Genomic DNA, 469,335 nt, shown 5'->3' with positions numbered 1-469,335 from the left:
TCCATCCAGTTATATAACACTCAGGGGATCTAGGGAAGTTACAAATTTTCAAGTTTACAAACCTAAAAACTTCAAAGCTCCATTGAATTGACGTTGAAGAGATGTAAGGTCTTTCCTATAAAGTCAAACATACTAAGAATCGCATTCCTGCATTCTTACCCAAGAGAAATGAAAGGTAGCAGAATACAACAGTTACTAATAGGGCATTATGTAAAATTGTGGATGTGTAACCGACGTGATTCTGCAACCTGCATTTGGGGTAAAACTGGGGGTTCATAACCCACTTCAATCTAATGTATGAAATATGATATGTCAAGAGCTTTGCAATGTTGTGAACAACCAATAAAAAACAGACTGTCTTGTATATTAATAAAAAAAATAAAACTGCTGCAAACACTGGGCTCAGGGCCTCTCAGCATCACCATTTACTGTGTGTGCATGGAGGACCGAGCTAGCTTGAAATAAACACCTCTTTGCTGCTTACATTGAAAAAAAAAAAAAAAGAAAAGAAAACACAGGTTCCCACAAAGAGCTACCAATATGGGAATGTGTATAGATGTTTTGTTTATAATTGACCAAAACAACTGGTGAATAGAGAAATAAATTGTGTCACCTTTATACAACTTCGGAATAAAAAGGAATTACTGACACACATAGCACTGTGAATAAATCACAAAGACATGTTGCTAAGATGAGGAAACTAGGATCAAATAATACATATGGTGTGATTTCATTTATATGACATTCTGGAATTTGCACAACGATACACACAAAAATTAGATAAAATCAATGAGTGTCAGAGGTTGAGAGGGGGTGAGAGGTGAGGGATTAGGGCTTTTCTGCAAAGGGGCTCAAGAAACTTTCTGAAGTGATAGAAACAATCTAATTAATCTCAGCCACCAAAAGGAATCAAATGGCACATTAAAACTCAGTGAATTTGACTGAATGTAATTAGACCTTAATAAGTATGGGTTATAAAGGGGCTGGGGTTCCTCGAAAACTTAAATATAGACTTAGCATATGATCTGGCAACCCAGTTCTGAGTATATGCTCTAAAGAATGGAGGGTAGGGTCTCAGATAGACCCTTGTACCCAATCTTCATAACAGCATTAAACACAATAGCCAGAAGGTATAAGCAGCCCATATGTCCATCAGGAGGTAAAGGGATAAATAGTGTGGTATATGCCTACAATGAAACATTAAGTTAAAAAGGAAGGAAATTCTGACACATGCTACAACATGAATGGGCCCTGAGGACACTATGCTATGTGGAAAATAAGCCATCACAGAGCTTCAAAATTTATATAACACTACTTACCTGAGGTTCTTAGAGAAGTCAGTTTCCTAGAGATAGAAAAAAAAAAAAAAAGAATGAGTGGTGGTGAATGTGGCCCCTCTAGAATTCAGGTGTCGCTAATGTGATAATATTAAAAGTGAGGCCATGGAGAAGTGATTAGACCACGAGGACTTTACCACGTGAAATTACCTCACGCCACGTGAAAGCCCTTATAAAAGCCCTCATGCAGCAGTCAGGTGGCTTATTCTTTCACTGCCTGCTACTTGCAGACACAGCATTTGGCCCCTCCTGGAGAAGGCAGCAACAGGCACCACCTTGGAAACAGAGAAGCTGGCCCTCCTTGCCAGACACCTGAGCCTGCTGGCCCTGCCCACCATCTTGGACTTCCCAGCCTCCAGATCTGTGAGAAAGCCAGTCTGTTTTTTACAAGTTACCTAGTCTCGGGTATTCTGTTAGAGCGGTACAAACACACTGATATAGGTAGTTATCAGGAGCTGGTGGGGGACATGAAAGATGGGGAGTTATTGTTTAATGGGCATAGGATATGAGTGTAGGAAGATGAGAAAGTTCTGGAGATGGATGTGGTGATGGTGGCATAACAATGTGAATGCATTGAATGCCACAGAAACATATGCTTAAAAATGATTGATGGTAAGTTTTATGTGTATTTTACCACAATCTTTAAAAAGCTAGACTGGAGAGAACTTTATAGCAGAATTTCCTAAAAGGCTCTTCATGTGCTAGCTAGCCAATTTCTGTGAGTGAGGTGGGACATTGACCACATGCTGGGATTTGAAGGCTGTGGGGACAGCCACACCGTTCAGGATCTTGCTGGGCCAACAAGGCAGCTATTCACAGGGTCCTGGAGCCTTGGAATATGGCAGCTGAAATTGAGACATGCTCTAAGTACAGACTACATACTGGATTTTGAAGACTTGGTCCAAAAGAATATGAAATACCTCATTTATAATTTGAATATAGGTGCATGCTAGATTAGCAATATCTTAGAATATTAGGGTAAGAAAATATTAAACTAACTTTACCTCTTAACATTTTTAATATGTCCTTGAAAACATAAACTTCCATCCTTGGTTCACACTGTGCTTCTCCAGGACAGTGAGGCTGCAGGTGCCTAAAATCCCGCTGTTCAGAGGCTTCTTTGTAGGCCTTCTTGTTTTCTAAAGGGTCTTGATTAATATGCAGATATTCTGACCCATACCTGGCCAGGAGGTTAACAGGTTGGCGGGCGGCTGGTAAGGGGATAGATGTCAGGATGGTGCCAAAGGGACTCCTTTGGCATGTCCACCCCTCTCTCCCTGCATATTTCAGCAGGGTTCTTGGACTGGGATTCAGTGCTCAGCCCCTCCCTGCCCACATCCTCCCATGGTAGGAACAGGGAGCAGCAGGACTGGTGGGCAGGTGGGGAGTCTCTAAAGTCAGCTAGAGATAGGGCAGTACAGGTGGAAGCTGCATGCGGTGGTATTTCAGAGGACAGAGTGTGAATGGATCACCCAGTTTGAGAAGCCGAAGCAGTAGTTGGAAGCTGTGTGTGAAGCCAGGCAGGGTCTGGTCTGGACAGTTAGGGAGTTGAGAGGCCACAGCCATGCAGGGAGTGAAAACAGAGCCCAGGCTCCTCACCTGAGCATCTTGCAGGGAAGATCTTTCAGGGGACCCTATGGGGCTGTCTGGAGGGACTCCTTGGTGGAAGTTCTGGGTTTGGAAGTTGAGAGGCCAGGATACAAGCCTATAAAATTACAAGTGAGATGCTTTCACTGGGCATCCTCCCCACATGGATATGGAGGCTTTGATTGCACACGTGATCAGGTCTAAGGTTCTCAGCTAGACTGTTTTTGCCCTAAAACAGATATCAAACGGATATGTCTGGCATCCACATGGTACAATCTCAATACCAGATGGAAAACAGCTGGTTATCCCGTGTCTAGAACTCAGATGGGGCTCAACACAAGGTTGACTTAATTGTTTTGAATACGTATTTGGCCAATGAATGACGTAAGAGCAAATGGTCACTCCTCACGAAATAGTGGAGACTGACATTGACTTCGGGTCTGCTACATCTCTAAGCCTTTCCACATTGCCTCCAGCTCAGATCCTTTAGAGCAGTGAATCTTCATAGCAGTCAGGGTTCATCCAAGAAATCACTGGGAGTGTTCACAATGGAGGGACCTGAAAGCAGGGATTAGAAGAGTCCCACGTGATAGAGAAGTCAAACAGGGGGCACTGGGACAATCCAGAGATTAGCAACTGCTAGGGGGGGACTAAGGACAGGGAGTGTCATGGGGAGCCCAGCCATCTGTTCAGTGGGAGTTGGAAACTTGGAGGAGACCCAAATGCTATGGAAGCTACTCTGTGACACCGGAAGGGAGGGGACGCACTCAGACACAGCCCCTCCCGTGCTCTGCAAACTGGAATGCCAGCACCTCCCATTGGCAGAGCCCAGCAGGAAGCCAGCAGACCCAGACAGAGCCTGGGAAGCACAGCCCAGGGTCAGCCCCACTGCAGTACAAAGCCAAGTGAGGGAGTGGCCCAGATGACTCAGGGCACACAGGCTTGGGGCCAGGACTACCTCCAGCTGACCCAATACCCTTGGAAGTTACCAGTTTTAGAGACTCGAACAGCCTGCCTATTCTGAGCTGAATTGTGCCCTCCACCCAGGTTCTTATGTAGAAGTCCCACCCTCAGAATGTGACTGTATTTGGAGATTTATAGGCATATATTTTAAGATCTTTAAGAGGTGATTAAGTAAAAATGAAACCTTTTGGGTGGGTACTAACCTAATCTTACTGGTATCCTTATAAAAAGAAAAATGAGGAGAAAGAGATACAGAGGAAAGTCCATGTGAAGATTGAGAGAAAATGGCCTTCAACAAACAGGAGAACCAGGTGCAGTGGTCCATGCCTGTAATTCCCAGGAGCTTGGGAGCCACAGGCAGAGGGATCATGAATTCAAAGCCAGCCTCAGCAACTTAGCAAGGCCCTAAGCAACTTAGCAAGACTCTGTCTGTAAATAAAAATACAAAAAATGGCTGGGGATGTGGCTGAGTGGTTAACTGCCCCTGGGTTCAAAAACCCGCTAAGGAGAGAGGTCTCAGGAGAAACCAAACCCACTGACACCTGATCTTAGATTTTCAGCCCTCAGAACTGTGAGACAGTAAATTTCTGTGTTTATGGCAACTCCAAAAAGCTAATACACTGTTCAAGACTCTGTGTTGCTGGCAGGATCAGAATTCAGCACATATCCATCCCCATGAATGCAGGGAATCCCCTGAAAGCAGCATGGAAAGGCCCCCAAACAACCAAAGGTACCTCTTCTACCTCCCCTAGATTCACCTCTGCCAGCCAGGATGGCAGATGTGACAGAGGGCACATTCCTGTGTTCTTTCTCTCCCTCCCTCTCTCTCTCTCTCTCTCTCTCTCTCTCTCTCTCTCTCTCTCTCTCTCTCACTCACACACACACACACACACACACACACACACACACACACACACACGTTACTTTCCCTAGAGATCCCTAAGGTGGTCTATCTCCTTCAGATTTTATGATCCTTGCACTGTCATGTGGCAACTAATTTTAGCACTATCTGGCTGGTTTCGCCAGCATGTCTTAGGTGAGGTGACAAATACTGAAGTCACCAGTCAATGTAAAGCTCAGACCCTCCATATGTGCTGGTGACAAGGTATGTTACCCAGATATTCCTGAAGGATAGCCCCCAGGAACTGGAACAGGGACTTTTTGGATTGCCTGGACATGGCTTGAGGATCCTGGGTTATATTTTAGAGGCTATGGCTTTCTCTGAAATGAGGAATTATCTCTTCAATCTGTGTGAATATAATGTGATTTGTAAATCATTTCATTCATTTACTTTTATATACAGCTTTATTGAGATGAGTTCATAGGCCATATAATTCACCTTTAATGATAATTTTTCCCCCAGATGCACTTTTGAGTAGAACTTCATGTTGTATTTAATAATGAAGGAGGAGAAAGACAATTCCCATCCTGGTCCTTGGAGCAGGTGAATTAGTGATAAATGGGACCTAAGGAAGCGAGTGGTGGAGACTCCAGAGCCACCACCCCATGGGAGTCCAGTCTCGTCCTATGGGGAGAATGTGGAAGGACACTGAGTGATATTTGTCTGAAGTCCTTTTAAGGAAACATTATTCATGGTTCTGAACGTCTTCTGGGCTTCATTTAGATATGCCAAGTATCCACAGCTTTTATTTGCTTTGTGTATGAATGGCCCACAATGTGGGTATACAATTATAGGGTTGGAAAGCTGGGGTACCCTTTGGAATTCAGGGGAAGAAAAAACCAACCCTCTTCATTTTTTTTTCTTTCCTGTGCTTACAGATGAGAAATTCCCAATATATTCAATTTATAAACATTTTAAATGAGAAATAGGGGAATAAATTCCTAATTTCTTGAACAAACTTGAGTACAAATGCCCCTGCTCAGGTAGTATGCTTGTGTTCTGGCTGCTGTCATCCAGGATGTTGAAGGACTTTGTCTCTAGCTTTCTTCTTTGCTGCTATCATCACTCTAGGACCAAAACACAAGGCAGAACAGATTCTACCCTAATGCATGTCCTGGGAACCATCCAGATTCTGTCAGGGGGAGGCCTGACACCTCAGATTACTGACACTATGAAACCAGAGAGCAGGATCTAATCACCACTGGTTTAAAAAGAGAATCTATTCTGAAAAGGGGATAGGGACACATTCCAAAGGAAATACGTAAAGTAGTGATATTTGGATTTCTGAATATCCAGCCACATCACTCTACAGCAGTAGTTATTCCTAATTATTAGCTCAGTCACATCACACTAGAGCAGTATTTTCCGGTTCCTCCCTGTTCCTCTCCATTCCTCTGCGGTGCTGGGAACCCAGGGCCTCACACAGGCTAGACAAGCGTTCTATTGGGTGCTTCCCCAGCCCCAGCAGTGGTTCTTAGCTGGGGTGGCTTATGTACCCCAGATGATATTTGGGCATGTCTGGAGGCACAGATTTGGCTGTGTGCACTCCTATATCTATGGATGTTGCTAAACATCTTACATTGCTCAAGATATCTGTCCCTGATTATTATCCAGCTCAAGATGGCATGGTTCCAAGACTGAGAAACCTTCCCCAAAGTGAAACAGTGTGTACTTGAGTCATCCAAGTAGGCTTTTTGTCTTTTATCCTTAAACATGAACAGGTACCCATCAATTAGCACACACTTGAAGAAATCCTCTAAAATGAATGATAGTGATCAAAACAAATGGAGAAAAAGCAAATTGAGAGAAACAGATTATACAAAGTATGAGGTGGGGAGAGAACACAATTCCATGAAACAAGAGCAGGATGCTATTCAAAAGGGAAAGATAGAAAAAAAAAACTCTTGGAAAATTAAAAATATAATAGAAATTAAAAGCACCGAACAGCTTTAGAATACAAACTATAAGGTTGAGAAAGTCTTACAGAAAGTGTAGCAAAAATCAGATGAAAATAGAGATTATAAAAGAAATTAGGAGGGGGAGGCAATACAGGATGCCTAACATAAAATCATGGGAGTTTCATGAAGAGAAAGTAAGACGGGTAAAATGGGGAAGATAACATAGAAAAAATTTGTTTAAAGAAACTACAACTATGGAACAAGAGTACTAATTTTGGAAGGGCAAAATGGATCTGCATGCATGCACACTGTGAAGAAATTTTCAAATACTGGGGATATTTGAAAGACTATCTTACAAGCTTCAAGGGAGCAATAAAAAAGCCCAGTTTTACTCAAAGAATTAGAAATAAGAATGGCTTCAGCTTTCTCCTGGTCTCGCAGAAGCAAGACGGCAATTTTGGACCAATGTCTTCCAAGTTCAAGAGAGAAATGTTGCAGTCTAGAAATTTTAGATCCAGAAAAATACTTTCGATAAAGTGAGACCATGAATGAACTAAAGGCATTTTTGGATATGCAGAATCCCCCAGAATTTGCCTTCCATATTCCTTTTTTTTTTTTTTTAAAGATTTGTGTTAGCTTTCTGCCACGGTGACAAAATACCTGAGAAAATCAATTTATAAGGAGAAAATTATTATGGCTCATGGTTTCAGTACATGCTTGTGTGCCCCTGTCGCTTTGGGCCTATGGCATCATGGTGGGGAATCAAGGTGGAGCAAAGCTGCTCACCTCCTGGTGGCCAGGAAACAGGAGGAAAGAAAGGCAGGGTCTGAGGTCTCTCAATTTCCTCTGAGTAAAAATCTACAGTGACCTAACTTTCTTCCATTCAACCTTACCTCCTAAAAATTCCAACATCTCCCAAAGCACCCAGGCTGGGGACCAAGCCTTTAACATATGGGCTTTTGGGAAACATAAGAACCAAACCATAACAGATGGTACTGAAGGATGTGCTCCTCCCAAACAAGGGAAAACAAAATCAAATGAAAAGCATCCAGGAGACAGACAGCATTGCCAGAAAAAAGATGGCATTGAAGGGCATGCACAAGGTAGAGTGGAGGCACCCAGTCCATAGTGAATCGCGGCAGATGCGTCTGAATGCATTGAGAGCAAATGACAGAGTCTAAAATCAAGTTACTGATAAAAACATAGAAAACTAAACAAAAGTTTTGGCAGTCAGTTATGACTCCAGGACAAACGAAACTAGTGCTGAATCTAAAATTAGAGTGTTAGACTATATGAGCAGTTTGGGAAGGGGTGCTGAGCTGTCATAGTGCCAGTGGATGGATGGGGAGGGGTATTGAAGGGAATGTCAGGCATGCAGGTGACATCCCCAGGAACGAATGAAGCTGAGGGGGTGGGTTTCTGCCAGGGAAAGTCTGGCCCAGTGAGGGGGCTTGGTTTAGGTTTCTGATGCTGTCACCTAAAAACAGTGATTCTCCAAGGATAACTGATTTATTTACCAGCAGCACAGCAATGGCAAAACATGTGGTATAGTGAACTATCTGCGTATCCGAGGAGGTTGAAGCAGGGGAAAGCTTTTAAAGGCAAGATGAGGAAGATCACCTGAGTTATTTGGAAACAATGATTCTTGGCTGGAAGGATCAATGACATGGGTGGCAGCAGGCTGTCTGAACAGACAGTTGCTGGACAGGTATCCTTGAAGTATTGTTTGCATAAGGTTGCAATGGCTGTTGTGCAAGGTGGCAGCTGTGACAGTTTCTTGTGATAGTTCTTGCATTGGGAAAGCATGCATGAGATGTATGGAACTTCCCAGCTGTTTGTTTTTTTTTTTTGGTTAGGGCTTCACACAAGTGACTCCACCTTGATTCTGACAACATACACGATACTAAGATAGAACCCTTAAACTTCTCTTACCCAGTAGTGCACATGTTATCACATTCAAAGTTAATGAATCTAGACCCACCCAGAGATACTGGTATAGTGCATGACTGTGACTACCTGGGACAGGGGACAAAACTTTCATTTATGGGGTTCTTTAAAAGATTTTGTATTTGAGCTGGGCACAGTGGCACATGCCTATAATCCCAGTGGCTCAGGAAGCTGAGGCAGGCAGATCGTTAGTTCAAAGCCAGCCTTAGCAACTTAGTGTGACCATGTCACAAAATAACATATCAGAAAAAAAAAGGACTGGGCCTTCTATAAATATTGGACTCCCCAGCCCAAGGCTGTGAGTGCTGCTTCTCTTTCTTGAGATGGTCCACATTGTACCCTGAATGTGTATTTACCTTCCTAAACAAACCTATGTCTATGCCTTAAAAGTGTAAATAAAGGGGGGCTGGGGATGTGACTCAGTGGTTAAGTGCCCCTAAGTTAAATCCCCAGTACCAAAAAGAACAAAATTTTCATATTTGATCTTTCTGTAAACTGGAGGAGGCTACACAAGATTTCTTTTCATTTTTTTTTTTAATGAAGAAAGCAGGAGGGAAAGTGATGCATTAGGGTGAGATTTAGAATCAGACAGGCTGGGGATCCTGGCTGCTACCCACTTCCTGTGTAACCTCTGCAAAGTTCTCAGCCTCTTCAAGCCTCCGTTTTCTGTTTCTCTCCTATATCATATGTCACTTCATAGACTGGTTGCCAGAATTACACAAAGCAAAGTATATAAAGCCAGAAGCTCAGTAAGCCATAATGTGGATTTTCTCTTTCCTCTTCTAGTGTGAATCATCTTCTTCTTCCTCCTCCTCCTCCTCCTCTTCCTCCTCCTGCCCTTTCTATTTTTTATTTTGAAACAGGGCCTTGATAATTTGCTTAGGGTCTCGCTAACTTGCTGAGTCTGGCCTCAGACTTGTGATCTTCCTGCCTCATCCTCCTGAGCCACTGGATTACAAATGTGAGCCATCAAACCTGGCTCTAGTGTGAATCTTTGAAGAAAATTTGTGTTCACAAAATAATCCCTCCCTGCTTTATTTCTTATTTTTTAACATTTTTAGTGATATTGGGATTGAACCCAAGAGTCTTTACCCATTAGATACATCTCCAGTCCTTTTTATTTTTTTATTTTGAGACATGGTCTTGCTAAATTGCTGAGGCTGGACTTGAACTTTCAATTCTTCTGCCTCAGCCTCCCAAGTCACTAAGCGTATGCCACTGTACAGCTTCATTTCTCATTTAAAAAAAAATGTTTTAAAGTTTTTATTTTAAATGGCTTATTTAGGCTCTGGATGCAGCACCCTTCAAATAGACACAAAATCATGCTCTCAGGCAACTCATATTCTGCTGTTGGGGGGACAGGGCTAAAATCAAAAAAAGCAAAACATATTGCAGTTCAGATGTTAAGTGATTCAGAAAAACACAACTAGGGGAGAGAATGGCACATTTTGTGTGTGTGTGTGTGTGTGTGTGTGTGTGTGTGTGTGAGGGGTGATCATTATTTAGAACAGGGACATGAAGCATTTGTTCAGGTGACACCAGAATATAAGCTAGTAAGTATATTACGCTAAGGTCACAGATGCCAGGGAGGGAAAGGAAAGGTAAAGGGAGGAAGACCATGTTTCCACGGTGGTCCAGGAAGCCCTTCCTGAGCAGGTGGGATTTGGACAAAGCACTGCAGCTGGCAGAGTGAGGCACACAGATATCTGTGGAAGAGAGCCCCACAGAGGGAGAAAGGGCCTAGTCTGGAAGGTGGGCGGAAGGGACAGGACCTGCTGCAGTGAGTCAGACAGAAGCCACTGGAAGGTTGGAAGTGTAACTACCCTTGTGTATAAAGAGACACACACACTGGAAGGAATTTTTTTCCTGTTTTGCTTTTTTCACTCAACAATCCTACTCAACAGTTTCTCTGTCCCATTCATTTTATAGCTGCCAAATGGTGGCAAATGATGTTAAGATGCCACACGGGCCCCTCCTGTCAGAGCAGAGGCTTGTCACCCTATTCTTCCCCTGCTGCTTCCCCTCAGCCCTGGGAGCTGCCTTGCCTGTGGCTGCCCTTCCTGCCCAGGGGCACTGTGCTTTGAATGATTGCTCAGTGCAGGGGTACAAAGACATAAGTCCCCCTGGCCTCAGCTGGGGACATCTGTGAGGGCCTTTCTAGCTCTGATCCTCCCTGCAGGTTGAGGCCTTTGATGCCCAGTCCTGCCTCCCACACCCATGAGCAGTCTCCAGTAAATATCTAATAGAAGAGTCCGTACCCAAGTCCATCCCCTAGATCCTGACCATGACACCAGGGGTCTCCCAGGAAACTGACTCTAAAATGGGATTTTGGAGCTGGATCCCCTGCTGTCCAGCAATGAAAAGCCCATCCCCAGCAGAAGGTAGATGAAACACCAGTGTCCTTGGGTGTCGGTATGGTGCCCATAACTCCCATGGGTCTGAGCTCAGCCTGGGTGGCTTTCACAGCAGACACTTATTTCTCATAGTTCTGGAGGCTGGAAGTCCAAGATCAAGGTGCTAGATGATCCAGTGTTCAGTGGGGCCAGCTTCCTAGTGAGGGCTTCCAGATGGCCACCTTCTCACATGTTCCTTCTTATAAAGGCATTAATTCCATTTATGAGGGCCCACCCAGGTGACCCCATCACCTCCCAAGGCCCCACCTCCTGTTGCCATCACGTTGGTAATCGGGGCACAGCATAAGCATTTAGAGAGGATCCAGATTCAGTCTATACCAGGTGGAATGAAATTCAGTGGTGGGCATGTGACCCAGCTATACGGTTCCTTGGTATTTACCCTGAAGAATAAAAGCCATCTTACTACAGTGACACATGCATACCCGTGTTTATAGCAGCACAATAGCCAAACTATGGACATCCCTAGATGTCCATCAATGGATGAATGGATAAAGAAAATGTGATCTATATAAGTTTTATTCAGTCATAAAGAAAAATGAAATTTGGAACTAGAGACCATCATATTAAGTGAAATAGGTCAAGCTCAAAAGACTGAGTTGTATGTTTTCTCTCATATGTGGAAATGATAAAGGAAAAAGGTGGGGTAGATCTTCTGACCATCAGGAGATCAGTAGAAGAAAGGGGCCTAGAGGTGGGAGGCAGGCAGGGAGGGAGGGGAAGTGCTGGGGAGTGATATTGGCCAAATTATCATTGTTAAATCGTATGCATGCATGAATATTTAACAACCAATTCCATCAATATGTACGACTATAATGCACCAATAAAAATGTGGAAAACATGGAATAAAATAACATAAAGCATTAAAAAAATTCAGTGATGGCTTAAAATGTTTCAGGATTGGGGGAGCTTCAGAGAAAGTGGTAATTGTAAGGATTGTGGAATGGAATGGCTGTGGCTGAGAGCAAACAACACGTTGAGAGGAGAATCACAGGCAGAGGATGACCCAGCACCCACACTAGGCCATGCAAGGAAGCCAGAGTTTCCTTGGCAGCACAGAAAAATCTCACCTTGTGCAGTGAAGGGGGCAGCACTGAGTGCCAGGGTATGCACTCTGTTATAAGGGAGGCGGAGCTGAATGCTCAGCTCTGGTGAGCTGCCTACCCCAAGCTCAGGAACCCTGTGTTGGGATGGAGAGATCTGGGAGGATGCACTTGGAAGTCTTGAAACTTCAGATTCCACTGAGCCTCTGGGTCTGCAAAAGGCTAGCATTCCTCCCCAGCTTGCAGAGGATTGGAGAGGCTTCTGTCTTGAGATTCAGGATGCTCCTCCCTCACCTTCCTGAGAATCTGCCTCCTCCTCCTTGGGTCAGCCAACAAATAAACTAGAGTTGAGTTTCAGCATAACCCAGCTGGGGAAGTGTGGGTGACCTGAGTCATGAGGGGCTAGTGCTGCTATTTCATAAAAGGCAGGGGAAGCACATTTGGCCCCAGGTGGTACTTTCCTGCCCAGTTTGTTAGTACATGGACAGGTGCAGCCTGCTGGCCTGAGGAGGGCCTGGGGACCATGGCTAAGACCCTTTTGGGAGCTGCTCAGCAGAGGACTTGGTAGAGGCTGAGGAGGAATCAGGAATGGTTCCATAGGAGGGAAACGCTTTTTGTTTGTGCCTGGCTGTGGGATTATGGTTCATCCCACTGTCCTCTCTCCTGTGTGCCTTCCCAGGAAGAGAGGCCCACCAGAATCTTGAAGGAGCTGTTCCCAGGTGAAGTGAATACATGGATGAAGTGAAGTCAAGTGGCACAAGGGGTGGACAGTAGTGACTGCTTAGGTGTCCTGCTCAGGACTGTTGTCACTGCTGGCTGAGAACTGCGTCTCTGGGGATTGCTGTCACCTGCAGGGCTGCTTCACCCTGGTGGCATCCAAGCCAATGACTGGTGCATGTGGATGGGCCAAGGCCTGGCGAGTGTGCTCTGGCTGGAACCTCAGTTCTCCATTGGTTGGCAGAGGCCTCTATGACAAGGGGGACTTGTAGGAGCATTTCCCAGTAACCCTCCTATTCCCCATCTCAGAGTCCATTTCAGGGGAGTCGAATCAGAGACAATATTATTCAAGGTATCAATGAACCATAATTTACCAACCATTTCCCTGTCAGTAGCATTTACTGTTTTCCCTTATTTTACCAATATCAACATGGCTACAGTTAATATCCATGCAAACATAGCTTATATACATGAGAATTCTTTCCATATTGAATTAGATTTCCCACAAAGGGGATTGCTGGTCTAAATAGTACATATGTTTTTAATGTTAATCTCTGTTGCCAGGTTGCTTTCCAAAAATAAGATAACAATTCACATTTCAGCAACAATGTATTAGAGCACCCCTTTCCCTGGATCTTTGCCCATGATATATGTTAACACTTGTTATTTTTAGTCAATTTGATGGGTATAAACTGATGTTGTTTAATTTGCATTTTTCTAACTATTAACAAGTTGGAGGACTTTTTCATATTTGTCATTTGGACATGCTCCTCTGTGAATTACTGTGTTAATTAGACTGGTTACAGTGGCATATAGCAGGAAGACCAAAAATAACAAAAGCTTAAATTGGATAGAAGTTTATTTCTGTCTTCTGTAAAGGAATCCTGGAGGTACACAGTGCAAAATGGTTATGGAGGCTTTGCAAACTTGCCATTTCATCCTCCCTAGGGAATAGATTTGTTACTCAGCCCCATGTTCCAAGATGGCTGCTAGAGTACTATGCATCACATCCTTATTCTGAAAAGCAGGCACAAAGGAGGACATAGTCCCTTTCTTTAAGGACACTTCTTTGACATAACATACCATACTTCTACTTACATGTGCTAATCAGAAATTGGTTACATGGCTATACTTAGCTGTAAGGGAGTCTGGGAAACTTAAGTCTCTTAATTAAATGGCTACCTTGAATAGAAGAAAGATTCTGTTACTGAGAAGAATGAAGGTATGGGAGATGGAGTAATTAGAGTAAGCAGCTAGAAATCTCTGTTTAATTGCCTGCCTTTTGTGAAATATTTCCATTTGCCTATTTGCTCTATTTTGGCATCAATGCTATATAGGCTGAACCATGTGAAATTGTTATCTTGCTGTTGAGACCAACAAAAACAGCTACTTCATGTGGTTCAGTCTAGAAATATGTGCCCTTTAACTTTGTTTCTCGTTAGCGTGGTAATCTTTTCCCAAAGTTATATGTATATCAAATTTGTTTATGATCCATTTTGCTATTTAGAAATTTTAAATTTTCATATAATCAGTAGTGCTTGTTGTTTTTTACTAGCTTTGAATTGCCTATTTTGGCAGAGAAGTTTTCATATGGATATAATCTCCCATATTCTTAGACATGAATTGTATTTATTTTTTACATTTAAATCTCTAATTGTTCTTTTTAAATATACACAATAGTAGAGTGCATGTTGACACATATATACGTGGAGTATAATGTCCCATTCTGTGATGTGCAGTTACACTGGTCGTGTATTCATATATGAACATAGGAAAGTTATGTCCGATTCATTCTACTTTTTCCTATTCCCATCCCTGTGCCTTCCCTTTCATTCCCCTTTGTCTAATCCAATAAACTCCTATTCTTCCCTCCCCTCCTTATTGTGTGTCAGCAGGTGCATATCAGAAAGAATGTTTGGCCATTAGTTTTTTGGGATTGGCTCATTTTACTTAGCGTGATAGTGTCCATTTCCATCCGACTACCAGTCAAATGCAATCATTTCATTCTTCTTTATGGCTAATATTACATTGTATATATGTGCCACATTTTCTTTATCCATTCATCTGTTGAAGGGCACCTAGTTGATTCCATAGCTTAGCTATTGTGAATTGAGTTGCTATAAACATTGATCTGGCCACATCACTGTTGTATGCTGATTTTAAGTCCTTTGTGTATATGCTGAGGAGTGAGATGACTTGTTCAAATGGTGGTTCCATTCCACGTTTTCTGAGGAATCTCCATACTGCTTTCCAGAGTGGTTGGATCAACTTGCAGTTCCACCAACAATGTATGAGTGAACCTTTTTCCCCACATGTTCACCAATATTTATTGTTACTTGTATTCTTGATAATTGCCCTTCTGTCTGGAGTGAGATGGAGTCTCAGTGTAGTTTTAATTTGCATTTCTCTAATTGCTAGAGAAGTTGAACATTATATTTGTTGACTGTATTTCTTCTTCTGTGAAATGCCTTATCAGTTCCTTTGCCCATTTATTGATTGGGTTATTTGCTTTTTGCTGTTAAGTTTTTTTAATTCTTTGTAGATCCTGAAAATTAATGCTCTATCTAAGGTGTTGGGGCAAAGATTTCTCCCATTCTGTATATACTCTCTTCACATTCTTGATCGTTTCCTTTGTTGTGAAGATTTTTAGCTTGATACCATCCCATTTAATTGAGTCTTGATTTTTTTCTATTTCCTCTTATTGAGGAAGTCAGTTCCTAAGCTGACATGATAGAAAGTTGGGCCTACATTTTCTTGTGATAGATTCAGTTTCTCTGGTCAAATGCCTAGATTCTTGTCTAGTTGGAGTTGAATTTTGTGCAGGGTGAAAGATAGGGGTTCAATTTCATTCTGCTACATATAGATTTCCAGTTTTACCAGCACCATTTGTTAAAGAGGCTATCTTTTCTCCAATGTATGTTTATGGCACCTTTGTCTAGTATGAGATAACTGTATTTATGTGAGGTTGTCTCTGTGTCTTCTATTCTGTTCCATTAGTCTTCATATCTGGTTTTTTTTGTGTGTGTGTGTGTGTGTGCCAATACCATGTCATTTTTGTTACTATAGCTCTGTAGTATAAATTTAAGGTTTTGGTATTGTAATGCCTCCTGCTTCACTTTTCTCTCAAAGAATTGCTTTGGATATTTTGGGCTTCTTATTTTTCCAAATGAATTTCATGACTGCTTTTTCTATTTCTGTGAAGAATGTCATTAGAATTTTAATAGGAATTGCATTAAATCTGAATAGTGCTTTTGGTAGTATAGCTAAATATATATGAAAAAAAGAAAAAGGTTTATTGCTTTGTTAGCAAATGAGAAACACAGGGGACTCCTGTCCCAGATCCTATGATTCTGCCCATCAATAGGAACAGGAGGCTTTTAAAGGCTACTTTCCACGTGTTCTCTGTTGGAGTTGTAATTTACTTGTTAATTTGGGAGATAGTCCTTTCTGAGATCTTCTGGTACCATCCCCAAAGTCTGGATTACTTGGTTCCTATAGTGGGTGTGTACTCAGGGACAGATAACTCCACCTAGGATGCAGAAGGAAGGTAACCCTGTTTCCCCTGAGATTAGGGAGGGGGAGAGATAGGAAGAGAAAGAAATGTGTCCATTTTAAAAATAAGTTGTTGTGCCACAGCAGCAAGGACTATATCAAAGCATAAAATGGGCCACTGTTACAGTAGGCACAGGTACTGGGGCTGCAGGAAACACTACATTTTGCTTGTGAGGTAGGCAGTACTCTCCCCAGTTGGTAGATGAAGAAACAGGCTCAGTGGTTTGACCTAGCCCAGTCCTTCCATGGCAGGAGATGTCTTTGGCTTCACAGACCGGAGGCTTTGAGAAGAAACCAACTGTGTTGGTGGATCTGGGTGCTTGTTGTGCAATACATGGCAACCATGCTACAAAATGCTTTGTAAACATTCTAATGTGTTTCCAGAACTGAGAATTTCCCTGAGAAAAGGCACCTATTGTTGGTTTACCTTCTTTAACTCTGCTTAGGGTCACAGAATTTATGGGAGGAGGATCAGGGAAGGAAAGAATGAAAAATCCGTCTGTCCTGGATCTGGGCTTTCTTGGTAGAGGAGCTGGCTGTCCAGGCCCTTCATCCACTCTGATGGGGTGAGTTGTGTCCAATTTGTACCTTGAAGTCCTGTCTGATGGACCTCAGAATGCGGTCCTATTTGGAAATAAGGCTGTTGCAGATGTAATTAGTTGAGATGAGGTCATACTGGAATAGGGTGGGCCCTTACTTGTATCCATTATTATCATTAAGTAATATTAGTCACAATCATAATTCAATAAGTCATTAGTGTGTTCTATTACATGTATATCATGTTACCTTACATACTGTGGTAGCAAAGTGTGGATATTCTGGACAAAGGGTTGATTTGCATCCCAGGCAGGTTGGCACAAAATTTAATGGTACATACCTGAAAACTTACGGTTTATTTCTAGAATTTTCCATTTAATATTTTTGTACCACTGTTGGCTGTAAGTAATTGAACCTGCAGAAAAAGAAGCCACAGATAACAGGGGACTACTACACACTTCATATCACATTGTTCTTGGCCCCAGCAGGCCTACAGGCACCAAGAACTTGTTTCGTTGCTGAAGAGCCCAGGAAATACTCCAATGTCTGCCCAGGGAGACGTTGAAAAGGCCTCATGGCTGCAGTTACATTTCCCACTGATCTGGTTGACCTCCCTGCTGCTTTCTGTGTTCCCAAACAAACCTTGGCCTCTTGGGGGCTCATTCATTTCTTTGTGCAGGGAAGCTCAGCATGTACATGTATCTGCTCCAGTTGTTAAAATGTGCTGCCTCTTTACCTCAAGGTCCTCTGTGCCAAGTGAATTATCCTGAGAAAGTTTCTAGGCCCTACTTTTCCAAATGACAGGCACTTCTGGTATGTTGGAAACCTTCCCTAGGTTTCTCCTCCTTGATAAAGGATGAAATTTTGAAAAACGTCATACTTTTCAGCTACGAGGTTTAACAAACACCACAATTACTAACTAAGCATCCTTCAGAATTGAAACCACAAGATCCCTGTTTGTAAGATAAACTCAGAAGTTCATCCCACAGGTAAAAACAAGGCCATGGTGTCCCTTAATCCATGGCACACAGCATTTTAAAAAAAAGGAAGAAAACGAACAAGCAGGTAAGAAGAGGTCACATGTATATTGTTTTAAGTGAAAATACATGGTGCAGAACTATAGAGTGTGCTACAACTTGTATAAGAAAGAGGGAGAGGATCAAGTATGCATTTGTATTTTCATAAGGAAATAAAGAAGGGTCATGTCAAAAATCAATAAATTGTGATGTTTAATTTTATGTGCCAATTTGACTAGGCCACAGTCTCAAAGTATTTGGTCAAACCCAGTCTCAATGTGGCTGTGAAGGTGATTCTCAAATAAGTCCTGCATTTACATCAATGGACTTTGAGTAAAGCAAATCACCTTCCACAGCATAGTTGGCCTCATCCAATCAGCTGAAGGCCTTGGAGCAAAGATGAGGATCCCCTGAGGAAGAGAGAATCCTGACCCCAGACTGCCCTGAATCCAGCTACAGCATCCACTCTCCCCCTGGGATGTAGTCTGTCAGTCTGCCCTGCACAAGTTGGACTTGCCAGCCCTCCAGAACACAGGATCCAGACCTGTAAAACTGTCTCTCTGGAGATCACTGACTGAAGCAGGGGTGAGCAACTGGCGTTGAGCAAGTAGAAGTAGGAATGGAGAAGGAGGGACTGGAAGAAGGTTGCTCAATGTGTTGCTTTTTATAGCATCTTTGATGTACATTCATGCATTCCCTCCCTATTGAAAACTAAATTATAAAAGAACTTAAAAATGATGGGCACATGGCTTGTTGAGACAGGGTGGTACAGGAGCATGTCAGAAGATCAGACAGCTTTCCTCGCTTTATGGTGTTATAGTTTAGGATCTGAAATGTCCTTCAAAAGTTCACGTGTTAAAGGTTTGGTTCCCAGTGCAATAGCCTTCAGAGGTGGGCCTTTGGGGAGATGTTTGGATGGCCAGGGCTCTGAGCTCATGAATGGTGTAATCCACTGATGGATTCATAACTTAATGGATTTGGGGAGGGGCTTTATTGCAAAAGCCCTCTGGCCACTGTGAGCTGGAGTTGAGCAAGTAGAAGTAGGAATAGCTCTGCTCTGTCACATTTTCCCATTGTGATGTTTTGCCTTGCTATAGGTCCAAAGTAATGGGGCCAAGCAACCATGGATTGAAACTTCTAAAACTGTGAGCCAAAATAAACCCTTCCTCTTTTTAAATTGCTTTTCTTGGGTACTTTGTCACAGTATAAGAAAGCTGCCCAGCACACATGACAATCTGGGATTTTTCTCTCATGCCAACAGTGGTTAAGAATTGGGTAGCTTTTAATTCTGTTCACCAAAGCATCACCCAGGCTGGGTTTGGTGTGAGATGAAGAATCCCAATTGTGTGGCCTCAACTTATGTGGGGCATAGCCCCACTGCTGTAGTTTAGATCTTGAATGTCTCCCAAAGGCCGGTGTGTTGAAGGCCTGTTTTCTCAGGTGGTGTTATGGGGAGGTGGTGGGCACTTTAAGAGGGGGCCTAGTTGGAAGTCTTTGGGCCATTTGGGGCCTGAAAGGGCTAATGGGATCCTGGCCCCTTCCTCTTCCTTTTTATTTTTTTCTTCCCAGCTGTGAAGCAAGTATTTGACTCTGCCTTGAGATCCCCACATAATGTGGGCAAAGGGAAAGACAGTAACTTTATAGCAGCAATTTGCAAAGTAGAGCTAATCTACAATAAGGTGGTATAAAACACAATGACATTACCACTGCTGCTGTTACATTTTCAGTGGCTCACAAGGAAGCCATTATTGGGGTTGAGGGGATCACCTACTAGGAGAAGGCCAGACATATCACACAACACACGCCTGCCTGGAGCATCTGCAAAAGACCAGCTCTCCCCTTCAGTTTCAAAATTGCGTGACTTCACCCAGCAGGCTGCACACTGAGCCATGGCTCGTCCATCTCGGCAGAGGAGGGGTTCTCCTCTCATGACTTTTTTAGGCTTCTAGAAGACTTCTGAAGCCACAGTTGAGGGGCTGGGAGTGGGCTCTGCAGGCAGAGCTACCTGGGCTTGAGCTTCAGCTTTGCCATTTCCCAACTGCGTGTTCTCCAGCCAGTCACCAACTTCCCCAGGCTTCAGTTTCCCTACCTTTGAAACAGAGAGCCATTGAGGGGATTCAACAGGCTATCATGGTGCTCGATATGCAGTGAATCCTCTGTGTTGGATTCTGTAATTTGCTCATGTTTTTTCCATGGGGTGGGGGGGACAGCAGCAATCACATGGTAGCGAGGAGGTACAGGAGAGGCTTTGTGGGTGTAATAAACACGAGAGAGAGGTCAATGGTAAGCTGGAATATGGGGTTGGCTTTAACGGTTGTCTCTTGGACCAGCCTCAAAGCTCTTGGATGACTGCAGATACCAAGAGACCGGCAAGCACCCTAACTACAGCAGCAAGTCATTTCTCTGATGCTGGAGCCATTCATCATGTCCTGTGTCTTTGGCCAGCCTGGCCCTGGACACCCCACTCCACTAAGCCAGCATCCTCACTGCCGGATTTCCTTCCCAGAACTCTTAGCATGGCTTTGACTTTGCTCTAATTTATACCCCAATTTATTTTTTGTAGATACTACCCTCTTCAAGCAATGTGACTGGGACAAGAAAGAGGACCCTCAGTCTGTAGGAACCACAGTGAGCATAAAGGGAGTTCATTGGTGCCCTTAGATTAGGTAGAATATGACACCAAAAGCACAAGCAATCAAAAACAGAAAAATTGGACTTCAACAAAATTAAAAATTTTGGGCACTAAGTAACACTATCAAGAAAGTAAAAATATAAACACCACACACTAGATGAAAATGTTTATGAGCCACATCTGATAAGTGTCTAGTATCCATAACATACAGAAAATTCACACAGCCCAATAATAAAAGAATAAATGACTCAATTAAAAATGGAAAAAGGATTTAAATAGACATTCCTCTAAAGAGGACCTAGAAATTATAAAAGAAATGCTCAATATCACTAGTCACTAGGGAAATGCAAATCAAAACCACATTGAGATACCATTTCATATCCACTAGGATGGCTATAATAAAAAAATACCCAAAATAACAAGTGTTGACAAGGATGTGGAGAAATTGGAACTCTCAGACGTTGTTGGTAGGAATGTGAAATGGTACAGCAGATGTGAAAAACAGTTTGGCAGTTCCTCAAAAAGTTAGACATATAGTTTCCATATGCCATGGCAATTCCACTCCTAGGTATCTATCCAAGGGAATTGAAAACACATGTTCACACGAGAATGTGTACATGAATCGTCACAGCAGCATTACCCATAAGTCAAAACACAGCAACAACTCAGATGTCCATCAACTGATGAATGTATAAGCAAAATGTGATAAATCCACAGAATAGAGTATTATTTCGCCATAAAGGTCTGAAGTACTGATATGCTAAAATAGAAATGAATCTTGAAAACATTAATGAAATGTTATTGAAAAAGAAGTGGGGGAAAATGACTCAAAAGACAAAAGGTAGTGGGTGATTCCATTTATATGAAGTATTTAGAATGGATATACCCAGAGAGGCATCGAGGAGATTAGTGGTTGGGAGAGTCTGGAAGAAGTGTGGAAGGGGAAATGACTTCTTACAGTGAGAGGATTTTGTGGGGGAAGGTGATGAAACTGTTCTGGAACTAGATAGTGGTGATGGTTACACAATGCAGGGAATATATTCAAAACCCCTGGATTTTATCCTTTGAAACAGTTTTATGCTATTTGAGTGATATCTCAAATACTTGGAATCCCATCTAGGATCCACGCTGCATTCACTTGTCATGTCTCTTTAGTCTCCTTTAATTTAGAACCGACCTTCCCCTCCCTCTCACCCTCTCTCCCTATTTTTGTGACGTTGACATTTTTGAAGAGTCTAGGCAGATGTTTTGTGAACTGCTCCATAGTCTAGATTTGGCTTATAATTATGTTTAGATCCAGGCTGAGCAGTTTCGGGAGAAGAAAATATAATTTTTTTGTAGTGACCTTGTAGCCAGTGATCTTGATGAATTCTTCCAGTAACTTTAACATTTTTACCTGTTTTTATTATTACTGTTTTTTGTGCTACTGGGGATTAAACCCAGGACATTACTAGGTCCTAACATATAGAAATTCATCCATAACTCTATTCACTGAGCTACATCGCTGGCCCTTTTTTTATTTTGTTGCCCAGGCTGGCCTGGAACTTGTGATCCCCCTTCCTCAGCCTCTGTAGTAGCTAGAATTATATGAGACACAAGGTCTGTATTATATTTGTTCGTTTTCTTTTATGAATGCAATTAGGTTGTCATTGACAGTTTTACATCTTCCTTATTTGCTTTCTTATTCCATGAGCCATTGCCCAAACCTTCTAACAGTGACTCTAGGTAGCCATTAGTCTGTTTTCTGTCTCTGTTATTTCATCATTTCAAGAGTATTGGGCTGGGGGTGCGGCATGTAACTCTGTAGGTACAACACCTGCTTGGCATATACAAGATCCTGGTTCAATCTGCACCACTGCCAAAAAAAAAAAAAAGTTATGTATGGAATCATTATTATATGTGTATTATATGTGGAATCAAATTTATTTTTATATCCAGGATATTTCCTGTGAGATCCATCCAAGTTATTGTGTGTTAATATCTATCTGATTTTTAGAATCAAATTGCTTATATTCATTTAAGAATTAATATCTTCCAGTATTGAGTATTCTGGGCTTGGGGTATAGCTCAGTGGTAGAGTGTGTGCTTAGCACATACAAGGCCCTGGGTTCAATCTCCAGCATACATATAAAACAGGATTTTAATCTGTGAATATAACATTTAATTTATATCTTGAAGTTTTTTTTTAAATGTTAATAGACATGTAATTTTCTCCATTAATGAGCTACAGAACTGACTTTATTCCTTCTTTTCCTATAATTGCAAAGATTTTATGTAGGATTAGTGTTATTTCTTTCTTTTGTTCTTTCTTTTTACGTGGTGCTGAGGATCGAACCCAGTGTCTCACACATGTGAGGTAAGCGCTCAAGCACTGAGCTACAACCCCAGCCCTGGATTAGTATTATTTCTTAAGTGTTTGGAAGAATTCATTGGCGAAAACTGTCTGCATAAATTCTTTGTGGGTAGATCTCTAATTAGAATATCCTCTTCACTGGTAATACGTCTTCTCAGTACTCTTTAAGTATCTTTAGTTTTTAATTTTTGGAAGGATATTTTCTCTAGAAGGATGTTTTCTCTAAAATTCTAGGTTGGCAGCTCTTTCAAGATGCCATTTCTTCATTTTCTGGCTTCCATTATTTCTATTTTAAAGACCATTATCACTCTTTTTAAAAAAAATATATTTTTCAATGTAGGTGGACATTTATTTTATTTATTTTTATGTGTTTTCTATCACTGGTAGTAAATTTATTTATTTAACCTTTATTTTTATGTGGTGCTGAGGACTGAACCCAGGGCTTTGCACATGCTAGGCAAGTGCTCTATTGCTGAGCCGCAACCCCAGCCCCTATTTACTTATTTTTGTGTGGTCCAGAGGATCAAACCCAGTATCTCACACATGCTAGGGAAGCACTCTACCATCGAGCCACAACCCCAGCCCCCATTATCACTCTTAATGCTGCTCCTTGGAAGATTTTTTTTTATGAATTTTTTTTCATCAGCTCACTGTGATGTGCCTACATAAGATACTTATTTTTTTCAGTTTTAGTTTTTTAAATAGGAAAGTTATGTTTGTCATTAAGTACAATTTTTCTTTTAGTTATACATGACAGTATAATGTATTTTGACATATATACATAGAGTATAACTTCCCATTTTTGTGGTTGCACATGATATGGAGTTATACTGGTCATGTATTCATATATGAACATAGCAAAGTTATGTCTGATTCATTCTGTCTTTCCTATTCCCATTCTCCCTCCCTTTCCCCCACTCTACCCTGTCCAATCTAGTGAAACTCCACTCCTGCCTCCTCCCACCTAATGTGTGAGTCGGCATCCACATATCAGAGAGAACATTCGACCCTTGTTTTTTTGGGATTGGCTTATTTCATTTAGCAGGATAGTCTCCAATTCCATCCATATACTGGTAAATGCATAATTTCATTTTTCTTTAAGGTTGAGTAATACCCCCTTGTGTATATGTACCACATTTTCTTCATCCATTCATCTGTTGAAGGGCAACTAGGTTGGTTCTATAGCTTAGCTATTGGGAATTGAGTTGCTATTAACATTGATGTGTCTATATATATTGTGTCACTATAGTATGCTGATTTTAAGTCCTTTGGGTATATACCGAGGAGTGGGATAACTGGGTCAAATGGTGGTTCCAAGTTTTCTGAGGAATTTCCATACTGCTTTCCAGAGTGGTTGCATCAATTTTCAGTCCCATCAGCTAATGTATGAGTGTGAGGTGCTTATTTTTATTCTTCTTGTAGATTATAGTGCTGCTCAAATCTGTGGTTTGATATATCAATTTTTGAAAATTCTTTCTTTTTCTGTAGTACTTTGGCCCCCCTCTTTTCTCCTTTCTTTCTGTGACTCCTAATTACAAATATGCCAGCTATTTTCCCTAGATACCACTTAAATTCCTTTTTCTATTTTTAAACTTTTGTCTTCCTATGCCTTCGTGTATATATTTTCTTTGATCTTCCTCTCAGTTCACAAATTTTTTTCTTCAGTGACTTCAAATTCCTGTTAAACCCATCTGTTGAGTTCAAAATTTTAATTATTTTTCTAAGTAGCAGAATTTCTAGTTTGAACTTCTTTATACTTTATAATTCTGTTTTTGAAATCTTGTATTTCTTGAACCAATTAACCTTAGCCATGATGAGGTCTGTTTCTGTTAACTTCAGATCCTTGGATGTTCTCTATGTCTATTTCTACTATTTATCAGTCCTCCTGAGTTTTACCAACAAATTTTCCTTTGCGATGCTTGGCTATTTTTAATCTAATGCTGGACATTGTATATCAAAAAAGTTAAGCAATTGAAGTTCTGGATTATGATATCTACAATCTAAGAAGAGTGCGTTTCCTGTGGGCAGCTAGACTGGAGGCACTAGCTTTCTCCGGTCATTTTAATGTAATCAGGGGTTAACATGATTTTAATGTGGGCTTCAATTCCTTTGAGGGTCATTTTCCTCAGTATCATATGGTGAGAATGACTTCAAATTCTGGACTAACTTCTCTGGGATTCCCTTTCTCTCCTTTACTTTCTCACTGGCTTGTTCACTTTCCAGTGATGTCAACATTTCCTGCTCTCAGGAGGAGAGATCATCTGGTCCAGAGCCTATCTCGGGGCAGTTTATTTCTTCATATGTTTTGTGACTTATGATTATGAAGTCATGTTCCTTATAACTAGCTGAGAAATCTTTAAGGCCTTGGCTTAAACCTTTCAAAGAGAATCTATATTTGCTTTTGCTAGGTACCAGGAAGCACTACCGACTTCAAACCAATATTTCTACTCCCAGGGGGAATTTCTGCAATTTTACTGGGGGAAGGGGCAGGACTCTGGCCCCCTTCCCATTGAATATGGGTGGGAGGCTAAGGATTTCTTTATCCTTCCTGAATCAAATCCAGGGGCTCACACATGTGAAGTGAGTGCAATACCATGGAGTTAAAACCCCAGCTCTACAGATTCCTTAAGGGAAATGTTTTACTTTTCTTCTGTGTTTACCCACTGAAGGTGTTAGCCTTTGTTTTGGATCCCTAGATTTATGCAGAGGCCTCTGATCAGGACTCTTTCCCAAAACAGACCCCATTCTTTTTTTTTTTAATTTGTTGGTTATGTTTAGTTATACATGACAGCAGTATATTTTGATACAATTTTATATCAATCTATTTTGATATAATTATACAAGCATGAAATATATCTTATTCTAGTTAGGATCCCATTTTTATGGACATACATAATGGTGGGGTTCACTGTATTGTTTTCAGATATATACATGGAAAAATTATATCAGATTCATTCTATTGTTTTTCCTTTTTCTATCCCCCCTCTCTTTCGTCCATGCCTCATTGTCTAATCTACTGAAGTTCTATTCTTCTCCTCTCCACCTTACTGTGGGTTAGCTTCCACATATCAGAGAAAACATATGACCTTTGGCTTTTGGGGACTAGCTTATTTCACTTAACCTGACAGTCTCCAGATCCATTCATTTGTTGGCAGTTATCATAGTCATTCTTCTTTATGGCTGAGTTATACTCCATTGAGTATATATACCACATTTTCTTCATCCTTTCATCTGTTAAAGGGCACCTTGGTTTGTTCCATAGCTTAGCCATTGTGAACTGATCTGCTATAAACATTGATGTGGCTGCATCACTGTAGTGATTTTAAATTCTCCAAAGTAAATCCTCTTCTTACTTCTTTATCTTTTGTGCTCAGCAGAACTCAGTGAATCTGTGGCTCTGGGCTATTAGAAATTAGCAGATATCTTCAGGACAAAAGTCAGCACATTCCTTTAGAATTTTGATTTTAATGTGATTTCTGCCTTCTGATTATTTTCCTTATTGTATGGCTGTCTCAGTAGAATTTTAAATGTGTGTGCATACATATCTATTTACAGGTATATAAAATTCTTTAACATTTTTTATACATAATCTGGGAGGGATTTTTGAGCAGATAGTCTGCCTTTTCGCCACATGAATCACACTGTTAACTTAATCATTACTTACAATTAATAAAGTAAAATTTAAAACAAATTTAAAAGCTGATATAAATTTCTCTTCCTTCCCTCTGTTATATTCAGTAATTAGCATTTTGGGGGGAGCTCTGAGAGCAATCAGTAGATCTGGGTTTGCCTTCCAACTCGGCCATCAAGAGTTGAATCACTCCATGTAAGCTACCAATGTTTCCCATCCTTAGTTTTTTCTTTTGTGAAATGGGGAATATAAGCCACTAGTTTTAGGGAGCTTTGAGGAATAAATCAAATTACTGAAGTGTGAACTCCTCAAATCTATCGTGTTGAGTACTATGTGTGAGGCAGTTTTCTGAGTGCTAGAGATACAACAGTGAACAAAACAGACAAAAATTGTGTGGTGGAGTGCATGTGCACATGTTTGGTAACAGACAATAAAATAAAAAGTAAAATATGCAATATTTTGGATAGCAAGTGCTACAGCAAACAATAAGGCAGAGGAAGTAAAGGAGGTAAGAATGTGTGTGGGATTGCACACTCATCATCTCTGTATCCTTAACAACTAGCACATGACCTGGCACAGAACAGCAGTTCAATAAATGTTTGGATGAATTAATAGCTCATAAGACACCTATTAAAATGTGTGGCAAATAACAGAATGGATGGTTTTTTAGAATGGGTTGCTACTGGAAACGATGTTCATGTCCATGTCTATTTAATGGGGGCAGATTCAGGGCACCCTTAGAGACTCACAAAGTGGTGTTTGGCTCAGAAGTTATCCAGATGAAAACTGGCATAGAAATCCAACTCTCCTTCCTCTCCAATCGTGCAAGTATGTTGATGAGCCCCACTCAGCTTTGTGGTGGCATTGTCCTGCTTGGGCCACCAGCCGGTGGGACAGAGCTGACATCTTGGTTGGGCATTCTCTTTCCCTTGGGATACGCGGGAAACCTCAGGTCCAGTGTGAGTGCAGCAGATGATCTGTTTGTAGCTCCAGGATACTGAGTAGGCGGGAGCGAGGCTGTGCTGCGGGGCGGAGTGCGCAAGTGAGGGCGCCCGGCCAGCAGGGGGCACTGTGGCGTTGCCATTAGTCCAGCGGCCAAGCGCTACTAGCCCTAGATCACAGAATGGTGAGCACCGGAGATTGGTTTTAAATTCGGGTCTTTTTTACACCAAGGGTGATTTTCCCACTGTCCATGGTTCATATTCTTCGAATCCAGGATGCACCTTCTAACTCAGCCCAGGTTTTCTGGATTTTGCTCCTCTCTTCTTGGGGTCTCAGCTTTAACCTGAAGATGTTAAAGAATACACTTGGGGCCTCCGATTACATGGGTATCCCCAAGGCACAGGCTGGTCAGAGCCTTGCAGGGCAGCAAACCCAGGAGGCTGTGTTTGCAGGCTGCAGGTTGCAGCTGGAGCTGTAGAGGAAGTTAAGGGTGCCAGCTCCCAACATCTCCCTACGGGGTCTGAAGTCCCCCACTGTGGAAGACAGAGTAATGGGCCCCAAAGATGTATTCCCCAGAACCTGTGGAAATGCTATGGTACAGGGCAAAGGGGAATTAGAGTTGCAGATGGAATTAAGGTTACTAATCATGTTGGAATAAGATTATCCTGAATAATTCAGGTGGGCCAAATGGAATCACAAGTGTCCTTATAAGTGAGGGTGGGGAATGGGGGATAGAGATAGGGAGTTTAGCACAAGGAGGTCTCAGCTCAGTTTTGCTAACTTTAAGGATGGAAGAAGGGACCATGAGCCAAGGAATGAGAACATCCTCTAGAAGCTGGGAGAGGCCAGGGAAGGGATGCTGCCCAGAGCCTCCAGGGAGGAATGCAGTCTTGCCACACCTGGGTCTACAGTAGAGACCCATTTTTGTCTTCTGACTTTCAGAACTGTAAGCTCATATGTTGTGTTGTTTTAAACAACCAAGTTTTTGGTAAATTATTAGAGCCACCCTAGGAAAGTAATTCACCACCTTGGGCCTTATATCCAGAGGTCTCAGCTTTGGGGCCTGTTCATGATCTATCTGCCCCTCAGAATTTTGATGCTACTAATCAATTTGGGATAAGGAGATGATCCAGGTGGGCCCAATGTTCTTGAGCATCCTAAAAGTGGAAGAGAAAGGCAAGAGAGAGGGGGGTGGGAGGGAGAGAGAAGTGGTGCTGGGTGTAGGGTTCCTAAAGGGAATCAGAAACCGTTCTTCCCTTGTAGAAGTCCTTTTAGGGGTTACCTGGAAAAGGGGCCTTCTGATTCAGGGCCTGCTCATATTCACTATTGCCTGGGTGTCATAAGGTGGGTGAGAGGAGGTGACAAGGTTCCAGGGGTGGTGGCTAGAGCAGGAGCAGGCAGGCCCTGGGAAAGTGAACCAGCAGGTGCTTGAAAACCATGGTTCCCCAAGCTGCCTGGGAGCAGTGGGGTGTGTGTGAAGGGCAGTGGGATGAGGTTGGCAAGATCTGGCTGAACTGGACAGAACAGAGCAGAAACTCTGAGAGCCACAGCTTTGGTTGGGCTGCTCTGTAGGGGAACTGCCTCCTGGGTGAACCAGCCCAATAACACAGGATACAAAGTCACACCAAGCTATGTTCCTCTGAGCAAGAGACACTTCATCTGTATCTTCTCTCTCTCGTTCTTTGTCAGTCTACTTAAAGGTTTTCAATTTTGTTGATCTTTATATAGAATCAACACTAGCCACGTGCAGTGGCACACACCTGTAATCCCAGCAATTTGGGAGGATTAGTTAGGAGGTTTGTAAAATTGAGACCAGCCTCAGTGTAAGCCCCTGAGCAGTGTAGTGAGACCCTTTCTCAAAATAAAAAGGGCTGGGAATGTAGCTTGATGGCAAGGCACCCCGGTTTCAATCCCCAGTAGCCCGCCCCCCCCAAAAAAAATCAATTCTTGGTTTCATTGACTCTATTTTTTTCCTATTGTCTATTTTATCGTCACTCTAATCTTTACAGTCATCTTCCTTATGCTACTTTTGGGTTTAGTTTGCTGTCTTCTAGTTCCTTAAGGTGTAAGTTATGCTCTTGATTTGAGATTTTTCTTGTTATCTATTTATTTTTAATGGATAAATAAAAGCATAAAAATTGTACATATTTGTGAGGGTGCTAAATAATGCTTCAATATATGGAATAATGTTTAAATCTGAGCAAACCTGTCTCCTCTTTTTATTATTTTTTATGCTGAAAACATTCAAAATAATTTCTTGTAGCTTTTCAAAATTATTATTATTACATTATTGTTGTCTGTTGTCATCCTACTGTGCAATATCACTCCAGAACCTCTTACTCCTGTCTGTCACTTAGTATCCATTGGTCAACCTTCCTTCTCTCTCATTTTCTCTCACTCTTCCAGCCACTGGTAACCACTATTCTATCCCCTATTTCTATAAGATCAACTTTTTAAGATTGCAAATATAAGTGAGATTATTTGGTACTTGCTTTTCTGTGCCTGACTTACTTTACTAAACATAATGATTTCCAGTGCCATCCACGTCATCACAAATTACATTTCATTCTTTTTTTTTTTTTTTATAGCTGAGTGGTCTTCCATTATTTATATGCACAACATTTTCTCCGTCCACTCACCAGTTGACAGACACTTAGGTTGTCTCCATTTCTTGGCTATTGGAAATAGTGCTGCAATGGACATGGGCGTGCAGGTGTTTCTTTGACATGTTGATTTCATTTCCTTTGGATGTATACCCAGTAGTGGGATTGCTAGATTACCAGGAAGTTCTACTTTAAAAATTTTGAGGAATCTTCCTACTACTTTCCATAATGGTTCTACTAATTTACATACCTACTAATAGTGTGAAAGTGTGCATTCTCTCCACCTCCTCACCAGCACTTGTCTTTTTTTTTTTTTTTGGATATCATATTACTTCAGTAATAATGATTATATCTCATATAGAGTTTTAATATTCATCTGCCTGATGACTGATGTTGGACATTTTTTTCCACATACCTGCTAGCTATTTGTATGTCATCTTTTGAGAAATGTCTATTTAGGTATACTGCCCATTTTTAATTGATATATATGTTGCTATTGAAGTTTTTTAAAGTTCCTTAAATACTGTAGCTATTAACCCCCTATCAGATGTATAGTTTGCAAATATTTTCTCCCATTCTGCAGAGTCTTTTTACTTTGTTGGGTGTTACCTTTGCTGTGTATAAGAGTTTGACCTTGGCTGTGCATAAGGGTTTGAAGTAATCCCATTTGTCTATTTTTGCTTTTGTTTCCTATGCTTTTAGGGCATCAAATATAATCCTTGCCTAGTCCAAAGTCCTGCACTGTTTACCTTATGTTTCTTCTAGAAGTTTTGTAGTTTTGGGTCTTACACTTACATATTTAATCCATTTTGAATTGATTTTTTGTAACTGGTGAGAGACGGTGGTTCAGTTTCATTCTTCTAAATGTGGACATCTGGCACCATTTATTGAAAACACTGTCCTTTCTCCAGGTCCTTTCTCAGCACCTTGATTGAAAAAGCAGTTGGCTGTAGACATGTGGGTTCGCCTTTTAGGCTTTCTATTCTGTTCCCTTAGTCTGTGTGTCTGTCTTCATGCCCAACCAACCATGCTGGTTTGAGTTCTGCAGCTTGGTAGGAAATCTGGAAGCCAGGAACACAATACTTCCTGCTTTGTTCTTTTTGCTCATGATTGCTCTGGCGATTTGGGGTTTTTCATAGTTCCATCCAGATTTTAGGATTGTGTTTCTAGTTCTGAGAAGTATGTCATTGGTATTTTGATGGGAGTTGCATTAATTTGTTACCCAAATCTGATAGCTTTGGGTAATGTGGACATTTTAGCATTTCAGTCCATGAGCACAGCACAGGTGTTGAGGTATGTTTCCTCTACACTCATCTTGTTCAGAGATTTTAACATGAACGGATGTTGAATTTTATCAAAATCCTTTTCTTTTCTGATGAGGTGACTGTATGCTTTTGTTCTTCATTCTGTGGATGTAGTATATCACATTTATTGATTTGAGGATATTGAACCCATCCTTACATCCCTGGCATGAATTCCACTTGATCATGGTGAATAATTTTTTTAATGTGTTGTTAGATCAATTTGCTAGTATTTTGTTGAAGATTTTTTTATATCTATGTTCATCAAGGACATTGGCTTATCGCTTTATTTTTTTTCTTTGTATCATTATCTGGTTTTGGTATCCAGATACTGCTTGTCCCATAAATATTAACAGCTATAGATTTCTCTTTGAGCAATGCTTTTGCTGCATCCATAAGGCTTTGTTTTCATTTTCTTTTGTCTCTAAGCATTTTATAATTTTCTTTGTGATTTCTTCTTTAACTCATTTGTTTAGAATTATACTTAATTTGCACGTATTTGTGAATTTTCCAGTTTTCCTTTTGTTATTGATGTCTATGTTCATCTGGTTGTAGTTAAAGAAGACACTTTGTATGATATTGATCTTTTAAAATCTGAGACTTGTTTTGTGGCCTACTAAATATAGATTTTATACTGAAAAACGTTCTGTGAGCACTTGGGAAGAATTTGTCTTCTTTGGTTGGGACAGAATTTAGGTCTAGTTGGCTTGTGGTGTTGTCCCAGTATTCCATTTTCTTCCCTCTGTCTGTTCTATCTTGTCAAAAGTGGGGTACTGAAGTCTCCAACTATTATTGTAGAACTGGATATTTTTTTCCATCATGTGTTTTACACCTTCATTAATGATTGGGAGGTGGAGAAAGTAGCACATAAGTGAAGTTTTCCAATGCTGACATTGGAAAATTAGATAGTTAGTTACAAGGAGTTTAAAGCAAGGGAGAATAGATGGGTAGGAAATGGGAAGTCAACACCATTCTTAACAAATAATGAGAAAATGTGTCATGGGGAATTCATCTATGGGAATTTTATATGCCTTATATGAGAGTGGGTCCCTCCACAGTATTTGTTTCCAGACAGGTGCTGCCAGGTATCACCAGCTTGGGGCTGTTTTTTCCTACTCAAGTTCTGACTTGGAGTTTCCTGGGCCATGTATGTCATATACAACCAAATGTGATCTCATGATTATAGGCCTAAAATGACAGATTTCTAAGGAAAATAATTTTTTTCCCACTCTGAGCTCAGGCCAAGCCCCAAATCCCTGACATAACTACCAGTGGATGAATTTTTTTCTGTTTGACCATTTTACTAAGGGTAGATCCAGCCTTTCAAGGGCCCCAGATTTCTATAGCTTTTTTTTTATGGGGGCTTGCAAGGTCTAATGCCTTCTCTCCTGGTCCCCCACAGTATTAAAACCCTAGATTCTGAGAGAATACCAGTCCTTCCAAAACAGCCCAGGTGAAGAGAGGTTGAGGAGCTCATATAATTGTAGATCTTATTGTTGGTTCCCTTTTCATCTTCTGACCCTTTTACATCCTACGAGACCAACTATGCATCTAAAGCTCTGTGTGTTCCATTTTATCCAGTATCTCTGGACATATTGCAGGAGGTATGGTCTTAGGCTTCCCAGCTTGCCATATTTCTGTAAATAAAAGTCACTTCAGAGTTCATCTTAAAAGTCTCCCTCCTCTCCTCCACTGAGTGCAGGATAATCCTGGTATTTTGAGGTAGAGTGGAGATGAGGTGGTTTCACATCTTTCCCTCAGTGCCTCTTCCTGGCACTTGCTGTTTTGATCAGGGCTGGCCTGATCTCAGTCCATGGTGAGCTCATTTTCTCTTGTTGTCTTGATTGCAACTGCTGGTACAGCTCACTGTCCCAGGCTCTACATAGCTAATAGTGACCTGCAGTCCCAGGCTTTGAGATTCAGCTGCCTCCTCTGCTGACTCCCAAGATGGGGGCCTCAAGCTACATTCCAGTTCACAAGCCTCCTGCTCCTGACTTGTTCTCATAGGCCATGGTCTCCTCTGCCTTCCAGGGCTTTCAAACTGGACAAACAAAACCATCCATTTTCTCCTCTCTCCAGAGACAAAGACTCAAAGAAGAATGGTTCTATCGCCCTTCCTCCCTCCCCAAACCCTCTCTCGCCATTTCTCGTTTTTCCTGCTGTAGGAACACCTGATGACATCTATTTTATAGCAATCTGCCTGCTGCTTAGAATTCTTCCAAACTTGGGTATGCTGCCCCAGGGTATGAAAGGGAGAAAAATGCCTCATAGAGGAAGAGAGATTTGCTCGTGACCTTGACACATTCAAGTATCGGGGTATCCAACTGGAAAAAAAAAAGTTTTCCAGGGAGACTTGAAAAAAGGTTGGAGAAAGATGCTGGCCTCAAGCCAAGGGTCCTCTGTCTTTGCAGGGGTCTAACTGGGGTTTCCTGCTGTCACATCTTCCCTCTTAACCATGGTTTCATTTCTCCCTGAGGCAGATGCAGCAGAGAGAGGAGCCATAGGCCTCCAGGTGAGGGCAAGGTCCTCCATGTGAGGTTGTGGGAGGGGATAGAGAGACAGTGAGTGGTGATTGGCAGCATGGGGACTCCAGAGTTAGTGGCGGAAACATTGCCCTGAACATGATCTCCATCCCCCAGTAACAAATGTGTGCAAAGGCCTAGCTTCCCAGGACAGATATCTGCTCATCAAGTACCCCTTCTGCCTCTCATGACAGCTGTGAGAGTTTCATTTGCTGGAGGTCAGAAGCATTCACATGGCCCTGGTCCTGCTGGTGTGGTGCGGCAACATCTATGTACTTGTGTATACACATAGCCCAAGGACAAGAGCTGGAACTTAAAACACAAGGCCTGTGCTGTGGGTCCTGTGAGTCTGGAAGACAGCCCACGGGTGACACTGTGGCTTCTAACTCCCCTGGGGCCAGGACATAGGAATGTCTTTGTTGAACTGAGATAGCTGCCTGGGTCTTCCTCCTCCTTCCTCCTTCCTCTTTCTCTCTTCCTCCCTGCCTCCTCCTCCCTGTCTGACTAGTAAGACACCCACCTCCACCCCTATTCCACTGGGTCCTGAACATCAAAGAGGTGCAGGAGGTTCTGGCCTTAGACATTTTTTAAGGCAAATTGCCTGACTTTGGAATGGAGTTCTTCATTTCTAAACATCCCTGTCTGTTGTCCAGGGCTGCTGTGAGCATTAACTGGAAGACTTGGGGGTGGGTGAGGATTCGAAAGCTTCCTGGGATGGCTTGTGCAGGGCAAGAGTTCATCTCCCTTCTGGTTCCCATCTTTCCTTATCAAATTGCGCACTGTGACTCAGGTTAACTGACTCACTATCCCTTCCCCTCCATCCACCTCCAGATGCCAAGTCTGCAGTGAGGAAGCCTCTCCAGGTGCATGGAGAATTCTACTGACCAGAGATGGCACTTGCTGGGAAAAGATATGAGATAGGATGTCACTTGGGAAATGCTGCTGTTACGGTTTGAGTGTGTCTCCCAAAGGTCCATGTGCTAGGAGCATGATCCCCAATGTGGTGGTACTGAAAGCTGGTGGGACTTGTAAGAGGCATGTCTCCACATAGGCCTCTCCCCTTCAGTCTGCCTTCCTGTCTGGCCGTGTGACATCTCTCTCACATGTGTGCCTGTCATTGTGGTGACACCTAACATTTACCACAAGTTAGTGTAGTGAAGGCGGGCCTCACTAGGACTGGTGCTATGCTGTTTGGATATTCAGCCTTCCAAACTGTGAGGTAAACAAACCCCTTTTCTTTATAAACACCCAGCCTTGAGTATTTCATTGGCGTAATGAAAGATGAATTAATACAGCCACTTTCAGGAGACAGTCCTTGACATAATGGCATTTCCTTGTTAATTTTAGACTAAGTTGCACTGGCCTCTCTGAGCCTTGTGTTGGCCGTTGGGATGTGAAGGTCAAGATGCTCCCTGTGCTGCTGATTAACTTGTAGCTGGGCACAGCTATTTTGGAGGCCAACTGCACTCTGCTGACATCTGGTATTTGTGTATCTCAAGTCCTAGACATTTTGCTCCTGGGCATATTTTCCAAATATTTGCACACAAAGAGACAGGAAAGAGGCGATTTACCACAGTATTGTTTGGGCACAGTGGAGAGTTAGAGGTAACCCTAGCGGGCATCTAGCACAGGGAAATGGGTGAGTAAAGTGACAGATGGTTACATGAGTGGCCCATGCCCAGCAGCATGACCACGGCTTTTAAACTGCTGATAATCGAGAAAAGTAAGAAGCAGAATACAATCCATGACACCATTCCCGTTTATGTAAACTGAAATTATAAAGCAACCTTTTGGTTTCTCTAGTTCACAGAGAAACAGAAGGGTAAACAGGCCTCAGAAGGGTGGAATGTGCAGGGGTGCAACAGAAGCAGGACCTTGCATGAAGCAGTCCTGAGGTGTATCATGAACTGAGCAGCTGGCTAACTCTCTGCCCTTAAAGCAAAAGGAACAATTAAAAAATAAAACAAGTAAATGTCAGCAACAGAGAAGGGATAGAAAGTGTTCATAACTAGAGCAAGGGCAAAACCACGATTACAGGGCCAGTCGCTCCCTCTGTCCCATCCATGCAACAGTCCTAGTTATTGGCTAGGACTAGAGTAGAGTCCTCCTCAAGCATGAGACTTACTGCATCCTGCACCATTGAACTGTAGCCAAAACTCATGTTGATCATCCAGTGTCTGTAGGATGCATCTCAGACTCTGAGATGTGGTAGCTGTTCCCAGGGCTCCAATGTCCTCCTTCCTTACAAATGAGCTTTATAAGGTATAAAGATTCAGCATTTCTGTCAGTCTTCCGATTTAAAGATACTAAGCTAAAATCTCCAGCACCTAACATGGTGCTTAATGGATAGATAATTCTCAAATCATGAATGAATGAATGTGTAGGTGAATGGTCATATCTGCTTAGTTGTTGGTTGGTCCAGAAGAGAATCAATAAAATGATCTCTGTGATGTGCTGAACACTATGCAGAAGCCATATTAAGATTATCTGTTCTGGATATGCTTGTGGTTCTCTAGTCCCCAAACTTGGCTTGACCATCTAGCATCTCTTTACCTTTTGGGGATAAAGAAATGAATACAATGGGTCCTTCCTTATAGAGCTCATGGCCTGAGACTGAGATATGGATCTGAGACAGATAACCTGCAGTACAAGAGGGCATTAAAGTGATGGGGTATACCCAGAGTATAGGGAATGTCAACAGGCATGGGGTAGACCTAGTGTGTACTAAACACAGAATTATGGGCTAGGAAGGACAAGTTCCTTTTGGGCATTTCAATCAGATATGAAGGTATTTGCCAAAGACATCTAGAAATTTAAGAAGTAGCCAATTTCTTTTTTCTTGTTCTTGCTTTTCTTTTCCCCTTTCCTCCATGGATGATGGAGGCAGAGACAGGGCTGTATGGTCACTAAATTCATTTTACTTTGCTCTCTGGAGACTTTCTCAGTACTACTTGCGATTAAGCTGGAACAATGTGACTGACTGTATCCTGGCCAATGGGGTGTGGGAGGAAGGAAGGTGTATGACTGCCAATCCAGCCATGCCCCAGACACCAACGAACCATCTATTATCTGTTCTCCCTCTACCCTTTTGATGGTTGACTTCAATGGCCACATGTTTAAAGTGACACTGTCACAGATGGAGCTTAGATCCTTAAGTCACCACTTGGAGAAGAATGGCCCAGAAAAGCCAGCCAGCCAGCCAACCCTGGATGTGAGGTAAGTCATGAGACGGGGGGTTTAATTTGTTCCTGGAGCAAAGCCTATTCTGTCCTGACAAATGTACTAAATACACTGCTTTCTAAAGAGGCTATTTTAAGGAACTATAGTGTCAGATCAGGCGAGGTAGGCAGCGACCAAAGGAGGCAGATTTAAAAGGGCCGCTGAACAGGCTTTATTGAGATATCACTCCCAGGCGGAACTCCATCAGACCCACAGAGGGAACAGAGGAAGGGTCTGAGGAGAAACCGCATGGAAGCTCGACCAGACTGGACTTTATGGGGCTTACAGCAGGAAGGGAAGGGCTTGGGACAGGAAAAGGTGTTTCTAGGGTCCCTTGCCCCCTTGGAGTTGGTCAGGGGAGTTGGCTGAATTCCAGGATTGGCCAGGGAGTCCTGCTGATTGACAGGCGTTAGTCAGGAGGTCTGGCTGATTGACAGGCATTTCTGATTGATGTTCTTTTCCGGTGCGGGCTACTTTGTTCTAAGTCGCCACCAAGTTGCTGCCACCGACCTAACATATAGTTCTTTTTAAAAATGAGTATGTCAGTTTGCTTCTTAATAGCTTTATTGAGGTATAACTTGTAGACATCCTAATTACCTATTTTAAGTGTATAGTTCAGTGTTCTCTTAGCCTGTTCACAGAGTTGTACAACCATCACCATAATCAATTTTATAGCATTTTCATTTTCCCCCAGAGGAAATCTCATACTGATTAGTAGTCATTCCTGTATGTACCCAGTTCTCTGCCCCATTATTAGGCAACTTTTTATCTTTCTGTCTAGAGATTTTTCGATTCTAAATATTTCATATAAATGGAAACACAAATACATGGTCTTCTGTGACTGGCTTTTTTCACTCCTGGTCTAAAGCTCCAAGGTTTATTCATGTTATTTCCCTCTCTTTGCTTCCTTCCTTTTATTTTTATTATTATAAAAATCCTAGTGGGTGTAAGATGGTTACATTATTGTGATTTGAGTTGAATTTCCCTAGTGAGACTAATAATGTCTTGATTTTATTTCACTTTTTGTGTATGTACTCATGTTTATATCTTCTTTGGATAAATGTCTATTTTAAACATCTACCCACTTTATAAAACAGGGTTGTCTTTTTATTGTTTGATTGTAAGAGTTCTTTATATATTCTGAATACTGAGAAACTAATGTGACTTCATTTTTGAGAAACCAGGCTCTACCTCAGAGCAAAGCCTGTCCAAGGAAGGGGGCGTGACCCTTGTTCTTGGAAAGACCCACAGAGCACTCCTAGGCACATACCCACCCTGCTGAGTTGTTTATCTACAAATAACAGGAGAGATCTGCTGTGCCAGGTGTCCCTGACTCAGTCAGGCTAGGTGAGGACCCATAGCAACCCCCTAGCAGCCACCAATCAGCATGAGACAGGGAAATACCTGGGATGCCAGATGACCATCCCAGTAGTTTATGGTGGTTGATAACGTGTTGGTGAAGCCAGATTTAAAGTTAGGTAGTCAGTGTAGTTAGGTAAATCGGGTCTAATACCGAGTGAAATCTAAAATGGAGGCCATGCTGAGAATGACTCAGGGAAAACACAGGACAATTCATGGAATGTTAATGAAGTCCCGAAAAGGCCCTAGGCCAAAGTCCACCTCAAAGAAGTGTTAATGAACAGCCCCCAGCAAACTTAAAGATAGCCCATCACAAAGAAGTGTCCCACCCCTCGGGCCTTTCAACCTACATTCCATCCCCAAAACTATAAGAAGGGGAAACAACCGCACTTCCACGGATTCCACCTCTTGGGTCCCCTTATTCCTCCGGGAGAAGTCTTTTCTGCTATCCTTTAATAAACTTCTAATTTGTACTCTGACCTTGCCTCGGCATGCTTCTCTGGTGTTATTCTTCAACATCGGGGAAGCAAGGACTCGTCACCGGTCAACAGCGGTATCATTGGGAAACCATGTAGTTTAGCATGTACACCCCTCTTGACCTAAACCAATCAGTTCAAACAAATCCCCCTCTTGTACTAACCAATCACCCCTACCCAACTTTTCCCGCCATTGAATGTGCTAATCAATGTTAAGAGTTGTTGTTTGATTTTCCCGCGATATGGAATGATTTGCTGTGTGATGTTGTGACGCACAGAGTATCCCCCCCAAAACCTATAAAATCTCACTGAACAAAGGACTGGGACTCACTCCCTGGGACCGCTGCATCGGGAAGGTTGTGAGTCCAGGCTCCAGCTTGCAATAAAGACTCTTCTGTGATTGCATCGGATTCAGCTCCTGGAGGTCTATCGGGGTCCCACGAATCTGGCATAACAATTCTAGATTTTTAGCAATACTTTGCAAATATTTTCCCTCTAACTTTCTTGGTAGGGTCTTTTGAAGTGCAAAGGTTTTACATTTTGATGAAGTTCCATATCTTTAGTTTTTCTTTGGTTGCTTGTGCTTTTTGGTGTCATAAAGAAACCATTTCTTAATCCAAGTTCATGTAAAAAAAACTTTTTGAGGAGTTTTATTATTTTAGTTCTTACATTTAAGTCTTTGTTCAATTTCAAGCTAACTGTTGTATGTTCTGTGGAATATGGGTCTAATTCGTGTCCAGTTGTCTCAGCACAATTTGTTGAAAAGAATATTCTTTGCCCATTCAATTGTTTTGTCACTCTTGTAAAAAGTTAACTGACCATAAAGGTTTGAGTTCACTCCTGGAATCTCTGTTTTCTTCCACTCATCTCTCTGTGCACCCTAGGCCAGTTCCATACTGTCTTGCTTAGCATGAGGTAATCCTGTAGAAATGGGACATGAGTTCTCCAACCTTGTTTTTGTTTTAAATTCAGAATTGTTTTGGCTTTTGTGGGTCACTTACACTCCATATGAATTTTAAAATAAGCTTTTACATTTCTGCAAAAAGTAAAAAAGGCAGTCAGGATTTGGTGTGTGTGTGTGTGTGTGTGTGCGCACGCGCGCGCGCGCACGCACACATGTGCTCCTGAGTTGGAACCAAAACATGCATGCTGGGAAAGCACTCTACCACTGAGTTATACCCATACCCCGGTTAGGATTTTGTTTCGAATTATATTGAATCTGTAAATTGATTAGGGGAATATTTCCATTTTTAACAATATTAAATCTTCCACATCTATGAACAAGCATTATCTTTTTGTCTGTTTTGTATTCTTTAATTTCTTTAAACAGTATTTTATAGTTTTAGTATACAGGTTTTATGCTTCTTTGGTTGAATTTTTTAAAACTATTTTTTAGTTGTAGATGGACACAATACTTTTATTTATTTTTATGTGGTGCTGAGGATCGAACCCAGTGCCTCACACGAGCTAAGCAAATGTTTTACCACTCATCTACAATTCTAGCCCCAATCTTTGGTTAAATTTATTCCTAAGTATTTTGTTATTTTGATTCTGCTGTAAATGTAATGATTTTCCTAATTTCAGTTTCAGTTTGTTCATTGTTAATTAAAATCCAACTGCCTATTATAAATTGATCCTGTGTCTTACAACTGTGCAGAATTCATTTTATTAGCTCTAATAATTTTTGGTGCATTCCTTAGGATTTTCTAGACAAAAGATCAAGTCATCTGTAAATACAGATCGTGTTACTTTATTCCTTTCCAAACTGAATGCCTTTTATTTTATTTCCTTATATAACTACCCTGGCTAGAAACCTCTCATAAAATGTCAAAGTGGTGAGAATAGACATCATTGTCTGGCTCCTAATCTTAAAGCCCTGGGTCTTTTATCATTTAAGTATGATGTTAGCTGTGGGTTTTCCATAGATGTCCTTCATCAGCTTGAAAAAGTCTCTTCTACTTTTTTAAAATCTGAATTTTATTTTACATATTTAAAGACCCAATTCTTTAAATAGAGACATGTATAGTAAAACAGTTACTACAGTGGAATAAGTTAACATATCCATCATCTCCTATAGTGACCTATTTTCCTTCCCTATGGCAAGAACAGCTATATTCTACTTACATAGCAAAATTCCTGACTTATTAACTATAGTCCTCATGTTATATACCAAATCTTTTGTCTTGTTCAGCTTAATACTTGTTATTTTGTGTCCTTTGATATACATCTCCCCATTTCTCCCCATCCCTACCTTGACCCTAATAGCCACTATTTTATTCTTTGCATGTAAATGTGACCAGGTCCTACTTTTCTAGTTTATTTTGCTTGGCATAATGTCCTCCAGATCCTACATTGTGGCAAATGGCAAGATTGTCTTTTCTTTTTTATTTATTTATTTATTTATTTATTTATTTATTTTATTTTATTTTACTTTTATTAGTTGCTCAAAACATTAAAATGATATTGACATATCATATATCATACATTTGATTTAAATGGGGTATGAATTCTTACTTTTCCCACATGTACAAATTGCAGGATCACATTGGCTATACAGCCACGTTTATATATACTGCCATACTAGTGTCTGTTGTATTCTGCTGCCCTCCCTATCTCCTTCCTATCCCCCCTCCCCTCCCCTCCCCTCACCTCGCTTTACCCCATCTACTGTAACTCATTTCTCTCTCTCTCTTTTTTCCCTTCCCTGTCACATCCTCTTATGTGTAATTTTGTATAACAATGAGGGTCTCCTTCCATCTTCCATGCAATGGCTGGATAATTATATCTACCTCAGTTTCTGTGTTCATTGATGGATACCATTTATTTTCCAAATAAATGGAAAGGTATTTCATGCTCACATATTGGAAAGAATATTATTTAAAAGTTCACACTAACTAAAGTAATAGGTAGATTTGATGCAATCCCTCTTAAAATTCCAATGGCATTCTTCACAGAAGTAGAAAAACAATTCTTAAAATTCATGAATATCCATTTATCTGGGTCCGACTTAATTTATTTTATCATTGTTTTATAGTTTTCGGTGCACAGGTCTTTCACTTCCTTGGTTAAATTTTTTCTTAAGTATTTTATTTTTGATACTATTATAGAAGAGACTGTTATCTTGATTTCTGTTTTAGTTGGGTCATTATTTGCATATAGAAGTGTCACAGATTTTTATAAGCTGAATTTATATCCTGCAACCTCATTGAATTTACTTAATAGATCTGACAGTTTTTTCTTTTTGGTGGAGTCTTTGGAGTTCTCTCTGTATGTTATCATGTTGTCTGCAAATTGACATAATTTTTACTTTCTCCAATCTGATTTGGATAACTTTTATTTCTCTTTTTTTGTCTAATTGCTCTTAATAGCACTTCCAGTACTTCATTGAGTAGAAGTAGTGAGAGTAGGCATCCTTGCCTTGCACCAACTCTTTTTTTTTAAATTTTTTTTTTTTAGTTGTAGTTGGATACAATACCTTTATTTTATTTATTTTTATGTGGTGCTGAAGATCGAACCCAGGGCTTCGCACATGTTAAGTGAGTGCTCTACCACTGGGCCACAACCCCAGCCCCATGCACCAGCTCTTAGAGGAAGCTTTCCATTTCTCCCCATTAACTATAATATTAGCTGTGGATTTTTCAATAATGCCCTTTATCATGTTGAGGAACTTTCCTTCTATACACAAACTATTAAGAGTTTCCATCCAGAAAGGCAGTGGAATTTTCTCAAATGCCTTTTCTCATCTATTGATATGACCATGTGGTTTTTGTTTTTCAATCTAACATGATCACATTGATTGACTTGTTTATTTTAAGGAAGGCTTATATGTTTTAAGTCAGCTTTTTTGCTGCTGTAACCAAAAACTCCAACAAGAACAACCTAGAGAAGTGAAAGTTTATTTGGGGCTCATGGCTTCAGAAGTCTCAGTCCATAGATGGTTTGATTCCACAGCTCTGGGCCCAAGGTGAGGCAGCACATCATAGTGGAAGGATATGGAGGAGGAAAGAGCTGAGAACATGGCCATCAGGAAGCAGACAGCTCAGCTCACCCAGGACAAAATATAAACCCCAAAGGCACCTCCTCCAGCCACACCCTACCTGCTGATAGTTACCACCCAGGTAATCCGCATTGGTGGATTAATCCATTGATTAAGTTGAGGCTCTTGTATCCCAATCATTTGACCTCTGACCATTCTTCTATTGTTGAACACATGAGCTTTTGGGGGACACCACATATCTAAATCGTAGCACATGTCATGGATAAATGTCACTTGGTCATAACGTATAATGTTTTTGATGTGCTGTTGAATTTGATTTGCTAGTATTTAAAAAAATTTTTTTTTAGTTGTAGATGGACACAGTAACTTTATTTTATTTTATTCATTTTTATGTAGTGCTGAGGATTGAACCCCGTGCCTCACATGTGCTGGTCAAGCGCTCTACCACAACCCCTGCCCTGATTTGCTAATATTTTATTGAGAAATTTTCTTTTGTACTTGTCAGATATATCAACCTGTAGTTTTCTTTTCTCATGGTGTCTCTGTCTGGTTCAGGTGTCAGGGAGATGCTGACCTCATAAAATGAGTTAGGGAGTATTCCACCCATCTCTTTCTTTTGGAAGACTCCAAGAAGTATTGGTATTAATTGCTTTTTCAAAGTTTGGTGGAATTCAGTTGGAAAGCCATCTGGTCTTGGGCTTTTCTTTGTTGGGAGGTTTCAAATTACTGCTTCAAATTGTTGTCTGTCTTCCTGACTCGCCCTGGATACATTGTCTTTATTTAAGAAATTTATCCATTTCCTTGAGGCTATCAAATTTTCTGGCATATAATTGTTTAAAATAGTCTCTTATTATTCTTTTTATTGTGGAGGCACCTGTTATAATGTTTCCACCTTCATTTCTGTTCTAGACCAATTTATGCTTTCTGTATCACATTTTACTCTGATATCATTATGCACTTCAATCAGGAAGATACTAGAATTTCAATTTTGCTACAGATGAGAGCCTGGGAGATCTCCTCATTATTTCCATCTCTGCTTTGAGGTAATCAATTACCTTCTCTGGACCAAGGTTTTCTCAGCTGTAAAATGAAGGTGTTGGACCAAAAAAAAAAAAAAACAAAAAAAAATCTTTGAGTCTTATCCTTTTTGCCTTCCTCTAGCTAGGTGTTTGTTAATTTTGTTGACTTTTTGAAAAAGTAAATCTTATGTTGATGTGTTTTCCTCTATGATTTGTCCACTCTCTAATTTACATCCATCCAGATCCTTATTTTCCTCCTTCTGCTAACTTTGGGTTGAAATTGTTCTTCCCTAATTACCTGGGTGGAAATTTAAGTTTTTTTTTTTTTTTAATTGGGTTCTTTCTTTTTTTCCTCTCTCAAGATGGGGTCTTCATGTGTTGCCCAGGCTGGCCTCAAACTTCTGGGTTCAAGCACTCATTCTACCTCACCCTTCCAAGCAGCTGGATTGCAGGCATGCATCCCTATGCCTAAAACATTTTTTTTTTTTTTAATACAGGCGTTTATTGTTATACACTTCTCTCAGGACTGCTTTTGCTGCGTCCCATAGGTTTTGATTTGTCAAGTTTCTATTTATATTGTTGTTTGTCTCAAATTATTTTTAAATTCCCTTTTGATTTCTTTGTTGACTCCTTTGTTGTCTAGGAGCATTTGTTTAATTTCTATATATTTATGAAATTTTCCAAATTCTTCCTGTTATTTTGTACCATTAGGGTCAGAAACAATACTTGATGTTATTCTGATCTTCTTGTATTTGTTAAGACTTGTTTAGTGGTTACCGTATGGTCTGTCCTGAAGGAGGCTTTATGTGTACTAGAGAAGAATGTGTATTCTGCTGTTGCTTGGTGGAAAGTTCTGTATGGATCTATTATTAGGTCCATTTATCTAAAATGCACTTTAATTCTAATTTTTCCTACTGAGTTTTCTACCTGGTTGATCTGTCCATTGTTGGAAGTGGGGTATTGAAGTACCCTACTGTTACTATTTAGCTGTTTTTATGTCCATTAATATTTGCTTTCTTCATTTAGGCACTCCAATGTTGGATGCATATATAGGTGTGTATAAATATACACACATGCAATTATGTCTCCTTGATTAACTGAATACCTTATTATTAAACAATGACCATCTTTGTGTCTTGTGACAATTTTTGATTTGAAATATATTTATCAGATGAAACTGTAGATGTCCCTGCTCACTGCATGGAGTATCCTCTTCCATCCTTCATTCTGAGCCTATTTGTGTCCTAAGGTAAAACTAGGTGTCTTGTAGGAAGCAAACAGTTAGATCTTGTTTGTTTTTTAAAAAATCTGTTTGGCTACTCTATCTTTGCATTCAGAATTCAATCTGTTTACATTCAAAATAAAGATGGGTAGGTATAGACTTCTTATTGCTATTATGGTAATTGTTTTCCAGTTGTTTTATAGATCCTTTGTTCCTTTCTTCCTCCCTTGTTACTTATATTTGTGACTTGGTGATTTCTGTAGTGCTGTTTTGAAAGCTTTAATTTCATCATTTGTGTATTTGGAATAATGTTTTGCTTTGACTACCATCAGTCTTAGACTGGTTTACACTGGTACCAACTTAACTTTAGTTGTATTAAAAAAGTTTAGACTTTTACCCTACTCCCCACAATTTCTATTTTTGATATCACAATTTGCATCTTTTTATGTTAGATGTTTTTAAACAACTCATTGTAGTTTTCATTAGTTTTTACCCTTTTGACTTTTAACCTTTATTCTAGAGATACATATGACTTATAGAGCACCATAGTATTGCAGTATTCTTGATTTGACTATATTTTCCTAACAGTGAATTTTATACTTTCCTTTTAGGAACTACCATCCTTTTCTTTCTACTTTAACTCCCATAAGCCTTTCTTATAGGCAGACCTAGTGGTGATGAATTTTCTTAACTTTTGCTTGTCTGGAAAACACTTTATTTCTCTTTCATTTCTGAAGGACTGCTTTGCTAGATTAAAGTATCATTTGCTGACAGATTGTTCTTTTTGCACTTTGAGTATATAATCCCATTCTCTTATATTCTGCTGAGAAATATGCTGATAGTCATTAGATTCCTACTAGGGAATCCCCTTATATGAGAGTCAATGCTTTTCTCTTGTTGTTTTTAAAAGTATCTCTTTTTTTGCCTTGCTTTTGCAGTTTTCTTACAGTGTACCTTGAAGAGAAGTTTTTGGATTGAATATTTTGGGGAGATTTGAGCTTCATGTATATAGATGTCCATGTCCCTTCCTAGACTTGGGATGTCTTCTGTAGTTATTTTATTAGATAAGTTTTCTGTACCTGTTTTTCCCTCTTCTTCTGAAATTTTCATAATGTGCTTTTTTTTGTTTGTTTGTTTGTTGTTCACTTAATAGTGTCCCATAGGCCATCTTCATTATTTTTCATTTCTTTCCTTTTTTTCCCCACCTAATATCAAAAGTCACATCTTCAAGTTCAGAGATCTTCTTCTTCTGCTTGATTTAATCTTCTGTTGAAGCCTTCTAATGTACTTTTAATTTCATTCATTGAAGTTTTCAGCCCAAAGATCTTGGTATGATTCTTTTTTATTATACAAGTTGAATATCCATAATCTGAGATCTGAAATGCTCCAAACCTGAAACTTTTGTATGTTAACACAACATACAAAAGTTTTTTTTTTTTTGTAGTTCTCTTTTTTTTTTGTTGTTGAGGACATTTTTTTTATTGGTTGTTCACAACATTACAAAGCTCTTGACATATCATATTTCATACATTAGATTCAAGTGGGTTATGAACTCCCATTTTTACCCCAAATACAGATTGCAGAATCACATCAGTTACACATCCACATTTTTACATAATGCCATATTAGTAACTGTTGTATTCTGCTACCTTTCCTATCCTCTACTATCCCCGCTCCCCTCCCCTCCCATCTTCTCTCTCTACCCCATCTATTGTAATTCATTTCCCTCCTTGTTTATTATCCCATTCCCCTCACAACCTCTTATATGTAATTTTGTATAACAATGAGGGTCTCCCTCCATTTCCATGCAATTTCCCTTTTTTCTCCCTTTCCCTCCCATCTCATGTCTCTGTTTAATGTTAATCTTTTCTTCCTGCTCTTCCTCCCTGCTCTATTCTTAGTTGCTCTCATTATATCAAAGAAGACATTTGGTATTTGTTTTTTAGGGATTGGCTAGCTTCACTAAGCATAATCTGCACTAGTTCCATCCATTTCCCTGCACATTCCATGATTTTGTCATTTTTTAGTGCTGTGTAATACTCCATGGTATATAAATGCCACATTTTTTTAAATTGGTTATTCAAAACATTACAAAGATTGCAGAATCACATCGGTTACACATCCACATTTTTACATAATGCCATAATAGTAACTGTTGTATTCTGCTACCTTTCCTATCCTCTACTATCCCCCTCCCCTCCCTTCCCATCTTCTCTCTCTACCCCATCTACTGTAATTCATTTCTCTCCTTATTTTTTCCCATTCCCCTCACAACCTCTTATATGTAATTTTGTATAACAATGAGGGTCTCCCTCCATTCCCATGAAATTTCCCTTTTCTCTCCCTTTCCCTCCCACCTCATGACTCTGTTTAATGTTAATCTTTTCCTCCTGCTCTTCCTCCCTGCTCTGTTCTTAGTTGCTCTCATTATATCAAAGAAGACATTTGGCATTTGTTTTTTAGGGATTGGCAAGCTTCACTAAGCATAATCTGCTCTAATGCCATCCATTTCCCTACAAATTCCATGATTTTGTCATTTCTTAGTGCTGCTTAGTACTCCATTGTGTATAAATGCCACATTTTTTTTATCCATTCATCTATTGAGGGGCATCGGGGTTAGTTCCACAGTCTAGCTATTGTGAATTGTGCTGCTATGAACATCGATGTGGCAGTATCCCTGTAGTACGCTCTTTTAAGGTCTTCAGGGAATAGTCCAAGAAGGGCAATAGCAGGGTCAAATGGTGGTTCCATTCCCATCTTTCCCAGGAATCTCCAAACTGCTTTCCAAATTGGCCGCAACAATTTGCAGTCCCACCAGCAGTGTACAAGTGTACCCTTTTCTCCACATCCTCGCCAGCACTTGTTGTTTGACTTCATAGTGGCTGCCAATCTTACTGGAGTGAGATGGTATCTTAGGGTGGTTTTGATTTGCATTTCTCTGACTGCTAGAGATGGTGAGCATTTTTTCATGTACTTGTTGATTGATTGTATGTCCTCCTCTGAGAAGTGTCTGTTCAGGTCCTTGGCCCATTTGTTGACTGGGTTATTTGTTATCTTATTGTCTAATTTTTTGAGTTCTTTGTATACTCTGGATATTAGGGCTCTATCTGAAGTGTGAGGAGTAAAAATTTGTTCCCAGGATGTAGGCTCCCTGTTTACCTCTCTTATTTTTTCTCTTGCTGAGAAAAAAATTTTTAGTTTAAGTAAGTCCCATTTGTTGATTCTTGTTATTAACTCTTGGGCTATGGGTGTCCTATTAAGGAATTTGGAGCCCGACCCCACAATATCTAGATCGGAGCCAACCTTTTCTTCTATCAGATGCATAGTCTCTGATTTGATATCAAGCTCCTTGATCCATTTTGAGTTGACTTTTGTGCATGGAGAGAGGAGGGGATTCAGTTTCATTTTGTTGCATATGGATTTCCAGTTTTCCCAGCAACATTTGTTGAAGATGCTATCCTTCCTCCATTGCATGCTTTTAGCCCCTTTATCGAATATAAGATAGTTGTAATTTTGTGGATTGGTTTCTGTGTCCTCTATTCTATACCATTGGTCCACCCGCCTGTTTTGGTACCAGTACCATGCTGTTTTTGTTACTATTGCTTTGTAGTACAGTTTGAAATCTGGTATCGCTGCACCTCCTGATTCACACTTCCTGCTTAGAATTGCTTTTGCTATTCTGGGTCTTTTATTTCTCCATATGAATTTCATCATTGCTTTATCTATTTCTACAAGAAATGCTGTTGGGATTTTGATTGGCATTGCATTGAACCTATAGAGAACTTTTGGTAATATCGCCATTTTGATAATGTTAGTTCTGCCTATCCATGAACAGGGTATATTTTTCCATCTTCTAAGATCTTCTTCTATTTCTCTCTTTAGGGATCTGTAGTTTTCATTGTATAAATCTTTCACCTCTTTTGTTAGGTTGATTCCCAAGTATTTTATTTTTTTTGAGGATATTGTGAATGGGGTGGTTTTCCTCATTTCCAGTTCAGAAGATTTGTCGCTGATATACAGGAATGCCTTAGATTTATGCGTGTTGATTTTATATCCTGCCACTTTGCTGAATTCATTTATTAGTTCTAGTAGTTTCTTTGTAGACCCTTTTGTGTCTTCTAAGTATAGGATCATATCATCCGAAAATAGTGATAATTTAAGTTCTTCTTTTCCTATCTTAATGCCTTTAATTTCTTTTGTCTGTCTAATTGCTCTGGCCAGTATTTCCAGAACTATATTGAATAGAAGCGGTGACAGAGGGCATCTAAAATCTTGTTCCAGATTTTAGAGGGAATGCCTTCAGTTTTTTTCCATTTAGTGATGCTAGCCTGAGGCTTTGCATATATAGCTTTTACAATTTTGAGGTAAGTTCCTGTTATCCCTAGTTTTTCTAGTGTTTTGAACATAAAGGAATGCTGTACTTTGTCGAATGCGTTTTCTGCGTCTATCGAGATGATCATATGGTTCTTAAGTCTATTGATGTGGTGAATAACGTTTATTGATTTCTGTATATTGAACCAGCCTTGCATCCCAGGGATGAATCCTACTTGATCATGGTGCACAATATTTTTGATATGTTTTTGTATTCGATTCGCCAGAATTTTATTGAGGATTTTTGCAACTAAATTCATTAGGGATATTGGTCTGTAGTTTTCTTTCTTTGAGGTGTCCTTATCTGGTTTGGGAATCAGGGTGATATTGGCCTCATAGAATGAATTTGGACGTTCTCCTTCTTTTTCTATCTCCTGAAATAGATTATGGAGTATTGGTATTAGTTCTTCTTTAAAGTTCTTGTAAAACTCTGCTGTATATCCATCCGGTCCTGGGCTTTTCTTGGTTGGTAGTCTTTTGATGGCTTCTTCTATTTCCTCACTTGATATTGGTCTGTTTAGGTTGTTTATATCTTCCTGACTCAATCTGGGTAGTTAATATGTCTCAAGGAATTTATCGATGCCATCACTATCTTCTATTTTGTTAGAGTATAGGGTTTCAAAATAATTTCTAATTATCTTCTGTATTTCTGAATTGTCTGTTGTGATGTTGCCTTTTTCATCCTGTAAGCTAGTAAATTGGGTTCTCTCTCTTCTTCTCTTTGTTAGGGTGGCTAGTGGTCTATCAATCTTATTTATTTTTTCAAAGAACCAACTTTTAGTTTTGTCAATTTTTTTGATTGTTTCTTTTGTTTCGATTTCATCTCTAATTTTAATTATTTCTTGCCTTATACTGTATTTGCTGCTGATTTGTTCTTCTTTTTCTAAGGCTTCGAGGTGTAGTATGAGGTCATTTATTTGTTGTCTTTTCCTTCTTTTAAGGAATGAACTCCATGAAATGAATTTTCCTCTTAGTACTGCTTTCATAGTGTCCCAAAGATTTCGATATGTTGTGTCTGAGTTTTCGTTTACCTCTAAGAATTTTTTAATTTCCTCTTTGATGTCTTCTGTAACCCTTTGTTCGTTCAGTAGCATATTGTTTAATCTCCATGTGATGTAGGATTTTTCCTTTCTCGTTTTATTATTGATTTCCAATTTCATTCCATTATGATCAGATAAAATGCTTGGTAGTATCTCAACTCCTTTGTAATTGCTAAGATTTTCCCTGTGACATAATATATGGTCTATTTTTGAGAAGGATCCATGTGCTGCTGAGAAGAAAGTGTATCCGCTTGATGTTGCGTGGTATATTCTGTATATATCAATTAAGTCTAAATTATTAATTGTATTATTGAGCTCTGTGGTTTCTTTATTCAACTTTTGTTTGGAAGATCTGTCCAGTGGTGAGAGAGGTGTGTTGAAGTCTCCCATGATTATTGTATGGTGGTCTATTAGACTCTTGAACTTGAGAAGAGTTTGTTTGATGAACGTAGCTGCACCATTGTTTGGGGCATATATATTAATGATTGTCAAGTCTTGTTGGTGTATGGTTCCCTTGAGCCGTATGTACTGTCCTTGTTTATCCCTTTTGATTAACTTTGGCTTCAAGTCTATTTTATTTGATACAAGTATGGACACCCCTGCTTGCTTCCGGGGTCCGTATGAGTGATATGATTTTTCCCAACCTTTCACCTTCAGTCTGTGTATTTCTTTTCCTATCAGATGAGTCTCCTGTAGGCAGCATATTGTTGGATCTTTTTTTTTAATCCATTCTACTAGCCTATGTCTTTTGATTGGTGCATTTAAGCCATTATCATTTAGGGTTACTATAGAGATATGGTTTGTATTTCCAGCCATACTTGGTTATGTATGTTACTTAACATGATTTGTTTTCCCTCTATGCTTAGTTTTTCCTTTACCGTACTACCTCTCGCTGTTGGTTTTCATTGTTATTTTCCATTTCCACTTCCTGTAGTGTTTTGCCAAGGATGTTTTGAAGAGCTGGTTTTCTAGCTGCAAATTCTTTTAACTTTTGTTTATCATGGAAGATTTTTATTTCATCTTCAATCCTGAAGCTTAATTTTGCTTAATACATGATTCTTGGTTGGAACCCTTTTTCTTTCAGCGTTTGAAATATGTTGTTCCAGGATCTTCTAGCTTTCAGAGTCTGTGTTGAAAGATCAGCAGTTATCCTGATTGGTTTACCCCTAAATGTAATCTGCTTCCTCTCTCTTGTGGCTTTTAAGATTCTCTCCTTATTCTGTACGTTGGGCATCTTCATTATGTGTCTTGGTGTGGATCTCTTATGATTTTGTACATTCGGTGTCCTGTAGGCTTCTAGTATTTGGATTTCTTTTTCATTCTTCAAGTCTGGGAAGTTTTCTAGTATTATTTCATTGAATAGATTGCTCATTCCCTTAGTTTGGACCTTTGTACGTCTTGTATCCCAATAACTCTTAGATTTGGTTTCTTGATGTTATCCCATAATTCTTGGATGTTCTGCTCATGATTTCTTAACATTCTCGCTGAGCTGTCTATGTTCTTTTCAAGTTGAAAAACTTTGTCTTCATTGTCTGAAGTTCTATCTTCTAAGTGTTCTACTCTGCTGGTAATACTCTCATTTGAATTTTTAATTTGGTTTATTGTTTCCTGCATTTCCAGGATTTATGTTTGTTTGTTTGTTATATCCTCTATCTCCCTATAGAGTTTATCTTTTGCTTCTTGGATTTGTTTATGTAATTCATTGTCAAAGTGATTTTTTTCATTGTCTGAATTTGCTGTATAATGTCTTCCTTGAGACTCCAGATCATCTGAAGCATGTATATCCTGAACTCTTTGTCTGACATTCCATCAGCTGCAGATATTACCTCATCTAATGTTGAATTGACCTGTATTATTTGTGGTCCTTTCTTTCCTTGTCTTTTCATACTGCTCATGATTCTTTCTAGCTTTATGAAACTGTTGTGCTAATGTTTTTCCCTTTATATATTAGTATTATTCTTGTATAGCTCCAAAATCCCTCTTTTGCGGAGAAAGACAATGTTAACAGTTCCCAATATCAACAGTACATTATCTAAGTAAAAGTTTTTATTATTAATATATTTATAGTTGGATTCTAAGACTATAGATATTGGTTTTAATTATTACTTAAGAATATATTCATTAGTTTCATAAAAGGCGTACCATATCTGGTGGCATATAGAAAACTTAATTTCAGACGAAGGATGTTATACTTAGAGGGAAAGGAGTGAGGGTATGAGGTCAAATTAACTTAGCACCTTTGGAGAACTCTAACCACTAGACTGGTAATTTATGGAAAAATGTATAGACTCAACCTCCTATTTGTATTTAGATAGTTATCCTATGTATAGATAGCAAAAGTTAGGAGATTGAAAGTGGGATCGAGAGAATATGAATGAAAGAAAGAAAAGAAAAAAAATAACAAGGAAGAAAAGAGAAATAGGAGAATGAAAGGGAAGGTAAGATAGAAATCAAGAAAAAAAATGGGGGGAAGGTGGGGTATATGCAATTCCTCTATATTATATTACTTCGGTAATTCGGTTGTTCATGCACAGTTCTTGGTTTCACATACTCTGAAGTTGTGGAAGAGAGAGAAGAAAAGAGAAAGAGGAAAAAAAAGTCTCTCAGAACACTGTTTTCCTTGCTTCCAGTAGGTGGCGTAGTCTATTCCTAGCTTGAGCCTCTGTATTCAGGGTGGTGGGTATAGCCAGTGTGAAAGGAAATGAGCTTCGACCTGTATCTTCCCTACTCTAGTCTCTGAGGTAGAAACCAGGTGTCTGTACAGTTGTTGTTTTGCGTTGATAGCTACAACCCCCAAAAGCTTGTGGGAAATATTTTGAGTTATGGCAGCTAAGGGTGGGGGAGTTGGAAACTGGGTACCTGGACAGCCGCAGAACCGTGCTGGTAGCCACACCCCCTTTGATGGGTTTTAAGGGTTGATGGGTTTCCTCTGGACTAGCACTTGGGGTGGGGCCGGACTTCCTCCTCCGGTCTGGCTGGGCACCTGGCGTCTTTCCTCCTCCGGTCTGCCACATTTTTTTTATCCATTCATCTATTGAAGGGCATCTGGGTTGGTTCCACAGTCTAGCTATTGTGAATTGTGCTGCTATGAACATCGATGTGGCAGTATCCCTGTAGTATGCTCTTTTTTTTTTAAATTTTTATTTTTTTTTATTGATTGTTCACAACGTTACAAAGCTCTTGACATATCATATTTCATACATTAGATTGAAGTGGGTTATGAACCCCCAATTTTACCCCAAATGCAGATTACAGAATCACGTCGGTTACACATCCACAATTTTACATAATGCCCTATTAGTAATTGTTGTATTCTGCTACCTTTCCTATCCTCTACTATCCCCCCTCCCCTCCCCTCCCATCTTCTCTCTCTACCCCATCTACTGTAATTCATTTCTCTCCTTGTTTATTTTCCCATTCCCCTCACAACCTCTTATATGTAATTTTGTATAGCAATGAGGGTCTCCCTTCATTTCCATGAAATTTCCCTTTTCTCTCCCTTTCCCTCCCATCTCATGTCTCTGTTTAATGTTAATCTTTTCTTCCTGCTCTTCCTCCCTGCTCTGTTCATAGTTGCTCTCATTATATCAAAGAAGACATTTGGTATTTGTTTTTTAGGGATTGGCTAGCTTCACTAAGCATAATCTGCTCTAGTGCCATCCATTACCCTGCAAATTCCATGATTTTGTCCTTTTTTAGTGCTACGTAATATTCCATGGTGTATAAATGCCACTTTTTTTTTATCCATTCATCTATTGAAGGGCATCTGGGTTGGTTCCACAATCTAGCTATTGTGAATTGTGCTGCTATGAACATCGATGTGGCAGTATCCCTGTAGCATGCTCTTTTAAGGTCTTCAGGGAATAGTCCGAGAAGGGCAATAGCAGGGTCGAATGGTGGTTCCATTCCCAGCTTTCCCAGGAATCTCCATACTGCTTTCCAAATTGGCTGCACCAATTTGCAGTCCCACCAACAATGTACAAGTGTACCCTTTTCTCCACATCCTTGCCAGCACTTGTTGTTGTTTGACTTCATAGTGGCTGCCAATCTTACTGGAGTGAGATGGTATCTTAGGGTGGTTTTGATTTGCATTTCTCTGACTGCTAGAGATGGAGAGCATTTTTTCATGTACTTGTTGATTGATTGTATATCCTCCTCTGAGAAGTGTCTGTTCAGGTCCTTGGCCCATTTGTTGATTGGGTCATTTGTTTTCTTATTGTCTAATTTTTTGAGTTCTTTGTATACTCTGGATATTAGGGCTCTATCTGAAGTATGAGGAGTAAAAATTTGTTCCCAGGATGTAGGCTCCCTATTTACCTCTCTTATTGTTTCTCTTGCTGAGAAAAAACTTTTTAGTTTAAGTAATGTAGTATGCTCTTTTAAGGTCTTCAGGGAATAGTCCGAGAAGGGCAATAGCTGGGTCAAATGGTGGTTCCATTCCCAGCTTTCCCAGGAATCTCCATACTGCTTTCCAAATTGGCCGCACCAATTTGCAGTCCCACCAGCAATGTACAAGAGTGCCCTTTTCCCCACATCCTCGCCAGCACTTGTTGTTGTTTGACTTCATAATGGCTGTTGATTTCAGAGCATTTAGGTTCATACTCAACTGAGTGCTCAACTGATGATGTCTGAATCTGAAAAATTGAAATCTGAAACACTTTTGGCCCTTAACATTTCAGATTAGGGACACTCAAAACTGTTTGTTTGTTGAGTTTCTCATTCAAACATGAATTATTACCCTTATTTCATTAAATTGTCTACATTTTCTTGTATATCGTTGCATTTCCTTAAATTATTATTTTTCAGTTATTTTTTTCAGTGCTTTGTAAATGCCCTTTTCTTTGGGGTCAGTTTTGGAGAATACTGTGTATCTTTGATGGTAACATGTTTTCTTGCCTTTTCATGTTTTCTGTGGCCTGGTGCTGATGCCTGTGCCTCTGATGGTACAGTTTTCTCTTTCAAACTTTACAGAGTGGTTTTCATAGGAAAAGTCTTTTATCTACAGATGAGTCTCAGTGTAGCAGTAGGAAAGGATGTGGTGGCTCTGACTCCAGGTAGGTGCAGTGATAAAGCTTCTGCATTGCCTTTTCAGCAGCAATCAACATCAACAATGAATATAAGGGCCTCAGAATCCTATCCCGTAAGAGTTTATGGCAGCAGCAATGCCAACCTAGGTCGTTAGTGTTCTTGTTGGCAAGAAGTTTTGGATCCTTTTATGCTTGTTTTCCAAAAATGGGGAGACATAGCTTAGAGGAGATCCCTCTTGGTATTGGCTTGATGTGGTCCACAAGCAACTTCATTTGCACTAAGTTCCAAGGCATAGGCACTCAACGAAGCTGTGGTATTGGGGTCGTAGGATAAGGGTCTTGCAACCTATTGTGATGTCAGGATCTTGTGGTACAGATACACTTTTGGAAGCAGGGTCAGTTGCATATTGCTCACAGATCTAGAGTTTGTGATTCTGAAGCACCTCTGTCTGGCAACTTGAGCCCAGATGACTGGGTTGTAGTTGTAACTGTCACCTTGGATGACAGGGCATAGCACTGGCCTGGCTTGAGGAAGAAGGGGTGCTCTAGAGGTTTGGGCCTGGGGAAAGGTTGGAGCTGCAATTCAGGAACCAGAGCTATTAGGGCACACTGCCAATTCCAATGCTGGGAGATAAGGCACAGCATAGTGGTGATTCTAGACCCTGAAATGGTGGGACCCAGAAGTATTCCAAATTGTGAGGTCAGGTGCAATGGCAGTAAAGATCCCAGATTGGCAGTTTTTAACTGTCACTTGGGCCCTGGAGAGGGCCTCATGACTCCACTCTCTGAAGAAGGGATATCTCAGCAGCACAGACTTTAGGGGTCTAGTTCAGTTCCAGAGAATGAGGGTGCTCTTGGTGTTTGTGTTTGTGTCTGTGTGTGTGTGTTGGGGGCGGTCTCAGCTTGGCCAATGCTTTTTCTCTGGAACATGTCAACTCAGCTTGGGAATATGCAACTGCTTGGTTTGGCCAAGGCACTGATTCCCCAGGAATCACTTCAATTTAGGCCTACAGGGTGTGGTTGCTTTCGTGTCCAAAGTATGGATTCCTTGTGAGGTAGAGTACCAGTGCCGCTTGAACTTGGGCACAGTGGGGCATGACTATTCAGGGAATCCAAAGCATTGTTTCCCTAACAATCAGTGTACCACTTTAGCTCAGGCTCTGAGAGGGTTAGGTCAAGTGGCTTTGCAGAAGCCTGGTCCCATGGGATAGGATGTAGCAGCTGCTTGGCTTAAGGACCGTGGACTACTAGGTAGGGATGGCTCAGCCATAACAAAGCCTCAGGGATGAAAGGGTGTCTTGGCCACTCATCCCTGGAGCAGGGTGCATGCCAACAGGGTTCTGATTCCAAGATGGAGTAGTATAGTAGCTGCATGGGCCATGGGGTGTGGGACACAGTATTGGCTCCTCAGAAGGAAGGGAAGCTGTATGGACTCCAGGTAGCTTCTTAACAACTGTGAGAACTATTGGAATCTCCAGTGATGAGGACTGTAGGTATCCAAGGTGTTATGGGAGGCAGCTGGGTTCTCTTACCTTTTTGGGCAGAGAAGTCCCTTCTGGTCCTGAACTGATCCAGTCTTGGGGATGGGATGGTGAAGGGAGGTATTTCCTTTTGTTCTCTGTGTGCCATTGATGGGCCTTTGGGGGAACATTTAGGATCCAAATCCTATGTGTTGAAGGCTTTGTCCCCAGTGTGTAGTGTTATTGAGAGATGGTGAAACATTTAGGAGGTGGAGCCCAGTGGGATCAAGTCGGATCACTGGGAAGCATGACCTTGAAGGGGGTATTAGAATTCTGGTCTTTTTCTCCCTCCCTTCTCCCTCCCTCCTTTTGGTTCCTGGTTGTCATGAGGTAAGCCCCTTTTCTCCACCGCATGCTCTCTGCCATGATGTTCTGCTTCACCACAGGCCCAAAAACCATGTCTGAAATTATGAGTCAAAATAAAGATTTTTCTAGACTAGGAATGGAACCACCATAAGACTCAACTATATCTATCACTCCTTGGTATTCTAAAGAATTCATGTCCTCATAATAAGTATAGTGATACATGCATACCCACGTTTACAGCAACACAATTCACAATATCCAAACTATGGGACCAACCTAGGTGCCCATCAGTGGATGAATGAATAAATAAAATGTGCTCTGTGTACACAATGGAGTTTGATTGAGCCATAAAGAAAAATTTCCATTTGCATGAAAATGGATGAAACTTGAGACCATCTGTAAAGTGAAATAAGTCACATTCAGAAGGTTAAGGGTCATATGTTTTCTTTCATATGAAGCTAGGGAGGGAAAAGAGAAGAAAGGTAGGGGGGGATCTCATGAAAATAAGAGAAAGCAGTTTAATAAAGGAAAGTAACCAGAGGGAGGGATGAGGGAAGGGAAAGGGGAAACATGGGAGAATGATATTGGCCAATGCTAGGAGCCACAAGCAAAATATATGATGTATGGCACCTTTGGTTGTAAAGCCAGCTAGCCACTGAGGTATTATTATGCTAAGATTTACATTCATATGCAAATTGGGCTCCTGCTGTTCACCTTGGCCTACTACTGGACTCATGTTAAGGGGACTCATGGAGAGTTCCCATTGGTTGGGGAAGGATAGTAGGAGGAAATTCCGGGGGAGGTCCGGGGGACCCGGGGTTCCGGGAGACGCCGGTTCCGGTTAGACGCCCGCGTGGGAGGACCGGTTTTTTGCTTGCTGGTGCTGAGAGTGTTGGCGGCTTTTTCAAAATAAAGTTTTGTTCCTGCTTGAGTGGCTCGTGATTCTGTGCCCAGCCAAGACTGCGGCAGGCCAAATTATATTTTATGTGTATGCATGTAAAATGTGTAACAACATATTCTGCCATTATATACAACTGTAATTCACCAATAAAAAATTAGAAAAAATGGATCGGATGATATATGCAAAAAAAAAAATCTTGACAAAATAAACCTTTTCCTCCTTACAAGTTGAATTTTTTCCCCAAATATATTGTCAGTGATGGAAATCTGACTTAACACAGCCATCCTGGGTTTCTGTGCTTTACTCTTTTGATGTACTCCAATGCTCTTTTAGTTATTTTTCATCCAAGAATAGTTATTAGTTGTTTGAATATCTTTCTGGGATGGGGAGTTCTAAGGGCTCCTAGTCAGCCAGCTTGCTGACATCACTCTAAAAGTTGCCATTTATTCCTACTTTGTTGAGTGTTTTTATCATGTAGTATTTTATCAAGTACTTTTTCTGAATCTTTTAAGATGTTCATGTGTTTTTTCTTAATATTTTATACTGTCCTTTTTGTTAACATCTAATAATGTATTCATATGTGCTATTCTAAACAATAATACATCAAAGGGATCCAAATCCAAATATCCAGAACTTATGAAAATGTTATTTTATATCATAAAAAGAAATTTTAAGACATGATTAGATTAAGATTCTTGAGCTGGTGATATTTTCCTGGATTATCTGGGTGGAACCATTCTAAACACGGAGTTCTTTTGAAAGGGATGTATGTAGGAAGATCAGAATCAGAAAAGATGATTTGATAATAGAAATATATTTAAAGATTTTATATGCCACATTTTTTATCCATTCATCCACTGAAGGGCATCTAGGTTGGCTCCACAGTTTAGTTATTGTGAATTGTGCTGCTATAAACATTGATGTGGCTGTGTCTCTGTTAGTATGCTGATTTTTAAGTCCTTTGGTTATAGACAAAGGAGAGGGATAACTGGGTCAAATGGTGGTTCCATTCCCAGATTTACAAGGAATCTCCATATTGCTTTCCATATTGTCTGCACCAATTTGCAGTCCCACCAGCAATGTATGAGTGTAACTTTTTCCCCACATCCTCACCAACTCTTATTGTTTGTCTTCATAATAGCTGCCATTCTGACTGGAGTGAGATGATATCTTAGAGTAGTTTTGATTTGCATTTCTCTAATTTCTAGAGAACATTTTTTCATATATTTGTTGACTGATTGTATATCCTCTTCTAAGAAGTGTCTGTTCAGGTCCTTGGCCCATGTGGCATATATACACAATGGAATTTTACTCAACAATAAAAGAGAATAAAATCATGGCATTTAAAGGTAAATGGATGGCATTGGAGAAGATAATGCTAAAAGAAGTTAGCCAACCCCCCCCCAAAAAAAAAAAACAAATGCTGATGTTTTCTCTGATATAAGGAGACTGACTAATAGTGGGGTAGGGAGGGGGAGCATGGGAGGAATAGATGAATTCTAGATAGGGCAGAGGGGTGGAAGGGAAAGGGAGGGGGCATGGGGTTAACAAGGATGGTGGAATGTGATAGACATCATTATCCAAAGTACCTGTATGAAGACACGAATTGGTGTCAACATACTTTATATACAACCAGAGATATGAAAACTTGTACTGTATACGTGTAATAAGAATTATAATGCATTCCACTGTCATTTATTTTTTAAAAAAATAAATAAAAATACAGTAATGAGTAGAAGGTAGACTAGTAGAGTAGAAGGAGGTGGGGGGATAAATTGGGAAGAGGTCACCATGTACTAAAATGGAGTAAATTAAATCACACATATGTATGACTATGTTAAAATGAACCAAACTATTATGTACAACTATAATGCACCAATAAAAGCAAAGAAATTAAAAATATATGTATTTAGAGATTTTAATCAACTTGTATTGTTTTTAAGGCACTAAATTGTGTTAATTTGTTATAGAAGCAATAGAAAACTAATATAATTACATTTATTTTTATATATTGAACTAATCTTGCATTCCCAGGACAAGTCACACTTGGTCGTGATATAAAATTCTTTAATATACTGATAGATTCTCTTTTTTTTTGAGGACTTTTGCCTCCATGTTCCCTACCTTTCTATTCTTTCAGAAAGATTTTTTAGCATTAGTGTTAGTTATTAAATATGGGCTAGAATTTACCGATGAAGCCATCTGTTTCTGGTCTCGGTTGTGATTTTTTTTTTTTTTTTTTTTTTTTTTTTGCTTCTTTACTGACTCAGTCTCTTGGATCTTCCATTTCTTCTCGAATCAGTTTTGGTAGTTTTCATCTTTTCTGAAAATTTGTCCATTTCATATAGGTTATTTGACTTTTCAGGATTCAATTGTTCATAATATTCTCTTGTGATGCTTTTTATTTTGGGTAAGGTTGGCAATAATGTCATCTTTTTCCATTCTTAATTTTAAATATTTTGAGTCTTTTTTTCTCCTGATAAATAGAGCTAATAGTTTAATTGTTCCTTTCAAAGAATTTTTAACTTCATTGATTTTTCTCTTTTCTATTCTCTTTACTGCTTCTCTCATTTTAATTATTCCCCTTCCTTATGTTTCCTGTCCATTGTAGTTTGTACTTCATTTCTAGTCTCTTAATGTTGAAGATTAGGCTAGCATCATTTTTGAGGTAGACATTCAAAGCTGTGAGTTTCTTTCTGGGCACTGATTTCACTACATTAAGTTTGGAATGTTGTGTTTTCATTTCATTTATCTCAAAGTATTCTAGTTTCCTTTGCAATTTCTTTTGACTGTTGGTTATTTAAGAGTGTGTTGTTTTACTTTCATACATTTATGAATTCCACAAAGTTCTCCCTGTTGCTAATTTCTAATTTTATTCCATTATGATTGGAGAACATACTTTGTAAGATTGGAATCCTTTTACCTTTATTGAAGCTTGTTTTATGGCCTACCAAATGGTTTATCCTTGATCATGTTCCATATGAAATTGAGAAGAATGTGTATTCAGCTGTTGTTGGGTGGAGTGTTCCATAGCTATCTATGAGGTTCAGCTGGTTTTTAGTATTATTCAACTCTTCTATTTTATGGCTGATTTTCTGTCCAGTTGTTCTACCCATTATTGAAAGTGAGATATCGAAGTCTCCAATTGTTATTGTCAAAATCTCTATTTTTTTCTTCTCTTCTGCCTGCTCTTGCTTCATGTATGTTAGGGCTCTGCTTTTAGGGTTATATGTTTATATTTGTTAGGTATCTTTCTGTCGCCATAATAAATACCAGAGATAATCAACTTATAAAGAGAAAAGGTTTGCTTTTGGCTCAGTTTTAAAGACCCCAGCTCATGATCAGGTACAACCATTGCTTTTAGGCCTTCAGTGGGGGACACCATCAGCAATGAGAAGGAACACATCATGGAGCATATCTCATGGACAAATGAGAAGGGGTTCAGAGTCCTACTACCCCCTTCAAGGGCTTGTCTTCAGTGACCTAAATACCTCTCACTAATCCCAGACTCTTAAAGATTCTTCCTCTTAAAAGGTACTGCCTCTCAACAGCACCACTCTGGAGACTAAGCCTTTAACACAAGGGCCTCTGGGGGATATTTAAGATATAACTATAGCAATATTATATGTTTTGATAGATTGTCCCTTTTATCATAATAACATTTCTTCCTTGTCTCTACTAACAATTTCTATATCAAAGTCAATTTTGTCTGACAGTATGGCCACTCCAACTCTTTTGGTTACTATTTGCATGGCAGGTCTTTTTGCTATCCTTTTTCTTTGAACTCATTTGTGTCTTTGAATCTAAAGTGAATCTTTTTATAAACAGCTTCTAGTCAGAAAATACACACACATACACACACACACACACACACACACATATATATAGTTTTGTAGTAGGAGGACTGAACCCAGGGCCTCTTAGATGCAAGTGCTCTACCAATAAGCTACATCCCCTACCCATATCATATTTTAAAAAATTCATACAGACAACTTATGCCTTTTAATTGGACAGTTTAATACTAACACATTAATTTAATGTATTAGTTTAGTACTAATACACTAATTTAATGTGATTACCGGTAGGGTAGAAATTGCCCATTCTGCTATTTTCTGTAAGTCTTAAATCTTTTCAATACTACTACCTTTGTGTTAAGATATTTTCTAGTGTACTATTTTAGTTCCCTTATGATTTCTTTATATAATTCTGAGTTATCTTCTTAGACGTTACCATGGAAGTTTCCATTAATGTCTTAATTTTTGACAATCTAATTTATAACTTAATTTTAATGATATATCAAAACTTTACTCCTATGTCATTCCCTCTTCCTTCCTTTATATTCTCTTAAAAATAGCAACCATTCATTAAATATTCATCTTTTGTTTTTCTGGTACTGGGGATTGAACCTAGGGGTGCTTTGAGCTACATCCCCAGCCCTTTTTAAATCTTTCTAAATTGCTGAGAATGACCTTGAATTTAAAATCCTCCTGCTTTGATCTCCAGAGTAGCTGGGATTACAGGTGTACATCACCACATCTGGAGATAGTTAATTCTTAAAACAACCTGAAAATTGGGTATATTTATCTTCACCTTATAGTTGACAAACTTTGAAAATAGTGTAGCTAAGTAACTTTTCTAAGGTATTACTACCTTAAAAAGGCAGCTCTGAGGTTCAAACTCGGGTCTTTCTGACTCAACTTTTTTTTTTTTTAATTGATCACCAGTGTCTCCTCCTCTTCTGGCCTCTATCATAATGACTTGCCAAACCTTAGCTACTCAGCTCCTGCATACCTACGTAAGCTGGACAGTTTCCTCTTTCTCTAACAATATAGAAGTTTATTTCTCTCGTGTGAAAGTGAAATGCAAGATGATAAGAGTTTTGTACTCTTGTTGCTCTGGTAGTTTCTTTTAAATCTCTTGCTGCTACTTCCTCTTCACTAGAACTTTTTTAAAAATAGTTTTAATTGACAAATAATTGTATGTAGTTATGGCATACAGCATATTTTGGTATATGTACACATTCCAGAATGGCTAAAATGAGCTAATGCATATATGTAGTACCTCACATATTTATCATTTTTAGTAGTGAGAACACTTAAAATCTACTCTCATTGTTATTTATTATATGCACCATGGCATTTAATTTCTTCCTGTGTATCTGAATTTTGTATCTTTTGACTCCTACTCGAAAGCCCACCACCCTACCCCGGATAACCACCATTCTACTGTTTCTGTGAATTTGATGTTTTTAAATTCTATATGAGTGACACCATGTGGTATTGGTCTGCCTGATCCTGGTTGATCTCACGTCATATAATGTTCTCTAGGTTCATCAATGTTGTTGCAAACCACAGGATTTCCTCCTTTTTTCAAGAGAGAAAAGCATTCATTGTGCCTCTACACCACATTTTCCTCATCCATTTATTTGTTGATGGCACTTAGGTGGCTTCCATGTCTTAGTTGTTGTGAATAATGAATGTGGGAGTGCAGTATCTCCTTGACATACTCTTGTCAATTCCTTTGGCTATATACCCAGTAGTAGGGTTGCTGAGTAATATGGTAGTTGAATTTTTGATTTTGGGGGAAATTTTGATACTGTTTTCCATTAGTGTTTTACTAATTTACACTCACTATAATGTGTAGGAGTTCCTTTTTTCTCCACATTCTCACCAACATTTGTTGTCTTTTGTCTTTTTGATAATAGCCATTCTAACAGATGTGAGGTGGTACTTCACTGTGGCTTTGGTATGCATTCCCTTGATGATTAATGATGAAAATTTTTTCATATACCCATTGGACATTTGTATCGCTTCTTTTGAGAGACGTCTACCTAGGTCCTCTGCCTATTTAAAAGTTCATTTGTTTTCTTACTATCAAGTTTGAGTTCCTTTTTATATTTTGGTTATTAACACCTTATCAGGGCTATATTTTTCAAATATTTTTTCCTATTCCATAACTTGTCTCTTTACCCTGTTTATTGCTTCTTTTGCTGTGCAGGAGACTTTTGGTTTGAGGCAATCTCATTCATCTGTTTTTGTTTTTTTCCCCTGTACTTTTGAGGTCATATCTTTAAAAAAAAAAAGAAGAAAACAAATGGCCCAGATTAATATCATGGAAATTTTCCCCATGTTCCTTTCAAGTAGTTTCAGGTCTTACATTTAATTCTGTAACCATTTTGAATTGATTTTTGTGTACAGTACGAAATGGAGTTTAAGTTCCTTCTTTTGCATCTGGATATCCAGCTTTCCCAGCACCATTTCTTGAAGACTGTCTTTTCCCCATTGTGTGTCCTTGGTATCTTTTTAAAAAAATCAATCACAAATGTGTATTTTTATCTGTATATCCTGTTTCAGTTTTTCAGCTGTTTTAATACCAGTATCATCTTGTTTTGATTATTGTAGCTTTGTAGTATGTTTTGTAGATGTCTCTGGCTTTTCTCATTTTGTTCAAGATTGCTTTGGCTATTTAGAGCCTTGGGATTCTGTATGAGTTTTAGTGTTGTCTCTGTTTCAGTGAGAAATATCATTGCTATTTTGAGAGGGATTGCATTAATTCTGTAGATCACTTCAGGGAGTACAGACATTCTAGCAATATTAACAAGGGATATATTTCCACTTATGTCTTCTTTGATTTATTTCATCCACATTTTAGTTTTTGGTGTACAGATCTTCTTCTATTTGGTTAAATTTACTTCTAAGTATTTGATGTTCTTGTAGCTACTATAAATGGGATTTTCCCCCCTGCTTTCTTTTTCATACAGTTCATTGTTTCATATCTCCTTCATGCTCATATTGTTACAAATTATCTCTGCACATTAAGTGCTCATCAACATAGACTTATAATTACCATACTATGCAGATACTCATTCTTTCTCATATTTAATTTAAAATGTAACAAACAAAAATTAATTTACTCTTTTATGCTTCCTAGTGTTGATTATTTCTCAGTATGGATTTCATATTTCTTTGCTACCTGACCTCTTGGCTTTCCCATGCATTCCTCCTATCTAATTTATCTTCTTTCCCTACAGTTTTAGACATCCTTTCATTTTATCCTGTAGGCCTGTAAGAATTTCACTTGTGCAACCTCTGCTGTCTTCCTGGTTGCCTTTCCTCTCTCCCCTCCGTCTGAACACACTGTGAAGGCTTCTATTTCCCATACTATGGGAAAATGGTCCATTTGAAGGCAAAAAGACTTAAAAACGTCACATTTCTCATATCTCCAGGAGGCGGAAGCAGTAACCTCTAGAATGTCTGTTTGACTCTGGTCAATTGTGCATAGTTCACAACCACTAAATAAAGCTGTTGCCCCCATGAGCAGACATTGGGTTCCAGTAGGGAGGTCATAAAACATAAGGTAGACTTAGTAATGGGTTTCTGGTAGGAGCAGACCACCAGGGCTGGCCATTAACACAACATTATCCTCGGCCATTGTTAAAGGACTGATCAATGGTGAATTAGAGTTTTGAGCCATGTATAACATTTGTGGCATGGTGTCACCATTAATCATGTTCTGGAATGCTGAGAAAAGACTGAAGTGAGCTAAAGCTCGAAGGTTTAAAGTTTCTTGAAACCAAACTCATTTAATGATATTCATGAGTGGATGACGTATTGTGGTAACCAGTCTTTGGTATTATTCCAATTCCATTGGTGATCCCAGGGGCTAGATAGCTGCCCAGATGCTGAGCTTTTTGGAAAACAGTCATTAGTATTCAGCATGAGTCTGGGGAGCGATCATATACAGTACATCATGTATTTTCAAAGCTCCAAATGGTGACCAAACAAGGAGGAGAGGTTTAAGATTTCCACATAAAATTAAAAAGTTGTATTAGGCTGAGGAGAGACGCCAGATTTTCCTGCAGTCTAGGACTTTCATAGGGTCCCATAGAACTGGAATCTGACCTGAGCATGAGAGTCAACTTTGAAGTGACAAGATACAAAGCAAGTTGCAGAAATGTCTCACTTCTAGATGCTATACTATTGGTACAGTTACTATTATTATCATGAACAACAATAATATTAACTACAATCCCTTTGGACCTACTGTGTATCAGGTGCTGTTCTAGGTGTTTTATAGACATCAATATATGTAGTTTAGTTTTCCAGAGCAATCTTTCATGGTATATTGTATTATGTCTCTTTCAAGATGAAAAAAACTATACAGCACGTGTCCTGTAGCATTGGACACACAAAAATTCCCCAGTGGGGGTGCACATGAAGCATGCTCTTGCTGCCTCTTCACTACTCCCATAAATCTACTCAGTGGGACTAGTTCTTCCCTTGGTCTGGATGAAAACCTCACCCCCATGAACTTTCTGATTTCTCTTAAGTAATATAGTTCTCCAGTCACTTTCTCGAGTAAATTGAAGTTGCAAAATATGGTCCCAATTCAATAATAAAAATATACAGTTCCATGTCATATAATCCAGCTCTGAATTTGATTGAATGTTGAGTCTGCTCTTCCTCCTATGGGTTGGGCAGGGAACCTGTTCATGGGAAAGGGTGTATGATAGTCCTCTTAGAGCTGTCCCCACCTGGGCACTCTTTGTTTCAGGAACTTGGGGAAAGTAGAGAGGAAAGGGGACCAGGAAATTTACTACTTGACAAGTACAGTTGTTTCTCCATGTTCATGGGTCCCTCCTACATGGATTCAAAATATGTGGAAAGAAATTGCAGACTCCTCTTGTCATTGTTCCCCCAGCAATGCAGTCTTACAACTGTTTACATAGCATTTACATTTTGTTAGGTGTTGTAAGTAATCTAGAGATGATTTCAAGTATTTGGGAGGAGATATGTAGGTTCTGTATAAATATGATGCCATTGTATACAAGGGATTTGAGTCGTCTCAGATTTTGGTATTTGAGGGATTCCTGGTACCAGTCCCCATGCATACTGAGAGATGAGGACACTGCTGTGGCGTTATACAATGTAAGCATTCTTTAGCTCTTGCAGGTGCTTAAGGTTGACTTTTCTTCTAGGGCATTTTCATAGGTTGTTTGGAGGTACAGGCCCATCACCCCTTTGTCTGCTGGGATCTTTTACCTATAAGGCCAATATGGGAGAATTGTTTACCTCCCTGTTGTTCCTTCTTCAGTTCTTGGGATGCTGGCTTATCACAGCTGATAAGCCCCTATTGTGTCCCTTCAGCACACAATCCTCTTAGATGGATCCCCAGGCCACTCTCTCAGACATGGTTCACCACATTCTCTGTCTTGAGACACTTTGGAGGTGCAGGATGATTCTTGTGCTGTGAACTCTTTTTTGCTCTACGGTGAGAGTAGCTCAGCTGCCTGTTATGGAAAATGGAATGGTGTCTCCCCTAAATTCATATGTAAAAGTCCTAACACCTTGTGTGACTGAATTTGTAAATAGGGCCCATAAGGAGGTAATTAGGGTTAAACGAGAGGATCAGGGTGTGTCATAAGAATTATGTTTCATAAAAAGTCACAACAGAGAGCTCTTAACTCTTTTTCCATGTATACTCAGAGCAAAGGTTGTCTGAGGACAGAAAAGCCACATGCAAACCAGGACAAGAGTCTTCACCTGAAACCAAATCCTCCTGGACTTGATCTGGGCTGTCCAGCCTCCAGAACTGTGAGAAATACATTTCTATTGTTTAACCCACTCTTTCTGTGGCTTTTTGTTATGGCACCTTAAGCTGACCAAGATATGGCCTCTTACCCTTTAGATTTGTCAGGTGTGAGCCAGGTACCAGTCCACAGTGCTGTTCAAACTTCTAGGCACAGGTATTCAATCCTTTGAGAGGTTCCCACGCAGCCCTTCTTCCTAGGCCATTGGCAGGCCTGGTGTTAGTGTTGCCACATGAACAGCTCTCTGCAAAGAAACCCTTCTCTAATTATCGAGCACCAACTCTGTTAAATCCATAAAGTGGGTGAAGGGTTTTGGGCTTGCAACATTGGTTTGACAGTCCTGGTCATACACTCTCAGTCTTCTATTGTCTTGTTGTCAACTTGAACTTCTGTTTTCACATCATTTAATGCATAGCTAGTAGGAAGCTAGAACCATGTCTGGAGTCCAGGTCTCCCTAACTACAATTTGTGGTCTCTCCTCAACTCTAATCCCATGAATACTCTGAAATATAAGGATTCCAGACCATAAGTTCATGAGGGTAAGGCAGTGCCTGTTGAATTTACCACTGTGTACCTTGATGCCCAGAGTGCTCAGCACATGGACCAGGCTATGTGCCCATGTCAGAGAGGGGTGCTGCCCATGCTTTGGTAGGTCATCCTTGGCCTAAGCAAAAGGAAAAAAATATCAGAGTGGCATGGTTAGACCAAGGGACTGAAGGTCATTGCTGCTTTAGTTTCATCCCTAATGTGCTGTGTGACCTTGGCAAAAAACTTTCCTCTCTAAACAAGCTGGGTAAGGGAGTCTGATGGCTAATGCTTTGCATATGTATGTTGCAAGGAATAATGAGACGGTCTCTGTGAAGCATATTTTGTCATTGGGGGACAAACAGTATAAGCTATTTATTTTAAGAGACTGGCTTAACCGGCTCATCCAGCTTAGCTGAGAAACACCCCCCGGCTAAGAAACACCCCCAGCTATTGTCTCTGCAGAAGCAACAAAGTTTAATTAGCTATCCTTTTCCGCCTAGAGGCCAGTTGGCACCCTCCAAACAGAAGGCAAGAAGCTGTTTTGGCATTCAAGGTCCCAATCATGTCTATCCATGATTGTCTATCAAACTTATTCATCTAGCAACCCTAATGGAGCCCTCCATCTGCACTGGGCCTAGTGGTGGGGCCTGTGGGGGGCAATACTGGAAACGCACTGGTCTCTGCATCTCTATCATCCCCATAGTGCTGCACCCCTCATACCAGCAACTTCCACCTATCTCTGTTCCCTCATGCAGTCAGTCCTTTCTGCCTGGAATGGCCTTTTCCCTCCTCTGCCTGTCAATACTTCTCCTTCAAGTTCTCTCTGTGAGGTTTTCATGGACTCCATTTCATGGCTCTTTGCTCCCTGGCCCTCTAAGATGTGAGGACAGAGAATGTGGCCCAGATTCAACATTCTTGGTGTTGCAGGTGGCCGTTCCCATTCTGGAGTGATTGATGGTCCTGGGTTACTAAGTCAGACAGGATCTCAATTTTTAGGTGGTTTCACGCATGCATCATCTTCAGGACCCAAATCTAGCAAGCCAGCATTCCATCGGGCCTCTGAGGGGCAGCTGTCATCCTGACAAGCTAATGTTTTAAAAGAAAAAGTAAAATGTGTTTAGCTTGCAGAAAGATGGGGTCCAGGGTGTAGAGAAGGTAAAAAAGACCCTAGGAAGCTTGCACGATAATGAGATGAGAATAACACTTTGGTATTTTTTAGTGTTTCCTCTCTCAAAGGAGAACCAGAAAGTCTGGCTTATTTTCCAACTCAAGGAAGCATAGGCCATGAACCCACAGAGGGTAGGTGGCTGAGTCGGGGCCGGCTACTCACTGCCTGCTTGGACACAGTCTCATGATCCATCTGCCATGGAATACAGCTATCCCAGCAAAAAGATTACAGTATCAGCCTGTGCATCCTGTCTTGAATCTTCCTAAGAGTACTGGCCACTTTCCTTTCTATCTCCAGCTTTAAAGTAGAGAGTATTAATAGAACATTTGAAATACAACAGGACTAATAGGTCCGGAGATGATGGCCACTGAAAAGACAGTTTGTTACTCAGTTCCTGAGAGGAGGAGGCATGCATGAGGGCTCTCTGCAGAAGCACCAGGGTCAACCAGGAGGCAGAGGGAGCAGGAGGAAAATGTGGACAAGAACTTCTATTGTGGTTGCCAAGGGGAAGGATAAAGTGAGGTAGGGCACATCGATCCAGATTTGATTTAGTTGAATAATTTTATCAGGCTCTGGGGTAAAGAGGCCTTCCTTGTTGTCTAGTCCCCCACTGCTGGGTGACTTAGGGCAGGTACAGAATGGCCTGGAAGGATAAAGGGGATTACCTGGGGATATACACTCTGACTTGTTGGTTTGCATCAAAAAGAAATCAGAGTAAGCCCTCTCTGAATTGTCTGGGGGCAGCCCCTGCTGGTGCAGCAAAGCCCCAGATTCAAGACATAAGAATACAGAAAATTAAAAAAAAACTAACGTCCCTCCTTATATCTAGGTGTAGGAATCTGTACCTTAAGTCTGGCTTTTAGTTTCTGGTGGCCTGGAGTCCTGCATGAATAGGCAACTTTCTCCTGCTCTTTCCTAGCAGTTCCAGGGGGCCTTGAGTGGGGAGATCTGGGTGAAGCACAAATCCTGCCCGGCACCTGCCAGGGCATGGCACACAGGACTCTGCACTGTAGAAAGAGTAGTTGTGGTGCAGGTAGGAGCCACTGGGAGGTGCATATGAGGCAGGGATGTGTATGGTGGTACAGGAGACCAAGGACTCTGTGAAGGATACGCACAGCACTCAAGAGCTCAGGTGGGGAGTTTCCCTGTGCCTGGGATTATTACACCTTACTGAACATCAACTCAGAGAGAGGTGAAAATGGATTGTATGAGGTTCTTTTTGGCCATGGTGGCTTAAAGGGTTGCATTTGGAGTGTCCCGGAGGTTTTTGCTGGAAGCAGTGATGTCACATGGCTGGAATGAGCCCACAGCAGAAGTTGGTCATGGGAATGTCCAGACAGATGAGAAGAAAAGGAAATGAAGAGAAATTAATCCCCATCTGCAAAGGGACCAAGGCTTGCTTTCTTTAATCATCTTTAATGCTGTCACATCTCAAGCAAAGATCTCTATGAAGCCTCAGCCACGGGAGTCTGCAAGGATGAGCTGTAACTTTCATAGAAAGATGCATTCTGGGGAGCCAACTTTAGTGCCAATGGCCCTCAGAGTTCAAGCTCAGATACTTCCTGGACTGTCACTGGAAATCTGGTGCATTGTTGAAGGAACAGAGTAAAGGAGTCAGAGAAGATCTGAAGTGCTTCCTCCCTTTGACAGCCACAATCAGGAGTGATCAGTAACACACCTGGCAGCAACATGATTAAGGCTGTGTATCTCCCTGAGCAGGACAGTTCACAGTGCCATGGGTGAAAGATGCTGGGCCATCAGTCCCTGGAGAGTGGTTCTCTTGCTCAACCATCCAGCCCTCTACAAATGGGTTTATGCCTACAAGGAAGGCTGTTTGCTACCCAGAAGAAACTCGTGGCCTAAGGGGTGCATTAGAAAAGAGGCTCATTTAGGTTCTGGTTTTAGAGGTTTAAGGGCATCCTACCATGTTGACTTGGCTCTGGTGAGGTCCACCTGGCTGTGACATGTGGCTTTATGGCAGGAACATGTATGGAAGGAAGAAATCACATGATAAAACAAGAAGCCAGAGAGCAGGGAGGGGCCTCGCTTGCTCTCTTATAATAACCTTCTCTTTTGAGACCTAATTGGGGTCTTATGAGACCTACATTAATCCTTCTGAGATTGGTGTTCCCAATGACCTAATGATCCCTCACGAGGCTCCGCCTCTTAAAGATGCAACACCTCCCAATATCACCACACTGGAGACCAAGGTTCCAACTCATGAAACCTTGAGGAACACACTCAAACCATATTCAACCATAGCTTGGGGATATAGGCTAACTACCAAGAATTGAATGGGGTATGGCTGTGTCAGAGTGGTGGACATGCAGACAGCTGTGGGGCCATGAGAAGTGGGCAGAGAAAGGAAGGTCAGGTCAGAATAGCATGTGGAAAGGTCAGAGGTATCAGCTCAGAGTCTACAAAAGATCACATGGCAGATGTTTTGGGCTTTACAGACTACACAATCTATGTCCAGTTCCTTGACCACTTTTACGATACAAAAGCAACCACAGACATAAACTTATGGGAATGAATTCTGTGAATAAAACTTTATTGTAGCAGCAGGCAGTGGGAAGGATTTGCAGGTGAGCCATAATTTGAAAAGCCCTGGCTTAGAGTCAGTGATCCCCAGGCAGATATGAGCAGGATGCAGAAGAGGAACAGGGATGGAGGGAAAACATGCTACCTGGAGGGGGAGCTGGGCTCTGTCCTGATGGCTCCGGGAGCCAGGGATGGGCTTTGAGCAGGGAAGCAGTACAGGTAGTCCCTGTTAGATAGTGGTCCGAAAGAGTCACTCTGGTTGTGTGGTGGCAACCAGCAGCAAGACTAGCCAGGAGACTACTGCCATGAGCCTTAGCCAACACTGTCCACTTGTATTGGGAAAGAAGGGGCAGGCTGGAGAGAATTTAAAAGACAGAATGACAAGATGGGGGATGTCCTGTCCATGGGCTGATGCTTAGATTTCTCAGATAAAAGTGGGTGGATCGTTGATATGAATAGGCTTGAGGGGGAGTTTGGCTTGAGAAATGACCCCTGTCAATTGTGGGAGAAGGAGGAAGCTAAGCTTCCCATGGTAGATTCTACAGGGACAGGAATAGGCAAACTAACCAGAAGTGAGGGCGGCTGCTCTTAGACTTTAAAGACCTTCCCTCATTTGCCTCTAGTGTCTGCTGCCACACTACAATTCTCTGGGGGTATCTGTCTTTTCTCTGCTTCTAAGATTTCTTCTTCATCGATGATTTTATAAATTTTACTATGTTGTGTGATGTAAGGATTTATTTCTAATTGTTTACTACAGTAGCCCCTCCACCCTTAATGGTTTTGCTGTCCGTGTTTTGTTATCTGAGGTCATTTGTGATCTGAAGATATTAAATGGGAAATTCTATAAATAATTCATAAGTTTTAATTAACTGTCACTCTGAGTAATGTGATGATAACTTGTACCATCCTGTTCCATTCTGCTCAGGATGCAAATCATTCCTTTGTCCAGCATATCCATGCCATATATGCTACTCACCCACTTGTCACTTAGTAGCAATCTAGGTTTTTGAATGGTATTTTGGGGTTTGTGTTCAAGTAACTCTTATTTTACTTAATAATGGCCCCAAACTGAAAGAGTAGTGATGTTGGTGTTTTGGATATGTTAAGGAAGCACTTTAAAGCTCCTGTTTAGGGCTGGGGTTGTGGCTCAGTGGTAGAGCACTCACCTGGCATGTTCAAGGCATTGGGTTTGATTCTCAGAACCACATAAAAATAATAAATAAATAAAGTATACAATTTGATATTTAAGAAAAAATAGAGTGGAGGCTGCGTCTGGCTCCCGCTCTCACAGCCATTGCAGTACATTGAGGTCCACAGAGACAGCTCGGGGGCAAGTGAGAGCCAGATGGGCACTGGGCGACTCTGTGCCTTGCTGAGGAAAATAACAAGGGCAAAGGAGATCCTAAGAAGCCTAGAGGCAAAATGTCATCATATGCATTTTTTGTGCAAACTTGCTGGGAGGAGCACAAGAAGAAGCACCCAGATGCTTCAGTCAACTTCTTAGAGTTTTCTAAGTGCTCAGAGATGGAAGACCATGTCTGCTAAAGAGAAAGGAAAATTTGAAGACATGACAAAGGCGGACAAGGCCCGTTATGAAAGAGAAATGAAAACCTATATCCCTCCTAAAGGGGAAACAAACAGGAAGTTCAAGGATCCCAATGCACCCAAGAGGCCTCTGTCGGCCTTCTTCTTGTTCTGTTCTGAGTATCACCCCAAAATCAAGGGAGGACACCCTGGCCTATCCATTGGTGATGCTGCAAAGAAACGGGGCGAGATGTGGAATCACATGGCTGCAGATAACAAGCAGACTTACGAAAAGAAAGCTGCCGTGCTGAAGGAAAAATACGAAAAGGATATTGCTGCCTACCGAGCTAAAGGAAAACCTGATGCAGCAAAAAAGGGAGTTGTCAAGGCTGAAAAAAGCAAGATACAGAAGGAAGAGGAGGAAGATGAGGAGGAAGATGATGAAGAGGATGATGATGATGAATAAGTTGGTTCTAGTGCAGTGTTTTTTTTTTTCTTGTCTATAAAGCATTTAACCCCCCAACTCACTCCCTTTAAGGAAAAAAATTGAAATGTAAGGCTGTGTAAGATTTGTTTTTAAACTACACAGTGTCTTTTTTTGTATAGTTAACACACTACCAAATGTGTCTTTAGAGAGCCCTGTCCTGGTGGTATTTTCAATAGCCACTAACCTTGCCTGGTACAGTATGGGGGTTGTAAATTGGCATGGAAATTGAAAGCAGGTTCTTATTGATGCACAGCACAAATTAGTTATATATGGGGATGGGTTTTTCATATATATAAATATATTTTTATCATAAGCATATATATTCAGATAGGTGCTGCAGCTTCTTTGGGAGCATCTATTTTTAACTGGGTGCACTGGGATCCTTGAACTTCCTGTTTGTTTCCTCTTTAGGAGGGATATAGGTTTTCATTTCTCTTTCATAACTGATGTAGCTTATACGAAATAATTGTTGTTCTATTAACTGAATACCACTCTGTAATTGCAAAAAAAAAAAAAAAAAGTGGCAGCTGATTTGTTGACATTCTGAATGCTTCTAAGTAGATATAATTTTTTTTAATTAAAAAAACTAAAAAAAAAGAAAGTGCTTCTTTAAAGTGAAAAGCTGAAAGTTCTCAGTAAGGAAAAAATATGCTGAGGTTGGCATATATTATGCCATAGGGCAACCCTCAGTAAATATAAAGGGGTGGAGATGATAATACCATGCATTTTATCTGATCATAATGCAATGAAACTGGAAATCAATGATAAAAGAAGGAAGGAAAAATCCTACATCACATGGAAAATGAACAATATGTTACTGAATGATCAATGGGTTACAGAAGACATAAAGGAGGAAATCAAAAAATTCTTAGAGATAAATGAAAATACAGACACAACATATCGGAATCTATGGGACACAATGAAAGCAGTTTTAAGAGGAAAATTCATCGCCTGGTGGTCATTCCTCAAAAAAAGAAAAAAACAACAAATGAGCTCACACTTCATCTCAAAGCCCTAGAAAAGGAAGAGCAAAACAACAGCAAATGTAGCAGAAGGCAAGAAATAATTAAAATCAGAGCAGAAATCAATGAAATTGAAACAAAAAAAACTATTGAAAAAATTAACAAAACTAAAAGTTGGTTCTTCGAAAAAATAAATAAGATCGACAGACCTTTAGCCATGCTAACGAAGAGGAGAACTCAAATTACTAACATACGAGATGAAAAAGGCAATATCACAACAGATGCTACAGAAATACAGAAGACAATTAGAAATTATTTTGAAAACCTATATTCCAATAAAATAGAAGATAGTGAAGACATCGATAAATTTCTTAAATCATATGATTTGCCCAGACTGAGTCAGGAGAATACACACAATTTGAACAGACCAATATCAATGGATGAAATTGAAGAAGCCGTCAAAAGACTACCAACCAAGAAAAGCCCAGGACCGGATGGGTATACAGCGGAGTTTTACAAAACCTTTAAAGAAGAATTAATACCAATACTTTTCAAGTTATTTCAGGAAATAGAAAAAGAGGGAGCTCTTCCAAATTCATTCTATGAGGCCAACATCACCCTGATTCCGAAACCAGACAAAGACACCTCAAAGAAAGAAAACTACAGACCAATATCTCTAATGAACCTAGATGCAAAAATCCTCAATAAAATTCTGGCGAACCGAATACAAAAACACATCAAAAAAATTGTGCACCATGATCAAGTAGGATTCATCCCTGGGATGCAAGGATGGTTCAATATACGGAAATCAATAAATGTTATTCACCACATCAATAGACTTAAAGATAAGAACCATATGATCATCTCGATAGACGCAGAGAAAGCATTCGACAAAGTACAGCATCCCTTTATGTTCAAAACATTAGAAAAACTAGGGATAACAGGAACTTACCTTGACATTGTAAAAGCTATCTATGCTAAGCCTCAGGCTAGCATCATTCTGAATGGACAAAAGTTAAAGGCATTCCCTCTAAAATCCGGAACAAGACAGGGATGCCCTCTATCACCACTTCTATTCAATATAGTTCTCGAAACACTGGCCAGAGCAATTAGACAGACGAAATAAATTAAAGGCATAAAAATTGAAAAGAAGAACTTAAATTATCACTATTTGCAGATGACATGATTCTATACCTAGAAGACCCAAAAGGGTCTACAAAGAAACTACTAGAACTAATAAATGAATTCGGCAAAGTGGCAGGATATAAAATCAACACGCATAAATCAAAGGCATTTCTGTATATCAGCTACAAAACTTCTGAAACGGAAATGAGGAAAAACACTCCATTCACAATATCCTCAAAAAAAAAAAAAAATACTTGGGAATCAACCTAACAAAAGAGGTGAAAGATTTATACAATGAAAATTACAGAACCCTAAAGAGAGAAGTAGAAGAAGATCTTAGAAGATGGAAAAATATACCCTGTTCATGGATAGGCAGAACTAACATCATCAAAATAGCGATATTACCAAAAGTTCTCCATAGGTTTAACGCAATGCCAATCAAAATCCCAATGGCATTTCTTGTAGAAATAGATAAAGCAATCATGAAATTCATATGGAAAAATAAAAGACCCAGAATAGCAAAAGCAATTCTAGGGGCTGGGGATGTGGCTCAAGCGGTAGCGCGCTCGCCTCGCATGCGTGCGGCCCGGGTTCGATCCTCAGCACCACATACCAACAAAGATGTTGTGTCCGCCGAGAACTAAAAAATAAATATTAAAAATTCTCTCTCTCTCCCCTCTCTCTCCTCTCTCACTCTCTCTTTAAAAAAAAAAAAAAAGCAATTCTAAACAGGAAGTGTAATCAGGCGGTATAGCGATACCAGATTTCAAACTATATTACAGAGCAATAGTGACAAAAACAGCATGGTACTGGTACCAAAACAGGCGGGTGGACCAATGGTACAGAATAGAGGACACAGAGACTAATCCACAAAGTTACAACTATCTTATATTTGATAAAGGGGCTAAAAGCATGCAATGGAGGAAGGATAGCATCTTCAACAAATGGTGTTGGGAAAACTGGAAATCCATATGCAACAAAATGAAACTGAATCCCTTTCTCTCGCCATGCACAAAAGTTAACTCAAAATGGATCAAGGAGCTTGATATCAAATCAGAGACTCTGCGTCTGATAGAAGAAAAAGTTGGCTCCGATCTACATATTGTGGGGTCAGGCTCCAAATTCCTTAGTAGGACACCCATAGCACAAGAGTTAATAACAAGAATCAACAAATGGGACTTACTTAAACTAAAAAGTTTTTTTCTCAGCAAGAGAAACAATAAGAGAGGTAAATAGGGAGCCTACATCCTGGGAACAAATTTTTACTCCTCACACTTCAGATAGAGCCCTAATATCCAGAGTATACAAAGAACTCAAAAAATTAGACTATAAGATAACAAATAACCCAATCAACAAATGGGCCAAGGACCTGAACAGACACTTCTCAGAGAAGGATATACAATCAATCAACAAGTACATGAAAAAATGCTCACCATCTCTAGCAGTCAGAGAAATGCAAATCAAAACCACCCTAAGATACCATCTCACTCCAGTAAGATTGGCAACCACTATGAAGTCAAACAACAACAAGTGCTGGCGAGGATGTGGAGAAAAGGGTACACTTGTACATTGCTGGTGGGACTGCAAATTGGTGCGGCCAATTTGGAAAGCAGTTTGGAGATTCCTGGGAAAGATGGGAATGGAACCACCATTTGACCCTGCTGTTGCCCTTCTCGGATTATTCCCTGAAGACCTTAAAAGAGCATGCTACAGGGATACTGCCACATCGATGTTCATAGCAGCACAATTCACAATAGCTAGACTGTGGAACCAACCCAGATGCCCTTCAATAGATGAATGGATAAAAAAATGTGGCATCTATACACAATGGAGTACTATGTAGCAATAAAAAATGACAAAATCATAGAATTTGCAGGGAAATGGATGGCACTAGAGCAGATTATGCTTAGTGAAGCTAGCCAATCCCTAAAAAACAAATACCAAATGTCTTCTTTGATATAATGAGAGCAACTATGAACAGAGCAGGGAGGAAGAGCAGGAAGAAAAGATTAACATTAAACAGACATGAGATGGGAGGGAAAGGGAGAGAAAAGGGAAATTTCATGGAAATGAAGGGAGACCCTCATTGCTATACAAAATTACATATAAGAGGTTGTGAGGGGAATGGGAAAATAAACAAGGAGAGAAATGAATTATAGTAGATGGGGTAGAGAGAGAAGATGTGAGGGAAGGGGAGGGGGGATGATAGTAGGGGATAGGAAAAGTAGCAGAATACAACAATTACTAATAGGGCATTATGTAAAATTGTGGATGTGTAACCGACGTGATTCTGTAATCTGCATTTGGGGTAAAATTGGGGGTTCATAACCCACTTCAATCTAATGTATGAAATATGATATGTCAAGAGCTTTGTAATGTTGTGAACAACCAATAAAAAAAATATGCTGAGGTTGGTAAGATATATGATATTATTATAATAGTTATGTTTTATTATTATTGTTAATGTCTTCCTGTGCCTAATTTATCAACTAAACCTATCCTAGGTATGTATGTATAGGAAAAAACACAATATAGATAGAATATGATGCTATCATTGGCTTCAGGCATCCACTGAGGTTCTTAGAATGTACTCCTTAAAGGGTACGACTATATGGGTAGTCCCTTTTATTTAAAGACTCATGTCTTTAATTCCTGGACATCCTTAGCCATTGTCTCTTTAAATACGACTCTTGTCATCTCTTTAAGTATTGTCTCTGGAGTAGCTATTAGACAAAAGTGGATACCTTTCAAATTTCCTATGCTTTTTATTATCTCCACTTTCATTATTTGAAAAGTTACATTGTCTCTACTGTCATCTTAATAAAATGTTTCACCATTATCTTTTGATTCATGAATTCTCTGATTCCTTTATCACTAGAATTTATCCAGTGTTTTGCTTTTTGCTTTTGTAAAAAATTTTTTTGAGAGAGAGAATTTTTAATATTTTTTAGTTTTTAGTAGATACAACAACTTTGTCTGTGGTGCTGAGGATTGAACCCGGGCCGCACACATGCCAGGCGAGCGCGCTACCCCTTGAGCCACATCCCCAGCCCTAATTTTTGCTTTTTAATGACTTTGCCAATTTTGAGTTTTCTAGTTGGTATTTTTCCTACCTACTTTTAAAAAATGATTTTTCTGTTCTTTTAAAATACATGTTTCCCCTTTAAACATCCTATAATACAATGAAAGTTCAGTTCATAGATGCAACTGGCGGTGTGCAGACAGATAACGTCTGTCCACTATGACTAGTCAGTTTGGTCTGGAGAAAGAAAACTATTCAGGACTGTTCAATGTGGTTTGACTTGTCAATATATTGGAGAGCAATGGCAATGTCACTATGCAGTGTTAGAGGCACAAAGTTCATTTGAGGGTACTTAGGAGTGAGGCATTCAAACTTTGAGAGCTTGGCTTTGCTGAGTACAACAGATCAGAAAGACAGCAGATCTGATTTCTCCTTGGGCAGAGGTTTGTTTATCCTGAATTCAGAGCCAACAGCCCTATTAGTTTTGAACTGACTTAAATATTTTTCCACATTTGGGCAGAACCATTTATTTGCCAGGACAAGGGTACAATAACATATTGTTATGACTCTCCCAGGCTAGGGAGCTGTTCATTATTCATCCTTCATCTCTCCACCCTACATCTACTGTGCCACTCAATAAAGTTTATTGATTTATATTGTAAAGTGGATGGCTAATATATGAGTCATGATATAACGAATTCTTATTTATTATAAGCCTATATATTCAGATAGGTGCTGCAGCTTCTTTGGGAGCATCTATTCTAACTGAGCATGTGGCTATTGCTCCAAAGGTTGCAGGGACCCTGTGGAAATTGCTCCAGGGCCACTATATAAGCTATAGTCAATTGGCCCATGTTAACACTTGGTCATGCATCCTATGTATGCATTGTACACACATGAAAGTACATACAATATAAAAATGCAGTATTATAATGTAATATGTGTGGATGTATTATATGCTTATTTTGTAAAAGAAAACATTACAAAGACCATTAACACATTAAACCAACCCCACTGCAACATCCACCATACTCTCTTCCTTTCACTGAATCCCAATTGAATAAAATGATGTTTGGCTTCCACTGAGCTTTCAAAATCTGTCAGTATTTGATAGGTCAACAGTTATAATCGTATGTTGACTTTGCAATATACTATTTTAACGATGTGTTAATACATAGCGATCCTTGGACAGAACTTCCAGAATTGCTGCTTTATTACTATCAACTGGCATGTTAAAACTAACCTCAGTGGTGCAAAAGCCAATTGCTAGATATATATCATCAGCCAAAAGATTGTTGGACGTGTGACTGGCACACAAAAATAAGCTGGAAGTGAGCACTCAGAGACTTCTAAAACTTCTAAAGAACAGCTAGTTTTGCAAGGATCCTGGGTGAGCAGTTGGAGAGTGAATTTTTAAAGGGTACTTGTTAGTGTAAAGGCGTGGTAGAACACAGCCCCCAGAGCACTTCCCCACTCACTGGAGACCAATGAGTAGGCCCTCAGTGAAAGTTTCTGCATCTACAGAGAGGCCAGAGTCAGGAGTGGATAATCATCTTAAATAGCAGAAGGTAGGGAGAAAGTGGAACTCGGGAAAAGACAGAAGGAGAGGTAAATGTGGGGAGGGAGATAAAGAATAAATAAGGAACAAAAATGGGATGGAGAGTAAGATATCAAGAACTCAATCATAAAAGAGAATTTTGGAGAAAGGAGGGGGGATCTGTTGGAAGTTGATTCAGGGACACTTTCCCTTCCCTGATCCCTGTTTAAACCACATTCACGTCTGTATGCATAGCTTGAAGTGTTGGTGTATATAAGAACTGGGTGGATCATAAGGCAGTCCCAGTATGGGCTGACACCCTGATGGCTCAGCCAGAAAGGTGTTTTGCCTTGGCTAACTAGGCTCTATCTAGCAAGGTCCTTGATGGGTTCTTTACCTTTTTTCCTACTATGCGATGGATTCCCCCAGTCCTGAGTGTTTAGTCTATTCCAAGGGAAATCCATCCCAGTGTTCTACTGAGAAATTCCAGGAGGAAAATCTCATTTCTTGGTCATTTTTGAATTCTGTCCCTTGGAATGGTGAAGCTTCTTGGGCTCTGGATGGGGCTGTTTTCAGAGGAGGGCTTCAATGCCAGAAGGAAGAGTTCACAATGCACACGGGAGTGAGCATAGTCCCTGCTCAAGGGAATCTCACAGTGAGCAACTCTATCAGGCTGGCTCCCAGCCAGGCCTGTGGACTTGTTCTGACAGCATCATGAGCCATATAGGCTTAAAGCTGTTGGTCTAGAAGAATCTGACGGTGGCATTGCAGCAAGCTGTACAAAGATCCTCACCAAGCCATGGACTTGTTCTGTCTGCCAAGTCCCTCGTGAGTCTCCTGTCCAGTAGATAAAATAAAGAGGAGAGAAAACGGCATCTAGATTACTATGGCAACCTCCTGAAAACACCTATCTGTAATGTATGGAGAATTTGAAAAAAAAACCACTTTTTTTATTGACTTAAAGCTGATGGCCCAAATATTTGTATCAAAATTCAAGGTATAAGCTGGTCCCCCATCAACTTTAGAGTAAAGTTTTATTACGTAGTACAAACATCTTTCATTTACCTGAAAACAGCATAAAAGATAGAAATTGGAACTAACAGAGGGCAAGCATGTTTGTTTGTTGTGTGTATGTGGCACTCCAGGGGACCAGTGAGAGACAGAGGAAAAAGACATGATTGCTGCCCCCGTGGAACTTACTTTTCAAATGGGAAAACGGACAATGCACACATAAACTAGAATTATCTCAGCATTTTTGCTTTTTTATGACAAGCACTGCAGAAGGGATAGAGATGGCAGCCATGCATGAGAAGCCACACTGGATAGAGTACTCAGGAACATCTGTCCTAGGAGTAATAATCCAGGTAGGACATGAAGGATGCAGGGAAATGGGCCATGGTAAGAACTGCAGAGTGGATGGGAGCATTGCAAACAGTGGGAATGACAGCTGCAAAGGCCCAAATATTGGGAGAAAGTGGAAGTGTCACAGGGTAGAAGCATGTGACTGGTACTATGTGTAGGAAAAATAGGGAGGGAGATGAGGGTGGCAGGGGCAAGAGGGTCACAGGGCCCAGGAGGTCTTGGAAGGTTTGAAGCAAGAGAATGTCATTTATGTTTTTAATGGTGTTTTCTGTTTTTATTATGATTTATGTTTTCAAATATTATCCTCTCTAGGGTATGCAGAATGTATGGGAGGGAGTCAGGAAATACTATGGTCCTAATGCCCCCGTGTCCCCTCAAAATTCACATATTGACATTCAATCCTCTGTGTAGTAGTACTGGGAGGTGGAGCATCTGGGAGAAAATTAGGTTATGAAGGCGGGGCCCTCACAAGTGGAATTAGTGCCCTTTTTAATAAAGGAGGTCTAAAAATGTTTCTTTTGCCCTTCTACAGGATGAAGATGAAGTTAGGCAGCATCTATGAAGCGGAGGCATCCTCATCAGACATCTTGATCTCTGATTTTCCAGGCTCCAGAACTGTGAGCAATAAATTAATATTGCTTATAAATTATGAAGTATTTGGTTGGAGTGGCCCTCACTGGCTAAGACAGGAAGCTACATTGGGGTTGCAGTGAGAAGTCTGACTCAAGGCACAGTGGTGGTAGAAAGATAGGGAGAAGTGAACTGATGACAGAAATTAGTTGGAGGCAGAACCAAAAGTATCCATGACTGATTTGGTCTGGGGACAGAAAAAGAAACTGAGAAAACAAGGATGACTTAAAGCTTTGGATGTCATGTATTAGCTGCTATAGTGGTACATTTGTTGATTGGAGGAAACCTCTGGGAGGAAAAAAGGGAGGAACTTTGGAATGTAATTTTGTAAAAATCTGTATTTGAGGCATGTAGTGGATGCTGTGATGTGCTACGCTCAGCCCCTTTCAGGAGTGAGGCACTTATTCCCCATATGTCAGAAGTGGTGGCTTCCCAGTGGGTCTGTCTCCAGGCACTGCCCTCAGCATTGCCGTTAGGGAGTGGTCTCTCAAGATTACACCCGTTCCCATGATATACAGAGGCTCACCCCTGGCCTCCATTTGGGGCAGCTCTAAAGGGCCATTCTAGCCCCACAGTTCCCTGTAGTATGGGATGAGCCAATTTCAGACTTCTCCACTTCTCCATGCCAATCCTGTTCTCCAGCTCCACCAAAGCGTCCTCAAGGGCTCTGAGTGATCCTCCTGTGCACAAACCCTCCCTCTTGGAGAATGGTTGCTGAGAACCAAACTAAGGTAGTTGTCAGGAATGGTCTTAGTAAGCAGACCCTAAAATGGGATTTAGAATCTATTACCTGCCACTTGGATGCAAGGACTCCAGCAGAAGAGCGAGGCCCCTGGTACCTGTACAGGCAGTGGTGAAGCTTTCACTGATGGCACCATAGCTCATTTGAAAGATGCAGAGAAACAAATAATAAAGCAATGAAATACAACTGCCAATTTTAGGGATGCATTAGAGAACTTAATTGCTGCTAATTAACTAACAATTAAAGATGAAGTGGAAAAACCAGGGAGCTTTCTTGGCATCATAAAAGGCATCCTCTTAGAGTTGAAGGGCAGAAAAAGCTAAGTTGAGGCTAGGCTTTAATGTAATGGTGACAGAAGCTGAAGGAAGGTTGACTTCTCAGCCCCAGTAGGTGGACTACTGCTGGTCAGGCCCCTGATTTGGAAAGAATGTGACTCAGAGATTAGAATGGGAATATTGAGTTCAATGACCTAAAAAATGGGAAATCCCACATTTTCTGGAATCTTCCCATTCTGCAGAAGTGGTGCTCTCTCTTACATACTGATGCTATCACTGCTCCTTTGCTTAAAGGGCACACGGATGCCTCTGCCTTGCAAGATATATAAGCCCCTTGGAATTAGTCTCCTCCTACCCCCCATCCATACCACCAGATGGACAAACCAAGTCACAGTGTAACACAGCTGAAGAAGGAAAGGAACTTGTTTCCAAAGGATCAGCAGGACCTGGCAAAAAATGTACCTGAAGATATCAAGAGAGTTTTATGGGACCATATTTGAAGGCACCAGATCAACAACATGGAATATAAAGGTGGATGGGGCATGTCTGTGGTGATGGGAGCATTCTCCATGGATTGAACCCTGGAAGGATGCTGGGAGACACACGGTTCATTGAGGAAAGTGATAGATATGGGAAGGAAAGTAGAAGTTGTATGGTGAGTGGTGGGAAAAGGGATCAAAAGGCTCGGAGGATGGACCTGCTAGGATGGACTCCAGACTCTGTTCCCCAGATGGCCTTTGGAATAGATTTCCTGAAGGAATAAGAAAGTCCTAGAGAGAGGGCACCAGTATTGTGGAGAAGTCCAATCGTAGCTGTCTTCTGTAGGTCATGGCTGATTGTGGAAAAGGCTGTTACAGAACTGTGCTCCCTGATAGCAATAGGGTTAATAGGAATACCAAATAATAGAGACCAGAGAGTAGTTCTGAATAATCAGAAACAGGATGGTCTAATAATTAAAATGAGTGGCAAGGTCAGATTATCAGAAGGGAATGTCCTGATTTATAGATAGCCTTGGAGATAAAACCATCTATTAGGGCAACATAAATGGGCAACCAACAAGGGTATGACAACTTAAGATAAAAGAGGATACATGATCACAAGAGAAACCATATCCTAAAAACAAGTCATGATACATTGTTCAATTTCCATTCTAAGCCAGCTTTAATGTAAATCTGTGGATTGCAGGAGAGGCTGGGGATCAGGAAGAAGGTATGAAATGATACCCTCAGTCTACCTTTAAAGGGACTTTCTATCACTTACTTGGTGGTAATGTACACAGGATTGTTGCACACAGGATCCAATCTGACATTGATATACAGAACCCAGAATGACACAATGGTCCTCCTTTTGAAATGATTGGGGATGGGGTTCAAGTAATTGGGTCCTGGTCTATATTTGGTTCATAGTGGATCCATGAAGCTACCCAGCGATAATTTCCTCTGTCTCTGAATGTATAGTTAGAATGCATGAACTTGGTCCTTGGACTGTGGTGTAAAGCACTGTTGTAGTGGTGAAGGTCAAACAGAAGCCTGTGAAACTGACTCCATCCCCAGGTAAGAGAGTAACTTGATTGTGATATTGCAATCCAGTGAAAATGGCATATTTTAATGTCATACTTAAAAACCTAAAAATACACTCTATAATGTCCCTGTGACTTTCCCATGAAATTCATCAGTCTGGTCCTTAGAAAAGTCACTGATAACGGTGAACTAGATGTGGGATTGTTGCTAGAGTGTATGGGCTTGGTTCAGATGTAAGGACTAAGGCCATTGACTGTGGAATATGTTCTTTTGCATCCCTTCCAGAATGGGAGAGCAGAGCGGTTCATGTTCACAAGAGACACAACAGTATCCACTTACATCCTCCCCAGGGCTAATGTTAGCTCTCCCACTCTGTTATGAAGTAGCATGAAATGGCCTGGACTGTAACACCCTCCACAGACTCCACAGGGATCCTGCATCTGTGGCCTCATGCAAGACACACCAGATGGGCGAGAAGTGGCAAGTAAATTGCAGTCTGTAGTGAGACACACACACTGAAGAGAGTGGGAGATGAATCCTACAAAGAGCTTAAGACCCATTATTTGGGTGAAGTTTTTTAGGAGTCCAGTGGTCTGGGGCATGTTACCATATCCTCTCCAAGAGGAGGGACACTTACTTGTTTAATCTTCCCCTTCTGTTAAGAATGAAAGACAAGCCAAATTCTCTTTAGGTTTTGGGGGTGGTCCAAGGAGAATCATACCTGGCAGTAGAACTGAATTTAAATGGAGCTGGTAACAAGTGCCAGGCTGGACTTAAAACTGTTAGGGACAGTGAGTGCTATGTGTTTCCACTTTCCTTCCTCTTTAAATCGAGTGTGCCTAACGCAGCTATCAGATGCCCCTACTACCATTTTCTCTTGGGTGTCTAGGTGGGAGGAAAAAGAAGTTTCTCTTTAGCTCCTAGATCTGGAGAGAGAATGCAAAAGGACTGAACCTAGCAACTACACTGGCAGAGGCTCTTGCATATCTGATTTAGATGACACAATCCTGGACCTCAAGCCTCAACCAGACACAGAAATAAGGTTGCGACTTCAGAAGTGGAATGGGGGAGGGGTAGTGTATTCTGTATGTTCCTGGGGTGTAATGATTAATTTAATGTGTCACCTTGCCTGGACAATAAGATGCCCAGATAACTGGTACATTATTATGTCTGGGTGCGTCTATGAGAGTGTTTTCAGAAGAGATTAACATCTGAATCAGCAGACTGAACAAAGAAGAGTGCCCTCACCAGTGTGGGCAGTAGTACCCAATCCACTGAGGACCTAACTAGGACAAAAGGGTGGATGGAGGAGGGTGAATTCTCTTTCTTCTAGAGTTGGGATATCCATCTTCTCCTGTCCTCAGATGCTCCTGGTTCTTTCTTCAGCTTGCTTGGTTCCCAGGCTTTTAGAGTCGGAATGAATTATGCCAAGCAGTTTTCCAGGTTGCAGATGGCAGATTATGGGCCTGCATGATCATGCATGCCAATTCCAGTAATAAATCTCTTCAGTATCTCTGTATATGTATATTCAACTGTCTGTTCCCCTGGAGAACTCTAACTTATATAGGATGTCTGTGTGTGCGTGAATCTTTCAAAAATGGCCACAAGTCATTTCCCAACCTACCTGCTCTTCCAGAATCCCCCCGAGAGGTGGGCTCTGTCCCTTTACCTTAACTTGTGGGTCTCTGAGGCTGCCTCACTGTTCAAGCAGGCGGGATTATGCTGTGTGAACTGCGAGCTGTCCTATGAAGTGATGCTGCTCTCCTGAGCGTCCCTGTGCTTTCTCTAAGGTTGTTTGCCACTGAAGCCCCACCACCCTGCTGCAGGAGGCTCCTGGGAGAGTCCTAGATGAGAATCTTCCAGCTGATATCAGCTGCCACATCTATGCGTATGTGAGCTTTCTGTCGAGTCCAGTCTCTACTTGTCCTTGGAACCACCCCAGGGATGAGCTGTCCTCACTGAGCCCTTGCCCAAATTACAGATTTGGGACAACTCTGAAGGGCCATCCCAATCCTAGAGCTTCCTGTGGGATTGACCAACCTTGTGAAGAGTCGTGAATGAATTTCCAGGGTCAGGGTCAAAGATGCACATTTAGGAGAGACTTGAATGAACATGGTTTTAAAAGTCCTGGGTAAAATGGGTGAGGTGATCTAGGGAGAAAGTCTAGAGAGAAAATGTGTAGGGCTCTTCTCCAGGTACTCCATCACCTGGAAAGCTGGTGGGAAAAGGGAGCCAGGAAAGATGAAGATGAGAAAAGTCATGGGCCTGTGTCTTCTCCACAGAGGAGAAGACAAGCTGAAGGGGAGGGCTGCTGAGAGCCAGCGAGGAGGAGATTAATATGTCTGCAGTCTGATCCTGTGACGTCATTGGTGACCTGTCAAGAACAGTGTCACATCAGTTCATATTCTGGGCAAAAACCAGAGGCCAGAAAGCAAATGACAGCAAGAAATGGGAGGCAGAAAGCAGAGCTCTGTGTGGGTTACGTGAAGGTGCAAGGCTGCTCCCATGGTCAGTGAAGAAGGCAGATTTGTGTCCAGAAGCAGAAACACGAGGGCTCTCGCTGAGACCTTTTGCAGAGGGAGAGTGGCCCCTGGAAACAATTCCAGCCCAGGCCTGGTAGTCTGTGTCCAGAAGGTCAGTCAATAAACCCCCAAAGGAAGGCCAGACCTTTCCTTTCTTGGAGGTTCTACTGTCTTCACTCATTCCCTTTTATGTGGTTCTCTGGGCTTATCCGCAGCAGGGATTGGGGTCCCCAGTAGGTTTTTTGTATTCTTGGCAGTTCTAGGAGGTGCTGGGGCTCTAATTGAAACCCATTCAACATTTGCTGATGGGAGCATGCGGATCTCATCTAACAACATAAAATACAGGTTTTCTAGTGCTGTGGTTGGAAGGTGGTTTGTACCCTCGAACCCATGCATTAAATCCATTCCCCAAAGTCATATGTTAACATCATTACCAAGGTAGAACCTTAATCTAACTATGGTGTTTAGAGATGGGGCCTTTAGGAAGTGATTAGGATTTGATAGGGTCACTGGATGGAGCCCCCATGATTGATTCCCCCATGAAGAAGAGGGAGTGAGATAAGAGACACAGATTCACTCTGTTTCCCTCATCATGTGAGGCCCTGTACCACCTCAGGTCTCTGCCAGCAAAAGACCATTACCAAATGTGGCCCCTTGACCTTGGAACTTCAGAACCGTGAGCCAAAATGAACCTTTTTTCTTTATAGAGTTACCTGCATTAAGTACTTCATTACAGTCATGAAAATGGATTAATATACCTGGCAACCAGGGGCTGTGGGGAGTTTGCTTAACAAATTATTTGGTGAAATTTCTGGGTGCTGCTTCAACTTTAGTAATGGATTGTCTCTAAGTTCTTACTGGGAGAGCATTTTCTCCTGATCCCATTAGGAGATGAAATACCCCTCCTTCCACCCCAGCTGTGACATTAATGCTCCGTGTCTTGTCTAGATGGGTTCCAAATGGCTGCTGCTGTCCCAGTTGTGGGAGTGTGCCTTTTCTGTGTCCCCAGTCCTGGGAGGCAGGAAGGGTCAGGATCAGCCTCATACCTGCTGGAGGAGGGGAGCCAGTGGGGCTGGCAGCAGAGATAAGGGGTGGCAGGAGGTGGGCTAAGAATTGGGGAACCTAGCCCGAGGGAGAAGGCCTGGGTTGTATCATGACCAGGGCCCGCACTCTGTTGGAGGTTCCTGCAGCAAGGGTCACTTACTCCCATACTGAATGTCTTGCTTGGCCAGCAATGTGGCTGATCCACTTCAGAAGCACAGATTCAACACAGTTGCCAGACCTTCATATCCCCACCCAGGGTTTTGCAACCACACAGGGTGAGGCCCAGGACTGAATGATTTGTTAGCACTTGCTCAGAAAGACACAGCCACCTACCAGACTTGCATTTACCAGAAACCTCTGACTCCAACCACACTTGAGGCCAGCAGGCTGAGGCTCCCTGCAGCCAAGTCCCAGGTAGGCCAGCTGACCAGTATAGAAGTAAAGGACACAGCCCCACCCCCTATGCTCTCCCCACCCCCAAGCCCTCGAGGACTGGCTTTCGTCTTTTACTTCACAGTCAGTGTAAAACTTTTACAGAAAAACATTTTATTACACGTGTTCAACTTGCTTCCAATGAAATGATTAATTTTTCATGTATAACGGCAACCAATGTTTGTCTTTTTTTCCCCCCCAAAACCAGCACCAAAAAATTAAACAATACCGTGGGTACAGTACGTAATGTAAGTTAACTAATGGAAAATATATACATTTGACTTTGAAATGAAAAAAAAAGAGCAATGATATTATTGCCATTGAGGATCTTTTCCTCTGTTCTGATCACTTCAAGCCATGGTCAACTGAGAGGGTTTCATTTTGCACCAAGAAGAATAGCACCGTGAGACCGTGAGACTCTAGTTAGTAACACATCTGTGCCACCACAAAGGTACAGTACTTGAGTGACAGTGCAGGGTATTGTTAACACAGAAACATCACTATGGTACTCAGAGCTTGTCTCCTACAAAGTGGAACAAGAATGTCATGATGGTGACATGGCTGATGCCATTAAACCGAAGGTGGGCTGGTGGATTTCGGAGTGACAGCACCAGCCTAAGCTGCAAGGGCTCAGGAACACACTGACCCTGGGGAATTAGTGGGGTGTTCAATAATAACCGAATTGATCATTTCATTCTGAGGGTATGGGGCTTTTGCCAGGGGAGTCTTCAGCATGACCCGGAGGCAGTTCAGAGGCACCAGGCAAAGTGAGTACCAGCACATGCTCAGTCTGCTTGCCCCCATTCTGCTTCTTGATTCCAAAAGGCAAATGTCTTTTGGTGAATTAACAGTGCATTTTGGACTAGGGGAAGATAGTGCCACCTCAAGCTCTCCAGCATTTGAGGGTTTTGTGGAAATGGGCTCAGGGGAGTCTGCTGGTGGCCAGGCCTGAGCTGGGAAAGCACAGTGTTTTGCACAGGCCCTGGAGTGGTGATTGACGGGTCACTTAATCCATCCTGACATTCTCTCATTTAAGCACCTAGGGAGTTTTCTCCACACTTTTCATTGATTCAAGTGGAACTGAATATACTTCCGGCCATCCCTACCACTTCTCTGCTAGGGGACAGTAAAAATAAAAAAACAAAAACAAAACAGCACCAATAAATCAAGCACTTGAAGTTGATCTGTGGAAATTGGCCCAAGTGAGATCCTCTGTCTGAACTCAGGGAGGAGAAGGGACTTTCTCAAGGTTAAGTTTCAACATAAGCACCCATGAGACATAGCCACCAAGTTGGTGAGCACAACAGGCCGCCTGGGACAGCCAGGGTCCTACCATAAGGTGTGCTCTCAAAGAGGCCATTCTGGGTGACAAAACAGCTCTGTGGCAAAAGGTGAGGGGACTGTGAAGAAGGCCTTCTGCAAGGTGATGATGGTTCCATGAGGCCTAGTGTGCTTCCACTGGTCATGGCACACCAAGCTTGAGAAACCCGACCCAAGGAAGCAGTTAGGCCTTACTCTGCAGATCCCAGGCCTGAACTGCATCCTCAGAGGTCTTAAATGTAATCTTTACTTCAGATACAAGGCCAAGGTCCAATACAAGGCCACTGGGCTGTTGGGCAGTGCTGCAGCAGCTAAAGGTGCAAAGCTCTGCTAAGTGCCTGCTAGAGTGGACGCCCCGAGGAGCGGGAAGGCCACATGCCCTGACAAGCTGTGCTGAGCCCACCTGTATGCTAGGAAGTAGAACTCATTGCCCCGATTGGCATGTGTCCTGTTTCACGACACCTTGCAGAAAGGTACTTCTATTGCCCTACGTGGTGGGCAGCAGAGCTCGAAAAAGTAGATGCTTCCCCAGACCCAGCCCTTCAGAATGTCCTCCCCACGTGGGCATTGTGCAGAGCTACGTACGCTGGCCTCCTTGTTGGTCTATGCAGAGTTAAACTCTCAGGAATAAAACTTCCAAGGCAAGGCCCAGGGTTTTGAGACTATGTTCTCAGAGATGATGGGCAGAGAGGCCAAATTCCATCCTTGTGTTATCTGGAAGGTTGATTAAGAAATGTGGGCTCCAGATCAGCCAGTAGAGGTTTGTCTGCATCTGTCCTTCCATACAGCATGTTGCTGGCTTTCAGAATAAAACCTCTTCTAAGTATGGTGTATCATTTTCAGAATGTACCCCTCCCCAAACCCCACAGTACAACAGGCATTGGGTATTCAGTGTCAAAAGAAAGCCAGGACAGAAGCACTGAATGGTGTTTCTCTCTCGGCAACTGTCTGCCAGAGGTGTTCCCCTTTGAAGTACACGGAACCTTAGAAATAATAATTATGTGACTCATGCCCATTGTTTTTCCTTACTGTAGAAAGCCATCCAGTGGCTGTTAATAATATATTAAACAAAAGCACTAACGGCAATGTCAAGTCCACTCTTAAGTTCTATGCAACTGAATTTTGGGGGTGGCCTTGTTGGGGGAGCCGAGGTGTGCTTCGGGGAGTCCTGGCCATGGGGCTGGTTTGCTTTTGGGAAGGTGGGCATTTTGCTCATTCAAATGCCAGGTTTCGGAGCTCGAGTGTGAATGCTGAGCAACTGCTGAGCTGTGTGTCATGAGCTTGGCGGAGAAGGCGGCTGGCGCATCTTGTTCGCGTAGAAGTCTCTACATGTCTGGCAGCAGCGCTGGTACCACCGCATGTCCTGGCAGAGGTTCTTTTCCCGGATGACCCGGCAGTACACCGTCCACTGGTCCCGTGTGCATTTGTATGTCAGAGCGGCTAAGGTGACAATGGGAAGAGAGGGCACTTAGAGGAAATTGAGATGGTCCGTGCTCTGACAGTGTTGGGCTCCCTCACCCTTGTGCACCCACTAGCCTTGAGAGACTCGTGAAACTAAGCCCTTGCCAGGGGCACTGTAGATGCCACTTTCTGCTACAAAGGACACATCCGTATGTCCAACACAACTGCTTGGCTGAGTGTGGTAATCTGGCTGCCCGTTTAGGGAGAGACCAGAGGACACTCTGCTCCTGAGCATGGTAGCACTGTTATTTTGTGGCACAGCATACCATTACTGTTGACATTTAGAAGACAAGGGGAATGCAGCAGTGGACTTTGAAGGACCCACAAATACAAGAGGTCAGAGTACAAACAAATGACCCAAATATCCCTCAGGGTACTATGGAGAGAGAGCCCTGCTCAGAGGAGGTCCTTGGAGGATACCAACCAGGCTTAGGCTGGCAAAAGCCACGAGTCACTTTTGTGATCTCAAAGTCCCTCCCTGCCCAAACCCAAATGGAGCTGCTCAGAAAGCCCCTTCTTTTGGGTGGAATTTTCATGTTGGAAATATATTTGGCAGGAATATATTTCTCAGGATTTTTTTTTATCCAGAAACTGTTGAGTCATAAGATCAATATCAAATGTTCTTCCTCTTATCCCACCACGAGCTTGGTATATGGGACAGGTAGAGGACCAGGTTCTGGGCCCCAAACTTTTTACACAAAACCTGTTTGTTCTCCATAGTGTCTCTGCATCTTGGGCTTCACTCGGGAGCATCCCCCATGGACATCATGAGGGCCTCCTGAATCTTTCATTTCCAGGACAAAGCATCTCCTTCAGCCCTGTCACGCCTAGGAATCCTGATACCTTTAAGGACTATGTTTAAGACTCCAGTTAGCAAATGTCTCTTGACAGTGAAATTCTCTGAATCCTCCTACATTCTATAGAACAAACAACTGCTGGCCTCTCCAGGGCTCAAAGCCTGCCCAAGGAGGCAGCTTTCTGGCATACAGAACTCTACCACCAGCAGTGAGTCACTGTCCACAGGACCCAGTGCCTCCTGGAAATCTGGACCAGAAGTACTCACCAAGACGAGGGGAGGTGATGGTGTTCACGTTGATCTTGTCATTGCAGACCTCCTGGTGGCACTGTCTGTAGGCTGCCGGCTTCGAGAGAGTGGGGCACTCGCTGCCATGGCGCCCAGTGACTTTGTGCATGCACTGTACCACGCGGGACTGCAGCCCCTTCCCGCAGGTGGATGAGCACTGCCAGAGACGGGGACAGCCTGAGGTGAGGGTTGGGACAATGACCCCAGAATGTACTGCCCCTGGTCCTGCAAGTCATCCCCAGGTGCTTGCAACATTTTGCAAGGTACTAGTGGCCTGAAAGAAGACCATTTCAAGATATGGATAGCATGTTGGTGTCCCCCCTGCCCAAATGATATGTTGCATCCTTAACCCCCAGGGGGTGGTATTAGGAGGCAGGAACTTTGGGAGGGCTAGGGTTAGATGAGGTCATGAGGGTGAGACTCTCAGGATGGGATTAGTAGCCTTATGAGAAGAGAAAGAGGCAAGTCTGTTTTCTTAACATGAGAAGATGGCCATCTGCAAACCAGGAGGGGAACACACACCAAACACTGGATCTTCATCTGCTGGTACATTGATTTCTGGATTTCCAGACTCCAGAACCGTGTAAGACAAATGTCTTTGGTTTAAGCTGCCTTGTCTTTGGTATTTTGTGATAGCAGCCCCAGTTAAGATGATTGCCAAAATATTAATTCATACTGGTTGCATTTCACTTCTACCTGTTCTGAGCAGAGATCTGGGCTTCAAAATTCTTAAGACAGTGGGCAGGTGGCCTAGTAGCCCCCAGAAGGGACTGGACCTGATTACCACAGGTCTCCCCAGCACTTCTGCTGTCTGTGCCTCTGGGACCTTTGCTCAATCATGACTGCAGTTAGATTTCCCACAAGCCTGGGGGGCTGCAGCTTAGACAGTTTGCATTTCATTTAAACTTAATGCTATCAGTCTGGACTAATATTTGAGGCCGTTGATTTTGGCACCAAATCCCCAGTTACTGGCATTCACAGCATTAGAAACCCTGGCACAAAGAGGCAGAGGTTGCTACAGCCAGGACAGTATGGCTGAGCAGAGCATCCCAAATTCCTGAGGCGTGGACCAGGGCAACCTCTGCTGTGGTTCTATCCTCTGTCCATTCCTTGACAGACTATCTCAAGTTATGTGACACATGACTACTCTTCAGTCAAGCATGGACTGCATATTCGACAGTGATCCCATAAGAGTCTACTGGAGCTGAAAAATTCCCATTACCTAGAAATGTTGCAGACGTCCTAATGTCATAGCTCAACACATTAGTCACGTGTTTGTGGTGATGCCAACGTAAACGGCCTTCTGTGCTGTCACGCACATAAAAAGTATAGCACACACAATTATGTGCAGAACATAATACTTGATAATAAACGACCATGCTACTGGCTTATATATTTACTATGCTTTTTATGGTCAGTGTACTCCTCTACTTATAAAAATAATTTACTGTAAAAGTTTGCTGTGCTACGCCAGCAGCAGCCTTGTGTTTAATAGTGTGTCTCTTGATTACACGAGAGGCCACATGGAAATTGGCCCATGCCGTCTAGGTTTATGCAAGCGCACTCCTACATACCCCCAGAGATGAATTCACCTAATGACACACTTCTGAGTACCTGGCCCCGTTGTGAGTGGCGCATGACTGTGTTACCCAGGGAGGAAACTGCCAGGCAGTTCTGTCCTGTCTAGCCCTTGGCCCTTGCTAACTCTTGCAGGAGCCCTTAAAAATGTCTGCCACATTGGTCTCCTTCCCAAGCAGAGAGCCATATCCATGTGTGGCACCTTCTCCATCTGGAGTCCCTGGTGTCCACACAACCCCTGGGCTTCATGGGACTCGGAGTGTTCTGCAAAACTTTAATATACCCGAGGCTGCTGTGTACTGCCCAGCTGCAGTTAATAATGGCATCTCGGGGTACAGAGAAGGGAGCAGGCCTATCCCTGGAATGTTGCACATGGTGAGGAAGCCAGGTGCCTTCCAGATTCTGTGCTTTCCTATGTCCTCCCCAGGGCCTGACCATGGCCTTCCTGTGGGCTTTGAGGAGTCAGGCTCAGCAGAAGACCTTGGTGTTACCAAGGGGCCCAAGTGGGTACCATCTACTCCCTTTCCCAGGGGCTTCTGTGAGCCAGGTGAATCCTGCTGTTTCCTTGTCTGACAAGCAGGATCATGTTTACCATGAAGGGCACTGATCTTCAAATCAAAGGAGATGCAGGAAAACCACAAGCAGTTCCCATTCCTGTCTCCTTCACCACCCTCCTGCCCTAGTGTTCAAAATAGCACAGGCTCGCTCTCCACCACACAAGGCCAGCCTCAGGGCCTCTGCCTCATGCCTGGCTCCATTTCCTCATCAGAGGACACTGGGCTCAAGCCCCTGAAAAGTCATCCGACATTACAAATGCAGCTTTATGGTCTTGGGAGTCAGCAGGGGTTCCCACCATTAGGGACACCTTGAACTTGGGAAAGATGCTACAACAATGTCACTTCACCTGGGGAAGCTAGGGTCTGCAGCCTGGAGTTAGTGGGTGAGCTTTAAAAAAATCTTAATGTTGGGCTGGGGCTCAGTGGTAGAGCACTTGCCTCACAAGTGTGAGGCACTGGGTTCAATCCTCAGCACCACATAGAAATAAAGATATTAAAAATATTCTTGATGTACCAGACTAATAAAATCGAACTGTTTAGGGGTATCATTGTTTTTGACAGTTCTCCAGATGGTTGCAATGAGCAGCTGGAACTGTGAGGCCCTGATTTAACCTGAGCTTCTGCCCCATGAAGAATGCAAAGAGCTCTGTCGTCTTGTGTGAAGTAGTTGTATATTTATATACAGATACGTATAATTAAGCCAGAATGACATCCAGCTGCAGCTTGATTGCTGAGTTTATATGTAGGTGACAGCTGTGCTTGGATATAAGGGGTGAAAGCTTTCAGTCAAAATTATTCTTAGAAGAGTAAGTTGCTTACTGTTAGAACAAAATCTCTTACAGTTCAGAGGCGGGGGTGAGGAGTGCTTTCAATGATTTTGTAGTCAAAGTACTGTTTGGGAAAATGCCACCCACCTGAATGACCTCAGTCAGGGCTCATTATGGATCTAACGGAGATAACATAGGAGTTAAAAAATAATAAAGAGGAGGAGGCAAAAATTATTCTTGAAGACAGGACTTCATGATCACAAATGAGGATGGTGTAAAAATGTTTACAGATCACTTATAAAAAATAAGTGGTTATGTCTAGGGTCTGAGTTCTCTCAGTGACGGAAAAGTGCAAAGGTTCTAATGCACAGCAGAGTCGCACCAAAACCGAGCAAAGTCACATCAATGAAGCATAAACGAATGCCGCAACCCGTGCAGGAATGTCCAGTGATAGCAGGACAGATTCAAAAGGGCGGCATCTCTAACTGAAATCGGGCAGCGATGACACTCTGCTCTAGCCAAACGCACAGGTGACTCAGAAAAGGGAGCTAGATGATGACACAGACACTGCAAATACTAGGCTGGCACTGTATACAACTGCTCATTCAACTGATCCACCCAAAGCGGCAATTTTATAGGGTTCAGTTTCGTAATGTGCAAAAAAAAATATAGTATTTTTAAATGCAAATGTCATAGATTCCAATACAGAGTAAATCTAAAGTTTCTAATATAACTTTAATTATGAATGTATAACCACATTAATAGTTTACATATTTGAGGTAGGCATTTGACTAGTCCACCTACACCATGAAAGACGTTGACATCTAAATTGGTCATACAATTATGAAAAAAACTCTGCTTTCTGGGAAAACAGGATGATCATATAACTATGATTTTTCTTTCCAAAAACATGGACCAAGCCTGTTTTTGGAAAAAAAAAAGACGATGTGTACTGATCTACAGGTGACATGTGCTTTTTCAGATCTTGAACTACTGGCCATAGCACCACCTTCTGCAAGATACACCAGGAGGAAAAGCTAGGTATTCCCATTACTTTTTGGAGAGGGGAGCATTGAGGCAGGACAAGTAGATATTGGGTTCCTGGGGAGGAAATTCTGCACAGACTAAGGAGTTGTCCCCCTACCTCGTTATATCCATCTTGCTCCCTTGTATCTTCTGATCAGGAGGGGCCCAGGCCCTTCTGGCTGGGGAGCAGCATGCCTGAGTCACTTGTGTTACAGGACTCGGCACTGTATGAGTTCCCCAAAGAATTTCCTTTTCTTCTGCAGGTGTTATTAATATGCATGTGAAAATGAGGGCAAGGGCTCCACCCTGTGGGTCTATTAAAACCAAGTGCAAAATTAACAAGGTCTCTTTCTGGAAGTGATCAATGACCATGGTAAAACTCGAATGTCTGGGGTGAACTTGAAGAAGAATACTCCGAGTTAGTTTTGTTCACCTGCTCTGGGGCCGAGAGAAGGGGCTAGCACTCATGATATCCCAGCACGTACGGGCCTGTGTTCTGGCTTCCCACAGCCTTCTATGTGAGACCTGGATCAGTATAGAACATTCCACAACCACTCTCAGAGGCAGGCCACTGAGCATGGTAGGGGCCAGTGTTGTACCCAAGGTCAGAGTTAGTGGCTAGAGAAGAATAGGACCCAGCTGCCTCATTCACAGATTTCCATCTTCCTGCATGAATTGTGAGCTGGATGGGGCTTCAGTGAGAGGCCAAGAATCAAAACACCGGGTCATTGACTGCCCAGCTACTTATTCATTATCTGCCCTTGCATGGGTCACTAGCATTTAATTTTCTAGTCTATAGAAAGAACCTCCATGAGCTCATAGAAGGTCCTCTCCAACATCCTTCAACCTGGAGGAGTGTTTTTTCCTCTCTAGCGCCCCCATGAGGCAAGACTAGGCCAGGGTGTGAAGGCAGTGTCCCTGCTGCTGTTGGTCCTGCAGACCCCGCCCCTGGTAAGGATTTTACTTATCTGGATTAGCTTTTGCCAAATTCTAGCTGGAGTCCTAGGGGGTGCTGTTCCCATGGCTTTGGTTCATATGGAAAAACTTTGAGAACATGGGGGAATTTATCTACCTGAGAGCTGCACCTGAGCCAGCCTCAAAAAGGATACTCCATTTTTAGGTGAGAAGACAGATTACAAAGTGCCACATACAGAAACCATTCCATTGTTGTTCAATACAGATGTGTGTGTGCCCATTAAAAAGTCTGGAAAACAAACCATTAAAAAATTTCTAAAAATTTTAAAGTCCTATAAGGTTTTCTTTCCATGTAGTCTTTAGTAAGGATTACCTATGTAAATAAAAATGGAGAAATGTGCCAACAACCCTTTGGTTTAAGTGGCCAGTGGCCCATCTTCTGTGCCTGCTGCCTTTTCATTTGAGTTAAGGTGGTACCAAGCCTATCCCTGGCCTAAAATCTACATATGACACATCCTTCTTGACCAGCTTTGCTGAGGGGTGCAGAGTACTGGGCGGAGGCAGGAGACAGACTTGTTGGCGTGCTGCAGACTACTCACTAAGCCTTATGACCTCAGGCAAAGCATTTAACTTTTCTGAGCCTCTATCTTTGAAGCCGGGAGGATAATAAACTTTCAGAACTGTTTCCATACACAGAGGCAGGGTCTGGATAGCGTGGGCCTCAATCACCAGTGTACACTCAAGAGTAAAGAGAGCTGGCTAGGGAGGCCCCAGAGCCTGAGAAGCACATTGAGCCACCTGGCATCTTACATAGCTTTCCTGGACACCCTGAGGTCACTGGACCCTCTGCAGGCAGTTGTGGCCTGGCTCCCAGGGTGATCAGGCAGTTGGACCTGCAGGAGCACAATTAGAAGCTGCTCTCGCCCTGCAGACAAATGTGACTTCAGACGGGCATCTGAAGGGGTGCCCTCCAGGAACCTTAACTCATTCACATTAAGGATAAAACAGGCACACGCTGTGAATTCTCTGTTGGCCTCCCCTGTGGTCCCAGCTTTAATTAAACAGTGAGGAGACTGCAGTGTCTCCTGATAGCATCAAATTTTGCCCCAAGCCTCACCATGAAGCCATTTTTCAAGCTTTTACAATCTAAGCAAACAGATCTATAAAAAAACATATCTGATCTTGTTTGAAGCACTCTCTCACAGAGGGGTAACTTTTTTCAAGTGGCTCATTCCATCAACACTTAATGCAACTCCACAAGAGTCAGTTAACTGACAGAAATAGCAGCAGCCATAAATTCACAAAGACTTCCTGCCAGACAACCTGCAGTAAGCATTGCCCTCCTCCTGCCCCTTCCAAAGCACAAACCTGACTGGTGACCCAGCAGCCCCTGCACCCATCTGTTGGCCGGCCCTGGGCCAGGAGAAAGAGTCAAAGACATGTAAGATGGAGTGCAATAGCAAAAAGAAAATTTTGGATGCACAAAATAATAGGTTCATGGCAACAAAGGAGAGAGGGAGTTTCAATTGGGACTTATACATATGCTTTTCATGCAAATTATGAAGTGACTGTTGGAAAGGCGATATTCCCCAAGGTAGACGAGTTTCCTGTTAAAAGGAGGAAAATACCTTCTGTTTCACATGACAGGGAGACAACATGCAAGCATTACCAGCTTGGCTTTTTTAGAATAACAATAGTTATAACAACGACAATAGAAGTAGTCAAAGCAACAGAGCCTACCTTCTGCATGCCCACCATGTACCTACCAGTGTACACTCAAGAGTAAAGAGAGTGCTCAGAACAGAGTAGGTGCTCAATAAATGCATCTGCAGGGGTTGTGACACTACCTTTCATGGAGGCAGACTATGAGGCTCAGAGTGTCCACGTAACTCTTCCCTAGCTATACAGCAGTGGCCTCCCACCCTTGCCTGCCCACCTCCCCCTAGCAGGGATGAACCAGCTCTTGATCACCTCACAGAGGTTCTCCTACAACAGCAGGGCTCCCTTCTTCTCCCTTCTCCCAGGTAAATAAAATCTGTTATTTATAGCAGATCCCATTGGGATTTTCTGAGGATTAGCTAAAAGAGGCTATAAAGATCTTGGGAGGAAGAAAATGTTTCTGGAGGAGGGGCCCAGCCTGAGCTGCCTTGCGTGGAGGCAGGGTGAGCAGGGGCTGAGTCTGGGTAGAAGGAGACAGGAAGAAACCTTCAGTGCAGACAAAAACCACCCTGTGGCCGCCCTGATTCTCAGGGGCCAGGCTGCCTCCGGCAGGTTTTGGATAGCAAAGAATGACAGAGAATCCTGTCAGTCAGTCCATTTTCTGTTTGTACCTGAAAGGCGCTTGGCTGGTGAAATGTCAAGAGTTCTTCAAAGGCATTTTTTGGACAGTTTTCCCCGCAAGACTTGGCATGAGCAAAGAAAACCTGGGAAGCTGTTGAAACCTGAAATAGCAGGTCTCAACAATAATGAAAATCCCCATGCTCTTTTGTGCTAGCTCTGAGACGGAAAATGCTTTCTTACACACACACACACTCTTCCCCTTTAAAACTCTTGCTTCCTTTCATGCAGTCTTGACTTCAGGAGTCCCTGCTGCCCCCCTCTTCCTTTGAATTCACAGCCTGCTGCACTTCAGATTCTGGTTGGGGCTTCATAGCTAAGGAGCTAGAAGGCAGAGGTGACCTCTGATGAACTGCAGGAATGGGGGAGTCCCCAGGGCTCCTGGGGTTGGGGGAACAGAGGAGACTGCAGGGGCAGCTCTCATTCTCTCCTTAAGCTGGAGCTGTTCCCAGCTGGTCACTGAGCTTCCCCTTTACCAATCTCAGTGAAAGAGGCTTAAGGTCCTACGAAATGCCACAGAAACATGTCTGTCCCCGTCCACACTGTCATCCCAGGAGGGCACAGGCTGGGGCAAACACTGTCTTATGGGGCCTGAGTGACACTTAAGGAACTATTTGTCTAAGACAAATGTTTTACAGATCCATGTAAGAAATGACATTTTAATGAGTGACCACAGACCTGTGACTGTACCCAATGGTGATGAGATGAAGATAAAAATTAGCACTGGCTGGCATCTGTGAAAGTCGTTCATTTCTTATGAAGTATCCCTAAACGCACCTGACAGGAAGATCTTAGACAAGGTTAGGTGAAGCATGGCAAAGCCAGGACATGGACCTGCACTGTCCTTACCAAGTGGGCCCCAACCCCCAAAAGTCAATAACATAATGTGTGGCACAAGAGAAGTGTTCTTCAGGGACAACGGCCAGGTCCAGGCTCTAATGAGAATCTAGACTGTGGTGCAGAAGAGTCAGGATAAGCTGGCGCCCACTCTGATCTGGTCGGATGGACACTGGGGACATGGAGATGGGGGGCCGAGGAGACAAAGGCATCTGCCTTAAGCTCTGCAGGGAGCCCTGGCACCCACCTTGGGCCATGCCAGCACATCTCCTGGCAACTGTTGGAGACGTCACCACTCTGTAGCAAGCTCACTTCTCTTAACTGAGCAGTGACTGGGGCTTCAGCTTTTCCCTAACACTGCGGCAGGCTCTGTTTGCTCATGTGTATTCCACACCAAAGGTACCTGTCCTCTCGCCTCCTGCCCCGTCCGTAGAGCACTGAATTTTGATAATCCTTCTCCCACTAGCTGCTCATGCTCCCACGGGTACTATATCTCACCGAGGATTTCTTTATTTCTGTCCCAGTGCAGAGGGCTGGCTTCCTGACTCCATGGTATGGTTTGCCACATCCCAGAAGAGGGCCCCAGTGTCCTGACTTGCTCTTGGATGTACCAATTTCCTTTAATAGGGATTTGACTTTTAATTTCGTGATTAAGGGAAGACTTAATGTGCAGGATCTCCTCATATAGAAACAACAATTGTGCTAAAGGACAAATGACTGATACAAAGCCTTATGGGTAGGTTTGGATGGGTGGTGTGGAGACCGGGGAGATACTTGATTTTATGCCGAGTCTCTGCCTTTGATAGAGCTGAAGCCATCTTATTGTTCAGTTTCTTGCTTCAAATTAAGATAACCTTCTGACATTGTGCATTGAAAGAAAACTGAATTACAAACCAGAAGGCACGGCACTTTTTAGTTGTGTGACCCTGGAGGAAAAAAAGCCACATCACCACTCTGAGCCTCAGTTTCCTCATTTGCAAAATGATACGAGGCAGTTGTGAGGGTCAAGTGGATCATATGGGTGAAAGTGCTTAGTAAATTCTAAAGCAATGGCAAACATCACAGACTGTAACAACATTTCTGTGGGCTTGAAGAGGGATCAGCCCTCCCTAAATTCCTCTCAGGGCTCACAGGTACTTGCACACATATTGGGTCATTTGAACTTCTCAAGGCCTCTGGGAGTTACTGTCATCTCTGACTTACAGAGAGAAGGAAGCTGGAGTCAGATGAGGCCTCAGAGGGCTTGTCAGACCAGCCCCTTCCCCAGACCTCCACTGACACCAGGAGATCAATGGCCATTTTGATCTGTTCACACCAGGAAGCACAAATTCTTAACATAGAGAATCATCAATTTTCATTAAAAACATCATCCCATTATAATTCCTCTGGAATAGTTTATTTCTCATGGGGAAAAAAATCTCATCAATTCAATGGTGACAAATGTTTCTGGTCTTAGATCTGAGACATTTCGACTTTTGATTAGAAGTCACGCTCTTCTAGAAAGAAATGAATTTTCCTCCTCTTTCAATTTAACTCCCAACCACCCGGGTAGAATACATAGACCCATTCAGTGGCTGCAAACAATGATTTGCATTGTTTTCTGAAAAGTGCTAACATCCTTGGAGGGCAGGCAGCTGCAGGTCATTTTCCAAACACCCAGAACAATTGTAATGCCCTCAGCAGGCGTGGGAATATGAAGTGTGACCGACCCTCCTATGGGCCACTAGTTAGGGTTTGACTATTAGCTGTGCTCAGGACACCAGGGAGGGAGCCACATAGTCCCTGGGAGCCTAGCCTGCCTCACCATGGCTCTGAGCACTGAGGAGCTCTGCTGTTCCCAAAAGCTCTCACCCAGGTAGAATGGTTCCCGTGCATGGGCCTGGACTGGCCTGCACATCACCTCCCGGAAACAAGCTCATCTTTCTCAATAGCACTATGGGGCAAAGTGACAAGAGGGTGCTTGGATGGGAGGTGTCAAAGCTTCCCTGGCTGGAAAGCAGACCTTCTAAGCTCCCTCCATCATGGCACAGTCTGCTGGGTACCTGTCTGGCCCAACACTTTCTGCACTGGCTGCTTGACCTGGTTTCCTCCTGGCCATGAGGACGGGGTAAACATTCTCCACATTCAAGGACAACTGATGGCTCTGAGCCCTAGCCTTCTATCTACTTTCCTTTTAGGGAGTACGTTAGCTGTCTTCAGAGTCTGGTATGAATGGAGGTTTGGATGTTGGTCTGTGGCGATTGTTTACAAATACAGAGGAACCCATGAGCACAACAGTGACACCATCTGCAAAACCGGACAGCAGAGATGACCAGAAACCTGAGAGTAGATCCAAACAGTCCAAATGAGCAAAAACGCCAGGGCAAGATGCATCCCATGGAATCTGCTCCTACTGGCCTCCACAGCCAAGGGGAGTGAGGATCCGGGGCCCCTCAGGGAGCTAAAGTCTTTTCTTCAGAGAAGACACGGAGAGAAAGACAGAGGGCAAACTCCCCACCCCACCCCAGTGATGGCAGCAGAAGGGAGGGGGGTGGGGTGGACAGTTGGGGTGGGGGGTCTCTTGGTGGGCTTCTATGCCCCCACCCCTGCCAGCTGGCTCCCTGCATACCACACACACAGACTTCCAGCCGCGCATCCCCTGCAGTTCTCTTCTGCACAGCAGAACCAAGTTTCCCTCCCTGAGCGCTGGCGCTGGGTGGCTGCTCAACAACACCACTCTAAGCTGAGCTGCTGCTCTGGCCAGACCTGCAGCCGGCTGGGATGGAACAGCTGGCTTCCACGCACACACCGTGCTCAGCACACGGCCAGCCCATCGGATGACAGCCCCATCTAAGTGGCCAAGATGTGGGGGAGGTCTTGACATCCTATGGCTCCTCCTTGTTCTTAACGCAGAGCACAACTGGGGAGGGAGCCCTGCAGAGCATGAGCTCCCAGCAGACTGTGCTGTGCTTTGCATGTGCTATTTCCATTCACCCTCTGGTGTCTGGCTGCTGCTTACACCAGGATGTTCAAAGTACTTAAGAAGACAAGTGTCTCCCTAGTCCTCAAAACCAGAGGGGTTCAGCTGGAGAAGCTCAGACACTGGCTGGTCGACAACCATCTGCAGGGCTCCCCGAGGCTCAGAGGTACCAACCCTGGGACTCCCAGAGCCCTTCTTGTTCTGTTTCTAACATGTGTTTTGAGCACTGAGTAGGGATCCAGGAATAGGGGCTCTGCCAGAGGAGTGCGGGCAAGTGGCTTAGCCACTCTGAGCCTCTATTTCCTCTTCTGTACAACAGGAGTGACAACCCTGGCTGGAAAGGAATGGTAGCATGAGGCACAGAGGAAACAAATGCCAAATACCCCAACCCAGGATGGGCATTTGTGGCCCAGGCTAGGAATTGACCACTTTTCATTTGCCCCTTTGATTCAAGCTGGGTCCAGATGTGCTCGGATAGAGAACATTTCTCAGGATCATTCTATAAAAGGAATCAAGACAAACTGGAGTCAGATCAAAACAGGTTAGTTCTGGGAACTGTGCCCGCAGCAGTGTGAACACTGGGTGAGATTCGAGGTAGGGAAATGAGCTTAGTTATGAAAGGGCTTAGTCACTTATCCCAGCACCCTGGAACTTCTGAATACCTCTGAGAAACAGGCAGAACCAGGCTTCATGAATTCCATTTTGGAGATAAAGATACTGAGGGCCAGAGAGGTTATGAAGTTCAAGTGGAACAGAGTTACATGCCAGATCTCAATGTCTCTATCCCATGACTCTGGTTCTCATGGCCCAGAGCACATGTATCTTTTGTGAAAGCCTTGGAGTCAAGTTTTTCCTCCAGCGTAAGATTCATTCTGGAAGCTTCCTAATGAGCACTATCTACATCCATGTCACTGTGTGACATCTGTGTTTGTTTTGGGGAAGCTAGACTGTTGGCCTTGATTCTATTGCTGGGTCAGGTCTTTTGAACAGGGAATAAATAAGAAGCAGGTATTTTGGGTCTCCAAATTCAGTTATCTAGAGGTGACATTTTAGCACAGCAGGTAAACTGGGACCTAAGATATTTGACTTTATTTTTTTGCACTTGAAGTGTTTGGAGGGCTTTGTTTTCTGACTTGTGTTGGGCAGGGAGGTGGTGGCATTTCTACAAGGGATTGGATTCTGACAAGTTTTGCTTCACAATGAACAAACCATTCTCCCTTCTACAAAGCAGAACTGACCGGGGGCCCTGTTGCCAGATTTTCATACTGAAATTTTACATTTTGTACCAAAATGGTTACAATATTACACACGCCAAACAAACACCAACAGCTTCTTCAGTCACCAGTCAGCAACCTTTGAATGAAGAGGGACCCGGGGAAGCAAGTAGATATTTTTCAGTTGCTAAGACCACAAGGAAATATTTAAAAAGAATAAATAGATTCTGAGCTCGCCTTAGACATCGTATGGTTGCTGTGAAAAGGAAACCTACTGGAAGGTTCTTACGCTGACATCAGTCTCCAGTAAATGGGAGTCATTCAAAGATACCAGGGGAATGAATAAATGAAGGGTTAAACACCAAAGACTTTTTCACTCAGAAAAACATTCAATCTCTGTTGAACCCTCCTTGTCCCCTGGATGTGGACCAAAGGTCCTGGAAATGAATGGAAGTGACATTTGCCCAAGTATCCCCTATGTGTCTGCTTCGACCCAGCCTCCCACACATTTATAAGGCTCTTGTGACAGAAGGCTGTGAGGCCAGGCCCGTAGCAGGATGCTGGGGCACAGCCAGAATGCTGAAAAGGGCGGCCAGGCTGGTGACAGAGCACCCACATTTTGCTGTATTCATTTTCCTTCCAAAGGTTCACAAAGCAGTGGGTGCTCCCAGCCAGCATAGAGAGCTGATCCACCTGCAGGAGCAGCAGGCAGGATGCACGCAGGGCCACTGGCAGGTGCAGAGTTGGGAATCTGCATGGTTAGATTGGAACCCCTGTAGAACTGGGCCCAATGGGACACTGAGCTCCTGACTGGAGCCCCCTGGACTGTTGCAGCAGGAGGGGAATGTCAGAGCGCCGTCCTCACCTTAGACCAGTCCCCCGTCTTCCACTCATAGCAGCCTGAGTAGTCCTCACACGCCTCCTCGGCTTTCGGCCTTGTGGATGCATCGCATTTCCCTTGTGAGTTGGTGCACGTCACAGTTCGCTTCCGCATCCCTTTACCACAGTTGGCAGAGCACTGCAAGATACCATGTAAACATTTAATCCAGACCAATTCAGTTTAAGTCCATCAACATCTATGAAGTCCCTACTCTGTGCCAGACCTGGAGTGGGGACACAAAGATGAAGATGCTGTTTCTATCCTCAAAAAGTACAGGGTCTTCAGTCTTAGGCACCTAGTCCCGGTTGGGACCCCAGCTGGGTGGCTGGTGATGGGGGAGACGCACAGGAATCAGAAATTGCAAGAACTTGGGGTGCCCAGAAGGTCAAATGAGGGGAATGGAATTTAGTGGCCAGTCATCAGCTCCAAAAGACCAAGGCATTGTGTGAGTTCAGAGGGCAAATGTGCGCAGGCTCAGAGGACGAGCAGGAGACAAGCCAGCAGGAGCAAGGTGAGGCCCTGGCAGCATGAGGTCCAAGGCCACCAGCTCCTGCTACACATGGCAAAGACCCTGATGCAGGAAAGAGAAGTAGGAGACAGACAAGAAAAGCCATAGGTGACTTTTTTGTAAACAGGTGTCCCTTGCTGACAGTTCTAATGGATATTTAAGTGAGGACACCAAACGTGGTAACATAAGAGTGTTCCTGGAAGTAGCTCGCTTACTTCTTGGGAGACAGTGTGGGAGGGCCTGAGGGTGATGGGTGATATGCAAGCCTTCAGTTCAAGACTGCCCCCATTTCCTCCAGCAGAAAGGGGTGAGGACAAGATGTCAGGGTGTGGAGGGTGGGCAGCTCTGGGATGAGCCTGCAGCCTGCTCCTGGCATGCTCCTCTGTGGGGCAGGGTGGTGCACTGGCTGGCAATAGCACTTATGGCTCTCCACAAATAAAGTGGAAGAAGTCCCAGCAGAGTTGACCTGGCACCTTGGGGAGACATAACTGCCAAGTGCGATGAGTGGTCGGCAAGCAGAGGGGACGTAGTCTGTAGGCCAGGGAGCTATCCCTCCAATTTTCTGTATGTGGACCAGTGCGTAGTCTCCCTGAAAAGCCCTGTCCCCACCATGAATGCAGACACCTAACTGAGGGAGATGGTGGGCTACAGGCTGGATTCTGCTAAAGAAACTTCATACTTGTTCAGTTTGCCAAGGCTACTGCAGCAACTTTCTTAAGCGACAACTTTTAAAAAGTTCCATTGCGTCTGCTAAAATAAAAGTACATGAAGAGCAATCATTATTCTTGATATTTCTGTTATTAGTATTTATTCTACAATATTACCTACCTTTTTGTTATGAATTTAATATAGCACTCGCTCTCTCTCTCTCTTGCTCGCTCGCTCTCTCTCGCTCTCTCTCTCTCTCTCTCTCTGAAGCTGCCATGGGTTTTGAGAACCAGCTTCAGAACTGGCTGGGCTGTCACCTGGGGGAGCTGGCAGAACACACACACTTGGATTGGTGTTGGGGAGAAGCACTGGTTTAAAGGGACCTCTGGTGCAAGGAGCCAGTCCGGTTGCAGGTTTCGCACACAGGACCACCTGGGCCAGGAGGGCTGCCTCAGGGAGCCCTGGGCCACTGCAATGAAGGACTAGCCCCTGCTTCTCTGTGTGACAATGTTTTCTGATTATTTCAGCAACTCTGTCTGCACCATTTGACACATGGACTTCCCTGACCTCAGAGTCTACATGACTTGCTTCTTGGCAACTAATAGGCCACTCACCATTCCTGCAGCTTCTTACTCTGTTCTGTGTTTCTTGCCCCTTTACCTTGAATTTCAAGCACTGAGTGTCCAAATAATTTCTCTAGCAAACCTGGCTTTGGCCCCTTAGTCTGACTAATACCCCACTCCCTGGGGGCCTCTGGCCTGGTGGAAGGACAGTGCCGTGGGCAGATGTCACCTCTAAAGGGACCTAGGAGGGGAAGCTCAGCCTCTCTTTCTGCTTCCCATTGAGGATTGAGCCTAGAAACTGAGGATAGGAGGAATCCATTTATTACCTTTGGCATCCTTCTGCAAATCTGATTCTCCAAATGAAGATGGGAAGGAGCTGGGGGAGGGAGTATTTAGTAAGGGTGATCAATGAAGCTGGTTGAATAAGAGCCATCATGTCAATAAAAACTCTCCCACAAGAAATGAAAGCCAGCTTCTGGCCAGGGCTGGAGGGGCTTCAGCCCACAGTGAAGGGGCAGAAATACCAGCTTCATAAGGAACTTGTGGAGGAAGGATGTGATTCCACGTCACATGTTAAGAAAGCAGCATTTTGCTTGCATGGGGCTGGGCCAGAATGAGATGGATTGGTACAGATACTAGTGCAGGATTAGGATGGGGCATTAATGTAGAGATGATCATAAAGAAATTCCTTTAAGCCTTGCTCTAGTTGTCTCACCTTTCCCAGATATGGTGGTCTTCAGTGCTTTAATAACTGATAACTCCAGGCTTGGTTCTTTTGGTAAAGAGGCCTTTTTCCCCACATAAGAGTCTGAATGGAAGATTTATTTTAATCTTATCAATCAGATTAAAGCATAAATCTTGCTTGAATTAGGAGCTGGGTGGTCAAATCCCTAAGGCTCATCTGGGGTTGGGGAAAGGAATTGTGGCTGTGTGCCTGTCTCCATCCTGGCAGCAAATATGAAAAAAAAAATTCCAGCCAGGCATGGTGGCTCACACCTATAATCCTAGCTGCTTGAGAGGCTGAGGCAGGAGGATTGCAAGTTTGAGGCCAACCTGGGCAACTTAGCAAGATCCTATCTCAGAATTCTGAAAAGGGTTGGGAATGTAGCTCAGTGATAGAATATAATCCCCAATAGGGCCAACAAAGAAAATTTTTCTTGATGTTAACTTTACAAACCTAAGTATATATAAAGAAAAAAATTAAGCTCTTTGTCCTAAAATATTATAAAGTAGGGGTTAAGGGCAAAGGTCTTTAAATGAGTATATTTCAAGACTGGTCTGAAGATTAAACTCAGTTTTAGAGCAGCCAACGGTAGACTTCTCCTTCATTAAAAATGGGCTGAATACTTTTTTATTCAAAATAAATTCCGACTGTTTGGCAATCAAAGGAACTTTAAAAATATTTTCCACACTGAAGACTGTCTTGGATCTAGCCTCTTTGAATTTCATAGACCACTTTTGGTGGAAGACCTGAGGGAAGGTTGCCCTTTATTTAGCTATTTTTTGTTTGTTTTACAGCCAAACAATCAAAAGCATTAAGGCAAAGTCAATGCAAAGCTTTGGAAGATGACACCCTTAAAGATAAAATGGAATTTCCAGGACCAACTTTCAAAGTGAAAACTTAAGGCTTAATTGACCTCTTTCCAAAATGTTTTATGGCGTGAGATTTGTAACTCCAACTTGCATACTAAAAGCTGTCCCTCCCAGCATCTAACTCTCACAATCTACAAAACTGCTGTGGCATGAAAGGAAAGTCTTTAAAACAGCTTCCCAACTTGACCACACTAGAGCTCAAACACGCCCAAAGGAAAATTAAAAGGTCAACTGGGGTGTGTGTGTGTGTGTGTGTGTGTGTGTGTGTCTATTTATTTATCTTTAGGTGGGAATTGTCATAAGAAATGAAACGAATAGTACTTTCACTGTGATGCCATGTGCATCATCACAAACATGTTATCCATGTTTTCTTTAAGCCATGTTGTTATCTCAAATGGAATTTAAGAATATATGGGCCAGAACACAGCTTTGAGCTCCTCTGGAGCAGATAAAGACCATGACACATGGAGATGTATCACAAACACCACGAAGAGAAAAGTACCACACTACATCCTGTGGACAAGGGCTGGGGGCTCTTGTGGTGGTTTCAGTCCCAGCCACAAGTGCAGCCACTCACCTGTGACCACTCTGATGCCTCCCAGATGGACAGGCAGTCCTGGCCTTCGCAGCTCTGCACTGGTGTTGGTCGGGGGCTTGGGCAGTAGAGGGGCCGTGTGGTGACATGTGTGCCATTCTGTAGCTGGTACACACAGGTCACCTCCCGATGCTGGATGCCCTTCTCACAGGTGGCTGAGCAGGGGCTCCATGGGCCTGCCACCCACCTGAGCAGGGGAGAAAAGACAGGGAGTGTTATGGTTTGGATGTGAGGTGTCCCCCGAAAGCTCACGAGAGACAGTGCAAGAAGGTTCAGAGGAGAAATGCTTGGGTTGTGAGAGTCTTAACCCAATCAGTGAATTAATCCCCTGAGAGATGTTCTGCCTCACCTTGAGCTCCAAGAATGGAGCTGGCCTTCTCTGGCCTAAGACCTCTGAAACCGTGAGCCCTTGAATAAACCTTTCCTGCTTCTCAATTGTTCTGGTCAGGTCTTTCTGTCATAGCAGTGAGAAGCTGACTAAAACAGGGGGTGTGTAATAGGGGAGAGAGGCTATCTCCCCCCACACCATGGAGAGCCTTTCAGAAGGATCATGGAACATGTTTTATTCAATGGGGTGTAAGTGGGCAAGTACTGGCGACAAAGCTCCTGCTTTGAATGTAGTCATTAAGTTTGGCTCTGATTCTGTTTCTTGCCCTCTGCCATGACAACATGACACTATTCTAAGACACTGAGATATTGGGAATGTTTGTTACTGCAGTACTTGCTAACTGATACAATCTTTGACAAAGGTCTTTTCAGTCTCCCTGCATGAATCCACCAGAACAAGGTTCTCACTGCCTTAGGGACTGTGGAACCTCCAAAGTGGGTCTTTGAGGATGCCATCTTGAGGATGGCAGCTGGTAGGCCATAGGGAAGGGGACTACTGAGGTCAGCACTTTAAAGCATTCTTCTAAAACTTAATTTATCTGCTCAATGCTTCAATGATCTGGGGTCTATACCTCTGTCAGCTTCAGGGTGTTGAAAAACTGACCAGTTTGGGAATGTCTCTCCTTCTTGGTCCTCTGATGAGCTGTTAAGCTTTGCCCACTCTCTAGTCCTTCCTCAAATACTTCTAGCTCCTGGGAGCTCAGCACTTGGCAAGAGTGCCTGGAACCACAGATGGCGAGATGGACAGGTATTCATTCCATTCCTCTTCATCAGAAAAAGTAGCCCTGGTTCCACCAGAAACAAAACCTGATCATGCCATGCCATCACACTGTGCCACTGTACCCCTTAGAAACAGCTGAGCATCTCCCAGAGCCTTTGGGTGGGCACTGGGTGGTGCCAACTGGCCCTTCCTCTCCAGTTCCGGCTCTTGAAGTTCCTCGGACCCACCAGTAAGTGGGAGGGACAGAGACAACAGCCTACTGAGGGGTGTGGTGGTGAGCGCAAGTGACATACTGCCATAAACTGCATGTGGCACACATCAGCCCCAGACCTTTAGTGAGGATTGCTGCCATTATCTCCCAGGTAGGCGATGCTGAACTCCCAGGGCAGCAGGCAAGTCTCTCATGTCAACACAAAAAGAATTGAAGTGACTCCTACACCTTTCTCCTTGTTCTGGTTTTCAGATTAAGATGGATTCTTGATTTCTCCATCCTAATTGTAATTTTCTAATCAGTTGCTGCTGTTTTAAAATGAACAGAATGGCCCAGGTTTGGTCTGATAGCACCAGGAGAGGAGGTGACCTCTTTAAATGGAGATGCCATCTTTATCAATGCCACCCACCTTTGCCCTATTTCTGTTTCTAAGCAGCCAGGTTACCCCTGTTACCTCTATCCCCACCCTGCCTACTTACTTTTGCATCTCATAACCACCACCCCCCACCTCCCCAGTCAGATCACTTTTGTCTTACACGTTTGTGTTGAATTTTGAGAATATAAACATCAGGCTTCAAGGCGAGACTTGGGGATTATTGTGTTGACTCTAAGTGTAAAAGAAGCTTTGAATTTGCTCCTGTCATTTGCATGTACTGTGCTTTCTAGGATAAGCCTTAGAAGTATGACCTTTATGTCCTACCCATGGGAATGTCACCTGCCCTGGGAGTGCACACCACTGGTCACAGGATGCACTTCCATGGCTGGGCACATGGCCAGGGCCTGTGCTGTAGTGAATGTGGGCAGTGATTCCCTGTCACGGGCAGGTCCCATCTGGGACACACAGGGTGATGGAGGAATTGCTGGGCGAGGCTTAGCAGCCCTCCCTTGGATACCTCCTATACCTTCTGCCCCATCAGTGACTTGGATAATCACATCTGAGGGGAAAGAGAGTCCAAGGGGAAAGTGGAAGGAAGGAAGGGAATGTTGATGCCGGCTACAGCACGGGCAGACTTTGAAGATGGTATGCTAAGGGAAATAAGCCAAATGACACGATTCCACCCACACAAATATGATGTGACCAAAAGACAAATACCACATGATTCCACCCATTCAAGGAACCTGGAGAGAGAAAAAGTAGAAAGAATGGTGGGTGCCAGGGGCTGGGTGGGGTGAGGAGTGTTTTCTGTTTAATGGATGCAACATTTTAGTTTGGAGAGAGAAAAGAAAGACAAGTTTGAGTTAGCAAGTTTGATTTCAAGTTTGATTTCTTCTTAAGAGCCATGAAACTGTAATTCTTTAGGAAGGCATAGTTAACAGTTCTCTAATTTGGGCTGTCTTTCCCATCACTCTGAAGGGGTTAGAATGGAATCTCCTCCCTTTCTGTCCAAGTGACTCGGTTCCTGTGCCTAACAGGGTGAGTGTCCCTATCCAGACTGTTAGAACCAGAAGTAGTTCAGATTCCTGATTGTTTGGGATTTTGGAATATTTGCATATAAATCACGAGACATCTTAGATATTGGATCCAAGTCAAAACATAAAATTCATTTGTTTCCCATACTCCTCATTCACACAGCCTGAAGGTAATTTTATTCAATATTTTGAGTATACCTGGTTTTGACTTATACCCATCACATGAGATCAGGTATAAAAGTTTCCACTTGTGGCATCATATTGATTCACAAAAAGTTTTGGATTCTGCATAGCATTTTGGATTTCAGATTTTTGGAGCAGGGATTCTGAGCCTGTATTCTGAGTTATAATATGCTAATGAGATATATTGGATAGCTCAGTGACCTTTGAGACACTATCTTCTCTATTTTTCCCTGCATAAAAAAATTGCCACAAACTTAATGGCTCAAAACAAAATTGATTTATTATCTTACATGGAGATAAAAATTCTAGAGATCAGAAGTCTCAGATCTTGCTGGTTTAAAATCAAGGTATTCAGAAAGATTCTAGAGCTCAAAAATGAATTCAGCAAAGAAGCAGGATATAAAATTAATATCCACATATCAGTTGTGTTCCTATATACCAATGATGAATCAGCTGAAAGAGAAATTAGGAAAACTATCCCATTCACAATAGCCTCAAAAAAAAAAAAAAGGGAATAAATCTAACAAAAGAGGTGAAAGACCTCTACAATGAAAACTATAGAACACTAAAGAAAGAAATTGAAGAAGACCTTAGAAGATGGAAAGATCTCCCATGTTCTTGGATAGGCAGAATTAATATTGTCAAAATGGCCATACGACCAAAAGAGCTAAATAGATTTAATGCAATTTCTATTAAAATTCCAATAATATTCTTCATAGAAATAGAAAAAGCAATCATGAAATTCACCTGGACAAATAAGAGATCCAGAATAGCCAAAGCAATCCTTAAAAAAGTGAAGTAGGAAGCATCACAATACTAGACCTCAAATGATACTACAGAGCTATAGTAATATAACCAGCATGGTATTGGCACCAAAACAGACATAAGACCAACGGAAGAGAACAGAAGACACAGAGGCAAACCAATACACACACAAAAGTGACATAAGCATACATTGGAGAAAAGATAGCCTCTTCAACAAATGGTGCTGGGAAAACCAGAAATCCATATGTAATAGAATGAAAGTGAACCCCCATCTCTCACCCTGCACAACATTAAACTCCAAGTGGATCAAGGACATAGGCATTAGATTAGAGATCCTGAACTTACTGGAAGAAAATGTAGGAGCAACTATCCATCATGTTGACTTAGGAATTGACTTCCTCAGCAAGACTTGTAAAATCAAGAATCAATAAATGGGATGGTATCAAACCGAAAAGCTTCTTCACAACAAAGGAAATGATCAAGAACATAAAGAGAGAGCCTACAGAATGGGAGAAGATCTTTGCCATCTGCACCTCAGAGAATTAATCTCCAGGATATACAAAGAACTAAAAAAAACTAAAAAAAAAAAAAACACCAAAAAAACTAAAACCCAAACCCAAAAACCCCAAACAATAAATGGGCAAAGGAACTAAACAGGCATTTCTCAGAAGAAAAAAAAATACAAATGACCAACAAATATATATAAAAATGTTCAACATCTCTAGCAGTTAAAGAAATGCAAATTAAAACTACACTGAGATTTATCTCACTCTAGTCAGAATGGCAATTATCAAGATTACAAGTAACAATAAATATTGGTGAGGATCGGGGGGGAAAGATATATTCATACATTGCTAGTGGGATTGCAAATTGATACAACCATTTTGGAAAGCAGTAGGGAGATTCCTCAGAAAACTTGGAATGGAACCACCATTTGACCCAGTTATCTCATTCCTCAGCATATACCTAAAGGACTTAAAAGCAGCATACCATGGTGATGCAGCCACATTAATGTTTATAGGAGTTCAATTCATAATAGCAAAGCTATGTAACCAACACAGGTGCCCTTCAACAGATGAATGGATAATGAAAATGTTTTACACACACACACACACACACACACACACACAAAGAAATATTACTCAGCCATAAAGAAGAATGAAATTATGACATTTGCTGGTAAATGGATGGAACTGGAGACCATCATGCTAAGTGAAATAAGCAATCCCAAAAAAACAAAGGCCAAATGTTCTCTCTGATATGAAGATGCTAACACACAATAAGGGGGTGGAGGGAGGAACAGAAGCTCATTGGATTAGATAAAGGGAAATGACGGGAAGGGAGGAGGGATGTGAATAGAAAAGGCGGTAGAACAAATTGGACATAATTTTCCTATGTTCATACATGCATACACAACCACTGAAACTCCACATCATGTACAACCACAAGAATGGGATCCTAATTAGAATAATCTATACTCCATGTATGGATGATATGTCAAAATACTCTGTACTGTCATGTGTATCTAAAAAGAACAAATAAAAAATTTAAAAAATAAAATCAAGGTTTTGGGGCAAATGTTAGCTCCTTCTAGAGACTCCAGGAAGGAACCTCTTTCCTCCTGCCTTTTCTAACTTTTACACATGGCCTTCATTTCTTGGCTTGGGTCTCCTTCCTCGAACTTACTTTCAACAGTGACAGGTTGAGTCTTTCTTCATGACTCCAACCTTCTCTTCTACCTTCCTCTTCTGCTTTCAAGGACCCCTGTCATTACACTGAATCCACTTAGATAATCCAGAATAATCTCCTTGGAGGCCAGTTGATTGGCCACCTGTATTCATTTGCTAAGGCTACCAGAAAAGGTATCACAAACTGGGTGGCTTAAACCTAGAAAAATATATTCTTCATAGTTCTAGAGGCCAGAAGTCCAAATCTGTCTGTCACCAGGATTGGATCTTTCTGATGGAGAATCTATTCTGTATCTATTGCCTTAGGTCTTGTTAAGGGCCCATGATCCTTAGCATTTCTTGGTTTGCAGAAACATGGGTGTGTGTCTTCATGTTCACATGGTGTTGCTCCTGGGTGTCTGTGTCCTTCGTGGCCATCTTCTTACAAGGACACCAATCACATTGGATTAAGGGCCCGACTCTATCTAGCATGAGCTCTTCTTTATGAAGTCCATCTCTAATGACCTTATTTTCAACTAAGATGACATTATGAGATCCTGGGGGCTAGACTTTAACATCTCTCTTTTGGAAGTTACAATTCAACATTAATTCCATCTTCAAACATAATTCCCCTTTGCCATATAACCTAACATTTTAATAGGTCCTAGGGATTAGGATGTGGACATCTTTGGGACCATTAGGCTACCTACCACAGACCCATCACAATCAGGGTAATGAGAAATTGCAGCTTCTATTCAAAACTTACTTTTTATTCACTCTTGATTTGGCTGTGATTTAAACTACATAAAGGCCTTGAGAGGGCTCCTGAGATGTGACTTGGCTGTTACCAAGAAATATTGACAGGGGTTACCTTCTTTAAAAAAAAAAAATATATATATATATATGTTTAGTTATAGATGGACAAAATACCTTTATTTTATTTATTTATTTTATGTGGTGCTGAGGATTGAACCCAGTGCCTCATACTTTCGAGGCAAGTGCTGACCCACAATCCCAGCCCAGGGGTCACGTTCTCATGACACAGTTCTTTTATGTTGAATACATAGTGACTCTCAAATGTCTAGACAACTAAAAAGAGGATACTGTTAGTCACTTATTTTCAACATAACAGTATTAAACCTTAACAGAGTGTGAGATGTTATACTTCAACATAATCTGAGCTCACAAGTGGTCTGTCTGTGGGATCTGTGTGGACTTTATCCATCCCCAAAGTGGGTGAAAAGGAAGGATCTGGCTCCGGCTTCACACCTAACTGGTGCCAATATCTGTGCCAGGAATGTTCTTATGTTCACTCAATTAATCAAAGTAAGGAAGCAAGATGCCTATATGTGATTCTCTGGGTATCTGTTACAGAGACTGGTAAATTCTAGGCACAGCATCAAATGGGCCTCACATGAGATATCATAGCATAAAAAAAATAAAGTCAACAGCCCCAGAAGGTTGCAGGGCAGGTCACAGAATAGTCACTGGGAGAGTTAATTCACTCAATCTAAGCATGTTTGATCCCCTGGCACATAGTGTGTACCTCACAGTGAGTGCTGACCACGGGGCCTCTAAGTTAGTGTCCCCACCTTCACAAACCCCAGTTAAGTGCTGCCTTTAGAAGAGGGGGGACACACAAGGGGATGATTTTTTACCATCTGATAAGTGCTGCAGAGGAAACGGAGCTTAAGTTGGGTCCTGGAGGTCAAAGTGAAGTTGGCCAAACAAAGAGGTGGTGCTCAGTGCTCAGAGGGAGCTTGTCTACAGAACATCAGGATAGAGCGAGGAAGCAACCGCTGGGCTGGGGGATGTCGGGTCCCTTGAGGGTCCTATGGGTAGGGTAGGAAGAACAGAGTTCTTGGGTGCATCTACTAATTGTGTGCCTCCAGGCAAGATGGTGACTTTCTTTGAGGTAGTGGGGAAACAGGCACTGAAGGAAGGTTACCACAGGACGGAGGCGACAGGGCTTGGGGGATGTGGGCCAGGGAAGAGGATGAGGAATGAGTCAAGCTTAGGCTCCGTTGGGCCTGAGGGTAGTGGTGGTGCCTTGGCTGAGAGGGAGAACACAGGAAAGGAGCTGGCTGTGGGTGAGGGTGGGAGCTTCTTTGACAGATCAAGCTAGGTCGACACTGGGCAGCTGAGTGAAGGTGTTGGGAAGGGTCTGCAGGTATAGCCTGGAGCCTGGGGGTGCAGTGTGGAACCACAGGCAGTGGCTCAGAGGCTTGGGAGCCTCTGGTCATGTCTCTGGCATGCAGAAGGGAAGCGTGGAGGGACACCTGTGGGTGAGGAGAGTATGGAGATCAGAGGAAGGGGGGAGTAGTCCCTAGAGAACACACTGGCAGGTTCCTTTCAATGCAGACATCTATCTAAAAGGGCCACCCCTTCATTATAGGTGGTGTCATATGGAAAAGCTTTCAAGGGCTACACAGTAGAGACAGTGACTCCTGAGGGTCAATATCAGAGACATGGGGTGGCCATCAGGGGAGGGAGGCCTGGGACCACATAAAAGGGAGGATACTTGAGAGGGGGTTCAGCCTTGGTGAGTACCCTGCTGCTGTCCCTGCATGGGATTTGGTGACAGGCCTGGGCCTGTTAGACATGGCACCTTGAAAGGTGTCTGGCCTCAAGAGTGATCTTGTCCCTTCCTGTCTCAGGGAGATGCGGGCAGGCTGATTTGGAAAGCTAGGTGGAGCTAAGCTCTCCCTTCTCAATGATTCTCTGCCCAGAGCAGAGTCAGCTTACACTTGGGCCTGCTGGCTAGCCCTGGGACACCAAGGCACATGGTGTCACTCTTCCCACACGTGTCCCCAGGACCTTTCCTACCTGCTGGCTTGTTCTCATGCCACTGAAACTTCCAGAGGCCGCTGGCAGCATAAGGCCGGATGGCCTCCCTGCATAGTCAGAGGCCCCGACCTGGAGTGACAGCAGGATTGACTCAAGGTCTGTCTGTCATTAGGTGGCTAGGTCTTCTGCACCACAATCCTGGGGCTCTTTTTTTTATTCCTGTAATCACACTTCCACCCAGGGTACACCAGACCAAGCTTATCATGTGAAATATGCCTGATTTTGAAAGACGCCTGTGTATTAAAGTCAGATATTCTCAAATTCTCAGTTGGCCCCTGGGTCTGGCAGACTCAGGTCCTTGCTCTTCCAATTTGCCAGCTGGGAGTGACTTGGATGCGTCAGTACCTGAGCCTGTTTTCTCTTCTGTAAAATGTTGGTTCTAGCTCATACCTCACAGGCTTGTTGGTGGAATGACGGAGATGACCTCCACCGAGCAGCCAGCGCAGGCCCAGTGTGCCACCAGGCTGACCAATTCCCACTGCTCCAACTGGTTAACTGTTACTCTCCCTCTGAGCATCAGCTCTGTTAGGTGGAGCTGTAAGCCCCCAAAGCTCCACGGAATAGGTAGTCTGTATGGATATTCTGAACCCAAACAGAGATGGGCAATTCACTATAAGCCCTTCCTCCCCCAATTCTCAATACCTTTGCATGGCTCAGATGAGAAGAACAGGAACCAGAGCCGGAGGCCTCTGTGTGAGTACTGAGTCCTTTAACTTGGTGTGACTTCTCACCTTCTTTGAGTTTTGAGTTCCTTGTGCACTGAAGCAGCAGCCAGAGCAGTAGCATATTTGTGATGTCTGGATACAAACAGCAAGTGAAGAATCCAGGAGATGATGGGTACAGTGAAGATTCTGGGGACATGAGCTCCTTCCCTTTCTCCCTGGCCCAGGGCTTGTATGAACTAGGCTGTGACTGTCCAGCCAAGGGAAAGCAAACATTTTACTTTACTTTGGGTGACAAGGCCTTTCCCAGGGCACCTGTAACTTTGTTTATTGTGTGTGCTGCGCCAGAAGCTGACCCGCCAAGAGCCCATTCTCCCAGGGTCTCCCCCAAGCAATACCCTGGCAAATGCTGGGCAGCATCAGGCTCTTGCATCTGTGCAAGACTGAGTCCCTCTTCCCTCTCCTGGCAAACTGGAGCCAGCAATTCTGTGATGAGAACAACTTTAACATGTGCCATTTATAGTCTCTGAAGATACATGGCTGCTTTTATTGAACAGATGTCTGCAAAGAAGGAGCGGGGTGAGGAGGTGGGACCCCAACTTAACGAGCTGGGCTGTGATGTTCTCCCAGGGGAACCAGGGCCCCTTTACAGCCGCATGTGAAGGTTTAACTCTGCCTCTCTCCACTTAAAACTTGAGAATTATGAGTTCTCATATACATTTCCCCGAAAAGTAATATTATTCACATATTTGTTTTTTAAAAGAGGAAATGAAAATCTGAAGTGCATCAAGCGGGTCTGAATATGAGTTTTTCTGGGAGCAGGTATTTCTGCTTGCAGAGAGGCACAGCGGTGCATGAAGTTCTCTTTTGTATGGTTAACAATGAGGACTACTGAAAGAAACAACTTTCAGCCTTGAATTCCAATTAAAAATAAAAATAAAACAAAATGATTTCTAGGCTTGAGTGTATCCGTTACACTCTGAAAACAGAGATGAGTGATTTTCCAGGGTTAGAGTCTGGTCCACGTTTTCCTGTAAAGGCCCGTGGGCCATTACAGTTGCTTCCTGTATTCAGGGGCAAGAAAGAGGAAGGCAGGCTAGAGGGAAGGAGAGAGGATGGATGATGGAGAAACAAATTTCAATAATTTACTAAAATATGCGGAAAAATGTTTCTAAAACAGTTTCTCTATTTATTCTACCTGCAAACCTTTTTTTGAAAGCTTGCTGGGTACCCAGGAATGTTCTAAACCCTTGATAGAATTCAGCTTATTTGATCCTTACAATGATCCTAAGCAGACTCATTTACAGATGAGGAAACTGAGGCACAGTGAGAGTATGTGGCTTGCTCAAGGCCACAGTTAGTAAAAAGAGGATCTACTTTTCAGCAGTTTCATTAAGATATACCTCACATACGGTTCCCTCATTTAAGGAGTACAAGTTAATATATTCAGAATTACAAAAGCACTAGCACAATCTAATATTAATTTCTGTCACCCCCAAAAGAAACTCATACTCCTTAGCTGTCATTCCTCAAGACTCATCCATCCCTCCAAGTCCCTAGGCAATTGCTAATCTACTTTCTGATTCTATAGATTTGCCTAATCTGGATATTCCATATAATTGGAATCACATAATATATGGTAGTTTGTGTCTGGCTCCTTTCAATTAGCTTAATGGTTTTAAGGTTTATCCAAGTTGTAGCATATTTCTCTATTTCATTCCTTTGTATGACCAAAATAATATTCTATTATAGATTTACCACATTTTATCTATTCATTCATCACTTGATAGAAATTTGGGTGGTTTCTACATTTTGGATATTATGAATGATGCTACCATGAACATTTGTGTATAAGTTTGTTGTGGATAAATGTTTTCATTTTTCTTGGATATATACTTAGGAGTAGAATCACATGTAATTCTGCATTTAACAGTTTAAGAAATGCCTGACTATTTTCTAAGCTACACCATTTTACATTCCCACCAGCAGGGTCTGAGGTTCTAAATTAATTCATATTTTCTCTCTCTCCCCTCTCTCTCTCTCTCTCTCTTTCTCTCTCTATACACACACACACACACACACACACACACACACACACACACCCCACACACACACGATACTGGATATTGAATCCATGGGCATTTACCTCTGAGCTACTCACCCACCCTTTTAATTTTTTTAGTTTGAGACAGGGTCTCACTAAGTTTCTGAGAGACTTACCAAGTTGCTGAGACTGGCCTTGAACTCACAATTCTCCTGTCTTGGCCCCTCAAATTGCTGGTATTACAGGTGTGTACCACTGTACCTGACTAAATTTTCTATATTCTTATAAATGTTTGATATTATCTTCTTTATTATAGTCATTTTAGGGGGTATACAGTATTGTGGTAAAAGACATAACAAAATTTACTACTTGTTCATGTGCAGCTCAATGTCATTAAGTACATTCTAAATATTATATAACCATCTCCACCATCAATCTCCCAAACTTATCACTTTCTCAAGCCAAAACTATATACCCATTTCCAAACTCCATGTTGCTCCCTCCCCAGCCCCTGGAAGTCACAAGACTATTTTCTTTCTCTCTGAATTAACTACCCTAGGTACATCATGTAAGTGGAAACACACAGTATATGTTCCTGAGTGATTGGCTTATTTCACTTGGCATAATGTCCAGAAGGTGCCTTTGTGTTACAGCATGTGTCAGAACTTCCTTCCTTTGTAAGGCTAAATACACAAATCAATTAAGAAAAAGACAGCAAGGACACTGAAAAATCTCTAGGAATTTCTTATGATTCCTGAAATACTCAGATTAATATCATTTAACCTACACAAAGGAAACCTAAGAAAGGTTAAGCTCCTCTTCTCATTTGACAGTACCTTCTATGCAACTCAGCATATCAAACAAATGTAATTAGTTTAGCATACCATTTGTCAAAGTGAGAACAAATCCTTGGAGATTTTCTTTCTTTTCTTTTTCCCCACAGAAACCCAAAATACTTATTAAAGAAAAAAAAAAGCACCTATAAGGAACATGTGCAGATTTTGCTTTCTTGTCATTATTTCCTAAACAATATAGTGTAACAACTATTCACACAACATTTACTTTGATAGAATTTATTAGTAATCTAGAGATGATTTTCTTTGTCTAATATTACACAACAATGACAAAATGTTATCAGTTGTAATTTTAGTAATTACTACAGAAACAGCAATATTTCTTTATCAACCACATCAAAATAAACTCATTGGATCACTATAGCCATTTTAAGCCTTTTATACTCAGATCATTTGATTATGATGCTTTCCTGAAAGCTCCTGTGATCACCACTTAGCCAGGATGCTTCATTAAAAAAAAAAAAAGACAAATATCCCAATCAGATAATGGGCAAAAAAAGCAGGAGAATAAATCACAGTAGAAGAAATACAAATATTCCTAGACATGAGAACACTCAACCTCAAAAGAGAGCAGAATTTTAAAAAACAAATAATGAGGCACCTTTTCACACATACCAGACTGGCAACACAAAAAGTGTGACTACACCAGATTTGGCCATGAGTGGAGAAGTGGAAGTTTTTACAAGGTGAGCTGAACAGTAGGTAAGAGGAGACCTGTTATCTGAGGTTTTGTTTTCTGAGATTTCAGCTCTCCAAAGTCAACCATGGTCAAAAGCATTAAACAGAAAATTCCAGAAATAAACAATCCATATGTTTTAAACTGTATGTCATTCTGAATAGTGTAATGAAATAAATCTTGCATTATCCTGCTTCATCCATCCTGGGATATGAATCATTCTCTGTCCATGTATCTGCATAGTATATGCTACATGTCTGTTAGTCACCTGGCAGCCATCTTGGTTACCAGGTCACCTATTGAGGTATCATAGTGCTTATGTTCAAATAACCCTTAATGATGGCTCCTAAGTACAAGATTAGTGATGCTGTCAGTCTAGATATGTAAAAGAGAGGCCATAACATGCTTCCTTTAAGTGAAAATGTGAAAGTTCATGAGTTAGGAAAAATGTCACATGCTGAGGTTGCTAAGATGTATGGTAAGAATGAATCTTGTATCTGTGAAACCAAAGAAGGAAAATAGATACTTGTACTAGTTTTCTTATAACATATCAAACTATAAAAGTTGTGGCCACAGTGTGTGATACTTACTTAGTTAAGATGGAAAAGACATTGATTTAGCAATTCCATGTCCAGGGACACAATTTCTTGTATGTATGTGTGTGTGTGTATCTCCAAAGAAACTACATAATATTCACTGAATATCTGTATAAACCTCAAGTGGAAATTCACCTCAATATTCCTCAATGGCAAAAAAATTGAATACATAAAGTATATGAAATAACACAGAGTAAGAAAATGGACATTCCAACAGACGTTCCAGTGTATGGAGGCAATGGGGATGGGTCCCAGAGGCAGATGGATGTATACATGCTTGGACACTTCACAACACACCCACGGTATTCTCTTTTGTTAGGAGATACAAACAATACATACACACACACAGATATATATATATATATATATATATATATATATATATATATATATAGAGAGAGAGAGAGAGAGAGAGAGAGAGAGAAGAAGAGAGAGAGAGAGAGAGAGAGAGAGAGAGAGAGAGAGAGAGAGAGAGAAGAAATTGAGAATTTGTAGAGAGACAGAGAGAGATAAGAAATTGAGAAATCATGTACATCAACCAGGGAAATGAGGACAGGATTCAGGAGGGGTCAAAGAGGACTTTCCATGTGTCTGTGATATATTATTACTTATAAGATGTAAAGTGAATATAGCCGTCATGCAGCTCTGTTAAAACTGGGAGGATCGGATGTGAATGTTCATTAGTTAATCTCAGTACTTTCTTATATATATGAAAACTTTTATAAGAAAAATCCTTACAGAAGCCATGGTCAGCCCAGTGTGAACTAACAGACCTTGGCTGCAGGGAGTGGCAGGGACTGCAGGCGGTTGAGAACATGGTATGCCCTATTTGAGAGGTAAGGTTCCACCCCACTTTGGCCAAGTGTGGTCCATCTTTCAGTTTTAAAAGCAAAGCTGAAAATCCAGCTTCCTCTTGATTTTAAAATGTTGGAAATGACGCCTAAAACTTTAAGATGCCCATGTGGGCAAACCTTGGTCTGCTGTGGAGTTTGGCCCTGTGGCTTCCAGTCTAGGACTTTACACTTTAATATCCTGAAAAGGTATCTGTGGCACATTCTGACCTTGACCTTAGATGTCCTGAAAAATGCACCGGGCACTATTCACTTGTCACCTCCCCAAAACCTTGACTTTGTCCTTGGCTTTGATTGCCATGTTTCTATGTCACATACACAAGTTGGCTTGACAGGTTAGCACTGAGCATTCTGTTCTAAAAAGATTAGGAAAGAAACAATCCCCCAGATTAATGACGTGGCGTGGTTTTCCCAGAACACCCATGAGTGGCAAACAAACACCAAAGTCCTGAACTAAACAAGCTGCAGAAAACACCCCAAGACCTGATTAATACCAGCAGGCGCCCCTGCCCAGCTGTCCAGCCCCACAAAATCATTCAACATGCAAACAGCAGGCAGACCTCCTCTGCATTCCACCCCCGGCGCTGCCCGGCTTTGGCTCTGAGAATGCTCAGAACTTCACAGGACTCTTAGGAAACGTTCTTAGGGGGAGTTTTCAAGAGTTGGGTGAGTCAGCTCCATGTCTTATGGAAGGCGGGCAGCAGGGAAGGGCTGCCCTAGGCTGCCGAGTTAGGAGGGGACAAGGCAGGGCTCAAACATGAGGAGCCCAGGAGCTGGCTGCCTTGGGCAGGTGCTGAGCTTGCCCTGCAGGGGCCCTGGCCCACACTTGGAAGAACTGGGACTGTAAGCTGCATTCTGTTTTGGAAGGCCAAAGATGACTCCCTGTTGGTCTATTTTGAATTCCTGGTACCTCCCAATATGCTGCTGTATTAGAAGCAGTGACCCTGGGTGGTGGCTGTGGTGACCCTCATGGTTAAAAAAGGCCAAGCCAGGTTGGAGCCAGGTATGGTGGCTTAACACCTGTAATCCCAGTGGTTCAGGAGGCTGAGGCAGTACGATTGCAAGTTGGAGGTCAGCCTGTGACTTTTGACCTGTCTCAAGAAAAAAAAAAAAAAAAGGGACTGGGGGACTGGGGATGTTGCTCAGTGCCCCTGGGTTCAGTCCCTAGCACCAATAACAATAATAATAAAACAACAACAATAGTAGCCATGTTGATGCTGAACTTGAAAAGTGATTTCCCAGGGGTGAAAGACATTCAGGTGGGAGCTGTGTGAATAGTTTGCACCCAGGGATGCAAATTCTCAGTCCATGCCTGGCCTTTGGCAGCATCTACCTCTGTGCATAACCTACAGTGAGCAAGGGTGCTGAAGGAGCATAACATGTCACCACAAACCTTGGCACAGATGACTGTCTTGACACTGACAAGCACACTTCCTGATTTTGTCTGTTTCCCCCTTGACTTCCTTGGCACTGGGATTACCTGCCCCTCTGTCTTTTACTCCCCATCTCTTCTCCCTCCTTCACCATTATCTAAGCACAGTGCATCTCTCCCTGGGGTTCATTCTTTGACTCTTTTCTTAACATGGCTCATTTAAAAAACTGTCTTTTGCAATACTTTAATTTTCCATGGTTCCCACAGATACTGGGATGCAGGGGACCCTGACTCTCTATCCTGGGAGCTCCAGGCCTGTGTGATTGACAATGTAAAGGAGAGCAGAAAGTGGTAACCACATGCCTGTGGTTCTGGGTGAGCATACAACATACTTGAAACCTTTCCTCTTTTCCCTATCACCAAAGTCCAGGGGCCACTCCTTTCTCAAAGACCAAACATGCAGAGTTAGGATCTGAAGTCCAGCTTGGTCTGTTCTCTGTACCATGTCCAAGCTATTGCTAAGTCCCATATGTCAACCCCCATAAGGAATCTCAAATCTGGCTTTCCTTCTCCATGTCCATGACCACCTTACCTGGGCACTGGAAATCTTCCAGCCGACTTCCCTACAAGTGATCTCTTTTCCATTCCAAGTAAATGCACCTGTGCCACAGTTTTGGTCATGCTACTTCCTTACTCCAAAATCTTCAATGGCTTCTGAGTGCTTTCTATCTTTCATAACCTGGGCCTGGCACTTAAGACCTAATCTGATGATATAGTCATTCATTCAGCCTATGCCTCTTCATCATTCCATGAAGATTGCAGATATTTTCAGAAATAAAGGCAAGCAAACAAAAATAAGATTCTAGACCAAGGAAAATGAGAATTAAGAACAATGAAGGTAATGGGAAATAGCCTTGTCCCCGCCCCCCACTCCATTCTGGTTGGCCACGTGTGCTCCTTTCTCCCTAGACAGTTGGATATTCCTTGGTTTGGAGGTGTTGGCATGGTTCCCTCTATCTGGAAATACGCCCCCATTTCTCTCAGTTGGCCAGTCTCAGCACCTGCTCCTCCACAGGGTTTAGATGTGCCTCTTCTGCTCAGGCACTGCTAGGCTCTCTTAATGGTTGGGATGCTATTGGTCCTCTTCTGGTCCTCCCAGGAATATCCTAAACTTCCCATGGCTTATAGACTCCTAGGAGCCAAGAGGCTCGGTTCTAGTTCAAGTGTACTGGCTAGGTCTTTTTTGACTTCAGCTCCTAATTTTTCCTCAGGGTCCGTTTTTCCATCTGTGAATGGGGTCAACAGCTCCTATTCATTCATTTCTGACATGGATGTGCCAACAACTGGTCATATATGGTGAATCTTGTTGCTATCCAGTATCCCCTCTGGGTTGACTCCCTTTAGCAGGTGCGTCACAGAACAGCCCAAAATCTGCATCCCCTACTCCCCACATATATGGTTTTGGAAGAACTCCCACGTCCTCTTCAGTAGTGGACTTCACTATGGCAGTGTGCTTGCTCTGAGCACATCCTGAAGCTCAGCTCCCGCACATTGGAGAGACAGTGCCTATTAACACTGCTGGCTAATAAAACAGCCAGCAGTTTCCTATAAAAAGTTACAGTGGGATAAATCTACAATAAAATATTCATGCCCTTTATTTCACTTCACAGAAAGATTCAAACATCCCAACCAAATGCAGTCACAGCAGCTGGTGGGCAGATGTTCTTCAGGCAGGCGAATGAGAGACAATAATTAGTCTCAATTAAGTTCTCAGTAAATTATGTAAGGGAGACCTTTAGTCACTCAGCCCCGAGTGGCTTGCTGAGCCAAAAGCAGTGAACCCGGTCCAAAACTATTTAGAAACTTTAGACTGCTCTGGATAATTCATGTTCTGAGTAAACTGCAGGGTCTTGGCATGAGAGGAAATAATGAATCCCATAACCACTTTCAATTGAGAATAATAATTTGCTAATAATTTTAATAGCTAATGAGCTACAGAAACCATGTTCATGAGTCCTCCAAACAGAAACGAAAGAGTCTATGGCATTAAATCCCCCAGGATGCTTTGGAGATTTTGCTTTGTTAAGTGTCCTGTCAAAGGACATTTTCACTAGAGCACTGCTTCTTCTCCTTGATTTATAAAGCAGTCTCTTAAGTATCAGTGAAGGTGTTTCTGCCTAATTATGCACTTTGGATTTTCTGCTAAAATGCACCTTCAAGATGCTGAGAGAAGGGACCCCTACTTCAAGTCTCTTTGCATTGAGTTTTGTGATATCTCCCTTCTGCCAAATTTCACAGGTTGGCGATCTTAGTTGTCAGGCAAACAAAAGAATATTTGATTTGGAGAGTTGTGGAGAACATCCTATTCCCTGGGGCAATACTTGAAGCCACTCAGGGACCAGACCTCCTCCTTAGTCCACAAAGGCCTGGTCAAGTTTGGCTGTGAGGGTCCTTGTCTGCATCCTTGCCTTATCCTTATCTGTTGAAGATCAGTTTCTAGCACAGAATCTTGTGCTTGTTAAGGACCCTGCACATTTTTTTTTTAAATTGAATCATCACAGTTGCCAAGGAAATTGAAATATGAGCAGAGCTTCCTAAAATGATCTTTGCACTGGTCTCCAGATCATCTTGGACTAGGATTTTGTTTGTTCTAGGAATCCCTTCTATGGCCATACTATTTTTTTTTTATTTAGCAGAAATTCTAACTATAATTTATGCACATAGAAGAAAATCTGGATGGTCCATAAAAATATAAAGCAAGAGAACCAAAGAACACACACGATCCTAGTGCTTTTTCCATATTTTCTTTAATATTGATGTCATACTATAAACAAATCCTTTTATATTGTCTCACTATTGATAACAGAAGCAGTTCCTATGTGACTGAAACTCTTTTCTAAAGGTTGACTTTTTAAGGTTTGCACAAAACCCTCTTATGTGGACAGAGCCATATATTATTTAACTAGTGCATACTTGTTGGACATTTGGGGAGTTGCCAAATTTTTCCATATTTGGGGTGATTTCCAAAGGTGGAACTGGAAATCCTGGATCCAAGGTGATCAGCAAGAACATTCAGAAGACCAGCAGGAACTGCTTTGCATTTCCGCATGACAGGGAGCTCATTACGCTACAACCAGCTATGTCTGCCCCACCAGCCTAGTAAAGCATCAGAGGAGGCATGTGTTCTCCAAGTTGATGTTTTAAGTGTGCCAAGGCACCAGGACAACAAGATCTAGGACAGCCACTCTGTATCTCTGTAATTCACACAGCCCTTCAGCTGTTCTTCATGAAGTAGCAGTATCTCCACCCAATACCCAGCTGGTCCATGTTTCCTTAGCAATGTGGCCCAACAAATCCATGTCTGGGTGTAACCTGACCAGCTTTAAGTAAATAAATAATAGGAACCACATGAACTGGACCCCTCTATGTGCCAGATGTTACGTGTTCTGGTCTCTACTTGATTCCCAAGGAGATGAGGAAGTGGGAGTTCCAAGAAATAACCTGCTTAGGGTTGCATAGCCAGTGACAGGCATTCATCTGTGATTGGTCTATCCAGTGACTAGATAGCAAAGAACACTCCAACAGCCCTGGTGCAATACAGCACAACCACGCTCCCAGTACCTCCTCACACCTAGGCATAAATCCCCGTAGGACATCAATTCTTCCCATGTGGCTGCAGCTGATCTCTTTCCCTGTTGGTCTTTTCCATCAGAGGGAAGTGCTGAAAGGGATTTAGTCTAACCTAAGATGAAGAGGATCCCCTCTCAGACACAGGATTTGGCTCACAGTAGGTACTTAGTAAATATCTGCTAAATAAGTGAATAAAGGATCAGCTTAATTGCTCAGACTAAGGTCAGTGGAAACCACCAGGTCTCCTATGTTTTTTTGGTTACTGCCAAATGTGGATGCCATATTCCATATATTTTTATTTCCACATACAGGGGGTATTGTATTTTTTTAAAAAATGTATATTATTAACTTTCAGCTTTTTAATTGTTTTGTGATCATAGTGTTGCCTGGTAATATTCTACTTATGGAACCTACTGATGTTTTCCTTATGATCAAATACATAGCTTCTGTGAAAACGATGAAAGTGTCCTATTATCAAGGTGTAGTATTTGATTAACAGGACTTAGCGAAACAGAAGATGGCCGTGAATAGAGTGCATCACACCCTGTGTACCACGTCACTGCGTAGGTGAGTTAGAGCAACAAAAAGCTATCTTGTTAGGAATTTACAGAAAAATAGGGGTGCACCGAAACCTAGAGGAAGGATTTCCAGCACCAAGGACCGGTTATTGAATCTCTAACACCAGCCAACTGTGCGACCGGAGTTCCAGGCTGACTGACCCGCAGGCCGTCGGCGCGGCCTGCCCCGCGGCTACAGACGGCGGGGCGCCACCGAGAAGCGACCAGCAAGCAGAGAGAAACAGTGCTACGGATTCTGTGGAATCCTGCTGGCTGTGCACTCACTGAGCTTCAGGCTGAGTTCGGGATTTGAGACAGGGAAGGAAGAGGTCCAGTTCTATCTCCCACAACAGAAAGTCCACCAAGGAAGCCAGCGGCCACCATCTTGGAAAGCTGACGTCACCTCCACCACTCTCCGACAGATTGCAACAATAAAACAGGTGTGTGTTACTCCACCCATCTCCCATACAGCGGGGAATTCACATAAAATCTCTCCCAGGCTTTCCGGGGGAGGGATTATCAGAGCGAGCCTCCATAAAGACGCGGGGAAAGGTAGAGACACCTGACCTTCAACTCCCCCTCCCATCAGCGGCGAAAATGAAACCTGTCTAGCCAGCGCTGGGGGAGGGGCAAGCGGAAAAAATCAAAACAATAGGGTGCCTGGGTTCCCAATAGTCACCCTCCACACCCAGCACCCAGCAAACTGCAGGCCCAGAGGACAGTTTGAACTGCCAAGAGGCATCACACAGGGGAAGGCCGGGCTAGCAGGAGAAACCAGGGCTAGCAGGAGAAGCCAGGGGACGAGAGGCCAGGCCCTCGCGACTGGGCAGCTAGAGATCGCCCACCCGCCGGCGACTGCGCGGCTAGACCCTGAGGTACGGCACAGAGACTCTAGGAAGCGGTCTATAGCCAGGCCTTCATGAAGTAGCTAACTGGGAGCTGAAACCAACCAGAGACAGACCAGTCCCACCCCTCCCTTCGGACACCCCGGCAAGGAGCTTGGGGCCCGCCATAGCAGAGAGGTGATGTCACTGGAGTTTGGCCGTTGGAACTCCTTCACAGCGGAATCCACTTTAGCAGGCATAGTCTACCACCACAAAGGAGAGACAACAGAGATATACAAAACCAAAACAAATTTATAGGAGAGAGCAGAAACACAGCAATCAAACAGAGCTGGAAAGTAACATGAACAACATGAAAAAACAAGGGAAAAAAGGATTACAAACAATGCAGGACAACTTAAATCTACAGGAGGACCTAGAAGCATCAGAAACATGGACAGGGAAAGAACTCAAGGCATACCTAACTCAGATGGAACGGAATATTAGAGAAGACATGAGACAGCAAGTCTAAGCAATGAAAGTATATTTTGAAAACGAATTAAACAAACAAATTCAAATGGCAAAGAATGAGCTTTACCAGGAGATAGAGATCTTTAAAAAAATCAAACAGTAATCCTAGAAATGCAGGAAACTATAAACCAAATTAAAAACTCAAACGAGAATATTACAAATAGACTAGATCACGTAGAAATCAGAACATCAGATAATGAAGACAAAGTTTATCAACTTGAAAAGAATATAGTCAACACAGAAAAGATGCTTAAATCTCATGAGCAATCTATTCAAGAGATATGGGATGTCATAAAAAAAACCAAATTTGAGAGTCATCGGGATAGAAGAAGGCATAGAGGTTCAAACCAAAGGAATGGACAACCTATAAAATGAAATAATTCTAGAAAACTTCCCAGAGATGAAAGATGGAATGGATTGCCAAATCCTGGAAGCCTAAAGGACCCCAAACATTCAAAACCGTAATAGACCAACTCCAAGACATATAATTATGAAGATAGCCAACGTACAGAACAAGGAGAGAATATTAAAAGCTACGAGAGAAAGGAGGCAGATTACATTCAGGGATAAACCAATTAGGTTAACGACTGATTTTTTATCACAGACTTTCAAAGCGAGAAGATCCTGGAACAATGTATTTCAAACGCTGAAAAATAATGGATTCCCACCAAGAATACTGAATCCAGCAAAATGAAACTTCAGATTCGACAATGAAATTAAAATATTTCACGATAAAAAAAGCTAAAAGAATTCGCAGCCAGAAAACCAGCACTGCAAAGCATTTTGAGCAAAATACTGCAAGAAGAGGAATTGAAAAATAGTGCCCAAAACTAACAGCGGGAGGCATCTCAGTAAAGGGGGAGGAAAACAACCAAAGAGTAAAAACTAGCCAAACTAAAATAAATAAATAAATAAACATGACTGGAAGTACAAACCATATTTCAATTGTAACCTTAAATGTTAATGGCCTAAATTCACCAATCAAGAGACATAGGCTAGTAACCTGGATCAAAAAAATAAATTGAACAATATGCTGCCTTCCGGAGACTCAGATGATAGGAAAAAACATACACAGGCTGAAGGTGAAAGGTTGGGAAAAATTGTACCATCCACATGGCCCTCGGAAGCAAGCAGGAGTGGCCATATTCATATCGAATAAAATCAACTTCAAACCTAAGTTAATCAAAAGGGATAAGGAAGGACACTATATACTGTTAAAAGGAACCATCCACCAACAAGACATAACAATTATCAATTTGTATGCACCAAACAATGGTGCTGCAACCTTCATAAAACAAACTCTCCTCAAGTTCAAGAGTCAAATAGACCACAACACAATAATTATGGGTGACTTCAACACACCGCTCTCGCCATTAGACAGATCCTCTAGACAAAAGCTGAATAAAGAAACTATAGAACTCAATAGCACAATCAATAACTTAGACTTAACTGACATATATAGAATATATCAACCATCATCAAGTGGATACACGTTCTTCTCAGCAGCACATGGATCCTACTCAAAGATACACCACATATTATGCCATAGGGTAACTCTTAGTAAATATAAAGGTGTGGAGATAATACCATGCACCATATCTGATCATAATGGAATGAAACTGGAAATCAATGATAAAAGAAGGAAGGAAAAATCCTACATCACATGGAAAATGAACAATATGTTACTGAATGATCAATGGGTTACAGAAGACATAAAGGAGGAGATGAAAAATTCTTAGAGATAAATGACAATACAGACACAACATACCGGAATCTATGGGAAACAATGAAAGCTTTTTTAAGAGGGAAATTCATTTCCTGGAGTTCTTTCCTCAAAAAAAAAAAAAAAAAAAAAAAAAAAAAAAAAAAAAAAAAAACCAACAAATAAATGAACTCACACTACACCTCAAAACCCTAGAAAAGGAAGAGCAAAACAACAGCAAATGTAGTAGAAGACAAGAAATAATTAAAATCAGAGCAGAAATCAACGAAATTGAAACAAAAAAAAACATTGAAAAAATTGATGAAACTAAAAGTTGGTTCTTTGAAAAAATAAATAAGATCGACAGGCCCTTAGCCATGCTAACGAAGAGAAGAAGAGAGAAAACTCAAATTACTAACATACGGGATGAAAAAGGCAATATCACAACAGACAATACAGAAATACAGAAGATAATTAGAAAGTATTTTGAAACCCTATATTCTAATAAAATAGAAGACAGTGCAGATATAGATAAATTCCTTAAGTCATACGATCTGCCCAGATTGAGACAGGAAGACACACACAATTTAAACAGACCAATAAGAAAGGAAGAAATAGAAGAAGCCATCAAAAGACTACCAACCAAGAAAAGCCCTGGACCGGATGGGTATACAGTGGAGTTCTACAAAACCTTCAAAGAAGAATTAATACCAATACTTTTCAAGCTATTTCATGAAATAGAAAAAGAAGGAGCTCTCCCAAATTCATTCTATGAGGCCAACATCACCCTGATCCCGAAACCAGACAAAGACACTTCAAAGAAAGAAAACTACAGACCAATATCTCTAATGAACTTGGATGCAAAAATTCTCAATAAAATCCTGGCAAATCGAATACAAAAGCAAATCAAAAAACTTGTGTACCATGATCAAGTAGGATTCATCCCTGGGATGCAAGGCTGGTTCAATATACAGAAATCAATAAATGCTATTCACCACATCAATAGACTTAAAGATAAGAACCATATGATCATCTTGATAGATGCAGAAAAAGCATTCGACAAAGTACAGCATCCCTTTATGTTCAAAACACTAGAAAAACTAGGGATAAGAGGAACTTACCTTAACATTGTGAAAGCTATATATGCTAAACCTCAGGCTAGCATCATCCTAAATGGAGAAAAACTGAAGGCATTCCCTCTAAAATCTGGAACAAGACAGGGATGCCCTCTCTCACCACTTCTATTCAATTTAGTTCTCGAAGTACTAGCCAGAGCAATTAGACAGACAAAAGAAATTAAAGGCATAAAAATAGGAAAAGAAGAAATTAAATTATCGCTATTTGCGGATGACATGATAATATACTTAACAGACCCAAAAGGGTCTACAAAGAAGCTGCTAGAGTTAATAAATGAATTCAGCAAAGTGGCAGGATATAAAATCAACACGCATAAATCAAGGCATTCTTGTATATCAGCAACAAAACTTCTGAAATGGAATTGAGGAAAACCACTCCATTCACAATATCCTCAAAGAAAATAAGATACTTGGGAATCAACCTAACAAAAGAGGTGAAAGACCTATACAATGAAAACTACAGAACCCTAAAGAGAGAGATAGAAGAAGATCTTAGAAGATGGAAAAATGTACCCTGTTCATGGATAGGCAGAACTAACATCATCAAAATGGCGATGTTACCCAAAGTTCTCTACAGGTTTAATGCGATGCCAATCAAAATCCCAACAGCATTTCTTGTAGAAATAGATAAAGCAATCATGAAATTCATATGGAAAACAAAAGACCCAGAATAGCAAAAGCAATTCTAAGCAGGAAGTGTGAATCTGGAGGTATAGCGATACCAGATTTCAAACTGTACTACAAAGCAATAGTAACAAAAACAGCATGGTACTGGTACCAAAACAGGCAGGTGGACCAATGGTACAGAATAGAGGACACAGAGACCAATCCACAAAATTACAACTTTCTTATATTTGATAAAGGGGCTAAAAGCATGCAATGGAGGAAGGATAGCATCTTCAACAAATGGTGCTGGGAAAACTGGAAATCCATATGCAACAAAATGAAACTGAATCCCTTTCTCTCACCATGCACAAAAGTTAACTCAAAATGGATCAAGGAGCTTGATATCAAATCAGAGACTCTGCGTCTGATAGAAGAAAAAGTTGGCTCCGATCTACATATTGTGGGGTCGGGCTCCAAATTCCTTAATAGGACACCCATAGCACAAGAGTTAATAACAAGAATCAACAAATGGGACTTACTTAAACTAAAAAGTTTTTTCTCAGCAAGAGAAACAATAAGAGAGGTAAATAGGGAGCCTACATCCTGGGAACAAATTTTTACTCCTCACACTTCAGATAGAGCCCTAATATCCAGAGTATACAAAGAACTCAAAAAATTAGCAATAAGGTAACAAATAACCCAATCAACAAATGGGCCAAGGACCTGAACAGACACTTCTCAGAGGAGGACATACAATCAATCAACAAGTACATGAAAAAATGCTCTCCATCTCTAGCAGTCAGAGAAATGCAAATCAAAACCACCCTAAGATACCATCTCACTGCAGTAAGATTGGCAGCCACTATGAAGTCAAACAACAACAAGTGCTGGCGAGGATGTGGGGAAAAGGGTACTCTTGTACATTCCTGGTGGGACTGCAAATTGGTGCGGCCAATTTGGAAAGCAGTATGGAGATTCCTTGGAAAGCTGGGAATGGATCCACCATTTGACCCAGCTATCGCCCTTCTTGGACTATTCCCTGAGGATCTTAAAAGAGCGTACTATAGGGATACTGCCACATCAGTGATCACAGCAGCACAATTCACAATAGCTAGACTGTGGAACCAACCTAGATGCCCTTCAATAGATGAATGGATAAAAAAATGTGGCATTTATACACAATGGAGTATTACATAGCACTAAAAAATGACAAAATCATGGAATTTGCAGGGAAATGGATGGCATTAGATCAGATTATGCTAAGCGAAGCTTGCCAATCCTTAAACAACAAATGCCAAATATCTTCCTTGATATAAAGAGAGCAACTAAGAACAGAACAGGGAGGAAGAGCATGAGGAAAAGATTAACATTAAACAGAGATGAGTGGGGGGAGAGAAAGGGAGAGAGAAGGGAAATCATATGGGAATGGTAGGAGACCCTCAATGTTACACAAAATTACATATAAGAGGTTGTGAGGGGAAAGGGGGGGAAACAAGGGAGAGAATTGAACAACAGCAGATCAGGTAGAGAGGGAAGATGGGAGGGGAAGGGAGGGGGGATAGTAGGGGATAGGAAAAGTAGCAGAATACAACAGTCACTAATATGCCATTATGGAAAAATGCGAATGTGTAACCGATGTGATTCTGCAATTTGTATTTGGGGTAAAAATGGGAGTTCATAACCCACTTGAGTCAAATGTATGAAAGATGATATCTCATGAGCTTTGTAATGTTTTGAACAACCAATAAAAAAAATAGGACTTAGCTTATTGGCTCTGTTGTTTAGGCCTTTTATATTCTTTTTTATTTTTGGTCTACTCACTACTTCGCCTGTCTTATACTGAGAGTTGTGTGTTAATGGCTCTAGTAACCAAGACATTTCTATCTTGATTCCATGTATCTTCTGTGGTTTATGTTGCTGTTATTTGGAGCATACATATTCATAGCAATTATATCATAATTATGAACTGAGACTTCTAATATTCTACATTTTTTTCTTTTTTTCCTTTGTGACATTTAATATTTTTTGGCTTTAAGTGTATTTTATCTGAAATCAAGATTGCTACTCCTTCTTAATGTTTTCATTATTATTTATAACGAATAATATTGTTATTTTAATTTCTCATATTGTTTTCATTTATTGTTTTAAAATGTTTATTATTTTCATTTGTCTGCTATACCTTGATACATCTCTTCATTTTTAGTTTTTCTGAGCTAGTTTCTTTTAGGTGCATTTCTTGCATATAACACAGAATTGGATCTTGTTTTGGCAGCCAACTTGAAAATCTCTTTCTTTTAATTAGGGAGTTAAGTTCTATCTATCTATCTATTGCTGTATTTGCTATATTTCTATGATATTATTTCTTTGCTAGGTGTTTTTTGCAATGAAAGGTTTTTATTTTTGTTTTTCTTACCAAATTTTGATAAGTTCAAGTAAAATTTAGAAGTAAAATTTAAATGTGTAGTTCAACAAATTTTCACAAAGCAAGGCAAGGCATGTAACTACAACTCAGGTCAAGAACATCATCATCTCCTCAGAAGACCTCTTCAGACTCCCAGTTACAAACTTCCCCCAACAATTCTGACTTCTATCACCAGAGATTTGCTTTACATTTTTGAACTTCATACACACAAAATCATTCATCATGCACTCCTATCTTTTTTGTCTAGACTCTTTCACTCAACATTGTGTTTGTGAGACTGACTCATGTTTTGTAGGGTACTGGTTCATTCTTGCTGCTGCAATATTCTGCTGTATGCCTAGATTACATTGCTTTGTGTATGAGCACTTGAAAAACAGAATTTCTGGATCATGAGAATTTATACATTTAGTCAAACAAGTTTCCAAAGTGGTGATGCCAGTTTACATGAGCACTAGCAATGGATGAACATTCCAATTGCTCCGTGTCCTTGTCAACACTCAGTATCATTTCCCCCATTTTAACTGGTCTGGTGGGTGTGCAGTGGTATCATGTTGTGGCTCTAATATGTACAGGTAGAAAATATAGGTGAAGGCATTATGGATAAGGAAAATAGGGTGAATAAGAGTTGGGAAGTGGGAAATACTCAAACCTCTCTAAATTTCCCTTTGTCCCCTCTTTCCTAATCGTTTACTACCTTGTTTATATCAGTGTTTAATGATATCTCTTGATCCCACTGTCAACACAATAATTTTATTCTGCTCCTCTGCTATTTCCTCTTTTCTTTCTATTCTTTTATTCCACTCTCTGTACATTTTTAGTTGTATTATTTTCATTTTGTCATAATATATAATATCATCTCCAACTTTGCTTTTTAGCCTTAGGTCTACAATTAAACATCTTAAAATGTTCACGATTAGACCTTTTAACAATGTATCCCCAGTCATCTCTTGGATACATAATGACCTAAAATACAAGGCTTGTCAAACTATGGCCTCAGGATCAAATCCCACCTGATTATGTAAATAAAGTTTTATTGGAACATAATCTTGATGATTTGCTTGTAAACCTAACCTGTCTGTATCTGCATCAGACAGGTTCCAGGACCTCATTTTATAAGGGACCTGACTTGAAAAGTGTATGGATACTCAGGTCCCTTATATAAAATGGCATAGTATTTATATGCATGCCCTCCTACATATTCTATATAATCTCTAAATTACTTACAATACCTGATATAATGTAAATAGTTGTTATATTGTATAATTTAGGAAAAAAATGATAAGAATAAAAGTCTATACATGTTTAGGCCATTATGGGCCTAACTGCATAGTACAAGTCATGCTCAAACAAATCAGTGTGTGAGATAAACTGAGGATCTGCAGAGTGGTAATGGAGCTATACAGGGTTTCCTTGCATATCAATTCATTAGCATGGAATCAGTATAGTGTTTGGCACACAGCACATTCAAGTTTTTCTTTTAGGAACTTTCTAGATAAAAAAATACTTTTGATCTAAAGTTAGTTGAATCAATGAATGTGGAACTGATGGATATGGAGGACTCACTGTACATTATCTATAGTTGCTCTTGTGATACAATGAAAGCTTTGAGTAGTTACAATAGACCACATAGCTGTAGAGCTTAAAATATTTAACATCTACCATTTACTGAGGAACTTTGCTGATTCTTGCTGTAGTATTCCTTAAGAAGGGCTGAGCTCCTGCATGTTTAAAGCTTTTTATTTAAAGCCTTGATACTTGTAGGACAGTTTAGCTAGATATAAAATTCCATTTCTCTCTCTGCCCCTCCCCACCCTGCCTCTCCCCTAGTCTGTTATTCTGTAAGGACAGCTAATAGCTCCACAGTGATGGCTCATAACCCTGTTTCTCTTGTTTCATCTACTGTGATATTACAGAAGTCTTACTGAGTGTTCTGCTGACCTGACCCATCATACCACCCAATAACACTTGTTAGATCATAACAAGTGTTTTACTGGGTCCTCCCACATTTGGGGCATCAAAGCAACCTTATTTCCTAAAATGCATGTAAACTGTCTAACTTGCCAATTCATCTTGTAGTTGTGCCAGGGTTAATGGTCTGACGAGGCTGCTTTCCTGCAACCCACACATTGATTTCTTTGAGAAATTGAAGCCCACTGATCAGACTCCTGGCTCTTTGCTTCTTGTGTTGTTTGTTCTCAGAATAAACATGTAGAACTTTGGATGTAACATCTGTAACATCTTGGATTAGATCTCATCCTGGAATGGGGTTTTGGATACTTCTAAAAAATTTCAGTGATAACAGGGACGATAGATATGAACAATTTAGCACTTGCAGCATGCTACAAATTGTCCTAAGCAATTTACTTTTTAAATTAACTCTAGTATTCTCGTGCCAAGCCTATGAAGTAGGTGCTGTCACTGTCCCCTGCCTTACAGAGATGGAGCATGGTCTGCCCAAGTTCCCCATTGGCAGCTGTGGAGGTAGGATGAGAACCTGTCATGGTCCTTGCTTTTTAACATTGACACATGCTGCTTCTGCTTCTTGGGGGCTCATGCCCAGCCTTCTCCTCCTCTTTCTTGGGACTCCATGCCCTTTGTTTTCATCTACTTTCCATATTTTCCCCTCATTCTTCTTGTTGAATAGTAGCAGCAGGTTAGAGCAACAATTTGTTCATTGTCAGTTTTAGCCTTAATGGACTTATTCTTCCCAATTTTTCTTACTTCAAAGGTGAACAAAAACCTCCCTTTATTGAACCCTTTTAAGCAAGGGTTAGCTTGTAGGATTCTGCCTGTTTTGTTTGAACCACTTGCTAAGGATCCAAACTGTTTTCTACTTGTTGTGGCCACATGATGCTCTTAGCCTTTCACATCTGGCTCATTCAGAGCCACCAGCATAGCCCTGGGCCCCACATATTTCTCCTTTCTTATGTTGGTTGGGTCTGTACATGAGTATAGAGTCAGAACCGAATCTTCCAAGAGAGCCTACCTATTGGAAGAAAATGAACCTCCGATAAAGCATTAACTTCTAGGAACTATAAAGAACTCAAAAAACTTAACACCAATAATAATAACAACAACAATAACAACCACCCAATCAATAAATGGGCTAAAGAACTGAATAGACACTTCACAGAAGAAACACAATTGATCAATAAGCCTACAGAAATATGTTCATCATGTCTAGCAGTTAGAGAAATGCAAATCAAAACTACTCTAAGATTTCACCTCACTCCAATCAAAATGGCAGCTATTATGCATACAAACAACAATAAGTGTTGTCCAGGATGTGGGGAAAAAGGTACACACATACACTGCTGGTGGGACTGAAAATTGGTGTAGCCAATATGGAAAGCAGTGCGGAGATTCCTCAGAAAACTTAGAATGGAACCATCATTTGACCCAGCTATCCCACTCCTTGGTTTATACCCAAATGACTTAAAATCAGAATATCACAGTGACACAGCCACAACAATGTTTATAGCAGCTCAGTCCACAATCGCTAAACTGCGGAACCAAACTAGATGCCCTGCAACAGATGAATGAATAAAGAAAATGTGGTGCATTTACACAATGGACTATTACCCAGCATTAAAGAAAAATGAAATCATGGCATTTGCAGGTAAGTGGATGCAACTAGAGAACAACATGCTAAGTGAAATAAGCCAATCCCCCAAAACACAAAGGCCAAATGTTTTCTCTAATAGGCAGATGCTGATCCATAGTGTGGGGGAAGTGGGGGTTGCAGTAGAGAAGAATGAAGGAACTTTGGATTGTGCAGAGGGAAGTGATGGGAGGGGTAGGGCTGTGGGGATGGGAAGGATCGTAGAATGAGAGGCATTATTACCCTGTATATCTGTATGATTACACTACTGGTGTGACTCTGCACCATGTACAGCCAGAGGAATGAGAAATTGGGCTTCATTTGTATTCAATGTGTGAAAATGCATTCTACTATTATGTATAACTAATTATAACAACTTAAAAAAATAGAAGGGAGACCAGTAGAATAGAAGAAGGGGATCAAGGGGAGGGAAAGGAGAGATAATGGGGAATGAAACTGATCAAATTATACTTTATTATTATGTGCATATATGAATATATTATAACAAATCCCACTGTTATGTATAATTATAATGTATCAATAAAAAGGAAAAAAAAAGAATTGAATCTTCCAAATTTTCTCCTGTATGCTGAGCTATATTGACTGACCATCTTTAACTATGAGATCACATTGGACTCTACTCTGACCCTTATGATTTTGTTTTCTTAATACATAGGGATCTAAATATACCCTTGCCTTCCTGACTGTGGCAAACTGCAGAAAAATGTAGTAAGTCACTGCTTCTCAGGTTTTTGTCAGGAATCTTCCTGGTTTATAAGGATTAAACTCAGAGTAATGGCCCTTTCATGCATCTTCTACCTTTTGAGAGAAGATCAAGCAGGGAGCATGTTCTCTATAAACTGGGACATCCAGATGCCTATCTGTCCTTCCCCATCTCCAGTCACCAGAGCTTCTGCTACATAAGCTTCTGCTATACAAGTCTCCTTCAAGCCTGTATCCTCAACTTGGTTAGTCTCTGGCCCAGTGCTTTTAGCCTTTGGTGGCCTGGGCTCTGGGACTTCCAGCCTCAGAAGATAAGATAACTGCTTTCTCCTCTAGATTAGCCCCAAACTCTTTCTACTGGAGGATTTTGCTTCTGCCCTCTGGTTCAAGCCTCAGGACCCAATCTATCAAGTCTGATCATTCTTACCACACTTCTTAAGTTAAAGTTTCTAGTAACTTTTGTCATCACGAATGACATAACTATTTCTTGGTGTGGTTCCTGGACCAACATCATTAGCACCATGAAAGAATTGGTTAGAAATGCAAATCTTCAGGTTTTACTCAAGATAGTCTAATCAGAAAACTGATTTATTGCTTCCTTTCTTTTCCTCTGCATGGGGCCCAGCAATTTGTCAGGTAATAAGCCCCTCCAGGGAATACTGAGGAAGTAGAACCATGGTGCATACAATCACCAAGGCCCATGTCTTGTTTCTGATGAGGTCTCTGGGATCTGCCTCTCACGTCCCTCTTTTTTCCCCCTTGACTATTCACTGGGCAGGTGCAATTCAAATATTTTCCTTCCCTTTTCTCAAGAATTAGTGGATTAAAAAAACGTGGCCACATTTTTTTTTATCCATTCATCTACTGAGGGGCATCTGGGTTGGTTCCACAGTCTAATGTATGAAGTATGATATGTCAAGAGCTTTGTAACGTTGTGAACAACCAATAAAAAAAATGTGGCATTTATACACAATGGAGTATTACTCTGCATTAAGAAATGACAAAATCATAGAATTTGGAGGGAAATGGATGGCATTAGAGCAGATTATGCTAAGTGAAGCTAGCCAATCCTTAAAAAACAAATGCCAAATGTCTTCTTTGATATAAGGGGAGTAACCAAGGACAGGGTAGAGACTAAGAGCTGGAGAAGAAGATTAACATTAAACAGGGATGATAGGTGGGAGGGAAAGGGAGAGTTAAGGGAAATTGCATGGAATTGGAAGGTGAGCCTCAGGGTTATACACAATTACATATAAGAGGAAAGGAGGAGTAGGAGAGAAATTATATAAGTGTAAGAAATGATTTACAGTAGAGGGGGTGGAGAGAGAGAAGGGGAGGGGAGGGGAGCGGAGGGGAGGGGGGATAGTGGAGAATGGGATAGACAGCAGAATACATCAGTCACTAGAAAGGCAATTTGTAAATCAATGGAAATGTAACTGATGTGACACAGCAATCTGTATACGGGGTAAAAATGGGAGTTCATAACCCACTTGAATCAATCTGTGAAATATGGTATATTAAGAACTATGTAATGTTTTGAACAACTAACAATAAAATAATAATAATAATAAAAAAAAAGAATTAGTACAAGGCCTTCTCCCACTGTCTTCCCAGGAAATGAATTAAGAGTCATAGAGGAGAAAACACTACTGAGCTGTGCGCATATTCATTACCTCTACCATGCTGATTTCTACTCCCAATGCTGTGAGGAATTTCTCTTGGAAACGATCTATTTCTATGTGAGGAGACTCCTTCCTTCAGTGGTCTTTAAATCCAAATCCAAGTCAGCAGAGAAGTGCTGGCGGGGTGCAGCATTTTACACCCACCCACGTCAAGCACAGCCTCATTATTTTCACTTCCCACCATCACCTCAGCCGGGCTTGTAACAAGCCACCCGTGCATGGCACGTTTGTGAAGCCTCCTGTCACTCCCTGAGCCTGTAACCCAATCTTTGAGTGATGCTGAAACTGTTTCATAATCCCTTTTCCTTCCCTAGACTTATTCCGATCCTGCTGATAACATTATCTGAATTTCACAAGTATGGTGCTCAGAAAAATTCATGAGGTTGGAAATGAACCGCTCGAGATTTTTCTGCTGTTTCAATTTACCCTGAAATGCATATAAATTATATGAACTTGTTCTGACAAAAAGGAAATGTTAGCAAACGCTAGGACTTTCCTCAATATTTTATTACCTGGAAAATACCAGCATGGGCTATTTAAATTATGTAGTTATAACTGTATTAAAAAATGTGTGTGCGCACACACACACACACACACACACACATGTATGTATATGAAGTGTCTTGAGAAATGATGGATAACTCATAAAATGCTGGGGTCCAACAGCTGGCTGATGTTTATCATTAATATAGTTTTGCAGTGGGGCAGTGATGATGGTTTTGGCTAGCATTCACCAAGTGCTTACTTGGGATGAAGGAATTTATAGGCATTACTTCACCTAATCTTCTCAAGACTTCTATGAGAGAGGTTCTAATTTTGCAGTTTTACAGATGGAGAGATCTGGTAGTTTGCCCAGGGGTTTGTGTGTAGCTAGCAATGAGGGGCGACTTGAGGCCATGCTCTCAATAACCCACAGGTGAGGCTGCCCCTCTATGGTTAGCCACTGAGCTTAACAAATTGAATGTCTCTGCCTCTACATGATGGGGATTTACTGATCTTGTTTCCTGTTCCCAAGTTTAAAACATATCTACTTAAAACAAAGGCGGCAAGAAAGCATGACCAGGTAAAGGAAGGATTAAGGGATTTCTGCAGAAACTGATGCTGAGAGAGTGGAATGAGAATACCTGGTAGAAGGGGTCGGGGATGGTGATGGTCAAGGTCAAGGTGGACCATGGGTATAGTCCACCATAGGCTATACCAAGTGGGCATAAAAGATTTACACACCAGGATCCCAAACCAGCCTCTGGTTCCTACTCATCTGACAAGAGAGCATCATTCAGGCAATGGGTAAATTCTTGAGCTGCTGAAAGAAAACCTCATTTTCAATACGATGTTGCTAACCATAGAGATGAGAAATTCTGAGATAAGTGAAGTACTTTTTTCCACCAATATTAAATAACCCACTCATCTGTAAATTACTTGCTGAAATTTCCTAAGCACTGGAAAAAAAAATAGCACACCCAGGAGTTTCCATATTGGTAGAGCACTTACTACATGACCACTTGGCTCAACAAAAAGTGACTGATAAAAATCTGCTAAATGAATAGAGCATTACTAAGGTCCCTGCCCTTGTGGGAAAGATAAGCGAAAGGAGAATGTCAAGGAGAAGAATAAATCTGTCACACAGACTACACAGCACTGATGAAGACGGCCTGCTCATAGGTGGCACCTGACCCAGGTGAGTTCATCTGGCCACAGAGGATGCGGTGGAGGTGTCACAGGCTATGGGTTTGACCCCTGAATGGGCAGGCTAAGCTCCTTACCCAGAAAACTTCAGACTGGGGCCACAGATAACATCTCTTTCTTCTATTGTCCCTGGGAGTGATAAGGGATTATCTTGTTGCTTACTTGGGTTCTGAGTGAGAGTATGGGGATCCGTCCCAGTCCCTCTGAGCCCAGGGTCATCTAATCATGGGAAGAGAGTGCAGTTCTCATGGAGTTTAAAAGATAGCAATCCTGAAAGCCTCTATCCTGCCTCCATCCCAAGACTCCTGGTAAACCACCTTCTTATTTCAGACCCTTGTTGTGGATGGCTCAGGCTCTGAGTTTATTTTCCATCATGGGTCCAGATAACAGTAAGAAGAACCAGCCTGAAAATGAACCAACTCTACCGTACTGAGAACTTGCTCTAGAACTTTCCATTACTATGAGAAATTATGGGATGACTTATTTTGGCCCACAACTTCAGAGGTTGCAGTGTGTGGTTGGTTGGCCCCACGGCCTCCAGGCCTATGGTGAGGCAGCACATCATGGTGGGAGTCTGTGGTGGAGGAAGCTGCTCACCTCATAGCAACCAGGAAGCAAAGAGAAACGCGGGAATAAGTAGGGGTCCCCATATCCACTTCCAGGGCACACCCCCAGTAACCTGACTCCTTCCCACTAGGCCCAGCAGTGCCACAGGCTGGGGACCAAGGCTTCAGTACATGGGCTTCTGGGAGACAGTCAAGATGCAAACAGTTCATTTCACTGCTTGTAACCTCTGGCTGCATGTTTAACTTCCAGAGAAGAAAGCCACCACAGCTTTTCCTGATTTTCCCCTGACATATAGGCCACTACAGCACTATCTACTGTCTCATCTTGACCTACTTTTAAATCTCTTGGTAAAGGTGCCTTGATAAAAAAAATAAATAAAAATAAAAATAAAAAGCTCCTTTTCATGCCATAGAAGCAGGTTGTACTGTTTTTAAAGTGAGGCTGAGTAACAGAAAATATGTAAGATTTAAAGTAAGAAAACTTGGGTTTGAGTTTTCTTTGCTACCAGGGTAAGTTTACGGAAGTTACTTAATGACTAAGCATGTTGAAGTCTTCATTTTTAAAATGAAATGAATACACTGATTTTCCCGAGGGGTTGTGGGGTCACCTAACCCACAAGAAGGCTCACAGTCACTCCCTTCCTTCTCTCCTTACTGGCATGAGCAGGGATGGCCTGGCTCACTCCAATGGACTTTGGATTTCTGCCACCTCCATAATTGACATCTTATCAAGAACACAACTTAAGAGTTTTAAGATTCTCTACTTTCACAACAAATCATTTGCAAATGGGAAAAAAATCTCTCTCTCTCTCTTTTTTTTATAGGAACAACTTAAATTCTCACTAGGGGAGCAGAAGGACGAGTAAATGGGGTTTGCTCATGCATCCAGGGGACCCCTTTTTTCAGCTATCATACCTGATCAAGTTACAGTGTAGGAACCGGACTTTGCAATCTGGGGGTTAAAATAACCCTGGAGAAGACTGGGTTTGCTAGCAGGTTGTACCACACCCAGTTATGAAGAGTTTGGAAAAAAAACACTCATGCTTTGAGAATCATACAGCTGCTGAGGTTGAAAATTCCCATCCAAGAGTAACATTCCGGGCGGGCTGCCTTTCTTACCATACACAGGAATTTTCCAGTTCAGTAGCCCTCCTGCTAACAGACTTGCTGCTCTCATTCTAGCTGGACAGGTCAGCTGGGCAGTCTTCATTTCTTACTAGTGGGGTGATCACAACTATGTCTCTGTGTGGGGCCTTTCTGATGTTTTTGCCTATCTAGTATTCTCCCTTCTTTTGACAAGAAGATCTGATTTTTCCTTTGGGTGATATACCACACCCCTGGATGCTGGTCTACGGGAGGGCACGTGACCCAAGCCAGATTTATCAGACCTCGTAGGAACCAAGACGCCCCAGGAGCACAGGCAGCATGCCTGTGGAGCCCTGCAGGGCCTGTGTGTTGCAGCTGCCCCTGAAACACTGCATTCAGTGTTTCCTCAATTTCAGGAGCTACTCCATATTCTTTCTGTATGCCCTTTTCCTTTTTGGTATATTTTGACATAAATTTCCATCGCCTGGGATCAAAGGCCCTTGAGGCACAGGGTCCCCCCCACCCCCGCCCAGCCACTTTCTTTTTTTTTTTTCATTTGTGGTACTGGGGGTTGAACCCAGGGGCACTCTACTACTAAGCTATACCCCCAGCCCTTTTTATTTTGAGACAGGGTCTTGCTAAGTTGCTCATGCTGGCCTCACACTTGAGATCCTCCTGCCTTAGCCTCTCAAGTCACTAGCATGACAGGTCTGTGGAGGCACAGGTTTCTGAGCATATCATCTTGCTTCACCAAAAGAAAGGTTCAATGTGCTTTAGAGACTGGTGCCTGGGTTACCTCCTTGCATTTCTATGCTACAGCCATGGTTTCAGAGCAGGTGGGGACAGGAGTTTCATTGGCAGCCATGCCATTAGCTTAATGGATGGTCACCCTACCTCCCATTATATACCACTGACTATTCAATAGAAGGAAGAAGCTGATTGAATTTACTTTTTTAAAAAATATTTATTTCTTTTTAGTTATTGGCGGACACAACATCTTTGTTTGTACGTGGTGCTGAGGATCGGACCCGGGCTGCACGCATGCCAGGCGAGCGCACTACCACTTGAGCCACATCCTCAGCCCCTTGAATTTACTTTTTTAGTGGTGGTGTGGGGTCACCCCTAGCAATGTCCTTTGCAGGATGATGGTCCCTCAAGCCTATTTCCAGGAGCACCCTTTTTCTGCAGAAGGTTAGTTTCCTAGATCAGAATTCTCGTAGGAAATAGCACAATTTTGTGTTCTCCTAGTGAGTTACGGCACCCAGTGGCACATCCAAAGTACATGCAGAGTCCGGTTCCTACACTGTAACTTGATCAAGTATGATAGCTGAAAAAGGGGGTCTCCTGGATGCATGAGTGAACCCCATTCACTCGTCCTTCTGCTCCCCTAGTGAGAATTTAGATCACAGGGTGTTGAGTTCCATGGAACTCTAGACAGAACTTCCTTACCTGATAGGACCATAACATCCTTTCTTCCTTTAAATTTGATGTAGGCCACACTGTGGGAGGTGCTGCTGTGCCCAGAAAAATCAGTGCGTAGATAAGGCACCCTAGCTAGCTGGCTGGCTGGTGGTAGTCTTGCAAGACTCATAGTCTGTGGTTGAGGAAGTACCTGCCACTGGGAGACGGGATGTACAGCCTTACTTCAAGAGTACCGTGAACCCTCTGGAGGAAAGGGACACCATGGATGGACTTGGAATGAACACAGTGCCTTACATACCATTGTTTCATATATAACTCACATATATCACCTGAGAGTAATCATCTAAATGGAATTTTATGTGTGACCTTTTGTGACTGATTTCTTTCACTTAGCATGATTTTTTAGATTCACCTGTGTTGTAGCATTTTATGACCAAATAATATTTTACTGTACTGATATATCACAATTTGCCTTTTCTTCAGTGGTTGAACGTTCACATTTCTACCCCTTGGCTATTATTAAAAAATGATGCTATTAATAAATGGGTACAAATTCTCATGTGGACTTACATTCATTGCTTTGTTAGATTGAATAGTAAACTCCAAGTATAACTTTAAAAGGAACTGCTGGGGGGCTGGGATGTGGCTCAGCGGTAGTGTGCTTGCCTAGCATGTGTGAGGCACTGGGCTAAAAAAAAAAAAAAAAAAAAAAAAAAAAAAAAAAACCACCATATAAAAATAAATAAATAAGTAAAATTAAGGTTAAAAAAAAACTGCCAGGCTACTTACAAAGTGATTGTACCATTTAATATTCTCACCTCAGTGTATGAAGGTTCTCATTTCTCCACATTCTCAATAATACTTATTATCTGCCTTTTTGATTATGGCCATTCTAGTGGTTGTGAAGTTGTACCTCCTTATGGTTTTAACTTGCATTTCCCTGGTGACTGATGATGCTGAGCATCTGTTCATGTGCTTGCTAGACATTTGCATATCTTCTTTGGAGAAATGCCTATTTGGATTCTTTGCCCAATTTTTAATTGGGCATGTGTCATTTTTTATTGATTTGCAGTAGTTCTTTACATATTATAAATTTAAGTCTCTCATCAGATTTATGATTTGAAAACTTTCTCCCTCTCTTCAGTTATCTTTTCATTTTCTTGATGGTGTCCTCTGAAGTACAAGTTTTAGATTTTGATGAATTCTAATATATCTATCTTGTCTTTGGTTGCTTGTACTTTTGCTATCATATCTAAGAAACCATTACTTAATCCAAGTCACGAAGATTTTGCCTGTTCTAAGTTTTATACATTTAGATCTTTAGAGCTTTGATGTATTTTTGAGTAAATTTTTGTATATGGTGTCAAGACAGGCATCCAACTTTGCATGTGGATATTTAGTTGTCCCAGTACCATTTGCTGAAAAGAAAGACAATATTTGATAAAAATGCAAAGGCATTATTGAATGCTCTTGACAGCCTTGTTGAAAATCAACTGAAAGTAAATGTGAGGACTTTATATCTGGACTCTCAATGACATTTTACTTTATTTTAGGCAAAAGGTATTTTAGTACTGCTATCTCTTAAAAATTTTTTAATTTGTTCTAATTAGTTATATAGGACAGAATGCATTTTGACACCTCATACATAGGTATGAGTATAACTTCTCATTCTTCTAGTTATTCATGATATAGAGTTACACCGGTTGGGTAATCATATATGCACATAAGGTAATTTAGTTCTGCTATCTTAACAAGTCTTCCAATTCATGAAAATGATGTCTTTCCAATTGCTGAAATCTTCTAGTAGTTCTTAGAGTAGAAGTTTTGAAATTCTTTAATTAAGTTTATTCCTAAGTATTATTCATTTTAATACTCTTGTAAATAAAATGTTGTCATTTTCACTTTGTTCATTGCCATTACATAGAAACGGATTAACTTTGCTGTCATCTGTTTTTGGTATTGGGGATGGAACCCAGGGTTTTGTGTTTGCTAGGCAAGCATTCTTCCATAGAGACCCCAAGCCCTCGTTTTTGTTTACTGATCTTTATATCCTATAACCTCACAAAACTTGTTTATTAGTTCTAATAATTTCATTAGTAGATTCCTCAGGATTTTCCAAATACAAAACCATGTCATTTGCACACATATGGTTTTCTTTCTTCCCCTCCAGTCTGGATGCCTTTTATTTCACTTTCTTGGGGAAATGTCCTGGCACTTCCCACACGATGTTGAATGTTAGTAGTAAGAGCAGATGTTGTGTCTTGTTCTTAACTGTTGAAGGAAAACATTCAGCGTCTCACAGTTAAGCATGAAGCTGTAGGTTATTCAGTTGTGGTTATTTGTATCTTTCTAGGAGTGTATCAATTTCTTGTAGCTTACACTTTTTCATAGTGTTTATTCCCCATCCTTTTTATTTCTGTATATAATAATGCCCCCTCTTTTCTTTCTTATTTTAGTAACTTGAGTCTTTTTATTTTCTTGGCCAATCTAGCTGAATTTTTAAAATCACGTTAATTTCTTCATATGGTCAACTTATAATTTTCTTTTGAAGTTGGTAATTTTTAAAAGTTTTTTTGTTTTAATTAGTTATACATGACAGTAGAATGCCTACTGTTTTTCTGTTCCCTATATCATTAATTTCTGCTCTAATGTTTATTACTTCTTTCTTCTGCTTGCTTTACACTCTGGGTTTTCTTTTTCAGAGTCTTAAATCTATTGATTTTAAATATTTGTTTTTTAATATAAGTGTTTGAAGCTATGAATTGTGCCTTAAAGGCTGCTTTAGCAGCACACCCTAAGTTTTGGAATAGTGTGCCTTTCATTTTCATTCATCTCAAATTCTTTTAGTTTGCCTTGTGATTTCTCTTTTACCCATGAATTGTTGAGAAAGTACGTTGTTTAATTTCCACATATTTGTGAATTCTCCAACTATCTTTCTTTTATTGATTTCTAATTTCATTCCCTTGCGGTCAGAGAATATATTTTGTATTATTTCAATGCTTTTAGATTTTTTAGGTTTGTCTAAATGCCCAGCATATGTTCTATCCTGAAGAAAGTTTCATATAAATTTGGGAAGAATGTATATTCTGTGGGTAGGCAGGCTGTTGTACAGCTGTCTATTAAACCTAGTTTATAGCATTGTTCAAGTCTTCTGTTTTCTGATTAATCTTTTACCTAGGTTTTCCAATCTATTGTTGAAAGTGGGATGTTGAAGTCTCTACTATTAAAATTTTGTCTTCTCCCTTCATTTATTTCAGTTTTTGCTTTCTTTATTTTAGGGCTTGTGTCGAGGTGTACATGTTTTATAACTGTCATGTCTCCTTTATTCTAGTCTCTTTATAAATGTATCTCTAGTAGCATGTTTTTAAAAAACTATTTTGTTTGTTGTGAGCATAACACTCATGTTTTCCTATTGTGGCTTCTTTTTGCATGCTACCTCTTTCCCCACACTTTAATATATCTGTATATAAATATGTACTTTTAGGGAGGAAAGAATGATCTTTAACTAACTGTGGATTCTTCATTCCTGTAAGAGTTTGCCAGCACAAAACTCGGTCAAAAACCCCAAACCAAAACAACAACAACAACAGAAAAACTCCCCAAACAAAAACCTTCATTAGGTCCTATGGGGAAGAGTGTTCTGGGGTGCAGTAACCTAGTGCATCTAAGCTCATTTTTGAAACTTCTCCAGCAATTTTTCAGGTTAGGAATCCTTCTGCTGTCACTCTCCTAATAGAGCCATTTCTTCTATTATCTCTTACATTTTTTTCCAGAGCCCAGGGAATAGGTTTTCCTTTCATTTCTGATGGATCACTTTGTAACAAAAGAATAAGAAGAAATTCAATATAGTAACATGCTCTTTTTTTTTTGGTATAATAACAAAACAAAACAAAAACACATCCTTGAGTTAGTACCTTCTAAACTGGGGCTCACGCTGAGGTGGTGGTCCAACATCTCGGGGGGCAAAGCCAGGGTTAGTAGTAATCAAAGGCAGGGTTTACAAATTATTGTTCTTATTGCTTTTGTTCTTTAAGTATATCTCAGATTGAATTCCAACTTTTCCCTTTATTTTTCTTTTCCTATAGTATTACATAAAAAGTGAAATGGAAATATCAAGTGCTTGATGGTCTTTACATTTTATTACTCAGGAAAGTCAGGAAGAGAGAAGGACCTTTTTTGATGAGTTGCAGAGTCCAAGGGAAGCATTTCCTCACAGAAATAACACAGGTTCCTGTGAACTTGGTTTCTGGGAGTTTGCTTGTCTTCTGGAATAGCCAAAGGGAGGGACATTGGGATAGTCGGAAGAACTCAGAAAATGCTTTCTCTTCTTCCATCTTGCTTTGCTTCTGAATGTAGATAAATAAGGAAGGGCTTAAAAACTTTACTATTTACATACAAGAGGAAGTGAGGGGAAAGGGAAAAATAATACAAGGGGGAGGAATGAATTACAGTAGAGGGGGTAGAGAGAGAAGAGGGGAGGGGAGGGGAGGGGGGATAGTAGAGGATAGGAAGGGCAGCAGAATACAACAGACATGAGTATGTCAATATGTAAATCAATGGAAGTGTAACTGATGTGATTCTGCAATCTGTATATGGGGTAAAAATGGGAGTTCATAACCCACTTGAATCAAAGTGTGAAATATGATGTCAAGAACTATGTAATGTTTTGAACAACCAACAATAAAAAAAAAAAAAAACTTTACTATTTAAGCCCAAGTAAGATCCTTGGATTTGGATAATGTTAGAAAAGAGTTCCAGATCCAACGACTAAGTTTCTCCTCACCACTCACACACCACCACCAAGGCATGGAGTGGACCAATAGAACAAGTGGTGATTCACAATTAGATTTACTCATTTTATTTTAGAGGAAAACAGGAAGTAAAAAATTCAAGTTTCTAATAGCAAGAAAAGGACTAAACAATGACATCTTTTCAATCATATCTGTAGCTAAAGATCCAGGATTTATTCTTAAGTCACAGCCTCCAAATCCCCTCTCTGCATACGTATGCATGCGTGTGCACACATGGAACATGCTTTAATAAGAAAATGAGGTATTCCATTCAATTTTAACCCAAAACAAGGCCAGCTGGGTTAAGATAATTGAGCAAGGAGGACAGATTTAAAAACCAAATGCACTTCCTCGCAGATGACTATTCAATTCAATTGCCAGCAAGTTGTTGAATGTTCTTTTCTGAATCACCCTAATTCGATGTACAGTACAGCATGTACTGCCTGGGAAGAAGTTCAAATCATAAATACTGTAGGGAAATATCTAATAACTTGGAATGGCTTCTCAAGTGGCTAATAAGCTCGCAAAGACTGCAAAAATGTTAAATCTGGTAAAGCATGAGCTCGGTGCTCCAAGGAGAGCACACTTCACTGTAGCCCTTGCTTCCTTGCTCCAGGACTAGCTGGGGCTGGGTGTCTCCAGGGTCTGGCACACAGCATGGCTCTTTAGATGCGTATGACAGGGGGCCTCTTCCCTGCAGACTGTGGTCAGCAAGGTGAAGGCTGCCGGCCACAGTCATAACATCTGAGCTGATCTGTGATTTCTGCCTCTTTTGCCAATGTAGGGGCTGGGTTTGCCGACGTGTTTGTGTTGGTGTGCAAGATGCTGGAGAGAGGCCATCTGCCCTGCGTGTCAGATTCCAGATTCCATATGGTTACAGCAGGGTTCAGGAGAAGTATCCACAGAGCTAGGCACAGGATTAGAATAAAGAGGTGCTAATGGTGTGCAGTTGGGAAGGCAAAGGAAACTGTGGGGAACTCAATGGAAAAAGAGGGTGGAAGAAAATTAAAGAGTGATCAGGAGAAATAAAGGAAAATACAGGGAAAAAAGACAAACATCACTGTTGTTTTAAAGGTCAAAGAGTAACAATAATATAGAAAGACTCTCTCACTCTGCCAGGTTCAACAGAATTTTGCCTTCATCAGAAAAGTTCATGCACTGGGTTCTTCGGCTCTTCCAGGCTATAGGGGTGTCCTCCAATCACACCCACACTGAAACGGACACTTTTTCTGCAGACTCTACACACCTCCAAGTCCTACCCACTTTACACAGGGGTTTTACTTATGTGTTAGATTGCCTTCCCTTTTTTCTAGCACTCATTTCCAAAGTGGAACCTCTCCACTTGTCTTTGTGTACAAGCACAAGTTCATTAACTATAGGTTCTTGTGAAAGACTCATGACAACTACTAGATCCTGCTCTGCAATAATTCAAATGTTATTGTCCAAATACATTTACAGAGTACATATTCAGAGGCTGAATAGCTGTATCTAGTATGTGTGTGTGTATACACAAATAAGTATGTGTATGCATAGGGTTTTTTTTTTTTTTTTTTTTTTTTTTGGTGGTGGTACTGGGGATTAGACACATCTCCAGCCCTTTTTATTTTATTTTGTGACATGGTTTCACTAAGTTGCCCAGGGTGATTTCAAACTTTTCTTCTTCTTTTCTTTTTTTTTGTGGTGCTGGGGAATTGAACCCAGGGCCATGTGCATGCGAGGCAAGCACTGTGCCAACTAAACTATATCCTCAGCTGGTTTCAAACTTTCAATCCTCCTGCCTCAGTCTCCTGAGTCCCTGGGATTATGGGTGTGCAACACTGTGTCTGATGTACGTATATAACCTTTAGGATTTGCAAAAAAATGTTTCTTTTTCTTTTTTAATTTGTTCTTTTGAGTTATACATGACAGTGGAATCTATTTTGATATATTTATACACGCATGGAATATAACTTATTCTAATTAGGATCCCAGTCTTGTGGACGTACATGATGGTAAGACTCATTGTGGTATATTCATATATGAACATAGGAATGTTATGCCTGATTAATTTCGCTATCTTTCCTAGTCATATCCAACCCCCTTCCCTTTACTCCCCTTTGTATAATCCACTGAGCATCCCTCCACCACCCCCCATTGTGGGTTAGCATCCACATATCAGAGAAAACATTCAACCTTTGGTTTTTAGGGTTTAGATTATTTCACTTAGCATGATAGTCTCCAGATCCTTCCATTTACTAACAAATGTCATAAAGTCATTCTTCTTTGTGGCTAACACTCCATTGTGTATATCTGCCACAATTTCTTTATCCATTTATCTCTTGGTGGGTATCTAGGTTGGTTGCATAGTTTAGCTATTGTGAATTGTGCTGCTATAAAATTGATGTGGCCATGTCACTATAGTTTGCTGATTTTAACTCCTTTGGATATATACTGAGGAGTGGGATAGCTGGGTCAGATGGTGATCCATTCTTAGTTTTCTGAGGAACGTTCATACTGTTTTCCAGAGTGGTTGTGCTAGTTTGCAGCAGTCTCATCAGCAGTATACAAGTGTTCCTTTCTTCCCACAACCTCACCAGCATTTATTGTTCATAATCTTGATTCTTGCCATTCTAACCAGAGATGAAATATCTGTAGTTTTAATTTGCATTTCTCTAATTGCTAGGGATGTTGAACATTTTTTCACAGATTTGTTGACCATATTTTTTCTTTTAAGAAATGTCTGTCTAGTTCCTTTGCTTATTTATTGATTGGATTTTTCTTTGTGTGTGTGTGTGTGTGTGTGTTATATTTTTTGAGTTCTTTGTATAGGATTTGCAAGAATTCTGAAATCTATTGTCAAACATATTTCTTTAGCCAAACAATAAAAACTCATGATGATTCACTTTTGTGTGTCCTCTGGTCCTCTTTAAGTAACAATAAAGGGTCAGATGGTTCAGAATAAATGAAAACAAACAATCTGACAAACAAAACCAGCCTAGAGGAGACACCTAGGCATTTCCTTTCTAGGCTCTAAGGCAAATTCCAGGTGCTGTCATGTCTTTTATCAATTTCATTTTCTCGTCTGGTTATAGAAATTCCACTCATTCTTTGAGTCCACTTCCCATGACTTCATAGTCAGGATGAGACTAGAAGTGGGTGGGATAGAAGAGAGAGCGGTGGCCAGGGAGAAAACCTCGTCCTTGCCACCTTGGTGCCAAGGAGAGTGCCTGGTGATTGGGAAGGTGCTAGATAAATCCACGTTGAATGGACAAATAGTACACAGGAGGTGTAATGTGTGCTAAGAGCTAGGCTGGATGCTGAGTAGCTGAACAATTAGGCAATGAAAAAAGTCCAATATGAGTTGTTCCCATAGAATCTTCTCCATTTTTAAAGGATGCAGAATCCTTGAGTTTTTGGCTTTTAACCCTTTTTCTTTGGAGTTCTTTGGAGGTGCTGTGGGTCCACTTTGAGTGAAGGGGAGGCTCCAAGTATGGGACCCACATCATGTATCTCTCATGACACATGAGAAAGCCTATACAATGGCAAGTCCTTTCTTCTTTGGTGCCACATGTTTGTGACTGTGTGATTGACTGATTGATAGGTTTGAGGAAAGGCTGCCAATACCCAAGACACCCAATAAGATTCCTTTTTGCAGTGAGAACTTCCTTAAGGCCTTCAGCATTGGGATGGATTTTCATTCTTAATTTTCCAAGGAGCATATTAAATCAATGTAACAAGCCTGAATTTGTTCTCCCTCCCATATTCTGTCTTTCACTCAAATACATTTAAGAGTTTGACAAAGCAAAGGGGGCTTGGTGCAAAAGCCAAATGCTTTGTGAAATTCTTGCATAAGGCAAGAAACACAAGTTGAGCTTAAGAAACCTGGAAAACTGCCATAACAAGAGCCCAGTCTAGTTAGAAAAGGTAGGCATACCTTAACATGATCCGCAGAACCACAAACCAAAAAACATTCACCTCACCTCAGAGAAGATTGAGAGGCCAAGAGGTAACAATGGTCTATGTAACACGGTACCACACATGCTCCAGTAAAATGACTGCAAGGGCAGAGGCAGAACTGATTTCATACAGTTCATCTTCTAACAACCCAGGAGCTCACTCCAGAGCATGCGAGTCACAAGGCCATGAAAGCTGGGCTGGGATGGAAACAACACACACCAAGATCTGCACTCACTGGCAGAAATTTTACTGGAACAGGCCAAACGCACACATTTACCAGTGTGTGCGCTCCCTCCTGGCCACTCAGACTCTAACATTTATTTCCTTGTCCTCCAAGACAAAGTAATTTAGGGGGAGTCAATGGTTACCACTTGAAAAATGTGTAGCAAAGGCTATTTTTTTCCTCTGAGATATTATCAGTAGTTTCTTATAAGCTTCTTCCAGCTAGGGTTGCACATTTCCATGAAAGTTCTGATTTGGTAGGCAGAAATTTAGTACAGTCATGTACTATATATCATTTTGGTCAATGGTAGACCACACGTACAACGTCTTAGTCATGTAAGATTATAACGGCACCGAAAAATTCCTATCACCCAGTGACATTGTAGCCGTTGAGATGCTGTAGCAAAATGGATAACAACTCAGATGTTTGCGGTGATGCTGGTGGAAGCAACCTACTGTGCTGCCAATCACGTAAAAGCACAAACATACAATTGTGTACAGTATATAGTGCTCGTTAATGAGAATAATGCCTATGTTACTCGTTTATGTATTTCACTTTTCAGAATGTGTTCCTGTTGTAAAGTAACACATGATAATTTTGAACAAGCAGAAACCACTCAGTAACGGTAACAGAACATGGCAGAGTCTAGCATTAGGAGTGACACAACCCCCCGCCCCATGTGCACTGCTGCTGCCCCCGATCCTGTGGGGCTAAGCTAAGGACAGAGCTCCTTACCGTGACTGGCATGGGTGTGTGTTGCACCTTCGGACCTGGGGCTCAGGGCGGCTGGCTTGAGGGCAATCGCTGTCATTCACCAGAGTCGTGGTCTTATTAACTATCCGTGTGCATGACACAATGGTTCTGCGTTCCCCTGGAAACCAAAACATAGGGGTGAGAGAGGTTATGGCTGCACACACCTGGAGAGGCCATTCATTCACATGTACAGAGGAGTGTTTGGGGGCAATTATTGATCAGTGTGTCCTTTAAAATGGTGTCATACTGGTAGTGCGTGAGAGAGAGAGAGAGAGAGAGAGAGAGAGAGAGAGAGAGAGAAAGAGAGAGAGAGAGAGAGAACTGTCATCTAAGGGTTGAGGTGTATAAGACATGTGGCAGGGGCAGTGTGGGACAGGAGAGGCCAGAACAAGATCAGAAAGCAGCAACACCTCAGATCAGCTGTGTCCTTGGAAACATCTTGATACACTGAAGCCAAAGTTTTGATTTGGGTCTTTCATTTCCATCAAAGACTGCCAATCATTTGATGTGCTGATCAGGGTGGCTGGTGTGAAGGACACGCAGACTTGCATCCCCCTGGCAGGCATTCCAGGGCTGATCTGAACTTGTCCACTTGGACAACTGGTAGACTTGTGCATCACGTGTTCCTTGGTAGTTTTGTAAACCCATTAGCCTTCCTTGGGTATTCCCAAAGCACCCTAAACACTGTGTGGCACAACTTTGCTGAATGATTGGCAGTTAGGAGGGTGGCTCTGAAGCCAGGCTATGCAGGTTCAAGTCCTGGCTCTGTCACGAATAATGTCATAGTGAATAATGGTATCAGAAGTTGGCTGTCGTGCTTCTGTGTCTTGGGTTCCTCCAGTGGGCTGCTTCGCCTAACCTCCTGATGCCTTGGGGTGCCTCAGAGCTGTTAGAGTGAATTAATATAAATAAAGTAGTAGAATGGAACATGGCAGGAGGTTAACACTTCATCTGCTATATTGATGTCATCCTTATTATTTGGGAAGAGTGACAATAAAAGATTAATAGGGAGCCAAGTACAACTCTTTGGATCACAGATTCCTTGCAGGATGTCTTTTGGGGAAATCTGTCATGAAGGGATGAAATAAATATTATGGAGTCCTGAGTTTCTCTGTGGGTTCCCACTGCCCACAACTGCAGCTTTGTGTGACTATGAAAGCTCAGAGCTCCTCCGGCCAGCTTTCAGGTTTGGCACCAGGTCTGACAACTGTAGGCAACTGGAAGTCATCAGTGTCATAAAGGAATTGCCATCAAGCCAGGAGTGATGGTGACAGAACAGGTCTCCTGGCCCAGCAGAGCTCGATCACTGTTCCATCTGGGTGTTTAGTGTGCAGTGAGCCACCCAGCAGGAAAGGTCTGGTGGCAGTCAAAGGTATAGGTGTTGGCTGCTGGATTTGGAGGTTGGAAGAGCAGCAGCTGAAGTCCTGAGGGAAAAGGGGGTTTTGGGGAGAGATGCAAAGTAGGAGGACCACAGAGCTCATGGTGGACCCCCCAAGGATATACCAACTGTCATGGGCTGTTTGAGGAGGAGGCTGAGAACAAAATGGGAAGTTACCCAAGATGCACAGAAAGGAATTCACAGTTGATGCTGGCAGTGTCTTATGGGCTTAATCTAAATGCTGTGGCTCAATTTCCTACCTATGAAAAATGGATGAAGTACTTAGATGGTAAACAATCCTCTACACAATGGGTTTCTGATCAAGGGTATCTTAGCAGTCAGTAGCCATTCAGCATGGAGATAGGTGAGGCCATACCTGGGTTCTACCCTGCCATGACTGCCACCCAGAGTCCTGGTCAACTTTCTATCCTAAATCTGTGCCCATCAGAACCCACCAATCCTGTGTCCCATCTCTCATGACCCTGTGGTAAACTACAGTGTACAAAGGGGCTGCTGGCTGAGAGTTCAGAAGAGCTCCTACTGTTCCTTCTAGAGGACCCAGTAATAAACAAAATGCCTTTTGCTCAAATCAATTCTTGGAGCAGGACAGTCACTGGCTCATCCTGCAGTATCCATAATGGATGAGAGGGGCAATCATCTCTAGAGGTGAAGAAATTTAGGTGTTGAGAGGCAAGTCATTTGCTGAGGTAGGATGAGAAGCTGTGCAGTCAGCTCAGAATATTTTACCCAACCTGTAGGGGTTCGTTCTGTAGTGGGGTTACTGAGGCAAAGAACAAAGGGTATCTGGGAGCAGGCAGAGACGTTGTCTGGTGCTCTTCCACAAGGTGATAATAGTTGAAGGTCTATCCTGTTCATTCACAGGGTCAACCTGTCATACCTGTAATGCAGCCATGCACTGGCCTAATCTCTACTCCTAGGTCCATGCCACAGGGAAAGGAGCAGTCTCCATACACTAATTTATGGGCACTGAGAAGGCCCTACTCAAGTGTTCTGCAGACAGTTCTTGGTGGGACTTGGGTAAGTTCCCATGGAAATGCAGGGACCTCCCCATGCTCTGAGTGCTGGCTGCAGAGGCCCCTGGATCCACTACTTCTTCATTCAGCACAACTGCACACCCCACCAGCCCACTGCCCAGCCCTCACCTCCTCCACACTGCACGCTGCACCCTTCCCAGCCGCTGTGGGTCCAGATGAACAAAGCGTCCTGTGGCTTTGCTGGTTCACTTTGATTTTCAGCGGTGTAGTTTACAGGAATGGTGTATTCGTAATGAATTCCATAATTCTGGTCATGAAATAACAGCACCTGGGTCAGTGGCAAAATAAAAGGGCCATGTTGAAATGGACCAGGAGCCCACAAAGTTGCCAAGTGTGCAAACCAGGCCACCTTGTAGCTGTTTCTCTTCAAGGGGTAGAAAACAGATTCAGTCTAGGGGGTGCTCCTTTATCTCAACCTTGGATTCCTCAAGGCGTGGGGTAAATGCACATCATCATAGGGGACCTGTGTACATGAGGAGTTTGGCGCTGAACAATTCTATAGATTCTTTGTGGCACTATTCCCAGAGAGCTGGTCCATTCAGAGCAAAGCCCATGTTTGCCCATGTTTCTACAATGCTGTCCTTGTACACATGAAAGATACACATACACTGCGTTTGCCCAAAAGACATCTAAACACAGAGGATTACTCTATTTCTTTAAAAATGAGCACTGTGTCAGGCATGGTGGTGCCTGCCTGTAATCCCACTGCTGGCTGAGAAAGGAGGATCCCAAGTTCAAAGCCAGCTTCAGCCATTTAGCAAGGCCCTATGCAACTTTGTGAGACCCTGTCTCAAAATAAAAAGGGCTGGGGATGTGGCTCAGTGGTTAAGTACCCCTGGGTTCAATCCCTGGTATTAAAAAAAAAAAAAGTATTGCTCTTTGTTTCTTTGTTCCCAAATCACTGGTTAGTGGTGTGTTTCAGCTGGAGCATTTGGGCAGAAGACAGGTTCAAGAAGTGCAGCCCCCCATACCTGCCCCAGAACAGTTTTGGGGACATCTAGGTCCAAGGAAGTGTTAGCCTTCCTATTGCCATGGGAATGGTATGATGACTGTGCCCATGGGGTGGCAGAGACTTAGCTCCAGGGTTAAAGTTGACAGTGGGTGGAGGTGCAGGAAGGGATCTATAATATTTTGTGGGGACCATCAAGCAGCTCCGGGACCCTTATGCCCGAAGTCCTAGTGAGTGTGCAAAATGGAGGTATTTGTGCTTTGGGAATGCAGGTGGCAAGTCCTTAAGGCCAGCAGGTGCATTATTGGCTTTATTTCTCTAGACATAATGTTGCAAAACATGTCCTGGAGTAGCAGATTAAAGTGGCCTGACTGCAGATGATGTATCTTTAATCTAAGCTTGGAACCAGCGAATGCTCCTGGGGCTGAGCAGCTAGCAAATTCACTTCCAGCCAGCAGCCAGAGAGGCTCAGGAGAAAAGCCAGCAGGAGCCCAAGACAAGGAGTGCCTGGCCCACCTGCCTAAACTTGGGGTAAGCCAGGTCGAAAGTTCACCCAAGGAAAGAAGCCATCATTCCCAAGCCTCTACTGGCTTCCAAGGCTGAGTGGGGGATGGGGTGGGAGGGCTAAGAGCAAACCCAACTGCATAAACATCCCCTCTCCAACAAACAGTCTTCAGTAATGTATTTGGAAAAATGCCTCCAGTTCAAAAAAATTCAAAAAATTGTTTAAAACTAGTCTTTAAAAGAGATCTTTATTATCTCAGTGTGGGAATAAGACTGGCAAATCGAAAATCCATATGAAACCAATTTCATGCAATTTTGTAGCCACGTATAATTGGTGTGTGCATGTGTATAATTGGTTTCAAATGCAGATCCTTGAGATTCTGTGGGTGCTCCTAATTCTACAAGAAACATGCACATCCCAGTTTGGGGACCAGGGCTTTCTACACAGAAGCAAAGGGGTACCCTTCATTTCTAAATTTCAGAACTGGAAGTGGCAATCATTATTTCAAGAAAGAAAAGAAATGAATATTAAACAAGGGCTGGAACTTCAGCCACGCAGGATTTGCTGTTTCTGAGTTTTGTTTCTTGGGTTCTGAACGATGCCAGGCTGTATTCTTGCTTTAATGGGTGACAACCTGCTCAGTTTGCAAAGCTTCTGGTAAAGAAGGAAATGCACTCATCTTGGTGCTTGCTAGAGGGAATAAACTCAGGGGCTAATGGGTGATGTTTGTGTTTGGATTTCATCCTGTCTTTTGCTTCCTCTCAACTCCTCTGAATACACGTTTTAAACGTGGAATACAAGGACTTGTTCTAATGACTTTAACTAGGAAACAATCTCAAAACAGAACAATGGCTACAGTGTGGGTTCTTGGGTTCCAGATACCTACTTGCAGGAATACATTTGAAATAGATTTTGTGAGCTAAGAGTTGCACAGGCACACGTGGAAACCCACTGGCTTGTGTCTCATTAGAAACTGTAACAGGGTTAGTGCCACCATCATGGAGCAACACCTGCACTGGGTGCTAGTGTTCACAGCGGACTCCAGGAGGTCTCTGGGGTGGTTTCACCTAACCTCAAACAACTGTAGATTGCTGGGGATCACAAATCAATGGGAAAAGAACTTCCAGTCAGAGACTCTGCTAGGCACTGAGGACAAATATACTTTGAAGACAGGTGCATAGGCTGCCACAAGTCCTGTTCTTTGGAAAGAGACACATATTCAGTAATTATGAGCTAGCAGAAGCTAGGCATGAGACTCCTAAACCCGGAGATGAAAACAGTGGCATGAATTTCCCTGGAGATACCTACCCCATTTAAGAAGGTACAGAGCCAATGATTAAATGGCTTACATGGTGTCCCCTAGAAACAATAGGTAAGACAAGGACACCTTGGTCCAGTACACAATTGAGACCCCCTGGGAAGTAAATATATCGACAGAACCTGATTCTCCTTCTCAGTTCCAAATATTCATTACAAGCAGAGAGAGGCCAGATTGGACATTGAATTGACCGTTCATTTCCAAAAGGCAGTTTTCAACTGCAAGGCATCCTGCCATCTGTTCTGTTTTGGCAGTACTGGGGATCAAACCCAGGGCCTTGATGGTGCTAGACAAGCATTCTACCACCAAGTTACTCCCCCAGCCCCTGCATCCCACCATCTGACATAACAATTTGCATGGGCTAGCTGCTTCATGATGCCGAGTTTCCCATGTGGAGGAGTATTTCCTGGTTGGAGACAGCTCCTTTAGGAAAAGGTTAGTGCTCTGCTGGTGAAGGCAAGGAGGAAGCTTCAAGAAGGAAATTCTGAAGCATGTGGTGGAAGGGATTAGTTAAGAAAAGACCCCAAAAAGAGAAAGGCCTGAATAGTCCATGGCCTCATAAAACCTGGGAGCTGGATGTATCCGCTTCCTTCAGGTTCTAGGAAGAAGTGGCCTGGTAGAATTTTTGGAGCCAGAATCTTAGGACAAAGGTGCAAGCCTGGCAAGTTACCATCAAATGCAGCGGTAGTTTGGTTGGTCCCTTGGCAGAAATCTTCTCCCACAGGCCCCTTCTCACATAGCGGACAGTTGTGCCAGCAATCTGGAACTCTCCAGGGAGCTCTATCTTCCAGTCACTGTTGATGGATCTCTTACTGGAGTCTTTGAGAGCTAGAAAGGAAAAGGAACACTGAGGAATCAGCAGGGTGGAGGGATCCAACCAGGCTTTAAAGGAACCTGAGTGCAGAGTGGGTCACAGGTCTCTCCCTCCTCAGGGGAAGAAGGGAGACCCACAATGAGAGTCCCTGAGCTTCCTGTACAATAAGAACAAGGGCCCTGATCACAGAGCAAGCACTCTAGGCCCAAGGAAGGGAGAGCCCTGGGGCTGATAATATTCAGATACAAAAAGGAAGGAAATCATCCATTCATCTTACTGTTACCTACCTGGAACTTTCACGTCAAAGCCAACTCAAATATTCAGGGTTGGGGGGGCAGTGGAGGATGGGGACATCCATAACCCATTCTATTGTGCTAAACTGATGTGTTAACAGTTTTCTGAGAAATTAATTTATTTTAATGTGTTCAAGGCTACAACATGTGTTTTACAGCTTCAGCCAAATTCATTCATTCGTTAAAAAACTAAAAAAAATTAACATGTATTAATTATATGTGTTAATGGGGGTCTGTATGATATTTCAATATATGCATACAGCATGCATTGATCAAATCCAGCCACCCTTTATACATCTGTCCCCTTTCCCAATCTCTTGTAATTGCTTATCTACATTCAGGTCATTTTATTTTTTAAGCTTCCACTTATGAAAGAGAACATGAGTATTTATCTTCTGTGCCTGACTTATTTCACTTGACATAATGTCTTCCAGTTCTGCCACTTTGCTGCTAATGACAAGCAAGAAATGGGAAAATGACATGAATAGACACTTCTTCAAGAAATATAAATGGCAAAAAATATGTGAAAATGCTCAAAATCATTAGTCTTGAGGGAAATTTAGCTAAAAAACTACAACGAGAGACCATCCTGCACCAGTCAGGATGGCAACTAGCAAAAAACAAATACCCCAAACCAAATAACCACTGTTGGTGAAGATGTGGAGAAAAAGGAGCTCTTACACACTGTTGGTGGGAATGTAAATTATTCAGCAGTGATGTTTTGAAAACTAAAGTGTTTCCTCAAAAAACTAAAAGCAGACCCATCATACTGCTATTCCATTTCCCTGGATCTATATCCAAAGGAAATGAGGTCAGCATACCAAAGATACCCGCAAACCCATGTTTACTGCAGCACCCTTTCAAAGACAGAATCCACCTAGGTGCCAATCAATGGATGAATGCATAATGAAAATGTGGTCCATATTTACAATGGAATAATATTCAGCTACAGAAAAGGAAGGAAACCATCCATTAATTCTACTGTTGCCTACCTGGGACCTTGGAAGGAGAGCAGCTTAACAACTCCAACACCTCTTAAGGATTTGATACCCCCACCCTGGTGAAGCGGACATTCTTTCAGGAAACAATTGTTATTCTAGTAAATATTTACACTTGGCAACTCCAGCTGCTCACAGCTGTGGGAGTGGGCTGGGGTTGAGCATGGTGGAGGGTCCTGGCTCCCTGGGCTTCTGGTTCCCATATTTGCTAATTTACACCTCTGCTCAGTACAAGATGTGTGGGAAGAGACAGGGAATCCACATGCTGCCAAGTGGTCACAGGAGCAAATCTGGTTTTCCTTTATCTTCTCATGTAGGTTTGAAATCCATATCATCATGGGGAGAGCACTCTGTGATGAAATTCTATTTGTTTGTTGTTGTTATTTAGGAAAAATACCCTGCAAATGACTAGAACCTACTCTGACATTTAGAAGGCGGTACCAGGAGGTACCAGCAAGTCTTGGCCTCATTTCCTACAACGAAACTCCTAGGGCACTCTGTCCCGAGCCCACTCTCTCCGTATGTGAAGCTGAAACCCCTGAAGCTCAAAGCATCTCCAGGTCACTTTGGAACCCTACTCGGTCTACAGACAATGGATTCACATTCCACCCCATTCACTGTTGTCTGCTCAACAAGGACAGAAATCAAATGTCCATGTGTAATGCCAATTTTGGATAATGAGAGTTGAAACCAAAAAGGGGTCAGTTGATGCTAAATTCATCAGTCCCAGGCTGGGTTAGGACCCTGAGGTTAGGTCCTGCTTGGACTAGAGGCAGCTGAGGGATGCTGGGCGGGCACTGGCTTTGCTTCCCTTGGTTCCAGGATGTCATGGTCCTGGTGCTAGCCCTGGCACACAGAGAAGATGCAGGTGGAGGGCTCTTTGGTTTTAGGAGGTGCCAAGAAGCAGGGCTATGTTCCAGCAAAGAGACTTCCCCTGCTTCTGTATCCAGGGTGGCTGTGATGGTGAGTGGCTGAGGATTATGGGACTCCAGGGAAATTCTCTTAGGAAAGAGAATTCTATAACACTTGGAATAGAATCTGTTTCCCTTCAAGAAATTCTACCCTCACTTGAAAATTTCTGGATACTCAAAGGAGGTGAAAATATTGGGGACATGAAAAACTTTTATCTTCCAATATGACCTCCAGCTAAACACTATTTAAGGAATACATCTTCTGGTTTACCTCTTTAATATACTATTACCTATTTAATCTTCCCAATAAATCTGGATTACTTTCGTCACTTCCTAGATGAAGAAATGCACAGAGAGGTTAAACAATTGACAAAGACACACAGGCTATAAAGTTATGGAGATCAGAACCTAACAGGCCATGCCTGACACACTTATTGCACTGGCAACTTTTAATTCTCATCTGATTTAGGTCATGGCATCAGACTAGATGTGATGATAAGTGCCTAAATGTGAGAATGTTAAGACCTATTCTCAAGTAGAACAAATACCAGGCCCTAATTGCTACTGGCGATTGTATTCTATTTACCCTTAAAAAAATAACTAACCTCAGGGATCTCCAAAGCTTCCAGTGAGCTAATCACCTAAAACATATTTGGTTATGTGAACTCATGGTGAATCCAGGTGAAGTCTGTGGGGGTGTTCACTGTCTTTTCAACCTCTCTGTAGGTTTGGAAAGTGGTTTCTTGCATATGCATGTACATATTTCATTTGAAGGGGTGGTGCAGGCTGGCGGGAAACAGACAAAAAACAAGGGGGCAGAGCCCACTAAGAAACATTCAGAAAGAACAAGCTGGGGACACATGTGGCACAGCAGTGGCAGGCGCCTGCCAGTCCCTCACCCTATTCTGAGGGTTTCCTGGTGGGGGCTAAAGACAGACAGCTCCTGCTTTCAGGGAGCTGACAGTACAGAAGGAGGCAGAAAACAGGTCAATGGAATGTGTCCGTCCTAACACAGAAGCATGTCCAAGGTCAGCAATGCATGGGGCCAGAAGCGTTGGAAGAATCACCTGCTGCAGTCTGGCTGGGCGCCATCCCGACTCAGCTGTGGCTCTCAACAATCACCCTTTGCCCGAGCCTGTCAGACCAGAAGGGGGAAGAGGTACCAGAGAGTGTGGCAGGCCTGAGGAGGAGGCCTTGCTCCTGACACCCAGAGGCCACCAAGGGTTTCCCCAAGATCAGCTCCTACAGCAGGGGAGCTGAGGGGTGAAGCAAACGCAGGGGAAAGGGATGTCTCTCCAGAAGTCTGGCCAGGAAAAGGAGGCAAGCAATGGAGGGCAGCTATACAAGGAGGGAGGGGTCACTGCTGTGAGAGGAGCAGAGGACGCTGAACACAGGAGTCAGGCAGAGGAGCAAAATACCTCTTTGAAGCTGTGTGCTGCTCAAGACCATGCCTGGCCCACCCTGGGAATCCCAGTGCCAGAAGCTGGGGCAGCAGCTCTGCTGCTTGCCTGGACCAACTTCTTAACCCAGCTGATCCTGCATTCATCGATGGTCACCCACATTCACTGGCCAGTGCTGGACTTCCTGCCCTGGCCCAGGCCTTGAGTGTAGAATCCTGGCCCTGACCTGTTCCTGTTTTATGGCCATTTTGAACACCTAGTATACTTATTACCCAGCATCTGTTTCTCTCCCTTCAAGGGAAACTCAAAGTTTCCCTTGGGAATATGTTTTCTCTCTAGTCACGTGAGGCTGATTCTTAACTGCACCCCAGCTCCAAGTATGGGCCATCACCCAGCCCTGGTCAGCAGGACTTCTGTGCAAGTTGGAGAGAAGCAGCTTTCTTTCCATAGGTTGCCTATGGACTCAACGTAAGCCTGGATCTGCCACTACATGGGAAGAGGCCCCCAGAGAGGATGGGGTACCAGGATGGAGACTATTTCCTATGACATGACTACACGTCCCTGGATCCACCAGTACCTGAAGCAAATGCTCAGCAACTGAGAAATGGTTTGGCTTTCACATGCGTGTTTTGGAGGTTGGTTCTAAAATAATACTAATCGTAATGAGAGCAGAACAGGTGGAGAAAGAAAAATCACTGTAGTGAATTCCTAGCAATCACTTAGTACTCCTTGAGACATAGAAGGCCTGGCACACTCTCATTATTCCATACTCTCTCCTCTGGGCCTCGGCTCCCGCCCCAACAGTATCCTCCTGACAAGGCAGCTCTTTTCTGTTAGCTTTGTGTGCATATGTTCCTCAGCCCTTTTGGTAAAATGCTTTAAAGTGACTTATTGACTTGGAGAATTAAAATTACCCCACTTCATGCCAAAAGTCAAACATCTGCGAGGTCAAGAGTGGGAAGGGCTGGAAAAGGGCAGAGAGGGGCACACCTGGAGACAATTAGAAAACCATTTCTGGGACACCGCACAGAGGCATGAGGCTGGTAGGGGGAAGCCCACTCCTTCCATGAAAGGCGTGGCTGTGGGGGAGACAGGGCAGCAGCAGCAGCCACAAGGGGAAAAGATGGAGGTGGAACCTGCGTGGACCTGTGCCTTAGCCCTTTGAGCACAGACCAGGTCTTGCCTGCCCAAAGGGGGTGGGCAGAAGAGACATTTCAGGAGGTGGTCTACAGGGATGGGAGAAGCCACAAGTGTCTGGGTGGAGTCTGCAAATCGAGGAGTGAGACATGAAGGAGCCAGCCTATGGCTAATGGGATATCCTGGGGTATACCTTGGCCACTGATGGAGAAGGACAGAGTGAAATCTGGCTCTCTGGAGAAAATAGTCCCATGAAAACGCATGCTGCTACCAGATACGTAAATATCTTCACTCAGGAGTTCTGGTTATTCAATTGCCATTGGTGAACAGGAAGAGACCTTCACTGTTAACTCTCACAAGCCACCTGAAGCTCTGAAGATGACACTCTGCTTTGGAGGTGCTGATTGGCAGCTGCGGAGCTGGGGAAATCGCAACTCTTACATTTTCTGAAAGAAGGAAATCTGTACACTCAAGGACTGATAATGTAGTCCACTTGGCCCCACCACCCCAACAAAGAGCTGACAACTCTTCCCTCAAGACTGTTGCTATTGATGACACTTGCTCATTCATTTCTCACTGGAAGGAAAGCAGGCAGAGTCAAAAGTAGGAAGTCGGCAGCTCCAAGAGATATAGAGATCACTTCCAACCCTTTCAGTGGGAGTAACTTAGTCAGCAAGATGTAAAATTTGCAAGTTCCTGTGGTCCGTACTGAAAAATCAGAACTTTCCACTAAAATCAAGAATTCGGTGCCTGACATTATTTCAGAAGGGTGAGACTTCAGTCTCAGAATCTGTTGGGATGTCAAGATTACTCATAACAGTGAACAAACAGGTCCAATGTGGAGTTCAATGGTGCAATGACTTGGTGAACTCTCACCTCCTGTACCCTTGTGCAATAGCGAGGGCTGCTCTCCTTCCTTCTGTGAGCTGTGCAGAGCAGGCTTGGTTATGCTTTCAAGGCACCTCTATTTGTGAGTCCCTTCCAAGGCCTTGTGCATAATGTGTCCTTTTTCTTTTCTTTTTGTACTAGGGATCGAATCCTCCAGCACTTAATCACTAAGCCACATCTCTAGCCAGTTTTTTTTTTTTAATTTTTAATTTTGAAATAGGGTCTCACTAAGTTGCTGAGCCTGGCTTTGAACTTGCTATCCTCCTGCCTCAGCCTACAGGCATGAACCACAGAATCCAGCAAGCATCCTTTTTCTTAAAGAAGACCCCCCACTTTAAATAAACTCGAGGTTCTACAATTTCCTGCCCCTCTCAATCCTTAGAGCCAAGTCTCCTTTGTCTGAAAGCACTTGAAATGCAATTAGTTTGCATTTGCAATCAGAATTTGGGGATCCAGAATAGACTCAACAGGGGTAATCAAGATGATTACAGATGCTTTTTTTTTTTGAGAGAGAGAGAGAGAGAGAGAGAGAGAGAGAATTTTTTAATATTTATTTTTAGTTTTCGGTGGATCCAACATCTTTATTTTATTTTTATGTGGTGCTGAGGATCAAACCCAATGCCCTGTGCATGCCAGGCAAGCGCGCTACCACTTGAACCATGTCCCCAGCCTAAGAGATGCTTTTATATTGCAGGCAAGCAACAGAGTTCAGAACAAAGGCAATTCCTCTGGCCACTTGATTATATTTGCTAAGTCTGAAGTTCTGATTTGCTGGGGAGATTTCTCCTTGCTGCTTCTACCTAGGCCAGAGGTTAGATGTTTTAAACCACTGTCCAAAAAAAAAAAAAAAAAAATAAGAGTGCATGCTTTTGTGGATATTGCTCAGAAGCGTCTCAATGATTGGAAAGACTTTTATGGGGTACCATAAGGGTGGGATTCACACTTTCCCTTGAGACTATGGCTGAACAAAACCCTCTAAATGGCTGAGAATGCAAGGTCAAATGCTGAATGACAGGTCGTTTGGGGGCTCTTCTTCTTGGTAGACATTTATGCATCATTCCTGGATTTCCAGGCTCTACAGGGGAAGACAGTGAGTCATACTAGGGAGTAAGGAGGGAGCATTCCTCACGGGATGCCCCAATAGAGCTGGCTGCTGGCAGATGTGAACACCCAACCTACCCACATGACCTCCCTTGGCACCACACTGTGAAGAAGCTGGGGTGGTTCTCTCTTTGCTTCTCTCCCTCCGGAATTCAACTGGAAGACCTGACCCACGGCCAACCTACTTCTAATCCTGGCATCCAGTCAGCTCCAGCTCCTTTTATTTCTACTCAGAGTTCTGCCAGCTCTGTTCCTAGCTATGGATACAAACTGCAGAGGCATTTCCTGTTCCAGGTGGTTTTGAGCAGAAAGCCAGCAAGTGTGGGTTGAAGGTAGGTGGGGTAAAATTCTTCAGGAACTGCTCCCAGCAAATATGAGAGTAATTCAAAGTTATACTGGGTAACTTCCAAAGCACCCGGCCCCAAGTGGAAACAAGGCTTGTTGGAACGAACTAAGTTTAGAAACATAACCAGCATGGACCACCTTCGGGCTTGCTCTTGTCCACGTGCCAGGCCCCAGAATATTGGGATTATGATTTTTTTTTTGGATAAGATAAGGGGACCAAGGCTGACTCCAAGCTCCCAAGGAGGTATAGGGCTTCTGGGGAGCTAAATTGTTCAGAGACATTTAAACCAATGTCCTTGGGATCGAGACTGGCTTCTCTGAAGTGCACACAACGAAGTAGTAACTATGTACAGGCTTATCATGTATTTTTCAAGGAAAATGCTTTTCCATGGGTCAATTTCTGGTCCTGATTGGACACCACTGAGAAATTCTGAGAGGCTTCATGGGTTGCAGTGAACTCAGAGGAAAGGAGGAATTTGGACACACTATTAAGCCTCTTGGAACTTCAGTTTGCAACTCTATAGCACATTTATTGGGATTAGGAATCAGGCCTCTAAGGCACATCTTGGCTCAGTGATTGGGAGCCACTATTATGGGTGTCACTGTTCCTATTTGCATGTGTGGTCCATAGGCTTCTGAAGTTAACAGGGGCAGTTATGAGAGCTAGCCATTCTGGGCAGCATCCACCTGTTGTTACTTGGTGAGTTTCAGTAAAGAGTTTATTTTTACTCTAGAACTTAAAAGGATTCTGATCCCCTTCTGTTATTCTTATACTGCCACAGAAAACCTTTTTTGTTTTCTCCAGGCATTTGGGACTGGGGTCAGGCAGAGGAATGGTGTTGGAAAATCTCAGAAGCCAGAATCTGAGGCCACAGCACTTATATGCAGGGACTCCTGCTGGTGCTTTACAGAAGAACCAACAGGTTGACCTCAGAATTGGGTTAGATCTTAGAATAACCAGATTATGATTTTGTGAATAAGGATAAAAGATGACCTCAGCCTCCTGTGGAGGTCCAGTGTCCCTTGAGAGCAGAAATGTCATTCCAGATAAGAATAGTACATCCCCAATGCACCAAATGGGTTACTGTAATTTAACCCAAAGAGTTTGAAACCACAGAAATCAAGCCTTTTTTTTTCTTTTGTTTTCTGTTTGAATCTCAAACAGTAACTTGCAACACAGGTTGAGAGATTATGATATAAAGGGAGCTTTGAAGAGAGGACCCTGGGTTAGAAGATCAGCTACCTCTAGTTTGAAATTGAACCCAATCCAGGAACATGGGATTGGAACTGGCAAATGAACATGGTGGTAGTATTTCTATCCCAGTGAACCAAGTGCAGGGGCAGTCTCTGGGTGCACTCCTGCCTGTGGCCCACCTCCAAAGAGCCCAGCCCTTCTCCTTCTGCCCACCTAACGAAACTGGATCAACTTCACCAATGTTGGCATCAGAAGCCCCATCACCTAGGTGCAGTAAAGAACACTCACGGTTCAACTCAATGCTCCAACCATCCTGGTTCTTGAGGACCAGGCTGACCTTTGCTGGGGTCAATGGTGAGGCTGGAGATTAAACCTAGGACACATTCTCCGTATGAGTAAAGGCTTCGCTCAGTGATTCTTCTTAAGTTTTTAGGCTTTAACCATGGTCCTACAGAATGTAACAAAGGCCAGCCGGGAATGGAATCCCATTCTGTGCAGAGATATAGGTACTTGTGCGGGAAGTCAATGGAGTTGGTGTTGGGGAATTTGGGGCACACAGAACTAAGTAAAAAAAAAAACATATTATTCTATATTTCTATTCAATTTATGGTTGTTGCTCTTTTCCCAGCACATAGGCCATCCCCAGAACCATGGACAGTCTGCAAGCACTTCCTATAAGTTGGGCGCTGGATGCAAGCTGCTTAGGTTCATGTTGGATAGGGCTCTCCTGGGGTGACTTTGGGAACTGATGCTACCCCAGGGAGTTACAGGTTCCTTTACTCTTCTGTCATCATTTTCCTTCTTGTTCAAAGCTTAGTGCTTCTGATTCCATCCCCCATGATCCATATTTGGCTGCACGTTAGCCAAAATGATCGAACTATTTTGTCCCTTTTGAGTACTTTTGAGTACTCGGGTCATTACAACTAAAGGTCAGGTGTCAAGTTAGGGTTGACGGGGAATCAAATTTAGTAGACTAACCATCAAAAACAATTCTCAGAACATAAATTGTGAATTAAATCATTTTTGCTTTACCCAGAAAACTGTGAGCCGGTTTATCTTCCACCACCCGGATCCTCCGAGCTCCAGCAGGAATGACGGCAGCTTCGATATAACCTGTGGCAATCAATGAATGACAGACAAGTGAACCACACCTCCATCCTGGACCAAGTGCCTACACAGCATCCCCCACCCAAATCCACTCTATCACATCCCATGTGGTGGATTCAGAGACTGCAGGTTGGAACCTCAGAAATCAACGCAGACAACTAATGTGCCATGTTCTCTCTTCTACAGCCAGACCTCTTGTCCATCCAGTTTGCAGAAAGTGCCAGCTGTATGTGACATAGGTTGAACTGAAACTCCTCTCCCTTGAATTTATATGTTGAAGTCCTCACTTCCAGTACCTGAAAGTGTGACATCATTTGCAAACAGGACAATTGCAGATGTACTCAGTTAAAATGAGGTTAGGGTGAGTCTTTAATCCAATATTACAAAAGATTTTTTTTTTAAAGGAGAAATCTGAACACAGCCATGCATACAGAAGACACCATGAGAACATGAAGGCAAGATCAGGTGGTGCTTCTTTAAGCCAGGAATGCAAGGTGCCAGCAAACCACCAGGAGCTAGGAGAAAGGCCTGGAACAGATTCTTCCCTGCAGGCTCAGAAGGACTCAACCTTGCCAACACTGTGATCTCACATTCCCCAGCCTCTGGAATGATGAGTCAACAGTTGGTTGTTTATGCCACCTGGTTTGTAGCCCTTTGTTACAACAGCCCCAGCAAACGAGTACAGCCTGGAATTTCTCATGAATTACACCTCTCTGGTGAGTAGGTGAGGAGGACCCTAGAGTGGGAGCTGCCCATGCTCTGACTGTGCTGGGTGCCCAGAGGGGAGGTATCATGAGGATTCAGGGAGGAAATGACTGAGGCTGCCAGGGCAGAAGTCAGCAACTGGTTAATGCCTCGTTAACTCAGCAACTGAATCAATAAATGAGCTCAACATGACACTGAGATTCTTAAATGCGGCTACTAATCATTAAAATTTTTTTTTTTCATTTGCTTCAGCAAATGAGATGAGGAGCTCAGTTTAGATCATGAATCCTATCCCTGTGGTTCCCAAATGCAATCATCAGAATCAGCAGAGGAGTTTAACCTCCACAAAAAATTAGAGATGTCTCAGCCCAGCTCCATAGATTGTGGAAATATCTAACCCAAGGGGTTTATTCATTTATTAATTTTCCCATACTGAAGTGGCTTTATTTTTATTGTAAAAATAGTACATGACAATTCAAACAACATAAGGCATAAATCAAAATCTACCTATACCACATTACACTAAGAAAATCACCTCTAAGTAAGTAATATTTTGGAGTTTGATCATTTTTCAGCATCTCTTGGTGCATATAAACACATTATTTTATGTAAATTGGGTATTATGTGTGCTTTTAAGACACCAGGAAAACTTTAAAATACAGTCATGTGCTATATGAACTTTTATGTAAAACTAAGCCAGTGCCATGTTTATAAAATAATAATAGTAACTTTTTTTTTGTTGTACTGGGGCTTGAACTCAGGCGTGCTTTATCACTGAGCTACATCCTCAGTCCATTTTTTACTTATTTTTTGAGACAGGGTCTCACTAAGTTGCCGAGACTGGCCTCAAACTTATGATCCTTCTGCCTCAGCCTCCCCAGTTACTAGAAATAAAGGCATGTGCCACCGCTCCCAGCTAATAGTATCTTTATGAAAGACACCAACCCACACATAGTCTATGCTGTGGGAAATGTGATTACAATATACCTGCTCTGAAGTCTTTGTAATATCTGGGAGAAACACAATATGATGACCTTGGTAATACACAAAAACACTGGGCTGGCTTCCATATCTCAGCACTCTAGATCAAGAGAGAACTTTCTTTAATCTCACAAGTGACGGGGGTCACATTCTTACGGTGAACCATCTTTTCAATAGGAAGTGCTCCCACATGTGTTAAATGTTACTGGTGGGAATGTACATCCTCATTCTGTTTCTGATTACAGTAGGAATACTTATATTATTTTTTCATTTGACTATAAAGTGGGTTTAGTGTTATCTATAAGGGAACATAGAATGTAAAACATAATGTTTCACATCTAACATGCATTGTGTATAATAAAATTGTATGATGGAAGTATACATGTATTACCATAATAAGAGTTTTATTAGGAATGTAGGTTGAATTTTGTCATATGCTTTTTCTATATCCAAGTGAAATATTATTTTATTTTCCTCTTACTGTTAATAGTACAATTCTATGTTCATATTTTCTATTTAGCATATTTCCTAATAACAAAATAACTTCATACTCCTAGAATAAACCTTACTAGATCCTAATGTTTTTAATATGCTGCTGAATTTTGTTATTTTAAAAACTAATATTCATATTATTCTATTTATTTTGCAACATCATTTGTAAGAATGGTTGGCAATTGTGTGTATGCTTTCTTTATTGAATTGAATTTTAGTATTGGTATTCATCATCCTGTTTGATTTAAGAACAATTATCATTTTGGTACTTGTGCTTGAACACAGGAACACTTCTCCACCGAGCCATATTCCCAGCCATTTTTAGTTTTTATTTTGAGACAGGATCTCACTAAGTTGCTTTGGGCCTTGCCAAGTTGCCCAGGCCAGTCTTAACTTGTGATCCTCCTGCCTTGGTTTCCTGAGTTGCTAAGAATACAGGCGTGCACCACTGTGCCTTGCTTATTCTTGATTTAATAAAAAGTGTTTTCTGTGCTTCTTCTGAGATAGTTTATCTGCATTTGATTTTCAATTTTATGTACACATAAATCACAGTTGGTTATTAAGATTTTTCAATTGCTTATTTCAAATCAGTTTTAAACTTTTTTTAAGAGAGAGAGAATTTTTTAAATATCTTTTTTTTTTTTTTTTTTTTTTTTTTTTTTTTTTTTAGTTTTCGGTGGACACAACATCTTTTATTTTTTTATGTGGTGCTGAGGATGGAACCCAGTGCCCCGCGCATGCCAGGCGAGCGCGCTACCGCTTGAGCCACATCCCCAGCCCCCAGTTTTAAACTTATTTGCAGAATTGAACAAAGTAATCTCTTATGATACACTAATTTCCTATTGTTTATGTCCCTATTTTTTATAATTTTACATATTTGTATTCTCCTACTTTCTCTTTTGTTCACCAGAGGATCAAACAGCAGATAAATATACTATTTAGTTCACTCCTTCATCCTCTCCCCCACTGATACGTTTTAGTTATTTTTTATTTCAATGTTTCTCTGTAAACCTTCATATTTATATTTCTATTTTGTGACTTATGAGCTGTAAGTGAAATTTGTTAGTCGTTAAATATTTAAAAATGAGAAAATCAGCATAATACACTGCACTCCACTTTCACCCCATTTCAAATTTCATTACATCATTTCTATGTTGTATTAGTGGATGAAATCTATCTTTGGCTTTCTAAGGCAACTTCCATAGTTGCTCTAGTCTTAGTTCTAAGGATGAATTTATGTTCATTATGTGTCCTTTTGCCAATTTCTCTGACAAATTCTTGCTTGTCCAAGTTTGTTCCCTTTGAGATAGGCTTGTGGAAATTATATTTTCTTAAATGTAATATATTAAAAGATTATGGTTCATTGACTTTCTACTTGAGTGTCAGTTTGGCTGGTATAAATTTTGGGGTCATACTTTCTCTGAGGCTTTTACAGAAATTGCTTCCCTGAATGTGATGTGGTGAAGTCTAAGGACAATCGGATACTTCTGCATTATTATTCACTTAAAATTTAGATGGGATGCTCCAGGGATTCTTACTTTGCAAGTCTAATAAGCTTTAGGCTATTCACAGTTTGAGATCAACTTTTCCTGGGATACAAAGCTGTATTATTAGAACAGTCACCTTTCAGTGTCTGTGAGGAATCGGTTACAGGATCCCCTTAGGGATACCAAAACCTGTGAACGTTCCACCTGTCATAGAAAATGGCATAGTGTTTGCATATAACCTATCATTATCCTCCCACATACTTTAAATAATCTCTGGATGACTTATAATATTTAAATATGATATAAATCCTCTATGGATAGTTGTTATATTGTTTAAGGAATATTGACAAAAAATGTCTGCTCATGTTTAATAGAGATTTAATTTTTAAAAAATATTTTCAATCCATACCTGGTTGAATGTGCAGATACAGAAATGGTGGATAGGAAGGACCAAGTGCATACTTAATTTGTTTTCTGATTTCTTCTTTTTCGGGGGTGGGCATCAAATTTATACATCTTTTCTGCCCTGTTTCTTCCACAGTGTTCATTATATCCCTGATTCTCTGGACTCTCCCTTCTTTTCCATTTTGCTGTGCTTGCTCTTCCCAGTCAGATCCTCTGTGCTTTCCATGGTGTTCTGCAGGGTCGATTTTCTCTGCACTCACATGGACTTGGTTTCTGCGACAGATTCATGAGCTTCTTCCATTTCTTTCCTCAACTCTGTCAGGTCGTATTTCATCTCCCACCGCTGCTGGATGGTATCCCTTTGTCTTCCTTGAGGTCTTGTATCTTACTTACAAGTTCTTATTTTATTGAGGTTATGGTTTAATCAATTTTAAAAATTTATGTCATACATTTGGTTATAATTTTCATCTTTTCCTTGGTCACCTTTTGCTGGTCTATTTTAAATGTCATTTTTTCTTGTACTTTTTATCTTCTACTGATTACAGTGTATTATATCGATTACAGTGTATTATATAGATCCTGTGCTGGTTCTCTTTAAAATTTTATTAACAATTCTTTTTTTTTCTTTTTTGTGGTGCTGGGTATTGAACTCAAGGCTTTATGCATGCGAGGCAAGCACTCTACCAACTGAGCTACATCCCCAACTGTTTACTACCAATTTTTAAGTGAGAAAAGTTCTGATTGTACCTCTACTTGCACTAAATAGTTTTGTGTGATCAGGAGGGACAGGACAGTGCTGGGGGATAATAGGACTTTTTCCTGCTTTATAGTTAAGTTTATTTGAAAATAGTTTTGTGTATATTAGTGAGTTCATTTCATTTTTAAACAACTCATTTTAAATTTACACAAAATATACAAGAGCTTATTTCTCATTATAAGGATTTAAAGAGTATAGCAAGTCTCAAGTCTGCTTAATCCCACTCTTCTTCCTGCTGGAAACACCATTAGTTTGATGCATATTCATCTGCACTTACTATTTACACATTTACCTACACAAATACAAATATTTTGTGTAATATTTATATGTCTATAATTTACATAAATGTTAGGAGTAATATTCTAACTTAACATTGTATTATGTGGCATTGCTATTTCTAAAATGTGATAAATCTTAGAGAACATATAATTCTACTTCATCTTTTTCTTTTGGTTTAAATTGGTAGGCAGTTTATGTATCTAATCACTTGATATATATTCTGGTTATCAAATTTTTGCTGTTAGGAACAATGCTGTATCATGTATAAATATGTATATAAAACCATCAACTATATGCTACCTTAATTGAGCAACATATAAAAAGTATTATGAAATATCTGAAAGGTTTGTGCATCGAAGACACTACACATTGTTGAGAGGTATTAAGTTCATGAATTAAAAGATTTAATAATAGGAATACTTCACAAACCGAATTCTGACCAAATATGATTTATCCCAGGAATGCAAGGTTGTTTTAACATATAGCAGTCAGTGTCCTCCACCAAATATATATGGGACATGAACCATATGATTTATCTTAATAGATGCAAAGAAAGTATATGACAAAATTTGGCACCCTTTTATGATTTAAAAAAAATTCACAAGTGAGGAATAAGCCAGCACAGTGGTGCAACCCACAATATAAGGGAGGTTCAGCCTAGGCAACATAGCAAGACCCTGTTGCAAAGAAACAAAACAAAAAGTTAGAAATAGGAGGAAACACCCTTAACCTGATAAAGGGCATCTATGAAAAACCCAGAGCTAATATCACACTTCCTGCTGAAATTATGAATGCTTTTCCCCTAAGATTAGGAGCAAGAAAAGGATGCTTTTACATCTACTCAACATTGTATTGGAAATTATATCTAGAGCAACTAAGAAAGAAAAATAAACAAAGGGCATACAGGTGGGAATAAGAGAAGTAAAATTATCTCTATTTTCAGATGCTAACATTATTATTGTTGTTGTTATTTTTTTGCAGTACTGAGATTAAACCCAGGTCATGCTCTACCATGGAGCTATGTTACCATCTGTTTTTTTTTTTGTTTGATTATTTGTTTTTTATTGATAAAGGTTCTTGAGAAGTGGCTGAGGCTGAACTTGAACTTGCAGTCCTCCTGCTTCAGTCTCCTTGTTGGGATTACAGGCATGCACCACTCTATCCAGTTTAGATGCCAACATATTATATTCATATTATATGCAAAAGTCCTAAAGAATACACTAAAATTCACTATTAGAACTGGTATAAAAGGTTGCAAGATATGGACCAATATATAAAATTAACTGTATTTAAATATATCAGCAATGAGCAATTGGAAAATGAAAATAAGAAAATAGCTTGATTTAAGTAGCACAAAAATCAAATATTAAGGAATAAATTGAAGAAATATCTAAAAGGTTTGTACATTGAAGACTACACCACCAAGAGTATGGTTATGAGAGTTATTTTGGAAAAACCTAAATAAATGCAAGGGCATCCTATGTTCATGAATTAAAAGATTTAATAATAGGAATACTTATCAAACTCATCTACAGATTTAATATAATCTCTATCAAAATCCTGACTGGTTTGTTTGCTTGTTTGCCAAAAATGACAAGCTGATCGCCAAAATTCATATGGAAATGCAAGAGTCCCAAAAGAGTTAAAATAATGTTTTAAAAGAAGTGGAAGCATGCACACTTCCTGACTTCAAAACTTTCTAGTACACTTTTGATAGTAATCAAGATAGTGTGGTACTGGCATAAGAAGAGAGATTTCTATCAGTGGAATATAATCTAGAGCCCTCACATCATTTGTTGATTTATTGAAACAAAGTTTCTAAGAATGGGGAAAAGAATAGCTTTTTCAACATTGTTGGCACAAGGAGATATTCATATATGTAAGAAAAAATTACACTGACTCCCATCTCAGACCATAACCACCACCTACAAATTGACTCAAAATGCATCAATGATCTAAATGAAAGAAGCTAAAACTATAAAACTCTTAGAGAAGAAAACATAGGAATAAATCTTTGTAACCTTGAATTAGACAATGATTTCTTAGATATTAGCAAAAGCACAAGCAACAAAAGAAAAGTAGATCTTGAATTATATCAAAAATTTAAAACTTTGTGCTTCAAAAGTCACCATCAGGAAAGTATGATGCTAACTTATATACTGGGAGAAAATATTTAAAAATTGCTTATCTCATAAAAGATCTGTGTCCAGAATATATAAATACAGCTTACAACTCAATAAGAGAATGATAAATAAACCAATTTTAAAATAGGCCAAAGACTTTAACAGATATTTCCCCAAAGAAAAACATACATGGCCAATAAGCATGTGAAAATATATTCAGCATCATTAGTTATGAGGGAAATAAATCAAAACAACAATGAAATATCATTTCATACCCACTACTATGGCTTCAGGGGGAAAAAAGAAGATGTGCTGGAAAGAAGGTAGAAAAACTGGAATCCTCATTCATTGCTACTAGGAATGTAAAATGGTGCAGCATTTTGGAAGAATTTGACATTTTCTCAAACAAACAAAAAACCAACACAGAATTACTATATGACCCACTTATTCCACTCCTAGGCCTATATACACAAGGGAAATAAAAACATAGCTCACATAATATCTTATACACAAAAGTTTAAACAGCATTATTCATAAAAGCCCAAAATGTGGAAACTCAAATGTCCAGCAACTGATAAATGTATCATAAAATGTGGTTATCCAAATAATGGAATAGTATTTGGTAATATAAAGAATGAATGCTGATATATGCTACAACATGGATGAATCTTGAAAATATTATGCAGAATTAAAGAAGCTAATCCTAGAGGTTTGACACATATTTTATGGTTCTATTTATATGAAATGTTCAGAATAGGAAAAATATTGACACAGAAATTAGTTGCTTAGTACTAAAGTAAGAGGGAAATAAGGAATGGCCACTAATGAGCATGATTATGATGATGGTTGCAGATTTTGTGCCTGTACTAAAACACACTGAATTGTACACTTCAAAGGGGTAAATTTTATGGTATATGATTTATACTCTCCTAAAATGCCCCAAATTTAAAAAGAATATTGCAATAAACAACTTTGAACGTGTCTTCTTGTGCATGCATGCATGTATACATATATATGCACATATATGTGTGTATGTATGTATATGTTTGTACATATGTGTGTATAGGTGTGTATATGAGTATGTGTTAGATATACATTATATATGTTTTTCCAGGTTAGCTATTGTGAGAATCACTGATTTTAACATACATGAAGTTTAAATATTAAATGTACTGTTAAGTTGACCTTCAATGGCTTTGTGAATATATAAGCCAACCAATATTATATGAGAGTACATGTTTATTCATGACTTTTAAATACTTGAAATCATTGATCCTTTTAATATCTGCTATCCAATAGGCAAATTCTGTGACACCTATTTAATTTGCATTTCCCCAGTCACCAATAAGGCTCAGCATCTGATATACTTCTTGACCATTTGCATTTTCTCTTTAGTTAATGGCCCTGTTTATTACATTTGCCCACTTTTTTTTTTTAAAGAGAGAGTGAGAGATGGGGGGGGAGAGAGAGAGAGAGAGAGAGAGAGAGAGAGAGAGAGAGAGAGAGAGAGAGAGAGAATTTTTAATATTTATTTTTTAGTTCTCGGCGGACACAACATCTTTGTTGGTATGTGGTGCTGAGGATTGAACCCGGGCTGCACGCATGCCAGGTGAGCGCGCTACCGCTTGAGCCACGTCCCCAGCCCAACATTTGCCCACTTTTACCATCGTTTTGTTACTTAATTGACAAGCAGGAAGTTTAAAATTTTATTTCAATATGTAGTTGATATATTTCGGACTCAACTTCTTATTAGACATGTTGCAAACATTTCTCCCCAGTCTATCATTTATTGTTTGTTGTTTACGGTACCTTTTATTGCATCGTTTTAATCTGATGGTCACATTTAGAATTTTTGAAATCTTTTTGTTCAGATTGCTTCTTCTCATGGCATCTGGTTCTTATTTTATGGTTACACTAGCATCTTAAATCTTTCCAATAAAATGATTAATTTTACAAAGTTATGAGAGATTTTTGAACTTCTATTATTTAACATATCCTGTATTTTGTCAGGGGTCATTTTTTGTTTATCTTGGTGTTTCCCATCTGTGTTGCAGACTGTCTTTCCAGAAAAAGCCCAGCAAAGGGTTGTCCATGTAGATGGGTGAAGTTTGCTGAATGTCAGGATTGGCTTTCAGCTGGAGGACGGGAAGCTGTATTACATGCTGGTGACCAAAATATCATAAGGCAAAGAAGTCTGCTTCAGGTACTGTGTCACAATGCTAGTCACTAAATACTTACAGGTTTCTCTCTGGAAACATGATAGGAATACACTTCCCATCCCCTTAGACCCGTGTGGCCCTGTGACTTTGAACATATATGAGTGAAAGTGGCATGTCACTTCCATATAATAGCTTTAATGGCTTCTGGGCCTGGTTTTCCACATTTCGTGTCTTCTGCCATGATGATCATGGCCATCAGGTGAATAGATCCGGTCTCTGCCAGCCAAGGTGATCACAATATGTGAAGCCTCGTGCCAACTCACAGTGGGCAGACAGATGAGCAAGAAACAAACTGCCATCTTAAGCACTGAGATGTGCAAGGCTTCTGGACAGTGCTGTTGGTTTGCTTGTCTATTCCAACAACAACAACAAAAAAAAAACACACTGATTCTGATTCCTCATATGTGAGCTTCCATCTGAGATGTCTTTGTTCTCCTTAGAATTTTAAAATATTTCTTTTGCATTCATTTTCAGGTGATCTTGGAAAGGGAAATACACTTGTGTTTGATCAGACATCTGGAACGGAAAGTCCGCCGGTATGCTTCAGTCTTGACAGCAAATGCCTTGGTGTTGCTATAGTTCCATCTCCAGATGTCCACAAATAAATGTTCTACTTGATACTAGAGAGACTTCACAAATGTAAACACAGTCCTGTTGGAGGGCAGCACTTGCTCAATTTTTGTTCCCTGATCTATCCTGATCCCCAAGCAGGAAGACTTTACCCAACAATGTTGTCCCCCAAGCATGACCCCTCCCAATGCATCAACATTGGGAATGACAACACTGATCTGACCAAGTGGCCTGCACACTATCCCTGTGCCACTGAGTCACTGTAATAGGGTAAAGACAGGGGTTTTTGATTAAAAGTTGATTTTGCTCTAGGAATGCTTTCCTTGAAAAAATTGGCCACAAACCCCCACCCCAAACAAAAACAAAACCCAAAACCCTAAAGGCAGCTTTTCAGATGATAGCACTGTATTTTATACCACAAACATCTCTTAGAGAAATCAGTTGCTTTGTGGAATTGGAAGAATGACTGGATTCCAGGCATGTAAGTGTCAAGAACAGAGGATCAAAATGGTTAAAACCTTTTTCAGAGAATTTTCCAACAAAACCACAAAACACACTTGTGACACTATCTGTGGAGCTGAATTATTCTCTGAAGGAAGCTGCTGTTGTGTGGAATCTCCTTCCTATTTTGTGACTAACAAGGCTTGGTGTTAGCATCATCAGTGTGCAGACTGCACTTGAAATGATCAATCTTCTTAATATCTGCTATCCAACAGGTGAAGGTCTAAGGAGATATTGATTAATTAATTTCCCACATTCCAGAGCAAGGTACATTTGCACCTGGTCATATTTACCTTTGGCACGAGTTGTAACATTGAAATGGCATCTGATTTCTGTCTTCACAAGTGCCTCGGATGGAGATGCTGATGCCCAGTAGAAATTTCAGGGCAGAATCACAACCCAAGTGAGGCTCATCCTTGGGTGACCTCTCAGGGTCGGGCAGTCATGGCTGAACATGGGCTCTACTAACCTTGCTTTCTATGATGAATTCTCAACATAGTGGGAACCCATTAAAGAGAAAGTCCCTGAAATAAGGCAGATTTTCTGTCCTTAAGCAAAAAGCTGCCTCTACCTCATGGACCTCTAGCCCTTACTCTCTCAGATTTCAAAATCCACATGGGGTTTGGTATAAAGGTATAAAGAGAAACAGGAAAAAAGAGAGTCCCATCACCAAATCCTCAGGTTTGAAGTCCCATGATGTAGATGCCAGATACCACCACGCTGACCATGCATGAAGCAAGACTGAAAGGGAGGATTTATTCCAAGAATTTAGAAGGCAGATTTACATCTTAGGTGGTGGAGCAAGACTTCATCTTGGAGTCATTTTCCATTCTGGTCTCAGCCACCAAGCAGGAGAACTCTAGGTAAAGGCTATTATTTGGTTTCATGAAGAAGCCATGGGTAAAACTCTGTGCCTTTGCCATTCTCCTAGGAGAATATAGCAGAATATGCCACTTCTGTGGTTAGGGCCTATTGTTCAAAGGCCTGTGAAGTCGTGTTGACCTTTAACTTGTCTCAAATCTACTGAACAATTAATATTACCAGGTGAGGAGCACATCTCCCCATAAAATCATTTTTACCTGAATTTTCCAAGTAGATATGCTTTCAGATGATTTGGGATCATATTTTTCCTTGCTTTTTTTCAGCAGTGTGAACCATATTTGGAAGACAATCATTGAGCTGATAAGGTACTATGACAGCGTAGAGGGGAAACCCTGGCTATGAGTATTGGGATTCTTTCCCCTGCTTCTATCAAATATATGGAAAAAAAAGTTTTTCTTTTACTGTGTATAGGTCAGAAGAAGTTCAGAAAGGCTTTTGTGTAAGTTTATATTTTTCTCTTTTTACAAAAGTTGTTAATGAGAATATAAGTGCGCCTGGACTTAGGAGGAGGTCAAGTCCTGATTAACTCATCATAAAATAAATTGAAAATATATTAGGTAAAAAAATGCATCAAATATACCTAACCTACCGAACCATGCAGCTCAGCCCATAGCACACTGTATGGTGCTGGTTGTTTCTGGGTAGGACCTCGTGGCTGCTTGGAAGCTGTGGCCCACTGCCACTGCCCAGCTTCATTGAAGGGAATCAGACCACACACTGCCAGCCCAGGAAAACATCAAAATTCAAAAAAGTATGGTTTCTACTGAATGCATGCTTCTTTCCCATCACTATGAAGTTGAAAAATCAGGGGCTGAACCACCATAAGTTGGGGACTATCTGTATTCCTATAACTAAAGGTACATGTTGGATATAATTAAAAAGATGCCTTTATTCAAGAATCACGGGAGGCTAGATTGTGCTTTATTTAGTTCGCCACTCAGAATTCAAGGTCAATGTAGATAGGTCAAATCAAGGCCACCGCCTCCACTTCTAGCATGAAAGTCAGGAAGGTATTACCCAGTGTCCCTCTCCAACAGGAAAATACTGTGATAATGGAAACTTCCCTGGGCAGAAAGGTGCCAACTGAGGCTAAATTCTCTAGGCTATTTTAGCGTCTTCTGCCAAAGTTCGAGGTGTGGTCGAGGAGAACAAAAACCTATTCTTGGCATAGTAGGGCCTATTTCTGTCCAGCATCTTGATTCTGTGACTCTATTTTTTAAATTAATCTTTAAATTGATTTTACTTTATAGTTTTTCTTTTTGGCAATCGGTCTTGAACATCAGTTATACGTAAGCGGTTAATGGCCTTTGTGTTTATCCATGGCTTCATGCATGACTCATTGTCATTGGTTCCATCCAGAAAACATTCAGGTATGTAAGCGAAGTGAGAGCCCCACACCAAGCATTTAACCAACAGGACCACACGTAACAACCAAGCATCTTACATGAGAAACACTTGGGAACCGCCTTTGCCATCACACACGTGGACATCTTCTTACAAAGATGGTTCTTGACTGAGAAGAAGAAATAGGTTGCAATTGGCTTATGTGTACATTTTTGAAACTGATCTTGTCATTCTCAACCACAGTGGAAAGAGACCTCTTTATGTGTCCTCGTCATATAACCATGAGATTTCCCCATGGAACTTTCACACCCCACACCTGTGGATGGAGCACAGAAGCTAGCACATGGCAGGGCTCTAAAGCCAATTACTGAATAAACAGGCAACATACCATCTAGCCACACCCAAAAGGGGTGGATCACACCACCCTCTCTCTTAGGAATCTATTATTTGAGAAGATCTTTTTCCTAACAGAGCACAAAGAGGTTCAGAGTCCACAGGGCATCCTGGTTGGTTCTCAGTGGGGCTAGGGTCCAGGTACATCCTGGCTGTCCACACCAGCACCAGTCACCTTTTTAATGCCAAGAAGCACAACAGAATAAAGACAATCACGTCAAAATGACAAGGAACAAAGGGAAAACATCTCACTCCTTCAACTTACTAAGTTTAAATAGCCAAGCTATTTCAGTACCACTAAAGGCCTGAGCATTTTGAAGCTCATCTATCAGAAAGCCAATTTGAGTTGATTCTTTCTGCAGATGATTAGCCAAGGACCTCTTCTGCTCAGGGTTGGGAGAAATGGGCTGGAGGGCAGCAATCACCTGGAAATCCCAACACTGTTTCTCAGACAGGGCACTGAGAGCCTGGATGACACAAAGCTGGAAACCCAGGGCTTTCTGCTTATATGGGGGTGTGACACTCTCCCTGGGTGGGTCCTCCCTGGATTCTCAGCTTGAGAACTTGGGTATGAGGACCACAGGGGAGTTCAGGCAGGGGTCAGGACTTCATATAACTGGGCAAAAATCCTGCCTTTGATTCTTGTTTTATCTCTCTGGTATGGTATTTCTCTTTGATATTCACCCTGAAAAATGATAAGATGTTCCTCCTTTCCTCATTCCTTGGAGCTGGGCAGAGATGAAAGTTTCCTTCCTATCTACACTGACACGATTAATGAATCCACTCAGCTGGAGTCACTAAGATGTTAAATGACCTGGGGACTTTATAGGATCTCTGTGTTCAGTCTCCTAAGAATATGTAATTTTCCTTCAACCTGAAATGTCTTTTCCCCACTCTCTACGTGTCCTTTAGGGCTTGAGATCACTCTCAACTGTCTGAAGGCCTGGAAAAGGTGCCCTGCCAGAATTTGGGGGCCCCACAGCACCCCTGATGAGTTTTCCCTACCTCATGCTTACACAGACTCAAGCTGTTCCTTACCTTGTTTGTGACTGACATGGCGATGGTTAACTTTCATTTCTGTGTACCTAGTGCTTAAGATGTTAGCTAGGGGAACAGACTTGTGGGTGACCCTTTGCCAGTATCTCTGTATATGGGCATTAGGAGCTTCAGACCCTGATATTGGGTTTGTTTTTAGTTAAAACTACATTAGACAGTGATTCATTCATGTGCAAAAGGGTATTGCACACAGATCTTTCAATAAACAGAATCAATACTGATATGAGCTTAGGCTCCCAGACTCTAATAGTGAGGATTTAGAAAAACCAGTTTGGGGGCTTTTAATGAATGTACGACATTTAGCAACCACTCAGAATGTCAGAACATGTACAGGTGGGTGAGCTAACCTGTGCTTATCTTTCTCAGAAGAGTTGCTAAGACTTTTTGCCTCAGCAGCTAGAAAGAAGCACAATAAGCTATAAAGGTGGGGACAATGAACCCAGGGGAGCTTCCCAGGTGATCTGTCCTTCCATGGGAGACCTGATGCCATGGTCATAGAGACCTGACCTCATCAGGTGGGAGGCTGCACGTTCCACACAGGGATAGGGTCCAGCACAGGGTGGACAGAGAAAGAGGAGAGCAAATGAAGAGGACATTTTTGTGGATGAATGAATGATCTGACCAGGTCAAAACCAAAGGACAGAAAACAGATTAGAATTTAGGAATAGAGAGAACACTTTTGCCCCTTGTTATGGTTTAGACATGAGGTGTCCCTCAAAAGCCCATGTGTAAGACAATGCAAGAATTTTCAGAGATGAAATGGTTAGGTTATGAGAGCTGTAACCTAATCAGCGGGATTAATCCACTGGGGTGGTAACTGCAGGCAGGTTGGGTATGGCTGGAGGAAGTAGGTCACTAGGGGAATGCCTTTGTGATTTATATTTTGGCCCAAGTGAGCAGAGGCCTCTCTCTGCTTTGTGGCTATTATGACCTCAGTGGCTTCCCTTTGCTGTGCCCTTCTACCATGATGTTCTACTTCATCTTGGGCAGAGCTATGGAGTTGGCTGGCCATAGACTGAACCTCTAGAACCATGAGTCCAAATAAACTTTTCCTCTTCTAACTTGCTCTTGCAGGTCTTTTGGTCACAGTAACGAAAAACTGACTGAGACACTCCTAATCTGGGTTGTCTGATAAGTGAACTGCTATGTTGCATATATATATATACTTTGGAATCTTCCTTAGTGTTCTATTGAATTGCCTGGCGGGAGGGAGGGGTGGGCATGGCTTGTGCTGGATCTGCCTGCCATGGAATGGCACGATTTCAGTCAGTTCTGTTTTTTAGAGCTCAGCACAATGTCTAATTCAAATAAAGGGTTCTAGTGCTTCTGTTCTGTTAAAAAATAAATAAACCCAAAGTAAACTAGTAATCCCTCACCAACTGCAGAGGTTTGGTTCCTCTATTACAGTTGTAATAGGAAAGGTCAAAAGCCACGGGGGAAGCTGGTAACCAAGTTATGAAGAGAGAAAATGACGTCAAATATATCCAAATAAATAGCAGAAATCATCAAATTTCTAGAGCTGAGCTGTTCCAGAGAATCTACTGCAATTATGGGAATGTTCACTATCTGCATAAGAGACACTACAACATGAGGAATGAAGCACTTGAAATGTGGCCAGTGGGACTGGAAGAGAATTTTTAAGTTAGTTTAATTCTATTATAATTTAAATTTTAATAGACCCAAGTGATCAGTGCCTCCTGCACTGAATGGCACAGCTCCAAAGGTCACTTCCCCCAAACCAATTTGTTCCAGCCATCACCTTCTTCCTTTTCCTCTAGGAACCACGGGACAGGCATAGATTCTCACATAAGCTTTGATGACTCGGTGCCTGTCCTTAAAAATCCTGAAATCAGTCTTTTGGGTCTGAAATTTCATTTTTAAATTTGTTTCCATTTGCTTTTACCTCTGTATCCTGCTTTCACAAGATCCTGCAAAATGTTCGAACAATGGGTTGTCGTTTCCATGAGTATCTAGAAAGAGCATTTCTGTAGACGTGGTTTTCTATCCACATAAGGGATACATACATAAGGTCTCTCTTTTCTGCCTTGTCCCATGGGCTGTTCTGTGGGACATGGAGCTAAAACTGTGGTTTTGGTCTCTTGTTGGGTAGAACTGAACCAAAAGGCTTCTATGCAAAGACAGTTGTAGAAATTAAAATACAAGTGTTTTAACTCAGTTCTACAGTTCTCTTGGTGATGTTAGTGAGTGGACATTCAACTAAGGCTTTGAGAAGTGGTCTTCTAGATGGTTTTCCTGCCCTGTGCTCTCTTCCTCAGATGCTCCCTGGACATCATAAGCAAGTGACCTCTAGGGCAGATCAGAAAAACCACCTCCCGATTCTGGAAAAAGCAGCCTATAGTTGCAAAGATGATAGTGTACATAAAAAGATTAAGAAATCTCATCAGCCAGGCATGGTAATGCACGCCTATGATCCCAGCAGCTCAGGAGGCTGAGGCAGAAGGATCGCAAGTTCAAAGCCAGCCTCAGCAAAAGAAAGGCACTTAACAACTCAGTGAGACCCTGTCTCTAAATAAAATACAAAATAGGGCTGGGATGTGGTTCGGTGGTCAAGTGCCCCTGAGTTCAATCCCTGGTACCCTAAAAATGTCTCATCAACTGAGTGCTGCTGTGCCTCCCTGTGGATGCTGCTGGGGGAACATCCAGGTTTGGGAACCAAGAGGTTTGGTTGCTTTGGGGTCACACTTGGGCAGAGGCATCTGAGACTCTCTGTATCATATGGCTCATGTACATTTTAAACACTCATTTAAATGCTATCATATTTTTACCCACAGAAAATTCAGGAACAGAGAAAAGTTCTTCCATCAATAGGTAAAAATGATATGGGGCCAGTGTTGTGGCTCAGTGGTAGAGCTCTTGCCTAGCATGCTTGAGGCACTGGGTTCGATCCCCTGCACCAAATAAAAATAAACAAATAAGATAAAGGTATTGTGTAAAAATAATAATATTGTGACAAAGTGTCTTTGCCCCTTCTCTATGTGCACACCTGAAGATTGACTCATGGACCTTGGGGCAGTACCACTGAGTGCTAGAAGCTGTGCCCTTCCATGGGCAAATGACTCACTCTTAAAAGCTTAAAAAGACAGCATTCTTGCAAAAATATTGAATTTCATAAACCAAACAGAAATGCCCATTCCTCTATCAGTTATCAATTCAAATAGATATGAAATGTAGGTCATTTTGAAACCTTTAGTTTTGAGCAAATAAGACAAAATACACAGCATGTGTTGGTTGTCCTGTACCCATTGCAGCCCTCAGCCTGGCACTTACCTGTCCCCCGAGAGTGGCTGAAGTCACCCTTTACCACGCGACAGGTCTTGCCATCCCCATTGCAGACACCACACCTGTCCTCTTTGGCTGCAGACCCGATGATGCCATCACAACCGATTTTCTAGAGAACCAGAGCGCCAGGTTATTTTGCAGTTAAGACTTAGAGGGGTTTTAAAATAGACGCTCTGTGAAGCTGAGTTCTAAATGAGGCCCAGCAAGCATACTGCCTGGGGTCCCCAATACTTTCAGAGACCTCAAAAAATATTTTAACTCCTTTTAAATTCAGAAGAGAAAATAAAGAATAGAATCCAGCCTAGATTATATTTATCTCTATACCCAAAGTGCTAGTTATGGTTATCAAATACATTTTTTTTGGGATGTGTTGTGGAGGAGACGGGATGGGAAGGCAAAATGCCCATGGAGTCACATTAAGTTCTAAAGCATCAGTCCCAAGACTGTGCTGCATGAGGCAGAGACTCTGGGAGACAGTAGGGCTGGAGCCCACATATCACTAGGTGTGGCCACAATTTTACAAGGTATTTTTCCTTTGGGGTGGCAGAGGTCACCTGTATCTTGACTGGAGTAGCCAACATACTGCAGGAATCATGCAGATGTTTCTGCAGAGTTAGGGAGGCCCAGAGCTCACTCAGGTATGAGTCCCCCTTTATCAGAAGCAGTTAGGGAGATCTAGTTTGCAAAATGCCCCCATGTCCCAACCCTTCTCAAATTATTTCTGAGAACAGAGGCAGAGTGACCTCTACCTTTGGTGGGTCTGGGAAGCACAGCCCAAGTTTCATCACAAATAGAAAATGGTTTTTAACTGTTATATTTTCTTTAAACACATAAGCACACATGGGAATTTTGCATTATGCAAAATGACCTACATTTATTTTGATTAACATGGGTGTTTATTCACTAGTTAAATTGCTTAAATACTCCACTTTTTTTTTCTGTTAAAGTGAATACTTTCAGAACAAAAACATCTGCACTCAGCTTAGGGTTTGGTGTTTTAGACCATAAAGGAAACCAGGGTTGGAGATAATGCAGGTGGAGGCAATTTAGCTCTTTCCAGAGCTAAACAAGGCAGGGAACAAGGCATTTGCTCCCCTCCTCACACGCCACTCCCATCTGCAGGACAGGGCTTGGAGCAGAGCTGGCTGTACAGCATCTTCCTGGGGGCCAAGGAACCTGACCCACTGCTTCCAGAGGAACCAGAATCTTCTGCTTCTTCATGGTAGCGGTTCTCCAATTTAAGTGTGCATCAAAATCATCTGAAGGGCAGTTAAAACTCAGACTGCTACATGCCATCCCTAGAGCTTCCGGGAGGGCCTGAGACTTTACAATTGGAACAAGTTCTCAGGTGCCACTGACAATACTGGTCTTGGGCCACCCTACAATCCTACTAGGGTTTGCTATTCAAAGGGTCAGATAAATGGTCTTCGTACTTAATAGTTCTTGGGTACGTGAATTTCTTTGGGAAAGAATTGTGACTGTTGTATGTCTAAAAATAATAGGATAACTGGATGTGTTTCAGTAAAGAATTTAAGATATGCTGATAGCTGAGCAAATTTAATCCAAAATGACTATTAAAAAACCCTGAATTTTGAAAAAAAACCAAACAGATCAAAATCATTCATGGTACAAAAACAGATAAAGGACAAACTTGGAGGCGTTAGTGGCCTGAGGCCAGGTAGGGAGCAAACAGCAAACGCAGAAGACTAGATTTCATGGCAACTGGGGAGAGTTAGGGGACACACGAAGACACAGATGCGAGCTGGCTATCAACGGCAACACCCAGGGGCAGTGACCTGGAGGAAGCTGGCTGTGATAGGACACCAGGACTGGAGCGCATTGCAGGGGCTGCCTGGATTCTTATTTGCCTGCCAGCTGGTTGCTGAGAAGTTGTTCAGTATAAAACTACAGAGGTTAAGAACACAGATCAGCCAAGATAAAATAATTTTTTTTTGCTCAGAGCAGAACGTTTAGCCAATGCCCCGGGGACCACGTTGTGTGCTGCTTTGTGTGGTACTTCAGAGCCCCACTGTCAGTCTCCAGTCTGCCTGTGGTACAGCCACAGGGCCAACACCACAAGAACTGGCCCGTCACCCTGGCTTCTTTGTGTCCCCTAGACGTGCTCCCTCTTAGCTTCCCCATCTCTCTCAGGTGCTCACAGCTCTAGATCTTTCCTATTCTGCCTTCCTGTTATGTCTAACCACATCCCTGCTGTCACAGCGAGTCTCTGACCTCACACCAGACTTCTTGATTAAACAGTTTCAAGATGGTCAAAGTAAATAATCCCACATGTCCAGACAGCTTCTCCCAGCACCAGCGAAGGGGGCTTTTCAGATCAGGTTCAAACAAAAATGCGTACCAGGTTGCCCCTTAAGTTAATTCTGCAGGTTACTTGGAGGCTGGTACAGATCTATGTGTGCGCTTCTTGGTGTTCCCTGAGCACCTTTTGCACCTAAAGAAAGGGTATATGGGGATGTCCCTGTCTGGACAGTAGCAAATTTGAGGCCTGAAAGGCAACAAACAAACTATTCTGCTCATGGGGCACTTTATCCACTTGCTATAGTCTGTGAAAGGGACATATGATATTTTGGGCAGGCATTGAGTTGTTTTTTTTTAAATTGAAGCTACATAAAACACAAAATAAGTCATTGGGGGGGCTTTAATGATTGCATTTATGAGCTTTGGTGTTCCAAGAGAAAAAGGTGATCAAACCCAAGGAAACTCCAAGCGATAAACTCTCTAAAATCTTCCCATGTTACCCTGGGGATCCTTAGTTACTTTTCTACATTTGCAAGAGAGGAATTTCCATTACCCACTTCTGAGATTTCAAGTTCCTGGTCAGCATTTGCTAGCGCTCTGTTCTGCTGACTAAATCAGGGTGCGTGTGATACCAAGGGGTCTGAGGGGAAAACAGTGTCCCATGGCATAATTAATAAAGGAGAGAGGATGGAACAGAGCTGGTGAGGAAGGCACAGGTCTTTTTGATCAAGACAGTTCCAGTGAAGCATGCATAGTTTTCCTAACTAGAGTTAGAAAAGCTCTAGTTCTTAGCCCTGTGTGCTGGAGAAGGCCACAGTATGTGGGCAGTGTGGCCATTTTTCCCAGAATTGAGAAGTATCAGTCATCAGGGATATGAGTCCTGGACCCACACCCAGAATTGTTCCCTTACTGAAGATCACCAGTGAAAAACAACTTTCTATCATCATATCTAGCAGCTGAATGTGTAAAACACATACTGCCCTCAGTTTTACTCACTTGTCCCCCCACCTCTACCAAGGATTGGCTCCAAGTTCCCTCGAAACATATCCAAATCGGGAGAAGCTCAAGTCTCATATACAAAGTCAAATTTTTTGCATAGAACCTACACACATCCTCCCCTATGCTTTAAATCATATCTAGAATACAACTAATATGAATGCTACACAAAAAGTTGTTATATTCTACTTTTAAGGGGATAATGACAAAAAATCTGTACATGTTCATTACAGATACTATTATTTTTCTGAATATTTTCCATCTAAGGTTGATTGAATCTGCAGGTACAGAACTACCAATATGAAGGGCTGACTGTATATAAATTCATCCAAAACGTCACTACACATCTACTATGTGCTTAACCTGGGGGATAAAGATTGTAAGACAGGACGACAGCAACATGGAAACTAGTAGATGTATCAAAGCTTGTCCCTAAATATGTCCAGAGACCAAGGAGGGATGGCCATCTGAGGTGGCTCTTGTCTGATGTTCTTCCAATTCCTTAAACTAGTCCTCCTCCCTCTTCTCACTTCTTGATTGCTTGAGCCCGGACAGCTCCCCGAGTATGCTCCTATCCTCCTGCTCCTCTTTGGCTTTCTTGCTAATTTCCCTATCTTGGACATAGCAATCACTCTCATGTGCAGACAACTCTTAAACCCAAGTCTCCCTCCATGACCCAGGCTCACGTTCATAACTATCTGATGAGCAATCTCCTGGAATTTCCAGCCCAGATACTGGAAAAAATGGACCAACTTTGGAAGCTGCTCCAGTCTGATTTCTTATTTCTTAATTCAAGTTGGATACCCCCACCACCATCTTGAAATGGATAGACACGATCTCGAGCCTGAAACTTCCAAGCCACATTTGGCTTTCTTTTTTTTTTTTTTTAGGCTAAAACTAAAATTTATTTTTTTATTGATTGTTCAAAACATTACAGAGATCATGATATATCATCTTTCATACATTAGACTCAATTGGGTTTTGAACTCCCATTTTTACCCCAAATACAGATTGCAGAATCACATCTGTTACATATTCACATTATGACATAATGGCATATTAGTGACTGTTGTATTCTGCTACTTTTCCTATCCCCTACTATCCCCCTTCCCCTCCCCTCCCCTCCCATCTTCCCTCTCTACCTCCTCTGCTGTTGTTCAATTCTCTCCCCTTTTTTCCCCCTCCCCCTTGCCCCTCATAACCTCTTGTAATTTTGTGTATCATTGAAGGTCTCCTACCATTTCCATATGCTTTCCCTTCTCTCTCCATTTCTCTCCCCCCATTCGTCTTTGTTTACTGTTAGTCTTTTCCTCATGCTCTTCCTTCCTGTTCTGTTCTTAGTTGCTCTCTTTATATCAAAGAAGACATTTGGCATTTGTTTTTTAGGGCTTGGCTAGCTTCACTTAGCATAATCTGCTCTAATGCCATCCATTTCCCTCCAAATTCTATGATTTTGTCATTTCTTAGTGCTGCACAATACTCCATTGTGTATAGATGCCACATTTTTTTTATCCATTCATCTATTGAAGGGCATCTGGGTTGGTTCCACAGTCTAGCTATTCTGAATTGTGCCGCTATAATCATTGATGTGGCCGTATCCCTATAGTGCACTCTTTTAAGGTCCTCAGGGAATAGTCCGAGAAGGGCGATAGCTGGGTCAAATGGTGGATCCATTCCCAGCTTTCCCAGGAATCTCCATACTGCTTTCCAAATTGGCCGCACCATTTTGCAGTCCCACCACCAGTGTACAAGTGTACCCTTTTCCCCACATCCCCGCCAACACTTATTGTTGTTTGACTTCATAATGGCTGCCAATCTTACTGGAGTGAGATGGTATCTTAGGGTGGTTTTGATTTGCATTTCTCTGACTGCTAGCGATGGTGAGCATTTTTTCATGTACTTATTGATTGTATGTCCTCCTCTGAGAAGTGTCTGTTCAGGTCCTTGGCCCATTTGTTGATTGGGTTATTTGTTATCTTATTGTTTAATTTTTTGAGTTCTTTGTACATTCTGGATATTAGGGCTCTATCTGAGGTGTGAGGGGTAAAAATTTGTTCCCAGGATGTAGGCTCTCTATTTACCTCTTTTATTGTTTCTCTTGCTGAGAAAAAACTTTTTAGTTTAAGTAAGTCCCATTTGTTTATTCTTGTTATTAACTCTTGGGCTATGGGCGTCCTATTAAGGAATTTGGAGCCCGACCCCACTATATGTAGATCGGAGCCAACTTTTTCTTCTATCAGACGCAGTGTCTCTGATTTGATATCTAGCTCCCTGATCCATTTTGAGTTAACTTTTGTGGATGGCGAGAGAAAGGGATTCAATTTCATTTTGTTGCATATGGATTTCCAATTTTCCCAGCAACATTTGTTGAAGATGCTATCTTTCCTCCATTGCATGTTTTTAGCCCCTTTATCAAATATAAGATAGTTGTAACTTTCTGGATTAGTCTCTGTGTCCTCTATTCTGTACCATTGGTCCACCTGCCTGTTTTGGTACCAGTACCATGCTGTTTTTGTTACTATTGCTTTGTAGTACAGTTTGAACTCTGGTATCACTATACCTCCAGATTCACACTTCCTGCTTAGAATTGCTTTTGCTATTCTGGGTCTTTTGTTTTTCCATATGAATTTCATGATTGCTTTATCTATTTCTACAAGAAATGCCGTTGGGATTTTGATTGGCATTGCATTAAACCTATAGAGAACTTTTGGTAATATCGCCATTTTGATGATGTTAGTTCTGCCTATCCATGAACAGGGTACATTTTTCCATCTTCTGAGATCTTCTTCTCTCTCTCTCTTTAGGGTTCTGTAGTTTTCATTGTATAAATCTTTCACCTCTTTTGTTAGGTTGATTCCCAAGTATCTTATTTTCTTTGAGGATATTGTGAATGGAGTGGTTTTCCTTATTTCCATTTCAGAGGTTTTGTTGTTGATATATAGGAATGCCTTTGATTTATGCATGTTGATTTTATAACCTGCCACTTTGCTGAATTCATTTATTAACTCTAGCAGCTTCTTTGTAGACCCTTTTGGGTCTGTTAAGTATATTATCATGTCATCCGCAAATAGCGATAATTTAATTTCTTCTTTTCCTATTTTTATGCCTTTAATTTCTTTTGTCTAATTGCTCTGGCTAGTACTTCCAGAACTAAATTGAATAGAAGTGGTGATAGAGGGCATCCCTGTCTTGTTCCAGATTTTAGAGGGAATGCCTTCAGTTTTTCTCCGTTTAGGATGATGCTAGCCTGAGGTTTAGCATATATAGCTTTTACAATGTTGAGGTAAGTTCCTGTTATCCCTAGTTTTTCTAGTGTTTCGAACATATAGGGATGCTGTGCTTTGTCAAATGCTTTTTCTGCATCTATCGAGATGATCATATGGTTCTTGTCTTTAAGTCTATTGATGTGGTGAATAGCATTTATTGATTCCTGTATATTGAACCAGCCTTGCATCCCAGGGATGAATCCTACTTGATCATGGTGCACAAGTTTTTTGATATGTTTTTGTATTCGATTCGCCAGAATTTTATTGAGAATTTTTGCATCCAAGTTCATTAGAGATATTGGTCTGTAGTTTTCTATCTTTGAAATGTCTTTGTCTGGTTTTGGGATCAGAGTGATGTTGGTCTCATAGAATGAATTTGGAAGAGATCCTTCTTTTTCTATTTCTTGAAATAGCTTGAAAAGTATTGGTATTAATTCTTCTTTGAAGGTTTTGTAGAACTCTGCTGTATACCCATCCGGTCCAGAGCTTTTCTTGGTTGGTAGTCTTTTGATGGCTTCTTCTATTTCTTCCTTTCTTATTGGTCTGTTTAAATTGTGTGTGTCTTCCTGTCTCAATCTGGGCAGATCATATGCCTTAAGAAATTTATCGATATTTTCATTATCTTCTATTTTATTGGAATATAGGGTTTCAAAATACTTTCTAATTATCTTCTGTATTTCTGTAGTGTCTGTTGTGATATTGACTTTTTCATCCCATATGTTGGTAATTTGAGTTCTCTCTCTTCTTCTCTTCATTAGCATGGCTAAGGGCCTGTCTGTCTTATTTAGTTTTTCAAAGAACCAACTTTTAGTTTTATCAATTTTTTCAATGGTTTTTTTTGTTTCAATTTTGTTGATTTCTGCTCTAATTTTAATTATTTCTTGTCTTCTACTACATTTGCTGTTGTTTTGCTCTTCCTTTCCTAGGTTTTTGAGGTGTAGTGTGAGTTCATTTATTTGTTGTTTTTTTCTTTTTTTGAGGAAAGAACTCCAAGAAATGAATTTCCCTCTTAAAACTGCTTTCATTGTGTCCCATAGATTCTGGTATGTTGTGTCTGTATTATCATTTGTCTCTAAGAATTTTTTCATCTCCTCCTTTATGTCTTCTGTAACCCATTGATCATTCAGTAACATATTGTTCATTTTCCATGTGATGTAGGATTTTTCCTTCCTTCTTTTATCATTGATTTCCAATTTCATTCCATTGTGATCAGATATGGTGCATGGTATTATCTCCACGCCTTTATACGTACTAAGAGTTGCCTTATGGCATAATATATGGTCTATCTTTGAGTAGGATCCATGTGCTGCTGAGAAGAACGTGTATCCCCTTGATGATGGTTGATATATTCTGTATATGTCAGTTAAGTCTAAGTTATTGATTGTGCTATTGAGTTCTATAGTTTCTTTATTCAGTTTTTGTCTAGAGGATCTGTCTAATGGAGAGAGTGGTGTGTTGAAGTCACCCATAATTATTGTGTTGTGGTCTATTTGACTCTTGAACTTGAGGAGAGTTTGTTTTATGAACGTTGCAGCTCCATTGTTTGGTGCATACAAATTGATAATTGTTATGTCTTGTTGGTGGATGGTTCCTTTTAACAGTATATAGTGTCCTTCTTTATCATTCTTGATTAACTTAGGTTTAAAGTTGATTTTATTCGATATGAGTATGGCCACTCCTGCTTGCTTCCGAGGGCCATGTGAGTGGTATGATTTTTCCCAACCTTTTACCTTTAGCCTGTGTATGTCTTTTCCTATCATATGAGTCTCCTGAAGGCAGCATATTGTTGGATTTGTTTTTTTGATCCAGGTTACTAGCCTATGTCTCTTGATTGGTGAGTTTAGGCCATTAACATTTAAGGTTACAATTGAGATATGATTTGTACTTCCAGTCATGCTTCTTTATTTATTTATTTTAGTTTGGCTGGTTTTACTTTTTGGTTATTTTCCTCCCCCTTTACTGAGATACCTCCTGCTGTTAGTTTTGGGCACTATTTTTCAATTCCTCTTCTTGTAGTATTTTGCTCAATATGCTTTGCAGTGCTGGTTTTCTTGCTGCGAATTCTTTTAGCTTTTGTTTATCATGAAAGATTTTAATTTCATTGTCAAATCTGAAGCTTAATTTTGCTGGATACAGTATTCTTGGTTGGAATCCATTATTTTTCAGCGTTTGAAATACATTGTTCCAGGATCTTCTCGCTTTCAAAGTCTGTGATAAGAAATCAGTTGTTATCCTAATTGGTTTACCCCTGAATGTAATCTGCCTCCTTTCTCTCATAGCTTTTAATATTCTCTCCTCGTTCTGTATGTTGGCTATCTTCATAATTATATGTCTTGGAGTTGGTCTATTATGGTTTTGAATGTTTGGGGTTCTGTAGGCTTCCAGGATTTGGCAATCCATTTCATCTTTCATCTCTGGGAAGTTTTCTAGAATTCTTTCATTTAATATGCTGTCCAATCCTTTGGTTTGAGTCTCTGTGCCTTCTTCTATCCCGATGACCCTCAAATTTGGTTTTTTTATGACATCCCATATCTCTTGAATAGATTACTCGTGGGATTTAAGCATCTTTTCTGTGTTGACTATATTCTTTTCAAGTTGATAAACCTTGTCTTCATTATCTGATGTTCTGACTTCTACTTGATCAAGTCTATTTGTAATATTCTCGTTTGAGTTTTTAATTTGGTTTATATTTTCCTGCAATTCTAGGATTATTGTTTGATTTTTCTTTAAGATCTCTATCTCCTGGTAGAGCTCGTTCTTTGCCATTTGAATTTGTTTAATTCATTTTCAAAATATACTTTTATTGCTTGGACTTGCTGTCTCATGCCTTCTCTAATATTCCTTTCCATTCGAGTTAGGTATGCCTTGAGTTCTTTCCCTATCCCTGCTTCTGATGTTTCTATTTCCTCCTGTAGAATTAAGTTGTCCTGCATTGTTTGTACTCCTTTTTTCTCTTGTTTTCTCATGTTGTCCACGTTACTTTCCAGCTCTATTTGATTGCCATGTTTCTGCTCTCTTCTATAGATTTGTTTTGGTTCTGTATTACTCTGTTGTTTCTTCTTTGTGTTGTTAAACTGTGCCTGCTAACGTGGATTCTGCTGGGAAGAAATTCCGACGGCCGAGCTCCAGTGACGTCACTACTCTGCTATGACGGGCCCCAGGCTCCTTGCTGGGGTGTCCTAATGGGGCTGTCTGACTGGACTGTCTCTGTTTGGTTTCAGCTCCTGGTCAAGGCAAGCGGGCAGTCTCCAGCCGTCCAGTATCTCAGGCAGCAGGCCGGCTGTCGCCGGTGGGCGGGCGATCTCTAGGCACCCAGTCCTGCGGTCGGTAGCCGGCGCGTGGGCGTTCTCCTACTGCCTAGTTACGCGGGCAGTGGGTGAACTGTCGCCGGCGGGCCTGCGGTTTCCACCCGCCCAGTCGCGAGGGCCTGGCCTCTAGTCCCCTGGTTTCTCCTGCTAGTCTTGGTTTCTCCTGCTAGACCAGATTTCCCCTGAGTGATGGCTCTCGGCAGTTCAAACTGTACTCTGGGCCTGCTGTTTGTTGGGTGTGGAGGGTGTCTATTGGGGACCCCGGCACTCTATTGTTTTGTTTCCGTTGTGGGGGATAGAACTGTACCACTTCCTTCCCCCTCTGAAATCCCGTACTCAGCCCGCGGGTCAGTGCGGGCTCATCCGGCAGGATTCCACAGAATCGCAGCCACTTTTCTCCCTGCTTGCTAATTAATCGCTTCTCTGTGGCGTCCCGCCTTCTGTAGCCGTGGGGAAGGCCGGGTGAATCAGTCAGCCCGGATCTCCGGGATCGCACAATTGGCTATTGGGATCCCTGGCACTCTATTGTTTTGATTTTTTCTGCTTGCCCCTCCCCCAGCGCTGGCTAGACAGGTTTCGTTTTGGCTGCTGATGGGAGGGGGAGTTGAAGGTCAGGTGTCTCTAGTTTTCCCCTAGTCTTTATGTGGGCTCACTCTGATACTCCCTCCCCCGGAAAGCCTAGGAGAGATTTTATGCGAATTCCCTGATGTATGGGGGATGGGCTGAGTGACACAGACCTGTTTTATTGTTGCAGTCTCTCGGAGAGAGGCAGTGGATACTTCAGCTCTCCAAGATGGTGGCCGCTGATTGCCTTGGTGGAGTTTCCGTTGTGGGGGATAGGACTGTATCGCTTCTTTCCCCGTCTGAAATCCCGTACTCAGCCCGGGGGTCAGTGCGGGTTTGGCCGGCGGGGTTCCACCGAATCACAGCCACTTTTCTCCCTGCTTGCTAATTAATCGCTTCTCTGCCGCGCCCCGCCTTCTGTAGCCGTGGGGCAGGCCGAGGGAATCAGTCAGCCCGGGTCTCCGGGGTCGCACAATTGCCTCCACTTTTGGCTTTCTTGATAAATTGTTAGTTGATGAGCCTGGGTTTTGTCACCTAAAAATCTCTAGTGTCCATTTCTTCTCCATGCTCAGGCCCACTTCTTGGTTCAGACACTTCTTATTCAGGACGTGAACTACTGCTTTTCTGCTGCACTGATAGACTAATCATCACATGAAAAGAGCGTGGCCATGGAGCACCACTGTCTATTGGATATGCCCACACTTAGCAATTCAATACCTTCCATGATCTCACCCTAGTGCTCACCACCTCATGTTGCTTTCCTCCTCCTCTAAAAGTATACTGAATCCAAGCATCAGCCAGCCCCACTCCTGCAAGACCCCATCACCTCCAGCAAGGTGTTTACTATTTTCCCTGGTTCTACTCTGCCCCCACCACAGTCAATCCCCCATGTACAAGATTGCTTCACTCCTCTGCTTCAATCCCTCTGTTATGCTCCTAAAATCCAGGCCCTGTCAGGGTCCGGATTCCCCTGGATCAGGTCTGCTTTCTCAGAGTCTGCCTCCCTGCCTCCTTACCCCTGGATCACAGGGTCTCACTCTTTTTCCCTTATGCCTGCAGCTCTTTGACCCTCACATTCCTTTAAGCTGGTTTTTCTCAAATGCCATATCTTCCAAGAGACCTGTCACACTCCTGTTTGTGCTTTTCCTCAGCCACACCCCCAACTGAGTCTCTCAATGACATGATTTTATTCTCTCCTGCACACATTCTGGTCCCTCTCTGGAATAATCACATCTGTGACTTCACATAGTCTTTATGTTGGATGGGGAGAGAGTTCCAGGTCACTGTAGAGAAGTCTGTTCCAACAAAGTGTTGCAGATGATTGCCAGTTACCATCTGTGTCTTGATGTGTCATCTAAGTCTCCCCAGCTACCATGCTGTCCTACAGAACACTCAGTGCGTGTCACGGTTACCTAGCTTGTACAATGTCTTCAACAAAGACATGATGCATGAAAAAATAAAATTCCACCCTATAAGCTTTCTGATACATTAAAACTCAAAAATCTTTCCTTGGCTCTAATTCACTCCTTTGCCCCAAGTGTTAAGGTCTCACAGGCTTCAGGCTGTCAGGGCATGGAGGATGGTGTTTTAGAATTCTTTGCATCCTTACTCTCACCTACCCACCCACACACAGTGGCTAGCAACATGAATTTTTATGTTCAGCAAATTCATAGAAATGAGGAACTTTTATCAAGCCGAGCCTCAGATAAAACAGGAGGTTTCTTCCCCTGCCCCCCAAAAGGTCTCTGTGTCTGTCTTCTTGATCCCCAGCCTGATGTCACTTCCTCGCCCAACCAGAAGCAGTTTACTTCTCTTGTACTGGAAGTAGGACATTCTTGTATAGGTTTCTTAAAAATTGAAACAGACTTCATTTTATTAGCAGTGTCGATTTATGATTAAGACAGGTATCTCTTTCATGATGTGAGATCATTTTCAATCGGCCATAATATCTGCCCCCATACATATCTTCACCTTGAAAATGCAGCATTTCAAGCTTTAGTCTCTATGGATTATTTCTCTTTTATGTCCATAATCTTTATGCTGTTGCCAAAGTCTTCTTGGCATTTGCTTTGAATTCTGTCTGCGGTGCATCTTTCAGGGCTTTTGCACAGATCTGGGACAATGGGGTGCAGTTGAGACCAGCTGTGGCTAGACTGCCACTGTGACATGATGGGGCACTGGGTGAATGGTGAGAATGCATTTGGTGCTGCCTCATCCAGGTGATCCTTCTTATATAGATTTTTATTATCTTTGGATGTTTTCCTTTTTTCTTTCCTGGTTGGAAGAAATAGTACTTGCTTTCTTCAACTCAGTTAGCTATCTTCCAAATACGGCCTCATCCCATCTCTTTGGTTGGAGGGAGACCCCTGATTTCTTGTTTGAATTTTAACTGAATGCAGATTTCAGGCCTGCTGTGCAGCCGTCATGTCAGGATTATGGGCTCCTGGGTGATTTCTACCAGGGCCTGTCGTGCTCATCATCTTCTTTCTTGACTTCATTCTTGTTTTGCTAAACTATACATAATTTCTCTAGAATGGAAAATAAAATTTCAGAGTTCTTCCATGTCTCAAAATTACTTTATTATTTTGCTCACATGCTTGTTTGATTCCATAATTATCTCAAGTTTCTGCCAGGGTCAGTTTTTCTGTTTATTTTTCTTGGTCTTTCTCATCCATGCTGCTGGTTTTCTTCAAATAGCTGATAATCGCTAGTTGGACACTCATTTTGGGGAAAGAGGAACAGAAGGATGGATGGAGGGAGATCTGTAATTGAGGGTGGGCAGGGTTGCATGGTAGACTTCCTTTTAGGACTGGTGGGAGGGAGGCTGGAGTGTATTCCTCAGCTAAGAAGGGTAAGAGGCTTATTTGAGCAACAGAGGCCACATCTCCTGCTCTGACTTTCTCTGAACAGTTTAACCCATACTTCAGAAGGCAGCCTCTTGATATTTTACCAAGCAACTGCCATGATCTACCTGCAGGGCCGGGCATGGGTAGCCATATAGTATGCAGCCCTTGGCTCAGCTCATTATTTTTAGCCAACTCTCACTTCTACCCACCACTCCTAAGTCCAAGGCTCTTAACTTCTGCTTTCTTTCTGGTTACAACTCTCCATTGCATCCATTCTGGCCTCTGTTGCTCTGCTCCAGCAATGACACTTCCATTCACTTTGACCTCCAGAAAGAGGTGGAGAATTTCTTTTGTCCACAGGCCTCTTTTTCTTCATTGATACAGTTTGTATTTGGTATATATTCCTTGATGTGGGGTTCTGGATGGAAATGTTTATCCATGAAGGTTTGGCAACCACAGGCTGGAGATACCAGCCACAGGGTCATAAAGTATCAAAAGCAGCAAGTAGGAGGGCATTATTGAAATACAAGCCTAAGTATGCATGCCTAGTCCACTGTCCTGCATGTCTGTTACTCCTTCTTCACATAGAGTACTCCGAGGCCGGAGTCTCTTACAATTCTCTCCTATTCCCACCAGATAGACCCATATTCCACCAGTAATTTGACTTACTGGGTAGACCTTTGAAAACAAAATGGAGGCCAATAAATCTTGAGAATGAAAATGGTCCATTGACATGCACTCCAGATTCTAGGATCACTAACGTCCTAAGAGCAGTTGATTCCTTCCCTTATCTACCTAATCATTTTGTTCTTTTTTCAATATATATCAAATATATATTATTTTCAAATATATATTTTTTCAAAACTTTACTTGGAAGCTAGCTCACAGGGGAACACATATTGATCAGACATACTTCCTCCACTGAAGAAGCTTACAAGTATTTTGGTTTGGTTCATTGGTATGATGTACAAATCATGGTCCCAAGGAAGTATGCCCCTCATCAGAGTAGGCTGACTACAGTGTGTATCAGCTAAAACAGTGTTCAAGAAAATCAAGAATATTTGGGTCTCAGGCTTATCTGGATCTATCCACTCTCCAAAGTCATGTGTCTGTTTGACCTACCCAGTTTATGTTAGTAGTTCCAGAAGCAAGTTATATATCAGAGACTTGTTGCCTTGGGTTTTTTGCTTCTGGAGTCCAACACTAGAATCATGGATGATAGGACTCCTGATTTATAAGGCATGTTGAAAATATGTTTGTTTCTTCCCCCAATTCCCTCCCACTTTTATGAGTGCTGTTAAGTTGAATTTCAGCATGTTAAGCAATTTGTGACTCACTGAAGTGAAACAACTTATTCATAAAAATGGAATAAAATGGTATTTCCATGTTTCATATTATGGTTTGAATCAGCCTGCTATTTGGAGCTTAGTGGAATCTACTCACAATGCCATTTTGAAGCCTTGCATCCGACCAACTAGTTACTGTGTTCCCTAAAATTTCCCAGGATTCCTTAGCTACCCTAAAATAGTAAAATTTATAGTTTCAGGGAACATAGGGAAAAGTGAGTAAGCAAACAATGGCAGTATTTTTGTAACTTCTCTCTAAAAGAAAATGTAAATGGTTTCTACCTTTTCTCCATTGCAATCAAATAATACATCTGTGAATAAATACAGCTCCTCTGCTCACTAGATTTGTTAGTTTTTTTCCCCCTTAAATTACGATTACTATTATTTTCTTTAACCAATTTTCCTTGCATTACTCATTCTTTGGTACCACAGGAATGCAGATCATTCCATGCTGGCAGTTACTGGAATGAGGCATAAATACTGTATTTGTATTAAACTTATAATCTTAAGTATGCTCAAAATTTTAGGATAAACTTCATTCACTACACCTTTAATAATTTGGAGTTCTGTGAGATTTGACTGAAGAGTAAACTAAGGTTAATCTTCACCTGTCTAAAAAAGAATAGTGTTAGAAAAATGGCAGATGGAGTATAAATTCTTTCAGAAAGCAAACTGTTTCTCAGAGTTTTAATCTTGTGAGGTGTTGGCAGGCAGGTGTTGCTGCCACCTATGAGGAGGTGGCCCTTTTGCTAGAACAAATGGGATGCTTTGAGGCAGCTGGCCAACAGGGCATATTCATCCAGAAGAAAGGGCACAGGTGCAGCCTCCTTGCTGGCATGGTGAGGCTACGGAGAAGCATCACATGCCAGGGAGCATTGGGAAAGATGCCATCGTCTACATTTCTGTGCCCACTCACTGGTTAGCATAGGCTCAGTGCAGCTGATAACAAGTGCAATGATGGTGACAGTGGCTGAGGCACTGTAGATTTACTAGAAAAGGGTTCCATGGGGATGGAGTAGCATCCAGGAATGGGAAGACATGTACCCTAATGTCATTCCTATCACATCAGCAATGTACTGATTGTTTGTGCCCCTGTCCCCAATGAATATGTCAAGTCCCAACATGACAGTATCTAGAGATGGGGCCTTTGGGGGTGATTAGTTCATGAGGGTGGAGCCCTTGTGAATGTGATTAGTGCCTTTAAGAGAATAGGCCACCACATGAGGATACAACAATTGAGCAGTCTACAACCTGGAAGAAGGGCCTCAACCAGAACCGAACATGCAAACACGTAGATCTTGAACTTCTAGCTTCCAGAACACTAAGAAGTAATGCCTGATTTTTGAAAGCCATTCAGGCTGTGGTATTCTGCTACTGCAGCCCAAATTGGCTAAGACACCACAAAATAGCAGAATAGGCTTGGGTTTCATGGTACCAGACCTCCACAGATTTAAGGCTACTCAAATGGCATGAGTGACATTTTGCCCTTGTTCCACTTACTAGAGGACTGACAGTTCCACTGTCAAGCTACAGGGACAATTCCCCAGATAAAAAGGTTGGGATTAAAAATAAGGTCATGGAAGAGGCCCATTGGCATAGACCACTAGGACCTGAAATTGTCTCTCATAATTGGCTAGAGAATTTCAGGTTTCTGAGAAATGTCTCCCCATTGGCGTGAATACTATAGAAGATGCTGTCAAGGGATCTGGGATTGCTGAGCTGGTGCAGCTCTAAAGGTATAAGATCTGTGATTTGGGAGGTTGTTAGCAAATGAATTAGGGCATTAGTCTATAACACAACAGTAAGCAGGGTGGCCCAGGCAAGCGTGCAGTTTAGGAAGAAAACAAACCCTGCACTTCGCTTGCCAGCAGGCTTACCAATAACTGTCAGCCTTGCTTCTTTTCAGTAATAACCATAAGAATCCTGTTCACATTGTCCAAAAGGAAGGTTCTAGATCACTTTTTGCAGCAAGGAAGCAGCCCTGAGCACCCCATCCAGGAACTCATTGCTGTCTTCTTTCCTGGTGGGTTGCCTTGCCAAGACTCTCAGCACCAAGTGTTTATTGGCGACACTTATCTGTATCTGATAACAAAGTGAGGTAGTGCCAAAGGGGCCTGGACATTGGTTAGCTCACAAAACACTGATGTCTACACACTGTGTTAGGCAATGGGGAAGCAAAGAGACTAAAGAAGGTCTGCTGCCTTCCTGCATGGGCCAGTGGACCCAAAGCTTATTCACCAACTTGTGTATACCCACAATCAAGTGAGGACAACAGTGTCTCCCCACCATGATCCCAGGGATTCCCATTTTTTCAAATACTATGAAGATATCCTTGAAACTAAGCATTAAGGATAGGTGTCAGCATTGGAAGGTATAGAAACTGAAGCAGGAAGAGCCATGTGGTGTCTGGGAATCAGTTTTTCTTTTTCTAATAGAACTGATGCATAGAATTTTCCAATTCCTTGATGGCCCTCGGCGAGTGAACTCCTTGATTAGACTCACAGGGGTTGGTGAATGGAGGCCAAAGGAAGTGTGAAAATTGGAAGCCCTCGTCTTCCATCCTATACCAAAGGCATGGTGATTCTGAGCCACCATCTCCAACAGCTCATGGTGGGCTCACCTGCTGAGGCACAGTTGAGGGAATGTGGCTGTAGCCATGACAAGACCAAGCGACTGCAGCTGAGGAAGGAGGGTTCCTGGATGCTACGCTCTGAATGTTGGTGTCCTCCAAATGCCTGTGCTGAAAGTCTCACTCCCAGGAGGTGGGAGTCTTCGGGTGGTGATTGGTTTATGAAGGCAGAGCCCTCATAATGGGATCATTGCCCTTATAAAAGAGGTTCCAGAGAGCTTCCTTACCCCTCTAAGGACGGACCAAGAGTCACCATCTATAGACACAAGCCCTCTTCAGACACCAAGTCAGCCAAAGCCTTGACTTGGACTTCCCTACCTCCAGAGCTGTAATAAACTTCTATTATTGATATGCCAGCCCGTCTATGGGACTTTGTTACAGCAGCCACGGTGACTCAGACACCAGGGTTCCTTGGCTCCTCTATATGCTCATATTGATCTGAGTGGTCAGGGAGTGTTTCCTTCCTTCCTCTCCTCTTTCCCAACGCCCTTCAAATTTTGGTTTTTCTCTTAATTTCTCAATGTTCTAACAACCCATTTTGATAGGTTTGGGGTCTATATACCAATGAGTGGAGTGCTCCCCAAAGCCAGGCATATATCCACCTCCCTGGGTAGTTAAACTTGTCAATGGTGGTTGCTTAGTTTCACTAAACCTTTTGCAGCTAAACAGAACACAGCTTCTCCATTCATCCTCCATTCTCATTTTAACACCTACCGGCTCTTTTTTATGGTCATGATATCTAAAGCAATTGAAAAAGCTTTGAGATGGTTATGCTGCTGCCGTTTCAGTCATCTGATTCCATCTGGGCTTTAGGCTCAGTCACTGCCCAGGGCAGGGGAGTGGGCCAGGTGCAGCTGGCTGCTGAAAGGAGGACCATCAGGTGCCTCCTTGAGAAATCCACTCCCCCAACCTCCCACCATGGCTTGACTCCACCATGATCCCCCTTTGGGGAGAGGGATCCTCTCTCCAAGGCCCCACTAAGGACATAAGGAAAAGCACATCACCTGGCACCTGCCGTGCACGCAGAGGTCAGTTTCGTAGGGTCCACAGGGAGTGCCATCCAGGACCCTGTCAGCCACCAGCAGCGGGGACTCCTTCCCAAGGGGTGAGCAGTAGAGCTCACACGGCTTATCTGAGGAGGGAAAGATTGGCAGATGTTGACATGGGGAAAAACATGTGGGCCTTGCAAGAAGAGGCACACATGGGCGATGGGCAAGCCCAAGGAAACGATTGGCAAGGTAGACACAAGTCCCTGAAGCTCTGTGTGCATCTTCAGATACAGGTACCAGCTCCTTTGAACACCTGACACAGCACATGGGTCAACACCCTCAGACTCAGGTAACTGACAGTGTGGGTTTTCTTCCAGATTTTCTTTATCCTTTACAAATAAACACATCAGGTGAACAAAGGTACCTCTATGCAAGGTGACTGTGTGTTAAGGGTGAGCCCAGGAGCCACTGCTAGAGTGGGGGCAGGGAAGGAGGGGAAGGTGAATGAGAATGTCCCTGGGTGAGTGCAATGAGATCCATGGGGTCTTGATGACAGTGGCTTTCACTAAAAGCTTTAGGGTTGCCCCAGCGGCTGGGTAACAGCTGCAGAGCTATGGTATGAGGCATAAGGGTCCTAGAAGAAACTGAGCAGGAATAAGGTACAGAAAGGTGACACAGGGACCACTGGCTGTGTCACCAGGCAGAATGGAAACTCTGGTTCCCGCTGCTCCTGGAATCATGTGAGTGTCTGGCTCTCATAAGTTTGCCTAGGTTGTTTCCTCTGCCTGCAAATCCATCCTTATACTTGGTTTTCTATAAATCTCCCACGACCCTGGAAACTTCTAGCTCAGAGCTCTCACTTCTCCTACCTGCTCTGACATGGAGGACAGGCCCCTCTATGTGCACTTTCCATACATTTCCTTTAAAGCCCCTTGTTGTCCTATAATTATGTGAACAAATTCCATACATAAACCTATTCTTACAAGGCAGGCCCCATTGCACATGGAAACAGGATGAATTTTAATTATAGGTTGAGCACCCTAATCTGAAAATCCAAAATCCAAGGTGCTCCAAATGGAAAATTTCACACTTGACCTCATGAAGTAGCAAGAGTCAAAACTCAGGCACACTAAAATCACTGTGTAAAATTACCTTCAGGCTATGTGAATAGGAAACACTAATTTTATATTTAGATTAGGTTCCCATCCTCAAGATATCTCACTATGTATATGTAAATATCCTCACATCAAAGAAAAAAAATTCTCTTCTGGTCCAAAGCATTTGGCATAAGGAATTCTTAACCTATGCTTTCAGTCTGAAGCACGGATGAGATGGGAATCCTTGGACGGGAGAGGGACCAGACTAGGTCTAAAACCTAAACTCACAGGAGGAATTGGTAAATATTTTTTTAACAGATGATTAGATTTTATTTTCTGTACCTGAGCAAGAGGAACAGACCTTTTCTCTCACAGTGACCTAATCTTAATGCCATTCATGGTATTATATCACAAAGGAAACCTCCTGAGAGAGAAAGACCTTTCTGCTGCCTTGCTGGGCCCTTTTCTACACTATCAGCCTTTCTCAGTGGGTCCCTCTGGGGGTCTGGGTTGAGCAAAGGCATGGACATAGAAGAGCTTATGTAGCTTATGTAGACTTGGAGGACCTTGGCATTCTAGCTGGAGGGTCCTTGTCACACAGATGCTGTCTTGATCTTTCATGATTGGATGACAGTCACTGGTCAACCCATTCAGAGGGAGATCATCTTAAAGAACTAGAAAGAAGCTCCAGGGATTTGAAGGAAGTGCTCAATTCAATTCTTTCAGCTCACTGTGGGGAAAAAACTCCGTAGACTGGCAACATAATGATGCTTCAACACTTACTCATCCAACAAGCTTGGCCTGAGCCCCTCCCTCACACGAGGTACTCTGTAGGCTCTGCTGGGGAAAGAAGAATAAATAAAGCATCCTTTTTGAGGCCCTACTGGTCTCAAGGACAAAGTATGGAGCTGGGGATGTGGCAGTAGCACACTCGCCTGGCATGCGTGGGGTGCTGGGTTCGATCCTCAGCACCACATAAAAATAAAATAAAGATGTTGTGTCCACCAAAAACTAAAAAATAAATATTGAAAAATCTCTCTCTGAAAAAAAAATTTAAAAATTAAAAAAAAAGGATAAGAATGGAACAAATCCTGGATAAGGTAAAATGTGGCAAGTCCCATGAAATGAATGAGCTCTGGGAGGGCTGGACTTAACCCTAGAAGGAATGACTCATTTCCTATGCTGGCAGGTTGTGGGTGGCTGGCTCTCCATTTGGAGAGAATGGCCCAAGGAAGCGGCCAGTAGAACTATGGAAGATAGAGACATAAATTGAAATTGACTTCTAGGAAGCTCATCTGACAATATTACTGAGGTGTTTTGGTGGGGGAGCATTTGAGGTTCCCTGTGAGCATCTGTAGGAACCACAGGGGGAGATCAAGCAACACAGCCCTTTAGTCTGAATGGGCTGGGGTGTCTACTGCTCATATTGTGCTAACCCTAAAGTTTCACTGTAAAGAACTGTCCCTTAATCAAAGGGCTTTGAAACTGTGGATGTTAATTACCATTAGGCTGAAGTCCAAACTCAATACTGGGAGTAAATGATATTCCATAGCAATGGTATTGATTATGGCAAAATCATATATAATATTTATGATCAACTATATGCCAGACAGCATGCTAAGTTGTCTACACATTTCAGGTGCATGCTGTTCATTTGTCTATAATACAGACAAGCATACAGAACATGTGGAGCACACGGAACGTGCATTCATGGGGCCTCAGCCATCAGGCCACACCCGACCTCTTCACTCCAGCCCAGCTCTCTTTCTATCATCACCACCCACTCTCTGAATGCACAACTCTTGGGACCAAAACACCAGGGGCAAAATGACATTGCTGAAAATAAGTCACTAGGTTCACAGATATTTCTAGTTTCTGAGTGTATACTCTCATTCAAGTAGAAATGGAAAAGGGATATGGGTAGAAAAGTAGAGGCTAGTTTGAGGAAAGTTGGTAAAACCAGTCTGGGAAGGAAGGAAGGTGGCTTGTCTGAATCTTTTGGTATGAGAATCAGACAAGTAGACACTACAAGCAGGAGGAGTAACCTCAGTTAATGGATACTGGCCATGACCCCAGGCAAGAAGGTACACTCTACTCCAGCTGTACTTGACTCTCTCACCCAATAGACACTTCCCTCCATGTCCCTGGCAGTCTAGGTTACCTGGGCTATAGATCAGAGTCCAGAGGTGTGGCTTCCTTCCTTGGCTTGGGTGGAACTCCCTCCATTTGTTTATCTCTTTTTCTAAGGATGCCACTCACAATTCAGAGTGATCCCCACCTCCAGCACTATCTCCCAGAGGGACTGAGGATATAACCTTTTTGAAATGTGAGGAGGTGGTCAGAGCTCTTCAGAACTCTCTATTATATTCCTCTTTAGGCTTTCATAGTTAAGAAAATTAATCTCAGAGATTAAATACCCTAATAAGTAACATGGGATGGTGAGTCTCAGTTTTGAGCAGTGTTAATACTCTTATATCTCTAGTAATACAGAAAGTGGTCAAATCTTCTCAAACGTTATACAGTCACACGCTTAAAAGAAAGACACTTGGAGCATTCCTCCAGTCTCCTGCATGGCTGGTGTGTGCGGAGATGAAATCCTGACCAAGAATGGTCTGTCTGTGGGCAAACTGGCTTCTCAAGGGCCTGATGGTTAGCTCTGTTGACTGGACCAAGAGTGATTACCTAACTGTGGCCAGATCAATCAGAGCCTCTCTCCTGAGATCTCAGTACTGGAATTTAGATATAAAGAGCTTATTTATCCTCATGGTTGATGGACCCCAAGGAAGGCTTGTGGAAAAATAAAAAGCTCTTAAATAAAGAAATATAAAAAGCTTTGAAAATTTCAAGTGTTTCTTTATATTTGGAAACACTTGCAAACATATTTGGAAGCAAAATCATCCTTGACTAACACGAGTTAGTATCTTCCTCAGTGAGGCTTTCCTTAGGTTTCCTGGTAGAGATATCTGTATGTCTTACCACAGGGTGGCTCCCAGGATCTCACCAGGTATATTCATATTTGGTTGATGTACTGTTATTACCTTTATAACCTTAAAATCCTCTAATTCAGAACCATACCTGGCCCCAGAGGATTTGGATAAGGGATGTGGATTGACCTAAGAGGTGCTGTGGGCTGCTCTATCAGCCTGCACACAGACAAGCTATGAGAGACGGTCTGCAGTGGGGACAGCTGGTCAGGACAGTGGAGGCCATGGAGGAAGGTCCTGACATTTTCAGAGGCCCTGGGCCCAGACCCTCGTTTGGCCCTTAGGTCCTTTGAGATACTCTGCATGTTTGCCACAGCTTCCTTCTTTTTCATTAAGCAGCTCTGGGAAGCCTGGCTGAGTTGGAGCCAGAAAGTCCACTATCACGTCCCTCATCCCCCAGATGCTCAGATCCCGAGGGGGTTCTGCAATTTCAGGGAGAAGGAGCTGGGACTACACCACCATGTTTAGATTCGGCCTTCACTAAGCCTTCTGACACTGAGATGGGCATGCAGCCTGCTGCTGGCCTGGGTAGAGAGGACTGAACCTTTAAAGGTTTCCACATCCATGAGATTCCATGGGGAAGGCAGGAACAGGATGGGTTTGGCAACTGGCCACCTCAATGGGTTTCTGTCTGAAGACTTTTCTACATAGAAATCTTTTCTAAGGAGAGCCTTTGTCTTCTTTTGGAGGTGGTATGGACTTGTGGTCCTGAGTTCCCCCTTGGAAAGTCTACCTCTGCAAGAATTCTTTAAAAAAAAAATAGAGGGAGAGAGAAAAGAAAAAATATTGCTTCTCCTTTCTTGAACCATGCGTCACTCGCCAAAGAATTCCGCAGCGATAGCAATGTTATGAATAGGGTAGTCATAATGGGCTTCAGAAGAGCCCAGAGCCCAACCACAGGAATCGTTCCTATCACGGCTGAGCTAGAATTGTGCCTTTTATAAAGTGAGTTTTGAGAAGAACACTTATGATCTGCCTTCTGAATTGGCCATTTATTATTTTGTGTTCACCCTTGTGAAATGCTCCTTTAAAAAAGCTGGCTTCTGTTTATATTTGAGAGAGAAATGAAGCCAAATATGCAAGAAGTCACGATGATTCCACCCCAGAGGAGAACGCGTCCAGTCACCCGAGCAAAGCCCTGAACTTGGGGTCTCTCCTTCAAGGGCAAAACACTTATGGCCCGTTAGTTGTCCTTATCAAATTGGGTTGCACTTTTCAGATCAAAGGCAGTGGCACTATAGCTATAGTTAGTTATTACTTGGACAGAAAGAAATCAAAAGCAAGTGAGTGAAAAGATGTATTCTAAACCCAGCAAGGTTTCCATAGAGCCTCTGTGAGGCTTCCTGGATAGGGGATCCGGGCAGACAGAAGTCTCAGCCACTGTGATGATAAGGCAACCAGAGAGTTCAGCCATCCAAAAGTGGTTAGAAGTAAAGTAGAAGTTTAAGCTGGACTTGGAGAAATCTCTGGAAAAACAGACATTGAAGTGGGATTTCTGCATTGAAAAAATAAGGCAGGAGAACTTAAAAGTGAAGCAAGCAACCAAAGAAAGAATAACAACCTCATGCACAGAGGTGAGTGGTGGTGAAAAAGGGGTGAGTCTGTCTTAGACTTGATCTCTTCTGGCTTCAGTAACGAGGGAGACGACAAAAAGGAGGTCAAAAAGTGTCTTTATCTGGCCTTTTGGGCACAGCTGCAGGTTCAGAAAGAGGCTGCTTTTCATCAGGAAAGGCCACTGAGTTGGAAGAATGGCAGGCTCTCTCTGCAACTATCTTGCTCCAGATTAGGAGTCAGAAAGTGCCTGAGATGGTGGGAAGCCCCTGGTCTCCTCTTGTAGCACAGCTACAATTACCCAGTCCCCAGAGGTGGTGCTCTTTTTAAATAAGGAAAATGTCGGGGGAGCTCTCCAATACTTCTGAGTGAGTCCCCACATGAGCTGGTTGGTATTACCTGCTATCACTTAGAACATCACGTGTCATTTCACAGTTCAGCTCAAAGTTGATGGGTCAGGCTTTTGGGCTAAAAGCTAAGAAGCTGAAGCTGCTGTTGCTGGTGATGCCTGCTACCCTCAAACAGCTGTGTACATATGAACTTGTAATCTCAGAGAGCAAAATGGAGATTTCAAAGGTTCTTCCCATCACAGGGAAAAAACCCAAGACCTGGTGCCAAAACATCATTCTTCTGTAAAATACTTTAGAAGTTGTCTGAAAATCAGGCCCAGTTGCTTTAGTTCTTCTTAAGTCTCCCCCACTCTGCACCCATGAAGTCATGGTTTCTGTCTTCTTCAAGCACTGGGAGCCAGATGATAACTGGTTATTTTTAGAATCAACTTTACTTCTTTGGAATTGGGGTTGGCTTCCTCCCTGCCTCTTGTCAGCTGTAGGAGCTTAGACATGTCACGTAACCTGTCACCTCTCATCTTCTGCACAGCTTGTTTTGCATATTCAATGAGATGATGTATGTAGAGCTAACGTGTGCCTGGCATGCGGTAAGATTGGTAAATGGGACCATATTGTCAGCATTACAACACAAAGTCTTGTTTCCTGAAGAGGAAGAGTTTTACATAGTGGGGGAAGAAAACAACCCGAACTAGACCCTGAGGTCTCCTCACTTACAATAAACAAACATGACCCACCACCTCGAATTTTATCAGTCATCAGAAATTCTGGCAACAGCCTCGGGGTGTAGTCTCTTGATTTGGAAGAAAATCCTTGGAAAGAAAATGTGACCTGTGCTTATTATCATCTTTCCCATTTCTACACTGTCTTTAAAATTTCCCCCAACAGCCCAAAGAGTAAAAGTCAATCCAAAATAAACCATGACAAGCAATGCAGGAAAGCACGAATGTTGGAAAGCAAAGTAGCACATACGCAAACACACTCCCACTCCTATAAAGCCTTGTTCTCCAACTTTGTCCTTGTCCCTCAGTACATGATGCAGGGGGCAGGCTTCCTGAATTCCCAAGTTGCTACAAATGGGGGGACAGGATGAATATGACCCACTGCCTTGAAAGCTGCCTTGGGAGCTCTTAGAGAGCTGGGTCACTCAAGATCAAGCCCCTGCTCCAGAAGTGAGGCCAGGGCTGGTGTGGGCATAGCACCGGAGCATTCTGCTGGTGGGTCTGGAGGGGTTGAGGTGGGTCCTAAGAGTCTCCTCAGGTGGTTTTTATTGTGCTTGGGGGAGTGGGGAAGGAAGCCACTGTGAATTGCCACGCATGTGCCTTTACCATCAACCACCACTGCTGCCAACAGGCCCTTCTTCTTGCTGCTCAGTCGGTCGTGTGCTTGGCACTGCTGGTCTCGGAAGCTGGGCAGACCCTTGGGACAGGGCAGACTCTCGCAGACGGCATGCTCCACGCTGGCACCCAGGCAGTGTGTGCCTCCAGGTCCAGGGCTAGAAGGGAGGAGGAGGTCTGCATTAGCCAGCTGTTCTGTGCAAACAGCAGGGGCACTTCTCAGCTGTCCCTCTTGCCAGAGCAGACATGCGTGGGAAGAGATCCCTCAAGCAACCCCTTCTGCTCTTCCAGACCATCCTGGGCAACCCCAGCCCCACACTGAAGGCATGTTTCAATGGGCCATGAGAAAAATGCATCCAAGGACTGTACATCAAGGACATCTGGAAACAGAACACAGCAACATCAGTTCAGCAAAGATGTGTATGTAACACAGACAACTCCAAGGGAAATTTGGTGTTTTTTCTTTTCTTACTTCTCTAAAATGAAGATCTTTAAATGACTCCTAGGATACTCTAGAGGTTACCAAGTTTCAAGATGAGTAAATAAATGCTCTCATTTACTTTATGATGAATAGAATCAGAATGATTAATTCACTAGCTCATGGGCTTTTGGTGGAGACCATTTAGATCCTGGCTGTGCCATCTTAATCAGGGCTAGTGTGACTTCACACATGGTCAGTGCCACAGTCTTGAGTCCCCAGTGTTCTGTGCCTAGATGGGATTTTAAGCAATTCTGGAGACCTGGCTGGGTTCATTGGCCAAGTCCACATGTGTAGGGGGGAATCAAAGTAGAGCAGCAAGACACTGATCTCTCTGGACAAAGCATGGCTCTGCCCAGCTCCCCAATAAGGCCCTGGGGTGTTGTCCTCAGAGGACTCTACCCAAGGCAACCTCAATGGTTCCATTGATCTTCAAGATGCCAAGAACATTAGGAAAGAATAAGATTTCTTTCTTTCTTTCTTTTTTTTTTTTTTTTTTTTGTACTCTATACTTTCGGTTGAAATTCAGCATAAAGGTGAAAAGGGCTCAAATCACAACTGTTCTGTTCCATGAGTTTTCACAAACTGCACATACCTGTTGGCAGCAAGACATTTTGAACACATTAAATGATTCTTTTGGGATATGCTTTTCCCTGTGCCATTTCCCATGTTCAAATGGCAGGGCCACCCTGTGATTATGGCTTTAGGAGAGAGATCTAAAAGCAGAAAGTGGTAGAAGTCTTTATGCTTTTGTGTCATAAAAGTTCACAGAAAAGACAGAAAAGGTCAGTGAGATTTTTTTTTTTTTTTTTTTTTTTTTTTTTTTTTTTTTACAAATCAAGAGCAGGGAGTAAACATTTTTGGTCTTGTGGGTCATAAAGCCTCTGTTGCAACTATTCCGCTCTGCCACTGTAGCACAAAAATATCCAGAGGTGATATGTAAATAAGTAAGTGCAACTGTGTACCAATAAAACTTTATTTACAAAACCAGATGGTAAGCCAGATTTGCTATAGGGACAACAGTTTGCCAGCTCCTGGTCTACACAGATGTCTTACACAAAATATCTCAGGTAGAGGAAAGGCTCCTTTCATACCTCTGTGTCTGCATATGTACAGGAAGGCAATCCCCTTTCCTGGGAGTGGAAAGAGCCTGGGTGATTACATACCCTGGTAGCTCTGTTGGGAGGCTCTGAGTTCTAGTCTCCAAGTTAGGCTCAAGTTAGGAAATGGCCAAACCTCTAAAAGGTTTATAGGATTTGAGAACAGAGGGTTCTTGTGTTCTGTATCCTTCTTAGAACACCAGGCAGGCAGCCATACCTCAGAAAAATGATTGCATAGTATATTTACGCAGACTGAATGTCAGACCACCTCCCCAACAACTCTGGGCCCAAGCATGGACAGAATGGATGTACTCTTGTGCCATAAAGCACTTTGTGGAAGAGGAGAGGGGCTGGACCCAAAGAGCCACATGGGCCAGCAGCAGAGACATCTCCATAGCAACAGGTAAGTTTCCATGACTGGGGACCAGGAAGAGCTGTAGCAAAGGATGTTACAGGTTACATTGTGTCCTTCTTGCCCAAATTCATGCTGAAGTCCTCACTCCCAGTACCTCAGAATGTAACCTTATTGGGAAATAAGGCCATTCCTGATGCAATTAGTTAAGATGAAGTTATAGTGGGGTGCAATGAATCCCTAATCCAATATGACTGTTGTCCTTATAAAAAGGGAAATCTGGAGACAGGGAGAATGCCATGAGATGAAAGAAGAGATCAAGATGATTCTTCTACACTCCAAGGAACACCAGAAAATGCCAGCAAACTACAAGAAGCTAGGAGGAAGGCATGGAAAAGGGACTCATTAGGATCCTTTGAGGGACCAGCCCTGACGACATCCTGATCTTGGACTTCAAGCCTCTAAAACCATGAGAAAATAAATCTCTATTGTTTAAGCCTCTTAGTATGTGAAACTTTGTGACAGCCATTCTAACAAATGAATGTACAAGATGTAACAAGGACCAGACACATTCTCACAGATTACAGATTCAGACTCCGAGAAAGTGGTGCAAAGACTAAATGGTTTAGGACCCCAAATGGACTGGAATGGAGTTAAAAATATAAATTCGGCTGGTTTCTAAAAGAATCAGAAAAGATCCAATTCCTATACACCTTGGAGTGTAGACTGTTATTTGTGCCTGTCATGTAATTAATTCCCTGAGTTGTCGCTGAGCTTCATTCATTTCACCTTCAGTTCCATCCATTTCCACCAAGTGCTTTCTCTAGATTTACATCGGTCTGACCCACTTACATCCTACCATCTTTACACCTGTCAGTGGGTAGGTGGAGAGGAAAAGGGTCACGACTTAATGGAGGTCCTGGATCCAGGAGAACATGGACCTCAAGAGCAGAAGACCGCCCGATGCCTTGTGTGCTTCAGCATGCCACCCTCCACATCGGTTTGTGCTGCTGCTTCTCTGTGTCCAACCTTCCAGCCCCTCTTTCTAGCTTACTGCACCCATGCCCCACCCTTAACTCTCTTCCATCCCTGAGGCTATCTCTACCATACATTTTTTTCCTATCCACAGCTTTTCCTCATCTTCTTTGGGTCTGTCCGAAGCTTCTTACCATCCATCAGCCATGTGAAATGGTGAACTGGGTGCCTGTCTCCCTCCTCTTCTCCTTCAGTCTCCAGTGGAGAACCCCAAACAGGATGATCTTGATAAACAATAGACTGCATTGAACTATAATATTAGAATTTATCTTACAATGAATGAGGGGGGAAGGAAAGGGAGAGTCAGGGATGACGGCAGAGTAGGAAGTGCCAGGAATCCGTCTGTCAACCTAGACAACAATTGAATGGGCAAAAACTGTCTGAAGTAACTATTTTCAAATTCTGAAGTTTATTCGAAAGTGTTTGGGTTCCAGGAGAGAGACTGACTAGTGAGTTACAGTTAATTTTGGTCAATATTAACTTTTAATGTGACAGCAGTTACTATTCATCCTCTACTCCCCAGTCCCATGGTAAGCAGCCAAGATGTAGCTTGATGGAGCCGGGGCAGAGGATGAAGACCTGATTCTCCAAATATCCAGTTTCTGTGTTCTGAATGCTGCTTTTGATTGCTGAGGTATAGACACAGAGGATGGCTGACATTGTTACAACCCTCACCAGGTAAGACAGCTTCCAGAAGATTTCAAGGAGCAACACTTTTTTTTTTTCTATTTAAGACATTGAAGGATTAAACACAACTGAATACCTAGGAGAAGTTAGAAGGCTATGAGGCATGCTCAGGAAAAGATTCGTGCCCAGAAAAGACCTGACGAAGCCTTGAGCTTTCACTTCATTCCTGACATGGCTGATACCATCCAACCATAACAAAACAAACTAAACAAACACATCAAACCCCAAATTACTATAAAATTCAAATGTCCAGTTCTCAGTTAAAAAAAAAAAAAATCACAAGGCATACAAAGACACACAAAAGCATAGCTTATTCAAAGGAATTAAATACCTGAGCAGAATTTTCCTGAGGAAACCCAGATGTTGGACTTAGTAGACAGAACAACTTCAGAACAACTGTCTTAAAGATAGTGAAGAGCTGAGGAAAACACAAAGACAGGAAGAAAATTATGAACAAAATGAGAATACCAATAAATCGAAATTTAAAAAGGAAAGAAAAATAAAATTTGGAGGATTGGGAAGTTTGATAACCAAACTAAGCATATTTTAGCAGGCCAAAGAAAGAATCTGCAAACTTGAATACAGGAAAATAGAAATGATCAATCCTGAGAAGAAAGAAAGAAAAAAGAAAGAAAAGCGAATAGAAAAGATCTGTGGAACACCATCAAGTGGACTCATGTATACATTATGGAAGTCTCAAAAGGAGGAGAAAAGGGGGTAAAGAGATGATATGAAGAAATAATGACTGAAACCTTTGTGAATTTGAAAAAAGAAATGAAGCTACAAATTCAAGATCAGCAAACTTCAAGTAGGATAAAGATGCAGGGGCCCACACTGCGACACATTAAAATGAAACCGTCAACATACATGTGGAAGAACCAAGGGAGCAGAGAAATACCGCACAGAAGACATCTTCAATAAGATCGTCAGATTTTTTTAATCAAAACACACTGGACTGGTATATTCAAAGTGCTCAATAAAATAGATAAAATAAAATAAAACTGCCAACCAGAATTCCGTATCAGCAAAACTGTCCTTCAATAATGACAGGAAAATAAGACTTTCACATATAAACAAAAACTGAGAAAGTTTGTTAGCAAAGAGCTACATCATGAAAAATGCTAGAGGGAGTCTAAGTTCAAATGAAAGGATTCAAGATGTAAACCGGAAGGTATAGGAAGCATTAACATCTCCAGTCAAGCAGGCATGAAGCTAAGCTTTGTTGGTACAATGCACTAGAGTGACATGGAGGAGGGACAGGCTTTTCTCCCTGGTTCTGGTATGGGATCTCTCTCTCTGTGCAGCCATGGTAGCCTGGGATGCCTGCCACCTGCCTGTGGGCAGCAGCCTCCCCCACGCAGGAGGATGGCTTCCAAGCACACTGACCCACTGGGCAGATATTCCCTTCCTTATCTGAGAGGCAGTTTCATCCCTTGGACACTTTTCACTGACACCCCTGACTTCCCAGAGAGGTCCACAGCATAGCACTTCTGCAAGCCCCCTTCCCCCTCACGCAGCGGGCCCTAACTGTACCCTCTCCAACACGGTCCATGAAATGTCAGCCCTGGGTGTTTGTGAGGGGGGACACCCTCATCCAGATTTGTTCCTTCCTCGAGTGCTCTGCCTCAGACCTGAAGCTGGCTGCTCCCTGTGTCTGCCCTTCCTGTACTCATTAGCATTCTCTTTGACTCTTAGCAGCTAACTCCCCATTACCCCAGTCACCTGTTAGAGCTAACGCCTCTTTAAACATTCTCTGTTCAAAATATCCATGACCCAAGGAATTTACTTTTTCCAAGTTTCCCTTTGAGTCAACAGGAGAACAGGAAGAGCAACCTGCTAGCTGCATGAGTTGCTACCCAAGTGATTCCAGTACCATACTTGGCAGGGCCCTGTACATGTCCCCCTTGCTCTTCATGACTGGGGTTCAGTAGTTCCCCCCACAATTTTGCTTTTCAGGGTTTCAGTTATCTATAGTCAATGATGGTCTTAAAAATGCTGGAAATAAACAATTCATACATTTTAAATAACTTTCATTGATGCATATTGCTATAGCTGTCCTATTCATTGTTAATTATTATTGTTAATCTCTTACTGCATCTAGTTTCCAAATCAAATTTTATCAGAAGCATGAAAATAGGAAAAAATTCTGCAAATGTCTTGGGACCTATAGGATAAAGGGAGCTGCTGTAGAGATAACCTAGAGGAACCGTGACATTCGTGGGGCCTCTTATATGTATCCTGGTCCTGAAACCAATAGAAGGAGGTACCCGCCGTCTGTGGCCTTACAAACACTGAAGGAAAATCATTGTGGGGGAGGGGAGGTCCATAAAGGGCTTTCTGAAGACTTCAGTGGGAAGAGCCTCAGGAGGGGAACAACTTTACTAAGGATACCATGCTGGGCTCTGTGGAAGGCTAAATAATAGAAACATAGCTTGATATGGCTAAAATAAAAACAATTAGAATAACCATTCGTGTGGAACTGTCACTCTTTTTGAAAGCTAAAGGTGGGTCCATGTCTTTCACCCTGCCTTTCCCAGGAGGGCTAGAAGTCCAGGCCTGTGGGCTCCACGGCACAGGCTCAGAGGCTGGCGAGGCCTTGTGGGAAGGGCCTATAAGTGGAAATCTCACCCTGAAATGAGGATTTGCCACCTGAGAACATGGAGGAGACACTACAAAGAAAGAGGCACTTTTATGTATACAGTGATGGTAAAATAGCTAAGGTGCCTGAGTGCTGGTGCTCAGTCAGCCCTTCATAACCATGAACTCATTAAGATGGCACAGAGAGTCAGAACCGTTCCTGATTGTGGCCTTCAGATGAGGGACCTAAACCTTCCCAAGACGTGGAAGTAAAAAACATAAGGCACAAGAGCTCCTGTTCTGGGATGGGCAGCAGCCTCCCCCACGCAGGAGGATGGCTTCCAAGCACACTGACTCAGCTGTCATGAGGCTGGAAGGGCCAGTCTGGCTCACTGTCAGCTGGGGCACAAGGGTTTCTTAAGGAACATCTTTGATATCATCCCCGATGTCCAGTCTTCCTTTTTTAGTACTTTCTAAATACCAATAGAGTAGAAGCTTAGATATAAAACAAAATGGTCTGAATAGGCCCTTATCAAGAAAAGGATATCCAAATGACAAAGAGACACACACCTGCTCAGCCTCATTACTGATGAGGCAAATGCAAATTAAAATTTCCATTAGATGCTACAACACTCCCACCAGAATGGCCACAGTGGAAAAGAGTGATAGCACTGTGTGTCAGTAAGGGCAGGAGAAAGTGGAAACCCACCACAGCTTCTTGGCAGTGGAGAGGGGATGGGCACTTTGCAGGGTTTGCAGGTCGTCATATGATCATGTGTGCCTGCACGCTAGCAGCTGGTGACTCCTCTTCCACTTTGCTGACACACACCCACACATGTGCCCCAAAGCACATGCCTGAAGGTGACGAGCAAATCTCTGCAAGGAGTTTTACTTTTCTTCAGGTTTAACCTTCATAAATATGTTTAAAGATAAAAAAAGAAGAAGCTAGAGAGGCTTTGGTGGGTAACTGCAGAGATGGTGACAAAGGAGAGCTCCATCCCTAGTTCTCACCAGCAGGGCAAGGATGGTCTCCTAGTGGGGTGGGCACCACAGCGCCTCAGACTGACCTAAGTTCTGAGCAGAAGAGCAGCAGAGGTTTGCCACGATGATCAGGATTGTGAGGCATCAGATCTGCCTCTCTCCTTGCAAGGGGCTGGACATGCAGAATCAAGGTAGGATGGAAGAGAAAGATGCCAGCTGGTGGCACCTCACTTACTTTCTGCCTTGCCCTATTAAGTGAAGATAGATCAGAAGACAAGGTCACAACAGCAATTAAGACCCTCTTACCATCTAGCAACACAGGGAGCTCACCAGAGAGCAGAAGTTCTACTCCTGATGGGCTCTGTGAGCTCTCATGAGCAAGTTGGGCAAAACTGTAGCATTTGGGAAGTGGTTGTGGGCTGCTAACATGACTCCCCAACAGCTGACATCCTAGCGTTAAGACCTCCTCTGTAAGGTATCCAAGCAACACGTGAAACTTCTTCTCAAGTGAAGAAGACTTAGAGTTTTAAGAACTACCCATATGGGCTCTAGGTCACTTGGCAGGCTGAAAGCACATATGTGGGGTCTTATGTGAAAGCAAAAATCAATGAAAGCCACAGAATGTCAAATGCCCATCTCTGTGCTGAGTCTTGGATGACTTACTGCACCCCTTTCCCTTTGTAGTGCTCAAGGGACGAGGCTGTAGGACGATCCTGATGCATCCCACTTCTGTCCTCCACTTGCCTTCCTGTCTTGTACTTGCTGGGACGGAGCTGACTGTCCAAAAGCACATCTGAGCCTTTCTCCCCCCATGCCCCTGATCAGCCTGTGTTGGAGTAGTAGCAGATTAGAATTAGAGATGACTTCTCCACCTTGCAGCCTTTGGTTATAACTTCCACTGACAGCGACACAAAAGGCAGGATAGGATGATCCAGGAAGCTGGTGTAAAAACACAGTTGGTCCCCAGGGCCTTTGTATCAGCTGACAAGAATAAAAGTTCTACTAGCTGTAGAGATCAAGACTAGGGGAATAAAAAAGGTAGAGTGAGGGAGACATCTCTGGCTAATATTTTTGGACAGTGAATAAGCCAGCTGCAGAAGATGAGGAAAGGAGCCAGGGACATGAATCGAAGTGGGTGGAGAGAGGGTCATGGGAGCGCTCCAAGCCTCAGACACACACAGCAGTGAGATCTGGACATCCCTGTGGAATCTTGAGCAGCCAGCCCGGTGATTTAAGGAGTGAGATGGAGAGGACGTTGTTTTGGTCAGAACTTGGCTCCAGAGCCTCGATCAGCTGTGCTTTGTAACAATCACCACATCAGGTCATTGTGCAAAAGCTGGCTGTACACTGCAAACCTGGACTTCATAAAGTGCACATCTCATATCTCTGCAGGAAGCCCCCAAGATTGCTGCTAACCTACCCAACAGAGGCCTGCCCATCTCTTCCCCTTCATGGGGCTGGTGCCATGAAGGTGAGAACCTCCTGGAAAGACTACCCAGAGGAAAAGGGCACACTGTTTCCATTCTGAACAGGACATGGAGCTACACCGCCACTGCAAGAGCTCACACCGACTAACGTAGTGTAATCATCACAGGAGCAAAGCCCCCATTCCTCTCACTTGAGTAAGGCCCTGTATGTGGTGAAGCTTATTCTTGAGATGCTACTGAGTCTTCTGGCTCTGAGCAAGAGCCTCCCTGGCGCAGGGCAAGGATGGTGGACCTCAGGTGTAGGGGGACCTGAACTGCACTGCCTGGCTGATCAGAGGATCCAGGCTTCAGGGAAGTGAGATGATAAAAGGGAAGGGGGCCTACCCGGTGCTCTAGCTTTTTGGTCTAATAATTTCTCATAAGTTTTGGGTTTCTCAGGGGGGAAGGTATTAGGAATGCGTTTTGAGGCCCTGAAGAGATTGCTCTTCTTGCCAAGCATGCAGCCAGGGTGTGAGGTGATAAGAACATTGACAGAGGAGCTGCTCTGTGCAGACCCAGAAGGCAGGATGGAGCCCACACAGGTGTGACCTGTTGCAGATTTTCAGGATGTTCAAAGGCCAGCAGGGAGGACAAAGGGAAAACGAGTGAGCCAAGAAGTAACAGTGATCACCTAATGCTATAATACCTGAATGTTCAGGGCTGAGGGAGACAGATGGTCAGGAAGGGGTTTCTTTGAGGAAACGTTATTTACACTGAGACTCAAAGACACAAAGGTACATTAGGGAAAGGAAAAGAGGGGCAATCAAGGGCCTAAGTGAGAACATTGTGTCTGAGGAACAGAAAAGAGGCTTTGAGGCTGGAATGGGTTGAATGCTGGCCCCTTGGGCCCCCTGAAGACATGTCCACTTAGATATGATTTCATTGAGAAAAAAATATCTTAGGAGATGCAATTAAGGACCCTGATATGGGATCATCCTGGATTAGATAAGGCTTAAGTGCAGAGATAGGTGTCCTTCTAAGAGAAGAAAATGTGGGCAGACACACAGAGGAAAAACCACATGAAGATGGAGATGGAGACTACACTATGCCTCTATAAGTCAATGACAGCCAAAGACTCTCAGAGCCACTGGAAGCCTGGGAGGCACGAAACAGATTTTCCTTCAGTGTCAAGAAGGAACCAATGCAGCACACACCTTGATTTTGGACTTCTGGTTTCCAGGACTGAGCTCCAAACCCAACCCCCTACCACCTAGCTGTGCTACTTTGGGCAAGTTACTTAACTTGTTTCTGACTCAGTTTTGTATTTACACAACAGGAATTTAAAAAGATCCCTCTCCCATACAGCTGCCTGAAATTACTTACTAAATCAATGCTTAAGCAATGATCAAAAACACAAATATTAAAAAATTATGGCAAGGATGTGGGGACAAAGGTACATTCAGATACTGTTGATGGGACTTCAAATTAGTACAACCACTCTGGAAAGCATGGAAAAAATAGTTTTCTGATTCCTCAGAAAATTAGAAATGGAACCACCATATGATCCAGCTATCCCACTCCTTGATGTTTACCCAGAAGAACTAAAATCAGCCTACCATAGTGATACAGCCATATCAATGTTTATAGCAGTGCAATTCACAATAGCCAAGTCATGGAACTGGCCCAGGTGCCCGTCAACAGATGCACGGATAAAGAAAATGTGGTTTATATACACAATTGAGTTTTACTCAGCCATTTAGAAGAATGAAATTATGGTATTTGCCAGTAAGTGGATGGAAATGGAGAACATCATGCTTAATGAAATAAGTCAGACTCAAAAAATCAAGGGTTGAAGGTTTTCTCTTGTGTGTGGAAGCTAGAGCAAAGTAAAGGGGATAAAGGGTAGGGGTCAGATACCGTAAACATAGAGGGAAGATCAGTGGAGCAGAAGAAGGTGACTGAGGGGGATGAAGGAGGGACAGGAAAGGGGGGAAATTCAGAATGAATTTGACAAAATTACACTCTGAGCATGTCTAAATATACAACAGTGAATTCCACCTCTATGTATATCTATAAAGCACCAATTAAAAATAGATAGAAGACCAGTAGAGAAAGGGGTATGGGGAGGGAGGAGGAGAGGGAAAGAGGTGTAACAAACAACCAGGGACTCAAATGGAGAAAATTAAACTTCGTGCGTATGATTGGGTCCAAATGAACCTAACTATTATGTATAATTATAATAATGCACTAATAGAAGCATAAAAATAAATGCCTAGGGGAACCTGGCATATAGTGAGCGCCTGATGCATTTGCTGTTCTTAACGTGGTCATATGTGAAGGAGGTAGAAAAGAGACAAAGGGATGGCACCTGCACACGGGGGCTTTGCGTTTGAGCAGTGCACTGGTCGGAGGTGCTATGTACCAAGAGGGCAGAAGCAGGCAGAGAAGAGAGAGCAGTGCTTAGAAAGGGTCTGGTTTAAAGAGTTGGAGAAAAAAAAAAAAAAAACAAGGGAAGTCTATGGGAGTGGGGGCAGGGCTTTCATCTGTCATTGCTTGTCACTGTAGGCCCCCACCTCACAGGGTCTAGACTTAGGATCCTGTCAAGGCTTACAAAGGCATGGTGGTGAAACGGCATCACAGGGAAGGAGCATGGACCTGGGAACACTGAGAACATCCACTTTCTCTTTTGGTACTTGTCCACTGCCCTGCTGCACAGGGCCTTGCTGGACAGCAGAGATGAGCAGTGACGGTGTCTCTGTGTTCATAATAGTCAGAGGTGCTGTAACCCACAGACCCTCAGTGGCCAGGTGTGGCAGTCCTACCCATTCCCCTATTCCTCAGTGGTGACATGCACAAAGGTGGGCAAAAAGAGGTAAAATTCATGGCCACCACGAGGTGGGAGCCTGATAAAGAAGAATAAGGAAAGGAGTTTTTTACAACAATTTTGTGATTTCCAGATCAGCCTCTCTTTTGGGGAGATTGGGCTTGGAGGAATGAGAAGAGAATCCTAACACAGGAGGCCTTCTGGCAGGCCAAACCAGAGAGGTATGCTTATGCACCTCTGAACTAGGGGATCTTCAGGAGCTTTTCATCACAAGAAGCCCCTGTGGTAGCCCAGAGCCACGATAGGTGGGCAGGGCAGGACGCAGCTGGAACAGTGATAAGGACCAGTCAAAGCTGGAAGCCACAAAGTTCTGGAAAGCCTCCTCTGATGCTGCCGACTAGAGAGATACCCTAGCCCATGTCATTCCAAGGCAAAAGGACAATGTGGGTCTCACATAGGCTGTGACTAGTATGTTTGGCCAGCACTTATAACATCTTCTTGCAGTTTGTTAAACACAATCTAAACTGTCCACCCTCTGGGACAAAAGGGCCTTCAAGCATTCAGAGGCCCTACTATTGCCTTCTGTGATGTTTACTGGGAGTTACCTTGTGTGTAATGATGCAGAAGGCCAGACCTGAGCCAGAGCCCACAAGCTCCAGTCACAAACAGGGGACAACCATGAAAACCATGACCCGAGCAAATTTTTTTTTCTGTACTTAAAGGTTTTCCACCCAAGTCACCCACCCCAGAGCCACCAGGCAGAATTGTGAGGTGGACAGTGTGGGACTAGGTCTCACCCCCATCTTCTAAAGTGCTAACAATAAGAGGGGCTGTTCATTAACTATAGATCAAGGACTTTACATGCATTTCCACCAGTTATTCCAACTTGTAGATGGTAAGACAAGATGTAGCCATCAGTTGCTATAAAGAGCCATACTGGGGGGCGGTGGCTAGAGTTATAGCTCAATGGTAGAACGACTGCCTAGCAAGTGTGAGGCCCTGGGTTCAATTCTCTGTACCACATAAAAATAAATAAATAAAATAAAGGTATTATGTCCACCTACAGCTAAAAAAAATAATTAAAAATAAAGAGTTTTTCTGGGGTTGAAGACTTATCCACCCTGAGATGCTTCGCTCTACCCTCTTGCTCCCCATAATGGGGAAATAGGGACCCACACATGGGACTTCCTTGAGATCATATGACTAATAACCAACAGAGCCAGGCTCAAACCACAGCACCATGAATCCAAACCTATAACTCTCTTTTAGGGGCCAGAGGTCAAGCTATTAACTTCAACATAAAAAAAAAAACTGTAAAAATTGAACCCCCCCCCCTTTATTAATTTCTCAGCATTTAGCCAAATAGAGTTTCTAACCATCTATTCATTTGTGCTTTTAGTTAAGAAATTATTCCTAATAGATAAAACACCTACTATGTGCCAACTATTCTGTATTATGTTGTGAAATGGCATACTATGCACTGCCATATATGTTCTAGTCACTGACTGAACTATGGGCACATGCCTTCCTTTATCCAGGAGGTCCCTGGTCTTGGCTGGCCACTGGAATCATCTGAGAGACTGAAGGCATTCACTCTCTGTGGCCCACCAACAGCGCCTGTGTGATTTAATTAACAAAGCTTGAGCATCAGAATTTCTAAACACAAGAGGTACTTGCTAATTCTTCATTGACATGACATATATGTGCATATAAAGCATTTCTTTCTTAGTCATGATTTACAACTTGCTCATTTTCCAAATTGACATGACACCCAAGACAGAAAACAGACCATTAAAAGAAACACTTTAAATTGCGAAACAAAGATTAAAGGGGAAAACTTGTGTTGATGAACTTATAAAAATTGAGCACAAATCTATCTCTGGATCCAAGGGTGATCAGGAAGATCTTGGTGTCATTGTAATCAGTAAAAGAAACCGAGAAGAGAAAAACACACCCCTTCAATTTTTTTTTCCTGTCAAATACTTCTAGGAAGACTTGTGAAAAATATTCCAATGAACAAGATTGCTAAACACACAGATTCTTTGGACTAATGAACAAGAAGCCTGCTCCAGAGTCAGCCAACAGCTAATTTGAAGGCTGGACTCCATTTCCGGAAGGTCTACAGGCTTCCAGAGAATGACCCTGACTATAAGTAAACCACGAAGCAGGCGAGACAGACTGCAATCCAGCTGTCTCAGGAAATCTTTCTCCCAGAGCCTAGGCAGGGAGTCAAGAAGCCAGCTCACCACAGGACTCCTCCACCTCCGTGTTCAGGGAGAGCTCTAGAGAAGCCGAGATGCCATCTGACACTTGAGGCCTTTGCACCGGACCTTGGTTCTATCTCATTTTTCACATGCTTGGTTCTTGGTATAAGGCAGTATAACTGCAGGTTGGCAAGACCCAGGGAGGCATCTTGGAGAAGGCCTGGTCAAGGGGCACTTACGGCGGGTTGTCGCATTTCCTCTGCCGGAACCGCGCTCCTGTCCCACATGTCCTGCTGCACATGCTCCAGGAACCCCACAGGCTCCAGTCTCCATCTACATGCTCTGGGATGGGCGTCTTACTCACACACTCCCCAGCACGGCACCACTGAAACACAGGAGGGAGGGCCAGGCCTGAGCACTCAGCAGAGCTTCTCCTTTCCCAAAGGACTGCAGGTCCCTCCATAAGGCCCCAAATTGATTTTTGAAATTTACATAAAAGTAGACTATTACAGGATGTGCATATTTGTTGTCTATTGATTCTACATGCTCAATCTGATACCTATCTATATTTCTCTGGGGTTTGGGTTTTGCCCCAAACTTCCCCATACAAAGTGGCCCATTGGGATTTTATAAATTCTTGGAAAAAGGATAATTCTGCATAGCTTGTGAAGGAACTGAACATTGGCAAACTTTGCTTAACATGACTGTCTATCTCTCTGTTATGGGTTCTAGGGTGGGGGTTGGTGCACAGGGATGAAAGCCAGCTCCATGTAGATCACTGTGGTTCTTTCTAAGGATAAGAAGCCAATCCTCTAAAACATATCTTCCCAGACTGTGTGATTTAGTGGCTCCCAATCACGGTATCAGGATGAACCATGACTTCCTTTTCAACCATTGCAATGAAACTGAGGACAAAACTGTATGGCTGCTGGTTCTGGCCAGCTCTCCTCCTAACATTTAAAATCGTTCCTGTCCAAGAAGATCAAGTTTGCCCTCTTAATGTCTAGTTAGAATTGGACAACAGTGTTCTTATCAACTTCATTGCATGTTAACGTTTTGTGTTCGGCAAGTGTAATTGTTTTCCATTTTAAGTAAACTAATGGAAAGATTCCCTTTTAAGTAAATTAACTCGTGGCACAAAAGGAGTTATTCTAGCAAATATACTAAAGTAAATGATTCTTGCATCTTTAAATGAGAAAAGGAGGTAATGAGGGCACCCCTGTGTCTGCAGTGGGCTCCATGGGCATTTCTGCAGTGACTGTGGGATATTCCACAGGCTCCTGAGCAGAGGACACTCTGCCTCTCAGAAGGAAATGTGTCCAGTACCCAGGAGAGTGGGGCTGCCATTGGCAGTGGTAGGAGGCAGGGGGTTACCTTGTCTGCCCCACACTCGGTGCCATCCAGGGGAGGATCCAGCTTGGTCTTGCAGGACGTATCTCCTTCTACCAGGCACCACAGTCCAGCGCACATCAGATGCTACAGAACATGGAAAGGAACCGTGACTGACAAGAACACCCACATGCATGTAGGCCATAACTGGGGTCAGAAGTGTAGTCCAATTAACCTTGAATTTGGAATATGAAATGTAGGGAAGAGGGAGGGTCATGAATTGAGATGTTCAGAAAACAGGAGCATCGTTTCATCTGGTTTATTGAGCTCAATGAAATTCTGCAAATTTATTCCTAGGAGGGCTTGTCTCATAGGATTGAGTTTAACAATCCACCATCTGGTAATGAGGGTCTAAGAGGCATCAGGGAGACAGCCTCTGCCTCCTGGGAGTAATAAGCAAACAATTGCTTCCACTTAATCTATTGAGGGATAAGGCAGGCACCCAGGGGCTGCACTGAGCTCACAGGAAATGAATGTAACCTAACTTCGTTAGAGAGGGTTTGTTGGAAGAAGCTGAGGCCAGAGGGGTGAGCAGCTGTCATGAGGCTCAGAAATGAGAGTCCAGATGAAGGGCCTGGACCTCTTGGGGTTACAGAGGCAGCCTTCCACGTTCCCTGCCTGGTTTCTAACTCAGCTGAGCTGTGCATAATTTCTCACAGCATTTCTTCTAGAAAATTTCACAACTGCACAACTATACAATTGCAATAATTAATTCTACTGAAACAGGAATGGGCATTTAAAAGCACAGACTCTCAACTGTATTAATAAGAAATGTGGACATTGGCAAAGTGCTCAGAATGAAACAATTTATCAAAATCATTGAGGTTGGCATGGCCAGTGTCCTTCCCCAAACGACTTACATGCAGACAGCATCATTAGCTATGAGGTGATTGTGGGGGGGTGTCAGGCAGCACCCACATTCCACTTGTGGGGGTGGGGAATGATTCTGAGGCATCATTTTGCTCAGAGGTTACAGGCGGGATGGCACCATTGCACATGGCAGTCAGCTACTCATCAATGCACCTTTCTTGACTTCTCCCTGCCATAGACAGCCCCCTCATGGTATTTCCTGGGATCACTTCCCAGATAAACTACTTGCACCCAAATCCTCGCCTCATGGCCTGCAAATTGAAAACAGATGTGCTTAAGGATCTTTTAAAGACACAGTGCTTCCTGGATGCCAAACCCAATCATGGTTAAGAGGCCTGAGCTGGAATGGGGAGGCATGATCCTCCAGAGTATGGCTAGGGGATCTGCTAGTGTGCCTCAGGGGGCCCCTGTGATGTGGACAGCACAGTTATGGTATGGTTTGCAAAGGGTGTGCTGTGCTTAGTTTAGAGGTCTGTCGATCCAAGTAATCTCAAACATCTGCATGGACTGGTTGCACAACTGTGCTGTCTACTGTCAAAAAAAATGTTTAGAGGTCTAGGGGACAAAAATAAATAAGAGAAAGGGAAGGAAAACAGAGCTGAAGGATGCTTTTAAAAAGAGCTAAGAAAAGCCCACAGCAGCCCTTTTCCTTTTTGCAAGTATGTAGAAGCTTATCTGTGCCCTTGAAGAAGTCAGTGATTCCAGTGGAATACTGTTCAGAAAAGCTTACACGTTCCTATTACTGTTCACCTCTCAACGGAGCGGTAAAAAGATGAGAGCGCTGAGTGCAGCACAGCTGGTCCCATAAAGACTGATTGCACCTCATTAAATGCTTGATTCCTTGCACTTTGACCTCAGAGTTCTTCGAGAGTGTTGCATCCATGTGCAGACACGTGTTCATGAGGCAAGGCTGACCCAGGAGGGAATTTATGGGGTAGGAGTGCTTGGGATGAAGAGGAATAACAGCCACATCAGGAGAGGGGGAGAAGGTGGTGTGAACCATTTATTATGCACTTTATAGACAGTACTTTCCCATAAACCTTTTCTAATCATCAAAGAGATGGAGAACAAGGTTAGGCAGAGACTTCTCAAATAGAATCCTCCCCATACTAACCAGAAATGAAAAAATTAATAAGTTACACTAAAGTTAAGAATTTCTGTTTAACAAAAGACAACTATAAGAAAATGAAAAAAGGTATTTGTAACACATGGGGGAAACAATCTTAATACATCTAACCAACAAAGTGTGTACACTAGAATGTAGTTAAAGAAGAAAACAACCCCAGCCTTCTCTAGATCAAATAAGGAGAAGACCCAGAAAAATGGATAGAAGACTTAAACAGATACATCCCAAAGGAGAATATTTAAATGGCCAGGAAACATATAAGAAAATTTGCTCAATCTCTTTAGTTATCAGAGAAAAATACATTAAGACCCACCATCAGATGCCTTTGTATACTCACTAGAATGGTTAGAATGAAAAGGATGGGAATTCCAAGCGTTGACAAGACTCTTGTGCATTGGTGATACGATTATAACTTGAAACAACAACTTTAGAAATTCTTTGGCAGTCTTTACTAAAACTGAAGACATACATTCCAATACCCAGCAATTCTACTCCTAAGTATGTTTGGACCTATGCGTGTGTTCCTCAGGGGTCAAAGTACTGACCTCAAGTGATGGGTCACAAGGAAAACAGAGGTAGTGCACTAAAAATAATGTAACAAATTATGTTTGAACTATGTGCTTAAGGTTTATGTGAAACATTAATGTACTTTGTATTTAGACTTGGACCCATTCTCAAGATATCTCATTATTTCTATGCGAATATTCCTCAAAGACATTCCAACACTATTTGGGTTAGTCTCAAGGTAGAAGCCACCCAAACATCCATGAACAATAGACAAAATATGATGCTTAGAATGATGGAATCACGTATGATTTTATTTATGTAAAGTTCAAAGACAAGTAAAACCATGGTGTTGAGAGTCAGAATGGTGGTCACTTTTGTGTTCAACTTAAAAAGAAGGAAAAAGGGGAGTGAGCAGAAAAGAGATTTTGGAATTGCAGTCCCTGACCCAATCTGGACCACCAGCATCGCCCTGTGGGCCCAAGCCAAGCAGTCATTCTGCTTCAAATTCATTTTCACTAACAGACAAATGGGTGGACTACATGACTGCCTGTCACTGCAATGTCTTCTAGATTAAAAGCTGGAATTCACATCATGCTATACAAATGATAAAGTGCTCCAAAGTCTGTCATCCTTTGCCCCATGACAGAACCAGGAGGCAATCTGTGGAGGTCAAGAGGCTCAGGCTGGGTCAGAAGCACAGTCTAAAGAAAGAAATTAAAATAAGGTAGCAGAAAGGGTATTTTAATATGAAGTCAAGACCCTGACCTGAAATGAAAGATCATCTCAGTCTCAGATTGGAAAGGAAAGCTTTGTTCCAAGAAAAATGGCAAAGAATGATGAGCCCAGAGGCATGTCCTGGTAAGTTATTAGATGTCAAAGATAAAGCAAATATTCTTCAGACAGCCTGGAAAATGCATCAAATCACAGATATCAGGAAAAGACATCTTCCATGTGCAGATGCCTCTGCAATAGCATTACATCAGAGGCAGAAGAGAAATACTGATAAGACACAAGGAAAGGACACGTGACCAGGAAGTTTGTACAGGTTGACATCCCTAATTTAAAAATTCACAATCTGAAATGTTCCAAAATCTGAAACTTTTTAAGCTCCAACAAGACATATAGTACCAGTGGGAAATTTCCACCCCTGACCTCCTGTGATGGGTCACAGTCAAAATACAGGCACACTAAAAATGTCATGTATATGCAAGCTAACAGCAAGATATTATGGAGCATGACTGGGAAAATCTGAAGAAGAATTCAGAAGCAAACATTTAAAAATTAAATATATAATTTTAGAAGAAAAAAATCAATAAATGGTAACATCACTGAATGAGAGAATTGATGGCTAGAATGGAATTGAACATACATGCTATGTGCCTGTATGAGCATACCACGATGGACTCACTTTTAAGTATATCCATAAAGTACCAATTTAAAATAAACAAATAAATGAATAAATAGAAGGAAGACCAATATAGTAGAGGAAGGGGGATGGAGGAGGGGATGTACAAATATGTGAAAATGAATCCCATTATTATGTATAATACACTAATAAAAGCATTAAAAATATGAAGACAAAAGGAGGAGAGAAATACAAATGATGGGTAAAGAGACAGGGAGGACTAAGAGGGAAATAGTAGCATGCATATGTTAATATGCCTGAGAGAATAGATTTGGAGCAGAATCAAGACTGGAGAAGACACAAGCTGACAGCACAGATCAGTCAGAATAGAGATCCCTACTTAATAGCGGGAGGCTGTCCTCCAATATGGAATGGACATCTGTCTCTCACTATTCACGCCTTTGAGGGACACCACCCTTTTGACTATGGGATAAAAACTACTGACTTGCTTTAAAATGTTTTTAACTTAAAGACATTTCATTTTAAAAGAAATTTTAAATCACATGAAGAATAGAAAACATGAGTGTTTGCCTGGGAATAAAGAAAGAGACCAACTGTGAGGGGCAGGATGATGGAAATGCTCTGTGTATTGATTGGTTACAAAACTGTACAATCGTCAAAATTCAGAGTGGACATTAGAAAAGGACAATTTTACTGGATGTCAATTACAATTTTTTTCCTCTTTATTTTTAGAGAAAGTGATCCTGGAAAGACAGGAGCTAAAAATTTACCTGAGTTGAGAAACTATAGGGCTTATGGTATTCTCTTGTATACAGTAAAAATAATTACCATGGTATAAAGAAGAGTAAGATGAGAGATATCTCCAACATGCAAAAGTGTTTAAAAATATTTTTAGGAACAATATGCTTATACAAAGGTAATATACCTTTGTTTGATTTGATAGTTTGACTTGAAAATTGGATCTAGTTGTTTATAAGAACTAATTTCAAATATGTATATCAATATATACAACTGATATTGAGAAGCTCTTTAAAATCTATCTGTGAATTTAAAGTTTAGCAAACTCATCTTTGCCTATACAGCACAGAGCTGCAGCAGATCAGCTGGTAGCACTCGACTGTACAGGCAACTATTTCTTAGCGGCCTTGAAATATAGTGTGACTGCTAACTGTCAAAGACAGCTGCTGTCCAGCTTAGTTTCCCTTTGGCTATTTAATGTGTAGATAACCAAGATGAAGTCTCAACCAGAAAATAGCATAAATAGAAATCTCTGAAAAATAGAAAAGACTGAAGTCCCATGATGTCACGCTTACTTCTAAGCAAAGCAAAGGTACTAAGCCAGGAGAGTCTTAACTAGGATGCTTTTAAAAGCACTGTTTTTGGTTTAAGGTTTGGCATCAACATAATCACATTCATCATTTTCCTCATCTTCCTCCCTCTTCTTGAAGCATTTTCATATATCTACTAGCTTAAACCTTCTTCAGGAATATATCTCGAGAAACTAAAACATCTCTGGTTCCACTGTTGTATTTGATAAACCACTGTCAGTACTTTCTCTTTTCTTTTCCACTGGCACATGTCAAGGTACTGGGAACAGCCTCTGACCAACCAGCTAGCAGAAAACAGAAGTGCTTTGCCCAACAACCTGCCAGGAAAGGAATGCTGCCAATAACTACTCAGGAAGCTTGGAGGTGAATACTTCCTCGGTTGAACTTTTGCATGAGACTGCAGACTGGGAGCCAACACCCTTTGCAGTCTTGCAAAAATGCTGTGAAGGCCTGGCTAAGCCATGCCTGTGTCCTCAAACCACAGAACCTGACAGGTAAGACATGTGTAATGTTTTAAGCCAAAATGTTCTGTGGTAACTTGGCGATTTGGTAATACGCAATAAAGACTTAACCCAGGTATATATATTTTTTTCTTTTTTAAAAATATGGAATGCTTCATGAATTTGCATGTCATCCTTGCCCAGGGGCCATGCTATTCTTCTCTGTATAATTCCAATTTTAGTATATGTGCTACTGAAGTGAACACCAGATACATTTTTTTGATACACTTCCAAACACCAAAGACAAGAGATGATCTTTAAAGTACCCAGGAAGGGGGCTGGGGATGTGGCTCAAGCGGTAGCGCGCTCGCCTGGCATGCGTGCGGCCCGGGTTCGATCCTCAGCACCACATACCAACAAAGATGTTGTGTCCGCCGAGAACTAAAAAATAAATATTAAAAAAATTCTCTCTCTCTCTCTCCTCTCTCACTCTATCTTTAAAAAAAAAAAATAAAGTACCCAGGAAGGGCGGGGGGAACATGGAAGATTAAATATTAAATATATTCAATCAATTACAGAGAAATCACTGGAACAAGAATATCAATCATAATATCAAACATAAGATACAAATGCAAAGAAAATCCAGAAAGCACAATGGGAGGCAGCAAAAAGAAGCAATCAAAAGAGAAATTATAATACAAAACAAGGTGCAAGACCTAGGATTAGATATCTGACCTAACAGTAAATGAGCTAAACTTACCTATCAAAGAATCCCTCAGATCACAAACCAAAACTATTTGCTAGGTAATAATAATTAGGGTTTGGCAACAACATTATCACATTCGTCATTTTCCTCCTCATCTTCCTCCCCTACTTATACTCCTTATACTGTTAACGGTACAGTTCTCAGTGGGGATTTTTAGCTGTAAATGTCTATACACAAAATAGCTTAGCATTAAACCTCATGAAACAAAATTTGCTTGAAACAGGAGGGAAAACAACAACAAAAAAAGAAATTAGCAGAAGAGTTTACCTCGTCTTAATTTATCACAAATAAATGGACAAAAATATAAGGATATAAAAGATTTAAATAACATAACAAATTAGATATTTTTGACAGAACTCTAGACCCTGAAAACAAACACACCTTCAATGTCATGGAATGGTCATTAAAACTAGCCTCAAAAAATATGAAAATTAAAACCACAGTACAATGTAATAAAATAGGAACTAAATTTTAGAAGTACTAGGGAATAAATATCCTTGCCACCTGAAAATCTTAAAACTCTTTCTTAAAACAACTTTGTGGTCAAAGGGAAAAATCACAATCCAAATTGCAAATAATGAAGAAAATAATGAAAATGAAAACATTACATATCAAGATGCACACAGTACTTGGAATAATATTCAGAATCTCCAACATACGTGTTAACCCACAAGGGAGAAAAATTAATGTTCATTTCAAGAAGTTTCAAGAAATTTGAAAAGGAAGGCTGAGGCAGGAGGATTACAAGTTCAAGAACTGCCTCAGAAACTTAGAACTATCTCAAACTAAAAAAATAAAAACACCTGGGGATGTGATTCAGTGGTAATGCACCCCTGAGTTCAATCCCTAGTACCACAACAAAACAAAACAAATAGTGCAAGAAGTCATGATGAGACTTAGATATATTTCACTTCATACACACAGGTTACACAAAAGAACATTTAAAACATATGTTTTAGCTAAAGGTATAATTTCTTTAATATAAAAAATTCTAACAAATCATTTAAAAAAGATCAATGATCCAATACAGATAACCTAAAATAAAAAATGATTTAAGACGACGGTTTACAGGCAGGACATGGTGGTGCATGCCTGTAATCACAACTATTCAGGAGGTTGAAGCACAAGGACCTCAAGTTTGAGGACAGCTTCTACAACTTAATGAGGCCTTGTCTCCAAGAAAGAAGAAAAAAAAAAAGCTGGGGATATAATTCAGTGGCACAATGCCCCTAAGGTTGAACCTCCAGTATGGTGGTTGGGGGTGAGGAAGATAGTTTACAGAAAAGAATACACTAGCTCATCAATACTTGAAAAAATGTTCAAACTCATTAATGAAAGAAAAGCAGTTCCACCTCCACTACACTCATTCCTTAAATGCTTTGATTGTCAAATATCAGAAACACTGGGTGAAGCGCAGGGAAGCAGGTACTTTCCTATGTTGCTAATGAAAATGTGAATGGAGACCAACTGGGCAAAATCTCTCAATGACTGATAAATACATGTGATTTCATGTAAAGTTCAGATACAGGTAATACTAACCTGTGGGTCCAGAAAGTAAAATGGTGGTTATTGCTATGGTGAGGGAATAGAAGCAGGTAATAGGGACGCTTCTAGGATGCCAGGATGCTTACTTCCTCATGTACAGGTCATAATCGTGGGCTCAGTTTGTGAAAAATGAATGTAACCGTATACTTAGGATTTTGCACACCTTTCTACGTGTTTCATCTTGTGTTATGGGGGACTACAATTACAAAATTTACATATGAGCAAACATGATCTTTTATCCACATCTAAGCATTTATCCTATAAAAGGTTCCCAGTCTGTGGAGAGGTTTGTCTCCAAAAGACATCTGACAATGTCTGAAGACTTTTTTTTTTTTTTTTTTTTTTTTGGCTAGGTCAGGGTAGTCACAGCTCCTTATTTAGAGCAGGCAGAGGCTAAGAACACAGATAAACATCCTAAGTACATAAGACAGTCCCCAATAACAAAGAATTATCCAGCTCAATGTGTCACTCGTTCCGAGCCTGGGAAAACATGCTATAGATAAATGTAATTATTAATGACAATAGGGAAAAATAGTGAAAAGGAAGAGTGATAAAATTAACAAAGTGGTTGAAGTTGATGTCACTAGTCATAAGACATATTAACCTTATCACCTCAGTTGTATTCTTCCCAGTAGTGCATAACTTCAACCTAGTTATAAAAAACATCAGACAAACCCAAATGACAAAACTCTCCAACGGTATCAAGGTCATGAAAGACGAGGATAGAATGAGGAATTGTCATTGCCTGAAGAGGCAATAATGACCAAATGCAAAAGGGGCTCCTGGTTTGGAATGTGGTACAGAAAAAGGACACGAATGGGAAAACTGGTGAAATCCAAATGCTTAGTTCATTGTAAGGATTTTAAAAATCTTTACATTTTTAAACTGATATATAAATTGTACACATTTCTGGGGCACCGTGTGCTGTTTCAATCATGTATACCTTCTGTGATGTGAAATCGGGTTAAGCGTATCTATGTCCTCAAACATTTATAATTTCTTTGTAAATTTCTTGGTCTTAATGGTTCTATGATGTCATGGTTTGGATGTGAGGTGTCCCCCAAAAGCTCATGTGTGAGACAATGCAAGAAGATTCAGAGGAGAAATGATTAGAGTCTTAACCCAATCAGTGATTTAATCCCCTGACAGGGATTAACTGAGTGGTAACTGAAGTAGTGGGGTGTGGCTGGAGGAGGTGGGAATGAGGACATGGCTTTGGAGTCTGTATTTGTACCTGGAGAATGCAGTCTCTCTGCTTCCTGATCACCATGATGTGAGCCACTTCCCTCCGCCACACTCTCCGCCATGATGTTCAGCCTCATCTCCGGGCCCTGAGAAATGGAGCCAGCCTTCTATGCACTAAGACCTCTAAAACTGTGAGCCCTCAAATAAATCTTTCCTCCTCTACAGTTGTGCTGGTTGGGTCTTTAAGTCATAGCAGTGAGAAAGCTGACTAAAATGTACGATTAAAGAAGATGTTAATGAAAGGAGAAGTTTGGTGTGTGGTATGTACTATTTTTGTGCCTCTTCTTTGAAAGCTAAAATTATCTCATAATAAAGTTAAAACCTATCACAATCTATAGTTAGAAAAAAAGTTAAAAGGTGGGGCAACTATATTTTTACTAGTATTGACCAATTCCAAGATGCACTGTTAAGAGAAATGAAGGCAAGATTTCACAAAAATATGGTGAGGCATGCTAGTGTTTGTAGGGAAAAGGAAATGTATAAATGGTTGTATTTTGAATTTTTGCCTTATGTATATATTGCTTACTCATAAAAGAAATAACATAATTCCAAAACATTCACAATGATAACTGAACATCTGTAGTAGAGGTGGTCTCTGCTATAGTGTGGATCATAAATATCCCTCAAAGATCCATGTGTTAAAGTCTTGGTCCCGGCTCGGTGCTATTGGGTCCTGGTGAAAACTGTGAGAAGTGGGGACTAGTGGGAGGTCTTCCAGTCATTAGAGGGGGCCGGAGGATTCTAGCTTGTTCCTCTTTCTCATTCTGCTTCATAGCTGCCATGAGATAACCAGATCTGCCTTATCATTGCTCCCCACCATGATGAGCTGTCTTGTCACAGGCCCAAAAGCAATAGAGCCCAATGAAACCTCTGAAACCATGAGCCAAATTAAAACTTCTCTTATTATAAGTTGATTATCTCAGGTATTTTGTTACAGTAACATACAGCTGACTAACACAGACTTTGTGTAATTATTTAGTGCCCACAAGCTGTTTACTAAGTTCTTATTAGATGAATTAGAAAATGTCACTGACTTTTCCAGAACAAATTCTTTCATTGTATTCTCAATACCACTACTTCTTTAAGTTCTCTTCCTCTTTCATCTGGATGACTGCAATTACTTTTCACAGGCCTTCTTGATTATAATCTCTCTCATACTCAACACACAGCTTGCGAATCTCAAACACAGACATACTGTAAACGATCCTTCACTCTCTTCAGGACCCAGGGAAAACTCCTACTTCTGTCACAGGCCAGCCCAAGTTCTCATTTGAACTCCTGTCCCTCTTCTTTCCTTGATACCTCCATGCATGCTTGTACTAAATGCACCAGAGAGCAATCTGCAACCTTGCAGAGGCAGCTGTTTTAATCCCAAGGGCTTTATCCTGTCCCTTCTGCAGGCTGTACAATGCTATAGTGGAGATACAGGGCAGACAGTGAGCACGGCCTTCTGTCTGGGAGCTCAGTCCAGGACTAAATAAGTGGTCTCCACAGAGTCATATTCCTCTGCATTCTTCAAGGTCAAATCCAGGTGTTCATCTCCTGTGAAGGAAGTCTTTCCTCCATCCCTACCAGGAAGAGTCCCTCAGGGCTCCAACAGCACACTGACTTCACTGGTCCTGCCAAGGGACACTTCCATATGTCTTACTGGCTGCACCCCTGGACACTGTCTCATCTCATTAGCTGGCACACAGCTGCAGCAGCAGCACATTTACATGTTGAATAAATGAACTCGAAAACAATGAGTGAATGCATTTACAAGTAACATAATACTGGGTTTCAGCAAGGTCAGACAAAAGTGGACACAGGCTTAGCATGTACCAAGTCCAGGCATTCATTATATAAGTACCTTCTCGGGATTATCTCATGACCACTCAAACCACTCCTGTGAGCTAGACACTCACTGTTCCCATTTTACAGATGAGAAAATGGAGATACACGACTGATCTAAGATGTGGATCTGGGACTGTCCTGACCCAAAAGTTATTCTGCCTTTCCCTCAGTCCCCAATTTCCTTTTCCTGCTTTCTCCACCTGTGATCTTACATTCTCTGTATCAGCCAGAGGGGGTGCTCAACAACTTGTCTTATTTGCAGTAGAACAGAATGCTTCCTGACCAGCTCTAGGCTGTTCCCTCTCTCTGCCTTCAAGGTTCTACAGTTTGAAGATCTCTGATCTAAAAACTCTTGGAGTCAAGAGTTTAGATTTTGGAGTTTTTCAGATTTTGGAATATTTGCATAGACTTTACTAGAGAGCATCCTTAATTCAAATGTCCAAATCCAAAATCTGAAACTTCTTGAGCATTAAGAGGGATCAAGGATTTGTGATGCTTTATGTGGAAACTCCACTGGAAAGTGTAAGCCTTGGCTTTGATGAAGTGTGACACCTGAGAGCAGGCTGGAAAGATTAAGAGGAAGCTACTTAAGTCAAATAACCATTGTATGGGGGGGGGGGCGGGGTGTGTGTGTGTGTCCCAGACTCCTCCCAATTCCCACTGCCCAAGACACTCTTTGAACTGCAATAGAAAACCCTTAGTCCCTGCAAACCACAAGAAAAATGAAACAGCTCTCACCTCACAAGCTATGGTCTGGTGAAAGGCACACAATTCTTCAAAGTGCTGTGTGATAACAAAGCCAAGAAGGTCTGAGTTCCTCACAATGACCTCTTGGATCATGCATGCAAGTCCTTACCATTTTTATTCAACTGGGGGTAGCGCTCTCAAGGACTGTGAAGAGGACTGATGTCTTTCTCTCTCCTTCTCACTGGGTACCCACGGACTTGAGAGAGCAGCTCTAATTCAAAGTGAGCCCCAAGGGGATGGTTATGTAAACTGCCTCAAAAATGTGTTGCTGATAACACAAGCCAAAGGGAGATAAAATAAAACTCCACTGGCTGGCTGCATGAAAAAGTGACTAATCCAAATTTTCCACAAATACTACTACAGTTTGAAGTCTTCCCCAGGCCGGCAAGCCAGGACTGCTTCTGGAAGGTTTCCTGCATCCCATGGCTACTCTTTCCATGTTCCTGAGGGTAGCAAAGACCCTTACCTGGCTGAGGCTGGGTGTTGCTCCAAGGGTAGGCCCCAGGCACCTGGACACTCAGCTGGCCTGGGGTCAAGAACTGAAAGATAACACACAACCTGCACTGTCTGGAGAGCTCTCGGAGAAGGCAGTCTACTGTAAACTTTCAAACACTTCTGGAAAATTAGGGCTATCTGCTGCCAAAGTCCAACAGCTTCAAGAGGCTGCAGATGCTGGGCAGGAAGCTGAGACCCACACAGGCAAAAAAGCTTTCAGCTGGGCGTCCAGCGCCACATATGACCATGCAAGCCCCGTCTGAGTAGGGCAGGGCCAGGCCAGGCAGGCTCCCAGACCTTGCCAGCCTCCCTCTCTGGCCAGGTCCACTGGCAATGAAGGGATAGATTTTATTTAAATCAGCAGTTTCCAAACCAGGCTGACAGTAAGAATCCTAGGGGGAGGCTATATAAAAATACAAATTTCTAAAACCCATGTCCCCTAGAAATACAGTAACTTCTAATAGGATTTGGAGTGGGACACAGTAACATCCAACAGTCTCTGGAGGAGGCTCTAATGACCCATTAAGTTTAGAACTGACTGATATCAGAAAAGAGTCCTGCTTCCAGGTAGCGTTATGACAACTTGAGCTTCTTGGATGCCACAAGAAGCTCTGGATCCATCAAGATGTCCAAGCAGCTCTCTGCAGGACAGAAAGAGGCTTTCCAGCCCTGGGACTGGGGATTTTCCAAGAGATACTGAGTGCTGGAGAGCAATCCCTGGGGGTTACAGACTTCCAGGGCACCAGGAGGAATGGAGAGGACAGCATAGGAAGACACAGAAAAGGAGAATCAGCCAATATAATGGTCAGCTAAACCAGGTCCCCTCCTTTCCCACTGACTCCAGGAAACAAGGTTGCAAAAAAATGACAGAAGCAACACTGAGTGTGTTCTCCGTGCCAATTGCTCTAGTTTATCTGTTACGCATCTATCATTACAACCCTATAATGTGTCCAAAGGATCTATTTTCCCATTTTGCAGATTAGAAGATTGAGGCATAAAGACTGTACAGTGTGTTCAAAGAAGTGGAGGTAGGAAGGCAGCCTGGGCAGCCTAACTAGAGAGCCCATCTTCTTTCCCACTGTGCTACACAGATTGCACCTCCATGCTGTACCAATGGGAAAGAACAACATTCCATGGGAACGTTAGGTAGAAAAGAACACTGCACCCCTCTAATGCCTGTGTCCACTCCAGACACTCACTTCCCTCCAATTAGTTCACAACTTCTTCGATTAACAATGTTCTGAGAAAAACAGTGTAACGTGCACATTGCGGTCCCTTGTGAATGGAATGCCCTGGAACAAAATCTCGTCTGCACTCATGGCAACCACGGCTACTGGAATCCTCTCTAAGCACTACCTTTCTTTGTATGGTGGCAGCCATGCCTAGGCTTCAGAGCAATGATAGAATATGTTGCACAGAACACAGATGAGGGGTGGGTGGTCATTCCATAGTACATTTCAACCTCGGATCCCCAGGTTTTGGAGTGCTGGTAGTAGCAGCAGGAGAAATCCCCCTGCTGTGTGGGAAACGGGTGAGGGTTGTGTGGGGCAGCGATAGTGGTCATGGTCAGGATACTGCCCTAACTGCCGCCTCCTTTGCTTTGTCTCCAGTTGTATACTCACTCTTCCTTTCAGTCGATAATGCCTAAATTTGGTCTTCCCACCCTTTTTCACCTGGCAGAATATCTAAGCTTTAAAGTCTTGTTAAAGAGTAACTTTGTTTTCCAGTGATGGAGGACAGGAGGAACTTGTAATCATAAAAGAGATTGATTGAACTAATTGCATAAAGTTCATTTCCCCTTTCTAATAAATATTTACCATCCAGTGTTTATATCTTTTATGTTTGGACTTTCTTGAAATACTTTCTCGAATTAAAAACATCACATTACCATTGGCTAAAAGAGGAGACGGCTGCATTTGCCAATAACTTCTACAACAAATGCCAGCTATTGAGGCCAATTTTTTTGTAGTTCATATTTCCATAGACAGCTTTGAGCCTTGTAATACCAGCATTCCGCCGACAGACATGAAAGATTCAATGGTAATGATGATGCTGCAGGAGCCTCCAGAGGTCTAAAAATTAAAATGGACTGCATTTTAACTATTTTTTTGGTTCTATTATATGCAGATGCTTAAGAATGCAGAAAACCTGGCTACTATTTGAAACCTGGGTGGCTCCCAAAGCAATGTTTTCTCACATCATTTACCCTATTCCTTTGAGTGAGGAAATGGTTCTTAATTCATGGGTCTTAAGACAGCTAGGAACCATGAGCACCCAGAGAAGGGTATACACAGAAGTCACAAGGAAGTGCTGCATTGGAAATTCTACCCAAAGAAGAGCAAAAGCTCAGTCAGGGCATCCCATGTTTCCTGCTATGGGCAGACACCAGCCTGCCACTCTCCAACACCAAGTCTCTGGTTTGGGGGGTCCTCAGCATCTAGTGGTGCTGAGAAAGCCCCTCCTAGACTATGTTTGCCAATGCATAGTTATTAAATACATAAAATTACCAAGAAAATAATTAAGTTGAAATATCATTTTCAAAATACCGATTTCCTAAAGTGCAATACTGTAATATAGGTTTGTCAACACATTGTCTATAATATAGAGGGGACAGTGTAACCAGTGTAATGTCAAAGGAGTGGGGAGTATAAATGATAGTTTGTGATGTCAGCCACACTGCTATACATATGAGGATGTCTGTCATTCCTAATCACATGACTGTCCTGGGTCCTGTGGAGACTGCTAGGGTTTACTGCCAACCTTCATAATGGAGGGAAATACTAACTTCACTTAGAAGTGGAAGAAAAATAAAGGTGTGATTGCTGTCCTATCCCAGTTCATGAATACTTTGAAACTACCCAAAGGGCCCTGGTTTGGGGCTCCTGCTTCAGTGCGGTCACGGGGATGCGTGGATGAGAGACGTGCTCCCGGAGAGGAGGGAGGCCTCTGCTCTCTACTTCCTGTCTGGAATGGGCTGGGCTCATCCTTTGGCAGATAAGCTTTTGTTTCCCATAAGAGACAGCAGTGAAATGAAAACAGCCCACCACTAGTCAGGGTGGTTAGTATTGTTCTGAAAATGGAATCTATCAAGTTTCTTTTTCTTCTTGTTTTTATGTTCTGTATTCCAGAAAAGAAAATGTTCAACTCCTCAATACCGGTGTGTCTCACAGTTTTATTCCCTGGGCAGTGTCCAATCTCCACTATATTTCATTATTATTTTCTTTTCTGTAACCGGCTTAAAGTTCCAGACATTTTTAAGACAAAAGATACACAGACACAGACAGACACACAGAGAGTTGCCTCCTTAATGCTTAGGTCCTTTTCCAAGCTTCCCCTAATGGCTCTATACAGAGACCCCAGCCCAAGGTGCTGGCCAGTGAAGTTCCCATCAATACAGTCTTTAGGGGAGCCCCAGGCTTGGGAGCATGGATAATGTTCTCAATTTCCAAACGTAAGTATAGTTTTTAAGAAAAGAGATTGCTCCATATTTTTGGAGTTGTAATTTCTTCACAATATCCTCTCCCCTTAAACTGCTGGCTGTGCGTTTTTCTTCCTTTTTACAACATCTAGTACATAGTGGTTTTTGTTTCCCTATAAAAGGGGACCAAAAGTGGTTTAGTGATTTTTTTTTTTCAGTGTTAGGGATTGAACCATGGCCTCATGCATGCTAGGCAAGCACTCAATCACTGAGCTATATCCACAGCTCTGGTTTGGAGAATATTGTTCAGAATTTTGTAGCACAGTTTTTTTCTGAAGTAACTGGACATGCTTTGAGATGTTATGAAGTCACTTGTGTGATTCTGTCATGAAGACTAGACAATTGGTGCTTTCCACCTGGGGACACAGGATGTTCATGGGGTTTCAAGAAGACTCACATCTAAATAGAACATGTCAAGAACCCTAATGCACTACTTTCTCAGTGGAATGGAGCACAAATGACTATGCATTTATAATCCGTCTTTAAATAATCTACTTCTAATGTCCTTAACCACAGGAATAAGCAATATATGACTGCATACATTTTATTTCCCTTGTTATCTTAAAAGCTATGACTCTCTGCAGCGTCATTTCCTGTTTGTTCTACACTTGATATTACACATCTTTAAATGATCACAATCTGTCTTTATCTGATATTATAGTGGTCCCCTTTATCCTTGGGAGATACATTCTAAGACCCTCATTGCCCAGGATACAATCAAACCCTATATACACACTGTGTTTTTTCCTAATCATGCCTATTTATAATAAAGTTTAATTTATAATTTAGTACAGTAAGAGATTAACAGCAATTACTACTGATAAAATAATTATGACAATGTGCTATATAAGTTATTTTAAGTTTATTCACTATTTCCGGATAAGGAGGGACTGCTGTTATTACACCTCACATATAGTATAAGAGTCAATATCATATTTTGAATTTCTCCCTTTCTGGCCTTTGTGAATACCATACATTTTACTTTCATATGTGTCATAACCCTAAAGTACTAAATTAGTTCCCTATGGCAAATTTGAATTGGTTTCCTACTGCTGTTACAACAAATTACTACAAATTTAGTAGCTCAAAACAACATAAATTTTCTTAGAGTTCTAGAGGTCAGAAGACCAAAATGACTTTCAGGGAGATAAAGTCAACTGGCAGCAGGGTAGATTCCTTCCGAAGACTTTTTCCAGCTTCTCGAGGCCATCTGCATTCCTTGATTTGTGGCTCCTTCCTTGCATCACCCCCAACTCTTGCTTCTATCATGATATCTCCTCTCTCTCCTTTTGATTTTATCTCATGTCTCCCTCTTTTGAAGGATCCATGCAAACACACTGGGCCCATAATATCATCCAAGACAATTTTCCCATCCCAAGATAATCAATTTAATCATACCTGCAAATCCCCTTTTGCTATATAAAATAACATTCATACATTCTGGGGATTAGGACATGGAGAGCTACTACAAGTACAATTATTTATTTTAAAACAGCTGTTTAAATGTTCAATAATTTTTAAAAGACATTCAAGTATACTTCAATATGTCATATATTTACCCATGTAGTTACTACTTGCAGTGTGTTTCATTCCTTTGTATAGATATATATTTTCATCTAGTATCATTTTCTGTTGAAAGATTTATTTTATTTTAATGTTTCTTATAGTGTATAAGCCTGTTCATGATGATTTTTTTCCAGCTTTTCTATAACAGGAAAAAACTGCATTTAACAATTTTTTGAAAGATATTTTTCTGGGTATAGAATTATAAGCCATGCACTATCTGATACCTGTGTGAGCTCCTCAGAGTGTTCCTCTAACCCTTTCAGATGGCTCTTTGCCTGCCCTGGGGTAGTTTTTCCACACACCAGCACTGACCAGTAAGTGGCATATTCCGAGGGGACCCTCTGCACATCTCTGGGGGTCTCTCTTTGGGCAGCTCTTTCTTTAGTACTCTGTCTTAGGAACCCTAGTTGCCTCAGTTCCCTGTAAAAGCAGCTCCATTTCCTCTACTAGGAAGACTGTGGCTTCCTTTCAGTTCTCCTGTGCTGCAGCCTGGAAGCTCTTCAGGCAGTTGGCAAGAATAATCCTAGGGCTCCCCTCAAAGGGAACAGGCATCTGTTGTTTTATGTAAAGTGTCTTACTACATCACTCATTTTTTGATTGATTGATCAATCATTTGAATTCAGACAGGAGAGTAAATCTGGCCCGTCATTCCATTTTGGCCAGAAGATATAGTTGGGGTGAGAAACTTAAAGGCATATTTGAGACCATGTCATTTAATAACGTGATATCCATTTCAATCCTCAAGGAAAAGAAAGGGTAATAATGACTACAAAGATCAATTATAGCACTGAATTAAAAGAACTGATTGGTTCTGGTGTCTCTGGCTACATCAGGAGGAATGAAGAGTTAAGACGACGCTTCATTTTTTTTCATAGCACCCAGGAATTCAATAGAGAAAAACGTGGATCCTTTAAATGAACAGATAGATTAGTTCTGTCTCCCACAGGTGGGAACTGGCATTGTCCAGGAAGAAAATAACAACACAGCTATCAGCTCACTATATTGGGCACTAACTTTATGACAGAACCATTTCTCTACACTTTACATGTCTTAACTGACCAGAAGCCTCATATTTTACTAGTGAAGACACCAATGCACAGAGAAAGAGAAACAATCACTAGGAACCAGCCTGCACTCACTCCCTACCAGACTCACTGCCCTTCCTTGAATGGTTCTTGTCCTGGGAGGGAGCCATGGGAGTGGTCTGCATGGACCCTTGCAAGACGTCTGGCAGATTCACCCCTTATGGTAGTGAACCACATGGAAAACCCTGCAATCAGGTTTAGAGAGTAATATATCACATGGGCAGGTCTCTAAGGGTCTCTTTCTCAACTCTGCACCGTCCATAGATTCATCAGCAGGTGAGTGAAGCCACACAAGCAGGACTGTACAAACCTTCAGTTAGGGTCACGGCTGGATCCCAGAGCAACACATACTTATTGAGTGCCTACTGTGTGCCAGGCACTGCTCGTGGCAGTTGAAAATTACTGGTGAGCAAAAGTTAAGATGACTGCCCTTGAAAGATTTTTGATCTAGAAGAGGGGAATTATCAGTCATAATAAGTAAGTGCACTCTATAGCATGTTAAAAAAAGTAAGTGTCTGGAAGCAGTGCTTTCCCTTAAGAGGTCAGTTGGAAGTTGGTGCTGCAAGGGTGGGCAGAGGAGGGCTACTGATCATAGTGTCAAGCAGGGCAGTCGGGGTAGGACACATTGACAAGGTTAGCCTCAAAAACAACAACAAAAAAAAATCTTTCCTCAAAAAAGATGAGGAATGATTCATGTGGATAGCTAAGAGAGGAGCTGCCAGGCAGAGGAAGGGGCTGCTGACGGTGGGGCATGACCCCACTGGGAGCTGCAGGGAGGCAGCAGGATAGCTGCAACAGAGCAGGTGAAGAGGAACACAGAAACGACATGATAGGGGGCAACACGGTGATCTTGTTCCACAAAGCAGGAAGGAATGGCAATAGAAGACATCTGCGATCCTGCCATACTGAACACATTCTGGAGCACATACCTCTATAGGCACAGAGGGAGCAATCTGACCACACTGTGATCCCTGGAATCCAAACCTGTGCTGGTGTCTTGGTCTGGATCTGACTTACAGGACCAGCCCAGACCGAGGGCAGCGTGTCTCAAATCTCTGACCTTCCACAGTAGTGCAAAAGCATTAGTGAGACATGTTCTCCAGCATGAGCAGTAGCTGCCACCTCACCGTCACAGTCCTTGCAAGTGGAACAATGACTAGTGACTAGCGGAGGCTGGCAGCCACCATGGTGACTCCACTACTTCACCCTCCCTATCCCCCGCACATAACGACTCCTGCTATTGGGGCAGAAAACACTATTTGATTACTGGTGCAACACTCAAGGTAAAAGCAAGTAAGAAAACATGAGGTGCAGTTCTTGGGGAGCTGTGGGATTAAAAGCTCAATTTCACGGCATCTTACAAATGGGAAGATCGCATTACAAATTTATTTGCATTTTGAGTCTCTAGGGGATAAGGAGCTACAAAGCTGAGCTAACCATTCATTACTTGTCGACCTCTAATTGTCCTCTTTAAATGAAAAGATGTTAATGAAGGAAAATAAAATATCATGTAGCCTTCTCTCCCTTGGGGTCTTTGAAGACAGATTCCCTTCTCTCCCTCAGTAATAGGCACACTGGGCTTTCCTTCCTGACCATCCTCTTACATCCCTAAGTACCTAAGTGTTGCAGTTAGGGTACTGCATAACAGTGCAAGGGCAGAGTCCAGCCTGGGAGATTGCTAGTCCCCAATATGTGTCTCCCTTCCTCAATCCCACCTTCCTGCAATCACCTGGCTCCTAGAGGGAAAAATGGCTCAGCTTGCAGGGAAGGTGGTCTTTGTCCAGATACACCCATTCAATCTTACTACCCTGGAAGGCCAGCTCCTCTGACCTGCCTCATCTCAGCAGCGCTGGGTAGGACTCCCTACTGGGCACTCTGAATCCACTGGGAACCTCCCCTTCTCAACCCTAGGGAGGGGCCCTTCTGTCTTTCCTAAATGCTCAGTGTCTTTGGGAGGGTTCTAGACATATATCCTCATGTTGGTCTTGTACTGAGCTTAACACCATCAAAGGCCCCCCTGAAAACTGCTCTCTTGATATTTGTATCATCGATTCACTTTGGAGGCTGAAAATGAAGTGTAAGCAAACTGAATGCTCTTGGCAGACACATACATATAGAAACGAGAGCTTTCATGGTCAAGCCGTGCAGAGGCTGATGAGGAGCATTAGACATGGAAGGCTGCTGGGGCAGTCAGAATCCTGGCCCTGATCACACTGCCCAGGGGACCAGCAGAGGAGGATTCAGAACAACACTGTGAATAAGTGTCCTTGGGAAAAACAGCTGGCAGTCGGTACCAGCTGGGTGCTGAGGTGCTGCTGTTCTCCATACCCCAAACAATGCCGTGCCCCACCTGCAGGATATCACCCCAACTCTTAGATAGAAGTCCTCAAGAGGCAGCATGAACTCCTTGGGAGTCAAGGCTTGCCAGGATCCCAGGCCTCCTTCTGTAGGCAGCCCTTGTGGACCTGTCTTCCTTGGTTTGGGTTCTGTCGTGAGTTCCTGGTCAGCCCTCCACAGATCCTTCCTGGGACGAGATGCTGTCCTGAGCCCTGTGCTTAGCTCTCTCTTGGGCTGCCTGCCCCTGAGCCCCACAAATCTCTAAATACTTTCCTTTATTCTGTCCTTCTTCTGCCCCAGGGTGGTGCAGGCTGTGCTCCCTAGCTGAGTTCCACTGGAATGCAGGCTTCTCTGGCCATTCTGGACCTCCTGTGGCTGTTACACAGATGGCCAAGGGCATGGTGCCCCAGGTCCCAGTATGTTCCTCTTGGTACTCTCCATCTGAAGAATGAGCCAAGCCATGGGCCTCCCTCTTTGCTGCACAGTGAAAAAGTGTGTGCTCTGGGTGTGAATGTGCTTGGATTCAAGTCCTTGTTTTCCTACCTACTAACCAAGACACTATGAATGGCCACTTACTTAGTTTGATTTGCTCTTATCATCTGTAATGTGGAGATAGAATCTAGGGAGTTATGGTGACACTTTGGGACCAGACACATAGACGCTGCTCCATAAATGCTATTTAATAGGGTTATTATCACTATTATATAACTGATTTATTACATTTGAAATTTTCTCCATCTGACATTCTCCAACATTTAACAGTTTTTAGTCCTCTTCCTTATCTTTGCAAAGTTTGAAATCAGAGGATGTCAGATCACTTCCAAGAAGTATGGGTCACTCTTCTTTCTCTAGCATTCAAAATTTTTCATGCTAAAATACTAGGCTTCTCATTTCGGTAGAAAGCCTGAAGCATCCCCCTTCAAAACTGCCTTGTATGCAGGGACCTGAAACACAAGTGTGGGCATGCATGCATGTGTGGCTATCTACGCTACATATGTGCAAATGCCTCTGAATGTGTGTTATGTACACATATATGCACATGTTAAGTGTGAATACCTATATCAGTGGCCCTTCCTGAGCCAGCTTTCCCCTGGATGCTTACCTCCATGTTTTTGCAGAAGGTGGCATTGGTGCCGAACAGGATCTGGCACTGCTCGTTGGCGCTGTAGTGCATGCCTGGCAGCTTGTGAGGGAGGCGCACTGCATGCTGGCTCCTGGGGTCTGTGACCAGCAAACAGGTACTGACTTTGGACCTGAAACAGCCAAGAGGTAAGCTGACTTGCAAATGTACTGTTCAGGTTTTTGTTTTGATTTTTTGGTCTTTAAGAATGATGCACCTTCGGGCTGCGGTTGTGGCTCAGTGATAGGGTATTCGCCTAGCATGCATGAGGCACTGGGTTCGATCCTCAGCACCACATAAAAATAAAATGAAGATACTGTGTCCACCTAAAACTAAAATAAATATATAAATATTAAAAAAAGAATGATGTACCTTCAAGTGATTTATGGGAGAAGGACCCAGGCACTGGACATGTGGATTGTGCTTTGTTTGCTTTTTGTTCCCACATGACTGAATGTGGATTATTAAGAAACCAGCCACTCAGGAGGGGCCCAGGAGCAACACCCTTGAAGCAAAGGGTCTTTAATGGGGAATTTGACAAAAAATGTTTTTGAAATAAATGACCATGATATTTTCTTAGAATATGGTTTTTGGACAAAAGTTACTATGAATAAAGAACAAGCATAATTTAAATAAAATCAAAGTGCTTATTTCCAACTTCACAAATTCTCTTTCAAAGATTTGTGGGGACAAGGCAGCTGTCTCACCTGACTACACCTGCTGCTGCCACCAAAGGCTGGCCAGTGGTACACTCTACGGAGGACTTCAGGATTTCAATCAGAACAGAAATGCTTACTTACAATGAGAGGTATATTTCCAAAAAGGAAGCTTTATTAGAGGGTCAAAAATACTTTAATGCTTCCCTCCCTCCATTCCTAAAGCAAGGCAGATGGTATTAAAAGGAAAACCCAGTAACTTGCCAAAATTCTTGAAAATTGCATGCATGCCAGTACACATAGCTGAGGCTGGCCCATCTTCCCCAGACTAAGACATTACTTGTCACCAGTGGGGTCAGCACTGTGTATGTGAGCAAATGAAAACATACTCTCTGGTTGTACTAACTCTGTTGGGTACAACAAATAACATCACATAGCTGTTACATTTTACTAAAATTCTATGATAACACACACTCAGGGGAAGTAGACCATATTAAAACCAATGGGTCCATTTTTAAGCCTGTTTACCACTTAAGCAATTTCCCCATCAACAGGAAACATGAGAGAAGACCCAGATGATGCCTTTGCCACTTTACCCCAGATCGCCTGAGTACTTTAATCCCTTGGACTGTAAAGCTGCATATGTAGGTGAGATTCACTGACTCACCTCTGTTCTACAGATTAACATGACTAAGTAGAGAAGTACTCAGGGCACACACATCAATGCTATAAGCCAGCCCTGAGGGAGGGAGGGAGGGAGGGAGGGAGGGAGGTTGTATGTATGTGTGTATGTGCTGCAGTACTGGGGATTGAACCCAGGACCTCATGCATGCCAGATAAGTACACCACCACTGAGCTACACTCCCATTGTAAGCCCCAAGGTTTCAACACTCTATGACCAGAATGGTCTGTGTGTACACTCAGTTTGACAAGGATCTGAAACTAGATGAGCAATTCTTCCACAGAATGTAAAAATGGAATGATGTAGACATCTTGTAGGAAGAAAGTAGCATTGAGATAAACACACCCTGTCTCCATATGAGCAGGTGGTGAGCAAACCCACCCTGCAGCAAATTCATTCCCCACCAAGGGAGGCAGCCTCAGCACCCAGGGAGTGTTCAACCACCGCATACAGTACCCAAGGAGCACCTCTCAGGTGGTGTCCACTCATGGTCACAGGACTGCAAAGAAATGAAGTGGGTTTTCAAGCCAGGGTCTCTATGTTGATATTGCCATCACTGAATAATTATTTAATGGTCACCTGCTGGGTGTCCAATGTCATACCAGGTGCACGCTTGGGAGGAAGCATTTGCCTGTTATAGGATATTGCACTGATCACCTCTTCAGGCTGAAAGGACTCTAATCATTTTGTATTTGGGGAGAATTTTCTATTGTACTATGCTACAGAATGATTCAAGGGCTTACTTGAGGAAGTTTTCAAGGTCATCTCGACTGCAGGAGGACCAAGAGAGGTCACTGGGGTTCCGGCCTTTTACCCACTCGCCCGACATGATGTGGGACCGGCCAGCACAGGATGAGTGGTCATCGTCATGGTTCATCCCCAAGCTGTCCAAAGAGAAGGAGGAGGAGAGAGGAACACTATGTTACAGGTGTCTCATTTCCAGGTCCAGGTTCAAGCACACTATGTACACTTAAGTCTAAGTACAAGTGATACAGGGTGATAGCTGCTCTCACAGAGATCACAGTGGGAATTTACAGAGAAATAAAGTGGTGATTAGCTCACAAAGTGAAAGAAAACTGATTGAACAAAGAGACAATATAAATAAATGAAAATCTTTAAATGGACTGTGATAATTAACTGACATTATAGCTCTTAAACTCTCAACTCCTTTTTTTAATATTTATTTTTTTAATTGTAGTTGAAAACAATACCTTTATTTCACTTATTTATTTTTATATGGTGCTGAGGATAGAACCCAGGGTTTCGCAAGTATGAGGCGAGCGCTCTACTGTTGAGCCACAACCCCAGCCCTAAACTCTCAACTTCTGATGATCAGACTTCCTTACTCTAAATATTCCATTAGAGGAACGTTCAAGTGTTTGGTATTTCTTGGAGATAAGTCACAGTGCTAAGGGCCAATGGGAATCACCCAAGACACTCAGTTATCAAATGTCATGGGTTTGAGTTTTCAAGTTCATAAATAACCGTGGCTTTTTGGTTTTTTCATATCTCTATACCTGGGTCCACCAAAATCATTCCTGTCACCTTCCTTGCCCATCTGGACCTGAGAGACAGCAGAATGCGTGACTAGGCATGGATGGTGGGCCACACGCTGTAATCTGAACAATGAGTCACCAGAGTTTATATATGTACCATCACTGCAAGGGGCTGAGATGCAGTTTACTGCATCAGAGAGCACAGTTTGCCGACTCATGATTCCCAGAGGAGAGACCTCTTGTGTAAGGATGCCTATTCTTTGCCAACAATCCCAATGGATGAAAATGAAAAATCATGCTTTGATTCATGTAGAAAATATTAGCTGCTTTTCAAGTGGCAGATAATAGACCAGAAGAAGAAAGAATGGTGGACCAGCTGTCATTTATAGCGTCAAATCACAGCCAGCCTGTGAGAAGAGGTACTTAAAAAAAAACAACAACAAAAAAACTACTCAGCAGAATAATGAAAACCATCTCTGGTTAAATCCCAGCTGATCCTCCTATTGAGAGGTCAGGTGTCCATCCACTTAAGGTAAAAAGAAGAGCCAAGAAATAATTAGATAATTCTGGCCAATAAAAATAATTTAGACATTTCCAGTAATTGCTTTGCTGAATAAAGAGGGTCCTATTTCTCAATGCAATTTCTCACTTTTTGTCTTTTTTTTTTTTTGGTGGACAACAGAAAATTATGATTTATATGGAATACATGGGAAAACAATTTTATTTCAGTTTTTAAAAAAATTTTGTTAGAAATAAAAAGTTATTTAAAAGATATTCATTCTTTGTGCCTAAAATACATTCTTTTTTACATTTACTCTCAGTATATTTCCTTTATTTTGAGGTTTACTTTTAAAAACTTTATTGTGGTAAGAACACTAAATATGAGATCTATCCTATTAAGGGTTTAAGCATACAATGCAGTATTGTTCACTGTAGTTTAATGCACAGCAGCAGCCCTCTCGATCTATTTATCTTGCTTAGCTGAAACTTGATGCCCACTGATCCATGCCCTCTCCACTGCCCTCTCCTCAGCCCTTGGCAACCACCATTCATTCTATTCTTCAATTCCATGAATCTGACTATTTTAGATATCACCTGTAAGTGAAATCAATAAGTCTGGTTCTTCCCATGATTGCTTCACTTCACTTACTGTATTGTAAAAAGTTAACCTCCAAAATACATAAGGAACTCCTATAAGCCAGTAGCAGGAAAAAATAATAACCTGATTTTAAAATGGGTTAAAGACTTGACTTAACCATTTCTCCAAAGATAACATACAAATGACCATCAGGTACATGAAAGGATGCTCAATGTCATTAATCAACAGGGAAATGCAAGTCAAAACCCTAATGAGATATTGCTTCATATCTTTATGATGTTTGTCATCAAAAAAAAAAAACAAAGAAAAGTACATGTAATGATGTGGAGAGATTGACATGCCTGGTCACTGATGGTTGGAATGCCTAATGGTATAGTGTAACTGCTATGGAGAAAAAGTACCAAGGGTCCTCAAAAAAATTACAACAGAACTACTGCATGATCCAGCAATTTTACTTCTGGATATTTAATCAAAAGAAGTGAAAGCAGGATCAAAGATATATTAGCCAAGATGTGGAAACAATCTAAATGTCTATTGATGGATGCATGGATAAATGTGTTACATGCATATAATGGAATATTATACAGTCTTTAAAAGGAAAAATTCTTCCATATGTAATAGCATGTATGAGCTTTGAAAACACTATGTTAAATGAAGCCAGATTTTTACTTTTTTTCTGCCTGCTATGTATGTATGTGTACACATGTATGTATGTATGCATGTGTGTATTTATCTCATATTAAGTTTTGAGGGAAGTGAATGTTTTTTAAAGTACATTTAGGTTATACAAGAATGACTTACCTTAGATGTAATGTATGGTTTGATTTGATATCAGTAAATAAAAGTAGTGATGATGTTTTCAAACAGGTAGACTTAAAATTTTTGATGGATTTTAATGAAGTCTGCAAAATGTGTAGAGGTTATGAGATAGGAATTTAAGGATATGGAGAAAACACTGAGTCTCAAAAGAGAAATGCCCATAAACTGTTGGAACACAGAGCAAATAACTCATGAGCCACCCAGCCCATGACCTTGTACCCAAGTCCTTGTCTGCAGCTTGCTGACCAGCTGATGAAAAAGCAACGACACTGCAGGACAACCCCAAGGCAGCTGGAGGAACCACTGCTGTAGGGAGCATATGCATAAAGTCGGTGGTGACCAATAAATGACCCTATCATTAAAATAGCAAGATGCATCCTCCTGTATGGAGATTTAAAATGCTAATGAGACATATGATGTAGGAAGTAGCATAATTAGAACATTCCAAGGCAAGGCACAAGGAAAACTGGTACAAAACTGCATAACCCTGCCCTGACTCCACCTCCAGCACAGCCCCGTAGCTGCTGGCCCTCCATAAATGCTAAAACTCCAGACCGAGATGGGGTGATTCACACTCTTGAGACTTCCCACACTCCCATTCCCAGGTACTTGTACCTGGCACAACCTTAAATTCTTTTTTGAACTTTTCTATGATGTGGTCAAGAACCTAGAAAGTCGGAGTAGAGGTCTCCTCTGCTCCTGGAGACCTCCGTGGATCTCCATATGGTGATCATTATAGAAATGTCTCATGACAAAAATGGCTTCCGCCTCTATAATATGGGGTAACTACTGCACATGGAATGGGTTCAATGGCTCTGTCTCCATCCAGCTTTGGCAGGGCCGTCCTGACTCGGCAAGAAGGAATGTTCCTTCCGATGGTCGCAACCCACAGACCCCAGAGTCCTCACCTGAATCGCAGACCAGAGACCCTCTTTTGAACATGACCTTGCCCATGAAAGAAATGAAGCAAGTAAGTTCTATGTATAACAATGACATGAAACACGAAGGGAACAGCCCAAGAGAAAGAAATCTTTTGTCTCTTAGGGAACATTAATGATTTCCTAAAAGCCTAAAGTTCTGGGATTCTGAGCTGGGTCCTTGGGTAAATTATCTGGGAACTTACACAGCAGATCCATGGGCCTTCCCCCACCCCACCCCAGTCCTCCATCACAGAAACCCTTTCTTCCCATACAGACCCAAATAAAGAAGGCCTCACGAGTTATAGCGTGAAGAACATGTCAACTGTTACCAAATTTGCATGTTCCCCAACTAGGCGCAATTCAATCTTATTTTCAGAAATGGTTAAACCCCTTAGTGGATCTCAACTCTACCTACAGGAATTCCCTCAAACCTCTTTCCCACCTTTCCAAACCTGGGCCTCAATCTATGGAGAATCAATACACCATTTAATTATTCTATCTTTGCACTTTGAAAAACCACCTTCCATCTTCCCTAGGCAGGATCTTCTGAACCAGACAGTTTTTTTTTTTCCTCCCACAACAAGGATGTTTTGGAAAATGACAGCCCAAGGAGATCCAAGCCCTGGGAGGATAGTCTCACCATGGGCATAGGGATGTTAGGCTTGAAACCACTTCCAAGTTTTCTCTGGTCTTCAGATTGGTTATAAAATAAAAAAGCCTCCTCTCCCCACACTTCTGGACTCTCCTGGCCAGAGGCCCTGGTCTCTCAGGAGATTTGCAGGATGGTTACAAAAGTGCTCAGAAAAGTTGAATGTGCAGTCTGCGATTCTGCATCCACCAGCAGCACTTCCCTCTTCCAGCCCTCAGAAGAGGACTTCCCTGAAGAATGTTCCAGCCATCAATAGTGGGATTCTTGGCTTTCCAGAGCCTGTCTCTAATATAGATCACACCTGATCTATTTTAAAAATGTTAAAATGCTAACAAAGTGCCTCATAAATTTACAGTTTGATGAACTAGCACTGGGCTGAGAGTCTTGATACTTGAGGTTTATATAAACTACTGCTTAGGTTATTTTTAGTTTAAACTAAAGATTACCTGACAGAAAATTCCATGTTATTTTAGGTTTATGTCCCAGGGCATCTATTATTTCTGGCAATGATATATTTAACAAAAACGCGTAGTATTAAGTATGCACAGTAATTTTAACTCTAAATGTCTGTGGGATTGAGGGCACAGGTGGGCCTGGTGTCACATGTATCAGACATAATAATAACTTAATGGCCTTGAGTTTATTTTATCTTAAAACAAAATAACATGCTACTTCTGTATTTGCTTCTGGAAATCCCAAGTGAACCCTGGAGGGAGTTCTGAAAGTATTACACTACTCCACCCCTTCTGTCTACCTCAAAGGCTCTTCCTTCACGCATGGTTACAGAGTGTGGAGAAGAGACATCAAATGCATGGTTGTTCAGAACTCTTCCATGACTTCAGGATGAAATCTGGTAAACCTCAGAGTCGCCTTTCCCCTCAAAACATCTTCTAGCAATAGGGCCAGTCCTCATCCAGGGGTTCTACATGTTTAGATTCACCCAACCATGGATAGAAAATATTTGTAAAAAAATTAGAAAACTACATCTGAATACATACAGACTGCTTTCTTGTCGTTATTCCCTAAACAGTACAACATAACAACTACTCACATAGCCCTTGCGTGGAATTCCATTTCATAAACCCCTTAGAGGTGATTTTAGGTATAGTGAAGGATGCATGTAGGTTCTATGCATACACTACAGCATTTTATTTAAGGGACCTCAGTATCTGTGCATTTTGGTATCCAAGGAGAGTCCTGGAACCAATTCCCCACAGATACCAAGTGACAAACTGTATTAACTTAGAAGAAATACTCTAGATAAGTTGGTCTTATATCAGATTCTTCCCCTGCTGTACCCATAAACACCAACCCTCCAAAAAAAGATAGAATTATTATTTTTAACCATCAATATGCCTTAACCAGATGAGATTAATTTCAATTCCACCTAGACTTGGCAATTTCAAGTCCTTAGAATCTTATTTAATAATCTTCCCACTAACAAACAGTACCAACAGCTAGATTTCTCAGGGAAGGTTTGTCTCAGCCAATGGGGAATGGCTTGGCTTCTGGCCCTCATTAATTTAATTAGTAGTTAAAAATAAGGGCATGGTAAAAATTTAAAGGATACCAAGGGGTATAAGATGAAATCGACCTGCTCACCACGCCTCCAGCTTCCTAGGCTCCTGCTGCCTCCTCAGAGGGAACTGCTGAGATCAATTCTTCTAGGGGCAGCTTTTTTAATGGGCATTAGAAACCAGCCCCTAGCATTTCCTCTCCCCTTCAAAGGCCAGTGCAGAGGAGGGGATTAGCTGACCTACAGGAGGGGTTGCAGCTAAGAGGGAATCTGCTGCCTCCCAAAGTTCAAAGACCTCTCAGGGACATCAAAGGGCACAGGATGCTCCAGGCAGTACAAATTCTAAGGACAGGCTGCTTCCTGCACCTAATGACCATTACCCCCTTCCTTTCCTAAAGCCACACGCAAGGAGGGGCTTTATGGTCTAGTTATTTGGTCTCTGCCTTTTCCCTCCTGTCAGAGGGCTAGAGAAGGGATAGGGATGGGAGAGTGTACTTCTCCACCCCCACTCCAGGACTGAAATGCACATCAGAGGGCAGAGAGTGACCCCACCCTGCCAAATCCCTCAATACCCCAGGAGCCAGGGCTTTTGCTCATGCCCTTTGTCCATCTGGAACTCCTGTCTACTCAGAGGTCCAGTTCTCATGTCTCTTCCTTCCTGCAGTGGCCCTTGATGCTTGAGAGGGATCCCTCCAGACTGAACTCCTGACCACCAGAAGTCCCTCTTGAGGCCTCTCAGAGCCAACATGAAGGCGGGATTGATCATTCTTCACACCTCAGGAGTCCAGAACCTCCTCAAAGCAGACCCAGTGATAACCACACTGAAGGGGCTGATGAGTGTGTGAAAACTGATGGAACCCATAGACCAAACAAAACCAAAACAGTTTGACCATGTCTAACAACTTCCCTTAAAAGGTTTTTCTCCCATGGAATGATGGTCTGTGCCCATGTTCCTGAAGTGGCTGGCTGCGCCCGAGAGCACCACCTCAGCATGGAATCCTGGTAAGCCCTCTCCCCTGAGTACATAATAAGCCAGAAGCCAGCAGCCACATCTTCCAGGAGAATCAGAGTTCTAATGGGGACTTTAGCATTCCTTCAAGGCTCTGAGGCAACTTATGTCCTAATACAACACAAAATGAGGGAGTCAGGACCGAATTTCAAAGGCAAATAGTAGAATATTAAGAACAAGAGGAACCTACCTCTGTTTCTATAATGCGTTAATTTTTCAAAAGTGGATACACAATGGAATCTCCTAGAAGGTTTTAAAAGCACTGGTGACTCTTTTCTAGCACCAGAGGTTCTGATTCCATTGGCAGGAAGCATGACTTAGGTATCTGAAATTTTAAGAGCTCCCAGGTGATTGTAAGATCCACCAAAGTTCGAGAACCACAACTACAGCACAGGTTGGTGGTGTTCAAACTTCAACGAACACTAGAAACCCCCGGGTGTGAAAATTCAGATTGCTGGCCCCACCCCAGTTTCTGATTCAGGCATTGCACATGGTATATGAGCAGGGGGAATGAAGATTCTCACTTCTATTACGTTCCCAATTAATGCTGAAGCTGCTGGTGAGGTTGTTGTAGTTTAGATCTGGAATGTCCCCCCCAAAGGCCCATAAGTTACATAAAGGATTGGCCCCCAGCTAGGGGATATTGAGAGGCTGAAGATACTCTTAGAAGTGGGACCTATAGGAGTTCTTCTGGTCACTGGAGGTGTGCCCATGAAGGGGAAAGAGGAGCCCAACTCTTCCTCCTCACTTCCCAGCCAGGAGGTGAGCAGCTTGCTCTATCACATGCTCCTGCCAGGATGGGCTGCCTCACCACAGGACCAAAAGAATGGGGCCAAGCAACCATGGACTAGAGACTCTGAAACCTTTCCTCCCTTTAAGTTGATTATTTCAGGTATTAGTTACAGTCACACAAAGCTGACCAACACAGCAGCCAAGCAGACCTCAAGAATCATGAATGACAAGGAATTCTTCATACTAGTAAGCACCCCTAATAGGTTATCAGCCCTTGTTGATCAGGTAAGAATCACCTGGAAAGCTTGGAGCTATCGACCCACCTGCCAAAGCTACAAATACCTGTGGCATACCCTAGACCAGGATCTTCGAGGAGGGGCTCCCAGGTGTGCTAGTGTACCACTGGGGCCAAGAACGTCTCCTCTAGAAACAGGCTGCCTATGAATACCCCAGGTAGAGCCAGCACCACCACTCTTTCCTATTCTGAGCTGAGACCTGCCTTTGTGCAGCTTCCAGACACAGATCCCAGCCTGCCATCTTAGCAACCACTGATCAACCCCTCTTGGTGATGCAACAGAGTTCAAATACTTGAGATCTTTCTCATGTCCCCATTTGATCTCTCCTTTTTGCCCACAAAGTCCAAAGCAAAGTACAAGTTGATAGCCAATGACAAGAATTCTCACCGAGATTTTAGCCAAACAACACAAGATTTATCACAACCACTTCTTGTTTAGTCAAAGTCAAAATTCAGACTGTTATTTCTGCCCAGATTGTCAGATTTCTGGATGAGACCAGGGAGGACATCAGTGTTGGCAGTTTCTGGATGCACTCAAAATACAAGGCCCAAATACTGCCCATGTAGTCCAGCCTGATGGTAAATAGTCTTAAGGAGCAGAAAAAGTTCAGGAATTGTAATAACACTGCTATATTATTAAATACAGTTGGGTGCTGCTTAACAATGGGGATCCATTCCGAGAGACGCATCATTAAGCCGAATCATAACACATTCTGTTACACGTCTGCTGCTGTGAGAACGTCACAGAGTGTACTTACACAAGCTAAGATGGCTGCACATCACTAGGCCATATAATTTTACGGGACCATTGTCACATATATGGTCCATATTAACCACTGACTGACTGAAAAGTCTCCATGCAGTGTGTGGCCACACTAGCTTATGTGACTCTTTCTCAAGTATCCTGGGTATTATACAGACAAACTCTTTTTCTAACAAAAGGCTTTTTCTTTTTAAAATTTCCATGCAGTTGAGTCTTTGGGGGCTTTGTTCCTGGTATTTCTTTCATTCTCTCACTCTCTTTTCTTCTTTTTTGAAGCTGTTCTTAAGCAATACTTTTTATCTTTAAAAAAAAAAATCTTCACTTCCCCTAGTATAAATTACAGCTTCTTGCAGTAATCACTACTGCTTAACTGGCATTCAATTTACAGGATAAAAATATATTCTTTTGGCCCACTTAATGATTGTGTACACAACTTGTCCTCAAACCCTCTCTGGATTTTGGCTCAAAGCAACTATCATGTTCCGAGGATGGAATGCGGTTTCAAGTAATGCCAAGTCTTGCATAAGCGATAATTGATATTTTTGCTAGCGGCAACTTTGTAGTTGATAACGGGTTATTAAAACAGGAAAAGAGGCCCTGCCCACAAAAATCTCATCTGAGATGTAAAAGGTGTTCCAGACAAAAAGCCTCCTGGTGTCAAGAAAGGGTGGTTCCAGCAGGTCCCATATCTTTGAGAATGTGTGGCCCCAGGGAAAAGGCAGCAAAGATGCCTCTAAGTTCCAGCATCTGCCCACCTGCCAAAGCCCTCTTGCATTCCAGCCACAGGCATCCCAGCCCCAGAACAACTCGATTGCACCTTCACAGTGAAATAGGAATCAGAAATAGTTCTTTCAAAAAGAACTTTGACATTGGCCTTTATTTAAATGTCTGATTTCAACTTTTGCTGACAGAATAGATTAGAAACAAAGTTGGCAATCCTGATATAGTAGAGACTAATTGATCCTGACCACAGCTGTCCAAGAAATAGCATTCTATCCTTATCTTTGGCCACCCCTTTCCCCAATAAAAGGCCAAAAGATTTTCCTTCTATTCCAACTAGGATGTGAGATTTTGCTGAATTGAATGCAGCAGAGGGATCATGCATCTACAAATACCTTAGTTCCCTCTTCCTGCATTTTGAGTTCTTCAGGAGAATCCTAATTCTTCAGGAAAATAAAACCAACATTTCAACCCCCAATGAATAAAGAGAAACAGACACAGAACAGCAGCTGTCCTGTAAGAGATGGTGAGGGAATGGGTGTAGGGTAGGATGGAGACTTCAACCTTGAGGATAAATTTATGTGGCTTTGTCACCTCTATCACATCAGCACCAATTCCGGCTTCAGAGTGACAGTTTTGTCTATGTGAATGGTGCCCCCAGAGCATGCAATGTGCCAGCCCTGCTTATTGCTTAGCAAGACTTCCAATGCTTTCCTTGTTTTCTTGACCTTCCATTTCCATTGTACATTCATTCTCCGCAATGTCACAGGAGTATAAACACTTATTTTTGGCTCTTCTTTTCAATGGCACAAGAAATTATGAACTGGATTAACCCAGCAGCCCAAACAAGATAACAGAACCCCTAGAGTGGGTCCTGTCTTGTGATCTGTCTTCCAAACCACGTTGCTGAGGCCATATGACCAAAGTCAACTGATCCGTGTGTGTGTATCTTCTCTGCTTCTACATTGAAATTTATTCCTGAGTCAAGCCAAGTCCTCATTGGGTTTTCTGTTGCTATTACAGAACACTTGAAACTGGCTAATTTGTAAAGAATAGAGATTTATTTTGGCTCTCAGTTCTGGATGTCAGGAAATCTGAGATACACTGGCTGTATCTTGTGGGCTTCTGGTGAGGGAAAATGAAAGGAAATAGGCACACGCAGAATAGAGAAAGGGGGCCAAATACAGTGTTTCTATGATAAAGGCACTAATCTATTCACTAATTTATTCCACCTCTCACTGGGCCCCACCCCTCCAATATGACCTCACTGATGAATTGAGTCTCAACAGGAGTTTTGGTAGGAGCAAACCATATCCAAACCACAGCACCCAGTGCTCAGTAGCATGTCTCATGCACCGGAATTTTCTGTGAGCTACATCAATTGCTGGTCAAGTCCTGAGGACCTATGGGTCACATTATTCTCCATCTTACCTGCTCCATATGCCCTGTTTCCGAATGGTACCATAACTATGGCACATGTGTCCAAACTAGAAATGACCATCTCCAGATGGGAGGACAAGAAATGTGAAACCTCAAAGACCAAAACCAGGACAGGCATGTCAACTCATCTCACCCCACTGCTGAGAAAAGACAGCACTCCTTAGACACACCTGCAGCAATACCTGCCCCCTCCACTCTCCCTTCAAGTGGCTTTCCTCTTTGGTTATAGGTAAAGTCAAGGAAATCTGGGTAAGAAAATAGAACTCATGACAACTTGGGCTCTTTTCCAAAAGAAAACGAGTGTCACTGTATGAAGATGAGTCAGATCTGCATTGTCTATATGTCCAGAATCATCAGTCAGAGACCAACTGGTCCCGAATGGGGAAGGAACCCTAGTGATGTCAGTGAATCAAGAACAGTGATTTCTACTGATGGTGAAATGTGGTGACGGACACAAAGTGCTTCAAACGGTGTGCAACACAGAGGAAGGGCTCTGTTGGTGCTGTTATCATGAGGAGGAGGGGAATTATGATCATGAAAACCACTCGCAACAGTGAGCACAGGGTCTCAAACCTGGCTGCGTGCTGAAATCAACTAATGAGCTCTTCTAAAAACACAAGATGCCTAAATTCTACCCATAGAAATTGTGATGTAATGAGCGTGAGGCCTGGACATCTGGATTTTTAAACATTCCCCAAGGCATTGTCTCTTTCCTCTTTTAACTTTGGAATAATTATAGATTCACTAGAAGTTGAAAAGAAAAATACAGGTAGGTTCTGTACTATCTTCTTCATCCTTTGGATATTGAACCAGTCTTGCATGTAAATCCTATTTGATCATAGTTTAGTAATTTTCATATCTACCTACCTAGATAGATATGTAGATACATATAAATTATTGTATTCAGTTTGCTAAAATTTTGTTGAAGAACTTTCCCAAAACATTGGTCTACAATTTTCTTGTGTTCTATCTTGTGGTATCAGATGAATATTGGCCTCATAAAATTAATTGGAAAATGCTACTTACATTCCTAGTTTCCAGAAGAGATTATAAAAAATTGATGTTAATTCTTGTTTGGATGTTTGGTAAAATTCTTCAGTGAAACCATGTTGGCTTGGAGATTTGAGGGGAGCTTTTATTTCAAGTTTCAGTCTTAAGTTTTTAAATATTTTAAACGGACACATTAAATCCATAAAAATTGTACATACTCATGAGGTACTGTGTGCTGGTTCAATACATGTATATGTTATGTAATGGTTAATGCACTTATCTTCTCAAACCACAAGCTCAACTTCTTTAATAGACACAGGTCTATTTAGGTCATCTATGTTACCATGCTGAGTTTTATTAATTTGTACTTTTCAAGCAATTCATCCATTTCTACTTAGTTGTTCAGTTTATGAACATAGTTACTGTTCTTTATTATCCTTTGGGGGGTGTAGGATCGATGATGCCCCTTTTTGTTATTGATATTAAGGATGATTCTTCTCTCTTAATCTTCAATCTTATTGGAGGTTAATAAATTTTTTATAGAACCATCGTCTTTCATTAATTTTCTCCATTGTTTTCCTGCTTTTTCATTTATATCTTGCTCTTACCTTTACTACTGATTGCTTTGGGTTTATTTGCTCTTCTTTTTCTACTTTCTTGAGGTAGTAATTAGATTTGCAACCTTTCCTCCTTTCAAATATAAGCGCCTAATGTTATAAACTTCTTTCTTAGCACTGCTTTAGCTGAATTCCACAAATTTTGATGAGTTGTACTTTCGTTTTCATTCAGTGCTACGTACTTTTTATTTCATTGAAATTTATTTGATCCATGGATTATTCAATTTCCAAGTCTTTGGAGATTTTCCTATTGCCCTTCTGCTATCGATTTATAGTTTGATTCTGTTATGGCCAGAGACAATACTCTTGTCAGATCTCAATTCTTTTAAACTTGTTAAGATCTTTGGCCGAGAATATGATCGGTCTTGCTCCCATGGGAGCTTGAATAGAATATATATTTTGCTGTTGATGGATGGAATGTTCTGTAAATGTTAAGTAGATCCTGTTGGTTGATAGGATGTGAACAACACTTTCTGATTTTCTGCCTAATACTTTTATCAAGTGCTGAGAGGGATGTGTTGAAATCTCCAGCTATAGGCTGTGAAATTTATCTATTTCTCCTTTCAACTCAGTTTTGGTTTCATGAATTCTGAATCTCTATAGTTTGGTACGTGCTCATTTAGGGTTCCTTAATTGGTTAGTGGGTTGACATTTTTTATCATTATGTAATGTTCCTTTTCACCTCTAGTAATTATCTTTCCTCTGAAGTCTACCTTTTCACATTGCCATTCTTGCTTTTTAAAATTTTATGTATTCATCATATATATTCCCCCCTTTTCCTTTTAACCTGTGTCATTATGCTATAAGTGACTTTCCCATAGATAGCAGATAGTTGAGTCATGCTTTTAAACCCATTCTGCCTGTGATTGTCTTGCAATTGGAGTATATTTCAGATGATTTAGAGTAATTACTAATATCTTCAGGGTTAGATTTGCCATTTTATTATTTGTTTCCTATTTTTCTTTTTTTATTCCTTTCTCTTGGGTTAATTGAATGCTATTTATAGTACCCCTTTATGTTTTATAGAATATCACTTTACACAACTGTCTCAGTTGTTGTTCTAGGTGTTACCATATACATATATAACTTATCACAGACAACTAGTATTGACATTTTACCACTCTGAATACAATATTAAAATACTCTATTTAGATTCTTTTACCTCCTTCACTCTTAAAATTGTCAGAAGTATTTTTTTTCTACGGATATATTCTATGTTTCAACTTTTGCTTCAATAGAATATAATTTAAAGACCTAATTAGGTGAATAGTGTATTAATATGAAGTTATACATTTACCACTTTTGTTATTGTTATTTCCTTTTTGAAGGTCCCAGTCTCCTTCTGTCAATCATTTTCTTTGGAGAGCTTCCTTCAGCCATTCTTTAAGTATTTGTCTATTAGCCATAAATTCTATTAGATTTTCCTTTTCTGAGAATGTCTTTCATGACCTCTTTATTCTTAAGAGACAGTTTTTTTGGACATAAGATTAGAAATTGAACCAGGCATGGCAGCATACACCTGTAATCCCAGCTACTCAGGAGGCAAAGCCGAAGAAAATAGTTTCTAGGCCAGCTTCAGCAACGAAACAAGACCCTGTTTCAAAATAAATAGACTTGCCTAGCATGTGAGCAGCCCTGGGCTAGACCCCTAGCACTGCAGCAGGAAGTAAAAACCATGGTTTCATATAAGAAATGCATAGCACAACACTATTTCTTTCTGTTTTTAGTATTTTTTCTTTGTTCTTTAATTTTAAGGAGTTTAATATTCATGTCTGGGTGTGAACTTTTTTTAGGGTATATCCTATTTATGGTTCATCTGTCTTAAATCTGTAAATTTATGTATTTCACTAAAAAGACAGGAAGTTTTCAGCCATTGATTCTTTCAATATTTTTTTAGTGATTTCTCATTCTTTCTCCTCTGCTTCTGGATTCCTAATATAAATGTCAATCAGCCCACAGATATCTCAATCTCTTTTTTTTTCAGTATATTTTCTGTTATTACTGAGAAAACTATATTGCTATGTCTTTAAGTTCACTGATTCTATTCCCTTTATTACTAAGTCTATCCACTAAGGGTATTTATTGTGGTGGTTGTTATAGTTTTCTTCAGTTCTATAATTTCCACTTAGTTCTATATACTTCAATTTCCTTGCTGAGATTTTTCTGTTTTTGTTTCAAGAAAATTGGTAATTAATTATTGTGCACACTTTCGTGGCTTAAAATCATTATCATCCAATTCCTGTATCTGTCATTGGTGTCCAGATAACTGACTTTCTTAAATTGTTACCTTCCTGGACCTGGTATGACAAATGATTTTCATCCGTATACTGCATTACTTTGGTTATTATTTTAGGCGACTCTTGATACTATTTATTTTTTAAATATTTAATTGATTTTATTTTTTAAATGCATGACAGTAGAAATGCATTACAATTCTTATTACATATATAAAGCACAATTTTTCATATCTCTGTTTGCATATAAAGTATGTTGACACAAATTCGTGTCTTCATACATGTACTTTGGATAACGATGTCCATCACATTCCACCATCATTTCTAACCCCTTGCCCCCTTCCTTTCCCTCCCACCCCTCTGCCCTATCTAGAGTTTATCTATTCCTCTTTGTTCCCTCTCCCTACCCCATTAAGGGTCAGTCACTTTATATCAGAGAAAACATTCTGCATTTGTTTTTTGGGGATTGGCTAACTTCACTTAGCATTATTTTCTCTAATTCCATCCATTTACCTGCAAATGCCATGATTTTATTCTCTTTTGCTGGGTAATATTCCATTGTGTATATATGCCACAGTAATACTGCTGAGTAATATTCCATTGGGCATATATGCCACATTTTTTAAATCCATTCATCTACTAAGGGGCATTTAGGTTGGTTCCACAGTTTAGCTATTGTAAATTGTGCTGCTATAAATATTGATGTGGCTGTGTCTCTGTAGTATGCTGTTTTTAAGTCCTTTGGGTATAGACCTAGGAGAGGGATAGCTGGGTCAAATGGTGGTTCCATTCCAAGTTTTCCAAGGAATCTCCATACTGCTTTCCATATTAGCTGCACCAATTTGCAGTCCTATCAGCAAGGTATGAGTGTGCCTTTTTCCCCACATCCTTGCCAACACTTATTGTTGTTTGTCTTCATAATAGCTGCCATTCTGAATGGAGTGAGATGATATCCTAGAGCAGTTTTGATTTGCATTTCTCTAATTGCTAGAGATGATGCACATTTTTTCATATATTTGTTAATTGATTATATATCCTCTTCTGAGAGGTGTCTGTTCACGTCCTTGGCCCATTTATTGATTGGGTTATTTGATTTTTGGTGCTTAGCTTTTCGAATTCTTTATATACTCTAGAGATTAGTGCTCTGATGTATGAGGGGTAAAAATTTGCTCCCAAGATGTAGGTTCTCTATTCACCTCACCGATTGTTTCTTTTGCTGAGAAGAAACTTTTTAGTTTGAGGCCATCCCATTTATTGATTCTTGGTTTTAAATCCTGTGCTATAGGAGTCTTATTAAGGAAGTTGGGGCCTATTTAAATCTACTATTTTAGGTTAAATGTGTAGGTGTGGGACTATTTTTGAGAGCTGTAGTTCCAACAACAATTTCATTTTCAGTTCTGCAATGCTATTCTGATCTGCTTTTTCTGGTGTCACTAGGGCTCCTCTTCAGTCCCTGCTGGTGACAACCACTAGGGCTGAAGGTACTTCCCTGGGTTGCCAGGCCCCCTGCTGCACTAGATTAGGAAAGAAGATGTTTGCTGAGTCTGAGTCTCCTTATGCTTCTGGTGGAAAGGCAGGGAGACTAGGGTTTCACTGCAGCTGCTGTGTGCAGACTGGACTACCCACCAGTGTCCCAGTCATGGAGCAACCGTTGGGTTCGCCCAGGGTGGGTGGGTGCTGCTGCTACTGCAAGTAGACTGTAAAGCCTACTGTGTTTATGGAGTGAGTGTTGGAGATCCACAGTAGGTCTTTGTTGGGCTTTGCCTTCCCATCCCTTGGCCATTGAGAGTATGCTGTTCCTGTGTTTTATGTCTAAGATTATTGATAGTTCCAGGTTGTAGGCCTTGAGGTGCCCAGTCCAGGATACATGGGAGATAAAAAAGAAACCCAAGGAACTCACCATGTTGTCCTTCCTCAAGACCTGAGGTCCTCGGCCAGTCTACCTCCCTCTTTCCAGTTCTCTTTTCATTGCTGTCTGTTGTATAATTCCCAGAGGACTTAGCTGTACTTAGAAGGGAAAAGCGAGTCTAGGCCATCACGTTCCAGTGCCAAAAGGTGGCATTTTCTTTTTGAATCCTCCTAACAATGTTATGAGGGAGGAACTATCAATTTCCCAATATACAGATGAGGAAATGGAGGCCTTGAAGGTTCAGACACCTGCTTAACCTAGGGCAAAGCTGCCTTCAGAATTTTTTTTCTTTGAAGACTTGAATTAAAGCTGCGGACTCTGCCTACACATTTGATCACAACCTGTGAATCCCTGGGGACAGTGTGGGCCTTGCTGCTCCTCTGTGCCTGCTAATTCCTGCTGCTGCACCCTGGGAACTCTGCTCTTTCCTCTGGTCCATCATCACCAGAACAGATCTCCCAAAGCCCCTTGTTGTAGCCACTCCCCTCGCAAGGCCTTGATAAAGGCTCTGCCCAGGGCCCTGGGGCCTATCTGTGGCAGGATAGGGCCTGGTCCTACTGTACCTGCTGTCTTGACCAGAGGCCCTAGACCCAGTGACTAGCAGTCTCAGTGTCAAGGTCTGACTGCCTGAATCAAAGCCCTATTCTATCACGTAAAAGCTCTGGGATCACGGCAAATAGTTTAACTTCTTGCCTCAGTTTCCTAACCTGTAGAATGGGGCAAATGATAGAGTTGCTCCTCAGTATCTGAGGGAAACAGATTCTAGAACCTCCAGAAGATACCAAAATCCATGGATGCTCAAGTCCCTCATATAAAATGGTGTAAAGTTTGCAGAAAATCTACACACATCCTCCTGTAAACTTTAAATCACCTATAAATGGCCTATAGTACCTAATACAATATAAATGTTATATAAATAGTTGCTATGCTGTATCATTTAGGAAACAGCAAGGAAGAGTTCTTATGTGCTCAGCACAGATGAAATATTTTCCAAATAGTTTCCATCTGCAGTTGACTATATCTACAGATGAAAAACCCACAGACACAGAGGGCCAATTGTGTTTACCCCATGGGATGGCTGGGAGATGGAATGAATTATTAGATGTAAAACAACAAGAACAAGCTTGAATAATAGAATTGTGTGATCTGCCACTGTTCAGTGCGGTATATGTGCTGTAGGCTTTGCCTTGGTGCCTAAAAGTCCAGGGGATGCACTGCCCATATCCTGGTCTTTCTCGTTTCCATGTTGTCTGCAAACATCCCAGGTTGAGAAAAATCAGCAGAGCCCTGCATACTTCTGAAGAGCTCTATCTATGAGAACATTCTTCCTGCCACTAAGGTGACAGTTTGTTCCTGTATCCAAGTATACCAGTCCAAATCTGCCATCTCGGGCCATACAGAGACCCCTTGTGCCCAGGCTGCTCTCAATATGCACCCAAGTCCCTAGGTCCTTTGCATATCTCTACAACATAAAGATGGCTCTCAGTTCTTCCAGAGGTTTCCTTCACCATTCCCTTCCCTTACACACAGATGTTTTCTTGGTTCCTGAAGTCCTTCAAACAGACTTACCATACTGCAAATAGTCTCCCAGTGCCCCTCAGTCTCTGAAAGGCATGGCAGAATGACCACTGCCTCGCTTAGTGTTTGAGAGGAGGCTTGTGTTGATGTAGCCTAGAAAGGCACTGGTTTTGTGTGCATGCAGCTAAAAACCATAACCCTTCATGTAGAGGATGTTAAATGATCTCCTGTTCTCACTCTAATCTACTGGCCATAGCTAGTAGGAAGGTTTAGAAGCTGGGACTCAGTGGAAATTTGTCCTGGGATCAATTAGTAATGTCTGTCAATAGAATATAACAAAGAAACAGAGACCAGTGTGTTTGCTGGCAGTAAATGCAAATTTTTCAAGCACATTGCCAGTAAGGCATGTTCCTACCATCCTGTATATTACAATCCAGTTGAACTGGGACTTATCCTATATTAAGTGCCATTCAGAAAGCTGTAAGACATATGGTTAGTGCAGGGTCTTCAAAATTGCAAAGGGCATGAGCCCTGACACTATCACTTACCAAGGGACTTCCTCTGGGTCTCATTTCCTTTTCTATAAAATGCAAAGACTTGTTTTTTAGGGATTGGTGGAGGGCAACTAAGAACAGAACAGGGAGGAAGAGCATGAGAAGAAGATCACCATTAAACAGGGATGAGAAGGGGGGGAGGGAAAGGGAGAGAGAAGGGAAATTGCATGATAAAGAAAGGAGACCCTCATTGTTACACAAAATTACATATAAGAGGAAGTGAGAGAAAACTTTTTAGTTTGAGTAAGTCCCATTTGTTGATTCTGGTTGTTAACTCTTGCGCTATGGGTGTCCTATTGAGGAATTTGGGGCCTGACCCCACAGTATGTAGATCATAGCCGACTTTTTCTTCTATCAGACGCCGTGTCTCTGATTTAATATCGAGCTCCTTGATCCATTTTGAGTTAACTTTTGTGCATGGCGAGAGAAAGGGATTCAGTTTCATTTTGATGCAAATGGATTTCCAGTTTTCCCAGCACCATTTGTTGAAGATGCTATCCTTCCTCCATTGCATGCTTTTAGCCCCTTTATCAAATATAAGATAGTTGTAGTTTTGCGGATTGGTTACTGTGTCTTCTATTCTGTACCATTGGTCCACTCGCCTGTTTTGGTACCAGTACCATGCTGTTTTTGTTACTATTGCTCTGTAGTATAATTTGAAGTCTGGTATCGCTATACCGCCTGATTCACACTTCCTGCTTAGCATTGTTTTTGCTATTCTGGGTCTTTTATTATTCCATATGAATTTCCTGATTGTTTTATCTATTTCTACAAGAAATGCTGTTGGGATTTTGATTGGGATAGCATTGAACTTATAGAGAACTTTTGGTAATATCGCCATTTTGATGATGTTAGTTCTGCCTATCCATGAGCAGGGTATATTTTTCCATCTTCTGAGGTCTTCTTCTATGTCTCTTTTTAGGGTTCTGTAGTTTTCATTGTATAGGTCTTTCACCTCTTTTGTTAGGTTGATTCCCAGGTATTTTATTTTTTGGGGGGATATTGTGAATGGAGTAGTTGTCCTCATTTCCGTTTCAGAGGATTTGTCGCTGATATATAGGAATGCATTTGATTTATGCGTGTTGATTTTATATCCCGCCACTTTGCTGAATTCATTTATTAACTCTAATAGTTTCTTTGTAGACCCTTTTGGGTCTGTTAGGTATAGAATCATATCGTCTGCAAATAGTGAAACAATAAGAGAGATAAACAGGGAGCCTACATCCTGGGAACAAATCTTTACCCCACACACTTCAGATAGAGCCCTAATATCCAGAGTATACAAAGAACTCAAAAAATTAGATAATAAGATAACAAATAACCCAATCAACAAATGGGCCAAGGACCTGAACAGACACTTCTGAGAGGAGGACATACAATCAATCAACAAGTACATGAAAAAATGCTCAACATCGCTAGCAGTCAGAGAAATGCAAATCAAAACCACCCTAAGATACCATCTCACTCCAGTAAGATTGGCAGCCATTAAGAAGTCCAACAACAACAAGTGCTGGCGAGGATGCGGGGTAATGGGTACACTTGTTCATTGTTGGTGGGACTGCAAAATGGTGCAGCCAATGTGGAAAGCAGTATGGAGATTTCTTGGAAAGCTGGGAATGGAACCACCATTTGACCCAGCTATTCCCCTTCTCGGTCTATTCCCTAAAGACCTAACAAGAGCATGCTACAGGGACACTGCTATATCGATGTTCATAGCAGCACAATTCACGATAGCAAGATTGTGGAACCAACCTAGAAGCCCTTCAATAGATGAATGGATTTAAAAAATGTGGCATTTATACACAATGGAGTATTACTCTGCATTAAGAAATGACAAAATCATAGAATTTGGAGGGAAATGGATGGCATTAGAGCAGATTATGCTAAGTGAAGCTAGCCAATCCTTAAAAAACAAATGCCAAATGTCTTCTTTGATATAAGGGGAGTAACCAAGGACAGGGTAGAGACGAAGAGCTGGAGAAGAAGAATAACATTAAACAGGGATGATAGGCGGGAGGGAAAGTGAGAGTTAAGGGAAATTGCATGGAATTGGAAGGTGAGCCTCAGGGTTATACACAATTACATATAAGAGGAAAGGAGGAGTAGGAGAAAAATTATATAAGTGGAAGAAACGATTTATAGTAGAGGGGATGGAGAGAGAGAAGGGGAGGGGAGGGGAGGGGAGGGGTGAGGGGACAGTGGAGAATGGGATAGACAGCAGAATACATCAGTCACTAGAAAGGCAATTTATAAATCAATGGAAATGTAACTGATGTGACACAGCAATCTGTATACGGGGTAAAAATGGGAGTTCATAACCCACTTGAATCAATCTGTGAAATATGGTATATTAAGAACTATGTAATGTTTTGAACAACCAACAATAAAATAAAAAAAAAAAGAGGAAGTGAGGGGAAAGGGGAAAAAAAACGAGAGAGAGAAATGAATTACAGTAGATGGGGTAGAGAGAGAACAGGGGAGGGGAGGGGAGCGGAGGGGAGGGGGGATAGTAGAGGATAGGAAGGGCAGCAGAATACAACAGAAACTAGTATGGCAGTATGTAAAAAAGTGGATGTGCAACCGATGTGATTCTGCAATCTGTATACGGGGTAAAAATGGGAGTTCATAATCCACTTGAATCAAATGTATGAAATATAATTTGAAATCTGGTATCACTATACCTCCAGATTCACACTTCCTGCTTAGAATTGCTTTTGCTATTCTGGGTCTTTTGTTTCTCCATATGAATTTCATGATTGCTTTATCTATTTCTACAAGAAATGCCATTGGGATTTTGACTGGCATTGCATTGAACCTGTAGAGAACTTTTGGTAATATCGCCATTTTGATGATGTTAGTTCTGCCTATCCATGAACAGGGTACATTTTTCCATCTTCTAAGATCTTCTTCTACTTCTCTCTTTAGGGTTCTGTAGTTTTCATTGTATAAATCTTTCACCTCTTTTGCTAGGTTGATTCCCAAGTATTTTATTTTTTTGAGGATATTGTGAATGGAGTGGTTGTCCTCATTTCCATTTCAGAAGTTTTGTCGCTGATATACAGGAATGCCTTTGATTTATGCGTGTTGATTTTATATCCTGCCACTTTGCTGAATTTATTTATTAGTTCTAGTAGTTTCTTTGTAGACCCTTTTGGATCTTCTAGGTATAGAATCATGTCATCAGCAAATAGTGATAATTTAAGTTCTTCTTTTCCTATTTTTATGCCTTTAATTTCTTTTGTCTAATTGCTCTGGCTAGTATTTCAAGAACTAAATTGAATAGAAGTGGTGAGAGAGGGCATCCCTGTCTTGTTCCAGATTTTAGAGGGAATGCCTTGAGTTTTTCTCCATTTAGAATGATGCTAGCCTGAGGCTTAGCATATATAGCTTTTACAATGTTGAGGTAAGTTCCTGTTATCCCTAGTTTTTCTAGTGTTTTGAACATAAAGGGATGCTGCACTTTGTCGAATGCTTTTTCTGCATCTATTGAGATGATCATATGGTTCTTATCTTTAAGTCTATTGATGTGGTGAATAGCATTTATTGATTTCTGTATATTGAACCAGCCTTGCATCACAGGGATGAATCCTACTTGATCATGGTGCACAATTTTTTTGATATGCTTTTGTATTCGATTCGCCAGGATTTTATTGAGAGCAACAGTAACAAAAACAGCATGGTACTGGTACCAAAACAGGCAGGTGGACCAATGGTACCGAATAGAGGACACAGAGACCAATCCACAAAATTACAACTTTCTTATATTTGATAAAGCGGCTAAAAGCATTCAATGGAGGAAGGATAGCATCTTCAACAAATGGTGCTGGGAAAACTGGAAATCCATATGCAACAAAATGAAGCTGAACCCCTTTCTCTCGCCATGCACAAAAGTTAACTCAAAATGGATCAAAGAGCTTGATATCAAATCAGAGACTCTGTGCCTGATAGAAGAAAAAGTTGGCTCCGATCTATATATTGTGGGGTCGGGCTCCAAATTCCTTAATAGGATGCCCATAGCCCAAGAGTTAATAACAAGAATCAACAAATGGGACTTACTTAAACTAAAAAGTTTTTTTCTCAGCAAGAGAAACAATAAGAGAAGTAAATAGGGAGCCTACATCCTGGGAACAAATTTTTACTCCTCACACTTCAGATAGAGCCCTAATTTCCAGAATATACAAAGAACTCAAAAAATTAAACAATAAGATAACAAATAACCCAATCAACAAATGGGCCAAGGACCTGAACAGACACTTCTCAGAGGAGGGCATACAATCAATCAATAAGTACATGAAAAAATGCTCACCATCTCTAGCAGTCAGAGAAATGCAAATCAAAACCACCCTAAGATACCATCTCACTCCAGTAAGATTGGCAGCCATTCTGAAGTCAAAGAACAATAAGTGCTGGCGAGGATGTGGGGAAAAGGGTACACTTGTACATTGCTGGTGGGACTGCAAATTGGTGCGGCCAATTTGGAAAGCAGTATGGAGATTTCTTGGAAAGCTGGTAATGGAACCACCATTTGACCCAGCTATTCCCCTTCTTGGTCTATTCCCTGAAGACCTAAAAAGAGCATACTACAGGGACACTGCTACATCGATGTTCATAGCAGCACAATTCACAATAGCTAGACTGTGGAACCAACCTAGATGCCCTTCAATAGATGAATGGATAAAAAAATGTGGCATTTATACACAATGGAGTATTACACAGCACTAAAAAATGACAAAATCATGGAATTTGTAGGGAAATAGATGGTATTAGAGCAGATTATGCTAAGTGAAAGTAGCCAATCCTTAAAAAACAAATGCCAAATGTCTTCTTTGATTTAAGGAGAGCAACTAAGAACTGAGCAGGGAGGAAGAGCATGAGGAAAAGTTTTACATTAAACAGAGACGAGTGGTGGGAGGGAAAGGGAGAGAGAAGGGAAATTGCATGGAAACGGAAGGAAACCCTCAATGTTATACAAAATCACATATAAGAGGTTGTGAGGGGAAAGCGGGGGAGAAACAAGGGAGAGAACTGAACAACAGCAGATGAGGTAGAGAGGGAAGATGGGAGGGGAGGGGATGGGGGATAGTAGGGGATAGGAAAGGTAGCAGAATACAACAGTCACTAATATGGCATTATGTAAAAATGTGAATGTGTAACTAATGTGATTCTGCAATTTGTATTTGGGGTAAAAATGGGAGTTCATAACTCACTTGAATCAAATGTATGAAAGATATGTCATGAGCTTTGTAATGTTTTGAACAACCAATAAAAAAATAAAGTATTAAATTTAAAAAGTGTATGAAATATGATATGTCAAGAGCTTTGTAATGTTTTGAACAACCAATAATAAAAAAATAAAAAATAAAGTAAAATAAAATGCAAATACTACTACAATAGGGCTAGGGTGAAGAAGAAATCATACATCGCTGCATTTGGCCACTTCTCCATGTGGTTGAGAACTTTGTGTATCCTGTAAATTTGCACACTGACCCCCTCACATATTTGTGCATCTCAATGTCTGATGAGCAGGTTGCCATCTCTATAGCCAGGTCACGAATAGAACATTCAATCAAGCAGCAATTCCAGTGAGCCCCATGGCAGGTGGGCAGCATCTCTCCCACACAGACATCTCTCCACTAATAAGCACCTTTTGAGTAAGACTGTCCAACAGTTACAAATTCACGTAACTGCAGTATCCAGTTTATAGTTCTCCAAATTCCCCTTAAGGAATGTTAAGATTTTTGAAGAAACCTGGGGAAAATTTACATTCTTTGTCTCTGCACAATCCTTAGCTGACTTCTAGGTTTGCCTCTTTCATTTCAGAAAGCTCAGAAATTATGTGTGATGAGCCATTCTGTAGTCTTTCCTACAAACAATATTAATAGCCTGAGTCTCGAATGCATGCCATTTGTCTTATTTCCCATTTGCAAGATGGCACTGGTCTATTTTTAGTGTTGAACACTCTTTGCGCTTCCTTTATTGCTCCTCCACAATTATCAATGTGGTCTGGCACTCTCCTTTAAAAATGAGTTCCTTCTATTTGGATAAAGATAGCCCAAGTCATGTGAAGCCATGGGTTGACCTGTTATCTAGACTTTGGTTGCAAGTGGTGTATGGTACAACCTTAGTCTGCATAAAAAGCAGATAAGAATTGCAGATGAGACATGGTGACATGCCCAACAATAAGACAGGTTTTATAAAGCACTATGCTTTAAATTATAGAACGCAGTACCTGTCAAGGGATGACTCTTCAAGCGATAATGTGCTCTGTGTGTTCAAATAGGGTTTATTAAAACCCTTTAAGACCCCACATAGGTTGAAATACCATCACTTTGAGGGGGCTCTTTCACTCTCTTTTTATTTTGGTAACCAGCTTTCCTTCCTGAGCCCCATTTCAAGAGGAAATGGATTACAAAATCACTTTGAAGGAATTGCTATACGCACAACAACAAAGCCCACTAAAGATTAATGTCAAGGCTCAAACCCCAAGAGGTGGGCCAGCTTCTTGGGATACACAATTCATGTAACAAGAAGTGATGGGGGTCTTAGTCTATAGTATTCCCTGTATACTCCAAGATTCCAGAAGTTTCCATACAGCATTTGGGGGCTGCACTGATCTTTTAGGTCATGGTTAATAATATGCAAAATGTGGGAAGGGAAATGATGCCTTATCACAATTCAAGAGGCTGACTTGTAAACTAAGGGACTTCACCAATGGTGTCAGCCAACTTTTCACATATGGGTCACTGGCAGCAAGGATGGGAAGGAGTCAATGTCTGGGAAAAGCATCACTGCTTTGGGGTGGCCTTGGGGTGGGTGAATGGATCATGGACTCTAGCCTCATCATGAAATCGTCCATTGATTGATTCATAAGTCGATGCTATATTGGGAGGTGGAGGAAACTGTAGGAGGTGGGGTCTTGGTGGAGAAAGAAGATCAGTGGGGGCATCCCCTGAAAGGGTACCTTATCTCTGGCTCCTTCTCTCCCTCTTTCTGTGCTTTCTGGATACACGAGGTAAGCAGCTTTGCTCTGCCACATGCTCCATGTCATGGTGTTCTGTGTCAACACAGGCCCAGAAACAATGGAGCCAGCTAGCCATAAACTGGAATCTCTGAAACCATGAGCCAAAACAAATCTTTACTCATCTAAGTTGTTTTCTTCAGACATTTTATCACAGCAAGGACACGCTAACAATCTCAGCCTTCGGTTTCTGTCTTCAAACCAGCAATAAAAACTGAATGGGTGACCAGAGAAGGACAAGACAGCAGGGACAGCATTTCACAGCATTGGGCCAAGAACCTGCAGTGGGCATGTCAAAGGTTAATGCTTTGGGGGACTTTAGAGGAGTGTCTGACTCCTCTGCTTCCTTCCATCTTCTAAATGCAAATTTTGGTTAATCAACAGGTTCCCAAATGGGTTTGTCAGTGTCCAAGAATCTGACACAGAGGAGTTCATACAAAAATTGACCAGATGCATCAAGTTAGATGTTCACACTAGAGTGGGGTCCCTGACAGATAGGGTTGGTATAGCCAGCATGGTCCTATCTTTAAAGACACACAGTTTCCAAGTTGCAGAGGGAACTAAATAGAAAACCAGCAGCAAATTCTGGAATCTGGCTAAAGACCCTTGAGGCCTGCTGGCATCACATAGAAAAAGACAAGGAATCAGAGAGACATCCAAAATCAGGGCAAGAAAGCTACTCTAAAAACTCCACCACTGGAAAAGAGATGGCATTATTTTTTTAAAGGCAACTTTTCCCAAGTACCTCCCCTGATCAAATTATATTGTTATATTGTATGCATATACAGATATACAACAATGAATTCCACTATTATGAAAAATTAAAATGTACCAATTTAAAAAGTAACAATAAAAAAGGTATCCTTTTCCTTCAATTCCACCAAGATACAATCAAGCACTGTATAATGGCTTCTTGGTCAACAACAGACCATATATATAGAGTCCCTTAAGATTTTTTTAAATTAATTGATTTATTTTAATTAGGTTTATATGACACAGAATGCATTTTGATTCATTGTACAGAATTGCAACACAACTTTTCATTTCTTTGATTGGACATGATGTAGCGTCGCACCTCAAGTCATAAACGTACCTAGGGTAATAATGTCCATCACATTCCACCATCTTTCCGGCCCCCATATACCCTCTATTCCACTCACTCCCCTTTGCCCAACAAAGTTCCTTAATTTTTCCCATGCCCTTCCCCATTATGGATCAGCATCCACTTATCAGAGAGAACATTCAGCCTTTGTTTTTTTTTGGGATTGGCTTACTTCACTTAGCATGATATTCTCCAACTCCATTTACCTGCAAATTCCATAATTTTATTCTCTTTTAATGCTGAGTAATATTCCATTGTGTATACATACCACAGATTCTTTATCCATTCATCTATTGAAGGGCATCTAGGTTGCTTCCACAGTTTAGCTGTTGTGAATTGAGCTGCTATAAACATTGATGTGGCTGCATTACTACAGTATGCTAACTTCTGGGTATAGACCCAGCAGAGGGATAGCTGGGTCAAGCGGTAGTTCCATTCCAAGTTTTCTAAGGAATCTCCACTGCTTTCCAGAGTGGTTGTACCAATTTACAGTCCCATCAGCAATGTATGAGTGTGCCTTTTTCCTTGTCAACATTTATTGTTGTTTGTACCTTAATAGCTGCCACTCTGACTGGCGTGAGATAAAATCTTAGACTACTTTTTTTTTTTTTTAAAGAGAGAGTGAGAGGGGGACAGAGAGAGAGAGAGAGAGAGAGAGAAAGAGAGAGAGAGAATTTTAACATTTATTTATATTTTCTTAGTTCTCGGCGGACACAACATCTTCGTTTGTATGTGGTGCTGAGGATCGAACCCGGGCCGCATGCACGCTAGGCGAGCGCGCTACCGCTTGAGCCACATCCCCAGCCCTTTAGACTACTTTTGATTTGCATTTCTTTAATTACTAAAAATGTAGAACATTTTTTTTGTTGATCAATTGAATATCTTCTTCTGAGATGTATCTGTTCAGATACTTAGCCCATTTATTTACTGGGTTGTTTTTGTTTTTGTTATTGTTGTTTATGATTTCTTTATATATCCTAGAGATTAGTGCTCTACCTGACATACTTGTGGCAAATATTTGCTCCCAAAATGTAGGCTCTCCTCACCTTATTGTTTCTTTTGCTAAGAAGCTTTTTAGTTTGAATCCATCTCATTTATTAATTTTATTTCTTGTGCTTTAGGAATCTTGTTAAGGAAGGTGGGGCCTAATCCAACATGACGACGATTTGGGTCTACTTTTTCCTCTACTAGGCACAGGGTCTCTGGTCTAATCCCTAGGTCCTTGATCCACTTTGAGTTGAGTTTTGTGCATGGTGAGAGATAGGGGAATAGTTTCATTTTGCTGCATATGGATTTCCAGTTTTCCCAGCACCATTTATTGAAGAGGCTATCTTATCTCCAAAGTATGTTTTTGGCTCCTTTGTCTAGAATGAGAACTGTATTTATGTGGGTTTGTCTCTGTGTCTTCTATTCTGTACCACTGCTCAACATGTCTATTTTGGTGCTAAAACCATGCCATTTTTGTTACTATAGTTTTTTAGTATACTTTAAGGTCTGTTATTTGGATGCCTCCTGCTTCACTCTTCTTGCTAAGGATTGCTTTGAATATTCTGGGTCTCTTATTTTTCCAAATGAATTTTGTGTTTTTTTTTAAATTTCTATAAGGAATGACATTGGGATTTTAATTGGAATCGCATTGAATCTGTATAATACTTTGGGTACTATGGTCATTTTGACAACATTAATTTTGCCTCTCCAAGAGCATGGGAGATCTTTCCATCATCTAAGGTCTTATTCAATTTCTTTCTTTAGTATTCTGTAGTTTTCATTGTAGAGGTCTTTCATCTCTTTTGTTGATTCCCAAGCATTTTATTTTATTTTGAGGCCATTGTAAGGGTGTAGTTTTCCCAATTTCTCTTTCAGAGAATTCATCACACTAATGTATAGAAATGCATTTGATTTATGGGTATTGATTTTATATCTTGCTACTTTGCTGAATTCATTTATTAATTCTAGAAGTTTTCTGGTGGAATTTTTTGGATCCTTTAAGTATAGAATCTTATCGTCAGCAAATAATGATAGTTTGAGTTCTTCTTTCCCTATTCATATCCCTTTAATTTCTCTTGTCTAATTCCTCTGGCTAGAGTTTCAAGAACTATGTTGAACAGAAGTGGTGAAAGAGGGCATCCCTGTCTTGTTCCAGTTTTTAGAGGGAATGTTTCCTACATTTAAAATGATGTTGGCTTTGGGTTTAGCATAGATAGCGTTTATAATGTTAAGGTATGTTCCTATCATCCCTAGTTTTTCCGTGTTTTGAACATGAAAGGGTGCTCTATATTGTCAAATGTTTTCTCTGCATCAATTGATATAATAATAATGATTCTTACTCTTTAAGTCTATTGATGTGATGAATTATATTTATTGATTTCCGTATGTTGAACCAACCTTGCATCCCAGGAATGAACCCCACTTGATCATGGTGCATTATTTCTTAAATATATTTTTGTATGCAATTTGCCAGGATTTTATTGAGAATTTTTGCATCTGTGTTCATCATGGATATTGATCTAACATTTTCTTTTCCTTGATGTGTCTCTGCCTGGTTTTGGTATCAGGATGACACTAGCTTTACAGAATGAGTTTGGAAGGGTTCCTTCATTTTCTATTTCATGGAATATTTTGAGGAGTATTGGTATTAATTCTGCTTTGTAGGTCTCAGAGAAGTTAGATATGAATCCATCTGGCCCTGGGCTTTTGTTGGTTGGTGGGCTTTTGTTGGTTGGTAGGCTTTTGATGGCATCCACTATTTTTTTTTCTTGAAATTGATCTGTTTAAATTGTGTATGACCTCTTGACTCAGTTTGGGTTGATCATATGCCTCTTGTCAGTGTCTTTGAGGTTTTTTATTTTACTGCAGTATAAATTTTCAAAATAGTTTCTAATTGTCTTCTGTATTTCCCCAGTGTCTGTCATGATGCTTCCTTTTTCATCATGAATTTTAGTAATTTTTCTCCCTCCTTCTTTTTGTTAGAGTGGCCAAGGGTTTGTCAATTTTATCTATTTTTTCAATGAACCAGCTTATTATTTTGTCATTTTTTCCAATTGTTTTTGTTTCAATTTCATTGATTTCTGCCCTGATTTTAATTATTTCTTCTCTTCTACTATTTTTGGTGTTGATTTCTTTATTTTTCTCTAAGGCTTTGCGTTGTAATGTCAGGTCGTTTATTTGTTGACTTTTTCTTCTTTTAATGAATGAACTCCATGCAATGAACTTTCCTCTTAGCACTGCCTTTATAGTGTCCCAGAGATTTTGATAAATTGTATCAGAGTTCTCATTTACCTCTAAGAATTTTTATCTCCTCCCTGATGTCTTCTGTTATCCATGTGTTTCTCAATAGTATATAGCTTAGTCTCCAGGTATTGAAGTAGCTTCTATTTTTTATTTTATTACTTATTTCCAATTTCATTCCATTATGGTCAGATAGAATGCAGGGAAGTATCTATTTTTTGTATTTAATAAGACTTGTTTTGTAGCATATCATATGGACTACTTTGGAGAAGGATCCATGTGCTACTGAGAACAAAGTATATTCACTCATTGATGGAATATTCTATATATGTCTGTTAAATCTAACTTATTGATTGTATTATTGAGTTTTATAGTTTGTTTAGTTTTTGTTTGAAAGATCTATCCAGTGGTGAGAGAGGTGTGTCAAAGTCACCCAGCATTATTGTGTTGTAGTCTATTTGGTTCTTGTAGTTGCGAAGGGTTTGATACACATAGATGCCCCACTGTTTGAGACACAGATATTTATGATTGTTATGTCTTCTTGATGTATAATCCCTTAAGCAATATGAAATGTCTTTCTTTATCCCTTTTCACTAGCTTTGGTTTGAAGCACACTTTAACTGATAAGGATGGAAACTCCTGCTTATTTATGTGATCCGTGTGAGTGGTATGTTTTTTCCCACCCCTTCACCTTCATTCAGTCTGTGGATGTCTTTACCTTTGAGATGAGTCTCTTGAAAGCAGCATATTGTTGGGTCTTTTTTAAAAAATCCAACCTGTTAATCTATGTCTTTTAATTGATGCATTTAGGACATTCACATTCAGGGTTATTATTAAAGTATTATTTGTATTCCCAGCCATTTTGGTTTATTTTTGGTTTTTCACTTGACTTGCCTTTCTTTTAGTGTAGTTCCTCCCTTTGATAATTCTCATTGTTGTTTTTCATTTCCTCCTCCTGGAATATTTTGCTGAGAATGCTCTGTAGTGCAGGCTTTCTCACTGTAAATTCTTTCAACTTTTTTTTATCATAAAAGGTTTTTATCATCACATCTGAAGCTTAATTTTTCTGGATATAAGATTCTTGGTTGGCATCCATTTTCTTTCAGAGCTTGTCTATGTTGTTCCAGGGTCTCCTGGCTTTGAGGGTCTGGGTTGAAAAATCTGCAGATATCCTAATTGGTCTCCCCCTATAAGTGATCTGATTACTTTCTCTTGTACCTTTAAGATTCTATCCATATTCTGTATGCTAGGCAGTTTCACTATAATGTGCCTTGGTGTAGATCTGTTGTAATTTTGTACATTTGGTGTCCTGTAAGCCTCTTGTATTTGATTTTCCAATTCACTCTTCATGTTTGTGAAATTTTCTGATATTATTTCATTGAAGAGATTGTACATTCCTGAGGCTGGAATCTCTGTGCCTTACTCCATCCCAATAAATCTTAGATTTGGTCTTTTGATGTTATCCCATAATTCTTGGATGTTGTGTTCATGGTTTCTTACCATCTTCACTGTGTGGTCAACTTTATTTTCAAAATTGCATATTTTGTCTTCATTATCTGACGTTCTATCTTCTAAATAATCTAGTCTGTTGGTAATGCTTTGAGTTTTTTATTTAATTCATTGCTTCCTTCATTTCAAAGATCTGATTTTTTCAGAATTTCTTTTTCTTGAAGTAATCTTTTGCTACCTGTATTTGCTCCCTTATCTCTTTCTTGGGGTTATCAATGGTTTCCTTATTTGCTCCCTTAGTTCTTTGTTGGAGTGATCAATTCTTGCCTGTATTTGCTCACTTAGGACATTCTTTAATTCATAGATCATTTTAATTATGTATATTCTGAACTCCTTCTCTGACATTTCATCAGCTGCACTGTCCATACATTCTATTATTGTTGTATCTTGGTTTGTTTGGGGCACTTTCCTCCCTTGTTTTTCACGTTGTCTATGTGTCCTCCTTTCTTGCAGTATGGATCTGAGATATTACAGTTTCTATCCTATACTCTTCCTGCAGATTACCTGTACCTCACCTTGGTGTTGGGCTTCTAGACCCAAGCCGGTGTCCCACAATAAATGCTTCTACAACTAAAGATGGTCGCAGCAATAGCAGAAGTAACTCAAGATAGCAGTGGGGGTGTCCCAAGATGGATACTACCACTTTCAGAGATGGGGCTAAAAGAATGGGCTGCCTGCTCAGGGATGCAGCTGCCTCCAGGCCCTATCTGTTGTCCCAAGATGGAGGTAGGCTAGACCTGGGCTCTGGCATAGGTCTGCTGGTTATTGGGGGTGGTCCTAGGCCTGAGCCTGGGCTCCAGCCTGGGTCTGCTGGTTGGAGGGTGGTCCTGGGCCAGGGCCTGGGCGGGGCGATCCTAGGCCTGGGCTTGGGCTCCAGGGTGGGTATGCTGTTCAGTGGGGGACACCCTGAGACGGAGCCTGGCCCATAAGATTTTAATGGAACTGAAAAATTCCTACCACCTAGTGACATCATAGCTATCACAATGCAATGCCTTACTCACATGTTGGTAATGATGCTGGTCTGAATGAACCTATTTTGTTGCCCATGATACAGAAGTATGACAGTCCGGTACAGAACTTAATACTTGATAACAATAATAAACAACAATGTTACTGCTTATATATTGATGATACTATACTTGTTAATTTAGATTATACTCCTACTTATAAAAAGTAAAGTTTATTATAGCAAGCATGCCACCAATGCTGTCCCAACCTTCGTGAATCTCATGTTTACCACATCTCTTCACTGCATCAACAGGCCACATGCTGACACATGGACTATGTTAGCGCACTCTGTGATAGTCCCACAATGATAAAAAATGATGCATTTCTCAAAAGGTATCCCCACTGCTAAGTGATTCATTACTATATATACAACCACAGCTTCAGCATGCAGCTGGGCACAAGCATGACCTGAGATGAGGCAGACAGAAAATGCTACCCCTTTAATATGTTTTAACCCTTCTTTTAAAACTATCATGTGCATAAAAATTACCCTGGTGGGCCTGAATCCCTGCATTTCTAAGAGGCTCCCAGGTGATACTGATGGTGCTAGTTCTCAGACCACACTGTAAAGAGCAAGGCAGTAGATGCAGCTTTATGGTTCCTCTCCAGTCTGGGCAGTACTAAATATGGGGCTTCCTCCCTCTTCTTTGCCAGATTCTGAACTGGGCATGGGACATGAGAATTTGAGGTGATAATTGGCAATGAGAAAGGACAGTTCAGCAGGGAGTGGGGGAAAGGGGGAGCTTAGGGAAGCTGGTTTGTGAAGTAAGCTAAAATCCATGTGGATCAGGCAGCCAGCAGGAAGTTGGCTACTTTTCTCTTAGTAGCAACTATTCCTGCATCTGGCACACAACTTCTGCCACCCCTGGGTGACTGTGGAGCAAGTGCCACAATGTTGAGAAGGTCCCTAATTAACCCAAATACTCCTGTCTCCCTACAGAGCCACCAGTATCTCCAACTATAGGCTCATCAGGTGTAGATTACCAATGAAGCACATGCTTCTTTCTGGAAGGAAGGATGTAGCTGAAAGCTCCTCTGAGAAGAAACCAAACTATACAAGATTTTGTCAGCAGCAGGGGCTTCAGAGGTTTTACTCTCATGGCAGGGGTCCTACTGGATCTGCTCCATCCTCAGAAGTCTGACTTCTGAAGTCCACTGCTACATTATCCTCTTTAACAATCCACCTGGTCAAAAGCTGAAGCAGCTGTGGCCATGATGCAGATTCAAGTTCAGTCTCCCAGGGAGGGTCACACATCCCAGGAGAATTGGGCCCTGCATCTGTAGCAGCTACCTGGGATCTCCTCATCACCAGGGACCTTGACAACCCCAAAATTTTCTCGTTCAGCTCAAAATACCCAACCTTACTTATTTTCCTTCTCTGATGATAACCCTAAGTAAGGTTTAGAGAATCCTAGAGACTTCCTGGCACAAACCATGGAAGTATGGCTATGTTTAGCAAGATGATGTGTTTTGAACCTTTTCCATGACTTGCTAGAAAATCATAACTTCCTTCATTCCATAGCATTGACTGATTGATATTTTTCCTGAGAGATGCCATTCCCAGATCCAAATGCCAGCTCTAGCAACTATTATGTTCTGCTCAGATGTCAGTAATAAAGCACAAGAACCTGTGGCTGGACCAGATCCTTCAGGCCCTTCAATCAGTGCTTTCTGTTGCAGTCATTTGGCCAACCCATCACCTGCATGCAAGGTACAAGCATGTTCTCTGTGTCCTCAAACAGACAAGGATGAGGAGGACCCTTTCCCAGCATGTTCCACAGAATGGGCTGGTTGCAAGGTCCCTGGGTCTCAGCATCTGCAGGGTTCCTCAAGTATTTGGTTTTGAATTTTCCATCAGCAGTGGGCAGTAAATGAACAAGGATTGCAGGTATGAAACCAAGCACCTGCGAGAATGGGTGTGGAGAGATTTGCACCAGATCACATGCCTGCCGCTTCCCATGGGACTTAGAAATGTAGCAATGTCAGCAGAAAGTGTCTGAGTGAGGGTACATGAATCCACCAGGCCGTGACCCAGGCTCTGTTCATGTGTGGAAAGGGCATCATATTTCACCCTGAGGTTCTAGCCCAAGCCTCCATTTGGCCACTTGGAGCCATGGGAAGGGATGTGTCTCACCACTTCACTTGCAAAATGATGCTAAGATGACTTCGGACATCCCTTCCAGCCCCAAGAACCATGAGAAAAGCCACTTGGCTGAAGCTGCCAGAAGCTTTGGCAATCTAACGAGAAAATTGGATCTCATCTAATTCCTGGCAGAGTCTGTAATGTAAGGAAGTTCTGAGGGGATTTCAGAATCTGCTTCTTGAGCCAAACTCTACTTTCCTCCCGTCTCCTCACACACCATCTTGGATGACTTTGTTTCAGGCAAGGTGATCCACTCGACAATTAAACACACAGAACTCCTAGGGTAAAGACAAACACCAGCACAGCTTTTGTAACCTTCCTTATTACAGTAATGACATTCTGGGTCAGAGGGAGCCTCCATGCAGCTGGATTTTCCATTGCAGTGATAACGTCCAGCCAATAGCTGCTGGGCCATGCTGCTCCATGCACAGGTGGGACCACATCTGCCTGGGGATGATGAGCTTTTAATGGCCTTCTATTTGTTTATTTCTTCTCCCTCTGAGCTGGCAGAGATCAGATGGGGAAGGCTGTGGTCAAGGTCTTCTTGAGGACAGAGACTCCAGGGTTTCCAGACCACTGAAGGAAATATTCTCTCCTCTCAGAGGTTCTGTATAAATAAGACTCCAAAAGAAAGCACTGCCATTTCCCCACCACCCCTGAGAATGCTGGAGGAGGAGGAAAGGCTGTGGATTGCAGGAGAGGCATTTAAATGGGGCCAACAGTTGAAATGTGTCCTTGCTGATCTGATAGTTGTGACAACTCCAGTTCAAAAATCCCCCATCAGGGAAGAGACAGAAAGAAATCCTGCTCATGTTTATGTGGGAGAAAGAGGGGAGAAGAAAGATGGAAAGCAGGCAACAGAGAGGGGGATGGCTGCTCGGAATCCTCCAGAGTCACAGGTCATTCCAGATCAGTTGAGGTGCCATGAAGTTCATGGTGAGTCAATTAATGGGAAAAACCCAGCCATTCTTGGCAGCCAAATTTTAAAAATAGATAAAATACACAAATAAAAGAATGGGATGCCAGCGTGTTTTGTATACCTCTGGAATTTGGGTAAGAAAGCCACATCCAGCGGATACTTACATAACGACTTTGATGCAGGGGCCAAGCACAGAGGAAAGGATACTTAGGAATCACTCCAAGCCCCTCCGTGGGAAACCTGAGAGCCCTTCAAGGCAGCTTCCACCCATGCTCACCCTTTAGTGGGGACAAGAAGGCCTCCCAGAGGCTCTGGGAACTGAGGGTGAGCCCTCCAAGAGGAAGATGCCCCCTTTTCTGTTCCTCCAGGAAGGCCAAACCCTGAGTGAACCCAGCTGCCCTAACTCCAGCTAGAACTAAAGTACACCCCCAGGATTTCTAAACAGTTATGACATTTCCAGAAATTCTCTCTCCGTAGAACCTTCCTCAAAAAAAGGCTGGCCCATCTGATACCTACACTGTGCCTACCAGGTGGAGTACCCAGACCAGAAACTCTGGGCAGGAGTAGCTGTGCCCAGTCTGCTGGCAGACTACCTGTCCCGTGTCCTCTCTGTGTTCCCCAGCACTGGGCCTGGCAGCTCATTCTTAATACAAATCACAGATGAGCATTTCCACGCTTCACACATCTGGATTATGACTTGCCTTCCTTCCTGCCCTGGGACTAGGACAATTCCTTTTCAACTGAACTATGTCAACTCCAGTTATGAGAACATTTCCCCCACACTGCTCTCTCCTCTCCTTCCCTCTGCTCCAGACATGCATCTATCTCCCATCCATGCACCATGCTTCAGGGACAGAATCCCTTCATGTCTGAGCTGCTTGCCAGGAGGGCATGTCCTCAGGCACATGGTCATTGAGATGTTCTTCTCGACATCACCTGTCCTCAACTCACCTTTGCAAGCTCTCATTTCCTGGCTGGAAGCCTCCAGAGTGACTGGATCCACTTTTGATAATCTCTATGCTGGAGAAGCTTCCCTTGTGGATGTGTCTGGGGCCATGGATACCCTATCACACATGGGGCACCTGGCAATGCTCTACTACTGAGCATTAAGTCCCCAGCTCTGCTCAGGTTTCTACAATCCTCCCAGTCATGACAGTGGGACAGTGCTTCCAGAACAGGGAGGTCAGCTTCAGGGGGCCCCAGAGCATTTGTATAGGTCTGGGAACCCAGGTATGAGCCACACATGGTTGAGACCATGTCCGTGCACGTTGTTCTGAGTATCTGCAGGCATCCACGTGAGGACTAGATGGCCACATTTGCACCTTATCACTGCATCTGTATCTCAAAGTCCCAGCCCTGTGCTCCTCTCCTTGGTAGCCTTGTGTATTCTCTACCTTTACCTCTCTAGAGGTGAGACTCTGGGGGGCCCTACCCATCCCTCTCCCTCTGCTCCTCCCTCTTCTACCACCTGTCACTCTGCACACAGGTCAGGTCATTTTATGCTCTGTGCTGTGTCCTCACTGCGGTATCTAGGGAGATGTCAGATGAGAGATGAGACTGAGAGACAAGACTGAGACTGTCTTGAGCAGACCTGGCTAGAGGAGCACTCAGAAGAGACGAAAAACACAGCAATCAGGGTGACAAACAGAGGTCATCAGGGGCCCGGAAGGCAAGATAATTTTCAGCACCACTGTGGCTCAATTCAGAGGGAGGCCTGGAAGGACAGGGATGTGGGAGCAAGAGACAGAAGCAAGAAGGTGACAGCAGACACTAAGAGCAATGATGAGACCCCTCAACGTCACATCAGCTAGGCGTTCATCTAGGACACAGGGAACTTCCTGGAGAGGCTTCCTAAGCCACCTCCTTCAGAGCCCGTGATTTAGTGGCTCTCAGGTGAGGCAGGGCCATTGGCATTTCTAAACGTCCCCATCTCCTGCAGCTCGCGTCATCATAGGCAATTCCAAACTTCTATAAAGAGATGAATATTCATAAACCACCTGCTGAGCCTGCCAATCAGGGGAGAGGTAAATTCTAGAATGGAAAGAGAACAGTTCTTTGACCCGAGAAAGGGTGTAGGGATGCCAGGAAGTACCCCAGGAAGAGGAAGCACAACCTTTGCCCTCAGGACAGGCAGAAGGAAGCTGATGGCATGGCATCTGTGTCACTGCAGGACCTCTACAGGTTCAGCTGGTTAGAGAGATGATAGGCTTTGGACTGGCCCTCAAAGTAGGCATCTCTTCAGCCTTGATCCAGCCCAGGCTTATGTGAATCTGAGAAAGCCTCCTAAATTCAGTATAGCAGAATTATTTTCTGCAGAGGGAAAGCTCCCCCCCGCCCCGAGTGTATATGCATTAATTGAAGCCCTGCCCACCCGGCAACCCCACCACCTATCTTGAGGGTCCTGTCTTTCAACATTTCCCAGGAACTTGCTGCTTTACTTGATAGAGAAGCATCCTGCATGCACAAGGTGCTGAGTCTCTGATTCCCAGGCCTCCAAGTGCACCAGGGGAGCTCTCACCAGCCATGTGCCTCTCCTGGGCCTAACTGTGCTATATCAATAGGTCACCACTTCCCTCAGCATGGATAGTATTCTTATCAACTTCTGCAGAACCATCTGTTCTCTTTTACATTATAACTTCTGAATCATAAGATGTACTCTACCTCCATGTGAACATAGGTATGTTCTATTATATATGATATCCACGTCATAGAATACATTCATATGGACATATTCTGCAATTCCAACAGACATATTATATCCAGTCGTCTGAAGATCATACTAAAGTCACTACCGACACTTTGATATGGGAAGGAATCCCTTGATTATCTTTTTTTTTTTCCTCATTGGCAGTCAGCAGAGACCTGAGCTTCCATCCATCACTGGGGGACCATCTTTCCCAAGATCAGTTATGACTGAGCCTCAAAAGCACAGGCTTGAAACAAATGCTTGCTTCCAATTTTCCCTCTTTCTCTCTAAAACCAAATCTTGATCAGCTTCTTGAACTCTGGCCTCCACTACAAGGCACCTGTCTGGTTTGTAGAAAGCAAGAAGCTTGGTTCAGATGGACCTCCCAAGGAACTGCTGTCATTTTATTGATTCCACCCTAATAAAGAGCAGTTGGTACTAAAGCCCTCGGAAGGGCACGGGGTTCATCATAGCCATCTTTCCAGGTCCAGGCACTGTCACTTTCCAAATGAAGAAATGCAAAAGAGACTGCATGAGTACAACTTGGAGTGGAGCCACTGTACAGTACCTAAGACACGTTCGTTTCAGGTGGGTTTTTCAAGCAATCACGACAGGACAGGGCAACAGTGGCCTCCCCCAAACTTACACTGCCAACATTTCTATTTACCAGGGCAATCAAAAGGTAGCCGGTACCTGTCAACCAGGATAGTCTTTCCTGGGCAAGCAAGCAACCGAGGTCATGGATGCTCATTTACAACCTTGAACCTGTTGTCAGCCTGGCTGCTGCTTAGGGCCAATTCCTGCTCCAGGCAGCAACACAGAGCAGGCTTCTGCCAACAGCCGGCACCAGGATCTGCAGTCCCTGGTCTACGGCAGCCCCCGTCTACGGCAGCCTGGAGGCTTCGTCAGCCCACTCTTGTATTGGGGCAGAGTGTCAGAAAGGTGTCCAACTCATTTAGAGCCCTTGAGTCCCTTTCGACAACACATGTGGTCTCTTTGGCCAACTAGTCTGAAGTACTCTGCGGCATTTCTTTCCCTTAAACAGATGCACCTTGGATTTTAGATATCCAACAAGTTCTCTCTTTTTTTACTTAACTCTTGTAATTTGGGGTTTTACTTCAAAGAAAAGTAGTTTGCACATATATTATCACATTAGAAATTCCAAACATGCTAAGTAGAAACTATCATTAAAAAATAGAAATCAATGCTAGGACCTGGGGTAGAGTGGTAGAACACTTGCCTAGCATGTGCGAGGCATGGGGTTTGATCCTCAGCACCACATAAAAATAAAGTATACAATTTGATATTTAAAAAACAATCAATGCTAGTTTCCTAACCCACAAAGTAAAAGCTAAATACCTACCTACCTCATAGGGCTGATTGAATAGCATACTGAATGCAGAGCATCGGACCCAGTACCTGCCACATAGTAGGTGCTCAATGAGAGATCTGATTTGACTTAGACATGTACATTATTAATTCAAGTCCAAAGCAGCACTATTGACATTTCCGTGACAAGAATGTTTAATTTGTAGTTTAAGACCTATTTGATTGCAAATTGGATGGAAGTCAATTTACAGTACCAAATAAATTATGTTTCAACTATTTTAAAACTATGCATACAAAGAGACACTAGAAAGAGGAAAGAAAGTCCAATTACAGGATGCAGATGTGTTAACTGCTGAAAGTGAGCTCTTGATTTAGCTTTATGTTGTCTGATGGCCAAAGAAACAAAATCCTGTTAACTTATGCAACTCACTCCTCGTTTAATAAATGGAATGTGTAACTCACACGGAAAGTGGATTTTCCTCCTGATGTTCAGAGCTGAGGGCAGTGGCTCATGTGGGTCCTGACACCAGACACGCAGGGTAACTGAGAAGAGCTACATGTCTGTGTGCCCAGGTGCAAAGGTACACACCCATTCATCAGAAGGGATGCTCTGCTCTATGGGTATGGTAGGTGAGGAACCAGTGGGCAAGTTGGCTGAAGTCTTTCTTAACCTATGTTCGGAAAGCTGGAGTAAAATTTCTCCACTTTATTCCAAAATATGAACCAGTTTTCAAGTTTTGTATTTGAGAAGTTTGGCCCTTGGTTTTGCTGGAAGTATAGGTCTTGACCTTTTCAAGCAGTCCACCTGGGCTTGCCTGCTGTCCTGAGCTAGGATGACCAGAGTGTGGCCTGTGGATGGGGAGGATGTGGAGGAATCTGCTTCCAACACTTGAGACTAATCAGAGACAACAGGCTTCCCTGGGAAAATCGTAATCACCATACTGGGGAAGGGCCAAATGCTGGCAGGATTTATTGGCTTTGATTAACAATACGGTGTTTGTTTTTGTAGGTAATTAGAGTTCAATAGCAAGCTATAAAAGTCCTCTAAGAAATTCTAAATGGACTATAGCTAAAGGGTACTAAATTATAACTGAATCTAACCATTCATCTATGCAGACCTCCTGTACTAATGAGCCAGTGTTTGATCCAGCACAATCCCAGGCTGTCAAGGAGAAAATGCCCTCTGTGTTCCCAAAGTCCAGGGAGAAAAGACCTCCATGCAGTGTGAATGCCCACACATGTGCCCACACACGTGTGCAAACAGCACTCCAGTATGGATCATGCTGCAGCATCCCAGCTGCCTTGGGATGTTACAGCTCATGAAGCAACAGCTCACATTGTCTGATTTTTAAAGCCACTATTCAAAGATCCATCACAAGCTGGATGATGACAAATGTTCCGACAGCTCTAAATTCTTATAACAATCAGGGAACAGATTCCTAGGTACTCTGATGGGCTGGCTGGGTATTTTGATAGTCAGAAGATGCTTGCCAAAGCTGTTTTGATTTATGCTCTTTTTTTCCCCCAGTATGTCACTGTTGGGCATAGATTTTTAACAGGTTAGATGTCTTAATATAAATGTAATTGTACTTAATTCAAAAGTAGGATAGGAAAAGTGTTGTCAGCCATATTTTTTAAATAGTATCAAGATGTAGTGATGGTGTACTTAAGAGACAACGGTACTCATCTTGCTTTGCTGAATCCTGGGACGTAACATGTTCCTGTGTTATGCACATCACATCCATACAGCATTATTTTTACTCTCTGAAAAGCCAACTATCCAACCCCTGTACAGAAGTGGAAAAAAATTAAAATGGGACCAGATAAACAAAACAAAAAGTAAAGCCATAGATATAGCTGGCACTGGAGGTAAACGGTTGCTTTTATTCTCTGTCTTAGACATTAGCTTTCCTCTTGGCAAAAGCTAGACTTAACAGCTAAGGCCTCAGGCATCTTCTTGTGTAGTTCATTAGAAATCTTTATAATATTTTTCCCTCAGGAATTAGATTTTCATTTAATTATGTTTTATACAACCCAATATAAAATTTTCCCACTGTTCTGCATACTCTGGCCCCCTCAATTTAATTTTTTAAAAGTTCTTATGCAGTCATCGGTTTTTCTTTCAGAGGAACATAACACAGACATCCACTCCAGGACCTAAGCTAAACTTGCAGGTCATAGTGGCAGAGTCTTCTGGCTTTCTCCCTCTGAAACTTCATGCACGTGACTGCAAACCCCTCTGTCCCTCTCCTTCTTCCTTCGAAAAGAGGAGGAGGTTGACTCAGATTCTCCTTAAAGCATCTCTGTGGTCTGAGGTTCTAGAGTTATTTTATCCTAAAGGGAAGAACTTCCAAATGTGAAGGCAGTTGCTGTTAATTCTTTAAAATTAAGACTCTAAACTCTACATTCAAAAAGTTAGATTTTGTGAAACTGGTAGAAAGAAAATATAACCTAAGTGCCCTTTTTTAAAATATTTTTTTTTAGTTGTCAATGGAGCTTATTTTACTTATTTATATATGGTGCTGAGAATCAAACCCAGTGCTTCACACATGCTAGGCAAGTGCCCTACTACTGAGCCACAACCCCAACCCTGGCCTAAGACCTTTGATGAAGAAGCAGCAAAAGCACAGAGCAGCACCATTATAAAATTTCCATAATTCAAGTTAAGAAAATTGTGTTCAGAAAGGAATTTAAAGAAAGCAGATTTCTGATACTTACTTGTGGCCCAGCTCATGAGCGATGGTAAAGGCCAAATTGAGACCATTGTCTTCGGCAAGCACACATTTCCTCTTAGCACTGCACACACCTCCTAAGTAAGCAATTCCTGCAGCAGAGACACAAAACACATCCTCTTCAGAACCTGGGAGGCCCTGACCTCCTGGGCATGTCTGCATGGTATCACGCATGATCAAGATCAAGAGAGGGGCAAATGGGGCCTTTGCTGCCACAGGGTTGGACCTGCAAGTCCAAAGCTCATCTGGGATTAGTTTGCTTATGATACTTTTATATTTACCCAATAATAAGAGTGGCAGTCACAAACATCTATCAAGCATTTACTATCTGACAAGTGTTGGGTGAAATGGTTTATAAATATCATCAAATTTAATCCTCATTACTCAGGATGAAGAGGAAAAGTGAGGTTCACAGAGAAAAGGTTCAGAGATTTCCCCAGGGTCTCCTGCCCTGGTACTCAGTGGTGAGATCCTAAACTAATCTGTGCAACTTGAGTGCTCAGGGCTGGGAGCAGCAAAGCAAGGTGTCCAGTGTGCAAAGACTAGGAAGCTCTTCCTTTTAAAGGCTGATCTCAGAGCCCTAATATCCAGAGTATACAAAGAACTCAAAAAATTAGACAATAAGATAACAAATAACCCAATCAACAAATGGGCCAAGGACCTGAACAGACACTTCTCAGAGGAGGATATACAATCAATCAACAAGTACATGAAAAAATGCTCACCATCGCTAGCAGTCAGAGAAATGCAAATCAAAACCACCCTAAGATACCATCTCACTCCAGTAAGATTGGCAGCCATTATGAAGTCCAACAACAACAAGTGCTGGAGAGGATGCAGGGAAAAGGGTACACTTGTTCATTGTTGGTGGGACTGCAAATTGGTGCAGCCAATTTGGAAAGCAGTATGGAGATTTCTTGGAAAGCTGGGAATGGAACCACCATTTGACCCAGCTATTCCCCTTCTCGGACTATTCCCTAAAGACCTAATAAGAGCATGCTACAGGGACACTGCTACATGGATGTTCATAGTAGCACAATTCACGATAGCAAGATTGTGGAACCAACCTAGATGCCCTTCAATAGATGAATGGATAAAAAAAAATGTGGCATTTATACACAATGGAGTATTACTCTGCATTAAAAAATGACAAAATCATAGAATTTGGAGGGAAATGGATGGCATTAGAGCAGATTATGCTAAGTGAAGCTAGCCAATCCTTAAAAAACAAATGCCAAATGACTGCTTTGATATAAGGGGAGTAACCAAGGACAGGGTAGGGACGAAGAGCTTGAGAAGAAGATTAACATTAGACAGGGATGAGAGGTGGGAGGGAAAGGGAGTGAGAAGGGAAATCGCATGGAAATGGAAGGTGTTCCTCAGGGTTATACAAAATTACATATAAGAGGAAAGGAGGGGGCTAGAGATGTGGCTCAAGCGGTAGCGCGCTCGCCTGGCATGCGTGCGGCCCGGGTTCGATCCTCAGCACCACATACAAACAAAGATTTTGTGTCCGCCGATACTAAAAAATAAATATTAAAAAACTTCTCTCTCTCTTTAAAAAAATATAAAAAAAAAGAGGAAAGGAGGGGTAAGAGAAGAATAATACAAGTGGAAGAAATGATTTACAGTAGAGGGGGTAGAGAGAGAAAAGGGGAGGGGAGGGGAAGGGGGATAGTAGAGAATAGGATAGACAGCAGAATACATCAGACACTAGAATGGCAATATGTAAATCAATGGAAGTGTAACTGATGTGATACAGCAATCTGTATACGGGGTAAAAATGGGAGTTCATAACCCACTTGAATAAAACTGTGAAATATGATATATTAAGAACTATGTAATGTTTTGAACGACCAACAATAAAAAAAAAATTAAAAAAATAAAAAAAAATAAAGGCTGATCTCGTATTTGAAGGCCTTGGAGGAGAAACTCCTTAAATTCTACACTCTCAGCACCTTTTGCATCATTCTAATTCTGGTCCTGTGAGGGTCTGATGACCTCAGGGTTGATGAATAGCAGGCAAGGGAAGGCTTCGTAGCATGTTCAAACAAAAAGTTCAGTAATTCTCCAGACACAGCAGGACTGGGAATCATGTGGAGCAGAGAGAGCACACACTGGGAGAAGGATGGCCTCAAAGCCATCAGTGAGGACAAGCCCCACAGACCAACTTCCTCACCTCCATGCACACCTGTGAGAACCTGAGGATTTTTCCCTAAGAGGGGAAAATGAATCACACACACCAGGAGGCACAAGTGCAGCATAGGACCACACTGGAGCAAGAGGCGGTGTGGCAAGGCTAGGAGCTCTGGCAAGTGCTTGTGGGTCAGCCACAGGAGGAGGGATGGGAGCTTCCCAGCGGAGGAAAGCTCTTCTAGCAGAGGGATATGTTTGAACAACCTGGAGCCTTCTAAGGAATGCTGGGCACTCGGCGCAAGGCTGGGGAGGGCCAGCCCCAACTGGCCACACTTGTGGAAGCTGGCTCTCTAGGCGCCCCACTGCCCATGACAGCTCTCTGCACTTCTGCTCTCCCTGTACTCAGGACAGACATCCCCTACTACCCAGACACCCCAGGGCTTACCTCAGCAGGGACCCTAGGAATCCTGCCATCTGGCCTCTGTTGCCTGTGGTGTCTGCCCCTCAGCAAGTTGCCTCTCAACAACTCCTGGGAGACATGCAAGTCATGGTGCTGTGGTGCTGGTGGCTAGAGGAGGGGGGCTGGTGCTGCTGTTCCCCTTCCATGAGGTCCCATGGGTGTGGGGCAAGTGCTGTATGGCAACAGCTGGTTACAGGCAGGAGGCTAAACCCAGCTGACTCAGCCTGCCAGCACCATGCCACAGGACGGGCTGTGGTCACCTGAGGAAGGGCACCTGTTCTCCATCAAGGCACTGTTCACCCACCAAGCTGCATGCTGCCCCCAACTGAGGGCTCCTTGCACTTCCACAAAGTGTCTCAGAGGGCAAGGAATTGGCAGAGGGCCAGGGACAACAGCTCAGGGGCCTATTTCATTAAGACTGACCCCTCCCTTCCTGTTCTTAAAGAGGTAAACCAAAACACCCTCTTTATTGATGTCAAAATCAAAGTAGTGTGAAGCCAACTCTTGGTGTTGCTTTGCTGCAACTGCTAGTTGCTACTGATGATCATTCTTATCTTCCTTCAGTGGAGCAACAGGGGGAGGATATCATCAGAGAGGTTTCCATTAAAAAGGTAAAAATAAAACTGGTCTAGCACTCAGACACAAGACTCTCCTTCCTTTGGTCCCTACCAGGAGGCACAGAGGAAACTCACATGGCTGCCTCTGCAGAGAGGTGCAATTCTGGGGCTATAATCTGGAGACTCTACTTAATTCCACATGCTGATCCTGGGTTCCATACCACATATCTAATAATAATAATTATCATCATCATCATTTGTACTGGAGATTAAATCTAAGGGCACTTCTTCACTAAGCTGTATTCCCAACCCTTTTCATTTTTTGAGACAGATTATTATTTTTTTTTAGAAGAATAGTTCTACTTCTTTGGTTTTTAAAAAATATTTTTTTAGTTGTAGTTGGACATAGTACATTTATTTTATTAATTTTTTTATGTGGTGCTGAGGACTGAACCCAGGGCCTTGCTTGTGCTAGGTGAGAGCTCTACTACTGAGCCACAACCCTAGCCCTTGAGAAAGGGTTGTGCTAAGTTGCTAAAGCTGGCTTCAAGCTTATGACCCTCCTGTCTCAGCCTCCCAAATCTCTAGGATTACAGATGTGCACCATGGCACCCAGCTCTACATGTCTCTTTTTATTTGGAAACATGCAGCATGTTTGGCCAAGGTTGAGGAATAGAGAGAGAGAAAGAAAAAAATCAGCTGGGTGCAGTGGCACACACCTGTAATCCCAGCTGCTCGAGAGGCTGAGGCAGGAGGATCATGAGTTCAAAGCCAGCCTCAGCAAAAGTGAGGTACTAAGCAACTCAGTGAGATCCTGTCTCTAAATGAAATACAAAATAGGGCTGGGGATGTGGCTCAGTGGTCAAGTGCTCCTGAGTTCAATCACTGGTACCTGCCCTCCACCAAAAAAACAAAAAAAAAAAAAAAAAGAAGAAGAAGAAGAAGAAAAATAAATAAATAAAATGGTTTTTGGCCTCAAGAAGCTTTTTTTGCAGGGGAACATCATAACCCAGAAAAGCAGACTAGTAGAAAGAGCAAAGTGACCACCAGAAAGGATGTGATCTGGCTTCTCAGTATGTTCAAGGTCACGATTCTAGCTTTACTTAAAAATGCTTTGGGGATTGCCACTGAAAGTTCACCAGTGAGAAGATGGAGCACTTCTACATAGCCCTGGTGGCATGCCCACACAGCCAGACACCCACTCACAGTGCCTGCCCAGCCCAGGCGGCAGCCTCTCTGGGTCAATGAATCAATCAGAAACAATCAGATGTCCATGTCCTGGAGAAGTCGCCTGGGAGGGGAAGGGAGATACAATACAGCCAGATTTGCTGAGCTTGCGGTCCCAAGGGCTTACCATGGGCATTGTTGCTGAACCAGCAGACCTTAAATGCCTCATAAACACTTCCTCTGGCCTCAGCCTCTCTCCTCAGGGGAGCGGGCAGACCTGAATTTCCACTCTAGTTAGGTAACACACATTGTTAGGGAATCAGAAAGCAAACAGCAGCAGTCCAATAATTGTGTTTTAATTTTTCCAAGGTGCAATGATTTTTTTTAAACTAGAAAACAAAGGGGCAGAACTGTAATGCAAAATAAATAAATAAATAAGAAAACAAAGGGGCAGTTGTTTATTATTGTTCATTTATTAATGACTATTGTTCATTATTAATGATGCTTACACATAGGTAGACTGAGGGCTACTGCTTTTAACAATTGATTTGGATTATACTGAGCCTTGTCATAAAACTGAGCATGGGAAAACACATAAAAGAAATTGGCTCCTGACAACAGAGCACAAGAATTATGTGAGTTTATGAGCGACAGTGTGAAAATGCTTAGGGTGCACAAAACAAAGTCTGGAGAAAATCCCAGGTTGTTGTAAAGTGAAAGCTGCAGGGAAATAAGTGGTAATTAAGCCACAGAGTTTTAGCAGAAAACAATACCCACCAGTATTTAATGCTTCATGGAAAGAAACAGCAAACTAGAGGGGAGGGAGCCCAGAAGACCTGGAGATACCCTGCCATGGTTTGGATCTTAAGCGTACCCAGTTTCATGTGTTGAAGGTGTGGTCTCCAGGTGGCACTGTTGGGAAATGGTGGCGCCTTTAGAAGGTGGAGCCTAGTGGGAGGTCTTTAGGCCTGGGGGGGTGGGGCATGTCCTCCAAGAGGGACTCTGGGATCTGATCCTTTCATCTTCTTATGTTTTTCATTCCCTGGTTGTGGGAATGAACAGTTTTCTCCACTACATACTTCTTGCCATTGCCAGTTGCCACTGGTACCAGAGGCCTAAAATCAATGGGTCCACCTGTCCCTGAATTCTGACCTTGAAAACTGGGAGCCAAAATAAAACTTTTCTCTCTATATAAGTTGATTATCTTGGGCATTTGGTATAGTGATAGAAAGCTCCCATTAACTCAGGCTGCAGAAAGTCAACCTGGAAAAAGTCATCAAATTTGACATTGGTGCTTGTCAAGAAATGAGGAAAGCTAGTAGCCAGGGGCACAGGCCTATAATTCTAGCAAATTGGGAGGCTAAGACAAAAGGAGCATGAGGTCAAGGCCAGCCTTAGCAACTTAATGGGGCCCTAAGCAACTTAGTGAGACCCTGTCTCAAAACAAAAAATAAAAAGGATTGGGGATGTGGCTCAGTGGTAAAGAGCCCCTGGGTTCACAATCACCAACACCAAACAAATAAATGAGGAAAAATAGTTTTCCCTGCATTGATGCATTAAAAGTGAGGTCTGCAACACAAGTTCTGCTAACTTCAGGGATGATGCTGTGGAACTGAAGACCCTTCCCATGTAGCAACAATCCTCTTTCAATGAGGTGTTTTTTTTGTTGTTGTTGTTATTTTTAATGTCCTACAGTGTTGCTTTCAATGGCTTCAGGCTTCCATGATTTAAAATTCTCCACAAAAGAAACCATAGTAGAACTCATTTAAAAATATTTAAAAACATCAATCCCACATGTTTGCTTAGCTCCCTGGAAGAAAGGGCATGCAGATTGTAAAGTGGTACATATTAGCTGTGTTTCTCCATGGGCAAACTGCATGTCCTTCTCTTATTGGACAGGTAGTACTAGTCCCATTTTACAGATGGGGAAATGGAGCCTCAGTACACAGTTACATGGTCAATTAGCATCCAAACAAGAATACAAATGCAGGGCTCTCTGCCTCCAACATCCACATTGCTCTATTTAAACCTTGAGCCTCCCTCACCCAAGCTTTGGTAAACAACAATAATGAAGAATGATTAGGAACTCAAGATTTTCTGAAGTCTTAATGCACACTTATGCAGAGTTACAGGCAGGACAGGTTTCTCACATCTAAATGTTTTTAAGCTTAAGATAAGAAGTCTATAAGACACACAACAATATTAACATTAGGTACCTCTAGGATATGGTGAAGGAATTAGAGATCTTTTAATTCTCTCTTTTTCTTCTCTCATTACAAAATCAAATTAAATTAAATGTATTAGGCTTAAACTTAATACAGTTAATGTGTGTGTTGCTATGAAAATTAAAGTTATTGATCACATTTCATTTATCAAGGTGACATATAACAGAGACAGGAGACCAAAAGCAAAACAAAAAGTCCTCTAAATTTAAACGCTGAGTGGATTGCCCCCTCAGACAGCAGATGACACAGGAAGTTAGTTGGTACCTTAAACCTTAAAAAAAAACCTTGCTTTAAATACACCTTTGGCACAAATTAGGGAAGCAAAACACAATTTGAAATCTGAAATGCTGAGGGTAGAAATGGCAGCTGCAATGAATGTCTTACTCCTGGAAGGCATATCTAATTCATCCAGAGTAGTGGACCATGTCCACAAAGGCCCAACCCACCTTCCCAGCCACACCAAATGAATATGGACCCACCCTCTTCTCCCTTTTCTTTTCCTCTGTAGGAGAATAATTTTGGAGAAGAAATCAGGCAAGAAGGCTTAATTATTTTCTTTTTTGGTAGAATACTGCACAGTGTAAACTTTTAATTCATAAACTCAGGGTTGGCTATTTTAGCCTCTCTAGATTTAAAAAAGTAAACACCACACAACCGTATAAACTTGGACTTATCCAGTAAATCATTGTGTATAAACAGTTTGCAGCTGTTGGCCGGGCTGCCCATTAGTCAGACCTGCATGGGTTCTGCCCACCTTTGAGTGAGATGGTCAGGTTTTTCCTACCAACTGCTCAAGATCTCAATGTTCTTAATATTTCCACTAGGACACCCACCTTATAATTACAAGAGAGCAACTTACATCTATTCATTTGAAGACCCTCTAATTGTTGAGGTTGTATCTTGTATTCAGACTCTTCCATGAGTGTTTGTGCTTCTGTTATCTTTAATAGTGGTCATAGGGGATATCTGAACTTGGGAATAGCATTTAAGAGCAAATATCTTAGAGCCTAGTATGAGAGAGATAAAAAATAAGTCAATTCTCACTATTCACTGTAAAGAGGTTTTTTTTTTTTTGTGAGTGTATGTATACATATATATGTACATACACATGTATATGTATGTATATACGTGTACATATACACACACATATGCACGTACATATGTATTTATGTGTAACTTTTTAAATCATATGTGTGGTGTTAGGGATTGAACCCAGGACCTCACACATTGGTAGGTAGATTCTAATAAGTTGCCATTGTTATTGAATTAGCAGAATATAGAATCACTGATCCTAGGTAAAATTCAGTTAGGTTCCTGTGACCCTCTGGTCACCGAATTGTCAACCAATCTGTTTCTGTTTAAAGACAGCTTATTTAATATATATTGTTGATTTATTAATACTGAAGTCACAGCCAAGGGACCTTTCACACATGCCTGAATCAGGAAACTTATCTTTCCTTCCTTCCTCCCATGCATTGGCTCCAGAAGGCTCCTGAAGGCCCATCACAGTGGTCCTGGGCTTATGAACATGTTGACAGCATTTACTCACTATGCCAGCGGCCATTTTAAATAGTGGACTCACCAAGAAAAAGCACAAAAATGTGAAAAACCTTGCTTTAAATACACCATGAAAAGGGCACTTGTTTATAGTATGAGAATTGAAACAGGAAACAGCTCATGGCCTTGTTCAACCTCAGCTGGGAATGTGCCTGTCTGGTGACTCAAATTTTTCACCACTCTGCACATGTTCGTGAATGACTGCCAAAGCGCTTCGAGGATTGATTCTGGAGTCACAAATACATTTTAGCAAGTAGGCAAAAACAAGTGCAGAGTACAGATCGACTGTACTCTAAAAAATTATGTCCTATAATCAAGCAAAATAAAGTCCTTATTACTGGTTATAATAAAGAAATTCATTTTCATTTAAAAGCTGCTCCTATTTCCTAATTCTACACTATCTAAATTATTTGACCTACTTGGGTTTGCTCCCTGCAGTTTTGCTTCAATATTCTGAGGTTATTGATTCACACAGCCATCACCTCCGTAATAAGCCACTGATCCCCAAGGATTCTGCACAGGGTTGCCAGAGTTCCACAGGTGCTGACGGTCAGGCTCAGTCATTCCCAAATCAAGAAAGAGCTTTCAGGCTGAGGCTCTGAAAGGCTGACAGAAGTGGCCAGGTTGACATGTTCCCTCTTCCTGGGACTGAGAAACTCCACGCTCCAGACCTCCCTGTCCATGGCTTTCTATCCCACCTCAGTGTTCTCGTCTCCTGAAACACAGGTGGATCACCTCTCCCAGACCTCATCCTGTCTTAGCAATTCTGGCACCAGTTGGTGTTATACTTCCCCTGTTCTCTCCTCCCAGGTTCCATCAAGTCAGCCACAGTGATAGAACAATGAGTTAGTCCAGGTCTCTATCTCTCTACCACACACAAAGGATGGGAACCACAGCCTCAGAGGACAGCCCTGGGGCCCTCCCTAAATAGGAGTACTGTACTGTACAAATGCCACCACCATTCAAGAATGCCAGTGCTTAACACTACTGACCGAAAGAACACTGGGGAACTGAAAAATTCAGTCACTCACTCAAGGTTAAATGAAGGAGTAAAAGAACGAAGATCGAAGGTAACAGCTTTTCAGTCGGATCACTAAAGGAGTCACTTTCAAATTTTGAAAGTTAATACAGCATAAGAGCCATCAGAGGATAATAGAGAACAATGGGACATATTTGAGATTCCAGAAATAAACCCTCACATTTACAGTCAATTGATATGTGTGTGTGTGTGTGTGTGTGTGTGTGTGTGTGTAATGATATTGGCATCTTGTGTGTACAGGCCAGGGGTTCTGCTAAACACCCTACAATACATAGGACAGCTCCCTATAATGTCAGGAGTGCTGCAGTTGAGCAAGGCCTGTAAGACAAATGTCTGGGAAGTGAGAGTCTGAGTGATTTTTTTTTTTTTTCAGTACTGAGGACTGAACCCAGGGCCTTGTGCATTCTAGGCAAGTGTTCTACCCCCGAGATATGTCCACTCCCCTTCTTATTTTTTGACAATGGTGCCAAGACCATTTGATGGGGTGAAGAAGGGTCTGCATATCGAGAGCAAAAGACAGAGGAGTCAGTCACTTACCATATGTATCTCAGACCATATATAAAACATAATATAAGCACTAAAACTGTAGAATTCCTAGAAGATTGCAAAGAAATAACTCTGACTTTAGGGCAAACAAAGACCTCTTAGATACAACACTAAAAGCACAAGTGGAAGAGGAAGTCCTACTTCCTGCTACAGGAGAACATCTGAGGTGGGGACAGACTGGGAGTGAGGTGGGGGTAACCTTAATCTCAACTGGAAGCCAAGCTCCTTCTGCAGTGAAGCTTCCCAGGCTTCCTCCTCTGCATTATGATTTGCAGCTAAATGGGTGTCATGCCAGCACCAAAGCATCACAGGTTAACTCGATTATCTGGTTTGTGTATTCCAATGAAACCGGGGCTACTGCTTTGTGTTAGGGTGTTCGTGGTTTAGGTAAGTCAGAGGCACCAAGCATGCTGGGCCTCACTCCCTGTGGCCAGTGCTAACAAAGGGTAAGACACAGATGCCCTCAGCTTGGGTTTTGCAGGCTTGTCCAGGATCCCGGGCTTTAGGAGGAGATGTCATTCCCAGTGGAATCATGCACACAGGACTTGAGGGTTGGGGCAGTGGCTCTTCCAAAACAACATTTTTGATGAAGTAAAATGAATTAAGAGTAAAGAGGGGAGTAAATTTCCCCTCTGATTTACAAGTTGGAAGCAAAAGAGTTTATCCCAACAGTTTACTTCATTCTGTGGAAACCAAAACAGGCGGGGAGAGAGGGAAAAGAAATAAATAACTGTTGATATTCAACAGACCACAACCAACATGAGCCAAGTGCATGGAGATGTCGTGCCTATTTCCCATCCTTTGAATAAGATGGCACTTATATCCCAAGGACCCATCAGGTGAGAGGAGACCTCCAGGGAGCCAGTGGCATGTTCCTTAGAGGACCAATGTGCCTCTCCTTAGAGGATTCCAGAGACTCAGGGGCTTCTGGAACAGGCCTTCATGGCCAGAAATGGCCCCCAGAAGGTTCACCTTAGGACACTGGAGGAGCCTTGAAAATCTTATTTTGACAAACACTTCATCAAGTGTTTCTTGACTGCCTGTACACGACGGGCCTCAAGCCAGGCACGAATTCTAAATTGAGCGAGAATAGCACAAGCCCTGGGGGAAACTGCCTCGGGAACATCATCCCAGCATAAAGACTACGAGGCAGGTGGGAAGGTGAGGCGAGACGTTCTCACTCAAGCTCTAGGACCGAAGGGTGGGAGCAGTGGTCTTTACCAGACAACTTTTCCTGTGACCTCATTTCCAGTCCAGGCATGGCTTCTTCAGAGAGGGGACAGATAGGAACTGGAAATGGAGCTCCACATTGAGTTCCTTCTCGTCACCTTTCAATTCTTCTTTGTCATCTGTCACAGCAGAAAGCCCTCCTTCACTCTTACTTCTGTCCACTAAGCAGATATTCTTGAGCACCCTGGACCACGGGCAGCTCCTCCTGTAGGCTATGTTTGCAGGCAGCACCCATTAGAGCAGCAGGTCATGTGAGCCCGTGAGTTCCATTTTAGAAGAAAGCATCAGAGAGGAACAGGGACCCACCTCATAGCACTTGCCATTCAGGAAATGTGGCCACCCAACCAACCTGCTCACTGCTGCATCTTGGCAGCTCTGCGCCCTCCCCTGGGAGCACAGGTGTGCGTGCCTGTGGAAGGTGAATCTGGGCAGACAGCACAGGAAGGTTATCCCATAGGCTGAAGGCATGGCTGATGTCCATATTCCTATGCCTAGGGACCCTAATGCATTTTGAAAGCTTTAACACATTCACATTTGCTAATCGACTGTATGGCTTAGTATTTATTTTGGTCAATAAAATAAACTTTGCCAGTCCCATTTCAACAGCTTTAAGACTCCTCTATCCTCTCTCATTGTAAATTTCCCTCTTTGCTTGGGGGTTAAAAAGCCCTCCTTCTGCTAAGGAATGTAGGGCTTTTACATGCAGGTAATGCAGTGAAGAAGTGGAATATCTTTTGCCTAAATATGTCTTCTCTGTGTGAAAAATGAGACAACTAAGTCTCCCAAAGAGCCATCTACCCCGAAAGGGATCGGAGAGTGGGTTTAGGTTCCCCGTGCAGATTCAAATGCTACCTGGAAGGAGGGGCACATTCCTGAGCCTGCCTACCCAAGACCTGCACTCTGTCTAAAGTGTGTGCCTTGAATCAGATCTTGCTCAATATTTCTGTTTTAATTAAACTTAGAGCCGTCACAGGGCCATGGGGGAAGTTTGCTACATTGTGATGACGAGCCAGGAAGAAGGCAAAGCGGTTGGGGGCTGGTGAGAGCAACCACATGCATTTTAATCACATTCAGTGTTGTGGACTAAACTGTGCTCCTCAAAATCCAGAGGTTGAACCTTAACAACCAGTGTGGCTTTATTTGGTGACAGAACATTTAGGGAAGTAATTTAGGGTAGAAGCAGTCATAAAGGTGGGACCCTGATAGGACTGGTGTCCTTCTAAGAAGAAGAAAATATACAGGAGTTCATGCTCCTCTCTCTTCTGCAAATATACATGAAACCATGTGAGGTCACAGGGAGAAGGTGGCAATAATAGAGCCTTCACCAGAAACCAACCTGACCAATACCTTGATCTTGGACTTCCTGCCTCCATAACTGTGAGACATAAATACCTAGTGATTAAGCGATTCAGTCTATGATGTTTTGTTAGGCAGCCATAGCAGACTAATACACCCAGAGTGTAACCCCGGTACAGATGGAAGTCCCCTGTTCCCCCCACACCCAACCCTCGCTCATGTGGGTAACTGACAAAAGTGGCCACCAGGACTCATCATCCCCATTTACTGCACAGCACCACTCCTGACTGACTCACTATGAGACTGGGCAGCATGTTCAGAAAATAGCTGAATAACACGGAACTGTTTCAGAAAGTTGTAGGAGCCTCAGTTTGAACTAGCTACCAGAATGCCTGGTAGAGAAGAATGAAAGCTATGGTTGAGTGGAAGTGCTGATGGCTCTGTCTTTAAAATCATGCGACACCTCAACTGGCTGCATCTGGAGGCACAGAAGTGACATTCCTCATTCATTTGGCAATAGGGTTCCAACTGAGTTATAGCCAGGGATCCCTGTAAAGGAAGTGGGACAAGATGTGGTGCCAAATGTAGACCCAAGTCATTCACATTATCGGGCATTTCCATTTGCAGTAGACTCCTTGGAAATTCCAAGCCCCAATGAAATGTTCTAAAAATACTCATAAATACTGCCTTGGAGGAAGAAGGCAGTTCGAAAGACTCTTGTAAAAGTAATATATTGTTAGGTTTGAAGAATTGGAAGCTGGAAGGCAATGTGGCCCTCGTGAGAGGGGCCTGGAGGCAGAGAACTCTGGAACCAATCTTCTGAGTCTGGTTGGGAGCCCATGAGCCTCCCCCAGTGCAGAATAGGCCTGCAGAAAGCTCGGTTGTGGGTTCTCTTTAGTGAATCTCAAGGAAAGTAAAGCAGCAAGGGGCATCCCAGCCATGCAGGCCTCAATGCAGTGAGCCAGGAAACACACGTTATTACTTCTTTTCACCATGTCTCCTTCAAAGTCATGAATGCACAACACTGGGAAACACAAGGGAGCTATCACTACCAAAATCCAGAAGGTGGTTACTCATTGTGGGGAGGATCTATGATTGGGATGGGGCCAGGGAGGGGTGAGTGCACAGCAATGGATTGTACTGCCCAGCCCTAGAGGTGGTCACAAGGATGCTTGCCTTTAATAAATCATTATGTGATCAAAAAGTTAGGAGTGGTTGCCCCAGAGAGTCTGGAGAGCAGAAGGGGCATGACAGGGGCTGGAATCATTATCTTTCTTGATCTAAGTTCTGGTTACAAGAGAGTGTTGAGTTTGCAAATATTTGAGTGGTATACTTAGACTTTTAAACAAGAGAAAAAGGAAGAGCTGATGTTTATGGCTGAACCATCTGGAAATGGTCAATATAACTGGATAATCTGGATGATAAGAATGACTCTTAAGCACTTTCAAGCTTCATAGTGGAATAGTGGTGTATGTTGGTCAAGGTCTGCTTTTATGGATGTCTCCCAACTTTACCTGCATTGCTTGTATGTCTCAGACCACATGAGCCGTTTCTTATAATTTGCCTTTACTGTCTTCCAGGGACCCTTGCAATGGTTATTTCCTTGAAACTTATCTATGACAATCTTAAAAAACAGCTTTATCCTTTTTATGCCAATCACTATTTCTAAAGGATGAATAAAATACAAGGCCATGCATAAAAAAATTTGCCAAGTTAGCAAAGAAGAAGAAAAACTTTCACAGAATAATTAAGAAACCACATTTCTTGCTCAAGGCTTAGGCCAGCAAAGCATTCTCTTGGGAATGAAATGTGGGATTTAAGTGAGATCTTAGGGCAAGTATAAACACTTCCAATCTGCACTTTGCTTTACGCACCTCTCGGGGCCCTGCTCTTATGCTGTGTACAACAGGTCAGTCCAGGTGCCAGGACATCCCTGGGCACCAGCTCCAGGGCACAATCCATCAATCACCCCCTAGCAGAGCAATATAACTGCTCAAATAACAAAGTAACCTAAACAGAGGCTGCCATTTGGGTACAGACTCAACAGTCATGAGTTAAAGTCAACCTACTATGACAAGTCCTCTCTTATGATATCCTGGGGAGCCCCTAGAATGGTCTTAGCCTATACTGTCAGGAAGCAAAAACGACAAGATTCCATTTTATTAAAAAAAAGTCAGCTTAGGAAGAATGTGGAGGAGAGCTGCACGATGGCATCAGATGGACACCAAGTTCAGCAAGAAGAAACAGCTGATTTGAGGCAGGTTTCGATGCAGTCAAGGAAGATGCCCAGCCTCTGGGGATTGTCCCCAACAGGTAGAGTCAATGGTAGGTATTTCCTAGCTATTGTCATGTGCATATCAGGTGGCCCCTAATAGCTCCTGTGTTAGATGTTCAGGGATGTTCAGAGGTAAAGTGGTTGGATTGTGACAGCTGTAACCTAATCAGTCCATCCTAGTTTGAATGGTCTGATTGTGGTAAATGTAGGCAAGTGGGGCATGGATGGAGGAGGGGGAATCGTGAAGGGCATGCCCTGGAAGGACACATGTTCCCTGTGCCCCTTCCCCTTTCTCTCTCTGCTTCTTGGTCACTATAAGCTGAGCAACTCTCCTTTACCATGCCTTCCGCCATGATGTTCTACCTTACCTTGGCCCTTGAGCAATGGAGTCAGCAGACCATGAACTGAACCTCTGAAATCATGAGCCAATATAAGCTTTCCTTCTTCCAATTTGTTCTTGTCAGGTATTTTGGTCACAGTGATGAAAAGCTGACTAGCATATTAGTCCTGCCTTTGGGGTGAAGTCATTTCCCTTCTCAACACTTACAGCTCATTACTAATAGGCCACCTTGGCTTTTAGGATTATCCCAGATTAGAGAAATAGCATGCATGTCAGTGTCTACTTCTAAAATGTCAAAAGAGAACAAATAAATGCTCTTTGCCTTTTAAGCAATTTCACACATTTCTATGTGGCCTCTGTGCTGATGGTGGTCCTCATGTGACCTCCCCAGGGCCAGGCTTCTGTTTGAGCTCTGCTGTGGTGTTCCACTGAGATTGGCCAGCTTGGCTGCCTATATTTGTCCCTGACTCAGTTTACACCACTGAGACTCACCACCACAGACTGAGCCTTGTCAAGTTTTGCTCCCCTTGAAAGTCAAAAGCTTATAGCTCACTTCAGTCCTTGTGTCTCCCTCTCCCACCCCATCTCAGTAATCATCAAGTCCTGACATTTCCTGCTGCTCACAGACTGGAATTTATTTTTCTCCCTGGTCCCATGTCCAGACCTATGTCACCACCTTAAGCTTGGATTATTGGAAAATCCTCTCAGGGTTCTTTTTTGGGGGGCCTCTTCCCTCCAATTTAGCCTTGAAAGTATGTCCTAGAGTGGCCTGTCCAGGGATATGAACAAATCCAATATCTATCCAGACACTAAGCTAAGAATCTCTGACACACCCATTACCAATTTAACCCAGTGTAGGTTAAACACATCCTCTATGAATATTGTGAATAAATGAATGCACACCAGCACTGTCAACCTAATTCTCATGAAATACCACCCTCTGCTGCTATAAAGGGGACTGGAATAGGAGAGGATGCCCAAGGACTCTAACCCATCAAGCTCTTACTATGTGTATATCAGGCCCTGATCTAAAGATTTCCACATATTATCTCATTTTATACTGATTACCACTTTATCAAATCCCTGGTACTGATGAGGAATCTGATACTCTGAGAACTCCATGAGCCCCACGGTCAAACTGTGAGTGAGGAAGGTGGGATTCAATCTCAGTTCTTTGGACCAGACATCTTGCCCAAACCCATTACATCAGAGGCCACAAACTGGTAGCCACAGTAGGATTTGAACTGTACAAGGTGGGGTTTTTTTTTTGACCATTTAATATTAAAATGGAGATTTTTAGTCAGTCTTTAACAATTAAAAATTTAGAGTTACATATAATGCAGACTGCCTGATTCTTCTTAAAATATTGATACCAGATAGTGACGATTTATTTAATAAATGGCACTTGGACAGTAGGTGATCTTCAGGAAAACCAATGCATTAAACCTCCCACCCACCTCATACACAAAAACTTTAAGTAGATGATGCAAAAAAACAAAAGCCTTAAGTAGATAAAACACATAAGTATGAGAACAAAACTCTAAATCTGTCAGGAGAAAATGTAATGGCAAGGCAAGTCCTCGTAACCTTAAAAGTAGTTGTGAATTTTAAAAACAAGATCTGAAAGACAAAATCACAACAGGAGAATAAGATATCTATCTAAATCCACACTGAAACCTTCTCCGTGAGAAAAAGTATCATTAGGTTAATGATGAAGGAAAGCCATGATAAAGGTATTTTTGACAGATAGGATCAAAAAAGATTTAAAGGATACTCTACTCCACCAGCTGTCACAGAAATGCAAATTAAAACCAGGAGAAGACAGCAAATCACACCCAACATGTTAACAAAGCTTAAAAAATTCTGGCAACACCTGACAAGGTTATCAGAATGAAAGACTTTTAGATGCCATTAATGAGAATATGAATGAACACAAAGACCATTTTAGGGAGAAATCTGGTCCATCTAGAAAAACTGAAAAAAATGTGCTGGGATTGAAAAGTGGGAAATGCCAGGTCACAAACCAGGTTGTAATTCTATACTGGCATGCCCCACCTACCTGGCCTAGTGAAGCAGTGTCTGCAGCCTCTGATGGACCTGTGCATACAACAGGAGCACACAGTTATCTATACACACACACACACACAAACACACACACACACACGCACGCACAATCACCACGCTGTGGAGGATGCTATCATCCTCATTTACCACATGAGAAAACTGAGGCACCAAGAGGGTAAATAATTTCCCAGGTTTGTGTTGCAACCAGCTAGGAAGGCAGGCAATCTGGCTGCAGACCCTCCTACAACTACCCTAGAGATAGAGGACTCTGCCCTGGGATGGACTCATAGTCAAGCCTGTGCATAATACATTCCAGGGACCAGAGGAGATGTCTGCCAACTACTGTGCAAAGTCCAGGGAGTTTCCTATTAAAACATAAACTAACAAGGCTCTCACACGGATGTCTTTAACCCTAGAAACTATGCAAAATTTGGTATGTCTGAATGTATTTTCTGCAAGAAGGCTTACAACTTTCATGAAATTTCTGAAGGGATCCTTAACCTCAAAAAAATCAAAAACACAGGAATTCCAGCATATAATCAAAGACATTCCCTCAGGGGAAAAAAAAGAAAAGAAAAGAAAAGGAAAAAACCTCTCTCTGGATAGCCAAGCCAAACCAAAAGATCTTGGGAAAAATATCCTTCAGCCTTCAGGGATTGTCCAGGCATTCCATAGAAGGTGATAACCAATAATGGTTTGCAGAATGTGCTTTTCTCTGCCAGATCTTGACCAACTGACTCATGGAATAAATGAGGAAGGGTCTGTCATGATTCACCAACAATGTTACTTTTAACACAGTGGCCAAGGTAATGCAAAGGGTGAGACCTGCATTTTATCAACTAGATGCAGGCACTTCATAGAGAAAGCATCGTGAATTAAGTACTCAACTTAAATCAGACATCATGATTTTATAGAATGCAAAACTGAAAAAAGTAGTGATATGCAGTTGATAGGAAATGAAGCTTTGAATTTTGATCTTTTCCTGGGCTAGTGATAAATGGGTCCAATGTTGTCCATGACGCTCTGCAGCAGCAGTGAATCACAGCTCCCAATTAGCCACACAATCTCAAAAGTAAGTAACCCACACTCTACAGTGGGCTGTGTTACTAAGCTATGATGGTGAATAGGTCAGTTATCTTCAATGCATTTTTTATTTACTGATATTTTCAACTAATGGTGGGTTTATCAAGAAATACTCCTATTGTAAATTGGGAAGCATATGTATATAATCTTGACTGTTAAGAAAATATATATAAACTTTAAAAAGAAACCACTCTATTCTGTTTAACAAAAACCCTGCCCTGTTTCCCTAGGGCTGCTAATGTAAACACCTTTATTGTATCTTTTTTTAATTAGCATATGTGGATTGTGTCTACATGGAAATAGAATTCATGCAGTCTACAAAAGTTGCTGTTTATGGATGGGGGGTGTGTTGTGGCTCAGTGGCAGAGCACTTGCCTGGCATGTATGAGGCACCACATATAAATAAATAAAAAATGAAGGTACATTAACAACTAAAAAATACTTAAAGAAAAAATTGATATTTATTAAAAAACTGTCTTTGTTTTCTAAAAATCAATTATTTCCTAAAAAAAGGATTTGTTGTGGATTAACATGAGAAAAATCACAATCTAAAGATCATTTATGCACTTTGTACTCCACTTAAGGATACTGAAAAATCACCCGACTGCTCAGAAAATAAGTACCAACATCTATTCTTTTAGCTTTAAGACTAAAATCTAAGGAGTATTTGCTACTTCTTATCCCTCTATGCATCACACACCAGTGCCACCAGCATGGAAACAGAGCAGAGCTATAGTTTTCCTTGTCACTCCAATCTTGACCTAACATAATCAGCCAATCAACCAATACTTAGCAACAAGGCAGGGAGAATTTCCCTAAGACAAAACCCATCCTCTACAACTATCTTCTCTGTGAGTATGGAATTACACAAGCACACACTTCCTAACTGCATTATAACCTGACTGCCCTCTACTCCTCCCAGCACAAGAAAACAGAATATTCTAGGCTCACGTGCCCTGCCCCCCCATTACCTGTAGAAAGCGGAAATGATTTCTTAAGGGTGCCCATATAAGTAGTCACACTAAATATTGTGTTATTAAGTTGTACTGTGGATTTCCTCTGAGATGGGCTTAAACCATTAAGGAGAAGTTTGTTATGGCATCATCACTACTGCCCTGAGGGATGACTGCCTCTTAGGGGGAAAATAATTCCTCAATCTATTCTATTGTCCCACTCATCTTTTGCACCTCAGGTTGGTGCAAAACTCATTTATCAAAGTTCCATTTATCAGGAAGTAAACATTAATTTTGACCTTCTCAAGAAAGGATCTTCCATTCAAAAACAACAACCCAAGAATGCAGACTGCTATTTCCTGATCCCTGCCTTCTACTGGTTACAGCCAGAGATAGCCCTCATGACAGCATCTAAAATGTAACAGCAATAAGAAATCAGATGAACTGTAGGAATCAAACCAGAAGGTGGTGTCCAAATTTCCCAAAGTAAAGCAAGACTCTGATGTGGAAGATCAGCTGTTCATGCAATGAGGTAACAATTCTCCTGGACTTTGTTTTTAGATTCCATGTCTGGATCTCATCTGGAATATCTACCAAATGGATTCAGACCCAAATAACTGACCTTCCTCTGATCAACTGCAGTCCTGCAACTGTCCCACTGTCACAGCAATGGGAACCTCACTTTTAGTCTTGATTCCAGTATGAATGACTCTCCTCCATCATCTGCACTTCTACACAGAGTCTTCATATAGCCAACAGAGAACTTGATGGCCCCTAGGAAACCTATACAGGTCACTGATGCCCTCAGGATGTGGCTGGCCTGGTATAGATTACCAAGGAAGTAAAAATAAGTACCAACATCTTCAGTGCTTTCAGGACAGACTTCCTCATCTGTCTCTGAGTGGAAGGATGGTCCACAAGGTGCCCCAGGATGCTCCACCACCAAGGACAAATGGGCCTCCCTGAGGAGAGCTTCTAAAGTATTTCTACTCTCCTGTTCAGAGATATGTGTGCTACTGGAAGAATGGCCAGTGATTCCATGAGAGACCCCATTCCTCTAAGGATTGATCCCAAACTGAGACTTATAGATTCATGATACCAGGAACTGCCTGACCTACTCCAAGAGAAGGACAACTGTGCCTCTACAAATAGCTGACTTGGAAGCCACTGTTTCCAAGCTTTCTTGGCTCCCCTGTATAAGACACCAGATTTCTCTTGGGGACAACAGATTTTTAAAAATATTTTTTAGTTATAGTTGGACACAAAACCTTTATTTATTTGTTTATTTTTATATGGTGCTGAGGATGGAACCCAGGGCCTCGAACGTGCTAGGCGGGTGCTCTACCATCGAGCCACAACCCCAGCCCTGGGGTCAACAGATTTTTAGAGGGGTGAGAAGAGCAGGCTCTAAATTCAGGTCTGTGTCTGAACGCCACTCTGTCCCTGTCCTCCTGGATGATTGTGGCAATTGTTGAATCTCTCCAAGCCTTTCCCCGCATTCATATGATCAGTAATAACTACCTCCCAACATTGAGATTATATGAATAACGTAAGAAAAGCACTGAATATTATCTATCACTACAATTATTTTGACCAAATCCAAATTTTTAAAAATTCAACAGGAAGTATTTATCAAGCAAAAAGTCTGTACCATGAAGCACAGACTAACTTTGCCTTTGTAGGCAGCTTTAGTCACCTTTGTGAAGGTGTGCTGAGTCTCAGAATGCTTTTCTTAACATGTCATTGGAAAGCTGAGGTCAGAAGAGTTAAAGGTTGGCTGCTTGGGAAAAACCATCTTCATGGGCATTGGGGCCTTTCTTTATATGCCCCAGGGGCAAAGACACAAGTGCAAAGGTCACCACACTGGAAAGCCAGCAAATTAAAATGTCTGGAACCACACTGCACCTCTTCACCCTTGCTCTGGTCTCTGTCACTTGACCCAATTTTAACCTGCATTTTTGGATTGGCTCCCAAGATAAGGTCAAGGAATCTCTTTCCTGAGGCTGTTACCTGTCCAACTCCCCCTGCTCTCTGCCAAGCTACCTGGAAATTTCATCCGGAGGCCTCCAGAGGTCACCTCTTCTGAGCACACCTGATAAGCCCTCTGCTCATCAAGGGGAAAGTGGGTCATTTACCCAACTATTTCAGATTTAGAAATAGTTAAATTCATAAAAATTGCACAAAGATACTTACTGAACTCATAAAACAAATTGAATACATTCCTTAGAAAAATCACATTCTCTGTTCTCCAATGTTGAGGTCTCTTATTTGTAGACCTTCTACATATTTGACCAAACCCAGTTCTAAAAATAAAATTAGTTTCCTGAAGCAGAAAATGCTATTTTCAAGAGGAAGAATGGATATTAAATTTATAAATAGGTGATAGGGATTTGTCTTGGGGATGGATTTATGCTTCAAAAACAGCTTTCAGAAAGGGAAAAAGAAATAGGAATCCTCATATTCCACAGAAGAAAATATCTGTCTGGGTTTTTCCACCAAAATGTCATCTCGGCTAAGATAATCCAACTGGGGAAAGAACATTCTTTTCAATAAATGGTGCTGAAATAAATGTTCATGCAAGAAGATGAAATGAGACACCCTGCTCCTGTCATAGACAAATGCTAACTCAAAGTAGATCACAGGTCTAAACATAAGAGCTAAAAGTATAAAACTCTTAGAAGAAAATACAAGAGCAAATTTTTGCAAGTTGGAACCAAAGAATGATTTTTAGGTGTGATACCCAAAGCACAAACAACAAGAGAAGATAGATAAGCTGGATTTCATCACATATAAAAGCCTTTATGCTTCAAAGAATACCATCAAGAAAGTAAAAAGACAGCCCCCATACTGGAAGATGATATCTGCAAATCATTTATCTGATAAGGGACCTATACCTAGGATATTAAACAAACAAAATATTCAACATTGTTAGTTACCAGAGAAGTGCAAACCACAAAACCACACTACAATATTACTTCACATCTATCAGAATGATTTCTATTAAATAGACAGGTTTTGGAAAAGATGCAGAGAAACTGGAACCTTCATACATTGCTGGTGGAAATGTAAAATGTGGTATAGACACTTAGGAAAAAAGTTCAGCAGTTTCTCAACATGGTAAACACAGAGCTACGATATGACTCAGCAATTCCATTCCTAGTTATATATCTAAGAGAAATGAACTTGTGTGCATATAAAAAATCATACATGGAGGCTCACAGAAGCATGATTGATAATAGCCAAAAAATGGAAAGAATGCAAATATCCAAATGTATGTTTGAGAAAAAGTGAATAAAATGAAGTACTGCAGAGAAAATATACTGAATAGGCAAATCCATGGAGACAAAAAGTAAATTAGTAGCTGAGGGTTTGGTGAAGGGAATCTGGAATGACCTCTAATGTGAACAGGATTTATTTTGGGTGAGATGAAAATATTCTATAATTAAATTATGGTGATGGCTGCATAAGTTTAGAAATACATTAAATAACACTTAAGTATTTAGTTTAAGCATTTTATGGTATATAAATTTTATGGTATATAAATTATATTTCAAAAAAGTTGTTTAAAAATATTTCCAGCACTCAAAGACAAAATTTTCTTAAAAAACAACATTCTTTCCTAGTTATAAAAGTATTACATATTAGACATTCTTAAAAACACTTAAGATCTTAAGACAGGAAAATAGAAACCACTCATGACCCCATCCCTTTATAATGAGATAACTTTATTATCCGCAGACAGGCTTTTTCCATTCCCCCCTGGTGTTTTAATCCCCATTAGAAGCAAAATGGCTCCCAGCGTGGCCAGAATCTCGGAGGCTGGTTTTTAAGGTGGGCTCAGTCAACGTCCTCACATGGGTTGAAGAAGGTAAATGAGGAGAGAATCTAAGGAGAATTCATAGAAACCCAAAGGGAAGAATAATCTGACAACCCTGGGAGAAGTAAAGGCCCTTCACCTGACCCAAGGGCATCCGGGATCTGGGCGTATCCCCTGAAGTGACAGATGCTGCTTTCATGCAAGAAGATATTGCATAGTTAATTCCTCTAGTCCCCTTTCTTCTCTGAATCCTTTAAGTCTTCCACTGAACATTCACACATAACAACCTTTTAAAAAACGTGCCAGAAGTTGTAATCAGCACTTTCCACTTCTGACCTCACAATAACTTTATGAAGAAGGTAAAATTATAATTCCCATTTGGCAGAGGAAGAAACTGAAACCTTGGTTCCTGTCCCTAGGTCTGAAGCCTCTATCTATTCCTAATGCATTGCCATGGTAGCTTTTCTCTTTTCTTTTTTTTTCCTTTCAGGATTGGGGATTGAACTAATGGCCTCACGCTGGCTAGGCAAGCTGAATCGACCACTGAACTACATCCTTGCCACAGTAATTTCTGATACATGTATCACCAATCCACCCACTCATTTCTTTATTTAACAGGGAGTATTCACATGACCATCTGAAAGTCTGGCCTTGAACCATCTTGACAATGGACAACAGGCATGCCAAGCCTCTATTCCTGTATACTTCCGGGTCAAACTATCTCCCCAAAATGGGAAACATTCAGTAGCCTGAGGTTCCAGTAGTGCCTTTCTCATCTTTTTTACCAACTCAGATAAGCTCATCCCAAATATGAATGCAGCAGAATCATACATTTAATCATTTTTTGTTCCCCCTTCCCTTGAAACATTCACTGTGAAAATACTCAAACATAGAAAAGAGGAAAGAACAAAAATGTCATAAGCTCTATTCCCTTCACTTTTTTTTTTATACAAACTCAGGAGCTTTTATTTTATTTTTTTTCTTTTTTAATATTTATTTATTTTTTAAGTTATTGGGGATGTGGCTCAAGCGGTAGCGCGCTCGCCTGGCATGCGTGCGGCCCGGGTTCGATCCTCAGCACCACACACAAACAAAGATGTTGTGTCTCCCTTCACTTTTGATAACATTTTCTCCTTTTTCCTTTGCCTAACTATTTGTTGAGATATGACACACACCATTGGGTTCGTTCTTGTAAATTGTCCAGTTCACTGGTCTGTGATACACTCAGGGGTGTGCAACTATCACCATGATCTACATTTAAAACATTCTTTTTTCAGCCCCCAAAGAAATCTTGCACTCATTAGCAGTTATTCCCTTCTACCTCCTCCCCCAAACCTTGGAAACCACTACCCTATTTTCAGTCTCTGTGGACTTGCCTCTTCTGGACATGTTATCTGAATTGAGTCCTACAGTATACGGCCCTTGGTGCCTGGTTTAATTTACATAATGTTTTCAAGTTTCAACCATGTTGTAGCATGTGTCAGTACTTACTGTCAAATAACGTCCCATCTGGACGAATGGCACAGAATTTACATATCCACTCAATCATCAACTGATAGACATTTGGGTAATTGCTACTTTGGGATTACGATGAATAATATTCCTATGATCATTTATGCATGTTTTTCATGGACATGATTCCAGTTCTATCAGGTCTATACCCAGGAGTGGAATTGCCGAGTCACATAATGACTTCATGATTAAATTTTTGCAGAACTGAGAATATGTTGCTTGTTTTCCAACATTATCACCAATTTGATGGGCAAATGCTTGGCTTTTTCTTAAAACATTGGCATATGATTACAAATTTTATCAAAGTAACACAACTTTTTTTTCTTCTGAGGGACTGAATTTCTTTGTAATATAGTCAAATACATCGATCTTTTTTTATAATCATTTGGGTGTCTTTTTTAATTGGTTCTTTTTAGTTATACATGACAGCAGAATCCATTTGACATAATTATAAAAGCATGGAATATATCTTGTTCTAATTCAATCTCCAGTACCTTTCCTTACCCTTCCCTTCCCCCACCTCCTGCTCCCTTTACTCTATTGATCTTTCTGCCATTTACCCGGAGTTATGTCTTCATACATGTACTTAGGTTAATGATGTCCATCTCATTCCAAGGTCTTTCCTACTTCCATGCCCTCTCCCTTTCCCTTCCTCCCCTTTGCCCTATCTAGAGTTCATTCAATCCTCCATCCCTACCCTGGCATATTATGAATCAGCATCCTTAAATCAGAGAAATCATTTGACATTTGGTTTTTGGGAATGGCTAACTTCACTTAACATTATATTCTCCAACTCCATCCATTTATCTGCAAATGCCATGATTTTATTCTCTTTTAATGCTGAATAGAATTCCATTGTTGTATAAATACCACATTTTCTTTATCCATTCACCAACTGAAGGGAATCTAGGTTGGTTCTACAGTGTAGCTATTGTGAATTGTGCTGCTATAAACATTCATGTGGCTGTGTCCCTATAGTATGCATGGTATTGGCACCAAAATTGACATGTAGACCAATGGTACAGAATAGAGGACACAGAGAAAACCCATGTAAATAATTATCTTATATTAGACAAAGGTGCCAAAAACTTACATCAGAGAAAAGATAGCCACTTCAACAAATGGTGCTGGGAAAACTGGAAATCCATATGAAACAAAATGAAATTAAACCCCTATCTCTCACCATGCACAAAACTCAACTCAAAGTGGATCACGGACCTAGGAATTAAACCAGAGACTGCGCCTATTAGAAGAAAAAGAAGGCCCAAATCTCCATCATGTCGGATTAGTCCCTGACTTCCTTAAAAAGACTCCTCTAGAGCAATAATTAAAATCAAGAATCAATAAATGGGATGAATTCTAAATAAAAAGCTTCTCAGCAAAAGAAACAATCAGTGAGGTGAAGAGAGAGCCAACATTTTGGAAGCAAATTTTTACCACAAGCCCATCAAATAGAGCACTAATCTCTAGGATATATAAAGAACTCAAAAATCTTAACATGCACATCAAATAGAGCACTAATCTCTAGGATATATAAAGAACTCAAAAATCTTAACACCAAAAACACAAATAACCCAATCAATAAATGAGCCAAGGAACAAAACAGACACTTCTCAGAAGAGGATATACAATCAATCAACAAATATATGAAAAAATGTTCAACATCTCTAGTAATTAGAGAAACGCAAATCAAAACTACTCTAAGATTTCATCTCCCTCCAGTCAGAATGGCAGCTATTAAGAATACAAACAACAATAAGTGTTGGCAAGGATGTGGGGGAAAAGATACACACATACATTGCTGGTGGTTCTGCAAACTGGTGCAGCCAATATGGAAAGCAGTATGGAGATTCCTTGGAAAACTTAGAATGGAACCACCATTTGACCCAGCTATCCCTCTCCTTGGTCTATACCCAAAGGACTTGCTTGTTTTATGTGGTGCTGAGGATCAAACCCAGTGCCTCACATGTGTGGGGCAAGTACTCTGCCACTGAGCCACAGGCCCAGCCCTCAACTTTATTTTTTACAATAGTGTCACAGATTTGTCTCACTGCCTGAAGACTGTGGAATCCCAAATAAAGCATGAGTTTGTGTGCTATAGTTGGGGTTTGTCCCAAGGATTCAAGTGTTGGAAGCTTGGTTCCCAATGTGACAGTATTAAAAGTTGGGAGAACCTTTAAGAGGTGGGGTTTAATGAAAGGTAACTAAGTCACTGGGACCTGGTCTCTTGGGGTAAGATATTTCCCATAGATAGAATGGGTTATTACAAAAAGGAGCCCAATTCCTTAATCTCTTTGGTTTCCTGTCTTACCATGTGATCTCTCCCTCTCACACATGCTCCCACATGCCATTTGCCATGATGTGATGGAGCTAAGAACCAAGAGGACCCTTTCCAGAGCTAGTGCCATGCTATATGGACTATCAGTCTTCCAAACTGTGAACTAAATAAACTTATTTTCTTTATACATTATCCAGCCTCAAGTATTTTTTTTTTACCAATAGAAAATGAACTATGACACCATGCATGAGTATGTTTTTAAGGAAAGAGGTTTAGCCAGAACAGTAAATAGCATATATAGTCACATAGGGTGAAAATTTGTAAAAATTAGTACAAACTATATGTGAGTAAAGTTGTTCTGAAGGGTCAGCCACTGAAATTTTATTTTGTATTGATTTTAGTCCTTTTGAAGTAACAAAAGTATTACCTAAGATAACAGAAATTCCCATGTTCTTAATCTCTCCTTTAAATGACATAAATTTCTCCTCATTCTAAAACCTGTCATGTACCAAATCAGCCATGACTATTTGCTAAAGACCCTATTCACATTCAAGCCTCCATGTCATTCATAGGGATTGCCAGTCCTCCTGGAAGGTTGTTTCTAAAAGAAGTGGATGAAAAATACCTCTGTGTAGGGTTGCACCACAGTCTGAAAGTTGATATGAACCCTGTCCGGAATTCAACCTGTTCCAAGGATTTCAGCTCCTGTCAAGAGGGTCAGAATGGAGGCCCTCATGGTTGACTTCTGTCTGTGCTCAGGACCAGTCTACACAGACTCCTTTAGCTCTTGGGGTCTTTGAGAAGCTGTGCAGGCACCATCTTAAAGCTTTAGAGAAGCTCTCAGTCACCATCTTGCAGAGGCTTACTCAGTCTGTGACCCAGGCAGCCAAGAGGATCCGTATGCTCTCCAAATCTTATGAAACTAAGATATACCTTGGCCTCAAGAGTGCTTTGATGGCAATTTGAGTTCCCTGCATAACCAATCCAACAATTTGCACCATGACTACTTCTTTGTAGCTACTGGAGACTTCTTCAACAGAACAAGGGACTGTGCTATAAACATCAAAACTGATTCCAGAAAGGAAGTAGAGGGCCAGGTAACCACTGAGAAGGTACTGTGCTGGGTACACACTTCTCTTAAGTAAGCCTGGGCATCTGGCTTGGGATGGTTCCTAATCCATACTGATGGACAAGCCGGGTGCTCCTGCCAACTCACTTAGATCAAAGAGGCCATAGCACATGGGAACAGAGAGATGTGATAAGAATAAATGAAGCTTTGTTTTGCCACATCTTCTGTAAACCATAGCAGCCCTGACCAGGAGGAGGCATATCTGATGGGTCTTGGGGCTAAGCTAGGAGAATACAAGGCCTGGGTGACATGGGTACCTAGACAGCCCCCATAACTTCCCCAGAACCAGTACTTGGACTTGGGGTCAGGTACTCTTGCTTTACCTATCCCAGGGTACAACCATCCATGTATCAGTCTGAGGGCTGTGCCTCTCCAACTGTAAAGTTTAGAAATGTTGGGTAGGGAATCTTTGCAGGGATTAAGGGTCACATCTGGGTAGAAGTCAGGGGTGACAAAGCATATAAAGAGCCAGACACTCCTCATTGAGAAACTGTTAACCCAAGTCATTTTCAAAATGCCACTAAGAAATGGCCCTTTTAGGGTAAGCATCACAATCTCAAATGTTCTGGGACCATGCAGGCACCCTTATATTGGCCTTTTTAATTGTGGTCTTTTGTTGCAAACACACTTTCTTGGCATTTTACTCACAAGTGTGTATTTTCTGTGATTTAACCTACAAATAAATGTACTGTTTCACATTTTTCCCCTCTTGAAACACTCTGTCCTCTCTATTTTTATTTTCCCACTTTTGACAAAGATGTAGGTAAAGGAACATTTCCATTTCTTCCTAACTACACTGCAAGGAAAGCAACGGCACTAATTTGAGAATCGCTGCACTTGCCACTTAGCATGCGAGAAGGGAGAGGGATGGTGGGGACTGAGTCAAACTGGAAACTATTTAAAGGGGCAGCCATTACTTAGCTCCAACCGACTGCTGCCCTGCAGGGATATGACCTGCAGTTGCCAAGTCTTGCCAGAGAAGACAGAGGAGTCAATGTTTAGGTACTCAATTTTTTTCTTAAAAAAAAAAAATTAAACAAATCACATCTGAGGCCAGGTGCAATCCCCAGATAATGAGTCTGCTTTTAGTGCTTTCTTCCTATATGTACGCTGAGCCTGACCCTGCCTTCCCAGGAGGCCAGGAACAGGGCAAAATTCAGGCATCCATAAGAGGGAAAAAATGAGAAGTGCAATAGCCCATGTGGTGGCCCAAGTATGAAGGGACATCTATGCTTACCACAGCAGAGACACTTCAGATTCGAGACTGTGAGTCTGATGAGTACCAAGAGGGAGAAGCACAGCACACCTAGAGGAACAAGTGTCTCCAGTGGGGAGGTTTTCATGGGTGACAGTTTCCTCCTTTGCAGTCAGTCATTTGTGACCTTTTGCAGCAGATGTCAACAAGGGTGAAAGAACTGTTTGAGATACAGACAAGGTTACTACATCACAAATTACTCAGCCATCCCACATTTTCAAAGGGGGGGGGAACTGAAAAGGAACTTGAGAGAGAAAATTCTGACCATTGTGAAGAGACAAACTATTGTCTTTTCTTATAAGGTTCTCATTCTTCTCCTCCCAGTGCAGAGGCTAGGAAAGGCCACTGTTTTTCAGGCATCTTCTCTGAAATGCCTTAACCTTCTCTTAGGATTTTATTTCCAAAGCAGCCTTGGCCTTCGAGGGACACAGAACATTCTTTGTCCAGCACTGACATTCCACAAGGGGGCCTCTCTTCAGTTCTAGAGAGAGCTGAGGGGGCACCTCCTGGGCTCCCTACAGTTCTGCTCATAGATAGAGATAATCACCAATTTGGGGGACAGAAGTAGCAAGGGAAGCTGTGAAAATGGTCATGCAATTTCAAGAATCTCACAAACATAAACCCCAAACTTCCACCTGGACCCAGGAGCACAAGAGGTAGCAAGCTTTTAGAGATAAGGCGTGGACCTACTAGACTGCCCTGCCTACTATGGCCTTGCTAGAACCAAGTAAGTTCCCTCTACCCCTTGGCAACCAAGGAAGAAGGGGGCCGGGCTTCGGGGGTCTGAATCCCAGAAAAACCAGGCATAAAAATGGGTGTAGTTCTTATACAATTAGAAGCACAAATTTACCCTATCCACAGTTAGACGATCAAGTAAAGAGAAAACTTTTAATTCAGTGAAGTTCATAGTATAAAGAAATGCCCAAGAGAGGTAAATAGGGAGCCTACATCATGGGAACAAATTTTTACTCCTCACACTTCAGATAGAGCCCTAATATCCAGAGTATACAAAGAACTCAAAAAATTAGACAATAAGATAACAAATAATCCAATCAACAAATGGGCCAAGGACCTGAACAGACACTTCTCAGAGGAGGACATACAACCAATCAACAAGTACATGAAAAAATGCTCACCATCTCTAGCAGTCAGAAAAATGCAAATCAAAACCACCCTAAGATACCATCTCACTCTAGTAAGATTGGCAGCCATTATGAAGTCAAACAACAAGTGCTGGAGAGGTTGTGGAGAAAAGGGTACACTTGTACATTGCTGGTGGGACTGCAAATTGGTGCGGCCAATTTGGAAAGCAGTATGGACATTCCTGGGAAAGCTGGGAATGGAACCACCATTTGACGCAGCTATTGCCCTTCTCGACTATTCCCTGAAGACCTTAAAAGAGCATGCTACAGGGATACTGCCACATCGATGTTCATAGCAGCACAATTCACAATAGCTAGACTGTGGAACCAACCCAGATGCCCTTCAATAGATGAATGGATAAACAAAAAATGTGGATTTTATACACCATGGAGTATTAAAAAATGACAAAATCATGGAATTTGCAGGGAAATGGATGGCACTAGAGCAGATTATGCTTAGTGAAGCTAGCCAATCCCTAAAAAACAAATACCAAATGTCTTCTTTGATATAATGAGAGCAACTATGAACAACAGGGAGGAAGAGCAGGAAGATAAACATTAAACAGAGACATGAGGTGGGAGGGAAAGGGAGAGAAAAAGGAAATTGCATGGAAATGAAGGGAGACCCTCATTGCTATACAAAATTACATATAAGAGGTTGTGAGGGGAATGGGAAAATAAACAAGGAGAGAAATGAATTACAGTAGATGGGGTAGAGAGAGAAGATGGGAGGGGAGGGGGGATAGTAGGGGATAGGAAAGGTAGCAGAATACAACAGTTACTAATAGGGCATTATGTAAAATTGTGGATGTGTAACCGACGTGATTCTGCAATCTGCATTTGGGGTAAAAATTGGGAGTTCATAACCCACTTCAATCTAATGTATGAAATATGATATGTCAAGAGCTTTGTAATGTTGTGAACAACCAATAAAAAAAATAAAAAAATAAAAAATAAAAAAATAAAAGGTATAATATATACACACACCTTTATATACATACACATACACATATATTTACATGAGGAAAATTCTGCAATCATTATTGTAGTGACTGTCTCTGGGTAAGAAGATTTGGAGTTATTTCAACTTGTTGCTTGTCTGTATTATCTAATTTTTTCTACAATGGTTGTGTATTGTCAGACTCTTTTTTTTAAAACTTCCCATGTTGGCACATGAAAAGTACACAAAAGAAACCATAGTGACAAAGATTAAAGGTGTTTACCAGGCTGAGCTCTTGTGTTATGTGGGATCACTGCAGGTAAATTGAAAAGACGGTCATTAGACTGAATTGCAAAGGAAAAGCCATTCCAGAGGCAGCAATCCCTTGGGAAGAAGCAGTCTTTGTGTTTACCAAGCTTCCAGATACCAAACCAGCACAATCAGGAAGTGAATTCACAAATGGCATAACACTATAGGTAGAAACAGAATTTTCCATTGGTACTTCACTGTCTACCAATGAACAGTTATCTTGTGACAGGTGCTGGGCCCAGCATTGGATTGTACCTTCTCATTTGACCCCAGTAATAGCATGGTGAGATGGGGATGGTACCTGTGTAACAGGAGGACAGTCAGTGGGTGCAAGAGTCCAGACGTCTTGTATTTTTTTTTCATTTCTTTTTATAGTTGACAAATAAAAATGTGTGTATATTTATCATGTAAAAAAAAAAAAAAAAAAGAAATGCCCAAGAAAGGTAAGACAGTGAATAAGGGATTCTGGAGGCCCCTGTAATCCCTCTGCCTTTGTTGTCTAACTGGGTGGGGCACGATATGGCTGGAGATACAGACAAGGTTTCTACATCATGAGAGTCAAAGGGCAGGGGCTTCTAGCAAAGGTGAGTAAGACAATCAACCAAGCTCAGATTTTACCCCAAGGTCATGGGGTCATCAGCAATGTTTTTTATGCAGGAGCATGACAAGGTTTGGGGGTCTGAATCCCAGAAAAACCAGGATTTCCAGATAGTTTCCAGTTTGACTCAGTCCCCACCAGCCCTATCCCTTCTCCCATGCTAAGTGACAGGGTTAAATTTAAATAGAAAATCAGCAAATGATAGTCATTGATCTGTCCTAAAACAGCATCCAATGCAGTGTTGTAACCAAGAGATTGAATAATATACAACACCTAATAATCAACTGTTCTGAACCTCAAGGATGACAATTTCATGTGGTCCCACCTAAAATTTGTGACTTGGCACAATGAAGTGACAAATTCGTGGTATCATTTTAAAGCACACCAAAATGAAGATATAGTCCAGGTGGACTGAACAGAAAAGGAGGAGCTGTCTACACCTGGCTCTCTTTTTGCCTCCTCCCTCCCCCACTTGACCTCCCTACATCTGCCCCAACTGCCATCTCAGCCAGATCTCTGAAAATCCAGATCTGTGTATCAATAGCCTTCCTAACATCTCTATCTGGATTTCTGATGACATATAACTGAACCTTAGCCTCTGCTCCAAATCAAAGTTACTTCACTTCAACTTATATAATTATCATGTGCTGTACTGGGAGCCGTATCAGGTGCCGATGGTGAACAAAACAGATTCCTCAGTCTTTCCCACCCCTCATGTATGTAACACCAGAAATCCTCTGGAGGTCCCCACCTCCCTCCCTGGTCAGCTCAATTCATCGCTAAGTCAGATCACTTGGAGGTCTCAGATCTACCCACTTTTCTTAATCTTCCCTAAACCACTGTGTACTTTGCTGTGTCCATCAAAAGCTTATGTGTTAAAAACTTAATTCTCATCAGGATGCAGCTTAGTCATAGAGGTAACCGTTCCTGCACAAAGCAGAAGTCTGGAGGTGGGCACTTTCAGAATGATTAGGTAGCCCAGTGATGGCACAGCTCTTGATGGGCAAGTCTGTGGTTCTGCTGGACATTCCTTCATGGTCTCACAATGGTGGCAGAAGCTCTATACACTATCCTCAAAAGCAGGTCCCCATGGAGGAAAGTCTTTCTTTCTTGGTAGCTCCCAAGAGGAATTTCCTGAGCCAAGTGGGGTATATGATCACTGCTACAAGAGAGACTGGGCAAGTGACTACCTGGCAAAAGGAAATGGAATGCCACGACTAGCTTCATTGGCTGAGGGGGGGCTCACAGGGAAGTGAGTTATAAAAGGTGGGCATGGTGTTGGGTTCTGAGCTAGCAATATCATTAGTGCCATCATCATCTCAGAACAACTGCTTCCATTCCCAACCCGGCCCATTAAAGCAAATCAGGGCATATCAATCTGCCCACTGCTCTTTGACAATGAACCCTTGCTTTCTGAATAAAATCCTAAGACCTTAATGGGTCCTACAAGGCCTTGTGGGATATGGCCCTGCCTCCTCTCTAGTCTTATGCCTCTCCACTTGGCCTCCTTTTGGTTCCTCAAATACAGCAGGCTTTTCCTCACCTGAGTTCCTTCAGAAGGGGCTGTCTGCTCACCTAAACATTCTCTCCCAAACACTTACGCAGCCAATTCCTTCTCACAATTTAGGTCTCCATCCTAACATTACTTTTGTGTAAAGGCCTCAGGTTAATCCATTAGCACACCAACTAGCACTCTCTCACTTCAAGGAACTTAGTCATCACTCAGACCTCTCTATCTGACCATATCTCTTAGGTCTGACTCCTTGATTAGACTGTAAGCACAGTGAAGGAAGAAATCTCATCTATTTTGCACACCACTACAGCATGAGCACCATACCAAAAGCCTGACACAGCATCAGCAGGTGCTCATGAACACGACTGAATTCAATACTAATTAGTGCTATGGTTTTATTGTGTCCATCAAAAGCTTATGTGTTAAAACCTTAATTCTCAGATTCATAAGTTACTAGTATTTCAAGATGGGGACTCTATAAAGTAGAGTAATTAGGGTTAGATAAGGTCATGAGGGTGGGTCCTCCATGATGGTATTAGTGACTTTATAAGAAGAAGAAGAAGAAAGACCTGAGCAAGCATGTTTATTTCATCTTGCCCTACGATGCCCTCCGCCATGTTCTGAGGCAGCAAGAAGGCCCTCACCAGATGCCAGAGCCATACTCTTAGACTTCCCAGCCTCCAGAACAGTGAGCCCAAATAAATCTCCATTGTTTATAAATTAACTGGTCTCAGATATTTTCTTATAGCAACAGAAAAGAGAATAAAGATAAGTAGTAAGTACATGAATGGATTCTTGTAAGACAGACTTGCCCAAAAAGAGGAGAAAGGCACAAAGGTGAGAATGAACAGAGTACATTCAGGGTAAACTGAGGACACTGGCCCGGCCTGAATGGATATCTGGACATGAGAGGCCACAGGAAACCATCCAACAGATACAAACTGACCAAGGCATGCAACTCTGAGCACCACGCTCAGCACGTTCTTATAGAATCTGAATTCTCAGTCCCTCGTGTTTCCACATGGAAAGAGCTCAGCTACAGGAATGCTCTGCCAAGAGGCATGAGGTGACCTGTCTGGCTGGCAGTCTGGGGAGGCACTGGCCTGCTCACTAGGCCATCTCTTCTCCCTGCTTGCCTGCAGGAAGACGGAGCCCTGCAGCAGGCTTCCCACTCGCATCACTGCCTGCCCTCACGCTGTGGGTGGAACCCTCACCCACAGCACCGTCTGTGATGACTGTGGGATGAGAAGCTAGAATTTCAGAGAGAAATGAATAATTCTCAGGTACAACATTATCATCCAGACCTCCTTTTCCAATCATCTTCATCAGCAGTAGGGCTGACACTGCGACTCTCTATGGCTTCTCAAGCTTAGTAGGGGAAGATGGCTAGTATGGATTAGCCCTCAAAGACTCCAACACAGTAGGTCACCAATGAGGAGCCCAAGCAGTCTTAAGTCCTCTGCAGCACAACAGCTTGAGAATAAGATATGAAAGATGGATTCAGGGCATAAAACCCTCTACCTCCTAAGTACTCTCCCCACCCACTCCCAGTGTTGATGGAAGAGATGGCTGTCAGCCAGCCTCCGTAGCCCACTGATTTATATTCTGCCCTGAAACGTGAGACTGGCTGATTCCTTCCCTCGCAAACTCCTGCCTTATGAATGTGTTGTCCTGTTCCATGGGACAGTCACTTGCATTTCGGTGCTTTTTACTCTATCAAGTGGCAAGCCTGCCTGTTTACTAGGACACTGACTTCACAGGAGCAGAAGGATCTCTATGAACTGAGAACCACAGCAAGGCTGTTCCTGCTAATTGATCAGGTCCTGGTTCCTTGGCCTGCTGTGGACATAGTCTACCCTATGTTGACCACACGGAAGCATTTAATACTCCAGAGAGGGCCACCTGGTAGATGAAGCTGCTGAGCACCCTTCAGAGTCCCAGCAGAACCAAGTACAAAGCTCTCTCCATCTGACCTTCTTCTCCATCTGTTCTTCCTCTGAAGAAAAGAAAATAAAGGCAAAGAACACTGTTTTGAGATGGTGGTATACAGTGAGCAGGTGGACACAAGGCTCAGACAAGAAGCCAACACAGCTCCCTTGACTTGCATGTGACTATAGCACAAAGTCACCTGAAACAACCAACATGGGGAAAACACAACTGTGCCAGCCTCCTTCACAGGCTCAGGCAGACAGGCTGGCAGCATATCAATCGGCTCCAACTCCCTTTGCTCCCACATCCAACCACCTAGGCCTTGCTGAAGTTCTAGAAGCTCTTTGGCCAAGCCAGCATAAACAGAACCAAAGTTAGACCTGTAAAGATAACCAAAGCATTTTAACTGAGAAAACAGATGAAGAGCACAAATACATCCCAGATCACATCCATGGGGCACTCAGTCCACCCTCATGGGCCACATTGTTCATCGTGCCCTCAGAGTGATCTCTAAATTCCACACAGTCCGTCGGACAAGCGTCCAGGACTGAGGGCAGGCTAAACCCTAACAGAGCCTCATGTGTAACTTTCTCCAGATGTTGGTACAGAGTTGGAAGAGAAATATTCCATGCCAGGGATGCCCAGGAGCTGATGCCAAACCCACCAGAGGGGATGAATCTGGGGCCAGCAGTGGATCCAGAGATGACCAATGGGCACAGCAAATGGGTTGAGTTTGGGATAGTCTACAAATGGCAACAGCATATTGGCCATAAGCTCCTGAAAGATAAAGACTAACTGTCCGAGGGCATCCATGTAAGTCTGTCTTGGTCCTGGCTACTGTTACCATGGGAACGACTAATATTTAACATGACTTTTAGTTTCATTTACTCAGCAAAAGCTTAGTGAGAGGGGAGGGGTTGTGGCTCAGTGGTAGCGCGCTCACCTAGTATGTGTGAGGCCCTGGGTTCGATCCTCAGCACCACATATAAATAAATAAAATAAAGGTATTGTGTCCACTTACCTACAACTAAAAATAATATGTTGAAAAAAATCTTTGTGAGAACTGAATTTTGAATATGAGCCTTTATTGTTTAAATGAAGATGCTTCATGGGTAACAATAATGCTTGGAAGAAAGATAATTACAAAAATAGATTTATACACCCACACACGGACGGAAATAAATATATCTTAGCAAGAGAAGCAAAGTCCATTGTTTATATCAAACACCTCCGGACACAGGTGTTCTAATTCTGCCTGGGGACCCAATTAGGAAAACATCACTGTCTCCCTGCAGCCCAGGGACAAGAATGGTCCATGGGGGAGGAAGCAGAGGGATTAGAAACATAGCAAGGTAGGTCTTGGAAGGCAGCCACCCTTTCCTCTTGGTGTTGAAAACTCTGTTGGCACCAAAAGGAATTGTGAACTTGGAAACCCTGCCTGTTAGAATGCAGATGGAGAGCTTGCACATCCTGGGGGAAAATAATCCTTAAAAGTCTTTAAAATAAATACTTCCATCAGGGTAATTTCAGTGCTTTGTATCTAGCGATGGCGTGCCTCATTATTTCCAGAACTGTGTTATGTTATGGCCTATATTGCTTTAAATTCTGAACTCATGCCATTTATCAAAGACAATAAAACCCCAAAGGCACACAACTACTTATCATCAGATAATCCAATGGAAAGTTTAATTCAGGCTTCAATGTAATGTCTCTTGGCAATGATCCTTGCATCTAACTCTCCAGCTAATTTTCATTTCATTAAAGATATTTCCCAGTGTGCCTAAGCTTCTTATTTCATAAATCAGCCACTGGAACTCCGCAGATGATAATCACCTTCTCATAGGAATGTGTGGCACTTCTCATGCTCTGTCCCAGTAGAGAGGAGAGAGGAGAATCTGGGCCAGTAACTGATCTCCACTGACCACTTGTAATTTTTGTAAGTTACATCAGTGAGCCCTTCTTTGGAATTAGAAAGCTGATACTGTACTCTGTAATTCCCTAGCATGCCCAAGGCTATTTTAGGGCAGGGGATGGTTTGGAATTGCTTTCTTGACTGGTCGCCTGAGGGCTCTTCCCAAACTCAGTAGATCTTATTGTCTGATCCTTCCTTCTGAAATTTGAGTGCATATTTCCTGGCCCCGGGTTCTTCTATGATTGTATTATGTAATCGCACAGTCATCCTCAGGAGGACTCGATGATGTTTAGTCATTCCTCATCATTTTTCTTTCTTTGAGCCCAACTGGGGCTGAGCACAGACATAGAATAAATCTTTGGCATCCTGTTCCTTTCTCAGTGTCCACGCCTAATTCCTGAACCTTCACCTTAATTATAAATTATACTTATTCTAGAACATAACAGATTAACAAAATGAATCAAGGTGAACTTGGCCCCATGTGGATTGTCTTAGAATTGTCAGCTGAAGTCACGAAGAAATTTTACATCCAGAACAAAATAGGCAGGGAAATTGGGTTGGGTTGAGGGTACCTGGCCCGAGGCGGCTCCAGACTTCATTACAAACCGCAGAATGTAGAATTTCCCTCAGGAGAATCAGCATAACCCTGTCACAGTACTGGAAGCCAATTCGCCTGGTTAGTTCTCCTGCCTGCAGTGTGGAGTCAGGGAGAGAGGATGCCTTCTCTCTATGGCCAATTTCAGTGTCCCCAGTTCCCACTCCTTCCCGAGGTCAGAGGTGAGCTTCGGGTCCTGGGTGTGTACCCATTTGTGGGCCCAGGAAGCTTGAGGGGATGGAAATAGTGCTGGATATGGAATGAACTCAGGTATTTCTAGACTAACAGCAAGTCATACAGTGAGATCATAGGCTCTTCCAAGGAGCTTGCTTCCTTCTTAATCAAAAACATACTGAGGGGTCAGAGATGCTTGGTCAGTTGTATCCAGCCCACTTTTCACAGCAATGCAGGCCGTGCCTTGGCCGTCATGGAGGACTGCATGGGACCAAAGCAGAGCTCTTCCTCTCTGTGTAGCAGGACAAGTTACTTGATCTCTCGGAGCCCCTTTCCTGAGTAGCAAGAGTGGCTTGGACTTTTGGTACATGCTGGACAGCTCAATGCTTCATTTCACTTTATCCTCACAACAGTTCTCTGTGCAGACACTGTGTTGTGTGCATTTTGAGATCTATATCTGAGGTAGCACATACCTATTCAACTGATTGGTCTCATGGGCAAAGGGGCCCCCCCTCACATTCCACCCCAGTGAAAGAGCACCATTCTTAATCTCCAAAGCCCATCGTCTCAGATGAATCTGAAGTCCCTTTGCGCAGATAGAAAAAACAATATTGAAAAGAACAGAAGACTAACTCCTTGGAGAGTTATTGGTCATCTTTTTGTAAAATGGTAAGCTTGAGTCATAAACGGATCTGAAATGTTCCTAGTAATGTGACCTGAGCCCTTAATCTCAACAAACAACATTATAAGGTAGATAGGTGTTTTAGTCAGCTTTCCATTACTGTAACAAATATGTGAAATAAATCAACTTATGAGGAAAAAAAAGGTTTATTATTTTGGCTCACAGTTTCAGATTATAAAAATCTCCATGGTTGCTGGGTCCTGTTGCTTTAGGTCTACAGTGGCACAGTACATCATGGTGGGAACACATGTAAGAGGACTATTCACTACATGGCTGCCAGGAAGCAAAGAGAGAGGTCCAAGTTTCATATCCCCTTGGCATGTTCCAAATGACCTAACTTCCTCCCACTAGGCCCCACCTCCTAAAGCATGACAGGCTGACAACTCAGACCTTAACATACAGGTCTTTGGAGGACAGGTAAGATCCAAACCATAAGCAACAGACATATTTCTCTATTGAAGAAATATGCTTTAATTGATGTTTTATAAAATAAAAATCACTACCACTTGTAGTTGCTAGGAATACAGTAAGGGACAGGAAGATAAAGAAGGGCCCTCACAGGCTTGTGTCTCCATCACGGAGATAAATAGGCAGGTAAGTGAGCTTCTGGTAACGATCACTGAGAAGGAAGCGGAAAGGCTGCTCCTGCCTCTCTGATCTGATGCTACTTGAATAGAGACCTGAAGGAAGGGAAAGAATAAGCCACTGGGCTATGGGGGGACCACACCATAACCATGAGGGCCAGGCCTCAAGACAGAGGTGAGCTCAATGGGGGAGGTCCAAGGAGAGGCCAGTATGGCTGGCACAGGTGGGCAAGGACATGAGTACTAGGGGAAGACAGCAAGGAGTCGTGGCCACGAGCACTTGAGGCCCTCTAGGTCTGTGGGTTGTATCCTAGGTGCATTAGAAAGCCACTGGAGGACTTTGAGCAAAGAACTTACATAATCAGATTTATAATTTTTGATTTCTTCGTATTCTTCGTATTCTTAGAGCTTTAGAGTTATACGTAGTGGAGGGGTTCATGCTGACAAACTCACACATGCATGGAAATCAATTTCAGTTCATGATCCCCCCCTTTGCCCTCCCCTCTTCCATTCTCTTTCCTCCAGACTTCTTTTGCTCATCTATTAATTTATGGGTTTTTTTATGTTATCTTATCCTTCCCTCCTCCTTTCCTTTATTTTACTCTATCCCTTTGCATCGGAGAGAAAACATTCGACCTTCAAGTTTCTGAAAGTGATCCTCTCTCTGGTTGTCATGAAAGAAAGGGCTTTCAAGGAGGCCATGTGGAGGTGAGGTTACCTGGAAGATGGTAACTTAGATCAGAGGGAATGACAGATGTGGAAAAAGAAGATTAAGAGTATATTTTTTAGGTCTAGTGGGCAGGAATTGCTGGCAGATTAGAAGTGTGGATCAGGCACCTTCAGAAATTAAGATGGTAGAAGAGCTATTGACTGCTAAATAGCTCATAAAACTCAGTTACCCTTTTCCATGAGGCAGGAAGGTAGTGGGCTAATGCTTTACGCTGGTTTCATACTTAATCCCTACAACACTGCCTGACATTAGGAGTCCTGTAGCAATTCCACCCACAAGAACAAGGTAGATGAAGGTCACAGTCCAAGGTCACACACTGGTAAAGAGAAGACCCAGCCTGCTCCTAGGAGCCCCTTCTTCAGCTGCTTCTTACCTGTGTCTCCTTGACCCTAGCCATTGTTCCTGCGTCCCCAGTTCCTTCCGACTTTCACACACAGGGTGTGCGCAGTGGGATGTGGGGAATACAACTCCTTGGCCCAACACAGTGACTGTCTTAAAAGGTTCTTTTCCAAGATGAAAACCTCCTGGGGTTTTAACTTTATCTCAAACCTCATGTTTATCTTGGCAGTCAGAGCTCTGTGGCACAGGAAATGCTGCAACTGGCCCTGAGGCTGGCCCTAGGGACTCCCCAGCCGCCCTGCTGCTGGAGCCTCTCCGGGAACCCTTCCATTTAATCAGCAGCTGAGCCAAGGTGGAGAGGGACGGGCCATCCTGGCTGCCCCTGAGGCACCCCCTCAACCGCCCATGCACAGCTGTTTTGTCCTGTTTGATTTTGTAACCATGGGGTACAGGAGACAATAGAAAGTATCTGGAATATTATGAAATCAAACAAGAGAAAAGCATTAGGAACCTGAGGGAGGAAGTGTTCTGTTCAACTGGCTTTGGCAAAAGGAATGAATGAATGAAGCTAATCATTTTTATGGAATAACAATCTTCAATGCCTGGGAAAAGAGCCCTGGACTGTACAAGAACACCTGGGCTGCAACGGACACTTTATGGCAGTACCTCCTGCTACAGCAATAGGAGAAGATGTGGAGAGTCTTGCAGGGGTTGGAGGGAGGCAAGAGAAAGAAAATCATTCAACAATGCATTCTTCTGTCAGCAGGGACGTGAGCAGGATTCCATTTGCCAGAAAAGCCACTTCTAAGTGTCTACGTTGGAAAGGAAGTCAGAACTGCTCTGGACAGGCAAGGGGCTCCCCAGTGCTCCCCTCCTGGTTATTTGGTTTTTGTTTGGAGGTGTTGGGGATTGAATTCCAGGGTTTGAGGCATGCTAGCAAAGTACTTTAACCATAGCTATGCCCCAGTCCCCTCCTGGCTTTTTGGATGTATCTATTGGCACCTGGCTTTCCTGAACATGTCAGTTCAGGTTGCTACCCCTAAAACACACATGCACACACACGAGTTAATGTCTCTTTTTTCTTTGGAGAAGGACTTAGAAGACTTAGATCAGTGTCTCTCAAAATTAAGTGGGCATCAGAGTCCCCAGAGAGCTTGTGAATGCACAGAGAGCTGGACAAGGCCCCAGAGATTTTAATGCAAAAGTCCCTAGAGGCAACCAAGACCATGCATTTCTAGTACCTGCCCAGATATTGCTGATGCTGTGGCCTGGGATTACCCTTTGACAGCCATTACCTTCAAGCATCTCTTTTATCCACCACCACAGAGGACTTCCAGGGCTCTGGCACCTGAGGTTGGGGGGCGGATTCTGAAACCAGGATAACAGAGCCAACCTTGCTGGGACATTTATTATAGTTCTAGGCCCCTTTACTTACAGGACCTTATTTCCTTCTCACAACCACCACATGACATAGGAATTCCCAAGGCCTCTATTCTACAGATTATGAAACTGAAACCAAAGGGAAAGAGAATAACTCAGGGCCCCACTGTAGACAGCAGGACTGGGATTGGAACTAGACAGGGTGACAGCAGTGGCTGTGCTCAAAACCACCACTGCCTCTCTTAAAGATTAACACCAAGTTTATGGAAAATCTGATAAGGCAGCAGAACATTTGGGGAAAATCTGATTCAGTGATGATAGACGGTATCCTAATAATCACAAATATCCACTATCCCTAGTGACCAGCTCTACTACCATCTCTAATTCAGGTCAGTTATTAAGTTTTCCTCTGCCTGAACTGCCTTTTGGATTCTTAGTTTCCTGCCTTCACCCAAAGGAAGACCCTCATCTGGGATGTCTCAGCTCTGAGCTGACTGCCTAGGGCAAATTCTAGTGCCCTTCCTATGGGATCTACAAGCAACAAAGTGAAAAAGGATGGGCATGATGTCCTGGAACAGGCTGAAAGGAAGCAAGGACAAGATTCACAGACCAGTCCCCTTGCATTAGGGGTTTCAAAGGAATGTTCTCACACAACCTTCAAGATACCTTATTACACAATGACCACTGAGTGTGGTAAGTAACTCTCCCAAGGCCAAGTATACCAGAGTGGGAGAACTAAGACCCAGACCTGATTATGGCTCAGAAGCTAGGAATCCTGCCTAAAGGAAGCAAAGATGGTGTGGGCCTAGGAGGCACCCTGCTTGCTCCCACTATGGAACAGCTTGACTCTTCACTGAAGGGACCCTTCCTTTGCTCATAGAGATTTGTATCAGATAGGTAATCTCAGCACTTCTATAAGCCCTGGCCTGCGAAAAGTGTTACAAATGAAGTCTGATTTTCAAATATTTTCTCAGAAAAGCCTTTGCCCACTATAGCTAAAATTTCAAGTCCACCCCCACCAACTGCCTACTCTCCTACTTTTTCTCTTTATCTCTTATCAAGTCCCCCAGAGACCCATGTACAGAATAGGTTCTCTCCACCACACCCTTCTACTGTGTTGTTCTGTCTCATCGTGGGCCCAAGGCAATCGAGTCAGCCCACTGTGGACTGAACCTCAGAAAACATGAGCCCAAATAAACCTTTCCTCCTCTAAGTTGTCCTTGTCAGGTATTTTAGTCAAAAAGACAAAAACCTAACTAATATAAATAACTCACTAAAAAGGTTATTAAAAGGCAGGGTAGAAAAGACTAGAAATGAACTTTCTGGGGTCAAATCAAGGCTCTCTCCTTACAAGTTTTGTGCCTCTGGGAAAGTCATCAATTTCATTTTCCCCAGTTGTAAAATGGAAATAATAAAAGCACCTCCTCAAAGTTGTGAGGACTCAATGAATTAAAACAATGAAGTTCTCAATACAGAGTAGCTGTTCTCAATTTCACCAAGACGGGAAAATCAGAAGGGCTGTCTGGGATCTCTCTTTATTTACTACAGAGTGATTGGTAGCAAAGCTCTTCAACTCTCCAAAGCCAAGTTTTAAAGAAAGCTTGGATCTTAGTACCAGTAGTAGGCATGTGAGATGCTGAACTATGTTGATGTCTCTTATGGTCTGGATCTTAAATGTACCCCAAAGGCTTGGTTCCCAGCCTACTGCACTCTTGGAAGATGATGGAAACCTTTAGAAGATGGGGCTAGTAGAAGGAAGTGAGGTCAGTGGAGGCATGTTCTTACAGGCAATATTGGTCCTGGCTCCATGAGGTAAGCAGCTTTGTTCCACCAAGCAGTCCCCACCATTATGTTCTGTCTTGTCACAGACCCCAAAATAACAGAGACAACCAGTCATGGACTGAAACCTCTAAATCCATAAGCCAAAGTAAACCTTTCTTCTTTTAAAATTGATTTTATCAGGTATATAACAAGGGACATGAGGGTACGAGGAGCAAGAAGAGGCTACTCTGCATGGGAACAAGTTGAAGGGGCCTCTCTCTAGTGTTGAAGGAGGGAACCCCAGAGAAGGGTTCTAGAGCTGGCATCTTATCCATGCATGGATAAGAGCCACCAGGTTCCCTGATCTGCTTGGCATTGTGGAGAGAAGGGAGAGCATGGCTGAGAAAAGGGAAGACAAGGACATGTGTTACCTCCGAATGACCTCATCCCAGCCACTGAAGGAAGAACTGTTCTCGAGACGAAACAGATACAAGAAAGTTAGGTGTCTGCCTTCCCTCTATTTGCCAAAAAGCACAATATAAATTTATAAAGATGTCCCCTCCCATTTCCACCAACTCCACAAAGGAATAATGCTAATGATCAGAGGCAACTATAGGCCTGTACCAGCCTAGGCAGGGCACAATAGGAATCTGATGATAAACTTCATTAGCTGGCCCTCTCTTTCATAAATTCCCTCATACATTTACCTTCCCACAACTTGTCACTCTAGAAATCCCTAATCCTTTTCCTTTGTCTAGTCACCTCGCAACGTTCACTGTTCCTTTGGTAAGATACTCATAAGCCCAAGTTCTGAGCATCCCCTTGGGTTTCTCATCACTGAACACTCCTGTGTGTCATGCACACACTATATTTCTGGGTTTTTTTCTCTTGTTAACCTGGAGAATTTTTTTTGTCAGTATGATTTGCAGGGCCCCAGCCAATGAACTTAAAATGAATAGAAGGGGGAAAAAAAAAACAGTTAAGTTTTCCTCCTTTACAGGTCCAAGATGGCTTTTTAATTCTTTGCTTAAAAAACAAAAAAATCACTCAAGACTCTGGCTTTACCACACCCTGGGGGCAGGGAGTGGGGGTTGCTGCCAAACAAGAGGAAAGTTTTCACAGCTTTGAGACCTCAGACAGAGCACCAAAAGAGCAGGATCTTGTAGATCCTCAGAATTCAGCATTTCTGATCATTGAAGCTAAGTGCTGTCTCAAGCAAAACCCCAAATCTAGGTGCCTTGACACACTTGTCCTCTCCCTCACATAACAGCCAATGTTTGGGGGACTGTGGCTGCTAAATCCTTGGATGGCCTTGGCCAGTCAGTCAATGAAGAAAGAGATCCAAGCACCATTCACAGGAGATTTGCACAGGCCAGGGCAAGAAATAGCACATGTCACTTCCAATCCCATTCCACTGGACAGAAAGCAGTCTCTTGGCCATTGCTAGCAAGGCTGGGAAATTTAATCACCCATGGAGGAAAAAAAAAAATGCCTGTAGATATCAGCTAAGAGGCTCTACCATAACACCTCTGACCATGTCAATGGCAGATCGTGACCGTGGCCCAGCCCTCTCCTGACCATGACTCAGCTGGTTTCTGTATATCAATCAGGCAGCCCCTCCCCCAATACAAAACTTGTGAGGAACTTCTGATCCCAGTCATCTATGCCAGTAATTCCAAAGATTGCTTGAACTGAAGCCCTAAATAATAGCCAGGCTGGATCCATCTCTGCCCCGACAACAGACTCTCCTTCCTGCAGCACTCTAATTTCTTAAGCCGCATATCTGTAGAAATTGAGGTTAAAAAACTCAAGAGCCAACTTTCAATTTCACAAGGGAGATTTGAGGACTCTTCAATTTAATGAACTCACAAAGACCACAGGAGCCTGGTGAACTGTCTGAAATATGCAAGCTACAAACAAACACTGCAGTTCTACTCTGCAGGGTCACTAAAGCACTGACCCTGTGGTTAATTTCAAGCACTGCAATGGCTTCAGTTGACTGACCCCAGCTCTCCACACCAGGAGTGCAACAGTTGAGCAGTCAGTTGGGAAAATGAACTCTTGGCTCTACTCAAGTGGTGAGTTTATTGCCAGATGCAAATGAGGCCTGTCCATAGGCCAAAAATATCAACAGTAACTGAAGTCTCAGCACCCACATGGTCCAATCTAGCTCTGGAGTCTAAGCCAAAGCAGCACAGCCTAGCAACCAAAAAGGAAATCAGCAAAGGTTTTCTTGACCTTCAGAACATTAAAAGGGGACCTAATCCAGCAAACCAGCCACACTTCTGACAATGCATCTTCTCTCTTCATCCTGTCCTACTCACTCACACCTAGAGCCTCTCCCATCCTGCACAGGCTCCTACTCTTCCCCTTCCTGCCCTGCCCATACTTCAGGTATGTCCTTCCCAGGGCCCAACACCAGGTATGTCCTTCCCAGCCAAGGAGGACCCCTTCCCTCAGGAACATTCTTCTCTCATCCTGACCATTTTTCCAGGGTGAAATATCTCAGCAGTGCTAGAGAGTCAAATTCCAATTTTGCCCTGTTGTGCTGTAGATCTAAAAATGTCCCCCAAAGCTCTCATATGCCAAGAGCATGGTCCCCAATGCAGCACAGTTCAGATATTAGGCAATGATTGAATCGTGGGGGCTCTGACCTCATCACTTGATAGCTGGTGGGCTACTGGGGGATGGGACCTAATTGGAGGAAGTAGATCACTGGGGCCTGCCCTGGAGGGAGGGTTTTATCTTTTCCCTGGGCTGATGGCCTGTCTCACTCCCTCTCTTTCCCCTTCCCAGCTGCCATGAGCTAAGCAGCTATCCTCTACCACACACTCCTACCATGATGTTCTGCCTTCCCTCAGGCTCAGAGCAATGGATTAGTGAGCACACCATGGAGTGAGATCTCACCATGGAGTGAGATCCAAAACTTTTTATCCTCTTATATCGTTCTTGTCAGGTATTTTGGTCACAAAGAAGAAAAGCTGACTAACACATCTCCTTCTTCCATCTCATTTTTCAAAGAAAAAAAAAATGTGGTAAGCTACATATAACATAAAAATTTACCCTCTTAACCACTTTCAGCACCTATGTAGCTCAGCAGAACTAAGAGCACCCACGCTGTGGTGCACTACAACCACCATCCGTCCACCAGTTTTCACCTTGTCAAACTTAAACTCCATAGCCACTAAACAACAACTCCATTCTTTTTTGTTTCTATACCTTTGAATAATTTACTGTAGGTCCCTCATATAAGGAGAATCACTCGGTATTTGCCCTGATGTGACTGGCTTGTTTCCTTAGCAGAATGTCCTTTAAGTTCATCCATGTTGCAGCATGTGTCAGAATGTTCTTATAACATTCAAAAGTTCAATAACGTTCTACTGTACATTTTATTATAGCACCTTTTTATAGCACATCTTATTTATCCACTCCTCAGTCAGTGGACACTTGCGTTGTGTCCATCTTTTGGCAATTGGGAATAACGTTGCTATGGAGATGTGTGCACAAAATATCTGTTCAAGTCTCTGCTTTCACTTCTTTTGGGTACGTACCCACAAGTAGAACTCCTATATCGTGTATTAATTTGAGGAACTGCTCTACTGTTTTCCACAGCAGATGCACCATTTAACATTCTCACCAGCAGTGTATGAGGGTTCCCATTTCTCAACGCCCTTACCAACATTTGTTATTTTCTGGTTTTGACAACAGCCATGTTATTGATTGTATCCAGTCCCCTCTGTTAGCCCTCTTAGTAATTCTAGGTATTACCATGCCCATTTTACAGATAAAAGAACCAGAAAAATTAGGTCAGTTACATGAGAACACTACGGAAACAAAAGGTGAACCCAGATGTAACTGCAGAGTCAGTGCTCAGACCATAGCACTAGGCCTTGCCTGTCCCTCTTCCAATGATCGGATCCTGAGAATGGGCTCAGCCTTGGCTGTGGTGATGATGGGACCCTACAAGTGGTCAAAGGGGTCTAGAGGGCCACTACCCAGAAAAGTGTGTTGGAAGCCCTTCCTCAGCTACCAGCCTGAGCTGTCCTGGGTTTCCTCCAAGGAGGCTGGAGTCTTTTTTCTGAAGGAACGCAGTGATGGTCCCTGGTCACTGTACCTTTTCTGCACATTCCTCTGGCTTCTTCCCTCTCACAGGACAGGCATCTCATACAGCCTGGTTTCCCATTTCTGCTACTGCACCCCCCTCCTTCTATTTGGAGAGGGTTTTTGTTTGTTTGTTTCTAACAAACCTTATAAGGATCAGGAGTGACTCAGAACCACATGACTAGAATAAGAGCTGTGCTCTGACAAGATGAAGAATGGGACTTAATTCCAAGCTAATCCTAAAGTGTTCCTCTGGCCATGAGGAATGGAAACATCAAAGGAATAATAGACACTCCCTCTGCCATTGTCACACAAGACTCAGCAGAGAATGAGAGGGTGATAAACCAGTGTCACTGGTATCACATGTAGTTAGCAGCTACTGACACGGAAGGGATATTGGTTTTAGAGTCCTCTTGCAAGCTGAGCAGCTTGCCACTCTCACCTGCTACCCTCAGGGTGGCACCCACTTTCCTGGCTGCCTGTTCAAAGGGATGCCATGCCTGCATAGGAGATCCATGGCTGGACACCCTGAATGGTGAGTTTCTCCATGTTTTCAGCCCTCCTAGTTTCTATCCCAAAAGGCAATCAGGCATGGTCACGTGTTGCATCAGTCTTTGTCTAGTTCCAACTAAATCTTGGTTCCACCCCTCCAAAAGGCAGGTAGAATTTGATCCCAGGCATACCTACCATATTTTCACCATTTTCTAATGTAGTCCAAGCATTACATAACCTCAGATGAGACTTTGGCAGGAGGAACTAGACAAGTTGAATCTGTTCCCCTGGGGCAAGTGATTTCAGCCATGGACTTCCAGCCGAGTTCCAACATGAGATGCCACAGAGGCATCTTCTTGTGTAGCTGCCAGGGCAATAGGTCTTTTCAATAGGTTCTTATAAGGACTAGTAGAGAACTCACAGAATTTATAGGCACAGGTGAAGCCTAATCAGAACTTCTAGTACTGGAAACAGTGCACACTTCCATGTGGACACACGCACCCAGGCATACTGAATGAGTATAGGCCTATACACAAGTATACAGTCATTTACATTTTTATTCACCCCAGTCTCTATCTTCAAGCTTTGCATAGGACAGCCATCGAGAGTATCTTAGAAGACCCTGTCCAATACCCAGACAATTTCATTGACATTTTTGAGAAAACATTTCTATCATTTAAAGGTAAATATGTGGGAGAATAAACCAATGTATTGAAGTATATACATTTTTCTTTCCCAGCAACTCTATTACCTAAGAAATCCAAGCTGGATTTGTAGGATGCAATACCCTAAAATTGACAGAATGCTACTTTCCAAACTCATTTTAAGTGGACAATCTATTTTTGTATGGTATGATGAGGAAGGCAGAGCTTGCCAAAACACCCTGATGGCCAGAGGCACTCATATTTTATTCCCCAAATTGAAAGCTTTCATAAAACCTCTGAAAAAGCAGAGAATATGGTCAAAAGCATAATTATAAATACCAACAGAACTTATGACAAACAGATGAATTTGCTAAGAGATCACAGGTTTTCTGATTGGGACAACTAATATGTAATTAAGTATTAAGCCTTAATCTTTGTAACTTCTTAGCGTAGACAAATGACATGTTGAGGATCCGCCTGAAACTGAGACACATCCATGGTGCCAAAATGGGACGGATTATGAGGAAGAGACTGACACACCAGAACTTAGTCATTTGAAGAAGTATTTCCCGTTGGCGGCAATTCCTTAAGACTGTACACAGATGCTCCTCAACTTTTAATGGGGTTACATGCAGATAAACCCCTTGTAAGTTAAAAATACCCCAAATGCCTTTAAAACCCCTAACTCAGCAAACATCCTAGCTTAGCAACACAGCACACTGCAGTGAGGGGACGTGAGTGACTCTCTGCGGTGTGCTGGGCTGCCCTTGCTTACAATGAGTTTCCCCTCAGGATGACGCAGCCAACTGGGAGCTGCCCACCATCACCAGAGAGGACTGAACCATGTATCACTAGCCCAGGGAAAAAAAAGACTGAAAACCTCAAGTGTGATTTATACTGGATGCATATCACTTTCACACCATTTTAAAACCAAAAAATTATAAGATGAACTAGTAAAAGTCGAAGATCATTTGTATTTCTAACCATAATTTTGAAGCACAATAGAAACTTGACTTCTATGGGGTTACAAGGGACAACAAAGCAAATAAGAAAGTCCCCAGAATGGAATTGGAAGGTGAGCCTCAGGGTTATACACAATTACATATAAGAGGAAAGGAGGAATAGGATAAAAATTATATAAGTGGAAGAAACGATTTATAGTAGAGGGGGTGGAGAGAGAGAAGGGGAGGGGAGGGGAGGGGAGGGGGGATAGTGGAGAATGGGATAGACAGCAGAATACATCAGTCACTAGAAAGGCAATTTATAAATCAATGGAAATGTAACTGATGTGACACAGCAATCTGTATACGGGGTAAAAATGGGAGTTCATAACCCACTTGAATCAATCTGTGAAATATGGTGTATTAAGAACTATGTAATGTTTTGAACAACCAACAATAAAATATTATTAAAAAAAAAAAAAGAAAGTCCCCAGAAATAGAGAAACTAAAGCTTAGCCTTATAGCAAAACTGTTCTACAGCACACCAGATGCACTTTCCAGCCCCACTCAGCAAACAGAACTTTCAACGCCTCTTTTTGACAATTCAAAAACCATCAAGTAACAGAAAGAAGACTTAGCTATCCCACCACAGTGCCAAGGAGCAGAGGCTCACCCATACAGATTTCCCCAGGAGCTTTTAAGTGAGGGCTCCAGAGTGGTGATAAGCAAATGGCCCCACAATGACGGAGAGAAAAGTACAGGAACCAAATGGATAAATTTTGCCATGTTTGTTTTTATGCATACAAAGTGGCATTCCAATCACTCCAGAGCCCTCAATTCTGACACTAAATTCTGACATTACACAGCTCACAGCTGCTCTTCCTCGCTAACACGATCAATGAATAAAATTCCAAGGGTCCTGGCATTATGATAGTGTCAACTGTCCAGTCTCCCAACCTCTCAGGATTCCCCAGCTCCTTTGGGCTCCTGGTTTCATGTTGGGCTGGTCTGAAACACACTTCAGAAATTGAAGCTTCATTCCCAAACGCCATGGTCCTAGTTGGAGATATTCTTTTCTTTCACCTGCTGTGCCCACACACATGCCCTCATTTCTCCTTCACAGATGAACTTGCTGCTTAGAGATTGGTGGTCCTACCTCTGCAGCCCCCCTCAACCCACCCAGAGCTATGAAAGCATGTGGCATGAAAGCTGTGAGCGACACGGGGAAGGGGTCCTCCCACCCAAGTTCAAAGTGAGACACAGCAACAGGGCCCTGGAGCACAGACCAGGTGTGTAGGCCCTCAGCTGCATTAATGTGGCTTTACACATGACTGCAGAATATATCATCCTTTGTATAAGATTACCCCTCCCCTATACTTGGGTGCAAAAGAGAATATTTTCCATTCATTAAAAGAATTATGAATCAAAGCAAGGGAAAAAATAAATTCTAGCTCCATTTGGGCTATCAAAAAGTCATCAAGGCTCAGTCAGGGATAAGAGTAAGACCAATGCCCCATGTCCCCTGACTGAACCTCAGACATCTGTCTGGTCAGTAGGCAGTAGAGACCGGTAGCTGCTTGGGTGTTGGGAAGAGGAGAGTGAAGGGAGGCCAAGGATCCAGAGTCCCACTGCTTCCTTGACCCCATTCTCTCACCTCTCCAAGACAGTGTCTACCTAATAATTGTGGCCTGAAAGCAAATCATTCTGGATAAAGCAATTCAACAGAGGAAAAGTTCACACCCCACAAGGACGAAGACTGAAATGTCCTCTCACTAAGGGAACCAGTGATTTCTACTAAGGATGGATGTCTGCTTCTCCAGATCCTTCTATCTTACAAGTTGCCTTTTCTCCTGGTATGTTCTTCTCCAAAGTAAAAATCAGCAGAACCCCTAAGGTGTTATACCGGCTGTCCTTCCTCTTCCAAAGAGGCCCAAGAAACCCCTGGCAGAGCTGGGAGGAAAGGAAAGAGAGCCCTTCTGGTATTATTTTTAAAAAACATGTCCATTCATCTGCTCAATCAAGTCTCACCCACTATGGAGGAGATTGGTGAGGCCTCTACACCAAGGGGGTCAGAAAACTCCACCTTTGCCTCCATCAGTAGGACCACTTTGAGTCCCAAGATGTTAAGCCTTATCATTCTATCTTTACCAAAGGTCAGGGTGTAGTGCACATTGGCCATTCTGGACTGTCTAGCATCCATCCTTCCCCCTGGCTGATGCACTGTTCTTTTGGGGGATCCTCCAACCACCCACCCACACACCCCCCCCCCCACACACACACGTATTCTTTGTGAGAGGCGTCATTGCCTATGGAAGCCCAAAGAGTAAGAGCCTGGCTCTACCCAATGCAGGTGGGAATGGGGAGAGGCAGACCGAGGCCATCCAACACAGTCACAGTGATACATAAATCAAGCAGGCCCTCCCACCAATCTCTACATGGTGTCTGTGAACTCACCTTTCTGGATGTCCTCAGGTGCTGTTTGTGTTTCAAGGCTGGTTTCCCAGCCTGGATAAATTCTCCTTTTACTCTCACTCATTCCTTATCATCAAGAATCCAGACTGATAAAATGGGCTGGTATAGATTGGGCAAAGGAGAAGGAAAGTATTTTTCATGGAACCCTAAAGTCCATTCAGTACCTCAGAAATTCTTCCAATGCATCACTTAAATTTAATTTTGAATTATGTTTTAAACTACTTTTAAAATAGTAATTAAAATACAATAGGTTACCCTTGGGGAGAACACTGACTAGCGGGTGGCATGATAGAACCTTCTGAAGGATGAGTAACATCCTACATCTTACTCTGAGTAGAGATTTCAAGAGCGCAGGCACATGATTGCACAACAATGTGAATGTACTGAATACTACAGAACTAAATGTTTAAAAATGTAACCATCTGGGACAATTTTATGTTATGTATGTGTTAGTATTCCATGACTATAAAAACAAAACAAAAACACCTGAGATAATCAACTCATAAGAGAGAAAGGTGTACTTTGGCTCACAGTTTTGGAGGTTTCAGTCCATGGTTGGTTGGCTCCATTGCTTTTGGGTCTGAGGTGAGGCAGCATATCATGGTGGGAGCACATGGCAGAAGAAGCTACTTACCTCATGGGTAGCCAGGAAGTAAGGGAGAAAGAATCCATGTGCATAGAAGAGACAGAGGTCCCACAATCCCCTTTGAGGGCATTTTCCCAATCACCTACAACTCCACAGCATACCCTACCTCTTAAAGATTCCACCATCCTACAATAGCATCAAGTCGGGGTTCAAGTCTCAAGACATGGCATTTGGGGGACATTCCACAGCTAAAATGTATCAGCATATTTTACCACTACATAAAAAAGCCACAGATTAAAACAGAATTCAAAACACTACTTTAAAACTATCGCAATTAATATAAGATAAACAAAAAAGAATACAGGCACAAATTTAAAAACCCATCAAGATTTGTGCTCGTTATTACATGGGAACTAAATCCTTATTAAAACAAGAAAATAAAAATGCAGTTATTACCAAATTGTACAACACTGACAACCTTGAGATCCTCCTAAGTATATAGATACTTCATTCTCTGTATAACGAGGACACAGTAACTCAGGCTCGAGCTGGATCCTGAGCTTTCAGGCAGCTCTTCAAAGTCTCTTCACATTGGCAAGCACATATCTACGTGATTCAGATTATTTTTCCATTCTGTGCAATCAAAATAAAATGAAATACTAAATCAGAGATTGGGATGACAAAATTATACAGACGGAATACAGATAAAATGGTTGCCAGGGGTTCAAAGGTCAGAGAGGGAAGGGGTGACTCTAATGGGGCATGGAGTATCATGGAGGTGACGGAGTCGCTCTGTTCTTGATTGTTGGGGCAAATGGGCAAATCTATATATGTGATAAATGTCTCAAACTATATCCATTCCTTGGTATCGAAGAAGCATTGATTCTAGGACCTCCTCAGTTAATAATTCTGCAGATACTCAAGTCCCTTATATAAAATTGTGTGGTATTTGCACCTAAGCAAATTCCGTATACTTTAAATCATCTTTAGATGTTTTATAATACCTAACACAATGGGATTGAAGTCTAAATAGTTGTTATGCTCTACTGTTTAGGGAAAAATGACAAAGGCTGGGAACATAGCTGAGAGATATTATTTGCCCAGCATATGCAAGGCCCTGACCCTGGGTTCAATCCCCAGCACTGGAAGGAAAAAAACAAAAACAAAAACGTTTGCACAGTACCTTTTTTATTTCGCAAACATTTTAAATCCATGTTTAGTTGAATCTGAAAATGGAGAACCCACGAATATAGAGAGCTGGCCATATATATAAAAGCATACCAAAAATGAGTGACTACCAAGTGACACTTGTAGTCATTGCTTTGGACCCACTGATTTCCTGGTCCCAATAATGCCCTGAAGAAATACAAAAAGTTACTACTGGAAGAAGCTGGGCCATAGAATTAAAAGACTTTTCTACTATTTTGGCTGCTTTTTAAAATTTTTTGATTCTATAATTGCATCAAAATTTCAACAAATGATAAACACAGATATAAACTGGATGTTGAGACTGGTATACGCTGGACATACCTCTAGTTTTCAAAATTTTTATCTTTATTAAATTACACCATTGTTCTTACTGACTTAATAACATGTAAAAGTGAACTATGATTATGACACATTAAAATAAATGTTTCCTCATAAAACACCATATAAGTCCAGCTGTGTTCAAAAGAGGATTCATTTCCGTTGTTGTCAAAGTTGAAAACTACTGAGGTATTAGAGAGAACATGCAATGAAAAGCAGGAGACAGGCTGGATCGGATCTCAGCTAATCAGCTGTCAAATGAAAAATGATTACACCCATCCTTGCAATTAAGACTTTCTTGTTAGGAAATGAGACACATGCAGCTAGAAGGCCACATAAGGACATCAGATGTTCCCTGGTAACATGTGGCTAATAGTCAACGAATAGAGCTATGAACTGAACTGTATTCCCTCAAAATTCATATGCTGAAGTCTTAACTTGCAATGTGACTATATGAAGAGGTAGGGCCTTGAAAATGTGATTAAGATTAAGCGAGGTGAAGGATAGAGGCCTAATCAATGTGAATGATGTCCTTACAAGAAGAGGGAAGGGTGGGGCGTAGCTCAGTGGGAGAGCACTTGCCTAGCATGCAACAGGCCCTAAGTTTGATTCCCAGAACTGCAAAGGAAAAAAAAAAAATAGAAGAGGGAGAGACACAAAAGGGGTGCCCATTCAGAGGAATGACCATGTGAGGGCACAGGAGAAGGTGGCCATCTGCAAGCCAAGGACAGAGACCTCACCAGAAACCAAATAAACCTGGATCTTGCATCTCCAGCCTCCAGTACTAAGAGGAAGTACACTTCTTTTCGAACCATGGGTCTGTGTGGTATTTTGTTATGGCAGCCTGAGAAAACTATTAAAAGTAGAACAGTGATGTGGTGTAGAAGGAGGAAAGAAGCTTGCTTAGAACTAGCTGCCTGATCTTCCACAGGGGGCCTGAACACAGTACAAAGTTGCAATTAATGGCAGATTTTTACCAAAACAGTATTTCATAGATTCAAAGAAAAGCTAGCTACAAATCATATAAAAGAAAACCATATGACTAGATGCATACTGTTCACAAACAACTGGAGTTCCTTCATCTGTATTCCTTCCTTCAATCAACCAACCAACAATAGTAACTGAATCTCTCAAGTCCCGAGTCAGGTTCTGGGGACACAGAGCAGAGGCCTAAGCTTGGCTCTGTGTACTACATAGTCTTTGGGGTAGACGGGAAGTAGGAGCAAGAGCTATGTGAGGATAAGTGCCTCCCCAAGCTAAGCAAGGGGAGCAGAATCACAGAGCAGAGGTGTCTTCCAGAAAGAGCTCTGGCAGCCATCAAAATGCACCTGTGAATCCCGGGAAACAGCAGCTATTTCTGGGGCTAGTATGTGCTTTGGCAGCCCTATTAATAGATAGAGGTCAACACACACACACACACACACACACACACACACACACACACACAGAATTTCTACAGCCCCCCACCAGCAGGCCTGTGTCAGCTATCCTTCAAGTGAAGCATGTTTTCCATTGCTTATCTACTAATTCTATTACAGAGACAGTCCCAAATAACAAAGCACAGATTCATTGTTTTGTTTTATTCTTTGGGTGGTACTGGGGATAGAACCCAGGGCCTTATGATCATTGGTTGTTTTTTGACACCTGCTCTTCCATGTGTTTAGAGGATATATGAAGTTAAAAAAAATCATTTTGTAAACTCAAATACATGAAATAAAATTTAGATAACAAGATGTTAGATTTTAACATAAGCCAAAGTGATCATTTGACAGATTAAGAAACCCAAAACAGAGATTGCCCAGGGTCGCCCAGCTCATCTGTGGTACAGCCAGAGGAAAGACTTGGGGTTACCTACAGCTGGGACTTCATGAGAAGCATAAGTTGTTAAAATCTAAATTTCACAATATTAGATATTTTTGCATCCTACTGTTTTCCTTTAGTTTTACTATAATTTGAAGCATGCACAGGTCATGATTTTGCTTTAGGCAATACAGTATTTGGAGCTCCTAGTTTGTAAAGGTTTGTGCTATGACAAACCAAATTGGAAAGCTGTTGGTGTTTCCTCTCTTAACCAAGCATTCTATTCCTATACCCTAAGAGTGTTTCCCACTTGAAAGCTCTGAAAAGTCAAGAGTAAACCACTTATCATTGAGAATAGGGGAGGAAAGGAAAATGATAAGTGAGGGAGAAGGTGTAGAAAAGAAGAGAAAAGAAAGGGAAAGAGGAAAAATGTGTTCTTCCAGCACTGCACATTGGTATTAGTGTTGTTTGTCTAGAAAGCAACTGGCCTGTGCGAGGGTTGGTAGAGGAGACTGATCTTACAACTACATGGTCATGCTTCACTCTTCGGGCACTCAGTAAAGATCAAATGCATGTGCAAATATAAACCACTACATGTCTTTTGTTATTGCTGTTATTGTTGTTTGCATTTTGACTCATTGTACATAAATGGAGCACAACTTTTCATTTCTCTGGTTGTACACGATGCAGAGTCACACCATTCGTGCAATCATCAGGTACATAGGGTAATAATTACCATCTCATTCCACCATCTTTCCCACTTCATACCCACTCCCCTCTCATCCCTCTCCTCTGCCCGATCCAAAGTTGCTCCATTCTTAACTTGCCTACTCCAAACCCACTATGGATCAGCATCTACAAGTCAGGGAAAGCATTTCTTTGTCCTTTGGTTTTTCAGGATAGGCTTATTTCGCTTAGCGTAATATTCTCCAACTCTATCCATTGACCTGAAAATGCAGTAATTTCATTCTTTTGTGAGGCTGAGTAATATTGCATTGTGTATATATACCACAGTTTATTTACACATTCATCTCTTGAATGGCATCTGGTTCCACAGTTTAGCTATTGTGAATTGAGCTGCTATAAACATTGATGTAAACCATTACATTTCTATCTCATGACAATTGTGTTACTGAGTTCCCTCTTGCCTTGGTGACCAAGATGCTTACAGTCAACTGCACTCCCAACTGCAGATACCAAGGGCAGCTAGTGGCTCTTCCCCTTTGGTTTAACTTTTCCTATCTTACTAAGTAACCCTTCAGCTAGATGCCTTCTGCCATAAGCAACTTCAAAACTTGTCAGGAAAAAAAAAAGTCAATTAACTAATTTACAAGAAAAGAACCAAAAGGAAATACTGAACTTGCTCACTGAAAGCTCATTCAGATTGGAGGTATAATTAAGAATTTGAGGATATATCAGCTCCTTGCATCATTATTGAACTCTAAACTTACCAACAGTGTCGCACGGCTCATCTTTGTGAACGCAGAAATCTGTCCTAAAAAAAAAATGAGAGAGAGAAAGAGAGACAGACATAGTCAGGTGAACGTGGTTTACTGGGAAAATGGGAGAAGAAACACTGAGATTAACCTTGATTGTGGCTTTAGTTGTCATAAGTCATAGTGACATACCATAATCAACAGGGTTTGCCAAGAGAAATTGGCCTATAACACGTCCAAGTGGCAAGCCCAGTTACCCTATGAAGGCTAGACTATTCTATAAAAAACAGTTGCTGAAAAGATTCCAAAAGCTGAAAAGGTTTTGGAAGATGTTTATTAAATTATTATTGAAAACAATTATCAGTCAATATCATCAAACTGCAATGGCTTCTCCAAGCTCCTCTATTTGGGCAGCAACTGCTTCTAAAGACCATGAATCATGTCTATGAGAAGTCAATAAAAAAGTCATTTCTGAAAATTGTACTCTTCGAAGCTCTCCACAATCCCCCAGGTGCGAAGCTGTGGTTGAATGAGATAGCAAAGATGCTCAAAGCCTGGCCCAGCCCCAGTTCTTCAGGCCCAAGGGTTCACTCTCATGGTGAAATGAGGGATTAGACCCTACTTTTCCAACAAGGAGCGATGTTCCAAAAATTCTCAGTCACTAGTCAACCAAGAGAGCTGAATGGGGCAACAGCCTGCCTGGGAGCTGGGGGACAAGAGGGAGGCCCCAGTATCAGGCCCTCTTGGGCCGCATGCCCATCTTCTCACAGGGCCCTTAGACAGTGCTCACTCACCTGCAGCTCTACATACACCAAAGTACAGCACATACCACTCCTCATTTTCCTTCTTAAAAGTCTGGGAAGGAACATGGTGCTAGCCAGATAACGCCAACACTAAGCAAAGTTATGGGGGGAAATGGCAGCACTGGGTGGCCACAGCTTGTCTTCTCCTACCAGGGTAACATCCCCTCATTTCTGGCCCACTGTTCCTGCACTCCGGCATTCACTCTCCTCCATTCCTCTCCTTCCCTCTACCTACAGCTAATCTCAGGGCAGGATTTGACCTGCCATTCACATGGGGGTAATGACAGAGTGTGTTACTCTCCTAACCACTTTTTAAAAACATTATTTTATTGGTTCTCTTTAGTTATTCATGATGAACAGTTAAATTTGATATAATTATACAAGTATAGAATATATCTTATCCTAGTTAGGACCCCAGTCTTGTGAATGTATTTCTGGCCTCTATTCATACTTCAGCCTGCTCTATCCCACATCACACTTTAGTGTTTTCCCTGAAGCATAACCCACATTTGAGAATTCTCAGTCCAGCATGAACAGTGGAGCAAACCCTGCATGTTTCCATCCCTGACTCTGTTTCTGGATCAGGGATGGGACTCATAAAAGATCCCATCAGATCACTAGCACTCAAAGATATTGGATTTGTAGTTTTAAGAGGCTCTGCTTGAGCTCTGGTGTCCAGAATCCCAGGTCCAGAATGACTGCCTCAGGCCAGTGATGCCACAGGCACAGTGGACATTCTACAAGCCCAGAGTGGGTAAGGCAGGTGGCAAGGTCAGGTGTGACAGCTTAGAAGGTGCACAGAGAAAACAAACATGAGCTGGGGCCAATCATGTCAGCAATTCATATGGGTTTTGCTTTCCTGGAAATTTCAAATTTTCTCAGAATGTACATATTTTTGGTAAATGATTTTTTGGTCAATTTGAATTTTGTTATTATTTACTGACAAATAAAAAGTACATACATTTATAAAATACAATGTATTTAGTAATGTGTGTACATTACTAAATGATTCAATTCAGCTAATGACCATATCCATTGCCTTACTTACTAATCAAGCTTCTTTGGTGAGAAAATGTAAAATCTACTCCCTTAGCAATTTTCAAGCATTCAGTATTACCATTAACTACAGTCAATGTGCTGTCCAACAGATGTCCAGAACTTAGTCCAGGTAATAAATTTATAAACTATTTTAACAAGGGGAGAAATAAGACTCCTGTGCTTTTCATGACTGTACCCCCAAACCAAGAGAACTTCATGGAAATTGAGAAGGAATAACCATGAAGAACTGTAACAGCAAGCTGCCTTCTGACCTAATTTTTTCTGTCAAAAAGTTCCTTTTAATTAATTAACAGGCAGTGAGAGTGATAGGGAAGAACATTGATCCTGGGGAGCTGAATGGGAAGATCAGGGCAGCAGAAGTGTCCCAGCAGTATAGCAATGGCTGGTCCTGTGTGTTTACTTGGGTGTCTGCCTAGCACTCTCAGCAGAAGTGTAGACCTAGGCTTGGGGGAGAAATCCTGTGTTCCAGGTATTCTGGGTCAAAAGCAGAGCCAAAGGTAATATGTTTCAGATGCTGAGACCCCGGGTCCCTAGTCCTCTGTGTGTGCCCAGTTTGGCCCCCAGACCCAATTCACTCAGTGGCTGTCTCTAGCCCCAGACACAGCTGCAGAAAACTTCTTTTCTGCTGATTCTGGCTCAGCATTGTCTGCTGGACATGATGTCATGTGCTCACAGCCTCCACAGTGGCTGTCTGTCAATTGGTGGGCATCCAGAACACACTCTCAGGCCCAGACACAGCACATCGGGGGGAAAGAAAACAAAGGAAACAAAACCTTCACATCTCCAGTCCTCAGCCCAGGACATGGGGGTTCCGTCCCCTGAACACTGCCTTGCCTGCACAGCTCCCACTGCAGACACTGAGGTCAGATTACTCTGGGAGGAAAGAACTGCTTCAGAGCAGCAGCTGCCTCGCACCCAATTTCCTTGCAAAAACATCAGCCCATTATTATCCCAGCCTAGGGAATTGCAGCTCTCTGCCTCTAATTATTAAATGATGCTTCTCAGCCAGCTCCAACTCCAACACTACCTCCCCACCTCATGGGAGGTCTTCAATTTAACATCTGCGTGGGCTCAGAGGATGTGGCTGTGCACTGATCCATTCAGTCCAGCAGCGCCACAGAAGCAGGTGGGAGGAATCATGAGTACTTGGGTAGCTTTGAGGTGTAAGCATGAAACAGAGAAAGAAAAGAGCAAGGCAGGAGGCCATGCATCTGCTTCCCCAGGGACCCACTGCCTGCAGGTACAAGAACCTGTTCTTTTTATCTCTGGAAGAGGACACTTCTTGCCCCCAGCACACCCTCAGCCAGAACCACACCCATGCAGTCAATATACCTCCCCAATGTGCTTAATTAGAAAAGAACATTTTAAATAAAACTGTATTATGGTGAAATATATATAACACAAAATCAACTATCTTAGCTATTATGTATACAGCTGAGTAGTGTTAATTACATTCACAATGTCATGAGCCATCATGACCACCTAGCTCTAGAACATTTTCATCTTGTAAAACTGAAACTCTATAACTATTAAACACCAAGTTCCCTCTTGGCTCTACCACCAGGCCCCAGTCACTACCATTCTACTTTGTGTCTCTATGAATTTAATGATTCCAGGTACCTATTAGAAGCAGAATCATTCAGTAATTATCTTTTCGTGCCTATTTCACTCAGCATAATGCCTTAATGGTACATTCAGGCTATAGCATGTATCAAAATTTCCTTCCTTTTAAAAGTTGAATAATATTCTATTATATTATATGCCATACTTTATCCATTCACTGTTGATGATAATTCGATTTGCTTCTACCTCTTGTCTATCGGGAATAATGCTGCTGCTGTGAAAAATATCTCTTTAGCATCCCTGCTTTCAGCTACCTTGGTTCTTAGTGCCTGAAGGTACACCAGCCACATCACATGCAATCAGAATTATTGAATAGACTATTTCTAAAACATCCCCATTATACATTCAATCATCTTACATAAACAGAAAATGTTCTCATAAGGGAACTGTATTCTACAAAACACATTTTAATCCTTAGGGTTGGCATCTGACAAATCATCTTGAAGAGTGACCAGGTATCTATCTGGGGTCTAATGGTGGCATTGCACATGTGTTGAAGATATATGCCCAGATGCAGGACTGCTGGATTTTTTTTTTAAGGATCAATCATACTGTTTACCACAGTGGTTGTATCATTTATTTTCCAACCAATAGTGCAACAGTTGTTATTTTCTAGTTTTGTTTCACTGTAGACACCCTAATAGGCGTAAGGTAAAGAAAAGAAGACTTTACACAAATATTTTCTTCGTGGCAAGTAAGCTGTTAGGAGGCAGAAAAAGACAAAGAAAAGCAAGTGTAATTGGCAGCATCTCTGGGCCTAGGGTATGTTCATGTATGCCCGTGGCTATCTGTAAAAAGGCCAATCCAGAAGCTTTATCAACTCGGATTTTGGTGACATCTGTGTCCCCTGGAACAAATGCTATTCATTCCCAACACAACACCTTTACTTATGCTTTCTCCTCCCAGTTCTGGAGATCTAGCATGGCCTGGTGACTAGTTACTATATTATATTTGTACATTTTAACAATTCTTACCAAATTCATGGTAGTAAGATGGCTATAGGATGGATATGTTCATTAGCTAATAATGAAAGGAAATAGAGAAAAATTTTTTCCAATATCAGGAAGGTTCCCATATTAGTATTTTTTTTAACAAAACAGAATTTTAAACAACATAGAATTTATACATTTTATGCAGTGTTTATGAAAACCACTTTCAAAGTAGGGTACTTGGAAGTTTAGTTGCATATTCCAATGATGAAGTTGTTTAGAACTGTTCTTTAGGAAAGACTTTAAGGTCTGATTTAATTCTCATTTTTAAAAAATTAGTCACATTAATTTATGGCCATGCATAGACATGGTTCCCAGGATTCCTACTAGCTCCCTAAATGGAATCCACTCTCAAAGCATGGTACCCATAACCCCCTCACTGCAATCAGCAGGGGATGCTATGGAAAGCCCCACAAGCTCCAAATTGCCATTTCCCAGTACCCTGGGCAATGGCAACCCCTGGTCCATGTGAGTGGCCTACACGCCGAGGAAGATGGTAACTGGGAGGTTCCCAGCACTCACCCATGGACAGGTCCAGACCAAAAGCACATGCCAGATCATGTTCATCCCTTGGTTCTTAGTGCCTGAAGGTGCACCAGCCACATCACAAGCAATCAGAATTACTGAATAGACTATTTCTAAAACATCCCATTATACATTCAATCACCTTATATAAGCAGCAAATGTTCTCATATGGGAACTGTATTCTACAAAACACATCAAATCATCTTGAAGAGTGACCAGGCATCTATCTGAGGTCTAATGGTGGCATTGCACATGTGTTGAAGAGAACAGAGCTCCGTTAGCTGGTTGCTGAGGCTTGGGCCACAGAACTTCCCTAACTGGCACTGGGATATCTTTGGGCTAGAATGTGCAGCACAGGGCCCAAAAGATGCAACCAAAGAGGCGATTTTGACTCAAAACCAAAATGTTAAATGGAATTTAACACATCATGGATGGACAGGTTGTCTCCAAGCTAAAGACAGGACAAAGTTCTTCATTCCACAAATTTATCTCTAAATGAGGAAAAAGTATAGAGTTTGGAATTTAAGTTAAAAAAAATTTACATCCTTAAAATTCAAAGTTGATACATTCCTAGCAACTGTGATGAAATGCAGGTATTTTTTAATCTAATGGATTAATTCATTTCCTATAGCAGGATTTTGTTATGAACACATTATAATATTTCTTTTTACAACCAAGAGATACAAAATGTAGAAAAAAAGTAAATAACCACATCTACATCGGCAGTGATTTGAATTGTGTCCCACAGATAAGATATGGTCAAGTCCTAGGCCCTGCTACCTGTGAATGGAACCTTGTTTTAGAAAGAGGGTGACTGCAGATGGAACCAAGTTAAGACGTGGTCACATGGATTAAGGTGGGCCCTAACCCAATGACTGGTGTCCTTTCAAAAAGAGGGGAATCTGGATATAGAAAAGTACATTCAGCAAGAAGCCCACGTGAGGATGGAAGAGAGGTTGGAGTGATGCCATCTACAAGTCCAACAAGTGCAAGCATGCCAAAGAATGCTAAGGGCCACCAGCAGCTGCAGGAAGGACAAACCCTCCCCTAGAGCCTTCAGCAAGAGCACTGCCTGCCAACATCTCCCTTTCGGACATCTAGGCTCCAGAATGTAGAGGGATAAATTCCCACTACAGTCACCCCATTTGTGGCCATTTGTTACAGTAGTTCTAGAAACTAAAGCAACACTGCCACTTGCTGCTTTGGAGGCTGCCTTGGGTTTCTGTTATCCACTGCTGGCCCCCTGGAGTCCCTCTCAGTCTAGAACAGTAAGTCCAGTTATGCAGCCTATAAAGAAACTTCACTGTTTTCTTCAAGTGGAGGCTGCAGATGACTTCCACAGACATCCAGAAAGTTCCAGTGGATCCCATGCTACCTGTCAATGGCACATCTAGCAAGGCCTTATGGAGCACGCACACGCCTGTGTGGACTTCCTCCCTCAGGAAACTGGTGGCATCCACTCTCCTCCCTAACAGCTGTCCAAAGCCACTGTAAAGCAGCTGCAGACCCACGTGAGCTCCTTCCCAGACGGCATTTCATTTATTGGGGGAAGAAATAATAAACTTTCTTCGAAGTTGTAATTCTTGGTTATCTAAGATTTCGGTATTTTTCTAATATTCATAATAGAATGAATGGCTGACTCTTCATGCTAGGCACTGGGAAGAACATGTCCGTAAAAGTGGGTGCTCTCGTTAATCCCTATTTTACTGATGAGGGAACCGAAGCCCAGTTAGGTAAACAAAGGTCTGACGTCAGCCTGAATCCTAACAGCATGCCCTAGAAAGGGGAACATCTCCTCCCTCTTGCCATAGATCGACTCTAAATTTACCTGGTCACAAATACAGCAGCATCCACAGGGGGTGTATCGTCCTTCCCTCCTGGAACCTGATTGTTACCAAGGTACCGCGCACCTCCATATTCCTCATTCTGCCAATGACAGAAGCTCTCCAGGGACCGCTCGCCATGGTGCCCAATGGACAACTTGGCCTAAAAGAAATTGAGGAGGCAGTCAGAGAAGTGGACACCCAGGGAAGCAGAGTGTCCATCCAGACCGTAGTGTGGACAGTAAGCTGGAGACAGCTGCTAAGACACCATTTTATGACTTGTTTTCTCCAAATAAAAGAATAACAGAAGCGGGTATTCAGGAAACCCCGAAGAGAACATCAGGGACCTTATCTTTCAACTCAAAAGAAAAGCAATCTACTTTTCTGTAAACACAACAGTGTACCCAACCAAGCAATGTCACCTCAATCTCACGTTGATGGCCTGACTGTATAGGTGTCATGTTCATGGGGGAGTGCCCTGAAAGACAAGACCAGGGAACACTGCTGCAGTGACTACCACTGGGATGGAAGCTCCACGAGGCTGTCATGATTCTGAAGGCCCCCGGAGCTTCGTACATATCTGAGAGCCTTCGAAAGACCTTCCAGGAGGGGAGGGGGATGGGCAGGATCCCATTGCCAGGGTCTTCTGTGATTCAACTCAGCCAATGCCAGTTACATATAACTGTGTGTTCTCTGAGAGGTACCCATGGGGACTTACAGGACGTTGTCGTAGGAGGACAAGCTTGGTAACTTGAATGTTGATTTTAATTCCAAGACTCTGGTGCTGAAACATATTGTATACCTATTAAGAGAGAAAAAGATACAAAATATCTTTTAAAATACAGTGGAATCTTGGATGAGGGCTTAGAAAAGAGAAAAGATAAGAGAGAAAAGATAGCAGGTAGAAACTAAGGTAATCTGAATACACTATAGACTTTACAGTAACGTATCAGTATTGATCCACTAATCATTACAAACATACCATACTAAGATGTTAAGAATAAGGGGAACTAGGGGTTGGGGTTGTGGCTCAGAGGTAGAGTGCTCACCTAGCATGCATGAGGCATGGGGTTCCATCCACAGGACCACATAAAAATTAAAAAAAAAGGTATTGTGTCAACTTACAACTAAAACATAAAAACAAAAACAAAAAAGAAAAAGAATAAGAGGAACCATGTCTAACTCTCTGTACAATCTGCTCAACTTTTCTGTAAATCCAAAACTGTTCTAAAATACAAAGTCTATTAATAAAGATCATATTAAAATGCAGCATGTGCTCTTCAATAATAATATATAATTCAAATTTTGGTGTTGATAAAGAACAAAATATACATATATGGGAGAAACATAGTCCAGATTTTATTTCTAAGGTTTTTCTGAGATCAAAAATAACGCCCTTCAAAGCGAATATTCAAAAATAAAAATAGATATGATAGAAATCTCTGGAATCACACATATGCACATGCATACATATACACTTAAAGCTAAGCTAGAAACCCAATAGCTTTTCAGAAAAAAAAAAAGTATAAGTCAGGAGATTTTGAAAAAAAAAAAGACATGGATGTTAGATGATTCTGGTCAAATATTCAAAACTCCCATTCTGGGCTTTCATGCAAAGAGATGAAGGCAGGGAGGAGACAGGAGCCTGCTGTGTGCCAGCCACGGTCATCTCTAACCCTCACCACCACCCTCAGTTGGGAAACAGGCTCAAGCTAGAGCCACCTGATAAAAACAGCCAAAGGTGACTTGACCCAAACCTAGGCTCCTCTAGCCAAAACATTCATTTTCTTCTTTATTCCCTGAAGTCCTCATTCTAACCAAAGTTTGTCACTGAGATAAATTATGGTAACAAAGGGATTTATCCTTCTCAGTGTAGCCCCTTGCTATGGTTCAAGTGTAATTTGAGTGTCCACCAAATGTCCATAAGCAAATATTTGGTCCTTAGGGGGTTCCAGTGGGAGATGCTATGAACCTCTAGGAGGAGGGGACTTGTGGGAGGCCCTGAGGTCATGAGGGATGGGGGAGACATCCCCAAAAAGGACTGTGGGACCTCAGTCTTGCTCTCACTGCTTTTTGGCTTGAAATGTGACTGCTTGCTCTGGCATGCATGCCTGTCATTATCATATGCCATCTCTGCAAGAGGCCAAAACAATATGTCTACCTGATTTTGAATTTGAACCTCCAACACTGAGAGCTCAGCAAATTTTTTTACTTTACAAGTTAGTAACCTTGAGCATTTCATTATAGTAATACTAAATTGAGTGATACCCACTTTTTGTTGGCAGAATTGTAAAGACTTCAAAATCAGAAGTCTGGGAAAGTGTTCCAAGGAGAAGAGATGAAGGGAATCTTGAATAAGAGAGAAATCAATGTTGATGTGACGAAGAAAGACCACTGACTTCGAAGATCCCTCGACTTCCTCTTCTATAAGATTACTCTGAGAGGTTCAGTGGGGAAGGTGATAAAGGACGAAGTACTAGCAGGACACAGAGGGAACAGGGATGAGAACTTTCTGAATATTCTGTCTTGTTTTTACTCATAGATACAATTCAGAGAGGAGAATTTTCTTTTTAATTTTTTAAACTTTTGCTATTAATTATACATGACAGTAAAATACACATAAGCACTTTGATATATCATAGAGTATAATTTCTTTTTTTCTGATTGTACATGTTATAGAATCATATTAGTCATGCAGCCATATATGTACATAAGATACTGTCTGCTTCATTCTACTATCCTTCCAACCCCATACCCTCTCCTCTCCCTTCACTCCCCTCTATCTAATCTAAAGTAACTCTATTCTTCCCTAGCCCACTCCCCCCCACCCCTGGGGAAGAATTATCTACCAGCAACACTGTCACTTTTTCTATTTGGTGCTTTGTTTCCACTTCTGACTCAACACCATCAGCAGAAGCAACAGCCACTGCAGACGGCATAACCAGGTCAACTCAGGCCAAGTGGAGCTGGTTAATGACAAAGTGCCTGGCCTGCAAGTCGGGCAGGCAGTGCTGAATGTATCTGTGTAACACAGGAATTAGCTGCATCATGGCTTGGAATTTACTGTTCAAAACTGTTGTTACAGTTAATAAAATCTGTGTAACTTAATAGCTTTTCCCACAAGGAAAACTAGAACACATTCACTTTTCTGTTCTCACATTTCCACCCCCGACACAAATTTCCTTTCCTCAGGAACAAAATAGCAGTCATGTTTTAATACTTGATCACCTTTAGGCTGATTCTGAAGTTGTGTCTCATTATCTATTCCTAATCCTAGAGGAGAAGGGGAAAGCATGCAACTTTTTCCTTGTTTTAGTGTTTCCAGAACACCCAAGGGCTCTAACTCAAATCTTTCCTAAAATATTCAGCATAAGAATTGGACTCAAATTGGTAAACCTCAGTTTGAAACATGAAAATAAGAATGAACAAAGATGTAGTTATGAAGGAGAAAAGTCAAGTTGCACAGGATTTTGTTGTAAGGTGACTTAAACAAAGCCCATGGGGCTGGGGGTGTAGCTCAATTGGGCAAAGTGGGTGCTTAGCATACACAAGGCCCTAGGAACCCTAGCACCAAAATAAATAAAGAAGCAGAGCCTATAATGTCAAAAATATCTAAACACTAAGGATATTAAGAAATGTTGTAGATTTCAAAAAACAATGTGGAAAAGCACCTCTCAGTAATATTCTGAACTGCTGCATAAATAAAGAACCTCAGGAAATGACTGAAATGATCAGGGAGAATAAAATGGCAGGACAAGCTCCCTGTTAAAAATCACCCATTTGTTCCTTGCTGAGGTGGACATAGTTCAGAACCAAATTCATTCCATACCCCAAGAGTCAGTCCCTTCCCTTGGAACAAAAGCATCAAAATTTTAAAAAAGAAGAAGAATTTGAGATGGAAGAGGAAAATAAATTCAAAATTCCAGAGGCTTGGGGACAGGGTGAAATGGGGAGCTAATCAATAGCTATGTAGTGTCAGTTTTGCAAGATGGGAGAATTCTAGCAATTGGTTGGACAATAATGTGTATATACTTAACACTGAATTGTGTGCTTTAAAAGGGTTAGGATGGCCAGGCACAGTGGCACACATCTGTAATCCCAGTGGCTCGGGAGGCTGAGGCAGGAGGATTGTGAGTTCAAATTCAGCCTTAGCAACTCAGTGAGGCCCTAAGCAACTCAGCAAGACCCTGTCTCTAAATAATACACACACACACACACACACACACACACACACACGTCTGTATATATATGTGTGTGTATATGGGCTGGGGATGTGGTTCAGTGGTTAACAGCCCCTGAGTTCAATTCCTGATACCAAAAAAAGAAAAGAAAAATAAATGTTAAGATGGTAAATTTTATGTGTATTTTATCAAAATTAAAAGTTTTAAAAGTTTCATGCTTGGAATAATATTCTCTAGAAACCCCTGTAATATTAGTGTTCTGGTCCAAGAGGGAAGGTATCAGAGCCTGATTATAGCACTTCGTCATTAGCTGCCTGCTGACCACATTCCAACAAAGCTCTGCAGAACACCAGGCAAGGGCAGGTGGACACCAGGATCTCCTTCGAGGCCCCACACCAGGTGCAGCAAGCCGGACAAATACCCCATGACAGCCATGAAACGCAAGATGCATGGCCAAGCCTGTGTCTCTTCTCTGAGGAAATTCAAGCTCAGAAGTAGTCCTAGAGATAGCAGCCACATGATGCTTAGGGAGTCACCTGGCTGGGCATGGAACACTGTAGAGTCTGGAAACTCTGTCCCTAGTGTCCAGCTCTGGCAATGTCCCAGTGAATATTCAGAGCCCTGGCAGCCTTAGTCACATTTCCTTGGCAGCATGGGGGCCAAGCCAGGTAGACCTGTTGCCAACAACTCACTGTGGCTCTCATTGGGCAACCCGAGGACACCGTGAGGAATGAGGGATGGCAGAATGAGGGAGAAGAGAAGAGTAGGTGGTGGGGCAGGTCGGGAGAAGCTGCTGGTACACCAGGCAGAATTTTCACAAGGTCACCATCTCTGGGCATGACCCTAAGCATGCCCAGAGACAGGCAGGCATCCTCAGTTAATAGCATCCCAACAGGAAGGGGCTACATTTTCTAGTCCCCAAAGCAGAAACATCAACATTTCCAGGGACACATGTTGAAATGCATACCCTGAAGCCCTCTCTAGATCCCCCTAAATCAGAGACTGGAGGTGGCCAGGCCATCTGTGTTGAACAAACCCCCCAGGGCTTCTTACTCTCCCCTAGAGTATGAGAACCAGTGTTTTAACACTGTGCTAATTTTGATGGTCAGCAGAGAAAGGTTTGTTGTCTATTTCATATGGTAATTAAGTGAAATTGATGTCGTTTTTCCTCCAAAGAGAGCCTGCCTGGAATGTCTCAGGTTTTTCATTCCATTCCATGGTTGTTAAGGAAGCTAAGAACAACCAAAGCTCTGTCAAGTGGCTCTGTTTTCCAATTTGGCTGCTCAAACAGGGAGTTTCTGGTGTCCACACCACCTGTTTCCATCTGCAGTTTGTTCTTTAAAGTCACATATGCAAAAAAGGCGCAACACATCTTCAAAATCCACAGCAGCACCAGCCTGGTGGAGGCTTCCTTCTCTCCACATAGCTGCATGGCTTGGCTGGGGACACAGTGCCAGAAGCAGGACTCCACTCCCCTGGAAAAGAGCTGGGCAAAAGGATTTATTCATTACAGTGCTGGGGATGGAACCCAGGTTCTCATGCATGTTACGCAAGCACTCTACCACCGGGCCCCAGCCTCAGCTCTAGGAGAAGCTTTGAAAACAGACATCAGTGCACAGTGCACACTGCCCCTCTGCTTAAGCCCATCAGCGGCTCCCTGCCACATGCCAAGAAAAGGCAACTGGCCATGCCCTGGTGTAATGGCCTGCCTGCTGCTCACAGTCCCCACCATCCTCCCATCACACACCAGGAACTGCCCCTTTGGGTGAACTCAAATGCCAAGCTGATCCCTGCTGGGGGGCTCCTCTTGTTAGCTTGTCACTACCCACTGTAAGTGAAGGGTTACATCTCACAGAGGCCACCTCAGTCACTTGTTATCACTTGTTTTTTTTGCACAGCAGTTAATCGATCTCTGATCTTCCTTCTCAACGGTTGAACCCTGTCTATTGTTCCTTCTATGGAGTCTGAAAAGGATGAGTCATTTCTAGTCTACCCCAGATGAGGGTAGAAGAAGCCCTAGCTCATGTTAAGTGCAAAAACACAGCTGAACAGAATCGACACATCTCTTATTTTTTTGGTAAAATGCATATAACATAAAACCATCTCCGCCACTTTTAAGCGTACAGTTCATGGAGTCAAGAACATTCACGTGGCTGTGCAAATATCACCACCATCTCCTGAACATCATCTTGCAAAACTCATATGCTGTGCCCATTAAACACTCACTCCCCATTCCTGCCACACCTAGCTCCCGACAACTAACATTCTACTTTCTGTCTCTATTTCACGACTCTAGGTATCTCATGTAAGTGGAGTCCTTCAGTATTTGTCTTTTGGTGACTGGCTTATTTCACTCAGCATTATTTCCTCGGGCAGCATCCATATTGTAGCATCTGTCAAAATTTCCTTTTTAAGGCTGAATAATAATCTAGCATATGTATGAGTCATGTTTTGTTTATTCATCCATGAATGGATACTTAATTGCTTTCACTTTTTGACTACTGGAAACAATGCTACCAGAATACAAATACCTCTTTGAGACTCTTCTAAATTTATATATATACAGAAGTAAAATCATGGGGTCATATATCATTTGAGTCAGCCTCTTTTATACCCTAGTCTTTGTACTGGCTAGACACATCGCAGGTTTTTTTTTTTTCTTCTTCTTCTTTTAATGGGGACCAAACAGCATCTATTGCTATCTTCATGGGAGTTGGAGGTTTCTCCCACAGGGTCTGCTCTGGAGGAAAGATGGGGCCCTATTCCCACTATAGAATCTGAAGGTAATTGAAACTCACTCTGCCTGCCCTCACAACCAGAGAACCGACCTGTTCCCTAAATGCACCCCCATTCCCAGGGCTTTAATTCTAAAGGAGGGATACAGGTAATTAGGAGACATTCCTAGGACAGAGACTTGGTGGCAGGAATCCAGTGGTGGACATCAGCATCCAGCAATGTGTCACCAGCCCTGGATTCTGGCCTGCCCTCCACCTTGATGTCTCCTGATGCCTGATCTCCCTGAGTCCCTTCCCCTAAAACCCCTGCCCCAACTTTCTCCCCCATTTTTGAGCCTGGTAGTCTAGACCTCCTTCTGATCCTGGACATCTCCCTCTATACCTCTAAATACATTTTCCTGTTCTACATCAGTTAGTCCATATCCAGTCTGTTGCTTATAATCAACAACCCTGATGGAGACAAGGGCCAGGCTGCCTGCTTCAGGGTTTAAAAAGCTTCCTTCCTTCCTTGTTGAAGAACAAGACCACTTATGAGCTGCCAGATTCCTTCTATGCTTCTTCGTGGTTATACAAGTCCTCAAAAAATGACCACAGGGCTTGGGATGTAGTTCAGTGGTAGGACACTTGCCTAGCATACACGAGGCCCTGGATTCAATGCCCAACACCATAAAAAACAAATTTTCAAAAATAAATGACCACAGTAGTTCTGCTTTCATAGCAGTCATTGCTTCTGTCACTTTGGAGTCCCTGCAACAGGTAAGGCTATGAAGCCCTTCCTAAGCAGCCAGGTGTTCTCTCCAGTTCTTCTTAACCATGCAGGTTTTATCTTCTCCTTTCTCCACCACCCTCCTTCAAAGGCAAGGTGTGCACCAAGAGGGACTGACAGGACTGCCCATGGCACAGCGCCTGCCTCGTGGGTAAACATGTCATTGCCTCTGTGTAGGAACCTGTTCTGCCAGAGTTCAGTACACCACATCCCCAGGGTATTCTTGGAATACAAAGGCTTTTCAGAAGCAAATTTATCAGGGAATTTAAAAAGTACACTCTTTGTTAACATGACTTCAGTGCTAAATCCTTTGCTAAGGATGTTGGTATAGGGCACCTGTCACTCTATATAGACTCACCGACTCCACGAATATTTCTGGATCATCTGCATGTATACTGAACATGAAGTAGGGTGATAATGTAGACATAGCCCTACTTTATTGAGCTTACAGAAACTGGAAGGACAGATAGTAAGTAGGATGGGTATTTTTAATTATAGTACAATATGTGTAACATCAAACTTACCATTGAGCAAACTGTTAAGGGTACATTTTAGTGGCATTAAAGACATTCACATTGTTCTACAACCATCACCCTGACTCATCTCCAAAACTTTTGTAATCTTGCAAAACTGAAACCTTACATATGAAACATTAATACCCCATTCTTCCTCCTCAGTCCCTAGCAACCACCACTGGGCTTTCTGTCTCTGAGAGTTCCATTACTCTAGTTGCCTCAGATTAATGGAGTCATTTAGTATTTGTCTTTTGATGACTGTTAATCTCACTTAGCATCATGTCCTCAAGGTTTATCCATGTTGTAGGATTTACAGGAATTTCCTCCTTTTGTAAATTAAATAGTATTTCACTGTACATATATGACGTATTTCATCTACTTATCCAACAATGGATACTTGGGCTGCTTCCACTGTTTGGTTTATTGTACATAATGCCACTATGATTGCAGGTGTACAAATGTCTTGTGTCCTTGTTTTCAGTTCTTTTGGGGTATTTATTCAAAAGTGGAATTGCTAAATCACATAGGTGTTTTCTCCCAAAAGAACCACACTGTTTTCCACAGCAGCTATACCACTTTACACTCCCACCAGCAGTGGTGAGGGTTTCCATTCCTCTACAATCTTACCATCTTTAGTTTTGTTTCTGGGGATGTTTTTGTTTGCTTTACAACAGCAATCCCAGTGGGCATGAAGTGGTCTATATCCCTAATGATTATTGATGTTGAGCCTATTTTCATGTACTTTTTGGCCATGAGTATATCTTCTTTGAAAAAAATGTCCATTCGAGTCCTTTGCACATCTTTAAATCAGATTGTTTGTTTGTGGGGTTCAGGAGATCTCTATATGTTCTGGATATTATCTAATATGTGATTTCCAAATATTTTCTCCCATTCTTGGACTGCCTTTTTACTTTGTTGATAAGTGTCCTCTGATACACAAAACTTTTTAATTCTGATGAAGTTTAATTCATCTATATTTCCCTTGTCAGCTGTATCTTTGATATAACATCCAAGAAATCACTGCCAAATCAAATGTTACGAAACTTTTCCAATAGGTCTTCTTATAATTTTAGCTCTTACATTTAGGACTTCAATATAATTTCAGCTAATCTCTGCATATGCTACCAAAGTCTGGCTTCTTTCTTTTGCATGAAATTATCCCGTTTTCTTGAATATCCATGTGTAGAACTAGATCCCTCTCTCTCATCCTGCCCTAAAGTCAAATCAAAGTGGATCAAAGACTTAGGAATTAGACTAGAAACTGCAACTGATAGAAGAAAACATAAGGTCAACACTCCAACATATTGGCGCAGGCGCCAACTTCCTTAACAAAACTCCTAAAGCTTAAGAAGTAAAACAAATAATCAATAAGTGGGATGCCATAAAATTAAAAAGTTTCTGCACAACAAAGGAAAAAATTAAGAACATTAAGAGAGAGCCTACAGAATGGGAGAGAATCTTTGCCAGCTACTCCTCTGACAGCAGTTTAAATCCAGAATATATAAAGAACTCAAAAAGCCTCCCCCCCAACACACACACACACACATCACAACAGCAACAACAACAAAAAAAAACAATAAAAAAGCAAAAGAACAAAACACACATTTCTCAAAAGCAGCACCACAAATGGCCTACAAATATATGGAAAAAAATGTTAAACATCCCTAGCAATCACAGAAATGCAAATCAAAACTACATAGATTCCATCTCACTCCAGTCATAATGTCAATTATCAAGAATACAAACAATGATGAGTGCTGGCAAGGATAAGGGGGGATGGGACACTCAAACATTGTCCCTGGAACTACAAATTAGAACAACCACTCTGGAAAGCAGTATGGAGATTCCTCAAAAAAAAACAAGAAATAGAACCACCACATTATTGAGCTATCCCACACCTTGGTATTTATCCAAAAGAACTGAACTCAGCATACTACATTGCTACAGACACATCAATGTTTATAGCTTACAGCAGTGCGATTCACAATAGCCAAAATATGGAACCAGCCCAAGTGCCTGTCAACAGATGAATGGACCAAGAAAATGTGGTATATATACACGATTGGGTTTTACTCAGCCATAAAGAAGAATGAAATAATGGCATTTGCCAGTAAATGGATGGAACTGGAGAACATCATGCTTAATGAAATAAATCAAGGTTAGGGTCAAATGTTTTCTCTCATAATGGAAGTTAGAACAAAGGAAGGGGAAAAGTGGGAGGGGTCAGATATCATGAAGAGAAGATCAGAGGTGAAGCAGATAAGGAGATTGAGGGGGAAGGAAGAGGGATGGGATGAATTTGACAAAATCAAGCTATGTATGTGTATAAATATATCATAGGGAATTCCACTTTTATGGATATCTATGAAGGACCAATCAGAAATAAATGAATAAAAGGAAGACTAATAGAGTAGAAGACAGAGAATAGGGAAGAGAGGGAGGGGGAAGAGAGGGAGGAGAAAGAGTCGGGGCACTGTGTCTAAAGTAAATTAAATTCCACGCATATATGGTTAAATGAAGCCAACTATTATGTATAACTATAATGCACTAATAAAAGCATTAAAAAAGAAATTACCAAGTTTTTCCTGGTACAAATTGTTGAAAAGTCTGTGACTCTCCCTTGGACGATATTGGCATCCTTGTCTAAAACCGTTTGATCATATATGGAAATGTTATTCCATATGTTATTATTCCATTGGTTTACAGGTTTGTAAAGAGTTTTGATTACTATAATTTTATGGCCAATTTTGACAAAAGGAAGTTCGAGTCCTCCAAATTTTTCTTTCTCTTTCAATATTGTTTTGGCTATTCAGGGTCCTTTGAGATTTCATATGAATTTTAGGATTCATTTTCTTCAGAAATAGAAAAAAATGTCATTGGTATTTTGATAGAAATATCAATGAATCTGTAGATTTGGGTGGTATTTATATTGTAACAAACAGCAAATCTCTCAATCCATGAAAATGATAACTTTTCATTTGTGTCTTGTTTGATTTCTATAATCAAAGTTTTATAGTCTTCAGTGCATAAATCTTGGTTAATTTACAAGGATTTTATTCTTTTCAATGCTGCTGTGTAAGTGAAACTGTTTTTCCTTGTCAGTTTGTATACTGTCAACATACATGAAAATGCAGTGAACTTGTGGGAATTGATTTTGTATGATGTTATTCTGAATTTGTGTGTTTGTGTGTCTGTCTGTCTGCTGCCTGGGTAGGGAGTGGAAGCACAAGCATGCCCACTTTAGGGTTTTCTACATATAAGATCACGCCATCTGTGAACAGACATCATTTTAACCTTTTAACTCTTCATTATTGGGATAGTTTTTACTTCTTTTCTCTTATCTAAATGCTCTGATTAGAACTACAATGAAAGAAGTAGCAAAAGTGGGCATCATGGCCTGATTTCTGATCTTGAAGGAAAAGTCTTCATCCTCTCACCATTGAATGTGGTGTTAGCTATGGGTTTTTCATATATGGCTTTCATAATGTAAGGTATTTCCTTTGATTTCTAGTTTATTGAGTAATTTATCATGAAAGGGTGCTGAATTTCAAATTATTTTTCAATTTAGATGACTCTTGATTTTCCCCTAATTTTGTTAATGTGGTATATTAGGTTTATTGATTTGTGTAATAAATATTTATACATGTATAAATGTTATATTTATTGTATCAATTTTTTATTAATATTTAATACCCTTTCACTCATCACCTTCTTAAAGTCTATTTTACTGACATGAATACAGCCACCCTGTTCTCTTTTGGACACCATTTGCATAAAATATCTTTCTCCATCCTTCATTTTCAACCCATTCCCGTCTTTGGATCTAAAGTGAGTTTCTTGTAGACATATCATTGAATCATGATTTCAAAAAAATCATTTTACCAATTGCTATCTTTTGATTTGGAAGTTTAATCCATTTACATTTAAGACAATTACTGAAAAGGAGTAACTTCTGCATTTTGCTATTTATTTTCTATATAACTTTTTTGTCCCTAATTTCCTGCACTACTAATTTCTTTTGTATTAATTTTTTTTCCTGTAGTCAAACTTTCTAATACCCTCTGATTTCTTTTTGTGTAGATTCTACAGATACTTTCTTTGGTGTTACATTTAATAAGAATTACGGTTATAACACACTATTTTGACTTTATACCAGCCTAACTTCAAGAGTGTAAAGAAACCTTGTCACAGAAGGATTTCTTTTTCAAAAGCACATAAATATGGAATTGCAAATCCAAACAGGGACTACCAAATAAAAGCAGGCTTCTGTGATCAACACAGCAGAGTGGGCTTCTTTAGAGGGACCAGGAAGGAAGGACCCTCTGAGGGGATGTTTATAAGTATCCTAAAAGACAGAAAAGCTTACTTGGTAAAGAACAGAAGAGCACTCCTGGCAAAGGCCACAGGTCACAGAGGAGCTGGGGTACCTTAGAAACAGGTGGCCCACACAGTGGAAGTCAAAGCTGAGATAGGGAAAAGAATGAGGTGCAGGAGATGTGGTGGGTCCTGTCACACACACAGTCGGGAGGGGCCCCAACAGCAAGGGGAAGCCACAGAGGGGCGTATGCTGCTGAGTGACAGAACCCTAATTCTTCTGGAAGAAGACTTTGCTGGCCACTCTTCAGCAAGGATTAAAGAGGGAATTAAAATTGAAGTGAGGAGCCCACCAAGGAAGTTCCAGCAGCTGTCAAGGCCAGAAACAATGGTGGTCAGTTCAGATAAAAGATGGATTGAGATGTGGGTGTCACTTTGAGCAAGGTGCCATAGTGTCCTCAGCCCTGGGCTGAAGTCTTTGCCTTGCAGGGTACCCATGGGCCCTGTCATTCCTCAGAGCCTCCGTTTCCTTCTCTATAAAATAACAAAATTCACCAGCAGACTGGGGCTGTAGCTCATTGGCAGAGTGCTTGCCTAGCATGTGTGAGGCACTGGGTTCGATCCTCAGCACCACGTAACAATAAACAAATAAAGGCATTCTGTCCGTTTACAACTAGCAAAAAGATAAAAAAGAAAAGTCACCAGGCAGGAGACAGCAGTGATGTGAAAGCTCCTGCCTGCAGGTAGGGCTGGGGCATATCACAGACATCCCTTACCTTCTCCTCTCTAATGTGGGAGACTGGGCCAGCCGTGGACACTCATCTAACATGCTGCCACCGAGATGCTATGAAAACTATGAATGAAACTTGGCACCAAATTCTCTTGGCTCAGGATACGGTTTAAGCACATGATTATCTGCCTTGGGGACAGGGCCTATCTGGGTTCCTAACAAGTACCACATTGCAGGGGTCAAGGTGGCACACTGGGGCAAGTAGAGACTCTGCTTACAGAGACTCAAGTGAGAAGGCAGGAAGGCAGTGGGTACCCAGCCATCTGCACCAAGGATTCTCTTCCCTCAGCCCGGAAAGAAATGTAGTGAAATGAAAATGGCAACCAATTCTGGAAGGTTTCCCTGCAAATCCAGGGGGTTAAGAAGCTGGAGCTACTTCAATCCTGCAGCCCCCAAAAACCCTCACTGGAGGAGACAGAAGGTTTGACAGCATCCTCGTCCTTCCTCACTGCTCCTGGGGGCTATTCTAATGACAGGGCTCTGTGTCCCAAGCTCATCCGTTCCCTTCCGCCTGGCTCACAGGTTATCTCACTTCTCACAGAATCTCCCTCTAAAACAGCCACAGGCAGGAGAGAAACCTGTGTATTTCCTAAACTGGGATTTAAGGGATTGAGAAGAGAGGTGGTGGTGATGGAGGCCAGTCTTGTTCAAAACAAGACATGTCAGAAGGTAAGTGTTTTCCTATGTGCTGGATAGCAGCCCAGGGAGGAAAGGGTTGCATGGAGAGGCATCAGTGTGCCTCGGTCTGCAGACTCAGTTTGCATTTGCTTCAATCAGGCCAGAAATTGCAAGTACAGACCACTGAAACGACGAGGGTCATCACACCACACTGTACACACAGCAGGCAGGCCTCCTGAGGACACTTTCCAATCCAACCTTAATGTGAGTGGTCCCACAGTTGCCATCAGCAGTGGGATCTTGAGCCTTTGGGGGTTTACTATGAAGCAGCTAAAGAGGAGTGGAGGGTGTTGAATAAAAAGCAAGGAACACAACGTTCCATCCTCCTGCCCTTCAATCTTCCAGCCCATGTAGGGTGGGGTAGGGAGGTGTTCCCATATATCGTCCTCATCCCTCCCTTCCCAGCCTGTCTTAAAATGCCCAAATGTTAAGCTATGAAAATGAGTGTCAAAGCAGAAGCTGTGCCTTATTACTGTCTTAGCTGATGTAATGAATGATTATTCCTTACATTTGCACATTGGATGATTAAAAAATAAAATAAATGAGATGAGAATATCTGCAGGTAGAAGAGCCTGGTACAGAGCCAGGCCTCCCCATCCTTCCTCTCAGGCTTCATTGGTGCAGCCCTTCATTAACCTGTATTGGGGAGACTGGGTTTGTGAAAATGAAGAACTCAGAACTCTTAAGTATTTCTTAAAAAATAGAGCCAAGAGCCCTGAAAAGTTACCAAAAGCAGGAGATACAACTGCAGATTAGAGAAGAGTGCACTGCCAGCAGATTTAGAAAGTGGGAAGATTGTTCCTCGGTGAGGTGGGAAACTCACTGAAACCGAATACGGGACTATACAAGAAACCACAGAGACACAGAGTCACAAGCTTCAGGATATAAGAAATACTACACCAGAGACACACCAGCCTGGCTGCCGGTGGTGGTAGCAGTGGACAATGAGGGAAGGGGCGGGGCTGGCAGCCAGCAGATAAAGAAAAGAAAAATTGGCTGCAAAACCTGTGGATCACAGGAAGGGTGGTTTCAATGGAGGCAGGGTCAGTGGAGAAGTGGTTCAGTGAAAGCCGACCCGAAATAGCTTGTCCCGGGGGCAGTTTGTGGGAGGCAAGATCACTGGTGGAAAGCAGTTCCTAGGCAAGGAAAACACCCGCACTTGGTGAGGACACCGGTTGCCACATGGTGCAGGAACCATCTGTAAGTGCTGTGCAACAGCAAGTGGAGAAGGAGACTAGGAATCCACAAAGGAAGTTGCCAGCATTCACCTAGGACAATTCCCAGAGTGTGCCTGAACCACAGTGACTGAAAAAGGTACACAGAAAATACCTGCACGATCAATACAGGCTCTGGACACCAAGGGAGAAAGCTCCCTGCTCCCTTGGTTGCTGGTGCTCCGTAAGAGCCATTGGGAAGATGCCTATAGTGGTCCCACAGAAGCATCTGCACTCCCGGGCAGACACCCAATAATTTATAACAGTGAAGGTGAAACCTGTGGAGGTGCAGTCCCTAGATCCTAAAGTGGATGTTACTAGAGGCCCTTGAAATCCAGGCATCACCCAGGCATCACTCTTAGTAGAGACTGGCATCACCCCAGCAGTCAGCATGAATCAAATCCCAAACACCCACCAACAAAGTTCCAAACTTCAGTCAAGACTAAAGCCCAACTACTGCAAGTTCCAATTTAGAACGCTGTGGCGCCCCCCCACTACAGAAATACACACCTTGTCAGCACCCTCCCGTCTCTCCCATCCAGTACTGGGAGCCTGGAAGCTGAGATCTACCTCAACCGGATTTGCCTCCTAGCCACAACGGCTACCAGCTAAGTGAGGAACACAAAGGTGTTGGACTTAACAACTCCCAGCCCTCAACCCAAGGGCTACAAAGCCAAAAAAGAAATACAAAGAACAAAATTTCATCTCTGCCAACAGTTTTGAATACCTCAGCACAGACAAGCAATTTATTTCTCATTAAGATTTTATTTTTTCTTTCATTTTTCTTTTTTCTCTCCATATTCCCCATTTAAAAATATATTCTTAGACTTTTATTCTTTTATAATTTTAATTTTTTCAAATATCATTCATTGTATTTTAATTTTTAATGTTTTGCTAATTCTGTAATATTCTGTGTGTATGTATGTGTGGTGGGGTGTTCTTATTCTGCACATAGGTTTGAAAAAATATATATTTTCATATAATTTTACTTTCACTAACTGCTTTCCTCTGTACCTGCTTATTATTTAGCCTTGGTTTGACTGCGGGGGTGGGGTGTAATTATACATGAGTTTGAGTTGTTTTAATCACACATTTGCTTATTTGTTTACAACTTGGTTTTTGTCCCTCTTATTACCCTTATTCAATCTCTTCCCTATTCTTTCCTTCTTCCCTGTTCCCTCTTCCTCTTTCATTTTAAAAATATTTTTTAATTTTTTATTTCTCCTCTATAACTGACATATGCTACCTATCTTCTGCCTCTCCTATGCTCACTTTTTTAATTCAAACTTTCTCTTGCCTTACTACCTATTTTTCTTCACATAAGAAACTGTAATCCCACTAAATATATAGTTTAGGTTACTTCTAACCTATTCATGTTGTTGTGATTATTAATCATTGGATGACAGACACCTGCTATCTAATGCCTGATCTATTTCAGGTTTCTAAATTGTAAATACTGTTGTTAAATGCTGACTCCCAACAATCCTATGTAAGTGGCAATTGCTGTCACAGACATTTAGGTTAAAGCTGAACATCTATTATTAACATTAGTGCTATTCCATTCTCCCGGCTTCCTCTAAGAAGGGCTGGAAAGTGATTGGGACACGTCAAGTTCACAGAGTGGAGATCCTGCTGCAGAGCAATACCCACAACTCAACCAATTAAAAGTGAATTTAACCCCACACAAGATTTAGCCCCTACCTGAGTCATAACATTACTTTATCACATAGAACAGGGAAGACAAATCCCTATACCAACAACCAGGCCCCAACAAGGAACAACAAGGGTAGGGTGGGTATAGTGCCTCATGCCTGTAATTTCAGCAGCTCAGGAGGCTGAGACAGGAGGATCACAAGTTCAAAGCCAGCCTCAGCAAAGTCGAGGGTCTATACAACTCAGTGAGAACCTGTCTCTAAATAAAATATAAAATAGGCCTGTGGATGTGGCTCAGTGGTTGAGTGCCCCGAGTTCAATACCAAGTACCCACCCACCCCCAAAAAACATGAATAATGAAGCAGCAAATATAGGCACTGAAAGACCATTTCAATTAAAAAAAACAGATATTGAAAAGAAAACAATAAGAACTCCTGGAAAAGACATAATTAATCAAATTAAGAGTTCACTTGAAAGCATCACCAAAAGATTATGTTGCATATATAGCAGAATATATGCCTCAAAGATAAAACTTCAGGCCTTGAAGACAGAGTGTATGAACCTGAATACTCATTATGCAATAAAGAAAAAAAAATAAAATCATGATCTGGATATACAAGAACTCTAGAAATGAATGTGAAGATATAGATTAAAGCATCAAGAATATTTTAAATAAGATAGTAACAGAAAACTTTCCTCATATCACAAATGAGATAGATATCAACATACAGGTGGCATATAGACCCAAAATAGACAAGATCAGAAGAGAAATTCTTCAAGACACATCATGTTAAAAATTACTAACACATAAAATAAGAAAAGAACATTAAAATTGCAAGGAAAAATGTCAGGTCACATTTAGAGGCAAACCAATAATCATGTCTTAACTCAGACCCTAAAACCAAGGAAAGCCTATAATGATATATGCCAAACTGTAAAAGAAAACAATTGCCAGTCAAAATTGATTTTGAAAGAAAGCTTTGCTGAGTATAGCAATGTGGAAATAAAAACTTTCCATGATAAGGATAAACTAAAAGAATTTATGACTACCAACCTACCACTACAAAGAATACTCAAAAATATACTGCACACAGAGGATCTTAAAAAACAAATTCCAAAGTCCCCAAATAGATGAAGATCACTAGAAGAGTAACCAACTAAATGAACTAAATGAAAATCAAGACAAAATTTAATAATGCAAAGAAACTAAAATGGCTGAAAATTACAAATTCATATCCGTAATAACACTGAATGTAAATGGGCTCAACTCCCCCAATTAAAAGACAGATTACCAAAATAGATAAAAAAAGAGCTCCAACTCTATGCCATTTGCAAGAGTCTCATCTCATAGGCAAAGACATCCACAGGCTAAAGGCAAGAGGATAGAAAAAATATTCCATGAAAATGGAGTCCCCAAACAAGCAGGAGTAGCTATTCTCATATTTGATAAAGCCAATTTCTACCAAAAATTAATCAGAAGAGACAAAGAAATCCACTACTTCATGGAAAAGGTAAAAATCCAAAAGAAGATAACAATATAACTATATAACATTATATAACAATATATTCCAAATGTTTGTATACACCTAATTACATTAAAAAACATACTTCAGAATATGAAATTCCAGATAGACTCCAACATAATAATAGTGCGTGATTTCAACACACTTTATCAATAAACAGGACATCCAAACATAAAATAAAAAATATTGCCAACTAAATACTATGAACTGAATGGAACTAACAGACATCAACCAAATATTTCACCCCCAAACAGCTGAATTTACCTTCTTCTCAGCAGATCATGGAATATTTTCCAAAATAGACTCTATTCTAAGACACAATGTAAATCTGAGAAAATAAAAAAAATTATATAATTCCATGCATCCTATCAGATCATAATGGAATGAAACTAGAAATCAATAGTAAGAAAAATAACAAACAACTAAAGACAAAGATTGAACAATACTCTTAAAGAAAGAAGGGATCATAGAAGAAATCAAGAAACTCAGCAACAAATGAGAATAGACATATAACATACCAAAATCTATGGGACAGTACAAAAGCAGTTTTAAGAGAAAAACTTATAGCATTGAGTGCCTACATTATAAAACACAGAGAGAGAGAGAGTCCAAATAAGCAAGCTTATGCTCCACCTCAGGGTCTTAGAAAACACAGAAAAATATAATTCCAAAAGCAGTAGAAGATAGGAAATAATAAAGATCAGAGCTGAAATTAATAAAATACATAAGATCAATGCAAGGAAAAAATCTGTTCTTCAAAAAGCTAAATAAGATTGATGAACTATTAGCCAATTTAACAAGAAAGAGAAGACTCAAATAAACAATATTAGAGATGTACTGAAAAAAGAAGATTACCATGGTCATTTCTGAAATCCAGAGGATTATTAAAAATTTTTGAAAATATATACCTCAATAAACTGGAAAATGTAGAAGACACTGAAAAGTTTCTAGATACATATGACCTAGCCAAATTGAACCAGGAAGATATAAAAAACCTAAATAGATCAATATCAAGTAATGAAATTGAAACAGCAATTAAAAGCCTTCCAAGAAAGAAAACCCTAGAACTAGGTGGATTTTCAGCTATGTTCTATAAGACCTTTAAATAAAACTAACATCTGGCTTTCTCAAATTATTTCACCAAATTGAAAGAGAAGGAACATTCCCAAATACATTCTATGAAGCCAGTGTAACCCTGATACAAAAACCAGGCAAAGAAACATCAAGGAAAGAAAACTACAGACAAATATATCCCTGAGAACATAGATGCAAAAATCCTTCATAAGACATTAGTAAACTGCATTCAAAAATACATTAAAAAATAATATATTATGATCAAATGGGACTAATTCTGGGGATGCAAGGTTGGTTCAACATACACAAATCAATAAATGCAATTCAGCACTTAAATAATATTAAGAACAAGAATCATATGATCATCTGAATAGAGGCAGAAAAGCCTTTGATAAAATCTAGCTCCCATTCATGTTAAAAACACTGGAGAAACTAGGGATACCAGGAATTTACCTTAACATTACAAAGGCAATAGATGATAATCTGAAAGTCAATATCATACTGAATGGAGAAAATCTGAAAGTATCTCCTCCTAAGTCAGGAACAAGACCAGGATATCCACCACTTCTATTCAATATAGTTCTCAAAACTCTAGCTAGAGCAATTAGGCAAGAAAAAGGAAATTAAAGGGATACCAATAGGAAAAGAAGTCAAACTGTCCCTTTTTGCTAATGTCATGACCCTATATCTAGAAGACTAAAAATACTCCACAAAAAGACATCAAGAGCTGATAAAAGAATTCATCAAACAGAGGATACAAGATCAATGCTTACAAATCAATAGCCTTCCTATACTTCAACAGAGATTATCCTGAAAAAGAAATTAGGAAAACCATCCTTTTCACAATAACGTTAAAAAAAATTCGCAAACTAATCAAGAAGGTGAAATATCTCTACAATGAAGATTATAGAACACTGAAGAAAGAAACTGAAGATCTTAGAAGATGGAAAGACAATCCATGTTCTTGGACAGAATAAATATAGTCAAAATGGTCATACTACCAAAAGTAATATACAGATTCAATTCAGTCCTCATGAAAATACCAATTATATTCTTCACAGAACTAGAAAAAAATGTGCTAAAATTCATTTGGAGGAATAAGAGATCCAGAATAAACAAATTTTCAGCAAGAAGAATGAGACAGGATACATCACAATACCTGATCTCAAATTATACTACAGAGCTACAGAACAAAAGCAGTATGTACTGGCATCTAAATAGACATGAATACCGATGGAACAGAACAGAGATAAAACCCATACTTAAAGTCACATGATACTTGACAAAAGTACCCAAAATATATACTGATGAAAAGAGTCACATGATAATTGACAAAAGTACCCAAAATATATACTGATGAAAAGATAGCCTTTTAAACAAATGCTTCTGGGAAAACTGGATATCCATATGTAGAAGAATGAAATTAAATCCCTCTCACCCTGCACAAAAGTCAAATCAAGATAGATCAAAGACTTAGGAATTAAACAAGAAACTTTGCAACTTCTACAAGAAAACATAAGGTCCATACTCTATCCCATTTGTGCAGGCACTGACTTCCTCAACAAGATCCCTAAAGTTTAAGAAGTAAAATCAAGAATCATAAGTGGGATGCCATCAAATTAAAAAGTTTCTACACAGCAAAGGAAATGATTAAGAGTGTGAAGAAAGAGCATTAAGAATGGGAGGAAATCTTTGTCAGCTGCTCTTCTAACAGGGTATTATCCAGAATATCCAGAATCTATAAAGAACTCAAAAAAAAAAAAAAACTTAACATCAAAAAAACAACGTAAACAATACATGGACAAAAGAAAGACATTTCACAAAAGAACACAAAGGCCCTATAAATAAATGAACAAATGTTCAACATCCCAAGCAATCATGGAAATACAAACTAAAGCACTAAGATTTTATCTCACTCCAGTCAAAATGGCAATTATCAAGAACATAAGTAATAATAAATGATGGTGAGGATTAAAAGGGACATTCATACATTTTTGTTGGGACTGCAAATTAGTACAACCACTCTGGAAAGCAGTATGGAGATTCCTCAAAACACTAGGAATGGGACCACCATCTGACTGAGCTATCCAAAAGAACTAAAATCAGCATACTATAATGATACAGACACATAAATGTTTACAGCAGCACAATCCACAGTAGCCAAATTACAGCATCACTCCAGATGTCCATCAGTAGATGAATGTATCAAGAAAATGTTATATATAAACACAATGGAGTTTTACTCAGCCAGAAAGAATAAAATTGTGGCATGTACTGGTAAATGGATGGAAATGGAGAATATGCTAAATGAAATAAGCCAGACTCAGAAAATCAAGGATTCAATGTTTTCTCTCATACATGGAACCTAGAGCAAAATAAAGGAAAGAAGACAAAGAGTGGGGAAATCAGATGTCACAATGATATAGGAAGACCGGTGAAGTAGAAAAGATCAAAAGTGAGGGAGGAAGGATGGGGAAAGGGGAGAAAATATGGAATGAATTTGAAAAAAAAAATCACGTTACATGCAAATGTGAATATACCACAGGAAATTGCACCTTTATGAATATGTAGAAAGTACCAATCAAGAATAAATAAATGAGCAAAAGGAAGATCTGTAGCAAAAGGAGAGTGGGGAGGTTAGGGAGTGAAAGGGGGAGGGAAATGTGGATTGAAATCAAATGCCATGCATGTATGATTTTTGTCAAAAAAGAACCCAACTACTATATATAACTATAGTGCTTTAATTTTTAAAAACTTTTTGAAGTTAACAAGAGCAATTCTATTTCAGGGAATATACGCCAAAGAATTGAAAGCAGGGATTCAAATAGATATTTATATACCCATGTTCATAGCAGCATTACTCATAATAGTTATCTTGATCCCTCTTCTGTTGCTATAACTGTACCATGGCTTGGGTGATTTCATGCTTCTGGAGGCCTGGAAGCCAAAGAGCATGGCACTACATCTGCTCAGCTTCTGGTGAGGACCTGCTGCTGCGTTGTAACATGGTAGAAGGCATCACATGGCGAGAGTGAACAATGTGCTAGCTAGGATCTCTCTTCCTCTTCTTATAAAGCCACTAATCCTATCATGGGAGTTTTTGTTTAATGGGGACAAGGTTTCAGTTTTGCAAGATGAAAAAGCTCTGGAGATAGACAGTGGTAATGGTTACCAGATATTGTGTATGTACTTAATATCTAGGACTTTAAACTTAAAAATGGTTCCAATAGTAAATTTCATATTACATATGTATTGTATCATTTAAAAAAAAAAAAAAGAGCAAAGAGGCCTCCATGTTGGAAAGAGAATACCAGTGGCAGGTCCCTGGGCTTCCATCACTGGTCATCTTGCAAAAGAGCCTCTCATGTGAGGAGATGTGTGGGTCCATCAAACAGCCCAACACAAAGGCTGCCCTCAAAGCCCTGCTGAAAGAACCTCTGTTTTAGAGCACAGCAAGTCTGAGCAGCATGAACAAGACAGAGGGAGCTTCCCACGGGCAGAGAAGTCAGCCTGGTCAGTCAGTCTGACAAAACAGGGGCTCATTCCCTCCACCAGCAGGGTCACCATGGGGCTCCTCAGGACTATGGTCATCAACATGCATTTCCTTGTGCAGTCAGGGAAGAGGCTTGAGCCAATGGTCATGGTCCTGCCAATGACATCCTGAGTGATCTGGTAGTGTCCACAGTCTTGGGCCTTTTTCAGCCTCTGGGAAATGGCCTGTGGGGTCCCCTCCCCACAAGATGAGACTCAGTCCTGGTGTCCTCTGTGCAAGCCACAGCACGCCACTCAGCCTTCCAGTCACCACAGCCCCAGCTAGATGATGGCCAGGACTAGACTGTGGTAGGAAAAGAACGCTCATCCAGCTTTTCTTCTATCTCCTACCCACAGCCTCACCCAATCCACCTTTAGAACCCCAGAGGACCCTTAGAGCAATACCCCAACATGGACAAAGTGCTGCCACATGCAGACCTTGGATAGCCCAAGCTACTCTGAGGCCCCTCTCTAAGTCTGTCACAATCAACTTCTTTCCCAGCAGTTGGATCCCTGTATACAGAGCTCATCACCCCAATCATACAAGGGCATCTTCAGCTTGGGTCATTCCACCCAACCTCAATCTGGGAGCTTTGCTTCTAAAACTTTTTGGTGGTCCTACTCCTAAAGGTAAAGGCCCCACCCCTCTGGATGTCTTAGCTACTCCTCCCTCACCATACCCTTTCCACATCCTCATCCACATCTTTATGACTTCTCCTCTCCCTGCTCCAACCATATCAAACCACCTACCCTCTCTAAATGGTGCTAATATACCTTTACCTCTGGGTCTCCACCTACTATGCCCACTGAGTGACCTCCCCACCCCTGATGTGGCCAGCACGCACTTCCTCTCTAATCAAGGGTTAACTCTTTCACAAAGACCTCCATACTTCAGGACCAACACTAGCCAGCCCCCCACCTGGGTGCCAGTGGTCCCTGCAGATATTTCTATGGCAGCACAGATGTTTTACTTGCTAAGCTACTGTCTTCCAAGGGAAAAGGCCTTTTGTGCATTTGTATCCCTGGTACCTAACACCATGACAAAGATTTTAGAAGGTCTTCAAAAACACTTTCCGGGCAAATGGATCAACAGGTGGAAGGTGAATGCCTTCAAAGAGCCTTCAGTGCTAATATTTTGGGAGGCAGCCCCTCCCCTCACCTACCCATCATGTAAAGAAGATTTCTCTCTATCCCCACTCAACAAACTGGTTCAGACACAAGCTCTGTGACTCCTTTTTGGCACCCTCAATTAAATGTCCTCTCTCCTCTCTTCCTATAGGCTCATGCAGCACAAAGAAAGTTAAAGTTTGATTTTGATTTCTTGCACTGGATTGTATATTTAGAGCATGGGCTGGGACTTGATTCTGAATGTCTCTGGAACAGGGTCTTACACAGAGTAAGGTCTTGGGAAGCCTTCTGGTGACCAGAGGTGCAATCACTGAGTAGATTCAGACACTTAAATACCTCAGGGGTAGGAGAGGTGGGCTGACGCTCTCCCTCAGGATGCCCACCACTCTGCCTTCTGAGATGCCCAGAGACCAAAAGGCAACAGGCTCCAACCCCCAAGCCAGATGCTTCTTCACCCAAGGCGGGCGAGGATGCTACACCTACTCCCAGGGCACTACTCAAGAAGAAAACAGAGCCCACAGGTATGAGGACCCCAACTCCAGACTCACCATGTTCATGACAGTGAGGATGAACCTCTGGGCAGCCTCTGCCCCGTGGTACTGCACCATGTCAGCATCAGCCACCACCAGGGTCTCCACCGTGTGCTCGTTGGTAAGCCGTATAGCGTTCCTCCGCTCCCGCCAGTCCCGAGACAGCCTGCCCTTTCTGGGCTTCTTCTTTTCTAGAAAATGGAGACATTTGTGCAGTCCTTGGTTTACTGATTTCTAAAATCCTACAATGAAAAGGTCTTCCATGGAGCTTTCCCAAGAGAACAGTCAGTCTCCACTGGCCACTGATGGGACCAGCAGCCACAGACCTCTGTGGTCACATGGGTGAACCTGAGTACACCAGCTAAGGGTGGCACTGACTGAGCAGAAGGGAAAGAGACAGGGAGGCCAGACATCCAATGGGGCCTGTCCCATTCTGTCCACTCTTGCAGCCAAGGAAGTGCATGGGGCCGAAAGTCAGAAGGGACACATCCCCTTCAGAGGAACATGGAGAGCATGAAGTGTGCAGAGGAAAAGGAAGCCTGGACCCAGCGAGGGGGGATCCGAGAGTCCTCATGTCAACCACACAGAACTGGGGAAAGCATCTGAAAGGTAACCCCTACACCAGCTATCTTAAAACTGGAACCAAGGAAGCAGGGGCCGAGGATGATATTGTTATCCACTAAAGAGCCCACTTCTGACTGCTCAAGGCTGCTGGGTAAGGACTGTAATTGTACATGGAAACACCTTTGGCTAAAATGACAAGTTGATACAAATAAAACACATTTAAGGAGACAAATGTGAATAGGAGGACAGGTCTTCAAATTGATAGTCTTCATTTCCTTTTTGACATAAGACTACACGGCTGCACCTCTGCTACATTGTACATGAAGAAAGACAGTCTATTATGTACACCCACAGGCTTCATAGTAACCCAACCACTCTAGAAGCAAAAATTGATACCATAAAATAATCTGAGCTATGGATCATAATTTACAAGTAAGTATGCGCTGTTCAATGTAATTTTTTTCAGCCATGAAACAGTAGAAAGTAATCAAAATACCCAACCATACAGAAAGCTGGCACTGATAAGATATATGACCATGAAAATCATGTCTGTGAAGGTTTAGTAATATAAAGAGATATAAAGAGACATAGATATAAATCCATATATGCAGTGAGAGCTCAATTTTGCAAAAAACACAATATGCGTAAGTATTTCCAGGCCTGAGAGAGAAATTAAAAAACACAAAAGAGCTCTCTGCTTTCTTCCTCTCTGCTCTCTGCCCTCCTCCTCTTCTCTCTCTGCTCTCTGCCTCCCCTTTCCTCTCCTTTCAGGAAGCCCCCAATAAAATCTCTTGGCTGAAAAAAAAATAAAAAAATAAAAACACCAAAGAAGAACTAAAATGTTAATTTTACTGTGTAGACTTCAGTTTCCCTTTTTTCCTCTCTATATTATAAATTTATATAATAAACAAGAAGTACTTCATTTAAAGAAATACCATTGAATTTGAGAAAAACATAGAAGTCACTTTTAAACTCTAAACAACAAAATAAAGCATGGGGGATCAAATTATGTCATCTGACCTATCACAAAATTACAAATTAAAGAGGTGAATGTGAATGCCTTGCCAAACCTGCATAATGGTTCCCTTCTCAGAGCCCCTAAGCCAGGCCCATATCCCATCAAGCCCCTGATCCTCTGATGTGGAATGAGGGTCAATTCTTAGATGAGAGGTGAGATCTTAGATAGCATTTCCTTGCATATGGGCAGAATGGAAGAGGCCCAAATTGAAAACCTATCAGTCTATACCCCCATTCTCCAGATTATTACTGAACACTAGGAAGTCAAAACACAGGTGATGCTCGAATCCTGGTCTCTGTGTGCTTACCAGGCACAGCTCCTGGGATCCGGCCAACCTATCCAATTGGGAATTTGTGAAGTGTCCCCTTGTCTCCACTTGAAAGCAGCAGAGGCAATAGGCCCCTCAAGCAAGATCTTTGTTGTAACCAGCAAACCCACATTGTCCCAAAGGACCACCACAACCCAAATGGCATTCACAGATCAGTTCAAGGTCAGTATTTACAACTCATCTCTTAATATTACCAACTCATATTCCCATCTGCAGATGTTCCCCTAATAGCAGCTCAGTGTGTATTCCCATACCTTGTCATGAATTTCCAAACTTTGGTACAGAAAGAGCTACAGTTTTAGCACGGCCTTAAGATGCAGCAATATACTGCTCTAGGAGACAGCAAGCAAGAACACAGGAGAGCTGCATGCTCTCTAAGAAAAGTAGCTCCTCACTCCCAGACCACAGGAGCAGGTGGCTCCTAAATGATTCACATTCAAAATCCTGCACTGGGTGTCAGATTTTCAAGACCACAAAGTAGGATTAACAAGACCTGTTTCTCCCGCCCTAACAGACCTAGGAGAACTAATATAATAGGGTGTCACAGGGTTAAAAGCTCTGAGTTAACCTAGGCTCTGACCATATCACGTGAGTACTGAACAGCAGAATATTAAATAGCAGGTTAACCTAAGCCCTGGGTGCTGAATAACAGATGAATACTGAATAGCAGAGTACTAAGTAGCAGGTTAACCTAGACCAAGTACAGAGTAGCAGGTGAAACACAGTGGTATGGTCTCTGTGGCTTTGAAGGGTTTTCACTATGACATACTTGCTTCTGTTGTTGCCCTCAGTCCCTGGCACCATGGTTGGTCAGAAATACTCACTAAACAAATGAATACGTATAGTAAAATGAATAAAAGGAAATAAATAAATATGTTCACTTAGTAATAGTCTCACATTAGTGCTGGTCAGGTCTTGCCACAAAACAAGTATTTAAAATCCTGTATTTTGTTTTCAGTCTTTTTATTTTTCTTCAAATTTACTTTTGGCTGTAGGGGTTTTGTTAACAGTGCTAGGGAATGAACCCAGGGCCTTGTGCATGCAAGGCAAGTACTCTACCACTGAGCTACACCCAAAACCCTTTTTAAATTTTGAAAGAGCATCTCATGAAGTTACTCAGGCTGGTCTCAAACTAGTGATGCTCTTGCCTCAGGCTCCCCGATAGCTGGAATTACAGGTGTGCTCCACCATCTTAGCTAATGTTTTTTAGTTCTTTTTAATTGACACATGGTATTTGTACATATTTACGAGGTACAATGTCATAATTTGCTACATGCATGTAATGTACAATGATCAAATTAAAACAACTATCATTTCTCCTCAAACATCTTTCATTTCTGTTTTAGGAAACTTTGGACTCTTTTTTCCTAGTTATTTTTGAAATAGATCCTTAATTGTTCTAGACTACTGCTGCCCTACTGTACTACAAAATGTCAGAACTAATTCCTTCTATTTTAGTACCTATTATGCAACCTGGCTCCCTCCTCCCTCCCCAATCCCCTTCTCAGTCTCTAGTGACCACCATTCCACAAAACCTCTGGATTTTGTTGAGTGGGAACAGGAGATCATGGACCTGAGTCCTATTTCCATGCAGCTGTCTTTCCCAGGGGTGGTGATGGGCAGGAACAGAGGGGACTGGAAGGTTGAGGGAACCTCACCTTTCTCCCCTCTCTCTGCTCCCACCAACCCCTTCACCAGTAGAGCTTCCTGGCCATTGCCACCCACAACCATATCACTCCCTTCTCTATAGGGAGAAATACACCTCCCCCTTTAACTCCTGAACTTCATAAACATGCCCTCATAGACAAATTCATAGATGCCAACATTAGCAGATTATAGGCATCTTGAAAAATGAGAACAAAACACCAACTTCAGGATCACCCAGGTGCTGAATTCCACCTGGGTGCAGGCAGGTGGGTGTGTGGCTGGCTGGGAAGTTCTCCAAGCTCTGGACCTCCTCAGCCATCTCCAGCTATGGGACCCTCACTCTGAAAACAACGAGAGATCCCAGCCAGGCCCTCTCCTGTTGTGACAGACACCAGGGGTCCCTCCTGAAGTCAAGCCTCACAGTCTCTCTTGCCAGCACACCACTGGAGTTGGGACCATTCCATGTTCTTATAGAAGAAACCCCAGATCTTTTTGGAACAAGAGAAAAAGAAAAGGAAGATGTAAAGGACATTCTCCACATACTTTCAAAATATTCAAATTGTGATTGATTCTAAAACTCGGGGACTGCCCCCCAAAAAACAAAAATACTGAGCAAATATATAAGTTTGTACTTACTAATTTGGCAAACTAAAAAAAAAACTCAATTATGAATTATCAAACTCTATATAGAATATATATACACTCTTTTAGTTTAGAAACAATACAGAATTGGGCTGGAGACATGGGGGTATAGCTAAGTGGTAGAGCACCTGCCTAGCGTGCCTGAGGCCTTGGGTTCCAACCCCTGAACTATAATTAAAAAAAAAAAAAGAAACAGCATTCAGGTATTTCCTAGGGAAAAACACATGGAATACAAAATATTTGGTGTGAAATTCCTCCCCAAATTCCTTTACTTCTTGGTACACAAGATTCTTATGTCCCTGATTCCACCAATGCCACTTCCAAGGACAGGCTCAAGGTATTCTCAGTGCCAAGCAAGGCACAAGAAAAATATGCCTCCCTCCATTGTAGAACCAAACTATAACACATGGAAAACAAGCAGTATGGGGGAAATGGCAGGTACCCAAGGGCACTGGGCATCTCAAGTGGATAGGCAAAGGGCACCTCAGTACAAGATTATAAAGATCAATGTCACCAGTAGGTGTGGGAAGCCATTCTCGAAAGTGATTGGGCACCTCCCTGACTGGCTGTGAGGCGCTCCAGCTAAACTGTGTCAGAACTAATCCCCACCCTTTCTAGGTGCGAGAGCCCATCCGTGTGAGGGTGTGACTGACCATTGACCCTGAGACCAATCACTGACCCTGACCTTGGAATGCTGTCCCCCTCAACCTTCGTTGGATGGAATGTTCCCCTGAATTTCTTTTTCCCCAATAAAAGGCCATCCTCTGGCGTGCCCTGCCCCTCTCTCTCCTGCTAGTCTTATGTAAACCTCGCTGCCCCACCGGGTGGCTCGAGGCAGGAGCCAGAGGGGGGAGCCGTCTCAGACCTGGTCAAAGAAAAAGGTAAATTGAGTTTATGTGTGTTTATTTTGATCTCACTAGTTAACTTCTATTCTTAGAACCTCTAGTATGAAGCTAGCGTGCGGGTAGCGTGGCTGAAGTAGGAACTAGACACATGCATCCAACAAACCGACAGAATTAATGGAAAGATGCATGCTTAACTTGAAGTTGGAGTCCAGCAAAGATATTCTCACATCAATGCTCTGAGGCCAGATACAATAATGTACCCTCCTGCAGGCACATGAGACAGTGGACAACCAGAGCCCTGAGCAACTGAAGCACCTTCTCTCAGTCACATGGACCACAGGTGTTCTTCAGCTCTGTGTATAAGGCCAGGGGGATTCCATCAGAACACCTTGGCACCATTACTGTGTGTTTTAAAGAATCCACCTGTTCTAAAAGGAAGCCCACCTGTCCCTCATTGCCACCTTGAAGAACAGACATGGGGCCTGTGTTAGCACGGTAAACCAGGTGTGACAATTGGAATGCTGCATGGGAAACACAGGGATGCAGAGCAAGAAGAGAACCTGAGCACCCTTATGAGTTATCTCCTTGTGTGATTAACAAGGAGATAACTTAAGGTGACTACATCAGAGCTAAAGGTTGGAAAAAAATCAGAGAAATTAAAAAACAAAGGAAAAATACAAATATATTAACAAAGGGTCAACATGATCTTGGTCTGGTGATAAAAATCATACTGGACTGTGACCCTAGCACATGGAGCACTTAGATGAGCCCCTCACTGTGTCTGAGTCATAGCTACACCGTGTGGCTGCACATCCACAAACAGAGACACTAAGAGATTTTGATAAACCCCTTGCCCAAGGTCACTAACCTAGCTGACTACCACCTAACCCTGTCCCTTCTGCCTTCAAATCTGGTTCTGAGTTTCCTGAAATTGGGGTTGGAGGATAAGCATGCTAGATTATCAGTTTGTCACTCTTCCAAAGGGAGGAAGGCCGCCACTCCTTCTTAGGAATAAACATTTTTCTAACACCAACCTATAAAATACAAAAAAACTAAGACAGACATATCTCAGGTGCCCAGTGATACAGCAGGGAACGCTTTCAACAAAGCTTTATGACAAATGTGATTGCAAATTTATTTAATTATATCTTACAGGATCTTTCAGTAACACTGAAGATCCAAAAATTAAAATATTCATCAAAGGAAATTCCAGAAAATCCTCAAGCCAGTAGCCTTGAGTGGTCCCTAAATCTGGGGTAGCCACAACCAAGATAACAGAGAGAGGAAGAACTCCAAGAAATGACAAAAGAGGTGGCCTGAGTTAGCAGGAAGAGGTGAGATCGCAGATGGTGATGCTGATTTCTCAAATCAGAGCAGCACCGGTGGGCAAGGTGTCCTGCTTGTTTGCTGGGTGACAAGATCAACAGGGGGCCCACCAGGCTGCCCACCTAAAACATGAAGGGTCTACTGCACCCCTAGCCTGGGCTACCATGTAGCACACATGACAGAGGTACTGTTTCTCTGTACCTGCCACATCAAACATCAACTCAAACCTACAAAACTAGAGACCAGAGCAGGCATAGGAAGAGCAAACCTCTCAGGCCAGACTGAGCAAAAGACTGGAGTTCTGGAGACCACCCAAATTGCTTTGGGGGCTCCATGTAGCCAGAGTGACAACCTGGGGTCAGTACCTTCTGACCCCAGTTTTCCCCCCAACTACATAGGTGTCACCTGTGCTGACTGGATGCATTTCTACCTAGCTGACTAGACAGTGAACCGAAGGACTTAGCACAGCACCCAGCAAAGTCTGGTATACACAGGAACTCAATAATTACAGTTAGTTAAGCGAATTGTTTAAAATTTTTTGGATATCCTAATTCAGAACAAGATTAATTTAATTGAACTTGTAACACAAGTATCCCAAAATGAATTTCTCACAAGTTGCTTCTTCTACCTGAGGATGAGGCAGCAAAACTAGCTGCAAGGCGCCCAGCATTGACACCTGTGAACTGGTGAAAATCTGCCTTTTGACCTGCAGGGTGAAAATGAGTAAGAGCCCGTCTCTATAAAACCAGGTGATAATTATTCCACCCTCAGAATATATGTGGGGAATAACCAGAAAACCTATCATCAGCCTCTAACACACGGAGGGAGGGATAGACAGACAGACCCAAATGACACTGTTGGTTTCATTTCTATCAGTATCATGACATTTATTGTACCACTGTACACTCTTAGGGTCTAAACACTATTTTGAAAACTTTACATGCCCACAGAACCCACTAGCACAGACAGATGTACCCTATGGGGCTAACCTGTCATATTCTCCATCTGTCAGAGTCTCCAGTGTAGACACTCATCAACCAAAGTGTTGTCTCCCATATATCCTACTGAGCCAGGGGCATAAAAAAAAATTTCCCTCTTAAGGCCACCTACAATCACACAAGAATAAATCATGGCCAATGTAAAAATCACAACTTCAAAAGGGGGAGAGGATGGTGTGTAAATCTTCTCGACATCCCGTGTAACAGCCCAAGGTTCCTTGGGTGGGGAACCTAATCATCAGTAACAGGACAGAACACGAAAGATGAGTGTCAATAAAATCAGCCATTTACACTGTGAAGCATTAGTGGCTTTTCACACGGGTAGGAAAAGTGGAAATCAAATATTTTTCATCAAGATGGAAAACTGAATGTCAGTCCTTCTCCCTGGGACAGGCACCAACTGCCACAGCAACTGGGCTTTCAGTGTATTGAGCCACTGTCCCCTCCTCACCAGCCACACCAACCCTGGTCCAGAACACTACGGTGACTACTGCTCCAACATGGGAAAACTGCATGTGCTCCTTCCTGCGTGTCTAACAGCCCCATTGTCTTCTGCATTTACTTTCCTCAGAAAATCAGAAGCTGGGAGATGTCCTGAAAATGCCTTCAGGCTTGGACTTGGGAACCCTGCATATTCATCTGGGCCTCATCTTGAGGCTCTTGGAGGTCCCACTTAACAAAAAGGTCTCCCTTTCCACAGCACTGGTCATCTGTCCCTTGTCACCCAATACACTCTTCTGCAATCCATGCTTCAATGCTGGGGCTGAGAGCCTTCAAACTACACTTCCCAGTATCCTCTGACATCTGGCTGCCAATTCACCTGAGCTAGGAGGAGACTGGAAGGCCGCTGGCAGGGAGAAGGGGGCCCTAGTGTTTCCAGCTCAGAGGGGGACACTCCTATGGCTATGGCTCTAATGTCCAGCTAATGGGGTACCACCAGTCGCAGGCTTCCCATCCTCTCTCAGAAGTGCAGCTGTCTGACACCAGCCTAATTCCCTTGATGTTTTTGGTGACCCCACTAAAGTCTGAGCCCCAGCCCTATGGCCCCCTCCAAGAAACTCAATGATCCTAGAAATACATCGTTACTTTTTATTTCCCCAGCCCTAGGGTAATAGTTGTACCTTGAGTTACCTCAGTTCCTTCTTTTCTTCAGACATTACCCATTCCCAATTCCCTGCATTAAATTACTCTTGTGAGAAATTCCTTGCATGGTTCCAGTTTTTCTCTCTAGACACAAATGGATATAGAATAAACCGAGAGGGTCATTCCTTAATCTCCTTTCTGTATCTTACTCAAGCTTCAAGGATTCCTCCTAGTTCTGGAACTAAGGATCAATATTTTCTCATCATGGAAATGTTAGGATATTGAAAGTGCACCTCCACATTGCAGAACACTGCCATAGGCAGGAATGCTGGCCCATATTCTGAATCACCATTTAACAGAAACCAGTCAATAGGGTGCCCATGATGGAAATGCAAATGTCAAAGTTTGCCATAGATTTCTTGACATCCTATCCACTGCCACATCCGAGAACTCATGGTCAATGTCTTATAGATTCGGAGTCGACATGGGGAAAGTACTGGAGCCAAGCAGTGGGCCTGCAGCAGGTTTTCAGCTGTAGTTTCAAAGCTTACACACACATACCATTATAAACACCATGTTTGCCAATAAAATTTTCAAGTTCCAAGAAAACATCTTTCTGACCACTTTTCTGCCTTAAACCAAAGCAAATGATCTGTTTATAGAAAAACCACCTTTTTGACTAGAAATGATAACTCTGCATATGCAGCTGACTTCCTAGCCAGGTGATGTTTCTGGCAGCTGTATAAATCCAACATCCTTGAAAAATAATGGCCTTCTCTTTGTTTTTTTGCAAAAAGGGGAAAAAAATAAATTTTGCTTTCCAAGTATGAATTCTTTAAATAACTTCCCCCAAGGCCAAGTCATTTTTATAAAAGGCATCTTTTTTTCATGTAAATTCCTTACAAAGGTAGAAAATAAGGGTTTTGTGTGTGTGGTTAAGATTCCAAATGAAGAACTGAAGACTCTTCAGACCAATCTCAGTCCCTTCACTAGGTGATTCACACCTGTACCCTTGAAGAGAGCAGAACCAGGGGTGCAAAAGCAGGGCTGGCTCAAAGGGACTCTTCCACCAATGATCAGAGCCACATAGACACTAAAAAGTCAGGAATCACCATCTATGAATGAGGTTAAAGAAATTCAGAATATTCATTGATGACCCATGCACTCTAGGCACTACCACAATATAGGTTACCGATAGGAAAGAGCAGACATTAACCAAATAAATGGACATAAATGAAAAATTATAGATGTGACAAATGCTAACAAGAAAGTGTTAAGAAGGAATATCAGAAGGGAGTCCTAATTTATACTGGGAATATGTTCATGACCTTTGTATAACTCCAACAAATACCTGAGGCAATTAACTTTTTAAAGAGAAAAGTTCTGCTTAGCTCATAGTTTGGGATATTCAAAGGCATGACTTCTTCACCTGCTCATTTCTGGTGAGGATAACAGATGGTGGTACACCATGACGACAGTATAAGAGCAAATTACATCCTAAACCAGAGTAGACAGAGAGGTGGGGGGGGGGGGGAAATCAACCAGGATTCCATTGTCCTTTTGAGGGCATGCCCCAATTACCTAAGTACCTCTCGCCAGGCCCCACCTCCAAAAAGTTCCTCTCCCTCCCAATAGTGCCACCCTGTGGACCAAGACTTCAATTACAATGGACACTTGAGGTCAATCAGTTATAACAAATGATATCCAAACCATAGTAGTTCAAAAGAGGCTTCTCAAAGACGTGATGTATAGGCTAAGATTGGAGAATAAGCAGAAGTTAATCAGTGAGGACAGGAGAGATGCTAGGTACAGTCCAGGCAGTGGAAACAGCATGCACACAGGCCTCAGGGAGAGAAGAAAGCATGGTATATTCTAGAAACTTCAGGGAGCCAAGAGCAAATGTGTGGCTGCTGAGAGAGGCCAGAGAAATAGGGCAAACATGGAGGGTCTGTGTGGAATGTGTTAAATAATTTTCTTCTTCATTCCAGGGGCAGGGGGTGTCACCTAGGGCTGGTGTTCTGAATGCAGAACCCTGAGTGCTGCGGGTAGAACAGCTTCCTGAGGTGGGGGCACTGGCTGGATGATAGCTGCAGGGGCCCAGGTAAGAGGGAACAACATGTGGACAAGGAAGAGAAATGTGAGTGGAATAAAAAAAACAGAGGGGCTGGGGCTCAATGGTAGAGCGCTCACCTGGCACATGAGAGGCACTGCATTGGATCCTTAGCACCACATAAAAATAAAATATGATCATTATGTAAGTACATGTATGAAGATATGAATTGGTGTGAATATACAACCAGAGATATGAAAAAATGTGCTCTATATGTGTAATAGGAATCATAATGCATCCCACTGTCATATATATAAACAATCAATAAAAAACAGTTGATATCAAAAAATAAATAAAGGTATTGTGTCCATCTACAACTAAAAAAATGTACACACACGCACACGCACGCACACACACACATGCATTCAGGAGATACTCAAAGGCGGAACTACTAGGTAAATAAAGAAGGGCTATGAAGGATAACTCCGGTTTGTGTCTTAATAATCTGATAAATATGAGACCAGTTACTGAATTACAAACACTGGCCAGGTATGGAAAAAAAGAAAGAAAAAAGGTGATGTCAGTTTGTCCCAGGTAAGTTTCAGATGCCTTTGAAAAATCCAGGTGGCGATGTCAGGTTAGCTATTGACTGTGCAGACTTAGAGCTGAATCGTAAAGGCAGAATCAGAAATAGTCATTTAAAAATCATCAGTCCCAGACCAGGACTGAGGACCTTCAGGGACCTCAAAACTACATGGCTGGATAGAAGAGATAGACCCAACACTGGAGAAAGAGAGAGAGAGAGAGAGAGACCCTCAAGGTGCAAAGAAACCAGCAGAGCAGGACACCAGGAAAAAGAAAGTCTCAGGACAGAGGCTGTCTGAACCTCCAGTAGAGAGAGGACTGGGCCAAATAGAGAGAGGTCACTGGGGGGTCTCAACAACAGCACCTAGGAGAGGAAAGGAGCTAAAACAGACCAGAGAGGGCTAACTACATATTTGAGAAATGAAGAAATGGTTTGGAGAAGTCTGGGAAGGAGGGACACAGGGATGCTGCTAGAAGAAGCTGATGGATTTCCTCAAAACTAGGGAACTACAGGATTGGTCAGGAAACCCAGGCCCTAAAGACCGTCACTCTCCCCTTCCTAATGGATTTGCAGATGGTAGCCAGCCAGGGGCCCAGATGTCCAACTAGGAAAAAAATGTTACTTCTCACCTATCTCCTACCAGTGGAGAACAGACAGTCTTCAACAAACCCTTGTCAAGCCCCAACTCTCTACAAGCCCTGCAATGGGTGGTGGTGCCTCCAGGGGAGGGAGAAGAGTTAGCAAAAACCTAACAATCCTATAAATACCCAAAAGATGGAAAAGCATACTATGAATGCATGCTCCAGGGAAGTAGAGGAAGAACACATTCATTGTATCAGAAAGAAAAAAGCTACATGATCACAGTAATAATAAGTAAAATGGGAAAGTGCAAGGTAGCATGATCTAGGAAGAGGTGCTCAGATATTCCAATGGAAGGCTTCAGTCAGACCATTAGGAATTTAGTCTTCAGTCAGACCATTAGGAACCTTAGTCTCCACCTCCAATAAATACTGAATATGTTTTCAAGAGATACATTATTTTTCTAGGACTGCTATAAATTACCACAGGCTGGGAGATTTTAAACTACAGAAATTGATTTCCTCACAATTCTGGAGGCTGGACGTTCAAGATCAAGGTTTTGGGAGAGTCGGTTCCTTCTGAGGGCCGTGAAAACAGAATCTGTTCCCAGTCCCCCTCCTTGGCTTGCTACCTTCTCCCTGTGTCATCATATGCTCTCTGCATATCTGTGCCCAGATTTCCTCTTTTTAATAGGACACCAGTCATATTGCATTAAGGCACAACCTGGTGACTGAGTGTTAACTTATTCCTTCTAGAGACAGCCTAACTTTAACTGGGCTGAGGTAGTGGGGTTTAAGGCTTTAACGTGTGAATTTGGTGGGAAACAATTCAATCCATAACACGTATCTATGGTCTTTCCAGCCTCAAGCAGCTGGAGTATGTGTACCTCCTGGGCCAGAGCACTGCAGAGAGTCACAGGAAGCAGTCATCTCAGAATCCCATCAAGATGCATTTGACAAATTCAAAAAAGAAAAAAAAAATTCCAACGTAGAGAATTATGTGCTTTTCATCACCACTTTTCAGGGCAGACTGTTGCTGAAAGATTACCCTACCACACCAGAGCCTGACAGTTTTATCTTCTAAATTGATGGAAGGGGGAAAAAGGGAACATTGTGCAAACACACAGCTTGGGGGAAGAAATTAATTAATGTGTTCATGTTTCAACCAGAACAAGACAGGACAAACAAAAGCCTGAAAAGAAATCGACATGTTCTCTGCACCTGGAATCTCCTGTCGGGATCCTGGGTATTGTTTCTTTTGACAGATGGTCTTTCATCTTGACAAGGAAATATAAGAAATTTCAGTCAGCTCAGAAATTCATGAGGGGACCAGGCCATTCTGTGGGCTAGCAACTCAAACTCTTCAACATCAACAAAACTAAACTAAATTAAACTAAAGCTGAAGGCTTCGACCTTCCACCCCTCCCCAAAGCCCCCAAAGGCATCCAAGCACACCTTATAGTGGTCAGTTGTCCTGCCCTGAGTTTTTTTGGACTATGGAAACAGCCCTTCTTGCCTCTGTGCTTCCTACATGGAGGAAGGCGCACAGTAGGTATCGTCATTATTTGTGAATGAGCAAGTTAATAAGAGAACAAAGTAAATGAACAAACAAAATGAAACGATCCTTTTTCTCTTTCAGACTTAGGAAAAAAACAACATATACTTGGTCTATAGGCCTCTTGGGTGTCAGAGATTCTTCCAAATGTGTCCAACACCACAACAGTTCCAAAGCACTTATCATCAGATGTCCTTCACTCCTCCGAAGACTTCTTAGAGTTTCATAAGAGCCCCAGATGTCTCCCAAGATGCAGAGAAAGAGCTCAACCCACTGATAGGCCTAGGACTGGGAAAAGAAGTCAGGAAGTGCTCTTTGGCCTAGACCCAGCCACCAAAATGTGATTTTTTCCCAAACAAACCCACTTCCTGAATGCCAAGGACCCTCCAGGGCAAAAGGGCCTTTCCAGAAAGGCACAGTCACCTGAGCAGAGATTTGGTCCTTCTGGGGCTCCTACACTTGGACTTCCGATGCCCCTGATGGAAAATGCTCCCTCCCCAGCCAGGTCAATAATTTCTCAAAAGGCTTTCCTAGGCAAGAAGCCTCAGGTTCCCAGAGTGAGTGAACCAGCCAAGCAGTGTGAGGGCTGGAGTCTGCAAGGCAGCTCACAGCTTCACTAGGACCCCACACTCCTGACTTCCTGTGGCCTCCCTGTGAAGTCTTCAAAACCTCAACCAGGACACCCATCAGGTTGGCCTTGGAAGGTTCAAGCACCTCACCCCTCTCCATACATCCTGGCCTCTGGACACACTGAGGCTCCCTCTGGATTTTCCCCAACAGTCAGTCACTTGACCTGTACACATGGCTCAAAGGCCACTTCAAGACCTTCTCTGGATCCTTAATCTGAATCCCCGTAACAGACTTTCCTTCTCCTTTACCACAATTTATGATCATTTAATTGTGTGTAATTAATTGTTCTGTTTTTAACATTAGTGTCTTCCACTATACAGGAAGACCACTGAGAAAAGGGACCGTCATTCTATACCCACGCCTAGCATCTGAGAGTTATTCAAGAGATAGTTTTAAAATAAGTGAGTGAAAGAGCAGATGAAGCACATTAGACATTTATGCTATGATGTTAAATATGTTCCAATCCTATCACCTTTTAATGACAGTGACCGTTTGGATCTTTACCCCTGCTTCTACGTTAACTTCCTTGGTATCACTTCTGATCTTTCAAATGAGAATTTTAATTCCCTTACATATTTTTTTTAATAAAAACTCATCATGTTGGTCTTCTACCATGCTTCAGTTTCCCTTTTCTCTGTTTCCCTATGTAGCTATATTTCATTAAGTTTATCATCTCTAGTAATTGGGTAGGCAATTCTATGACTAAATTATTTTTACAGTCTTCTCTATAGCTTTGAATATCAATAAAGACCAAAGTAAATTTTTTTCTCTTCACTTTTATACAAAGAAGAACTCAAAATCTTTTTCTCCCAGGTGCCTTTCCACTTCTCTCATTTGTCAATGTTTGGTACAAATTATCACTAAAGCATTACACTTTACAGTTTACATCGTCCCTTTTTGTAACATCCCTGTTGATATAATTCATATACAACTCACCCAGTTCTCAAGTGGGTTTTATAAATGTACTCAAATTCCAACAAGAAGAGGTCTACCGAAAGCCAGTGCCAAGACCTGAGGGGGCACGAGTCTCCTTGGATTTCCCTCACTAGTATCCCACCACAGATCTGCCTCTGGAGGACAGGCAGACACACCCAAGGTCTTGTAAGTACTTGCCTCTCAGTTCTGCCAGGCTTTGGTAGGATGTTACACTTCTCCTGGGGACTGGGGCTGTACATTCTGAACTGATTAGACATTGAAATCTGCATCTGTAGGTCTTCTCTGTCCACAAGGCAATGGTAAATGCAAAATATCAGCAACATATCTCCTGCCATAGGGCTGGAGTCAGCTGTAGGATGGCTATGAAGCAATAGCTAATGTCAAACCAAGGAGACAGCTGGTCATTGTCCCAATTATTATCAATCCCCAGAATCTCAGAGCCAGGGAGAAACAGATGCTTGTGAGAAAAAATTTCTTCTTGCCGTTCATCAGAAAGGCAGGGTTTAGCCACTCTGAAAAGGTCAATGACTACCACCCTTATCAACAAAAGCCTATTGTCCTTTATAGTTGGTAAAACGCCCACTTTCTTAATTTTTATAAGCATGCTTTTGACTTTTTAGTGTTTCTATAGGTTTTAGTGGGAAGATAGACTTGCTGGTTGCCAAGAAACAACCTAAATGTTGATCCATAGGTCAATGGACAACTGATGATCCATGTGATGGAAACCATTCAGCAATAAAAATGAACTACTGATACACACAGTAACATAGAAGAAACTAAAATAGGGCTAACAGCTATTGGCCCTATTTCCCAAGTGAGGAAAAGCCAAAAGCTTTACCTCTAAGGTCCAGAACAGGATACTTTCACCATTTTTATTCAACATTGTGCTATAAGTCCTAGCCAGAGCAATCAGGCAAGAGAAATAAAGGACATCCAAATTGGAAGAGAGGAAGACAAATTGTCACTGTTATCATATGCAACAATATAGAGAGAAAACTTCAAAGATCCCACCAAAAAAAAAAAAACTAGTAGAAAAAACAAATTCAGCAAAGTTTCAGGATACAAAATTGGCATACAAAAATCAGTAATTTTTTTAATGCACCATTAGTAAATTATCTGAATAAGAAATCAATAAAGTGATCTCATTTACAATAGCTAAGAAAAACAAATACTTAGGAATAAACTTTTAAAAGAAGCAAAAAAAAAAAATCTCTAAAATGAAAACTATAAAACAATGATGAAAAAAATTGAAGACATAAAAATTCAAATGACATACCATGTTCATGAACTGAAAGAATCAATATTGTTAAAAATATCCATATTACTCAAAGCAATCTATAAATTAATGTAATTCCTATCAAAATACCAATGACATTCTTTAAAGACCTAGAAAAAGAACAATCCTGAAATCTGTATGCAATCACAGAAAGACCTGACTAGCCAAAGCCATCTTGAGAAAAAGTAAGAAAGCAGGAGGCATTACATTACCCAACTTCAAAATATGCTACAAAGCTGTAGTAATCAAAACAGAATGTCACTGGCATAAAAAGAGACACAAAGACCAGTGGAATAGAATAGAGATCTAAAGTAAACTCTTACATCTACAGCCAAATGACTTTCAACAAAAGTGCTAAGAACACACATTGAGAGAGAATAGTTCTTTTAATAAACGAAACTGGGAAAATTGGATATCTACATTCAGAAGAAGGAAACTGAACCCTCATCTCTTACCAAAAATCAACTCAAAATAGATGAAAGACTAACTGTGACATATAAAATTATGAAACTAGCAGAAGAAAACTAGGGAAAATGCTTTGGTGAATTAAAAAGGACAAAGTGTTTCTGGCATAGAAAGAAAGCAAAAATGGAAAAATGGGATTACATCAAACTAAAAAGCTCTGCTCAAAGAAACAATCAGCAGAGTGAAGAGACAATTTATAGAATGGAAGAAAATATGTGCCAACTATACTTCTAACAAGGGTTTAGTACTCAAAGTATAGAACAAACTCAAGAAAACATGGATTTTTAAATATGCAATAGACATTTCTTAAAAGACCTCACACAAATGGCCAGCAAATATATGAAAAATGATCAAAAATCATTCATCATCAGGGAAATCAAATCAAAATCATAATAGCACTTAACTCCCATCAAAATGGCTATTATCAAAGAGACTAAAGACAAAAAATGTTGGTGAGGATGTCACAAAAAGGGAGTCCTTGCATACTATTGGTGGGAGTAGTATAACCTTTATGACCAGCATGGAGGTTCCTCAAAAAATTAAAAATAGAACTACCATGTGATCCAGCCATCCCACTCCTTGGGATATATTCAAAGAAAGTGAAATCAGTATGTAGAAGAAATACCTGCACTCCTGTGTTACTGCATTACCATTCATAGTAGCCAACCTAAGTGTTCATCAACTGAAGAATATATTAAGAAAATACGGTTGCTATAGTTTGGATCTGAAATGGTCCCCAGTGGACCATGTGTTAAAAAGTGTTGGTCCTTAGCTTGGCACTACTGGGAGGAAGTAGAAACCTTTAGAATGTAGAATCTAGTGGGGGGAGGATAGATCTCTGTGCCTCATAGGGGACAGTCCCTTTCTCTTTGCTTTATAACAACCATGAGATGCGTAGCTTTGTTCTACCATACACCCCCACCATGTTGTTCTGCCTCCCCACAATCCCAAAAGCAATGGAACCAACCAAGCATGAACTAAAATCTCTGAAATTGTGAACCAAACTTAACATTTCCTCCTTTATTTGATTTATGTCAGGTATTTTGTCTTGGTGATAGAAAGCTAACACATAAATATATGCCAAGAAATACTATACTATTCAGCCATAAAAGAGAATGAAATCGGGCTGGGGATGTGGCTCAAGCGGTAGCGCGCTCGCCTGGCATGCGTGCGGCCCGGGTTCGATCCTCAGCACCACATACAAAGATGTTGCGTCCGCTGAAAACTGAAAAATAAATATTAAAAAAAATAAAATGAAAATATTAAAAAAAAAAAAAAAAAAAAGAGAATGAAATCCTGTCATCTGTGACAACATGGGTGGGACTGGAGACTGTTATGTGAAGTTAAATAAACCAGGTACCGAAAGACAAGTAGTGCATGATCTCACTCTTAATGGAGTACACAAAAGTTGATCTTATAGAAGCTGAGAGTAGAACAGTGATGACTAGAGGTGGGGGAGAGTGGGAAATGGGAGGAGGGGTAAAGAAAGGTTGATCAATGGTGTACTAAGTTATAGTCAGGAGTAAGATGTTCAGTTGTGAAACTGCATGGAAGGGTGACTATAAGTAACTATACCATACTGTGTATTTCAAAAACTAGAAGACAGAGATGTGAATGTTTTCATCATAAAAAAAAATAATGTTTAAGGAGACAGATATATTCCCTGATTTAAACATTACACAATGTACACACACATCAAAATATCATATGGTATCCCATTAATATGTACAATATTGATTATTTTATGTACAATATTGATTATTTTATGTATCAATTTAAAATAAATTTAAACCAAATAAGAGTATGTACTGTATGATTCCATTTATATAAAATTCTCAAAAATGTAAATCATTGTAGTGATGAAAATCAGAGGGACAACATTCCCAAGGAGAGGGAACACACAGAAGGATGGAGAAAGTTACACAGGGGCACAGGAGATTTTGGGGTGTTGGAAAGTATGCTCATTTCTGATTGTGGTGGGATTTCACTGGTGTATACCCACATCAAAACTCAAATTGTACTTTTAAATATGTTTAGTTTGTTGTACAGTAATTTCATCTCTACAAAACTGTGATCAGTTAACTGTTAAATATACTCAATGTGACTATACCCCAGTTTGGACACAAAGGTCTAAGGACTATCACCCACAGTTGATGGACCTCAATTTCCAAAGCAAAGCTAAAGAGTAGAACACCCAACTTTGGAAGAGAGAGAACAAGCCTCTCCACATGTTGCCTCTGATTCCCAACTCAATGGGACCCTCCTCCTTAGCAATGTCACCTACCCAAAGTTAGACAGATTTGTGGTGGTTTTAACTAAGGCTTCCAAAATTTACTGACATGAAGTGGCAAGATCTAACTTCCCTTCCCTTGAACCTAGGTAGGCTGGTAACTGCTCCACTCAATAGAAGACAGTGCAAGTGATGTCATGGGAATTCAGAGATCAATCTTAAAAGACAGGCCATGGTCATCACTACCCTAAGTACATGTATAAAGGCACAAATGGTGTGGCTCTACTATGTGTCCAACCAGAGATATGAAAAACTGTGCTCTATATGTGTAATATGAATTTTAATACATTCTGCTGTCATATATAACAAATTAGAATTTAAAAAAACAAGGAAGACTAATAAAAATAATCATATAAAAAAAAAGACAGGGCAGCTTCTGCCTAGCTGGTTGGAACTTGTGCACTTGGAGCTTTGAGCAACCATGTAAGTATGATAACCACCTTCTAGAAAGAAGCCAGTCACAGAGGCCATGACTAAATGCTCCAATTGGTGGCTCTCGTCTTCAAGCCATCCACCTCCCATTGCCAGACATGTGAGTGAAGGCATTTCTAGATCAGCCCCTAGACTTCAAGTCTTCCCGGGTGAGGCCCAGACTCTTCCCTGCCTGAATACTTGACCCACAGAGTCTGTGAGCATATTGAAATACCAGTTATAAGTCACTGAGCTTTGGGGAGATATTTATCATATCAATTAATAATAGATAACAACTGTTCATGCAGTAATTTGTTGTTTTCTCCCATGCTTGAGCTAGTGTCAAGTCTTATGCCCTGCTATGCTTCCAAGTCAGGTAAGCTGGTAACTGCTCCACTCAGTAGAAGACAGTGCAAGTGATGCCCTGTGAATTCTTTTAAGATCTTAAAAGACAGGCCATGGGCATCACTACCCTAAGTACATGTATAAAGGCATGAATGGTGTGGCTCTACTTTGTGTCCAACCAGAGTTATGAAAAACTGTGCTCTATATGTATAATATGAATTTTAATGCATCCTGCTGTCATATATAACAAATTAGAATTTTAAAAAACAAGGAAGACTTGTTTTTTGTTTGTTTTTGTTTTTGTTTTTTACAGAAATACCCTGTTTTAACTAAGCCAACCTAGACTTGTACAGCTGGGCATCATGCAAGATGCCCAAGAATCACTATTAAATCACCCAAGTATGACCTCCAGCTCAAATATGACTTTCTTCTTCCACTATCTGTGGGAGAATGGGGGTAGGCAGATAGGACAGTGTCAGGGACTGAGCAGCACTCTATAAACACCTGTGGGTGAAGGGCCCTCTAATCCAGGAGGAAAAGGCAGTCATTGATAAACTCCACATGCCCCTCCTGACAGTGCCATGTCTTTTTACTTACGAAGCTATCATCAGTCTTTCTCTACTGGTACGACCATGTTTTACAGAAAGAATACAGAACTCCACTCCTTGGACAGAATGATAGGTCCTTGAATGGACATGTGACCCAAACAGGACTACTTGAGTCCTTTTATGAAGTAGGATATGACTGAGCCACACGCACAAAAACCGCAGAAGCAGCAGCTGCCAGAGACCAGGTATTATTAGTCTGTTTTCTGGTGCTATAATGAAATACCTAAGTCAGTATTTTATAAAGAAAAGACGTTCATTTAGTTCACAGTTCTACAGGTTTAAGAGCATGGCAACTGCATTGCCTCAGCTCTGGTGAGGATTTCATGGCAGATGGCATCTGGCTGGCAGAAGTCCACGTGGGAGGAAGAGATCATATGTGAGTCAGCAAGCCAGGGAATGGAGTTCCATAAGAACTACACTACTCCCTTCTAAAGAGGCATGCCTCCAATGACCCAATGACCTCCACCAGGCCCAAACCAACTGAAATCACAGCAGGCACTTTTGCTGCCTTCAGAGAAAACCTGACTGAAAATGAAGCCAGCATAAAGGGAAATCAAGGCAAGAGATGGCAAAAGAAACAAACAAAGTCCCGGTCACGTTGTTGTAAACGCTGGGTCCTGTCGTGACCGAAGCTCATATGGTGGACATTTTCCATAAGCCAATAAATTTGCTTTTTTTTTGCTTAGCTTGAGATGGAAAAAGGCCTGACCAACACAGGGCTCCCCCTCTTGTCTCTAAATGTTCCTTCATGTTTATCCAGCTGTGGTGGGAACCACGCAGTTTTACGGTGATGGGAACAGCTGAGCATTTAAGGAGAAAATGAGATAACAGATGTCATGTGCCCGGCACCGTGCCAGGCGTGTGGCGGACGTCCCCCATGTGCTTCTGGAACAGCGTGCCAGTGGGAGCTCCCACGGACCCTCACACACAGGGCAGCAGCCTCAAGGACACACCCCCGCCCCAGACAGCCACACCTGGGAAAGAATCTGGCTCACTCCCCCGTGAGGGTGTCCCATTATGAGAACTCCATAACCCAAGCTCCTACTCAGATAAACAATTATCCATTTTATGAAAAATATGAAGTCAACCAAACAGGCACATTCAGAGCAGCAGCTGGTACATATCCTGCCAAAAACTTCTCCCCTTGACAGGAGGATTCACTCCAGAATTCTTTAAGTCCTTCTACTTAATTTAAAATTCGATTCACTTCTCAAAAAATCTCACTTTATAAACAACTCTTCAGTGATATCTGTTACTGAAAACATGACACCCCTGCAGCAGAACAATGTATGCGTTTTCTCCTGCATTACACAGATAACTCTCACACACACCCACGAAAGGGCTCAGAGTGCAGCCTTGTCAAAAAGTTATTATAAAACATTTTATTTTATCTGGCAGCCAGAAATGACGTGCAGTAGTCTGAACGCAGGCTGCTAGCGGCTGCCTGCCACAGACAACTGGAAGAAAAAGGAGGAGGAGAGTAAAAAAAAAAAAAAAAAAACCAGAAGAGGACAGTTGTAAATCTCAGAATCCCCAAATATGAAGCAAATGGCCGGATGCCATCGGTCGCGTGCTGGTAGACTCCTCAGACCTCCTGCAGAAGATGCCCACGTCACTCGCGCTGGCAGTGATTAAATGAGAGCCGTACTCTTACTGCAATTTGAATGGTTTCCGTCTTTTTTTTTTGCTGTTGCTAACTGTGTTCCCTTTTTAGGTAGTTAGTGGGGTATTAGAACTCCAAGGAACTACTCTTTAATATGGTCAAAGCTGGAAAGCCTTCAAGAAGCCAGTACTGTCAGTGCTTGAATCATTAAAAAAAAAAAAAAAAAAAAAAGTCATGGGAAAGGAAAACAGAATCCTGGGCTGAGCCATCCAACTTTGTTCTGGCTTCCCCTCCCGGCTACTTTCTCCGCTGGCCGATCCAGAGCGGAGTCACCAAGGGAGTCTGACCAGCAGCCGGAGGCCCATGTCTCCTTCACCTGGGCACGACACAGGCACGCAACGCCCTGGTCAAATAAGGTAAGGAAGCCATGTCGGAGTCACAGCTTTAGCCCCTGTTCTCTTTCTCCCTAAGTCACTGTGTCCCCCAGCCCAGCAATTAGCTAGCTCCTACTGCAAGCAGGCAATTTGCTGGCAGTGAGGGGCCCACCGATTTTCATTGCATAGATGTCCTGAGGAAAGCTATGCTTTCAGTTACATCATCCCCATTGTCCACTGTAAAGGGAAGCTGTGAGCCAACAGAACATGCCTCCTGCCACTGTTCCTGTAGCCCTCTGCAACTGATGGGGACCTGGGTGGGAGCCTGTGCAGTAATCCAGGAGATGGAGGTCTGGAGGAGATACCCTGCCCAAGGACACTCAGCAAGTACGCATTTAGAGTCAGGACTCAGGCTAGGTCTGCCTGGCTCTGGGATCTGTCTCCACACCCTGACTGCCATGGATTTGTCACCATCCCCCAAGTCATTCTGACTTTGTGAGATTTTTTTGAAATCTACAAGGAGCCAGGCATGTGGACAAAGTATACAGATATGCACGACATGACTCTTCCTTCTCTGGAAGGATCCTCTGCTAATCCACATGAAGCCCAGCAGCTTTCAAAACCTGATTCAAATCTCTTCCCCAGGGAGTATCCACAAACCCCAGTGGTCATAGTCTCTTCCCTTCCTCACTCTCCAGAGCCCTTGGTCCCTCCCCAGCCTGCCTAGGGGTCTATGTGGCTCAGCCTGGTGCTAGAAGCTCCCAGACCATGCGTCCCCTTCCCACGGCCACCCACCAGGGTCCAGCAAGGGCTGGTACGTTGTGAGGAAGATTAGAGCAGGGACTCAAAGACGCTTCCAGAAGCAGGTTTAGGGCAAGGTGTTAGGGTCAGGAAATGAAGGAGGATGATTTTGCCCCTCAGGGGACCCACAGATGCTCCTATCGCTGCAATAGCCAAGCTGCCCCCTCACTACTGGAAAATGCATATTATACTGAAAAAGGCCATTTTTCAAACTCAGAGGCAAGCCGACCATGGCCCTGACGAAACTGACAGAAGGACTCGGCACCAACAAAATGATTAACTGCCTCCCAGAAAGGAAACCAACAGGCCAAACGTGACTCAGACAACACCTCAGGGACACAGCAATCAGGAAACCCCAAATACTGAGCTCTGTACACTGTTGACTGTCAGCCCCACACAGGGAGAGAAGGTCAAGGGGAATTAAGACTCCCCCAAAAGCAGTTGGAAAAGCAACAGCTGGCCTTGGCAGTGGTGGGTAACAGTTTATTTTCCAGGAGTGAGCTCTGTTTCTGTAAATATTGACATAAGGAATGGCTCATTCCCTTTGCAGGGTCCCCAAAGGCCAAGCAGACACACCCTAAGGGATCCACAGGACCCCAGCTCATAAGCTCTGGCCCCCTTTCCCTACCCAAACGCAGAGCTTTCCTGCACATCTCTGAGCACAGCCAGAGCAGAAGATGCCCAAGGGCAGATGTGGGAGAGTCCTATGCCCCTTCACAGCATGTCCCCAGTTCCAGCCACACCACCCTGCAAAGTCGACCACCAATGGTGCCTGACATTTTCTGCTCCACTGGGCAGGAACACTCCGGCTTTATAGGGCTTTTCCCCTACGCTTCATTGTCCAGCTCTGTCCAAACCCAGTGACAGGGAGTTTGATCTATGACTTGCTAATGGATTGAGAAAGGTACAGGCTCCTTCAGCCCAGAGGCAGTTTGTGCAACCCCATACCGGTTCCAGCCAGTGAATTCCCTGTCTGGTCGTGCACAAGAAATTGCCCGTTGCTTGGAAAGAAGGCTTGCAAAATGAACCCGCTACATTTGCAGCTGGAAATCCCCCAGCAAAACTGGGCAGCAGCTGTCCCAATGAGACTTTTTGCTGGGCTTTTCCATGAGAAACTAGTGTACCGAAAAAGCTAGGCTTCTTTGCAGAAGGGGAAAAAAATAAAAAAACAAAAACCATGCAACCCAAAGCTATTTCTTAAAAAGACCAGAGTGTCTGTTCTCCTTCCCCTTTCCTCTGGTGGACTTTCTGGCCTGAGGCCTCCTGCTGGGAGGGAAGCAGGCTACACTCTGCTTGGTCACATTCTCTCCTGCTCTATCCCTTGGAAGGAACATGAATGCTGATTCAAAAATCAGACACTTCTGCGGGAGTTGGCAAGAGCCTTGCTCTCCACCCCTGCCGCCCCCTGGAACACCAGGCCAGCACCCGGCCAAGCGCTCACCCAGCAGCCTGGCCCAGGATCTTCTAGGGCCACAATCCCTCCTCCAGCCTCAGGGATGGACCAGCTGCCAGGAGCTTCTCTGAGCCACCTGGACAGCCCCAGCCAGCGTGCACTTTAAATAATAAACTATGCATTCTTGATCCGTCTGCAGCTCGAGGCAGATTTTCCTATTTAAGCTGGAGGCCTTCTCTGCTTTGAGTTACTCTGGCGTGTGTTGCATAAGAGTCCAGGGCAGAACTGCAGAGAGACAGCACCACTTCTTGTCTGATTTCTCGGTTTGGTGGAAACACATATGGGGAAAAGGGTTCAGATATATACACACACACACACACACACACACACACACACACACACACCAAAAAAAATCCTTTTCTTTTTTGCTTCAATGTTGGAATTTTAGCATTTCTTTCTCAATCTACTAAGTAATGAGAATATTCAGAAAGAAGCCCAAAGTGCTTGTCCTATGGTGATATTTCTGGGTTTTCAGACAGAACATATCCAGCAGATAAATGCAAAAGGAAAAAAAAATATTGAAAAATGACTGTAATTGCAATGCTTAGGCTGATGGGAAAAACAAGGAAATATATCTCTGGGTTCAACAGGTGCCCCCAAAGATACCCCATAACCTATGAAAATGTTAACTTACATGGTAAAAGGGACTCTGCAGATGCGATTAAGGATTTTGAGATGCAGAGGTTATCCTGGATCACCTGGTTGGGCTTGGTGTGTCTTTACAGGAGGGAGGCCAAGGGAAATTTGATTACAGAAAAGAACTGTTGGAGTGATGCGGTGTGAGAAAGCCTCACTTGCAGGTTTTGAGGAAGCAGAAAGGGGTCAGGAGCCAAGGAATGTGGGCAGCCCTAGAAGCTGGAAAAGGCAAGGGAACGGATTCTCTCCTAGAGCCTCCAGGAGGTATGAAGACCTGCTGACATGCTGAGCGTAGCCCAGTCAAACTGATTTCAGACTTCTGACCTCCAGAACTGTAAGACAATACATGTGTGTTGTTTTAGGCCATTCTGTGGTAAATTTGTTACAGCAGCCCTAGGAAAGTAATGCTTGCGTTTTTGCCTTCCAGTCAGAGTGCCTGGGACACAGTGAAAACAATAAGTAGCAAATGAAGATATGTGTGAAACTCAGAATGTAGACACACGCAGCACTTTTGGCATTCTGGAAGGCCACATGAGGCAATCAGGGTGGACTTCCTAAAGAAGGTGATGTTTGAGTTGCCCTCCAAAAACAAAATGGCTTTTCAAGAGCAGTAAAAAAGACAGACCAAAGAGGTCATTCCACAAATCAAAGTATACCTTTAAAGGCCCTATGACCCATTTTTAGACTTACCATCTAATTTGAACCACATTAAGTAACAATTACTTAAATAACAAGTAAAGGGGCACTTTTATGCACCTCCACTGGAAAAACCTAGATGAAATTTCTCAGGAAAATGTAGATAACCAAAACTGATCCCATAAACAATACAAAGCTTAGCAGGCCAACTTTTATAGAAGAAACAGAGAAAGCCACAAAAGAACTACAATCGCGAAAAAAAAAAAGAAAAAAAAAAGCACTAAGCCGAAATGCTTCCACAAGGGATTGAACCAAACCTTCACAGACCAGACAGCCTGGATGAGTCATAAATTGTTCCAGAGCACTGAAAATAAAAGAAAGATTCCACAAAGCTAGTGTAACACTAACACTAAACTGAGAATGACAGCACATACACAGAGAAAATGATAGAGCAACATCACACATGAACACAGATGCCAAAAACCTAAATCAAGCATTAGGAAATAGAATGCAATATCACTTTAAGGAAATAATATACCACAACCAAATGGGATTTATTCCGGGAATCTAGTTTGGAATCATCTCAGGAAATCATTAACATAATATACCATATTAATACATCTAAGGAAGAAAATCATATGCAGATCTGCGTAATGCTATACAAGCCTTTGGAAAACTCAATACCCAGGTCTGAGTTTATAGGCTATACTCACAGCATCCAAGCCTGAGACGGTTTGAGCATTGTAATATAATGAGTACTCGAGGAATAAGCATAAGAAATCTGCACAGATACAAATAAGTAAATTATGAGAGAGGGGGGTCGGCTCTCCTTATAGAATCACCACCACAAATGTGGAAGAAATGGAAGAGTTAGAAAAACAGAATTTCAAAATCATTGCAGCAATAACAACTCTGCCAGGGATCCAGAGATACAACAGGAGCAAAAGTCTGATGCACAGCAGGATATGTGCGTAGTCCCAAAGTATCCCACCAATTACTTATAATTATATATGCAAAGATAATTAATTTATAGTGGATTAATCTAGAAAGGCAACCTTAACCAAGTAATACATGTTGACATCCCCAATAATGGACAGGTAGCCTGCGGACTCCAGTAAGAGCACAACCTCACCCCTGCATCAATCCGGCTGGAAATGCATAGCCTAAATCTCATCACAAAGAAGCATTGGACACAACCAATTTTGGAGACAGATGACTACAGATTATCTAGTCTGTACTGGTATTTTTTTTAGAGTGTGTAAAGGTCAAGAGCACTAAGCTGCTGAACCAGGCTGGAGCAAAGAATGGAGACATGACAACTAAATGCACCATGGGATTCTGGAACAAAAAAAAATAAGGTTTTAATAAAAGATAATGCTGGGACTATGGGAAAATTTAAACACAAATGGTATATTAATATAATAATATAGCATGTCAATATCTTAAGTAAAAATTTTCAGAAAATATAAAGTATGTGCTGATGCAGGCATGATGTCCACAACTTACTTCTCAAGTGATTGAGAAGAAAAGTATGTGTGGAAGGGGAGAGGGTTAGAGATAGACCTTGGAAGGGATGTGGGAGGGAGGGAAGAGAAAACAAAAGCAATAAAAAAAACCTATAAGACAAATAGGGGAAAATGTTGATTGCCTCATTCCAAAGCAAACAAAAAGCAAGGGGGAATACAAGTAAAGGGTCAAGGTTAGGGAACAATAGTTACTTTTGAGTCTGGAGGACTGGGGAAAAAATGGGTAAGAACCTAAATGGCTAGGCTGGTGGAGGTAGGTGTCACTAGAGAAGATTTGGTTCAGAACTTACAGGGTTTGGACAGCACCTGCAGCCAAACACCGATGCGCTACTAGAGTGCGGGTAAGATGAGGACCTGAGACAGACCGGGAGACACAGCAAGCGTGGAATGAAAAGGATCCCAAAGCAGCAAGAAAAAACATAGCAGAGATCAGAGCCTTGTGAGACAGCAACTATGCTCCTGATCCACTTTGGAGCCCAGTGTCCTCGATCACCCACTGCAAAGTTGGTTCCATGAGGACAGAGAAGTTTTTCTCTCATACGTCAGGCCAGGCAGGAAGAGAGGCCATAGCATCTTGTAAACTGAGGACAGAGAGGGCCATGAAGATCCAAAGGCCTTGCTGTCAGTCCTACAGAGCCCATCTGGTCTCACAGGTAAAAGGAAAGCCAGGAACTGTGAAGGAATACTGGAAACGTGGCACTGGAGGCCGGAAAGTGGGCAGGCAGCATGCAAGAGCAGGACTCTTGCTCAGGCACCAGGTGCTGCCCGCAGGGGTGTGCGGCCTCGCAGAACTAACCGTGCCCTCCCCTGTCTGAAGTACTACCTCCTCTTTCAGTCTCAGCTATCACCCTGGTGGCTAGGTGCTCACCCACAGCATCTCTCCATGTACCTTTCCCATCAAATCCAAAAGCCCTTCCACACCAGAGTCTCCCTTACTTGGTATAGGAAGGAGTGGTGGGCACTGGGGACCTTCTTTCCTAGAATATGTCCAGAACAACACTGGTGACCCACTTTAGATCCAAGTATCTGTGATAACCCACTGAGATGTCAGCTCCGTGAAGGCAGGGAAATTTTTCTCTTATACACTGCAGGATCCCCAGCACCCAGTTACAGACCCTGACACATAGTGGACTACAAATAAACATTAGAGAGTTGAACGAATTATGGCCCTGGATAAGAGGGCATATTACAAGTTTAAGTGAAGAGGTCCAAAAGATAAAATATACTTAAGCCAAATTTGAGAAAACTTCCTCAATATACACCCAATCATCAAGAGCTTAAAAGCAGATCAAATATAATTAACATTTATGTAAAATTCATGTAAACACTGCCCCCAGGCTGGATTTATCCCTTTCTGATTCCCAGGGATCAGTCCAGGAAGTGGGGCTTACAAGCGAGAGCCATAGCATGGAGGGGAATCCCCCCTCTGCAGAGAGCCCTTACCAAGCCTCTAGAAGGTCCGGCCTGCAGTGCCCTGAACATTTCTTCAGAATCTCTGCATGACTACACTCTTAAAGAAGGGACAGAGGAGTATAGCATGAATAAATTGAGGGGTTCAAACAGGAAGTTTGAAAACTGAACATATACAGTATATTAGGAGGTTACTAGCTTTCTTAAATTAATATTCTTAGATGATTGGGGTCCTACTGCTGCATGCTAATGGATCTTCCTATTGGCTGCCTCTACAAGATGACTGTCCCCCGACATGCCCACACATCACCCTGACTTCCATGGCTGCTGTGGCAGCAGCTCATGCCAACAGGGTCCCTCTTCAAGCACATGGCTCTGGCCTTTCTTTTTCTTTAGGCTCTCATACCAAAAAACCCATTTGGCCTACACAAAAACACCCTAGAAATTTGGAAGCTGATAGCCACCACATAAGATTCCACTCCTTGTCCTTAGAGGGTGCTGCAGCTTGAACGGGGAATGTCTCCAAAAACCCATGTGTTAAAAGCATGATTTCCAGGTTGGCCCCATCAGGAGGTGGTGGAACTTTTAAGAGTGGGGCCCAGGGGGAGGTCATTAGGTCTTTGGGGAGGGTGTGCCCCTGAAGGGGACTGTGGGAGACTAGCCCCCTAAAATCCCCTTTTGCTCCTTGACAATGAAGTGAACAGTTTTGCTTTGCCATGAACTCCTGCCTTGCCACGGCCCAAAATCAACAGGGCCAATCATGGGCTAAAGCCTCCAAAACTTGACCCCAAATAAACATTTCTTTATAAATTGATAAGGTCAGGTATTTGCAATAGTAACAAAAGCTAACTACCACAAGGGTAGAGCTCCTTCACTGAAGGTGAGGCCTTCAGTGCTTGTTATATCAGATCGAATCCCCTGCTGTCCACAGCAACAGCCTTGACACAGTCACCTTCCACTGGATTTTCTAATGGATTCCACTGGATTTTCCTCTTCTCTGTCTCTTCCTTGCCTCCAGGGACCCCTAGCTCCATGCACTAACCACCTATATTCAAGCTCTCATATCAGGCTTGGCTTTCAGCAAATCCACCCTATGAATTTTTTTCACACAGAGATGATACCATATGTTTTAATATTTTCTGCTTGATGAAAGTACATAGAAATTAGTTCACGTAACTCCAGCAACCTCGTAATGTAAAAGCAGTAAGTATTATCCCCTCTTCTAAAGGTGAGGAAACACAGGCCTAAGAGAAATCAGTTGACTTAGTTCAGCACCAGCACATGCTGGTGAATAGAGCCCACCCAAAATCGCCAAGGGCCATCCAGCACTGTGTCCACTCCCAGGCCACACAGGTGGGCAATGGGCTGCATCTATTTACAGTATCCAATACAATCCAAACCCACATAGTCATAAAGCCTCAGGGAATAACAACAGCAAAAACAATGATTTTTATAGAATGATGTAATTGAGTTTTAATTTTATTCTTCCCAAAGGGTTATTAATAAGCATCCTCCACCCACTCAGCACCTCGAAAGAAAATCCAAAATATTTCCTCAGTTATTAGTCTGAAAAAGAAATTAAAATGAAAAATCAAGGGACTTAGATGAACACACACGGGGGTTCATATAAACCAAATGGCAGGAGATTCTCTTCAAAGATTGTGAGAACTAAACACACAAGACAACAAATGTAGAAACAATAGCTACTGAGCACAGGCCTTACACAAGGTGCCTTACACAAGGTGCCCGGGGGTATTCCAGGAAGATGCTGAAGGCCAGACACACCCACATGGAGACTTCACAACACCACCCTGCCCACCCTCAGCACCAGGAAGCGGTAGGACGAGGATATAGGTTCCCAGCCTCAAAGGCACAGGAGGTCTGTGGGACCTCTGGTCTTCCCGGAGAATCCTCATTCAGGGATCCACTAAGATCAGCTGCAGATCACTCCAGACAGGCTGCAGGCCCAGTCAAAAATACAAGGGCCACATAAACAGGACACCCAAGAAACACTTGGCCAGGTTCCTGACGCCATCTCTACACCCAAGGGAACAAACTCAAGTTCTATATGATGTTTAAATCATTTGAGTGTTTTAAGAGCACACCGAGAAAGGAGACGACTCTTGTGTTTGAAATCATGAAAGAAATGATGAATGACTTCAGTTTGTTGACTTCCTGAGGTGCGAATGTGGTTTGCTTCTGTGCTCTTGTGACAAGGCTACCTTTTCTGTTCCTTTTCTGTGGACACTTTGGAGGGCGCCCAGAAAGGACTTTCTCTTCACACAGCCACCATACTTGGCTTCAGTGTCTGAAACCTGAACTCCCAGAACAATCGCATTGAGGTACAGGGTTGCCCTTAAGACAAGGGGCAGGGGCTGAAGCAGGAGACCTCACCAACCTGGGAAGGGCAAGGTAGGGGTCTCTGAGAAGCTGGACTGTGCCCCCATTTCCACAGGACCGAGGCTAGGTCCCATGTGCCAGTCCTCCTCTAGAAGCCCCATCATAAAGGATGAGACAGATATGCTAAAGCCATTTAATGGTGTCTTTGAAACTCTGACCACATGCTTTGCCACAGTGACCAAAGCTACTATAAGGACTGAAAGCCTGTCTTGAAAGTTTTGGACTTGCTTATGAGGATCCAGGGTCATTACCACAACATGGGGAAGAAGGTCTTCTTTAATGACTGGGGTGAGGAGTCACAGTGCATGTAAATTCAACTTTCAGATGATGATGATATGATGTGACATTTCTCATATACTTGAGTCTGAGGAATCAAGTGGTTACAATAAGGAATAAATTATTCATGAAATACAGTCAGAAAACTAAGAAGACTTAGAAATACTACACAAATATGACACTCACCCACGCCTACCTCCAAAATGTTCTCATACCTACTATGGCTAAATGTTTATGTATCCAAATAATGTATCCATGGAACCTACTATCCCAGTGGGATGGTACTAGGAGGTGGGACTTTTGACAGGTGATTACGGCATCAGGGTGGAGTCTTCATGAATGAAATCAGTACCCCTGCAAAAGATAATGAAGTAAGCACCTTTGACCCTAACACCATGTGAGGACACAGGAGGAAGTACCAGTTATGAGGAACAGGCCCTCAATGAGACTAAATCTTATCCTTGATCAGATCCTTGATCTTGGACTTCCCGGCCTCCGGGACTAAGGAATAAATTTATTTCTAGGCAACCCTTTCCTGGGAAGACAGTAAAGAAAAGGATCAGCAACCCCCAGAAAATCAGAAGGTGGAGCTCTAAAAATAAACAAAGTGATAAAGGAAAGGTAAAAATCATACTGAATGAATAGGACACTGTGAAAAAAGAATGAATTAGAAAAGAATCAATACAACTTCCAGAATTACACAACTGCTAAAAATTAAAAACCCTACAGATGAGTTAAATGGAGATCAGATCATATATGAAAGAAATCTAGTGAAATGGGGAACAATTATTGTTTTGATGTGAGGTATCTCCCAAAATTCACATGTGAGACAATACAAGAAAATTCAGAGAAGAAATGATTGGGTTATGAAAGTGTTACCCCAATCAGTGAATTAATCACCTAACAGAACTGAATAGTAACTGTCTTTAAAGTTTTGTACTTGTTTATGAGGATCCAGGGTCATTACCACAACATGGGGAAGAAGGTCTCCTGAAGGCAGGTGGGGTATGGCTGGAGGAGGCGGGCAGGGGGGCGTGGCTTGAGTATATACTTGTACCTGGCAAATGAAATCTCTCTCTCTATGCTTTCTGATCATTATATGAGCTACTTCCTGTACCACACTCCTCCACCGTGATGTCCTGCCTCACCGGGAGCCTGCCCCATGAATGGAGCTGGTTGTCTATGGACTGAGACCTCTGAAACTGTGAGCCCTCAAATAAACTATTCCTCCTCTAAAATTGTTCTGGTCAGGTCTTTTAGTCACAACAGTGAAGAAGCTGGCTAAAACAGAAAGCAGCGAGAAGAAATTCTTCATAATATGGAGATAGACAGCAAAGCATGAAAACCTAAAAACTTGGAGGAAACTATAATAAGATCCACACACAATGAACAGCACCTCCAGAAGGAGAATAAGTAGATCCTGAGGGAGGGGCACTTCTCAGTGTGGCAGAGGCCCAGCCTTTCTCAGAATTGACAAAAGCCATGAATCCTCACGTCTAAAATCAGAAGAGCCGAAGAGGAGAGAAATGGGAAATCTGCCAGAGACATACTATAAAACATAAACACACTAAGTCTTAAAACCTGCAGAGAGAAAAGACAGATTATTTACCCAGAATCTAAAATCAGAAGGACAGAAGACCTGAAAGCAAAACCAGAAATCAGGACAAATACTAATACCCTCAAAGTGTTGGGAAAGATAATACTCAACCTAGAATTCAAGATTCAGTTAAATTAAATCATCAGTAAGAGGAAGAGTAAAATAAAGGCAGTTGGGGTAAAGCAAAGATAATAACTGAACTCCTCACAATTTGAATTGAAAAAATTCATTCAAAAATTTTCCTTTATATATGTATACCCAGAGAAATAGTTTGCAAGAAACAATATTGAACAAATAAGTTGGTAAACATAAAATAATCTAAATAATTCTTACTAAAAAAATGACAACTGAGGAGACAAAAACAAAATACATTAGACAAAAAATAAGACACAAAATCAAAGTTAAAGCACATGAATGCTCTTGTATTTTAAACAAAACATCCCTGAAGCCTTTAGATTTCTTTAAGGCAAATATATACCTGTGTTTGTGCCTGTGCGTGTGTGTTCAGTTTAAAGGTAACAACAACAAAATTGCAAGGACTATGAAGCTTCCACACCAGAGGAAGGGAAAGGGGAGGAGGAATGAGGCAGAGCTGATGAGAGGAGGAAAGAACAACAGTAAAAAAAACAGAAACAAAGAAAAAGCATGGCATGACAAAAGGAAAACAAAACACAAGATGATAGAAATAAATTCAATATATTCATACTGCCATAGGTATAAAAAACATGGACCCAAGGGAAGAGCAAGATGGCAGAATAGAGGGGTCGCTTCCCTGGTTGCTCCATGACATGAACCAAGAAAAGCAGACAGGCAGCTTTTCAGTAAGAAGGATGAATGTTCAAGAATTAGAGGAGACTCTACTGGAATTTAATACTGGACACCCAAAACATATCAGGGACTGAAGAGACCTTGTATAATAAAATAAGGGGGAAAGATCCACAACTGTGATGGCAGCTGGAGACGCATGCCAGGACAGTCCCTACATGAATGTGGTAAAGCAACAAAGAAATTAAAGAACCCCCATTCTTGGGAAGACTGAGATATGTCGGGGTATGGAGAACTTATAGATCAGAGACACGACTTGAAAATACAGTAAACTTTGCTGCAGAGTATCCACATCTGGGAGGGAAGCCCCCATCTCTTTCAACAGCATGCGTGGAAGACAGCTGCAGCATGGGGGCCAGTCGCTGGGGAAGCCAATTACTGGCAGGCCCGAGTCTGGCCCAAAAAATGAGCTCGGCAAACCCACACTATGTGACAAACAGTGGGCCTAAGTGACCAGGAGAAAATCAAGCATGGAGAGAGGTTTACACAGGGGAATACTGGTCATGGAAACCCACCTGGATTACCCTCCCCTACCAATCCAACTGTTTGCAGGACCAGCTGGGAATTCAAAGAGGTGGGGGTAGAAGAGATTGAGTTTGGAGACTGATTCCAAGAGACCAGGACTCATGAGGTCCGCAGGCGAAGGAGTGGGCTAAGAACAGGCTCCTATGCCACATGAGTGGATCCCAAAGGAGTTTCCTGGGGTGCAATCTTTCAATCTGGACTGGCGATTATTGGGCCTTAGAGGTGCGCTGATTTAAAAATCTCCAGACCAATTGGCACCCAGTGAAGACCGGAGCATACCTAAGGCTATACCCCCACCTCTAGGAGTTCCACCTCCAGGACTAACCCTCTCACCCCAGAAAACCCCACCCATTCTGAGGGTGGAGGAGGCATCCAACTCCAGACAACCCAACCCGCCTAACTGCTGAGAAGTGAAACTGAGAAACTTATGGACTCCAGTGGAAACAATTGTTCAAATTTTCATCAAGATCCCTTTTCTTTCTTTTCCCTCTCTCCCCCCTCACCCACCAACCCACTCTCATTTCTATAATTTTTGAAACCTGCTAGGAGCCACAAGCAAAATATATGATGTATGGCACCTTTGGTTGTAAAGCCAGCTAGCCACTGAGGTATTATTATGCTAAGATTTACATTCATATGCAAATTGGGCTCCTGCTGTTCACCTTGGCCTACTACTGGACTCATGTTACGGGGACTCATGGAGAGTTCCCATTGGTTGGGGAAGGATAGTAGGAGGAAATTCCGGGGGAGGTCCGGGGGACCCCGGGTGCCGGGAGACGGCGGTTCCGGTTAGACGCCCGCGTGGGAGGACCGGTTTTTTGCTTGTTGGCGCTGAGAGTGTTGGCGGCTTTTTCAAAATAAAGTTTTGTTCCTGCTTGAGTGGCTCGTGATTCTGTGCCCAGCCAAGACTGCGGCATTTGGCGGCCCGGACGGGAACGCCTGAAACTTAGAGGTGAGTAAAACTGCTCGCCCCTGAGGGAAGGCGACAGAATGGGTGAACATTTAGAAAAACAATGTGTTCTTGTTTTGATTTATTTTGTTTTTATTTCAAGCTCCCTAGCCCTAGAATTTTCTCAGGCGAACTGGGAAAAATGGTTGGCTCAAGGTTTGAAGTTATTCGGCCCTGAGAAAGAGAAAATTGATACAACCATTGTCTGTTCCGTTTTTGTTTCATTCTGTTTCGGCTTTGTTTTATCCTATCTTATTGGGTTACGTTACCTTTATAGTAGATTAGAATCCAGTAAAAAACAAACCGAAAAACTGCTAAGTAAATTGTTAGAGGTCCAGACTATGGTAGAAAAAACGCTAGGTCAAGCAAAAGAGAAGGTCTCTCAAGCTAGTCAGACAGAGGAGAATTTAAAGAAAGCAAGCTTAGAGGAAAAGCAGCCATCAGGTGGAGAATTACAACAGGAGGTTGCTACTAACTCCGTTCTATCACCAGAGGGCGTAACTCAACCAACAGCTCCATCTACCGCTGAGCGGCCCTCAACTCCCGTAGTTGATGGACGGAATTCTGAGGCAGGACCCCAAAGATTAGCATGCCCTGTACTTGAGCAGGCAGGAGGGCAACGAATTCACCGTGCTTTAGATTTCAAAACAATAAAGCAATTAAAGGAGGCTGTAACGACCTATGGGCCGCAAGCTCCCTTCACAATAAGCATGGTCGAATCTGTTACCAACTTGGACATGACACCAGCAGATTGGGCTAACATGTGTCGATCTGTGCTAAACGGAGGACAATATTTGTTATGGAAGGTTGCCAATGAGGAATTTTGCATGGAGACAGCTAGGCGAAATGCAGAAGCTGGTTATCCTCAAAGAAATATGGACATGCTATTGGGAAAGGGACCATATGAGGGTCAAAGACAACAAATTGAATATGACCCTGGCGTATACGCACAAATTGCTGTAGATGCAGTTAGGGCATGGAAAACTTTACAGGGGCATGGAGACTTACAAGGTCAATTATCTAAGGTAATACAAGGAACTAATGAACCTTACGCTGAATTTGTAGATAGACTTATTCAGTCAGCCTCTAGGATATTTGGTAATACAGAACAGGTAATGCCATTTATAAAACAACTGGCTTATGACCAAGCAAATCGTTGCTGCAGAGAGGTCATTAGACCATGGAAACATGAAGATTTAAACACATATATTAAATTATGTAGAGACATTAATGAACAAGGGCAAGTCTTAGCAGCAGTACAACAGGCTTTAGATGCCAGGCCAAAAACATGCTATAATTGTAATCAAACAGGACATTTTAAAAGGAGTTGCCCCGTAAGAGGAGGGTTTAACAAAGCTGGATATCAAAGGAATAGAATACCGGGTATTTGCCCACGATGCCATAGAGGGAAACATTGGGCTAATGAATGCCGTTCTCAAACCACCATAGAGGGTATTCCGTTATCAAAAAACGGACAAGGACCAAGTGTTTACCCACGATATCGTGGAGAAAGGTATCAGGCTCCATTGCCAAAAAACGGACTAGAGGGCCCAATGCCCCGGGGCCCAAAACCACAAATATATGGGGCAATGGAGGAACCCAACAGCACCATCAAGGTAGTGCCCAGGACGCATTATCCATTAAATCCCTCATCAGACAAACTAGAGGGAGCGCAGGGCTGGACATCTGCGCCTCTGCCAGAGCAGTACTAACCCCAGAGATGGGAATTCAAATCATTCCCACAGGAGTAAAAGGACCTCTTCCCCAGGGAACAGTAGGCTTATTATTGGGACGCAGTTCTTCTACACTAAAAGGACTTATGATAAGTCCTGGGGTAATTGATCCCGATTATGAGGGTGAAATAAAAATTATAGCTAGTTCTCCAAGAGGTATATCAGTAATTTCACCAGGAGATAGAATAGCACAGTTATTAATAATACCCAGCCTGCATGATAAATTTTCCAGTTGTAATGTAGAAAGAGGTTCCAAGGGATTAGGCTCCACAGGTGTAGATTGGGCTATGCCGTCTTTAAATTTAGATTCTCGCCCAATGCTAAAATTAAATATTCAAGGACATGACTTTAATGGGCTGCTGGACACAGGTGCTGACCTCAGCATAATATCTCGTCAAGAATGGCCAGAACATTGGCCATTACAACAAGCCACTCAAACGCTTCGAGGCCTAGGAGTGGCAACAAATCCCCATAGAAGTGCTATGGTATTAGATTGGAGGGATCCTGAAGGATGTGAAGGAACTATACAGCCCTATGTATTGGATCATCTTCCTGTAAATTTATGGGGACGAGATGTCCTAGATCAATTAGGATTGACATTAACAAATAACATCAATCCTAACGTGCCCACTACTAGGGCTAAACAAGGCTTTAGGAAAGAAAAAAGATTAAGAGAACAAGAACAAGGTATGACAGCACCTATTCAAATAGATCAAGAAATAAATAGACATGAATTGGGTTTTCAGAAAGGGCCACTGAGACAATCAAAATTACTTGGAAATCAGAAAGACCAGTGTGGGTTCCTCAGTGGCCCCTGACTAAAGAAAAGATACAAGTAGCCCATGACTTGGTCAGACAACAATTAGCGGAAGGACATATACAACCTTCCGTATCCCCCCATAATACTCCCATTTTTGTCATTAAAAAGAAATCTGGTAAATGGAGATTATTACAAGATTTAAGAGCCATTAATAATGAGATGGTTATTATGGGACCTGCTCAATCAGGGATTCCTCAATTGTCTGCTTTACCAAAAACCTGGCATGTTTTAGCTATAGATATTAAAGATTGTTTCTTTTCAATTCCAACTCATCCCGAGGATAGTCCACATTTTGCATTTACTATCCCTGCACTGAATCATGAAGGTCCTGATCAGAGATATGAATGGAAAGTACTCCCTCAAGGGATGGCTAACAGCCCAACTATGTGTCAAATTTATGTTAATAAAGCAATCCAGCCACTTAGAAACCAAAATCCTGAACTACAAATATTTCACTATATGGATGATGTGTTATTGGCACATAAAGATAAAAACACATTGCTAGAATGTTATGCCACACTTACAAACTTATTGAAAAATTATAATCTAGAGATAGCAATAGATAAAGTACAATTAAATCTTCCAATTAATTATTTAGGAGTTCTATTATCCTCAACCATGGTCCGTCCACCAAAAATTCAAATACGAGTAGATCAACTCAAATCACTTAATGACTTTCAAAAATTATTGGGAGACATAAATTGGATAAGGCCTTATCTAGGCATACCAACAGGAGAGTTAGGACCTTTATTTGATATTCTAAAAGGTCCATCAGATCCAAATTCACCCCGCATGTTAACGCCTGAAGCAAGAAAAACATTAAAAATCATTGAAACGTATATGGAAAATATGCATTTGGATAGAATTGATATAAGTTTGCCTTTATTATTTATTGTACTACCAACAAAAAATATTCCTACAGGAGTATTTTGGCAGGAAGGTCCATTATTGTGGATACATTTATCTTATTCTCCTAACACTATTCTTACTAGATATCCTGAGGCTGTAGGACAATTAATACTCAAAGGAATAAAAGCAGCTAAGGGAGTGTTTGGGATTTCTCCCAATAAAATTATCACTCCATATACTATGGATCAAATTGATGAGTTAGCTAATGAGTTAAATACTTGGGCAATAATCATGTGTAAAACTAGTGTTTCATTTGATAATCACTTACCATCTAATCCTTTGTTGTCTTTTTGGTCTAAGCATCCTGTAGTTTTTCCAAAAATGACAAGAAAAACCCCTATCATAAATGCTCCAAATATATTCACTGATGGGTCAAACAATGGTACAGCAGCAGTAGTTACTCCTGATCAAACTTTTACATTTTTAGTACCCAAACAATCAGCTCAAAAGGTAGAGCTTAATGCAGTATTACAAGCTTTTATGATGTTTAAAGATTCTGTATTTAATTTATTTTCTGATAGTCAGTATGTAGTTAATGCTATAGTATCCCTTGAAGATGCTGGTAGGATCTCACCTTCTTCTACTGTTTTCTCTTTGTTTTCCACTATACAAAGTCTAATCTGGGACCGAAAAGATCCATTCTTCATAGGTCATATCAGGGCACATACAGGATTGCCTGGAGCCCTTAGTATGGGCAATGAACTAGCAGATAAATCTACACATGACATACATATTTTCTCCACAATAGAAGAAGCTATAAATTTTCATAAAAGGTTCCATGTCAATGCTAATACTTTACAAAAGCGTTTTAAAATAACTAAAGAACAAGCCAGACATATAATAAAACAATGTCAAAATTGTGTGACATTTTTACCACAAGTTAATCTTGGAGTCAATCCTAGAGGACTGATACCTAACCATATTTGGCAGATGGACGTCACACACTTGCCAGAATTTGGAAAATTAAAATATTTACATGTTACAGTTGATACCTCTTCCGGATTTTTGATGGGCTCCCTTCATGCCGGAGAAAAAACTAAAGATGTTATAGCTCATTGCTTACAAAATTTTGCCACTGTGGGCGTTCCAAAACAGTTAAAAACGGACAACGGTCCTGGTTATACTTCCACCTCTTTTAAACAATTTTGCTCATCATTTGGTATTACTCACATAACAGGAATTCCATACAATCCACAAGGACAAGGCATAGTTGAAAGAGCTCATCAAACTATTAAAATGTACTTATTAAAACAAAAGGAGGGAATTGGAAAGGGGTATATATCCCCCAAAGATAAACTTAAAATAACCCTTTTTACTCTAAACTTTTTAAATTTAGATTCATCGGGACTTAGTGCTGCGGAAAGACATTTGTACCCCAAAAATGTACATAAGCCTAAGGTACTTTGGAAAGATATTCTAACAGGACAATGGAAAGGCCCAGATCCAGTGATAGTCTGGAATCGGGGCGCTGTCTGTGTTTTCCCACAGGATGAACAGCAACCGATTTGGATTCCAGAGAGATTAACTAAAACAATTTCTACAGAAAAAGAAGATGATTTGACTCAAATCCATAACAGCTGACATCCAAAGCTCCAGCTTGGCTATTCTTACATCTGCGACAGTGATTAACCAAGGTGTTTTTTTCAATATCTATTTTATTATTGCATTTTTCCACATCATAAAGTTCTATTTTATTTTTGAGCTCATACAAACCTAGGTTAATGTTTTCTGATCAGTTTTATTTTTTGACTGTGTTTTATTTTTTGACTGTGGAGTTTTTAAACATTGCAATGGAGATTTCACCTAGGTATAGTTACAAGGCCTTTATTTACTATTGTCTTATGTGTTCTATGTTGTGTGCACACTTCTGTTTTGTGTTGTATGTCTGTATGTGTGTATGTCCATATTTCTTATATGAGGAGCGCTCATGAAAAAATGGATCCGAATTTTTTCTTTATTCACGTGATTTATATAGTTTAATTTAAATTAGGTAAACAGCTGTTAATGATTGTTTTTAAAGATGGTTAACAGATCTGTTTGTTTGCTAATTTAAATTTGGTAAACAGCTGTTAAGGATTGTTTTTAAAGGAGTTTAACAGATCTGTTTGTTTACTTTCACCTTTCCTTTTTATTATATTTAATAATTCTGTTCAGGATAATGTCTCTTTAACATCATTGCCAGAATTTCCATCTCCATCCCAATTCCAGTGAAGACTGAGATAAAACCAAACTACAGCTTCTATGATAGCAATCACAGTAAACTGTATAAACTGATGCATCAATGAATATAACTCAACAAGTAATGCTATCAAGGACTTGATTTACTTTGGGAGGAAATGGACATATTGATAGACTCCTCCAATTTGAACTGCTTGCAGAACTTGCCTGGACTATATATCAGTTACATACATTGTGAAATATCATCTGGTGCACCAAATTGTGGTACTGCTGGCATATCTTTGCTGATGGTGTCACCAGTGATGCAATTTCCTTGCCAGCTCACCCCATGTTTATTGTGGTAATACTGGCATATCTTTGCTGATGGTGTCACCAGTGACGCAATTTTTCCAAGGAGCCATCAATTGGCTTGGTGTCGTGGCATTTCTGTATCCTCCTCCCTTCTACTAGTGATGGTCTAAAATTTGGGGGCCAACAGAGGTGAGGCAAAGAACCTTACCCCCCCACTGGCACCAAGGCAAAATTTGGGGGCCAACAGAGGTGAGGCAAGAACCTCACCCCCCCACTGGTGCATAGGCCTATCCACAAGCATGGCTGAATGCTGGACCGGTAGTCAGCGACGGGTTGCTCTGATTACAGTGGATTCAACCTAAGACAGGAAGCTGACGCCTAAAGGTCAGTTCTCCCATGACGGGTAAGAACCATATGTTAAATTGGACAACCTACCAGGCACGGTCCCTAGCCACATTGCTTGTTACTTAATTAAACAGAAGGGGGCAGATGCTAGGAGCCACAAGCAAAATATATGATGTATGGCACCTTTGGTTGTAAAGCCAGCTAGCCACTGAGGTATTATTATACTAAGATTTACATTCATATGCAAATTGGGCTCCTGCTGTTCACCTTGGCCTACTACTGGACTCATGTTACGGGGACTCATGGAGAGTTCCCATTGGTTGGGGAAGGATAGTAGGAGGAAATTCCGGGGGAGGTCTGGGGGACCCCGGGTGCCGGGAGACGGCGGTTCCGGTTAGACGCCCGCGTGGGAGGACCGGTTTTTTGCTTGCTGGCGCTGAGAGTGTTGGCGGCTTTTTCAAAATAAAGTTTTGTTCCTGCTTGAGTGGCTCGTGATTCTGTGCCCAGCCAAGACTGCGGCAGAAACCAAGTATTTTTCATGCAGTTTATTAAAGACTGGGATGTCTAAATAGTATATTACAGTTTTTCTATATTATTTTTACTTTTTTCTATTTTTAACTTTTTTTCCTTTTTAAAAAATTTATATATATATGTATGTATGTATGTTTGTATATTCATTCCTCTCACTTATCTGTGTCTCCCTGGATTCTCCTTATATCTTTTCTCCTACTAATAGCCAACCTCTATTAATTCCTATTTTACCCTTCCTATTTTGTTTTCACTTCTATCTTCTCTCCTCCTTCCTCACAAACATCACAATCACATCCTATACCACTTCTGTTCTTTGTCCACCATTTGAAATTGTAAACACTTTTGCAAACTTACTAGATATATTGTAGACAGTAATTGAACACATAATTTCTGTTTATTGTGACAAAACTGTAGATATCTTAATGGGAGCTATTTGGTCTAAGGCTGTATATTGTTTGCATTGGGTGCTGTTGTTATTTGTCTCTCCCTTAAAAGTGAAGTACTTGAAACCTTCAGGGACACTATAAATCTACAGGGTAGAAACTTACTCCCTCAAATTCACACTGCTAGATGGTCAGACACACAAACATGAAAAAACAATGAAACAAAGTGCCCCAAACAAACCAAGATGCTCCAATAATAGAATCCATTGACAACACAGTAGAAGAAATGTCAGAGGAGTTTAGAATGTATATTGTTAAACTGATATGTGACATAAAGGACGGTGTAAGGAATGAAATCAAAGATAAAATTCAGGAGGTGAAAATCACTTCAGTAAAGACAGAGATTCTGAAAAACAATCAAGCAGAAATTCTCAAATGAAGGAATCAATAAACCAAATTAAAATTCAATAGAAAGCATCATCAACGAACTAGACCACTTGGAAGTTACAACCTCAGGCAATGAAGATGAAATATATAATCTTGAAAATAGAGTTAACCATGGAGAGAAGATGTTAAGAAACCATGAAAAGAACTTCCAAGAATTATGGGATAATAGGAAAAGACCAAATTTAAGATTTATCAGGATAGATGAAAGTGCAGAGATGCAAACCAAAAGAATGTACAATCTTTTCAATGAAATAGTATCAGAAAATTTCTCAAACCTAAAGAATGAAATGGAAAATCAAATACTAGATGTGTACAGGACCCCAAATGTACAAAATTACAACAGACCCATACCAAGGCACATTATTATGAAAATGCCCAACATACAGAATAAGGATAAAATTTTAAAGGCTGCAAGAAAAAAATATCAGATTACATATAGGGGGAAACCAATTTGGATCTCAAGTGATTTCTCAAAACAGACCCTCAAAGCTAGGAGGACCTGGAATAATATATACCAAGCTCTGAAAGAAAATGGAAGTGTACCAAAAATTCTATATCCAGCAAAATTAGTCTTCAGATTGGAAGATGAAATAAAAACCTTCCATGATAAACAAAACTTAAAAAGAATTCACAAGTAGAGGGGCTAGGATAATGGCTCAGTGGCAGAGTTCTCCATGCCTTGCACATATGAGGCACTGGGTTTGATCCTCAGCACCACATAAAGATAAATAAAATAAAAATATTGTGTCCATCTACAATTAAAAAATATTTTAAAAAAGAATTCACAATTAGAAAGTTTGCAACAGAACATTCATAACAAAATATTCCATGAAGATAAAATGAAAAAAAAAAAGTGAAAACCAGCAAAGGGAGGAACTACACTAAAGAAATAGTCAATCAAAGTAGAAACTAATTCAAACTAAAAACCAGAAATAAATCAAAATGAATGGGAATACAAATCACATCTCAATAATAACCTTGAATGATTAGTTTAGGCCATTAACAACCAAAAGACACAGACTGGCAGAATGGATTTAAAAAATGAGACCCAACAATATGCTGTCTCCAAAAGACTCACCTCATAGGCAAAGACATCAAACAGACTTAAAGTGAAAATATGGGAAAAAACATATCACTCACATGGATCTCATAAACAAGCAAGGGTTTCTATCCTCATATCAGATAAAGTGGATTTCAAAACAAAGTTAATCAAAAGGGACAAAAAGTCTATTTCATACTGCTTAAAGGACTTATACATCAATAGCATATACCAATTGCAAATATTTATGCCCCAAACAATGGAGCACCTACGTACATCAACCAACCCTTCACAATTTCAAGAATCAAATAGACTGCAACACAATGTTTTCAACACTACTTTAACACACCTCTCTCACCACTGGATAGATCCCCCAAACAAAAACTAAATAAAGAAACTATAGAACTAAACAATACAATCAATAATTTAGACTTAAAGAACATATATAGAATATTTCATCCATCAATGAGCGAATTCACTTTCTTATCATCAGCATGCAGATCCTCTTCTAAAACAGACCATATTTTATGCCACAAAGCAACTCTTAGAAAATACAAAAAAAAAAAGCAGAGATAATACCTTACATTCTAATAGATCAAAATGTAATGAAATTATATCAATGACAAAATAAAAAACAGAAGCTACTCTGACACCTGGTGACTAAATAATACACTATTGAATGATGAACAGATAGCAGAAGAAATCAGGAATGAAAGAAATTCTTAGAGGTAAATAAGAATGGTAACATAAAATATCAAAATCTGTGGGAAACTATGACAGTAGTTCTAAAAGGAAAGTTCACTGAATTGAGCTCATTCATTAAAAGAATTGAAAATCAACAAATAGATGCCCTAACATCTAACATTATATCTCAAAGTCCTAGAAAAAGAAAAATCAACACCAAAAGCATTAGAAGACAGGAAATAATTAAAATCAGAGCTGAAATCAATAAAGTTGAAACAAAAAACAACTGAAAAAATTAACAAAACAAAAAGTTGGTTCATTGAAAAAATAGATAAAATTGATAAACCCCTAGCCACACTCACAAAGATAAAGAGAGAAAACTCAAATTACTAAAATTTGTGATGAAAATGGAAAACCATGACAGACACTACTGAAATACAGAAGATAATCAGGAACTATTTTGAAAATTTATACTCCAATGAAATAGAAAATCTTGAAGACATTGACAGATTTCTAGACATATAACCTACCCAAACTGAGTCAAGAGAACATACACAATTTAAACAGATCAATTTCAAGCAATGAAATAGAAGATGCCATCAAAAGCCTACCAACCAAGAAAAACCCAGGACCAGATGGATTCTCAGCCAAGTTCTAAAAGATCTTCAAAGAAGAATTAAGACCAATATACCTCAAATTATTCCATGAAATAGAAAAGGAGGGAACCCTTCCAAAATCATTCTATGAAGCTAATATCACGCTGATACCAAAACCAAAGACACATCAAGGAAAGAAAACTTCAGATCAATATCCCTGATGAACACAGATGCAGAAATTCTCAATAAACTTCTGGCAAATCACATACAAAAACATATTTAAAAGATAGTGCACCATAATCAAGTGGGGATTGATTACCACAATGACCACAATCATTCCAGAGATACAAGGTTGGTTCAGCATATGAAAGTCAATAAATGTAATTCATCACATTAATAGGCTTTAAAGAATCATATGATCATCTCAAAAAGGTGCAGAAAAAGCATTTGACAAAATACAGCACCTCCTCATGTTCAAAACACTAGAAAAACTAGGGATAGTAGGAACATACCTCAACATTATAAGAGCTACCTATGCTAAGCCCAGGGCCAACATCATTTTAAATGGAGAAAAACTGAAAACATTCCCTCTAAAAACTGGAACAAGACAAGGATGTCCTCTTTCATTACTTCTAATCAACATCATCCTTGAAACTCTAGCCAGAGCAATTAGACAGAAGAAAGAGATTAAAGGGGTTAAAATAGGAAAAGAAGAACTCAAACTATCCCTATTCACCAACAATATGATTCTGTATGTAGAAGACCCAAAAAAATCCACCAGAAAACTTCTAGAACTAATAAACGAATTCAGCAAAGTAGCAGTATCCATAAATCTAATGCAATACTATACATCGTGATGAATCCACTGAAAGAAAAATTAGGAAAACTACTCCATTCACAATAGCCTCAGGAAAAAAAATATTGGGGAATCATTCTAACAAAAGAGGTGAAAGACCTCTACAATTAAAACTACAGAACACTAAAGAAAGAAATTGAAGATGACCTTAGATAATGGAAAGATCTTCCATGCTCTTGAACAGACAGAATTAACATTGTCAAGATGTCCATACTACCAAAAATTTTATAAAAACTTAATGTAATTCCTATTAAAATCCCAATGATGTTCTTCATAGAAATAGAAAAGGAAATCATGAAATTCATTTGGAAAAATAAGAGACCTAGAATACCCAAAGCAATGCTGGTGAGAAAACTGAAGCAGAAGGCATCACAATAGCAGTCCTTAAATTATACTGTAGAGCTATAGTAACAAAAATGGCATGGTATTGACACCAATACAATCAATCAACAAATATCTGAAAAAAATGTTCAACATCTCTAGCAATTATAGAAATTCAGACCAAAACTACTCTAAGATTTCATCTAACTACAATCAGAATGGCAGCTATTAAGAATACAAACAACAATAAGTGAGGTGAGGATGTGGAGGAAAAGGCACACTCATACATTATTGGTGGGACTGCAAATTGGTGCAGCCAATCTGGAAGCAGTATGGAGATTCCTTGGAAAACTAGGAACGGAACCACCATTTGACCCAGCTATCCCACTCCTTGGTTTATACCCAAAGAACTTAAAAACAGCATATTACAGGGACACAGCCATACTAATGTTTGTAGCAGCATAATTCACAATAGCTAAATTGTGGAACTAACCTAGATCCCCTTCAGTAGATGAATGGATAGGGAAACTTTGGTATATGTACACAATGGAACATTACTCAGCATTAAAAGAGAATAAAATTGTGGCATTTGCAAGTAAATGGATGAAGTTGGAGAATATAATGCTAAGTGAAGTTGAAGCCAATCCCAAAAATCCAAATACCAAATGTTGTCTCTGATATATGGTGACTGACCCATAGTAGGGTAGGGAGAGGGAGCATGGGAGGAATGCAGGAACTTTAGATAGGGTAATGGGGAGGGGAAAAGGAGGGGGCAAGGAGGTAGGAATGATAGTGGAATGAGTTAGACAACATTATCCTAAGTATAAGACACAAATGGTATGAAAATACTTTGTTTACAGCCAGTGTCTTGAAAAACTGTGCTCTATATGTGTAATATGAAATGAATTGCATTCTGTCACCATGTATAACAAATTAGAATAAATTTTAAAAATCAATAACAAAAGATACCTAAAAATTTTTTCAAGTACTTGGAAATTAATCAATTTCTGGATAACTCATAGGTCAAAGAAGAAATCACAAGAAAAAATAAGAATATTCAGAATTAAATAAAAAATTTTAAAACATTAAAAAAATACAAACAACAATAAGTATTGACAAGGATGTAGGGGAAAAGGAACACTCATACATTGTTGGTGGGACTGCAAATTGGTACAGCCAATATGGAAAGCAGTATGGAATCCTTGGAACAGTGGGAATGGATTCACCATTTGACCCAGCTATCCCTCTCCTAGGTCTATACACAAAGGACTTAAAAATAGCATACTAAAGGGACACAGCCACATCAATGTTTATAGCAGCACAATTCACAATAGCTAATTGTAGAACCAACCTAGATGTCCTTAAGTAGATGAATGGATAAATAAAATGTGGCATATATACACAATGGAATATTATTCAGCATTAAGAGAGAATAAAATCGTGGCATTTGCAGAAAAATGGATGGAGTTGGAGAATATAATGCTAAGTGAAGTTAGCCAATCCCCCAAAAATAAATGATGAATGTTTTCTCTGATTTAAAGATGCTGATCCATAAAGGGGTTGGGAGTAGGGGGCATGGGAGAATTAGATGAATTCTAGATAGGTCAAAGGGTAGGAAGGAGAAGGGAGTGGGCATGGGGGTAGGAAAGACGGTGGAATGAGATGGACATCACTATCCTAAGTACATGTATGAAGATGAGAATGGTGTGACTCTACTTGTGGACAATCAAATATTTGAAAAATTGTGTTCTATATGTATAATATGAATTGTAATGCATTCTGTCACATATTAAATTAAAATTTAAAAAAAATAAAACCAATGATACAGATTAGAAGACACAGAGACAAACCCACATAAGTACAATTGTCTCATATTAGACAATGGCACCAAAAACATAAATTGGAGAAAAGGTAGCCTCTTCAACAAATGGTGCTGGAAAAAGTGGAAATCTATATGTAACAGAATGAAATATAATCCCTCTCTCTCACCCAGCCCAAAACTCAACTCAAAGTGGATCAAGGACTTGGGCACTAGAACAGAGACCCTGCATCAAACAGAAGAAAAAGTAGGGCCAAATCTCTATCATGTTGGCTTACAAACTGACTTCCTTAACAAGACTCCTGAAGTGTAAGAAATAAAATCAAGAGTAAAATGGATTGGAATCAAATTAAAAAGCTTTTTTTCTTTTTTTTAATATTTTAGTTGGACACATACCTTTATTTATTTTTATGTGGTGCTAAAGATTAAACGCAGCCCCTCGCACATGCTAGACGAGCACTCTACCGCTGAACCACAACCCCAGCCCAAACTAAAAAGCTTTTTCACAGCAAACAATCAAGAACACAATGAGATCCTACAGAATGGGAGAAAATCTTTACCACCTGCACCTCAGATAGAGCATTAATCACCAAGATATACAAAGAACTCCAAAAACTTCACACACACACACACACACACACACACACACACCCACCAATAAATGGGCAAAGAAACTGAACATTTCATTTTTTAAATATATTGGTCAACCAATATATTAAAAAAATGTTCAACATCTCTAGCAATTAGAGAAATGCAAATCAAAACTACACTGAGATTTCATCTCACTCCAGTCAGAATGGCAATTATCAAGAATACAAGCAACAATAAATGTTTGCAAGGATGTGGGGGAAAAGATACACACATAGATTGTTGGTGGGACTGCAAATTGGTGCAACCACTCTGGAAAGCAATATGGAGATTCTTTAGAAAAATTAGGAATGGAATGACCATTGACCCAGTTATACCATTTCTTAGTTTATACCCGAAGGACTTAAAATCAGCATACTACAGTAACACAGCCACATCAATGTTAATAGCAGCTCAAGCCACAACAGCTAACCTCAAGATGCCCTTCAAAAGATGAATGGATAAAGAAAATGTGGTATATATACACCATGGATATTACTCGGCCTTAAATAAGAATGAAATGAAGGCATTTGTTGAAAAATGGATGGAGAATATCATGCTAAGCAAAATAAGCCAATCCCAAAGGACCAAAGGCCAAATGTTTTATCTGATATGCGGATTGTAACTCTCAATAAGTGTGGGGAGGGCTAGGAAAAAACAGAGGTACTTTGCATTACACAAAGAGAAGTGAAAGGAGGCAAAGTCATATGGAGGTAGGAAGGATAGTAGAATGAATTGGAAAATTACCCTATGTGCATATATGATTAAACAACCATTGTAACTCTATATCATGTACCACCAGAAGAATGAGCAGTTATACTATGTATGAAGTGTCAAAATGCATTCTACTGTCATGTGTAACTAATTAGAACAAAATTTTTAAAACAAAATAAATGATGAAATACATACTGGAGAGTTAAAAAAAAATGAACCTTACAAAAAAAAAAGAGACAGATATTCCCAAGTTCAGATACATATTACTTTTAAGAAACACACAAAATATTATCACAGAGGGGACTGAAAATAAATCTAAGAGCTGGGCTTGGGGGTGTACCCTTGTAATCTCAGCTACTTAGGAGTCTAAGGCAGGAGCATTGCTTGAGCCCAGGAATTGAAGGCCAATCTGGGCAACCTGTAGCTAGACCCTGCCTCAAAATGAAATAAAAAAGCAGTGGGGATGTAGCTCAGGGGTAAAGCACGTGCTTAACATGTGCAAGGCCCTGGTTCAATCTCTAGCACCACAAAAAGAAAGAAATGAATAATGGATGGATGGAAGGAAGAAGAAAAGAAAGGAAAAGTAATATTAGGCAAACATCAACCAAAGTAAAACTTGACTGATAATATTAATATTAGATGAAAACACAGCTAGGAGGCCAAAAGTATTACCAGGAATAAAAAGGGCTTACTACATGATGATAAAAGGAATAGCTCACCAGGAATATAGCTCCAAGATCTGTAGGCACCAAGTAATACGGCCTTACAACAGATAAAGTAAAAATTGATAGAATTAGAAGGTGAGGGGCTGAGGTTGTGGCTAAGGGGTAGAGTGCTCACGTAGCACGCCCGAGGCCCTGGGTTCAATCCTCAGCACCACATATAAATAAATAAAATAAAGGTATTATGTCCATGTACAACCAAAAAATAAATTTAAAGAAAAAGTGAAATTGTCCAGAGTTTATATATACCTCTAAAACAAATTAAGCAGGCTCAAAATGAGAGACAACGATTTTTCTGTCACAATAACTTGAGCTAATGGATATATAGAACATTGTTTAAAATAGTTAAGGAAAATATCTTTCAATTTGTACATTAGATAGTTATTAAAACAAAAATGTCCATCTACCAGACTAAAATGCATATCTCAACCATTTTCAAAGAATCAATATTTTATATGGAATACAATATGGCCAAGAAACTTCTAGTATACCTAAATTTCCAGTAGATAACAACCACAAATTAACAGAATACAAAAGTTCAAAGAGCTGAGGGCATTGGAAAGTGGGCAAATACAGGAAGGTTCTGGGGGCAGTCAACACTTGGAAGAAAGGATCAGCACAAGACAGTAGGGGAAGTCAGTGCCATACTGGGGAGGCCAATATGCCAATAGAAAGTCTGCAGGTGTTGTGACCTGAAGGACCAAAGTGCAGGGATCAGGGCAACAAAGTGACTAAAAACTACAGGGGGGGGGGGCATGGTAAAAAGGAGAGAGATAAAAAGGGTGGGCCAAAAATACACATATAAATTTTACCTAAATCTCTGACTAATCCTGGACTATAGCTAAGGATAAAAGAACTGAACTGAAAATTTGAGCCACCAAATAAGATAGAAATTTTATAGTTTGAGTCCAACAAAATTAAGATGCTCTTCAGAGGAAAAAAATCCAGCACCTCCATGACATCTTAATGTAATAACCAGAATTCAAAATTACCCGACATGTGAAAAACTAGGAAAATAACCCACTGTCAAAAGAAAAGACAATCTACGGAGACCAAACCCACAAATGACCGAAATCTAGGGTGGCACACAAGAATTTTAAGACAATTCCTATGATTATGCTCACAGACTTAAAGGAAAATGTGCTCAAGATGAATGAAAAGAAAGGGAATCTCAGCAGAGATACTAAGACTATAACAAAGGACCAAATGGAAATATAGGGACCACATTCTCTAATCACTATACATAGAAATTATAAATCATTTTTTAAAGATGGCAAAAGCCCGTTTGATGATAAAATTATAAATATTTGAATAATTTATGACCTAATAAAAGGTAACAAAGCAATGAATACTTTATGCCACACATTGTTGTGCCCACACATTAACTTACGTAACATCTAAACAGTTGTTTAAAGTGCATTCCCTTTTTATCATCCCTTTATAAATAACGGAATTGAGGTAAAAGGGTTAAATTACCCAATATCAAGCTAACAGCTGATAAAGTCAGTAATTCAAACCCAGCAAGCCTATCTCTAAACTCTGCACTACTATATTGTACTGCCTCTCTAGAAAATTGAAAAAAAGAGATCATGGAAATTGAAGAATATTTAGAACTGGATCCTGGAACTATTATTACACATAAAAATTTGTATGCAGCTAAATGTGTGTTTATAGGGAAATGCATAGGCTTAAATATATAAATTCATAATGAAGAAAGTAGATTTAGTGAACTAGGTATTATACTCAAGAAGTTAGGGGAAAAGCAAAAAACTAGAGAGAACATAAAAAATAGTAAGATCAAATAAAAATGAATAAAGCCAGGGTACGGTGGCCTGTGCCTACACTTCCAGCTACTTAGGAGCCATATGCAGGAAGAAAACTGGGGCCCAGGAATTCAAGACCAGATTGGGCAACATAGCCATATGCTGTCTAAGAAATTAAATGACAAAAAAAGACAATAAAATGACAGAAATAATAGAAATTAAAGAAATGGAAAACAAAAAGCAATAGAGAAAAAAATAAAACCAAAGCTAGTTCTTTAAAAAGATTAATAGGCAAACCTCTACAATTAAAATGAATAAGCTAGGTCATGAACAAAGCTGGGGAACATGATGTGAGTGACAAGGGTAAGTTGCACAAAGTGAAATCATTTATGCAAAATTTAAAACATACAAAACAATATAATATACAGTTTACGATTCTGTCAAAGTATAAGAAACATGGACCAGAAGGACTCAGGAAAACTTCAGTGTGTGGTTCCATCTGGGGAATAAGCCAGAGAGATGATAAAGCACTGGGTGGTTGGAGAGTAAAATCCACAGTGTTAAATTGTTCGATTCTCTCAAAAAAAAAAAAAAGTGGGGGGTCCTGAGCAACTATGACCAGATGTTAACAAGGCTTAAATCTGAATGCTGGGTATAAGAGTTTTTGGGTTTTGTTTTGTGCATATTTGCCTTGCCTGGTATTCCATAACTAAAGAAAACTTACATATTATTTTTCAGTTGATCTCCCTCATTTAACTGCAAGTGCCCTAAAGACAGGGGCAATATGGTGCTACTTGCACCACAGCGTGTCCAACGTCCAGAGAGCCAGTGAGAGAGAAAGGGTAAGTGTCTAACCTGCAAAGGTAACCTCCAGTCTAGAAATAATGACTCCTGGATTTCAATGCGAATTCACTCTTGAGGCAAGATTGACAGATTCAAGGTTGCTCATGAGAACCTTTAGCTCCCAGCTCATTGCTCTGCATGCTCCTCAATCTAGAACCCACTTAATCTAGAACCAGAGCATCCAAATGATACCCTTGATAATAAAGAACAGGCATGGAAACAATAACTACAGAAACTGCAACAACTACTAATATCTATTAGCTGTTGAGTGGCAAGTATACACTATCTCATTTAATTCAGAACCCTAGGAGGTAGGTGATACTGTTTTGTTGCAAGTTAGACTACCTCTACCTTGCCTGAGGTAGTCCAGCTCCTCTAATATTTATCAAAAGTCAACCAGCCAACCACGATACCTACTCTTAGAGATGGCCCACTTCTAATTTCCTCCAGATGTCACCTTCTAGACATTTGTGAGAGTGCTCTCGAATGTGCTCCCCCAGTTGGCTGGATATGGCACCACCTCACTTGCCATGTTCCTCAGCAGTGACCTGAGAAGCAGACCGAGTCAGGCTTCATCAACTCATTGTCACAAATGAGGAACAGAAGTTGTTATGGTTATGGCTATGTTATGTTATGTCGCATCCTTTCCCCAAATCCACAAGTCCTACCCCTCAGTGCCTCAGAATACAACTATTTGCAGATAGGGTTTTTATAGAGGTAACTTAGTTACAAAAAGGTCACAAGGGAGGGCCCGAATCCAATATGACTGGTGTCCTCATAAGAGGAAACTGGGCTGAGAGACAGCCACATGGAGGGAAGACCACTTGAAGACACAGGGAGAAGACAGCCATCTACAAGCCAGACATGGAACAGAGTCTCTCACATCACCTCTGAAGGAACCAAACCTGCCGACAGCTTGATCCAGACTTCCAGCCTCCAGAACTGTGAAGAAATACATTTCTGTTGTTTAACACAACCAGCCTTGTGGCATTTTGTCATAGAAATCCTAGCAGACTGATAGAGTGGCACAGAGATGTTAAGGGACTCTTCTGGGGCACACTGAAAGGAGATGAAATCAAGCCTTCTACATGAGTCCACTTTCTCTTACTTGTGGAATAAAAATTCTTCAAATACTGTTCTCTACTTTTAGAATATAAAAATATTGTGCAAAATCTATGGAAATAAATATGTAAATATCGACTTGAAGAAAATGTAGCAATTTAATCCTATTTCTTTTAGCTTCTGCTTGCAGTGGAGATGTAGAAGGACACAAATGACCATTACTATCAACAAAGAACACTAGACAAAGCCAGAAAAAAATTTATATATATACATTATATATTTAAATATATTTTTTCTATATGTAACATTTTCACACATGAATTTTGTCTTTTTTTTTTAACACCCACTGGAGAGCTAAGGTCTCTAAGATATTGAAAGGACCCTAACTGCAGAGGAATTCAGCCCTTCCTAAGTGAACAAAAACCAGCAGCCACAGTCACCTGTATGCACAAGTAGATGAGGAGCTAATCAGTATTCGTTCCTTATTGTGGAAACAGGAAGGAAGCGGCCATATTTTCAACCACACGGGCTGGAATGACGGATTAGAGCTGGATTGGAGTAGGTGTGGTAACCCTACTCCAGACTTTTGCCAAGTGTGTGGTGGCCTGCAGAAGTCAGGACAGGAATGGAAGACTCAGTAATACTCCACAGTCATAGGGGACTGGGACTGATGGTCTTTAGGAAGGAGAGATTTGATCCCGCCTCAAGACATTTGAAAGCAGTGGTGAACTAAAAGTAATCCAAGCCAGCCCATCTCAAATCCCAATAGAACAGAAGAGCTAACCTCCTCATCCTAGCTGCCTTTTTGTCACCTCAAAAGGGGTGAATTAAGGACAAAGCTGTCATGCAGAGAAAGGCCTGTAGAGAGGCCGAACTTGGTCAAGCCTCACCTGAAGTCCAGCCTCCTGCTTCACTAATCAGTTCCATAAACCCATGTCAATGATGTCTCTGGTGTTTAGGTTTGACTTCTGTCCTTTCCAATCAAAAGAAACTTAATTGAAACAAAGCACAAGTCCTGACCAATTGTGTATTAAATGTATACACGCGTGATTACACATGCAACTTCTTACATCAATTAGCAATACACAATTTCTGAAGTGTCATGGTATCCTCCAAAGACTCATTGAAATGATCTTCATAATTCTTTAAATGAACCAGACAAAACTAGAAAATAACTAATAATCTTTAAAAACAATCATAGTAGCACTTCAACCATAAAGAAGACATTAGTGCCTCACAGGCCCCCCTATTTCAGGCATATTAATGTGCTAATGAGCTCACCACCACTCAAAGTGCTGCAGAATTGTGATTTCTGAAAATGTCTCATGGCAAATTAGTCTTCTATTTTACCCTGCACTTCTGTCATTCACGTGTGACACCCACCACGGTAGAGATGACAGACATTCAAATTGGCATCTAAATCCATGAAAAACAGTGGCAGGAAGAGTCTAAGTTGAATCTGAAAGGGGAAATTTAAGCATAGAATAAAGATGAAAAGTTTTAGAGTCAGAATAACCACTTGAAAATCAAGGAACATTTCACAATATTCAAAGTACCATTTCAGTTGTTGAGAATTGCCAAAAAACTTTCAAAAACTCAAGCTCTCACCAAAAGGAAAAAAGAAGTGGGGGGTAGTTTGCAGACTCCATATTCTCTTGCCAAGTTCTAATCTGGAGTTTTATTTTATGAATCAGTTTATAAGGTCCTAAAAATAAGGAGCTAAAAGGAAACAGGGTCAGCCTGTCCCCTCATAAGGAGCCCCCAAAATCTTCTAGAAATGCAACCTCAGTGGCCTACAAGGGGAGGAAGGGTCCTTCCAGGTCCTCATGTTTCAGCCCTTCTAGCCCCCAGCCCTGCTCAGACATAAGACTCTGGACAACATGGCGTCTTACACAGGTTCAACTTTAAGGTAAATTAGTGCTTTATGGAAGAAGAAGAGTTCTCAACTCCCCACCCGCATGAGCCAGCAAGGCTACTCAGAGGCTTTGTCCAAGGTTAGGGCAACGTAAAAATCAATGACAGGACAAAATGAAACCAACAGCCACCATATTCAGCCAGACAGAACATGTTCCCATGAGAAATCCTGGATTAATCTGATTAATCTTTCTAGGAAACTTCAAGAATGTACTTTGCTATAAATTAAGTTTCCTGATCTCTAAACTCCCAACCTTTGAAAGCTAATCCAAACTCGATAGGGCATAATTGACTACTTATTAGCTAAGCCTATTAAGAGACCCAGTGTCTTTCTCAACAAAGCAACCAAGTTTACTATTCCATGCAAAGCAAAAAGCAGCAGGAGCAAAATGGAGACCTCATTTTGGTATCTACGTTCCTACCCAGTACGGAGCCTGAGTCTTGCTCCATCTTAATTATACACAGTGCTCCAGCTCTTCAGGACAAGTTGATGCAAGATTTGGGGGAAGAAGAAAGGTGATTTTTTTTTTGAGGCAAATTCAGAAATTTCTCTCTTCACCCTTACATGGCTGCTCTTGTCTTAGTTTCTATCACGTCCACCCCATTCAGCTTGTGTTCACTTTATTTCCTCCATTAAAGGATAAACAGTCCATCAAAAAATGTGCCCTGAAGCCAGTCTTAGGTACAAAAATGCAAACACAAGCACCATTTGTCATTTTGTCAGCAACTCTTGGTATCTCTCCCCTAAAAAGGACAGAAGCAGGTCATTAGACAAACATTCCATTATCTCATCCCCGAGCATGCTGCATTTCTGATCAGAGACTGGCAGTTGATGAGCACTGGTTTGAGTGAAGAGGGAGAATAAAATACATTTGCCCTGAGTTTTATTGCGTGGCCCTACTTAAAGAGTCTCACCTGAGAAAATCTACTTCTGATAGCCCACAGGTGCTATTACTCATGTTTAATATTCCTTAGCACGGGGTTTTCAACACCAGCCGAGATACATCAGAACCACCTGGGAGCTTTTACATGGCCAGATGCCCAGACTGTGCCCCACACCAATTAAAAGGGCAATGGGAGGGGACCTGGGCACTGGGGGTTGTCACTCCCCTGGCAATGCCAATGTGCAGACAAGACTGAGAATTGATGCCTCAGTGAATCCCTCTGCCATTCAACCTTGTTCAGCTCAGCTGCAAAAAGTACACAAAGACTTAGAAAAACAAAAAAAGATCCACAAAACTGACTTAACAGGGTCCGTAAAATAGCACACTGACATCAAGTGCATGACCATAAGACTTATGAAAAATCCTGCTTCATATTAAAGGGTGTTTTTTAGTAATTGATAATTTTATGCTGAGGTCCATTTTCCCCCCTTTTATAGAGTGCAGAAAGGAAGAGAGAAAAATATTAAGGTCTAGTGGTGTTCTCTCTCCATGTATGACTCAAAGCTCTCCGGTGGTTTCCGAGTAGACTTTATCCAGCACAGTCATCTCTAATATCTGCCTGCCACATACAGACTAGGCCATGGAGGGTGGTAACCAGACTTCATAATGTTCTACAGGCAGGGACTGAGCTGGGCCACAAGACTTGCTTACAAATTCCAAAGTTACTCTTGAGGAAAGTCACATCATTGATTTATTTCCATGGTCACACAAATACTCAATTGAGACACCCCACGTTTTCATACAAAGATAACATTAAACTACAAAAGCACAACTCCCAAAGGTCTGCTATGGGGCCCCATGATCTCCTGGGAGAAAAAGTCACCCATGAACTGTGGGTAATCCAGCTTCATCAAGGGACATTTGCAGGCCTACTGCTGTGGACACAGCACCATGAGATGTTCTTAAACACCTGACAGAAAACACAAAGGATGCTCAAAATAGAGGTGCAGAATACAGGAGCTCTGGGTTCTACTTCAAGTTGCATATCACAATCACTTTTAAAAACACTTGATACCGAGTCATACCTCAGGCCAATTAGATGGGGATATTAGGCAATGAATGGCATTTTTAAAGCACTGGTTCTCATACCTTAGCATGCATACAAATGCCTGGGAAGGCACAGATGACTGGTCCACCTCCAGGGTTCCCGATGCTGCAGGTCTGGCTTCAGGCCAGAGAATGTACCTTCCTGGCAACTTCCCAGGTATTACTGATACTGCTGGAACAGGGGCCACAATTTGAGAACCACTGTTCCCCAGGCAACTCTAATTAGTGAACAAGGGATGAGGACCACTACACTAGAAGAGTAAGTGAGCCAGGGCATCAGGAGGAGGGAAATCAAGCTAGAATTGGAATTCTATCTCTGATACTAACCTGTGGCTTGATAACAAACTTGTAGAGATTTTTCAGACCTCAACTTGGTCCTGACACATAAAACTGAGGCAATGCCTGGACAAGATCATGGATTCCTTGCAGAAATAAAATAATGACCTTTTCAAGGGACTGCACTGCATGAAATACTGACTCTAATACACAAGGAAAAGGAAGTGGCTTCCAGGGCCATTAAATAGTTTTCAACATGCCTAATGACATTTCAGTCAGACACAGACTGAATATACCACTCTGGTTCCATATTGTGTAGTGACATAATAGCCATCTTATCCTGTGCAAGTACATTCCGTGATGTTCCCATGAAGAAACTGCCTAATGATTGCTCAGAACATCTCCCTGCCATTAAGTGGCACATGACTGTATAGGTGAAGTTCTTGCTCATATGATCTCAGCACATCTGGTGCCACACTGTGGGAGTCATCTGTGCATGTGCTCTGTCCAGACATGTTGCCCTAACTCACCTGTTAGAACCTTGCAGAACTGCCCAGGTACCTGGGCCTCGGCAGTTGGGCTGGGTGTCGAGGTCCATTTGCGTCTGATCACATGCTCTCGTCCACTGAAGGGACCACTGGAATTGCCGAGAGGCTGGATTAGCACCTGCTCCTGTCCAAGCTGAATGAGGCCGACCTGCCATGAAAGGAAAGGAAAACAGGACATTGGTTGCCTCACTCATACATGTCCATGGCCCCAGCGGCTTGAGGGGAACAAAGTCACCCTGCTATGGTTTGGTTTTCCACACCTGGGCTTTTTTTCTTTGCAAATTGCTTGAATTTATCTGAGTCCAAGAGTGTCTGTCTGACATACACACATCCCACTGAGTGGCTGAGTTTTAAGGACTGGGGGGGGGGGGGGGGGTTGGAATAGGGGTGGGGGTTCAGATGTGTATAATAATACCCTTTTCTGAGTGCTTTCAGAGAGAAGACAGAGTTACTTTCCATTGATTTTTCAAGAACTTCCCTTAAAAAATTATTTTTAAAACTAACCTAAGAGTCCATCTGAGGAGGCAACCCCCAAATTGTTTAGAATGAAAATTATATCCCTAATGGGAAAAATTTAGCTTAATCCTGGGGATAACTTAGAATTAAATACAAAGACAATAAGGTCAGTCTGATTTGTAGTATTAAGTGCTTTGTGATGGGGACTTGTGCATTATTAAGAGAACTTGGCAGAATACCTAATGGATTAGATTTGCAATTTTAACTTAGAGCGTATCATTGATTTAGACTTGTGATTTTAAAATCTTTTTAGGTTACAAATAGTATTAGAATGTGTAGAAGACCTTAGGCCTTCTCATGTTTATAAGACTAAGTTATTAGGCTTATAAGAATGCCTAAATACTTGTGAAAAGTTTCTTTTTTTAACCAGACATCCAATGAACTTGAAAATAAAAATCAAAATGTTTATCAGAAGACTGTTTTTTCAAAATGTTTAAAAATTGTAAGTGACATTTGTAAATGGGGTCAAATGTTTCAAATTCCTCTTTAAAAAAATAACTGCAAAATCATGCTAAGATTATAAGATTTGTAAATTAAATGGAATCTTGAAAAAAAAACTAGGATTTTTAATTTGTTGCTTAAATGAAGTGAATTTTAACTCTGGGGTGGGGGGGAGAGGAATTCAGTGCATAGAACTTTCCCCCTGGGAACCAATGCTGACAGTATTGGTCATTCTTGCCCCAGACACCTGCTGCAAGCTTTCCATCTTGTTCATAAGGGAACTTGGTAACAAGGTGGAATTAACAAGGTAAGTAAACTTTCCACAAACGCTTGACTAGGCTGGGGAAGGAGCTGGTGTGTACACTGGTATGTGCAATGTCCCCTCTCCTAGGTCATACCTCCAGACTGTCTTAGCTGGCTCAGATTGAGCAGATTGGTATTAAGAGGTCATGGACACCTTTCTTTTCTCTTACACCATTACTTTTCAAAAGCTATAACATACTAAACCAGTGATCCTCAAACCCTAGCATGCACCAAAATCACAAAGAAGTCCAAAGTGGGACTTAACAATGTGCATTTCTAACAAGTCCCCAGATGACACGAACGCGGCTGGACCAGGAACCACACACTTGGAGAAGCACTGTTCTCTGCACAGCATTACAATTCCTCCAGGCTCAACTATGGTATAGATCTCACTCAAGTCAAATGAGATAGACCACCCTCCATTCTAAAAAGATGCACCAGTACCAAGCCCCTTCGGAAGTAAATGAGATCAACTCATAAGATCACCTACAATCTTTAGTCCCCAAGATACAGGGTGAGACCAAACTTACCGCTCTAAGCAGATTTCAAGGTTTCTATTTCATTAGAACTTTGGCCAAGAACAACTCACAAATTTTATGGCCCAAATAAAACTGTCTCAAAGTGGCACTGTGTAACCTGCAGGAGAGCCCAGCTTCCTTCCCTCTCCTTTGAAGTGAAAACTTGAGTTTGTTCCCTGGGATACTTTGGAGAAGTTGAAGAAATGAAGGCAGAGGAGCTGTGGCAGGATGTACAGGGCTCCCCCCCGCCCCAGCTGTGCCTTAAGAAGCCAAAGTGCGGACACTAGAAAACAACTGGCCAGAACTTCCATGGTTCAGATATAGAGAGGTTATGCATGGGATGGAGCCATGCATGGGATGGAGCCCCACACAGAATAAGCCCCATGTCTCTGGAGGATGTACTCAACTCTAACAACAGGCTGGACTCTTCTGGAAATACCCTGGCTATGGAAGGTCCAAGGCAGCCACCCTCCTGAGTCCTGAACTTTCAAAGCCAATTTTATCAATCAGTCTAGTGTTTGCATTCACAAGCTCCAGTGCAAACATCAGCTAGCAGTGAGCTAGCTGTTTTGGGGACAGGGAGATCTCTCCTTGGTGAGAAATCCTACATATACATATTCAGAAGCAAAATCTAGCTCCTTGGGGAGGTTTTTCTCTAGAATGTCTTCTGGACAGTCTCACAGATTTCCATTCATTCAGGCAAGAAAATGGCAATACAGGTGAGAAACAGATAAACTTAACACTGATCTGTACTCTATCTCATAGCCCTTTATTCTGTTGGGCCCTAAACCTTGAGCCAGGTTGTGGCCAGGACTTGCATCCAACTGTAATGAGCCTATGTATGTCAAATTGGTGGAGGCTCTTTGTGCTGAATATCAAATCAATCTAATTAAGGTCGATGACAACAAGAAACTAGGAGAATGGGTAGGCCTCTGTAAAATTGACCAAGAGGGCAAGCCCCGTAAAGTGGTTGGTTGCAGTTGTGTAGTTGGTAAGGATTATGGCAAAGAATCTCAGGCCAAGGATGTCATCGAAGAGTACTTCAAATGCAAGAAATGAGCAAATAAATTTTTCGTTCACATTCAAAAAAAAGAAAAAGGAGCTGCACAAATCTCTTACCCTGGGGGCTAGCACATGGAAAGGCCCACACTATCCCCTTTTGTTGTGGTTTGGATGTGAGGTGTTCCCCCAAAGGCTCAAGTGAGAGACAATGCAAGAAGGTTTAGAGGAGAAATCATTGGGTTGGGAGAGTCTTAACCTAATCAGTCAATCAATCCCCTGATAGGGATTAACTGAGTGGTTAACTGAAGTGGTAGGGTGTGGCTGGAGGAGGTGGGCCCTGGGCTATGGCTTTAGGGTATGTATTTGTATCTGGCAAATGGAGCCTCTCTGCTTTCTGATCATGATGTGAGCTGCTTCCCTCCACCACACTCTCCTGACATGATGTTCAGCCTCACTTGAGCTCCATGGAATGCAGCCAGCCTTCTATGGACTAAGACCTCTAAAACCATGAACCCTCAAATACACTTCTTCCTCTACAATTGTTCTGATCAAGTCTTTTAGTCCCAGTGGTGAAAAGGCTGACCTTCCTAGGTGTGGCTTGCTGTTGCTAGACTCCCTCAAGTATCTCTAACACTCACCTCATCCACACATTACCAGTGATAAAAGTTCTGTAGAAAAGTTTGTCCCATAAATATGCACACTTAGTATGGGTCAAAAATATTTTCCCCAACCCCCTTCCTCTAATCTGCTAGTCTTCCTTCTATTTTTTTAAATTTATGCATAATAATTACACATAAAAGTAGAAAATAGAGGGAAGGAGGTGAAGGGGAAAGGAGATGTACTGTGGATTAAAATGGAGCAAATTGTTACATGCATTTATGAATAAGTCAAAATGAACCCCACTATTACGTATGACTAGAGTGCTAATGGAAACATTAAAAAAAATTTTTAAACTTTTAAAGTGTCACTGTGTCCCCCTCCAACAATCTTGCTCAAAGTTCTCACCAGCCCTCATCTCTCCTTGACATCCCTTCTCCCAATAAATCCTCCTTCCCTGCAGTCCATTACCCCGACCATGTTATAGGAATACTTTCACAAACTAATAATTTGTTCTTCTGAAATAGGATCAGAATTTCTCCTCCATAGTTTCCCAATGTTCCATATTTTCCAATATCACAATTACTTGAAAAACTAATAGGTTGCCTGCAGTACCCCTTGCTTGGTGGTTTTCATCCCTGGCTGCATATAGGAATTGCCTGGATAGCCCTGAAGACCTCTGATGCCAGGCCAAATGGTGTATAAGACTCTCAGTGATTTTTTTTAAGTTCACCAAGAGATTTCAATGTATACCCAGAGACAAGAACCACTGCCTTAGCTTTTAATAGGGTGCTGGAGACCCTGGCCACCTAGTACCTTGACTTCAATGCCTGGAAGTACCTGAATTTGGAACCTCTGACTGTGGGGTTCTGCCCACTGCCCTGGCTTCTAGTCAATTGCTGCCCCGTGGCCCCCAGAGCTGAGCAGGGATGCTTAGAATTGTGTTAATCTCACAGTCACCATCTATTCTGAGAAGTAAGACACATGGAAATGCTCCTCCAAGGCCTCCACTGTTCCATGAGGACAGCAAAGAAATATCATTAATGAGGCTGGGATTGGCTGCATTCGATGCAAATGGCTTCCAATCTTATCTGCACAGAGACCTGGGAAGGAATAAATGTCCATGGCAGACAGAACCAGCAGCCCCGAGGCCATCTGGTTTTAAGGGAAACCATAATCCCTCAGGGAAACAATGCTCTTAGGTATTTTAGGTTTTTGCAAGATTGGATATCCTACATGAAAGAATTGTGGGTCAAATAAAATGTATCAGGTATAACCTGATATTGTAACAGGTCTGAACAGTCACATTTCAACTCTCTTTACTCTGAGTCCTTGCTCTGAAGGTTTCTGGACCATCTTAAGAAAGTATTGCTAACCCCACTTCATCCCCCAAGCAGGGCTAGGTTCCACTTCCATGTGCAGAACACTTGAGAGACAGAAGTTTTAATCACCTCCTAACATGAGCACTGCCTCGTCACATAACACAGGGAATACATTTAAGATACTGTAAAGAAAATCTGTCACAAGTGCACCCTGGAACTGAAGGCCACTGCCCCTCTGTGGGAGGGACGAAGCCATAAGATTTGGTTGAAATGGCCTTCCTCTACAATTACTTGAATTCCTCTAGAGGCCCCAGTGAGCCCTTCCAGCTCTTCTTTGGAAGGCTTTAGGTGCTCTTCTAACCACAGTGGGCCTGGGGTCACCTTCTCTATGTCCAGATGGGTTGGCACAGATAGAGAGGCCCAGCCAATGGGATGGTGAGTTTGCTCCCTCTGTGGACAAATCTGCTTCCAAGGAGAAAAAGCAGACTGGTGACTGCAGACCTGCCTCGGACTCTCTGGTGGGCCTCAGCAGGGTCTGTGGGGACTCACATGGTGGCCATGGGAGAAATGTCCCCATCTCCTAACTCACACAGATATGAGGGGCTTCCCAACCTGCTCCTCTCTCAAAGCACCACTTGAAGTTCCCCTGACAGTCTAACTGCTGCCTGTGAAAATGCAAAACACCTAAATGCAGACACTTGTCTTCTAAAACCAGCCTCCCCTTGGGATTAGAGGGGTCACTTGCTGTGATATCTCCTTCTTCCCATCTCTACCTCATCCATCCAAGGCCTAATCCAAGTCACCGTGTGTCCCCAAATATACCCTCATCCCACACTGCTATCACCAGGACTCTCCAAATGATTACTGGCAAAGTTCTCTATCCCCTCTGGGCTAGTGGTCCTGAGTGTCATCTCAGGCCAGCAGCAGCAGTATCTGGGAGCTTGTTAGAAAGGCAAGTTCTCAGGCTCTCCCCTGACTTGTGACCATAGTTACAGCTTAGCAATCAGTTTAATAAACCCTACAGGGGAATCCAATACTGGCTCAAAGTTGAGAACCGCTTCTTTAAGATAAATTCTAGAAGGCTTAGGTTGGCACCCAGGGCACCACCACATCTAACCTGAACACCTGTCCATTCATCCCCTAAAACCACCACCCAAACCCCTTATTGCATGGCCAACTTATGGGTCCTTTATCTCCAGACAGCCTGTATCTCTTGGGCAGCCTTGCCAACACTCCTTCTTTCCAGAATCCTAGGGCTACTTCAGCTTCAGCCTTCCTTCTCTCTGAGCCTCCACCCTACCTGGCCTCAGTGGCCTAACCTTCTCCCAGAGTCTCGGTCAAGCCCCTATAGCTTGTCCACCCTGTATGCTCTACTGTTCTTTTACCGATCAGGCTCTGATGCAACTTCCTTCCATGTGTATCTCGACCATCTTCCCAGACTGGGCCCACATTGTATTTCTCTCTGAGCCTTGCTGGGAGCCTACCAGAGTATTCTGCACACATCAGGTGTATGATAACAAACTGTTTATTCAAGCAATAACCTTGAACGACTGATTTGTAACTGGAAAAGTCTGGAAACGGCCTGTAGGACTAGAGAAGAAACCCGTTTTTAAAGCCTTAATGTCACAGATTCTCACTAAATTATTTCACTGACTGAATCTTGTTCTGTTCCATCAATAGCCATGCATGGCTGATGTTATTTATCTCTTGTATGGCTGCAGGTAGGGAGGTTCAAAAGAGTAAAGTGACTCACTCAAGGCCACAGCCCTCCACCCCCAGCAGTGCAGTTTCATTTCCTAAGCAACAAGAGTGTGACCACGAATCCATGTGCTGAGCACAGAAGCATGCACAACGAAAGGTTAACCAGAAACTGTGTGGTTCCCTCAGACCCAAAGGCTGCAAAAACATCTCCCATCACACACGTCCAAGGTCAGGCAGCTGCAGCATTCCAGTGTTCAAGATATACACTTCAAGAATGCAATCAGTCTAAAAGGATTTCTCCTGTTCATCACCCTACCTTATACTTTTCTTTTTTTTTAAATGGTGCCAACTAAATGAAAGTTCAAAGTGGGGAAATCTAATTGAGTGCGATAGGTCATGTTCATGGGCAGTGGTTCAGAAAGAGGCTGAGGCCTGGCTTCCTAAGAGGTGTTGCCCAGCTCTGAAAAGCTGCAGGTAGATAAAGCACCTGAGCAATGACAATCAGGAAGGGAAAAGAGTATGGAGGATGAGAGGTCAAAGGGGATAAGAAGCCTCCATGAGGCTGGCCTTGTTATTTTCTGAATGGAGTTCTCTTTAATTCTTTTACACTGCAAGCTTCAAACTGTCTTTTGCCTTTCTTCTATTATAAAGCTCTAAATATACGCCTTGTGTTTTACAAATATGTTTATCCTTTACATGATCAATTCTTCAGCAATATGAACCAATCACTTTGGACAATGTGCTTTCCTCAGACCTAGATCAATAACAATGTGCTATGATGTAGTTTGGTCCATTTGCTTCCATCCAAATGGTCTCCACTTCATAAAACTTTTGCCAAGACTAACTGCTACTCAACTGTATTGGATGAAGTAATGCTGTATTATAAAGCTGGGCAATTTTCTCATTCATCAACCAAAGCATTTGATAAAATTCTCAAGAGTGAGGCAGCAATTCCTCTGCCTCCCAGGGGAGGTATAACTGCAGGCTGCCCTCTTGAGAATGGGATTCTCAGCCTCTTCTAACCTCACTGACTTCTGACTTGGCTGGCAGAACTCAGCTTCCATCTATCCCAGTCCAAACTATACTATTTTCCCCATTATCTAAGGTTCCCAAGTGGCCTGGAAGAGCTGTACAAAACTATAAGAACCACTACCAATGACAAGCCACAAAATGGCCCCACACTCTCCAGTTGGGCTAACCCATCAGATTAAGGGTGAGCTGATCACCAAGCCAACCCACTGACCAATCGGGCCCAGAGATTCCAATAAAGTGTTCTGTGGTATGTGACTATGACTCCAGAGGAGGTATGCCCTGGGTAATTTCTACCCCTTTCTCAATCTTTCTGGGGTGACTTATTAATGTTCTATAGCTCCAAAATCCTTGGAGTTATGTCTGGTCCCAACACCTCACACACAGTACACCCTTGCTCAAGAAGAGATGGACAGATTCTGGTGGGTGGCTTCCCAGAGTCTGAGAATACTCTTTGAAGGAAAAGTGGCCACTGCTCAGCAGTCCAAACCCAATGGGGGAGCCTCCAGCCCTTCCTTCCTCTCTGTTCACTTTGCCTAAAACAAGTCCTTATCCACTCATTTCAGACAAGAGGCAAAGGAGTCCTTTCAGAGACCAACACTCCTCACTCTATGCCTTAAAGGGCTACTCCTCCAGCCTTCTCTACCTACAAAGTTACACTGGATTCCAATTCTTCTGGCCTTTCACGATCTGGTGCTTTTGTCAGAGGGTAGCTAATCCAAACTTTATGTAAATTTATTTGGAGTACAGATACCTTCCTCACATACCTTGTTCATTGCTTTGACATTATAGAGTTATAGGAAATCTTCCAAAAGTTTACGTTATGTCTGAAAACTCCTTCAAATATAAATAAAATAAAGAAGCATAAACAGAAAACAATTAATCCTTGAGCCTGGGGTCTTTGAAGTCCCAAAAAGTGCAGCTGGGAGAGCCTTCAAGACAAGACAGAGTGGAAATGCCATAGGCCCATGCCTCTAAATACCATTAAAAGAGGGGGCAGGACTGAACGCATGATTTATTCCTCATAAACAAGTAATGATATATACTAATAATGAGTCATTAAATAGATACCCAACATCTCTGGGCACAAACAGCAAGGATTTCATGCAAAACAGAGCAGAACCTGTGTTCCTCCATCCCCTGCAATGGACACTACCATTTAAAGACATTAAATACAGAACTTACAAGCAATTAAAATGATACTCAACATCCAGAATACAGTTTTGGAGAGCACAGTCACATCCATTTTTTATATACCATTCACAGCTGCTTTCACACTACAAGGGGAGTGTTGAGAAGTTGTGACAGAGGCTATACGGCCTGCAAAGTCTAAAATATTTTCTCTCTGATCCTTTACAGAAAAAAAAAATTGCCAACTCCTAATCTATACAATTCTTTAGATACAGGGAAGTGCCCCATCCACAGCCACCAAAAATAATCTACTTGATAACCTGCCCTTTTCATACCTTGTAGCTCAGCCTCCTCAGACAAAGACACACTTACCACACAAAACTCCATGACACTGGTTTCTAATAGGTCAAGAGGGACTGACACGTTACCACCCTAAGAACCACAACCACAGATGGAGAGAGGCACAGACTTGGTGAGCCTATGCTCTGTTGCTTTCTTTTCTTTGCCCTCCAGGACCACTTTGCCACCAAAAGGGCCATTCCAAGTCACCCTACTGTCTCTTTCCTCCTGCCTTCAGCACTTTGACTACTTGGAAAGAAGTGCCCAATGTCCAGCTCACATGGAAGGATGGGATGAACAAGGCAGACTAAACAACAGCAGTGTCTGCTCAAGCTGGAACTTAAAATCTAAAAAATCTAAGAGGTCCACCGGCAACTGGCACAGGGTGAACTCAGCTTCTTGGCTGGGTTCCCTTATGTAAAGCACAGCGCCCTCACATGGTGTCAAAGGGAAGGGCAGTCTTCCTGAAAGGGCTCAGATGCCATCTGTGAGGAGGCTCAGCATTCACTCTGCAAGGACTCTAAATCAATGTTATCCAGATTTTCAGCCTCAGCTCCTTCACAGATAGCTCCTCGTTGGAAACTTTACACCAAGAAGTATAAACTCTGACCTCTACAGAAACTCACTAAACCGCAGCAAATGGGATTCAGATGTTTCCATGTACAGTACAGTGATGTGACCTAGACTTGAAACACTTTGGCAAAAACAGGAAAAATGATGTGGGCCTTTGAGTCCCTCCCAGAACATGATACAGCCTTGACCCGAGCCCTATGGTGATCTGAGCCTTTCTCACTCCTAGTTAAGCCTCCTCGCCCACAGCCCACATTCTCTGACCCTGTTCCACATTAACTACCAAGCCCCCTTCATTCTATATCCTTTTCCTTGTTTTACCAAAGCAGCCCATTTCTCCCAGTCAAGCAAAAATGGATCACACCTTAAAATCAGAATTCAGAAAATGTCTGAAAGAAGAACTAGGCTGATCCCAGCAATTACATGCTCCAAAAGTGCTGAGAATAAAGCAGAAGCCTCACATAAAAACTTGGACCCCCAGGCTTTCTGGCTTTACTGCAGATTCCTGATGACTTGCTACAGACTACATGGGAAGGGCCAGAGAATTTCAGATGGTGGTATAAGATAAAAGGAGATAGGGGGAGCAGTGTCTTGTGGGCCTGGTAAGGACAGACACAAAATAATATCAGAAATTACCTCCCCAGAGGATAGTTGTGACAAAAGACAGAGAAACAACCCATGGACTTCATTCTCTGAGTTGATACCAAGCTTTGTAGGGGGCAGCCTATCTGCCAACCATGTGCACTCCTTGGGGGCATCACTGAGAAGCTGAGAAGTGTTTGGCTGGGCACCAGTGTAGTCAAATGATTAAGTATGAGCACAGGCAGAGCAAAAGTACACGAGAATTCTCCCAGCCCACTGAGTACTTGTCACAGGTGCCTCAAATAAATATAACAGGGCAAGATATTAGGGGAAGGAGGACTTTGAGGAGCAGAGACATGTTCTTAGAATCAATATAAGAACACAGTGATCCTTGTTGGAGCAGGATGCCAGATAAATGCCTCTTAATGGTACAGAAAACAAGGATACTGATAATTCTTCCTCTCCTGGTTCTGACCTTTCAACAAGAGTGGGGTTAACCATGATTGCCTGGGATCCCCTCCAAACTTCCTTTTCCTAGTATTAAAGGAAATCCAAAAGGACTATCTACTCCCCTACACACCAACCCAGAATAAATGGGATACAGACATAAAAGTGTTCTCGTGATAGGCATACATACACACCTGCGAAAATGCAGTGTTCTCTACACCTGAGCAAAATGTGCCTCACAGTCAGGGGTCTGACAGTTTCATGTGCACTCTCCTGGGGGATCCGCAGCTCATTCCTATGCGACCCCACCTCCGCCATATTCTGATAATTGAATTCTTCCCCTCCCATCCCCTTCCCTTACAAATCATCAGGAAGGTCTGGAGGGATGTGGGGTAGGGTGGGAAAGGAAATAGAAGGTTCTCTCCAGTTCCTCTTTAGGCTGGATTTTCCCGCCAAGGAGTCCCACCCCAGCCCTCCTCGAAGACCACCCGGGCGTCGCAACAAACCGGCCAGGCAGACCCGGAGGGGACGCGGGCAGTACCAGGCCGCCGGCGGCGCCACAAGCGCTGAGCGAGACCAGGGAGCCTGGGTGGCCGAGTACGCGGCCAGAGTAGAAGCACAGTTCCGCTGGGCGTCCGCTGTGCCGGTCTGCACCCGCCTCCTCCACCTCGAAGCCGCTGGACAGAAAGCGCAGGTCGCGACGCAACTGCAGGTACAGGTCGCGCCCGAAGGCCGGCAGGTGCAGCAACAGGGCGCGTTCTCCTGGCCGGGCGCGCGGGGCGGCTGGGGGTGCGCGGGGACGCCGCCGCCGTCGGGGCCCCGGAGCTCCTGGCAGTGGCGGCAGGTGCACGTCGCTGGGGCGCACCCGCCACGGGAGCACCACCTCCACGTCGGCCGCCGCGTCGCCTACAGCTGCCGGGAAAGAAAAGACGCGTCAGCGCGGTGGGGCCAGCCTGGCCGCCAGCCCTCCAGCCTGCCGGCCGCCGCGCACCGGGTCCAGCTCGGGGCTCGCCGCGCCAGCTAGGGCGCAGCACCGCCGGGATCCGGCACTTCCTTCCCTCAGCTCGCCCTGGCACCTCCTAGCCGGCCAGCCCCCCGTCCGGCCCCCGCCAGCCGAGGAAGGTCTCCCGCGTGGACGCCCAGCACCTCCGGAGACGGCGCCGCGGTATGGGCGTGCAGAGAACCGGCGCCGGTGCGCCCTGCCAGGAGCCGCCAGGAGCTGCCCGGAGCCCGGTCCTCCGCGGCGGCCCGGGACTCTGTCAGCGGTCCACCCGCTGCACTCGGGACGCGCGAATGCCTCCGAAGGGCAGAGGGAAGGTGGTGGAGAGGAGGGGAGATGAAAAGGGGCGCTACCTGTGCCCGGATCCAGACCCCAAAACAGCAGCAGCAGCAAGGGTAGGACCAGGGGAGGCAGCAGGGCGCCGTCACACATGGTACTTGGGACGAGCAGCCCCCGGGACCGTGGCGGCAGAGCAGGAGCGCGCGAGGCAGCGGCGCCAGTCGGAGTGAAGCCCTGCAGCCTTTGGAAAAAGTAATTAGCGCTGCGGACAAACCCAACGTGGTAAATCCAAAGCCCCGCCTTTCCCTCAAAAAGCAGGGGGTGATTGGCCATTTACTTCACTCTGCCCCGCCTCCTCTCCCCGTATTGGTTAGAATGGGTCGAAACCAAAGTGCGTAGTTAGGTTGTAAGCACTTCTTACACGTGGTTTCTGGGCAATAGCCCGGACGCGACACCAGGTGGCAGGCACGAGCCAACTGGGACGGTGTGATCCTACAGGAGCTGGGAGAATACTGGCCTAGTCTTCAGAATTTGTCCTCATTTTGCAACTGTCTGAGCCTGCTCCTCAGCTTCCCAGGAAGATTTGCCAGAAATCGACCCGGCCAACCGGTTCCATCTACAAAAACATACTCTCTCTGCATCTAAAATAAAACAAATTTTGATTGTTTGCTACTGGAAAAGGCTCCCAGACACACCTGAGTTCGCACCTGATAGCAGTATCCTTGGTGTTTATCCAAACCTTTCACACCTCCTGCAGTCTTTATCTTCACAGAAGCCAGGGCACACCCACTCTCAGAATGGGAAACTAAGGAATAGAGTACTTAAGGAGCTCCACTTAAGTTTCAGGGAGTTTCTGTTAGGACAAAGGCTAGAATTCCTGATCTGACTTCCTGCCAGGTGTTGTTCATTGTTAGCAGCCAGAACCCTTCAAAAGAAGCAGGACAACGTATTAGCCAAGTTTTACAGGTTAGGAAACTGAAGAACAAAGTAGCAAAGACTAGACTTGAACCCAAGTCTTTCAGCTACAGAAGAATTATGTTCCCATCAGAATATAACAGGTCAAGCGGTAGCGCGCTCGCCTGGCATGCGTGCGGCCGGGTTCGATCCTCAGAACCACATACCAACAAAGATGTTGTGCCCGCCGAGAACTAAAAAAAAAATTAAAAAAAAATTTTAAAAAAAGAATATAACAGGTCTGCAGGTGATTGCTTGAGCATCTTGAAGAATGTCTCATAGATAAAGCAAAGCATGATTAATGGAAAGAAATTATACCAGTCAAGGTTTCCCCTCCTTTTCCTGTTCTATTCTTTCCTGTTTTCTCAAAAAACAAAGGTGACAGTCCCTACCAAACTCTGCTTAAGGTCTCAGAGTCTACATTTCATCACCATGTTATATATCATCAGAAAGCATCAGAAAGTGAGGTGAACACTGTCCAGCTTCCCAGGTTTAATGAATTCCAAGAGTGGACTGTGGCCCACCACAGAGGCTTTTCACAGAGGTGTTGGAGGTCTACCCACTGTTCCAGTGACCGCCACCTCTGCTTGGCAGCTGCAGTTCCTTAGAACATGGGCCCAGGTCCGACTATGGGCCAGATTTTGGAACTTTGTTTCTCTCACTTGACTGTGTTCTGGTCAGTAGCCTCAGCCATCTGAAAGTTCAGCAGCATTTTCTGGCAGCACAAGAAGTCATGGTGTAGCTTTTGGCAAAAAGAGCCACTTCAAAGATCTGCAATTGAAAGCCATGGGGTATGGGCCACATCACTTCACAAGACGATTACTTCTGCCTTTGGAGTCAGCCTGAAGTAGTCATTGTCAAGTCATTGTCAGTTTTCTATCAGATGATTCTCAAGTGCTAAAGCAAACCCACAGGGATATGATAATTAAAACAAATGCAAAACAACATTTCATCCCCAGACTGACCAAAACTAAAGTGCTTGGATATATCAAGTAATGGAGAGGACAATCTCCTGCCCTCAGGTGGAAGTATAAATCGACAGACACTTTGACAAACAATTGGGCAAACTAGTAAAACTAAAAATGCTCACACACTACAACTGTATTAATTATTCTAGTTAATCACCCCAGGGAAACATTGGCACATGTACGAAGCGTGATCACCATAGCCCCTCAAAGAATAAAAACCTGAGCTGGGGATATAGTGCAGTGGTAAAGTGCTTGCCCAGCATGCACCAGGTCCTGGGTTCAATCTCTAGTACCATCAAAAAAAAAAAAAAAAAAAGAGAGAGAGAGAGAGAGAAATTGCAAAAGCCTGAGTGTCTATCAGTAGATAAATGGCCACTAGAAAACTATACATCAATTAAAAGAAATGTAAAAACCTCTTATGTGTAACGACATGGACAGATCTTCAAAATCAGTTATCAATTTTTTTAAAAAAGTGAAGTTGCAGAACAATGCAAAATGGTCAAGTGTCCTCCAGATTCACCAGCCAGAAGTCAGGGTTGATTCCACCTATACAACCTGAGGTGCAGCTGCTCCCCAATGCTGCATAAAGTGAAGGCTATATAACATGGCCCAAGGCAAAACTGAGACATGATTTGCCATATGCTTCTGCAAATCATGGAGCCTAACAGCAATCTCTGCTGGAGTTCATGATGACTTACTAGCAGAGAATATGATTTATTTTTCAAAATTTTAAATTGTCTTCAAATGCCTGGACAAAAGAGAAAGTCAGCTCTGCAAAGCACATAACACTGAATACAACTACTGTTTTGAAAACTGGCATTGCCAAAATGCACTGAAATCCTTCAGCACCCATATACTGTATGATTTTAGGCAATTCAACTTCCTGGTGAACTTCTCAAGATAAGTTAGTTGGGAAATATCAGAAAAGCATTTGATAAAATAATAATTTGAGTTTTTGAAAAGTTGATCTTATCCTTGCAGAAAGTCTACTTCCTGCAAGGGACACAGACACTTCCTGATTATGGTATCACACCATACCCAGAGAAAAGCCCAGTCATCCTATGTTGTGGGACACATCATATATGTCTGACATGTCTCAAAGTGGTCTCAATTAAAATGGGCTTTATAAATCCACCATGGAGGGCTGGGGATGTGGCTCAAGCAGTAGTGCGCTCGCCTGGCATGCGTGCGGCCCGGGTTGGATCCTCAGCACCACATACAAACAAAGATGTTGTGTCCGCCGGAAACTAAAAAATAAATATTAAAAATTCTCTCACTCTCTCTTTAAAAAAAAAATCCACCATGGGAATCCAGCCCCTTTGTGGTAGCAATAAGTGAAACTTCTAGGTGAGCAACAGTGGCCAGGGGTTTAGATTTAACCTAGTAGCTTAACTTATAAAAAGCATTTATCCTCAAAGGTGAAGGAAAAAGCAATAGTAACTGCATTAATTAATTCATTCGTGCTTTAGTCTCTTCAATACCTTTATTAGTGCCTATTTTTTATGTGTCATGAACTGAGATACCAAATAAGGAGTCAATAGCACATGAATTGCACCCTTTTTCCCCCGCAGTCTACTACAGAAGCTTGCTTTATAAATTAAACACTCTTGCAGGTGCTGGGGATTGAGAGATGCAAAAATAACCACTGCTCTCTGCTTTATCTGGTGAGGAAAGACATGAGTAAGGAAATAATTATATGGGCATGTAAAATTATACATCTGCTGTGTAAAACAGTATAGCTGTTCTGAAAAAAAAAAAAACAATTAAACTTAAGAGTCCATCAATTCCACTTTTTTTTTTTTTTTTTTTTTTTGTACCAGGGGTTGAACTCAGGGTGCTTAACCACTGAGCCACATCCCAGAGCTATTTATTTATTTATTTATTTATTTATTTATTTATAGACAGGGTCTTGCTAAGTTGCTTAGGGACTTGCTTTAAGTTGCTAAGGCTGGTTTTGAACATGTGATCCTCTTGCCTCAGTCTCCTGCGTCACTGGAAATACAGGCATGCACCACCACACCAGGCTTCACTTACTATGTATCTAAAATAATTAAAAACAGAGACTCAAACAGATATTTGCACACTCATGTTTAGAGCAGCTTTATTCACAGCTGCAAAAAGGTGGAAGCAGCCCAGTTGTTCATCAGTGGATGAGGGGATAAACAAGATGGGGCACACACATACAGTAGGACATGATTCAGCCTTTAAAAAGAAGGACATTCTGACACACGCTACAACATAGAGCTTTGAGAACATTATGCTAAGTGAATACACCAGTCACAAAAAAAAACATACTGTATGATTCCCCTTATAGAAGTAACCCAGAATAGTCAAATTTATAAATACATAAGTAGAACTTTGGTTTCCAGAGGCTGGTATAGGGGGAAAATTGTGTGTTTAGTGCATATAGAGTTTAAGTTTGGAGTGATGAAAAAGTTCTGGAAATGGATATTGGTGATGGTTGCACACTAATGTGATGTACTTAACTGCCACTAAACTTAAAATTTTTTAAATGGCAAATTTTATGTTGTGTAGCTTTTATTTCAGTGTTTTTTAAGCCTTTATTGTTGCTGTGATCTCACTTCATTTTACGCACAAAATGTCTTGTCCTAATTTTGTGGAATGGTGGGGCTTAATATCATTTCACAGAAGAAGGAGAAAGGTTTTGGAAGAGATCACAAACAACACAGCAAGCAACCAAAGTCCCTGAGGATAGCAATGGCATTGTGAAGCTTGAGGATGCGAGGAAAGGATAACTCAACTTCCAGGTCACAGGTTGCAGGTCCAAGCAACATGCCATGCTTCCAACTGACAGAGCTCTAAACTTTCCAGCTTGCCCACCTGCCTCCTGTGAACAGCTCTAATTTCATTGATCTTTTCCAATCATGTTTTTTAGAACTGGTCATGTTTTCAATAAATCATGTTTTCAAGAAGGCTGATTATCTTGACTCACTTGGGCAATGCTAGGAGCCACAAGCAAATATACAATGTATGGCACCTTTGGTTGTAAAGTGACGCCAGCTAGCCACTGAGATGATTATGTTAAGATTTACATTCATATGCAAATTGGACTCCCGCTGTTCACCTTGGCCTGCTACCGGACTCATGTTACGGACTCATGTTACCAGACTCTTGGAGAGTTCCCATTGGTTGGGGAAGGATAGTAGGAGGAAATTCCGGGGGAGGTCCGGGGGACCCCGGGGTTCCGGTCGGCGCGCGGTTCCGGTCGGACACCCTCGTGGGAGGACCGGTTTTTGACTTGCTGGCGCTGAGAGTGTTAGCGGCTTTTTCAAAATAAAGTTTTGTTCCTGCTTGATTGGCTCGTGATTCTGTGCCCAGCCAAGACTGCGGCATTTGGCGGCCCGTGCGGGGAACGCCTGAAGCTTAGAGGTGAGTAAATTGCTCGCCCCTGAGGGAAGGCGACAGGATGGATGACCTTCTCAAAAAACAATGTGTTCTTGTTTTGATTTATTTTGTTTTTATTTCGAGCTCCCTAGCCCTAGAATTTTCTCAGGCGAACTGGGAAAAATGGTTGGCTCAAGGTTTGAAGTTATTCGGCCCTGAGAAAGAGAAAATTGATACAACCATTGTCTGCTCCGTTTTTGTTTCATTCTGCTTCGGCTTTGTTTTATCCTACCTTATTGGGTTAGGTTATAGTAGATTAGAATCCAATAAAAAACAAACCGAAAAACTGTTAAGTAAATTGTTAGAGGTCCAGACTATGGTAGAAAAAACGCTAGGTCAAGCAAAAGAGAAGGTCTCTCAAGCTAGTCAGACAGAGGAAAATTTAAAAAAAGCAAGCTTAGAGGACAAGCAGCCATCAGGTGGAGAATTACAACAGGAGGTTGCTACCAACTCCGTTCTATCACCAGAGGGCGTAACTCAGCCAACAGCTCCATCTACCGCTGAGCGGCCCTCAATTCCCGTAGTTGATGGACGGAATTCTGAGGCAGGACCCCAAAGATTAGCATGCCCTGTACTTGAGCAGGCAGGAGGGCAACGAATTCACCGTGCTTTAGATTTCAAAACAATAAAGCAATTAAAGGAGGCTGTAACGACCTATGGGCCGCAAGCTCCCTTCACAATAAGCATGGTCGAATCTGTTACCAACTTGGACATGACACCAGCAGATTGGGCTAACATGTGTCGATCTGTGCTAAACGGAGGACAATATTTGTTATGGAAGGTTGCCAATGAGGAATTTTGCATGGAGACAGCTAGGCGAAATGCAGAAGCTGGTTATCCTCAAAGAAATATAGAAATGCTTTTGGGGAAGGGACCTTATGAGGGTCAAAGACAACAAATTGAATATGACCCTGGTGTGTACGCACAAATTGCTGTAGATGCAGTTAGGGCATGGAAAACTTTACAGGGGCATGGAGACTTACAAGGTCAATTATCTAAGGTAATACAAGGAACTAATGAACCTTATGCTGAATTTGTAGATAGACTTATTCAGTCAGCCTCTAGGATATTTGGAAATACAGAACAGGTAATGCCATTTATAAAACAACTGGCTTATGACCAAGCAAATCGTTGCTGCAGAGAGGTCATTAGACCATGGAGACATGAGGATTTAAACACATATATTAAATTATGTAGAGACATTAATGAACAGGGGCAAGTCTTAGCAGCAGTACAACAGGCTTTAGATGCCAGGCCAAGAACATGCTATAATTGTAATCAAACAGGACATTTTAAAAGGAGTTGCCCCATAAGAGGAGGGTTTAACAAAGCTGGATATCAAAGGAATAGAATACCAGGTATTTGCCCACGATGCCGTAGAGGGAGACATTGGGCTAATGAATGCCGTTCTCAAACCACCATAGAGGGTATTCCGTTATCAAAAAACGGACAAGGACCAAGTGTTTACCCACGATATCGTGGAGAAAGGTATCAAGCTCCATTGCCAAAAAACGGACTAGAGGGCCCAATGCCCCGGGGCCCCAAACCACAAATATATGGGGCAATGGAGGAACCCAACAGCCCCATCAAGGTAGTGCCCAGGACGCATTATCCATTAAATCCCTCATCAGACAAACTAGAGGGAGCGCAGGGCTGGACATCTGCGCCTCTGCCAGAGCAGTACTAACCCCAGAGATGGGAATTCAAATCATTCCCACAGGAGTAAAAGGACCTCTTCCCCAGGGAACAGTAGGCTTATTATTGGGACGCAGTTCTTCTACACTAAAAGGACTTATGATAAGTCCTGGGGTAATTGATCCCGATTATGAAGGTGAAATAAAAATTATAGCTAGTTCTCCAAGAGGTATATCAGTAATTTCACCAGGAGATAGAATAGCACAGTTATTAATAATACCCAGCCTGCATGATAAATTTTCCAGTTGTAATGTAGAAAGAGGTTCCAAGGGATTAGGCTCCACAGGTGTAGATTGGGCTATGCTGTCTTTGAATTTAGATTCTCGCCCAATGCTAAAATTAAATATTCAAGGACATGACTTTAATGGGCTGCTGGACACAGGAGCTGACCTTAGTGTCATCTCTCGTCAAGAATGGCCAAAATATTGGCCATTACAACAAGCCACTCAAACGCTTCGAGGCCTAGGAGTGGCAACAAATCCCCATAGAAGTGCTATGGTATTAGATTGGAGGGATCCTGAAGGATGTGAAGGAACTATACAGCCCTATGTATTGGATCATCTTCCTGTAAATTTATGGGGACGAGATGTCCTAGATCAATTAGGATTGACATTAACAAATAACATCAATCCTAACGCGCCCACTACTAGGGCTAAACAAGGCTTTAGGAAAGAAAAAAGATTAAGAGAACAAGAACAAGGTATGACAGCACCTATTCAAATAGATCAAGAAATAAATAGACATGAATTGGGTTTTCAGAAAGGGCCACTGAGACAATCAAAATTACTTGGAAATCAGAAAGACCAGTGTGGGTTCCTCAGTGGCCCTTGACTAAAGAAAAGATACAAGTAGCCCATGACTTGGTCAGACAACAGTTAGCGGAAGGACATATACAACCTTCCGTATCCCCCTATAATACTCCCATTTTTGTCATTAAAAAGAAATCTGGTAAATGGAGATTATTACAAGATTTAAGAGCCATTAATAATGAGATGGTTATTATGGGACCTGCTCAATCAGGGATTCCTCAATTGTCTGCTTTACCAAAAACCTGGCATGTTTTAGTTATAGATATTAAAGATTGTTTCTTTTCAATTCCAATTCATCCCGAGGATAGTCCACATTTTGCATTTACTATCCCTGCACTGAATCATGAAGGTCCTGATCAGAGATATGAATGGAAAGTACTCCCTCAAGGGATGGCTAACAGCCCAACTATGTGTCAAATTTATGTTAATAAAGCAATCCAGCCACTTAGAAACCAAAATCCTGAACTACAAATATTTCACTATATGGATGATGTGTTATTGGCACATAAAGATAAAAACACATTACTAGAATGTTATGCCACACTTACAAACTTATTGAAAAACTATAATCTAGAGATAGCAATAGATAAAGTACAATTAAATCTTCCAATTAATTATTTAGGAGTTCTATTATCCTCAACCATGGTCCGTCCACCAAAAATTCAAATACGAGTAGATCAACTCAAATCACTTAATGACTTTCAAAAGTTATTGGGAGACATAAATTGGATAAGGCCTTATCTAGGCATACCAACAGGAGAGTTAGGACCTTTATTTGATATTCTAAAAGGTCCATCAGATCCAAATTCACCCCGCATGTTAACGCCTGAAGCAAGAAAAGTATTAAAAATCATTGAAACATATATGGAAAATATGCATTTGGATAGAATTGATATAAGTTTGCCTTTATTATTTATTGTACTACCAACAAAAAATATTCCTACAGGAGTATTTTGGCAAGAAGGTCCATTATTGTGGATACATTTATCTTATTCCCCTAACACTATTCTTACTAGATATCCTGAGGCTGTAGGACAATTAATACTCAAAGGAATAAAAGCAGCTAAGGGAGTGTTTGGGATTTCTCCCAATAAAATTATTACTCCATATACTATGGATCAAATTGATGAGTTAGCTAATGAGTTAAATACTTGGGCAATAATCCTGTGTAAAACTAGTGTTTCATTTGATAATCACTTACCATCTAATCCTTTGTTGTCTTTTTGGTCTAAGCATCCTGTAGTTTTTCCAAAAATGACAAGAAAAACCCCTATCATAAATGCTCCAAATATATTCACTGATGGGTCAAACAATGGTACAGCAGCAGTAGTTACTCCTGATCAAACTTTTACATTTTTAGTACCCAAACAATCAGCTCAAAAGGTAGAGCTTAATGCAGTATTACAAGCTTTTATGATGTTTAAAGATTCTGTATTTAATTTATTTTCTGATAGTCAGTATGTAGTTAATGCTATTAATTCCCTTGAAGATGCTGGTAGGATTTCCCCTTCCTCTACTGTTTTCTCTTTGTTTTCCGATATACAAAGTCTAATCTGGGACCGAAAAGATCCATTCTTCATAGGTCATATCAGGGCACATACAGGATTGCCTGGAGCCCTTAGTATGGGCAATGAACTAGCAGATAAATCTACACATGACATACATATTTTCTCCACAATAGAAGAAGCTATAAATTTTCATAAAAGGTTCCATGTCAATGCTAATACTTTACAAAAGCGTTTTAAAATAACTAAAGAACAGGCCAGACATATAATAAAACAATGTCAAAATTGTGTGACATTTTTACCACAAGTTAATCTTGGAGTCAATCCTAGAGGACTAATACCTAACCATATTTGGCAGATGGACGTCACACACTTGCCAGAATTTGGAAAATTAAAATATTTACATGTTACAGTTGATACCTCTTCCGGATTTTTGATGGGCTCCCTTCATGCCGGAGAAAAAACTAAAGATGTTATAGCTCATTGCTTACAAAATTTTGCCACTGTGGGCGTTCCAAAACAGTTAAAAACGGACAACGGTCCTGGTTATACTTCCTCCTCTTTTAAACAATTTTGCTCATCATTTGGTATTACTCACATAACAGGAATTCCATACAATCCACAAGGACAAGGCATAGTTGAAAGAGCTCATCAAACTATTAAAATGTACTTATTAAAACAAAAGGAGGGAATTGGAAAGGGGTATATATCCCCCAAAGATAAACTTAAAATAACCCTTTTTACTCTAAACTTTTTAAATTTAGATTCATCGGGACTTAGTGCTGCGGAAAGACATTTGTACCCCAAAAATGTACATAAGCCTAAGGTACTTTGGAAAGATATTCTAACAGGACAATGGAAAGGCCCGGATCCAGTGATAGTCTGGAATCGGGGCGCTGTCTGTGTTTTCCCACAGGATGAACAGCAACCAATTTGGATTCCAGAGAGATTAACTAAAACAATTTCTACAGAAAAAGAAGATGATTTGACTCAAATCCATAACAGCTGACATCCAGAGCTCCAGCTTGGCTATTCTTACATCGGCGACAGTGATTAACCAAGGTGTTTTTTTTTTTTTTTTTTTCAGTATCTATTTTATTATTGCATTTTTCCACATCATAAAGTTCTATTTTATTTTTGAGCTCATACAAACCTAGGTTAATGTTTTTCTGATCAGTTTTATTTTTTGACTGTGTTTTATTTTTTTTTTTTTATTTATTTATTTATTTATTTATTTTTTGACTGTGGAGTTTTTAAACATTGCAATGGAGATTTCACCTAAGTATAGTTACAAGGCCTTTATTTACTATTGTCTTATGTGTTGTATGTTGTGTGCACACTTCTGTTTTGTGTTGTATGTCTGTATGTGTGTATGTCCATATTTCTTATATGAGGAGCGCTCATGAAAAAATGGATCCGAATTTTTTCTTTATTCACGTGATTTATATGGTTTAATTTAAATTAGGTGAACAGCTGTTTATGATTGTTGTTAAAGATGGTTAACAGATCTGTTTGTTTACTTTCACCATTCCTTTTCATTATATTTAATAACTCTGTTCAGGATAATGTCTCTTTAGCATCATTGCCAGAATTTCCATCTCCATCCCAATTCCGGTGAAGACTGAGATAAAACCAAACTACAGCTTCTATGATAGCTATCACAGTAAACTGTATAAACTGATGCATCAATGAATATAACTCAACAAGTAATGCTCAATCAAGGACTTGATTTACTTTGGGAGGAAATGGACATATTGATAGACTCCTCCAATTTGAACTGCTTGCAGAACTTGCCTGGACTATATATCAGTTGTATACATTGTAAAATATCATCTGGTGCACCGAATTGTGGTACTGCTGGCATATCTTTGCTGATGGTGTCACCAGTGATGCAATTTCCTTGCCAGCTCACCCCATGTTTATTGTGGTAATACTGGCATATCTTTGCTGATGGTGTCACCAGTGACGCAATTTTTCCAAGGAGCCATCAATTGGCTTGGTGTCGTGGCATTTCTGTATCCTCCTCCCTTCTACTAGTGATGGTCTAAAATTTGGGGGCCAACAGAGGTGAGGCAAAGAACCTCACCCCCCCACTGGCACCAAGGCAAAATTTGGGGGCCAACAGAGGTGAGGCAAGAACCTCACCCCCCCACTGGTGCATAGGCCTATCCACGAGCATGGCTGAATGCTGGACCGGTAGTCAGCGACGGGTTGCTCTGATTACAGTGGATTCAACCTAAGACAGGAAGCTGACGCCTAAAGGTCAGTTCTCCCATGACGGGTAAGAACCATATGTTAAATTGGACAACCTACCAGGCACGGTCCCTAGCCACATTGCTTGTTGCTTAATTAAACAGAAGGGGGCAGATGCTAGGAGCCACAAGCAAATATACAATGTATGGCACCTTTGGTTGTAAAGTGACGCCAGCTAGCCACTGAGATGATTATGTTAAGATTTACATTCATATGCAAATTGGACTCCCGCTGTTCACCTTGGCCTGCTACCGGACTCATGTTACGGACTCATGTTACCAGACTCTTGGAGAGTTCCCATTGGTTGGGGAAGGATAGTAGGAGGAAATTCCGGGGGAGGTCCGGGGGACCCCGGGGTTCCGGTCGGCGCGCGGTTCCGGTCGGACACCCTCGTGGGAGGACCGGTTTTTGACTTGCTGGCGCTGAGAGTGTTAGCGGCTTTTTCAAAATAAAGTTTTGTTCCTGCTTGATTGGCTCGTGATTCTGTGCCCAGCCAAGACTGCGGCAGGGCAAGGCACACACAGTTGTCCTGTTTGGATGAAGGCAGTCATCATTCTGGGCATTTATGCTGTTGAGAGCAGACTGCCCCTAAAGCTGCACAGATTGGGCTCAGTGCAGCCATGTTCAAAGCCCGCACTCAAAGCCCAAAGTCAGACTAGGAAGAGGACAAAGAGGACTAAGGGCACTTAGAATAAACTTGACCTTCTTAAATTCCTCACTTAGGGCTTACTTTAGCTGGTGATTGATATAATCAGGTACCAAGACCTGTGTGTAAACTTGCTCTGTTCATAGGTGGAAGACGTCCTGTAACTCTAAATATTACTCAATGCAGAAGAAAGATTGATGATCCAGAAAGAGAATTCCACCATGACAGCCTCCTATTATCCTTGGAAGATATGCTCCAAGAGCCCCAGTGAATGTCTGAAACTGTGGCTAGCACCAAACCCTATACATTTTTTCCTTATACATATAAAGGAAAATAGGATATATATCAGATATGTGTGTATGTGCTATGCTAAAGTTCAGTTTATAAATTAGGCACAGTAATTGAGACCTAACAATAACTAATAATAGAATAATTATAACAACAAAGTGTAGTAAAATAGAATAATTATAACAACAAAGTGTAGTAAAAGTTATGTGAATGTGCTTTCTTGCTCACTCTCTCTTCCAAATCTCTTTGATACCTTCCAAAGCACTTTGATACCTTGACAGTAGGTCTGATAACTGAAATAGTGACTTAGTCCTGGGAAGTTTATACACCCTAGATACACTGGACAAAGAGACAGTTCACATTCCCCATGGGATGGTGCAGGTCAGTGCAAGTTTCCATCACCTTACACAGACTGGCAACGCAACTAAAACTCATGAATTGTTCATTTCTGAAATTTTCAGTTTAATATTTTAAAAATATTTTAATATTTTAAAAATATTTTAATATTTAAAAAATATTTTAATATTTTAAAAATATTTTAATATTTTAAAAATATTTTAATAT

The 469,335-nt window shown here is 41.8% G+C and overlaps 1 protein-coding gene and 1 pseudogene across 3 annotated transcripts; one reads left to right on the top strand and one right to left on the bottom strand.

The window, feature by feature from the left end:
- Positions 1–73,571: 73,571 nt before the first annotated feature.
- Positions 73,572–74,166, top strand: LOC308646164 (high mobility group protein B1-like; annotated as a pseudogene). The gene has a single exon. The product of its transcript is annotated as a high mobility group protein B1-like (transcript).
- A 15,466-nt stretch (positions 74,167–89,632) lies between these two features.
- ADAMTS17 (ADAM metallopeptidase with thrombospondin type 1 motif 17) lies at positions 89,633–456,467 on the bottom strand. Of its 2 annotated transcripts, XM_081292254.1 has the most exons (24): positions 456,323–456,467; positions 455,511–455,881; positions 444,454–444,619; positions 385,886–386,058; positions 361,954–362,037; positions 361,241–361,398; positions 354,429–354,472; positions 296,894–296,999; positions 254,697–254,837; positions 252,598–252,748; positions 230,747–230,848; positions 229,612–229,757; positions 215,720–215,886; positions 208,428–208,555; positions 190,198–190,318; positions 185,561–185,629; positions 172,641–172,721; positions 163,197–163,354; positions 159,863–160,022; positions 157,304–157,439; positions 110,185–110,389; positions 106,281–106,433; positions 93,205–93,382; positions 89,633–92,120 (listed from the first exon to the last, which is right to left on the bottom strand). In XM_081292254.1, the coding sequence occupies exons 1-24, from the start codon at positions 456,399–456,401 to the stop codon at positions 91,954–91,956; spliced, it is 3,444 nt and encodes a 1,147-aa protein (XP_081148380.1). In that variant the 5' UTR covers positions 456,402–456,467; the 3' UTR covers positions 89,633–91,953. The 2 variants fall into 2 exon arrangements, with proteins under 2 accessions (XP_081148380.1, XP_081148379.1); XM_081292253.1 differs by lacking the exon at positions 185,561–185,629.
- Positions 456,468–469,335: the final 12,868 nt, after the last annotated feature.

This window comes from Spermophilus citellus (genome assembly GCF_964194105.1).
Source record: "Spermophilus citellus genome assembly, chromosome: 4".
NCBI classification, from domain to species: domain Eukaryota; kingdom Metazoa; phylum Chordata; class Mammalia; order Rodentia; family Sciuridae; genus Spermophilus; species Spermophilus citellus.
The sequence above is the reverse complement of the archived record's forward strand: the minus strand, read 5'-3'. Positions and strand labels throughout refer to the sequence as shown.

Excerpts from the sequence above, each read along its gene's own strand:
- ADAMTS17 (XM_081292254.1), bottom strand. The coding sequence starts at position 456,401 with ATGTGTGACGGCGCCCTGCTGCCTCCCCTGGTCCTACCCTTGCTGCTG. Across the intron at positions 172,722-185,560 it reads GGTTCCCAAGTGTTTCTCAT|GTTATATCGAAGCTGCCGTC; the intron begins GTAAGATGCTTG and ends TGATTGCCACAG. Across the intron at positions 93,383-106,280 it reads AGACGGGGGACTGGTCTAAG|TGCTCATCCACCTGCGGGAA; the intron begins GTGAGGACGGCG and ends CGTCTCTGGCAG.